We start from the raw sequence: 576,716 nt of genomic DNA, 5'->3' as shown, positions 1-576,716 counted from the left end.
CAGGCTAGATTAGTGTGTGGAAACATTGGACACACATTCTTAACACTCCTCAGTGACATTAAGCCAATCTCTAATTAAAAAGGACCTGATTCCATTACCTTCCTTCTCACTGTGCAGTCCCTTACTGTGAGGAGTCCCTTAATGGAGTAACAAGCTACTCCATTTCAGGAAACATAACAGAAATCAGCTGTTTTGCTGTGTTTCAGTGGTGTTTATTAGACAAATAAATGCCAAGGATTATTCAGTGTCCCTTGCGGTAACAAAGGAAGTGCCTTTAATTACGCTCTGCGAGATCCCAACATTGCTTGCAGCCACTGCCATTGATCTGCACAGGTGGACTGTAAACAAACTTGATAGTTGGCAAACAGGCCAGAATAGGAATACTAGTTATAATCTCCATGAATTTACTGTTGTTTACAGAAGACTCTTCTTACACTTGCTGTTTTACATTTTAAACTACCTTTGCTCTTTTAATTAATGTTATCTTCAACTGGCAAGTTAACGTCTGCAGTAACTGTAACTACCACAAGCAAAAAAACCAAACCAAAACAAAACAAAAAACCTCCAAAACCCTCTCATGTAGCTGGTATCTATTCAGTGTAAAGATCTTTGTTCCACTTAGCATAAGTTCCAACAGGGCCCAAACATTTAGAAATAATTTTATTTTTTGTTTATTGCATGCTTTAGTGTGCTGTGGCAGGGTCAGTGTCACTATTCACTCCCAGACCTCTGGTCAGTCCACAGTCCTGCAGCATGGGGCCTGCTTGCCTTGCTGGGGTTTGGGATTAGGTCCCTTGGCCCAAAGGGAAGCATGTAAGAGCCCCCAGGTATGACAGCTCTCTCTCTCTCTCACTCTCTCCTCTAGTCTTCTAACTTCTCTCTAACCTACTCTTCCACTCTCTCCCTCCTCAAGTGGCAGCCTCAAGTGGGTTCAGCAGTCTTTAATTGATTCATAGCAGTCTATTCCCTGGTGTTCATATTCTGCCTCTGATGATACCTGATTAACCAGGACTGTTTCTGCCTCTTAAAGCTACCCCTGGCTTTAGATGAAGCTAGGGTAGATGAATAACTATACTTAATTCTACCTCTGCAGTGGGATGAGGAATGAACTAGATGACTTCCTAAGGTCCCTCCCAACCCTATCTTCCTGTAATTTTATGAACCTGTGATGGAGGCCTAAAAGTAAATACAGTTTGGAATTTTTCTTGCAAAAGTGAAAAATTGTTTATAGTACAGCCTATTGTACGTGATGAGTACTTACTCTCAGATCTAAAAAAAAATCCCTCTAAGGACCACACCTAAGGCTTTTAGATGCATGCATTTTGTTTTATTGAATTTTATGAGGGCTTGCATGTATTAAATTAAGGCTTAGAATGGAAAGTTAGAAAGTCAAAATGGGTGAGGTAATGTCTTTTCTTGGACCAATTTCTGTTGGTGAAGAGGAAAGCCATCAACCTTACACAGAGCTCTTAGGCAGCTATTCATTCACATTTTAACTACATGGGACAGTTAACCACACATAGGTGTGTGGGTTACGTATATATGTAAGTGTGGAGGAATTTTCAGTTTTTATTGGGTTAGGCAGCAACAAAGCAGTAGGCCTAAATTTGGGATGTTGGTGTCTACACCCCTTTGTGGGTAGGGATCTACATGTTTTGTTCAGTTAAAATGTGAATGCACAGCTGCCTAAGAGCTCTGTATAAGGTTGATGGCTTTCCTCTTCACCAATAGAAATTGGTCCAAGGAAAGATATTACCTCATCCACTTTGTCTTTCTAACTCCAAACTGGATGTACTTTTAGGCCTCCATAAAATTACAGGAAGATAGGGTTGGGACGGACCTTAGGAGGTCATCTCGTCCATCCCTCATCCCCCTGCAGAGGTAGAATTAAGTACAGTTGTTCATCTAACCTGTAATAAAAAACACACTAACGATGGGAATTCTATAACTTATGTTTGGAAGGCACAGGTTGTGTGTGTTTTACCTTGGAGAAATCAGTGAAGTTATGTGAATTCGGAAAGGTCCTAGTTAGGGCTTAGCAATCTATGAATGAAAACCAGCTGCCTGGAATCAAGCCACTTAGCCACTTGAGACATTTCTTGTGAGAATGAATTGGCTATCTGCTTCATTCCACACAAAACAATGGGAGCGGAGAGAATGCAGAGGTATAGTCTAATGTTTAGCACGCTCACCTGGGAGATCCTGGGTCCAGTTCTCCTGCTTCCGTCACTCGTATTAGTTTCACTGTAAATAACTGCTTCAACAGGACAGGGAGACTGAGAGTACCTTGAGACAGACTATCCCATAGCTCAGCAGTGAAAGCACTTTCCTGAAAGACCCCTGTTGGAATCTTCTTTCCAGCTGAAAGGGAGGAATTGAATCTTGTGCGTCCACATGGAAGCAAATGCTCTAATGTCTGAGAGAAAAGTATAAGGCCACTAATATTAACTCTGCCTCTGGCAGGCAGATTTTGACTAAGATGTGATCCAGGAAGCAGCCTCTCATCACTCCTACTGGATTAGGCCATACTCCTTATTTAGGAGTTTGGCAACTTATCTTCCCCAGTTCCTGAATTGCTCTATGGCTTAGGCAACCAGAAAGCTGGAGAAATGCAACACTGAGCATTCTTAGGATGTGTCTACACTTTCATTCCTCTTTCCAAAGTGGTATGCAAATGTGGTAAATCAAAAATGCAAAACAGACATAAATTTGCATATTAGCATCTCATTTGCATATTCTAATTTCAAAAGAGCTTCTTTCAAAAGAAGAAAGCCAGTGTAGACGCTGCTCTTTCGAAAGTAGACCCTATCTTCAAAAGAATCCTTCTTCCCATTAAGTAAAGGGAAGAGGGATTCTTTCGAAGATGGGTTTACTTTCGAAAGAGCAGCGTCTACACTGGCTTTCTTCTTTCGAAAGAAGTTCTTTTGAAATTAGAATATGCAAATGAGGCACTGAGTATGCAAATTTATGCCTCATTTGCGTTTTTATTTGCCTCATTTGCGTACCTCTTTCGAAAGAGGAATACAAGTGTAGACACACCCTTAGAGACAGAAACACCTATGTAGTTTTTACCCTGAAAATGTAGGCACCAAGTAACTTATGATGCCTACAAGGTTCAGCAGGAGCAAAAACACGTACTTAATGGTCCAAGTGCCTTAGTGGATCTGGGCCCTAGATCTTAATGTTATCACCATTCCCCTGGAACATCCTGGAATCATCTAGGTGTCAAAGATCTAATCAGAACTATTTCCATTATTTAATAGATTAAAAAGCAAAAATATATTTGATTTTTAGCTCACTAGTATAAAAGTGAGATTTATTCTACAATATAAGAAAATAACTATTTTCCTTTACATATAACTAACCTATGATTTTTCATTCCTTTTCAGGCTAGAACAAGTTTCAAACCTTTATTTTTAGACTGTACTACTCGAGAATGGTAAGGCTCTTTTCAGCTGTTGAAATAATGGTAGTTCATATTTTGTGCTTTTGAGACACGGCTAAATCAGACTGTCACTCTTAATTCATGCAAGTACTGATAAAACACCCATTGGGACTGCCTGAAAAAATTATGATGACATTTATCATTTTTAACTCAAAGAAGCTATATTGAAAACTAACTCTTTAGGAAGAATGGATTTAACTTTGCATGCAGACTTGGTCTTTTGTTCACAGAATAATGTATCTTTATACATTTAAGGAAATTAAGCCCTAGCAAAGATTTCAGAATTAAAGGCCCTATCCAGCAACAAATATTCACTGCCTTCCCAGACCTCTAAACCCCAGATGGTCTAAGATCCTGGCTCAGTGGGAATTGAGTAGGCAGGTGGATATAATTGGAAACCTGTGGGGAAATCCAGTTTAAATGGAAACACCTCCAAATTTGCAAATAATGAATGTAGCTGGAAGGTAGACAGTTCCTGAGCTATATGTGTATATCTTCCACACTGTACAACTGCTTCAACCTCCCACTCCCCATTTGTAGCAGGGAAGCAAGTGAGTTTCTGCATGATCACAGTCTATCTTTACTCTGTGGTTGCTTGTACAGTTCATTCCAGGTGAAGAGTCAGGGAGAATTTTGGTTCCTGAGGTCAATCAGTGGCTTCTCCCTCCTCGTCATACTAGGGGAAGTGGAGGCTTTTATAAACAGCTGTCTCTTGCAATCTTCTGGTATAGACTTGATGCCCATTATGACAGAATATAGTGATGAGCATTAATCCATTTTGCACAATTTTACTCTATACCAAGGAATCAAACCAACTACCTAAAGAGGAACAATGGTTGGTATGCCTATTACCAGTCTTTTGAGCCATCCATTACCACTGCTGCATACCAGATTTTATTTTCTACTGTAATGAAAAGGAGAAATCTTATTCTATAATCCCAGAGCATGAGGAGAGATTTTTAGCAGGCAGTTTAATCATCCTGTAAAATGAAACCAATAGTCTCATAAGTTTAGCTGCCTGATTTCTTTGCCTTCTTGGCAGAATCATAGTGGAATAATCAAAACCCTTTTATTCTTACAAGTCTTTACTTTGCAGAAAGAGCTGGATGGAAGTTTTGTTTTATCTAGGTTAGCTTGTAAATTCTTCTTGAGCTTTTTATTTTTATTACTTGCCTCAACATTATACTGAAAATAAAGCAAGCAACATTATTATTAAAGGCACTGATATAATTGAATAGAGTAGAATATAAATGTTGTTCTTGGTTTTGTAAAAATGGCCACCATATTCAGTTACTTAAAAAAAACCCAGAAACCACTGGATTGCATTCCACATCCTGGACAAAGTGGGAAAAGATACTGAAATAAAATGGTACAAGACAAGGTATGTTCTGGGTGACTCCGGGGAAGCAGAGCTAGAGGGCTCATGCAATTCACCCTCATTTGATGTCAGGGAGCTAACTGTAGGATCCAAAATCCCAAAAGAGCTTCACAGTATTTAGTAAAGAAAATATTCTTAGTCAGACTTTTGCCTTCTCCTAAAACACCTCATAGCAGGAATTTATTATAATATAATAAACAGCAAGAGAACCTGGACAGACTGAGAATTCTGTGAGAGGGAGTGACATTAAGATTTTCACATTTTTTGCCAACAGTTGGATGGAAGAAATTATTTCTTTAACTGGTTTTTATCTTATTCTCATACAATCACCCACCACTATAGTAGCTGCATAGATCCCAAGCATGGTTTTTTGTTTGTTTGTTTTTTTAAATAAAAGACAATAATCCCTCTCTCTTCTTTCTGACCAAGTAGGAGTAAAATGCTGGAGCAGAGCTAAGGATATTCATATAAGTAGCTGTATAAGATCTTTCCTATATCATCTACCCACTCTCTGTGGGGTCTGCTTCTCCTGTTCAAACCTTTCATTATGACAGATACCAGATTCTTGATTTTTCATTTGTTGTTCATTCTGCAGATGTGCCCAAATAGTGGTAATTTCCATTGTATAACCTTCTGCAGTAGGTTCTCTTTCGGGTGTACCTTCCCGTATAATTCGTCGTTGGTGACCTTCTGCATCTATCTTATTCTCAGGATTGTACTAGAACAACTCCTTTCAAATGCCAGTATCCTTCTTTTGGAATCTTTCGTTATCACCCGTCTCTCACATCTGTACAACATGCTGCTGAATACATACATTTTCAAGATGCTCAACTTTGTTCCTAAGCTAATCACTTTGCTTTTCCAGTTCTTATCCATCAAACTTGCTCTTGCTTTCACTATTCTAGTTGCTCTTTCCTTCTTACAATCTAGATGATACATTATATTGCTTCCCAGATATTCAAACTTCTCTACATTCTCTAGTTTGACCTCATCCACACTGATATTACGTCCTATTCCCTTATTTCCAAATACCATTATTTTTGTTTTAACAATGTTCATAATCAGTCCGTACCACTCTCCTTACTCATTTAGCACCTGCACCATTCTTGATAGCTTCTCTTCATCTTCTGAAATGATAACTGTATCATCTGCAAACCTCAAGTTGTTGATTCTCATCCCATGCACAGTTATCCCCTCTACCTCTTTCTTGATCTTGTCCATCACTCTAAGTGTGTGATGAAGATATTCAGTGATATTGAATCTCCTTGTCTGGTATATCTACTCGTTCTAAACAACTTGCCAACTCTCTGAACACTCTCACTGCTGCCTCCGCATTGTTATTGATATCCTTCAATAACTGTATCAGTCTGCTGTCCACCCCGCACAAATCCAACACCACCCATGTCACTTTCTGATCTACACTGTCAAATGCCTTCTGAAAAATCGATGACACAATTGTAGACGTTCTTGTTCTTTCATCAAGCTTTGTCCTCTATCAATCTTAGCGCCAATATCTGCTGTATGGTACTTCTATCTTTCCTGAATCCCGCTTGCTCATCCACTAGATGTTCTTCTATCTGTGATCTCAGTCTCTCTGTCAGTATCATCAGCAACTTGCCTAGATAACTTGTTAGAGCAATCATTTTGTAGTTCTTGCACTCCTATGCACTTCTTTTCTTGTGTACTGTCACTAGCACAGATCTTGTCCATTCCTTAGGTACTTTCCCTTCCTCACATGATATATTACATAGTCTGTATATTTCCTGAATCACACTTCCAATGCAGTATTAGATCATCTCTCCCGTGATATTATCATTTCCAGGGATCTTCTAGTTCTTTAGTCGTTTCACTGCTCTTTCTATTTCCTCCTTCAAAATATCAGTCTCGCTCTTGATGCTTGGTGGAGATATCACTTTCAGTTCTTCAACCTCTGTCTTTGAGGTGCGTGGGTCCAACTGTGCTTTGTACAGATCAGTGCAATATCTCATCCATCACTGTACAACCTTCTCCTTGTTCATGATCAGCTCATCATTCTCCTCTTTGATCACCATCTGCTTCAGCTGCCTCTTCCTATTAATATTCCTATGCATCTTCTACACCTCCCTGGTTTTACACTCACCGTAATACCTCTTGATATCTTTACACTGCTCCTCTAACCATTTTGTCATATCCTTTCTGGCCACTTTCCTCACCTCATTGCATTTCACTCTATACTGCTGTTCTGTCCACTCAGAAACAGCCCTTCTGATCTTCAGTGCTCTCTTCTCTTGGACAAACTTCAGTGTCTCCTGCATAATCCAGTTCTTATTGATATTTTTTCTTATGGAACAATCTGCTCAATTGCCTCTTCTACAGTCGTGGCTATCCCTTCAACTCTCTTATCTAGGTCTTTCTCTGTGGCCACATTCCTAATTTTCTCTTCAAGTGCTGCTCTTTACACACTCCCTGGCCGTGTCTACAAGTGACCCAAACTTCGAAATGGCCATGCAAATGGCCATTTCAAAGTTTACTAATGAAGCACTGAAATGCATATTCAGCGCTTCATTAGCATGCGGGCGGCAGCGGCGCTTCGAAATTGCTGCACCTTGCCGCCGCGCGGCGCGTCCAGACGGGGCTCCTTTTCGAAAGGACGCCACCTACTTCGAAGTCCCCTTATTCCCATGAGCTCATGGGAATAAGGGGACTTCGAAGTAGGCGGGGCCCTTTCGAAAAGGAGCCCCGTCTGGACGCGCCGCGCAGCGGCAAGGCGTGTCAATTTCGAAGCGCCGCTGCCGCCCGCATGCTAATGAAGCGCTGAATATGCATTTCAGTGCTTCATTAGTAAACTTCGAAATGGCCATTTGCATGGCCATTTCGAAGTTTGGGGCATGTGTAGACGTAGCCCCTATTTCTTCCTTCCCTAACCCTGCCATGGCTCTTCTTTGCTTAAACTGTGTCTCACATTTTCTCTTGAATTTCATCTTGAAGTTTGCGATCACTAGAGTGTGGTCTGAGTCTATATCCATTCCTTGGAAAGTTTGGCACTGCTGTATTGATGTTATTGCTGCATTGATGTAAATTTCTTTCGGAAGCCAACTTATCGACCCAACCCTGATTACTCAATTGATACCAAGGACCTTGTTTATCTGGGTGATGTCTGAGCAAGCATCTTTTTTCAGTATTACTGGTATCAGATTTCATTTGTATTGTTGTTTCATGATCAGCGCATCTGATCAACCCTTCTCTTTTATCCAGGCTTGGGACTGGCATGGAACTCCTAGAGGCTTCTTGGAAGAGTTGATGTCTTCACCTGACCTGCTAGATCACAAGCAGTGCAGATTTAACTGGTAATATAGACATGGTCTTATTGATGAATAATTTCATTATTCTGATGCAATGTAGATGCCACACTGGTACATGGTCATCAAAGGAGAGATGGTCTTTCAGACAACTGGAGCCAGTCCCATTGTGGGTTTTGAATACCAGGGCTGAGACCTTGAGCTATATTCAGTGAAAGACAGTGCAGAGTGTTCTTTTGATACGGTCATGTTCTGTTGTTTAAAGGCAAACTACTACATTTTAGCTGTGTCTACACGTGCACGCTACTTCGAAGTAGCGGCACTAACTTCGAAATAGCGCCCGTCGCGGCTACACGCGTCGGGCGCTATTTCGAAGTTAACTTCAACGTTAGGCGGCGAGACGTCGAAGTCGCTAACCTCATGAGGGGATCGGAATAGCGCCCTACTTTGACGTTCAACGTCGAAGTAGGGACCGTGTAGACGATCTGCGTCCCGCAACATCGAAATTGCTGGGTCCTCCATGGCGGCCATCAGCTGGGGGGTTGAGAGATGCTCTCTCTCCAGCCCCTGCGGGGCTCTATGGTCACCGTGGGCAGCAGCCCTTAGCCCAGGGCTTCTGGCTGCTGCTGCGGCAGCTGGGGATCCATGCTGCAGGCACAGGGTCTGCAACCAGTTGTCGGCTCTGTGTATCTTGTGTTGTTTAGTGCAACTGTGTCTGGGAGGGGCCCTTTAAGGGAGCGGCTTGCTGTTGAGTCCGCCCTGTGACCCTGTCTGCAGCTGTGCCTGGCACCCTTATTTCGATGTGTGCTACTTTGGCGTGTAGACGTACCCTCGCAGCGCCTATTTCGATGTGGTGCCGCGCAACGTCGAAGTTGAACGTCGACGTTGCCAGCCCTGGAGGAGGTGTAGACGTTATTCATCGAAATAGACTATTTCGATGTTGGCTTCACGTGTAGACGTAGCCTTTGTGTTATTAGTTAGGATTTTTCAGGGCACATGGCTCATTTCTAGATTGCAGTGATCAAGCTGGAGGGAAACAAATGCATAGATTATAGTGGCTAAATCTGAATCTGGTAATACAATTCAATTGTGTATGGAAGTGAGCCTTCTGTCTAGATGTAGATATGGCTCTTTCTTGGGGTCCATTAGTAATGAAAAATCCAAAGGAAGCCAAAGAGGATGGCCTCTGGGGGGGCCATTGATGGTGGAAGGCGTGATAGAAGAAGTGACTTTTGAAGTACATCCCTGGCTCACCGGCATCACTTCCAGATTGCCTGTTATCATTAGTTAGTGGGTGTTAGTGGGAGGAGTTTATGCCTGAAGTCAGAGATACAGAATTCTTTGTTGTCTGCTAACCCCTCAGTCTTCCCCACATTTTCTGAACTTCTCCAACAGATACATAAAAATGTCAAGTACCAGTAATTGATTTGTTTTTTTTTCCATCAGGACCCCGATGTGTTCAAGCTTAGGTAAGGTGTAGCATACAGCATTGCTTACATACAGTTATAGCTGTAGAAAACATTGACAAATAAGTACCTGCACTTATTGTGCGAGGGGTACATATTGATTATCAGCTAAAGTCATTCTTGCTCTACTATTTCTGAATATTTTCACTAAAGATGCAGACAAAGATAGAGCCTGAGTTATTTTAGTGCCTCTTATTGCCCCTTCCAAGTAGAAACTAAATATTTGGAAAATAGCTTTTGTTTTGAGCCAAATAAAATCCATTTGTGTATGATTCTACAAAGCTTTAATTGTTTCACCTAGACCACATACATTAAAACTTCATGAGTTAGGTTTCTTTTGGCTTGACCAAAGTGGTGGGTTTTTTGTTAAAAAAGGTCTGTTTGCCTAGCTAGTAAGGCTGAGTGCAACAATAAAATAACACAGCAGAAATAGTTTTAGAAACATTCTGTCCGGAAGATCAGTTGCAACTTTATTAATGTGCCTCAGATTATGCAACTAATTTCTATAATTTGTTCTGACACTAAAAATCTGAAACAGAAGTTGCTGACTTATCACGCTAATCACTTTTCCAACAATACCTTTTGAAATATGGAAGCAAAATAAATAAATAAAAATTACGTTAGCTTTTACCATTTAAAAATACCTGTGGGGGGGTTTAATTGTTAATGAGTTACAAAGATCTGAATAAGATGCATTCTAAATTTTTTTTTTGGCAAAAAGGTCTGATTAAAAAACCTGTAATAAACAGACAATCATAGCATACATAATGAGCTCAACTAGAGATCAGGTTGGGACCCATGTATTTTTTCATCAACAGGAAACATCGCTGCTCAAGTGTGAAAGAAGGGGAAAACAAACATTAAGGAGGGAGAAATAAAACTATTATATGTTAAAGGTTCTGGGAATGAGAGAGAAAAATATATTGGTGTATACGTTTATGAAATATCCTTCTTGGACATATTGCATGTTTACATGCTGGGTGAATGTATGCCTTGCAAGGTTAAACAGTTTCCCATCAGATCTTGTGTGCAGCAAGATGCCCTCTTTCGAAGATCCAAAGGCATGCTTCAGGAGGAGTGCGAAGAAGATCCCAAACAATGTCGGAGCAAGCACGCATCCTTGTTTGATGCCGCTCCTGATTCTGAAAGCATCCGATAATGCACCGTCATATTGGATGGTTCCTCTCATGTCTTTGTGGAACGACTGGATCATCTTGAGTAACCATGGAGGACAGCCTATCTTGTGGAGCAGTTTGAACAGACCATCCCTGCTGACCAAGTCAAAGGCCTTGGTCAGGTCGATGAAGGCTATGTAGAGTGGCTTTCTCTGCTCCCTGCACTTCTCCTGCAGCTGCCTTAGAGAGAAGACCATGTCAACGGAAAGCTAAGTCTAAGGTGCGGGAAGTCCTCATCAGAGACATGCTGTTCGCAGATGATGATGCTGTAGTGTCTCACACAGAAGACCAGCGTCAAAAACTGCTGGATCAGTTCCCCAAAGCGTGCAAGGACTTTGGGGTTACCATCAGCCTAAAGAAGACAAACGTACTCGGTCAGGATGTTGCTGAATCCCCATCAATCAGCATTGACAACTATACGTTAGAGGTCATCCACAAGTTCGTTTACCTCAGGTCCACCATCACTGACACCCTGTCGTTGGACACTGAGCTAAATAGGAGGATCGGAAAAGCAGCCACAACTCTGTCCAGACTCAGCAAGAGAGTGTGGAATAACAACAAGCTGTAAACTCACACCAAAATGCAAGCCTACAGAGCCTGCATCCTCAGCACCCTACTTTATGGCAGCAAGACTTGGACCCTGTATGCCCGCCAGGAAAAGAGGCTGAACGTCTTCCACTTGCGCTGCCTCAGGCGCATCCTTGGAATATCATGGAAGGACAGAGTGACCAACACCACCGTCCTCGAGCAAGCTGGAATCCCAACCATGCACACCCTCCTCAGGCAGCGTCGACTCCTCTGGCTTGGCCACGTCCACAGGATGAATGATGGAAGGATTCCAAAAGACATCCTGTATGGTGAGCTAGCCTCTGGCAAAAGACCTCCCAGACGCCCCCAGTTGCGCTACAAAGATGTCTGCAAGAGAGACCTCAGAGAGGTAGACATCGATCTGGACAACTGGGAAGAACTAGCAGATGACCGCAGCAGATGGAGGCAGGGGTTACACAAGGGCCTTCAGAAGGGCGAGATGAAGATCAGACAGCTAGCAGAGGAGAAGCCAGTGCACAAAAAGCACAATAAGGACTTGCCAGACACCCACCACATCTGCAAGAGATGCAGCAAGGACTGTCACTCTCGTGTGGGTCTTCATCGTCACAATAGACGCTGTAAATGAAGTCCTCAATTGAAATTTTAAAGGGCACGATCCATAGTCTATGCAGACTGAAGGATGCCTACTACTACTGAATGTATGCACATAGATTCTAAATTTCTGAGTAGATTTTTGTTTTTTCTGGAATTTTTTTCCGCCAGAAGTCACTTCCTATGCTGTGGTATGTTAACAGTGTCTGATAGAAATATTTCCAAAGAAAAACAAAAAAGATGTTTTTCTTATCTGTATTCCTTCCTCCTTTCCTAAGGTCTAGATTACTCTTTCACGCCAAAAATAAGGTCTACATGAAATTACCTTGACCAGGAGAGTCTCTGAAAGGCATTAAAGTAGTTTGCACTTGTCTCCTTCCTAAACTGGTCTTCTTGACCATAACAGACAATCTTGACCCATAAATATAGGGAATTACCCTGCATTCTCAACTATCGGTGCCTACGTACTGGGGGTGAAAGAGTGTATGTGGCACTACAAAATTTCTCTTTTTAACTTTATGAAAATAGAGGGACCAGCACTAATGAGCACGATCAAGGAGGTAACGTGCTTGAGCTCATGAGCAAACTAAGGACAGGAGATGTCAACTTGGCAGGGCCAAAGCCAGTACACTGTCTCTTTGGGAAACTAATCAAGTTGGAATATCATCATCTAGAAACCTCTTACTAATTGCCTGTAAGAAATTAAGTATTTCCATTAAAAGAAACCAGAGTAAGTCCCTGGAGAGCCAACTTCCCAAAATTAGCAGGACCCGGGAACCAGTACCATTAAGCAGGACTCAGGAACCAGTTCATTGCATGTTTTAGGCTTACAATATTTCACATAATTTCATATATAATGGCAGAATCAGACTAGAGGGATATTTTGGACCATAACCAGATGAACAGGAGAGGCTTGAAGGACTAACAGATGGAGAAGACATCTGAGATGAAAACAAAATGTAAATTCATTTCTAAATACTAACATCGCTAAAATCTTAAAAGATAAAGTCAGCTGGCTAACTATAGGACAGAAAAATTCTGAATTTCTTTTAAGACTTGAATAGGAAGAAGACAAGCATGTTAATTAATTGGCTATGTTAAAGCTATACAGTTAGTTTCAGAACTTCTTGAATTTGATTGCGGCATTTCAAGAATCTATCGCCCATGTGAAAAATCTGTTTAAAATTAACATGCCATTATGTTTTCATACATTTTTGCTTGATCCTTTTATTTAAGACCTTTCTTTCTCTTCTATACATAAAAGTGGTATGTGATGACAAGATTGAGTTAGACCAGGGCAAAAACACTTTATGGCCAAGGAGCTTAATGATTGAATATATTTGCTTTGTAGTTACAGGTGTGAATTTAGCAGAGGCCAACAATAACTTAGGTTAATTTTACCGGTACCATTGTTTAAAATTAAGTCAGGTCAAGTTGAGAGAAGTTCAGATCACATAAGCCACTATGACAGCAGAAAATAATTAATGGATTTGTAGGTGACCACAACAAAGAGGTGATGGATTGAATGGGCAAAGAGATTGAATTACATTTTTGTATCTTTTATATCGTTACCCCTAGAGAATGTTGGTCCTTTTTGGAACAGAATTAAACTGCATTAGTACATTCTTTTTCAAGAACCTGGCACCTCTGCTGCACCTCTTCTGTGCTAGCTTTATATTTGAATAGGGAATTTCATCTCCAGAAATAGTGTTAATCTAGGAAAAAAGGGAAAGTTTAAGAAAAGTTTGGAAAGTATTCGCACATGTAAATCACCTGGCTTGGCTGACATGCATCCTCATGTGCTGGAGAAATTTATTAATTCACCCACAACAACTATTTCTGAAAAATGACAGAGGTCTGGGGGAATGTCACAGGATGAGTGGGCCCTTTAAAAGGATTGGGACTCAGCTTCACCAGTGCCAGATTTAGCTCACCTCCCTGGATGGAGCAGATGGACACAAAAGTCATGTAACAGACACACTGAGAGAAGTAAGGTCAGCCTGTAGTCAGTCATTCAGGCTCAGGGGGATGCTGCCTAAAAATTGGATGTTCAGCTGGGATAGGCAGAAGGTGGTCAAGACTGGGTATCTAGGAAGAGGCCCTGGGAAAGAAAAACAAGGCATTTTGGTCAAGGGGGCAGAGAGCCGAATTATGTAGAGTTCCAGAACCAGAAACTCATAACAGTGGGTGGACACAATTGCCCCTGTCATGCCATCTTGTGTGGTGGTACAGCCACCCACTCAACAATGGTAAGACTATTAGAACTGAGGAGGACTTCAAGCTGCTTCCAGATAAAGACTAAAATTTGCCAGGGAAGTCTTGTGCCTGGCTAAAATCTAGATGAGAGACTGTGTTGTGTTTCTTCTCAATTAACACTGGAAGAAGTGGACTTTCATGACTTAGATGGAGGACTAAGAAACTACAACAATCTAAATGTGTGGAAGCTGGTGGCTGACATCTGAAAGGGAAAACTGAGATAACACAGACTGAGACATGGGCAAGTCTTCAACTAGACTAGAAAATTCCTTGCCATAAGGAGATACCAAGAGATCACAGAAATAGAAATATAGCACCGATTTATTTAAAGTAAGTTTCCCCTGTGAAGGGAATTTTCTGTTCTACTCGGCTATGTCTACACTAAAGTGATCTGTCAACAGAAGTTTCTGTCAGAAGATATCTTCCGACAAAACTTCTGTTGACAAATCATGGCCAGACTGCAAAACAGATCAAAAGAGCAATCTGATCTGTCAAAAGAGAGAGGCTGGACTGCACAAGAAAACAGCCAACTCTCTCCACAAAACAGCCAACTGGAAGCACAGTAGACAGGGCTGCTCAATGTCCCAGAAGCCCTGTCTGTTGAGAGAGGGTCCCCCAGAGTGTCCAGACTGGCTTTCCTTCAACAGAGGCATTCTGCCTTATCAGGGAGCGGCAGAACACTGTCAACAGAAGTTCTGTGTTCTGTTGATTTACTGTCAAAAAAACATCTTGGAAATGTGCTCCGTGGGTTCTGTCGACAAAATGCCAAGCTTTCTTGACAAAACTCTCTAGTGTAGACATAGCTTTGGTGATGATGGAAAGAGCTCCAGGTTGACTTCAGACTGTAAGTTAGCGAGGAACATGCTAAAATTCTACAGGAAACATTTCTGGAGAGTCCCATAACAAACAGGAGAAAGAACAGGAGAATTCTTTTGCGTAACTAAAAAATAGAACAATAAGTAAAAAAAAATTATGTGTAACTTTATTTCTTGATTCTTGACCTTTATTGGACTCCAGGGATGGAATCTCTTGCATAATAGGTAAAAAAAAATCGGAGACATAATACAGAAATACTTGCTTAATATTTATATCTCATATTAAGGACTAAAATTTCATAAAATTGGGAAGGAGAAAAAGATTGATAGAAAAGAAAGCACCCCACATTGGGAGAAGAGAAGAATATAATAAAGTTATACAGTAATAAACTGAACAAAGAGAAGAAAAATGTAACATGAAGATTATGAAAAAAATTCCATATTAAATGTACATAAAGTTTAATATGGTTGTGCATACGCAGTGCTAGTAAATTGAAAGGAAATATGAATTGGTATGAATTTTATTTTTCAGCTTAAAAAAAACTCATTTATATAATTCAATCCAGTTCTGACTGAGGCTGCCATCAATGTTTTCAATTCGTTTGATTGTTTTTTCTTTTTGTTTTTGAGAAGGTTAGTTTGGTCCACTGGGAACTGTCCTAGTAGTAGGACCACCAGTATCATATATACAGGTTGAACCTTTCCAGTCTGGTGCCCTCAGGACCTGACCAATACCAAATTAGAGAATTTGCCAGACCATGGGAGGTAAAGGTTGTCTAGCAGCATTACCAACACTTCCACTGCTTATTGGCTCTTAGAAGTCATCTTTGGGGTAATTCACAGCTACACAACAGCACAGAACAGTGAGAGCCAGGACTGGTAGCTGTAAGCAAACTTTATGGAACTATGGGAAAGTAGGCCACACCCATGGAATGTGGCCATCCAGCTAACTAAATTCATGGCGGATTATGGATATTGCTGGAAGAGAGAGTGCTGGATTAGAGAGGTTCAACCGGTGTTACTAACAAGCCCATCAGACTGTAACAATATTCAGTCATTACCCATGTAGGCTAACTCATATTCAGAGCCTTTTGCTTTCACGTGCAGTTCTTACTAATGAGCAGCAGCGTAGCTATACCCTACAGGTTCAACCTCCCTAGTCCAGCAGCCTGAGGACCTGAGTGGTTCCAGACCAGAGATTTTGCCAGACCATCGGAGGTCAATTCTGCCCTCCTACTGGCTGCCAGCCCCTGCTCCTGGGCTCCTTGCTGTGGACCACAGCTTCCCAACCCCCTCCGCAGTCTCCCCAGACACCAGCTCCTGGCCCCAGCCCTTGCTTCCCAGGTGTGGCTTCTCCAGGCCACAGCTTCCTGCCCAACCCCAGCTGTGGCTTCCCAGGGCTTCAGCTTCCCACCCAGCCCTGGGGATGAGTGACCGCAAACTGCTGCTCCCAGGTTGGGGCTTTACACAGATGAGCCACTGCTCCCTGACCTGGGCTGCCAGCTTCCCAGCCAGTGCTCTCTGCTCCTGCTCCCAGCCTTGGCTCCCTGGCTGCTGTTGCCCTCCCTCCTTTCCACCAGATTAGTTGTGTCTGCCCTGTTCTAGGCTCCTGAAGCTGGTGTAGCTGGCCCTTCCCTTACCCAGCCATGAGACTCTCTGGTTCTGGAAGATCCGTGGTCCTCCTGGACCACAGATGTTGCCAACAAAAGAATGCCAGATTTGAGAGTTGTAACCTGTACTATAGTACTGGGGGCCTTTTTTACTTCCTCCTAATTACATTTCTATTACTCTTTTAAAGTGTCATATTCTTGTCTCTCACCCACTTATTCAAACAGGTTCTTTTGTTAAGTATACAACACTGTCTGAAGAAATCATCAGTTCTATGGACTTCTGAAAAATAGTACTTTTGAGTTAACTGTGACATTTTAATATATTCTGTCAAGTCTTTAGACATCTCTTTCTTGTAGTAATCTCCTCACTTCTATAAGCTTCACCAATGTCTGTAACACTTCATGGATCTACATTTCTTTATATATAAACAATGTTTCTTGAACGCTTAGTCAGTACATCTGGTTTCCATGTGTTATCTCTGACAGTATCTCCCTGTTGAGTTAAATATTTGGCATTTGTATTTAATATAGTCTTTATCATGGCTTTTACTGTTTCTTTCCTTTTCAAACATGATCTGGGATTGGCATCAATACAGATGTTTTCATTATAAAAAAGGCTTCTGGTTCTTCTTACCAATAGTAGTTGATTCCTTCAGTAGAAGTATTTCTTAAGACCAGTAAAGCTGAATAAACTCACACACATGTTGTTGGTAATACCCTCCACAGTCTGGGATTCTCTGACCTTGATTTCCCAGAGGGAGTGAACGGAGCAGGTAATCATCAAGTGATTCCTACCCAGTGACCCAGTTCCAGCCTCTGACAAACAGAGGCTAGGGACACCATTCCAACCCATCCTGGCTAATAAGTGTGGATGGACCTATCCTCCATGAATTTATCTAGCTCTTTTTTGAACCCTGTTAAAGTCCAGGTCTTCACAATATCTTCTAGTAATGAGTTCCACAGGTTGACTGTGCACTGCATGAAGAAATACTTCTTTGTGTTTGCTTCAAACCTATTGATTTTGCTAGGTGACCTCTAGGTCTTTTGTTATGGGAACAATTAACTGATGAGAGAATGTTGCAAAGAAGGCAATGCATATGTCTTTAGCTTTTTGTCTGAACTATACTTATTTTAATCACGTACTGACAGAGGCCATGTCTACACGAGCCCCAGACTTCGAAATAGCCACGCAAATGGCCATTTCGAAGTTTACTAATGAAGCGCTGAAATGCATATTCAGCGCTTCATTAGCATGCGGGCGGCTGCGGCACTTCGAAATTGACGCGGCTTGCAGCCGCGCGTCTCGTCCCGACGGGGCTCCTTTTAGAAAGGACCCCGCCTACTTCGAAGTCCCCTTATTCCCATCAGCTCATGGGAAGAGCTGATGGGAATAAGGGGACTTCGAAGTAGGCGGGGTCCTTTCTAAAAGGAGCCCCGTCGGGACGAGACGCGCGGCTGCAAGCCGCGTCAATTTCGAAGTGCCGCAGCCGCCCGCATGCTAATGAAGCGCTGAATATGCATTTCAGCGCTTCATTAATAAACTTCGAAATGGCCATTTGCGTGGCCATTTCGAAGTTTGGAGCTCGTGTAGACGTAGCCAGCGTCTGCTAAACAGCACAAGTCAGAGAAATTATATCATTTAATAATTTTTTGTACAATGTAATGCAACAAATCAGAATGCCAACAATCACAAGTACGCTGATCTTTGAATTCCTGTTGGACACCACTGATCTAGCGTATTACTAGCACTTCCACTGCTTACTGTTTAGTCGCCGAATTTAAGCTTTATTTGAATGGTGGTACAGGACAGTTTTCACTTATGTTTAAAAAGTATCTAGCACAATCAGATCCTGGTCCACACTCAGGCCTAGATACAGGTTGAACCTGTCTTGTCTGGCACCCTTGGGACTTGACTGGTGACGAATGAGAGAATTTGGCGGAGCATGGGAGGTCAATATTGTTTAGTGCATTACCAATATTTCCATGTCTTACTTGGCTCTTAGAAGACATTTAGAGGTAAATTAGAGCTAAGTAACAACACAGAACACTGAGAGCCAAGACTAGTGTCTGGAAACAAATTTTATGGGAACATGGGAAACTTGGCCATATCCCTAAGAAATTACCTAAAATCAGAGCATGGATGTTGCTGGACGTAATAAGCTCCATTAACAGCCTTATTGACGTTAGGGTGATTGCCCTGGGTACATGAGTCTGCATGTACATTGCTCCAGGACCTCAGAAATTTGTCTTTGTGCATTAGATGCTAGTATGGTGATAAGAGTCAAGCTAACAAAATAGATAATATTACTCACCTGAATAGTCCCACCTATGTGAGTGTTTGCAGAACTAAACGTTGACCTTTGAACCAGATTTCTAGGAGGCCTCCAGCTTCCTCATGGACCAGACTCCCATAATCTTCTATGGTCAGGATGAGAAAGGGAAAATACTATCTTGCTAAAATTGCTAATTAAGACCATTTTACACAGCGTCATGCTCCATTGATTGAACAAGAAATGCTCTAATGGCAACAGAGAGAAGTATGTTGATATGTTACATTTATATAAAGTTACTAAGCAGCAATTTTTTTGTTCCCACATGAAATTTACGAAATAGGCTAAAAGTCTTGAAGAGTGCTGAAAAACAAGATACATTTGATTAAGAAAAGAGGATTAATAGAAATAAAAACAGCAGATGTCCTGAAAACCTAGGGATATAATTATGACAGGATAACAGCAGGGAATTAGAAATTGTATGATAGATTGGGAGCAGTCTATCAGAAACTTCAGGAACCAGGTTGTTGGTAACTAATTCCCTAGCCTCTGTTTCTCAGAGACTGGAAAAGAGTGACAAAGGAGGGATCACTTGGGCTGTGTCTACACTTGAATTCCTCTTTCAAAAGAGGCATGCAAATGAGGGAAATTGAAAATGCAAATGAGGTGCAGTTTTACATAGCTGTATATTTTACATTTGCACATTCTTCTTTTGAAAGAAAAAAAGCAGTGTAGATGCAGCTCTTTCGAAGTAAACCCCATCTTCAAAAGAACCCTTCTTCCTATTTTATTTCTGGATGAAATGTTCTTTTGAAAATGGTGTTTACTTTCAAAAGAGCCACATTTACACTACTTTTTTTTTCCTTTGAAAGAAACTCTTTCAAAAAAGAGCATATGCGAATGAGGCATCAGATATGAAAATCTGCACCTCATTTGCATTTTGAGTCCCTCATTTGCATGCCTCTTTCAAAAGAGGAATTCAAGTGCAGATACAGCCTTGATGTTTACCCATTGTGTTCGCCCCCTCTGTAGCATCTGGCATTGGCCGCTGTCAGAAGACAGGATACTGGGCTATATGGACCATTGGTCTGATCCAATACGTCTGTTCTTATATTCAGTATTAAATACTGACAATGCTATTGCTATGTGGGTACGTAACAAGTTTCAAATCATGGTTCCTGAAAAAGCCTGCAATAGCTTGTCCAGAGAAGTGTTGATTCAGAAATCAGTAGTGGCTGAAGATATCCTTTTGTTAAATATCCCAAAACAAACATAAAGGAGGTTCTCTGAATTTAATCTGCTGCATGCTAGTCTTTTTACGCCTATGCTTTCTCTTATGCTCCAGGCAGGGAATTTTACTTTAGGTTTCTTCAAAGTATTCTCTGTCACTGTGCTTTAAATCAGTGATGCTCAAACTTCCCAAATTGCTTTATCCCTTGCAAGAATCTGTTTTTCCTTTCACATCACTTAAACACTATTTGCTTACAAAATCCGACATAAAAATACAAAAAAATACAAAAATACAAAATACAAGAGTGTCACAGCACCCTCTGTCTGGAAAAATGACTCTCACTTTTACCATACAATACGAAAATTAATTCATTTGAAGATAAATATTGTACTTCTATTTCGGTGTGTAGTATGTAGAGCCACGTAAACAAGTCCTTGTCTGTGTGAAATCTTAGTTAGCGTTGAGTTTGCTATTGCTTTTTAGGCATCCTGTTGTAAAACCAGGCAAATATCTAGATGAGTTAATGTATCCCTTGGCTGAAAACCTTGGGTTTAGATGTTGCTTTACCAGGTTCCTTATTTCAGTTTCTTCAGTTTGGTCTTAACGTAGTATGATTTTCAATTATTTCTTAAGGTGGCATGGGAAACAACATATAGGCTGTGGCCTCACTAGCCCCTCCTTTTGGAAAGGGCATATTAACAAGGGATTTCAGAAGATACTAATAAGGTGTTGACATGAATATGCAGTGCCTCATTAGCATAATGGCAGCCCTGAGCCCTCCCAGGTACTTAACCCCCTGCTCTGAGTCCTCTGCCCCCTGCAATCACTTCACCCCCCTCCACCTTCTGTCCTTAGCCCCACAAGGATCTGAACAATGCTGGGTACATCTGCTAGTTAATTATAAAAAGTCCTTTAAGGAATTTCGCAGTCTTGTCAAAACTTTTTGATCTTAATGGTCTTAATAATGGAATAATACAGACTTCCAACTTTTGACATAGCTCAATGTTATTCAGGTATTGTGTATATACATTCGGAAGGAAAAATGAGGCTAATGGTAATTTTTTGCCATTATTCTTCATAAGTGAGTTTTGTTCCTCAGCAGACACGAAAGATTATTCTTTAATAAATTCTACAAAGATCTGGCCTTTTCAGATAGGCTGCCTGCCTTATTTAGTCCTTATAGCACTTCTTTAAAGTGCTACATGACTGCTGGTTTGTTTTTTTAGAATACGGATGAACACAGCTACCTCTCTGTTATTATTTAGTCCTTATTTCTTTCAACAACTCATTTTATTTTACTGTATCCTGTGATGCCAGTTACCAAAACCACACCACCACTCCAAGCAAATTCAAGAAAATTCTTGTGAAATAGGCTTATACTTTTCTTACATTCCAACAACGTGTGTATGACTATCTCCAGAAAAAATACAGACTTGCTTCTTCCACACAAAACAAAGGATCCTATTGGATGGGATGTGATTGCTGGTGAACATGAAGTATCAGGGCCTTTGTGGTTTTGTTGAATGGTTTATCATATAGACCAGTGGTGTCCACATTTTCAGCAGAGTGAATGTACTATTTCAAAAAATTCAAAGGCTAGAATCAGTACTTGAGGGGAAATTCTCTTTCCTATTGAATAGTAAGTACGGTGGGAAGAAAGACCTTATACAAATTCCCTGCTGGGGAGTCACTAGCAGGCAGCATGCTAGCACAGCTGACTCATGCACACGGCCCATGGTGCAGAAGGTGTATCAGACACAGAGAAGTGTGTGTCAAGGGCAGAAAGAGGAATGGCTGGACTTCACTCCACTCTGATAATCCTTAACTGGTGTATCATCCCTTGTGACCTTTTGCCATGTGGCAAAGTTAAAGTAAACCCAGGGAAGGGAGAGCAGATGTTCAGAATGATCCTGGGCCACTTCAGAGCTGTTCCTGTGACTACAGGGAAAGAGCTGGGGAGCTGTCATCCTTCACCATGTCTCTGAAAAGATTCCAATATTTTGAGTTTAAAAGTTGCAAATTGGAGCCCAGAAAACACATTTGTAATTCATAATCAAACTTCTGAATACAGTTCTTTTGAGGGCTCCAGTCTAGAACAAGCAAGAACATATTTGGAGTTGGCAGAAATGTGTGAGATTAAAGAGTTAACAGATGCAATAAAAATAAACCTTTTAGCACATTAGAGCCATGGTGTTCGATACGTTCACTACTCACCACATGTGGCGAATAGGACACTGTGCTGCGGCAAATACAGGAGTGAGCAACCCTTGGCTCTTGAGCCACATATGGCTCTTGGGCCTTTAAATGTGGCTCCTTCCGAGAGCCTCCCATGGGAAGTGCTGTTCTCCTGCTCCATGCACACACCCCACCACTTGATGAGAGAAGTGCCTGGCAGTAGTGGTGGCATCCCCAGCAGTGGCTACAGCAGCAGCCCCATTGGCAGCCTCAGCAGCAGCCATAGCAGGAGTCCTAGCAGCAGCTCCAGCAGCAGCTGTGGCAGCTGTGTTGAGTCTCCAGCACTGAATTAGAACTGGGGAGGTTGGGGGTGCCTGGCTCTGGGAGAGGGTGTTCAGTTAGAGTCGGGGGGGCTGACTTGCGGGGAGGGAGATGGTATTTATTGGTTGGGGGGCTGGGAATGCCTGGCTCTGAGGGAGCCTGGCTCTGGGGGAGGGGGCGGGCATTTATTTAGAGTAGGGCCGGCTGGGAGTGAAAATAACGTGGTGAATGTGGAAAGACCACAAACGCAAGTGTGGCAATCTTTGAATTCCTATTGGACACCACTGCATTAGGAAACAAAGTACTGACTGCTAGAAGAGCCTCATGGGATGCAAGTGGAAGTTCCTGTATGTTTAGCTGAAAAGGGAGAAGAAAAAAGGTACAAATTTGCAGCAGTTGGAACTGTCCATTACCTGTTTTCACTGTAAGGCATTTTATGATTATACATGGAACCATTATATTTCATATTTTTATTGTAATTTAGCAAATACATTATTAGGGGAATTGCTGGACCTTTCCTTATGAGTTTTACCTTATGGTAACTTATGCTAACTTTCCCTTCCCTGATACATGTTTAACTTACATTGTCATGCCATGTTTAAAAAAGAAAAATAAATAGTCCATAGAAATTAATTAGGAAACTTCTTTAAACCAGCTTTGCCCCATTTTTGCTTTGACGGTGCATCATATGTTTGTTAAAGAAACATCCAGAGAATGTAACATTGCTTGGTGTTCTGTGTAACTGTCTGAAAGAGGATTGTACATACTGAAATGACTAAGACAATCTGGAACATATTTAGGACTATAAGGCTACATCTGTGCTACAGCGATCCTTCAAAAGAAGGTCTTCCAGAAGATCTCTTCCAAAAGACTTCTTTTGAAAGAGTGCATCCACACGCAAAAAAGCTGATTGAAAAAAAATTGATTTGCTCTTTCAATAGAGAGCACCAACACAGACCCCACTCTTTCGAAATAACGGGCCAGGGATCAATATTTGGCCATGAGGACTGCTCTTTTGAAAAAAGGCCCACAGAGTATCTACACATGGGCTTTTTTGAAAGAAGGTTTCAAAAGGAGGCGCTCTTCCTGGTCTGGGAGTGGAAGAGGGCTTTTGGAAGAAGAGCCACATTTTTTCAATATCTGATTAAAGGAGTGCATTTTGTGTGTAGATGCTCCATGTGTTCTTTCAAAAACGGGCCTGATTTTCTGAGAGAACTTGCTAGTGTAGACCCAGCCTTTTGATCTTTCATCCACTTTTTTGGGTGTGGACACGCTCTTTCAAAGATAGATCTTCCAGAAGATAATCTTTCGAAAGATTGCTGTAGTGTACATGCGGCCAATATGTCTTATGGTAGGTGATTTGGTTATCAATTCTGCTGGAAAATCTGTGGAGTCAGTTCTGGTAGTGTACCATGAAATCAGTTCCAACATATCAGCTACCACTGATGGTCCAGCATAGACACAATGGTCATGCCTATAAATGCCCCTTTGGAAGAGGCAAGTAAATGACACAGATGAGAACTGGCTCATGAGGTGTTAATATGAGTATTCAATGCCTCATCAGCATAATGGCTGCCAGTCATGCTTAGAAAGTGCTGCTTTCAAAACACAAACTCGCCATGGAGATGCAGGTGCTTCTAAATAAACCCCAGACTTTGAAATTCCCTTATTCCGAAAACAAATTGGGAGTAAGGGAATTTCGAAACTGGGGTTTACTTCAAAGCGCCCATTTCTACATGGCCAGTTTGCATTTCAAAAGCAGCACTTTTGAGGGGCAACTGGCTGCCATTACACTAATGAGGTGCTGAATATCCATATCAGTGTCTCATTAACCAGCTCAGATTTGCGTCATTTACATGCCCCTTCCTTTCAGAAGGGCAGGTGTAGACATGGCCAACAGGAAGCAAAAACAGTAATTCTCGCCCCACCCTCCCTGCCCAGTACACTTAGAAAGAATTAAAAACCACCATCCTTTAAAAAAACTTTTTGAAATGCAAATTGCTGACCCTGCAAGCCCTCAGAACTAGATAGTTTGAGTAATTTCAGTACCACGGTTTCCTTGCTTACCCAGACATGGTAGGTAATATGCAATTCAGTCACTAGCTAGTAAATATTTTAAAAGGGAATTAATATGGAAAAATGTCATCAGGTTTTCAATGGAAAAGAAATGAAGAAGAAGCTCCAGACTGTCTGCTGCTATCAGTTTCTGTTGTCATACAGGAATGTGGGGCAGACATTCAGGAAGCCAGTAACATCTCTCTGATTCTCCAGTGGATCTATGCCATCCCGGACCCTGGGAATAATTTAGAGCAGTCTTGAGAAAAGTAGTTTGTTTTCAAGGAGCCACCTGCCAGCTGGGGTTTTCCAGAGCCCAGCAGCAGCACTCCAGTCGTTCCATAAGAAGGATGACAGAGGTGAGGGTGTTTAGAGGCTGACAATATTATCTCCATGCAGGAATTTACAGTGGTGGGGAATCTCTGGCCAGTTCCTGGCTCCTTTGTTCTGAGTGATGTGGTGGTGGGTGGTGGACTGGACAAGAGACTAAAGTGAATAAACAGGATATTCACTGGGTACCTCCTATCAGAGTTGGCAGTACCTTCCTCAGGGCTCAAAGCACCAGGTTCTTCTTTGAGTGGTCCCTGTGGGTGCTCCACAATAGGTGTCGGGCTCGCCTGGTGCCGCAGATCGGAATTCTTCTAGCAGTTTCTATTGGATCGCACATGTGCCGACGCACACCGCTCCCTTGCACGCCCCCGGCCATGTGCGCGATCCGGTCCCCACCAGTTCCTTCTCAACCGCCATCGGCTGCAGACAGAATCTGCTCCGGCTAAAGCCAGAGACAGATAAGATAGTTGTTTTTACGTGTAGTTTGTTTGTTTTTGTCACTATCAAAAAATAAAAAAAAAAGAAGAGAAAGAAAGAGAATATTAGACAGCAGAAAGAAGAGAAACAAAGGAGAGAGGGATGGACAAGAAGACTAGTTAAGCCGTCCGCTGCCCCGCAGGCCGGTGAATGTTATTTTGGGTTAGAAAGCACTGATTATTGGCTAAGTACCCTATTAACAGTAAAGACTCACTGTGATGGCTTCCTTGGGGTTCAAGAAGTGTGAGTCATGCCGCGAGGCTATGCCAGCCTCCGATGGGCATAGTGAATGCATTCGCTGCCTGGGAGAGTCACATGTTACCCAGAAGTGTTCCCACTGTGCTGAGCTTACAGCCAGGGCCAGGAAAGACAGAGAGATGAGGCTCAAAATGCTCTTGTTTGATAAGGCTCTCCAGCCGGAACCACCGGAGAAGCCTCATGCAGAAGGGCCCTCTGGGTTGCATAAAAGGAAGGCAGCCTCTTTGACCCCCTCGGTGCAGAAGAGGAGGAAACTCTCCCTGGCTCGATCCTTGCCGGCGGGCCCAGCGGGCAGGATGAGCGGAACGCAAAGCCCCCAGCCACGAGCTCATGAAAGCAGCAGCGCACGTGGCAGAGGCTGAGCCTCCGATTACACAACAGGCGGCATGGAAGGCACCGCGAGCGCCAGCAAGGCAACCACCGGAATTGGCGGTGCCGACGCATGCGGCACCTGGCATGGAGCCTATCGGCGCTGGAGAAAGCTACCTGTGCGGCACCGCCGCTGAATGTGCCGAGCGCGGTGCCGACAACGGGGCTGAGATCCCCGGCACAGGAAGGGGCGGCGCCCACCCCGCAGGGGAGGGGCAAGGCACAAACAAAAACTCAGCACCTCAGTCCATCTCCAGGCAGGGCTGCGCTGCCCTTATCTCCTAGCCCGCCCCCCTGAGATACACACGCTGCACCGACGGGCTGTAACTCCACCAGCTTATTTAGGGCCTCCCTCTCCGTTCCTCCAACCAATTTTGCAGTGGCTTGGGCCACCTTCACCATTTCTGGGCATGGATCCCCTTGAGTACTATCACAAACCAGCTTCACCACTATCTATGTCATCGCGGAGGTCCTGCTCTCCCAGACATCATGGGTACACTCCCCGATCGTGGTCCAGGTCTCCATCACCGGGCCCTTGCCCATGCTGCTATGGTCGTCCTCATCATGCTGAACACAGACACCGCAGGCAGAGGATTTGAGGGAGGTGTACCCCAGTGGTTCCTCCTCATCCTCCCCAGATGAGGCCATGGCCCGCGGGGATGTTTCCCCCCAGGATGACCTTAAACAATTCCAGGAGCTGTTCAAAAGAGTAGCTTTCACGCAGGACATTCAAATAGCAGAGGTGCAGGAGAAGCATCATAAACTCCTGAAAAATTTGAGACCACCGGCTTCATCTAAAATCGCTATCCCGCTGGACGAAGCCATTATGGAGTCAGCCACTAACATATGGCAGACCCCGGCCTCTATTCCGCCTACAAACAAGAGAGCGGATAAGAAGTACTTCGTCCCAGCCAAGGGCATGGAGTTCCTCTTTAGTCACCCGCAGCCCAATTCTTTGGTGGTCGAATCGTCCCAGCAGAGGTCGAAGACGTCTCAATAAAAGTCGGGGGGGTCAGATAAAGATGCTAAGAAGCTAGAGCTGTTTGGCAGGAAGGTATATTCCTCCTCTACCCTATTATTGAGAATGGCAAATTACGCGGCACATCTATCAAACCACAACTTTGACAATTACTCTAGACTCACTCCCCTCATGGATTCACTCCCAGAGGACAAGAAGCCGGTGTTAAAGGCGATTGTCCAAGAGGGCTCTGCAGCGTCACAGATGGGAGTCCAGATTGCCCTGGACGTAGCGGACACAGCGGCACGTTCAACAGCTGCAGCAGTCGTAATGCGTAAGGAATCCTGGCTCCAGACGTCTGGTATCCCCAGGGACCTGCAGGCGAAGATCGTGGATCTTCCCTTTGATAAGCAAAAGCTGTTTACGGACTCAACCGACTCGGTCCTCTACTCCAGCAAAGACTCGAGGGCCACACTTAGGACCTTGGGTATTTATACTCCCCCATACAAGAAGAAGACATTTTATCCTCAGCAAAGACGCTATGCTTACCAACCACAGCGTGCTCAATATCAACGAGGCTACGAGGGCGCCATCAACAGCAGCAGCAGCAATACAGGACTCCCAGGCGACGTTCTCAACAAAGCTGTACACCCTTGGGGCAGGCCCAGAGGCAGCAAGTTTGACGGGTATGTCGGGGGCTGCACTATCAACACCATCGCTCAATGCCACTCTCATCTCATGTTCCATCATTGCCTCAAACCGTTCCACTCCCAATGGCAAAAGATCACCACAGACAAATGGGTGCTAGAAATTATAGCCACGGGTTACACAATCCCTTTCCAGTCACTTCCACAGACGAAGCCTCCCGCCAGGCCTCATCTCAGGGACGCTGCCCACGAGGCGAGGCTCAAGCAGGAGGTAGATCACCTCATGTTCATAGGGGCGGTGGAAAGAGTGCCGGAACAATTCCAAGGGAAAGGTTTTTATTCACGCTACTTCCTAACAGAGAAGAAAACAGGAGGCTGGAGGCCAATCTTGGATCTACGGGGCCTCAACCGTTACTTGTGCAAGCAACGCTTTCGGATGATCACAGTTGCCTCCATACTTACGGCACTGGACGATGGAGACTGGTTTGTAGCCCTCGACTTACAAGATGCTTACTTTCATATCACAATCCACCCGGCACACAGACGCTTCCTCCGTTTCACGGTCGGCAGGGAACATTTCCAGTACAGGGTTCTTCCGTTCGGCCTATCCTCGGCACCCAGAGTCTTTACCAAAACCCTGGCAGTGGTATCAGCCTACCTGCACAGACAGGGGGTGTTTATTTTCCCATATCTGGACGACTGTCTGCTGAAAGGGGCCTCAAAGGCAGAGGTCTTACGCATGATACGCGTCGCCGTGAACACATTTACTTCGCTAGGCCTAGTTATCAACCTCGCAAAGTCAAAGACCAAACCCACACAAGATATAGAGTTCATAGGGGCACGCACAAACTCTATCACAGCAAGAGTATATCTGCCCGACGCCCACTTCTGCGCCATCAACTCCCTGGTGCAAATCATGACGTACAGCCCCACGGTGCCGGTCCTAACGTGCCTGCAGCTGTTGGGGCACATGGCGGCAGCGACGTATGTGGTACAGAATGCCAGGTTACACATGCGAAGCCTGCATCATTGGCTGGCGAGTGTTTACAAACCGGCATCCCACACTATCCACAGGGTAGTGTCGCCCACGACGGAGGTGCGCAGATCCCTAGCGTGGTGGGAAAATCCCAAGAATCTGCTAGTGGGGGTGCCTTTTCACCAACCACAAATTTCTATCTTTCTTACTACCGACGCCTCCCACATAGGATGGGGAGCGCACATTGGCAGCAAGGTGACGCAAGGGCTATGGTCCCCTGCAGAACAGACACTGCACATAAACATACTGGAGCTCAGAGCAGTGTTCAACGCGTGCAGACATTTTCGAGATTACCTGCATGGCAAAGTAGTCGGGATCAATACCGACAATACCTCCACTATGTTCTACATCAATCGACAGGGAGGGGCACGATCCCATGCATTATGTGCAGAAGCAGTCCGATTGTGGAACTGGTGCATCGCCAACAACATAACGTTTAAAGCCTCGTACTTGCCGGGCGCCCACAATGTGAAGGCAGATCAGCTGAGCAGGCGCTTCGCACTCACGCACGAATGGCAGATCTGCTCCGACCTGCTACAGCGCATATTTCGTACATGGGGGTTTCCCCAAGTCAATTTGTTTGCCACCCAGTACAACAAGTGTCCCCAGTACTGCTCCAGAGCAGGACTAGGGCGGGGGTCCCTGGGGGACGCATTCATGATTTCATGGAAGGGCCCTCTACTCTACGCGTTTCCCCCCACAACGCTTATCCACAAGGTTCTGCAGAAAGCCAGAAGGGAGAGAGCTCGCATGATACTCATAGTCCCAACTTGGGACCGGCAACAATGGTTTCCCTTGCTTCTGCGCATGTCGGATCGTCCACCACTTCCCCTACCGGTGGCGCCGGACTTACTCACTCAGGCTTAGGGGTCCATAGCACACCCGCACCCTCAGGGTCTGCGCCTACAAGCGTGGTTAATCCATGGTTCAGCGCCTTAGAGAGCACATGTACGGAGGGAGTACAACAAGTCCTGGAGTGTAGCCAAAGGACCTCCACCAGGAGGACTTATGAACAGAAATGGACTCGGTTTACAGCCTGGTGTTCTGCCAAGCAGTTAGCTCCCCTTGATGTTCCTATAACCGTAATACTAGAATACCTATTGGACGTCAAACGAGACGGGCTTTCTCTATCCTTGCTAAAGGTCCACCTCACTGCTATATCAGCTTTTCGGCATACAGAGGAAGGGCCCACTGTATTCGCCCACCCTATCGTCACAAGGTTCTTGAAGGGGCTGGTAAACCTTTACCCCCCTCGAAAACCGCTTCCGCCGTCGTAGAATTTGGACTTCGTGCTCAGCACGCTATCAGGACCACCCTTCGAACCATTAGCCACGGTACCCCTCCAACTCCTTACAATGAAAACAATTGTCCTCCTTGCGATTACATCAGCCTGCAGGGTGAGTGAGCTCACAGCAGTGATGGCAACGCCACCCTGCACAGTATTCTCAAAGGAGGCAGTAACCTTACGGCTACACCCAGCCTTGGTTCCAAAAGTTTCCTCGGAGTTCCATCTTAACAAACCAATAGTTTTACCCTCGTTTTACCCAAAGCTTCACAGCTCCAGAAAGGAGGCGCGCCTACATCTCCTAGATGTGAGAAGGGCATTGGCCTTTTACATAGACAGAACTAAGTCCTTCCAGAAAACAGACAGGCTCCTAGTGTCTCTCGCTCTCAGGTCAAAAAGGGAAGGCCTCTCTTCACAGAGAATTTCAAAGCACATTGTGTCCTGTATAAAAATGTGCTATGAGCTTCAAAAGACCCCTTTGCTGGCCCCGCCTAGGGCTCACTCCACCAGGGCGGTGGCGGCGTCAACAGCCTTCTTCAAGGGCATCGCGTTAAAAGACAGAGCGGCAACCTGGTCATCCTGCCTGCTGTAGAGCAGCAACCTGGTCATCCTACGACACCTTTGCCAAGCATTATGCCCTACATCAGGTATTCAAGGAGGATACCTCTCTGTCGACAGCAGTCCTCTCGGGGGCAAGCTGCACATGAATCGATTACCCACCTCCTTACTTGGGTTACTGCTGGGTAGTCACCTATTGTGGAGCACCCACGGGGACCACTTGAAGAAGAAAGAGAAGTTACTCACCTGTAATAACGATGGTTCTTCGAGATGTGTCCCAGGGGGTGCTCCACCACCCGCCCATCCTCCCCGCTTCGGATCTCTGTCTGGTGTTTTTCAGGAGCATCTGAGGCAGTTGGTCAAGGAACTGGCGGGGACTGGATCGCGCACATGGCCGGGGGCGCGCAAGGGAGCAGCGCACATCGGCACATGCGCGATCCAATAGAAACTGCTAGAAGAATTCCGATCTGCGGCACCTATTGTGGAGCACCCACAGGGACACATCTCGAAGAACCATTGTTACTACAGGTGAGTAACTTCTCTTTATCATGCTCAAGGCCCCTTCACCTGGTCCCGTGTTTGATCAGTGAATCCATATAGTTTCACACCCATTGACTGCACTCTAGTCCTTGACTGATCCAGTCTGTATCAAGCCCTTCTTTCCTGTGATTCTGCCAGGAGAGCTCCCAGACAGCAGTGTTTGCCACATGCAATGACCCTCTAAGCTTATCTCTGCTGAAGCTTTCCAGCCATCCTGTTGAGTAGAATCATGGTAGCCCTGCTGCTTGTAGGTCTTTCTGAACTTGTAGATGGGAAGGGGATGAGTGGGGAGGATGTGACTCTGAAGGTAACTGTCTTAGCAAAATAATGGTACTTATGCAATGAAGAATCTTGTAAGTTAACTATGTACTTTAACTGTAATAATTTATCAGAGCAGGAACCAAAAGTTTTATCAGTTCTAATCCCAAACAACATGTTTCACACATTGTTAGACCTCAGATTTTTAATTGCAAAAATTCAGACCTGTTGTAACTCTGTATGAAATTAAACTTCAACAGCAGACCACAGAATGAAAAATGTGCCACGCTGTTGTTCCTTCTGGATGTAATTTATGGTTTCCATTGCAGCATCTCAAATGCTTATGCATAAAATTTCAGATCTCATATTTGTATGATGTCATGATGAGACCAAATAGCTCATGGGTAGTTTTCATAATAAATTATTTCAGAAATCTGCATCAAATTAAGCTTCATGCATGATATGATCAGAAGTGCAGGGGAGGTAGTATGCATGAGTTGATAATATAAATGTGAAATCCCAGATTTTTAAATATATCTCAGTTGCTAAACTCTGATATTGTAGTATTAAAGAATTTTTTCCTTTCAAGAATAAGAAATGAAATGTTTATTGCCCCATTAAAATCCATGGTTTGTGGGTGGTAGTTCTGGCATAAAACTAATACCTACAGTGTTCTTCAGTTTTTAATATAGTCCCATCAGAGTCTTTGAGTACATAGGTAATTATTTATAAATTTAGAAAGCATAACACCTAAGAACTAGTCTTAGATCACTAAAATAATAAGTAATGCCTTGAGGATCAGAATTGGGTGAATACTATAAAAAGTGTTTGTGAGCTTTCCAAACATGCCTTGATATTATTCCCCTTGTTGCCTGATTAACTTTGACTATAGGAATGTTAATGAAAAGCAAAATTTTCACAAATATACATGTGTTGATGCATAGGTTTGTGCCAAGGGACTTATTCAGTCCCTCTTACTTGTAAGTCTCAGCCATCTATTCAGGGAGCGGAAACATTGTTATATAGCAAACACAGGACACAGGCTAAATGGCAGATTACGAACTGCATATTACAAAGAAACTCTATGTTGAAAAATTCATAGTAAATGCACTAAATTATTTCTAATTTGTTTTAAAAAATCAGTATGATTTATAAACAAAAAGAGAGTCAGGTTTTTTTTCTGAATTGTTTGCCTCACTCAGTTCAGCATACATTCTGAAACAATAAATCAACATTTACTGTGTATAGAATTTATTTGCAACATCTCTAATGGGCTTCTGTTAGATTCTCTCCATTTTCGACAGCGCTCATCTGTCCAGGGAAACTTTTTCCAGTGCAATAGCTCCCAAAATGTAGATTTTGAAAGTATTTTATCTGAAGATTTGGCAGTTATAAAGTGTCAGTAGAACACTATATATCAAAAATCCCTATTTTCAAGATGAGCTGTGAAAGGCTGCTAGCTTGTCAATCATAGGGGGTACCATATTAGACCTTTCAAAAAAGAGGACATCCCTGAGAAGTAGTGTATATGTATCAAATATCTAGTTTGGCGGAGTCAGTCTCATTCCTGGGCCCCAGGTCCTCTGTTTAGTCCACTGGCTCCACCATATGAACCTCATTACTCTTGTTGGGGCAGGAAGCAGTCTGGAAGGAAACCTGGTCTCCACCCACTTGCTCCAGGTTCCAGCCCAGGGACCCTGGACAGCTGCTATCCGTGAGGGCTGACTCCCTTTGCCCTGGCCCTTGCAGTTCCTCTCCCTGGGCCACTCCCCCCAGACGCTTCTCCCTGGTACCTCCTTCCTCTAGTGGTAGCTGTGGCAGCAAGTCCCACCTTAGTTTGGCTCCTTCATCTGACCAGTTCCTCAGAAGCTGCGTCTACACGTGCACGCTACTTCGAAGTAGCGGCACCAACTTCGAAATAGCGCCCGTCGCGTCTACACGCGTCGGGCGCTATTTCGAAGTTAACTTCGACGTTACGCGGCGAGACGTCAAAGTCGCTAACCTCATGAGGAGATAGGAATAGCGCCCTACTTCGACGTTCAACGTCGAGGTAGGGACCGTGTAGACGATCCGCGTCCCGCAACGTCGAAATTGCTGGGTCCTCCATGGCGGCCATCAGCTGGGGGGTTGAGAGATGCTCTCTCTCCAGCCCCTGCGGGGCTCTATGGTCACCGTGAGCAGCAGCCCTTAGCCCAGGGCTTCTGGCTGCTTCTGCGGCAGCTGGGGATCTATGCTGCAGGCACAGGGTCTGCAACCAGTTGTCAGCTCTGTGTATCTTGTGTTGTTTAGTGCAACTGTGTCTGGGAGGGGCCCTTTAAGGGAGCGGCTGGCTGTTGAGTCCGCCCTGTGACCCTATCTGCAGCTGTGCCTGGCATCCCTATTTCGATGTGTGCTACTTTGACGTGTAGACGTTCCCTCGCAGCGCCTATTTCGATGTTGGGCTGAGCAACGTCGAAGTTGAACATCGACGTTGCCGGCCCTGGAGGACGTGTAGACGTTATTCATCGAAATAGACTATTTCGATGTCGCAACATTGAAATAAGCTATTTCGATGTTGGCTGCACGTGTAGACGTAGCCAGTGTCTCTGGTGGAGCTCCAGGTCCCCACCGGGTTGGGGCAGTACAGCCCCCTGGGTTGCTGAGGCTCCTCTCTTCTTTCGTGATCTCAGGTGCTTCTCCTCACTCACCTCCTAAACTCTCCTTCACCACCCTTTCTTTGTCCTGCTTAGAGAAGAGCTTCTAAAGGTAGCCCTGAGTAGGATCAGCTGGCCCTAATTGATTTAGGGCAGCCTACTCCTCAGCTGCTCTCACTTTGATTGCCAGCTCTGTCTCTGCTCTGTGTTTATGCCTGTCTCCCCTCTCCTGGCCCCACCCTGCCACACTACCCACTCACATTGTATTAATGTACTATATATACTACAACACATTAATGCAACGTAAGTTGGTAGATGCTAATACAGATACGCTCCCTTTTAGGGGTGTCCTCTTTTTGATATGGTAACCCTAGTCAAACATTGTTCAGGCCTGCCCACCCACAGTGGATGGAACAATGATCTTTTCTTGCACTTTCCTCAGTCTCCTAGCCTTTACAGGTCTCCCAGCCTTTAAAGAGATGTGATTGCATGATTTAGCCCTTTCTGTGATCACACCAGGACATGGCTTGTTGGGATTTGAGAATCCTGTAGCTCAGATTTCAGCCTATTTTGATATATCACCACCACATGCTCATCTATCAGACACCCCCCCCAAGAATGAAATAAACTCAGATTCTGACAGACCTATTTTTTCTATTGTGAAAAAGATAGGTCAATAACTATTGTGAAGAAAAAAATTAAGGCTATCATAAACAGTATTGTAATTTATCCGTTCACTTTTAGACTTCGGGTTGTGATGGAGAAATCACATCTTTTTGGATGGGTTGGTCGTGGGACTTGTCCTGATGTGAAATCGTAGCACCTGATTCTGATTACAGTTATACCGACATAAATCAAAATTTCAGTTGCTCTGGATTTACACAACATATGGGAACAGAATTGTCCCATAATGCTGTTCTGAAGAAGAGCTCCTAATGAGGAATTTGTGTAATTGTAAGAACTTCTGTGGCATGCTCAGATGTCCAAAAAGTCAGAATGAGATACTTTCACTCTGACCATACATGATCTAGTAGAAAAGGCAAATGGGTTGTGAGGGTGCAAGCTTTTATTCAAAATCTAATATCTCAAATAATAGTAAAGGATACAGAAAATTACTGGTTAAATACATTTTCTTCTGTATTTTACCTGTAAATACATTCTTCCTTTTCCCATTTTCTACGATGCACATAAGCATTCTTTCTTTAGAATCATGATTTTTTTAAACTGAAAAAAGTGGCTCCGTAGTTGTACCTTTCACCAGCTACAAAACGTGTTTAGTGAACCTAACGAACCTCTGAAACACACATCACCGTATCAACCAACATTAACAGTTCATGTCTGAGTAACGCTTTTTTTAAAAAAAGTCTTAAAATAACTGGAGAGAATTGGGTTGATGAATCAACAAAAAAGTACCGATAATCCCAAGTGAGAGAGGTGAGTAATAACAATATGGAAATCTTTACATCATGAGTTCTGTTCCCTTGGTATATATTACATATCCTATAACTGAGATGCTCTTGGATGTTTCTGTAATTTTGCATTTGATTCTGAATGTGTCACAGTACAAGTGAGGCACAATGACTTCTTGCTGAACAAAATTCCCTCATGGGACTTTGCTCACTTTATTCTAACAGGAAAGGGGGTCGCTCTCTCCAAGTAACAAGCCATCAATCCAACCCTCAATCTCTGTAGGCCACCTGGAGTTTACAGGAGGTAATGATCATGTACATGGACAGCCTGTGCTTTTGCTCCTTACTACTGTGTTCCCTTGAAGCATGGCTTTAGCAGAGTCTTGCTGCCAGAGACTACCCTGGCTGCAGCTGACCCAGGGAGCTCATGGAAGGTAGCTTTGCTGCCAAGAAAGGGGCTGTGTGGTTAAGTTAAGACAGCCGCTGATTCTATTGCATTTACTTTATAAGTCGTAGGGCTGGTGAGAACCTTCATAAATGCTTAAGCCTTATAATGGCAGCAAATAAATCACCTAAAGACCACTTATTTGTTCACTGCCTAGTCTAAACCATATAATAAGTCCTCCTATCCACTGCTGCCCCTTCTATCCTGCACCCAAGAAAAAAAAGGACAGTTTTGCTGTGTGTCTGTAAGGTTAACTAACCCAGACCCTGGCAGACCAATAGGAGAAACACATTCCAGAATTGAGGAAGACTTTGATGCATAACAAGAGCTCCCTCCAGTTGAGTGCCTCTGTTGGTGGTTGTTGCAGTGAGAAAGCCCAAAAACAACTCACCTGAACCATAAAATCTGGTCCCCAAATCCACCAAGAGGCAGCATGACCTGTTATCAGCACGGTCATGATGGATTAAGCTAGTGGTTTTGGTTTTATTTTTTAATACTGAAGGGACTCCTGCCTGGCAATCCTGTCCAGGCCTCCTAGTAAGTGATACAAACCTTCAAAAGTTGGAGGGATGATCATGTGTGTCAATGTTAAGAAGAATTTCAAAAGAGGGGTGCAGGGAATCTTCCCCCACAAATGCAAACACAAGGTTAATTAAAGTGCATATCAGTGCCTACTACAAAATTTTAGCAGGATCCATTGAAACAGTTACACTACTACAGTTCGTGCTGAACGATGAACTGTCAGGCTGGATGGTGTTTAGTCGTGGACTTCCTCAAGGAAGAGCTAATCTCATTTACATTTTCATTAATGATCTTGTCACAGAGTGGAAATATGCTAATAAGTTGTGTGGATGGCAAGTTGGGAGGTATTGCAACTGTGCACGAGGTTGAGACTATAACACAAAATTTGGATAACCTTGAAAACTGGGGTAGTAGAAATGGGAAGAATTTTGATAGTACAAGGTCACTCACTTAGTCTATGTTTAGACAGTGGGTACTCTTTCAGGATACAAAGATATCCCAAAATAGCAATGTCCCAGCTTTTTGCAGCGCTCACAATAGTGCTGCTATTTTGGGTGAACTATTCTGATTCACTGTCCCTCATCATAAGAGGGGTAATGGAACTTTCAGAACAGCCCCTTATTCTGAAATAGTTTACACAATTTGCATTGTACAAATTGTGTAAATTATTTTGAAACAATAATACACTCTAAACACAGCCTTAGAGACTAAGAAGAATTTTTGCTATAAGACGGGGGCAACCGAGGAGAAAGAAGACAGGTATGGATTGGTCAGTCACAGAACCATGAGCTGCCAAGGTGACCTGGCCTTGAAAAAAACAAATGCATTCATAGGATGCTTCAGAGGTGGTATTTCCAATAAAGAGACAAATATTGTTTTACCATTATACAAAACCCTGTTAAAACCTCATCAGAAATACAATGGGCAATTTTGAGCTCCCATGTATAAGAAAGATGAATTCAGACTGGAACAGGTCCCAAGAAGGGCTGCTAGGTTCTCCATTCTTCTGATTATCCTATCTTATGAGAAAAGTTTTAAGAAGCTTGGCTTGTTTAACCTAACAAAATGAGAGATGATGGGAGATTTGATTGCTCTCTATAGATTCATCAAAGGGCTAAACAGCAGGGAGGGAGGGGTGTTATTGAAGTTGATGGCCATTGTTGACACAAGAATGAATGGCTACGATAAGTTTAGACTTGAAATTAGATGAAGTCTTCTAGAACAGGGGAGTAAAATTCTGAAATAGCCTAATACAGGAAGTAGAGGGAGTAACAAACCTAACTTATTTTAAGATGGAGCTTAAGTTTATGGAGGGGCTAGTTTGATGGAAATGTCAAGCTGGCCAACAATGGTGTATGGCTCATCTGCAACTGCCTTTAGCAAGTGTCTGCAATGGCTAGAGCTGGAAGGCTAGATGGGGAGAGGTTTGAGTTACTACAGAGAATTGTTTCCCCAGGTGTCTGCCTGGTGGGTCTTGTGCAAATAGAAGCGTCTGGCTTACTGACATATTTGCACTTCCTGGGATACAGGAGACCCAGACTTGAATCCCCTCCCTAGAAAAGAGGCTTGATTTTAGGTCTCTTTCCTCCCAGGAGAGCATCTTAAACACCAGACTAGAGTCCGTTCAGGTGTGGGTTACTCTGATCAGTTGTTCCTCTTTTCATATATACTTAAATATTCCCGGGGCAGGAGAGAGGATACTGGAAAAATGCTTCTGGCCCAGTAAGTAAGGTGCTCTCACCTTTGAGGCAGGAGAGAGGGCTTCAGATCTTCTTTGTGTCTAATTTAGAGTGGGGCTTTGGATCCACATCTCTGGGGTGAATGCCGTAACCACTAGACCATTGAATCATTCTCTCTGGCTCTCTCTCTCTGGCCCAGTGAATATTTGGGTTTTCCTACAACATGGACAGCTCCAGCAGAAGAGATTGAGAGTGATGCACACTGGACTAGCTTTTGGTCTGGTGATTAGGGTGCTTACTGGGAGACAGCCGTCCCATCCAAAGGATGCTTCAGGGCAGCAGCCCCTGGCTCTGTGCTTTGAGAGGCCCTGTGGGAACCAGGTCTACTTTGGGGATTACTGGGAGATGTGGGGGACAACTTTAGGCCAGCAGCAGAGTTTGGGCCTGCCCCTGCATTTATCAGTGGTGGTGGGCACCACAGGAAGCAGAGCAACTCAGCCCCCAGCCTGCTCTGCTCCCCGCAGTGATGTGGCTGTGAGCCAGGCCTGAGGGAGTGCAGTGGGCTGGGGCCAGATCACTCCACGTCACGTTACCACAGTGAGTGCAGGGGGCAGCAAGCCCTGCTGGCAGTGCCAGGCATCCTGGTGATCCCCTGGGTCATGTTGGGTTAGGAAGCGTAGGGCAACAAGTTCCGTGGGGGTGTTGCAGGGTCCAAGCAAGAGTGGGAAGGGACAAGAATGGAGCCCGGGGCAGTGCAAGGGTGGGAACAGGAGTTGTGAATGGAGCCAGGAGCAGAGCCAAGGATGGAGTAAGGGGTTGTCTCTGGCCCTGCACTGCCCCTAGGGATTGCTCTTTCTGTACACCTGCACACATTATCCCGTTTTCCCCAGTTTGAGTTTTGTACAAAATCTGGTCATTTAGATGCAGTGTTTTCATATGAACCTATAAAATGTATATACACACATCTCTGCAAAGCCTTAGCTTTTATCTCCTAAAGCACTCATGTGTAGCCTGAGTAAGTTTTCTATTTAGAGATCCATTGTCACATCCTGAGCTCAACTGGGCTAATTTACATACAAAGTCTCTTAGGGAGCTTTGAGCATTTTGGAAATCAACCTTCAGTGCAGGGGAGGTTGTCTGTTTGTTATTTCCTGTATATTTGATAGCAACATACCTTCTCTTTATTCAACAATAATAACCATCAACATTTCATGATGCACTTATGCAAGGATGTCAGTAGTTAGAATACAGCAGACTCTCGAGTTACATGGCACATTCTGCAGCCGGGGAAGCAGCAGAAAGGTATGCCCTGATGTGTATGTAAGGAGAGGTGTTGTGGGGGGGGTTAAGCCTGGTGGTGCGTTGGGGCCATGGGAGGTGAGCAGGTGGGGGCGAAGCCTGGGTGTGTTAGGGCTGCAGGGGGGTGAGGGGTAGAGTTGAGCCAGAGCTGTGGGGGGGGGTGAGCTGGAGCCCTGCTTGAGTGGTGAGCTGGGCAACGGGGGCGGGGCTTGAACCAGGGCAAGGGTGTTGCACCAAAGCCATGCACGGGGGAGGAGGGAGCTTGAACCTTGAGCCAGAGCCACATGTGAGGGGTTGCGAGCTGGAGCCTGGCATGGGGTGGAAGGTGAGCCAGAGTTGCACACAGGTGGTGAGCTGGCAGTGGGGTTGAACCAGGGCTGGAGAGGTTGAGCCAGAGTCATGCCTGAGAGGTGGTGAGCTGGAGCCAGAGGCAGGGGTGCAGGGTTAGCAGGAGCTGCGGGGAGGGCTGAGCCGGGGCTGTGCAGAGCTGGGAGGGTTGACCCAGGGCTGGAGGGGAGGGGAGCAAGTTAAGCACAACTGGAAATCACGCATTTTTAGGGTTTACTTTAGGAATTGGGGGTCAGCGCACTCTGAGACCTTACTGTATATCTTAGATATTTTTAAAACTTGGACATTTTAGAAACAAATATTTATATGTAAACACTCAAAACTTCCCATTTACCAATTAAATAAATAAACAACATATGTGCAAAAGCACACTTGTATTAGAATTTATCTTTTTCCAAGAGTTTAAAAATATTCCTCAAACTCTTCTTGGAAAACATCATTCATGCGCAATATAAAATGTTCCTTTCCTGAAGAAAATGATACTTAGGGCTTGAATTTGCCATTTAGAAATGAAGTCATCTATCAGACAAATAATAGGTGTGGCCAGCAGAGCGTCCAGTGGTCTGGAATTATGGCATTCTGAGTCTCCGTTAGTCTGAGTTTGTAAACAGTTCTTGCTTGAGTTTAATCACTTGTCTTAGTACAAAAAGCGATCAAGCTTTTTTTTACATTATATATTCGTAGTCAAAATTTTGAATAGTTTATCAGCCTTGATCAACATTCTTAAGAAGGTATTTGAGAATGCACTGTCACACTCACGCCACCAACATCAGAACCCTTAATGAATACATTTTTCCCTGTTGGGCGACAATATTTCCTATATCCCATACGTGTGCTACTTTTGTGACCATGGGAGCCCTGCAGATTTTGAGTTACCTTTTTCTTTTGGATCACATGAACCCTCTGGGCTGGGAAGTCTTGCTCAGTTATGAATCTGCATTCCTCTAAGTTATTGCTGAGGCAACCGCAGGACTTTGGTGGACTTTTCAGTTTCTTACAAGTCTTCTTTCATGTGTGTTTTACCTCAGCTTATTCCACAATGCACCATTCATGATTTATCCATTTGTACTCAATGATATGATTTGTGGATCCCAATAGAGTGCAAAATAGAGTGACCATCCATCCCATGTTTCCTGGGACAGTCCCTTATTTAAGATGTCCCACAGGCATCCTGACTTTTTTCAGAAAATGGGCAAATTGTCCCGTATTTTGTGTTGCCCCTGTTCACTGGCATCAGATGTTGAGTGTCTTGAGTTGGCAGCCCCCGCGGCCAGGGAGCTCCTCTACTGATTGGCTGCCTCATTCCCTGGCAACCCACAGAGACTGCCCCCACTGCTGGTGAGCTCTGCCATGGGGCAGCCTCTTCATTCCCTGGCACGCCCCCCCCCACCCCCCGCTGGGAGGTTGTGGAGCCCCCATCCTCCACTCCCCCTCATCAGGAAGGGGTGGAACCCCCATTCCTGGTGCTTCACTGTGGGGCAGCTGCCCTCATTGCTGAGGAGCCCTGACGTAGAACAGCAGCCCCCCATCCCTGGAAGCCATTTTTGCCATAGGGCAATGTGGTCACCCTAGTACAAAATGATGGTGAATGGAGGGTGGTGAGATTAGCCAAATGCCTGTGCAGTATGCTGCCCAAAAAGGCAACCTACTCCCTGGAGCAGGGACTGGAACCTTAGGTCCCCCCCACTTGTCCTGCTGAGCACCCAAACCACCAGATGCAGGCAAAATACAGCCTGCGGGCCAGATCCAGCCAGCCAATCCGCCACATTTGGCCAACAGCCCAGTGGGAGCATCAGCCAAGCTCCCTGCCTGCCCCACCCCAGAATGCTGCTCCAAAAGGCTAGCTGTGGGGCCATATGTGTCTGTGAAAGATGCCAGCCTGGTGGGGGGAAAGAAGGAGATGGTTTTCACACTGCCCCCACCCCCAGCACAATCTCACAGTTCCCATTGGCCAGTTCCTTCAAAAAGGCAATGCATGACTCACCCCGCTCCTCTCCTCAGGCTCACAGCACTCAGAGCAGCACACATGGCCCCTGCAGCTGGCTTCTCTGTGTGACCTTCGGGAGCATGGAAGTTAAGGGGGGATCTTCCAGGGTAGTGGAAAGGAGTCACCCAAGTAGGTGTCTCCCAGTCACAGCCTGCCTCTGACACCCCAGCCCTCCATCCCCCAAAATCTCTACCCCTCCGAGACCCTGCACACCAAACTTCTTCCTCAGGTCACAAGCCAAATCCCTGCACCCCAATCCCTCTCCAGGTCACAACCCCCTCCTTCACCCAAACTCGCTCCCAGATCCCACAACCCCGGTCTGTACCCCACACCCTTACCCCAGGCTCCCTTCTGCACCCAACCTCCATCCCAGACCCCTCACCTCCTTCATTAATGTCATGGAAAAGCATGGCCCTTGACCACTTAACAAACTCTTGAAGTGACTGCCCAACAAATATTATTGCACAGCACTGCTATAGAGTCACGAAACCAGGTATTTTATACACAGTGGAAGAGTGTTGACACAGGAAGTTCTTTTCGTACATGCCCTAGTGGCTAGCGCCCTCACCTGAGAGGGGGGAGAAGTAAATTCAAGCCCCTGCTCCGAAAGTAGGGCTTTGAACCTTCATCTGCCACATGCCAGCTGAGATCCCTAGCTATTGGGTATAAGGGGGTGACATTACACCCTTTTTCTGCAAATGGCCCCTAAATGGAAACATTTTGGTTTGGAAATGTTGAAATTTTTTGTTCTGGCATTTAGAGTGAAACAATTCTCTGACATCAACCCAAATGCAGGGGTAAAAATTTCTCTGAAAAATGTCTCCTGTCTTTACTGTTGAGCTCATTGCAGAAGTACGTGGCTGGAAGAACGTGTCTGCCTCACTTACAAACCCTCTGGGAGTGTTTACTATAGATGTGCTTCAGTGGCATAGCTGTAATACTGCAGCAACAGTGCTGTAAATACTTGCTACAGTGACAGAAAGGGTATTTCCATTGTTGTGGTAAATCCACCCTCTCCAGAAGCAGCAGTCAGGTTGATGGAAGAATTCTTTTGTTGACCTAACAATGTTTATTCCAGAGCTTTTCACAGGCCTGAGAGACCAGCTAGATGACCTAAATTTCAGATGTAGACCAGGCCTCAATCTCCTCTTCCAATTTTCGGAAATGAAGGAAGCAATGGATTTAAAAAAAATAAAAAAAAATCCAAGTCACTAACATGTAGTTGGCCCTAGTTGTGGAAAGAGGGGAATTTGTACCAGTGATTTTTCTCTCCTTTTTTTTTTTTTGCGGTGCGATGGCATGGAAGGAGGAAATAAGGCTTTTGCTGTCTTATTCCCTTCCCCACCTTTCCTAGATTCCCAGAACAGTCCACAGGTCCCTCATATGAATCATGATCTGCAGCCTTAGAAGGAAGGAGCTCGAGTGGGGCTGGGTCACACTATTTAACACCATCGCACATTCAAGCCCATCTGGATTCCTGATCTAAGAGGACGCTGACAGGGTCAGCGTGAATTTAGACAGGCTGTCTCACAATGCCATCTGGATGAGGAAAAAATATGCGCTTCATCAATTATTTCAAAATTCCTTTTTAATTATTTTAAAATGCTACCTGTGAAAGAGTAGGATTTAAAAGTTCTTGAAATGAAAGGGGAACGAAAATGAACTATATCAATATAGGCATCCAGTTGTCACTAACAATGGCAAAATTGTAAAAAAAAAAAAAAGGAAAAAGATCAGTCAGAATTACAAATTATAGTTGGCAGCATTACTATAGAATATTAAAAATAGTATGCTTCATTCCACAATTAATTCCTGTGACATAATTTATGAGAGGGGCTTTCTCATCATCTTTGCTCTTCTGTGAATGACTAGAAGACTTCTTTGGCAAATCCGAGCCTGTAACTGTTGATAATGTAAACAAGAGATACTTAAAGACAGATGTCCAAGGACTCCACAAAAAAAAGAAAAAAATCTCCCCACATTCTTTAAGTACATCTTAGCAGCTGCAGTAGTTGGCGTTGGCCATGAGATCTGTACAACATTAAACTTTATGGTTTTCTAAGCATTTCAGGTACTGTACTATTTTATATAATTCCGTTGTATCAAGCTTTCCATTATTCTTGGCAGTACATTCTTAGGAATGTCTGCTTCATTCAAAGGCAGTACTGGTGCCAGCCTTGCAATAGGAAAAGAAACTTAGAGTGAAGAAACATTATAAAGAAGGAACAACAACCAAAACTCAAAAATTCACCCTCTCTTTCAGAACACAGCACTTCTTATGGTCCATTTGAATCACTCGGGAAATGAAGTAACAACATTTTATTTACCAGACTTAGAATTTTCAGCAAGTTTCATTCACGTAGGTGCTTTATTTAGTTGGCTAAAATACTCAGAAAAATCTAAACAGTTCTCAAAGATGGAAAATAGGCTTAACTCAGTCTAAAGAAGGTGGGGTGGGGGAGAAAACTTGGACCTCACTCTCACTAAAGCACCTGCTTTGGGCCCATTCCATAGAAAAATGTTTTGGCTTAATAAATTGCGTGATGAACTAAACTAATAATAGTTTGGATGACACTGAAAATATTTCTAAAGGTGTTTCTTAGCTTTAGGTCTAGACTTGCACTCTAAGGTCAGCAAACAGCCTTATTTAGTCTTATTTAGCTGGGATGTCTTGTGCTCTGAGCAATGGGTGCTGTTGCCAACAGCACTCCAAGAGTAGTCCCAGATGGCACTCTGTCCTGACACCCCTCCCAGACATAGTCCCTCACCATTTATCCCTTACTTTTGCTAAGAGAAGGGTAATAACTTGCAGGTATACATGAAAAGCAAATTGCAACCCCCCAGCACTAACTCAGCTGTACCGTGGTAGTGGTCTGGTCAGGAAGTAACAGGAACATCACAGCTCCATAAACCTATGTGCTCAAACCCATGGTCCTGGGAGACCATTAGGAATGTAACTGTTTGTGTGTGTGCAATTGCATGAGCTGGGGGGCATGTTCTTTCTCCATGGTTATGGTCATACCTTAGGTTGATATTATAACCGTTACAGGCCAGTTTCTGCCACCCTTCCACATGTTAATTCCTTCCACATGCTAATTACTAATACCCTGAGTAATTCTGCTCAAACCAAGAGGACTACTCGTGTAGTTATGTGTACTAGTCAGTTTCAGTAAGGGCTTGCGGAACCTAGCCCAGAGTGAAGCAGTCAAAATCTGAGAGAGTTGAATGTAGGAGACTAAAGCTACATCTACACGTGAAGCCTACATCGAATAGCTTATTTCGATGTAGCGACATCGAAATAGGCTATTTCGATGAATAATGTCTACACATCCTGCAGGGCTGGCAACGTCGACGTTCAACATCGACGTTGCGCAGCACCACATCGAAATAGGCGCTGCGAGGGAACGTCTACATGCCAAAGTAGCACACATCGAAATAAGGGTGCCAGGCACAGCTGCAGACAGGGTCACAGGGTGGACTCAACAGCAAGCCGCTCCCTTAAAGGGCCCCTCCCAGACACAGTTGCACTAAACAACACAAGATCCACAGAGCCGACAACTGGTTGCAGACCCTGTGCATGCAGCATGGATCCCCAGCTGCAGCAGCAGCAGCCAGAAGCCCTGGGCTAAGGGCTGCTGCACACGGTGACCATAGAGCCCCGCAGGGGCTGGAGAGAGCATCTCTCAACCCCTCAGCTGATGGCCACCATGGCGGACCCCGCTATTTCGATGTTGCGGGACACGGATCATCTACACGTGCCCTACTTTGACATTCAAGTTCGAAGTAGGACACTATTCCCATCCCCTCATGGGGTTAGCGGCTTCGACGTCTCGCCACCTAACGGCGATGTTAACATCGAAATAGCGCCCAACACGTGTAGCCGTGACGGGCGCTATTTCGAAGTTAGTGCTGCTACTTCGAAGTAGCGTGCACGTGTAGACACGGCTCAGGAGGACCTAGTTCTCTTTGAATGGAAGCCAGTTCTACAAGAGTGTTATTCCTCAGGACCATAATGAGGGCAAGGTGACTGATACACTTGCCCCAGGTGCCACAGCTGCAGGGGTGCACTGTAGAAGCCTGTGGCCCCATTTTTAAAAGCCAGCTGGGCAGCTCTGTCTTAGCCACATATGGCTGTGTAAGAGCCATCTGCAGCTCATTAAGCTGCTGTCTCTGTCCACATTCCTCTGCCACTCACTCCCTGCCCAGCCTTGCATTACTATGCAACTAATGACACTCTTCTTAACTGGTTTAATGGACAGCTGTTAAACCGATTAAATTGAGCACCATTAGTAGCGGAGGAGGAGGTAGCAGCAAAGAAGGATGGACTGCTCCTGTGAGGTAGAGCAGGGGGACAAGAGGGTGTCTGGGAATACAGACGGAGCTTGGGGGTCCTTGGGAGGCCAGAGGGAGGCCAAGATCAGGGATCATGAAGTGGGTTGGGGGGGCAGAACATTGCAGGGGGTGGGGTCATGGAGGGGGTTGGGGCCAGGGGATTCCAGGGGCACTGAGGTCATGGAGGGGGCTTGAGGGTCACAGGAGGGCTGGGGTTATGGAGGTGGGTTGGGGGCCCTGGGAGTCCCGGGAGGGCTGGGTTCACAGATGTGGGTTGGGGACCTGGGGGGTCCCCCACCCCAGAGCTAGGCAATGGGTACCCCACTTCAGAGCAAACTGCATCTCAGCACCAAGGGTGGGGTCTCTGTGTTACCAACCACCTATGTCTCACCCCAGAGCCAGACACATTTGTAGCCAGCCACATATTCAAGCCAGATGAGGGGTACCCATATAACCAGCCCCCTTACACCTCACTCCAGAGCCAGCCGCATCTCCATGGCAGCTGAGGGATCCCTGTACAATGAGCCCTCGCACCTCACCCCAGAGCCAGCCACATCTCAGTGCCTGTATAACCACTCCCTGTATTCCACCCCAGAGCCAGCCACATATCAGTGCTTCTTGAGGGATTCTTGCAGGAGAGAAACTCCATAGAAGTGGGGGTGGTCCCAAACTCTGGCCCTGCCACCACAGCCCCATTCTCTCCAGAAGCCCTGCAGCCCACCCCTTTGTCCTCCCCCAAAAAGTGGAGGGGCCATTTTTCTCTGGGATCCTGTTTAACCGCCCCCCGCCCTCACCTCAGAGAGGCTGCAGCTCAGTGTCTAGTTCCCAAATACCAGCCCCCCGACACCTCACACCAGAAGCAGCCTCAGTCCTGTGACCAGCTCCCCATAGTGCCTCAGCATTGGGCAAGGGATCTCCCCCTAAGCAGCATTCCACCCCACCCCAGAGCCAGCCACATCAGTGCCACACACTGCCACTGCACTGAGACACCTTTGTTAAAACTCAGAGGTCCAAATGCAGGGAACAAAACACCAGTGGGACCCCACACCCTAGCCATGGCTACATCCATGCTGACCTGGCCCCCTATAGATGGACTTCCACTGAGAACCCACAGGGGAGAAGGAAGCAGATATCCAGACAGTGCTAGCAGAGTATCAAGGGCCTGGGGGGGCTCTTTTGCTCAGGTGGGGGGGTCTCATCACTGCAGCTGCAGTTTAAACCCAAGTGGGGTTTAAGCTGGGGGGTAGGGGGAGCAAGTGGGGTTTAAGCCGTTGGGCGGCAGAACCTATTGGGTGTGGGACGTCTGCTGGAGCCTGAGATTGGCAAACTTCAGGACAGTATTGTGCTTTTGAGTGGGCCTTTGTATTAACAGGGAATTGGCTGGGGGGAGGTTATTTATTTTATTAAATAGAGACTTCTGTTATTCTGTTCGTTGTTTGTGACTTTGCTGTACGGGGCAAGTGTGCCTTAGTGCTGCTATTTCTAAATAGATTTGTTCATCAGACTGAGGTAGATTTTGTCAAACTCAAAAGTGCCTTCCAAAGTAAGACTGTATTTGAATGAGGGTAGATAAAACATGTTTAGACCTTGTGGAGAGAATGTGAAGTAATGCATCATAGAATAGTTTTGACTGTAACCGTAGACTTCTTGTAGGCAGTAAGTAAACAAGTTGATGAGGGAGATGAGCAGAAGTCCAGTCAATGAAACCTTCTTTTGCGAAAACTTGCATTACGCGAAATTGTTGCTGTGGGCTTCCATTCCACTATTTTCACCCATCAGCGTGACTTAAAACTTTCTCCATTTAAAACTCATAAAGGGAAGTGGGGTATCAACTCCCCTTGACTTTCAGTGGAATTAGGTTCTTAGCTTCCTGTTGTCCCTTTGACAGGTGATGAGCTTTCGTGGGTAAGACCCACTTCCTCGTTATCCATGAAAGCTCATCTCCTAATAAATAAAATTGTTAGTTTTTAGTCGCATAGGACAGCTTGTTTGTTTTGTGAAGCTACACGTTAACCTAGCTACCTCTCTGAAACTATTTGCTATTTTAGGTGAATCCACTGAAATCTGTGGATGTTTTCCCAAGGGCTACTTATTGGCTTAGATGTAATCTTCCCACCTCAAGTATCTGGGGCAGGGCGTGTTTACGACGTATCATTGTTGACCATGTTCAGTGCCTATTACTGCTGTAACCCACCTCTGCGATGCAGATGACTTATGTGTTTTAATTCTTATCCTGTGCAGTTTGGCAATTCATTAGTTGTAAACATTTGCTCAATAAACTCCTCAATTATATGTATTAAAATACATATGTATTAATTGTTTATGAAAATCTCATAACTGTAATAAATGAACATTGTATTGTTTATGTATTTTCCCTTTTTCCATGCAATAACTCCTATGAATATATGAGGGGGTACAATTTTATGTTCTTGCCTCAGGCACCAAATTAGCTAGTTACGGCACTGGTTATTCTGCTCACTTTGATGAAGTTTCTTCAGTTTTATACATGAGAGGGGAGAACCAGTTGTGACATACTTTGTCATCCTGTGACAAGTGGATTCTTGGGATTTTGGTGTAAAGAAGAGCTCTCTAAAAATACCTGAAAAACAAAATAAATCAGCTATCAAGAAAAGATATAGTGGGATGGCCTGTATTCTGTCCACCCATAGACCACATCTACAATGGCAAATTTGTCTGGAAGAAGGCAGCACGCATCTGGAAGATCCCGGGGATGTCTAAGCACAAAAGTTGATCTTCCAGAAGGAATCCGGAAGAATGCAGCATCTCATCCAGAATCTGTACTCCTCTCCCATTTGAGGAAGAACATCTTCCTCTGGAAGAAAGCACCTGTAGGTGCTCCACAACCCCTCTGCCAAAAGAATAGTCCACCATGATGCCAGCAGCAGGAAGTGTGGAGACTATCTACACTGCACCAGCAGAGCTCTATGGTCCCGTGCCCTAGCCACCCTTAAAGCGTCAGCGAGTCCCACAGACCCTGTCTCGTGAGCAGGAACACAAGTCAGGCACCAACGTGGCCCCACAACACTCCCCTCGGGGCAGACACCCGCACCTCTGGCTCACCCCTCCCATGCACAGCACACAGCCACCCCACAACGCAGAGGTGCCACACAGAGAGATGGACATGGGCTCACAGCTCCCATCTCATGACCACCCCACACACAGAGCCTCCACATCACATGGCCTTCGGTGACCTCAACCTGTCACAGCACCAGCAGGGCCACCCACCACTCGCACGAGGGACTCACCAGGAAGTGCCTGGAGCATCATACATCCCACAGTGGGGTGAGAGAGGCCAGGCTGGGATGGGCTGGGGTAGTACAAACCTCTGCCCCCTCACCTGGAAGGCAGGCCACACAGCCACGCCCTGACCCCAGGTGTTCCACACAGCAGCGCCTCCCCAGCACACAGGCCCACCCACTTGTGACATCTAGCACTCACTTCAGAGAACAGAGCTGCGAGCTGCACATCCACAGGGAGCATTTCAGGAACGGACGGGCCACACACGGCCCCCATGCCACCAACGCGGGGACCCCTATGTCCATGTGAACCCCCCAGCCACCAGCCCATTTCCCGGGGGCTGGGGGCATGGCTCCCCCCATGGCCAGCTGTCAGACCAACGTGCCATCTCCCTTTACCTGGCTATCCATACAGGCACACCACCCAAGGGCCGGGGGGACCTACCCACCCCACTGGCAGAGGGGTTGCTTCCCTCTCAACCCCCACAGGAGCACATGGTGCACCCTGTACAGGAACCCCCCCCCCACAACCCCATCCCACTCCACCCCCAAAGTAGATGGAGCACCACTGTGCCTACGTGGGAGAGAATGGTGCAGCCTGACCACAGCATTCTGCTTCAGGTCATGTCTACACTAGCACAAACCTTCAAAACGGCCATGCAAATGGCCATTTCAAAGATTACTAATGAGACGCTGAAATATATAGTCAGTGCCTCATTAGCATGCCGCCAGCTGCTGCTCTTTCAAAATCACCGTTTTTCGTTCCCGCACAGCTCATCCAGATGGGGGTCCTTTTCGAAAGGACCCCGCCAACTTCAAAATCCCCTTATTCCTATCTGCTGAATAGGTGTTGGTGGCATGGGAGCCGTGCATGGCTGGTCCATTCCTGAAACGCTCCCTGTGGATGTGCAGCTCACAGCGCTGTTCATGGAAGTGGGTGGTAGATGTCGCAAGTGGGTGGGCCTGAGTGCTGGGGTGGTGCTGCTGCATGGACCATCTAGGGTCAGGGCATGACTGCATGGCCAGCCTGCCAGGTGAGGGGGCAGAGGTTCGTACTACATAATGCATATCTGCTGATAGGAATAAGGAGATTTCAAAGTTGGCGGGGTCCTTTCGAAAAGGAACCCCATCTGGATGAGCTGCGCGATAGCGAAAAGTGGTGATTTCAAAGAGCCACGGCCAGCAGCATGCTAATGAGGTTCTGAATGTTCATTTCAGTGCCTCATTAGTAATCTTTGAAATGACCATTTGCATGGCCATTTCGAAGATTTGTGCTAGTGTAGACGTAGCTTCAGTGACATTGTTTATTTCATATAAGCCGCGTCTACATGTGCCGGCTACTTCGAAGTAGCCGCGCCAACTTCAAAATAGCGCCCGCCACGTCTACACGTGGCGAGCACTATTTCGAAGTTGACATCGACGTAAGGCGGCGAGACATCGAAGTCGCTATCCTCATGAGGAGATGGGAATAGCACCCTACTTCGATGTTGAACGTCGAAGTAGGGCACGTGTAGACGATCCGCATCCGGCAACATCGAAATAGCGGGGTCCACCATGGCGGCCATCAGCTGAGGGGTTGAGAGACACTCTCTCCAGCCCCTGCAGGGCTCTATGGTCACCGTGTGCAGCAGCCCTTAGCCCAGGGCTTCTGGCTGCTGCTGCTGCAGCTGGGGATCCATGCTGCATGCACAGGGTCTGCAACCAGTTGTCGGCTCTGCGGATCTTGTGCTGTTTCGTGCAAGTGTGTCTGGGAGGGGCCCTTTAAGGGAGCGGCTAGCTGTTGCCCGGGAAGTGCTAGTCTGCCCTGTGACCCTCTCTGCAGCTGTTCCTGGCACCCTTATTTCGATGTGGGCCGCTTTGGCATGTAGACGCTCCCCTGCAGCGCCTACTTCGATGTGGTGCTGCCCAACGTCGACGGCACCAGCCCTGGAGGATGTGTAGACACTATTCATCAAAACAGCTTATTTCGATTTCGCTGCATCGAAATAAGCTATTTCGATGTAGCATACACGTGTAGACGTAGCTATGAAGAGCTATCTAAGTCATCTACGTTACTCAGTGCCCAGAGAGGGATATCACAGCAGTATATGTAAACCTTGTTCAAGGAGCCAGCACCCTCATGCTCGGGGGTGGGCTGAGGGGAGGATGGGGGGTCACCGTGGGCGGAGGTAGTGCAGCACCCAGCAGCCCTGAGGAGCCGGCCCGGGTGTCCAGGGACCACTCACAGGGCCTTGTGGATGAACTCCAGCCGGCAGTAATCCCAAATACAGAATGCCGTGTTCTCAGGTCCTGGGGCCACCTCAGGCTCCTCATTGCCGGGTACAGCCTTATCCAACCAGGCCTGCGGGAAGGGGCCCTCCCTATCCTCCATGAGGCTCTGCAGGATACAGCAGGACAACACGACCTGTGGGACATCCTCCACCCCCACATTCACAAAAGTCAGGAGGCTCTGATATCACACCTTAAGTGGACAAAGGCACACTCCATGGGGCTGAGTACATGGGCCAGGAGGCCATTGAAGAGCCCCTGGGAAGGCTCAAGGCATCTGTTGTAGAGCCACATCAGCCATGGCAGCAGGGGGCAGCCCGGGTCACACACCACACACAGGGGCATGCTCACGTCCTGACCACACGCTCACACTGTAGGATGAAGGTCCTGACCTCCATCCTGCAGTACAGGCTGGAGGTCTGGAAAATGCAAACCTCATGGGCCAGGCCCAGGATGTCCAGGCAAATGTCCAAAAAACCCTAATGGTCCACCAGCACCTGCAGCATGACAGAGTGATAGCCATCTCGACTATGCTGAATACTATGCTGTCCAGAGTCTCAAAAATAGCCCAGACAGGTGCGGTTGTCGTCATGAATAAGTGAGACCATGAACAGGAGGCAGCCAGACAACTCTCCAACACCTCATTTTATAGACCTCTCTCCTCTGATCCCACGTTGGAATTCCAAAAGAAATTACACCATCTACTTAAGGAACTCCCTGCTTGTACTTGGGACCTTATTCACTCAGACACACCATCTGAGCGCTGACCTGGATTTTTCTCTTTTATTCCCAAAATTTAAAAACCTGGAAACCCCGTACAGCCTATCATTTTGGGCATTGGCACCATTCCTACCAGACTCTCCAGTTATGTAGACTCCCTCCTCAAACCCGATGCCACCAACACTCCCAGCTATCTCCAAGATAGCACTGGCTTCCTGAGGAAATTACAAAACATAAGAAAACTGCCTGACAACACCATCCTTGCCACCATGGATGTAGAGGCTCTCTAACACTAATATTCCACGTGAAGATGGATTACAAGCGATCAGGAATATCATCCCTGACATTACCACAGCCAATCTGGTGTCTGACCTCTGTAACTTTGTCTTACCCACAATTATTTCCAATCTGGGGACAATTTATACCCCCAGATTAGTGGAACTGCTATGGGCACCCGCATGGCCCCACAATATGATAATATATTTATGGCTGACCTGGAATAACGATTCCTCAGTTCTTGTCCCCTATTACTCCTCCTTCACTTACTTTACATCGATGACATCTTTATCATTTGGACCCATGGTAAACAGACTCTAGAAGAATTCCACAGAGACTTTAACAATCTGCACCCCACCATCAACATATGCCTTGACTACTCCACATGAGAGAGATATTTCCTGGACACTACGGTACAAATAAATCAATGATGGCCTGATCAATACCACATTCTACTGAAAACCCACTGACCGCTATACTTACCTATACACTTTTCAACTCCTGAGGACAGGACAAAGAACCAATAAGTTTAAATTGCAGCATGGTAGATTTGGGTTTGACATTGGGAAAAAAACTGCTTAACTGTCAGGATGCTCAGCCACTGGACTAAATTGCAGAGGGACGGTGTGGAATCTCCATTATTGGAGATTTTTAAGAGCCAGTCAGACAAAAATATGTAACAGATTATATAGATAATACTTATTCCTGCCATGAGTGCAGGGGACTGGACCAGCTGACCTCATGAGGTCCCTTTCAGTCCTATGATCCAATGAAAAAATGAGACTGTGACAACACAATCATGAAGGCAGACTTGCACAGTCATGACAATTTCCAGTTCCAAGACCTTAGATCCTACATCCAACTGCATACCTTCTCCATGCTCTGTATGATTATGGACCATAGCAAACCACATTATAATCTCAAATGGACAATTACCTACTAGAGACACAGAAAATGAAGGACAGGCCAATATGTGAATGTTGAGAAGTCACCCAACCAGGGAACACCTAGTGAACCACTGCCATCTAAGATCTTTCTCTAGAGGAACAGTCTAGATTTATTCCATTGCACTAAAAGTCATAAGCCATGTCTACACGTGCACGCTACTTCGAAGTAGCGGCACTAACTTCGAAATAGCGCCCGTCACGGCTACACGTGTCGGGCGCTATTTCGAAGTTAACTTCGACGTTAGGCGGCGAGACATCGAAGTCACTATCCTCATCAGGAGATGGGGATAGCGCCCTACTTCGACGTTCAACGTCGAAGTAGGGACTGTGTAGTCATTGCGCGTCCCGCAACTTCGAAATAGTGGGGTCCGCCATGGCGGCCATCAGCTGAGGGGTTGAGAGATGCTCTCTCTCGAGCCCCTGAGGGGCTCTATGCTCACCGTGTGCAGCAGCCCTTAGCCCAGGGCTTCTGGCTGCTGCTGCTGCAGCTGGGGATCCATGCTGCAGGCACAGGGTCTGCAACCAGTTGTCAGCTCTGTGGATCTTGTGTTGTTTAGTGCAACTGTGTCTGGTAGGGGCCCTTTAAGGGAGCGGCTTGCTGTTGAGTCCGCCCTGTGACCCTGTCTGCAGCTGTGCCTGGCACCTTTATTTCGATGTGTGCTACTTTGGCGAGTAGACGTTCCCTCGCAGCGCCTATTTCGATGTGGTGCTGTGCAACGTCGAAGTTGAACATCGACGTTGCCAGCCCTGGAGGACGTGTAGATGTTATTCATCGAAATAGCCTATTTCGATGTTGCTACATCGGAAAAAACTATTTCGATGTAGGCTTCACGTGTAGACGTAGCCATAAAGTGGATGACAACCTTTAATGTTCCTTTAGAAATTCATCATACAAAAGAAGGAGAGAGACATCAAACATAATGCTTTGTTATATGAGACCTGTGACAGGGTGTATCAACCCCACACTGAGCAGGGGGTTGACAGCCAGGCCTATTGGATGGAAAAGGCCCCGCTCCCAAGGCCCTGCTCGGCGTGCTTCAACTGTAGGCCAGGTATAAAGGCTGGATAAACCTGGTAGTTAGGACTGACCAGCAGTGGGGAAGGAGCTCCTGCAGAAGCCTGGGAGTCACGGCCATCCAAGGAGCAGCCACAGCAACTGACTGGGTGACTGCAGCAGCAACCACAACTGCCACCACAGCTGCCCGAGGTACAGCAGCGACATTGATGGCAGCCCCCGCTGGAACAGCACTCCACGGCAGGAGTGGCTGGAGGGGGCAAGACCAGAGCAGAGGTGACTGACTGCACCAGGAATGGAGCAGGAAGTAGCTCAGGCTAGGGGAACTGAGGAGGTAAACCTGTGAGCTCAGCATGTTGTGGTGAGGATCCCTGCTGAGCTGGTGGCTGGAGTCCCACACCCACCACCAACAGGGCCCTGGGTTGGAGGTTGGTGGAGTGGGAAGGCCCAAGCTCCCCTACCCCCACCTCCCTGTAAGCCTAAGGCTGGGAGGACAGAGACCACAGAGGCCTGACTGGGCTGTAAGGCCCTAAAGTGGAACTATGCCACAGAGGCCTAATTGGGTCGTGAGCCCTGCAAACTGTGATTAGACCACAGAGGCCTGCGAAATGTGACAGGCCACAGCGGCCCAACTGTGGCTGGGAGGCCTGTGAACTGTGACTGGGCCGCAGAGGCCTGAGTGGGCCATGGAGCCCTGAGGGTGAGTCTGGGGCCATGGGGAGCAAGGCGGGGCAGGAGACCCCATCACGAGACCGCATTCTAATATATGCAGGTGATTTTTTTTCATTATTTCCATATAAAAATATACCTCCACCTAAAGCAAGGCTGGGCAATAATTTTTGAAGGAGATCCACTGCAAGATTTTGGTAAATGGTCACTGGCTGCACTTTTCTAGGTCGGGGGTGTGAAGGCTGAGATTTAACTTCGGTGCAGAAAGAAGGCTGGGGTAGAAGATTGGGGTGCAGGAGAGTGTGTGGGGTCTAAGAGGGAGTTTGGGTGGAGGAGGGAGTTGTGACCTGGGTCAAGGGATTGGGGCACAGGGTCCAGGTGGGGGCATGGGTGCAGGAGAGGATTGTGACTGGGGCAAAGGGGTGTAGGAGGGGGTGCAGGGTCTGGGCGGGAGTAGTGACCTGGGGCAGGTAGAAAAGGGGGAATGGGATGCAGAGGGAAAAGTGGGGTGCAGATGTGTGGGTGATCTGGGCAGGAGATTGGGGTGCAGCAGGGGATGCAAGGTCAGGGAGGGGGATAGGTGCAGAAGAGGCTCCTGGCCTGGGGACAGGGTGTAGGGGAATGCAGGACTTGAGAGAGAGGAATGACCTGGGGATAGAGAGATTGAAGAGGGCTTGGTGGTAACCTGTGGCAGGGAGAAGTGGTGACTTGGGGCAGGGAGTTGGGGAGCAGGAGGATCTGGGAAGCCAGAGTCAGGCTTTGGCTGGGCAGTGCTTAACTAAGCGTCTCTCAGCCAGCAGCAGAGCAGGACCCTGAGACAGGCTGTCTGCTTGCCACAGTCCCAGGCTGCTCAAAATGGCTGGCTGCTCCCTTCATGTACCTCTCTGTGCTGTGGGACAGGGGGCAAGAGACTCCATGTTCTAGCCCCAAGAAGCTGTCCAATGGGAGCTGTTATGATTTGGCTTGGGGCAGGAGCCACATGCAAAGTCTCCTCCTCTCCTGCCACAAACATGGGTCATGAGCCAGGTCAAAAGGCTTGGTGGGCCGGATCTGGCCCGTGGGCCAAATTTTACCCACCTCTGCCCTAAGGTCTGTGTCGGAGGCACTTCCTGGAGTTCCTCAATGAACAGAAGTAGTGAAGTACATTCCAGTTGAGTTCAGCATACTCCTCTTTCAACCAACCTTGTCAGCCAGCTCTGCTTGCCAACACAGGCAGGATAAACCCGTGACTGTATGTACTCTTTGCTTTCAATGGGTTTGGATTCAGCTCAAAATAACAGCCTTCTCAGAAATGTTAATCTGTAGTGCATAGAAAACAAAGACATAAAAATACGAAGAATTTGGTCTCTTAAAAACAAGGAGTGAAATCTGGATATACGGAGGTCAAGAACAAAAAACATAGACTTCAGGATTACCTTCCAGAAAATTATGAATCATCAAGGGAATTTCATCACAGACTCACACTAAAGTGTATTTCTGAAAAAGTTTTTGGAAAACTATTTTACCTCTTTAGAAACATCCAAGAAACTGTAGGCTAATACCAAGTATGCAGTTGAAGAAGACAACAACATCAGTCAGTGGTTTGTAGTGACAATGAAGAAAGTCAAGGGTGTTTTATGTACCTACTATGAGTGCATGACCAGTGCAAAATGTCAAGAGGAAAGTAACACCAGTGCAAACAATGATAAGGACTTAAAAAAGGCTTGCTGATAACATGTTCTGCCTTAGGTCAACATATCCCTTAATGAAAGAAAAGACCCAGCTTTTAGCACACACAGCAAAAAAAAGTTGGGTAGTTCGTCAACAACAGGAAGTCAAAATATATGACTATCAGTGTCCCAAAGGCAACCCTCAGAGCATATGGAGTACTGTGCTGACAGCTGCTCCAGGCCTTGGGGCAAGTGGGGTGGGGCAGTTCTGCACCTCTTCTAAGGGCACTTAGCATTCTCTGGACTGTAGTGATGCCCCCCGCCCCCAGTCCCCTGGCAACCACAAGCAGGTGGACCAGCACTGCTGCAGCATTTCAAAGGGGCTGGTGATCCTACTGCTGCCTAAGTAGCAGTGGTAGTGGCAAGAGCTCTAGGACCCTTTGAAGTGCCAGGCCCTTTGCCCTCAACCAGTCAGATGGCCTGGAGAAACACTAAAGGTAAGTCATTTAGGCTACGTCTACACGTGCACACTACATCGAAATAGTCTATTTCGATGAATAACATCTACACGTCCTCCACGGCTGGCAACGTCGATGTTCAACTTCGACCTTGGGCAGCACCACATCGAAATAGGCTCTGCGAATGAACGTCTACACGCCAAAGTAGCACACATCGAAATAAGGGTGCCAGGAACAGCTGCAGACAGGGTCACAGGGCGGACTCAACAGCAAGCCGCTCCCTTAAAGGGCCCCTCCCAGACACAGTTGCACTAAACAACACAAGATCCACAGAGCCGACAACTGGTTGCAGACCCTGTGCATGCAGCATGGATCCCCAGCTGCAGCAGCAGCCAGAAGCCCTGGGCTAAGGGCTGCTGCACACAGTGACCATAGAGCCCTGCAGGGGCTGGAGAGAGAGTGTTTCTCAACCCCTCAGCTGATGGCCACCATGGCGGACCCCGCTATTTCGATGGTGCGGGACGCAGATCGTCTACACATGCCCTACTTCGACGTTCAACTTTGAAGTAGGGCGCTATTCCCATCCCCTCATGGGGTTAGCGACTTCGACATCTCGCCACCTAACGTCAATTTCAACTTCGAAATAGCGCCCAACACGTGTAGCCGTGACGGGCGCTATTTCGAAGTTGGCGCCGCTACTTTGAAGTAGCGTGCACGTGTAGACACGGCCTTAGTCTATCTAGAGACTACACTGATGATGATGATGATGATGATGATACCGTGCCAGATGCCAAGCAGCTAATACCAAAAACATCAAATAAGTTGCATAAACTTGACAGGATTTGGAAAAGACACATGACTACCACTTAAAATAAAGTCTGATCTATTTAACACCAGTATTCCCACAGAATGATGTTTTTCAACTCTTTCCAAAATAAGTATCTGCAGAATATCTTCAGAGTTCGCTAGCAGCATTTCCTTGTAACATCAGAAATTGAAGTATGTCAACCTACAGCTATGAGATATGGCAAGAAGACACTAATGGACATATTTAGGATATACTTTTAGGGATGCTTCCACACAACTTCCATATTGAGTGATAAGGTGGATGCCACTTGGAAAGAGAAAAAGAGGGTGTCCTATTGAACCGTTACACAGAGCAATAGCAGGAGAAACCAAATTCTTCAAAAGTAAACTAGGGGTGCATCTACACTAGGAAGTAACTTTGAAGTTAACTTCAAAGTTAGGCACTACTTTGAAGTAGCCAGCAGAGTCTACACACGTTTTTCCCTTACTTCGAAGTTAACTTGATGCCAACTTCAAAGTCCTCACTCCATTCCCAGGAATGGAGTAGTGCCCTACATTGAAGTTAAACTTCAAAGTAGGGTGCGTATAGATGCTCAACTTCGAAGTTGCTTATGAATGAAGCAACTTGGAAGTTATTTTGGTAGCGTTGACACAGCCTCAGAAGCCTTTGCATAGACTAGTAAAGCACCCTGTGCACCAGAAAGTAAGGGAAGATAAATTAAAGAACAAAATCAATCATAGATTGTCAAGTGACCTGAAGCATCTTGAGTCAGTGCTAGTAGTCAAACTTATATTCACTACTTGAGTGCCTGTATAATGAATACATCTGGCAGAAACAGGCTTATTCAGACATCAAGCAAAAATAAGATGTGCCAAAGGCCAGAATATGCATCATGTTACATTGGAATAAGAACTTTGTACTAATGGAAAAAGTCTGAATTAACAGTATACTGGAAAACAAATTATAAAATTTGAGAGTTGGCCAAAATGTTTGTTAGGGAGGTATAAGTAACATTGGATAAATCCTTAATTTTTAATCTCATCCACAACATTGCATGCTATAGTGCTTGTTAAAAATCATTTGTAACATTTTTTTACTCAGAAAAACCAATAAAGAGTATTTAGAAATCCCCAGCTCATTTAGTTAATTAATCAAAAATACATGTGACTTATTCAGCAAACTATAATTCAGACCTAAAAGCCATTTTATAAATAACTGGAAATTGAGATGAAGCTAAATAATCACCATATGTCTAGTTTTGAAGTTCTCACTTCTATGTACATTGTATGCAAAGGCCAAAGTAAGCAGTGGAGTGAAGCCAGAGGTTACATCTACACTGAAATTAACACCTGAGACTGGCCCATGTCAGTTGTCTCAGGCTTGTGGGGCTCAGGCTCTGGGGCTATAAAATTGTAGTGTAGACAGTCAGGCTACACTGCAATTTTACAGCTGACAAAGACTAGCCATAGGTGTAGTGTAAACACTCTCATTGCAACACAATGCAGTCTGCTTCAGAAGCAGAATGCCTTTCGGATCTGTCCTGCAGCAAAGGTTAGTATGACTGGTGCAGCCCCTTTCAGAGGGGCAGTTTGCTTCCCCTTGTTGTAATGATCTTGCTTCTGCCACTGGTGAATAGAGGTGGGTGAATCCTTAGCTCCCTGGAAGTAGGAACAGAGTAATTTCTTCACTCCTTAAATTCAGGAACTATGTTTCTACCTAATTGCAAGGATTCTTTTGTCCTTTCCCACCCTCTTTGTATTGTATTCCTATATGAATGAGGCACAATCTGGCTGTCAAGGAAAAATCCCAGAAAGTGCAGAGAAATAGAAAGTACCAAAATCTACCACATACAGGAGGAAAACCCAAACAAACAGAATGATTAGGCATGAAAGAAAAATTCAGGGTAAGCAAATGAGGCGAGAACTAAGAATAATTTAACAAATAAGGGTGGGTCTTCACTACACCAACAGCCATCAATTTATCACACCTGCTTAGGTGCAGTAAACCAGTCTCTGAGCTCTTGCCCATCAATACCATTACTCCATCAGGATGAAAAGAGAAGCTGGCATCAATGGGAGAGCAGCCTCTGCCGACCTTACTGCACACAAGATGCCACGTCAAATACGTCAACTTCAGTAACAGAGAGTAAGCCGTGCTAGTCTATACACTATCAAAAAAAAAGCAGTCGAGTAGCACTTTAAAGACTAGCAAAATAGTTTATTAGGTGAGCTTTCGTGGGACAGACCCACTTCTTCAGACCATATCCAGACCAGAACAGACTCAAAGCTATTTGTGTAGCTGAAGTCCAATAAATTAGATTGCTGTCAGGAGTTAGTGCAGACAAGGCTGAAGAAGCAAAATTGACATCCAATATATTTTTCTTTCAGTCGCTTTTGCTTGAAAAAATGCTGTAGCTTGTTTTCTTCTGTTACATTTTTCTGTCTCTTTCTGTGTTAATTCCAATCATTGTTTTTTCTTTCTTTCATTTATTTGGTTTTAGCCATCTTTTTTTCTTTATTAACCTAGCCTACTTCTTTGATGTCTCATTTTATTTAATTTATTTGCTTAGTTATCTCTTTCTGTCTCATTAGTTCTCTTTTGCTTATTCTGTTCCTTAGGTTGTGTCTACCCTTCAAAGAAAACTCAGTTTACAGTCACCACATTAATTACTTCAGTGACTGGTTTCTACACTGCCCTTGTTCTGTCAGCTGTGTCCATCCTCACTAAGAACACTTCTACTGAGCAAAGAGGAATGGTGTGGGGCCATGCATCTCCCCACTGGGAACCCAGCTATTCCCTAGAGCTTCTGACCTCCAAACTTCCAGTCAAGAGTGGTGGGCAGCAGCCCAGGGTTCTTGCCTCAGTAGTCCCAGCAACTGACAAAAATGACAGCTAATATATAAGGAGCACTGTGTGTACACAGACACTGCATCACCCTCACCACACTGACATAAGGCCTACATCTCTCTCTGAAGTGGTGTCATTATGTCAGCATAGCAGGGGAGTTTCATGGGTAGGAGGAGCATTAAGCGGCGTTCACCTGCACTGTTTTGTCAACAAAACTGTGCAGTATAGAAAAGAGCACACTTTCATTTTCCTTTTATTCCTGTCAGAATGCTGCAGTTGTTGCATCTGGAGCCCCAGTAGATTGCAGAATTTTAACAGGAGTATCTTTTGCATCAATTTTTTCTGCTGACAGTTCAGCTCACTTCCCCAAGCCAACTTATCAACTTCAAGCAAAAGGGCAGTGGGAGTTGCAGGCAAAGAGCAATACTATTAAAGTTTTTCAAGAGACAAAGTATTTAAGCCAGGAATGTCCAGGGTCAAATAAAACAAGTCTACATTTTTAATACTTTCTTCCATTAACCTTTGAGCATAAACCAATAAAATCCTGCTTTTCAGAGGGCACAGCAGCAAAAGGAATATTGAAATCAAATACAGCTATACAAATGAATCAGATTCCCCAGAAATAGATTTTAAATGTAAGCACATCATGTTGGTGGAGAATATGTTCAGTAGGAACAGTTTGTTATATTGAACAAAAGACATTCCAAAAGACTGGAGAAGTTTTTCATACAATAAGTCAGGGAACATTAACAAAATAGCAAAGCCCTAAAACTACTTGGGCTAGTCTGTGAAGGGGACACGGTAATCAGCCTGAATGGGGAATTCTTACCACAGGAACTTCGAAATTAGCAACTTCGAAGCGCCAGCAAGCTGTGTAGCTGTGGGCACTTCCCAAAACTTCTGGGGATTAAGGACACCTTGAAGTTGCATGAGTATGCTCAGTGGTTTGAGCATTGGCCTGCTGAACCTGGGGTTGTGAGCTCAATCCTTGAAGAGGCCCTTTAGGGATTGGGGCAAATAGATGCCAGGGCTGGTGCTTGGTCCTGCCATGAGGGCAGGGGACTGGACTAGATGACCTTCCAAGGTCACTTCCAGCTCTAGGAGATGTGTTTCTCCAATTATATACATACTTTGAAGTGCCCACAGCTACAGGGCTTGTTGGCACTTCGAACTTGCTAACTTTGAAGTTCCTGCCATGCAAATTAGCCTAATGAGGTGCTGCATATACATTGCAGCACCTCATTGCTATTCCCTGCTTGGGCTGATTACTGTGCCCCCTTTGAAGAAGGGGGCTAGTGTAGACAAGCCCCTTGTTTAAGAGTAAATAATCACAGAGGAAAAAAATAATTATTTAAGCAAATGTAAATAAGTCTGCAGCGCAATTCTCTTAAACAGACTGTTTTCTAGGATTTTTCTACAATTTGTCTTTAAATTTGTTTTTGCCTACTGAATTGTTTGTGCTACCCTCCAGGAAGAATGAAAATTGTGATTTTTTTCTTGCCCTTTTCTGTTTTTAATGAAAACATATCTTTCCCTCTTCCATTTCTCAGTGATTCAGTGTTCTGTTTATGTGCGTGAGGTTTGTGATTTCCAAATTGTCCAGTTACAGACTTAAATTTTTGTTAATGTCATGAGCTCTCACCCTGCTTGTTAGGGAAATGTGATCTAATACAAAATATATTTACTGGCAGCCTGCAAGTGAAACCAGAGCAGGAAAAGATAATTATGTTACCTTTCATAACTGACTGCCTCAGAGGTGGAGTTTCTGAAGACAGTAAGAGCAATATTTCACATCACGTGTTAAAGATAACCTTGCTGCTATTGGTTGGTTACAGTCTGTGCAGTGTGTTTGGCTTTACTTTTTTCTAGATAGCTAATGCTTTTTATAGGGCAGGAAAGTTTTCAATAATCTTTACATATGCAGTAGTCCTGCCCTTTCTCTGGAAACCATCACTGATCACCATAGCTCATTTGTAGCAGCACTTGAGAGGTCCACCCCCCCGCCATGCCCCTGCCAAAATTTACCTGCTAAATGGGGTGCCCCCTCCCTGCACCTATATCCCATGCAGGTCCTGTCTATGAACTTTTCTTTATGGGGACAGGTCCGTTGCAGAAACCCAAGTTCCGTGTCCCCGATCTATTCTGTGTTGAAACATGCATGGGTACCATAAATGTGGCAGAATAAGTAAAATGCTAATACCAACAGTCATGGTACATGGAAGGGCAAGTTTAGAAACATAACTCCACATTCGCCTTCCTACGTTAGCCAGCAGAGTGTGTAGCCAGTGCCTTTGTGTCCTCTACAGCACTTCAGTCACGCACAGAAATGAGGAACCTCCATGGACACAGCTCAGTTCTGTACCTCCCTTTTCATGACTGGTGGCTGAATGAAGACACATAATCTGGCCATTATTTTTCTTTGTGAATTTTAATGTATATATTTTATATTAATGAAAATAAGTTAGAAAATGCATGTTTTATCTAACTCAAATACTGTAAGATATACTTTCTATAGCTGTAGTAAGGCAAATTCAGGCCACCTGAAATAGAAATTAAAGAACAAAAATAGCACTAAACATGAATACAATTATATCAATACACACATGTCAGATGATCTATTGATTCCAATAGAAACTTGTGTGCAAGTAGTCTCATAACTGGACTGTCAATATAATTAAACAGGAAAGGAAGAAGAGATGGAAGGATGGCACTATACATGAGATTTCCAAAGTAAGGAGGAGCCTCAGCCACATATCTCCCATTGAAATTAAAGTCAGTGAGACATGCTGGGTACTTAGCACTTTAGATCACTTATGTAGAGGCCTAAAAATGAACTTAGGGGCCTAGCAGTAGGTGTCCTTTTTTCAAAGCCTAGGGCACAGCTTGTCCCTTCAACTCAGCCATTACATAGCAAGTGAGGACTTCCTAACTGAGAAAAAGAGAAAAGAGTGTGAGCAATGAGTAGGATAAAGTCAGGTACATGTCTTAGTGGTTTTGTTAAACTAACTTTCGTTGGTTTGTTTTCAAAGATCACTTCCCATAGGTTATGTGATCGTGGTGGGTTTTAGGGAGGAATTTGTATGAGGATAAAAAGATGAGTTAGCAAAGGAGTTTAAGGTATTTGTATATGCGGGGAGGCATGGCAGAAAGTGCAAATGAGGGTGTGGGAATGAGTACTGAAGAGAAAGTGAGGAATGCAAAAAAACTAAAGGTCAGAGTTTTAGATTGGCGCAGAGTGGTGGTACAACCAAGCACAAAGAATGCATGACAGCAAATGGGGAGTGATGCTGTGTGAACAATGAGCAAGATGATATATCTTGGACAGACTGGAGTTTGGCAAAGGAAGTATCTGGAAGATCTGAGAGGAGAAGGGTATTAGTCAATGATGGAGATTTTCAGAATGTAGGGCAGGATGGGAGACTCGGATATTTTTAAATGTCATGGAAGAAGAAGAAGAAGCAAAAATCATTTGGTCACTTTTTAATGTGGGGACAGAAGTAGAGGTAGGAATGAGATAAACCCAGCTGACAAAACTGTGTGATTGGGAAAATATACAGTAACAGCAGTAAAAATGGAAGTACTATCAATAGCAGTAAAAGTGGAAATAGAGGTGAGGATTGGCAGAGAAAATTGTGGGCTTATTTATGGTGATGAATTTGAGATGTCAGTGAACCATCCAAGATGAGATGTAGTTAAATGCAGGGATTAAAGGGAATTAAAATCATTGCCAATATATTAGAGGTAAGGTGTATTAGAAAGAAAATGGGGGTATAGAGAAGAAATTATTCTAAATGTAACTTTTAAAAGTAGGTTTTGTCTATATGATACTTCTGATATACTGTAAGTACCAAGCAGGATTTTAAGGGGAAAAAAAGCAGGTCACATTTGAGACTTAAAATATTTAATGGTTTCTCCCTAAGTAAGAATATAATGTGGTCATTTTCCATCCCACAAAGTTTACTAATCTATTATGCTAAGAAATGACATTTTTATTGCACTTGAGGATTTTTCCTTGGAAAACTGAATTTAAAATGTTTTGCAAAACCTTTGCTACGTGTGTTCTCTTTCCAGCTTCCAGACATTTAGGGATTACTTTTTCATTCTGTTAGAGTGGTTTTCCACCAGAATGAACTCCATTAGTGGAGTTACACAGGCATAAAAATGATGTAATGGAGTGCAGAGTCAGAAGCTCAGGTTGCCACACTGTGAGATAATTCTGGTTTTAAGTATGGCTGACGCCCCCTAAATGCATAGCTGCTTTGTGACTGTAACAATTACTTTAGCATATTTATTTTAACAGATTCTCATTTGGAAAAGTATTTCGTTGTGTATTATGACATGTTTACAGTACATAAACTATTTTAGAAGTTCCTTATGTCTGATATGCATTATCTTTCAGCATATCCTTTAGCAAGTTTATATTAATTTAGCGGGTTTATTTCGTTTAGACCACAGCCAAATCTTGCCCCATTGAAGCCAACAGGAATTTCATCACCTGTTCCAGTGGAAGCGGGACTCAGAATTATGTATGTATGGACAGAAAAAAAAATCAAACATGTGGCAGAGAGAACTGGGTAAATCAATGGATTCCTAATCCTGTGAAGTGTTGTGAGCTTTCTGGAAGGTAAAGAGGTTGTTTGGCATCTCAGCAAAAGCTCTTAGCATCTCACAGGCTCAAACTCAAACTGATTTCCTTTATTTTCTAGGTCAGTGATTCAAATCCAGCCCATGACAGCAAACAGTGCAAACTGCTCAACTGAAAGATAGTTGGTGGTTTTGGGGGCTTACATTACAATAACTTGTACCAGCTTATGAGTTGGAGAGTATTAGTCTCATTATTGCCAGTGTGGTTGCTGAGACACACAGATTCAGTGGCATCCAACATCTACAGAGGAGCACTCTGTGGTGGAATCTGGAATAGAACCCTGATCTCCTCACATATTTTCATATTGGCAGTCATCAGACCATGCTGCCTCCCCAGTGTAGTTGATTCTAGTGTAGTGTCCATGCTGCAAAAAACAACCCGCTATCGGAACTACTATTGATTGACAACCTTGTTTTTAGTCTCTGTAGAAACACCGAAGACAGAAACTCTGAAGACATTAAAACCAGACGCCACAATGTACAAGAAAATATATAGTAAGGAATAATCCTGTTCTGCGAAAGAATGGGTTTGCTGACCTAATTAGCCTCTTTCTGTCGTTAATCTTTGATTTTCTGAGTGGGATTGAACTAGTGTCTCACCACGAGATGTGGTCCCTCCTGATGAAGGCTGGCTGAGTCACAGTAATGGGGTAGTAAGCTGAAACATAAACTGTTCTTGCCATTGCTATGGCTAAATGGAGGCCTGTGGTCTGCAGAGCTGTCCATTTGGAACTTACAAAAGTACTACAAATGCTACAAGCAAGCAAAGACTATTCGGCGGGATAAAGTAAATGAATAATATCCACCACGTTTAGGATCCCCTAATATATACATATTTTTCAATGTTGGAACTGCTTAAAATATAGGTGTGTAGCTACTAACTATACTATTAACTCAGGCTATGTCTAGATTGCTGAGAACTGTCAGCAAGAGATACGCAAATTGGATGATGCATTCATATATCTCCTGCCAACATAGAGCCAAATTCAGGAAACCCCCTTCTGCTGACACATCCCTTCTTCTTTGTGGAATGAGGATGACCGGCATGTTGGCAGAAGGCTTCCAGAGCCTCAGACTTCTCTCAAGAGATGTCTGGGCTCCCAACAAAAGCCTGCAGTCTAGACGTAGCCTCAGTGCAGTGAGGGGCTGAGCTCCTTGAGGTCCTTCATCTTTAGTAGGAGTTGAAAATGTTCAGCATCTCACTAGGTTGGGCCATAAGTCAACTTTTCCCCCAACACTTCAGAAAATGCAGTCCTACAGGATTGGCTCCCTGTGATTTACTTTTTAAAAAAATTTGGCTGACTGAGAGACCCTCGAGAGAAATACTTTTTAGGATCTTGGTAAACAGGAATGAGACATTTGGCACAATGCTAGGCATTCAGTCTAAAACAGCAGACTTCAACGAGCAATCAACATCTCAGTTCTTTACACTGACTAGGCTTTGCAAGCCCAGAAATCAAAATTAGACAATGTCGGTGTCCAGTTTACTAGAACAGGTAGCATACTGCAGCTGTTTGCAGCTGCAGCTCAAAAGCATAGCCACCCCAGCTATTGACTACACTAGGGGGTTTTGTTGAGAAAACTGGCATTTTGTCAACAAAATCCAGGTAGCATCCAGATTACCAAGCACGTTATGTTGACAATAAGTCGACAGAACACAGCACTTTTGTTGACAGCCATACCCAGCTCCCCATGAGGGAGAACAACTAACAAAATCATCCAAAGCACAGGATTTGGTGGTGATAGGGGTCTTCAACTATCCAGACATATGCTGGGAAACTAACATGGGGAGGCACAGAATATCCAGAGAGTTCTTGGATTGCACTGATGACAATTTTTTTATGTCAGAAGGGCTATGTCTACACTAGCGCAAAACTTCGAAATGGCCATGCAAATGGCCATTTTGAAGTTTGCTAATAAAGCACTGAAATACATATTCAGCACTTCATTAGCATGCAGGTGGCCACAGCACTTCGAAATTGACACAGCTCGCCGCCGTGCGGCTCGTTCAGACGGGGCTCCTTTTCAAAAGGACCCCGCCTACTTCGAAGTCCCCTTATTCCTATGAGCAGATGGGAATAAGGGGACTTCGAAGTAGCTGGGGTCCTTTTGAAAAGGAGCCCCGTCTGCATGAGCCATGTGGCGGTGAGCCGCGTCAATTTCGAAGTGTTGCGGCTGCCTGCATGCTAATGAAGCGCTGAATATGTATTTCAGCGCTTCACTAGTAAACTTTGAAATAGCCATTTGCATGGCTGTTTCAAAGTTTTTGGCTAGTGTAGACACGGCCAAGGTGGAAAAAGCTACTGGGCAGCAGCAGTTCTAGATTTGATTTTAACAAGTAAGGAGGAACTGGATGAGAATTTGAAAATGGAAGGCAGCTTGGGAGAAAGTGACTATGAAGTCATAGAGTTCTGATTCTAAGAAATGGTGAAAGGGAGAACAGCAAAACTGAGACAATGAATTTCAGAAAGGCAGACTTTGGTAAACTCAGAGAGCTGGTAGGTAAGGTCCCATGGGAAACAAGGCTAAGAGGAAAAACATCTGAATAGAGTTGGCAGTTTTTCCAAAGGGACTTTATTAAGTCCCCAAAAGCAAACTATACCAATGTGTAGAAAGGATGGGAAGGATGGTAAATTATGGTAAAAGACCACAGAATCAAAAAGGAGTCATATGAAAAGTGGAAATTAGGAGAAATTACAGAGGATGAATATAAGCAAAAAATACATGTATGCAGGGGCAAGATTAGAAATGCAAAGGCACAAAACAAGCTCAAATTAGCTAGACATATAAAGGGCAAAGGGTATACATATATTTGAAGCAAGAGGAAGACCAAGGACAGTGTAGGCTCACTGCTCAGTGAGTGGGGAAAAACAATATCAGGAAACTTGGAAATGGCAGAGGTGCTTAATGACTTCTTTGTTTCGGTCTCACCAAGAAATCTGATGCAGAAATGCCTATCGGGGGAATGCTAGTGGGAAAGGGGTAGGTTTGGAGGATAAAATAAAAAAAGAACAAGTTAAAAATTACTTAGAGAAATTAGATGTCTGCAGGTCATCAGGGTCTGATGAAATGCATTCTAGAATACTCAAGGAGCTGATAGAGCAGGTGTCTGAACCTTTAACTATCATCTTTGAAAAGTCCTGGAAGTTGGGAGAGATTCCAGAAGACTAGAAAAGAGCAAATATAGTACCCATCTATAAAAAGGGAAGAAAGAACAACCGAGGAAATTACAGATCAGTCAGTTTAATTTCTGTGCCAGTAAAGATAATGGAGCAAGTAATTAAGGAATTTATCTCAAACATCTGGAAGAAATAAGATAATAGTTAACATCCAGCATGGATTTGTGAAGAACAAATCATACCAGACCAATCTGATAACTTTCTTTGATAGGCTAACAAGTCTTGTGGATAAGGCAGAAGTGGTGGATGTGGTATACCTAGACTTTAGTAAGGTATTTGACACGGTCTCGCATGGTCTTCTTATCAATGAACTAAGGAAATACAACTTAGATGGGGCCACTATAAGGTGGGTGCATAGCTGGCTGGATAACTGCTCTCAGAGTAGTTATTAATGGTTTGCAGGCATGCTCAAAGGATATAACAAGTGGGGTTCCACAGGGGTCTATTTTGGGACTGGTTATATTCAGTATCTTTGTCAGTGATTTAGATATTGGCATAGAGAGTATGCTTATTAAGTATGCAGATGATACTAAGCTGGGCAGGGTTGCAACTGCTTCGGAGGATAGGGTCAGAATTCAAGATGATCTGGACAGGAGAGGTAAACAGGATGAAGTTTAATAAAGACAAATGCAAAGTACTCCACTTAGGAAGGAACAATAGACTTCATACATACAAAGTGGGAAGCAACTGTCTAGGAAGGAATACTGTGGAGTGGGATTTAGGGGTCATAGTGGACCACAAGCTAAATATGAGTCAACAGTGTGATGCTGTTGCAAAAAAAGCAAACATGATTCTGGGATGCATTAACACGAGAGTTGAGAGCAAGACATGAGAAGTCATTCTTCCATCCTACTCTGCACTCATTAGGCCTCAATTGGCATACTGTGTTCAGTTCTGAGCACCACATTTCAAGAAAGATGTGGAGAAATTGGAGAAGGTCCAGAGAAGAGCAACAAGAATGATTAAAGGTCTAGAGAACATGAGCTATGAGGGAAGACTGAAAGAACTGGGTTTGTTTAGTTTAGAAAAGAGAAGATTTAGAGGGGACATGATAGTGGTTTTCAAGTACCTCAAAGAGGGTTAAAAGGAGGAAGGAGAAAAATTGTTCCCCTGGGCCTCTGAGGATAGGACAAGGAGCAATGGGCTTAAACTGCAAAGGAAAGTTTAGGTTGGACATTAGAAAAAAGTTCCTAACTGTCAGGGTGGTTAAACACTGGACTAAATGGCCTAGGGAGGTTGTGGAATCTTCATCACTGGAGATATTTAGGAACAGGTTAGATAGACACCTATCAGAGATGGTCTAGATGGTGCTTGATCCTGCTGTGACAGCAGGGGACTGGACTCTCAAGGTCCCTTCCAGTCTAGTATTCTATGATTCTATGACATTCCTGTCCCATGGCCTGGGAGGTGTTGATTGCTATTCATGGTGAGGGGCAGGTGAATGACTCACCATCACTCTTCCGTGTCTTCCTTACAGCTGCACATATACCATCCGAGGCCCGGGCCAGCCCCACCTCACCACTAGGATGGACCAACCCAACCAAGCCTGCAGCTGGAGAGGCTATTGCCACATCCAGGAGGACTTCCAGAGGGACCTCTGGAAGATTACCAAAATCGTGGAGTGGTGGGTGGGGGCCTGGGACCAACACATATCCTGCTTTGACACCATCACCAGTGTCTAATGAGAGATGATGGCCCTGCTGCCCCTGCTTCCCCCACTGCTCTAATGTCCCTGCTGCCCACACCGCCTCCTCTGCCCCTTCCCCCACCAGCCATTCCACAGGGCATCTTGGACCTCCTGTAATGGCGGAGACCCATGCCAGCCTGCCCTCGCCCCCGCCCTCAGCTCCCCACGCCCACTGCTTCCCAGGCCCACCCAGACCCTACTGCAGCTCCACTACCTCCATGCCTCCTCCTGCTCCCAACCCAGTCCCGATTGGGTCCCCAAATCTATGGCAGAAGGGGATCCCAAGGCCAACACCGCTCGGGGTTCTGCTTCCACTCAGATTTGCAGTCCCCACCCCCTATGTTTTGAGGCCCACCAACCCCATCCCAAGACTCCCCCATCCAAGTTCTGATGCCCCTGACCTCCGTCCCATGTCACCCTACTATACATAGTTAACTGCACTGCACTGTTTGTAAATAGTTTATTACACTGTTTCTTTTGCACTGGTTTTGGCACTGCACCTTCATCCCTCTTGACTGGACAGGGGTTTGTGAAGGTGAGGAGGTAAAGTGGGGGTGTCATGGTGGGAACTGGGTAGAGCTATGGGCCCAAAGCCCCCACGGGGGGGTGCCCTGGGAGGGTTACTGGGGAACATGGAAGAAGCTCTCCCTCAGAGCCTTCCAGATCCACACCACATCCTGATGGGCCTGCAGATTGGAGCTGCCCCCAACTGCCACCTTCCACCTGAGGAGGAAGGCTTCTCCCTACTCCTCCACTATATTGTGCAGAACACAACGTGCGGCTACAACTTGGGGGAAGTTGAACCCCCCGCTTCCAGGCAGGTGAGCAGGCACCTGAGGCATGCCTTGAGGCAACCGAAGGTGTAGTTGGCCTGCATCCTGGCCCAGTTGAGATGGGCTTTGAAGAGTTCCTGGCTGGAGTCCAGTTGCCCAGTGTAATGCTTCATGAGCCAGGCCAGGAGGGGGTAGGCCACATCCCTCATGATGCACAATGGCATCTGAATGTCCCTGACCACCAGCTCATGGCAGGGAACGAATGTGCCTGCTTCTGTTCTCTAGCACAGGCCGAAGTCACAGAACTCACAGGAATCATGTGCCTGGCCCAACCACCCAACATAAATGTCTGTGAACTTGCCATAGTGGTCAACCAGGGCCTGAAGCACCATGGAGAAGTACCCCTTTCACTTTATATACTTGGCTGCACTATGCTCCAGGGCACGGATTGGATTGTGGGTCCCATTGATAGCCCTGATGTATTTCAGGAACCCCAAAGCAACAAATCTGTCCACGACTACATCCACATCTTCCATATGGACGATCCTCCACAGCAGGAGGGTGCTAATGCACACACACGTCAGGGATTGAGGGATCGAGTCCTGGGGCCCCATAAGAGTCCCTCTCTCCCTCCCCACAGTAGGGCTGTGCAAGGGTGGAATGGCATGGTCCCCCAGGATGGGGCTTGCCCTGCCTCCCAAACCCCACCCTTCACACCCAACCCCACTTCCCAAGGGTTCCCATTGGGCGGGACATTACCCCATGCGGGGACTGCACCCTGAGAGTGCCTTACCTTCATGAGTAAGGCCTCAATGGTGGACTTCCGCACTCCAAACTTTCCATCAAGCACTAGCTGTCAGGGGTGTCGAGCTTCCACAGGTGACTGCGACCTGCTTCTCCATGGGAATGGCAGGCTTCAGCCAGGCAGCATTTCTCCAGAAGGTAGGGTGAGCCAGGCAGCTCCAGGAAGGTGGCCTTCCATATGCAGAAGTTGTGGAGCCATTTCTGTTTGTCCCACTGCCCCATGATCAACCAGTCCCAACAGCTGGACCTGATGCAGTGCCTCTAGAGCTGTCTGTGCGACGAGTACAGGTGTTCAGCAGAAATGGTGAGCTCTTTGAAGGTGGTGTCAGACTAGCCCTCTGTGCAGAAGAGGAGGACAACCATCAGGAGGTGCAGCAGGTGCTGAAGCAAATCTGTGTGGCGCCAGAACAAGTCAGGGGCTGCTCTAGCACCATTGCTCGCTGGAAAGAGTTGTGTCTCCCAGAAAACATCAAAGCCCTGCTCTGGATGTGTTGTCCCTTGTGGAGGTAGGCATGCTTCAGCATGGGGAGGGAACAGGTGTCTGGTGGGGGGTCCTTTTAAAGGCACATCTTGCCAGGAATCCCAGAAGGAAATGGAAATGGATCAAGCACCATCTGTCTGCTGTGGTTCTGGATGGCCTTTTTGTTGAGAGAACTGCTGGGCAGTCTGACCACTCTCTATTAACAGAACAAATCTAAACACCCATCCACTTTTCAGTCTGAACACAGTCTGTCAACGGAAGTTTTGTCGAAAGATATCTTACAACACAAACGTCTGTTGACAAATCACTCAAATCTAGACATAACCCCATAGAGTGCTGTACCACTGGGAATGCAGATCTGGAGTTCTCCAACATGAATGAGTAACTCCACTCCCTAAAAAGTTTATGTTTCCAGGACACTTATTAAATGGTTTGTGAACACAGTAACTGGAGACAGAAAACACTAACAAAAATCTCAGCTGGCTGTGTGCTCACTATCTTGGAGGATTGCAGGTTCAGTAAGACAGAGATGATAAATGAGTTACAATGCCTCAAAACCAATAAATTCTGAGGCCGAAATGGGATTTAGCCAATGTTGTTAAAAGATAGTGAGGAGGAAAAACGTAGACTGGTGGCAGTAATCCTGGAAAACTAGATTATTATGAAAGCAATTTTGGAAGTCTAGAGGAGGTATAAGACTGACACACACAACATGTGGTAACCAGTGTAACAGGAACTGGAGTATAATTCAAGCCTAGGAGTAATAACAACAATTAGCCCAAAGTATAAGAACACGTGCTGAATGACCACTCTGGTAATAAATACGCCTCTATAAAGGCCCCATCACATTTTAGAGCCTTTGGTGGTAGTTTTCCTTCTTTGAAAATGAGATGTTTGATTTTAGGTTTTTTTTTTTCCATTTCAACCATAATCAATAGCTTCAGGAAGGGTGGATTAAAGACTCTTATTGGCTCCATCTACACGGTGCCCCAAACTTCGAAATGGCCATGCAAATGGCCATTTCAAAGTTTACTAATGAAGCGCTGAAATGCATATGCAGCTCTTCATTAGCATGCGGGCGGCCGTGGCACTTCGAAATTGACGCGCCTGGCCGCCGCGTCTCATCCAGACGGGGCTCCTTTTCGAAAGGACCCCGCCTACTTCGAAGTCCCCTTATTCCCATCAGCTCATGGGAATAAGGGGACTTCAAAGTAGGCGGGGTCCTTTAGAAAAGGAGCCCCGTCTGGACGATCCACGCAGCGGCGAGGCGCGTCAATTTCGAAGTGCCGCAGCTGCCTGCATGCTAATGAAGCGCTGAATATGCATTTCAGCGCTTCATTAGTAAACTTTGAAATGGCCATTTGCGTGGCCATTTCGAAGTTTGGTGCAAGTGTAGACATGGCCATTGAGTGTGAAAATTAGCTACCCTAGGACTTTCAAGATATCACAGTGAGTGAGAACATATTGAAAAAGAAGGGAAAAAATTAAAATTGCAATTCAGTGTGCATCTCTGCATACAGACTGATACTGCACTTCCAAGAAAAAGAGAAGTCCCATGATGTAGTCTGAGTAATGATGATGACCGTGTAGATGTGCTTTGATTAATACTAGTGGAAAATTATAGTTGAAATATAATTCTAACAAGTTTATACCAGGCTCCATACAACTTTGCTCTCAAAATCAGCTGAATGGTAATGGGATGTTCTACTTTGTGACAAATTATGATTTGGAAAAAAAATGTGACAAATTATAAGATTTGTGGAAAAAAATCATTCCGCAGAAGAACAAAAACAGTAAAACCTCAGAACTTCTACCACAATGGGTTCCACAAGTGTGAGCTGCCAAGGAGCTCAGCAGGCAGAAAGTAAGGCAGGGTTCCATCAGAATGTTGTTGAAATTTACGTAGTTATGTGGAATGTTTCAATTTCAAAGAACTGACATTTTCTGCCAGAAAAAATAATATGATGGAAAAATTTCAACCAGCTTTTGTAATTTCTATGTAATTTCTGAGCACCTCACAATCATTAATGGGTTTTATCATGTAACATCTGTAGGAGGTGAGGAAACAGTCTCCATTATTTATAGATAAGGAACTTGGCAAAGTGTTGGATAGTCACATGCCCAACATTGTACAAGAAATCTGGAATTGAACCCAGATCTCCTGAACTCTCAGACCTGAGCCCTCCTCTAGATTATTCTTCTCATTATGTTGGTGCTTCCTCCAGCCTAAGTCCTTAGTTTAAATGTTGTTAATGCTACAAAATACAGAGAGACAATATTAATAAATAGAATAAATGGAAAGTGGGTAGCAGTGAATAATAATTAATAGTTAAAATGCAAATAATTGATAAGGAATACTAAAAAGGCTAATGAAAAATCCATCACTGGTAGGATTTAAGAATAATAAGATTTTTTTAACATCAGAAATTAGAAGAATGCTATCAAGTATCAGAAGGGAAGCTGTGTTAGTCTGTGTCTGCAAAAATAATGAGAAGTCCTGTGGCACCTTATAGATTAACAGATAGCTTAGAGCATAAGCTTTCATGGGCAAAGGCCTGCTTTGTGACTTTGCATCTGATGAAGAGGGTTTTTACCCACAAAAGCCTATGCTCCAAAATATCTGTTAGTCTATAAGGTGCCACAGGACTTCTTGTTGTTTTTAAGAATTCTGTTAATGGCTATAGGCTCATCACTGGATGGAGATAATAAAGTTTTCTAATGATGCAGACAAAACAGGAGGATTCTGCATTTGGAAAGAATCCAGATGGTGTATTCAGAGCCAACAATGATGATGAAATACTTTCCATTACAGTAATAACTAAGGAGAATGTTAAACAGCATCTACTAAAGTTAAACTATTTAAATCTGGCGTTCCAGATCATTTTTCCCAAGAAATTTTGAAAGAGTGGGCTACACAGCTCTCCTGATCATGAAGTCATTTTTCGACAAATCTTGAAACACTTGGAGAAGTGCCAGAAGACTGAAGAAAATATAAAGTTGTGTCAATATTTTGAAAATTATACATCTGTTACCTTGACTGTGGTCCCTGACAAATTGTACTACTCAATGCTCAGAAAAAAAAATAACATGGTACAAAGTCAGTGTAATAGGGATTCAAAATGATTACTCAAAATGTAATTGTTAATGGAGACTCATTTTAAGCAGATCCTTCCAGTGGGATTCCTCTAGGATTAATGTTTGGCACGATGCTATTTAATATCATACTTCGTGATCTAAAGGTGAATGTAAAATCATTTTATGTAAAATTTTCAGATGACCCGAAGACAGGTAGAGTAGTGAATAATGAAATGGGCAGGTCACTTTTACACAGGATAATGTGGATTACTTGGTAAGATGGGCTCAAGTAATGCAAGTTTAAATGTTTCAAATGCAGTCATAATTCTGGGAACAAGAAAAATAATTCATACCAACAGCATGGGGAACTATATCGTAGAAAGCAGGAACTGTGAACTGGATGGGGATTGGTGAAGGACAACAAATTCAGTATCAGATATAATATGTTGGCACAGAGTTGAAGGTGTATCTAAACTATCCAATAGTATTTGCTCGGGGTTATGTTTCTACTGAGGCCCTAGTTCTATTTGGTTGTTTAGCAAATAACCACAAGCGTTCATTCTAAACATGAAAGTTTATTGATCAAACATGAAAAAGAACAAGAGGCTGAAACAAGCATTTACACTAAAACTGAGTGATTCTGAAAAATAGTTAGAACCTTCCAAGTTCCTCCTCTTGCAGGCAAATTATTAGCCTCTTATTTTCTGAATTACCTTTCTTTGATGAAAATGAAATAATTCATTTCACTTTCAGTCCCAGTGCACAAAGCGTGTTTACTTCTCTATTTCTAAGAGAGAGACACAGGATATCAAGAGAGAAAATATAGAAAATGTGGAGAAAACTTTATTTTTGTTCTCGCTGAAAATCTGGAAGTCACAACTGGGTGCCTTGGCTTGAAGGTCAACCATGACACCTGATGCTTGGGTCCTAGTTCATGCTTTGTTCAAAGACATCACTAGCTTCTTAACTGTCAGGGTGGTTAAGGACAGGAATAAATTGCCTAGGGATGTTGTAGAATCTCCATCATTGGAGGTTTTTAAAAGCACATTAGAGGAACAGCTGTTAGGGATGGTCTAGATGGTGCTTGGTCCTCCAAGAGTGCAGAGGTAGCAATTGATGACTTCTGGAGATCCCTTCCAGTCTTATGGTTCTATGATTATTGCTTGTGCCTTTCTGCTTAGACAAGGCAGGTTAAGGTAAATGGACTATAGTCACTTTTAGGATGCTATGAAAAGCCAAGAGAGTAAGAGTGATCGTAAGATGCAAGTGAAGAAGGCAACACAAAAGTAGGGAAAACAGTACAGGGTTTCATGTGCCTCCGTGCTTTAAAGAATTAACAGCCCCTCCCCCCGCTCCACCCCCGGCAGGGTGAGGACTGGATCTCATGGTATCTGATGACTTTTGGCAAGGTCAGCTGATCGCCTTCTTGTGAAGATAGTCATTGGCCATGTCTACACTGAAACAAAACTTCGAAATAGTCATGCAAATGGCCATTTTGAAGATTACTAATGAAGTGCCTCATTAGCATGCCGCCAGCCCCGGATCTTTGAAACTGCCATGTTTCGCTGCCGCGTGACTCATTCAGATAGAGCTCCTTTTCTAAAGGGCCCCCCAGGAACTTCGAAATCCCCTTATTCTGCTGATAGCAGCAAAACACAGCAATTTCGAAGAGCCGCGGCTGGCAGCATGCTAATGAGGTGCTGAACATGCATTTCAGCACCTCATTAGTAATCTTCAAAATGGCCATTTGCATGGCCATTTTGAAAATTTGTGCTAGCTAGCCATTAGCTTTGTCTGCTCCATCTGTCTTGAGATCAAGAAAATTGCAATGAGTTGCAGTGCTGTCAGGTTGGGGTATGAGCTGAAGAAAGATGATTCTTTTTTCCATCTATTGATAAGAACCACAAAAAAGGTAAAATTGGGTGGTATGTTTTAATTTCATTATCTTGTACCAGTAAATCCATTTCTATAAAGCCAGATTTGGCATAGGTAACTACGTTCCCACATTTGCTTGTTTACCAAGCATGATCTCACATAGTCCTTGAATTATGTCACTAGGTCTTGGTTGTTTAGACTAATATCCTTCCTCTGTCTGGTGTTCTTGCTCGTGTTATAATTCATCATCAAAAACAGCTCGACCTATTTTCATGGTTATTGTACATCTTTTGAACTTTCACATATTTTTTTTAACAGTTGAACTTAGGGTAACTTTGTAGGGTCCAGTAATCCCAACTGATTCCAGTGTGTGCTGCTATGGCCAAAAAGGTTCGTACTTTTCACAGATACGTAAACAAGGATAAAGCAAACAGGGAGATTGTATTACCTCAGTATTTGGCACAGGTGAAATGACAGCTGGAATGCTGTATCAATTCTGATGTCTGCACTTCAAAAAGGGTATCAAAAAGTTGGACATAATTCAGAGAATAGTTACAAGTGTGATTCAGAGACAGGAAAATGTGCCTTACAGAACAGCTTTAAGGAGAGCAATTTCTTTAGTTTGTCAAAGAGAAAGTTACAGTGTGACTTGATCATGGTCTATAAGTAAGGCTAAGTTTTCACCACAGCTATTTTTAATAGAAGTCCCGGACAGGTCATGGAAAGTAAACAAAAATTCACAGCCTGTGAACTCTCCACAACTTCTACTATATTTCTCTGGCTAAAAATTGGGTGGGGTGGCCCTGCGGGTCCTTGTGGTGCTTATAGGAATAATGCTGTGGGTGATGGGCTTTGCTCTGGAGGTGTTGTGGATGCCTGGGGGCCAACCTGGAAGGAGCTGCAGGTGCTTGTAGTGGATATGCCCTGCAGAGATGCTGTGGGCACAGCAAGTGCTTGGAGGGTGCAGCAGGGGTGTTGGCAGGGCTGGAGAAGTTTGCCTGCCTGGGTCCTGGGAAGTTCCTAGCTCCACATGCTGCCTCTGCTCTGCCACAAACTCCAGTTCTGCAGCTTCCATTTGTTGGGAACAATAGCCAGTGGGAGCTGCAGTGGTTGTGCCTGCAGACAGAGGCGGCACATGGAGCTATGAGTTGCATCCCCTAGGTAAGCAATACCCTGTATCCCAGCCCCTGCTCCCTTAGTCCTGAGCTCCCACACATCCAAACTTCTACTGCTGGGGAGTGGGGACCCAAGACTGCCACAGCAGCAGCTGGTGCACCTGGCTCAGGAGCTGCCCAAGCTGCTCAGGTGGCCTTTGAGTCAGGTGCACCAGCCACTGCAGAAGTCACAGCGGTCACAGGAAATCATGGAATCTATTGCTTCTGTAACCTCTGTGACAAACACAGAATTTGATAGGTATCTACACACTAAAAGGTATCTGTAGCAGAAGGCTGTTTAGTAGACAAAGGCATAACATGGTCCAGTGACTGGCAGTTGAAGTCTGACATCTGTTGATGAGCTGCAAATTTATCAATTCTCCATTACTGGAAATATTTAAAACCAGATTTGGAAGTCTTTCTAAGCAATACTCTGAGGTTCAATCACAAGTCTGGCTTTGATTCTAGAATCATGGAATGAATTTCTGTAGCTTTTAGTGGGCAGCAGGTTAGACTGGATGGTCACAATGGTCCCTTTTGGCCTTACAGTCTATGAAATGTATGATACAGCGTATAGCACATCGTGTTAACTTCACAATATTTGCCCTTCCTTCTCTGAGCTAAGGGACAACACCTTTTCTGCTCTCTGAAGTATTGTCAAATGAGAAAGAAGAGTGACCTGAAACTAATGTGAGTGTAAATTATAGCTATATTTACAGTTATTCTCTGTGTGACATGCCCAGCATGTTCAAAATATGCTGTAATTAGTGGGAATTTTGCAAATGGAAGGATTGCAGTCTCAGTCCCAAAAATAACAAGTCCAAGAGAAACACTTGTAGGGAATGAAGAAGAAAGATAAGAAAGATAGAAGTATACAGAGGAGAAAAAAAGGGAATAAATAAATGGAGGCTAAGAGAGCGATGACAGTGTTCATTTAAAACCTTTTTTTAAACTTAGTAGTTTCCAATTTTGCAATGAAAGAAAAGAAGTGCTCGACCAAGGCTGTAATTTAAATTAGGACATAAGCTTTTGCAAAGTTCAGATGTGAGCCTGATCAGAAATTTCCCAGTTTGAAAATCAACAGAACCAGGGACTGGGAAATGGTGTGTGTCTTTATAATAGTTCACATATGATAAAGGGTTTGGAAACAGAAGGCAGGAGAACTTGTATAATATGCTAAGACAACTAGTGGAGGGAGAGCACCACTTAATGGCTACATCTACACTAGCCAAAAACTTTGAAATGGCCATGCAAATGGCCATTTCGAAGTTTACTAATGAAGCGCTGAAATACATATTCGGCGCCTCATTAGCATGCGGGGGGCTGCGGCACTTTGAAATTGACGCGCCTCGCCGCCGCACAGCTCGTCCAGACGGGGCTCCTTTTCTAAAGGATCCCGCCTACTTTGAAGTCCCCTTATTCCCATCTGCTCATAGGAATAAAGGGACTTCGAAGTAGCCGGGGTCCTTTCGAAAAGGAGCCCCGTCTGGACGAGCCACATGAATTTCGAAGTTCCGTGGCCGCCCGCATGCTAATGAAGCGCTGAATATGTATTTTAGCGCTTCATTAGTAAACTTTGAAATGGCCATTTGCATGGCCATTTTGAAGTTTTTGGCTAGTGTAGACACAGCCAATAAGTAATATAATATAATATTATAAGTAGTATAAGGTATTATTATATCTCGAGTATATACTGTGTGCAACTCCTATTATCAGTCATGAGAGTTATTCATGTAAATCTTTCTGCATAACCACTGGATTAGTGCCTCTTTGATACGCAGAAATACATCCTATCAAGTTTCGTGGCTCTTCTCAAAAGTCCAAGCAACCCATGTGTCTGCTACCTGTGTGAGAAGCATGGATCCTGCACAGCTCTGCACTATTGTAATGGGCATGGGGCACTTGATCCTGCAGCATTTGCAGAGCTGCCAAAGGAGCTCTGTGGAACATGACAATTCACTCAAGCCTCACTTGCTGCGGGACATAGAAAGTAACTATTTGAGGTGGTTGTTGGCACTTGCACACCAGCCGGAGACAGTGGAGCACCAGTTCAAGAAACATGCATAGGCTGGTGGAATTGCACAATTATGCGGGTACTGGATTACTAACAGTGGCTGCAGCACTTTTGAAAGTACAAGGCCACATTCCTGAATGTGCGTGCAGAACTCGCCCCAGCCCTCCAGCACTGTAATCCCAAAATGAGAGCTGCACTGACTGGCAGTCACTATGTGCAGGCTCGCAATGCCAGACTGTTACCAATCAGTCAGGAATTAATTTGGAATTGGGAAATCCACTGGGGAAGCTGTTGTGATACAAGTGTGCAGGCCCAGCAATCACACCCTGCTGCAAAGAACTGTGTGCAGGACATGGTGGATAATTTTTTAGAAATGGGATTTCTGAACTGTGGTGGAGTGATAGGCAGCATGCATAATCCTCTTTTGACACCAGACCACTTGGCCACAGAATGCATCAACATAAAAGACAACTTTTCCATGTTATTCCAAGCACTGGTGGAGCACAGGGTCTTTTTACTGAAGTCTACACTGAATGGTCAGGGAAGGTACTCTTAAGAATATAGGCCTGTTCTGAAAGCTGCAAGAGGGGACTTTCTTTCCAGACTGGTTGATTATCACTGGGGTTATTGAAATGACAGTAGTGATCCTGGAAGACCCATCTTATCTCTTACTCCTATGGTGCATAAAACAGTATACCAGCCATTTCAAGTAACAAGGAATAGTCCAGCTACAGGCTGAGCAGGTGCAGAATGACAGTTCAGTGTGCCTTTGGCCATTTGAAAGGCTGCTGGTGCTGTCTGTTCGTGAGATTAGATCTCAGTGAAAAATAATATCCGAACGGCAATAGCATCCTGCTCCATGCTTTATAATACCAAAGGGGAGAGGGTTTCTGTTGGGGTGGAAGCTGAAGTGAAATGACTGCCTGCTAATTTTGAGCAGCCGGGTACCAGGACTGTAAGAAGAACTCAGCAAGAAGCTATATGGCTCAGGAAGGCTTTGCAAGACTATTTTAACAGTGAGCCACAGTAGTGTGTGTTGCTTTTATGTGTTCTGCCTGGCTTTTTTTAGTATTCTGGTATGAACGTTGTAATGAATGCTAGTAATATAGCACAGTGAATACATGCATCTATTATTATCTGTGAATTATGTCAGCCCCAGCCAGCATAGATGAATTAAGTGTCCATCAGTAGACATTTTTGTTCCAAATCCATGCAAACAATATTTGTAAGTGGATGAAACTTTGTGAATGCAAGAAAAAGAACCTTTGAAGGGGAAAGAACAACAATTTTCATGTCACAAATGTACACACCAACTGTGTGCCTCACAGGTCAGTGTATGCAGCTGTAATTTCCTGTACTCTCCCCTGGCACGGATTAGTAAGGGTAATGCAGCTTTCTTGGACACCACTTGGAAAGCAGAGGCAGGGTGAGTAGGAGGTCCCATAATGCAGTTCCCTTTGGGCTATAGAGGGAGGCAAACATAGGTATGCTGACCCTGAAGGTTAACAGAGTCTCCAGCATGTCTGACTGCAGCTTGAGAAGCACTGTGTGTGTCCTACTGCATGTCTGTCTTCTTGTTCGTGGGTCTTTCTCCTCTCATCTCCATCCCCGTCCATTTTGTCTGCCAGGGTGGCCCCCCAAGCCCTGTGCCTCAGTATCCAAACCACTGGAGGCTTGCAGTATCTCTTAGAGGCCGTGTCTACACGTGCACGCTACTTTGAAGTAGCGGCACTAACTTCGAAATAGCGCCCATCACAGCTACACGTGCCGGGCGCTATTTCGAAGTTAACTTCGACGTTAGGCGGCGAGACGTCGAAGTCGCTAACCCCATGAGGAGATAGGAATAACGCCCTACTTCGACATTCAACGTCGAAGTAGGGACCGTGTAGTCGTTGCGCGTCCCTCAACTTCGAAATAGCGGGGTCCGCCATGGCGGCCATCAGCTGAGGGGTTGAGAGATGCTCTCTCTCCAGCCCCTGCGGGGCTCTATGGCCACCGTGGGCAGCAGCCCTTAGCCCAGGGCTTCTGGCTGCTGCTGTGGCAGCTGGGGATCCATGCTGCAGGCACAGGGTCTGCAACCAGTTGTCGGCTCTGTGGATCTTGTGTTGTTTAGTGCAACTGTGTCTGGGAGGGGCCCTTTAAGGGAGCGGCTTGCTGTTGAGTCCGCCCTGTGACCCTGTCTGCAGCTGTGCCTGGCACCCTTATTTCGATGTGTGCTACTTTGGCGTGTAGACGTTCCCTCGCAGCGCCTATTTCGATGTGGTGCCACGCAACGTCAAAGTTGAACATCGACGTTGCCAGCCCTGGAGGACGTGTAGACGTTGCTCATCGAAATAGCCTATTTTGATGTTGCTACAGCGAAATAAGCTATTTCGATGTTGGCTTCACGTGTAGACGTAGCCAGAATGTGTCTTCCTGCAGTCTCTTCCTTCTCCTCCTGACCTGACTGAGCCACTCTGCTAGTGTGGGCAGAGGGATCCTCGAGGCTATTGTTCTAGGTGCAAATTATAAAATGCACAGTGGTATTGTTGTGTGTGTACTCACAAGATAAATGAAAACGTGGGATACTGAAGTCACTCCCCTTCAGCCATACAAGTTGTGAGCTTTACCTAAAGCATAGCAGTGAGTAGCAGGCAAAAGAGGCAAGTGGGGGTAGCTCACAGGCATGAGTTTATGTGGTGGGGGCAGGGGGAGTCACAGGCTGAAGCATACTATGGTGACCTTAGGGAGGGCAAATATGTGGGCAGTTGGGTCAGTGCCTTTATGTTCCCCAAGGACTGAGGCTTGCCAAGGATCAGGCTGCAGCAGCAGGCTAATCCAGCACCTGGGGCTAATCAGGCACCTGCAGCCAATTAAGACCTGTGGAACATTTTTATAAGGCTTCCCCTCAGGTAAATAGGGAAAGAAGAAGGGAGACAGACTAGGAAGGAGGGAAGAGCTGCAGAGGAAAGCCTGTAACAAGGAAGGGCAGCAGCCAGTAGAAGGTACTGAGGTGATGGAAGTGGCCTAGGGTGGAGGCTGGTGCCCTTTGGGCTGAGGGAGACAGCCTGGGCTGGAACCCTGGACTGAGTGTGAGGGGACTGGGTTCCCTCCCCTGACTGCCCCACACCCTTTGGGGTAGTTTGGAAGGGGCAGGAGGAGCCCCAACATCCATGAGGGATCTTTCCCCATTTATGACTGTTGCTGAAGAGAATAGGCTCTACCCTGCCTCCCCTGCCCCTGAGAAAACTGGAAGGTAGAGCCAAAAGGGGTGCAGTGAGCCTCTGAGGCATCTCTTTAACTGCTACAAAGTGCAGGATCTACAGAGACTACCTCAGGACTTTCTCACAGTGTCTAGGACAATTGAACTAAATACTAGCACTATTTTGCACAGGTAGTGAGCATTTAAAACCCCTCTGTCACTCCTGATGGTAACAGGCTGAAAGACAACTGCTGCAACATGCACCATGTACAGACCAGCTCAGCATGCTGCTAGCTTGTATGCTAAAATGGCACCTACTGGAGTAATTGCTGAGTGTCATAGGAAAGCTTCTTATTGCAAAGGAAGAAACAAGGAAGCAGCAGTTAGCAGGCTACCATCAGAAAGTTTCCCGGAGCTCTCAATGGGTTCATGGGATGTTCCTGTGCCCATACACAAACTGTTCTGCAGGGGCCCTCTGCCTAACTGCAGGGGAAAATGAGAAGGTGATAACTAGCAGAAGCAGAGTTGCTCTCTCACTACCTCTTCTAACCTAGTTAAAAAAGACTAAGGCCATGTCTACACTAGCCAAAAACTTTGAAATGGCCATTTTGAGGTTTACTAATGAAGCACTGAAATACGTATTCAGGGCCTCATTAGTATGCGGGCGGCCGTGGCACTTCAAAATTGACGCGGCTCGCCCAGACGGAGCTCCTTTTCAAAAGGACCCTGCCTACTTCAAAGTCCCCTTATTCCCATCTGCTCATAGGAATAAGGGGACTTCGAAGTAGCCGGGGTCCTTTTGAAAAGGAGCCCCGTCTGGACAAGCTGCGTGGCAGCGAGCCATGTCAATTTCAAAGTGCTGCAGCTGCCTGCATGCTAATGAGGTGCTGAATATGTATTTCAGCGCTTCATTAGTAAACTTCAAAATGGCCATTTTGAAGTTTTTGGCTAGTGTAGAAACGGCCTAAATGAACAGATGTGCCACTGCAATATCTAAACAAGCTCCAGACTTACACAGAGGTTCCATCCTCCTGCACTAGCTTATCAGTGCTGGGCTTTGTAGAGACTGACTCAATCGCTCCAAAGCTTTAAAAAAAAAAAAAAAAAAAAAAAAGTCATGGCTCACTATGATCACCACCTGTTCCCCATGTTCTGCCTTCTCCTCTTCATCCAGTATCCTCTCCTCACTGTTAGCTTCATGGAGCTGTGACTCTCTGGCTCCTCCAAAGTATAGACAGGCTTTTGGGGGTGCTCTTTTCTGAGGATGGTGTACAGCACTCTTTAGTGTAAGAGTTAAGAGGTGTTTGAGTTTGCTATCATTGTATCGCTATTCAAAAGGGGTATGAAATATCTCGACTCAACGTAGCTGTAATTAGTACTAAAGTAGTTACAAAAAACAAGTGCATCCAAGGAAAGGACCAAATTCTGCTCTGTTTTCCAAGTGCAAATGAGGAATAACCCAGTTAAAAATCAGTGTTGGCTTTCCACATGAATCAGTCTGCCCATAATTCAATTTTATTCACATTGCCATTTTCTACTACATAGCTGTGTCTACACTTGCATTCCCCTTTTGAAAGAAGAATGCAAGTGAAGTAAAAAGTACAAGTGAGGTACTGATTTACATAACTTCTACTTTATTTGCATAATCTCTTTTCGGATGAGATTCTTTCAAAAGAAAGCAGAGTAGACAGGGCTTTTTCAAAATTAAACCTCATCTTCGAAAGAACCCTTCCTATTTTGTTTCAGGAGGAAAGGTTCTTTTGAAGATGGGCTTATTTTTGAAAAAGTCCCGTCTGCACTGCTTTCTTTTGAAAGAATCTCTTATGACAAGAGATATGTAAATCAGGGCCTCATTTGCACTTTCAATTTGCCTCATTTGCATTTCTCTTTCAAAAGTGGAATGTAAGTGTAGATACACTGAAAACATATGAGCTATCATTCCTGCTTGACTTATTTATTGTGTGTTTTAGGGGGGATGGATGAATGAATGGAGTTGGCAAGAAGATAAAACCTGATGGTACCCAGTGAATGTAAATTGAGTTAACTGGATTTACAGTGGTTTAAATGAAAGTAGAATTTGACCCTGTTGAAGTTTTGTCACTTGGATTTTAGTGTGTATGCATGTGCGCAGGCAGAAAAGTAATATCCCACTTTTGCAAAAATATGATTTACATTTAACAATTATGTGAACTACTTCAGCTCCTAACATGAAGTCCAAATTTTGATGCTATTTTTCTCTTATTCGCTATCTCACACCTATCCAGGGTTTCAAAGCAAGAGGAATTGTGAATGAAAATCTCATATTCACATGTGATGTGTACTAACCCTGTACTGATACTGAAAGGGTTAATCTTGTTTGGTCTGAGGAGGCTACACCCCTAAGGTCCTGCTGGGCATGCTCCAACTGGAGAGCAGACATAAAAGGCAGTAACCCAGCTTGGGTCAGGGTGGTGGAAGTGAGAGGATCAGGGACAGTGGCGCCTGCTGAAGGGTGGTTGGTACCTTTTTTTTGGAAAGCCTTGCCTGCCTCAAGGGTCAGCTTCTTGGAATAACCCCAGTAGCCCACAGATGGTAGTCTCAGGACACAGTGTAGGAAAGGATCTGGAAGGAAAGAGGGAGTGGTACACCCCGACCCACTTGAGTCAGTGTTATGATTGGATTGCCTGCTGACCTGGTGATGTGCCACCCCCTACCATTCAGGCCCTATGGTGGGGCCCAAAGGGGGAAAGCCACTGTGATGGACTCCAGCTGCTAGACTGCACAGTCCAGACCACTGGGGTGATTTGTATTGACTCTGACTGATGAGCTATATTACCCTGAAGGCAACGGGCATTACACCTGACTCTGGCCATTGGGCTGTGGTTCCCAGAGGTAGGAGAGGGACCATGAGGCACACAAGCCTGTGATACTGCAAATTAAAAAGTCTTGAGTAATCATCTTCACCTGTGAGTTGTAAGTGTGGCACTCTTCCTTCTATGTCATTCATCACCTTTACCAATCTAGTTTGAATATAGGAGAGTAGTTGTGCTTGAAGATGTTTACTCTTTTTACATTGAGGCTGGATTTTTAGCTCCATTTGACTGAAGTAAGATATTTGCGTGTGGAAGTTTCACACAACACATTTTAAGCTGATCACTGCTAAAGGAATTAGTATTGACATACATACAGCTTCAGGGATGAGTAGAATTAAGGTGAATGAAATCTTCCAAAGAAATATTTAACGTTTGAGCTTGTGAAAAGAACTTTTCTTTCATCCTGCATTGCTTTTCAGATGCAGTGGCTGGAGAATCAATCCTAAATCAGTCCATCCCCACTGTCCCCCACCCCTGGGATTGCCTGGCTGGTAAGGCAGGCAACTGGTTTTCGACCAAGTGATACTGTATGTCTTTCATGTTTCCATATAAGGGGGCGCAATTATTTTTGTTGTGGGTCTTCATGGACTTTCATTGTAAAATCCTGGGTACCTCAGTGTCTTGAAACTTTTTAGTTGACTTACTTTCATTTCCTTTTTTGTAATATTGTGCACAGAAATTTACCAATACTAAAATGACACTTTGGCAATAGCTATTTGTTAGTGAAACAATTTGTCTAGGCACTTATCCCCTGAGTGTCTTCTAACAATCAGACTTCATTACAGCATAATGTATAATTTAACTTCTCAGTAACTACTCCTAACTTATTTTCTAATATGAATGGGGTCTGTCAAAACAAGACCAAACAAATAGGTTTTTATACTTTCTTCTAAGATATACTAACCCAGGTATTAGTAACAGAGAGGAAGCCATGCTAATCTATACACTATCAAAACAAAAAGCAGTCAAGTAGCACTTGAACTATTTTGCTAGTCTTTGAAGTGCTACTTGACTGCTTTTTTGTTTTAACCCAGGTATTATTTTACTGGAGGAAGCAAGTTACAGGAAACCTTCATCTTGCTCTGAGGACTTGCTATTGAGGGTTTGGCCAGAGGAAATGACAGTGAAGTACTAATACAGGATTATAAATATTATGATGGGAGTAGGACATACGAAGAGTAGCAGTCCTTCAATTGGCAATGCAAACAATTGGCAATATTGCCAAGATGCACTGTTATTGCAAATCTCATGATATTTGTGGGCAGGGGAGGGGGACTTTAAAATCCCAGAAACTCTGCAACTTTTGTAGGAATTTCAGCTTTAATTTTTAAATGAGCTTTTAACAGTGGTTGAAAATCTGTAAAAAGGAATTTTTTAGACACAGAAATCAGATGACAAATAACCTGAAATTTGATTTAAAAATTGAAACCTCAGAATTTTAGTGGCCTCATTCATGACATTTGACTGTCTGGGAACAGGTTCTGAAATTGTCTCCAAAATCACTTGGATCCAATAATGGAATGTGTACCCACAAAGACCTTATATGGATGGATGTGGACCTGAGAGGCTAACTGTTACCTGGCTACACCTGTGCCAGGCTTAACTGATTATGAAGGCCAGCTGGGAGCAGCAGGCTGACTTTTGCGTAGAGTAGAAGTAGGTGCAGAAGGGCTTTTTGCATGGAGAGAGTCTGCAGTTGCTCTCTGAGAATAAACCATGGTCTTCAGCCTGACTAGAGAAGGCTGAGTGGGAGGTATATCCTGAAAGAACAGTGGAATTTGGATTGCCAAGGAGAGCTCCAGGAGGGGTGCTTTGGTACCACAGAGCAAGGGGAACTTAAATGCTACAAGCCTGACAAAGATTGGGTAGAACAAAAAGGTGTATGAACAAATCTTGGCTGGTGGTTGTAGGGTACCTCAGCTGGAACCTGGTAGAGTGGGAGGACCCAGATTCCTCTGATAGCCACTGGCAGGGTGGCCTCTGTCCAGGGGAAGTTCCAAAGATATTGGAAAGACCAGAGGTGAAGGTGTGAAGAGTGGCAGTGTGAAGCTAGGGCTAATGATCCTCTGAGGACAGTAACTATTCTGTGTGGGACTTTTAGTCTGGAAGGAGAGGACATGATTGTGACCTGGCCACAAGGCTGAGTTACAGTAAGAGAGACTATTGCAGTGATTGAGTGATTATAAATAGAAAGTGCCAGGGGGAATGAGCTTCTGTGTCATGCCTGGTTGTGGGGAGGTGCTCCTGTGGTAAGGGTATGTCCATGCTTAATGGGAGACCAACCTGTTCAGGGTTGATTTCCTGTGTCTGGTAAAGATGCATAAAATCAATCTTTCTGGGGTCTGTAGTCAACCCCCCTGTACTTCTGCTCTCACGAGGAATAAGGAAGAGAAATGCTCCCATTGATCTCCCTCAGTGAGTACAGATCTTACCATTGACTGCATATATGTTGATTCTAACTACACAATTGCCATAGCTGGAATTGCATATCTGCAGCTGACTGAAAGGTTTAGTGTAGACCAAGCCTAAGTCCCTTCAGAGCCCTATAGATTATATTAACAATTTGATGTGTAACTAGAGGCAAATAACTATCCAGAAGAAAATGCAGAGCGTTAGTGTTACACAAGATTATAATGGTTAAGCTCCCTGAAGAGAATGCAGCTGCACTAGATGAATCTCTTAAATCTTTTTCAAATATATCCCAAAGTAAGTATATTGTATAATAAGGATTTTAAGTGTGTGATGCTCTGAGGTGAGGTCCTAGATGGTGACTCTTCTACTCCAAATATGGAAGTTTTTGTAGACTGGGGCGTGGGGAAGGCATTATATACCATAGATGTCTCCTGAATACAGCAGCAAGGGATCCAAAAATACCTTGAGTCACAGAACTTGATTACCCCAGGTTAGACATACACTTCCAATAGAAAGTGCATTTGAAGACTTACCTATTTTATAACACATCCTCCTTACAAAACCTCTGCCTTATACAGACAGAGGTTGTCTGTTTGTTCCCACCCACTTCCTGACTTTAAGGCACTGGCGGGGGAGCGTGTCTACACAAAGCTAATTAGGAATAATGGCCTCTGTTCCAAAATAACTTTGAGCATCTACAAAATACATCTGCTATTTCAAAATTTGAGTGGATGGCTTATTCTGAAACTCATAAGTCTCATTCTATGAGGAATAGCACTTATTCCAAAGTAGATATTTCAGAATAGGGGCTGTGTAGACAGAGAAAAGGGGTTATTTCAAAATAAGCTATAGTGTGCAACGTCATTACTCCAAACTAGGCTCTATTGTGTCCAAATCCTCTTTCAAAATAGCTGAACACTATTTTGATATGTATTGTCTGTATAACTATGCTATTCTGGAAAATCTCTTTTGGAACAGCTTATTTCAAAATAACACTGCTGTGTAGGCATAGCCTGGGAGACAGCAATACTTGTGTCTAACCAATGGAGACATAGGTATACACTTCGTCCTCATACTGATGATGCCATTTGGGGAAGAGCATCTCTTCGTTTCCCACAATGGAAAAACATGTATGTGGATCCCAAAATGAGTGTTTGGAAGAAGGAGAGAGAACAACCTCAAATTGAAATGCCTTTCCACCAGGAAATGTCATGCAGTGGTGCTTTTATTCTGACTGCTCCTGTTTCTTTGTATTGCCATAGCACTTTGGAGTCCTAGCCATAAAGTTGTGCTCGGTGATGTGCTAAGACAGAGCAAAAGACACTTTTTTTTTTTTTCTGTCCCCCAAAGAATTAGCAATATAATTATTGAAGATTGCTTGTTTTTGAGAATATAAAGCAAGATTTAAAAAAGAAATAGCATAAGTTCCTACAGAAAAGATGTTTTATCTTACTCAGTTTCAAAATTTTCAGTCAAACCTGGTTTGTCTTAAAAAATGATCTAACTATGGATCTTCTCATGTCTTAAGCACAAAAGAACATCTAAATGGGGATGGTCATAAAATGTTTGTAGAAATTTCTATGAGAAATGGAAAATTGACTTGGAAAAACTTTTTAATTGTGAAAGACTTCACTCTGGGTGCCAGATTAACAAATGAAATCAAATGAGCAAAGACACAATTTAGCCAAAATATTACAAAGATACTGTCCAGCATGGGAAAGTAAAATGCTTCAGTACCCAGTAGAACACCCAGCAACACAAAATAATCCCTTGCTATTACTGCGGTATGGTCCTCGGTGAGAAATGAAACTTCTCTATTTCTCAGTGTTCTTTAGGGACTAGTGGTGGAAATTGAGTGTGCATCACTAGCAAAATGATTTTTTCTTTCTCTCCAGAAATAATGTGTGCTGAGTTGCCAATAATGATTGAGCGGTTAGCATGTAGGTAGCTGTTCTGTAGGCGATCTACAAATCGGAGGAAATCCCACTGTACTGCCCCATAGCTGCATTTGCTCCGCAATAAGTAAAAATTAGTGAAATAATAGTTTTGTCTCTAATGGGGGCGAGAGGGAGGGAGGGCAGGAGAAGAGTCAGAATACAAAGGCTGAGGGGAAATTGAGTGGGAAGGTGACTTTCTGACCACAACCACATTTGAAGTGGGCATAAGTATCCTGGTGGTTTCACATAAAAGGTTTTTGACCTAAGTGAAAGACGGCTTCTGTTTGGCAACCAATTTTTGTGAGTCCCTTGAGCAGTAGTTGCAGAGAAGTTTATTTTCCATCAGTTGGAAACATGATTCCTGTTTGTAAATATAGTACAGTAAACATCTAGTGGCTGAAAAGCAACAGTCAGTGTACAGAACACTTAACAGGAAAGTTAGACATTTTGGCCAATGGAAAAACTGATAAGCCCCTTAAAATTAGGAAAAATGTGATAGTGTGGAATGTCCACAGAGCAAACTAGGATATTGATTTTTTTTTTTTAAGAGGCTGGGTCAAATTCAGCCACATCTGTGCAAAGTGATATGGGTAACTACCACCTCCCTATATCAGCTCATCTCCTGAATCTCAAGAAAAAAATCCATCTTGAGGAAAAGAATGTGAAGCCCTTATTTTTCACTTAATTTCTACTGGGTCAGGACAAAAAAGTTTCCATCTATGCTCCTGATGGAGGCTGTAGAGGAGACATGCCACATGAGAACATTCCCAGTTGCTCCATAAATTCCCCATGATGGCCAGTCCCATGCATCCTTCAAGATCAGGAAGGTGAGGTGCAGCCCCGCCTCAGTCTTACTCCTTGTCCTTTGCATTGATCAAGGATTCATAGTTGCAGAAACTGGTATAGAATCTAGCATGAATTGCACTGGTTGTCTGAAAGACTTGCATAGTAATCCTATTCTCTGCACTTACTTGGTGCTCATGTATAGATGTAAATAGCTTTCCAGAGCTGGTGAATGTTTTTTGAAGAATTTGTCATTAAAAATCCTACTTACTGTTCTGATAAGGAATGCCCCTGAATAAGACTGTTTTAAAATACCTCCCACATCCCCACTTCTTACCTACAGGAAGAACTTCAAAGCACAGAACTGTGGTTTTTTTAATGATTGCAATAAACTCACTGGGGCTAGAGTCTCATCCCAGTTACAATGATGCAGATTCAGAGTCCCTTGACTGACAATAGTGCAACTGAAATTGTGGCTCAGTTACTTTCCCATGTAAATAAGGGTCCTTTTTTAAAGAGTTTTTTTTTATACATATACACAAAAGAGGAGCTGGTACTCAGCTGGATCCTCGCAGCTGGTGCCACCAAGGTTCTGGTACTCCCTACTGACAAGTCCTGGTGCACACAAGCACTGAAGATAGGCGTAATGAACATATCTACACTCTAAGCAGAGAATGGAGGCATTTGATTTTAAAAGTGTAGCACTGAAATTTTAAAAATAAAAAACTGGGTCAAAGAAACCTACAGTCTTTTTTTAATGCAAAACATACATCCAGCATGTGAACTGTTCTATCTTAGTCTGTAAGGGGGAAGGGGCGGGTAACTAGCATTTCCTTTTGTGTAAATGTTCAGGCTGGAATGCAAGAGTACATCTGTATAGAATTAACGTGGCATCTCTCCCTGATGCATCAGATTCATGTGACTGTGCAGCTAGAATCTGATCTTGAGTCCTAATTCTTTTACCTACTAAAATCATGACTGTACCTACAGGTCCCATACTTAAAGGACAGTGATTTTAAAAAAATAAATAAAAATAACCAGCCAACCTTGTAGTTTCAGCCTTTATATCCTGTATTTGTGCTTCAGAAACACTAGTCGGTAGGCTAAACACCAGACCAAACATTTACATGTTCAGTCATTGTAAACAGATTTTTAGAGAACATAAACACTATTTTCTTGATTATCTAAGTCTTACCAAGGAACATTCCTGCTGATTCCCAACATCCCAGCTGGTATTTCAGGCTATGTCAAGATTAGTGATTTGTTGATGGAAGTTTTTGTTAGATCGTTTCTGCCAAAACATCTAGTGACAGATTGCAGCCAAATTGCCAAGGGGATCGCAAGAGTGATCTGCTCTGTCGACAGAGTGGCCAGATTGCCCGGCTGCTCTCTCAACAAAACTACCAGCTGGAAACACAGCAGACAGGGCTGCCTAGTGCCCCAGAAACCCTGACTATTGACAGATGCCCCCACCCTCCCTCAAATGTCCAGAGTGGCTTTCTGTTGGGATAAGAAAAGGATGCATTCTATCCAATTTTTATATATTGGAACATGTGATTTGTAACAATTCCCAGATCTCTTCTGTTTAAGATAATTTTACCCAACTCCAAAGGATTATTTTGAAATTATAAGAACATAAGAATGGCCATACTGGGTCAGACCAAAGGTCCATCCAGCCCAGTATCCCGTCTGCTGACAGTGGCCAATGCCAGGTGCCCCAGAGAAGGAGAACAGAAGACAATGATCAAGTGATTTATCTCCTGCCATCCATCTCCTGCCCTTGTACTGAAGGCTAGGACACCATACTTTACCCCTGGCTAATAGCCATTTATGGACCTAACCTGCAAAAATTTATCGAGCTCTTTTTTAAACCCTAATAGAGTCCTGGCCTTCACAGCCTCCTCCAGCAAGGAGTTCCACAGGTTGACTGTGCGCCGTGTGAAGAAAAATTTCCTTTTATTAGTTTTGAACCTACTACCCATCAATTTCATTTGGTGTCCCCTAGTTCTTGTATTATGGGAAAAGGTAAATAATTTTTCTATATTCACTTTCTCCACACCATTCATGATTTTATATACCTCTATCATATCACCCCTCAATCGCCTCTTTTCCAAACTGAAAAGTCCCAGTCTCTCTAGCCTCTCCCCATATGGGACCCGTTCCAAGCCCCTAATCATCTTAGTCGTCCTTTTCTGAACCTTTTCTAATGCCAATAAATCTTTTTTGAGGTGAGGAGACCACATCTGCACACAGTACTCAAGATGTGGGCGTACCATAGTTTTATATAGGGGAAGTATGATATCTTTTGTCTTATTATCTATCCCTTTTTTAATAATTCCTAACATCCTATTTGCTTTACTAACTGCCGCTGCACACTGCGTGGATGTCTTCAGAGAACTATCCACTATAACTCCAAGATCCCTTTCCTGATCTGTCGTATCTAGATTTGACCCCATCATGTTGTACGTCTAATCTGGGTTATTTTTTCCAACGTGCATTACCTTACACTTACCCACATTAAATTTCATTTGCCATTTTGCTGCCCAATCACTCAGTTTGCTGAGATCTTTTTGTAGTTCTTCACAATCCCTTTTGGTTTTGACTGTCCTGAACAACTTGGTGTCATCTGCAAACTTTGCCACCTCACTGCTTACCTCATTTTCTAGATCATTGATGAACAACTTGAACAGGATCGGTCCCAGGACTGACCCCTGGGGAACACCACTAGTTACCCTCCTCCATTGTGAAAATTTACCATTTATTCCAACCCTTTGTTTTCTGTCTTTTAACCAATTCCCGATCCATGAAAGGATCTTTCCTCCTATCCCACGACCGCCTAATTTACATAAAAGCCTTTGGTGTGGGACCGTGTCAAAGGCTTTCTGGAAATCTAGGTATATTATGTCCACTGGGTGCCCCTTGTCCACATGTTTATTAACCCCTTCAAAGAATTCTAATAGATTAGTTAGACACGACTTCCCTCTGCAGAAACCATGCTGACTTTTGCCCAACAATTCGTGCTCTTCTACATGCCTTGCAATTTTATTCTTTACTATTGTTTCTACTAATTTGCCTGGTACTGATGTTAGACTTATTGGCCTATAATTGCCAGGGTCTCCTCTGGAGCCTTTTTTAAATATTGGCGTTATATTGGCCATCTTCCAGTCATTGGGTACCGAAGCGGATTTAAAGGATAGGTTACAAACCACTGTTAACTCCGCAATTTCACATTTGAGTTCTTTCAGAACCCTTGGGTGAATACTGTCTGGTCCTGGAGACTTGTTACTATTCAGCTTATCAATTAACTCCAAAACCTCCTCTAATGTCACTTCAACCTGAGAGAGTTCCTCAGATTTGTCACCTAAAAAGGCTGGCTCAGATTTAGGAACCTCTGTAACATCCTCAGCCATGAAGACTGAAGCAAAGAAATGTAGTACATTTTTAGCCTGCAAGATTTAGCCTGCATGTGCAAAGTGATTCAGGTAACTTTTTTAAACTGCTGTATGGTAAATAGCGAGCATGACTGCATGTGGATATACAACTTGAGTATGTTTGAACCCCAAGGTTTCATGTCAATGAGGTTTAGAGCATTATATCCCTTCTAAGAGTATAATGAGGAGTTGAGTCAGCAAGTAGTAACCACAAAAAAGCCCACAAAACCATTATTACCAAAATTCAATTATCCATAACTAACTATTTGATTAAACACAGACAAGGAAAAATCACTTTCCCACTCCACTGCTGTCATCTCATGTAGGGACTAAAAGCACTCATAGCACAAAAGATGGGAAGATTCATATTGTGAGGGAGTAGATTCAGTGCAGTCAGAATTATATCCTCTAGCCCCATTTTCTTTTACAACCTGTAATTATGGACTTTACCTGTAGACAAAGATAGTACAGCCAAGGAATTCCTTTGTATTATACACTTAACTCCTTTCAAAGTAGACCCCACTGTAATGTGCTTAATGAGGTGCTCCTAGTTGCCTGTTGTGCTAGAGTAAATGTATACACACATAGTAACTCTATTGCAACTCCCATTACATACATTAAAACCAGTTAACGCTTCTGACTGGAAAAATGTACTGCATTTTACTCAGCATCACATATGAAGGTCAACTATTTCCATCTACTGAGAAACTTCTAAATTAAGAACATTTCACATTTGATCTCTCACACAATTATACTGTGCATATAAGAAAACACGTGAAGGGTCTTTTTCTTTATGCTCCCTGCTTTTTTTAGATGTTGGCACTGTAGGTGACATCCACAGGAGAAAAAAGTGAATACTGAGTGTCCTTCAGCAACCAACTCTCCTTCTTCCCTGCACCTCCACTTCCAGTACCTCCCCTCCACTGTGGATCAGCTGTTCCCTGGTACGCAGGAGGTGCTGGGAGGATGAGGGAGGAGTGGGGATGAGGTGCACGAGGTGGGGTGGGGGAAATTGGGGAAAGCACAGGGTGGGGGTGGGTCCTGGGGTGGAGCAAGGGATTCAACAGACCCAGGCAGAAAGTTGGTGCATTTGGTGTGGCGTGTTCACATAGCCTGTGTCTACACTTGCAAGTTCTTTAGGAGAACATGGCCCTTTTATGAAAGAGCATGAGGCACGTCCACGAACAAAATGCACTCTTTCGATCCAAAATTGAGAATGCCGCTCTTCTTCCAAAAGCCCTCTTCTGCTCCGGGATCAGGAAGAGCACCCCCTTTTTTCAAAAGCTTTCTGGGGTAGGCAGGGGAAAGCAGTGTAGATGCTCTGCAGACCCTTTTTTTCCTTTGTGAAAGGTGCCTCATGGCACCACATTTTTTGATTCCCTGACCCATTCTTTCTGAAAGAGCAGGGACTGTATGGATGCTTTCTATTGAAAGTGGATTGATCTTTCAATCTGCTTTTTTGTGAGTGGATGTGCTCTTTCAAAAGTTTGTTCACAAGATCTTCTGGAAGAACTTCTTTTGAAAGATCACTGAAGTGTAGATGTAGCCATAAAAAGTATCAGATTTGTGCAGGAATGATTCAGTATGCAGTAGGATATGGTGTCTAATGTACATTAAGTTTTCTCATATTTATTTTAAACCAAACTTTAGTGCAGCTATATTAAGATGCATCTAATTGGCTTGGAAAATCATGCATCACACAAGTTTAATTCTCTTTTGATAACTGGCAGGATTGTGGAACAGTTCTTCAATATATTACACATTATGTATTGCTCTTCTTTTTTCTGAGAAAAGAGATGCCTAAAGGTCTCAAGATGACGAGGACCTGTTTTGCTAGGCACTATATAAACAATAAGTAAGGCATTCTTTTCCCTAAAGATGTACCTGCTAAGATGAAGATGAACATATACACACTAGAGAAGATGAAGGCAATCAAACTATATAAAAATTGCATACATAAATCTGTAATGCATTGTTACACTTAATACATGCACAACAAGTAAGAATAGCTACCTCTAAGTCTATGCAGTCAAAAATAGTGTTCATTTAGGATTGCATCCCCTCTGCTGCCTCTGGGATTGGAGAGGCTCTAGAGGGGGGAGCAGAAATGGCACAGTTCTGTTGCAGGAGGGGGAGCAGGGGTACGGGAATCAAATGGTCCGTGTGGGAGTAGCATAGAGCTCAGCTCTGTGTGGTGGTATCTCATTATCCCAGGGCTGCTTCCTTTCACGTCACACAATCATTACCAAAAGACTTTACCTCAGTGGGTCCCTGTTTGTGGTCCTCCCCTGCTGTGGTCGGGGCCAGAGCTGGTGCTAGAGGCAGAGATGAAACCAAGCACAGTGGCTGAGACTGAAGCTGCAGCTGGCAGAGGATCTGTGGATGGGCCAGGAGCCAGGGCCTGGGGCTGAGTCTGCAGCTGGGATGGGACCAGAAACAGGGCTTGGGAGCTGGAGCTGTGCTTGTGTGGGGAGCCAGGTATGGAGCCATAGCTGGGAACTAGGCGCAGAGCAGGGCTGAGTGGTGCTTCCTTCCTGCCCCTTAAGGGAGTTGGCTCAGGCAGGGATGCTGTAAATGTGGGTAGTGGGGGTGCTGAGAACCATTGAACAAAACTGTAAACCCTGTATATAATGGAAATGGCTTCAGGGTACTGGGTGCTCCAGCATCTAGGAGCTCAGACCTCAGTGTTCCCCAACCATTCCTCCATACAGCACAACTGATGCACCATTTGGGGACCATTGTTTTAATCATTGTCTGTATTTTGGCCTTATGTGACAGCAGTTGTTTGAACATTCTGCCATTTTTGTATATGTATCTGAATCCATTTGATTATGCTAGCTATTGACCTTTAATATCTCTTCAGCACATGCTAGTCATTTTGAATCTTTGTTTTATCTGGAGGCAGACAGTATGCGCAGTTGAAAATAGCCCTTTTCCAATGCCTTTTTTCCACATCATTAGCATTTGTGCCACTCTTGGCTGCCACATTATAAAAGGTGGTATGGATGATGGTCTTTCATTTTAGCTCTAGTACCTTCAGTGTAACACCTTTTCTGCCAAGCTGCTGCCTTGGTAGAACTTATTGATATTTTATTCCCAGTTCTTGTAAATTTGGGAGAATTCTCACTGCTGTACTGTGAAGCAAGCAGTTTAGCTTGATCTGAACAGGCCATGCCTGGTAAATGCAGAAGCTATGTAATGATTGCAGATGTACTCATGTAGTTGTTTTTCCTCAATCTTACCTTTATTCCCTATTTTTAATGATCTAGGATATTTTCTTTCCTTTGGATCATGAATCCACACACTTCAGTTTTAGTTGTTGCTTTATGGCTATTTTTTGAGTTGGACTGTCCTAAGGTCATGCTGATTGCTTATTACCCTTACTGTGTCTGCTTTGTGTGATGGAGGATCATTATGCACAATGTTTGTGGCTAATTAAGTTCCCAATCCCAGTGACTTAGGCAGATGCATGACACTGACAAAGCACACGTTAAAATCTGGCTTATTTTAAATAGCAGATGAACTGATATGCTTTATACTTTAAAGAATAAATATTTGAAGATACTTGTACAGACCTGCTGTATCATTAGCAAACTTGAAACAAGGCAAGGCCATGGGTAGATTTTTGAAGCCACAAACTTCTGTTGTTACTATTTATACAGTGGGCTCATCTACACTAGCCCCCTCCTTCAAAGGGGGCATGTAAATGAGCCTGAGTGGTGATAGCAATGAGGTGCTGTGCTGCATATGCAGCACCTCAGCATAAATCTCAGTGCACAAATTTCAAAGTGGTTAACTTCGAAGCACCGGTGCTCAGTCTAGCCCTGGGCACTTGGAAGTACTCGTGCTACTTTGAAGTGCCCTTACTCCCAAAAGTGGGAGTACTTCCAAGCACCGAGGGCTAGACTGCTTGTTGGTGCTTCGAATGCGGCTGCCCCCATTACAAGGAGCTTCATGACATTCTGGTAGCAACATATCCTAGCTGCACCACAGTATAGACATAGTGCAGCCCAGAAGAGCATTACCAAATCCTGGGGAGCTGGCACCGCCCCTCCCCTCCCCACAGCCATGGGGAAGCAGCAGCCATGGGGGCGCCCAGCCCTGGAGCCCTGGGAAAGTGGCAGCAGCGGGTGCTTCTGGCCCAGAGCCCTGGGAAAGTAACCTAGAAGGCTGCAAGTGACAAAAATTAATGTGACACCAATATTTAAAAAGGGTTCTAGAGGTGACCCTGGCAATTAGTTAGTCAGTTTAATGTCTGTTCCGGGCAAACTAGTTGAAACAATAGTAAAGAATAGAATTGTCAGGCATGTAGAACATAATTTGATGGGCAAAAGTCAACGTGATTTCTGCAGAGGGAAATTATATTTTACTAATCTGTTAGAGCTCTTTGAAGGGGTTAACTAACATGCAGACGGGAGATCCAGTAGATATAATATACTTGGATTTCCAGAAGGGCTTTGACAAGGTACCTCATCAAAGGCTCTTATGTAAATTAAGTTGTCATGGGATAAGAGGGAAGGTCCTTTCATGGACAGACTGAACTGGTTAAAAGATGGGAAACAGAGGGTAGGCATAAATGGTAAATTTTCTGAATGGAGAGGGGTAACTTGTGGTGTCCCTCAAGGGTGAGTCCTAGGACCCGTCTTGTTCAATTTATTCATAAATGATCTGGAGAAGGGGGTGAGCAGTGAGGTGGCAAAGTTTGCAGATGACACCAAACTGTTCAAGATAGTCAAGACAAAGGCAGACTGTGAAGAAGTTCAAAAATATCTCATCAAACTGAGTGATTGGGCAACAAAATGGCAAATGAAATTTAATGTGGATAAGTGCAAGGTAATGCACATTGGAAAAAATAACACCCATTATACTTACAGTATGGTGGGGGCTAATTTAGCTATAACTAAACAGGAAAGAGATTTTGGAGTTATTGTGGATAGTTCCTTTAAAACTTTCCTGCAGTGTGCAGAGGCTGTTAAAAAGGCAAATAGGATGTTAAGTATTAAAGGATAGAAAATAAGACAAGGAGTATCTTATAGCCCCTATATAAATCTATGGTATGCACACATCTTGAATACTGTGTACAGATGTGGTCTCTTCACCTACAAAAAAAGAGATCCTTGCACTGGAAAAGGTTCAGAAAAGGGCAACTAGAATGATTAGGGACTTAGAACAGGTCCTGTATGAGGAGAGGCTAAAAGATTGGGACTTTTCAGTTTAGAAGAGAGGTGGCTGAGGGGGGACATGATAGAGGTATATAAAATTGATAGGCATGGAGATGGTGAATAAGGAGAAGTTATTTACTTGTGCCCATAATACAAGAGCTAGAGGACACAAAATGAAATTAATGGGTAGCAGGATTAAAACTAAAGTTTTCTTCACTCAGTGCATAGTTAACCTGTGGAACTCCTTAACAGAGGAGACTGAAGACTAGGACTGTAACAAAATTTAAGAAAGAGCTAGATAAATTCACAGAGGTTAGGTCCACAAAAGGCTATTAGCCAAGGGTAGGAATGGTGTCCCTGGCCTCTGATTGTCAGAGGCTTGAAACGGATGGCAGGAGACAAATTGCTTGATCGTGTCTTTGGCCCACCCCTCTGGGGCACCTGATATTAGCCACTGTCGGCAGACAGGCTACTGGGCTGGATGGACCTTTGGTCTGACCCAGTATGGCTGTTCTAATTGCAAAATCTATTTGCCCCACTCCTTAAATGGCCTCCTCGAGGACTGAACTCACAACTCTGGGTTTAGCAGGCCAATGCTCAAACCACAGACTGTTAACAGAGTCAAAGTGGTTGCAAGAAACAAAGATAATATTACCAAGGATGGGAATGAGAGAGAGAGCAGAATATTTCAGTGTCTCTCCTCACTTATTTTTGTATTTGTTAAAATCATTTTAATCTCCTTCCCTCATGTTAATATCTTCCTTGTCTGACTCAATTTTTCTCACTTCCCTCATTCAGTTTTTCTTCTGATCTTTTGCTAGCTCAGGGTAAATCATCAAAGACTAGAAGCTCGTGTCAGGTGCTCAGATGAATGAGGAGTCAGTGGAGGACCTTGGAGGGTATGTTTACATGGCAATTAAATCTGCAGCTGGTCTATGCCTGTGTATCTGGGCTCATGCTGTAGGTTGACCTCACAGCAGTAACTAGGTATGTAAATATGTCAATATGTTAATTCATAGGGCAAATTACACAAAAGGGAGTTGGTATGAACAAAATAGCATTAATGGATCATTGTGACCTCAGGGCAGAGAGGAAGGGGTCTCTCCTCGGAGCAGTAAACCAGAACCAGCTCTGACTGGAATCGCCTGCCTTTTCTGATGACCTCTGAAAATAACTCAGGAGTTTCCCCACCCTTGAGGTTGCCTGCAGCTGTTGCTGTCCATCTGACTGGCAGTGTTTGCATGGGCCACCAGCTTGAAAGAGGACATCCCACCCACCACTTACCACTGTGTCTGCCATTTTGCCTGGGGTCCTCTCCAGGGTTCTGGCTCATCAATGTGGGACTCCCCAGCATTCCTCCCTGTAGGCTCCCAATCAGCCCGAAGGTAGAAGGTCCTCATCAACAACCCTCCAACCCTACCAAATCCAGTCCAAGACATGAAGTGGCTGATTTGAGGAGATATAATTTACCAGTTTATTTTCACATGTAAATCCAGCTGGGAATTCTAAGGGTTTTTTACTGTTCACTTCCATTGATTAGCTAAGAGTTATTAGTTTGCAATGGGTTCCTCCCCCACACTTTTTCCTTTTATTGTACCAACTCCCTTAATACAATTTACCTTGTTTTTCCACCTTAATCTGAGTCTTTCTTTCCTTCATGGGCCTAAATCCACCAGTGATGGAAACTGAGGGAGGGATCAGATTTGTTCTTCTGATTAGGGGTTAAACACACCTTGTTATCCAAGGACCTGGGGATAACCATGCAAAGGAGTTGTTTAACTTCACTATCAGTGGTTTTAGCTCAGGCTGCAGCCCAAGCCCTGGTACCCTCGTATTTCATTAGGCCCTGGAGCCCAGACTTCTGCCTGAGTCCAAATGCCTAAATCACCCCTTAGCCTGAGTCTCAAGTGGTGGATTTTTAATTACCATGTAGACATACATGGGATGGAGGGCAGGCTGCTGTGATTAGGAGCATGAGCCATGAAAATGATCTTAGCAACAGCATTTTGAATAGACTTGAGTCAAACAAATTTGAAGTACAGTGTCATAAATCAGGAGGTTGAGGCAGTTATGTTGGAAATTGTGTGGTGAATGAGTTTGACTGAACTCTGTGGACAGAGTAGCAAAGGTCTCTGTGCATCTAGCTAGAGGAATGTGACCTCCAAGCTACAGGCTTGAGTGACAGGATTGTGGCAGCGTCTAAAGCTTTGGAAAAAGAAGAGACTGCAGATGGGCAGAAAATACTCAAGTTCATTTTGGTCATGTTGATTTTAACATGACAGCTAGATGTTGGCAAAGAGACCATTTGAAAAACTAGGTCTGAGTCAATGGCACAGTTATGGTAGTAGTCAAAGCCTTGCTTCAACATAAAAGCACTTAGCCCTGAATTTTCAAAAGACCCTAAAGTTATGCCCCTTTCCCCCCCTCAAAAAAAAAAAAAAGGCTGGCCCACATCAGTTGGCTAAGGCTTCAGGGCAACAAAACTGCAATACAGACTCTTGGGCTCAGGCTAGAGCCCAGGCTTTCAAACCAGCTTGAACTCAAATATATATGAATGAATCTAATTGCCATTTGACAGCTGTTGGTATATTACTGCTAGTGCCCTACCAAGTTCATGGTCCATTTGGGTCAATTTCACAGTCGTAGGACTGTAAAATAGTGATCTTTAACTATTTCAGTTATTTAAATCTGAAACTTCTTGGTGTGCTAATGTAGGGGTCCTGACACAAAAAAACTGTGAGGGATGGATTTGCTATTCTACCTATCCTGACTTCTGCACTGCTGGCATTAGCACTGCCTTCAGAGATGAACAGCTGGAGAATGGTGATTGCTGGTCAGGATCCCAGCTCTGAAGGCAGAGCCACTGTGAGAAACACCAAAGAAGCAAGGATGACATGGTAGAACGTTGCACGCTTCTGTGCTGCTGCTGGAGGATGTGGCCTTCAGAGGTGGGTGCCTGGCCAACATTTGCCAAACTCCAGCCACCTAGCTCTGAAGGCAGTATAAAAGTTTTATAATACACCCCCCCACTAAAATAGCCTTGTGAACCTCTGCAACTTGCTTTGGGGCCAGAACCCCATGTGAGAACTGCTGGTCCCCCATCTGTGGTATAGGGCAGAATTTCTCAAACTGGGATCCTTGCTCTGAGGATCTGGTGGCTCACTGATCAACTCCTCCATCTCCCTCTTCAGTGATTCCTGCAGGCTGGAAAACAGCTGTTCCGTGGCATGCAGCAGCCACAGGGTAGGGGTGGGGAGGAGGACTGGAGGAAGACACAGCACACGCTGGGGAAGGAGAAAAACAAGGCAGGCAAAGAGGAGGAGCAGAGGTAGGGCAAGGGTGGGAAGAGATGGAGCAGGGTCTGGGACTGAGTAGCTGGGGGGGGCAGAAACATTTAAAATCAAAGTAGGTGACCCTGGCTTGCTAACATTTGAGACCTGCTGATATAGAGTAAGTACACGATCACATTTCATGATCCATGATACGTTTGTCTTAGCCACATTTGAAAGTCTGAATTAGGCTTTAAAAGAAAAAAATCATGCAGGGCAATAAATAGAGCCCTGTTATCTGAGTTCCATTGAGACTCAGATAATTCATAATGTGATTTATTGAAAGTGGGAATTACCCAGCAAAACACAATCAAAACTAGCCCCACATCCAAGACTCTTGAGATTTATATTTAAATTTTTCATGAATATGGAACATAATTTTGTTTTTCCATTATTTTCTCTTCTGCTCTCTTATGCCCCATTTTAAAAATATTTATTAGGAGAAGCCTAAAGTTGCATATTGATGAGGTAAAAATGACAGCTTTAATGAAATTTTGGGATCATTGCTCTATATAAAATTACAAAATAGTGAGGATAACTATTTGTAGTTTCAAAACAAGGTGCTTTGAAATAGCACTAAAAACATAAATAAGATTAAATAAGAGTCTTTCTGAAGACCAGATTGGATAGTGGAACACTTTTATACTTGAGTGGTCATGTGGAACTTTAAAAACCTGGAAAGCAAAACAAAGGCATTTACACACATTCTTGATTGACAAGAGGTTTCATCTCAGACTGTCAGATCCTTTCTCTTTAAAGACTTGTGAACTACAAATATATATATATAAAAGGACTTAAAGGACATAATTAAATGTGGTTTTATTGCAGTTTGCTTACAGTTGACTAACATTACAACCTGTCCAGTACTACTTGCTTCCCTCACAGCTGGAACCTTTGCCAGCTAGTTAGATTTTTTTTTTTTAAAAAACAGTGGCTATTTTAACACTTTTTTAAAAAAAAAAAAATTACTATGTACAGGCAGCATGTTATCAAATGTACACAAGTTGAAAAATTGTGGCTCTAATTCTGCAGCACTTGTTCAGGGAAGTATGTTTAAATTCAGTGGAAGACTCTTCAAGAATATGGGGTATTTCCACTGCAGAGGCTAATGATCCCAATTATATAAAAATAAAGTAATACAAAAGCAAGTTGGGTAAGAACCTCTAAAGAGGCTAGTTTTTTTTATGCTGGTACAAATCTATTGCTATGTGAATTTTAATAGTTGCACAGACATCTGGCTTTGGAGAGGTGCTTTTAATATAATCAAGTAAATAATGTGTGACTAAGAATTTAAGCTCGCTAATCAAGGGTGGGTATAGCATAACATCTTGCTTAAGATCAAAAGAATGATCATACAGCCAACAGCACAAACTCAAATGGATCCTAGTTTAGTAAAACAATCACTTCAGTATTCTCAGAGTACTAATAAGCTAGGATCATATATACTTAACCATTAAAGGTGTGGGTTCTTTTATTCCTCTCCAAGTCAAGTTGTTTAGGGGGGAAGTATATCCCTAGAAGCCAGGGTTAGATATATCGGAACATCCAAGTTTACAGTGGCCTGTTCCCTATTCAGAAAGTAATAAGACTGAATAAACTCCTGTTACAACACGGGCACATCTTGTCTAGCTATTTTCTGTCCAGCTTCATTTGTTATAGGATATAGTAAAGATGGGGAAGAAATATGTAGGAGTCAGTGTGCCAGTTTATGCTGAGAAAGGACGAGCTAGACCTTTTGACAATATTTAGTTGGGAGCATGGCTGGGGGGTGTGGGTATGTCTTTTTTTTTTAGTTCTTCTCCCCCTCTGCTTCTGACACAGCTGGTGTTTCCTTCACCCTTTGTAGGTAGGTAGGCGTTGTCTCAATGTCTATTCCTCTGGTCACAGAACTATGACCCAACCTCATCTTGAAGGACAATTTTGATTGCAAGGGACAATCTTCACCTGACAACAGAAGTAAAACCTGCGGGGTCCATGAAGTTACTTCCCCCTGGGGATTTTTCCTGTGGTTCTGATACTCAAGCCTCTAACCATAAATACTAACTAAATATCCCCCATTTATTCCCCGACCCAGCCTTGGGCATGAACAGTTGCTCGTTCAATTTTGGACAAAGCTGGCTAGCTGGAGGGTTGTGGACAACCTTAGGTAAGTTAAGCCTTTGGTTCTTGCATTGTCCTTTTGAGCTTGCTTATAAAGGAACAAAAGCAAACTCCCCAAGAGGGGAGTCCAAGCAAAGCAAGTTTTGCAAATCATAAAAGCGGAGTTTTCTGCTCCCCCTGCCCCCCGCCGGCGAAGTCCCCCAAGCCTCGCACAAATACACGCTGCTAAAAAAGGCAAAGGCTGAGCATCTGATGCGCCTCGCGGGAGCCGCAGTCCTGCTGTCCTCGTTTCACTGCCGCCGTTGTACTACTCAAGCCCGCGCCTCCCGAAAGAATAAACCTTCGTTGTCTGCTGAGCTCCGCCTTCCGCACGCCCGGGATCAGAACAAAGTCAGGCGAAGGGGCCGGGCCGGAAAGAGCAAGTCCCGCCCCTCTCAGCGCGGGGAAGTGCCCCAGCTGCGCTCCTGCCCGCAGCTCTCCCCCGCCTGGCCCGTTAACTCAAGCCCCCTCCCCCGAGCAGGGGCTATCCCGGGCCACGCCGGGCAGCTCCCTGCCCACCTCTCGCGCCCCGGGAGGGAGGGGACCAGGGAAGGACGGAAAAGCCCGCGGGGCTGAGGCGGCAGCTCTTGGAGAGGAGCCCCCCACCGCCCCGAAACCACGGGGGCCCCGCAGCCTCGCCCCGCCCCTTTGTAGCTTCGCCCATCCCCCGCCTTCCCTTCCCGCAGCGCCTCCCCCTGCCCCCTTCTGCTCGCGCCCACGTGCCGCGAGCTGCGCCGCGCCGCGCCGCGCTCCCCACTGACAGGCGGCCACAGCCCGCCAGCGGCTCCCGCCCGCGGCTGCAGCGCCCGGGGCCCCTTCCTCGCCTGCCCAGCCGCCGCCTCTCCCCCAGTCGCGGGCCGTGCGGGACTCCTGAGCGAGCCGGCGGCTGGAAACTCTTCGGGGTCCCGCCCAAGCGCGTTGCGGGGCGATGCAGCCAGGAGCCAGGGGCGCCCCCGAGCGCGCTCAGCCCGCCGCTCGCTGACGGCGCCCGGGCAGCGGCTCCCCCCGGCCGGCAAAGAGGCGTAGCGCCCCCTCCCCCGGCCACCGCGGCGGCCCGAAGACGCCCCCCGGCGTGGGAGTTGCGTTCCTGTGCAGCCGGCCTCCCGCCTGCTCGCGCTCTCCGCCCGGCCGGCCGCAGCATGGGGGCACGGCGGGGGCTTTGCCCGCGGCTGTACTGCTTGTGGCTGGGCTGCGTCGCGCTGTGGTCGCAGGGAGCAGCCGGGCAGCAAGTCCGGCCGGCGGGGGGAGCAGACGCCGTCTATCCAGCCTCGGAGTATCCGGAGGACGGGGCAGGGGCCGCCTCCAGCCGGGTCCGCAGGAGAGGCCAGCAGGACGTGCTCCGGGGGTAGGGGCGCGCTCCCATGCAACCCCCCAGCTCCTGCAAGCGGTGCGCGGCCCCTTCCCGCTCCGCTCCCGTCCCCTCCCCGCAGCCCCCAGCCTGGCCCTGTCTTTGCAGCAGCCTTCGGGCGGTCCCCCGCTGCAGCCCCTGCCGGGCAAGCCCCGGTCCCCAACCTCACCGCGGAGTCCATCACCCAGTAGTGCAACCCCCTCGGCTACCTCCGCGCAGCTCACAGCGGTCTCCCTGCAACCTCTCCCCTCTTCAAACACCACCACCGGGGGCGCTCGGGTCTGGCTGCTTCACCCACAGCGTTGCCTTTCAAAGCCACTTCTTAAGCTAATTGAGGGTTGTTATTTTCATTCTAAATTATGGCCACGGTTTTCAAAACTAGCTTCTTAGACAGGGTGAATAGGTTTCAAACTAGTTAGGCGCTTGCAGAGGTAAACGTGAAGAAGTGGTGCTGTGGACAAGTAACAGATATTGCTTCAATTTTGTGATGGGGTGTTAAAGTTTTTGTAGACTTCCTTTTAAAAGGAGGACTTGGTTAATATCTACTGGAATAATGTATAATACAAAAAGCTTGTCTTTGTTTACGATTTGAAGTAGTATGGTAGTTAAACATTTCAAATTATAAATTGCATGGCCAGTCATCTCTATGTGAAAACTACCTCTCAGTGACTTCTGGCAGTGTAAAACGAGTACTCTGTATTATTTTAAAGGACTACTTGTAGACACATGGGACTAAGTTCGTGCCTGATGTAATTCCGAATTCCTCTAATTTCAGTGAAATCAATGGAGTTATACCAGGGATGAATTTGGTCCAGTGTTACTGCCTCATTCACCTTTGAAAAATTGCAGCACTATTAAATAAGATGGTTGGAGTCCACTTCTGGCGAAAGAAGAGTGTATTATTTGGTTTGAGGTGGAGGGTGCTTTTTCTCTGTTTAGTTTTATTTTGGGTAAGAAGGATGGTTGTTTATTTTGTTTGGGGAGGCAACATACAGTTTTTGTTTTGCTGTATATAGGCTTTAGACTTCTTCCCTTCTGCATATGTTTAACTCCCCCCCCCCAAAAACATGAATGTGCCTTTTTACTGACCAACATTTTATGTGCACTTATGTATATGACAGGCCAAATGTGTGTGGCTCTAGATTCCACTCCTACTGTTGCCCTGGATGGAAAACGCTCCCTGGAGGAAACCAGTGTATTGTTCGTAAGTGTCTGACTTTGGGTTTTTACAGTCTCAAGGTGATCCACCCAAATGATTTTCTCTGGATTTTTTCTATTGCATCTATTATAAGATAGTGGAATATATTTTGCAATTAATTTTGTCAACTTCAGACTTCTAGGTTACTCCCCAAAAAAGAAGGGCTAGATTTATTGGCTCATTGTTCCTATAACAAAGGTTGGCAAATCACTGCATTTTGTTTGGGGTTTTCCTGGAAGGCATGGATCCACTTATTTTAAAAAATTCATAAAATTGAGTGATCAGCACAAAAGAAGGACAACTATCTAAATGTCAGGCAAATGGGATCTGAAGTTTTCAAAAACTTCTGTGATAAATTTGGGATAACAGCATAATGATATGATATTAAACTTATTAATGTCTGGGTGTGTTCACTTATTTTCCTGCTTGTCATATTTCACTGTTTTAATAGCCATAAAGTATGGAGGCTGAAGGACTGTTGAACTGGACATGCCAAATTTTGTGCTGACAGATTTGGCTGTTGTTGATATGGTTTGGCAAAAAGAAGACAATTCTGAAGTGCCTACCTTAGAAACAATGTCTTCTTAGAAAGGAAATGTAAAATTTAAGCATATTTGTTACAGTTGATTTCCAAAGTGTGCTTTTTGCTCTGTGAACTTCAGATTTAATGAAAACTGCCCCTACGCACCCTACTCTAACTAACCTGGGCTGCTTTCTTATCTAATCACTACATCAAATTTGCAATTCAAGAACACATTGCTCTCCAGTTCTGCTATGATGTGGTTTGTAATGCCTCATCTAACAAATCAGGCATGGGGAGAGGGAGGAAATTTTATTGGCTCATAGATGTTAGAGATGGAAAGACCTGCTATGTCAATGAGGACATTGCCTTGGCAGCTCATGACTACTGACCTTTTCATTTGTGTTTGATTTAACATAGTTAAGCCAGTCTTGTTAACATTATCTCCAGCTGTGCCAAATACCACTGATCTTAGGTTGACCGTAATGTTTTACGGACAACAGATAATTATATCATTCAGAACGCAGAAGACAGCAATACAAGCTAGTTGTTGAATAATAGGAGCATCTACTGGTGCTAAATTCTGTTTTTGTGTGTTAATGGTTGACTATTAAGAACAGTACGTAGGGACAGATATTAGAGGTATTTACGTGTCTAATGGTGTATCTGGCGTGCCCTAAGAGCTTTTCAAAGCCCTCTTATATTTAATTCTCAATTTAATCTTTAATACTCGTCAGTAGTGCTTACTACTGGCCAGGACTACTTCCAGCAGTCCTGGTCTCTTCACGTGTCCGACTCGAATATTGACTTCTGTGTGACTTATTTGCACAAAGGTCCTTATCCTGGTCCCACTGAACTCAACAAGAAAAGTCACGTTGACCTTAGTGGTTCAGAATTAGGCCAAAATGACTAGAAAGTTGGGTAAAATTTTGCACATTACACTGTTTACAATAGAGGTTTTGAGTTATGAGAAAGTATAGGAACAGATTTTTACATTCATGCTCTACTCCTCTTCTGACATAGACTTCTTTAGAACACTTTGTGGTTACAGACTTTTCTGGCCAAAGTAAATGGCTCTCTCCGTTGGCAATTACTCCATTTTATACCAGCTAAGAGTTCTTTTGCTTGTGTAGCTTGTACTTGTTCCCCAGATGGAATAGGCTTGGGGTTTTTGCCAGTACAAATGCATCTACATTAGGGCTTTTTTGCCAATTTTAAATAATGCTGTAAAGTATCATACCTCTAACCAGCATTATTATACAGGTTGAACCTCTCTAATCCAGCACTGTCTTGTCCAACAGCATCCATAATCCAGCATGAGTTTAGTTAGCTGGGTGATCACTTATTGTGGATGTAGCCAAGTTTCCCATGGTCCTATAAAGTTTGTTTCTAGCCAGCAGTCCCGGCTCTCAGTGTTATGTGCTGTGATTAAAGTCTAATTTACCCCAAATGTCTTTTAAGAGCTCAGTAAATAGGATTTCGGCTCTGCGCAGGTCCCGAAAGTGCCAGATTAGAGACATTCAACCTGTACTGGCAAACATTTCTAGTGTAAACTTGGCCTTATTCAGGAAATTGACTTAGCTCATTTTTCTGTGGGTTCATAAATGACTCAAGGTAGTTCTGGGTCCCTGTTCTTGGCCATGTATTGTAAATCAGGTGCCTGACTTTTGTACTCTAACTAGTCGGTTGGAAAAAGATTGTTTTTGCATCAATCAAGGTGATATTACTAATTTTAACAAAACAATACATTCAAGTGATTTTCTCTCTTCCTACCTCCTCCCCCAGAAAACTGAGAATTTTGCAAAGATTTTTTTTAAATTTGCTCCCTCAGATAGTGATATTCAGCTTCTCTTCCCACAGTTCCTATAAAAGAGATGGTATCAATAAATAATGGTTTTTGAATATCAGATTGCAAATGTCATTTTCATGAATCTTTCAGAATAAAGATGAGTAAGTTTTCCATGAAGAAAATCTGTTAATGGTTTCTGTTGTGTTGACTGTCAGGACAATAAAGAGGGAGAAACATGTTTTTGGTTCCCAGAGACTCCATCAAAAAGGTCTTCATTCTGCTTTCATTTTTAGTTTGTTTTTGCTGTTACATTGCTGGGATATCAGACTGGGAGCTGATCTTTCTCTCTCTGCTTAAGCAGCTTGGAAGAAACTCTCTTGTGATAGAACTTTTTAATTTACCCATCCCAAATGCTGTGAAGCCATGAGAAACTTATTTATTGATAATCTCAGTTGAAATTTAGCATGGAGGTTATAATATATACAGAAACTAAGCCACTCCACACTGGACAGGGAAAGATGGAAGGAAATAGGAAATAGCGCTGAGCCCATGGTTGATGATGATGATGATGATTATAATATATATGAGGACTAGTTGAATTTTTGGTAGATTAACAATTTGCCATGTATTCCTTGAAAATAGTTAACTTCTGCACAGATTACACTAAGACATCACACTGCATTGCAACTTCTGTCTAAAATTGTTCATCAATTTGGAAACTTTAATCCAGTTATTTGGTTAGAAGGTCTCTTAAGTAGTCCCATCATTTTATAACAAATATAACCAATTATGGGGAGATACTACGTGACTCTTTCTGAATCAAATTCCTTGAAGTTTATGTCAGCAAAGGATAAGGATGCGCAGGGATAACCTATTACAGGTGATCCTCTCTAGTTCAGCAGCCTTGGGCTGAACATGGTGCTGAATGAGAGAATTTGCCAGACCACAGGAGGTCAATATTGTCTAGCAGCATTACCAACACTTTCACTGCATACTGGGCACTTAGAAGACTTTTATGGTAAATTACAGCTAAATCAAAGCATAGAACACTGAGAGCCAGGACTGGTGACTGTAAACAAACTTGATGGGGCCACTGGAAACTTGGCCACAGCCATGATTAGTGGCTGTCTGGTTAATTAAAATTATGCTGGGTTACAGATGTATCCAGGTGAGAGAGTGCTGGGCTAGAGAGGTTCAATGGGTGTTAGCTGGACATAGACAGTTTTTAATTTTCCTTCTCTGGTACATCTGCTAACCAGCTGAAGAGAACTGTCTGTAGGCTGCAACTGTGAGCTAGGGGTTGTGAGAATTTAGAGGAGAATTTCAAGGAGCACACACATCTGAAAAACTCTGCCTAGTCTGGCATTGATAAGGAGCTTCTGTTTTGAGAGGAAAGGAATTAAGCAAGTTGGTAAATCTCCTTCCTGGAGAGAACTCTTTTATTTGGCTAGTAGAGCAAGAAAACAATATATTTAATTTTCGCTTTTATAAAAATTAGATTTAGTCTCATTTCATTAACTTTTTTTCAACAGTTAGAAACCTGGATACAAAATTCTAGGACAGAAGCTGTCCCTATCTGGGCTTTCTAAGACAGGAGCTTGAAAACCAGTTTTGGATGCTCAAAAATTTCCATTGCACTTTTCCATCAGGAAGAAGGGTTGTGTCTCTTTCGCAGTCCCACTAAGCTAGGGGAGGTTGTAGGCTCTAAGAACATGTAGATCTCCAAGGAAACATAAGGGCTGGCAGAAGTCCTCCACATCTGGACATTGCATTTGTACTGTCTCCTATAAGAGCTGTTTGTGTTGGGTGCTGACTCTGTTAATGTTCTGTCTCCTATTCTGTCCCTTGTACAGAACCTCCCATTATATTTTTTGTCCTTAATTAGGACAGAGATCAGGATTTGGTCCTTGGCATTTTCATACTTCTGTAGTTGTTCTATGAGGGGAACATAATTAAAAGTCAGGGGAGAAAAATTATCATCCTAATGAAAATATGGAGGTATTTGCTTGTTTGTCTGAGGCTGTGCCCATGCTACAAGATAAATTTGAATTTCAAGCCTTCAGTTCAATATTAAAACATGACTGTCTTTACCTGTGTTACTGTTTAACTCGACTTATTGAAACATAATGCTGATGACAGAATATGGATATTACAGGACGGGTATAGCATCTATCTTTAATTTAAAATCTCGAATCAAGGCTAGTGTGGAAGCACCATGTCCTTAATTTGAATTTGTTAGCCTCCAGAAGTGTCCCATACGTATCCCACAAAGCTACGCGGTGACCCTCCCAGTATGGCCGCTTTGTCCTTCACTGCTGTCAGGTGTGCAGGAAGAAGGAAGTAAGCCTGAGAACTTTGGATTGAATTTGAATCAAAATTTGAATTGGAATTTAGCAGCCCAGCCCTGCAAATATAAAGGGCATCCATTATGAAAAATCCCTTTGCCCATTGCGTTGCACCTTATCGGTAGCCATTGCAACACATAGGTAACAATTATTGGTAGCTCTGTACTGCGATCATGAGCACTCAGGGTAGTGATCTGACTAGCACCTTAGGCTCACAAGAGAGCCCCAGCTTGGACCCACCAGGAGATTCTGGATAGCATTGCCACTGGGGGAGAACTATAAGCGGTGAAGAGACTTCGCATGGCCAAAAGAAACATGGCCATCAGATGGCATGCGAGATGGCAGCCCAAGATTACTCCCAGGACTCTATGTAGTGCTGGGTGAAGGTGAAAGAACTCCAGCAGGCCTATCAAAAAGTCTGGGAAGCCAACCAGTGGTTGGGGCAGCTCCACAGACCTGCTGCTATTATCAACAGCTCCACATGCTTATGGGGAACGACAGCACCATGGAGCCCAAACTGAATTATGTTATTTGTGGAGGCTCTGATATGGATTCCAGGTTGAGCATAGAGGATCAGCATGGACTAGGGGAAGAGGGCAACAGGGAGGAGGAAGGGAGCAATGAGCAGGGGACAGAGGAAGTTGTTCTGGACAGCCCTAAGCTCTCTGCCATAGACTTGGAACTGGTCCCCTCCATGCTGGTCACCTCCACACCGATCCCCGAGCCCTCTGGAGCAAGTGGTCTGGGTGAGTCTTTATTCTGCATGCTAGAAGTGGGTTGGGGGTGGGTATAGCTATAGGGTTGTGTTTAGGTACATGTTTGCTGGCTGTGGTTCTGTGCCCCTCAGAACAGTGTGTTAATGTGTCTTGGGATGGAACACTTCTCCTTTTCGGAGATCTCCTTGAAGGCCTCATCCAGGCACTCTTGTATTTTTTTCACGAGATTCTTGGGCTGGCCTGACTTGCTGCAGCTTCCACAGTAGCACACACCTTGCTATCTGGTTGCCCGGCTTGGCGATCTTGTGTCATGGTGCCACACAGCATTTTAGAAAATTTTCCAGGCTTTCGGTCACACAGCAGGAGTAGTGGCTCTTTCTCCATATCTGTTAGTTTTAGGAGGGTGATGTCGTCTTTGGCAACCTGCAGAGGCACAGGAATTTGCATCTTTTTTTTTTTTAAAAAAACATGCTTCCTGCCTTTTTACATTGGCCTGCAGCCTAGGTGCTCTATTCTGCAACGTGGTTTGTGGGCTCTGGTGGGGTTTTCCCCCATGTCCCTTTCCAACCAGCATTTCTCTTCATTTTTCATGCTCCCCCAACCCGCCTGGGCCATACTGCTGCCAGGCTTTGTTGGGCGTTTACCCTCCCAATCCCTCCCCCCACAGTGTTCCTTTGGATTTTGCAGGACTCCTGGGTGCCATGCAGCTGCTGGGCTCTGCTGGGAGTTTCCCCTCCCATGTCCCTTACTAAGCAACGTTTACTTTCATTTCTCAGGAATACCTCTTCCTCTTCCATGTCCCTTTACATCCAGCCTTTCTTTGGATATTTTTTTTTTCCTTTACATTACTTTTATTGTGCATCAAAGCCCTGCTGCAGCCGTCTATTTGTCATTGCCACAGGACACCCAGCCAGGACACCTGCTGGCTGCCCCCGCTTTGCAGACCTTCCCATTCCTACGAAAACAGGACAATTGCTTATAACTTACCATGTCTGCAAAGCAATGTGCTGGAGAAGCGATGGCAAGTGAGGTATTGTGAAATGCACGCTTAAGGATGGAACTGTAATAACCCATGTCTCCTTCAAAAGTATACTTTCAGTGATAGTACACAGAAAGACCCATTAATTGCACTTCAAAGCACATGTCAAAATTAGGGTACAATTGACTGTCATTTTCCAGACCCAGTGCCTGGTGTTGCAGAAAAAAACAGGAGATTTAGGAAAGCAAAACAAGATATGATCCTTCAGCACATGCAAGACACTCATGAGGAGTGTAAGAACTTGACAAAGGACACTGCTCAGTGGCGTCGCAGTACAGCTGAGTGGCGTCAGAGTCAAGTAAAGTTCAATGAGAGAGTGCTTGACCTGCAGCAGCAGCAGCAGCAGCAATTATCCAAAATACATGAGGTTGTGGCAAAGCATACTCGGGTCATGGCAAAGCAGACCGAGGTCACTGCAAAGCTTGTAACAGCCATTACTAAACAGACGGAGATCCTGCTTGAGTTGCAGAGGGACTCCCAAACCAGCAGGGCATCAGCTGATACCCACTGGCCGGAGTCCCCCAAGGAGAGGGCACCCATCCCCTGTCATCAGGGCTCCTGCACGCAGGGAGAGAGTGTAAGGCTGCCTTGCCATTCCAGTTCCAAGGGCCATTAAGGCAAGCTTGATTTATTGGCATTATGGCAGAGACATACATAGGTACCATGTGCATTACAAATCATTCATAAAGCTATTCTTTAAAGCAGACCTTACTTCTGAAGCCTGAGTGTGGGTACTGGTGGATGGCAGTGTAGATGGCTGAGAGTAAGCCCTGCCTGTTGCTTACACTTCAGAATGCCATATAGATGGGAAACTCTCCCACTTTGATTCACATATGTAAAAAATGTTCCACCAGAAGCTCAATACTGCAGAAGGATTTGGGGAATGTGTCCTTTAGCGATGATTTGTGTGAAAATGCAAAGGTGTGCATAGGTAATGCTTTGTAAACAAAGCCTGATGGGTAGCAGGTGAAGCAATGAAGTTTCATCTATTGTAAACATGGTGTAATGTCACAATTTATACTATCACACAGTGTAAGAATTGTGGAGTCTCACCAATGTTTGAAATTGTTGTGGGAGTAGAGAGCTATTGTCACTGCTGTGTAAGATACAGATTGCATAGGGCTCCTTCCATCTAAGCATTGCGAGGTGGAAGTGGGGAGGGATACCAATTGACCCAGCTGACTTGGTGGATACTGAGGTGCTGTGGCTAGGCCCAGAGCTGAATGCTGCTATGAGCTGAAGCTACAGAGATATGCAATCACAGGGTTTTGTCTACAGCAAAGCCCACAAGACAGTGGGCAAATGACTGGCAGAGCACAGTGGACAGGTGGCTGGTGAGAGAAACAGCAGGTGGCTGGCAGGAGTGGGTGGTGGGCGGCCAGCTGTTAAGGTGGCTGGCAGGAGTGGGCAGTGAGTGGGTGGCTGGCAGAAGACCAGCAGATGGCTCGTGGGGCAGCTGGCAGGGGCAAACAGAACACCAGCCCAGCACAAAGGTGGCATTGCTGCAGGCTCAATGAGGCAATGCATCAGGCTGATGGGTCAGGGTCTGCCCAGACTGGACAGAGTTGGAAGTGGGGCATTTGAAGAGGGGTATGGAGAAAGTTTAGGTGTGGGATTAGATCCTTATAGTATTGGACTGGTGAGCCTGAGAGGCAAAGGACATTTGAGGTGGGACAGTTGTTTGAGGGTTGGTTATGAACTCTGGGTGTGTTATTTTCCCAAGCTTATGCCATATGACTTTTCTGCCTCTTTCATTAAAAGTTTATTTTCTACATTCGGACTCTGTGCTTGTGAGTGGAGAAGCATTGCCTCTCTGGGGCGTCCAGTGGTGTACGAATTTCCCAGGCTACAGGGTGGGGGCTTGAACAAGTTCTGTGTGAGATGGATGAAAAGGAACCCCTAGATATTGAGGGTAAACCGGGTCACCCAACATAACAATGAATATCTCCACATCACCAACCTTGATTTTCTGATCAAGGAAAAAAAGTCCCATCCAGGAGTTTTTGGTACAGTCCCAAATTTTGGAAAGTGCGCGCATCATGAACCCTCTCTGGCCAGCCAACGTTGACATCGGTATAATGACCTTTGTGATCTACCAACCCCTGCATGCCCATGGAGAAGTACCCTTTTCGATTAATGTATTCCAATGCCAGGTGGTCCGGGGCTGTGATCGGGATGTGCGTGCCATCTGCTGCCCCACTGCAATTAGAAAAGCCCTGGACAGCAAAGCCATCCTCTATGGGATGTACATCTCCCAGGGTCACAGTCTTCCTGAGGAGACGCTGACAGATTGCATGGGCCACCTCCATCACTGCTGACCCCATTGTAGATTTGTCCACCACAACCTGATTTACCACTTACTGGTAACTGTCGGGGGTTGCAAACTTCCACAGTGCAATTGCCACTTGGTTCTGTACCATTAAAGCCGACCTCATTTTTGTGTTGCTGCAATTCAGGGCAGGTGCCAATGCATCACAAAGTTCTGTAAAGGTGGACTTGCACATGCGAAAGTTCTGCAACCACTGTGGGTCACCCAGGACTTCAAAACGATGTGATCCCACCAGTGTGTGCTGGTCTCTCGAGTCCAAAAAAGCTGATTCGCTGTCATCAATGCATTCATGGCAGCCAGCAGTCCTGCGTTCTTGGTTTGCAAATGGCACAACTGCTGTTCCAAAACGCCATCTTTGTCGTCATTATCATCGTCGTCAGTGGCAGCAGCACCACTAGGATAGACAAGTGCCATTGAGCTTTGGAACTGAAAGACAAATTGTGTGACAGCCACTGTGGTTGTTGAAACAATCTGTGCTATGATTTGGAGTGTTTGTGGATCCATTCTTTCACTGGAATGCTGCAGCAGGAAATGGCACAATCTCCAGTTCTCTCTTTGCCTGGTTACTGACGCAGTGAATTATGGGTTAGTGATTGGAATTCTGGGATTCCAACATAAAACACCCACAAGCAACTGAGGCTAAGGCACTGTGGGTTAGGTACCCACAATTCAGTGCTCGTACTGTTGAACTTGCACAGGGTAATGGGAATGCAGAGATTCAACACAGAGAAAAGGTGGGTTGAATTTAAAGAAGCTTCGTGGACACTTTATTTAAGTTCATGATATCAAGATTAAGTATTTGATTTTATTACATATTGAATTTATCTTGTAGTGTAGATGCAGCCGATTTCATTAATTCTTTGTAGGAAGGCTGAAAGGGAGGCTACCACATCTGACAAAGCCTGTTCATTAACTTGAGTTTGTATCATATAGTGCTTTTTATTTGGAAAGTGTTGTATGTAATCAAAACTCGATTTCCTACTTTGATTGTAAGTCATTCTTTCTAAAACTTAACATTTTAACTCCATTCAATTGCTTGTTATGGAGGCTGTTGTTTCTAACGGGGTGGCAAAGTAATTTCTTCAATGCTTAATTTTTTTTGAATTGAGAGATTTCTGTGTGTGTTAAAGGAATTTATAAATTTTTAGTACATTAATGAGCATTTCTTTTGTGACCTTGCGTCTACGAACATTGTTTTTTACTGGGTTCTTAATGCTTTCTTCCCCAGCAATTTGTAGAAATAGTTGTGGTGATGGATTTTGTTCCCGTCCTAATATGTGCACTTGCTCCAGTGGACAAATATCACCTACCTGTGGATCAAAATCTAGTAAGGATTTGTAATATTTTAATTGTTTTTAGATATCTCTTTTAAATTGATCTCCAATAAATGTCCATTTTTTCCCAAATATGCTTGTAGAAACAAGTACCTTACAGAAAACATATTTATCACTACATACGAATATGGAGATATACCTATCTCATAGAACTGGAAGGGACCTTCAGAAGTCGAGTCCAGTTCCCTGCTCTCACAGCAGGATCTACCACATCCCTGGCAGACTATTTTTCTTAATCTATTTGCCCCAGATCCGTAAATGGCCCCCTCAAGGATTGAGCTTACAACCCTACATTTAGCAAGCCAATGCTCAAAACATTGACCTTTCCCTCCTCCAAAAGCAGCATTTCCAGGTGAGGCATGAACTCACAACCTCAGCATGTTTATTGTGGTACTGCACACTAATCCACTGCACCCCTTGCGGAAGAGTTTATTTGGGACTTGAACCTATGACCTTTCATGTTGCGGGCAAGACTCAGACCCCTAGACCAAGAAGCTCCCTGGCTTAAATTTGTAGCTTTAGTTTTGTCAATACAAAATGATCACTCTTAATATGACAGATTGGCATATTTAAACATTCATAGATGCCATGAATACACTACCTGTCTTGTAACACAGTTTTCTAATTCTGAACTTATGCATGAGAGTTCATTGCAAAATCATTCTCGATATTTTCGGAGTTGCAAGTTACGCCAAATGTTCTTGGAAAAGTTATCATCCCCAGCTTTTGCTTGAAATGTCTTGATAATTTGTCACACAAATACAGGCATATGTGAACATTTTGAGAAATATATATCTCTACTAAAGTATGTATTGTGTATACGTGTGCTTTTGAATAACTTTGCTGTTAGCTCTTTTTTAAACCCATTATATTTAACATGTGTTAATATGCTCTATTGTAGTACAACAGTGCAGTATCAGATGCATGAATGGTGGTACTTGTGCAGATGACCATTGCCAGTGCCAGAAGGGGTATATTGGAACTTATTGTGGACAGCGTAAGTAACTTCTCTATTTTGTGCTTGCATTTGAGAAGCAGAGACTAATTCTATGATCCTTGCTCTTGTGAATAAGTTAGAGTGTATAGGTTATTAAAAGAATTTAATCCTATTCATGGGGTTGACTTAAACCTTTGTACTTGAGCATAGGTCATCTACAAGTTTCCTCTGCTTCACTCTGTCTTGAGTCAAAACTTCTGACTCCAAAAGTACCCCAGTTATTGTCCTTCAGTCTCAGTAGATCTTCTCTGTGCTGTTCGAGGCCTTCCTCTTTTGTGCTTTCCTGGAGGTTTCCATGTGAGAGCTTGATGGACTATGTTGGATGATGATTTTCTGAGTGTGTGGCCTAGTCATCCCCACTTTCTTCTCTTGATTTAAATATCAAATGGTTCTTGTCCTGCTCTATTCCAAAGCTGCTCATTTGTGACAAAACCTTGCCTTTTGATATGAGGGCTGTACCTCAGGCATATGCTTATGACTATATATAGCTTGTAGTTTGAATACTTTTTAGTGTGGATGTGAGAGCTGGTGTACAAGAACACGCTCTTCACATTTGTGCTGAAGGTTCAGTTTTGTCTTCACAGCTATTATTTTTGATCTCCCTGTGGGGCGAAGAGACTTGAATGCCGCTGTTTCCTTCCCTGTCCTGGCATTGATATCCTTGTCTGTCCCTCGATCTCTGCCCATAATACTCCCCAAGTAGGTGAACTGCTCCACATCTTTCAGGTCATCCCCTCCCAGTCTGATGGTGGTGTTGTAGGACTAGTTGATCCTCATTGTCTTGGTCTTTCCGTTGTCTGGGTGAGGTGGCTTGTGTATCTCAATGACCTGGAGAGCTATGCCAGCAGGAGTTACAGCTCCTGGAAGAGTCACCCAAATTGGGCAGGTCAAAAGGTAGAGACTATACAAATTTGGATCACCCCTCCCTGAGGTTAAAAGGGTTGACTTAGGGTTAACAACCCTATCCATTTAAAAAAAAAAAAGGTACAGAAACATCTACAAATATTACATAAGGTTACATATGCAGAAATGTTGTGGCAATGAGGAGGTGATACAGAAGTGGACCAGGTGGAAATGAACCCACATTGCTGTCTTGAATCCTTTGCACTTGGCACAGAAAGTTGTTAAAAATTACATTACATAACTAAATGCAAAAGAGATTGATTTATGAGGAAAGATTAAAAGAACTGAATGTCTTGTGTAGCCAACTGATTACTGGTTAGCGGAAAATCTGATAACAGACTATAGGTATTTGAGAGTTGAAATTTAATAAAAGAGGAGAATTGTATAAGGTGGTCTGCAGGTATGCAAGTAGGGGTGACCAAATAAAGTAAAAAAAGAAAAGTAGATCTAATGGTGGGTAAGAAAAAAATCTATGTTGGAGAGGTGAATGGAAGAGCATCCTTAAAGAAGTATCAGAGAGGTAGCCGTGTTAGTTTGGATCTGCAAAAGCAATGAGGGGTCCTGTGGCACCTTATAGACTAACAGAAATGTATGAGCACAAGCTTTTCGTGAGTGACCTGCATCTGACGAAGTGGGTCTTTGCCCAAGAAAGCTTATGCTCATACATTTCTGTTAGTCTATAAGGTGCCACAGGACCCCTCGTTGCTCTTAAAGAAGTAGTGACAGCCCCTCTTTTTGAGCCACGTAAGTCTGGTTGAAGCAACTGGGAACGACTCCATGTAATATCTAGATGAGCTTCTAATGTTTTTGATCATGATGATGATTTTGGGGTACTTTCCCAGGATCTTGAGATTGCTTTAAAGGGTCCTTGGCACCAAAAAGTACATTTTTATTGCTTTAAAATCTAGGTCTTAAACTCTAGAGAGTTGGATTGGTTCCTTAAGTGGTGATCTTAAAGAGCTACAGGTAAGCTGACCCCTGGGTTTGCACAGAGCGCATTGGAAGGCCACGGCTTTAATTAGTGTTTTGAGGATTTAGTTTCTAGATTCAGGTTTGAAAGTGATACCTTTATTGGAACATAAATATATTTAATTTAAACCTAATTGTTTCTAAATACACTGTACTTAAGAGCTAAGAAACCTTCGTCATCCACAAAATATTGTAATTCAGCCACTGCATGCTGTAACAGCAACATAGAAGTTGCTGCTTTTTATACATGGGATTGACATCTTGAGTGAAAAATAATTCACTTTTATGGGCCCTGATAAGAAATATAAGCTTTATCCCACTTCTAGGTAATACTACAATTTTATGTGTTCCCCTTTTTGATATAGAGGTCAGTCAAAGTGAACTTTATGTGCATTTTTTCCAATTTAAAAGATTTACAGTACCTGGAGTTCTGAGTTGTTTTGGCACAGAGAAGCCAAACATTTTACAACCTATGCTTAAGCTGTGGGGAGCTGATTTAAAATCTGCCCAGAAACTGTAAGACCAAACTGTCTATTTGCTGTTGCTCAAGCAGGTTGTGAAGATAAGAACGTAAGAATTGCCACACTGGGTCAGACCAAAGGTCAGTCTAGCCCAGTATCTTGTCTTCCAACAATTGCTGAGGCCGGGTGCCCCAGAGGGAATAAACAGAACAGGTAATCATAAGGGATCCAATCCCCTGTGAGTCATTCCCAGCCCAGAAAAACAGAGGCTAGGGACATCATCCCTGCCCTCTCCCAACTAATAGGTCCATTAATGACTAGCTTCCATGAATTTATCTATTTGTTTGAATCCTCTTATAGTTTTGGCCTTCACAACATCCTCTAGCAGGGAGTTCCACTGGTTGAGTGTGTTGTGTGGAAAAATACTTAATTTGTGTTTTGTGTTTTTTAAACCTGCTGCCCACTAACTTCATTTGATGACCCCTACCTAGTTCTTGCGTTTTGGGAGGTGCCGCTCTGCCAGCTCCACCGGCTGCCAGATGGAGGTGGCAATGTACTGGTCCCGTGCCAACCACTGCTGGCCCCTCCAGGAGCGGGTGGTTTGGGGTGTCTCCAGATGGTCACCGTCCCTTGCCTCTGGAGGGGGCTGTCCAGGACAAGGGAGGGTGTGAGGCTCTCCCAGCCCTCAGATGGCGCAGCTGCAGAAACAGGAGGGGAGAGAGGGACAGGCTGAGTACCAACCTCTGCCCCGTGGCTCATGTTCCCCTGTTCCCCCCCACCCCCGGGCAGCGGGTCCCCATCTAACGGCAGGGTGGCCCCGGAGGCCCATGTTGGCAGTGGGGGTCGCCACCCCCCTGTGGGCAGCCCCCTTCTGTGGTCTTCCCCTTCCCCCATTATTTCCCACTATTATTAAGGTTTTTACTTGTGTAGTATAATTATCTTTTAGTTGCAATCTGGTGTCTCAGAGTACATGGATTTCTGGACAAAGCTGTGTAGCCTTGGAAATAATGAGCCCTGAATTAGCAAAATTGATTTAAACCGCTGAAATTAATAATTTCTTTTGTATGCCAGGTGAATTCTCTCTCTCTGTCATATTCCATCTATAAATGCTTGGCTTCCCGTAGGCCTAGTGAAAATTAAAAGCTTAAAAAAGGAAAGGTTAATATGGTGGAATTGCTATATGCCAACATCACTTATTTTGCTAGGACATTTATACTTCATTTTTCAAGAATATGTGACTGACAGGATTCAGATAGATTACAAGACATTCATTGTTCGATTCATCCCAATTTGCATATGGTTTGTATGTGCACGTAAAATGTAATCAACCAGTGGATTTACTACTGGGGAAGGTACCTTACCCTTCTACTGTAGTCCATACTAGTAGCAACAAGAGAAAATAGCTTTGACTGCATCTGTGCTATGAGATAAAATCAAATTTAAGGCATTTAGCTTGATTATACCAAGTGCCTGTCTTTACTATAAATACCCTTAGCTCATTTTATGGAGCTCTAAAATTGATATAATATCTGATGAGTGTAGCATTCAGGTCAAATCTAAAATTCCAAATGAAGCGCCCTGTCTTTATCAAATTCATTAGCCTCCAGAGATGTCCCGTATGTGCCTCACAATGCCCCACAGTTCTCCGCTCTGGGCTCTTCCATCTCCAATGCTCTCAGGTGCTCAGGAATTAAGCAACAAGAAGACAGTTTCAATTCAGCACCTAGAAGCCCATGTCTGTAGGGTCATGCTTGCATGAGAGGCTGAAAAACTTCTTTCTTTCTTTGCTATTAGTTCTGTGTCTACTTCTGCCATATTTTTTTTTCTGCACTTCCTGGTGCCAGCCACTGCCCCCATGCACCATGTGGCAGCTCGGCTGTGGGTGGGGGTTGTGCTTGTATGAGAGGCTGAGAAACTTCTTTTTCCATTTACATTTTGTCCTGTCCCCCCACATCCCCTCCTTTCCTTCCCCCAGAAGTGCCATGCACTCTGGATATTTTCCACGCCCAGCTGCATCATGTGGCTTGACCCCAAACCAATAGGATGTACTGAACATGCTTCCAGTTTACTTGCACATGTTGAGGGTCCTGGAGCCACCTGGGGGAAGTCTCCCTCAGTGGATAAGATACTTGGGGGCTGGCTGACAGCTATCTGGGGGCCTTGCATCTGACTAGGGGGAAGTCTTCCTCAGCAGATAAGATGCTTGGGGGTTGGCTGGCAGCTATTCAAGGGCCTTTCATACAACTGGGGGAAGGCTCCCTCAGTGGATAATATACTTGGGGGCTGGCAGCTATTCAGAGGCCTTGCAGCTGACCGGTGGAAAGTCTCTCTCAGCAGATGAGAAACTTGAGGGCTGGCTGGCAGCTATTTGGGGGCCTTGCAGCCAACCAGAGAGAAGTCTCCCTCAGTGGATAAGATACACAGGGCTGGCTGCTATCTGGGGGCCTTGCAGCCGACCGGGGGAAGTCTCCCTTGACGGAAAATTGAGAGGGCAGGTATTCAGTATGAGCTTGATGCAAAGGCCATTGAAAACAGCATATCAGCTCTACAATTATCACAGACAGCCAAGTAAAGGTTGTAGTGACCAAAGGAGGCAATACCATTCATTTCAATGGGCTTTGGCTCAGGCCGAATTTCTTTTCAGTTACGGGTTAATCCATTCCAGATCAACAATCTGGAGTGGGAAGGCCTTCTTATGAAAAACATTGAAAGTAGTCTTTGAGGGGAAGAAAAAGCTTTGCCACTAGAGTGGCTGGCTTTTGACAGAAAAGGAACCATCAGTGTTTTTAATGAGCCATTTGCATTTTCCGTGGAACGCTCACATCTGCTGGTCTTTTGAGTGAAAATTCTTCTTCTGAGGATCTTCTTTGCCAGGAGGTCTAAACGCAGATCCAAGCCTTAATCTTACACAGCTGTTCAGATCTGCCCTATGTCACAGTTCATTCTCCAGGTTGCTCGTAGAGTGGAATGTACTACTACCTCTCATTCAGGGTAGATTGCAAAGCTGCAGCATAGCCGCCTGAATTTCTGTCCTCAGCCCCTCCATTTCTGCATGTGCTCCAGTGGTTTTGCATTCCGTTTTGAAAACCTGTTGGTTGGGAAGTCTGAAATCTTTTTTCTAACCCTTCCTATCTGCTTTCTTTATGCTTTGGCTGTTGAGTCCAGCCTCCTGCACTCACAGCAGGACCTATCACCATCCCAGACATTTTGTTTAAATCTATTTGCCCCATATCCTTAAATGGCCCAATCACCGATTCAACTCACAGCCCTGAGTTCAGCAGGCAAAAGCTCGAACTGTTTTGCTATCCCTCCTCCCTCTCCCCTCACTTATAAAAAAAAAAAATCACTTAGGGTGTGTCTAGACTAGGAACTAACTTGAAAGTTAGGCACTACTTTGAATTAGCCAGCAGAGTCTGCACACTTTTTTTCCCTTAATTCGAAGTAGGGAGCCCAACTTCAAAGTCCTTACTCCATTCCTGGGAATGGAGTAGTGCCCTACTTGGAACTTTAACTTTGAAGTAGGGTGTGTGTAGATGCTGAACTTCGAAGTAAGCATCTTCAAAGTTATTTTTGTAGCGTAGACATAGCCTTAGAAAAGCAAGGTTCTTCCTGGAAAAAGAGATGTTTGCTTAATACAGCATAGGAATTAGGGGAACGAAATGTAGGAAGATGCTGGGGCATTTTTTTACCAGGCTGCACCAGCGAAAATACTGAGAATGCTATGGGGCTCAGGGAACTGTGGGATAGGCTCCCACAATACACTGCTGCAACAGTTGATATTTGATGACTTACGTGTGGCAGCAAGAAATTGAATTTGTGGGGAGCGTTTGGGAAGGTGAGGATGCTCAAACTCGAATTTATAAAACCCAGCATTAAAAATCAATTTTAATAAAGCCGATATTAGATCTTTGTGTTGGTGCACTGTTTGTCTTCTGACTGGGATCCCTGTGAAGACTACTGCAGATATGGGCTACGTCTACATGTGCCCCAAACTTCGAAATGGCCACGCAAATGGCCATTTCGAAGTTTACTAATGAAGCGCTGAAATGCATATTCAGCGCTTCCTTAGCATGCGGGCGGCAGCGGCGCTTCGAAATTGATGCTCCTTGCCGCCGCGCGGCGCGTCCAGACGGGGCTCCTTTTCGAAAGGACCCCGCCTACTTCGAAGTCCCCTTATTCCCAGCAGCTCATGGGAATAAGGACACTTCAAAGTAGGCAGGGTCCTTTCGAAAAGGAGCCCCGTCTGGACACGCCGCGCGGCGGCAAGGAACGTCAATTTCGAAGCGCCGCTGCCACCCGCATGCTAATGAAGCGCTGAATATGCATTTCAGCGCTTCATTAGTAAACTTCGAAATGGCCATTTGCGTGGCCGTTTCGAAGTTTGGGGCACGTGTAGACACGGCCATGATGTATCAATGTGTATTTTTAAACTAAGAGGTGGGGGAAAGCCGATTCATGCGGGGGAGCACCTGGATCGGACGGAGACTTCTCTTACACGAGGCTCCATAGACAGGGATTCCCTAGAAGTTAGTCAGATAGGGAACGTGGGAAATAATATATGGGCAAGATCAGATGTGAAACAATCGCATATAAAAAAATCCAACGCGTCTGTGAAAGGCGGACATATAAATAGTGGTAGTTTTCTAACATGCTTTTACACTAATGCTAGGAGTCTGTCTAATAAGATGGGTGAACTGGAGTACCTCATATCAAAGGAGGAAGTTGACATAATAGGCATCTCAGAAACATGGTGGAATGAGGACAATCAGTGGGACACTATCATACCGGGATATAAATTATATCGGAAAGACAGAACAGGTCGTGCGGGTGGCGGAGTGGTACTATATGTGAAGGATAATATAGAATCAAATGAAGTAAAAATCCTAAAGGAATCAAAATGTTCCATAGAATCATTATGGATAACAATTCATTCCTCTAATATGAATATGGCATTAGGAATATATTACCGACCACCTAACCAGGACAGTGATAGTGATGCTGAAATGATAAGGGAGATTAGAGAGGCTATCAAAATAAAAAACACAGTAATAATAGGAGATTTCAATTATCCCCATATTGATTGGGTGCATGTCACCTCAGGACGGGATTCAGAGATTAAATTTCTTGATGCCTTAAATGACTGCTTCTTGGAGCAGCTAGTACAGGAACCCACAAGGGGAGAGTCGATTCTCGATCTAGTCCTGACTGGAACGCAGGATCTGGTCCAAGAGGTAACTGTTACTGGACCGCTTGGAAATAGTGACCACAATATAATAACTTTTAATATTCCTGTGTTGGGAAGAACACCTCAGCGGTCAAACACTCTGGCATTTAATTTCAAAAAGGGGAATTACACTAAAATGAGGAAGCTAGTTAAACAGAAACTAAAAGGTAGAGTAATTAAACTAAAATCCCTGGAAGCTGCATGGAAACTGTTTAAAGACACCATACTAGAGGCCCAACTTAAATGTATACCCCAAATAAAAAACACAGTAAGAGACCTAACAAAGAACCACCATGGCTAAACAGCCATGTTAAAAAGGCAGTGAGAGAGAAAAGGGCAGCTTTTAAAAAGTGGAAGTCAAATCCTAGTGAGGAAAATAGAAAGGAACATAAACACTCCCAAATTAAGTGTCATAATGTAGTAAGAAAAGCCAAAAAAGATTTTGAGGAACAGCTAGCCAAAAATTCAAAAAACGATAGTAAAATGTTTTTTAAATACATTAGAAGCAGGAAGCCCGCTAAAAAAGCAGTGGGGCCCTTGGACGATAAAGATATAAAAGGAGCGATCAAGGAAGACAGTGCCATTGCGGAGCGATTAAATGATTTCTTTGCTTCAGTCTTCACGGCTGAGTATGTTACAGAGGTTCCTAAATCTGAGCCAGCCTTTTTAGGTGACAAATCTGAGGAACTCACTCAGATTGAAGTGACATTAGAGGAGGTTTTGGAGTTAATTGATAAGCTGAATAGTAACAAGTCTCCAGGACCAGATGGCATTCACCCAAGGGTTCTGAAAGAACTCAAATGTGAAATTGCGGAGTTATTAACAGTGGTTTGTAACCTATCCTTTAAATCCACTTTGGTACCAAATGACTGGAAGACGGCCAATATAACACCAATATTTAAAAAAGGCTCTAGAGGAGATCCTGGCAATTATAGACCGATAAGTTTAACATCAGTACCAGGCAAATTAGTAGAAACACTAGTAAAGAGTAAAATTGCAAGGCACATAGAAGAGCACGAATTGTTGGGCAAAAGTCAGCATGGTTTCTGCAGAGGGAAGTCGTGTCTAACTAATCTATTAGAATTCTTTGAAGGGGTTAATAAACATGCGGACAAAGGGCACCCAGTGGACATAATATACCTAGATTTCCAGAAAGCCTTTGACACGGTCCCACACCAAAGGCTTTTATGTAAATTAGGTGGTCATGGGATATGAGGAAAGGTCCTTTCATGGATCGGGAATTGGTTAAAAGACAGAAAACAAAGGGTGGGAATAAATGGTAAATTTTCACAATGGAGGAGGGTAACTAGTGGTGTTCCCCAGGGGTCAGTCCTGGGACCGATCCTGTTCAAGTTGTTCATCAATGATCTAGAAAATGAGGTAAGCAGTGAGGTGGCAAAGTTTGCAGATGACACCAAGTTGTTCAGGACAGTCAAAACCAAAACAGATTGTGAAGAACTACAAAAAGATCTCAGCAAACTGAGTGATTGGGCAGCAAAATGGCAAATGAAATTTAATGTGGGTAAGTGTAAGGTAATGCATGTTGGAAAAAATAACTCAAATTACACGTACTACATGATGGGGTCAAATTTAGCTACGACAGATCAGGAAAGGGATCTTGGAGTTATAGTGGATAGTTCTCTGAAGACATCCACGCAGTGTGCAGCGGCAGTTAGTAAGGCAAATAGGATGTTAGGAATTATTAAAAAAGGGATCGATAATAAGACAAAAGATATCATGCTTCCCCTATATAAAACTATGGTACGCCCACATCTTGAGTACTGCGTGCAGATGTGGTCTCCTCACCTCAAAAAAGATATATTGGCATTAGAAAAGGTGCAGAAAAGGGCGACTAAGATGATTAGGGGCTTGGAAAGGGTCCCATATGGGGAGAGGCTAGAGAGACTGGGACTTTTCAGTTTGGAAAAGAGGCGATTGAGGGGCAATATGATAGAGGTATATAAAATCATGAATGGTGTGGAGAAAGTGAATATAGAAAAATTATTTACCTTTTCCCATAATACAAGAACTAGGAGACACCAAATGAAATTGATGGGTAGTAGGTTCAAAACTAATAAAAGGAAATTTTTCTTCACACAGCGCACAGTCAACCTGTGGAACTCCTTGCCCGAGGAGGTTGTGAAGGCCAGGACTCTATTAGGGTTTAAAAAAGAGCTTGATAAATTTTTGCAGGTTAGGTCCATAAATGGCTATTAGCCAGGGATAAAGTATGGTGCCCTAGCCTTCATAACAAGGGCAGGAGATGGATGGCAGGAGATAAATCACTTGATCATTGTCTTCTGTTCTCCTTCTCTGGGGCACCTGGCATTGGCCACCGTCAGCAGATGGGATGCTGGGCTGGATGGACCTTTGGTCTGACCCAGTATGGCCATTCTTATGTTCTTATGTTCTCTCAGGTGTCCTGGCCATACCTGTTTCTGGCCAGCCCTGAGTATTTTTAGGGTTGCACTGTCTGGATACTTGCTGTTAAACTCTGAGTTTCTGATATATTTGTAAGCAACTCATCTACCAAAGCGGCTGATGTTGGGACCTCATAGGCATGGAATATAATTATTATAGCTTTAGTTTCTGAGAAACTAGCTTAGTTCTTTTATTCAGAAAAATAATATTTAAATATGAGTGTACGAATATATAAAGGTTATGTAACTAGTGTAATTTGAAGGATTCCCTTTCTAACGTTATGTTGGTGTCTAAGAAATGAAACACCATGATTCCATGCTTTAGTAAAACTTCTCTACTTGATCCAGCCACTTGAGGACTCTGCTTGTGTGAAGGGATCCTGTAATGCTGTGGAACTGCAGTTGCAGCTTGCGTTCTAGCTCTTTGTGCTTCTCCTCACTTACCCATACTGAATTGTGGCTGTGGAAATAGGGATGGGTCAGCAAGACACTTGGGCTCCAGGAATCCCTGACTGCCAGAAGGGCTCCTGAGAACCACTAGCAACCAGTGGATGTTACAATAGCCTTGGGCTGTTTTAAGTCTTGTATGAGCATAAAACATAATATTTATCAGCCTCAGAAGCAGGGAAACCCAAAGTCCACTTTAAGCCATCTTCTCCCAGATGCCTCCTTCACTCTTCTCATGCAGCCTGGAGGTTGAGCTACAGACAGTTATTAAAATGTGGTTCTGCGCTGAAACCGGAATATGTAAACTAGCATATTTTCATTGAACTGTGATTTTTTTTATGTATTCAAGCTGTGTCTGCTAACTTTATGGCAGAAATAAGTTCTGGCCACTATTTGTGCCTGTTAGTGTTGCAAAACCAGGACCATGATTCCAGCAAAGCATGTAAGTCATGCCTAATTTTAAGCAGCTATTTAATTTCACCTTCCTTAGCAGAGCTTTTTAGCATGTGCTAAAAATTAAGTATATTGAAACTAGTGCAAATGTGGGGGGAATTTGGGCTGCAAAATCTTTATTACTGCAGGTTGAACGTCTCTAATCTGGAACTCTCTCATCTGGCTGCATCCATAATCTGACATGATTTTAGTTAGCTGGATGTGGCTATGTCTACACTACCCCAAAACTTCGAAATGGCCATGCAAACGGCCATTTCAAAGTTTACTAATGAAGTGCTGAAATACATATTCAGCGCCTCATTGGAATGCAGGCAGCTGTGGCACTTCGAAATTGACACGGCTCGTCCAGACGGGGCTCCTTTTCGAAAGGACCCCGACAACTTCGAAATCCCCTTATTTCTAACAGCAGATAGGAATAAGGGGATTTTGAAGTAGCTGGGGTCCTTTCGAAAAGGAGCCCCATCTGGACAAGCTGCGCGGTGGCGAGCCGCGTCAATTTTGAAGTGCCGCAGCTGCCTGCATTCTAATGAGGCGCTGAATATGTATTTCAGCACTTCATTAGTAAACTTTGAAATGGCCGTTTGCATGGCCATTTCGAAGTTTTGGGCTAGTGTAGACATAGCCATAAATTTTGTTTGCAGCTACCAGTCCTGGCTCTCAGTGTTCTGTGCTGATACTTAGCTGTGACTTACCCCTAAATGTCTTCTAAGAGCCCAGTAAGCAGTGGAAGTGTTCTTAATGTAATATGAGATTAATATTACAAAGCAATATTGACCTCCTGTGAGCTGGCAAATTCTCTCATCCGCTACTGGTCAGGTCTCTGGGGTGCCAGATGAGAGAGGTTCAACAAGGAGTGCTGATCTTTAAGAAGCAAAATAACCCAGCTTGGTTTTCTGGTGTAGGGTGATCCTATAGGGCAGTTAAAAAAACATTTTTACTTGCAAATTGAGGACTGTGGATAAGGAAATCTTTGGAAAAACACTAACAATAGAGCTCATCAGAAAATAGTAAATTCTTTTGGATCTTTTTCTCGTTTTCACTAAAGTTTGATTTTATCTAAGATTTCCAACAAGCTCTAATAAGCATAGTCCTCATGATTCCATTTTTTACAGTGGCACTTTTCAGCTTTGATTAATATTTTGAGGAATTTTTACTTTTTTAAAGAATTTGGGAAACTAATCTTAAGCATAACATCTTATTTGAGATTAATGGGTTAAAACCAATTTGGTCTTTCAACAGCCAACAATTTTGGAATTGTCAATGAACAAAATATGTCCCTTAGTTTGATTAAGTATGAAAAGTTTCTGAATGACAAGCTTTTGAGCAGATTTGACTGAAATCTACCCTTTAGCTTTGATTGTCTGCTACTCTGTCATAATGCCCTTGAGATATATTTATTAACCAATTTTTAACAGATTACAAAGATATACTATGAGTATTACATCAGCATTTCAACTTTCTTCAAACACAGCTGTCTGTGAAAATGGTTGCCAGAATGGAGGACGTTGTATTGGACCCAACCGCTGTGCGTGCGTATATGGATTTACTGGTCCTCAGTGCGAAAGAGGTAAGAAAAATAAATATGCAAGTAAGTTTCTAATATGCACTTTGTAGATAAATATTTTTCTTTCCTTTGCCTGTAGCATTTCTGATTGTAATTTTTCCACTTGCTTTTGTTGTGATGGAGTAAAAGCTGAGTACTTATAGATAGATTTCACGTTCTTCGTCAATTCAACAGACAGTGGGCTAAATCCTACTGTCATGCTGAGTGCATTAGGGCAGATATGTTGATTGCACTGGAACTATATAATTGTAACTGAGTAGAATTTGGCCCAGTTTTCTATGTAATAATTTTTTACGAGACTGGTATAAGACTATGCTGATGTGAAATTGTCTTTAAGAAACTATTTTAAAAAGTTTTCATTTATCCTTATTCCTATTTAAGACCCCAATTCTAGAAAGCATATCTATCCTGGAAAGCACATCTTTGACTGCTTTCCTGAAATGGGACCTAAATTATAATTGTATCAGTTTTACTAGTATTACTGAAGAAGCTATCATCTTATTTATTACAAGGATAGAAATGTCAGTCCTAGCTATGTCACCAACGACAATGCTTAAAATATTTCATGCTAAACGGAAGCAAAATGGTTTAATGGTATCTGAACTATACTCTTCATGTTAATCGTGAAAGACAATAGTACCATGTAGAAAAATTTGGAATAATTGGGGTTGGTCAATCAATAAACAGATTTTACAATATACTTTCCCTTCAAAATGTGTTATAACTGAGTTTTTGTTGCAGATAACAGCTAGGAATATTTTGTTCATTTTTAAACAACAAGGCCTTCAAATGATTATCTGATCACTGCTAAAGGCATCTGTCCATCAGGCAAACAAAATGAATATTAATATTAAATTGAGCTAATGGTGAAAGATTCCCTCAACATACCTTCTATTTTAAAATGTTCTTGAAGACTTCTTTTCAAAACAATCACTAGAATTATTTATCCTTTAACCTGTCGGCATTAATTAAAGTTGATGCTGGTTCACCTGGTAAAAATTAATATTTTGTCTTTGTCTGACCTAGTTATTTTCAGTGTGTGTGCAGATAAGTTCACTAATCAACAAGCATGATGGAGAGCAAGAGAGAGGTGGAAAGCTAATGAACAGCAAATGTATTATTATTGCACCTTCTCATGAAAATACTCAGTAGAATTCTCATTTATAAAAAAGTGGCATTTGCACCTCAACAATCTGGGGTTATCCTGTATTGTTTCAAACAACTACATTTAAGAGTTGTATCTCCTGGGGCTCATCTACACGAGCCCTCTTCTTTGAAAAGGGCATGTGAATGATCCCGCTTGGTGAATAGCAATGAGGTGCTGCGCTGCATGTGCAGCACCGCGTTAGTATAATTCTTGCTGCGCGAACTTTGAAGTTGCTAACTTCAAAGCGGCAACAAGCAGTCTAGCCGTGGGCATTTCCAAGTACCCATGCTGCTTCGGAGCTCCCTTACTCCCAAAACAATACATATAGGAATTTCAAATTGAGATTTTCAGATCCACTCGAAGGATTTGAATGGACAAATTTGGGCAGTCAAAACTTCTAGATTGCTTTTAAAACCTGAACCTCATTGTGTTGGAACAGAGTTTGGTTTGCCAGATAGGGATGATATTGTCACCTGAGGTGTAGCTTGCAGAATATAATAACTGACCAGAAAGAATTAGCTTTGTTAAAAATGTCAACCATAATAATTCTTTCCAGATTCTGCTTTCTGTTACATTGATGAAAGTACAAAGCAACTCCATTTAATTCAATGAAAGGCTGTGTCTACACTAGAGTGATCTGTCAACAGAAGTTTTTGTTGGAAGATATCTTCTGTTGACAGATCTCAGCCAAATTACCAAGTGGGCTGAAAAAGTCCATTCTGTCAACAGAGAACAATTGGAACATCCGGCCACTCTCTTGACAAAACAGCCAACATGAAGTAGAGCAGACAGGGTGGCCCGGTGTCCTGGAAGCCCTGTCTGTCGACAGAAGGTCCCCTGGAAAGTACAGACTGGCTTTCTGTTGACAAAGATCTGTTGAGAAAGGTGATCTGCCTCGTGGGGAGTGGCAGAATCCTGTTGACAGAAAGCCTTGGGAATGTGGATGCTCCACAGGTTTTGTCAACAAAACTCTCTATAGATATATCCAAAGGTCTGTGAGCAGAATTTTGCAGTAGTGTTACATTCAGGATGTCTTGCAGACTTGTAGCCTGAAGCTGAAAACAGAGCTAGTATCATATTATTACACACTTTTTATATTCATATCTGCAAAGGTCTGACTCTGATTTTCATGTGACATTAATTGCTCAGTCTAAATCCATGCTTACTTAGTAATACAATATCAGTACACAAACAGGCAATATATGATATAGGTATAGTAGCACATTTTTTATATGTGGTTTAAAGCAATCCTGCTAGCAGTTTCTGAAATAAATATGGGAAAAAAATTGTGGGTCTGTTTTCAAGATTTATTTTAAGCAATGTATGTCCAGGGATTAATAGGCTTTATATTAGTAAAATTAAACAAGGTAGGTGAGAAACACTCCTTGAGGAAATATGTGGTGGGGAGAGAGAGAAAAAATTGTTTTTCAGACACAGCTTTAAAAATACTTGGAAGATATTTAGAATGTGTAAGTCTTTTCATTATTGATGAAAGTCATTAATCCCTGCACAGAGCCTGGGAACAATAGGCATTAGTGGGAGTGAATAGAATCTAACCCCCAATTAAGTGGACAGGTTGCAGAGCAGAAGTGTGCGAGTTTGCAAATGGTCCTCTATTTGCAATTTCTTAAACTGTCATTAGTGTAGTGCAGATGGCAGCAGCGCTGTGCTAAATGGCTGCATAGACACGGCCTACAACAATGAACTGCTATCCCATCCCATATGTTGGAATATTGGTCACACTGTCATAAGCATAGTGCTGCTGGTGGCAATGCTGTGCTAAAGGGCTATTTAGACACTGCCGTAGTGTCCCCTTTGTGCCATGGGTGCATGTTCCATGGACACATGTTTAGCTTGCCATCCATGCTCAGATTCAGGCAGATAAATCTGGAATTGATAAGGAGCCCACCTCTGTAGGCTGAAAGAAGCATCCAAATCTCCCTTGGTCTGAGTCACTATTACTTAGGGAGTATTGAAAAACTTTAGTGGTATCTGAGGACCGTCTGGAAAATGTGTACTTCAACCTGTGTGAACAGGAAGTGTACTTTTGCCTTTCAAGAAAGTTTTCCATGTATGAAATATATTTATGCATCTATTCCTGTAAATTAGTATAAAAAAGAATGAAGTCTTGAACGATAGCATTACTCGTTAAAAATCATATCCCCCTGATACAGTTTGGTTATTTTAAAATCATGGGAAACCTTAATTTCATATAGTTGATATAAGATAACATGGAGAAATCTGTAAAATACAATGCACGTCTGTTCTGCTCTATGGTAATTTACATTTTTTCCTTCAGTAATAAAATAAGATTATGATTTACAGCTTGATGAAAAGGGCCTTATTCTTATGTACAGTTGTGGTAGTAGACACCTTACTAATAGTCTGCCTTTAACAAAAAACAATATTCTATGGTTTTCTTCTGAAACAAGCTTTTTAGCAACCGTTCTAATTGTTAAGCTAAATTTTTGTAGTAAAAGTTTAGATGAACTACCCTCGTAAATCACATTACAATTTTAAGGCTTCATCTTGTTTACTTTTTACATTACTGTGTTTTTAAATGCATAGTTTTTATTGTTCTGTAAATTAAGGTCCTTTTAAATTAGGCATTTTCCCTCTAATGTATAACAAATGTGGCTTTCCTTCAGATTGGCCTCCCAGACTGAGCTATTTGATAAAACATGACTGCTTGTTCAGCTATCTGGGCTCCGAGCAGACTAATTTCCGGGCTGGAGACGGGACGCTGAGCAGTAACTAATGACTGGCATGATTACACTATTTAACTTGAGACTAGCTGCTGGGATAACAAGAGAGCAGAACCTGTTTTGGAGTGCCTGCCTTACTTTTTTGTGATATAGACAATGACCTTCTGTACTTACTATCCAAAGCTGTTCTTGTGGTCAACTCTTCCTCTTTAGTTGTGGACACAGTAGGTTTGGTCTGTTGGAAAGTTAAGGCACTTGATTTTGTCAGTTGCTTAAAACTGAATGAGTTATGAAAAGATTATATACTGAAATATTCTGCCCCCATTCTCGTGCATCTGTGTGAAATAATGCAACCATTCCAAGGCGCTGTCCTTATTATATGTACACAGATATAGCCCCACTTGCTTCTGAAACCACTGAAGAAAGAACTACTTGTATGAGTAAAGGTTTGTAGGGCCAGGTGCTTCATTCAAAGGAAACTTGCATCCTTGCACAGATTGAACCTCTCTAGTTTGGCACCTTCGAAACCTGATGGGTGTCGAACAAGAGAATTTGCCAAATCATGAGAGATCAGTATTGTCAAGCAGCATTACCAACACACTGCTTACTGGGCCCTTAGAAGACATTTAGGAGTAAATTACAGCTAAATAACAGCACAGAACTCTGGTGGCTGTAAATAGTCTTTATGGGACCACGGGAAACTTGGCCATACCCATGATATGTGGTCATCTGGCTAACTAAAATCATGCTGCATTATGGATGAGACAATGTCAGAACAGAGAGATTCAACCCTTGTGCACACAGAGCACTTTTAAAATTACCTGGGGAGGTGTACAGGCCTAAAGTGAACGAACGAAATAAGGTGTCTGACACTTGGTCTACACTAGGGAACAAAGTTGATTGGAGATGCTCAATTTTAGCTACGCTTTTACTGTAACTAGAGTTGATGTATCAGAATCGACCTTCAGCCCAATTGGTAGGTCAGGACTCTTCAGGCTCACACCAGCATCCCGTACTCCACATGATAGCATGGAGTACCAGGGTTGATGGCTGAGCCCAGAGAGATCAATTTTGCTGCATCTTCACACAGGCAGAAAAATCAAACTCTGGAAGATCACAGCACATCAAATGCCCAGTAAGTATAGATATACCCTGAGGGAAAGAAGAGCTTCTGGTTCTACAGCTCATCATGCAGAGTAGAAAGAGAATTCTCAAGCTGTGTTACTGGTAAGAAAGATCACTGTGTGTGGATGTAGTGGTGGTGGAAGGGATTGGGGAGTAGAGGCAGTGGAATGGGGTAGCAGTAAATGCCTTTGAGTCTTATGTGATAGGGCAGATTGAAGTCCTCTGTGAAAGCTGCTCTTTGTTCTATGAAATGTACATCAAAGAGAAGGTCAGACCACATACTGGTATTCATGATGTTTGGTGGTGGTATCAATAGTATGAGAAACCGAAGCATTTCGACAGCCTCAGTGCATGTAGTTGAAAGCCATTTTGGAACCATTTGGTGGTCTTGGATTTTGGACTTTAGTGCCTCAGAGCTCAAGAATTCCAGAAAGCCTGCAGCCACACAGATGGCAAAAGGTTATTTTCAACATACATCTGTTATCTGCCAGACAAAAATGTTACTGCACTACAGCTCAAGAAGGACATGTACTCTATAAAGTCACTTGCTTTATTTCAGTTGCCTACCATTGATCGAACACACACACACAGAGCTTCTGTAGGTGCAGTTGTAGGTCCATAAGCCATTTAAAGGTTTCTTCTGTGGTGCTGCGGATACCATACATTTCACATTTGAATTCATATTTGCAGCGCTTTATTATGATATGTTCAGTGGTTTGGGTGTTCTCACTGCAGTCACACAGAGGAATCTTTGATTTCCCATGTGTCAAATAGCTGCATCTTCTATGGTTTATTTGGATGCAGTTCAGCACAATTCAGAGTCTATAGGGCCAGTTGAAACCAGGAGGGCAGCTGGCTGAGTAAGTAATAGTGTGTGCATAGGGAATGGTGGATGAAATCCAGGCACTTTGCCATTCCCTGGCTAGATTTAGAGACATGAAGTGGTTGCATATGATCCACAGAGATTTTAGCATTTCCGGAATTGTTGGTATATGTTGTCCAAAGTGTGCCAGATGGAAAGCTCAGGTAGTCTTTTGTGCATTGAAGTTCTCATGCTGTGGATATGATATATTGGCTTTGGGGCATGTTGGCTTTGGGGCATACTGCACAGTTTCACTATAGAACTAGAAAGTTACAGTGTGTGCAATTCTGTTTTCAGGGTGGAAACAAAAGACTACCAAATTGCTTTCAGCTTTCATTTTTGGAAGTACTCCTCCATGATCTTGAGGTCAGAGGTAAAGGTCACTTCAAATTTCATAAACCAGATCATCAGCATACACAATCTTTTGCACTATTTTTAGGTGTCTTGTTTGTCCAGATATTGAAAAGCATAGGAGAGAATACAGAACTTGGTGGTAGCCCATTAGTCCAAGTGTCTGGCTTGCTGGTGCGATCTGAGGTATATGTATGTTGTTCAGCTGCTAAGCATGGTATTCAGCAGCGGGAAAACCTGCATACAGGGGGTTGCTTTTTCCAGTTTCTATAACAGTCCGTACTTCTGTAACCCACATACCTATTGGGTGTGGCTCCCTGTCCCATGTAGTAGCACATAGAATGGGTTTCCTCTACAGCCGTAGCTGAGATGCAGCTGGCTTTTAGCTCAAACTGTAGAGGCTCATACACTAAGCTCCAGAGGTCCCAGGTTCAGTTGCTCCTGTCTGCGGTTATACTTCCAGACTCGGTTGTAGCTTACTGATGGATTAAAGTGTTGCTAGCCGTAAGTCTTCAGTGGAATCTGGCTTACTTCAGGGAAAGAACATGACCACAGCAAACAGCTTAGTACTTGATTGGCTGACTTCCACAGCAGGACTGATTTGGTTCAGAATCATAAACTCCCTCATCTTGCAGGTGGTATTTAGTAGGGTGATTTGCCTATAATTGGAAAAATCATCAGCAAGTTCTCCAGACTTACAGTGCAGTAAGAGCAGTTTCTCTCTCCACTCAGGGATTTCACCACTCTTTAGAATGCTCATGAAAATCTGCACCCAATGCCATACCAGTGGATGCAGGTTGTACAGGAACTTTAGATAGATGCCGTCTTTCCCCACTGCTTTTCCCAGTTTTATTGCTGCATTGATCTCTTCATTTGTGCGTGGTCCAGACCAGGGGGATGATGGAGTGCACCTCCTGGAGTTGATGCTGGACATGATCCTAGACTTGTCTATGGTACTGGTTGTGCATTGATTGTTTCGATGTCCACAGACATATCGCAATGATGGCATTAGCTTTCATGTGTGGGCATGTGGCATGGCATGAGCATGTGAAATTTAGACTGTCAAGTCACCATTTCCACATTTCTGCATCGTGGGATGCCAGGAGGGCTTGTCCAGTTTCTGAGTCTCAACACTCTTCAGATTTGTGCAGGGGCTCTTGACTGTCTGTGGTCAAGCAAGGAATGTACAGTGACCTGTGTCCTTAGAGGATGTTTTTCTGACTTTTTTTTTTTTTAAACTGAGCTCCTAATTTCCATGACAAAGAAGTCTGTAGTGAAAGTGGCCTGGTCTGCTTTTTTTGAAGGTCCATGTGGGTCAGTTCTGCTGTGTGCTGGCTGTTTGGGTTGTTTTCAAGGGCCAGCTGCATGGCAGGTATCCGTGTACTTGTATCCTCTTTAGAGATCAGTATCAGGTCAGGGCAGCATTCCACCATTCATTGGAAACTCTAAACAAGTTGTTTAGCTGAACAGATGCTATAATTACCAGTAGACTAATTTTCTTTGTCACAGGTGGCACAGTGAGGTGCACTTTATTGTGTGCTTTACTGTAGCGCTTACCAACCTTACTTGGGATAGGAGTCTTGTTGGGCTAGGTGCTGTACATACACAAAGTCAGAGCCAGTCTCTGCCCCAAAGAGCTTATCTAAACAGGCTAAGGAGATATATTTTCCACTTTACAGATGGGGAATTCAGGCACAGAGATTGGAATTTGCCCTAGGCCATACAAGGAGTCTGTGGGAGAGCATGGAATCAAACCCCAATTTCTTTAGTCCTGGCCCAGTGCTTTAAACGTAACGCCATCCTTCTGATTTTCTTAGTGACTAATATCTACTGCCCTCATTATGCTCCAAGAATGAAAGTGTGGCCAAAAGTGAGAGAGAGTTTGAGCAGAGAGGGAGAAGAGGATCATATGGAAGACTTGGGTGAACAGCTACTCAGTGTCAGCATGTGCACCGCGCTGCCCACCAGTCAGCAGTTATCTTGAGAACTGCATACAGGCCTTTTGTTTTTGTGTGAGGCGGGGAGAGAGAGAGTGCTGTCTATTTCTTCTTTTAGCAGAGGAAGGGGAACTATGCTGTTTGTTCCTTGCAACTGTTCCAATATTTGAATGGCTGGCAGGCTTCAAGACTGGGCTGGGAGGTCTGTGTAACTGCTACGGATACTGCTGGGAAAGCTTAAGAATTTTTTACACTATATAATTTGCTCCTTTTGTAGTTCTGTGACTGGATATATGCAGTGCTCAGGATTTATGCAACAGTGTTTTGTAGCACATGTTTTCTAGGTGGAGAATCATGTGTAAACAGGAGATCCCCCTCTTGTGTAAGACTTTATAAAAGGATATTTGAGATGGAGCAGATTGGTGGGAGCCCTTTTGTGAAAAGCTGCTGAAACAGCCATATATATTAGTCTTTCTGCTCCTTGGAGAGAACTGTTTGCTCAGGTTGGCTCTTTTTGTGACTTACCTGGAATTTAGAGGAGTCAGTGCAGGGCCAGATTATTTGACTTAACTTTCCTGAATTTTAAATGTCTTTAGTTATTTGCTCTAGATTCTTATTGGCAAGGTCTACACTAGACGCATCTGTCGACAGAAACATCTGCCAACAGAGTTGTATCCACAGAAATTCTGTTGACAGAGTGCATCTATACACAAAAGGGGTGCATCTACACTTGCATTCCTCTTTCTAAAGAGGTATGCAAATGAGGTGTGTATTTGGCACCTCATTTGCATATTCTTATTTCGAAAGAGCTTCTTTTGAAAGAAGAAAACCAGTGTAGATGCTACTTTTTCAAAAGTAAACCCCATTTCAAAAGAATCCTTCTTCCCTTTATTTAATGGGAAGAAGGATTCTTTTGAAGATGGGGTTTCCTTTCGAAAGAGCAGCATCTACACTGGTTTTCTTCTTTCGAAAGAAGATCTTTTGAAATAAGAATATGCAAAGGAGGTGCTAAAGATGCAAATATACACATCATTTGCATTTTTGATTTCCCTCATTTGCATACCTCTTTAGAAAGAGGAATGCAAGTGTAGGTGCACCCAAGCAGATCAACAGAGGAATCCACTCTGTCGACCAGAGCAGCCAGGCTGCCCTGCCCTCTGTCGATAGAATCAAAAGTTCTGCCAACAGGGCTGCCTGGTGAACCGAAAGCTGTCTCTGTTGACAGAAGTGTTATTCCTCAAATTTTCAATGGATAACACTGTTGGGACTCTGTCCCTTCTGTCAACAAAACTTCCTATTGTAGACACAACCATTAAATGTGTTTAGCAGCTGTAAATGACAGGAATGTCATTGACAAGTTGAAATTCAGTGCTGTCAGAAAAGTAAAAAGACAGAAATGGTGAGTCTCCTGAAACACAAAACAGGCTATTAACATGGTTCCTGCTACAATTTCTATAGCTCTTGTTAGTCTATGAATAACTTCAATAAACTAGGTTATTGCTGATCAAGTAATGTTTTTTAAAAATGGTTATTTAGAAATGTTAATTTAACTTTTCTCAGATAGATATATTGAAAATCTACTATATACTTAATCCCCTTATCAGGATCAGACGGACAGTTAAATTAACTAAAGGAATTTCATAATCCTGAAGCATCTCAAGGGATGAAAAGCTAAACGGGTCAGGAAAACAAGCTAGTGAATGTAATACATGAAAAGAGATCAGCAGAATCCCATGTGGATACAAAATATGTATCTGCATGGCTGTGTCTACACTAGCCATAAACTATGACATGGCCATGCAAATGGCCATGTCAAAGTTTACTAATGAAGCACTGAAATACATATTCAGCACCTCATTAGCATGCGGGCAGCTGCAGCTCTTTGAAATTGATGCGGCTCGCCGCCGTGTGGTTTGTCCAGACGGGGCTCCTTTTCGAAAGGACCCTGGCTACTTCGAAGTCCCCTTATTCCTATGAGCAGATACTTATTCCTATGAGCAGATACTTATTCCTATGAGCAGAACAATTACTTCCTGTGTCTTAGGTTATGTCTACACTAGAGGGCCTTTTCAACAAAGCAGGCATTTTGACAACAAAACCTGTGGAATGTCCACACTAGGAAGGCATTCTGTTGACATACTGTCGACAGAACTCAGCACTTTTGTTGACAGTGTTCTGCCTCTCCCGTATGAGGCAGAAGGCCTTTCTTGACAAAATCTGTCAACACAAAAGTCATGTGGCTGCTCCCAGGGGGGCGGGTGGCAGTGGGTTCCCTGTCAACAAACAGGGCTTCTGGGTCACCTGGAAGCCCTGTCTGCTGTGCTTCTGGTCTGCTGCTCTGTCGAGAGAGGGCTGAGCAGTTTGGCCACTCTTTTTGACAGAGTGGCTCACTCTTTCGATCCACTTCTGTGTGTGGTTGCACTCTGTAGAAGAGATCTTCCAACAAAACTTCTGTCTGACATTAACTTATGTTGACAGATCGCGGTAGTGCAAACATAGCATGAGGTACCACACTCCTATTCATATATCCCATAGTGACGTACATTGAAAGATGTGCATTACATGACTTCTGAAATGTATTCTACTTGACCCCATTCTTGAAATGTGAATGGTTTTTGTATTGTGCGCTGAACTAAAGTGAACATCAGTAAGACTCCGCTTCTCAAATCATTTTGGTGCCTTTGAGAATTTTACTCATGATTTTTAGAGGTGACTTACAAGAACAGTTCAATGTTGAAAAATATCTACTGATTTATTTTTTTATTTTGTGCCTCAATTTTTGAGTATTTAGTTTGAGACACTTTGGTAATGTCTGTACTGCAGATAGGTGGTCTGAGCCTCAGTGTGGGTCGACAGATTTGTGCTAGTTCTGTTGAAGCTAGTGAGCTAAAATAGTAGTAGAATTTAGGGAATCATGCCTTCCTGCTGCAGTTTAGACCATACTCTTTGGGTTTGATTTTTCTGGGTATTCAGCACACCAAATTTCAACTGAAGTCCAGGCAAACTGCAGGTGTACGGTACTGCTGACAATCAGGCCAAATGTAAACTGAGCAACCACAAATGGAAACACCGAGAATAAGTGAGCGCTTCTAAACCTCTTGACCCTACTACAGTAAATGCTTTCATATCCGGCATTCTATCATCCAGAACTCTCAAATAACTGGCATTTTAACTTTAAGTAAATTTTAGTTACATTTTCCATGAATAAAGTATCGTGAAAGTAAATACAGATAAATACGGCAAATACAGTATAAGTTTATAGTGTACAATACTACTGGTGTTGGTAAATAAAGTACTCTGCATATGTTTTTGTTTTTTTCTTAATATCTAATCTTGTTTTTCTTCAGTGTTATGCATTGCTAGGTATACCTCTCTATTACCCAGAATATTTGAATATCTGGCAACCTTCTGGTCTTGGCGGCTGCTGGATATAAAAGAGTTTACTATATTTCCTACTCTCCTTTTAAGTTTACTTTCAACCTGGATTAATACATTAGGGCATTAAAATATGCACAATTAAGCTTTGCATTCTGAGTTTGCAAGATTTTCCTTCAGACTTCTTTCCAAAATCATGGTGGATTTGACATCACTTTAGATGCAGTTAATTTAGCACTGCTGCTGTTGTGTGCCCATATTAATATGAGGCAAAAGCAGCAGTTTCACCATTAGCACCAGCCCACACCCCCCATGTTACATGGGAGTAGACAGTAAGAAATTACATGAGACTTAAACAGCGATTCCTACTTTTTTTTGTAAGTGGAATTTCGGTTTGATTAAATATTGGTTTTATGTATAGAATATTACCGGACAAAGCAATTATATCAGTACTGTGGTTACTTAGTCATTTTGGATTTTGAAAAACATTTTCCTATGACCATAATTTAACTTCACAGTTCAGTGCATGTTCAGTTCACAGTTCAGTGCATGCGGCTTTTACCCGCATGTTCACAACTTTGTTTATGCAAATCTCTATTTCATTTGCAAGTGTGGTATGGTGTATATTCCATGCCTTACAGAGGTAAATGGTAACAAAATCATTCATCACTCTAATCCATGGATGAATAAATATATCCACCACACTTAATGAGAGCTGAGGCAGGATAGAGGATTTGGTAAATAGTAACTTACTGTGGCCTTGCAGTAAACAGGGGTGAACGCCTTTTTCTGTTCTTGTGAAACAGGTGGTTAATGTCTTTTAGTACTGGTAGAATATATGAAGAGCAAACAGTAGCTAAATACAGTGATTTTACATTTCTCCCATACTGTACTGATTTTAACGTGCCAAAACTAATTATGATCAAGTGGCTCGGTTTTCAAAGATGCTATGCATTTTCATGTCCCATTGAAGTTAACTGGAACTGATTAGTACCTCTGAGACTTTTTTCCTTCAGGGAAGCCTTCGAGAATCCCTTCAATTTACTGGAATTTCAGAGTTTGTGAGATCAACTCAAAAGAAAAAATTCACACAGAGCTGGTCTCTAAGGTTTCCCTTACATCAGGCCACAGAGGTTAGAACCCTACCATACCTCTGGCTTGAAGTGATTTCCATCCTACACATGATTTACTTCAGTGGCTCTTGGCACTTCCATTCTACAAATGGTTCACCCTTGCATTAGGGAAGCTTAGGCTGGAGATTATTCCTCAGAGAAGTCTTGCTGCTCTTTGTTTTTGGACAGACTACAATTATCAGATTATCATGGAAGCCACTCCCTGGCTGTCTTATATGAAGCATCTTCCCTTCTTAGGTAAAGCTATCACCCCAGATGATGCCTTCATTTTTCCATTTTTCTGTTCCCTTCATGATTAATCCTTTATGTTGGGTTAGAGTAGGATTGTCTCAGCTTCCACTCCCACACTGCTTTACAACATCTACTTTAGTTCAGGGTTGAGCAGTTCCATTCTTTAGTTCACTTTGCATGACAAAGTCCAGTTCCATGGGATTGTTCAGTACTTACCAGAACTTGGCTCTACAGTAATATTTTTGATGATCATATCTCATGTATATGTTTAATTTAAAGGTCTGCTTTCAGTATCCAGGATACTACACTGCTTCTGGTCTTTCCATGATGTTCTAAATTGCATTGTCATACATGATAAAACTTTGGGCAGTATTTGATAAGTATAGTAAGACCGTATTTAATGTTTCACCTTTTCCATACTTTACAACAGAAAATCTTGAAGAAAATTAAAATGAGAAATACTTTTATTTTTATGATTTACTTTCCACCTATTGGTAAGGTAAGCAAGAGAATAGATTATACTTCAAACATATTTTAAAACATACCGACTGACGTATCATATACTCGTGTCTAACATGATAGTCTATTGCCCAAAATGTTTAGTGCTTCTAAGTATTTGTGCAATTCCATGTAATCGGGAATATCTACAGTAAATGGAAAGTTAAGAAAGGCCTCCCAACTTAACCAAAAACATCTGATGATAATAAAATGTAACAATGGAAGAGACATTTTCCAGCATAAAAATTGTACCATTTGAAACTTGAAAATGCTTTCTTTTTCTGAGAAACAACTTCTTTCTGAGCTTTGGCAGTAAAAAAGCAAAAAGGGGTAGTAACCCAAACAATAAAAAGCAGTTACATTTTATACGGTACAGGTAAAGATCCCATTATTTCTTATGGACTTCTTGTGTGGGGAGAAAAACCTGTATAAAATAGTACTACTAGAGCAGTAATTTATGTTCATGCTTAGAATCATAGAATCATAGAACACTAGGACCGGAAGGGGCCTCGAGAGGCCATCGAGTCCAGTCCCCTGCCTCGACGGCAGGACCGACCACTATCTACACCATCCCTGATAGACATCTATCTAATCTGTTCTTAAATATCTCCAGTGAGGGAGATTCCACAACCTCCCTTGGCAACTTGTTCCAGTACTTGACCACCCTGACAGTTAGGAACTTTTTCCTAATGTCCAACCTGAACTTCCCTTGCTGCAGCTTAAGTCCATTGCCTCTTGTTCTCTCCTCAGAGGCCAAGAAGAACAAGTTTTCTCCCTCCTCCTTATGACACCCTTTAAGATATCTGAAAACAGCTATCATGTCCCCCCTCAATCTTCTCTTTTCCAAGCTAAAGAAGCCCAATTCTTTCAGCCTTTCTTCATAAGTCATGTTCTCCAGACCTTTTATCATTCTAGTTGCTCTTCTCTGGACCTTCTCTAATTTCTCCACATCTTTCTTGAATTGGGGTGCCCAGAACTGGACACAATATTCCAGCAGAGGCCTAACCAGCGCAGAGTAGAGCGGAAGAATGAGTTCTCGTGTCTTGTTCACAACATACCTGCTAATGCATCCCAGAATCATGTTTGCTTTTTTTGCAACAGCATCACACTGTTGACTCATATTTAACTTGTGATCTACCAGAACCCCTAGATCCCTTTCTGCTATACTCCTTCCTAGACAGTCTTTTCCCATTCTGTATGTGTGAAACAGATTATTCCTTCCTAAGTGCAACACCTTACATTTATCTTTATTAAACTTCATCCTGTTTACTTCAGACCATTTCTCCAATTTATCTAGATCATTCTGAATTATGACCCTATCCTCCAAGGTAGTTGCAACCCCTCCCAGTTTGGTATCATCTGCAAACTTAATAAGCGTACTTTCTATGCCAATATCCAAATCATTAATGAAGATATTGAACAGAACTGGTCCCAAAACAGACCCCTGCGGAACCCCGCTTGTTATGCTTTTCCAGCGGGATTGAGCACCATTAACAACTACTCTCTGGGCACGGTTAGCCAGCCAGTTATGCACCCACCTTATTGCAGCCCCATTTAAGTTGGACTTGCCTAGTTTGTTGATAAGAATATTATGCGAGACCGTATCAAATGCTTTACTAAAGTCTAAGTATACCACATCCGCTGCTTCTCCCTTATCTACGAGTCTCGTTATTGTGTCAAAAAAAGCTGTCAGGTTGGTTTGAAATGATTTGTTTCTTACAAAACCATGCTGGCTGTTCCCTATCACTTTACTACCTTCCAAGTGCTTGCAGATGACTTCCTTAACTACCTGCTCCATTACCTTTCCTGGCACAGAAGTTAAGCTGACTGGCCTGTAATTTCCTGGGTTGTTCTTGTTCCCCTTTTTGTAGATGGGCACTATATTTGCCCTCTTCCAGTCTTCTGGAATCTCTCCTGTCTCCCATGACTTTCCAAAAATGAGAGCTAACGGCTGAGCTACCTCTTCTATCAGCTCCTTTAGGATTCTAGGATGCATTTCATCAGGCCCTGGTGACTTGCAGACATCTAATTTTTCCAAATGGTTTTTAACTTGTTCTTTTTTTATTTCAAAAACTAACTCTACCCCTTTTCCGCCAGCATTCACTATGTCAGGCATTCCTTCGGACTTCTCTGTGAAGACCGAAACAAAGAAGTCATTAAGCATCTCTGCCATTTCCAAGTTCCCCATTACTGTTTCTCCCTCCTCACTGAGCAATGGCTCTACCCTGTCCTTGGTCTTCCTCTTGTTTCTAATATATTTGTAAAAGGCCTTCTTGTTACCCTTTATGCCTGTAGCTAGTTGGAGCTCATTTTGTGCCTTAGCCTTTCTAATTTTACTCCTGCATTCCTGTGTTATTTGCCTATGTTCATTCTTTGTAATTTGTCCTAGTTTCCATTTTTTATAGGATTCCTTTTTTTAGTTTGAGATCATGCAGGATCTCCATGTTAAGCCAAGGCGGTCCTTGCCCATATTTACTATCTTTCCTACATAGGGGAATAGCTTGTTTTTGGGCCCTTAATAATGTGTCTTTGAAAAACTGCCAACTCTCCTCAGTTGTTTTTCCCCTCAGTTTTTCCTCCCATGGGATCTTACCTACCAGCTCTCTGAGTTTACCAAAATCTGCCTTCCTGAAATCCATCATCTCTATTTTGCTGTTTTCCCTCCTACCAGTCCTTAGAATTGTGAATTCTATGATTTCATGATCACTTTCACCCAAGCAGCCTCCCACATTCAAATTCTCGACCAAGTCCTCCTTATTTGTTAAAATCAAATCCAGAACAGTTTCTCCCCTGGTGGCTTTTTCAACTTTTTGGAATAAAAAATTGTCTCCAATGCAGTCTAAGAACTTATTGGATAGTCTGTGCCCCGCTGTATTAGTGTCCCAGCATATATCTGGATAGTTAAAGTCCCCCATCACCACCAAATCCTGGGCTCTGGATGATTTTGTTAGTTGTTTAAAAAAAGCATCATCCACCTCTTCCACCTGGTTAGGTGGCCTGTAGTAGACTCCTAACAGGACATCACCCTTGTGTTTTACCCCTCTTAAACTAACCCACAGACTCTCAACACATCCATCTCCTATGTCCATCTCCACCTCAGTCCAAGTGTGTACATTTTTTATATATAAGGCAACACCTCCCCCCTTTTTTCCCTGTCTATCTTTCCTAACCAGGCTGTAGCCTTCAATACCAACTTGTTAAAAAAGTATCCATGTAATGATCAGCCTCTTTATTTTCTCGTTGAAAAGACATCCTGCTATGCAGCTTTGTAGCATTCTGGTGGTGTAAAGCACATAGTAATGCTATAGCTCTTCCAGTGGAAGATTCTGCTGTTGGAAGCATGTATTACAGCTGCTTTAGTTGTTCCCATACTACTCCACATCCCATTTCCTGAGTAGGGATTTGTGTCCGGAATGGAGGAAGTAGCAACACCATGGCTTTCTCGTGTGCTTGTAATCCCCATTTTCTGTATCTTTATGGTAAGTGGCTTTCACCAGTTATTGGCCTGATCCCGGGTAACTCCAGGATTGAGGTGATGCAAAGCCACTTTCCTCTTTCTCATCCACCTTGTCAAAGACTGCAGAATTCATTCAGACATAGCCCTGGATTGGAGCCCCACACTGTTTCATGTATTTGCCTAAATGATAGTTCAATTCAGTGTATTCAAAAAGACATGAATTGATAAGGACAGTCTAAATTCAGTAAGCTTTCTTACAATTTATGGGAAAATAAAGGTTATTGAAAAATAGAGATCTTCTCACTAGTAATTTGAGAAAATATACTTTAAATTTACTGGTCAAACTGCCCTTTTAAATTTCATTATTTGAGCTTTGCAGTTTTCAAACAAAAAGGCCAGTTCTCTGCTCATGTAAATGTAGTTCTGGGAAGTTTAGCCCATTAAAACCAGCATAGAAGTTGGTCCACAGGATTTTATTCTCCAAAGCAAGATTTTCTTTATTTATACATACTTTTACAAGTCTATCTCGTATGCCCACTCCCAGCCAGCTATGTGAGATAATTGTCTTGTCATTAAGTACATTTTGCCAGTAAATATAATTGACCTATGATAACACGAACAGAATATTTTCAGAGTTTCATACAAACTTGCATAAAATGCGTAAAACATGTTAAGTATTTATTGTTATAGAACAGTTCTATATTGCCATAAGTTCCCATGGACATTTAAAAACACAGATAAGCATGCTTCCTGTCACAAAGAGCTTACATTTTAAAAGAAGATAAACACAAGAAAAGGCATTGAAGGACAAGTCAGAGGAAGGAAGAGGAATTTTCTGAGGAGAGATAATGAGAAGACTGAGAACAGAAGCTTGTACGCAATCTAACTTTAAGTCCTGCAGTAAGATTCCTATTCACTTCAGTGGAGTTGGACCAGGCCTCCTGGGAAATACTACTGTGGGAGGGGGAAACAGTCTTTTGCATATTGGATATATAGTTTCACCTTTGTATTGGCTTATAATAGAACTTTATTGCCCCTTTAGAAATACTGATAGATTGATGTGAAGCTTTAAATATGTTTAGGCTGCTGTTATACTAAATTTCTATTCTAAATGAATGAGTCACTCCATGCTTGTCACCAGTGCTCAATCGTATTACAAAGGTGTAAACTAGAAGGGGCAAAATAGAACCAACAGTTACTTACTTTTTGTGTGTGTGTTTCTTCTGATGTGTTTGAGTCTGAGTGAACAGCCACTTTATGCTATATGCTATATAGTCTTTTCAGGTATTTTTTATATAGAGGGTTTTGAACTATTACTTTGTTTTATAGTTTTTACAGTTGTTTTTGATACACAGGACTTTGGACTATCATTGAGAAATCAAGTTAATTGTAAAACTCAAATGTTCCTTTAGCAGAAGGAAGGGTTTGATGAGAAGTGACTCAAAGAATTCAAACAGTATTGTTTTAGTAGCAGTACACTGATTGGAATTTCAAATTATATGCCAAAGACTAAATACTGCTAAATATTGTCAGCGAATCTCCTTTAGTCTGCAAAGTCTCATTGTCTGCCCAGCATTAAAAAATTATTTTGCCAGACTTTGAAACTGAGGTGGAAGACTAAGGCTGCGTCTACCCTTCAAGCTAAAATTGAATTTATTAAAGTCAGTTTATTAATGCTGGGTTTTATCAGTTTGATTTTGAGCATCCTCACCTTCCCACATGCTCCCCACAAAATTGACTTGTTGCTATCATAACAAGTAGCTTAAATCAACTGTTGCAGCAGTGTATTGTGGGAACCTATCCCACAGTTCTCTGAGCACCGTAGCATTCTGACTATTTTCACTGGTGTGTCATGGGGGAAAAAATGCCCCACAAGTAGGTGTGGGTATCTGGTGACATCTTCCCACGTTTTGTTTCCTACATTTAATTTTCCTCATTCACCTGCATTGTTAACCAAACGTCCCTTTTTCCAGACGGGGTCTGGCTTGCCTGTATAAGAGATGTGGTTTTTATAATTGAGGGGAGGGGCAGTAAAGCTCTTAGGAAAGGTTAGAAAAAAGATTTTGGGTTTCCCAACCAACAGGTTTTCAAAAGGGGATGCAAAAGCACTAGATCTTTGTAGGCTTGGATCTGGATTTAGACCTCCTGTCAAAGATCCTCAGATCAGTAATTTTGTTTCAAAGGCCCAAGAGCCGGCCCAGGGCACCAAGAGTCAGGTCCCTGCTGTACTGGGTGAAAGGTGCAGACCCTCCTGGACCTATGGGGTGAGGAGGATGTACTCCAAACCCCAAGATGAAGTGCCGTAATGCCCAAGCCTACACTGGATGGCCGCCACCCTCCCGGAATGAGGCCACCGCCTGATGCAGCATGGAGAAAGTCCAGGTGAAGGTGAAGGAGCTCCAGCAGGGCTACATCTGGACCGAGGATGCTGTCCAACACTCCAGGGGCAGGACCCACCACCTGCCCCTATTACCAGCGTGCCCAAGCTTGGATCTTGGTTTAGACCTAGGAATGAAGACCCTCAGAACAAGAATTTTCATCACTGCAAGCCTTACTTTGAGAACTGTGGTAATTGTAGAGCTACTACATTGCCTTCAAGGGCCTTTGGAAAAAGCCCATGACTATAGCCAGACCCACAAAATTGTGACCACCCAGGGAGACTTCCCCTTGGCAGCAGAAAGACTCCTGTCTCTAGCCAGCCCTGAAAATTGTGACTGCCCAAGGAGACTTCCATCAGGCAGCTAAAATACCCCAGACTACAGCCAGCCCCTTGGCCTTTGGATAAAGCCCATACAAGAACTTCCTCTGACAGGAGAGCCACTGTAGTGAAAAAAGTATTTTTTTTCTGTTTCCCAAAAATTGTTTCCACCAAGGGAGACTTCCCCCCGAATGGCTAAAAGACCCCCCGACTACAGCCAGCCCAGAAAATTGTGAATGCCCAAAGAGACTTCCCCCAGGTGGCTCAAAGACCCCTGACTACAGCCAGCCCCAGCCACCAGAACACCCTGGCAGAGAGTCGGCTGGCCCTCATGGAACTACTGCTGGTCCACCTAGCAGGAAAGTTTGAATAAACTATATACAGTAGCTTTTGTGTTTTGCAGATGTGGGAGGAAAATGCAGATTTAAAGTAATTGTCTTCACTACTGCTTTACACCCGAGTAATTGAAAAATGTCCCATTGTGAACATCTAGGTTCAGAGAGTCTATGTATAATAAGTGTTCATTGATGTGTTCACTTAGGGGTACTGATTCTGCATGCCTTAGTCAACCATGTTGTCTTTAATCAAATAAATAGTGCTGTTGTGTTCAGTGGGACTATTGCCATGAATAGCAAATTAGAGGATGCTTTTATCAAGAAGATTTCTGTCTTCAGTATTCCAGATATCCATTCTTTGTTTAGTCCTTAAAACTCCACCTTGCCTACTGGGGATTTCCAGCCTTGAAGGGTGAATTCCACAGAGTACCTAAAACAAGCAGCTTGCTCCGTGCAGAAGAGAGACAATTCCAAGTCACCAGCCTTTAAATACATGGTCCAAAGGGAATACCCACCTACCTCCATATCCCTGCAGAGTGTCTCTTCTTGGGGCAAATCTTGGCTTGTGAACCAAGCTTGAGTTACAGGTGTTTATGCAGGTAAGGAGGTTCAGCACGGGTAAGTTGGTTGGGGGAATCCATTGTAATGGTGTAGTAGCAAAGCAGCTGTGCAGTAGATTCCACAGTCTAGTTACAGTAGATTATGTTGCTGCTGTCTCCCATCCCTACAGTGTTGCTTGGTTAGTAGTCTCATATATATCATTAGCAGAGCCAAGGAGGATTTGTTCTGGTGTAGCACTGCAGCATCTAAACCAAATAGCATTGCAGAGTCTTTAGCAGAAATGTATCTGAATACATTGAAGGATTTTTACCTTTCCAATATGTAGAAAAGAAATGGGGGAAGAGGCTAAAGCTTACTGTGGGGGGAAAAGTATAGCCTGGGGCTATACTATTTCTCCTGTTGAGAGCTACATAGTAGGGATCCCCATTAGAGAAAGGTCCAAGTAGGTGCAGCCAGGGAGATACCTTGGTGTCATAGTTTTGCTGCCAAGGATGTCTGGCGACCATTGGGAGCCAGGCCCAGTGCAGAGGCACAGATTGTGTAAAAATGGAATTTGCCTCCCTCTGATCCCCTGGTGTCTTCAGGGTTGGGGCATGCAGACAAGGAGACTTCACACCCCAGGCAGAATATTTTTTTTCATTATTATATATTATGGGTGGTGCAGTAGCACCTGGGAGTCCCATTGTGGGCCGGAATGCCAATGTGCTGGGCACAGTACAAGCACAGAGCAAGAAAACAGTCCCTGTCCCAGCGTGTTTATAACCTAAGTTTAAGGCCTGCTTCATCAGCCAAGGGATCACTGGATCACTGTTGGCATCTCCATGTCTCCAGTGGTAATTTTCTGGTCTGGGAAGAAAGTTCTGAACAGACCAGAGTTCCTAAAGACATGTGTATTGTTCACATTTTGACCATCCCATGTTGATGTTGATCAGACTACCCTTGTGATCCACCAGTGGCTGAACCACCATGAAGAAGTACCCCTTGCAGGTTATGTTCTCACTGGCAAGATGGTCTGGTGCCAAGATAGTGATGTGCGTTCCATCCATCACCTCACTGCAGTTCGGGAACCCCATTGTGGCAAAACCATCCACTATGTCCTGCACATTTCTCAGTCACTGTCTTTTGTCATAGAAGGGTACTGACTGCCTTGGCTACCTGGATCACAGCACCTCCCACTGTAGATTTGCCCATTCTGAATTGATTGCCCACGGGCTGGTAGCTGTTTGGCATTGCAGTCTTCCACAGAGCTCCTGCCACTTGCTTCTGAATTATCCAAGAAGGCCTCATTTTGGTATTTCAGAGCTTCAGCACAGAGGAAAGCAATTGGCAAAGTTCCATGAAAGTGGTCTTACACATGCAGAAGTTTCATAGCTACAGCAGATTGCCCTATAGCTGCTGAACAATGTGGTCCCTCCAGCCTGAGCTTGTTTCACCACACCAGAATCAGCGCTCCATGGTGTACAAAGCATCGAGGGCAGCCAGCATCTCGCTGTTCCTCCTTTCCAGTGTTTCACATTTCATGTATGCTTGTACCCTCCTCAAAATCTTAATTGCTCTGAAGTCTGCTCAAATATGGCAGCACAATGCATTTGGGCCTCATAATATTTCCCACAACAATTTGAAGCTGAACGGGCTCCATACAAGCTTGGCAATGGCATCTGCACGGATATGAAAAAATGGCGCAAAAATACTTTTTGCCATTGCTTTCCAAAGTGGGGAGGAGGAGGCAACACTATGGAAGTATACACCTAGAATTACCCACAGCATGTTTTTCCCTGGCAGACCCTGGGAGCTTAACCCACAGTGCAAGGGGGCACCAGGAACTGTAAGATTGGTACCCATACTCAGGGCTTTTTTCTTTTCTTTTCTCCCTGTTGGAGCACCCCAGGGGGGATAAGCTGTGGGGAGGGCCTTGGGGCCATGCAGGAGTAAGCTGCGGAGGGGGTGTGAGTTTGGGGCTGCACAGGGAGGCAAGCTACTGGGAGTTTGGGGCTGCACAGAGTGATTTGGGGCCTTCTGGGGGCTGGCTTGGGCCCTGCACAGCAGATGGTTAAACTGCTGGCGGGGTGGTTAGGGCCCCACATGGGTGGGGGGGTATTTAAGCCACCAGGAGGAACAACTTGGGCCCTGCTGGGAGCAGTTTGAGCCCTGCTTCAGTGCAGTTTAGTCCTCTCATGGGATGGTTTGGGCCCTTCCAGGGACAGTTAAGCCACTGGGGGGGGGGCAGCTTGTGCCCTCCACAGCAGGTGGTTAAGCCGCCATGGGGTGGTTTTGGCATCCCTAGTAGGATGGCAGCCACATGGGGCAGCTAGGGCCCTGCATGGGAGGCAGGTAAGCCACCAGGGGGCTGCTTGGGCCCCAGCATTGGGGGGCAGCTTGCACCTGCACGGGGGTGTTAAGCTGCCAAGGAGGGATTGGGCCTTCAGGGAGGGACAGTTTGGGGCTTGAGTTCTGTCACCTTTTTTCTAGAGAAAAACCACTGCCCACAGTACATGGCTGACAGAGTCAAAGCTGCCTTGCCTAATGGGGGGCCACTCCATCAACTTCATGTGCACATGTGGGCATGCGCCCTCAACGTTACAAAATCAGCCTTCAGAAATTTGACGTAATTTCCTTTTGTAGACTTACTGTGAGACAAGAGATTATAGGTGGACACAGACAGACAGTGGTGTATAAGAAAATAGTTTCTCAGTGTTGGTCAGCCCATAGCAGATACCTAATTTTAGAGGAATGCATAGGTACTGAGGCACAGGGAAACTCTGAAGAGATTTTCTTCCATTTCCTGCTCCTATATGGGCTCTGCTGTTTGTACAGGAAAGGGCTGGGGTAGTGGTAAGTTAGCCCTCATCTTCTTTTATTACCTTTTGATACAGATTTTACTGTGTGTTAACTTGTGAATTCATTGTTCACTCAGTATGTCTTGATTGTAATGCAAGGCTTAATTCAGACATACAGGCTGTGTCTACATTACAGCCATCTTCCAGAAGATCGTGTCCACACATAAAGCATGGTCCAAATGAGCTACTCTTTCCTCTGGAAGAGCACGTCCACACAGCCACAGACCCTCTTCTGGAAGAACAGGCCAGGAAATGCCACAGACAGGGTTGCAAGGCTGGAAAACCCTTTTGTGAGCACTGGCCACTCACTGCCTTAAAGGGCCCCTTTCAAACAGCCCCTCCCAGTACATGCTGCTGAGGCCTGCCAAGATGCTTACAGCGAAGCTGAGCTTATGCCCGGTCCTGACCCTCGCTTGTGAGAGACATGGACCCACAGCAGCTGCAGACCCTCAGGAATGCCCTGACACGGCTGCTGGCTAACCCTGCTTGCTGCTGTCCTCAGCCATCTATGGAGCAGGACGCCTGGCCCTGTCATTCCAAACACTCCATGGCCCCTGCTGTGCTCCCACCCTGTCCATCTGGCACCTGTGGACCCTCCCTGCAAGCTCCAGCTGGTGGGACAGGGTGGTCCTGGTTGAGTGGGATGACGCACACTGGCTGCAGAACCTCTGAATGAAGAGGGACACCCTCATGGAGATCTGCTGCTGGCTTGCCCCCTTCCTCTGATTGCAGGGCACCCACAATGGAGAAACACATGACCATCGCCATATAGAAACTGACCACCCCAGACATGTACCACTCCACTGGGAAGCAGTTCAGGTAAGTCACACTCCACACCCTGGCCAGACATGGGGAGATTTAGGTGCCTCTTCACATAGCTTGATGTCAGGGTGGAGAACGTCCCCCAGACTGTGTGGGCCTGCTGCGCTCTTCACAACCTCATCAAGGCCAGAGAGGACAGCTTCCCCCAGTGCTAGATGGCTGAGGCCACCCCCAGATATGAGCAACCCACTGTGGCCCCTGACCACCAGGTCAAGTGTGACAGGATCTGTGTCCAGGAAGACCTCTGCATGTGCCCTACAGATGGTGTGGAGTATGCTCACCCCCTCCTGCCATGTGTCCTGCTGCAGTGCCAGGTCAGACTCATCCAGTGCCAGCCATCTCTCCGCCAGGGTGTTCGGGTTGCAGAGGGCAGCTGTGTAGGCTGCGGCCTCCCTTGTTGCAACCACAGCGTCGGATCTTCCAGGTATGGGCCCATGGGGCTGCAGCTGTTGGGTCTGGTCCATCCCTGGCTGCAGGACTCGGCAGTCTTCTGGCCTACATGGGGCTGGCAGGTCCCGGGAGTGTCCTGTGGCTCCCCAGCCCTAGGAGGGCACATCTGTAAGGGTTGGAGTGGGGGGAATCTGTCCCCCATCCTGGCCCTGGTTGCTGTGCCCCCCCCCATGGGCAGCTGCCTACACCGTTGACCCAAAGGATGGGCATGTCTCGGGGTGGCCTCGGATGACCAGGCTGGTGACAAGATGCAGGAGAGGAGGTGTGTTTTGTTGGCACCATATCTTCATCCCTCCAGAGCCCTAGAGGTCCTGGAGCTCTGCTTCTGTCCACAAAGAGGCCCTCCGTTATATGGCCCAGACAGGGTGCTGGCTGCCCTCATCTGGTTCCCTGGGGGTGCCCTGCAGTGGGAGGAACGAGGGGAGGCTGGCTGCTGGCCATCGTTATCTCAGTGCTCACTGCAGGGGTGTCTGAAGAGTGTGTCTGGCAGAGGTGCACGTGCCTGCTGCCTTCACACTTTCAGCTTCCTGCCATGGGGTTTCTGGGTCCTTGCAGCTTTAAAAATAGCCAGAGGCAGAGACCATAGACCCCCCTGCTGTTGCTGGCTGGGGCATGTCCACCCTTCAGCTGTCTGCCCCCATGGAGGACCACTCTTCCGGAAGAAGGCGTCGTGGAGTGTCTACACACACTTTCTTCCAGAAGACTCTTTCAGAAGAGGGCACTCTTCCTGGTTTGGGAGTGGGGTAAGGACTCTGGAAGAGGAGTCCTGTTCTTCTGAATTCCTTCTGGAAGAATGCCTTTTGTGTGTAGACACTCCTGGGGTCTTCCAGATGAGCACCACTTTCTTCCGGAAGAACTTGAGCACATAGAAGCAGGCACACAGTGTATAGGAGCAATTATAAAATGATACCAGGAATAGGACGAAGGAAGTAAACTAAACTTAAAAAAAAAAAAAAAAGAAGAAAATCTGCTGAAGCCAGGATTTAGAGACCATTCTTTTCCAGGGATAAATACTTTTATTCCAAATCTGAAGCACTCTAGTGCTCATTTTGTGATACTGCAGTCCAGTATGGCACAAGTGTCCTCAAAGCAGTTTTTTCTTCCTTTTATTTCATCATTCATGATCTTCAGCTGGTCTCAGGAGCAATTCTTTTTACATTTCTCTGCTTTGTTTGTATATTTTTACATTTAGCAAGAATTTTATACATGTTTTTAATGTTTATTTTATATGTAGAAATTTGGAAGGGTATTTTTGTTCCAAAACTGAGTTGTTAAATGCATTTTTCCTTGGCAGTACACCAAAATTTTCCTCCTGTGCTCAGGTGTTTGGGAATGGATGCCCTGGGTGCAACCTGCAAGCTGGTGTCATGTGCACTTTTGATTCAAAAAGTGAGGTTTCTCATCTGCAGATGATATTTTGAAAGTTGTAATATCCTTCATCTACTCAAATCTGACATAATATCAATCGTGCTAAAATAGGTGTGCAAACCCTGGAATGTTGTTTTTGGAAACCAGCTTCCTTTTTAGCTTCAACAAAAGGAAAATGAAAGTGTGCTTTGAATGAACCTGACAGCAGTGCACTAGAAACTGGAATTTTTCTAAAATCTATAAAGCCCTCATATACTGCTGCATTAAATATATTTCCTCTTTAAATTTAAAGTTTTTCCTGCCCATTTTAGTTGTAGTGCATGTGTTGAATTGTCTAGTCAATCAAATACATCTATTCGTGTGATGGAAAGTATTGCATCACAGAATACGGTTAGAAACTGTCATGTGGGATTGCTGGACTGGTAATAAACTTAAGCTGGAAAATGAGAGGTGTCAGTGTACAGAGGAGTTTATAACTTTTGGAATTGATTTGTTACATGTATTTAAAAGTTTCAGTTGATTTAGCCTTTTTTAGCTATTACATAGCACTATAAAACTTTGAGGATTTTTGTTTCAAATAATATTTTACAGAACTCAAATGATTCTCCTGGATTTAGCTGAGATTTTCAATGTTCAGAATGTATTAGTAATTGCCATTTATTTGTATTACAAACTTAACTGCACTGAATATTTGAGTTTAGCATAAACAATGAGATGTCCTGTGGCACCTTGTAGACTAACAGATTTATTGGAGCATGAGCTTTCATAGGCAAAGACGAAAGCTTATGTTCCAATAAATCTGTTAGTCTATAGGATGCCACAGAACTTCTTGTTGTTTTTGTGGATACAAACTAACGCAACTAACCCTCTGACACTGAGTTTAGCATCTGGAACTGCTGAAAATCAGCAAACCCTAAAGAGGAAGACTTAATATTCAGGGTTTGGTTTTGGTTTATGTAAAATACTTAGTCTAAATAGCTGTACTGCCCACAGACTATTTTTTTCAAGGGACATTAGCAGCCCTGCCAAGTCTCTCTCTTTCTGAGTAACTAGCTCTTATTGTTGGATGGAAAATTTTCTCCCCAATCTGTTGGATGTCACCTTTTGAAAAAATGCTTTTTATTTATATCAGGCGTAGATCAGTACAATCCATCTAATTTATTGTTCTAAATCTTTGAAACCTCCTTCATGGCACCTCTTAAACGTTTACAGATCTGTCTTACTGGAAATCCTCCTCCTAAGCTTGCCATATTAAAGTAATCAAAACAATTCTAGGTAATCTTTAATAAAACATTGTTCCTTTCCAGTGTTTAAATACATGTATAGTACAGTTTGTGATCTACAGATAGTAAGCTTAAGCTATTTATGAAGGAGAATATTTGCATATACATACATTTCAGATTTATGGACTAACCTCTGTTACAAATATATATCATCATCCCTCCTCTCATGCTCAGAAATTAAGTGAGACCAGACCCAGTTTCTCCAGTTTTTAATATGAACATAATGTTCCTGGTTAAGCAGTCAACCATCCCCAAATCCATGTTACAGTCCCAGTTTCTGGGGATACCTTTCTTGGCCTGCTGACCTTACTGGTAGGGCAGTTGAGTTTTAAATATATTTCGCAGGTTGTGATGTTATGACACTGCCGGATTGACTGAGCACAGTGTTGTTAGGCAACACTTATCACAGTGGTATTAGATTCACTGACTGGCAAAGACAGGAGGCAATTCTCTGTCTACTGCAAAATCCCTTCTGTATCCCTGAGAATGTTTGTGTTTGAAGGTAAGCGGCTATGTACAGAGACTTCTGCCCCCATGACTTCGGCGGAGCTGGCTTACACACTGGCGCAATACGTTAATGAAGGGAGGAGCACTGCGGCAAAACTAACAAACAGGGACTACTGCATCCCCAGGAGGCTTTACTGTAGGGACGCAAATGTTACTTCAACATGTAGTAACAGCCTGGTGTGATCTGCATCTCACAGGCTCTTAGGAATATTTTGTCTTCACATGCCCCCACTTGGTGCCCAGAACCTGTATTCTGTGCAGGGAGTGAATTTCTCCCAGTGTGGTGCTGGTGGTAGTGCCTTGTATCCTAGTGCAGTGCTTTTCCACCCTCCAGTCTTAATATCTGGATGTTCCAAACAGCTATGAGTTATAAAACATCACTGGTGTGAAGGAATTAGATCTTGGGAAATCCTTGGAGCCTTTGGGACAATCCTGTCTCGAAAATGAAGTGTGTGGGCTGGGGGGCTACTTCCTTGCTCATCCCTTCTCCCTGATAACCCTTAAACTATGCCTGGCAGACAGGCTTTATCTCTAATCATTATTAACATCCTTCTGAAGGGCAAATTTGGTTTAGATTTAGAATAGAATAATTTGTACCAAATGACAGGTGTGGTTTTGTTTTTCTTTTTTAAATCCTTGAGGTGGGAAGGTGTCCTTAAGGATATACCTTGACTTCAGTAAAGCTTTTGGTACAGTCTCCCACAACATTCTTGCCCATAAGTTAAGGAAGTATGGATTGTATACATGAACTGTGAGATGGATAGAAAGCTGGCTTGACGGTCAGGCCCAATGGGTAGTGGTCAATGGCTCAATATGGCAGTTGGTTTCAAGTGAAGTGCCCCAAGGCTTGGTTCTGGGGCTGGAGTTTTTTCAACATCTTTATTAATGACCTGGATGAGGGACTGGATTGCACCCTCAGCAAGTTTGTGGATGACACCAAGCTAAGGAGAAAGGTAGGTACGTTGGAAGGTAGAGATAGGATCTAAAGTGACCTGGATAAATTAGAGGATTGGGCCAAAAGAAATCTGATGTACTTCAACAAGGAGAAATATAGAGTCCTGCACCTGGGATGAAAAATTCTCAAGCATTGTTATAGGCCAGGGACTGACTGGTTAAGCAGCAGTACAGAGGAAAGGGACCTAGGGATTACAGTGGATGAAAGGCTAGCTATGAGTAAACTGTGTGCCCTTGTAACCAAGAAGGCCGATGGCATATTGGGGTGCGTTAGGAGGAGGATTTCAAGCAGGTGTAGAGAGGTGGTTGTTCCCCTCTACTCAGTGCTGGTGAGGCCACATCTGGAGTATTATGTCCGGTTTTGGGCCCCCCAGTACAGAAAGGATGTGGGTGTGCTGGAGCAGGTTCAGCAAAGGGCAATGAAAATGATAAAGGGGCTGGAGCACATGACCTGCAAGGAGATGCTCAGGGATATGGGCTTGTTTAATTTGCAGAAGAGATGACTGAGGGGTGATTTAATAGCAGTCTTCAGCTTCCTGAAGGGGTGCTCTGGAGAGGATGTGGGGAAACTCTTCCCAATGGGGACAGACAGAAAAACAAGGGGTAATGGTCTGAAGTTACAGAGGGAGAAGAGTAGGTTGGATATTAGGAATAACTACTTCACCAGGAGGGTGGTGAAGCACTGGAACATATTGAAGAACTGGGATGTGTTGTGTAGGGAGATGGTGGAATCTCCATCCCTGGCGGTTTTTAAGTCCTGGCTTGATATAGTCAGAGCTGTGACGACTTAGTTGGGGTTGATCCTGCATGGGGCAGAGGGCTGGACTTGATGACCTCTTGAGGTCCCTTCCAGCTCTATGATTCTATGAAGTCCTTATTTGCACCATCCTTTTGCATAACCTAAATATTATGCTTTATTTTCTTAGTATATCTTCAGGAATATAAGTGTAAATGTTCCCAGTAAAGTACAGTTACATATGTTTGTCAAGGCAGTGTAACTCTCTCTTTAACTATTTTTATAAGAAAGTGGTTTTGTTTAAATGAGACAGAGTGTGTAGTTTTTAGTACTCATCTGTAGCACTCATATAAACCATGTTTTCATAAACTTAGGTTCAAAATCCACAATCTACTTTATGTATACCCCAGAGGACCTTGTTAGTTTCAATGACCTTTGTCTCAATGCTGGGATCTGCCAGTGAAGTGTAAGCTGAAGGGTTATGAACTATGTGGGAACATCTTTTTATTAAAATATGATCAGCAAATCTCTGCCCAGAAGAGGTTCTATGGCTAGGTTCCCATCAACTAACTTCTAATGGAGACTGTGTAAATCGTATGCTGTTATTTGCATACTCTTTCTCTTCCTCTTTCCTTCCTCCAACTTGCTGAAGAAGATGGGCATTTCTTAGGTATTAGGGAGGAACTGGTTGTAATTACTGAACAACAGATGTGAAACTGGGAAATTCATTGCCATAAGAGGTCTTGCAACCAAGAGCTTAACAAAAATTCAGAAAGAATTGTATATACTCCGAGGCGTTGTCGAGGATTATCAGGCCCTCTGTCTACTATCCCATGCTTCTCATCCGTGTGGGCACTAATGATACTGGGAGTATGATGCTGAGCAGGTCAAGAGTGACTTCAGGGTTCTGGGGGCACAGGTGAAGGAGTTTTGGGTGCAGGTGGTATTCTCCTCAATCCTGCCTGTCAGTGGTAGGGGCCCAGGCAGAGACAGGTGCATCATAGAGGTGAATGCCTGGCTTCGAAGATGGTGTCGCCAGGAAGGCTTTGGCTTCCTTGACCACGGGATGCTATTCCAGGAAGGACTGCTGGGCAGAGATGGTGTTCACCTTTTGAGGAGGGGAAAGACCGTATTTGGACACAGACTGGCTAACCTAGTGAAGAGGGCTTTAAACTGGGTTTGACGGGGGCCGGGGAGCAAAGCCGACAGGTAAGTGGAGAACATGAAAACCTGGGTGATGGGTCAGAAATGGGAGGCAGCATGGGCAACAATGTCAGAGTAAAAGGACAGTCAGGGCAAAACAGGGAGGCAAGATCAAATCAATATCTTAGATGCCTATATACAAATGCAAGAAGTATGGGTAATAAGCAGGAAGAACTGGAAGTGCTAATAAATAAATATAACTATGACATCGTTGGCATCACAGAAACTTGGTGGGATAATACACATGATTGGAATGTTGGTATTGAAGGGTACAGCCTGCTTAGGAAGGATAGACAGGGAAGAAAGGGCGGGGGGCGTTGCCTTGTATGTTAAAAAATGTACACACTTGGACTGAGGTGGAGATGGATGTAGGAGATGGACGTGTTGAGAGTCTCTGGGTTAAACTAAGAGGGGTAAAAAACAAGGATGATGTCCTGCTAGGCGTCTACTACAGGCCACCTAGCCAGGTGGAATAGGTGGATGAGGCTTTTTTTAAACAACTAACAAAGTCAAGCAGGGCCCCAGATTTGGTGGTGATTGGGGACTTCAACTATCCAGATATATGTTGGGAAACTAATACAGCAGGGCACAGACTATCTAGCAAGTTCTTGGATTGTATTGGAGACAATTTTTATTCCAAAAGGTTGAAAAAGCGACCGGGGGGGAGGCTGTTTAAGATTTGATTTTAATAAATAGGGAGGAATTGGTAGAGAACTTGAAGGTGGAAGGCAGCTTGGGTGAAAGTGATCATGAAATCATAGAGTTCACAATCCTGAGGAAGGGTAGAACAGAAAACAGCAAAATAGAGATAATGGATTTCAGGAGGGCAGATTTTGGTAAACTCAGAGAGCTGGTAGATAAGGTCCCATGGGAAGCGAAACTGAGGGGAAGAACAGCTGAGGAGAGTTGGCAGTTTTTCAAAGGGACATTATTAAGGGCCCAAAAGCAAGCTATCCCGCTGCGTAGGAAAGATAGAAAATATGGAAAAAGACCGCCTTGGCTTAACCAGGAGATCTTGCATGATTTCAAAATAAAACAGGAATTGTATAAAAAATGGAAACAAGGAAAAATTACAAAGGATGAATATAGGCAAACAACACAAGAATGCAGGAGAAAGATTAGAAAGGCCAAGGCACAAAATGAGCTCAAACTAGCTACAGGCTTAAAAGGAAACAAGAAGGCTTTTTATAAATATATTAGAAACAAGAGGAAGACCAGGGACAGGGTAGGGCCATTGCTCAGTGAGGAGGGAGAAACAGTAACAGGGAACTTGGAAATGGCAGAGATGCTTAATGACTTCTTTGTTTCGTTCTTCACTGAGAAGTCTGATGGAGGAATGCCCAACATAGTGAATGCTAGTGGGAAAGGGGTAGGGTTAGAAGTTTAAATAAAAAAAGAACAAGTTAAAAATCACTTAGGAAACTTAGATGTCTGCCAGTCACCAGGGCCTGATGAAATGCACCCTAGAATACTCAAGGAGCTGATAGAGGAGGTATCTGAGCCTTTATCTATCATCTTTGGAAAATCATGGGAGACAGGAGAGATTCCAGAAGACTGGAAAAGGGCAAATATAGTGCCCATCTATAAAAAGGGGAATAGGAATAACCCAGGAAACTACAGGCCAGTCAGCTTGACTTCAGTGCCAGGAAAGATAATGGAGCAGGTAATTAAAGAAATCATCTGCAAGCACTTGGAAGGTGGTAAGGTAATAGGAAACAGCCAGCATGGGTTTGTAAAGAATAAATCTTGTCAAACTAATCTGATAGCTTTCTTTGATAGGATGACGAGCCTTGTGGATGGGAGAGAAGTGGTACGTGTGGTGTACCTAGACTTTAGTAAAGCATTTTATATGGTCTCATGATATTCTTATCAAAAAACTAAGCAAATACAATTTAGATGAGGCTACTATAAGGTGGGTGCATAACTGGCCGGATAACCGTACCCAGAGAGTAGTTCTTAATGGTTCTCAATCCTGCTGGAAAAGTATAACAAGTGGGGTTCTGCAGGGGGTCTGTGTTAGGACTGGTTCTGTTCAATGTCTTCATCAATGATTTAGATATTGGCATAGAAAGTACGCTTATTAAGTTTGCAGATGATACCAAGTTAGGAGGGGTTGCAGCTGCTTTGGAGGATAGGGTCATAATTCAAAATGATCTGGATAAATTGGAGAAATGGTCTGAGGTAAACAGGATGAAGTTTAATAAGGACAAATACAAAGTGCTCCCCTAAGGAAGGAACAATCAGTTTCACACATACAGAATGGGGAGAGACTGTCTAGCAATGACTACAGCAGAAAGGGATCTAGGGATTATAGTGGACCACAAGCTAAATATGAGTCAACAGTGTGATGCTGTTGCAAAAAAAGCAAACATGATTCTGGGATGCATTAACAGGTGTGTTGTGAACAAGACACGAGAAGTCATTCTTCCGCTCTACTCTGCGCTGGTTAGGCCTTAGCTGGAGTATTGTGTCCAGTTCTGGGCACCGTAGTTCAAAAAAGATGTGGAGAAACTAGAGAGGGTCCAGAAAAGAGTGACAAGAATGATTAAAGGTCTAGAGAATGTGACCTATGAAAAAAGGTTGAAAGAATTGGCTTGTTTAGTTTGGAAAAGAGAAGACTGAGGGGAGACATGATAGCAGTTTTCAGGTATCTAAAAGGGAGTCATAAGGAGGAAGGAGAAAACTTGTTCTTCTTGGCCTCTGAGGATAGAACAAGAGGCAATGGGCTTAAACTGCAGCAAGGGAGGTTTAGGTTGGACATTAGGAAAAAGTTCCTAACTGTCAGGGCAGTCAAGCAGTGGACTCAATTGCCAAGGGAGGTTGTGGAATCTCCATCACTGGAGATATTTAAGAACAGGTTAGATAGATGTCTATCAGGGATGGTTTAGATAGTACTTGGTCCTGCCATTGGGGCAGGGGGCTGGACTCGATGGTCTCTCGAGGTCCCTTCCAGTCCTAGTGTTCTATGATTCTATGATTTATATGGCTATCAAAATATTCAGTTGTCATAATTACAAAAAATTTGGGAAAGGATATTCAACCTTGTGCTTCGATGCTTAAGCCAGGCTCTTCCTATGAGACACCAGGATGCTGCATCTGGTACCGGCCGCTGTCAGGATAGTGGACTAGCTGGACCTCAGGTCTTATCCAGTAGAGCCATTCATATGACCCTAACCATTGGGACAGAATTTGGTGTCAAGCTGCTTTAATTAAACCATACATCACAAAGAATTGATTATTTTAAAAATAAAACAAACCAAGAAAATTATCCATGTATCTGTGTAGACAGCTTCATTGGGTGTCACTACGTGACAAAGAAAAACCCAGAGCTGGCCTGTGCTAACCAGTTTAGACTGTGGGGCTCTTCCATTGCTGTGTAGGCTTCTGGATTCGGGCTGCAGTCTGAGCTGCAGCCTGGAAGTATACACAGCAATGAAAGAACCTCAAGAGCCCAAGTCAGCGAGCATGTGCCACTGGTGGATGTCTAGTCGCTGTTCAGACATGCTCATTGAGCTAATGCAGAATGCCCGTAAAGAACAGAGACGTAGTTGGCAATTTTTGAAACAGATTTATAAATACTCCATTTTCTGCATTCTGGTGGTTTGTGTGCCAAGACCAAAAGTGGTTCTTCTGTTTTCAAGTTTACATTTTATCAATTTAATTGTTCAAGAAGGTTGGCCAGTCTTCAAGTCAGTGCACGCTGAATTCAGACAGTTTTCTGAGATGAAGAGAACCATGAATAATACACGTGCCAGAACTAAATCACATTCTCTCACCAAAGCATTTAGATTTGCTAAGTAGCAAATAATTTATAGCATATGTTCCATCAGAGCTCTGTGGCAGAGCTGTTCCAGTAGCAATACTAAAAAAGGAGCAAATGAAGAAACACCTAACATTAAGACATGAAAACGCACATGGAAAATCTGATTAATGGTTTCATAGATATTTAGGGCCAAAAGGGATCATTTTGATAATTAAGTCTGACCTCCTGTGTAAGGGGGACCATAGAAACTCACCCAATAATTTCTGTATGAAACCTGTAACTTTTGTTGAGTGATAGCACGTCTTTTAGAAATACATCCAGCCCTGATTTCAAATGATGAATATCCCCTGCCTCCCTCTTGTGTTGTTGCAGTGTCTTATAATCTTCATTTAAACATTTGTGGTTTGCTTTTTGTTGAAATATTTTGGCTCCTGTTGGATTTTCTTTGTGATTTTTTTCTGTTAAAGTGCCATCTGTTAGAAATTTCTTTATTATGTAGATATTTGTTGTCTGTGATCATTCATCTCTTGACTTCTTTTAAAGTAAATTAAATAGACTGAGTTTCTATATACAATAGACTCTCGAAATGCACAAGTTCGAGTTGAGCTTAACCCGCATTAACATGAGTTAAGCACAACTCAAAATCCTGCTCCCCGCAGCCCCGGTTCAGTGCCCCCTGAGGCCCCTGTTCAAACCTCTCCCCTGGCCCTGCTCACCACCTGCGCATGGCTCCGGCTTACCCCCCCCCGCTCCCGTGTCTGGCTCTGGCTCCAGATCACTACCCCTCATGCATGGCTCCAGCTCAACTCCCCTCCCCGGCCCCTTGTTCAAACTCCTCATGGTTTGGTTCACCATGAAAGTATGGCTCTAGCTCAACTCCCTGCCCCCAGCACCTCCGTGCACGGCTCCAGCTCAAACCACCCCGCCATTGCAGCTCTGGCTTAACCCCTTCGCACCTGTTCAAAGCTCCCTTGTGTGGCCCTAGTTCAAACCCCCTGTGGCTCTGGCTCACCACCCCCCTGCACGTGGCGCTAGCTCAACCCCCCTGTCCTGGTTCAATTGCCCACCCCCCATCCATGGCCCTGGCTCCACTCCACCCTCCACCCCTCCCATGGCCCCAACCAACCTCCAGGCTGAACGCTCCCCAACTGCCCCCAACAACCCCAGGACTTACCTTTCAGAAAGAGCTGCAGGGACTCCTGCTGCTTCCCCAGCTGCAGAACATGCGTTCCGACGGGGAAAAAGCTGGCCCATGACATATGCGAAATTCCAGTTATGTGAGGGTGTGTGGGAATGTAACCCTTGCGTAAATCGAGGCACTACTGTATATTCTATTCAGAATTTTCCAGCTCTGAAAAAGTGGGTCTGTCCTGTGAAAGCTCAACACCTAATAAATTGTTAGTCTTTAAAGTGCTACAGGAGTGCTTCTTTGTTTTGTGAGGTTTTTCTATAGTCTCTCAATACAATGCATGTTTTTAGACTTGATATCCTTCTTGTTGCTCTTCCCTGGACATTTTACAGTTTTTCAACATCCCTTTGGAAGTATGAACACTGCAACTGAACACACTATTCCAGTATTCAAAGGCAATGCTACCTTCCTTTTCCTAACTGATATTCCCTTGACTGTTACCTAAGGATGGCATTCCCACTCTTAGTCACAGAATTGCGCTGAGTGTACGTGTTCAGTTGTTTATCTACTTAATACCTGCAAGTCCTTTCCAGTGTCATTGCAATTCTAGAATGAAGTTAATTCTTTTCCACCTAATTAAATGTTTGAGATTTTTTCCCTCATCTGTAACTCTGCAATTCACTTCAGTTTGAGTTCTGTCGGACCTGGTAGTCACTAGGGGCTCTGTAGATGCTCATATGATGTCAGATGCTTGTGGCCTAGTATTCAGTGGTACAGTGTAACGGCTGTTTTTTGCCAACAGAAAACTTTCTAGTTAGAACAGTTGTATTGCATAGTACTTTGGGTGGTCTCCTCCCATATGATATCATTATTGGGTCTAATATGCAGGTTTCTCAATATATTTCTCTCATAATATTATTCCCCCCTCAGTCTTTCACCTCATACATGCACACACAGTCTCTCCTGGCGTTCTGGTCATATTGCCCATTTCTTTCCTTAAACTCTTCAGTGGGAATGAACTTCCTTAGCAATAATGGTCGAGCAGTTTGCAGTAGGTGAGAGGGCTTACCTTGTGAGTTTTTAGGAGAGAAGGGAGCTCCATGTTTGCTTGACTAAGCCCCAAGTTTAGCAAAAGCTAAGCGTTAGTCTTTCTAGTGTTCATGGAGGGCAAGACACTCCTGTGGAGAACACGAGGTTTACAGAGAAGAGTTCTAATGATACTTTTGTCTGTGTTATGGTTTGTCTGTGTTATCCAATGTGTCCTTGGAAAGTTTACCTTAAGGTACCAAAGTGACAGACACATACAGTAGACCCTTGACTTACACATAGGTTGTGTTCCTGGGCAACCATGCATAAGTTGGGACTGGGTAGGGGAGGGGCCCTGCCACCTTTGGGTCCCCTGGTCCTGGCTGCACCTGGCTCCCTGCTCCCATGAGTGGTGGGGATTCCAGAGCCAGGCACAGCAGCGCTGATCAATTTCCTGACTCCAAGTAGTGGCGGGCAGCTGGGAGCCAGGCACTTGCAGGAGCCAGGAAACTGACCGGTGCTGTTGTGCCTAGCTCTGGGCTGCAGCCTGGTTCCCAGCTTCCTGCCACTCACAATTTCAACTTGTGTTATTGCAAGAAACATGTAAGTCGAAATCATGTAAGTCAGGAGTCTCCTGTACCAGAGAGCACTAGCTCCCTCCTCCCTGACCATATAGATGTGTATAGGCATGCTGCAACAAGTTATGACATTAAGATTTAGCAGACCTGATGAATACTAGCTTTCAAAATTTTTGAGACATCTAGGCTATGTCTACACTAGCCCCAGAACTTTGAAAGGGGCATGATAATGAACCTAATCAAAAGATGCTAATGAGGCACTGTCATGAATATGCAGCACCTCATTAGCATAATGGCAGCTAGGGCACTTCAAAATTGCTGCTTTCAATCACGTGCAGCTTGTCTACATAGGGTCCTTTCCGACAGGACCCTGCACACTTCGAAATCCAAATAGGAATAAGTGTGTGGGGTCCTTTTGAAAAGGACCTTGTGTAGTTGAGCTGTGCATGATCGAAGCAGCACTTTTGAAGTGCCATGGCCACTATTATGGTAATGAGGTGCTGCATATTCATGACAGTGCCTCATTAGCATCTTTCAGTTAGGTTCATTATCATTCCCCTTTCGAAGTTCTGGGGCTAGTGTAGACATAGCCCTAGTGAATTGTTGCTTCAGTGCATTAGGGTTGGCATTCACCCCTTCCTGCAGAGTATCAGGTCAATACCATCCAAACTTTTCAATTTTGTAGAGTGAATTTGCACTCTGAGTAGCTGCACAGGGATGCTTGCATGTTGCACTGTAGGACAAGGAAATGATTTTGGTGCCAGTCCTGAATAGGCTCGTGTGGTGCAGAAGGTTGCTTCATGGGTAAGCCAGAAATGGAATAAGGGTTGGGCTGCAGATTCATGTTTCTGCAGATTCAGAGACCCCAATGTGTTGCACAATTGGGTTAGAAAGGCTCTAGGCATTATTTCAGCTTGTATACCAAGCTTTAGCTGGGTATAGTGAATTTAACCCTACGTTTGGTGTTATGAATTCTTTCCAGTGTGCCAGGGGTAAACTTCTGTTCAATGTGTGTTACATATCCTACTTTTACTAACTTATCCACAGAGGATATGAGTCTACCACAGCTGCAGGTTGCACCTCTGAAATCTAGTACACTCTTGTCCGGCAAAATGTTGCTGGGCCAAAGAGCCCTGTGGCCCCGGAGTATAGGCATGCTGGAAGTGGCAGTCTGGCCATGGCCTGGGAGTCTCAATTGGGGCCGGGGAACAATAGCCCCTCAGTGGCAAGGGAGCTGCTGGTGGGACTGGGGAGCGACAGGGGAGCCACTACTGGTACTGGGTACTGGTGGTCCAGCATTAATTAGGAACTGCAGCTAGGACTATGGAATGGTGGCCCAGCAGCAGCTGGGGAGCACATTCCATGAGCTGTGGAGTAGCAGCCCGCTCCCCCTGCATGGACCTCTGGCCTTTCTGTGGTGTTCCCTGGACCCTCTCTGGCAGCCACAGGAGGGTTTGGGCAGCTGCAGGAAGGCTAAGGTGGGGCTAGTGGCAGGATGCTGGTCTGGCTAGAAGAGGAGCCAGGCAGTTCAAGCAGCTGGCAGCAAGTGACCCTACCCTTCTTCTGGCAAATTCCTTTGTTCGGGATTGGTCTGGTCCAGGTGGGTGCCCGGACCGGGGTGGTCCAGCCAGTACAAGAATTACTCATTTATCCTGAGTGAAGGAAATTCGTGCCATCAGTGTTGAAAATCCCATACTCATTCTCTACTGATGAGCCAGAGTGGCTGTTTTACACAAGAATTAATATCTTAGCAGCACTTTTCCCTCCGAGCAGGAGGCACATGCACAGAGTGGTGGTAAGTACTCCTGGCAAGTGGCTCTGAACAAGAGTTGCATTTTTTCGCTCAAAGAGCTGCAAGTTGGTTATCCCGGCTCTGAACTATACCCAATCCCCTGTTGTTCCTTTCCTTTTGCCTCTCTTTCCATTTAGCTTAGCCCCTCCTATTTTAGAGCAAACCAGACCTGCCGTGATGTTTGCCACCACCATAGAGTGCACACTCCTTCCGTCAACCTGCATGTGTTCTCTCTGCTTAGGTTGCTAAATCTTTAGAACAGGGATCATTCAGTACAGTACCTAACATAAGGAGCCCTTGCTCCTGTGGCCCTTAGGCAGGATTAATAACAATTTTGCCCCATTTAAAAATAAAAAATGCAGTTTCTGATTTCTATAGTTAATATTAGCAGTATTTATAATTGGATGTCAGAATGGAAGTCTGATCACTGAAGAAATACTAGTAAAACCTCTTGCTGTACATATGAAGGACATTACCGTCAGATGCCACGTGGAATAGATATTTTTATAACTGATACTCCGTAAGTAATTAATTGCAAAACCAGTCTCTGCTAAAGTGTGTATTATTTTCCAATGGTGAAATTCTGGCTCCATTGAAGTTATGACAAAACTTCCATTGACTTTAATTGGGCCTGTTTTTTTCCCTGTAGCATTTTATAGTTTCTCAATAATCTGGCCATCGACAGCAATTTGAATGCTGAAAGCACTGTACCATATGCTACTCCCCTCAAGATGCATGACACCTGCACAAACTTTCTTCAAGGGAGTGCACAATGGTAGTGTATGGTAGAGCTCTCTCCTAATCCTTAGCCATTAACTAAAATTCAGACAAGACTTCACAATGAGTTCATGGTACTGAAATTCCTAATGGGATGTGTGGAATTTGTACATATTTCAAATATTGGCCATTCCTACATGAGTCTATTGTGTGACAATGTCTTCTCTTATCAATCATTGATGAGATATATTATTTTAAGAAAATGCATGAGTCATTGGTTTGACAAGGAAAGTTGTTGGGCCCCCATGAAAGTGAAACCGTTTTGGAGCTGATATTCTTGGTATTTTGGAGGAGAGAGACATTTTTAATATATGCAATTCCTTTAGACAATGTAGGTGTTGTAGCAAAAAAAAGTTGCTCTATGCATGTGAGTATTGAAGAGAAGTCAGGAAGCACAAACTTTTTAATGTTTCAGAATATTCACTTGAGAGTATGTAGGTGGATAGGAAACCCTCTAACCTCAGACTGTTTTTTTTTATTTTCTTTTAATCCCATTTATATCATAATACTTCAGGCACTGATTCTGCAAAGGCTTATGACTTAAAGACTTAACTTTATGCACTGTGAATACAACTGAGCTGCATCTACATGGCCCCTGCCTTTTGGAAGGGGCATGCAAATGAGTGATATTGGAAAAGCAAATGAGGCACAGATTTAAATATCTTGCACCTTATTTGCATAGTCCCATGTGATCTGGCTTCTGGAAGAGCCATTTAGACAGGGTTCCTGCGAAAGGAAACCCCTCTTCAAAAGCACCGTTCTTCCTGAAACAAAATAGAAAGAAGGATGCTTTTGAAAGGGGGTTTCCTTTTGAAGGAGCCCCGTCCACATGATTGCTTTGGGTTCCAGAAATGGCTTTTCCGCAAGCCAGATCCTGTGGGAATGTGCAAATTAGGCATGAGGTGTTTTAAATCAGTGCCTCATTTGCATTTCTGATCTTGCTCATTTGCATGCCCCTTCTGAAAGGGAGGGGCTGTGTAGACTCAGGTAATGTGTTAAGTCAATCGCATGCACAGTCTTTTGAAGACTGATGCTTTAATGAGTTCTGCTAAGGATGCAGAAGGGAATCTTTCTTGTGTGTTTAATGCTTGCCTTATGGCTCTGATCCCTGGGTGCAAAAGAAACACAGTCATCTGAAGTGGTCAGCTGCAAATGCCATGATGTGGGGGAGTCCTGGGCTGGCATAGTCAGATGGAGATGGCATCCCTCTTTCAGCAGCAGTACAGCCTAAGGGATGGAGTGCATGTGGACAGATTGCTCTTGTTTTCGTTTGACTTGGAATGGCTTCTAAAGGGTTTTTACAAATCAGCATGAATTTGAACAGCTCTGAAGCAGCTCATGTAGCACTCAGTGCAAATCAGGATAAGTGGAATACAGTGGTGGCTTGGAGCCAAATTGCCTCCACTTAGTCCTGTACTCCTCACTGCTCAGCTGTGCCTGAAGATCTGTGCCTATGTTTTAAGGTATAATGCAAAAAGTAGCATTCTAAAATAAGCTCAAAATGAAAGCAGTCTTTTGACAGTACCATCACTTAATTTCTAGAAGAATCCAAAGTAATACAGGGTAGACACGAGAAACTATCCCTCTTGACTGTTGCTGTATGAAAAAGTGTACATTCTGTCATGGAAGGGTATGCTAATTGCTAACATATATATCTGGCTGTGATAGATTGTATAAATATTAATTTCTTATGCATAAATTGCAAATTGTGAAGTTCTGGTTATGCAAATTGTTACAAACAAGTGTGGGGGTGGTTACACTTTCTTTATTCAGTGTTGAAATCCACCAATTTTATGTCACACCTACAATTATATATTTGCAAATGTTTGGTGGTTTTTTCCCCAATAGTTTGTCAGCATCACTTGTACAGGTTCATTTTTCGGTATCGCTTCTGCTTGAAAATAAATGGTAAGCTAATATGCATTCTTTGAGAAGTATGCAGTTAAGTTACTGGCTTACACTGAGCTTTACAAATGGTATACTAGCTGTGCGACTGTTTCTTGCATAGCTTGGTTGCTCTGAAATGAACTCTTTGGTACCAGTGGTCTGGATTTTCTTCTGGTAATGAATTTGCTCAGCCACAGGAAATTCTAATTCACAGCTCTCACAGGAGTTAATAAAATGTTTATGTATTTTTTTATTCTTAGCTTTTCATGTATTACAGTATAAATTTTACAGATGATGTTCACTTGATGACCTAAAAGCCCAGGGTTTTGCCTTAGGTTTTTTTTTTTTTCTTTTGGCGGGGGGAGATCAACTCCCTTCATCTTCTGCCTTTTTTCTCAATAATAAATACATAAAAGTCATATCAATATTTTAACTGTCTTTATAAAAGTTAGTGCTTCCTATGGAAGGTTGCTTACCTCATCTGCAGTCATGATCATGATTTAAATCTGGTAGTTTTCTTTACATTGATACCTGTTGAGAAAAATGGGTTCTCTCGATACATGTGGAGTGGTTGCTGGAAGCAACATTGTGTTTGCATCTGTCATTCCATTTGTCCGTTCTTCTTTTCCAGATTATAGAACAGGCCCCTGTTTCACTCAGGTCAACAACCAGATGTGTCAGGGCCAGCTGACTGGCATTGTTTGCACAAAGACCCTTTGTTGCGCAACAATTGGCCGTGCATGGGGCCATCCTTGTGAGATGTGTCCTCCCCAGCCTCAGCCATGTCGTCGTGGCTTCATTCCCAACATCCGCAATGGAGCATGTCAAGGTAAGTCTTTTGGTTTGGCTGTGCATGGTTACGATGTTGTGAATGTTGTTTAGAAAACTTAATATCCATCTAAAACCTGTGTTTTTTATTTTATAAATTGAGAGTCTCTGTAAATCTATGAAACAATAAATACCGAAATATATTACTGTTACTCACAAAAGCCTAATAAGCTTGGAAATTCTGAAGCTTTAGCTGGGATACATGCACCTAATAATGGAACTAACTGCATGGAAAAAAATAAATACAAATAAAAAGAACATAATATAAGAGAGAGAGAGAGAGAGATGATGGGCTCCCAAGCAGGACCAGCATTAGACTTGCTGGGCATAGGGCAGAAACATGAAGCCCAGAGCCAGGCCACCTGAGGCTGAAGCAGAAGTCTGAGAAACTTAGCTTTGCAGTGTCCCTGATCATTTGGGGCCCAAGGCATTTGCTCTGCTTGCTACCTTTGTTTCTGGCCCTGACATTTAAATGCAGAAATCCGTTGTTATGGCCCACTTGGGACGTGGAGCTTTTGTAGCATACTGGGGAGGAGGCTCACAAAGAAAAAGGTTCAGAACCCTGGCCGAAGACCTGAGATGATCTGCCAAGCACGGTGTTTCATGCACTGTCCCTCATGCCTTTTCTTTAGTAATCAGTGACAAATTGCTTCACTCCCATTGGACCTCATAAATGATGAAGGCAGACATATCAAGAAAGTTTCTGTTTTTCTGCTTTCTGTCTCTTCCTTTTATAGAATTCTTAAACTGCATGTGGAATGAAATGGCTGAAGACGTTAGAAATTCCAAATGAATTAGGAGGTTTTTTGTTGCATGGGTTATTTTAGTCTCTGGTTCGGATATGTAATGAATTATAGTCTGTTGTCTCAGTAACTTTCTTGGGATCTCTAGCAGCCAAGTTGGCAGACTACTCCCTGGAGCACACAACTTGTGTAGACGTTTTCAAGTTTGACCACAAGACACACACAATCGAGGATCTGTTTGCTGTCAGTATTCTAGGAACCCAGGGCAGTCTCCCTTTCTGAATGTCTGGCCAAGCATCCACAGCTAGAGCAAAGTCTGGTTCATTCTAAGATCTGAAATCAACTGTTAAAATACATGCGTGGTTACAATCTAACAAGCCACTGTTAGAGCTTATTGCATTAGATATCAAATGTTTCACAACTCTGCTTGTAGCATATGGTAATAGCACTTCACTATTTTAGAAACTGAGGTTATTTCTGTACTTGGGGCTGTGAATTGGGCTTCAGAGTTGGTTGCTAAAATGGGTATGCTCTGAATGAAGTCCCCAAGCCCTACAGTCAGTATGCAGCACCTAGAAGATGATGACCCAATGTGCTGTTTCTTTCATGGATTATTATAACTATTTAATATATTTAGGAGGCCTGGATGGAGCCTTGCAAGTGAGAATTCATGCCCAATATGAGGTAGCATTCAGAGGGAAGATCTACAGCTTCACAAAACAGGGCCTGCTTACCAGGAAAGTTGTTTAAGAGCCTCTGCTGCAGGCCTGCACCTCTCTGGAACCTGGGAACAGGCAGAGCAACTATCTTTGCTTTATTTTCCTTTATAAAGCTTGGGGTACTCGCATGGGACCCTCAGACACACAAGAGTTTAGGAATCCCTGTACGGAGGTTATTTACTTTTTGCCTTGTGGGGCAAGAGCTGGGTAAACACAGACTAGTTTGTGGCCTGCAAGATTTTGTTTACCTCATGTTTAACCAAAAAGTGTTGCTTCTCTAAGCTTCATAGCTGGAAGCCCACATCCCCGACTGCAAGCCAACTGTAATGTCTATATCTGGGGAAGAACTTCTGGGACAAGAAAGGTGCTCACCATCACCCCAGGGGGACACCCTAACTGTTCAGACTATGTAAGAGTGGCTGTAAGAAACATGACATTTGCTGAGAAATCATTGACGTCACTGAAATCCATTCTAACTAAAGCATCCGAAATAAAGAAGTTTTACATGTGTGTCTAAAAGACCCTAAGACTTGCATTGAGGCATGAAATGAAATCATAGAATCATAGAACACTAGAACTGGAAGGGACCTCAAGAGTCCAGTTCCCTGCGCTCTTGGCAGGACTAAACACCATCTAGACCATCCCTGATAGATGTCTGTCTAACCTGCTTTTAAATATCACCAGCGATGGAGATTCCACAACCTCCCTAGGTAACTTATTCCAGTATTTAGCCACCCTGACGATTAGGAAGTTTTTCCTAATGTCTAATCTAAACCTCCCTTGCTGCAGTTTAAGTCCATTGCTCCTTGTCCTATCCTCAGAGGCCAAGGAGAACAATTTTTCTCCTTCCTCCTTGTAACCCTCTTTTAGGTGCTTGAAAACTGCTATCATGTCCCCTCTAAGTCTTCTCTTTCCTAAACTAAACAAGCCCAGTTCTTTCAGTCTTCCCTCATAGCTCATGTTCTCTAGACCTTTAATCATTCTTGTTGCTCTTCTCTGGACCTTCTCCAATTTCTCCACATCCTTCTTGAAATTTGGTGCCCAGAACTGGACATGATACTCCATTTGAGGCCTAATGAGCACTGAGTAGAGCAGAAGAATAACTTCTCGTGTCTTGGTCTCAACACTCCTGTTAATGCATCCCAGAATCACATTTGCTTTTTTTGAAAGAGCATTACACTGTTGACTCATATTTAGCTGAAAGACTATGAAAGATAATACCAGGTTAATTGGCATTTTTGCCTAGATGTTGTGTCAGGAAGACTTCAGCTGTTTTTTATCTCTCACTCACGCACAAATGACAGAAGAGAATAGCACTAATCCATTTGTAGCTCTCTTTAAGGATTATAAAGGTGGCGAAATTAAATTCTCAGCTTTGTAGATAATTGGGCTGTCATGAGCAAAATTAAGACTAAAACTGGATAGCAACGAGTAGGAGCTGATACAGTATGATATAGAGGCTGTTTGAGATGATGAGCACTCTATAGGGAAACTGTTTAGACATATGCAGATGACAGAGAGCACATTTGGAGGACTGGAAGGGTGTATCATAAGAAAGTTACATGAAAAGCAAAGATAGCTTGACAAACCTGAAGCTCTGGAGAAGATTTACCACCAAGATGATCCACCAAAACAGTAACAGGAAGGTCCCTGGTCCAGTTAGAGAAGGGTTGAGTACTAACTAACTGAGCAGCTCTCTGGACTTCCTACTAAATTGTATCAACTACTGTATTACTGACTTCTGGTAGGCTTCTAGATTAAACAGTTAGCCTTTCAGAACTGCTGACCAGTTTTATCCTGCATTAGGGTTTGTCCATATTTTAAAATTAAACTACAGTAAGATAGGGTGTGTACTTCCAAAGACTGTAGTTGATCAAGAATAGATATCCAGCATAATTCTCCATGTAGACAAGTCCTTACTCTAAGAACAAATAGTTCGATATCTGAAGTTATATCTCTGTTAATCAGAGAAGTAAGTGCTGATGCAGATTGTATGGAGTTAACCAATATAAACTGATAAGAACAGACACTATGCTTAATCTTTGCCACAAAGGTACTGAGGTTGGAATAGGAAAATTAACAAGAGGTGTAAGATAAAGCGGCCTGCTTTTATTTTGTATGACCTTGGCCCATATATTTCACTAAATATGGATTAAAATCTAGTTTGCTGGCTAGGGAGAGAAGGTGGATGTGGTAATATATTTTACTGGAGCAACTTCAGCTGGTGAAAGTGACACGTTTTTGAGTTACACAGAGTTCTTTTTCATGTCTAGGAAAGGTACTCTACTGGGAGGCTGGCATTTTTTGTGGATGAATCAGTTATATTTGAAGAGTAAGTAGAATGCTATAGATATATTTATTCATTCATTAATGATACCATGACAACCTAAAAAAGAATTTAAAAATAACCCAAATCTTTAAATCTACCCACAGCTACTCTTTTTAGTTTCAAAAATAGGCTTTAGGCTTCTCTTTAACTTGAGAAGACAGAAATGATGCCTGCCATGTTGTCAAGAGATCGGACAGTCTCTCATCCCAAAATATTCAGACAAGAGAAAGTCTTAGTTGAAAGTATTTTCTTGCCATTGCCATATGGCTCTACAGCAAGGTAGTGGCAGGAATCCCATGATGGAAGATTTCTCAGTTCCTCCCTACATTTCTTAACAGTACATTTCTTAATTATTCCCTTTCTTTTCAGACAACAATTCTTAGAACCAGAGAGAGGAAACAGAGAATGCCTACCTCTTTGCCTTCCCTGCCAACCACTAGTGAATGGCAAATCCAATCTCAAGAGTTTTCCCAAACATTTCCCCTCTTGTTTATTAATATTATGAAAATGGGATAGAGTTGCAGGAGATGATATTCTGAGAAATGACATAACAAGAATATAATGAGTAACGGCATGAATAAATAAAATCTTCAAATCTGAGATGAAAAAACAATCGGCATTAATTTCCTAATAGTCAGCTCTCTTAAAATAGATGCCTTGACCTGGGACTCCATCCTGGCTCCTACTGAAATCAATGCTACAATTCTCAGGCTCAGACTCTAAGTTACGAATAATATCTTCGAATTATTAAAACAAGAAAAAATCAAATGTGGTTTTCACTGTTTCTGCTGCTTGTTTACTTTTGGATTATTTTACTCTTTTAGGACACACAAAAAAGGCTGTAGTCCTTTTAGCTGTATTCTAGGCCATTTAGCTGTCTGGTTCCCAGGTGTTGGATTAATTAAAAACAATCAGATCTATTTTCATTTAAATTAAAATATAACATTTCGGAGAATCTTTATTTGTTTCTCTTTGGTAAAACTTTTTTTTTGTTTTTTAAAAAAACCAAACAAACCACGCTTCTTTCCTTAAATTTTAGGGTCTAAACTCCCTGGCAGAATTTCTTTAAGTATATCTGACAGAACCTCTATTTCTTACAGCTTTTTTGGTCTTTAGGGTTTCCTGAGAAAACTGTCCACTCATCAGAGAGAGGCCAAAATTGGCTTTATTTTCCAAAGGTGCAAGCATATAATTAGCAATGCAAATCCTGCAGGCAGTTACCAGTTAGGCTGTGTCTACATTATGAGATAAATTTGAATGCATTTATATCAAATTTCTAGTTCTAGAATTTATAAGTTCAAATTTGACCACCCTCACTTCCACGTGCTCCTCAGAAAGTTGAGTCATTGCTACCACACACAAATTGGGTACCATCAACTGTTGCAGTAGTGCATTGTGGGAAGCTATCCCACAGTTCCCTCATCCCCATAGCATTCTGGGTACGCTCATTGGTCTTTATGTCATCTTCCCACAGAGCATTTTCCTCATTCCCCTCCCGATCCCTGGAAATAATGCAGGGACCCTTGAAGATAGAAAAGTCTAGGGGAAAAAAGAATTTTTGGTTTTCCCTCACATTATATTGCCAATGTGGGTGCAGTGATTGTATTCTCAACTGGACATCCACTTGTCCCACTTCCCATCATTACAAGCATGTGATCCCTGAAAATAATGCAGGGGCCCAGACTGTTTTTTAAAGTGAGAAGAACGAGAATAGAAAAGTGCAGGAAAAAATTTTTGTTTTCCCACCACATTACATTGCCAACATGGGTGCAGCGACTGTGCTCTCAACTGGCGAGAGTCCCGCCTTATATAGAAGAACCCTGACTCCTGCGCCCCCACCTCCCATCATTGCATGCATGTGATCCCTGAAAATAATACAAGGGCTGGACCATATTTGAAAGTGAGAAAAAAGAAGATAGAATTTTTGGTTTGGCTTGTTCCTTGTGTTGGTATTTGGAAGGGTCTTTAGCTTTCCAGTGCATTGTAAGGCTTCTGTGCAACACGTGTATTCTCAATTCATCTGCTTGCCCCACATCCCCTCACGTCCTGGGCTGTTTTTTAAAGTGAGAAGAAAGAGGATAGGAAAGTGCATGAAAAAAGAATTTTTAGTTTTCCCCCTTCACTGTATTGGTACTGGAAACAGTCTTTGGCTTCCCAGTGCACGATAAGGCTTCCATGCAACGTCTGTGTTCTCAACTGGCCATCCACAGAGTATCCCACCTCTCATCATTGCATGCATATGATCCCTGAAAATAATGCAGGGTCACAGACCGTTGTTAAAATGAAAAGAAAAAGGATAGAAAAGTGCAGGAAAAAACAATACAGCAAGCCCCTGTATGGATGAAGTGGATAAACCATCTTTCCTCTGTCTATTTGATCAGAAAATTGTAGTGCGTGCAGACAAATGATTCCCATAGCTTAAAAAGTTATTCAAAAAATAATTCACTGAGTAAGCCATTTGAAGAATATATTTTGTTAACTTTGCTGTCTTTAGTGGTTTCCAGATTCCAGAAGACTAATAGCATAATTCTGAAACCCTTTTCGGACAAATTGGGGGATAGGATGGTGGGGGGATGTGAAGTGAGACACAAGAAACAGCCTCATTGACTTGAACTACTCTCAGAATTCCACGCAGGATTAAGCTTCTAAATTGTATTTCTTTTAAGAAATAATGGTGCTTAATGTATTCCTTCACTTTTTGTAAAAAGATTATTTTAAAAAATTCCCTTGAAGTGAAGATATAGCTCCTTTATGCACATATTTGGATTAATATCTTTCCTAGAAATTGTTGCACATGTAAGCCAGCTCATGTGATTGAGGCTTTGCAATATCAGTACCTCAGTTAGCAAGACTGTATTAATATTTTTTCATGGGAAATGTTTCCTTCTTTGTATAGCTGTGTGCTGTGTAAAATAGCTGTCCCTGAGGGTGGTCTTTCTTTTCTTCCCTTTCAAAAAAAACAATACAAAAAAGCCTTATGGATTAAAGTTGTAAGTAATTAATGGAATTACTTGAATTCTGAAACTTTGTTCACTTCAGTGCCAGAGAGACACCTTTTCTGTTTCTGGAACATACTCATTTCCTGCTGCTACTGCAATCAATTTATAATTATTTACTATCTTCGTCTTATAAGGCAGTGAAGTGCACTCTTTGACATTCAAACAAAGACCATCTTTGTAAATCCTAGAAAAAAAATCAAGGTATTGCTGTTTCCAAAATAACCTGCTCCTGGCAACATCACTAAATAGTTATTTTAAACCAAAACTTCGCTGACAGAGCATATTTTAAATATGTAGGAATACCTGACAGGGTGTGCATTTACGTTCATCTAAAGTCAATTTTGAGGCATAAGATTCAAAGGCCAAGTGCGATAAATGTGTTTTGGAGGAGGCTTGGGTAGGTCTGGTATGCGTGAACTGCATCTGTTTCTCTGGATACTGTTAGATCATACCTGGGAGGTCAGACATTCCTGGACTCATGATCAGAAGGGGCAGTTTTGCATTCCAGATGGACCATGTTGCACTAAGTGGTAGATTTTATTTATTTATTTATTTTTAAAAAGAAGAATGTTTCTGGGAAAAATATGCTTTTGTCACCTTCCCTTACAAGGTCTTCAGATCACCCATGAGCTAACCTGGTAGTTCCCAACCTGGAGTCTGTGGACTCCTGGGGCTCCATGCGGGTATTGCAGGGGGCCCATTTAAAAAATATAAATAAAAATGATTATAGAAAATAAGTTTTAAATAAATTGCAAAGTTACAATCTTTAAAATAAATAAATCTTTAAACTATGTAATTTTAAAATATCTTCCAGTGTTATTCAAAAATCTATATTGTGGTTTCCTTTTTTATTTAATGAAGTGTACATAGAGGCTGGAACTGGCTTTGATAGGGGTCTGTGAATTGTTTGGTGGGTGACTGGGGCTCCACGAGGGGTTTTGAGGGGTGATTAGGGGTCTGCACTAGTAAAAAGGTTGGGAACCACTGATCTGAATGATGCATTTGTGGTCTGTACTGTGTGAAATAATTTCAGGACATTTACAGGAAAAAAGCATAAATATTTCCAGCAAATGCAATGTATGTTTGTTTGGCAGGCAATGTTCCCTCTTTCCTTGGTAATGACAAACTGCTTTTGCTTAAATGGCAAATCAGATGAGTAGATAGCATAATCTGTCGTCCTATTATCTGTAACATAGAACCCCAGAGTCATCAGTCTGCAGGCATGTTTTTGGCAGGCTGGAAAGGGAAGAGACTTTGTGAAATTATTGGCAGTGCATCACTGGAAAAAGGAGAGGTACTGGAGAGTCAGAGCCAAACAAAATGAATGTGAATATGGAAGAAAAAAATGAGAGAAAAGTAGACACTTCAGTCACCACTTTTTTTCTCTTTTAAAATAGATTTATCTTCCCAGTGTTTCATTTAAAACAGTCAAACAAACAAAACTAAACTAAAAGCCCCCTTCCCACAAACTGAGTAGGAGGCTGGCTGGCTGACTGACTGACTATATATGGGAAACAGGAAAGTAACTGTTCTCTTAGTGCTGTTAATGTATAAATTAAACCAACTGAAAAAATAGTGGAAAAATATTTCTCTCCAAATCCTTTCAGTTACGATAATCCTAAAGAGTTCTTTTAACAGTAATAGATAAAGCAAGTTTTAGATTCAAGTGTGATTTTTAATATTGCTGCCTACTCTTTATTCTATATTTAAATAGTTGAAGGGCTGATTTGAAACTCACCACAAAGCACGTAAAGCTCTTTGGTGCCTGGAGGCCTAGTGGCCCTCATTTTTGTAGCTTGTATGGAAAATTATCTTTGACTGATAATTACTAGAAGCAACTGGCCTCCATGTCTCCTGCAGAAGAGGATGCTGGTGGTAGTATGAAGATATATGGTGACAAAAAGAATTATCCTGAATGCTGTCCTCAAAATCCTAAAACTAGTCCTTTTGTATAGTGGGAAGATCAGAGTTAGAGGGGACAGGACAAGGCAGGCCCACACAAAAGCACTAAAGACAGTTCTGAGTATTTGACCTTATTTATGACTTAATTTAGAAAAAGGAATACCCTCTTATTTCCAGGCGTGTGTGTGTGCTTGCGCACGCACGTGTACTTTTTTTGTAACAGTGGACCCCCAACATGCCACTAAATAGTGGGCCTTGCCCTTTTCCCACTATCCCCCGGCTCTCCAGCTGGCCCTGCTCCACTGCTTCCCCTTCAGACAGCCTGCCCCGACCCTCTTCTCCAGCACCCCTGCTGATGGGGGCCATGCCCTTGTGCACCACAGCCCCTACTGCTCTCCCTCTTCCTGCTTGTCCTCTGCATCAGGGTCCTGGCTGTCATACACGCAGGGCTCTCTTGGCTGCCCCCAGCCCCACGCATGCTTCTGGGTTCTCCTGATAGTACCCAGGGCAGGGAAGCAGTGTTCCTTCTAACATTTCCCATCTTTGGACAGGTTGATTTTTTTTTTTTTCCCTTCTGGGCAGGTTAAATTTTTTTATGTGCAACACCAATAGTGAGACAGCTTGAGGATGTGCCCCACCAGTACAAACAGAAAACCTACAAATATGTATTTTAAATAGTTCATAGGTGTGGAAGAATATATATGAAAATACGGGATAATTAACAGGGAGCAATATTTATGATGTTTATCCCATATGAAATCAAATGAGCCCTACACTCCGGGTACCTGTATTATCAACCTTTCTGGCAACACAAGCAAATTAACACACCAAAATGCATATTATTCCCATGCAGCTCCGTTTTCAGATGTTAAACAAATCGATGAGTCAATTAGAATTAATCCAAAAAATTATGGGATGGAGTTTGGAAGGCTCAGGGCAGAGGGTTGGGAGTGTGGGGGCGCAGGAGTCACGGTTCTTCTATATAAGGTGCTCAGGGTATGGGACTGAGGTGTATAGGTGGTGTAGCAGTTAGGGCAGGATGCTGGGGATGTGGAGGTGGAGGAATCAGGGTTGGAGTGTAGGAGGGGCTCAGGGCAGGGGATTGCAATGCATGGGGGTGCCAAAGTTAAGGTAGGGTGCTGAGGATGTCAGAGGCTCAGGATTAAGAGTTGAGGCATCTGAGGGGCCCAGAGCGAGGCATCAGGATTCGTAGAATCATAGGGTTGGAAGACACCTCAGGATATGATCAGGTCCAAACCCCTGCTCAAGGCTGGACCAATCCCAACTACATGATCCCAGTCAAGGCTTTGTCAAACCAGGATTTAAAAACCTCTAGGGATGGAGATGCCACTACCTCTCTCGGTAATGCATTCCAGTGCTTCACCACCATCCTGGTGAAATAGATTTTTCCCAATATCCAACCAAGACCTCTCCTACTGCAACTTAAGATCATAGCTCCTTGTTCTGTCATTTGTCATCACTGAAAACAGCCTCTCTCTGTCCTCTATAATCTCGCTTCAGGTATCTGACAGCTGCTATCAAATTGCTCCTCACTCTTCTCTTCTGTAGACTAAATACGTCTAAATCCCTCAGCCTTTCCTCATAAGTCATGTGCTCCAGCCCCCTAATAGTTTTTGTTGCCTTCTGTTGGACTCCCTCCAATGCATCCACATACTTTTTGTCATGGGAGGCCCAGAATTGGACACAATATTCCATATGTGGCCTCACCAGTGTCAAAGAACGGGGAATAAACGCTTCCCTATATCTGCTGGAAATGCTCCTACTAATGCAGCTGAATGTGCCATTAGCCTTCCTGGCTACAAGGGTACATTTTTGACTCTTGTCCAGCTTCTCATCCACTGTAATGCCCAGGTCCTCTTATGCAGATTTACTATTTAGCTAGTCAGTCCCTAGCCTGTAACAATGCTTGATATTCTCATGTCCCAAGTGCAGGACTCTCTACTTGTCCTTGTTGAACCTCATGAGATTTCTTTTGGCTCAATCCTCCAATTTGTCTTGGTCACCCTGAACCCTATCCCTACCCTCCAGTGAATCTACCTCTCCCACTAGTTTAGTGTAATCTGCAGATTTAGAAATAAAAGAAATACATGGAGATACGCATCTCATAGAACTGGAAGGGACCCCAGGAGGTCATTGAGTCCAGTCCCCTGCCCTCTCAGCAGGACCAAGCTCCATCCACAACAATTTTTTTAAATCTATTTACCCTAAATGGCCCCCTCAAAGGTTCAACTCACAACCCTGGGTTTAGCAGGCCAATGCTCAAACCTGTGAACTATCCCTTCCCCCATAAAAAGGAAAAAGTATTTGCCCCAGACTCTTGTGTTCCCCTCAAGGATTGTGCTCACAACCCTGGGTTTAGCAGGCCAGTGCTCTAACCACTGAGCTATCCCTCCCACCCAACCTGAGGGTGCAATCCTTCCAGGTCATCTAATAAAGATTACCGGCCCTAGAACTGATCCTTGAGGCGTTCCACTTGAAACTGACTGCCATTGATCATTACCTGTTGTGCCTGACCATCTAGCCAGTTGACTTCTCAGCTTAAACAAGATCATTGCATTGTACTTCGTTGATGTAGAGTGAGGAAATTTGCACTGCTTTTACTGCTGCTTTATGAGTTTTTTGAAAGAATTAAGGGTTTTGTTTTTCAGTTCCAATCTCTTTTTATAATCACTGTGTGTTCTAGTCTCCTTTGTTTGGGTTATTCCCACATATGGGCTAGGACAGGGATTCTAAATTTGTGGATCGGGATGACCCATTTTAATGGGGTCACCAGACCCAGATGTTGGGTCTGGGCCACAGGAAGTCTGAAGCCTAAGCCCCCTTGTCTAGAGCTAAACTTACATGCCCCCAAACCAGGGTGGAAAACTTTGGGCTTCAGGATGGCAAGGCTCATGTTGGCTCACTCTTTGTTTCTCCTTCTTGGCGCTCTGTAGTAACCGCTGTTGTCAGAAGCAGGTTATCATGGTATAATGAAGTTTTAGAACTGTTGGGCCAAGAAACAGTGACTCATGCTGCCTTCTGTAAACCCAAAATATGGATGTATTGTGAGCGCCTACGGAGGAGTTTGAATTTTGGGGGGCAAAGGTACCATGTAACTGAAATGCCTTCATCCAGCTAGAATCAGCAGGTTTTGAATCCCCGGCATTCACAGGAGTGGAGCCTTTCAGCACTTAATTGCATTATTATTAATTGCCTCACAATAAACAAACATACAACTCCAAAATTTCATAGAGCTGCAGTTTGTGAACTTTTGAAAGGAGAGCTGTGAGAGCTAATAAGAGGCAAAGTATCCAAATGTATACATCATGCATAAGCCTGAAGCCTGCTTTCCATTTCCCTGCTTTCCTCCCATTTTTGGCACAAAGAGTCCCTCTGTATGGATCTGGCCTACATTGCTGAGTTCTGAGAGAGATATGTAAGATGCTCTGTATTATTTTAACTACTCATCCAATCTAGATGTAAAAAATTCAGTCACTGGGCTGTGCTTGATAGTAAGATACAGAAATACAGGATCTTTTTGTCTTTAAGGAAAATATTTTACATATGTGGAACTACTGGACTTCAAAAGTATAGCATTATAATGAATGTGTTTGAAAAGTTCTGCGTTCATACCTTATTCAAACCACAGTTATGGGCATGATATTGGTTCTCCTACATCACTACTAGATTATATTTTTTAACTATGTTGTAGTCAAGTTGAGAAAAATTATATTTAAACTGGAAATAGTGCATGTTAAAGCACAGCAGAAGTCTGCTATAGATGAACTCCAAATGAAGAATGAATATTTATGTAAAAGTGCAATTTAACAACTGCGGAGTTCCACACTAGTAAGTTAACTAACGAGTCAGTGAAATCCAGCAGGCCTCGAATATTGCGTGCTTGATTGACTATGCAATTTATAGCTTAAGAGAAAGGAAAGTAGAGCATTTGTAAGGATCAATTCCAGGAAAAGCTGTTTCCAAATTCACAGTGAAATGCACAACTGTGGGAACCTAAATAATGGTTATTTTTCAGAATACTTTTAAGGATGGAGCAATCCATCTTTTTATCAAAACTGTAATTTGAGGAATGTCTGATTTCAAGCAAATTCCTGTTTTCTCTTTATAGATGTTGATGAGTGCCAGGCTATACCAGGGGTCTGCTCTGGAGGAAACTGCATTAATACAGTTGGGTCTTACGAATGCAAGTGTCCTGCTGGTCATAGACAGAATGAGGCAACTCAGAAATGTGAAGGTAAGCATATATAGTATCAGATAACTTTCTTAACTGATGATAACTGAGTGAAAACCAAGTATCTTTTTGTGTTGTGGTTTTAGAGGATCGTAGGGTGGATCATGATTGGAGTCTTACTGGTATACAAAGCTTTGAGTTTTACTGCACAGAATTTTAGCTGTTTTTAAAGATGCACAAGCAGTTGTATTTGTGCTCTGAATAGTCAGTGTTAGGCTCATCACACCATCCATGTCTGTTTTCAAGTTCATACTTCTACTAGACCAGTTTGCCAAGTTACCTGAGAAACTGAATAATGCAGAAAACAATTCTACTCCAAAATAAATGTAAAAAAAGAAAAAAAAGCGGGGGGGGGGCTTAATATTCAATATTTGGAAGCAATTGTATTGTCATGGTTTATTTTTTAAAAATTCAAAATATTCGAGTTTTCTTAGGAACATAAGAATGGCCATACTGGGTCAGACCAAAGGTCCAGCTAGCCCAATATCTTGTCTTCTGACAGTGGCCAATGCCAGGTATGCCAGAGGAGTGAAAAAGAACAGGTAATTAAGTGACTCCCTCCCCTTTCACCCCATTCCCAGCTTCTGACAGAGGCTAGGGACACCATTCTTACCCTTCTTGGCCAATAGGCATAGATGAACTTATCCTCCTTGAATTTATCTAGATCTTTTTTGAACCCTGTTAAAGTCCTAGTCTTCACAACATTCTCTGGCAAGAAGTTCCAGAGGTTGACTCTGTGTTGTGTGAAGAAATACTTCCTTCTGTTTATTTTAAATTTCATTTGGTGGCCCATAGTTCTTATTTATTTTCTTCAAACCAGTCATGATTTTATAGACCTGTCATGACCCTCCCCCATGAGTCTCCTCTTTTTCTAAGCGTAAAAGTCCTTGTTTTTAATCTCTCCACATAAGGCAGCCTCCCAGCCCACTCTCCCAATCATTTTGTTTTCCCCTTCTGAACTTTTTCCGATGTCAAGATATCTTTTTTGAGGTGAGGTGACCACGTCTGTACCCATTTTTCAAGAAGTGGATTTACGGATTTATATCAAGGCAATAAGATATTCTCTATTGCTCATTTTAATGATTCATAACATTCAATTTACTTTATTTACTACAACTCTGATGTTTTCAGAGAACTATCTTAAGGATTCATGATCTCATTCTTGAGTGGTAGTGGCTAATTTAGCCTCCATCCTTTTGTACGCATATTTGGAATTACATTTTCCAATATGCATTATTTTACATATATCAACATTAAAATTCCTCTGCCATTTTGTTCCCAGTCACCTAGTTTTGTAAGATCCTTTTGAAGCTCTTCCCAGTCTTCGAAGTTGAGCATCTATTTAACTATCTTGAGCAGTTTATTATCACTGCAAATTTTTGCCACCTCATTCTTTACCCCTTTCTCCAGATCATTTATGAATATGTTGAACGCCACTAGTAACCTCTCTCCAATCTGAAAACTGACAATTTATTCTTGCCCTTTGTTTCCTTTCTTTTAACCTGTTATCAGTTGATGAGAGGACCTTTCCTCTTATCCCATGACTGCTTACTTAAGAGGCTTAGGTGAGGGACCTTGTCAAAAACATTCTAGAAATCTAACTGTATCCCCTTTGCCCCCCCCAAAGAACTTAGTAGATTAATGAGACATGATTTCCCTTTACAGAAACCATGTTGAATTTTTCCCAACAAATTGTGTTTGTCCATGTATCTGACAATTCTGTTCTTCACTAAACTTTCAACTAATTAGCCTAGTCTGTAATCTTACTCGTTTGTAATTGCCAGGATACCCCTTTATAAAGATTGGCATCACATTAGCTATCTTTCAGTTATTTGGTACAGAAGATGCTTTAAAGGATAGGTTACAAACCACAGTCAGTAGTTCTGCAATTTCACATTTGAGTTCTTTCAAAACTCTTGGATGAATGTTATCTGACATTGTTGACTTATTACTGTTTTTAGTTTATCAGTTTGTTCCAAAACCACCACTAATGACACCTCAATTTGAGATAATTCCTCTGATTTGTCACCTAAAAAGAATGATTCATGTTTGTGAATCTCCCTAACGTCCTTAGCAAGGAAAATAATTTTAGTTTCTCCCCAATGACCTTGTTGTCCTTGAGTGCTTCTTTAACATCTTGATCATTCAGTGGTCCCACTGGTTGTTCAGCTTTTGATGTACTTAAAAAATATGCTATTACTCTTTCAGGTTTTGTCCAGCTGGTTTTCAAAGTCCTTTTGACCTTCCTAATTTTTACAATTCAGTTGACAGAGTTTATTCACTTTTCCATTTTCGTCACTAGGATTTAACTTCCACTTTTTAAATAACACCTTTTTATCTCTCACTGCTTCTTTTATTTAGTCAAGTCAAGTCAAAATGGCACCTTTTTGGTTCTCTTACTGTGTTTTAATTTGGGATATACATTTAAGATGAGCATCTCTTATGATGTCTTTGAAAAGTTTCCATGCAGCTTTCAGGGATTTTACTTTTGTCACTGTACCTTTTAATTTCTGTTTAACTAAACTCCTCATTTTTGTGTAGTTACCCTTTCGGAGATTAAATGCCACAGTGCTTGGCTGCTGTGGTGTTTGTCCCACCACAGGGACATTAAATTTAATTTTACCATGGTCTCTATATCCAAGCATTCCAGCTATAGTCTCCTCTAGGACCAGATCCTGTGCTCCACTTAGGATTAAATCAAGAATCGCACCTTGTGAGTTCCAGATCCATCTGCTCTAAGAAGCCGGCATGTAAGGTGTTAAGAAACTTCATCTCTGCATCCTGTCCTGAGGTGACTTGTACCCAATCAATGTGGGAATAGTTGAAATCCCCCCTTATTACTTAGTTTTTTTTATTTTGAGAGACTCTCTAGTCTTCCTGAGCATTTCACAGTCACTATCACTATCCTGATCAGGTGGTTAATAATATATCCCTACTGCCATATTCTTATTAGAGCATGGATTTATCATCTGTAGAGATTCTGTGGCAGTTTGGTTCATTTATTATTTTTACTTCATTTGATTCTATGTTTTCTCTCACGTATAGTGGCATTCCCCAACCAGCATGATCTGTTCTGTCCTTCCGATATATTTTGTGCCCTGGTATGACTGTGTCCCACTGATTATCCTCATTCCAATCAATAGCCTCATTCAACACAAGGCACTGCAGTTCACTCTTATTATTTAAACTGAAAGTGTTTCTATATAAACATTTGAACAACTTATCCTTATTTAGCTGTCTGTCATTTCCTGTTGTGATTGAATGGGACTCTTTTTCATTTGACTGTTTTTCATTGATCTTACTCATGTTATCAGCTTCAATCCTCTCCTTTTTATTAGGGTATAGAATCTCTTCTATCCACCACTAAGGGATGCTTCTGTTCAATCTGCGTGTTTCTTTGCACCTGTCAACTTTCCCCCAGCCTTTATTTTAAAAACTGCTCTACAAACTTTTTAATTTTAAGCACCTGCAGTGTGGTTCTATTTTGGTTTAGGTGGGGCCCATCCAGATAGGCTTACCCTTTCCCCAAAGTTTCCCCAGTTTCCAGTAAATCTGAATCCCTCCTCCCTCCACCATCATCTCATCCACACATTGAAACTCTGCAGTTCTGCCTTCCCAACTATTGAGATCCTGGATTTTATTCTCTTTCTAGCAACCTAAATTTGTCTTCCAGGACATCTCTCCTAGCCTTCCCTGTGTGATAACTGACTCCTCCCCAGCATTATGCATAAGTCTATCTCAGTGTTTCCCAAATAGTATTCTGCAGAACCCCAGGGTTCTGCAAAGTGAAAATAGGGATTCCACAAGAAAATTTCTTTGTGGCTCCCAGCCCTGCTGCCACTGAAACAGTAGAACTATATTTAATTGGTTTAACGGCCAGCAGAGTGGAAGGAGGGATCCAGCTGTTAAACCAACTGAATTTAGTTCCATTATTTCAGTGGCAGCAGGGTAGGGAGCCACAGAAAGCCCCTCACTCACCCTGCTATCCGAGTGGCCACACCCATCCAGTGGGCTTGGCTCGGCTCACCCCCACCAGGGCAATATCTCCATGCTAGCCTTTCTTCCTCTGGGTGCACATGGCTGCCCAGTGTAGGCTCCCCAGCCAACACCACCGATGGGTTAGTCCTGGGAGCCAGTTTTGGGCTGAGATGGCTTAAACCTGGGAATGCAGGGTGTGGGTTTGGGGCTGAGAGGGTTTGAGCCTGGGGATGGGTGGGGAGCAGGTATGGGGCTGCCCCCTGCTTAAGGCTTGGTGGGTGTGAAGAGGTGTGGGTATCACAACCCGGTTAAGGAGCTCTCAGCCTTGCCTGGCAAGCTGCTAGACTTGGCACATTTTCCTTCAAACAAGCAAGCTCAGCACACAGAATCTTTCAGGGAAGCAGCAAGTATTCTCCTCCCTCCCTCCCCCAACACAAACACACCCACAACAGACCACCACTTACCTGGAGGGTCACATAATCATTCCTTCTTCACCTGGAGAACTCCTTCACCAAACTCTCTTGTTGGCTGCTCCTGTTCACTCTTGGATATCATCAAGCTCCTGATCATAGTAACAGCTGATGTGGCAAAAGGGTTGGGAAATTACTATTGTGTATAGATTTTGTTACAGAAGGACTTGGGTACATACAAGCTCCAGAGGAGACAACACTCTTTTAGTGCAGTAGAGTTTAATTTTTCCTTTAATTTACCAATCCATTTGAGACTCAAAAACTGTCAATATTCTAAAAATAGCATTTTATTACTTGGTTAACAAGTTGATAAGCTAAGGGCAAAATCTGAAGATTCAGATCAATGTAGTGGAAAACTGTTAAGTATATGTAGCATTCATGATAAGTATATTAGCTTTTCTAGTAATTTATGAGCTGTTGGTTTTATAGTAATGGTATTTTGTACACATTAGATACTCACAGTAATAAAATTAGTTCTTGATTTGATTTTTACCTTCTGACTCTCATACATTTTATTTTAAGATTTATTTGTGGGAATGTATTGTTGTGTGAGTAAAAAACAAGAGCATGTGAACTTTACTTGTTTCAGTAAATGCTTTCTTAGAAATCAATGATAACTTTACTTTCAAGTCTGATAGGAGATAATGTGTAATCGTGTGGTTTTCCAGTTGTGGGCAGTTTAAGAAGCTTCTAGCTTCTAGACTCAATTCAGTATTAAAAACAAAAAATGTGGCTAGAGGTCTGTGGCCAAATGATGAAGTAATCCCAGTCTGAGTTCAGACATTTTGCTTACAGTCAAATACCAGGCTACAGTATTGAAAGTGAAATTTTATTTTGGAAAACCAATTTCCATATGAAAATTTTGTGCCCAGGCTATACAAAAATCTGTTGTTGTTAAAAAGACTAAAACAAAACACACAAAAGTTAAATGATTTTATTCCTTCTGATTTTTCCTGTTTATTTTATGCATTTGACAGTATTTGCTGTATAACCAGTTTTCCTCTTTTGTAGTTTCACTTCCTTGCTCAAGGCTTTTTAGCATGATTCCATTACACTTATGCATTATTTTGGGAGAGCTTCATGTACACTTTCATCCCCAAGCCCTTCAACAAGCTGTTAATCCATACTATACAGAATTGCCATTGTGTCTGAATTTGGGGCTAGGAGGGCCTTTTCTTCCCCAGACCCTAGCAGCGTGGCTGACAAGAAACAGGAACTGTGTGTACGTATTTGAGCTGTCCCTGTGCAAACAGACTGTGAGTTCCAGATCCCTTGCACAAGGAGAAAGGGTGCCTCCTCTTGGATCATAGAAACAAGCAAGGGTCAGGGAATATCAGGAACCTTGCAGGGTATGTGTACAGTGCATTGTAAACCCAGGTCTCTGGGATTGGGCCTGTGGACTTCGTGTTTCTGAACCTGCACCTTAATGTCCACATTCCTTTGAAACCTGAGCTTACAGATTGAAGTCAGAACTTAGAGCCAAGTTATCATGTTCATACTGAACTATGCATACCTTCTGACACAGCTTTGTGTCTTGAACTGCAAAATGACACGGCTTGGATCAAAACTGCAGCAAGATTGCAAGAGCCAGGCTTAATGTCAGCCATGGCCAAGAAGAGCAGCAGGGATAGACTAACTGTAGACCAGCATGGTTGTCTTCACAGAAGCTGTGAAACAGCAGTTGGACAGGGTGATGAACGAGGTTGTGGTTGGTTGTTTCCTGGGAATGTGCAGAGGTCTGGAGAGCAGGCAGAGTATTGGGATCAGAGGTTTGAAAGCCATGCTTTGCCTTTTCTTGTCTACAAAAAAGTGTGGGGAAGGATTGTGGGTGTGTTCAAGAATGTTGGTTGGTATAGGTCTCAACCTCCCAAAAGCCAGCTCAATAGAATGGCGTGGAAGCTAAAACAAATAAATAAATCCCCCAAAAGAATCTGACACCATTGAAATCAATGGCTAAATTTTCTTTGGCCTCTGTGGCATGAGGATTTTATCTTGGTTATTTTATTTAAATGATACATTATTTCAGCATTTAGGCTTGGTCTATGCTACAGAATTTTGTCGAAAGAAAAGGCATTCTGTCGACATGACTCTCAGAACGTCCACACGCTTAAAGCATTCTCTTGACAGTACTCTGCATTTTCCTTGACAGTATTATCCCTCAAAAATATGAGGCATAACAATCGCTGGACAGAATAGTGTTGACAAACGTGCAGTGTAGACACTTCTGTCAACACAGAGGGCTTGCGGTTGCCTGGCAACCCTCTTTGCAGAGCTGCCATTCTGTTTTCTGGCACCAGAGGGCAGTGCAGCCTGGCAGTTCGCTGTCGACAGAGCAAGTTGCGTGTAGATGCAATCCATCGACAGAATACTAGCAAGGGTGACTGACTGAGCTAACCTTGTTATCCCCACCCTTGCTCTGGCTTATTTATACCTGGCCCTGCAGATTTCCAAGACCAGCATCTGATGAAGTGAGTCTGTGCTCACGAAAGCTCATGCTCAAAACTTTTCTGTTAGTCTATAAGGTGCCACAGGACCCTTCGTTGCTGTTACAGATCCACACTAACCTGGCTACCCCTCCGATTTCTGTCGACAGGTGCTTCTAGTGTAGACATAGCTTTAATGTTTTAATAATTTCAGTTCAGTATCCCCTGTATTGTAGGTGCAAGGGAGAACAGTTATGCTGTGGTGGTCTGAAGTTAGAAAGAGAATAAAGGAATAAATGGTAGTGCCTATTTTAGCAAGAGAAGAAAACTAATCAGGCCGGAAACCCAGCAACTGAGAAAGACAAGTTAATGGCCACCTCTGAAAAGTTTAGCTTAAATGACTTGCCTGGAATCACAGAGGAGCTCAGTGGCAGAGGCAGGGATAGACTCCAGAACTCCAGGGCAGCACACAGGTATCTTAACCAAGAGACTATCCTTTCTCTTCTCTTCTGATGGTCCCACATTTACTACATACCTGCCAAATTCTGCAACCAAAAGAGGAAGGGTCCTACAGACAACTCTTTCACCACAAGACACAGATTCATCCTCTGAGCAAATCCATTCCGTGGTAGTGGAAGAGGCAGGGTTCCTGTGCAAAAAGTAGTCTGAATATCGTATATGACCTTATCATAATGCATGTGCCTAAGGGAGAAGGTGAAGGAAAGATGCCCATGTGGTCTTAACTTCGGCTTTTCTGTATGTTGTGGGCTTGTCTTTGAAACCTTAATCCTTTTAGAAATGTTTTGTGTGCAATTTCTACAGTTCAAAGAACTTTTGAAAAATATAAGTTCTGTTTTGTGGCAACATATTGACATCAATATGTCATCATCAGGATTGGAGTCTTTAGATTCCTTACACTGATCTCTGCTTTGAGCTAGTGGGGTAATTGATAGCAAAAGTAGATTATTGTCCTCTGTATGGGCCAGCAGAAGAGGGGAGTAACACACAAACACGCATCAGAGATTTTCACAGATATCTGCTGACAGCAAAAGAATGGTGAAACTCAGAAATCTGGTGTTCCATTCTAGGCTCTGAGGCGTGCTGGGCACAAACTCTTTTGCTCATTTGACTAAGCCTGATCCATTCTGGTCTGTCCCTTTCAATCTGTCCCTGTCTAGTCTCCTTTCTACTTGTGGTTCCTTGCCCGCCCAGTATCAGTATCTGCTTTTCAGACTTCATTCCATTCCCAGCTTCCTAGTATTACTTTTGGGACTTGTCCTGATCTCCCACTCATTCCCAGTTTTTTTCCCCCTGCCCACACCAAGTCCCCATCTTCTTACTCAACCAGTCCTGGTTTACCCTTCCCAGTTCTTTGTTTGGTCTGTCTGTCCCTTCTTCTACACCAGCTTCCAGGTGCTATCAACTAGGCTTTTGGGGAATTTTTGGCAAAAAGGGGCCTCCAGAAGAAGGACTTCCTTCTGGAAGACCCACCCCCCCCGGGGGCCACACTTCTAAACAGCATTTTGGAGTCCAGAAGAACGGTGTTCTGGACTCCAAATCATGTGACATTATGCTAATGAGATGCAGGGAATTTGCATCTGTACCTCATTAGCATATTTTGGTCTGTGTATTACCATGCCGAAAGTGGCCTGTGTAGAAACTGCCTCTGTGTTTGAATTTGATATCTCTTCCCTCCACATTTCTTGAATGTCAGCAGAGAGGAAATGCTGAGAGCATAGGAGAAACGAGCTCCCTGCTTTCTTTTCTGGTGCCTACCTCCACACTAGCCCATGGCAGCTGAGAAGTAATCCCAGGAAAATTTCTCTTGAGTCCCTGTAGCCCTTTACTGGAGTATAGTCAGTCATTCCTTGAACCCCTGAATGTTAAGACGGAGAATGCCTCCTTGTTTAATTCTTTTCCCATTAGCCAAGGTGAGGACTTGTTGTATTGCCAAGTCCTCATTCTTAACTGTCTCCATTCTATGACAGTCACAAAAAAGTTAACTAACAGATAAGATGTAGCTAAAGTCAAATCTTGCTGGCAGCCACTGTTTTAGTTTAAACTAGACAATGAATCAATAATAGGTATGGATCCCCTTCACTATCAGTCAGAATATTAGCTGTTTGCTCTTTGTTCTAATACATTTAAGATTAGGTTGAATACAATTTCACTGGCAATTGAAGAGGCAGAAGAAATGGAAACAACTCATTCTTGACAAATGGTAAAGAACAAGTTCAAAAAAGTAATACATATGTGGTAATGTGTCATAAGGTCACGTTTTAAAGAAAGTACATGAAACCTGTCATTTCGTTGTGTGCTGTGCTCACTGCAACAGATGTGAAACACAACAAACCTATCAGCCAGAGTTTTGCTTGAGGGAGGAGTGCAAAGTGATTAAGTAATGGAAAACATTTGGGGTTTGTTTTAAAGTCATAATCCAAACAGTTAGTGAAACCATGTTGTAAACTTATTCGTAGTAGTAAAAATATTAAAGCGAGTCAATAAGAATACAAAAAATAACTACTTGCAAATTAGGTGATAAGTGTTCACTCCAAAATAGTTTGCTCTTTTTTTTAGTTCAACAGAATAGAGTAAAACAAAGCCAAAAGAATTTCATTATATCAAACCGTAAAAGGAAAGCAGATTGTGTATCATTTCAATGTTTCAATGTTTCATCTATTTTGTTGTGTTTTTCATGCAAGTCTGATCACTTCCTTGTTTGTTTTTTTTTCCTGATGTTTCAGATGGTTATGCTTCTTTCAAATGACCTGCTCAGCATGGCATGGGGTTGCATTTTATTAGTGCTCTGGATGCCAGTGTATACAAATACTTACATGAGTTTATATTGGCTGATTGTAGCTCAGAAATCCGAACATGTAATGTTTGTTCCTGGCATCAAATAAAGTCTACTGATGCCAGGAGAACTGACTCAAGGATATTCTTGCTTCTAAAGAGAGTAATTAAAACATGTTGGCATTTTGCCCCTTTCATCATCCAAAGCCCTTTTAATAACTTTTTTTTAAAAAAAGGCTATTAACAATTCTCCCAGATAATTGGAAGAGCTGCAGGTGCTGGATTGTGGTGATTTGGGAAGCTCTGCATGCCACCCTCACCTGCAGTTGCCACCCCCAACTCCCGTTGGCCAGGAACTGTAGGTAATGGAAGCTGTGGGGGCAGCATCTGTAGACAAGGACAAAGCGTGGAGCTTCCTGCCCTGCCCCCCCAAGGGCTTGCAGGGACATGTTGTCTGCTTTTGAATCCAGGAGATGACTTACATGAGCCCCCTCCCTCATTTAACCCATTCATCTCAAGCTCCACACCAGAGCCTGCACCCTCTTCCTCCCGCCAAATTCCTCATTTTTGCCCCCTCCCAATTAGAGATTTCCAGCTATCCCAGCTGGTTGGACCAGACATTATTTCCATTCATAGCAATGGCATCCAGTCAGGGAAGTTGGTAATCCTAATCGCCAACCCAAGGGGAAGCTCTAAGCCTCTCTGTGCCCCCTACCCCCAGCATGGGGCTGGCCTGGTACGAAAAAGGTTCCCTGCCTCCAAAATAAGGGAATGCAGGCCATTTAAGTCTGTATGCGGAAGAGCTGAAATCAGGTAACGGTATGTGATGTTTAAAGCACTTGTTACTTGAGGTTTGCTATTGTACAGAGATGGACAACGCCTACACTACAAGCTAAAATTGACTTTATTAAAATTGATTTTTTTAACACTGGGTTTTATAAATTTGAATTTGAGCATCCTCGCCTTCCTACAGGCACCCCATAAACTTGAGTTATGGCTGCCACACACAAGTTCCCTGAGCCCTGGAGCATTCTGGGTATTTGGAGTGGTGCAGCATGGGAAAAAATGCCCTGCAAGTGGCTGTGGGTATCTGACGACATTTTCCTACATTTCATTTCTGTCATTCCTGTGCTGTGTTAAGCAAACATCCCTTTTTCCGGGTGGAATCTTGCTTGTATAAATGGTTCACTTTTTTTATAAGTGAGGGGAGAGGAGGGGAAAGGATAGCAAAGTTGTTAGAGCATTCATCTGCTGAGCCCAGGGCTGTGAGCCCAATGCCTGATGGGGCCCTTTAGGGATATGGAGCAAACAGATCTAAACAAAAACCTGTCCAGGATGGTGATAGGTCCTGCTGTGAGTTTAGGGGGCTACATTTGGAGTGCAGGTGCCCCATGCATACAGAAACAGGTTACTTTGGATAGCAGTGGCCGTTGGAATCACCCCTTCACTTTTCTTGCTTTCTCCCTTCCCATTGCAAGGGGTAAAAAAGATGGGCCAACTGTAGCTCATGCTCAGTTCCTTTTTATCTCCTGTGGCTGCAAGACAGAATCCACCATGCCAATGTTCTTTGCTGACAAAGTCACTAGTTTTCAACTTTGAAGTTTTACTAGTTCACTTATTGGGTTATCTTTGAGCTGGTAAAAGCAGTCCAGCAGGTGTGTTTGCAGGAACAGTCAGCCTTGTGGTTGGAATACTTCCTGCCACTACTTGTCTGGTGATGCTGGCTGGATGACTGACATAGAGAGAAGCTACTCCACTTCAGTGAACTGGGCAGTCCCCTTTGCAGCGGGAAACCCTCCACCAGGCTAACGTATAGAGACAAACAGAAGAAAGTCACTATCTCCACAGTGCAGTATGAGCTTTCAGCAGTAACAGTCCCACTTCTTGCTCCCTTCATTTTGGGTGTGCCCCGCTGCTTTTTGATGTTTGCTTAAAGGATTAATGGTCAACTGGTAGGCATGTGAAGGCTATCTAATTTGGTCTCAGGCTGTATTTAGGCTTGCTGTAACGTTGCCAAGAAAGAGTCACCTGGACAAGTTAGCACTAACTCTCTAACAATGCCCAGACAACTTCTACAGCCTTTCTTATGAAGGTCAATCCTCACATTTTTCCATGGTGCAAGCTTCCAAGCTGAATGTGAACTTTTTGTAGGGCCTCCTTAAGTGGGCCTCCTCTTACCCATATCCTGACACCAGAATAACTACCTGCTTATAGCCAAAAGTAGATATTGCTCAAAGAAGAGAGAACCATTACATACGCTCCTTTAAATGTGTGTCTTCAAGGTGTACGTTGTCCACACCAGTTCTGTGTCTTGCCCTTTTCCCTGTTGACCAGTGCCCTGCTCCAGGTATTTTTATTGAAGAAATTGTGTATGGGAGAGGAAAGGGTGTGAGTTGGCTACAGGCAGTGAAAGGGACAAGGTTGTGTGAAGTGCCAACAGACACTCAGAGAATTCAAATCTCACACACACGGTGTGCATGTGCACCAACAGTGGAGTCTGTGTGGACAACGCACCTCAGAGAACAGTAGTTTACTGTCGGAAAAGTCGTCATTATTTCCTGACACCAGACATCCTAAAACAATAACTAAAAAGCTACACACATTAATTTAGTGCAATATGAACATTACAAAGAGTTGATATTTCTATTAAGATATTGTTTGATGCAGGATCAATTACTGGTCCAGCATTTATGTTTTGACAGAATCAATTAGCTAAGGATGGTTGTTTGTTGTTTTTGGTTCAGTAAAAGGCATAACGTCATGCTGTCTCCAACTTTCATCCACAAAAACTGATGCAGGTGCAAACATTTTCTTAGAGCATTGAAATTTAAAACTGACTGATTTATGTTTTCAGCTGAGTAAAATGATCACCAGAGGGTAAGGAAATAGTATAGTAAATGTCCTATATGTAGTCAAGACAGTCTTTTGAAATTATTTTACTTGCCAGAGCCATAGCATCCACTTAGCCTGTGTTTTGGGACTATAATGCATCTTTTTAGTTTTTCATTTCCTTCAAAGGCACTGTAAGATCTGTGTTGATTAATACTGGGCCAAGGCCTGAGATTTTGATTTTGGCCCAGATCATCCCTAAGGAAGGGCATTTTGAAAGGAAATCTCCCTTTGTCCAGCTTCATCCTACCCATCATCATCCACAAGGAGGAAAAAAGGAATCAGTTGTGGTTTCCCTCTGCATTTTCTCTGTCCCCAGCTAGGTGCTGGCTCTGGCTGCAGCATACATAAGGGGGAAGAAAGGCTAATGCAGAAGAAAACCTATAGCCCCATCTTTACATTATCTTCCTAAATAAGCTCTGTGGGGGAAAGTGGGTGGAGGGATTCGCATGGCTCCTTGGTGTATTAGGGGAGACAGAGAAGGTGTATTTACACGGCATGCTTTTTTCAGCAGCATGAAGAGTACATACACTATATGACACCTCCCCCAGCATGGGTATAAATAGCAGTGTAGGTGATGCAGCTCTCCTTGGGAGAGTAGAGTACACTCTGAACCCTCAGAATCTGTACCTGCTTCTCCAAGCATGTTTTTTGTTTTTTTTTTTTCCTTTTTAAAACCATGGAGTGTCTTACTGCCAGAGCTTTTTCTCAGCCCAGGGGAAAAAAATCCTCTTGTGGGGAAAGGCATTGCCAGCTTCCTTCCTCTACTTCCAGACCCTTTAACTGACTCCTTTAGATACACACTGCCATGTGCATGCAACCTGCTTTTTTGCTGCGGCATGTAGCTACAAATGTCCCATGTGCCATCAATGGTGATGGAGTACAGTTATAGCCATAGTTTAAGTCGTGGGAAGGATCAGATTGATGCAGGGGAACCTCAGTTTTTGCTCAGTCATTGCTTGGTTAAAATTCCTTTGGCCTCGATGGGATTCTAATTGAGTGAAAGCAGAGTGTGTAGTCCTGCAGATAATTACACCTGAAGTTAACAAAACTGATCATGCAAGTGTTTGCATGTTTTGGCCACAGGGAAGGACATCTGGAACTGACTCTGTGAGGAAATGTCTGTGAAGATGTGTGTTTAAAAGGAGGATTGGGTTTTTACAGGGTCCATTGTTTTACTGTGACTTTTTTATTTAAAATGTTATACAATACTGATCTCACTACTGAGTACTCTACCAACTCCCTTCTCCTCCCTCTGTATGGAAGGCCAGATCAAACATTACTTACTGATTTAAAAAGGACAAAGCCTATAATCCTTACCCATGCAGAACTCTAGTTTTCAATGGGAGTGGTGGGAATGTGAGATTAACTGTTCAAACCTTTTTAAAAATACTAAGTGCTACATGTATGAGAGTGTGAGTCCAGATTCTCTGCTATATCCTTTGGCCTTAAACATTCACCTGTATATTTCTGTATATTTTTAATTTTATCTTGCTGCAATATTTTGAGTAAATAAGGGTACATCTACACTTGCCCAATACTTCGAAGGGGGCAGGGTAATCAAGGAGATTACTAATGTGCTGCGATGCATAGGCTTCTTAGGCTAATTCTCCCCCACGGCAACTTCGAAGTGTCAAACCGCATGTGTGTAGCTGCAGGAACTTTAAAGCACTACTTCAAAGTGCTTGTATTCCCCAGGATTGTAGGCTTTGCCCTTTTTAAATCAGCAAGTAATGTTTGATCTGGCCTCCTATACAAAGGGAAGAGAAGGGAATTGATAGAATACTCAGTAGTGAGATCAGTTTTGTATAGCATTTTAAATAAAAAGTCACATTAAAACAATGGACCCCGTTGACTTCTAAGTGCCCGCAGCTACACGGCATGCCAGCACTTCGAAGTTTAACACTTCAAAGTTGCTGCAGGGGAGAATTAGCCTAAGGAAGTGCTACATATGCATCGCAGCACTTCATTAGTAATCACCCATCACCATGATTACCATGCCCCCTTCGAAGTATGGGGCAAGTATAGACATAGCCTAGCTGTTCATGTCATGCTTTTTCTATCTTAATCTATATTTCCATTGCTAGACTATTATTTTCCTAATTTTCTCTTCTGAAAGATTGGTAAAAGATCTACCTTCCATATTTCAAGTACTTTGGGAGGCCGGAGCTAGCAGTTCTTACTGGAGTAGAACTAACTTTGAGGTAAATGGAAGTTTTCCCTGCAGAAGGGTTACAGGGTATAATCAACTGATAATTACCAGTTTGCATATTTAATGAGCTGTGTGTGCTTACATGTACCTACATTGTATATGTAGTTTGGACACCTCTTTGGGTGGATTTGCCACATAACATTTATGTAGCACATTAATCATTTTTATTGTCTTTTTGTAGTATCTGAGTGTAACTCTAGAGGAACTGAGACCACTGACAAAGGAGAGTGAACTCTGCTCTACAGCCTTAGCTGAGAGCTGGTTGGCTTGTAGCTCATGCAGTAGCCTTATGTGGCTTTAGACTCTAAGGTGGTAGGCTCAATCCCTGCTGCCAGCAACATGTGTCTATGAGTCTCTCATGAACATTTACAAATATATCATTGCATTGCACGTGTAAAGTATGGAAGATTTGTTATCATCCTTGCTTTACAGGAAAATAAACAGGCAGAGGGACAATAAGTGGCTTGTCCAAAAGGGATGTAGCTAGTCTGTGGAAGAGCTAGGATATCCTGAGTGCTGGCCTGGTACTGTAACTAGACAAAAACCCTCCTTTGGTATAATCTTATTGATCTACACTAAGCATTTTATGAGGACTAAAGTTGTGTTTGTTTTGAAGACTTCCAGTTTATACACAACCCTTTTTTAAGATTGGGATGCATTTGTCTCATCTGCTAGTGCTGGTGGAGTCAGATTTTTTGGGTCCTGAGTAAAATGTACTTTTTGAAACCTGGATTCTTCTCAGTAAGGGGCAAGAGGCAGGTGGGGTAAGTTTGCCCACTGCTTGCTGGGTGTACTGTGTAAATGTTTGGCAGAATTACCATGCTTGCACTTAGGGCATAGTTCCTATATTTCCTTAATTACTCTCTTGTGAATGGAAATATCCATCATCCCTTGAAGGAATGTAGTGGTTTGCACTTCCCCAGTACACTAGGATCCTGCACCACCCACACTGAAGGGACAGGCTTAAATGCCAAAGTGTAACTCTCTTGATTAAATTTGATACAAAAACCTAAACAGCCTCTTAAAGAGTAGAGTTCTGTTTCTGTTTTTCCTTCCTGAGAGAGCGTATCGATTCATTACACTGTGTGTGTTAAATTCAAACTTGACACTTCGTTGGACATGGTTAGAATGTAACTAAAACACTTCCACAGCAGCCATTTCTGAGACCCTTTTCTCAGAAGTTTGCCAAAATATTCATCATATCCTGCCTACTGTAAGCTTTACAATAAAAAGCCATGAATTCTGGCTGACAAGTGGCCAGGTTATTTTCTTTGGCAGACAGATACCCTATTAATACCTGCAGCTGGGATATTTGCTCCATGCATTTAGAGCTAGTTCTTAATGGAGATTGCTCAGTTTTATCTTCTTAGATGCAACATCACAAGGGCAGGCACTCAGGCTTTAGACTTCTTTTGTGTTTATGGCACTGTCCTCTTATAAAAAAATTACAATGCATTTCCCCCCAGAGCCTTAATATATGTTTGCTTTATTGTGAACACTGCAGCTCCTCCAGCCAACAAGTCTACTGATCCTTCTGAAATGAAATCTCAAAATTTCCAGCCAGTGCTGAGACCTAGTCACGAGTATGTCAGTGCACAGGAATGGGGAAAATGAGTGTGGTTCAGAACTAGTGGCAAGAAAATGCACTTAACAGGTGCTGGTAAAAATATGTGTTGGGTCTCCAGTGCATGGAATCAATCTCAGAATTTTCTGCAAGTGCTCCTGGTACATGGTTTGGTCACGAGGGTAGGGTTTTCCCTACCCATGGAAAAGGCTGCAGGGCACATTTTTCAAAACATGCTAGAATCAGGGAATTTCCTGGGTTCAACAGAAAATGGTCCATGGCTTGAAGGTCTGGTTGGCAACTGGTATCAAGTGGAGTGCCCTAAGGGTCTGTTCTAGGGTTCATTTTGTTCAATATCTTTATTAGTGACTAGGATGAGGAGATGACTTGCACCCTCAGCAAGTTTGTGGATGACACTAAGCTGGGGGAGAGGTAGATGGGCTGGAGGATAAGGATAGGGCCTAAACAAATTGGAGGATTGAGCCAAAAGAAATCTGATGAGGTTCAGCAAGGACAAGTTCAGAGTCCTGCACTTGGGATGAAATAATCCCAGGCGCTGCTACAGCGTGGGGACCAGTTAGTCAAGCAGCAGTTCTGCAGAAAAGTACCTGGGTATTATAGTGAATGAGAAGCTGGATATGAGTCAACAATGTGCCCAGGTAGGCTAACAGCATATTGTGATGCATTAGTAGGAGCATTTCCAGTAGATCCAAGGAAGTGATTGATTATTTCCCTTTATTCTGCATTGGTGAGTCCACATCTGGAGTATTACATCTAAATCTGCCCCCTGCCATTACAGAATGGATGTGGATGCACTGGGGAGAGTCCAGCAGAGGGTGCCAAAAATGACTATGGGGCTGGAGCATGTGACTTATGAGGACAGTCTGAGGGATTTAGGCTTATTTAGTCTACAGAAAAGAAGAGTGAGGGGCAATTTGATAATAGCCTTCAACTACCTGAATGGGGAGCACTTTCAAAGAGGAGGGAGAGAGGGTGCTCTCATTGGTGACAGATGACAGAATGAGGAGTAATGGTCTCAAGTTGCAGTGTGGTAGGATATCAGAAACAAGTATTTCAGTGGGAGGGTGGTGGAGCTTGTAATGGGTTACCTAGGCAGGTGGTGAAATCTCCATCCCTAGAGGTTTTTAAGGCACAGCTCGACAAAGCCCTGGCTGGGATGATTTAGTTGGGATTGGGCCTGCAAGGAGTTGGACTCAGTGACCTTCGGAGGTGCCTTCCAACCTTATGATTCTACTTTCAAGAGGCCTGGCATTCAGTGTTGGGTGTGCTGTAGAAAAGATAACATAGCCCTAGACTAAGAGCTTTTCTAGGGGATCTGCATGGGTCCAAATGAGGTGAATGATGCGCAGTTTGCTCCCAGTCTTCCAGCTGCTTGCCCAGTCTTCACTCACTCCAGCAGACTGGCACAGCAGAGCATCTTGTGTGGTCTGAGAGTAGGGGAATGATAAAACAGAAGTATCTGGCCATTCGTCTCCTGTTCTTCTCATGGGGCAATGGTGCAAATCCTATCCTGAAGTAAAAACTGCCTGCAATTTTAAGATAGCAACATTGTACACGTAGTTCAAATTATTGCATCCAATTTTTCCACCTAATAAGCAAATGGTTTAAAGAAAAAAAGTCCCTCACAAGACTTCTGCAGGGTTGGAAGTGTCTGTGAATGGTGCTAGACAGAACGTGCTGGACAGGGAAGTCTTGTAACTATTTGCAGAACCAGCACAGTAACAGTAGCGGACTGTGTAATTTTCCTCACATCACACTGCCATTGTGCTGGAACCCTTATGTAGAGGGAGTGCATAAAGGTTTGAAAAAAGAGAGCTCATGACATCTGTGACATCTCTGATGAAACTGCTAACACAAGAGGAACTCTAGTCAGGAAAAATGGCAAAGATCCTCATGGGTAGCTTTCTTTGCCAGTTTTCCCTTCTCTCTGTCTTTGTGGCATGGTTCCTTAAGCTTTCTTTGTATAGAGAGGATTATCACTCTTTTTAAATCAGTTAACAGTTGTGATAGAAATGCACTGTATGAAAGATATGAAGGCAGCGCATGCAACAGGTGTAATCTCTGCTGTGATTTACACACATGGTTTCATTTCGTGAGATTAAAAAGGATGGTAACCCATTTGCCACATCATATATTTGGTTGTAATGTAGTACATTCAAACAAGATTTTGTAGGTTTCCTAGGAAAATTACTTGGTTTGGATTTAGACCACCCTTTGGGTTTCTGAAACCTCTGTGGTGGTTAACTATGATGTCACAAGTGAAACCATTATTTCTTAGAATGTTTTGATCTGGCAAAAATGGTTGTTTTTCTTACAAAGTGGCTAAATCCCTATAAATTGTGGGCATCGTATTCATTATAAAATGCCAGTTAAAACTTGGCACTGCAGGTTGGACACTTTGTTAAAATAGAAGACAGTACTAAGGTATCTACTATATATTTGAGAGCATTTGTATTTGTGTATCTGTCAGTCTGTCCCTCAGCTGAGGGATGTGCACCCCTCCCCTATCTGTGCCAGTTACAGCAGTCACGGACAGGTGCTTCTCCCCTAACCCCAGAATATTGTGCTTAGAGCAGGCTGGGGTTGTCCTCTTTCACCAGGGAAGCCTGCATACTGAACCCTTCATCCTAGCCCCATCCCAGAACAATGATTTACATGGAGTAAAACAAACTTATTTGAGTTAAGAACCCAAGCAACACCAGGTAAATCTTCTCATTGGTATAGAAAAGCTAAGAGAAAACAGTAAGCAAGAAAGGAAAAGATGTTTAATAAATCTTCTTTGCTCTTAGTGTTCTTTCAAAGCTTGAAGATTCTTCCTGTTGTGATATTCTTTTTTTCTATTTGGCAAATACTGTGAGTGATATACCAAATGGATTAGAATTCATTATTTTTATTTATTCATTAGTAATAATTTACCTAGCTGGTTTCGTTCTATAGTCCCTCAGTGTGTTGAGTCTTATGCAAAGACAAAAGACGATGCAATATATTATTTAAAATAAAAAAATACTAAAAATATTTGGTCCAGTTGTTCCCCTACTTCCCAGAGCTCAGGCAGCATGGTGGGGGCTGGTCCAGGAGCATAGGTAGTGTGGCAGGGGCCAGCCCAGGAGTGCATGCAGCGCGGCAGGGGCCAGCCTGGAAGCAGAGCACCCACCTGGGATCAGAGTGCAGGCAGTGTGGCAAGGGGCAGCCTGGGAGAACAGGCAACGCAGCAGGGGCCAGCCCAGGAGTGGAGTGCCCACTCAGGAGTGTGCAGCGCAGGAAAAAGCTGGCTACCGAGACAGCAAGGGAGCCCAACATGCTGGACCGGCTTTTTGAATGTGGTGGCCTTGGGCTACTGCCTGGCTCGCTGTCCCATAAGACTGGCTCTGTCTGTGGTTGAGAAACATCTCTAGATCCACACTCATGCATGGAAGATTCCTTTGGTATCTCCATCTAGTGTGCGGTCATCCCTGTGACTTTGTCCCCACCTTCCCTTCATTGCATGGGTACTCTTTATTGGTCTCCAGTCTGTACGGTGGTGAGATTGAAGACTGGATAGAGTTGCAGGGCAGGGGGGGCAGGAAAAAGATGCACATTTTTCACTCATTGGGCCCACAACTGTGTTTCCCTAAAGGAGACAGCACAGGCCAGAGCTCTGTTCTTTTTGACATGTTACTCCTCCCCCCATGTCTCTTGGGACAGCCATGATTGAAAAAAACAGAGGTAATGCTTGTTTCAGAGCTATTGCAGAGGCAGTGTGGATGATCCCTGTAGATCTGCCACATTTGGGCCTGGTTCCCATGACTTTCTCTTGTGTGAGTAAAAAATCCCTAGTTCTGAAGTGACTGAATCAAGGGACCTCTGCAAAGTGATCCTCCCTGAGAATCCTTTCTTCATAGCTTCTGTTACAGAGAGAAATGATCTGGGCCCAAAAGTTTGAAAATTTGACCTTTTTTTGGTTGGTTTTATGGAGTAAAACTCCCTTAATGTCACTTTTCAACCAAGAACGTAAATACTGACTGAGCCAAAAACACCAACGTTTTCCAGGCTTTGGGTGGTGCAAAAACCACAGAGTTTCATATGCTTTCAACTGGAAAACATAACTCAGCTCGAGTTTGTTGGAAACTTGGCCCAAGCTTGTTCAGAATTCATCCCAGGTTTAACGTGAGCCAGGTTTCAAGTTTATTACAAACCCTGAAACATGGCAACTTTAAATTTGACTGTAGGTTATACTGAGAGTTACTCTGAGCTCTAATAAACCGAGGTCAACATAAAAAAATAGCATGGAACTAGAATTACGAAACAACAACAAAACACAAAATCACTACCACCACCACCATCAGAAAAAAATGCTAAAGTTGCAAAGAAAGGCACTCAAAACTTAGGAAATGCCTGGTACTAGAAACTACCCCTTCTACTTGTGCATTATGATGCCATCTTTACTTATCTGATCCCAAAGTATTTCCTCCATTCAGACCTACTTACCTCTGCCACATACCTCTCAGAATTACAATCAGACTGTCTTCTCCCCGCTATGTGGGCAGCAGCCTCAGGGGCATTCAAAGCGTGCGTGCGTGCGTGTGTGCATATGTGTGTGTTTTTGGTCTCTAGCCACTGCTCTCAGTTATGGTACCCAGTGCCACCATCACTCCACAGGTTTTTCTCTGGTCAAAACTTGTTCTGTCGACTTGGTGGCATCTCAGTTCACACGGGTTTATGTGCAAACCCGAATACAGAGATGAGACTGTTGCTTTCAGTGGGGATGTTTGTGTAAATACCAGTTCGTTCTATGACAGGAGTCTATACTCTAAAGACTACAGTATAGTTTTGAAATATTTGAGGTTCACAGAGCAGCAGGAAAGCAGCTGAATCTGGATAGCTGTGAAGTCTCACGGTGTGTGAAAGCACTTGCAGGTGCAGAGCCATCAAACTTGGCCCCTCTTCTGCTAGCCCACAGTCAGCCCCAGAGCAGAGGGAATGCATGGGGTCTGACTGAATGGTGCTGCCTCTCCACTATGCTCATGTGTTTTATGGTCTCAAAGTGACCACGGATAGCTGATGTAAGTTAGAACAGCATCCAGACTGTGCTAGCATTAGGATTTAGGTTGGCGCGGAACTAACAAGGAAATCTGGCACTGTGTGATGAGCCAGCTTTAAACAGACCACCAGCAAGTGCTCTTCGGTCCACAAGTGCTCCACTCACCCTGGCTTCTGAACCACTGCAATAGGTTGTTAAATCTGAGCTGCAAGCTAACTGAATGTAATTCCCTTTATTTAAAAATCTCTCCTTTGAAAAGCATTTCATGCAAATATCATGTTAATCAGATGCTTCTTTCTTCTTCAACTAGATATAGATGAATGCAGCATCACTTCAGGAATCTGCGAAGGTGGTGAATGTTCTAACACCGTGGGAAGCTATTTTTGCATTTGTCCACGTGGCTATGTCGCATCTACAGATGGGTCCCGCTGCATTGGTAAGTGCACCCTTCTGTGGACTCTTAGGGTATGTTTATATTTACAATACATTTGACATGCTGCCATCAGTCCTCCAGAGTTCGATTTTGCTGGGCCTGCATTGATCTCTGTGGGCGCAGCTGTCAACTCTAGTACTCCACACTAATGGCACAGCTAGAATTGTGTATCTGGGATCAACAAATTATTTGTTCTCTCCTTGTAGACCAGGCCTTAGAGCATTCTAAAGCCATGCTGTGGCCATTCCATAGTTTATGAGCAGGAGGTAGAGCTGCTATCTGAATCTCTCTGTATCCTCAAATGGGAAATATTTCCAGGGGTCCACACTGTTCACAGACACAATGGCCTTTCTGCCACAAATCCTGTCTCTTCATGATGTCTCACTGTGCAATCCTGCTTAGAGTTTCCACTAAGAAGTGTCATATGCAGAGTTGGAGACTGTGTAATCTCCCTTATGGTCCAAACCCTCAACTAATGCAGTAGACACGTGGTTTGGGATTTTTTTGCAGTTATATTTCCAGTTCTGTGTGTGTATCTGCAGCTGGGAACAGGTTTAGATTCTTAGATAAGACATAAAAAACTGTGGATGTGTGGATGAGAAATTAGAATCACACTTGCTTAAACACTGCTTCTGCTAAAGTCAAAAGCAATCCTAACTCACTTTGGTTTCAAAGGAACACAATTGTATCCTTGCTTAATATTTCAAGGTTTGCTTTGCATAGGCATACTTTACCTTCTGAGTGCCAGCATTAGAAGGGTGCTCATGTAAACGTGCAAGACATCTAGAGGAAATTAAATGAATTGCTATTTCATTTGGCTTGAATGGCCTTTTTCCATTTGTAAGAATAAAACAAAGATCAAATGTCAGTAGGTTAGAGCTCTTTGGATCTGATTTTTCAAAAATCTGTTTCTGTCCTTTTTAAAATATGTATTAGTTTTTATATGTGGTAATATGTGTCACGGATCTTTTCATTATATTTGTTTTACAGCCACGTGTATGCCAAGGGTATGGTTTTAAATGTAATGCTGACTTGGCTGAAATTACCTGGTGCAATATAAACCATTAGCTGTTAACCTACCATCTTGTGTCACTTATAACATAATTTCTAGAGGTGGTTGTGACATTAAGAAGTAGAGTAGATGTTACAGTCTAAGGCTCAGGTCCAGCAAACACATAACTGTGCCCATAACTTTGTGTGTTAAGTTGTCCGATGACAGTAAAGTGTTTTGCACACTCACATGTTTGCAGGATTGGAATATAATTTGCTTTCAGTATCTGTAAGTTAAAGTCAGAGTGGAAGCCTATTTTATTAATTTACATCGAATCAATGGGCGTAAAGAGTCAAAGATGTAAACATGACTCTATCTCTGTCCAGCATTAAACAGGATTTGGGCTTTGATGTAGAAAGACATCAGCCTACTTAGTACTTTGAGTCCTCTGCCTGCTATGCTGGCAAATATGCCCTTACAGGTCCTTTTAACCTCTTATTAAAGATACAGAAAAAATGGCAAAACTCCTTAAAGCATTTTAAATATAAAGTATTCAGTATGACTTTCATGTTAAAACATGCCCTTTTCTCTTTCCTGTTACCTGGAGGGAGTTTTTAGAAGTACCCCCCATCCTTTGTATGACCGTCTCTTAGAGGGTAATAACTGTCCTCTTTGGGGAAAACCAAACAGGTTATCTGAGCAGGGCTGCAGTGGTTGTTGCTGTTGTTGATAAAGTCCAATTCCATATCCTAGAAGACAGAACATGACAAACTGCACACAAGAAGGGAGAAAGAACAACAGCAATGATTAAAAACACAGTGCTTGTTTCTGATGTTGACTTTCCTGTGTAATCTTACTTCTGAAAAAGCATGGAGACAGCATACTCTCTTATTAGCCACTCTGAGACCTGGCAAATTTGTGCAAGGATTGGGTATTTTTCCCATCTGCCTCTCTGGTTGCAGCCTTATAGTAGCAGTCTTGCAAAATATACAGTCTTGGCCAGCTAAGCCAGTTTTCTGTTAGAAAGAAAATGTAGGAGGAAAGAAGAGAAAATAAATAAAAGTGTACATTGTGGCTGCATCTACACTAGCAAGTTCTTTTGAAAGATTTTTCAAAAGAAGGGGGCTCTTTCAAAAGATCCCATGGAGCGTCTACACACACAAAGCATTTTTTCAAAAGTAAGTCTAAAGAATGCAGTGCTCCTTTGGAAATCACTCTTCCTTTTCCTTTTCTGTTTCAAAAGAAAACATGTAAACATTCTGCAGGGCCTTTCTTTCGAAAGAACAGTTTTCATTTGCAATCCCTGGCCTGGTCTTTCAGAAGAGTGGTGGCTGTGTGGACGTGCTCTTTCGAAAGAGCAGATCACACTTTTGATCTGCCTTTTTGTGCGTGAGCGCACTCTTTCAAAAGAAGCTCTTTGAGAAGAGATCATCCGGAAGAGCTGCTTTTGGAAAAATCTCTGTAGTGTAGGCATAGCCTGAATGTGTGTCTGAGGAAAAAATCTCACATACCAGGTGGTGGCTGGGAGTCAGCTGAAGTTACTGGAGATGGCAGTATCATCTGGGTACCTCTCTTGGCCTGTCTGGTCATGACATCTTTCAAGATTTAGACAAAAAAGGTCTGATGTTGTTGTTGTAGATCCATTATTGTTCATGTAGTCAATTCACATCTCTCTATCCGTATTTGCATTCCAATGTTCATTATTTTTAAGGATCTCAAAAGTTAGTAATGAGTAGATTAGACCCAATTGGTGGACAAAATAATGAGGGGATGGGATAGTTTGAGACATCAATTTTGCTTCACTGATTTCTGGTACCAAAGTTCTCTTGTTTGCCAGACCCAATGTAAACACAATCTGTGAATTACATTGGAAATACTTTTTGTGTAGACTCATTCAGTCTCCCTTTTGCATCTTTTCCCATCAACTTTGATTGTTATAGTCTGATATTTTCTGAAATTTCTGTCATTTTTTACAGTGCTACTATTTGGATAACTTCACAGGTTTTACAACAATCCTCATAATTATTAATTAACCTTTCACTTTCCATTGAAAATAGATACACTCATCCCTCGTTAAACATGTACTTCATTTACAGCTACTCGCTTAAACAAGGGACACATATACCTACCTTAGTTCACTCTATGAGTAAACTCCCCCAGCTCATACAAGCCTTACCCCACTTCCCTGTGGCTTCAACCCCCCTAGTCTGGCTCCTCTTTCCCCCTGCCAGCCCTGCAGCCCCAACCTGCTGCAGCCGGACCCCCTGCTGGCCCCGCAGCCTCACACCCCACTGCTGCCTTTACTCCCCGCGGCCCCGCAACCTGAACCCCCTGCCAGCCCCACGGCCCCAAACCGCAGCAGCCTGATGCCCCTGCTGGCCCACGGCCAGACCCCCTCACTGCTTGACACCCCCCTCCTGCAGCCCTAAACCACGGCAGCCAGACCCCCTTACCGGCCCCGCAGCCTGAACCCCCGCATGCCGCCTATGCCCCCAGTGGCCCCATAATCTGACTCCCCTGCAGGCCCTGCAGCCTGACCCCATGGCCACCCGTACCCCTGCAGCCCAACACCCCTACCAGCCCCGCGGCCCAACTGTGCTGCCGCCTGTAACCCCCGTGGCCAGACCCCCCATGCAGCCAGACCTCTCCGCGGCTGCCTGTACCCCTGCAGCCAGACCCCCACATAGCCTGACACCCCCCGTGGCCGCCTGTACCCCCCCCCGCTGCCATACCCCCTGCCACCCCCCCCCGGCCTCCTGTACTCCCTGCCGCCCCACCCACCACGGCTGCCTGTACCCCCCACGGCTCCACCCACTGCTGCCTGTACTCCCCGCAGCCGCCTATAGCCCCCGCTGCCATACCCTCTGCGGCTCCGCCGCCTGTACCCCCCATGGCCAGACCCCTCCGTGGCCGCCTGTACCCCCCATGGCCAGACCCCTCCATGGCCGCCTGTACCCCAGGCAACCAGACCTCCCCGTGACCGCCTGTACCCGCCACAGCTCCACCTCCCACCACCTGTAACCCCCATGGCCTGACCCCCTCCTGCTCTCCCCGAACTGCGGCAGCCTGACCGCCCCCCCCGCCACCAGATTTTAACCCTCCCTCCTGCTCACAGCCCTGAACTACCCCTGGCCTTTAACCCTCCCCAACCCGAGGTTCACTCACCTCTCAAAAGCAGCACCACCTGCTGCCACTCCTTCCCCTAGTTAGGAGCCTTAGGAACTAATCAGAAACTTTTACGTGTAATTTAATAGGACTTTCGTGTGCCTCTTACGAGTTTCTGCCTACGAGCAGAAAGCTGGGAACCAATTGTGCTCATACAGCAAAGGGATGAGTGTATATGTAACCACTGGAACAACTTCAGGTTCATAATTTCTTGGATTTTATTTTTAATCAAAATACAATGTTAAGCAAATTTCTATGTTACCATTGCTGTTGGTCTCCTTAACCATCCCAATTACTTCAGTAATGCAGCAAATCAGTATCTGAGACTGTGGCAGGAGAATAGTTGACTGCTTTTTTGAAGGAACTAGGGTGTCACAACTATTGGCATGCCACATGCTGAACAAATCAAGCATTTATAAAAGATAAATGCTCTTATTTTATATTTTCACCCAACTCCATAACAATACAGCCAAAACCACATATTTTACCTTCAGAAGCACATATATGGTTCTCTTTGAATCAAGCAAGAGCTCCCCAGGTGTAGTGTGTGTGCGCGCGCGTGCGATAGGTTGAATCTCTGTAGTCCAACGCCCTCGGGACCTGACCTGAAACAGAGAATTTGCCGAACCCTGGGAGGTCAATATTATCTCACAGCATTAGAAACTCCTTATCTGCTTATTGGGCTCTGAGAAGACATTCAGTGGTCAGTTAGATCTGCATAACAACACAGAACATTGAGAGCCAGTACTGGTGGCTGTAAACAACTTTACAGGCCCATTGGAAACTTGGCAATGCCCATGATAATTGGATGTCTGGCTAACTAAAATCTTTCTGGATCATGGATAATTCTTGTCCGGAGAGTGCTGAATTAGAGAGGTTCAACCTGTATGCAATATTGCATGTGCATGTGTGTAAAATTTGCTTCTGGATTTAGTTATAATTTAGAACAGTAGGACTTCCATCTACAAAAACTTTTCTTTCTGTAGAAAGAAAACTTAGTAATGTATTTTGTCAAGTAAAGAGAAGATTCTTTATCTTATTCTTTACTCTGGAAAAATTATTTGGTTTTACATAATTAATTATATCAAGTCAAAACATTCTGCCAAAATCAGATTATTTAAGAGAAACCTGAATGGTATTTCAACAGCCAGGTGCAGTTATGCTTAGCAAAGCTTTGCTACATGAGAAAGTTGCTGACATTTAATTTGTTGCCTGAAATATTAATTCTTTGATTTGGATAGGAATAAAACACATAGGCAACCGTACTTCTAGGTTTCCAGTACTTCCGTACTAGCTCTGTCGTTTTTTTGAGCAGACTTAGGAGACCTTAAATCCATTACTGATCGAGTGTGACTTTAGATAAGCCACTTATCCTCCAGTGCTCTATTGTTGCTTCACCTATAAAATATGGATCATGAGCCGGATTATCTCCTATGAAAATTTTTCCTTGATGGTGTGTTTAGAATGGGGATTAGAGGGGAATATTATGGAGAACAAACATATATGTGCCAACCCCTATGGCAATGAGGCATAGATGCTGTTGTACTTTGTAGCTTGCAGTGGTTTCTGTTATAAGAAGTGTTTAATTTGGTTCAATGGCTCTCAGCACTCCAACTATAAAAGTTCTTCCAGCACCTTTGCAACAGTTTTGGTCCGATCTATTAGAGACCATTGTCGTCATTGACGACGCCTTATGCTGTTTCTCGGCCTGTTTCCAGACCCTTCTAGCAATGCTTTCATACCGACTAGTGTAAAATTTAAAATATTTAAGATTAGATGGTCTTTTGAATATTAGAGTGCTTAGTGATTGCAAGTGTGCTACTGAGGAGTCATTTTAACGTGCTGCCCCAAGTAGTTGGAACGAAGGCGTTCTTAAAAATGGCTTTTAGAAAATACCTGAATTGCAAATTTTATGTCATACCTGTTTGCTTCAGCTTGTACCTTTATATTCGGTAATGCTGTATTGGGATTTTTTGTTTTTATATCATAAACCCTAATTTAAGGCTAAATCTGTAGCCAGTGCTTTAAAAAATAAAATAAAAAACTGACGCAGGCCCCTGAATTTCAACTGAGCGCTGAAACAGTATCTTGAAAATAGTCCTTGGCATTTAGAAAGGTGCTGTGAATTTAATATGACACTGTGAAGGCTGTTAGGCCCTAAAATTAACATTCTGGACATTACATCACTTAGCTCAAACTTTATTTCTAGGTTTCTAATCCTCCATCATTTCTGCACTTATTTTTCCCCCTACTTAAGTTGAACTTGAGAAAATAATGTGATAAAACTTCATGGCCTGTTTCTGCGGTCATATTCACACTAAGCAATACTTTTTCTATGCTAATATTTCTGTTGATTTTAATGGAACGTGGTACTATTGTGAGTAAGAGGTGGTAAAATCTGGTCGTGTAATACATATGATGAAAGAAACATCAAGAACCGTGTTTTAAAAAAAACTTATGCAATGACTTTTTTTCGTTTGGATAATTACAGGTTTTTCCCCAGGCACAATTACCTACCCTCTGTTAAGCCCATGCAAGAAAATGTGTGCATGTTTGTAGTCATTCAGTGGTGCTTTTGTCAGTAGAGCAAGGAAGATCTGGCCCATTTTTAGCACATGTAATTTAGATGCCTAGTTTTGAAGACTTGCCCTAAGTATTCTAAATTATCTTCTTCAGGCCATAGTATAAGGCCAAAAAATAAGGCCAGATCCATTTAGCACTTAATAAAATAAAAAAAAAGGACCAAACCTTAACAATTAAAAGATGCCTTGTACTGTAGAAACATAGCATCTATCTATTTATTGATAGTATAATTGCAATACGTAATTGCATGACATTTTTTGTTAGCTTGTCACTAACTTTAATAATATATTTTTGGCCTGTTGTGCTTCCCTTTAGTCAAGGTGGGTAGTACCTTATTCTGTTGTCAGTCCCTGTTCAGGGGCTCTGTTTGCTGAGTAAGCCGCTATTTAGTTATGGTGTAGACTGTGCATAGTTTTTACTATGGGCTTGAGATTGTGGGTCTACAATACTTCCTTGGTAAGGGACAGCATTTAAATAGACTGTCCCAGGAGGAAAGCATGCCTTGGAGGCTCCAAAAAATAACATTACTATGTCCTGGCCAGTAGGTAAGGCTGTGGAGCCACCCCCTTACTGACCATATACTAGAGAAGGAACGGCAACCATGCAATATATGCTTACTTCTAAATGCCCAGAGTAAACATCTGAAGAGGCAACACAGGTTTGTTTGGGTGCTTATGGAGAACAAGTGGGGTTACTTACTCTTCCCTGTTTTCCAGGATATCTGCACAATGTTCTTGTGGATAAAGATTAAATATGTGGTTATTTCTTGTGGAGTTTGAGAAGGAGAGGAAGATGAGTTTGGTAGTATATTTGGATTAATACAAGATTAGTGTCACTGAAATATTACAGTATTGCAATAACCAGTTGCTAATAAACTCTGTCTCAAAATGTGTTGTTATACGGCTTTTCAATTGCATTTTGCTATTACTCTCAGTATTTGCGGTCACTAGAGCACATTTCAAAAGGACAGTTCATATTAATTTTTGTTTTTAAAATTCATGTCCAGATCAAAGGGCAGGCACATGTTTCTCCAGCTTAGTGAATGGACGCTGTGCACAAGAACTTCCGAATAGGTTTACCAAAATGCAGTGCTGTTGTGAATCTGGTCGATGCTGGGCTATTGGATCCGTTCCTGAGATGTGTCCTATGAGAGGCTCTGGTGAGTGGTTTTTGCTGCCCATTCCAGTTCTGACAGAGGTTGCTGGAAATATTTTAAAATACTTTAAAATCACAGATAAAAAAATTAGGAGTCACATTATTATTAATTCTTGTGGTTTTTCAGTATGGATATTTCCATCTGTGAACTATCTTTTCTGGTCCTCTATTACTTAGGACACGTTCCTGTAACTTTCTTTTGTTGACACTGAAGTCTTTCTCAGTTCTTGTGAATTGAAGAAGCCTTTTTGTTTGAGCTGAGAGAGAAAATGAGCAAATAGCTGCTCTTCTTTTCTGTAGCTTTTCATGGTTCTTTGAACTGGCAGTGTAGAGGACATGAGTATATCACTTAGGCTGTGTCTACACTAAAATGACAATACATTTATGCTACCAGTGTGGAAAGTTGCTATGTGAGTGCCATACTGAGAGATTAAGGCTATGTCTACACTAGCTAAAAACTTGGAAATGGCCATGCAAATGGCCATTTCGAAGTTTACTAATGAAGCGCTGAAATACATATTCAGCGCCTCATTAGCACGTGGGAGGCTGCAGCACTTCGAAATTGACGTGGCTTGTCCAGGCGGGGCTCCTTTTCAAAGGACCCCAGCTACTTCGAAGTCCCCTTATTCCTATCTGCTCACAGGAATAAGGGGACTTCGAAGTAGCCGGGGTCCTTTTGAAAAGGAGCCCTGTCTGGACGAGCCGCGCAGCGGTGAGCTGCGTCAATTTCGAAGTGCTGCGGCCACCCACATGCTAATGAGGCGCTGAATATGTATTTCAGCGCTTCATTAGTAAACTTCGAAATGGCCATTTGCATGGCCATTTCAAAGTTTTTGGCTAGTGTAGACATAGCCTTAATCTCTCAGTATGGCACTCACATAGCAACTTTCCACACTGGTAGCATAAATGTATTGTCATTTTAGTTACCTTGAAATATCTGCAGGACAGAGATTGGCATACTTTTTTATTCATTCATTCCCAAATGCTCCAATAAGCAGCTATGAATAAATTGTATTCTGTCCTAATATTATTATATAGAGTATTCTTTAAATAGCACCATTTATGACAGTGAAAGCCTCAAAAATATAGGAGTAGAAGACAATAAGTTCCAAATAGAGGAACTGGTATGTTATTTTTTCTTGTGATACAGAGTGCTATATTTCAACATCTTCTTTATATATGGCCGAGGCTAGACTGTTTCCTTGTATACCTGTCTGAGTATTTTCTTTTTTGCAGATGAATACCGCAGACTTTGTATAGATGGAGTTCCAGCAGGAGGTGGTTCCAGACCTGGTGGAACAGGAGGGAATGGATTCCTTCCTGGTGGCAATGGGAATAGCTATGGCCCTGGTGGAACAGGATTTATTCCCATTCTGGGTGGCAATGGCTTCTCTCCTGGTGTAGGAGGAGCAGGCATTGGGACTGGTGGCCAGAGTCCCACGGGAAATGGTGCAATCATTACTGGGCTGAGTATGTTCCTTTTTTAAAAAAAAAAAAAAAAAAAAAGTTTCCCTCTACTTTGGATGAATGAGGTCATAACCTTATTGTTTCTTTCACGTGTTTCATAGGCTTTATTGTGAAAATCTCTCTGAATATATACCTTAGGAATGCATTCTTTCATGACAGTGGATTTTCTAGAGAGTTGGTCTCTTTTTTTTTCTCCAGCAAAGATCATACTACAGAAATGATCACATTCTTTTATTTGGGTTACTGTGATTAGCTTTCTTGTTGCTCTTTCATGTACCATAATTACCTCCTATATATTTTATAATCCCTCTGGTTACCATCTTTTACTTAGTGAACTCCTCATTATGTTGTATGCCTGCAGTAGCTTTAACCTCAGACTTCTGTTCAATAGCCATTAATTGCCTACACATTTTGTAAAAAATATAATCAATTTGAAGTAATACATGTTATAAATTACACAGCTGTGTGAGATATGTATTTATTGTTCATATTTTTGGATTAACAGCATTCTAGCCACTATTACATCTGCCTGGGATTTATTCTAATGCTCCAGACCCATGAGCAGAATATCAGCTACCCATCATTTACAATGCCAAAAATAGTCCCCGAAATGCCACGTTCCTCAGTCTGTTTCTATCCCCATTATCTTCATATATCAAAGATGGAGGCACTAGATGGGGAGGGCTCATACTTGTTACAGAGAATTTAGTAACAGGTAGCTGCCTGGTGGGTCTTGCCCATATGCTCCAGGTTTAACTGATTTGCCATATTTGGGGTCACAAAGGAATTTTCTATAAGGTCAGATTAGCTGAGACCCTGGGGATTTTTTGCTTTCCCCTGCAACATGGAGCCTGGGTCACACGCAGGCTTAAATTAATGCAAATGATGAATTCTCTGTGACTTGAAATCTTTAAACTACAATTTGAGGATTTAGTAACTCAGTCATGGGTGAAGTTTCCATGGCCTGCAATGTGCAGAAGGTTGGATTAGATGATCACAATGGTCCCTTCTGACCTCAGTTGGTGAGTCTGGCTTGAAACTTTTTTATATAATTACTTCTCTTTTTTACTGTTCTAAAATGTGCATTCTTGGAAGCCTGAAAGGGTAGAAGAGGGAGTTTCATTCTATCAGAAAGAGGAGATTCTTAGCCTCCCAGTGGGGGGCCTAACACTCACTTCTAGGACTTGTCTATACTAGCTCCCTTCTTAGAAGGGGGAATGTAAACGAGCCCAAGTAGTGAATAGCAACGAGGTGCTGTGCTGCATATGCAGCACCTCATTAGCCTAATTCTCACCGCAGGAACTTCAAAGTTGCTAACTTCAAAGCACCAGCAAACTGTGTAGCTGTGGGCACTTCAAAGCACCTGTGCAACTTCGAAGTACCCTGGCTCTCAAAATGTTACTATTCTGTGCCTGGGCTCATTTATGTGCCCCCTTCGAAAGAGGGAGCTAGTGTAGGCAAGCCACTAGAGTCTGAATAGTGTAAAGCAGGGATGAGAGAACTTTTTATGTCGGGCCCCACTTTTCATCCTTGTATTAGCAGGGCGACCCAACCTGTCCAATGTAATCCAAATTGACGGAAATTTCGGTTATGTTCATATGAGAACAAAACAAACCTTTTGGCATGTGCAAGAAAATAAGTATGTAGAATGCAAAAAACCTTATTAATTGGTATATACATGTGATACAAATACATAAAAATGGTGACATATTTCAACATTTTTAATGAGACGAATGAGCCTGAGACCTAGCAGCCAATCATGCTGCACCCCTTACAAAATTTCACACCACCTACTTTGCTCATCCCTGGTCTAAGGTGTCAGTTGTAAAGCCCCCTCTCTGTATTTTTGTTTATAGAAAAGCCATTATGTTATTTTGAGGCATTTTACATTTATTGGTTTTAATTTTTGTCTACCTCTGAGACTTGCAGAATTGGACGTAGGATGTTTAAAGCTTTACAGAGAGAGGGATACAAAAATATTTCAATTTTTTAAAAAGTATCTTAATCGTTTCTAATAAAGTTTTGCTCTAGCATGCAGAGCATGTATAAAATATATAGTGTGGCATAGTATGATATGGAAGCACTCATTCAGAATGACCTGCACATTTGTTTCATTGCCACTTGTGAGTAAAGCAGTCATCACAAATACATGATGCTAAAATCTTTATACCACACTATCATGTGTTGTCTGTGTGTGGTGGTAACAGCCATGTGACATGTTTTATCAATCAGCTTTGAACATCTTACTGGCATACTGTCCTGCAGTCCATCACAATTAATATTACTAGCATTCCCACTGAGCCACCAGTACTTTTGAAAAGACTTGGTAGAGGAAATCTTTCTGTCTTTTTCTTTCAAATGTAGAATTGTCCTTTCCCTCCAAAAACTACAGCTTTGGCCCAAGGCCCAGAACAAACAATAATCTAATAAACTAATGCCCTCTGCAAGTGTTGTAGGAGCAGAGACTTAGTACAAAACAGTGTACGGAGAATTAGGATAAACAAACCGTAAATAATAGTCAGAGTGATGAATTACCTGAATCCAAACCCAATGATTTCTCTCTCATTGGATATTTAATTTAAACTATGTATCGTAACTAAGGCCACTTTTTTTTTTCCTGATGTTAGTGTCTTTGCTGTCTTACAGTCCTAGCAATAGTTCTTGGAAATACTTTTTTTAAACTTCAAAGAGTATCTAACCTTGTTGATTTGTTTACAAATCTTTAAAACGTTGTTAAAATAATTATACAGGTTATGTTCTTCCTATTTCAAGTCTGATACAACTTTCTCCTCTTCTGTAATCTGTTTCAGCAATACTCAATCAGACAATTGATATATGTAAACACCATCCCAATCTCTGCCTAAATGGACGCTGCATACCAACGATTTCCAGTTACCGTTGTGAGTGTAACATGGGCTATAAGCAAGATGCAAGTGGGGATTGTATAGGTAAGTGTAAATTTTCACACTGCAGCATTTAATTTTTAAATTCTCATATTTTCTATTTTAAACCCATTTCTCTATAAATCACATTTTAATTTTGAATACATTTTATTTTTTCCACTGCAGAATGTTGTTACTATTGTATTCTGTAGCAGAAACAATGAAAAGAGATTCTTTATACTGAGACAATGCGTAAGTCATAAAAGATCAAACTTTTGAACCAAAATTCTAGGTATCTCAGTTTAAAAAAAAAAAAAAAAAAAAAAAACTTTTTTGGCCTACAGGCTTGTTTGTTATTTGTTAGTGTGTTTGTTGGATCATTGTATGTATAAGCCAAACTGCAGTCATTGTCTCTCAATTTACAGTGTGAAAACTCCATTGATGTTAGGGTAGATTTATACATAAGTAACTGAGAGCAGAATTTGTATGTGTGTTTTACTCACTTTTGCATGTGAATGGCAAAGGGTTTTTCTAAAGACCCCGTGTCATTAACAGGATTTATGTACGGACATGAATACCAAATGCATTTGCATTATAAGTCAAAATACAGTAAACCCTGGAATTACATGAGGATTCCGTTCCCATCGTCCATCGTGTAACCCGAATTTCATGTAAGGGGTGGGGGGCGCTTTTTCCCTAGCAGAACACATGTTCTGCAGCCGGGGAGCAGCAGGAGCACTTGGAGCTCCTCTTGAAAGGTAAGTCCTGGGGTTGGGGGGGCAGCTGGGGAGGGTTAAGCCCGGCAGTGGGTTGGGGCCATGGGAGAGGGTCAAGGGGGCTAAGCCTGGGGTGGGTTAGGTTTGCAGAGGGACAGCACGTGGAGTTGAGCCAGAGCCGTGGGTGGGGTGGGGGGTGGTTGAACTGGGCTGGGAGTGGGTTGAACCAGAGCCACTTGTGGAGGTAGTTAGCCAGCCCACAGGGGGGGTTGAACCAGTGCAGTAGGCTGGAACCAGAGCCACACATGGGGAGTTTGAACCAGGGCCAAGGTTGGGGTTGAACTGGGGTGGGAGGATGGAATGGGAGCCGTGCGTGGAGGGTTTGAACCAGGGTGGTGGGGTTGAACCGAGGAGGAAGAGGGAACTGGAGCTGCACGCGGGTTCTTTGAACCAGGGCTGGGGGGAGTTGAACGCTGGGTGGGAGGACGAAACTGGAGCTGCGCGTAGGGGTTTGAACCAGGGCTGGAGGATGGAACTAGAGCTGCATGTGGGGAGTGTGAACTGGGGGTGGATGGAACAGGAGCCTTGCATGGGGGGTTTGAACCAGGGTGGTGGGGCAAAAGGGGGTTGAGCTGGAGTTGCGTGTGAGGGGTGGTGAGGAGGAGCCAGAGCTGGGCATGGGGCTGAGGGGCAGTGAGCTGGAGTCGTGCAGGGTGGGGGGTGAGCCAGGGTGGGGGAGCGGGATTTTGAGTTGTGTTTAACTCATGTTAATGCGAGTTAAGCGCAATTTGAAATTGCACTTTTGGAGGGTTTACTATACTTGAAATTACCTGGGAAGAACTGAATTTGGCATGACGTGTTTTCCTTTCAGTTGCTGATAGTTTTACAAACAATTGAAAGGCAGTAAGAATGTCCGTCCCCTTCTGTTTCACTGGTGTATGATGCCATCAATTCCTGAATGGGACCACAGGACTTAGGAGTTAGCAGTTCTGTTAAGAATTCTATTTTCAGATTCTTTTTTTTAAAAAAATATTTTAAAGTTTCAATTATTAGTTGTACCATTGTGTAAGACAGAAAACTAGAGACAGCTAAGTGAGAAAAGATTCATGTCTCATTATGGGGAGACACTTCAGATCATAATGGCTGCAAATCTTGAAAGATGCTCACATCTGCTTTCAGTAATTTCCCTCCCCCGACCTCTCCAACAGAGAACAGGGAAAGAGTATATTATTACACTAGAAAGGGGGCATCTTTTTCCTTCAGTTCTGCTCTGTGCTTTCAAGATCTCTTCCAACCTGGCTGACTTTTGTATATTTTTGTGATCACATGGTAGTATAGATTCCTGAAGATGTCTCAGTTAGCATCTGGTCCTGTACCTTTGGAATCAGTAGGAGTTTTAACATCGACTTTAGTGAAAGCAAGTTCAGACCCCTAAGGAACAATCCTGGAATTTGCTGAGCACATCCTGAAAGCTGCTGTGTGTCCTGAATTTGTAGGTTAGGGCCAGATGGAACCACTGTGGTCAACTGCTCTTTGACCATACCGGCCATTGAATTTCAACAGTTCGTTTCTGCATCAAACCCTTAACTTCTGAATTCCTACTTGGAGTGCTTTGTAGGGGGAAGCATATATAGGGGAGAATATGGTCTTAATTCTACATACATGCTCTGTTTACTATTTGGGATGTGTGGTATATTTTGTTCTCCATTTTTTGAATATTTTGCCATTCACTTTCAAATGAAGAAAACAGTTTTGTGCCTGCAAAAATGTGAAATGACAGCTATGTTAAGTAAATAATAGCATTAAAGGTCTATCCAGGCATTTATGTGATGACAAAGTGTGTATAGTTTGAGATATATAGTTAGGTACTCAGGCTTGCCAACTGGGGAGGGTGGAAAGGGGGCATTTTCTTTGGGGCCTGGCATTTCAGAAGGCTCAGGGCTCCAGGTCACCACTTCTGCTAAAGCCCTGGCCCTTTAAATCATCACTGAAGCGCCATGCAGTGTGATCTGGGCAGGTCTGAGGGCCGGCTGGTGGAAGGGGAAACGTGTGTGGTACACTCTGGGTAGCACTGAGGACTAGCTGCCCCAGCCCTGCCCTTTCTGGGAATGCAGAGCTGTCCCACTCCCCACCTTGCCCAGAGACCTCCCTGTACATACTGCAGCATGAGCTTGATAAAAGGTTCATAGTTTGTGGAGGGAATTATCCTGCATGAAGAAACACATCAAAATAGGAAGAGAAAATATTTTTTGCACAGCGTTGTGCAAGCCAAGTGCAGCGTCCCAGCGAAGTTGCCTTCCTCCTTGAAATTCTTTTCTTACTAGAAAGGTAAAAAGGAGTTCTACTAAGACCAAGTGTCAATACTTAGTACTGCGTATCAGCAAATAATCATTTGTTGCTAATGCACAATGACAAGAGTTAATAAGAGAAGGCCTTATCTAAGAAAGCAAGCACAGCCACAAGTGGAGACCTTCCTGTTTATGGCATATATCTTTCCATTATTTCTTACTGATATTGGGAATTTTTTTCCAAATGTGCTGAGATTTTACTCTGGCATAGGAGGTATGAATAGTGGAAAAGTCACAAAAAGGACCTTTGTTGTTGTCTGTGGTTTGAAGAGGGTGGAGGAATTGTGGTCTACGTTAACATAAAGGTGTGTTACTCTTATCAGGCCTGCAGCTCTCACCACAATAAAGTTATGGTGGGTAGTGTTTGATATGTCAACAAAGGAGATGTATTCTGTCCAGTGTTCTTGCTCTATTTAAACTTTTCCTCATCTCTTATCACAAGAAATTGCCCCAGAAAAAGTGGAGGTGGAGTGGCCAGCTGTGGTCTGGGATGCCCAGGGGGATCTAATCCGTTCCTGGATAGTGGAGTTACTGACCCAACCACGTGGGGTGTTTTTGTATAGACAGCAAGAATTCTATCCATCTCTGGCTACGTCTACACGTGCACCCAACTTCGAAATAGCTTATTTCGATGTTGCGACATCGAAATAGGCTATTTCGATGAATAACGTCTACACGTCCTCCAGGGCTGGCAACGTCGATGTTCAACTTCGACGTTGCTCAGCCCAACATCGAAATAGGCACAGCGAGGGAACGTCTACACGCCAAAGTAGCACACATCGAAATAAGGGAGCCAGGCACAGCTGCAGACAGGGTCACGGGGCGGACTCAACAGCAAGTCGCTCCCTTAAAGGGCCCCTCCCAGACACACTTTCATTAAACAGTGCAAGATACACAGAGCCAACAACTAGTTGCAGACCCTGTATATGCAGCACGGACCCCCAGCTGCAGCAGCAGCAGCCAGAAGCCCTGGGCTAAGGGCTGCTGCCCACGGTGACCACAGAGCCCTGCAAGGGCTGGAGAGAGAGTATCTCTCAACCCCCCAGCTGATGGCCGCCATGGAGGACCCCGCTATTTCGATGTTGCGGGACGCGGATCGTCTACACGTCCCTACTTCGATGTTGAACGTCGAAGTAGGGCGCTATTCCCATCCCCTCATGGGGTTAGCGACTTCGACGTCTCGCCGCCTAACGTCGATTTCAACTTCGAAATAGCGCCTGACGCATGTAGACCTGACGGGCGCTATTTCGAAGTTAGTGCCGCTACTTCGAAGTAACGTGCACGTGTAGACGCAGCTTCTGTAGCATAACATCGCCAAGCACGGGCATTCAGAGTGGTAAACTTTATTTGAGCTGTTAAGATGCGATTTTCTTTCCACACCAAGTCTAGACTGATGTACCTCCACTGACTTCATGTTATTACCACTGATAATTGCCACTGTAAGAGGAAACTCAAGGCACTAATGAAGATTTTGTTATAAAAATTAAAATACGAGCTACTTAAACGACTCATATTCAGCATTGTGTTCAGATATTATTAGTAACTACTGAAATAAAATGACCTGTGTATCAACACAGACTGTTCAATGTGCAGTGTTCTGAAAACTGAATAAATTTTGAGATATATTAAGATAAAAATAGGAAATCAGATGGTAATTTAACAAAAACAAGATTCTATACCATCAGCAGGAGAATCCCCTACAAATTCAGAAAATGAAGAAAGACTAGCTGTGTACAAGGAGGGTTTCAATAGGGTCACGTCTATGTATTCTAGATATTACAAATCTCACAATGCCTGTTGGAGGCTTCATTCTGCACTGATCTACATTTTGATTAATGCTGTGGATACAAGAGGGATTGTAAAGCGTATACAGCAGTTGGCATTAAAAAAGTCAAAATTTATCAATCTGTTACCAAGAGAGATACTGGAGGTCTCCTTTATTTCCTGTTTGAAGTAAAACAAAACAATCAGTGTCTCAAACACTGTAGTTCACTGTTGACTGGTGAATGGCAAATGCTGTATGTCAGAACAGAGTTTGACCCTGGGACTTTAAGTGGGAACATAATAGCATAAAATATCTGCATAATGATAATCGTTCAAATCCAATTTGTATTCTAATCTGGTTACTGAAAGAATAGGCTTGGGCCAGTGGGAACAGCTATGGTTCACTGTATGGGGTAAAGTTAATAATATAAAAATGAATGCTCTTTCCAGACTCCTATAATCTGTTTGGCTCCTTACTCCAGGTAAACCCAAAAGGATATTTTAGGAAAGTCAAAAATTATTAAAGAATTTTATGGGGTAAGACACAAAAAGAAAGTGTCATATTTTTCCCCCAAAATGGTCCTGCCAGAACAGAAGAGTAGGTTTCTATGCTACTTTCTGCCTTTCACTTACACTGTACAACTTGCACCAGAAATCACTGCCGCCTACTAAAAGGATTCACAGCAATCCTTAGTGGATGGATACTGATGAGTTTGTAGACCATCCTCTTCCTGAATTGATAGAGAGCTGTGTGTGTGCCTTCCTTGTTATCACTGTGTTTGCAAAAACATTTTGAATAAAATGGTTAAAAATATTATAGAAACACAAATAACAACAATATGGTTATAATTGTGTTGAGATTTGTACTTACGGCTCGACTAAAATTCCTGTATTTCATACTTTTTTTGTCCTCAGACTTGGCACAATAAATTTCCAGAGAACAATCAAATTTCCATAGACTCTTTTAATTAAGTTTTTTTTTCTTATGTTGCAAATTAAATATTTTAAAAAAGGTATGTGGGCAGTGGAAAGGAGGCTGAAAAGAGGAAATGATGAGAGGCGTATGCTTGGGAATGGGGGACTTTATAGTTTGAATGCTTATTTGCTTTTTACAGTTTTTGCTTTCATAGGGGTATTCATTTTAATGACCTGAACTCAAGGTTAACAGCTTTTTTGCATTAGGATATATTTAGCCTGAGCCTTTTATCACTAGCATGTAATAATATAGATAAAACCCAGTTCATATTTAAATACAAGGAGTCATCTGGCACATATGGATTGAGAGGGATTTTCTTAATCTTAAATCAGTTATTTAATAGGAGAGTATCGTTTTCTTTGTCCAGAGTTCATGAATTCATTGACAGTGAGAGTATTTGGTAATACGTGTAAGTTTGCTTTAAAGTTATATAGCTATATAGCAAGCAGATTTGCCTTGAACTCTAGTCTAGAAAAAAAATGACCCTCTTTTTCTTTAGGGGGATTAGGAATTTAGACAAAGTATTCATGAGAAACTCTCATACAGAGTTGGACATATTCTCAGTAGATCTACAGCTGAGGGTCTTTGTTCTGAACAAATTATGAACAACCCTTCTGGGCAGGTTGGCTAAGGACTGAGCCAAAATTGCCAGAGAAAAGATTGGTCCACTGCAGATGGAATAAAAGATTCGTTATGGCCAAGAATTGTAGAAATGCCTTTGGGTGGGAAGCTCATGTACATACATAAAATTGTATTTGAGGACTCCATATGGCTTGTCCAAACATATACAAACAGCCACACTGAAAAGCAGTTACATACAGCCACTGCTTTCTATATTCTTTCTAACTCCTTGATTTTTTTTCTCTTCTCTTCATTTTGCTTCATTCTTTTGGCTTTCTTGCAGCAGTACTGTCAACGACACATTTAAATGTGAGTGTTTTAAAGAGCTAAATACTTTTTTGCATGAGAAGGGCTGTCAGAATCCTTCATTCCTTTTATTCTCTTCACTGTTTGTCAGAAGGCCCTTATTTCATCCAGCCAAGTATATTACTATACATCAGCTTGCTTAAAAGCACTGTTTTCTCTAATCCAAAATCTGTATGAAATGTACATGCAATTATTTATAACAATGTGAGCTTTCACTATGGCATCCTGTTTGATGTGTACTCTTGCTTGTGCCTGAGTAGAAAATCTCAGCGGCTATGATTTCAAGGCTCTGAACAGTCATAGAACAACACTTCTATGCTGTGGAACTGCAACAGCACATGTTCATTTAGAAAATGCATAAAAATAAATAATCTTTTTTCCTTGCCTTTTCTTTTCTAGCCAGTTACTTCTGAGGTGTAATGAAATTGAGCTTTAATCAGAGGCTTTATTTACAAAGTCCAGGTTTGAGATGGCTTGGAAGGCAAGCAAACTACATCCCAGTTAAGTCACAGATTGTGTCTAGCTTCTCCCAGTTGTGAAAGTGTCGGTGAAAGATACAACTGGACCTTTTTCCTCCTTATGTTGGGGACCTCAATAATCAGGACACAGTGCACAGACATTGCTATCTCAGTTCTGTCGAAGAGTCTTGCTGCTGCATGGCCCTTCCGCACGCTCCCATACTGCATGCAATGTCTGAGGCTACATCTACATGACCCAGAAGATCAGCAGACTCAGGATCGATTTTCCGGGATTTGATTTCACGTGCCTGATTGAGATATGCAAAATTGACATATCAGGGGTTAGCAGATTAGCCCTGTACTCCTCACTATTGTGAAAAGTAAGGGAGGCTGGCAGGAGAAACTCCCATTGACCTTTCTTAGGGAGGATGACCAGGTAAGTCAATTGCAAGATAATTCTAACTATGCAGTTGCCATAGCTAGAATTGCGTATCTGCAATCAACTTGCTTTCCTAATGTAGACCAAGCCTTACAGCCATAATCTGACCTCAGCTGTGTAAGTGCTGAGTAATGCTATAGTTTTAGTGCTTAGTGCTTGCTTGTTGCATTGTAGACACTCATCATCTAAAAGCAAGAAAATAAATGGCTGTTCGGCTAAACAACCGGATAGGAAGCTAAACAGGGTTTTTCACTTCTGTTACTCTATGGGCTTGTCTACACTTACCCCCTCCTTTGAAAGGGGCACGTAAAGAAGCCTGATCGATGCATAGCAACGAGGTGCTGCACTGCATATGCAGCACCTCATTAGCCTAACTCTTGCCACGTCAGCTTTGAAGTTGCTAACTTCGAAGCGCTAGCAAATAGTGTAGCTGCGGGCACTTCTAAGTACCCATGCAACTTCAAAGTTCCAAAATGTTTTGGGAGTAAGGGAACTTGGAAGTTGTGCAGGTACTTTGAAGTGGTCACAGCTACACAGCTTGCTGGTGCTTCACAGTCAGCAACTTTGAAGTTCGTGTGTTGAGAATTATGCTAATGAGGTGCTGTATATGCAACACAGCACTTATTGCTGTTCATTGAATGGGCTCATTTACACGCCCCCTTCGAAGGAGGAGGCTACTATAGACATGCCCATGGAGTTTCAAATTCCTCATAGCTTTCCTTTTCGCAATTAAGATACAATTAAGAGATGTAAAATATTATTTCTATTTCCTTCCTTTTTGAAAATGTGATTGCACAGTTACACTAAGAATAGGGGAAACAGTGATTTTCATCAAGAGCAAGCTTCTAACTTTAATGTTGGACTGTGAATTACCTTACTCCTTCAGTCATAAAATGCTGTACTTGTAAGAAAATTTGCTAAATATGCTGTTACTTTTCTAATAGTCTTATTTTCTGCTGACAACAGATGTTGATGAGTGCACATCGAACCCATGCACTAATGGAGATTGTGTTAATACACCTGGATCCTATTATTGCAAATGCAATGCAGGTTTCCAAAGAACACCTACCAAGCAAGCTTGCATTGGTAAGAAAATTTGTTTATGCATCTGAATACTCTCCAGATGTTATGCTACGTCAAAGTCTGTTGGAGTTGAGATAATAATTAGTGTCCTTTTCAGCAAACCATGACAGTGATGTAAGTGCTTTTTGATTAAAGTTCAAGTGTTAACCTACACTTGACTTAATTCTATAGACACAATAGAGATTTAATTTTTGTCCCTAGACATTCATCTGTGTCTTCTAGTGACCAAGTTTGCTTGGGTAGCTGGTTTAAATTGGAGAATACACACAAAATTTCGGCTATATATGTTTTACTATAGCAATTATTGACCATAACTACAGACTAATATTGTGCAGTAATCTTATACTAGCATAATAAATGTTTGACAGTACAAAAGCTATATATATATACTGGGAGTTCAGGAGAATGACATCTTTCCATCCTTTAAATATTTCTTTTTAGATAATCTTCTTTTTAGGTATCAGGTTCTCTTAACAATAACTAGTAATGTGTCCTTTATTTCATTGTTGGAGAATCATCTAATGGAAACTTAGTGAAGAGTGAAGATATTTTGTTAATATCGTTTATTCACTGAAACTCAGTTTTTTAATAACATTTTTCTCTCTCATTTAAGATATCGACGAATGCATACAGAATGGCGTTCTTTGTAAAAATGGCCGGTGTGTGAATACTGATGGAAGTTTCCAGTGTATATGTAATGCTGGGTTTGAACTAACTACAGATGGAAGGAATTGTGTTGGTATGAAGAGCTAATTTTTACAGAAGGATGAAGCCCCAAAAAGAGACTCTGGTTTAATATTTGTAGAAGTTGTACTGCACACACTATTCTTAATCTTCAAAAATGGAATTTTGTGAAATAGGATCAGGGATGAGTGGAACTCAGAGCCTCACTGGGGACATTGTGTGGAGTTGCATCATCACAAAAGGGAGTTCGGGAAGGTCCTTCACAGGTTGCAATCTCTTGCCCCGTGACCCGGTGTGTCAGTGGGTATAAATGGTGTAAAAGGAGAAGGGAGTGTCATACCCAAGATCCTATCTTCTCCACTCACCTACTTGTCCCCTTTAAGTTATTGTTCACCTCTGGGTCGTCCCTGTGTTTGTCCTGAGTAAAACTGTGATAGGTGCTAATGAGTACCGTGCAAGGGAAAACTCCACCTCCCAGCAACTTGCACTAACATAAGGCCATGTATGCTACAGTTAGCCCCATCATGGACCATTGACCTATTAATATTTTTGAATGATTCCATATTTTTTAGATTTGAAACTCTTTTGCTATGGGGACTGTGTCTTGCTAAGAGTTTGTACAGTACTTAACATATTTTAGTCATAACATAATAACAGTAACAGCAATACATTTAATATGAAGTCACTTAAGGGCCAAAATAAGTTGACATATTTTCTTCTTAATGACTAAGAAGAAGGTTAGTAAGTCTTGCTGTTTCATTTTCATTTAAAAGCTTAACATAAATTTCTACTTTTTCTGATAATTCTTGATAGTCACAAAGTTTTGTACAGAGTGAACTATACAGTTCCCTCTGACAATGACAGGGAGACTTTAATATGTGATGTAATCCAGTTGTTGAAGGAGGACATCTCCGTTTAACCTCATGGTTTGAGTGTTTTATTTCTTTGCCTTGTTAAAGAAGATGGGTATTTTTATTTCTGTTGAAAAGTGCCATGAGAAACTTTCAGTTATAATATGCTTTGAATTCTTTAATAACAGAGAGGTAGCTGTGTTAGTCTGTATTCTAACAAAACAAACCAGCAGTCATGTAGCACTTTAACAAAGTGCTGCATGACTGCTGAATTCTTTAAGGAAGTTGAACCTTGTTCTCCCATCTCTTAAGGAAGGGGAATCACCATTTACTGCAGCGCCTCTCTGTTGAAACATTCAAGTGTAGGTAGTCCGTCGTGTCCGATGATGACGTCTTGAGCTTGCACAGCCTCATCAGTTCAGGGTCAATGATATTTTAACTCTGACTTTTTGTTGCTTCTCCTTGTAGTCTGAAAGGCTTTCAGATATTGCATGAACATTTGTAGCAGTCTCTCTCTTTGTTTCTCAGAATTTATTTAAAGTGGTAGAATTACCTAGTGAGTGCTGCAGTTATATACATTATTTCCTCAAGGCTAAAGGGACGTACATCATTTTTTATGCTCTGTTTCTGTAGATCATGATGAGTGCACCACAACCAACATGTGTTTAAATGGGATGTGCATAAATGAAGATGGTAGCTTCAAATGTATATGCAAACCGGGGTTTATCTTGGCTCCTAATGGGCGTTATTGTACTGGTATGTATGAGTGTAATTTAACACTTTAGGACAACCTCGATTGAAACCATCTTTTTCTGTCCATTGAATCATATAAGAATGCAAATCTTTTGTTGCATGGACTTAATTTTCCAAAATCTTGCTAGTTTTGTACAGTAAGCATCCAAAGACGCCTAAAATGCTCATTATAATTCCAGAAAGCAATTGCAGAACCATGGAATAATGGTGTGCTAGACACAGTGATTTGATGCCTAGCAAATTGGCATGTGAAAATTTGTTGGATGCTAACTGTAATAAATTTTTTAAAAGATTGCAAGAAACAGTAACAAAAGTTGCAATATGAAAAAAATTCAAAGGTTTTTACTTTTTTATGAATATTTAAAAGTAAATTCCCACTTTAGTTTCTTGTTACTCTAGAATTACTTTTTATTTATTACTTTATTGTTAATTAGAATACCGTCAGGTATGGCAAAATACAGGTTTCTTTAGGGAGAAAAGTACAGTTTTGCACATTTAAAGAATAAAGCCTAAATAACTCCATTTGAAGGTAACTGTGGAAGTTGGATTGGGCCTTCAGTAGAAAAGTGTTTCATGGCCAGACTTATTATCTGTGAACATTTGTTGTTTCTATACTAAAATAGGACCTTTAGTGAATGTGGTTCCCATTAAAATAAACATGTATCTTTCTAGTTCACATTCAAATTCATTTTTAGTTAATTTAGATGAAAATTAGTTAGGCTGGATCATAAAAAACTAATCCACATTTTTTCAGTTTCACAGATATATACTCACTGCAGGAGCCATCCAGGTGGGAGCTTGTGCTGCCCCTGCTTGCGACACGCTCTCAGCTTCCTGCTTGGGGTTGCTGGCGAGCTGCTGCCTGCCAGGTGGCTGGCACTGACCATAGAGCCCTGCCTGGGCTGTCTAGAGTGTCTCTGTGCTCCGGGGCAGGGGCTGCTGCCATGGCAGACCCCTTACTTCGAAGTTGTGAGTGCAGAGTATCTACACACACCCTACTTCAAAGTTAAACTTCAAAGTAGGGTGCTACTCCACTCCCGGGAGTGGAGTAAGGACTTCGAAGTTAGCCTCCCTTACTTTGAAGTTAACTTTGAAATTAACTGTGAAGTAGGATCCCAGTGTAGAAGTACCCAATATTTCTGTGTAATAAGTAGCACAAAGCAAAGTGAACAATCTGCAATTGACAAGTTAAATACAGAGTTTGGAACTGCTGGACATTTTTTTGGAAAATTTGTTTTTAAAACATGTGCCCTTTGGCTGAGACCGTGGTAATCAAGTTTCACAGGTAAATGCTAACAATCCCCCAACTTCTATAGTACCATGAGGCAATGTTTTAATGGCATTTATTCAAAAATAGAAATGAGTGAATTATGTGTTCATCTGGGCAGATATTGATGAATGCCAGACTCCGGGAATTTGCATGAATGGTCATTGCATCAATACTGAAGGTTCCTTTCGGTGTGACTGTCCACCAGGCCTGGCTGTTGGTGTTGATGGCCGTGTTTGTGTAGGTAAGTGAAAGTTTCTCAGTGAAAAGCTATTGGGGCTTTCTATGATTTAGCAAAGCATCATATCATATATCATATATATATATATATATATATATGTGTGTGTGTGTATATATATATATATATATATATATATATATATATATATATATATAAAATATATGAAAAAAATCAAAAAGAGTTTTTCAGTTAATTATGACATTTGTTGTTGAATTAAAATAAGTATGTAGGATTCATTCTGCCATGCTATTGATAGTCTGCATTTACAGGATTAGGCACTGGTGTGTATTGTTGCTCCTGGTCTCTTTATAAATATATTTCCATTCCTGGGTAAGTATTTTCACTTGTATATCTCACTCTTCTCCTCTACTGCCACTCATTCATCCCAGATCACTTGGAAAAATAAAGGACTTTGGTCAGGGGAAGGGAAGGAGTTGTATTCTTTTAAATATCTTATTTTTCTCATGTTCATCTTTCCTTCATCCCACGAATATCAAAGAAACAATAATACTCTGGCAGGAGAAATTTCATAAGTTACCATAAACTGTAACCTAAGTAAAACATTTTTATATGGACTCAAAGATATTGCTAGAGTTACTGTGTGTAATGACATGAAATGCTCAACAGTACACTGAAAATTAGATGATAAAAAACTTAAGCAAATTATAGAGGTTTTCTGTTATCTTAAACTAAGGATATGAAATCAAGTAGCTCTCAGCTTCACTGAATAAAAAAAACTTGTGACATTTCCTTTGCAAAGCACTATTTTTACTTCAGTGACCAAAATCAGGTCTGTATGAAGTTTTAAAAAATCATTGTCATATAAAGTAGAGAGAGAACAGCTGTGGTAGGACATACATAATTGTTTCAGACAATATAGTCTATAATGGTCAGTCTAATCCAGCTTTATATCAGTCAGGCAATCCTTTTCCTTGGAAAGCTCTGATTCTCAATTGTAAGATTTCAATCTTGAATAAGGAGAGAAACCAAATCTTTGAATCCATTGGGGAGAAGGATCTAATGATTCTATGCAAGAAAATAAATCCTGAGAATAAATCCTGCAAACTGGAGCTCATTGGCTCACCAAAGCTGTGCCTACAATCTCAGGATAGCTGGATGTTCCTGCTAAAGTGATCGCCAGTGAAGGAGTTTGTCAGTATATAAATTGTCACGGTTTTGCTTTTAAGTTAAGATAAATATAGTTGAGATAAATAATACAATAGTTATCAGCCATCTAATTACTATTCAACACAATCAAAGATAAAGGGCTATGAACGTGCAAGGTTGAAGCATTCTGTTCCTTGCTGAAATTATGGCCCTATGAACCAGGGGTTCTCAGCCTTTTTCTTTCTGAGCCCCCTCCCCACCACCCACCTCCACCGCAACCTTCTGTAATACTCAGTGGTCTGCCTTTTCGCCAACTGTTTTTCTGCATGTAAAAACCAGGGTCACCATGAGAGTCAGCAAGCAGGGCAGTTGCCCATGGCCTCACATCACAAGGTCCCCGTGTGGTTAAGTTTCTCAGGCTTCAATTTCAGACCAAGTGGACACCTGGGAACCACAGGCTTCAGACATTCAGAATGGGGCTACAGTTTTCTGCTGTGGACTCCAGCAAGTCTAACACTGGTTTTCCTGTTTGTGGATCCCCCTAAAACCTGCTCATAGCCCCCTAGAGGACCCCAGATGTTTGAGAACTACTACTCTAGAGCACATAATAATCCTGCACAATTAAGAACAGCCTACCATATAACCATACCCATGGGTCAATACTATTACTCCTTAAAGATACACTATAAATCTGACAGTTTCAGCAGAAAATACCTTTAATATGCCAAGGAATCATGAGGCAAAATCATGATTTGCTTGGGAAATTCAGTTTTGCAAAAAAAAAAAAAAAAAAGATGATTCAATTGTTTCAGTTATAAAGTACGTTATTTCAAATAATGTGTCACAAAAACTTCATTCATTCATAATCATAGAATCTTAGGGCTGGAAGGGACCCCAGGAGATCATCAAGTCCAACCCCATCCTTCAAACAGGATTAACACCAACTAAGTTGTCCCCGCCAGGACTTTGTGAAGCAGGGACTTAAGAAACCTCTAGGGATGGAGATTCCACCAGCTCTCTAGGCAACACATTCCAGTGCTCCACCACCCTCCTGGTGAAATAGCTTTTCTCAATATCCAACCTACTCCTCTCCTTCTGTAACTTCAGACCACTGCTGCTTGTTCTGCCATCTGTCACCACTGAGAACAGTTTCTCTCCATCCTCTTTAGAGCTCCCCTTCAGGAATTTGAAGGCTGCTATTGGATCACCCCTCAGTCTTCTCTTCTGCAAACTAAATAAACCCAAATCCCTCAGCCTCTTTTCATAGGTCATGTGCTCCACCCCTTAATCATTTTCATTGCCCTCTGCTGAACCTGCTCCAGTACATCCACATCCTGTCTATACTGGGGGGCCCAAAACTGGACACAATACTCCAGATGTGGCGTCTCCAGTGCCAAATAAAGGGGAATAACAACTTCTCTAGATCTGCTTGAAATGCTCCTCCTAATGCACCCCAATATGCTGCTAGCCTTCTTCGCTACAAGGGCACACTGTTTACTCATATCCAGCCTTTCATCCACCATAATCCCTAGGTCTGTCTCCTCTGTACTGCTGCTTAGGCAGTCCGTCCCCATCCTATAACAATGCTTGGGATTCTTCTGTCCCAAGTGCAGGAATCTATACTTCTCCTTGCTGATCTGCAAGAGATTTCTTTTGGCCCAATCCTCCAATTTATCCAGGTCATTCTGGACCATATCCCTACCCTCCAATGTATCTACCTCTCCCCCTAGAATAGTATCATCCTCAAACTCGCTGAGGGTGCAATCCAGTCCCTCATCCAGGTCATTAATAAAGACACCAGAGCCAAGCCTTGGGACACTCCACTTGTAACTGACCACCATCCAGATACTGAGCCATGGACCACTACTTGTTGGGCCTGACCGTCAAGCCATCTTATAGTCCATGTATCCAATTCATATTTTCTTAACTTATGGGTAAGAATGTTGTGGGAGACTGTTATCAGAAGCTTCGCTGAAGTCAAAGTATATCACATCCACTGACCTCCCAATGTCCACGGAGCTTGTTACCTCCTCATAGAAGCTAATCAAGATCGGTCAGGCACGACTAGCCCCTGGTGAATTCGTGTTGATTACTTGTGATCACTTTCCCCTCTTCCAAATGCTCCAAAATGGATTCCTTGAGGATCCACTCTGTTATTTTCCCAGGGACTGAGGTACGGCTGACCTGTCTATAGTCCCCTGGATTGTACATCTTTCCTTTTTTGTAAAGATGGGCACTGCATGTGCCTTTTTCCAATCATCTGGGATCTTTCCTGATTTCCAGGAGTCTTCAAAGGTAATGGATAAAGCCTTGGCAATGGTGTCTGCCAATTCCCTCAGTACCCTTGGGTTCATTACATTCAGACCCATGGATTTGTGTGCAACTAGTTTTCCTAGGTAGCTCTTACCTCGTTCCTTCCCCACTGGGGGTTGCCCTCTGCCTTTCCATACTGCATTGCCTAGCACCGTAGTGTGGGAGCTGTCCTTGTCTGTGAAGATGAAGGCAAAAAAAGCATTGAACAATTCAGCTTTTCTTACATCATCTGTCACTAGGTTACCTCTCTCATCCAGTAACAGCCCAACCCCTTCCCTGATAACCCTCTTATTCTTAACATGCCCATAGAAGTCCTTCTTGTTACCCTTCACATCTCCTGCCAGCTGCAGTTCCAGTTGTGCTTTCTCCTGATTACTGCCCATCATTTTCCAGCCATATATTTATACACCTTCTTAGTCAGCTGTCCACATTTCAATTTGTTATACGCATCCTTTTAAAGTTTAAGCTGACCAAGGATTTCCCTGTTAAGCCAAGGTGGTTGCCTACCATATGTATGTAGTGTGTATGGGGTGGGATGGTTTGTTCCTGTGCCTTCAGTAAGACTTCTTTAAAATGTTGTCAGTTCTCATGAACTCTTTTCCCCTTCATCGTCATTTTCCAAAGCATCCTACTCATCTGTTCTCTCAAAGAGTCGAAGTCTGCTCTTTTGAAATCAAGGGTCTGTATTTTACTGCCCACCTTTCTTCCTTTTGTCAGGATCCTGAAATCTACCATCCCATGGTCACTGCAGCCCAGGTTGCCACCCACTTATATTTCTCCTACTAGTTCTTCCCTGTTTGTGAGCAGCAGGTCAAGTTGTACGTGGCCCCTGGTCAGTTCCATCAGCAATTGTGCCAAGAAGCTATCCCCAACCTTCTCCAAAAACTTCCTGGATTGTCTGTGTGCTGCTGTATTGGTCTCCTAACAAATGTCTGGATGATTAAAGTCTCCCATGAGAACCAGGGCCTGTGATTTGGAGGCTTCCCTTAGCTGTCTGAAGGAATTCTCATCTACCTCATCTCCCTGATTTGGCGGTCTATAGCAGACACCAACTGCAACATCAACTCTGTTGCTTCCGCCTCTGAGCTTAATTCAGACACTCAACTGGGTTTTCTCCCTCCTTATGCTGTAGCCTCAGCAATCATACTGCTTCTTCACGTAGAGCGTAACTCCTCCTCCTTTTCTCCCCTGCGTGTCCTTCCTATACTGTTCATACCCTTCCATGACCATGCTCCAGTTCTGTGAATTACCCACCTATTCTCCATTATTCCAACCACCTCATGTTTTTTTGACTGTGCCAGGGCCTCTAATTCTTCCTGTTTGTTTCCCAGGCTTCTTATATTTGTGTACAAGCATCTTAGAGAAGTGGCTGATTGACCCACTTTCTCCTCTTCACCAAGGAATCCTCCTTTCTTGTTCCTTACTCCTTCCCCACTTGTCTCAGGGCTTGTGTCACTGTCCCCTGGCTAACCTAGTTTAAAGCCCTCCTTGCTAGATTTTCAAGCCTACCAGCGAAGATGCTCTTTTCTCTCTTCGTTAGGTGGATTCTGTCTCTTCCTAGCAATCCTTTGTTCACAAAATGTCAGTGTGGGCAGAATCGCGGGCAATAAACCCCCCGCTGACCCCGCACCAGCGTTCCGTCCGGATCCCCACGGGGCCTCAGATGAGGGCAAAGAAGAGACAGTAGAAGCCCGCCGACAGGCAAAGGCTGCTCCGCTCCTCAGCAGGCCAACCCCACCCACCTCTGGCAGGGGGCCTAGAGACCAGTGATGCACTAGAGGGAGGAGGCTGGAGAGAAGCTCATTCCCGGTTGGTCAGGAGCTGACTTGCTCGATGAAAGCAAGGGTGAGACGAGGAGAGGAAAATTGAATAAAATGATGATTATATTTATCAACAAAAACAGCAACTTACAAACAAACAACACAGTATGTAAACTAAACTTATAGAACTATTCACTAACTTAACTACGTCTAATTATATTCCAAACACTTACACTAAATATCAACAAGAGTTCCATGGAAGGAGTCTATATGAGACTTTTCTTGCAAAACAAAAGGGTAGAAAGACTTAGTGAGTTTTTTCTCTGAGCTATGGGGGGATAAATTAGTTTTTTACCCCTATATACTCTGGATGACTAGTTGTGTCACCCTATTGGATACCTTGAGGTCCAGCCTATCAAGGTTGCCTCCTAACTGGGATAATATACGGCGGGTTTTCCCAGTGGGGATTGGAGAGAAAGAGAGAAGGAGAGAGAATGAGGGGAGAGAGAGAGAGAGAAACTTTAACAATAAACAGTTATCTAACAAGATCCTTAACTATGGGCTTATTAACCGATTGTGCAACTTGGAGCAAATGATTTCAGCTCTGGGTTATAGCTCTTAGTTGGTTTTGAGCTACAGTCTATTAAGTTCCCCTACACAGCCCGAATTAAGCTTTAAAGTTAGCGTCTCAGGGCGTGGAGGGGATTTTACGTGTCCTGTTAGGCGTAAGAGTCCTGTCCAGTGGTCTAGTCGAGTGCGATGGTCACGTCCGGCGAAGAAGAATCGAGGCGATGGCAGCGGGAGCGTTGGTGCTGTGAGGGTGGCAGGCTCTAAGCTTCAATTGGAGTGAACGCAGTACCCCACCCTAGGGGTGAGGCCAGTTCGACCCACTCCAAATCCGCTTTGAGCTGCTTGTCGGTGGCGAGGTCGGGGGTGCCGCAGTGATTTGACAGGCTCTGGGTGCTAACGAGCAAGAGCACAGTACCCCACCCTAAGGGTGAGGCCAGTTCGCCCCTCGCCCAATTTACCTCAGAGCTGCTGCCTTAGCTCTTTTTGTGTCAGTGATACAGCTAGTACCTCAGCAGGCGGACCCTGCTGGGCGGATGTGGAATTGCTTCAGGGAATCTTCAAAAAGGCAGGAGCTCTTCAAAAAGTCTTCGCCTCAGAGGCAGCTGGTACCAAGTGCCCCGAGCGCTGTGCGGCGCTGCCTTATATTCCCTGGTCTTATGCATTATTCATGAGTCTATTTACATACGGACGTTCTGAAGGTCCTGCTTTCAAACAGGTCCTTCTCTAGAAGCTGCCTCACCTCTGTCCAATGAGGAGCCTGGATTTCAAATCCATGATTTTGAAATGTTTGTGAGTTCAGGTTACCGGTAAGACCAACTGACACAGAGTGACCGTTACAGAGGGCTGCTAACTGGCAGCCTATGTACCTTTTAGAGTCTACCTGCCCCTGTAATGATATTAAAGGCCCAAGGCTTGTTTCCCCTGACCCACGGGGACGATTATGCCCGAGGGATGAAAAATCCCTGACACAAAACAGAATAGAATTTCAAAGAGCCTGTATGGTGTGTAGAAATCTACTATATATGCTGTGTCAGGAGCTTTCTAAAGGACTATACTACATGAGTCATTGAATGATTGGAATAATGTTATTCAGATATTCTGGCCCCCAGAAAACATGGGGCTGATTTTATGTTAGTATTACTTGTGGTGTTGTAGGCAATTTCCAGAAAAGTACATCAAATAGTTAGTCTAAAGGCCCTTTTCTGCCATCCTTACTCTGTATATTGTCTTTCTCCATAAGCAGTGCCATTAAGCCTGATGGGACTTTTTCTGGAGTATATTACTGTACTATTAAACATCAGCATGCAGAATCAGCGTCCAAGTGACACATGAGCTTGAAAAGTGTGTATGCCATAGATGAGAAAATACACTTTGAAAGGGAACATTCTGGTAACTACTTAAAGCCAAATTCTGTTCTTGGATGCAGGCACTTGGATTGTAGTGGGTTCTAAGTGAACCATCATGCAGACATAACAAAATGTTTCTTTTTTGCTGGATAAAATTATGGCTTCAGGCTCTTGTTGAAAGAATATTCATTCACATCTTTCCAAGTCTAAGGAAACATTGTTATTTCTCTGCCTCTTCTTTCATAGATACTCACATGCGCAGCACATGTTATGGAGGAATCAAAAAAGGGGTGTGCATCCGCCCTTTTCCTGGGGCAGTAACAAAATCTGAATGTTGCTGTGCCAATCCAGACTATGGCTTTGGAGAGCCATGTCACCCATGTCCTGCCAAGAACTCAGGTAAAGTAGCACGATTCTTCTGGTCTCACAGCTACCATAGACTGATTCAAAGCAGATATATAGAATTGGGCTTAAGGTGACCTAAATTTATATTATTTAAAGTGAACAAAGGAAGAATTTTGTTTTTTCCATTTGTAGTTCTGTCTAGAGAGCACCAAACTCCAGTACTGTGCAGACTTATGTGAAAATTCAGGGTGTATGCACTAAAGTCAAGATAGATGCCACAGATGTTACTTTTAGGTTGGATAGGAGGACAGGTGCTGTAGAGGGATTAGATGAGAAGCACTAGGTTCCCTAACCAAACCAGTCTCGAGTAAAGTACAGTTGTTATTCAGTTTGTCAATAGACAATGCTCCAAATACTCTTTTTTTATATAAGAACCGGTTCACTCCACTTTAGTAACAGCAAAATGCAGAAAACATCAGGAAACAGTTTATTTGCCACATCAGCTCCTTGAAAACAGTATTTATACCACCACATTTTGGAGAAAATTCCATGCTGCTTTTTGGGGTGACATTGACCTCTTGTGAAATGTTGATTGGAATCCTCTGTGACACTGCTGTTGAAGGTACTAATTCAGGAGAGGAAGCTTTTGAGAGGAGAATGCCATAGTTTTCCTTTAGTGTTTCATTCGTTATGTCACATCGTTCACTCAAGTATGTATTTGGAGGTTTAAAACAATATTGGGAGTACCTGTTGGTGCTGTTGAGTTAATGAGTACTATATTTATGGGTCAGATTTAATAACAAAGTTCTTACTACAAAGCTAAAATGCAGGCTTTCAGCTAATAGTGGAAAGCAAATAACAATTGCAATAAATAATACAATGATGGTGATAATATAGGTATGTAATAATATTGTGGTAACTGTGTTTAAGAGTATTATCCACAAATTATTTTTCTTCATGCATGTATAGGTATTGATTTGGTTTATGAGAAAAATAAGATCACTAACATTTTTATTCAACTTTTTGTTTCCATTGACTAGCTGAATTCCATGGTCTGTGTAGCAGTGGTGTAGGCATTACTGTGGATGGACGAGGTAATTATTTTCTTACCTAGAAGATACTCAGGAAACATAAAGAAAGTAAAACATATATTCAAAAATATTAATTGGGTGTTTGGATTTTTCATGAGACACAAGTGGCTAAAGGGTTTTTTCGAGATATGGTATATTTTAATATGGTCCAATATTAAAATAAAAAAAATCAGATTCCTAAGATAGGAGGAGAATTGTTCCCATCCAAATCAGTAGTAAAACATAGTTAACATTTAAAAATAATACTTAAATTAAAAAAGTTATTTCTGTTCACTGCTTTTATCATTTCGTGGGCTGTGATTTTTAGTGTCATGCTGAAGTTATAAGTAATGTGAAATCTATAAGCAGAGTTCATAAATGTTCTGAGATGAGCATGGTTTACTGTCTGTGTAAGTACTCCTAGTGCCCCTTGGTACGACTGTAAATCTCACAAGAGAAATAACCATGGTCCACAAAGCGACAATTTCTAATTGGGAATTTGTGTGATACTGTCTGATACTGTATGATATCTCACGCATTACAAAGACAGCTTCCCTTCCTTTGATGTTCGTAATTATCTCAGGCAAGACACTTAACATCCCCAGCCCCTAACCCCCCTCCTTCACTCCTGTGTATTTGATTTGTCATTTTTTTATTGAAATTTCTTTTTTTTGGACCTCCGTGCTATATAACTGGGTCTGGACTAGAAATTCTGTAGATCTGAAGAAGTGGGTCTGTCCCACAAAAGCTCATCACCTAATAAATCATTTTGTTTGTCTTTAAAGTGCTACATGACTGCTGTTTTGTTTTGTCTGTGGATGTTAGTCTTTGTTCAATAAGTGAAGACTGTGACTCCTCACAAGGTTTACAAGGCAAATTGTAGTCTCTGTCAGGTGTCTGCAGAAGACCAATCTTTTTCTGGGATAAAATGTAAATTAAACTCCTTCTTGAAGTCTGAATGAAATTGTAGCCCTTGTTGTGGATCTGATACAAATAAAAACAGTTTAAGACAAAGCAACCACCTGGTTCCTCCATAAGACATTGGAAAAGTTGGGGCACAGGCCAGGTACTGAACTTCTACCACAAAAACTCTGAAGGGAAAAGGAGATAGGATGCTACAGAGAGGAAACACGTGGTATTAAACTTGTCCAGCTGTTCCCCAAGATTCCATCAAATTTAGTGACCTTTGTTACAGATTTGGAATGACACCATAAAATAGACAAGATTCCATTGATTTACATTTTCTTTAAAAAGCCCTTCAAACATCTTGTAATCTTTAATACAAGGTTAACAGAGTATTAATCTGTGCACACACAGATTGCAGGCCAGATCCTGTTCTCAGATGCACTATTGTTAATCAGTACAACTAAAATCCATTGAAGTAGGTAGAGTAGCTGCAGTGCAAAAGAGGTTTAAGTGATATCACAATCAGATCCACCTTCCTTCTTATTTTTTCTTGGCTTTCTGAATGAATCTATATAAACCACAGGGCTCTACGTATAGAAAGGGTAACGGTTTGTTTTGTTAATGTGGAAAAGTCCTGTGTCCTACGAGATGAAATGTGCAGAGAATGGCTCTTTGGCCCTAAATCCACAGTCATTGCACTTACAAAATTGATATTTTGATTGAGATGTGTTTTATGCATGCAGAAGTTCCAAGAAAAAAAAATATAATATATAATATGACTGTATTAATCTTCTCTTATATGATATAGATATTAATGAGTGTGCATTGGATCCTGATATTTGCGCCAATGGAATTTGTGAAAACCTACGTGGTAGCTATCGTTGTAATTGTAACAGTGGATATGAATCTGATCCCTCTGGAAGGAATTGTGTTGGTAAGTTGTTTGAGTTGTTAATTATTAATGATTAAACTCATGTTGACGTCAGTGGAAGCAGAAGATGGTTTCTAGTGTGTGTGTGAGGTCTTTTAGCTACAATGAATAAGCACTACATTGCTTAAGGAAATCTACCACTTTCAGTCTGTGCATTTGGGAGCAGCGTTAGCCGTGTTGCTGAGCAGGTGGAAAATATTCCTGTGTACTCTCACATCTAAGAATCAATGTATACACTTGGTAATTAAACTACATGTAGAAATTAAGTAGCTAAAATAATTGTCAAACTAATGAAGAGAAATACTGTAAAAACATGTAAAGGCAGTTTGCATGTCAAAGAGATTTTTAAAAATGATACAGAGCAAAAGGTATTTAGTATTTTATTTAGTGATGTTGTAGGTGTCTCTGGCACTTCAGTCCATATTTTAAATTAAGATTAATTAACTCCAAATGTTAAAAGGTTGATGAAATGTCAGCAATGCTCTTCTTCAGTGCTGCTTTATTCTTAAAATAGCTGAAGTACATGAGACTTAGAGATCATTTCTAAAGTACAGTGAGGAAATCCTCTCACATCTGAGGAGAAATGCAGTCCTCGAGTCAATGAACTACAGGATGAACCTCTCTAATCTGCAACTCTCTCATCCAGCAACACCTGTAATCCAGCATGACTTTAGTTAGCTGGATGATCACTTGTCCTGGATATGGCCAAGTTTCCCATGGTCCTATTAAGTTTGTTTACAGCCATCAGTGTTCTGTGCTGTTATTTAGCTGTAGTTTACCCCTAAATAACTCCACCATGAAGCTACTGAGAGCTCCATGCCAGTCCCAAGCCTGGATGAAGAGGGAGGTTTGATCAGATGTGTGTCAATGCACTGACCGTCAAACGACAATACAAATGAAATCTGATACCAGTACAACCAAATGTTAAAAGGTGCTAGCTTGGACGTCACCCGGATAAACAAGGTCCATGATACCAATCGAGCGATCGGGGTTGGGTTGATAAGTTGGCTACTGAAAGAAAATTATACCTAACACATATGCTATCCATTGGAACATGGAACGTCCAAACACTGTGCGCAAGTGGAAAAAAAGCAGCAAGAGCTGCTTCAGAAGGAAATGGAGAGATATCATTGTGATATACTTGGACTGGCAGAGACACCTTGGACAGGATCAGGAGAGATACATGGTTGCGAAGTCATTTGATCACGAAATATAACGAAGCATGAAGCAGGAGTTGGATTCCTTCTTAGCAAAGCAGCTAGAAGAGCATTATTAGGATACAAACTGGTGACTGCAAGAATGATGGTCACGCAGTCAGGTGTATGCACCCACGTTGGACAGTATGGAGGAAGAGATTGAGCTATTTTTATAAAGACTTGGCAAAGACGGTGGAGGAAATACAGAAGAAAGCTGTGTTGATCATCGGAGGAGATTGGAATGCAAAGGTTGGAACAGATAATGAAGGTTGGGAGAGAGTCATGGGAAGGTTTGGATATGGAGAAAGAAACGAACGAGGTAAGAAACTGTTAGAGTTTGCTACAGAGCATGAGATGGTGATTGGCAACGCGAGATTCCAACAAAAGGACTGTAGGAAGTTGACATGGCAATCGAATGACAGGAAGTCCAAGAACATGATAGATATGATTTTGATAAGAACAAAATGGATACCATCGGTACAGAAGTGCCAAACTTTCCAAGGAGTGGATATAGACTCAGACCACAGTCTAGTGATCGCAAACATCAAGATAAAACTCAAAAGAAAATGTAAGACACATTTTAAGAAAGGAAGAAATGTGGCTAGGCTATGTGAGGAAGAAACAGGGAACGCATACAGAACAGCACTCGAAGAGAAGATTAAGAATATCGCCACAGAGAAAGACCTAGATAAGAGAGTGGCAGGGATAGCCATCGCTATAGAAGAGGCAATTGAACAGACTGTTCCAGAAGAAGAAAAGATCACTAAGAAGTGGATTACCCAGAAGACACTGAAGTTGGTTCAAGAGAAAAGAGTGTTGAAGATCAGAAGAGATGTTTCTGAGATGTCAGAACAGCAATATAGGATGAAATGCAGAGGTAAGGAAAGCAGCCAGAAAGGATAAGGATAAATGGTTAGAAGAGCAATGTGAAGATATTGAAGAATTGAAAAAGGTATCTCCCCTGAGCATCGAGAGAGAGCCCCATATTTCAAAGGAGGCAGTAGAAAAAGCAGTGAAATGACTAAAGAACAAGAAAAGCCCTGGAAATGATAGGATCACGGGAGAGATGATCAAATATGGTGGAGAAAGCATGATTCAGGAAATACACTGACTTTGTAATATAGCATGGAAATAAGGGAAGGCACCTAAGGAATGGACAAATCTGTGCTAGTGACAATACCCAAGAAAGGAAGTACATTGGAGCGAAAGAACTACAGAAAGATTGCCCTAATGAGTCATCTAGGTAAGGTGCTGATGATGATACTGACTGAGAGATAAGATCACAGATAGAAGAACATATAGCAGATGAGCAAGCAGGGTTCAGAAATGATAGAAGTACCATACAGCAGATATTGGCACTAAGACTGATAGCGGAGAAAGCTCGACGAAGGAACAAAAACGTATACACTTGCTTTGTCGGTTTTCAAAAGGCATTTAACAGCATAGATCAGAAAGTGACTTGGGTGGTGTTGGAGTCATACAGAGTGGATAGCAGACTAATACAGTTGTTGAAAGATATCAGTGATAATGCGGAGGCTGGGGTGAGAACATGTGGGCAGTTGGGAAGTTGGTTTAAAACAAGTAGAGGTACAAGACAAGGAAATCCAATACCGCCAAGTATCTTCATCGCACATCTGGAGAGAGCGATGGACAAGATCAAGGAAGATGTAGAAGGGATATCTGTGCCTGGGAAAAGAATTAACAACTTGAGGTTTGCGGATGATATAGTTATCATTGAGGAAGATGAGGAGAAGCTAGCGAAAACGGTGCGGGTGTTGAATGAAGAAGGGAAGCTGTACAGACTGATTATGACCATCGATAAAAACAATGGTATTTTGAGATAAGGAAATGGGAAGGAAGATCAGTGTGGATGGTATGAACTAGAAAATATAGAGAATTCACATATCTGGGGAGCAACATAAAGTATGATCTAGACTGTAAGAAGGAAATAACGACTAGAATAGCGAAAGCAAGAGAGAGTTTGAAGGCAATGGATAAGATCTGGAAAAACAAAGCAATTAGCTTTAGAATGAAGCTGGGCGTCTCGAAAACGTGTGTATTCAGCAGCATGTAGTACAGATGTGAGACATCGGTGATAATGAAGGATTCAAAAAGAAGAATATTGGCATTTGAAAGGAGTTGTTATAGAAAGATTCTGAGAATACGATGGATGCAGAAGGTCACCAATGAGGAATTATATAGGAAGATACAACTGAAAGAGAATCTGCTGCAGAAGGTTATAAAACGGAAGCTACAACTATCTGGACATATTTGCAGAATGAACGAAGAACGAAAAATCAAGAGGCTGGTATTTGGCATAATGGATGGTTCGAATAGTAAAGGCAGACCCCACAGAGAATGGATAGATTATACAGTAGATTGGTGCAGAGCTAGTCTATATAAACTAAGCCATTTGGCACTGGATAGGGAAAGATGGAAGGAAATAGTGAGAGAGGCATCAGACACCAATGGGCACTGAGCCCATGGTTATTGATGATGATGATGATACCCTTAAATATCTTCTAAGAGCCCAGTAAGCAGTGAAAATGTTGGTAATGTGCTAGACAATATTGATCTCCCATAGTCTGGCAAATGCTCTCATTGGCACCAGTCAGGTCCCAAGTTGCCCAATTAGAGGAGTTCAACCTGTATATGTAGTTACACACACACACACATACACACACACACACACACACACGTATAGCTATGTCTACATGAGAAGTGTCTGTCGACAGAAGTCACCCTCAGAAGGGGTTTCAAGGCAAAATATCTGTCAATAGATTGCATCTACACATAAAAGCAGATTGAAAGAGCAAGCCATTCTCTTGACAGAGAGCAGCCAGACTGCCTGGCCTTCTCTTGACAGAACAGCTGACTACAAGCTCTGCCAACAGGGCTGCCCAGTGTACTAGAAGCCCTGTCGACAGAGGGGTCTTGGAGCATCTACAAGGCTGCTTTGTCAACAGAACGCTGTTGAGAGAGGCATTATGGTTCAATGGGGAGAGGTATAATGCTGCCGGTGGATGTGCTCAGTTTTGTTGACAAACTATTGACAAAACGCATTTTGCGTGTAGACCCTCTGTGGTTTTTCCCAACAAAAGCCCAGTTTTGCTAGGAAAAGCCTCTCATGTAGACATAGCCGTACTGTGTGTATAGTTATGCATAAATATATATCTAACAATAATTAAATACCATCTAACAGTTTTCTGCAGAAGTACGTCTTGCAAACAGCTCATGTTTAGCATCTTATTAGCTGTAAAAAAAAATCTTTACAACACAATTGAGCAAAATATAAATACTTTTGTTCTCTACCATTGTTAAAACCTCTATAGGGTATGGGCTGTGTCTTTTTATGTTTTTACAGTGCCTGCCATGATGGATTTCTGTTTTTAATTGGAGGTTTTGGATGCTCTAAAAAATAATTATTGATAACCAAAAATACAGCACAATTAGAGATGTGGGTTGAAGGAAAATTAATTTGAAAGTTAATTTATTCTAAAAAATAGTTTGAAAACTATTAATCTCTAGTGTTTGCTTTGAATGAAATACGTGTTAACAACTTACATTGAACAATCAATTTAGCTTTGTACATAGCAGTGGCACTCTGAGGACATTTTCCACATCTGAAGAAGAGCAGTGTGTAAGCTCCAAAATTTTGTCTCTCACCCACAGCAATTGGTCGTATAAAAGATCTTTTAGCTCACTCACCTTGTCTCTCTAATTACGTCTTTCAGTACTTTTTTGCTTCATTTCCCGTTTCTCAAAATAATTGGCCGCTGAAGAGCGAAATAGACTGTTTCTTTGCTGATTCATTAAGTATGAAATATCAAGCATTCAAAAGACAGGACATACCAAAATGTTGCCCTTATGGTCTTAAATTGCAGATATGTTGTATGGGAGGAAGAATGGTTGTGTTAAAGTACTGAACTGGAATTCAGAAATCATAGAATTCTAGTGCTGGAAGGGACCTCAGAAGGTCATTGAGTCCAGCCCCCTGCTGCCTAAAGCAGGATCAACCCCAACTAAATCATCCCAGGCAGGACTTTGTCAAGCCGGGACTTAAAAACCTTTAGGGATGGAGATTCCACCACCTCTCTAGGAAGTTGAAGGCTGGTATCAAATCAGCTCTCACTCTTCTCTTCTGCAAAGTATATAACCCTAGATCCCTCAGCCTCTGCTCCTAGGTCATGTGCTCCAGCCCCCCTAATTCTGGATTATTTTTGCAGCTCAGACACAGACTTCCTTTGTGACCTTTGGCAGCTCATTTAGGGCTCAGTCCAGCATAGAGAGGTGGGGTGCAGCTGGGGCAGGGCCCCCGCGGCCTCGCTGGGGTCGGCACAAGGGGTGGGGGTGCGGCCTCGTCCCAGCCAGCCCTGGCCCGCAACATGTGGGCCAGGTGCGTGAGGCCAGCTGGGGAGGAGATGGGTTGGGACCAGGGAAGCGAGGTCAGGCTTATGGGTGGAGCTGCTGCAGGGGTGGGGTGGCAGGGGGGATTGGGGCATGAGGAGGTTGGGAGGACGAGGGAGGGAGGCCGAGGGTGCAGAGACAGAAGAGGGGAGAGGATGGAAGAGTCCCGAGTGATGGCCCTGTGAACCCTCCCCCAGCTCCCTATCCCGGGGGCCCTGCAGGGACTGCATCCTGGGGTTCCCCATATGGGTGCCACAAGCACAAGCTCCCCTCTGCCTCCCCAGTCTCTCCATGGCTGGGCAGCCCATGGTGCTGTCCTGGCCGCATGGTGTTGAGTACCGTGTCTCAGGCCTCTGAGGCCGTGGGAGCAGGGCTGTGCAACCTGCATGTGCCCTGGGGCCAACGGCCATGTGGGTGGGACCCCCTCCCCCTGCCCCGAGGTGACTGGCATGCATGGCTCATATCTGTGGGTCTCTTCAGGAATTTGGGTGAGGCACGGTTGGAGCGGGCTCAGCTGGATGCGACATCGATGACAAGCTCCCCCTCGCTTGAGCCCTCATCATCACTGATGGTCTAGAGCAGCCTGACCATCCATGGACGCCTAGTGCTGGCTGTCAGTCCTGGGCGGTCCTCTCCTTCTGTCCATGTCTCGGGCTTGGGCTCCAACGTGGTGTCAGGGTCTGCCATGTTGAGGACCATGGCTGAGGGTCCTGTCTCCTTGAGTCCCAGGAGGCAATCCAGTTCTTTAAAGTAGGGGCAGCTGCTGGGTGCTGTCCCCAATCGCCCAGTTGTGTCCTGGGCCCTGCAGTATCCCTGGTGCAGCTCCTTCACCTTGGACCTCGCCTGGTCCGCGGTGCGGGTGGGGTGACCCTGGCCAGTGAGGTCCTTAGAAGGGTGCTCGAATGCAGCAGCATTGTGGCACTGTACCCCCATCTGGTGCAGAACCTCCTCATCTTCCCAGAGGGCAAGGTGGTTCTGCAGCTTGGCCTCCATCCAGGAAGGGGCCTGGCTCACCTCCTGGGTGGACTCCCCGGTATCCGTGGGGGGCCCCTGGCATGAGCCGGGGTCCAGGGTGCTGGCCGTAGAGCTGAGGAGCAAGGCGGGATGGCTGAGACCTTCAGCTGCCAGCGTGCTGGAGAGTGACGTGGGCTCCCTGCTGCCTTCACTTGTGCTGTGAGCAGCACCGCCGCCTGCCAGCTGATTGCCACCACGGAGGACTCCCTCTTTCGAAATAGCAATCAGCAGAGCATCTACACTTGCTCTCTTTTGAAATTTATGTTTTGAAAGGGGGCGCTTTTCCTACCGTGGGAATGGAGGACCAATTTCGACAGAATGTCCCCAAAAGATTGTGGTGTGTGTGGAGAAGCTCTGTGGGTTACTTCGAAAGAGGGCCGGCTTTCAACCTCGATTTTTGAATGTACTTGCTCGTGTAGATGCACCCAAGCAGTTTTCAGTAAAATTGTTTGTTAATGTGTATTATAGAAGAGTTGTAAAGTAAAGTCAAGGAGCAACATTATCTTTGGATTTTCCTGATCCTTTTGTTGCTTGACTCTTCGGCCTTAATGTTAGCTTGTCTTACTATACCTGCTAACAATTAGTGCAATTAAAAATATGCACACTCATGAGTCAGTCATGGTTGCAGTAATTTGAGTTCATGAGCTGTTGGAATGTAGCAACACATTTTCATATGTATATTTTAGATATTAATATAGGTGTTTCTTACTGTATCTTTTCTGACAGGAAATATTTGCACAGGAAAAAGGATTAGCACAGTGATGTAACTCAATGTTTTTTTTCTTAAAACCATGTTCAATATCGCTTCTAATTGCCAAATAGACAAATCTGAGGGCAATAATTATGACTGTTTATAAGCTGCCAAATATCCCAACGTCACTGTGTTCTAATGAGGGACATTCTGAGAGTATGAAGCTGTGCTTTATTGAAAAAGTTATTTATATTTGCAAAATAATAATAAACATTCCGAAACGTAACATAGAATTTGGGGTAAAGAGGAATTTCAGAGTATGTTAAACTTTTGAAAGTAAGTATTAGCATTTCTACTTTCAGATGCAAATCCAGAAAACTGAATGTCAGACAGGTGATTTCTGCTGGGCGTTCATTTAAAAAAATACTTAGAGAAGAGGACAGACTTTTTCATTAACATGTTCTCCTGATCTTTTCCAGATATTGATGAATGTTCAGTGAACAGACTGCTGTGTGACAATGGCCTGTGTCGAAATATACCTGGAAGCTACAGCTGTACATGTCCTAAGGGTTACGTATTCAGCACTGAGACTGACACATGTGAAGGTAAAAATGCTGGCGTTACCCTGTCTAGCCACGACTGCTGGCATTACCCTGGCCTGCCACATTTCCCCACACTCCAGGCCCTCTGGCTCCCAGCCTGTGCCAGCCAGCTGCTGGCATTCCCCCATGCCAGTGGGCTCCCAGCCCCATGCAGCAGGCCACTGGCAGAGCCCACGGACCTGGCCTGCCCCCAGCCTCGGGGCTGCTGGCAGAGCTCTGTGCCCTGGCGGAGTTCCCCCAACCCAGGCCTTCTGGAGTTCCTGGAGCCCAGCGCCCTGGCTGGCTCCCCAGGGCTGGAGCTGCTAGCAGGGCTTTGCATTCCAGCCAGCTCCCAGCCACAGGGCTATCAGGATTCCCTGCCCTCCTGCTGGGGATTCCCAACCTCTTTTCTTTTAAGCAGCAAATTTGAATATCCAGCAACCTCCCAGTCCTGGGGTTGCCAGGTATGAAAGAGTTTTCTGTATTAATAGAAACATTCCAAACAAGAGTAGGCCTATAGCCTTAGTGTCAGAGAGAAATTGTGTAAAATTGCAGTAGAGCTGGATTTTCAGGGGAGCAAGCAAGGTGGTGTCAATAGAATCCTGAAAGTCATTTGTACACATCAAGAAAATTCAACACTTAATTGTAAAGAATCACCACTTAATTTTTATCTAAGTTTAAAAGATTCATTAGGAAAATTATTGATCAGTTTAACAAGCCTACCTCAAATATGAAAGTACAAATGGCAAGCAAGTATGATTTATTTAAACTTTTTACAGTGCAGTGCTTCTGACTATAATTTTTGGTATAACATTTCAGTATAATACGTACCTGGGTATTCAGGAGTTTCACAATTACCACAGGCAATTACTGTAGGATAAGGGAGGGGAAGAGTATTCAGGGAAAACTATAGCCTGATAAATTGTGTGTTAATAAAAGGTATTTGTACTCTGTGACTGAAAGAAGTATTAATTGAGCAATCATTCAGGATTCCTCAGATTGATAACAGGTCACAGGTATTTTTTGCTTCGGGGATTCTCATAAATAAATGAAATGCCTGTTGGTTGTTTACCTACAACAACTTTGAATGTTCATAAGAAAACGCCTATATATTCATAAGTAAGAAATTGGTCACAATATGGACTGCCTATGATTACATTATTTATGTTCCTCTAAGTACCAAGATTAAACGTGGGTTAACACTAAGAGCTAGGAGAAGCTAAACTTGTTGCCCACTACCCTTTCACATCAGTCACTAGAACTGCTGGCTACCTGAGGGAAGCTCACCATGTTACAGAGAGCCGTTGTGACTGAGTGGCCCTGCAGCCCAGGTACAGTGAAGTTGTGTGTGTCAGTGAGAAAATCTTGATTAATACAACTTTTTGCAATAGCTGTAATGACACACAAAGTTGTGAAAACTTTGGAAGTTTGTTTGTCCATTTGAGCTCGGTGAAAGCAGAATTTTTTTACTACAAACTGAGGTTTTGGTTATTTTTTCATAAATGTAAACCAGACGTGCTTTGAAGTTTATTTCCAGGAATGCACAGTGAGTTGTTTCAATTTTTGGTTCGATGAAATTTATAGCGTATATACACCACACTTAAAGTTGTTTTGGAATGTCAAATAGTTTCACATACCCATGCTTTGCATTTTCAAAATTAAAGAAATACTATAAACCTAAAATCATATTTGTCTGAAAATCTTTCTTACTCTTGTTAAAATTCACAGGTAAGATTAGTACACAGAGAGAGAAGTATTATTTTCTGTTCCCTTGATGTCTATGATGCTAGTTGGCCTCAGTTCAGCAAAGCAGTGAAGATGGGAATTCTGTACATTTAAGTGCCTCACTGAATGGGGGCTTTTGTAATTTTTTGATTTTATGATCATTACATCAGGCAGTTTGTTACACAAACAACTGCATATGTGATTAACTTTCAAAATGAGTGGTCCTATTGAATTCATTGGAAGTTAAGCATATGCTTAAGTGCTTTGCTGAACTGGAGCCAAACAGTTTCAAATGCACAAAGTAAACAAATGGAAACAAATAGAGATGGGGTCATTGGGTTTCTGTTTGAAATACCAGAGTCTTAATCACTTTCCTTTTTGTTTCATTAGATGGTCTTAGAAAATTGAGAGAGAATATGTTTAATGGAAAAAAACACAGAAAAGCTGCGTCTACACTAGCAAGTTCTTTCGAAAGATGATCAAAAGAAGGGGGCTTTTTTGAAAGATCCTGCAGAGAATCTACACGCAAAAAGTGTTCTTTCAAAAGTAAATTGAAAGAATGCGGTACTCCTTTTGAAATCCTTCTCCCTTTCCTGTTTCAGAAAGAATGCCTTCTTTCAAAAGCTTCTTGCAAAAGAAAGTGTGTGTAGAAACTCCGCAGGTCCCTTCTTTCTAAAGAGCAGTCCTCATGGTCCCTGATTTTTTTCAATCCTTGGCCCATTATTGTGAAAGAGCAAGAACTGTGTGGCCGCTTTTTTTGAAAGAGCAGATCACTCTTTCAATCCTCTTTTTTGTGTGTGGACACACTTTTTTGCAAGATCTCTGTAGTGTAGACATAGTCAAAGTGTCATGAAGATTCAGAGATGTGTGTACAGTAAACCCTCAAAATGTGTGATTATGAATCGTGCTTAACTCACGTTAACATGAGTTAAGCGCAACTCAAAATCCCTCTCCCCCTGGCCCTGGCTCAACAGCCCCATTTCAACCCCCTCCCCTTCCTGGCCCCTGTTCAAACCCTCATGTGCAGCTCACCACCTCTCATGCACGGCCCCCTGCCCTGGTTCAACACACCCTCCCCCTGGCTCGCCCCCCCACCAGGCTTTAGCCCACCCCAGGCTTAACCCCCTGCTCCTCTCCCATGGACCCAACCCATCACTAGGCTTAATTCTGTCCTCCTGCGCCCCCCCCCCCCCAACCCCAGGATTTACCTTTCAAAGGCTACGTCTACACGTGAAGCCTACATCGAAATAGGCTATTTCGATGAATAACGTCTACACGTCCTCCAGGGCTGGCAACATCGATGTTCAACTTCGACGTTGCGCAGCACCACATCGAAATAGGCGCTGCGAGGGAACGTCTACACGCCAAAGTAGCACACATCGAAATAAGGGTGCCAGGCACAGCTGCAGACAGGGTCACAGGGCGGACTCAACAGCAAGCCGCTCCCTTAAAGGGCCCCTCCCAGACACAGTTGCACTAAACAACACAAGATCCACAGAGCTGACAACTGGTTGCAGACCCTGTGCCTGCAGCATGGATCCCCAGCTGCCGCAGCAGCAGCCAGAAGCCCTGGGCTAAGGGCTGCTGCCTGCGGTGACCATAGAGCCCCGCAGGGGCTGGAGAGAGAGCGTCTCTCAACCCCTCAGCTGATGGCCGCCATGGCGGACCCCGCTATTTCGAAGTTGCGGGACGCGCAATGACTACACGGTCCCTACTTCGACGTTGAATGTCGACGTAGGGCGCTATCCCCATCTCCTGATGAGGATAGCGACTTCGACGTCTCGCCGCCTAATGTCGAAGTTAACTTCGAAATAGCGCCCGACGCGTGTAGCCGTGATGGGCGCTATTTCGAAGTTAGTGCCGCTACTTCGAAGTAGCGTGCACGTGTAGACACGGCTAAAAGGAGCTCCAGGTGCTCCTGCTGCTTCCCCAGATGCTGAATGTGCGTTCCGCGGGGAAATAGGCACCCCCTGACTTATGTGAAATTCGAATTATGTGAGGGTGCTTGGGAACACAACCCTCACACAACTCAAGGGACTACTGTAGTATTTTTTTACTTCATTTTAAAATTATTACATTGCTAGCTTATTTAAACAAAGTATTTAAAATGTTTTATATGTTTGACACTTGGTATTTTATTTGGAATTGGACTGATAATCTATTTGGTTAACAGAATGTCTCTTTTTTGAAATTCAGGCATGTGTGAGAGAGAGTTTTTTATATGGAGCTATTTTCAGTTTTTTGGGTTTGTTTTTTTTTTTTTTTTAACTTTCCCATACTTTTAAACATTTGTGCTGAAATGTTCCATGATGGGTGTCTGCATCAGGCTGAATCGTTTTGCAAAATTTCGGACAAAACAGGTTAGCAGTTTCTGAGAATGATGCTAACCAAAAATGTTGTTTTACCCATAACCAAAAGCCTTAGTAGTCACCTTTTAAAAGTTCTAGCACTCGGGTAGTTTAGTACAGAGACTCAGAATTTGGCAAACAGGCGGCCTTTATGCCAATACTGTGCCTTTAGCTATCATTGTGAAAATATGGGCAGATTGTAAACCCTGGAAAAATCTCAGTTTACACATGCTTTGTATGGATTTCTTAGGTATTAGCACCTAAATTCCTGTGATTTTGTTGTACTTAACATTCCCCAGTCCAGGGTTGAGGCCAGGCCTGCACTAAAGGGGAAGCTTGAATTTCTTTTTTTTTTTTTCAATTTGTATTTTTGAGAACCCAGGCATCTGTGTGCACGCACATACACACATACACACATGTTAAAAGAAACTTGTTGAGGTTGCAGAGTCAGCCAGTCAAAAGCTAAGAAATACTAGAATTAAGGTTAGTCTCGCTGCGATGCCAACTGAGGTGCTTAAGAGATTACTGAGTCAGCCTATTCTGCCATCCTGGACCACCCTTTAACCTTGTCTTGCTGAGCCAGGCATTAAGGCCTAGTCTAGCAAAGCTCATAGGCAGAGCTACCCCCAGTTGCAGAAGTACAGACATTGAGATCAGCTCTGGAAAAACTGTTTAAGGGATTTATTCCAGTACCCAAATGTTCAACTCCCCTGACCCTCCTGCTCTCTTGGGCTACCAACCCGAGAATTATAAGAAGTTCACCTCTCAACCCCACCTCCAGTTAGAAATGACGTGAACTGGGTTATATTAATAGCCAGCAATAAATTTAAATGTATTAACTAAGAAAAGATGTTCAAAGAGGTTAAAAAAACCCAAAAGATGACTGAGATGATAATAGAAAGTATGCAGTCTATGCTGGAGTCACTAAAGTATTAAATTGCTGGTTACAATCATAGAGCTGGAAGGGACCTCAGGTTCAACCCAAACTAAGTCATCCTAGTCAGGACTTTGTCAAGCTGGGACTTAAGATGGAGATTCCACCACCTCTCTAAGCAATGCATTCTTGTGCTTTACCACCCTCCTAGTGAAGCAGTTTTTCCTAATATAAAACCTACTCCTCTCCTTCTGTAACTTCAGAACATTGCTCCTTGTTCTGCTGTATGCCACCACTGAGAACAGTTTCTCTCCTTCCTCTTTAGAGCTCCCCTTCAGGAGGTTGAAAGCTGCTATTAAATCACCCTCAGTCTTCTCTTCTGCAAAACTAAATGAGCCCAGATCCCTCAGCCTCTCTTCATAAGTCATGTGCTCCAGCCCCTTAACCATTTTTGTTGCCCTCCGCTGAACCTGCTCCAGCACATCCACATCCTTTCTCCGACACACATCCAGCTCCCACACTACGGTGCTAGGCAATGCAGTATGGGAAGGTGGAGGGCAGCCCTCAGTGGGCAAGGAACGAGTTAAGAGCTGCCTAGAAAAACTGGATGTACACAAATCCAAGGGTGTGGGTTTAATGAACCTGAGGGTACTGAGGGAGAACCGAAGGCACAGGAACAAACCATCCCACTGCATAGTGAGAAATTAGGAAAAACTACTTCACCAGGAGGGTGGTAAAGCACTAGACCGCATTGCCTAAAGAGGTGGTGGACTCTCCATCTTAAGTCCCTTCCTCAAAAGAGGAAGACCTTGGACAGTGTGGAGAAGCTGTACTGAGACTGGAAGTTTTGTTTCAAGACTGATGTGAAGGAGACCTGTAGATGACCTATGCTCCATTTGGAGTACAAGGGTTTAAGTCAAGTATGTCTAGACTGCATTGTAAACCAGACTGCATGGGAGCCAGGCTTGTAGGCTCAGTGTTTCCAGGCCCCCTCTTGAGCATCCACACTATAATGTAAACCAGAGTTACTGGACCCTATGTCTCACAGTCACGCTAACAGCTCTGTGCTACACGGTGCAGACCTTCTGATTTGGGGCTTTGGCTTGACCTGTGTGCATACTACAAAATGAAAGGACTTGAACCCAAGTCTCAATAGGATTCTATTATTTATATATATATATATATATATATATATATATATATATATATATATTCATTCTGTGTATGAACCTGCCCAATAGCAAGGTCTCTGCCCCAAAGCTCAGAGTGCTTGCAGACCTGACACCACTAATTTGAGAGAGGACAGAAAAGGGACTTGGGTTCAGCCCTGAATCAGAGCCCAGGTTTAGCGTGCCCTCTGTGGCTCAGTTTTCTAGTTATAAAAGGAGGATAATAATACAGATTTCACTTCCTAACTGGCACACTCTGGTCTGGCAACATCCCTTGTCTGGCAGGACCAGGGATTTTCCTGGACTAGAAAACTTGGCAGGAGGGCAGGCTGGAGCCCACATCTTCCAAAAACCCTGGGGGTCTGGAGATGGCAGCCTTGACAGCTTCACGAGGCGGGGGTGGGTAGCCCCACAGGAGGCAGCCATGCAGGGTGGGGCCAGCATCTCCTGGCAATCCTGCAGGGGGCAGCGTGGGTGGGAGCCCCTGCAGCAACACAGGCTGGTGCCAGAGTCTGGTCAGCTCACCCAGCATATGGGTAAGCAGCCCAGTGGAGGGTAAGGAAGGGGTGGCAGCTTGGCGGGAACATATGCAGGGAACCTCCCCAGGTCTGGCAAATTATCTTGTTCTGGATTAGTCCAGTCCTGAGCATGACAGCCCCGGAGGTGCAACATGTACCATCCTTTGTCTCATAAGGGTGTTGTGAGAATAACTTAATTGATACTTGTGAAGCATGGAGGTAATTAAGTAGTGACCACCACAGAAGAGCCCATGGGGAAATTTAATGATTCCCTCTTCAGAACAAGGTTTGAATAGTGTGCAGTAAATAAGACGCAGGGCTACATATCTGCACAAGAATAAAACAAAATATTGCATAGCTGTTCATGAAGTGGGCGCTATCCATCATGCTATACTGAGTGAGACAGAGATTCCTGGGCAATAAAATAGTATGTGATCATCTAATTAAAGAGTGTATCACAGTGTATATTATGCACAACCAGTATGTGAAAGGGAAACCTTAATTGTAGCATTTCCTAATTTTTGAGCCCTTGTCTATGCAACAATGTTTTCTATTGTATTTGTGTGTGTACATATATGTAGGGCCCTGCACATCCTTTATGTCTGCAGGTATCTGCATGTGTGGATGAGGATATCCCCAGCTCATTTTTGTCAGATGCATATACAAATTTTCAGTCTAAAACCTTGCAAATGTGTGGCTATCCACTTTATATCTGCATCTGTTAATGTCTGTGGATATTCTTGGCTCATTTTTGTGGACAGATGAAAATGCAGGTACAAATTTTGTAATTGTGCAGGGCTTTACATATATGTATGTCTGGGTCTACACAGAGCCGCTCTCCTGGCAGCTCCATGTTAATGAGGAGCCTTGCAATTGCAAATGGCTGCTCATTAGCATGGTCCTGCAGCTCATTAGCATAGCTGCATGAGATCTCACTTGGCAAAGCAGGGGTGCTGGCAGTAAAGAGGCCGTGTAGATGTGCCCCTGTCACCAAAAACTCCTCTGTCACCAGACCCTTATGCCTGACAGGGCTCTGCAGGGCTCTACAGGCATAAGGGGCTGGCAACAGAGGGGCTTTTTGCTGGCAGGGGCACATCCACACAGCCTCTTTACTGGCAGCACCCCCTCTGCCAAGAGTGAGATTTCATGCTGCTATACTGAGGCACTGGACCAGGCTAATGAACAGCCATTTGTAATTGTGAGGCTGCTCATTAGCATTGAGCTGCTGGGAGTGGGTGTAGACCCAGCCTATATGTAGTCTACTATATTAATAGTCAACAAAAAGATCTGTTTCTTGTGGTAGTGCTTTGAAAGTGAGGATCTAGATGTCCTGCCGTAGTTCAGATGCCCTTCTCTCCCTATTGCGGTTTTAAAGAATGTGTCTAGATATTGAAAGCACAGTGGTAAAAGTACTTTCTGTGTAGGTTCTCCAGTGCCAGTTCTATCTTAAGAATTATTTAGCCAGTTGGTGAATATTTACAATATCTCACTCTGTGAGCTGCCTCCACCAAATTCCTTATTCCTGCTATTCATATGGGAACAAGAATATTGAATTTATTCTAAAAAAAAAAAAACAGCTGCTCTGCATGGTAGCATAAAGCATTGTCACTATTCAAAAACAATTCATATCAAGCACCAAGGCCTGATCACTTTATTTAGTTGAACAGATCCATTAAGTAAAGGGACTGGGTATTGTCCCTAAAAGCAGTACTTTTGGGGGGATGGCGAGAGAAATCAGTTTCCTAAAGGTTTCACATTTCTAGATGTGTTCCGTCATTTTAATAACAGTTTAAATTCATAGTTGTTCTTATGATCCCATAAGGCCATAAAGAAGATAAATGTATGAAGAAATTAAGTCTTTATGAGCTCATCTACACTACCCCCCTCCTTCAAAGGGGGCATGTAAACGAGCCCAATCAGAGAATAGAAATGAAATGCTGCGCTGCATATGCAGCAGCTCATTAGCATAATTCTAACTGTACGAACTTCGAAGTTGCAAACTTCGAGGCGCCAGCAAGCAGTCTAGCCACATGTACTTCGATGTACCCATGCAACTTCGAAGTTCCCTTTCTCCCAAAACATTTTGAGAGTAAGGGAACTTTGAAGTTGCGTGGGTACTTCGAAGTGCCCGTGATTACACAGCTTGCTGGTGCTTCAATGTTAGCAACTTTGAAATTTGCATGGTGAGAATTACACTAATAAGGTGCTGCATATGCAATGCAGCACCTCATTGCTATTCTCTGATCGGGCTCGTTTGCATGCCCCCTTCGAAGGAGGGGGCTAGTGTAGACGAGCCCTGTGTGGTATACGACGCCACATGGGAAGGGGACTTTTAGTACTACTGCTATTAAATAGGTGAAATAGTTCCTGTCATGGATCCAGAATTAGAGAGTTTGGGTGCATACTTATGTTCTCAAATAGTGACACAAAAGTAATGCCAAGCTTATAAACCTAAAATAGCCTAACACAAAATAATTGAAAATTAAATACAGGCTCTAGGTAAGTATTGGAAACAGGAAACAGTTTGGACTAGGATGTCTGGTTTGATTTAGGATCCAAATCTAAAACAAAATTAGTAACTTACACGAACTATAATTGGTTACTATTAGGAGGAATTTGCTGATTTTTTTAATTTTAAAATTAATTTCACTTTAAAAAAAAAAAAAGGCTAATGCTGACAGCCAGAGTCTTATTCTTACTTATGTACAGGCTTAAAAACAAAACCCATGTGGGTGAAAATGAGAAGAGTCGCTGGAGTGAAATACTATTCGGAGCATTAGGGTTTCCGTCTTATTTCTTGAGCACTTTTCAGAACTATGAACTCTCAGCCAGCATTGTAATACTTTGTTTCTGACAGGGCTTTAATTCTTCCAAAGCCTCATGGAGCCATAAATGACAGAAACAATAAGACCTTTGTTTGTGCACAGCATGTCGTGGCTCAGAGTGCATAGCTTTTCATGCAAAAAAGATTTTGATTTCTCACAGGACAATAATAAGAGATTCTGGAAAATGTTTTTGTCCAAGTTCTTGGAAGTTTCTGTTCTTGCAAGAAAACCCCATTTAATTAACGCTTACAGAATAGGCCAGTAGATACATGCACACACACATTGCACAGTGCTCACCCCTGCATAGGCTGTACCGCAGCTAAAAGAAAATAAAAACAGAAGCCAGATTTACTAGACACTCTGGCATTTCATGGTTCACAGCTTCATTTATACAGCATAATATTTTCCAGAAATTCAAGACTGTCTTAATGGTACCTTTTCCTTCTGGGTTATAGATGTAAATGAATGTGAAATCAGCCCATGTGTCAATGGCGCCTGCAGGAACAATCTTGGTTCTTTCAACTGCGAATGTTCATCTGGCAGTAAACTGGATTCTACTGGACTGATTTGCATTGGTGAGTCTACAGGTGTGGTGTATTTGGTTTGATTTTTTTATTTTTTCTGTTATAAATACGTTGAATTGATCACATTGATTAAAACAACAGAGAAGTAAAGAAGAGCACCCTACTAATTTATACTTGCTATAGTACAAAGTAGCATATTTGACCATGACACATTTTGGACTTGTTTTCTGAATAACATTGATCGAATCCAGACCAGTTTGCCTGTTTCCACTGGAGCAGTAACAAACACAGAGAATACACACATAATAATCATTAATGCTATTTCATCTATATAGGAGCAGGCTGCTACGGGTGCATGCATTTTGTACCTTGAAAACCAATGGGAGTTTTTAGGTCTGTTGTTGATAAAGATTGCTGTTATTCCTCTCTAAGAGGGCTAGATATCAGTTTAACCAAAAGGTTGTTATTTGTGGCTTCGTACAGCTATAATTAAGCATTGATGACCTCTCCAATTATTCTACTGCCTCATACCTTCTTATTTTGGGCAAGAATACTAACCATATCAAGGCCATTCTGAATTCATCTGGAACACTCTTACTTTGGATCTGGATCCTTGTCCAGCAGCAAGTATTTCTATGGTTTGGGGATAAAATATGTAACATATTAATATCCTTGATGGGGGATGTCCACACAATGGGGGAAAAAAAGTAATTGATTTTGTTAGACCCAGCAGCAGCACTTGAAGTTGTTGACCACAAGGTCATAGCTTCAGAATCTGGCTTTGGGTACATTCCCCACATTGGCTTGCTCCGATCTTTCCAAGAAGTCTGAAAGCATGATGTTCTTCAGGTCTTCGTGCACTTCAAGTGTTCACAGGCTTCCATTTTGTTCCCCTACTTGCGCAATGTGTATTTGCGGACCATAGGTGATCTTGTGAGAGGAGTTGGGCACTAATCTCTAAGTCTTCAATCTGTTTTATCCTGATATTGCGGTTTTCTTGCTTTTCAGTGCCTAGCTGAGATAGGAATCTGAATGAAAAGGAATTGTCACTCAGTCCAGAAAAGGCAGAGATCATACTGGTTAGCAGGGAGAAGGAATTGAAAAGAGTTTGATTGTTCCCTCTGAAGGGTTGGTGTGTCCACATTTTGTCAAAAAGGTTTGCAATCTAAGACTGTCTTTCGACCCTGGACGACTTAGTTTCTCAGGTAGCAGTAGTGGCTTTTTTTATTTTTTTTCTCCCCTTTTGGTGTATCAGCAGTTAGCTAAGAGGTTGTATCCTTTCCTTCATGTGACCCTCACCACACTTGTCTGTGTGGTTTTATATTTATGCTTTCTCATGTTTCCAGACACAAAACTGATGTGAAATAATTAAGGGCCAATAATTATATTGATTTTGACCTTAGTACTTAGGTAGTCATGTTGGTTGGTATATTATTTGGATAGTGAATTCTACTTAGCTTCAGTAATTGTGGCAGAAACTGGCCCTAAGGTAAGCGAAAGATTAATGTTTGGAAAATGAAAACAGGCAAACAGTGGTAGGAGGAGCTGGATATGGTTTAAACAATATATGTACATTCAATGTATTACTAAGTTAACTTGGAAGTGAGCACAATGTACCCAATCATGAATTCCTCAAACCTCCAACTGCCTTTGATCTGGGTTATGTCTGTATGAGAATTTAGAACATTTAAATAATTATTAGAGTATTTATGTAGGACCAAAAGGGGTTTGCAGGCAAAGCAAAACTGACAAACACAGATTTACAAAATTGGGGCCTGATCTTATAATTTTTACCCAGACAAAATTCCTATTAGCTTTAGTGGTGCTGCAAGAACAGTCATTTGATCATGGTTATTTCTTTGTAAAGATTACAGGACAAAGCTCTTTATTGTGTAAATAACATGATAAACTCTCTTGTCAAATGTAAATAGGCTCAAAAGATTTGGATTTTTGTCAGTAAATGTATGTAAATGATAAACTCCGACTAAAAATATTTCCAGTGTTGGTTATTGAAATTTACAGATGTTCAAAATAAGAAAACTGCTGCTGGAGAACTTATTAGTTTGATTTTAAGGATATTTTGTATATTTTTGACAATTTATGTATTAATTGTTGTAATACTTAACTTTTTTGAATCTCAGCATCTGTCATCAAATAAATATTGTGTGACTTGTGCACCCATGAAATTTTCTACAAACATGAAAGTTGAAATGGATAAATATGAAGAAGCTTAAAAATCAATATTATCTGTCAAAAATATTAAAAAGCCCAAATTCTGCCAAACCTAAATAATATGCAGTTTCACAAACCAGTAAACTAATCAAATAATTATTCTGCCTGACCTGTTGCCAGCAATGAAAGGCCTGGGTCGTGAATGTATCAATACCTCCTTGTCCCACTGTTGTTTGCTGTATGCCTCTGTCAGCTTTGACATGTAGTCCTACAAATGGAGAGGACTGTTGGCTGATATGTAGAAGTGCTTCTCTGATATACATCTAATGAACTAAGATAAACAGAGAAACACAGATGTATCAAATGATGCTAATCTCACACAAGTTTTACTGGTGCAGCTGTGGTCCACATATGACATGAGTGATCTGAGACTTGTTCTTTTTTTCTTTCCCTAATGATGAAAGATAAGGTGATGTCACAGGAGTCATGGATTCTGAGACTTGTAGGGACCTCTTGTATTTTTCACCAGCACAGGCGGCAGGGGCATCCCAAGTCAACAGCTGCCATGGGCACAGCTTTGAGCCCCAAGCCTGCAGCAGGGGACCTGTAGCTGTCAACTAGTGCAGCAGAGGTTCTGGATCCACCTCTCTTAGGCAATAAGGTTTGGGATTTCATGCTTCTGCTTATGCAGTGGTGGGCAAGTACCATCCCATGGACCAGATCCAGTCTGCCAAGCTTAGTCCCTGGCAGCTCTCCACCTCTATATTTACTTGCACCTCTGCAGGTGTCAGGTGATTGCAGCTCTGATGGACTGCAGATCTCCATTTGTAGCCAATGGAAGTAGGAGGAAGCGGTGTCCTGATCCACGCTGATTCCTGCTGCTCTCATTGGTTGTGAATGGCAATCCATGGCCAATGAGAGCTGCAGTTACCTGAAACCTGCAGAGGCGCAGGTAAATATAACGGCAGGGGCCCACCTGGGGCTACCTAACTCTGACCAGACGCCATTTTCTTATTTCCCATCCCTGCACTTAGAGCTCAAGATTCAATTGTCCCAGTCATTTAAAATTCCTCACTTTTTAGTAAATGTCAGGTCATGGGCCTCTGTGAATTTTTGTTCATTGCCTGTAATTTGTCATTGATGTTTGCAAAATAATAAGCACAGGGAAAATGTTAAAATGGGAAGGACAGCATAGACAAGTGTGCACGGCTGCTACCTATACTTTATCTGTTTTGTGGACAGAGGACTTCAGCCTCTAAAGGATTGAAGTTTTGCAGCTATCATAAATGCCACTTTTTAAAAGCTGCTTTTAGTCACTGGTTCACGTCACTTTCACATTAATAGTATTTCCAAATGAATGTGTCCAGCGAGGACAATTCTGTTAATGGAGTGGCAGTAAATAACCTACTGAGAAGGGAGAGCAGCATTTTGTTTTTTTGTTTCTCTTCCCACCGCTGCCCCGTCCATCTCCCCGTTCCCCCCGCAGTCCCACCTCTGATCATGTTCTTGGCTGGTAGCATAAATGCTTCATTACCATTTTGGGAAATATGCACATACACACACAATAGGGTTACTGGCATTGTTCTCTTTGAAATAATTTTGTGTGCACTTCTCAGATATGGTTTGTAAAATTCTGACACCATTCAGCTGCAGTGCACAAAGCAGTGGGCTGCCATCTGCCTGAAGCATGGCTGTTTTTTTTTTTTTCTTTTTTCTAATTTCAAGTAGAATCAAAGAGTTGCAAGTGGCAGAAAGAATGCTTTGATGCTGGGTAATAAATAACTTTCTCAGCAAAGGAAAAGTCACATTGATTACCCTTTGTAAATTTTATCTCAGAAGGAGAAATTGTATAATCTCATATGCTGAAATAAAATAAGATTATCAGATTTTGGCAGCAAGATCCAGATGCAGCTGGTATGAGAAAAATCACCGGCTAGCCGTATAATTTAAAACATTTAGATTAGAGTGGTTTCTCAGATACGCTACCAGAACAGTATTTGCTAGAGGAGTTCTGCTCACTGTGGACAAAGGGATGCAAAATGTTTTTGATAGTGTTCTCAGTGCTACTAAAAACAAAAGTATACCACATGACATTTGGAAATGATTTTAATTATACAGTACACATCTTAGTCCAGAGAAAAATAGAAGAAATTCATTAACTCTTCCTTCCTGATAAATATTCTTTACAATAAACAGATTTGAAAATAAACTCCCTTTTTCTGGTTGACAGCTCCAATTCTTTTCTAATCCACTGCAGATAGTCTGAAAGGAACATGCTGGTTGAACATCCAAGACAGTCGCTGTGAGGTGAACATCAATGGTGCTACATTGAAATCAGAATGTTGTGCTACTTTAGGGGCTGCTTGGGGGAGCCCTTGTGAGCGATGTGAATTAGGTATGTTTCTTGGCTGTATAAATCTTCTAGCTTTTGAGGGCAGGATAGAAGTATCAGTGGGTTAAGTAAAAAAAAGTGTGCCTCAATTCAATGATCTTTCTTATAAGAATATTTTCAATAAGAAGAAGTGAGGGCAATGGTTAGTGCAACTTCTAAACCTCACTGTGTGAAACCCTTTGTAAAGTATGAAGACCACTAGTAAATTACATTTGTAATTGATTTCAGTGGGGGTAAATTTTCATTCTCACCATAGCCGGTGTGTGTTTGAGCAAGGCTAAGTGTAGCAATAAGAAATATCTAGTATGGCTTCTGTTTTTTTGAAGGGTCTGAATACTCAGGTATGTAAAAGCAAGAAACCTTGGTACTGAAACTATTGCTGCTTTATGTAGGGTTGTTTTAGCCATCTTAGTCCTGGGATAATAATAAAGATATGAGATGTGTAAAGATGTAAAGTAATATCCTTATTTGGTGACGGAGAAATGCTTTCAGGCTTACATAGAACTCTTCAGATCTGGGAAACTAACTCAAGAGTGTCAGAACTAGCACGCATTTCATGGGGCTCCTTAGCACCCCTCCTTTCATGGAGAAAGAAGAAAGTGGGAGGGGAGTGGTTTGTGGATTATTATTATGAGCTATAAATCAAGTGTGTGTCTTAAGTCTGTGATTTCACTTCATGAAGTGCTCACCCAAAGCTGATGTTGTGCTTTCATCATTTAGTATTTTCTTGAGAGCGCTCATTGCCTTGATTTCTTTGTTTGTGACTCTTGTGAAACATGTAGGAGGTCCTTGGATGAGTTTACAGAGTTTCTCTTGAAGTTGTTTGGGGAAGGATTTGATCATATCCTTAAATTCCTAGTTAAATTAGCCTCGTTAATGTAGTTATCACAGTTGAGGAACTCGGCAAGAACCACCATATCTGACAAAAGTACACTTATTGAAGGAATATTGGGACTCATAACACCACCTTCAAACCACTCAAAGGGGCAGTTTCTCTAGGATGCAACTGACTTTCTTCACAAACACTGAAACATTCACAATCTCTTTCATTCACAACATTCAAACATTCACAATCTCTCTAACCCTTGCCACCATGGATGTTCCCTCCCTCCCTGCACCAGCATCCCTCAAAATGATGGCACCACTGTGTGCCTCAGCTATTTACAAGACAATAGAGAACACCCAGATATCCACTGCAAACATATTGCTGGACTCATCCATTTTATCCTTACCCAGAACAATTTTATATTTGACAACAAATATCGGCCATACCATGGGAACAATTCCTCAGTATGCCAACCTATTTATGTGCCATGCTGAGGAAGAATGTTTGGATAAGTACACTATGAAATCAGTGATACCACTGATATATCTCAAGGAGATTTTCAGCCTCTGGACAGACACATCACCAGAGTAGCCTTAATTTCCCGGACACCACAATCTTTCTCACAATGGAACCCTACAGACAAATGTATACAAAAAAACCACATAGATCACCACACCTAACTTTACAGATCCAATAATCATCCCGTACCCACCACATCTATTATCTACTCATATATCACAAATTTGGATCTGAGGAGAAAGCCAGAGATATACATCTTAATACACCTCAAGCCATCTCCACCATGGGCACTCCACCAGAGAAGTGGATTGCCTCACAGATGCAGCATGCCACCCAAATACCCTGAGAGATCCTGATTCAGTACAGAAATAAAAACTTCCCCTGACGGTACACCTTTAGTTCTCACTTACTACCCCACTTTGGAATCCATGTGGGGTAACATCAGACTACTACAATGCATAGTCAGCATGGACTCCATCCTGAAATGAATCTTTTCTGACGCCCCTCTTTTGGCCATGACATAACTCTTCGAACCCCTCAACAGAAACTAATTGCCTACAGACGAGGGCACGCCAACTCAAAGCAGCACCAGATCCTCACAGAACAACAGATGCAAAACTCATAGACATATTTCTACTGCTGTGATTATCAACACCTCACTGAACACATCTCTCAAGATCAATGGGTACTAAATATGCCTATCACAATATGTAACGTTCCTCTTTTGGGATGCTGAATGCTCCAACAACAGTTATGTGGAGAAGCCAGACAATCACTACACTGTTGCATGAAATCATGCAGAAAAACACTACAAGGCAAAAACTTCATACCAGCTGTGGGTGTGCACTTAGTCCATATTCTCAAAGGAAACATACAAAACACTTTCAAAGTATGAGCTTGGAAGCTTGAATTCATAGATTTGTTAAACACTAAAAATTAAAGACTGAAAAGAGAACTCTGGATTTGTGGCTTATTACAGCACTCTAATTCATTAACATCTCCCCACTGGTTGCATTCCTTCCCCCCTGACCTTTTACCCCCTTATGTCTAGAGGGATGTTCATGAGCCATTTCACCTTGAATGGTCTCTTGAAATATGCGTTAACTACATATACAGAACACTCTCTTGCACCATGCATTTAGTTATGACACTCTGGATACGTCTGCACTGCAAAGAGTTACCCACAGCTGGCTCAGGCCAGCTGACTCAGGCTTACAGGCCTCTAGCAAGGGGGGCTGTTTAAATCAGGGTACATCTATCCTTACTGATAGATTTACCTTGTGGCAGTCAACTTTCTAGGATTTGATGCAGCACGCTTAGTGGGGCTGCACTAAATCTAACAATCAGGGCTCCACCATTGACCCTGATACTCCTTGCAGTTGAGAGGAATAAGGGAAGTTGACAGAAGATTGTCTCCTGTTGACCTCCCGCTGTGGGGATGGCAGGAAAAATTGATTTAGGGTATGTCGACTCCAGCTATTCAAATCATGTAGCTGGATTTCTGTACCTTTTATTATTTTTTTTATTTTTTTTCCTGTGTAGTGAAGATCTGGCTTCAGTGTAGATATTCAAGCTCAGGCTGCTGTCCAAGCTCTGGTACTTTCTACCTCACAGAGTCCTACAACTCACCCATATTGTTTCTTTACTGTTGCTGCTCTAGCATAATTTCTAAATCACAGAACTTGAGAGCCTCTAGGACTGGAGATTGGTAGCTCAACCAAAACTCCCGCTTTCAGTGCGTGAGAAAGGAAGGATCACAGCAGTTGCTCTAAGGAACAGGACAAATGGAATAGAGACAGGATTAATTTATATGCCTGGGCATAACTGAGCTAGTCATGCTACGCACAATTGAGAGAAAGTCCGGGCATCCCTGCACTGGCTTTTTAAGTAGGACCTTAACACTAAAAATATGCCCTTGTTCATCTTTTTTTAGGCCTTTAGTATAAAGTTGAAGGTGGCAGAAGTCACAAAATTTATAATTACGATTAACTGTTAAAGTCAAATAATTGTGAAAACAATTGTTCGGGTTTTTGTTTTTGTTCCAGATGCAGCTTGCCCAAGAGGATTTGCCAGAGTTAAGGGGATTACTTGCGAAGGTGAAGTAGTTCTTTCTTAGTCAGGATTAGCACACTTGTTTAACTGATTAAAGGGGATTCATCACTGGAAAGTATGCCCTACCCTAATGCAGTGGTTCTCAAACTGTGGTCCATGGCCCACCCATGGTCTGCAAGCTTCATTCAGGTGGTCTGCGGAGAGGTCCCCTTAAAGGTGTGTAGTCCATCTAATTAGTAGCTCACAGGCATGGCTCCATTAATCAGGTGTCTCAACTATCACAAGTAAGGTGAAGTGGTGGCTTTGTGGGGGGATAGTAGGTAAGTGGAGCTGAAGGACATCTCTGTTCTCGTGGTACAAAACAGACTGAAACTTCTTGTGTCCAACACTCTTGAGGTTCTCCCTAAATAAGTGGAATCTCTGCTCCTTTGTCCATCCTCACCTCCAGTGCAGGGAACCTTTCCACAAAAAGCGAAATGTGGCTGATTTATACCATGGTTCATGGTGGTTGGAACAGCCCCAGGCAGCTGTTTGTGGCCAGGTGTAAGGCAGAACAGTCTTTGGATTCAAATATTGCAGACTGAAAATACTTTGATTGCCATCGTATAACTTAAATCCTCAATAATGCTTTTCAGTAGCAACCTTTAAACTTCTTTTTGTGTTTCACTTCACCTCAGATGTAAATGAGTGTGATGTCTTCCCGGGTGTTTGTCCCAATGGGCATTGTGTTAACAGCAGAGGATCGTTTCACTGTGAGTGTCCAGAAGGTCTGACACTGGATGGAACAGGTCGAGTATGCTTAGGTAAGAGCTTAGTCACATCTTGCTATTCCTTGGCTCTATGATTGCCTTCTTATGGGCTTTGTGGTTTGCACAACCTAAAATAATTCTATGGTTTCTGGAATGCATTGTTCCTTGAAAGGTACTTTTTTTAGTGTGCATGTTTATACATCAACATCCGGCTTAGGGCTTGTCTTCACTGCCACGTTAGCTCAAGATCTAGCTCAAGTGTTGCTTCTGCCTCTACACTTTTGCACACACTGCTCTCACTTGAGCTAGGTTTATCTGAAAGAAGATGGTTTGTCTTCACAAAAATGTTAGATTGAGTTTCTAGATTTCAGCATTTAGTCAATAGACAAAACTGACACCAAAGGAAGACTTGCAGGTATAAAAAATGTAAACCTCTGTGCTTTGAAAAAAAAATTAGCCGGCTGAACTGTTACTCATTGCTTCATTCTTGAATTAGGTGCAGTGTCAAGCAAATCTTGTCACACATGCAGCTTGTTGAGAACAAGATACTCATGTTGTGGGGGAGAGATAGCTTAGCGGTTTGAGCATTCAGCTGCTAAACTCAAGATTCAGAGCTCAGTCCTTGGGGGGGAAGGGCCACTTAGGGGTCTGAGGCAAGTACATTTAAAAATAAAAATCTGTCGGGGATGGTGATAGGTCCTGCTGTGAGGGTAGGGGACAGGACTCAATGACTCTGGAAGCAGCTCTATGAGGAAGGTATATCTCCATGGTTTTATTTATTTATGTGTTCAAGCAGAGTAGCAATTACAGAGAAAGCAGCACATTATTCTTCCTTATAGCTCAAAAAGAAATTCTAAGGGCATGTTTTCACTTCTGGGAAGATCGACCCAGTCAGGTTCGATCTTCCGGAGTTAGATTTCACATGTCTGGTAGAGATGCACAAAATCAATCTGTCTGGGGTCGACCCCTGTACTCCTTGTTATCACAAGGAGTAAGGGAGGTTGATGGTAGAAATTTTCCCATTGACCACTCTCAGTGAAGACAGGTAAATCAACTTCTGATGCATCAATTCTAGCCTAAATTTAATACATAATACAGCTATTACAGTTATGTGGCTTTCCCTATCAAGGAGTCAGTGTTAATGTAACATTTTATAGTCTTCTATTGGTCAAACATTGAACCTGCTAAAATTTGCCCTCTAGAAGTGCAAAGTGATTGAGCGTCTAATTTTTATCTCCAGTCTAGAAGTAAGGCATGGCACACACTTACAGAAGAGCCATAGTCTGTATCTTTGGGTTAGGGGAAGAAATGTAGATACGATCTGTACCTGCCTCATAGGCTGTTTGAGACACACTGATTTAGGCCATTTGGGCCTTCTTGATAATTGTCAGCTTCTATCTGTAAATGCCAACTGGTTCAGAATTCATCTTTGTGTTTCTGGCAGAATATGTACAGTCAGTTCTCCGTAATCTGTGCTGGCTCACTGGTGGTTACCAGGTGGAGTATAAAGTAATGATTTGACCTTAAAAGTCCTAAATGTCTTGGGACCTGCTCACTGAGAGACTGCTTTTCTCTCCAGGCCATACTGGCAAAGTTATGATTCAAAAAAGGCTTTGATCTTGATTCTCCCCATTGTACAAGATAGGCTCTGCTTGTGAAGCACTCTCTCTAAAAGACCCCTTCCTTTGGAATCCTCTGTCCCCCAAGGTCTGAAATAGTCCGCATATGTTGATGTTCTTGGCATGCTGTGAAGCCCATCTGTTTTCAGGATGTTGATGAAGGGCTGGGAAGAGGCAGCTGAAGGTGGGATTTACTTGGTGGGGAAGGGGAGGGTAATCTGTACTGGCCATGTTAACGATGTTATCTTATGATGTAGGGTGTGTGTGTGTGAAGAAAAAGCACTGCTGCTTTAGTTAATTTTTACTTTATATTTCCTGTATTATTATTACTTCTAAATGTGTGTCAAGGGTGCACAGAGCTTGGAATGTGCTCCATTTGGTATTGAGTTTATAGAAGACTGACATTTAAATAAAAAAATAAATAAATTCATATAAAACCTCTTTAAAACTCTACCTCATGTAGAGGCATGTGGCAACAATTCAAAAGACTCTGAGGGGAGTTCCCAGACATGAGGGTTGCTGTAGCTTTTTGTATCCTTGCATAAGCTAATGTCTCTTAAGCAACCTTTGGGCCTTGATTGCATACATATGCCTCAGTGCTTAGATGCTATTGTAATGGGTGCAGTATTAAAAACAGGGTATCAGGAGCTGGATGTGAGATCTGAAGTTGTTCCAGTAGAAATGAAAATATTTTTCAATGGATAGAAAAGGAACATTATTTTTTCCATGAGCAAACCTGTATTTTACATAACTGAGAAGCTATAAAACCTGCATTCATATGCCCCAAACGTATACAGTGTAAACTAAGACTCTTACCTTGTAAATTAAATGGATATTTGTTGGCAGAAGGTTGGCAAAATAAAATAATAGACTTCAGGTGATTTGTGGATAAGAGCATATTTAAATTAAAAGTCTAAGACTTTGTAATGCCACACTCTTCACCTCTGTACAGCAGCTGTGAACTTCACACAGCTGCTAGCAGACTCCCTGTTTGGAAATGATACAGCACCAATGGATGCAGATTGGGAAATTGGCAACCAAACAATGTGCTTTGAATAGATCCTGGAGTTAATATGGTTTCAGGGGAGTTAGTGCAGTTCTGATGGCTGAACTATGAAGAGCATCACACTTGGCCTGCTTTCTAAGAAAGGAAAATTATTTTTAAATTGAGCATTTTGCAGAAGCTACCAGATATGCCTTTTTGGATTTTCCCCTTGGAGTTTAAAAAAAAAATTGAAATCAGCTCTCTGGCAGTTACCAGGTATAATAATTTAATTAATGAGCTTATTTTAATTTTTAGAGCGCCTCAGACACTTTGAAATTTGTTAGGTTATAATGCTTTTTGGAGGGCTGTTTTATTGCTATAACCATTACATTCTCACTTGCCATACATTTCTCCTAGGAACACTACATTCAGTTTGGAATTAAGAATGTTATAAGAGCAGGTCAAAACATAGTGAATACATTTAAAAATACAATATTCAAAGAGAGAAGGAGAATTAGAAGCAACATCCCATTTGGGTGTGAGGGCAGAGGATTTAATTAATGGAAAAAAATTCCACCAGTCAAGTCCAGGAAACAAAATATAAACCTGTGGTAGGCAAGTCAGTGGACTCAGGAAAGAAATTTCCTTAAAATTATTTCAGTATGGTGCATAAGAGGTATTGACTTGTCTTGGAGGATGTAGACTGTAGAAGAGGGTATAACAGGCTAGCCTTTTAGCTTCTGTTACCAAGTTTAGGATGGTTTCCTTCACAGAACTATACTATATTCCTCTGATATAGGAAACGTGAGGGAATGCATATGGCATGTGGCTGCTTTATACCCAGACCATTTTTATTATGCTTGTTTGGCAGTAAAAGGCCAGCAGCAAAAGTTTTTACTACTCATTTTCAACTATTTTAGAGGACTCTACCTAGTATTTAACCACACTTGCACCTGTGAGTACTCCTCAGTCAGACTTGACAGGGCAGCCACCTGGTACTCTCTTTTCTGCATGACACCTGGATTTGCAAGATCAAGGCCTTCATGTTTCCTTTGCTTTCAGAGCAATTGCAATGTTTAAAAAGTCAAACTGGGCAAAGCAGCAATCCTGTTCATTCAATGTTAGCTGTAGTTCTGTTTAGGTTATTAATTAACAACAGCTGGTGTGAATCAGTACCTTGCTTTTAAGGAGGCGGAGGGAAGTTGAAGATAATGTTGAAGATGTAAGGGGATTGTGACTTTTGAATTACCTGGTGTGCTGATTGTAGTTCATAGTGAATTATATATTGTGTTTTAGTAGTTAATTCTGAAAATTAAGTCTGTTGTATTTGTAAGTTATTTCACTTACAATATGTGACTGTTCTCTTTTTTAGCACGTATACATAAAAATCAGAGCATTGACAAGAACTCAAAGAATATATAACAATGTCAAAGAAAAAAAGAAATAACTAAAAATCCAGTCTATCAAATGTTTGTTTATTGTATAGGCTTCCACTTCCCTACATTATTTTGTGCACAAAAATCAGTATGTGTGAGTAATTGGCATATTTATGGAGTTTTGTACAGTAGGTTTGGCTTAGAGTTTTTTTTTTCCATGCTTGGTAATGTTATTTCCAGCCTCTGTAGGGATATTTACAAGGAACAGTGTCATATTTACATTTGATAGATGGAAGTGAGAACGGATATGAAGGACTTTGATTTTAAAGTAATATACAATACAACTTTATCTTAAGTCTACCGCTTCTTTTTGCAAGGGTTTAACTAATAAATGTCAATTTAAATTACATGGCATAAGCCTTCTATTAGACTGCCCAGGCAGTTTGGGCCACATGATACATTCCTGAAGTAACAGACAGGTAGCCATGTTAGTCTGTACTCCAACAAAAGAAAGCAGTAGAAATGTAGCACTTTAAAGACTAACAAAATGATTTATTTGGTGATGAGCTTTCATGGGAGAAACCTGCTTCATCAGATCAATTCAGTTGTTGTAAACTGCTTAATGTACTACAGTGGTTTTAATGAAAGCAAGTTTGTATTAGCAATGTGGTTGCTCAGTTTCGTGAGTAGAAAATAATTATACATCTTGAACGGGGATGGAAACCATGAGGATTATGTTTCCAGTTTTTATACTTGTTCTGTAAATTGTTTAAATCAAGATGCATATGCAGTACATTTACACATACACAGTTTATTTTGAAGGATTTGCATGGAAAATATACTTATAACTCATCTGTGTCATTTTTAGCTCTTCCATCTTCCCTCCTCCATCCTTTATTTTTCATGTTGATCATTAATATACCCCAACAATGTTTATTAAAACCTAATTCCTGGCCTCATCTGTCATATGACAAATTAATACAACATATGGGCTGTGACCACACTAGCCCCCTCCTTTCGGAATGGGCATGGTAATGAGGGATTTTGTCAGATGCTAATGAGGTGCTGTCATGAATATGCAGTGCCTCATTAGCATAATAGCAGCTGTACGCCAGTTATAAAGTGCCGCTTTTGAAACACACACTGCCTGTATAGTGGGGGGATTTTCAAATGGACCCCCTGATTTTGAAAGCCCCTTCTTCCCACTTGTTTTTGGGAACAAGGGGCTTTCAGAATCAGGGGGTCCCTTCGAATCATGCACGGCTGCCATTATGCTAATGAGACACTGCATATTCATAGCAGCACTTCATTAGCATCTGACAAAATCCCTCATTAGCATGCCTCTTTCGAAAGGAGGGGGCTAGTGTGGCCACAGCCATTCTATTTGGGGCCTGTAGGTTCGTTAGCTTTCCATGTCAACAATGGACTTTGTATCAAAGTGGTCTGAGTTGGACATTGCACGTGTCTCCACGTTTTTCCTTGCACATTGTAATTGTTCCCCTTTTCTGTAGAATATACTGTTTCACAAGCTCTGATCTAACTCTCATTGATGTAAGAAAGAACCTTTCCACTAACTAAAGTCAGTGACTGACTGGGCATAGGAGCAGGCTCTTAATACTTGTTCTGCAGTTGCTGAATTATATGCTGGTAGAGTCCTGCAATGTTAACGGAGCAATGTTAACATAGTAACAGATTTGTCCATCAGGTTTCAATCTGGTTGTTTATAAAAATGTATCTGGGAGGAATCAGAATGGGAAGGGGAAATCAATAAAATTAAATGCGGTATTATGAGCTCAGTAGATTCAACCACACCTTCTTTGAGCTGCTGAAAGAAAGAAGACATAGGTTAGTGACAAATTTTGAAGTGTGCTGTTACCTATTTTCTTGAAAATTCCATAACTCAGTGCGGAGATTTGATAAACTCCTGCCATACCCTTTGGCTTGTACATCTAGACAGATGTATCTAGGAAATGGGTATTTACAATATATCTGGAATCATTACATATATGTGGATATCTTGGCAATAACAAATCTTTTAGTAAACTGTTGAACAATATCCTACAGGCTTACAGTAGTGTGTTGTCAACATTTCTGTTGTGAAGTTATTTGTCAGGTATTCATGACTTGGACTTAAAAATTCCCCTTCAGGTTAGAATTAACATTTAGGGGATTAGTCATAAAATTAATTTTTATATAAATTTAATCTGGTAAATTAAACAACCTTTTTTGAAAAAACATTTGAATCATTTCTTAGCATGATGGAAAAATGCATAAGAACTTTATGAAAAAAGTCATGTATTCTGATGTGCTCTACTGGGAGATTTTTTGAGATGGTGGTGGGTATGACACTGTGCACTTATTTTTAATGGGTGAAACACATCAGCATGGAAACATGTATGCATGTCTTTGTGCCTCAAACAAACACACACACACAATTACATATGTAAATTACAGATGTAATACTTCTCTAGACTGTACAGTATGTAACTGTGGATTTTGCAGGCCCAGTTGGTATGTGTACTTTTTTGGTAGTCCCATTCATTTGGATGCACATTAAAAAAATTTGTCCTTAAATATGAGGGTAAATGAACTTCCTTTGAAGTATTCTTGGATTTTTTGTTTTGTTTTTGCTTTGCTTTGCTTTGTTTTTAGGGGTTTTTTGGGGGGAGGGGCAACAAAAACCAGCAGAGCTGGCACCAAATTTTGCTTAATATCTTCTGAATTCATCTTATTAACCGAATATCACATGTTTTAAAGAATTCCTCTGATGTTAACTATATATACCATAGCATAGCTATAAATTGTAGTATCTTTGAACAGTGAATAAATATATATATGTTTCCTATCAAACACATGCAGACAGTTGAGAGAGAGGACATTCATGTCCTGGCAACATTATATCTTGATGTTGTAATAATTGAAAGGTTATAACAATTGGATTGGAAACTTTGTGATTGACACCTCTCTCTTTCTGGAGATACAATACAGCTCTAGAAATCCATCGCTACCATAACATTACCAACTGTACTTATGCATCTGTGAAGTTCATATGATAAAATATAAAACACAAATAACTAATGATAAATAGTCATTACATTTAGCAAGTAATTATTTTGTAACATGGTATAATTGCCTTTGTTGTATAAAATGTGCAGATATCCGCATGGAACAATGCTACCTGAAGTGGGATGAAGATGAGTGCGTTCAGTCTGTGCCTGGGAAGTTTCGTATGGACGCCTGCTGTTGCGCTGTTGGTGCTGCTTGGGGCTCAGACTGCGAGGAGTGTCCTAAGTTTGGCACCAAACAATATGAGGCTTTGTGCCCTAGAGGACCTGGCTTTTCCAACAGGGGAGATGTTCTAACTGGCAGGCCATTTTATAAAGGTAAAATCCATACTTTGCTGCACGTAGCTTAATGGAAGAGAAAGTGGGTGTTATTTGTATCTTTAATTCCTTAAAGGAAAAACACCGGCGTTTATTGGAGTAGAGATGTTATCTGTTGTGTAGCATTCAAATTTAAGCATAACAAACAATATGAAATATTCATCTCCTTCCCCTTGTTTGGAACGTGTTTTGTGATGGCATTTTGGATGTAGTGTAGTTGCGGGTAGGATGGGCGTCTGGGAAGCCAGGAATTAGAGGGTTATGATAGTCAAAGCAAGTGATTAGAATGTAGTCATGTGAGTGGAGAGAGACATATGTTTAGCAGATGATGTTGTAGAGGAAAAACCTGCAAGGCTGAGCAACAGTATGCATAGTGGATCTAAGGTTGCATCTACACTACGAGATAAATGTGATTTTAATTAAAATTGATTATTTAACCACAACATTATGATTTCGAATTGTCTACAAAACTTGAAATTCAACCCACCTTTTTTCTATGTCAAGTCTCTGCATCCCCATTGCTCTATGCAAGTTCAGCGGTGTGAACACTGCATTCTGGGTACCTATCCCACAGTGTGTTAGCCCCAGTTGCTTGTGGGTGTTCCATGTTTGAATGTCAAAATTCCAAGCGCTGTCCCAGAATTCGGAGAACCAGTAACTGCAGGAAAATGAACTGGAGATTGCACCATTTCCTACTGTGGCATTCGAGAACAAGCATAGATCTCCAAAAGCTTCAGCTCATAGGACATATTGTTTTGGCAACCACACTGGCTGCTGCACAACTTTTCCTTCAGTTACAAAGCTCAGTGATGGTTCAGTATCATAATGGTGCCGATGATGATAAAGACAACGATGATTTGGAAGAGCAAATCTCCCAACTGTGGTCCAAGAAGTCATAACTACTGGCTGCCCTAGATGCACTCGTTACAGTGGTTGACAGTATTGGACTCATGAGACCAGCACACACGAGTGGGACCACATTGTTTTTGAGTCCTCGGACAACCAGCAGTGGGTGCAGAACTTTCCTAGCGCAAGTCCACTTTTATGGAAATTTCTGATATGCTGACCCCACCCTGAAGCATACCAACACAAGAATGAGGCCAGTTAAAGGTTCAGAAGTGAGTGGCAGTTGCACTGTGGAAGTTTGCAATGCCCGACAGTTACCAGCCAGTGGCAAATCAGTTTGGGGTAGGCAGATCTACAGTGGGGTCTGTGGTGATAGAAGTGGACCATGTAATCTGTTGATGTCTCCTCAGGAAGACTGTGACCCTGGGTGATGCACAGGACATAGTGGATGGCTTTGCCTCCAGGGGCTTTCCTAACTGCAGTGGGGCAATAGATGGCATGCACATCTGCATCATAGCCCTGGACCACCTTGCCTCTGAATAAATAAACACAAAGGGATACTACTCCATGGTGTTGCAGGTTGGTAGATCACAAAGGTCATTTCACAGACATTAATGTTGGTTGGTCAGGGAGGGTTTATGACATGCGCACCTTCCGAAATTCTGGACTGTGCAGAAAACTCCTGGATGGAATATTTTTTTCCGATTGGAAAACCACGATTGGCAATGGGGAGAGGCCTACTGTTATATTGGGCAGCCCTGTTTACTCTTTGCCCATTTGCCTTGTGAAGCCCTACACAGGAGCCCTGGAACCCAGAAAGAAAAACTTCTTCAATTACAGACTCAGGAGGTGACGAATAGTGGTGGAATGTGCCTTTGGCTGTTTAAAAGTGTGATTCAGATGCTTATTGACACATTTGAACATTTCTAAAACTAATGTCCCCACCATTATTACAGTGTGCGCTATTTTGTGCAACACTATGTGAATCCAGGTGGGAGACTTTCCTGTCCATCTGGAATTCCAAAGCAGAGGCCATAGGTAGGGCTTACTCGCAGATGCCTACACAACCATCCACTAGTAGCCATGCTGAGGCAGCAGCAATAAGGGATGCTTTAAAAAGTAGCTTCATGAGTGATCTATAATGAACATGCTACCCATGTCTTATTCTGCCATAATGCCAATAAATCATACCATGTCTTAATGAATGAATGCTTTTACATGGTGGGAGGGGGTTAAGCTGCAATAAGTAGAATGCATGTGGCAGGCAGCTGTGCCTCCCCTAGCCACCCAGTTCCCTCAGTTGCACGTCTGCTGCAGACCAGGAAGTATCAGTGGACAGCTGTGCCTTCAGCCCTCCCCCAACTTCCCCACCCACTCGTGCATGCCACAAAATCACACTGAGCTCAAAGGAAATATTTTTGGGGGAGGAGAGGTTTAAGTAGCTGGGAAAATAAGCCTTCTCACAAGTACTTGAATAGCCTTTTGCAGTGGCCCTTGGAGCTGGAGGAGCAAGATGCCCTTGCCCTCCCTCCCCACATGTGGGGACCTCAGGGGACTCTAGGCAGTAGGTATTGCCTCCTGGGCTGTGTCTACACTAGCCCCAAACTTCGAAATGGCCACGCAAATGGCCATTTCGAAGTTTACTAATGAAGCGCTGAAATGCATATTCAGCGCTTCATTAGCATGTGGGTGGCCGCGGCACTTCGAAATTGACATGCCTCGCTGCTGCGCGGCTCGTCCCGACGGGGCTCCTTTTCGAAAGGACCCCGCCTACTTTGAAGTCCCCTTATTCCCATCAGCTCATGGGAATAAGGGGACTTCGAAGTAGGAGGGGTCCTTTCGAAAAGGAGCCCCGTCGGGACGAGCCGCGCAGCAGCGAGGCATGTCAATTTCGAAGTGCCGCGGCCACCCACATGCTAATGAAGCGCTGAATATGCATTTCAGCGCTTCATTAGTAAACTTCGAAATGGCCATTTGCGTGGCCATTTCAAAGTTTGGGGCTAGTGTAGACGTAGCCCTGCAGTGCTGTGTTTGGAGACCCTCTGCAGCTACATCAGGGAGTGCAGGACCTCAGTTTGGTCTGTAACTGCCATTATGAGCTTTGCTTTGGCCTCACTCAGATTTGCCGCTTGCTGCTGCTGAAAGTCGAGCATTCTCTGGTTAAACTCAGCTTAACTCAGTGCCACTGAGCAGCACTCTTTTGTCATTGTGGTGTGCTGTTCCTCAGTCTTTTCCATGTGCAGCAGGATAACATCCTATTTGCACTTTTCTTCTTCTGTTCTTCTCTGGTATGCTGAGCATTGTCTCTGGAAAGTGAAGGCCAAAATTAAGATACATTTCACATCATGTGCTTTGAAATGAAACAAATGGGTCTCAGTGTCTACCATCCAGGAAAGTTAACTTTTTCAAGGCCACTGAAGGGTTATTAAGGATGGGATAGTAAGCATTCATTTCACAATACATCATTTGCCATCGCTTATCCAGCACATTTCTTTGTGGACATGGTTAAGCTATAAGCAATTGTGTGCTTTTTGGGGAAGGGGAAGGCTGCAAAGCAGGGGTAGCCACAGGTGTCCTGGGGGTGTCCTGTGGCAGGGAACTTTTTTTTCGGCCATTCATGGAGCAGTCCTCTCCAGTGATCACCCTGCCTGGAGGGGATAGCAGGGAAGGGTTTGATCACAGCCTCATGGACAGCTGTGTAGGGCAGGGTTGATGTACAATGAAAGTAAAGTAAAGTAAAATAAATAATCCAAAGAAAGCAGATGTAAAGGGACATGGGAGGGGAGATGCCCAGCTGTGCATGGCAGCTGCATGGTGCCGGGGAGTCCTGAAAAATCAAAAGAAATGGTGGTTGGAAAGGGACATGTGGCAGGGAGAAGCTCCGCTGAGCCTGCAAACCGTGTTGGGGGTGTGGAACAGAGTGCCTGCCAGCTGCTGAAGGCAAATGTGAAGGGACAGGAAGCATGTTAAAAAAAAATAAAAAACAGATTCGAATTCCTGTGCTTCTGCTGGTTGCCAAAGAAGACATCATCCTCCTAAAATTAACCGATATGTACAAAGAACAGCTACTCCTGCTGCGTGACCAAAAACCTGGAGAATTTGCCAAAATTCTGTGTGGCACCATGACACTAGGTCGCTATCTGGTTGCCTGGTGTTGCAAGGTGTACTATCACGGAAGCTGCAAAAGACAGACCTGCCCAACAACCTCATAAAAAATACAGGAGTGTATTTTTTCCAAAAAGGAGAAGCGCTCCATCCCAAGAAACATTAACACACTGTTCTGAGAGACACAGAGCCATAGCTAGCAAACCTGTACCTATACACAACCCTGTAGCTATACCCAACCCGAAGCCGCTTCTAGCATGCAGAATAAATACACACCAGAACACCTTGGTCCAGGGGGCTTGGGGCCCAGTGTGGAGGGGCCTGGCATGGAGGGACCCACCTTGGAGGGGAACACGATGAAGGGGGCTGGTTCCAGGTCTTTGGTGAAGAGCTCCGGGCTGTCTGGCAGAACTTCATTAGGCTCCTGCTTGTTGTACCCTTCCTCCTTTCTGTTGCCTTCTTCCTCCAGGCCACCCAGCTGCTCTGAGCTCATCGCAAACTCCATACCAGGGCCTCCAGAAGTGTCTTAATTCAGACTGGTCTCTGTGGTGGGGTCACTCCCCATAAGCATGTGCAGCTGTTCATAATAGCGGCAGATCTGTGGAACTGCCTCTGACTGCTGAAGGGCTTCCTGGACTTTTTGGTAGGCCTGCTGGAATTCTTTAACCTTCACCTGGTATTGCACAGAGTCCCAGGAGTAACCTCGGGCAGTCATCTCATGCGACATCTGATCATAGATTGCCACGTTTCTCTTGGCCACCTGAAGTCTCTTTGCCACTGATTGGTCTCCTCATATCTCAAGAAGATCCAGTATCTCCTGTTGGGTCTACGCTGGGGCTCTCTTGTGACCCTGAGAAGTACTGGGCACATCATTACCCTGAGTGCTCATGATTGCAGTAGATGGCTAATGGTGCAATTGCTACCTATGCGATGGCTACCCGTGCGGTGCGGTGTGATGGGCAAAGGAATTTTATATTTGCAGGGCTAGGTGCTGCTTAATTCCATTTCAACTCTAATTCAAATTCAATCAAAACTTTGTGAGCTTCCTGTGTACCTGGATGGAGAGCAGTGTACACTGAAGCGACCATACTTGGAGGGTCACTGTATAGCATTTTGGGATACATACAGGATGCTTCTGGAGCTAATACATTCAAATTAAGGACATGGCGCTTCCCCACTACCTTTGATTTGAGATTTTAAATTCGAATTTGACTCTATACCCATCCTGTAATACTGATATTTTGTAATCAGTATTAAGGCTTAATAAATCAAGATAATAGTATTAACACTGAAACCAGCGATGTTTTAATATCGAGCTAACTCCTTGAAATTTTATTTGTATCTTGTAGTGTAGATACAGCCTCAGATGATATTGAAGCTGAATATTATAGGTAGAGAAGATAGTGGACACGGTACCAACAGGGATAGAGAAAAGGAGGAGAAGGTTACTGCCCTTCCCTTCTGCATGCTGCCTTCGCAGCTCTTGTTTCCTCCTCAAACTGAGAGGGCTGGAAACTGTCTGGGGAGGTAGAGGTGAGATATTTTTATTGATGCCTCAGTAAGCCCTGGAGCTGAAGTGGGAGAACTCTGTGGATTGTTAAATTTTTGGAAGGTATGTATGTGTCCAGAAGTGGGGCTGGGAGGGAGGGAGGTAAGAGGTAGAAGAAGACAGAAGCATCAATTTCTCACTCCCACAGAAAACTGAAGGCTTAAAGTAATAAGAATATTCTCACCTTTTCTGTCCTAATTTCATTTCATGTAAATTGAAATAATTCTGAAATATTTTTAAACAAGCACATGTATTGCAAAGCCTTTGTTTTGGAAAAATATATCATTTGGCAGAACTTTAATGTGTCATCATTATACATAACTGTTCATCAGATCTGATATTCAATTGTTACTGACCTTACTCGTATAAAACTGCTATTTAATTCAGTGGAAGTTAGCTTGAGCAAGGATTAAAGACTAATATTTTGTCCAGGATTTAGCTGTACTATTCACCGCGTGTTTTCTCTTGTATTTGCACAAGCACTTTCCTCTATACATATGGGCTACGTCTACACTAGCCAAAAACTTCAAAATGGCCATGCAAATGGCCATTTCGAAGTTTACTAATGAGGCGCTGAAATACATATTCAGTACCTCACTAGCACGCGGGCAGCTGTGGCACTTCGAAATTGACGCGGCTCGTCCAGACAGGGCTCCTTTTCTAAAGGACCCCGCCTACTTCGAAGTCCCTTTTTTCCTATCTGCTCATAGGAATAAGGGGACTTTGAAGTAGGCGGGGTCCTTTCAAAAAGAGCCCCGTCTAGACGAGCCGCGCGGTGGCGAGCTGCGTCAATTTTGAAGTGCTGCGGCCACCCGCATGCTAATGAGGCGCTGAATATGTATTTCAGCGCTTCATTAGTAAACTTTGGAATGGCCATTTTGAAGTTTTTGGTTAGTGTAGACATGGCCATGATGTCTCCTAGTATTGGCAACTTTCTAGGATTGGCTTGGAGTCTCTCAGAATGAGCATCCTTCTCCCAGTGACTATTGAAAGAAACCTGGGATATTTCAGTAGACTATTTTAAGAAAAAAATGACATTGTCATGTAGTTAAAAAAAAAAAAAAAATCTCCTGGAATAGCTTCAGTCAGAGTTGGCAACCCTGAGTCTCCAGGCTACAGTTTTGTTCCATAAAATGGATGCTTCTCACATCAGAATGTATTTAGGGCTTGAGTGGATCTTGTGTGTACAAAGATCCTCTTTTATTAGCCTCTGTTACTATTGCAGTTCCTGCACTATGGAGAATGTGGGAGCTGCTCTCTCCATACATTTCAAGGGATTACTTTGCCCCAAAGAAGAGTGGAAATGTGGGACTATACCCTTTCCACTCTGCTGCACTAGTCTGCAAAGCTGCTGAGAAATCCCTTTGTGCTCCAAGAATCTCTAAAAGAGTTTATATCTAAGGGAGACACAGCCTCTCTCACCAAGTTGCACCTGGGACAGCATGGCTCTAACCTGCCTCTTTCTCAGGCTGTATCTTTCAGCCTATTCCACGCGTATTCCACAAGTGTATCTATTCCACCCATTTTCCTCATTCCCATATTCCTGATTTGTTTTGAATTCACCACCTCCTGTAGTAGCTAAAGTACAGTTTCTAGAAAAGAATGTCTTCCACCAGCAGGAATGAAGAAACAATGTCTTACACACAGTCAGATCTATTTTGTGGGGCAGCTCAGAATAGCAGAGTTTGTTTAGATTACACAATGGGGCTCAGTGCCCCCTATGTAAGAAGGAGTGGGAAATTAGCACTCAGTACAGGTTCTCTGTTACTCATCTACAAGTTCTCTTTTATTTTTTCATCATAGATATCAATGAATGCAAAGCTTTCCCTGGTATGTGCATGAATGGGAAATGCAGGAACACTGTTGGAAGCTTCAAATGTAGATGTAACAGTGGGTTTGCGTTAGATATGGAGGAAAGAAACTGTTCAGGTAAGTCTTACGTTTTGCTCAGTTAGGCAACCTGAAAACTCACTATCCAGACCTTGCTGTTCTTAGGCGTTTTCCCCTATTAAAAATGCAAATATTCAAATGAAAATATTTTGGTGACTGGCTCTAGAGTTAATGGTCTTTTAATGTGGGGCTTTTTTTCAATTACTAATGAAATGGGATTAGTGAGTAAAATCTGCAGGAGGCCAACAGTGCTGTGACACAAGAGGCCAACTGTAGTCAACTGCTGTTCTGCAGATCCCTGCACGTGATATATGCATTACTGTTGTTGGGTTGCATAAAAGGGAGCAAGAGGAAATGAAATGGAAGAAAAAGAGAGGACTGTGTCCATGATGGAAATGTAAAAAAATGAGAAGCATTTAAAGATTTCCTCTTCTGTCTCCTGATGTCCCTCCTCATTCTTGCTTCCCCCAACTCCACGTGTCTCTCCTCTAGAGCTCTTGTGCTGCCCTAGTTCTCTGAACTACCTGTCCAGACACCTCCTTGCTACAGTCTCCTGAGCACTTCCATACCCGAGCACTGCACTGCACTTACGCACTGCGTACTCTGTGTGAGAGGAGTCATTTTAACTTCCTGACTTCTGAAGAGTGAAACAGTATACGACTAATTCTCCAGAGAGTTAACTTTCTGTCTAGGAGCACATGCAGTGAGTTCAAATGCTCTTGGCTATCCTTATATAGGAGAGTAATCCACATATGATTGCAAATATCAGTGTTTCTTTAACCAAGGAGTCCACTTTACACCTTCGTAATAATGACAATTCCAAATGGGTTGGTGATCTTCAGACTTTTCCTATGACTTTGCAATTTGTGATATGGTACCTATTGCATAAATATCATCTCATCAGAAACGTGATCCCAATGAAAACTCACTTGCCACAAGGTTTCAAATCCAACTTAGATTTCTCAAGTCACCTTGTTCCAAACATTTTGTGACTCAGTTTATCATTGAATCGTTTCTTTTAAAATATTAAATGAAATATTTAAATGCCTGTGTGCACACATTAGATTTCACTGGAATGATTCACTTCTCCAATTACATGTAAAGCAGGATTCACTTTAAACTGGTTGGGATTTTTGTCTCTTAATTTAATGTAATATAGACATTGATGAGTGTCGTATCTCCCCGGACATCTGTGGAAGTGGTACATGTGTCAACACTCCAGGCAGCTTTGAATGTGAATGCTTTGAAGGCTATGAAAGTGGATTTATGATGATGAAGAATTGCATGGGTAAGTGTTGTCAGAATATATTGCAGTCCTTACGTTTACTGTTCTGGAACCTGATATTTTAAACTGAGTTCGCTAATGCACACCAAATTAGCATGCATAGTTACTGAAAGTGTATGTGTAAAGCAGGTCCGTGCTATTTGTTAATGGTACAAATACCTGTATTGTGTGTTCAGTTATATGGTAATTGTCTGCATGAATTAGGTTTACAGTTCCCTGCAAGCATTTTTGCATATGCTCATATTGGGAAATCATCAAATTTCTAAGTCTGGAAGTGCCTTCATGTGGCCATCTAGTCCACCACCCCACACCGAGAGAAAACAAACATAACTAAACCACCGCTGACAGCTGTGTGTTTAAACTGTTCTCAAAAACCTCCAGTAATGGGGTTTCACCACCTCCCTTGTAATTCTGCCCTAGTACTTAAATATTTGTGTGCTTGGAAAGTTTTCCAAATATCTAACCTAAATCTTCCTTGCAGCAGAATACAGTAGATCTCTGACTTAGCCTAGGTTGCGTTCCTGGCAAACCATGCGTAAGTCAGATTTCGCGTGAGTCAGATTTTGCCTAAGTCAGGACCGGGTGGAGGGGTGGGGCCCTGCTGCCTTCAGGTCTCCCCAGCCCTGGCTGCACCTGGTTCCCTGCTCCTGTGAACAGGAGAGAGCCCAGAGTCAGATGCAGCAGCACTGGTAAGTTTCACGTCTCCCCCAAGCTGCAGGGACCCAGGAAACTGACCAGCACTGCTGCACCTGGTTTCCCACTGGCCACTGCTTGCAGAAGCCAGGAAACTGACGCGCAGCAGCACTGGTCAGTTTCCTGGCTCCCCCAGTTTGTGGGGACCTAGGAACCAAGCAGCAGGGTGAGTGCTGCAGGCAGTGGGGGTGCAGCAGGGCTCGTTGATTTCAACTCACATTATTCCAAGAATCACACAAGTCAAAATTGTGTAAGTCGGGGGGGGGCGGTCTGCTGTAAGCCCATTATTTCTTGGACATAGGGAACAATTGCTCAACAATATCCTCTTTATAACTGCCTTTAACTTATTTGAATACTGTCAGGTCCTACCTCAGTCATCTTTTCTCAAGACTAAACATGCCCAGTTTTTTAACCTTTCCTCAGGCCAGGTTTTCTAAATATTTTGTTAGTCTTATTGCTCTTCTCTTGACAATGGAACACAGCAGTCCAGCTGAGGCCTCACCAATGCCAATTAGAATAGAACAGTTACTACCCATGTCTGACACATAGCATAACTTTTTAATATGCTTGAGAATTATATTAGTTTTATATGCCACTATATCACATTGCTCAATTTGTGTACACTATAATATCTAGATCATTTTCAGCAGTATTATTACATAGCCTGTTGTTGCCTACTTTGTAATTGTGCATTTAAGTTTTACTTACGAGGTCAAGTACTTTGCCCTTGTCTTCATAGAATTTCTTCTGGTTTATTTCAGACCAATTTTCTAATTTGTCAAGTTTGTTTGATTTCTTATCCTGTCCTCCAATGTAGTTTCCACTCCTCCCAGTTTGGTGTCATTTACAGACTGTATAAGCATACTCTCCCCTCCGTTATCCAGGTCCTTAAAGAAAATGCTGAGTACTACCAATCCAGAACTGTTCCTTGTGATACCTCATTAGATACATCCTCACTGCTTGAGAGCAAACTGTTGATAACTATGCACTGAATGCTGTCTTTTAACCAGGTTTGCACCCACTTTATAGTAATTTCATCAAGGCCACATTTTTGTAGTTTGCTTATGAGAATACCGTGGAGGACTATGGCAAAAGCTGTTTCCCCCTTCTGCCCATTCGCTAAACAAGTAAACCTGTCAAAGAAGAAAACTTAGTTGGTTTGATATGATTTGCTAGTGACAAATTCATGTTGGCTTTTACTTATTACCCTCTAGATATTTACAAATTGATTGATAATTTGTTGCAGTATTTTTATAGGTATCCGAGTTATGTTGACTGGCTTATAATTCCCCTGGTCCTCCTCCTTTCCCTCCTGCCCCCACCCCATCTAAAATAGTTAGTTAGATTATTAGCCTTCATGTATCTCTGGGAGTTCTCAGATATAGTTGGTAACAGTTTTGAAATTTTTTTAAGCACAGTACGATGAATTGCACCAACTCCTGATGGTTTGAATCCATCTAACTTGTCTAAATATAGTCTTTAACCTGTTCCTTCCATACAGCTAACTTACCCAAATACATTATTTGGTTAGTGTTCTGGTAGGTGAGCGTGCAAACAGAAATTTGTCTTTGGCTGCTTTCTGTTCCTTTCAGATCATTTACTTCTGAATAATTGAACATTAAAGTTATTTTTCACAAAATGGGAGTAGAACTCGTTCAAGAGCCATTACAGTGCAGTGTCATTGCTTACTGACTGTAGGAAGTGGCAAAGTGCAGTCATTACTTCAGTGAAGCCTCTTTGTGAGCCTCAGGCTGCATCAACACTATGAGATACATTTGATATTTAATCTAGATATTATGAATTCAAATTAAGTGTCTACAGAGCTTCTTGAAATTTGACCCACCTTTTTTCCACATTGAATCTCCATGTCCCCATTGCCCTGTGCAAGTTCAACAGTGTGAGCACTGCATTGTGGGTACCTATCCCACAGTACCTTAGCCTTGGTTGTTTGTGGGTGTTTCCCAGAATTCCAAGCACTGTCCCAGAATTCACTGCATCACTAACCATGCAAAAAAGGATTTGGAGATCGCACCATTTCCTGTGGCAGCATTCCAGCGCAAACATGGATCCACAAACACTCCAACTCAAAGCAACCACAGGGCTGTTGCACAATTTGTCTTTCAGTTCCAAAGCTCAGTGATGCTTGGATATCCTAATGATGGTGCTGCTGCTGCTGAGGATGGTTTGGAAGAGCAAATCTCCCAACTGCGGTCCAAGAATTCTGAGTTGCTGGCTGCCCTGGCCACATTGCTGACAATGGAGCAGTGGTTTTGGACTCATGAGACCAGCACACACTGGTGGAACAACATAGTTTTGGAGTCCTGGGATGACCAGCAATGGGTGCAGAACTTTTGCGTGTGCAAGTCCACTTTTATGTAACTTTGTGATGTGCTGGCACTTGTCCTGAAGCGCAGCAACACAGGAATGGGGCCGGCTTTAACGGTTCACAATCAAGTGGCAATTGCACTGTGGAAGTTTGCAATGCCCGACAGTTACCGGTCAGTGGCAAATCAGTTTGGGATGGTCAGATCTACAGTGGGGTCCATTGTGAGGGAGGTGGCCCACGCAATCTGTCAGCATCTCCTCAAGAATTCTGTGACCCTGGGAGATGTACAGGCCACAGTGGATGGCTTTTGCTGCCCAGGGGTTTCCGAACTGTGGTGGGGCAATAGATGGCATGCACATCTCCATCGTGGCCCCAGCCCACCTGGCCTCGAAGTATATTAATCAAAAGGGGTACTTCTCCATGGTGATGCAGGGGTTGGTCGATCACAAAGGTCATTTTACTGACATCAGGGTTGGCTGGTCAGGGAGGGATCATAACATGTGCATATTCTGAAATTCAGGACTGTACCAAAAGCTCCTGGGTGGGACCTTTTTCCCTGGTTGGAAAATCAAGATTGGTGATGTGGAAATGCCCATTGTTATATTGGGCAACCCTGCTTCCCTGCCTAATGAAACCCTACAAAGGAGCCCTGGACCCCAGCAAGGAAAACTTTAATTAAGAAATTCAGCAGGTGCAGAATGGTGGTGCTGGAGATGGAGCATTCTCTCGTTAAACTGTACTTGAATATGACACCACTCAGCTTTACTGTGATGCCACTGAGCAGCATCCTTTGTCAGTTTTGCATGCTCTGCCTCAGTCTTTTCCGTATGCTGGAGGATCAGACCTTGTTTACATTTCCTGCATCTTTGGTTTTTCTCTGGAATGCTGGGCTCTGGGTCTGGAAAATGAAGGTCAAACTTAAGATAAAATTCACATAATGTGCTTTAAAGTGAAATAAATGGGTTGTTCTGTGTACTAACGTGAAATATACTTTTGAAGGACTCATGGGTTATTAAGGATGGGACAGTAAGCGTGCATTTCACAATACATCACTTGCCATCACTTACCCAGCACGTTGCTTGGTGGACATGGTAAGCTATAAGCAGTTGTGCTCTTTTGGTGGGGAGGGGAGGTCTGCAAAACAGGGGAAGCTGCCATGTGTCCTGGCTGTGTGTCCTGTGGCAGTAAAAAATGGATGGTTCCTTGTGGGGGTCGGGAGGAGTTTGAAGTACAATAAAAATAATGTAAAGAAAAAAAAATAATCCAAAGAAAGGCTGGATGTAAAGGGACATGGGAGGGGAAAAGCACAGCAGAGGAATCCCCTGCGGGGCACGGGGAATTTCTGAAAACCGAAAACAAATGATACTTGGAAAGGGACATGGTAGAGGAAACACCCAGAAGAGCCCAGCAGCCACAGGGCACAGGGAAGTCCTGGAAAATGCAAAGAAATGCTGGAAAAGAAATGGTGGGGGAAAGGAACATGGGATGGGAAAAGCACAGAAGAGCCCAGCAGCCACAGGGTGTGGGGGAGTCCAAAAATGCAAAGAAATGCTGGTAGGAAAGGGACATGTGGGGGAAGCCCTGCAGAGGCTGCAAACCATGTTTTGGGGTGGGGAATGGGGCACGCACTGGCTGCTGCAGGGAAATGTAAAGCGGTAGGAAACATGTTTAAAAAAAAAAAAGATGCAAATTCCCATGCATCTTCAGGTTGCCAAAGACGTCACCGTCCTAAAAGTAACAGATATGGGCAAAGAACTGCAACTCCTACTGTATGACCAAAAGCCTGGAAAACTGGCTCAAATGCTGTGTGGCACCATGACACCAACTCCGCCATGAATCCACTGCAAGCTCCATGTCAGTCCCACGCCTGGATGAAGGAGGAGGGTTGGTCAGATGTGTGTCGATGCGCTGACTGTCAAACAACAATATGAATGAAATCTGATGCCAGTACTACTAAATGTTAAAAGATGCTGGCCTCAGACATCACCCAGATAAACTAGGTCTGCGATACCAATGGAGCGATCAGGATTGGGTCGATAAGTTGGCTACCAAAAGAAAATTACAGCTAACACATATGCTATCCATTGGAACACGGAACATCCGAACACTGTGGGCAACTGGAAAATTAGAGCTACTTTGTAAGGAGATAGAGAGATACCAATGTGATATACTTGGACAGGCAGACATGCGTTGGACAGCATCAGAAGAGATATGCGGTTGTGAAGTCATTTGGTCAGGAAACAAAAAGAAGCATGAAGCAGGAGTTGGATTCCTTCTTAGCAAAACAGCTAGAAGAGTATTATTAGGATACAAACCCGTGAGTGCAAGAATGATGGTTATGCAATTTGAAGCAAAACTGTTCAACATCTCAGTCATTCAGGTGTATGCACCCATGTTGGACAGTATGGAGGAAGAGATTGAGCTATTTTATAAAGACTTGACAAAGATGGTGGGGGAGATACCAAAGAAAGAGGTGTTGATCATCGGAGAAGATTGGAATGCAAAGGTTGGAACAGATAACGAAGGTTGGAAGAGAGTCATGGTTTGGGTATGGAGAAAGAAACAAACAAGGTGAGAAACTACTAGAGTTTGCTACAGAGCATGAGATATTCATCTGCAACACGAGATTCCAACAAAAGGACTGTACGAAGTGGACGTGGTGATCGAATGACGAGAAGTCCAAGAACATGATAGATATGATTTTGATAAGAAGATGGATAACATCAGTACAGCAGTGCCAAACTTTCCAAGGAGTGGATATAGACTCAGACCACAATCTAGTGATCGCAAACATCAAAATAAAACTCAAAAGAAAATGTAAGACACAGTTTAAGAAAAGAAGAGAAGTAATGAGGCTGTGTCAGGAAGAAATAGGGAATGCATACGGAACAGTGCTCAAAGAGAAGATTAAGAATATCGCCACAGAGAAAGACCTAGACAAGAGAGTTCGAGGGATAGCCATCGCTATGGAAGAGGCAATTGAGCAGACTGTTCCAGAAGAAGAAAAGATCAATAAGATGTGGATTACCTAGGAGACACTGAAGTTGGCTCAAGAGAAGAGAGCGTTAAAGATTAGAAGAGATGTTTCTGAGATTGCAGAACAGCAACATAGGATAAAATGCAATGAGGTAAGGAAAGCAGCTAGAAAGGATAAGGATAAATATAAATGGTTAGAGGAGCAATGTGAAGATATAGAGAGTAATTATGGCAAATGTAAGACCAGGGAGGGTATATAAGACAATTAGGAATATTAATAGGAAATGGCAACCAAAGCAGATGGCGATCAAAGATGAGAACGAAGAAGTGCTCATAAACAGGGAAAAGATTTTTCAGCGATGGATCAGAGATTGCACCAATCTATACAAAGCACAGTTGGACCCGAGTGTCTCAGAGAGACTGACTGAAGAATTGAAAGGGATATCTCCCCTGAGCATTGAGAGTGAGACCGATGTTTCAAAGGAGGAAGTAGAAAAAGCAGTGAAACAACTAAAGAACAACAAGAGCCCTGGAAATGATAAGATCATGGGAGAGATGATCAAATACTGCAGAGAGAGCATGATTCAGGAAATACACGGACTATGTAATATAGCATGGAAAGAAGGGAAGGCACCTAAGGAATGGACAAATCTGTGCTAGTGACGATACCCAAGAAAGGAAGTACATTGGAGCGAAAGAACTACAGAAAGATTGCCCTAACGAGTCATCTAGGTAAGGTGCTGATGATGATACTGACTGAGAGATTAAGATCACAGATAGAACAACATATAGCAGACGAGCAAGTGGGGTTCAGAAAAGATAGAAGTACCATACAGCAGATATTAGCACTAAGACTGATAGTGGAGAAAGCTCGATGAAAGAACAAAAACGTATGTGCTTGCGTCATTGATTTTCAAAAGGCATTTGACAGTATAGATCAGAAAGTTACTTGGGGGATGTTGGAGTTGTATGGAGTGGATAGCAGACTGATACAGTTGTTGAAGGTTATCAGCAATAATGCGGAGGCAGCGGTGAGAACATGCAGGTAGTTGAGAAGTTGGTTTAAAACAAGTAGAGGTACTAGACAAGGAGATCCAATATAGCCAAGTATCTTCATCGCACATCTGGAGAGAGCGATGGACAAGATCAAGGAAGAGGTAGAAGGGTATCTTTGCATGGGAAAAGAATTAACAACTTGAGGTTCATGGATGATGTACTTAATCATTGAGGAAGATGAGGAGAAGCTAGCGAAAATGGTTCAGGTGTTAAATGAAGAAGGGAAGCAGTACGGCCTGATTACGAATATCAATAAAACAAAAACAATGGTATTTGGAGATACGGAAATCAGAAGGGAGATCAGTGTTGATGGTATTGAACTAGAAAATGTAGAGAAATTCATGTATCTGGGGAGCAACATAATGTATGATCTAGACTGTAAGAAGGAAATTGTGACTAGAATAGTGAAGGCAAGAGTGAGTGAAGACGAGGGATAAGATCTGGAAAAGCAAAACAATTAGCTTAAGAATGAAGCTGAGCATCTTGAAAATGTGTGTATTCAGCAGCATGTTGTAGGGATGTGAGACATGGGTGATAACGAAAGATTTGAAAAGAAGAATATTGGCATTCAAAAGGAGTTGTTATAGAAAGATTCTGAGAATAGGATGGATGCAGAAGGTCACCAATGAGGAATTATATAGGAAGATACAGCTGAAAGAGAATGTGCTGCAGAAGGTTATAAAACGGAAGCTACAACTGTTCGGGCATATTTGCAGAATGAATGACAAATGAAAAATCAAGACCCTAGTATTCGGCATAATGAACAGTTAGAATAGGACAAGCAGACCCCACAGAGAATGGATAGATGATATAGTAGATTGGTGCAGAGCTAGTGTACGGAAACTAAGCCACTCTGCACTGGACAGGGAAAGATGGAAGGAAATAGTGAGAGAGGCATCAGACACCAACGGGTGCTGAGCCCACAGTTGATGATGATGATGATGCCATGACACCAGATCACTATCTGGTTGCCTGGCTTGGCAAGGTGTGCTACTGTGGAAGCCCCAACAAGTCATGCCTGCCCAGCAACCTCGTGAAAAAGATAAAAAGTGCCTGGATGATGCCTTTGAGGAGATCACCAGAAAGGAGAAGCACTCCATCCCAAGAAACATTAACACACTGTTCTGAGGGGCACAGAACCACAGCTAGAAAACCTGTACCGATATGCAACGCTATAGCTATACCCACCCACAACCCGCTTCTAGCATGTAGAATAAATACTCATCCAAACAGCTTGCTCCAGGGGGCTCTGGGATTGGCATGGAGATGACCACCGTGGAGGGGCCTGGCAAGGAGCGGACCAGTTCCAGGCTGATCGTGAAGAGCTCTGGGCTGTCTGGAACAACTTTTCCCTCTCTCCACTGCTCGTTGCTCCTTTCCTCCTCTGCACTGCCCTCTTCCTCTGGGTTTACCCCGAACTCCATACCAGGGCCTCCACAAGTTTCATAATTCAGTCCAGATGTCATTGTGGGGTTGCTCCCCATAAGCATGTGGAGCTGATGATAATAGCAGCAGGTCCGTTTGTTATGTTTAAATGAAGCACACGATATCTTTTATAGGGGAAAAGGCAGTACGCTGCATTTATTGAGAATATAACAGTAGCATATGCTTTTCACACACACACACACACAGAGAGAGAGAGAGAGTCCTGCCAAACAATGTTATCGTTACCAATCCAGGGCCTGGATCAATCTAGTGGCCAGCTATACTGATCACAAGGGGTAGCAGGGCCTTGTCAGTCATGATCCAGTTCTCTCCTGGAGTTGGTGGCAAGATGAACCCAAAGTCCCATGGCAAAGCACCCTGCTTTCATAATCCTTTCCTCCGTTGAGGTTTGCTGTGTCAGTCTGTGACTGGTATGTTTTCTTTTGATACCAGTCGTTCTCATAACATCTGCAAAAGGGTCATTCTGTAATCAATAAACGTCTCTGAAAGGCTCGTCCTGTAATCAGTTATCCCTAGGGGTGCCTGCTCCATGCTTTAGAGTTGCCAATCTGCCAATCAAATCACTTCTTGACAGGGGTATGCACTAATGTTCCTTCTCTGATGCCATGGAGTCTGTCTTCCAGACAGACCCACATTTCGCCCCTCCTTCCTTGGCCACCTGGCTCTGGGTATAACCTTCACACTTTTATCTCAACACAGACATACCACTTTCACACACAAACAGTTCTTACAAGGACTCTCAGAGAAAAGCAGAGTAAAAGGCATTGTAAATCAAACAATTAAGGCCTCAGCCTTCAACATCTTGTAATCTCATTAACATGGGCACAATACCAAACTTTCTCTTACTTACTTACTAAACTCACTAAATTCTAACACAATTAAAGAACTTAATCAATAAATTCAATTAAAGAACTTAATATTCAATTAAAGAACTTAATCAGTAAAATCAATGTGTTACGTGTTAATATGTTACTTTACATTGCTACCTTGTTAAGTTTAAAATTCAAAGTTTAAAAGAGAAGAAAACTTTCAACTCCAACACGTGGAGCTGCCCTGACCGCTGGCTGGCTTCCTGGACTTTTTGGTAGACCTGCTGTAGTTCTTTAACCTTTACCCGGCACTGCATAGAATCGGGGGAGTAACCTTGGGCAGCCATCTCATATTTCTCTTGGCCACCTGAAGTCTCTTTGCCACCAGTTGGTCTCCCCAAATGGCAGTAATATCAAGAATTTCCTGGTGGGTCCAAGCTAGGGCTCCCTCGTGAGCCTGAGAAGTGCTAGTCAGATCACTACCCTGAGTGCTCATGATTGCAGTACAGGGCTACTGAAAATTGCTACTGATGCGGTGCAATGTGATGGGGAAAGGGAATTTTTTTCATAATGGACGCCCTTTATATTTTCAGGGCTGGGCTGCTAAATTCCAGTTCAAATTCAATCAAAACTTTGTGGGCTTACTTTGACCTTCTTCCTGCATACCTGAGAGCAGTGCACAATGAAGCAACCATACTTGGAGGGTCACCACATAGCTTCGTGCAATACATATGGGACACTTCTGGAGGCTAATAAATTTGAATTAAGGACATGGTGCTTACATAATAGCCTAGATCTTAAAGTTGAATTTGATGCTCTACCTGTCCCGTTATATCGATATTTTGTAACCGGTATTATGGCTCAATAAATCGAGTTAATGGTATTAAGTGTGAAGACAGTCACATTTTAATATCAAGCTAACTCCTTGAAATTCAATTTTATCTCATAGTGTAGACGCAGACTCGGAGTTTAAATTATCTCCTGATGTTGACAATTGCTTTTCTCTTTTTCCCGCTCACTAACTGTTCCTTAAATGCTTGTCATATTTCCTTTCAGACATAGATGAATGTGAACGTAACCCTCTCCTGTGCAGAGGTGGCACTTGTGTGAACACAGAAGGCAGCTTTCAATGTGACTGTCCCTTGGGACATGAGCTGTCACCATCACGTGAGAATTGTGTGGGTGAGTTTGTTACCTGAGCATGTGTCTGCGGCATAAAAGCTGCTTGCAACTAATGAGAATACATCTCTAGGAATATTTCCACATTGATAGTCTTCCTTGTTTCTGAATTCCTTCAAATTGAAACCACAGGACCTGACTCTGAAAGGTCCCCACTACACTCAGCAGCCACTGCTCTCTGTGGGAATTGAGGGCTCATGGTACCTTGCAGGAGGTGTTCGGCACTTCATGAGATTGAAGTGTGGGAAATTATAAAAGAAACTGGCATCTGTCAATTACAACACACATAAGCACAGAGTAAGCTGTTTTATATAACAACAAAAGTTGGATCCTTTATGAAATGCAGCTCTCCTCTCTCCATGTATGTAGAGTACATTATTGTTTTGTTCTGTGGTCACTTCCATGGATAATATAGTTTGTCTGTTTTTCCACAGTGGCTCTTACATTCCAGCAGCCACTGCAGAACTGGCCTTTTGAACAACAGTTGATCTGAACAATTCTTTTTTCAGATATAAATGAATGCTCATTGAGTGATAATCTCTGCAGAAATGGCAAGTGTGTGAACATGATTGGGACATATCAGTGTTCCTGTAACCCTGGTTACCAGGCTACTCCAGACAGACAAGGCTGCACTGGCAAGTATTGTATGTCTCCACCTTCGTAGGTTTAGCCATCTCTCTTTACATTTAAATTCCTGTTAAAACCAGTCGGAGCCAGCTTTTGTCACTATCCAATACAGCATCTGTTGGGACCTTCCCTACCTTAAGAGCTCTGAAAAGAGCAGGTAATTTAAATTTAGATACAGGGGAAAGGAGGTTTGTTACCATGCTGCAAAACACCTACAAATGGTGTGAGGAAAAATCGTTCCTATGATACTAACCTTATCAAATCTCCAGGGATTTAGCTAAAGTCCTGATGGTGGCGCTCAGTTTTAAACCCGGATCAAAAACAGAAAGGGGTCAATATGGTTTGGCCCTTTTTATTTCCTTCTTATGGCACATGAACTTTTTTTTTTAATGCGTTGTTTTATAACTCTGATTCTTCTTGGAGTAGTCTCCATGGGTATCCACTTCAGGTGTTGGTTGTGCCCTGGCGCCACAGTTTGGAGATGTTCAAGCCATAGTTAGTCGGATCACGCATATGCAGGAGTGCGCTGGGCCTTTTGTGTGCTTTTGTTCACATGCATGCTCGGGTCCAAACCTCTGCAACCAGACGACCCGCGGCTGCAGATGGACTTCACTTGCGCTCCAATGCACATCTGAAAGATAAATCCAATTCGTTTGTAATACTTGTCTTTTCACCTTTTCAACGTTTTTAAAACTTTTTACTGTATATAGTTAAAAAAAGGTGGCGGGGGGAGAGAAGGAGGAAGATTCAGATGAAGGGAGAGCTAGGAGAATTTACATAACAAGCTAAGATTTACTTAAGATACTTAGAGATCATTCTTGTCACCTGTTAAGTACTGTTTATTATCGTTAAACACTGTTAAGTACTGTTGTTCTTTGTTTAAGAAAAAACTAATGAAACAAAAATTAAAAAACGAAAGCGAGGAAAAGACAGGAAATGCCTGCGGCAGGGTTTAAGAAACGTGAGTCATGCCGCGAGGCCACGCCAGCCTCTGACGGCCACAGCAAATGTATCTGCTGCCTGGGGGAGGCCATTTGCCTCAAAAATGCCCCCACTGCTTCAAGCTTACTGCAAGGGTCAGAAAAGACAGAGAGATGAGGCTAAAGATGATTCTGTTCGATAAGGCTCTTCAGCCTGTGACATCTGAACTGACACCCCCTGAGGGCTCGTCATTGCCTCAGAAGCACAAAGCGGCTTCCTTGGCTTCCTCAGGACTTAAGAAAAAGAGTATCTCCTACTCGATCCTTGCCAGTGTTATCTACAAGCAGGACGAGTGAGACTGAAAGCCATGATCCCGCTACATCTAAAGGGGACCAAACAGCCCAAAGAGCAGAAGGCAGCAGCTATAACTCAGGCGTACAGACATGCCTCGGAACTGAGGAATTCGTGTTATCTAATTGTGAGGAGTTTCATGCAGATTTGTGCTATAGTTCAGTGCTTCCATATATCAGTCTTAGATTCTCAGGATTTTTTTTCTCCATAGTGTCTTCTTCTATTTAGTTTCCTTTCAAGTTCTCATCTGTATGCTTTTGGCTCTTAGAGCGAGAAAATCAGCAAATACCAACAAAAATGATGCCTAAACGCTGCCACTTACTTCCATAGGTAAAAATGAGTCATGAAGCTGGGAGGGTTAAAAAAATAGTGTAAATGGTGTAAAATGAAAATAGACATTCAAAATGAGCTCATTGTTGAAAATTATTCCTTTGCCAAATAATATGAGAAAAGATAACTTCTACTTATGAAAGCAGAGTTAGCAAGTAATGTAATCCAAATATTATTTTTTCAGATATTGATGAATGTATGATCATGAATGGGGGCTGTGACACGCATTGCACCAACTCAGAGGGCAGCTATGAATGTAGCTGCAGTGATGGCTATGCTCTCATGCCAGACGTGAGAACATGTGCAGGTAAGTGAGGTGATAAAATAACATTGTAGTATCTTTGTGATTCTTCGTTTTAAAAGATCCTAGTATCCTATCCTGCTGCAAAATAAAACATATTTTAGGAGATCCTTATCAGTATGTATGAGACTATGGTCTGCTTTTGTTCCAGATATTGATGAGTGTGAAAACAACCCAGAGATCTGTGATGGTGGACAGTGTACTAATATTCCAGGAGAATATCGCTGTCTTTGTTATGATGGCTTCATGGCTTCTATGGACATGAAAACCTGTATTGGTAAGTAACACGTTATATCTTAGCAGTTACGTTGTTGTGCGTGTTTCTTGATGAATCAATGCAAGCAGAATCAAATTTTGTAAGAAAAAAAACAAATAGCATAAGAAAACAAAAATATATAGTATATAAGAAACCTTAATTGCTTTCCTCTGAAGAGATAATATTTTAAAAAGTCTTTTAAAGTGAGTTTCATCTACTTTGGGTCCATTAACGCTAAAATGCTTTACTGATCAGCTAAGTATAACAGCATGGAATCATTACTGGGTAGAAATAAGACTTTTTGATGTCTTAACTCTTCCTTCCCGTAATGCAACAGATTTCAATTTCTTGAAAGTGTAAGCTTAACTCTGAAGTTTCTGGGTCTGTAATGCTTGATTTGGGATAATTAGATCATCCCTGTAAGTTTTAAATTTATGCCTTTCATTACTTTAAATTACTGGCGTATATATAATCTCTAATTTTACTCTATTTTAACAGTTTCTTCCTTTTGTTTTTTTTTATTTTAATCTGGGGAGGTTGTGGGGAAGGGAATACATATACTGACAACTTACGTACAGAAAACCTGTTAAGATTTAAGGGTGCACCAAAAAGGTTAAGCAATGCCAGAATAAAGGTTGCCTGCATATCCCACGAACTGAGCTACTAAAACTTACACTAAGCAACCATGGTGTATTTTGTAATGAATGCTGTTTTCGCTAGCTAATCCAATCCATTTAAGCTAGGGGTGTCCAACCATTTTTCATCAGGGGCCGCATTGCAAATTTTTACATGTTCCAGGGGCCAAACACAAAATAGCCCCAAAATGCGCCCCCCCCGCCGCCAAAAAAAAACAGGATTAATTTACCCAGGAGCTCTGTGTGCTGCCGCCCCCCAGTGTGTCTTCACTGGGCCATCTCCTCTTCACCACTGCTCCCCACAGCCTTACTACTCCCCCCACAAACATCGTGACAGGTTCAGCTCCCAGCACGCTATGACACTGAAAGAATAGGACTCAATTTTATTGGTTTAACAGCCAGATCTCTCCTGCCAGCCATTAAACCAATTAAATTGAGTTCGACTCCAGTGTTTCTCAACCATTTTAAATAAAGTACCCCTTTTTAAAAAAAATTGTATGTACCCCCCACTACCCACAATTTTCAAACACACAAAATCCCCAATTCCTTCTCCCCTCCTCCAGAGCCAGACAGAGCTTGCCGCTTCAACCCAGTCCTCCCACCTCACCTCCAGAGCCAAGCACCCAGCCCCTCTGCTTTAACCCAGTCCTCGCCTCCACAGCTGGGCACCCCCAGTTTCCCTCTTTAACCTAACCCTTTCTCCCCCAGAGTGACACAGCCCCATGCCCCCTTATTAACCCAATTCCCCCTCCCCCAGAGCTGGGCACCCCCAGTCCTCTTGCTTTAACGCAATCCCCCCCTCATCGAGCCAGACACCCTTGTTTCCCATGTAATCCAATGCTAGCAGCTCAACAGAGCCGCTGCTGCCACTGCCACCATCGCCGCTGCCATGTACTTCTCTCTCCGAGTGCTGGGGAGAGACTTGTGTGCAGAGCAGCTCAGCTCAAAGAGCCAAATGCAGCTCCAGCACATGTACCTCTATAGCATCTCTGCCCCTGCTGCACTGTATGGCTGCGTCTACACGTGCACGCTACTTCGAAGTAGCGGCAGTAACTTCGAAATAGCGCCCGTCACGTCTACACGTGTTGGGCGCTATTTCGAAGTTGAAATCGACGTTAGGCGGCGAGACGTCGAAGTCGCTAACCCCATGAGCGGATGGGAATAGCGCCCTACTTCGACGTTCAACATCGAAGTAGGGACGTGTAGACGATCCGCGTCCCGCAACATCGAAATAGCGGGGTCCTCCATGGCGGCCATCAGCTGGGGGGTTGAGAGATACTCTCTCTCCAGCCCTTGCGGGGCTCTGTGGTCACCGTGGGCAGCAGCCCTTAGCCCAGGGCTTCTGGCTGCTGCTGCTGCAGCTGGGGGTCCGTGCTGCATATACAGGGTCTGCAACTAGTTGTTGGCTCTGTGTATCTTGCACTGTTTAATGAAAGTGTGTCTGGGAGGGGCCCTTTAAGGGAGCGGCTTGCTGTTGAGTCCGCCCCGTGACCCTGTCTGCAGCTGTGCCTGGCTCCCTTATTTCGATGTGTGCTACTTTGCCGTGTAGACGTTCCCTCGCTGTGCCTATTTCGATGTTGGGCTGAGCAACGTCGAAGTTGAACATCGACGTTGCTGGCCCTGGAGGACGTGTAGACGTTATTCATCGAAATAGCCTATTTCGATGTTGCAACATCGAAATAAGCTATTTCGAAGTTGGGTGCACGTGTAGACGTAGCCTATGGGAGCCGGAGGAGGAGTCAGGCTGCAGAGGTGGGGGCCACAAATGGCTCCTTAAAGAGCTGCGTACAGTTTAGAGACACCCAAACGCCTTTTAAAAATGACACCGCTGCCATCTCCAAGGGCCAGATACCCTTGGTTCAAGCTACCTGGGTATTTATACTGTGTTACCAGCACTTTTATATCTTAATGACCATGTTTTCTCTTTTATTTATATTTCTCTTTTTCCTACCAGTAAGGAATGATTATCTATTGTTTTCAATTTGAAATGACAAAAAAGAAAGCTGGCAATGATTTATTTGAAGAAATCAAATGAAATACTTTGGATTTATTTCTTCACCTTGGTAGAATTATAACAATAAGGAAGATTATGATGGCATGTTTTGATATGCAGAGTCTCAATAGCCTTCATTTTAGATGTATGCTAGCCTTCCCAGAGAGCAAAATAGATGAAAAGTAGTATAAAGAGATGTCTTTGAACAGCAAGTGACTCCTCCTCCCTTAACTTCAGAACCAATAAACTGTTATTTTTCTTTTTTATGCCTTTGTCTTGTTGAGATGTTAAAATCGTTTTGGGTTCTTGACTGCACTACAGTTCCACTGAGCTGGTCAGTGTTTTCACAACCCAAACAAAAGACAGGGTTGGTCTCTTGAGCAATTCCCTCTCTCATATTGCTAGTTATATTAGTGCTTATGAAAATAACTTTATCTTCCATTCTTCTCCCCTGGAAACAACCTCAGATTAGAATGTTGTGCTGCAGTGGACTATGAGGCTACGTCTACACGTGAAGCCTACATCGAAGTAGCCTATTTCGATGAATAACATCTACACGTCCTCCAGGGCTGGCAACATCGATGTTCAACATCGACGTTGCGCAGCACCACATCGAAATAGGCGCTGCGAGGGAACGTTTAGACACCAAAGTAGCACACATCGAAATAAGGGTGCCAGGCACAGCTGCAGACAGGGTCACAGGGCGGACTCAACAGCAAGCTGCTCCCTTAAAGGGCCCCTTCCAGACACAGTTGCACTAAACAACACAAGATCCACAGAGCCGACAACTGGTTGCAGACCCTGTGCATGCAGCATGGATCCCCAGCTGCAGCAGCAGCAGCCAGAAGCCCTGGGCTAAGGGCTGCTGCACACGATGACCATAGAGCCCCGCAGGGGCTGGAGGGACAGCGTCTCTCAACCCCTCAGCTGATGGCCGCCATGGCGGACCCCGCTATTTCGAAGTTGTGGGACGCACAACGACTACACTGTCCCTACTTCGACGTTGAACGTCGAAGTAGGGCGCTATTCCCATCCCCTCATGGGGTTAGCGGCTTCGACGTCAACATCGAAATAGCGCCCAACACGTGTAGCCGTGATGGGCGCTATTTCGAAGTTAGTGCCGCTACTTCGAAGTAGCGTGCACGTGTAGACACGGCTTGAGTCTGGGTTTTGGTTTTTGTTAAAAGCATCATCTTCATTAAGAAACTTTATCAGAGGGGTAGCTGTGCTAGTCTGTGTCTGCAAAAATAATGAGAAGTCCTATGGCACCTTATAGACTAACAAATATTTTGAAGCATGAGCTTTCATGGGCAAAGATCCACTTCATCAGATGCAATGTGTCTTTACCCACAAAAGCTTATGCTCCAGAATATCTGTTAGTCTGTAAGGTGCCTCAGGACTATTCATTGTTATTAAGAAACTTGCAAAGTTGTTACGGTTTCTTTTGTGTAGCCTGTTACTGTCTGCAACAAAGCACCAATGATTTGATCTGTAGAAATGTATGTAATATTTTCTATTTACGTCATAGCAGCATGAGTGACAGAGTTAATCAATTGTGATTTTGATCCTACAACAGTGAGTTTCTCCAATGAAAACACCGATGTGAAATGGTTGTCAGAATAGAATTGTGTCATGAGTGCACTACTTACAAGCTTACAATTTGGATGGGTTCTGAGTTAGTTAATGTTTTGGCTCATACTATAGTCTTACAATCCTATTAAAGTTGTAATTCATAACCTACAGTTATGATTCACCACACAGTAGTATCTAAACCCATAGCTTATGTGTGCTCTAAACTTATTGCTGATTCACCAGTGGCTATTCTGAATGTTTCTGTTATAATTTTATCCTTATTTTATTTCTTTCAAAACCAAAAGAGAGAAAACATCATCAATACCTTTACGTTCTCACCATAGTAATTCCCTTCTTGTCATAGCCTGGTGTTATCATTTGATTTAAAAGGAGACAAGAAACCATTGAGCAATATATTTGGAAGGTTCCTGGGCCCCATCTCCCCTGCCATTACTGAATATTATAGTTATATGGATCATGGTGATGTCATCCTCATGAATTTTCTCATTTGGTAGTTTGCCACTTACCTGATTTTAATGCTTGTCCTAACAGGAGATTTGCCAACCCTCGCAGTTATAATCCAAACTTTAATCAGGGGTAAATACCTCCATTTAGAATTTTACTTATGTTTCAATTGCTATTTTAGTTTTATTTTTTCTAGTGACACTCTGAGGCCAACAATATATGCTTAGCTATGTCATTCATCAACCTTTTAAATTATTAGCAAATCTGTAAAAATTGAAGTCAGTTTGCAGATATTTCAAGACTAGACTTAGGGCTGCATTTGTTAATGAAAATGTTATCTGAAAGAAAGTCTTAGTAGCAGCGTTACAATGTGATGATTATGTCTGAATGTTTTTAAATTGGTTTAACGTCATCATTTTTGCAAGAATCAGTTTTTGTTCAGTTCTGAATTCTGTTATCCATTTTGGAAATGTTAGCGTAATTGCACAAGAGCATTATTCCTACCTGTTTAGAGAATTGCAGAAATTAAGTAAGGAATGGTTTAAACATAGTAATGTTGAAGACTAGCAATATCTATTAAGTCTAAAGTAAACCTTGACTATTTTACCAGTAGAAATATTATAAAGCATCCAAAGTGTAGCACTTTAAAGACTAACAAAATGATTTATTTGGTGATGATTTCTGCTACTTTATTTTGTTGGAGTACAAACTAACATAGCTACCTCTCTGCTACTATTAATAGAATTATTGATTACTTCTGACTTTCATTAAATTCACATGAAGGGTAAAAATGTTTCCCAAAAATTGTTTGCTCTATTGTATGGTTGTAATAGTCAAGTAATAATTAAGCTGTGTACATCTGCAGATGTGAATGAATGTGACTTGAATTCCAACATCTGTATCTTTGGGGAGTGTGAGAACACTAAGGGATCCTTCATTTGCCACTGTCAATTAGGATATTCGGTCAAGAAGGGGACCACTGGATGCACAGGTACAGCATTTGTGTCCTGCATTATAGTTGGTATATTTCATCTTCAAAATTTTAGTCTTTGTCACAGTGGGCAGATTTTGAATGGATTTCTCTGATATATATAACACACATACATTAGCTTTAGAGAGAAAAAGTAAATCTAACTAGCAAGAACAAGGTAAAAGGAAAGAGATAGGGGAGGGAAGAAAAGAAGATAAAGGAGAGAAACTGAAACCAGATGCAGTCTGAGGAAACACCTTAGCAGCTGTACTGTGTTGAAGTCAAACAGGGTAATGCTCTACAAATGCAGAAATGGAAAAAAAACATCTCCCCCAACACAGGGCAGCAACTTTTCTACACTGCTGGGTGGATGATATTTCAGCCTAATAACTCTTATTCTATTCACTACATGTTGCTGTACAGGAGGCTTCCATGGCATGCACCTATTTTACCCTTAATTTTTCTGCAGCTAAACATCATCCTTTCTACTGTAAATGGGGCCATCTGTAGCTGCATAGGAGGCAACTGAATATTTCCAAAACTGCACTTTTTAGGAGAGTTGACAGTGGTTATTAAATGGAAGCAAAGTTCTGATCACAGAAGAGGAGGGTTTCCCTGAGTTATTCTATCGAGCAGAAATTTCAGTTTGCCCCTTCACTTACTTGTTTTTAGTTTTTGCAGTGTTTCATTTTATTGTAACATGGCCAGACTGACAGTATTATTGTGTACATAAAACTAAGCATTCAGCGCTGCTCAAATATGCAAATTAGTTATAGTTGAACTATTTCTCTTTTTGAAAAATTGCTTTTCTCCTGTTTATCTATTTTTTGAGTCTAAAAAGAGGAACACACAATCTCAGATCTTCAGTGGAGGATCCATTTTACATATATTCGTATTATTTTCTTCTAGTGGAGTGCAATAAATATTTTTTTCTATATGGCACAGCCATTGCCCACGTCCAATAAACTAACGGGTTTTTCTTCTATAATTTGGCTTGTAGAAATTTTTTGTGTAATTGTAAAAAACCTGGGTTAATCTTTTTATTTATAAGATTTGCATGTAGGCTCAGAGTTCTGTTGGTCACATTTTAAACACATACAAACAAATAACATTTGTATAAGATTATATGAATATTAAATAACAAACCTGAGAGTCTAGGAAGTAACAAACCTTGTTTTAATATATATTTGCAGATACAGAACAACTTAGAAATAGACTATGTACTACTAGTGCTTTTTTACTTAAAAAAAAAAAAATTGAGCCAGTACACAGCCTATTCCCTTCCTGCTGCCCCACCGCCTTTTTTGAGCCAGTACAGGACAGTACTCCATACTGGCACCCCAGCTGGGTCCTCGGGGATGGAGCTACCAGTGGGGCTCCACTCCCCTGCTGTCTCCAACCCCTGAGGCTGCCAGGGTTACCCTGCTGGGTCCCAGGGGCTGGAGTGACCCAGCCAGCTCCCAATCCTGGGGCTGCTGGGGTTCCCCCAGCTGGGTCCCCATGACTGGAGCTGCCAGCAGAGCTACATGCACTGGCTGGCTCCCACCTCCTGGGGCTGCCAGGATTCCTTGTCCCCGACTGGGTCCTCAGGAGTGGAGCTGTTGGCAGGGCTCTGCGCCCCAGATGGCTCACCGCTCCAGGGCTGCCGGGGTCCCCTTGCCACCCAGCCAGAGATCCTGGCTGGGGCTGCCAAGGTGCAGGTATGACGTACTGTCCTGTGGGGGCACAAAAAATGCTCTGTGTACTACTTAAATAACCATGCAATATTTTATTTTTAAATGTTGCAGTACTGATATGCAGTGTTTTGGAAAAGCAAGCAGAACTAAAATGTCCAGTATTTCTGAGGCATTGGCATTGAACTTTATTGATCAGTTTGTTTTGCTTTGTTAGATGTCGATGAGTGTGAGATTGGTGCCCACAACTGTGACATGCATGCCTCATGTGTTAATGTCCCAGGAAGCTTCAAATGCAGCTGCAGAGAGGGATGGATGGGAAATGGCATTAAATGTATTGGTAAGTGTGTAATTACTAAAACATTTGTTTGGCTGAAAAGTTTTACAGTGGACTTACTTGACTGATTGAAAAAATAATGTTATGCCTTTTTATGTAAAGATCTATGAGCAGATAGAGAAATAGGATTCTTATATTTAATTTTTCTTTTTAATTCTGCAAAGAAAAATGTTTGCTTACATCTCAAACTCTTGTCTGTCTAGCTGTGTACTTGAAACAACTTACTATGAAATGATTCAAGTCAAAATACTTATGTTGGCTTATGATATTGGAAAGAAATTGAATACTTCAGTGTAGACATCCTTTGATGCATGTCCCACATTTTTAAGCTAAATTCAATCAATTACAGAGGGGAGAATTAATTAAATATTTTTTCCAAAGCTTACAGGTAAATGTCAAGGACTGTAAAATGTTTCATTCATTAAAAACAAATGAAAGAAACAACGTATTTTCTGAGATTCTGTATCAATGATGCATAATGATCAGTCTGTATAAGTGAAAGTACACTTAAAAGCCATTTCAGCATTTTTTCCTGACTATGACAATGCCTGCTGGGTGACCAAGGGCAAGTCACTTCTCCTCTCTGTGCATTAGTTTTCCCTATCTGTAAAAGGAGGATAATGGTACTGACCTCTTTCGCAAAGCTTTTTGAGATTTATGGGTAAAAAATGTAGAAAAAGTGTAGGTGAGTAAAAGGTGAGCAAAAGGGTAGGTGGAGTTTATTTTATTATTTGTTTAAAAGGCAAGTCTTAGTACTGTGAGACAATACTACATGCCAGATTTATAAAGGTTTTAGGCTTTCATGGGTACAGATGATAGACTCATAGAACAATAGAGCTGGAAGAGACCTAAAAAAGCCATCCAGTCCAGCCCCCTGCTCTAAGGCACTAATTCTAATTTAGAGATACACTTTTTAGTGAGTCAGGCACATTGTTAAATTTCATGTACTTTGGTGCTTTTGTAAATCTTGCTAGGTGATTATCCATGACTTAAGTTGGCTACCTTTGTAAAACTACCCCTAACGCTCACTGTGGTTAAGCCATTTCTAACAAGAAGGGAAGCCCCTCTCCCACAAGATTTTTTTATGTCAATTATTGTCTGAGATTTCATTGCATCTCAAAGTAAAATGAATTGTTCTTCTCTGAGTTGTTGCAGTCCTGTGCTCCACACCAACAGCCAAGGACTTTTATTTCTACAATAGTTACCGTTAAGGTGGCATATGCAGTCTGGTCCTCTCTGAGGTCCCTCCCTGTATAAGGGCAGTACCACACTAACTCCCCTTAGTTTCTTTCTACTGCTACTAGCCTGCTCAGCAGTTCTCTCCTCACAGTTTTTAACTGAATCACAGCTACTTGCCAGGACTTTGTAAGTGTAAATAGTAGCAGTTGGTACCTGTAGTGTGGTGTAGTGTTTGGTTAATAGAGTTTATGCAGTATTCTCCAGATTTAAAGCACTGATTTGATTCTACTTTCTCTAACAAAATACTAATATTTAAGTTATCTATTTTATGAGTCACTTACATTGCAGTACTTTGTGCTTTGAACAAGTTCATTTGTGCATGTAAACTTTACTGTAAGGGAAAATTTGAGATTAAAACAATTTTATATTAACCACATCTTTTCTACAGGTACATTGGTACAGGTGGACAAACAATGTTGTGGGTTTTGTTGTGTGTAGCTGATCCAGGTTAATTGCAAGTGCAGACTATTACCTGTTATAAATATACAATTTTACTTTTCTAATGTCTTGGTTTTCTTCTGCTGTTCAGATCTTGATGAGTGTTCTAATGGAACCCACAAGTGTAGTGTGAATGCTCAGTGTGTGAACACTCCTGGGTCATACCGTTGTTCCTGTGCTGAGGGATTCACTGGAGATGGATTCACTTGTTCTGGTAAGACAGACCTGGGAAGGGTAGTTTGGCTACTGATAGTTTCCATTTTTAGAAGCTTTGCAAAATTAGAACTGACTCCCAAAGGTGGGGAGAAGATTGTAAGAGCCTCTGCCATACAAGATGAAGGTCAAGATCCCTCCAGATAATGTAAAGAATTTGTTGTCGGAGACTCCTGGCTCTCATAGCTTCACAATAAATATGCAGCTGTCTGATTGGCTAGTCTTGTCTACCCTATCCTCCTCTTTCTCCTCCCTGCCCATTCCCATCAGTCTGTGTACTGTAGTGCCTCGATTTATGCGAGGGTTCCGTTCCCACGCACCCTCACGTAACTTGAATTTTGCGTAAGTGGAGGGGGGCAGCTTTTTTCCCCAGCGGAATGCATATTCTGTGGCTGGGGAAGCAGCAGGAGCACCTGGAGTTCCTTTTGCAAGGTAAGTCCTGGGGCTGGGGGGGCCAGTGAGGAGGGTTAAGCCTGGTAGTGGGTTGAGGCCATGGGAGGGGGGCAGGGGAGTTAAGCCTGGGGTGGGTTTGGGCTGCAGGGGGATGGGGGGTGGAGCTGAGCTGAATCCCCGTGTGTGGTGGGGCAGTTGAATCAGGACGGGGGTTGAGCTAGGGTCGTGTGCCAGAGCCATGCTCGGGTGGTGAGCCAGGCCATGGGGGGGTTGAACTGGGGCTGGGGGAAGGGGGTTGAACCACTTCAGTAGGGTTTGAATTGGGGCTGCGCATGGGGGGTTGGAACCAGGGCAGGGGGGTTCAGCTGGAGCTGTGCATGAGGGGTGGTGAGCCAGAGCCAGAGCCAGGTGGCATGGGTGATGGTGAGCCAGAACTGTATGCAGGTGACGAGCGGGGCTCAGGGGAGGGGAGTTGAGCCTAGCCAGGGTTGGTGGAGCGGGATTTTGAGTTCTGCTTAACTCACTTTAATGCCAGTTAAGTGCAATTCAAAATTGCGCATGTTGAGGGTTTACTGTATTTGCTGCTGTCTCCAGTAAACACTCTAGCCAGGGGCACACACAACTCCATCTCCCCATTACATATCCTGTCCTTGTTGACAGGATCCCTGAAGCAGGGACTGCAGAGGTTAGCAACTGTTTTCCCTTCTGTATGCCTGTCTGGGATCTATTTGATCATTATATGAAAGGCTTTTGGGTTTTTTTTCAAAATTAGGTTAGAACTGAAAAGTATATCATGCTTTTTCCTTTGCAATTTGCTAATAGTTGACTTCTAATTTCTATTTTAAGAAAGAAGACCTGCAGCCACACCTGTTTTCTTTTAAGTATCAGTGCATGTTGATGTGTGTTCAGTGATTTTTTGGGGACAAATGCATCTAGAATAATCTGTAAAGGGTAGAAATGTTACTGCATAACTCACCTTTCAGTTAAGCTAAACGTAGACTCAGATTTACTTCCATCCTGAACAGACACTGTCTTCTTTCTGTTTATTATGGAAGCAACATCCCCATATATGAAAAGCTTATAAATTTACATGATGCTTGCAAAACAATAAAATTTTAAATGCCAAATATTGAAAGAGCTTATTGTTTGTCAGAATTGACACCAATGGATCTGGGAAACATACATCAAAATTGGGTACCGTATGATAAAATCTGTTAATAAACATGTAAGTAATAAACATGAATCCCCCAAGGGGTAAAAAGATACTGGTAATAGTTGTTACCTTTTGTTTTTCTACATTCTTTTATATTTTGTTGTAGAATGATGTACCTGCTTTGCATTATATCAACAAATGTTTAATGGCATTTATTCGAAGGATGAATGGGGAGAAACAGAATCCTACTTAGATAATAAAATGTATCATAGAAATACAATGTCTTATTCCTACTTCATCTGCAGATATTGATGAATGTGCAGAAAATATTAATCTCTGTGAGAATGGACAGTGCCTAAACGTCCCTGGTGAATATCGATGTGAGTGTGAGATGGGTTTTACTCCAGCTTCAGACAGCAAATCTTGCCAAGGTGAGTTACCAGTACTTCAGCCTTCTTTTCTGAGTTTGGATTGGCTGCTGTGAAGGAAACCACAAGAAGTGCTGGCAGAACCTCAGCCTGGAATCAGAACACATAGAACATGTTTCATAGGTTTCTCCAACAAGGATTCTTTTGCATTATGAATTATGGTGAAGGTAACTTTAGTCTCCTATGAAGTTTCCTTGGTCTTGGGCCAAGAAACCTGGAGTAAAGGTTTGGCTCAAAAAGTTTGATTTCCTTAATCATTTCTCTTAGTTTTGTTTTAGAGAGTGGTTTGTGGAAAAACTCTGCTGACCACTGTTCTATTTAATACATTTATACAAGAAATATAAACTATGCCATTGCCACTGTGTTTGATATATGTGTAGAGGAAATATGAACTATGCAGTTCACTACTATATTTAAGTTACAGCAATCCTAAAATTTCTCTTTGAAATATTTTACTCCCCTTGCCACCCTCTTGGCACACTGTTGTTTGAGACATAACCTCTAGCTCACACCACTCCTTGTCACTGCCTTTAAAGGAAGTGTATGAGAACTCTCTGTTCTACACTAATTTCTATATACTGAGGGTTTCAAAACATTTAAATTCTTGTTTTACAAAAAATTAAAATGTTAGTGGAAGCCTCATGAGCTCTTGGAAAGTGTAAACCTCTTGAAGAGAAAGTGAAGGGCAGATTTTTATACACATTCTCTAAAATTACACCCACAATTTTGCATGTGTAGACCCCCATATTCACCTACATAAATCAGTCTTCTCACTATTGGAATATGGGAAATGTCTGACAATTCGCTCCTGAGAATCCACTGGTCTGAGTCATTGGAACAGTATGGTCGAGAAATTTGTTTTTTCTTTGATTTTTCTGTGTAGTTTTTGCAGCTGCTTTGCTGTCGTAGTGATACTTAAATACAAATCCTATTATATGAGAAGCCATGGATATATTTTGTAAACAAGAAGACCATAAGTCTCAGTAAAGTCCTGGGAAATACTTATTTTTAATGATGTTATGTACTGTAGTCTTTGAAAGAAACATTTGAATACGTTGCATAAGATATTGTGACACTGTTGTGGGTTTTTTTAATAGTATGGAGCACCCATGGAAACAAACTAAAGTATAGGATGTTTGTCTGCTCTTGTGCATCCCATAGGAATGAACAAAAAATGGTTCTTTGCATTTGATGTCAAATCCTGGCCATGGCTGGTACATCCACACTGAACTTAACATAAGCATGGCTAGACCAATGGTTCATCTAGCCCATCCTGTCTTACAGCAGTAGCCAGTGCAAGATGCTTCAGAAAGAATGAACACAACAGTGCAGTTACCAAGTGATCCATGCCCCGATGTCCAGTCCCAGCATCTGGTGGTCAGAGTCTTAGGGACTCCTAGACCATGGTATTGCATCTCTGACCACCATGTCAAATAGCCATTTGTGATCTTTTCCTCCAGGAAGTTATCTAATTCTGTCTTGAATCCAGTTATGCTTTTGGCCTTCACAACAATCCCTGGAAATGAGTTCTACGGATTGTTGTTGTGTGAAGAAGTAATTCCGTGTTCTTGTTTCTTTAAACCAGTTGTCTATTCATTTTACTGGATTACACCTGGTTTTTGTATTCTGTGTAGGGTGACTATCCCTTCCCTATTGGACAGGACAGTCCTGTATTTGGGATGCCAGAAAGGCATCCCGACTTATTTTTTAAAGGGACCAATTGTCCCATATTTAGGCCCTTGGGGGCTGGGGGTGGGGGATGAGAGCCCTCATGGCTGTCACTTTCCTGGGACTCCAGGTGGGAAGTGCCCACAGCCACCACTCTCCCAGAGCTCCGAAATGGAGCGCCCACAGCCACTGCTTCCCCAGGATTCTGGGGCCGGGAGTGTCTGTGGTTGCCATTTCCCCGGAGCTCCAGGGCTGGAAGCATCCACAGCTGCTGCTTCCCCGGGGCTCTGGGTGGGGAGTGCCTGCGACTGCCAGTTCCCCATGGCTGAGCTGGGGGATGCCAGTTTCCCAGGGTTTGGTGCATCCAGGAAGAGCTGCCCCTACCCCTGCATATCTCCCTGTCCCATATTTGGGACAGGGAGATATGGTTGCACTAATTACGTGAAGTGGTAAATAATATTTCCTTATTCACTTTCCCCACGTCTTTCATGAGTTTATAGTGGTCTAATCCCATTTTAGTCCTCTGTCTTTTATAATAAAGGGATCATGTCTTACTGATCTCTCCCAGTATGGAAATTGTTCCATACCCTTAGTAGTTTTTGTTGCTCTTTGCTGGATCTTTTCCATTTCTAATGAGTCTTTTCTGGGATGGTGCAGTCAAAAATGCATGTAGTAGTCAAGATGTGCTCATATTGGCTATGTCTACACTAGCCCAAATATGAAATACATACTGAGCACCTCATTAGCATGCTGGCAGCCGCAGCACTTCGAAATTGCCACGGCTCGCTGCCGCATGGCTCGTCCAGATGGGGCTCCTTTTCAAAAGGACCCCACCAACTTTGAAATCACCTTATTCCTATCTGCCATTAGGAATAAGGGGATTTTGAAGTTGCTGGAGTCCTTTCAGAAAGGAGCTCCATCTGGATGAGCCGCACAGTGGCGAGCCGCGGCCATTTCAAAGTGCCACAGCTGCCAGCATGCTAATGAGGCGCTGAATATGTATTTCAACACTTCATTAGTAAACTTCAAAATGGATATTTGATGGCCATTTCAAAGTTTTGGGCTAGTGTAGAGGTATAATAGTATTTTCTATTTTCTTATGCATGCTTTTCCTGACCGTTCCTAACATTCATTTAGTTTTTTGAGTGATTCTGCACATTGAGCACATATGTCAAATGACTATCCACAATGACTTCACAATTTCTTTCTTTTGACGTAGCAGCTATTTTAGACCCCATCTTTCAGTGTGGCTAAATGGGGTTATGTTTTCCACAGTTCATTATTCTGCAATATTGAATTTCATCTTCCATTTTGTTGCCCAATCTCCCAGTTTTGTGAGGTCCTTTGGTAAATCCTTACATTGATTATCTTGGGTAATTCTGTAGCATCTGCAAATTTTGCCAGCTCACTGTTTACCTCTATGTACAGATGATTTATGAATATGTGTAACAGCCTTGATCCTATCAAAACAAAAAGCAGTCAAGTAGCACTTTAAAGACTAGCAAAATAGTTTATTAGGTGAGCTTTCGTGGGACAGAAAGCTCACATAATAAACTATTTTGCTTGTCTTTAAAGTGCTACTTGACTGCTTTTTGTTTTGATAGTGTATAGACTAGCACGGCTTACTCTCTGTTACTATTCAGCCTTGATCCTAGTACAGGTTCCTAAAGGACACTATATATACATTATTTATGCCGTTATGTAACTTAACTTACATTTATTCAGATGTTTAATTTTCACTGTCTTATAAAATGATGGATGATGCGCTTCTTCCTACATGATGTGCAATTTTTTTACTTGTAATTTGTGACAAGCTCTAATTGGGTGAAACTTCAAATCAAATCAAATCAAATACACAAAACTGAAAGTTTATCAAAATATTTTGCATTTAAAACCCTGATTGCCAAACAATGGTAGTATTATTTGCAGTTAGTGAATTGAGCTGATTGTTCCTGGTCACCCTGTCCTTTGAGATCTAGAACTATTAGATTTCACCTTCTCACACCTCATTTTTAATAGATTAGAAGAGGAAAATGTTCTTCTTCAAGTGTCCCCCTGGGTGCTCCACCTTAGGTGTCAGGCTTGTCCTGGTGCCACAGCTCGGAGATCTTGATCGTTGTTTTCAGCCAGACCATGCATGCACGGGCTCCAAAGTGCGGTTTCATACATTTCCTATCATGTGCATGGTCCAGTCTCAGCCAGTTCCTCTCAACCGCCAGAGACTGCCGACGGAGCTTCTAACTTCTCCTCAGCTTGACCGTTCTTCCTCTTCTTCTTCTTCTTCTTCTTCTTCTGTCTTCTCTCTTTGGGTTTGTTACCTGACATAGAGACTTTTTATAGTTAATAGTTAAGATAAACTTTAAAATTTAAGGTTCAAAGTTTAAAGTTGAAATTTCTAAGTTGCTTGTTAAATCAACAGCCGGTTAAGCTTCGTTGACAATCCCTGTGGAGCAAGTGGACTTCTTACCTTTATTTAAGTAATTCAATCTACATTTGAAAGAACTGTGATAATTGTGCCTGGCACAGCCAGTTTTAATGAGTGTGACTCTTGTCGCGAGGCAATGCCTGCCTCGGCTGGCCATTCTAAATGCATCCGGTGCTTGGGAGAAGGGCACGTTCCACAGAAGTGCCCACATTGTTCAAAGCTTACCACACGGGCCCAGGCAAACAGGGAAATGTGTCTGTGAATGATCCTGATTGACAAGGCCCTCCAGCCTCCTTTGCTTGAGAGTGCTGAGCCTTCCCAGGACAGTCAACATAAGCGCAGAGCACGCTACTGAAGCTGCCATACAGGAGCATCCTAGAACCTCCCTGACTCGATTGTTGCCTAGTTTACTCAGAGGAACAACAAGTGAGGCTGAGAGTGCTGCTGAAATGATCTCTGGTGCCTTGGAAAATGCCAAGACCAATAAAATGGCTCTGCCAACAGCAGCGACACATGAAACAGAACCAAATGTTAAATCGGTTCTGGACCGTTCAAAGGCGGCACTAACGGCTTTTGTGCCACAACGTTTGGCACTGACAGCCCTGAGTCCAGTAGCACTGGAGGTGCTGGCACTGACCAAGACATCGACCCACACAGCACCGGTGCCGGCAGCACCAACTTGTATGGCAGTGACTCGTGCAGCACCAACCTCATTGGCACCAAATGTACCTGCACCTGGCCGTGATTCTTCAGCACTGACGGCCCTGATACCAGCTGTCTCAGTCTGCTAAGGACCTAACTAAAACTGCAGATGCAGACTCTAAGCACATTAAGCCTAAGTCTAAGATGAGGCATAGGTGAACTCCTGAGCCTTCACCGTACCGCTTGTTGTCACCACCTGTTTCTGTGACCTTGCAGCTATCCTCAAGATGGCGTTCAATTCCATCACCATTCCTGCATCCCTCATCACCTCGTCACAGATTGAGGTTACTGTCACCATTTTTAAAGCCACATTCTCCTTTCTTGCATGAGGTCAAATTACAGAGGCGCCAGAGTAGCCGCCCCTCCATATTGCCACCTCCCTTGTCCATTTGCTCACAGTCTTACTCTTCACGCAGACATGGCTATAGGTACCACTCCCCATACAGATGCTATTTGCTGAGGAGGCATCATTGCCATCATTGCTGTGGTAGATCCTGGGACTGTGAGACATGCTATCATCAAGAATGGGATGTGCAGGAATGATGGGAGTCACCAGAAAGGTGCTCTGTGGCATCCTGGTCTCCCAGCCCCTCTCCTGTACCTCAGCCACCATTGGAGCCTCTGCCTCCATCTCCGCCACATCAGTCTCGGGAAGAGGGGGTCCACTTTTCTGACACCAGCGCCCCTCCTAGGCCGTCATCACCAACTGATCTGTTTTCATCTTCACCTGACAAGGCCATTATTCCTGGTGATACATCTCCCCCGATGATCTCAGGGAGTTTCAGTACTTATTCTGTAGAGTTGCCAGCACGCAAGCTGTTAAACTGGCAAGAATCAAAGAGAGGAAACAAGACCTGTTAAAGAACCTGAGCCCTGCCCCCCCCTCCATTTCCTCAAAGATAGCTATGTCCTTGTGTGAGGCCATTGTGGAAGCAGCTGACAACATATGGCAGATGCCAGCTTCTGCTCCTGCTACTAACAAAAGAGCAGATAAGAAATACTTCATCCCTTCTGCGGGTATGGAGTATTTATTCGCCCACCCTCAGCCGAACTTGCTGGTGGTGGAGTCCTGTCAGCAGGGAGCTAAAGCACATCAGTACAAATGTACTGATAAGGACTGTCAGCATCTTGACTACTTTGGCCAGAAGATTTATTCTTCCACACTTCTGTTACGTATGGCCAATTATGCAGCACATCTGTCAAACCACAGCTTTGACAATTACTTCAAGCTAACATCACTAATGGAGTACTTACCTGACACTAAGAAGGCATTGCTGAAAGTTGTCATCCAGGAAGGCTATGCTGCTTCCAGGACCAGCGTCCAGATTGTCCTCGATGTGGCTGACACAGAAGCTTGATCTATGGCCCCGGCTGTAGGTATGAGGAGGGCGTCTTGGCTTCAAACTTTGGGCATCCTCAGAGAGCTCCAGAGTAAAGCAGAGGACCTGCCTTCAACAAACAACTTTTCACCAAGCCTACTGATATGGTGCTACACTCCAGCAAGGGCTCCCGTACTGCCATCAGAACTCTGAGTAAGTACACGTTGCCATTTAGATGCAGGCGGTTTGGGCTGTATCAAAGGAGGTACTCCCAGCTGTGCCAGAAGCAGTACCAGCCAAGCCAATATGATCAGGCCAGGCCTCCTCAGAGACCCCTGAGGCATAGGAACAACCAGCCTTGTGGCCAACAACAGCAACAAATGAGGCAGCAAGTTTGATGCTGTCATCAAGAGCTGCACTCCCATCAAGAGGATGGCCACATCTCCTTACCCAAAATTGTTCTTGTACCACTTGCGAGCATATCTTGACCAATGGTTCAGCGTAACAACAGACATATGGGTGTTGGAAATAGTGCCTTGGGGTTATTTCATCTCTTGTCCACAATGGTGCTCTCTGTCCTGGACAAAACTTGAATACGATACCCGCCTCCCTGTTTATTCGAGGGCGAATACTGCTACTCAGTCACCTAAGGTGGAGCACCCATGGGGACACTTGAAGAAGAAAAAGAAGTTACTCACCTTGGTGCAGTAACAGTGATTCTTCAAGATGTGTCCCCGTGGGTGCTCTGCCACCCACCCTTCCTCCCCACTTCGGATTCTTCTCTGTGCTTTTCTGTTTCAGATTTGAAGCAGTTTTGAGGAACTGGCTGAGACTGGACCGTGCTCGTGATAGAAAGAGCATGAAACAGTGTTTCGGAGCCCATGAGTGCATGACCTGGCTGAAAACAGCTATCTAGAACTCCGAGCTGTGGCACCAGGGCAAACCTGACACCTAAGGTGGAGCACCCGTGGGGACACATCTCAAAGAATCATCATTGCTGCATGAAGGTGGGTAACTTCTTTTTTTCGCACTTTTCAAACTTCAAGTTGATTTATTCACTTTTTTAATGAAATACTTGAATAAACTGAAATTAAGAAAATATTCTTTCTCAGTCTGCAGAAGAGGTTATTTCTGTCAAAAACTCATTTAGCACATCAGCAAATTCTGGAGCCACATGTTTAGTGAGTGACTTCCACCATTCAACCATTTACTTTCTTTAGAACTTGGCAGAAAATGTGCCACTGAATGTTATCTTTGTATTCAGTTCAAATTGTTTTAAAATATTGTGCTCAAGTTGGTCTTTAAAATAGGTTGTCAATTTCAACTTTAATTTTACATAGGTTTATTATAAAATATAAACCTGTATTTAATTAAAGCTAACTTTATTTTTATTTTTAAATGGCAATTTTTATTTGTCCTGATGCCCCTGTGCAGGTATAGCAAAATAGTGTTTACTCTCTTTAATTTGCCTTCTCCATTTTCCAGGTGTTTATGAAATTAGGTGGGATCTACATCCATATCTCCAGTTTGCCCTTATAGGCTATGACCACATTGTGCTGGATACCCATGGTCCATGCTGGCTGACTCCAGCTTGCGGGACTAAGGCAGAAGGAATACTTTGCTGCGGTGTAGATTTTTGGTCTATGCCTGGAGCCCATGAGGTGGAAGAGTCCCAGAGCTTGGGCTCCAGGCTAAGCCCAGAAGTGCGTGTAGCAATGAAACGTCCTTGCACCCTGAAACCCATGAGCCTGAATCAGCTGGCACAGGCCAGCCTCCAGTGTCTAGCTAACTCCTGTGTAGGCGTATCCATAGTGTCTCTGGGAAGATGGGAACACTATGAGGGGATCACACAGCAACCAGGGAGTGGCCAGCTTACTGCTTTTAGATTTGAAGTACTTTGTGTTCTTTAAAGGGGAAGTTTAGTGAATCTTATACATTCGCTTATGCACATGCTGGAAACTAGGAACACGGCAAGTGATCAGTCCCTATAATTTGCAGTTGCTTAATGACGTGCTTTTCTTTTTATTTTTTTTTCCATTTCTAAAGAGCCATTTAATAGTATTTTGATTTTAAAGATTTGTTTTTAATTAGGAATCCAGGGGAGTCGTTCCTAATAGCACAGCTTTTCTTGGCAAACAGAAATAGCAAACATTTACATTACATCTGAAGATTATACATCACAGGGAAAAGTGATGAGGTGTCTTTAAAGCTACTCCTCAAAAATTCCTGTGCTTAACTTTCTGCACAGAAATAATTAAAGTGTAGAAAACACGCACGTGATTTTTCAGAAGTTTTGTTGGTGGTATATGGGGTTTTTGGGTGTTTTTAGTTCTTACAATACTGGGCACTATTATTATAATGAATTGTAACTAATTGCTCTTCATCTGTTCCTCAGATATTGATGAATGCACCTTTCAGAACATTTGTGTTTTTGGTACTTGCAATAACTTACCAGGCATGTTTCACTGTATCTGCGATGATGGCTATGAACTGGATAGAACAGGAGGAAACTGTACAGGTACAGTTCCGATTCTACATAAAAATGTGGCAGGTCTTTCAAAGACATGTTTAATATACCAGTCCATCTGTCTTCCCATTCTCCTGCCCTGCCGCTTGAACATTGTAAAATCAGTTGATGACTAAATGGGTACATTTTAAACTATTTTAAATTCCTTTTGAACTAAATACAGTTAAAAGATTCAAGATCAAAGATATTTAAGAAAACAAATACAAAACATTCATTTCTCCAAGGTTTCATCTATATTCCAAACTTGCAGTCACCCTTTCCTTTAACCTACGTACGCTTCCCAAACAGATTTTTTTTTTTATGAGCAGGGAGGTGTAAACTTTCATTTGTGCATGCACATGTGAGTGCACATTCATGCATGTAGCTATTTTTAATAAGAACTAGAATAGGAACTTGGTTGTTCTTAAGTATTCATATAAAATTTGTTAAGATACTAACTGGAATATTATAAATATTCACAAAATATCCCTGGTAATGTCCCTCAGTCCTGGTTTGGGCCACTTCAGCAATCCTCCTTTCAGTTTGGTACTGGTTCTCTGTCTGGTAAATGCCAAATGTTGACAAATGTGCGCTAAGGAAGTTAACATTTTGAAAATGTTCAGTATTAATGAGTCTGGAGCATCATTCTATAAATGTGCATGATGCTTTATGGATGTAAATTTGAACATGTTCCAGTTTAGTCAGATACAATGTAAATAGTTTGTCAGATGTGGGGGGTCTTCTTTCGAACAGGGCCTGAATGATGCAAGTGAGAAGAAAAAAAAGAAAAAAAAAAACCAAAACTCTCACGCACATGACCACAAACTGATAAGTGGGGGGAAAAAAGAGACCTCTCACTCATGCTAAACCCCCTTCTGTCACCAGTCCCTTATCCCTGAAAAACTGGAGGAGGCTAACGTGCCTGGCTCAGCAAGACAGGGATAAGGGGACTGGTGACGGGGGGGCAGGGTGTAGCCAGCAGAATCAAGTCCACACGGCATGTTTACTGCCAGCACCACCCTCTGCCCACAGCGAAATCTTACGTGGCTATGCTAATTAGCCATGCAAGTGTGCTAATGAGAAGCCATTTGCAATTGCGAGGCTGCTCATTAGCATGGAGCTGCTGAGAGAGCAGCTCCGTGTGGACATGGCCAATGTGTGTTATAGAAGGTGTTGCAATGGTACAAATTAGTGTGTGTGGAAAGCTTTCCACATTGTGCACAGCAGACAATCATTCGGTTAGAGCAGTATAATTCACACATTGTCATGTTAGGTGCCACACAACTGAGATGCTTCAAGTAAGGGTGGACACTGTCTCATTCATTTTATTTGACCTGCCATTTTCTTGGATTGCCTCAATTATTATTGTTTGCTGATCATATAAATATCTGTGATACAGTTGTGGTGGCGTGGACCCCTTGCAATACCACCTGATATGCTGAAGATGCCACCGAGCCCACCTTTTGTGCCAGCCTAGGCATCATTTAACCTCATCTTGCTGTGCCCAGCATGTAAACCTCCTCCAGCGTACACAAAGGCAAGGCCACACCCAGCTGCAGAATGCTACCGATACTGAGATCAGTTCTGGGAGGACTCAGTTTCAGGGATTTATCATGTCACCTAACTATCGACTTGCCTTTGAGTACAAACCCAAAGTTATGTCAAATTAGCTTCCTCCCTCAATGTTCAGGAAGCTGTGCAGCTCTTTCTGTCCTCAGCCCCACAGCCCCCATTAGAAAATTCATGAACTGGGTTGTATTATAAACCAGAAATAAGTTTATTAACTATGAAAAGGTGTATGTGAAGTGATTAAAGAAACAGCAAACAGAGCAAATCAGATGACTAAGAAAATAATACAAAGCATGCAGACCAAGTTAGATTCACTAGAGAAACTGGTTACAAGTAATGCTCACCTCAGATATGGTTTTAGGAGCGCCCTTCACAGTCCAAGTATCTTTTAGCCTAGTTCCAGCCATTCTCACCCTTCCCCCTCAGCTTTAGTCCTTTTGCTTACAGATGTTTTCAAGTATCTCCTTGGATGCTGCAGTGGAGGTGAAGCAAATTGAAGACACCGGTGTCCGTCCCTCCCTCCCTCCCCCAACACATACATATACAGAATTCCCGTAAGACAGAAATTCTTTGAATCTCCCACCGCCCAGTGGAACAATTCAGTAGTTTGGGAAGCAGTTTACTATCAGGTGACCAGATCAACATCCAGGACTCAGTAGCAGTTTGAAGGAAGGCCTAGCCTTTTCATAGGCCTCTGTCCTCACTGATCAGCCAGCACTGCCTGGCTTTTCTGTTGTAATCCCTGATGTGTCAGCAGTGGGTGTCGCCTGAAGTTTGATAGTTGGAATGCAGATACATGCTCAATATTTCTTGTTTCAGGTACAAAAGTTATACATACATTCAAATAGGACAATCATGTTTAGTAAATCAGAAACTTTCCAATATCATCTAACAATGGACCATTTTGCATAAAGTATATATTCCTTATGTCATATCCATCTCACAAGCATGTTTTCATAAAGAATATAGGGTATAAAGGCACAAAACTCTTTATGTGAATTTCTCAAATGTGCTGCTAATATGTAAAATATTATTTTGATGAGCTTTATAATTAAAGAACTCATTTAAAACATTGTAATTTTCTGAACACTTTGGGACTTCCAGCATTTCTTTATTTAGTCAGTGCTCAGTATAATATACCCTCATATCCAGTCTTCAGTTAACCAGGGCTGCTACATTATCAGTCTGCCGTGGAAAGTGCCATGGTAATGAGGCAATTCAAAGTAGGCTAATGAGGCACTAACATGCATATTCAGCACCTCATTAGCATAATGGCAGCCGTGAGAATTTCAAAGTTCAGACTTCGCATTGCAGATTGACAGTGAAGTTGGAGGCAGCTTCAAAATAAGCGCCCCACTTCGACATTCCCTTACTCCCACAGAACTAGATAGGAGTAAGGGAATGTCGAAGTGGGACACTTATTTTAAGCTGCCCCCATCTTCACTGTCAATCTGCAATTCAAAGTCTGCACTTCAAAATTTGTGTGACTGCAATTATACTAATGAGGCTCTGAATATGCATGTTAGCGCCCCATTAGCCTGCTTTGAATTACCTCATTACCATGGCACTTTCGATGCGAGAGTGATAGGGTAGCAGCAGCTCAAGTCAGCTGGTTAATTAAAGCTGCATTATGTCCTGTGACAGAAATCTGCCCTCTGCTGGACAAACTGCTGTACAGTAGAGCCCTGCAGTGGGAATGGGATCCTGTGGAACCTGCAGGACCTGCTGCCATAATAGCAGGAGCAGGTAAAATGTGTTTTGTTACAGGTGGGATTAGGTGAAGGGGAAAGAACCAGACTGCATTTATTTGCAGCAAAACACTTAAAAACTTCAATTTTAAGTGAGGTTAGAAAAAGAAGCGATGATGCCTATTGTAAGGGGTTAAATATTTTTCCATAATTTAAGCAAGGTGTGAGGGTTAACTTTCTCTCACAGGAATCAGATCCTCATATAGCTCCCCAGAAAGTACCAAGTGATTCCTTTTTTATTGTTATTAATCCATTAAATCAACAGATTTACAAATGTGCCTTTCCCATTTTAGATATCGATGAGTGTGCTGATCCTATTAACTGCGTTAATGGTCTCTGTGTGAATACTCCTGGGAGGTATGAGTGTAACTGCCCACCAGATTTCCAGCTGAACCCAACTGGAGTAGGTTGTGTAGGTAAGTGAAAATGATTTCAAGTAAGTATGGACCATAGATAGCAAATACTGATACTAGATGATTGCTAAAGACAGGGCCAGGAGGGAAGTGGGGGGTGGTAGTAACAAAAGAGAAAACTGTGGTAAATTTTCTGTTTTTCGTATTAAAATACTATGAATGTTATACCAGTATACGCTGTGCACTTTGAAAACATGCATACAATTTAACTGGTCCGTAAATACTTTAAGAAGAAACTGTGTTGGCCACCACCTTGTCATTTCTCTTGATGCCTCTGAATAAACGTGCATTAACGTTTTTTACCTTACCAGTAATTCAGAAGAATACAGCACCATTGGCCTCCCATCCATGAGTAGCAAAGCAATAACACTATTGTTTGATGGCTCATTCATTCAGACTGGAAAGCATAACTATCGTGTTTTACGTGTAGATAATCGTGTTGGCAATTGTTACCTGAAATATGGACCCCGAGGAGATGGGAGCCTCTCTTGCAACACTGAAATTGGCGTTGGAGTCAGTCGCTCCTCATGCTGCTGCTCTTTGGGGAAGGCCTGGGGGAACCCATGTGAGACTTGTCCCCCTGTAAACAGCAGTAAGAACTTTTTAAATTTTCTTACAAAAGGTGCAAATGTGAAGAGACTATAAAAATACCTGGCAAATTACTTTGTAACCCCTCGGCCTTACTGTAGGAGATCTTTGTCTTATTTTTAAAGGTGAAGTACTGGCCACAGACCTGGGAATCCACCAACCTGAGTTGTTCTCAGCTCTACCATTGATTTAGATTCTGTTACCACGTAGGTCAACGGGATCAGAATCAATCCCTCACTGGCTGACCTCTGGCAAATCACTTCTCTTCTTCTGTTTCTCACTTTCACTTGCAAAAATGGAGAAAATGGATAGGATTTTCAAACTTGCCTAAGTGACTTTTTCATACTCAGATGCCCTTTAAAAAGATACCTATTAACTGCATTTTTGTGGGTAAGAAGTTGGTTGGTATTTACGTTATACCTCTTATTTAGATAACTCCCAAGTGTTTTATAAGGTGACATCACTAGGTAAAATTTTCAAAAATGCCTCACTAATTTTGACAAATGCTACTCACCTATGAAAGCACTTGAGATTTTATGTACAAATAGTTCAATATCAGTACCAAACATTATTGTTTTGTTAAGTTACAGTATACAGTCTAATTTTAATAGCCATCTCTTTTGTACAGCAATAATTGGCCTCTAGCTAAGATGGGAAACACTTTATATTAAGCGTTATGCAAAGAAGACACCATCTTTACCCACAGGAGCTAACAGTCTAATTAAGGTCTCGTGTGCATAGTTACCATTGTTATGCATATTCTTGTATATTGTGTTTAGTCCAATGAAATCAGTGGCACTATTTGTAGCGTGTAGGGCCAGGCCTATGGTAGGAGGTAAAATTGATTTTAGGTACGCAAATAGAGCTACGAGAATTGTGTAGCTATCAGAATTGTGTAGCTGGAGTCAACTTATGTAAAATTGATTTCACACAATGTGAGGTTGGTGGGAGAAACTTTCCTGCTGACTTCCGTTCTCCTCACAACTGCTAGGAGTACCAGGGTCAGTGCCAGTGCCATGAGAGTTTGATTTTAGTGTGTCCCCATTAGGCAGGCTAAATCAAACCCCGAAAGATCAACCACGAATGCATTGATCTTCCCATAAGTGGTCTTCCCATAAGTGTAGACATATACATAGTCTTTGCAGGTGAGGATGCTGTTAGGTTACAAGAGATTAGCAACAAGGGATAGGGACAATATATTTTTGCTTGTGTTTGTACAGTGCCTTGCACAGTGGGGTCTTGTTCTTTGACTGCGGCTTCTTGGTGCTACTGTAATACAGGTAGTAAATAATAATGATATTAAAATATCAAGTGAAATTATAAATGGTGTGAATCTATAGCTGTGTCTATACCTGTACCTATATGTATATATTTCTTTACACCAATGTTTTATTCTACAAATCAGTAATATTTTTCCCCCCAGCGGAATATAATACTCTGTGTCCAGGGGGTGAAGGATTCAGACCAAATCCCATCACTATTATTTTAGAAGGTGAGTGCTTCCTGAATATTGGCTATTCCAGTTGCAATCTCATTTTCAAGAGACTCGGGGAAAAAAAGGTGTTCAGTTTCATTGCATCAGAAACCACTTACCATGCATAATGCCAGAGTGGCAAATTCAAACTGGTGCTTGGGTGAGCAGTTATCTAATAAGGATACTTAACCCATCTAAGTAAGCAAATTTGGTGTTGTATAGGTTTTCATGTATTTTGTGCACCTCATTTGTTCAACATGTGTTCCCCAAATTATGAGGAGACTTACAAAAATTATAGTTTAATCAATAGAAGGTTAATATTTCTGCAAACATCTATCACTGAGTTAGTCTTGTCTCAGTGAATTTCTCATGCATTTCCAGCAAGCAGCAATGAGGTGTTAGATACCAAACTCACATAAACTATCATGGAAGCTGAACTCCTTAAATTCATCATGCTGAAAATGTGCTACAGTATATGGGGGAATAATCACATTCCCCTTCCCTTTGAAAACAAAGGCTGTGGCCCCACTTGGCCAAAACTTCTACATGGCCATGTAAATTGTCATTTTGAAGATTACTAATGAGGCGCTGAATTGAATATTCAGCGCCTCATTAGCAATAGGACGCTTTTAGCCACGGTGCTTCATAAGCACTGCTTTCGAACGTGCACGGCTCAGCGTGGCTACATAGGGGTCCTTTTCGAAAGGACCCTGAGCATTTTGAAATCACCTTATTCCCCTCAGCTGAGAGGCATAAGGAGATTTTGAAATGTGTGGGGTCCTTTCTAAAAGGACCCCTGTGTAGCTGCGCCAAGCCGCGTGCATTTGAAAGCGGCGCTTTCGAAGCGCCACAGATGAAAGCGTCCTAATGCTAATGAGGCACTGAATATTCAGTTCAGCACCTCATTAGTAATCTTCGAAATGGCCATTTGTGTGGCCATTTTGAAGTTTTGGCCAAGTGGGGCCACAGCCAAACTGTCTACATTAGAAGCATCTGTTGACAGAAGTTACTATCAACAGGGAAATCTGAACAGAATCTCTGTCGACAGATTACCTCTACATACACCTTGCTCTGTCGACAGACAGCTGCCAGACTGCACTGCCCTCTGGTACCAGAAAGCAGAATGGCAGCTCTTCAAAGAGGGCTGCTCGGCAACCAGAAGTCCCCTCTGTCGACAGATTGTTATGCCTCAAAAATTTGAGGCATAATACTGTAGAGGCAAATGCAGAGTTCTGTCCACAGAGTGTTTTACATGTGTAGAGGCCCCTTCTGTGGACAAAACTCTCTAGTGTAGACACAGCCATGCATGTGAAATTTAACAGGTATTAATTAGTAACGTTCTAAGGGAATGGTTAAAATTTCATGTTTTTCTACATTTCAGGGTAAAAACATGGCCTTGTTCTCTCCTTACAGATATTGATGAATGCCAGGAGTTGCCAGGTCTGTGTCAAGGTGGAAATTGCATAAATACTTTTGGTAGCTTCCAGTGTGAATGTCCACAAGGCTACTACCTCAGTGAAGAAACACGCATCTGTGAAGGTGAAATTTTGCAATACCTTTTCCCACACCAATGCATGGTCATTTGCAAATATTTTGGCCTTTCTGAGTTACCAGTTTTCTCTAGTTACAGAAAATTTCATGCGTGCAGAGTAGCAGATTGCAGACTTATTTTCTGTGCAGTCTAGTGGTGGCCATCTCTTGCTTGCATATATGACCATACAGCATTTGAGGTACTGACCTTGGCCTACATGCTCCACTACCAAGGACAACATGTATGTGCAACTTCATTTTACTTCCACCAAGTGGGACGGTTCAGGTAGTTCATGCTTGGGTTGATCTGAGAGCTGGAAGCTCTCAGAGCTGTTGCTACCCAATCTCAAGTCAGTGTGCTGCTCCTTGGCTCTCTTTCATACTTTGGTCCATGACCCCTTTCCTGTAGATAGTAGGTAGTGTACAAGAGTAAGACTCTTTGAGTAGGTGCATCAAACCTTGACAAATCTTATGAGATATATTCTAGGTTCCCTAAGCCACCGGCCCTGCGAATGTATAGGGAGCTTGTCAGGTCTTTATGAACTCTAAACCTACCCCCGCAGAATCTTGGGATAGCTTATTTCTGGTTATTCACCTTCATTGTGATCCCCCTCCTATCCCAAATCTCCCTCCTACCTCTGAAGATATTAGGAATCCCATCACTGAGAGAGGTCTAAACAGAGCTGTTGCCCTTCACCCAGTTAAGACATTCAGGTTTGTAAAACAGGTGGAAGCCTATTTATGCTTACAAAGTGAGATGAGCCTGAGAAGGATCCTTAGGGTGAGGGAGATTTTAGGGCCTCAACACAATGTCTAAGGCTTTCCAGCCCCAGTTTCAATGGGCTGGTAGGCATTACGACTTAGAAAGTGTCTCCAGACTAAGGCTGCATCTACACTACAAGATAAATTTGAATTTAAGGCTGTTAGCTTGATTGTATCAGGTTACTGTCTTCACTGTAAATACCATTAGCTCGATTTAGTGCGCACTAATATTGAGATAATATTGAAATCATATCATCATCAGAACCAGATGGGTGGAGCCTCAAGTTCTAATTTAAAATCTCAAATAAAGGCCAGTGTGAAAGTACCATGTCTTTAAATTGAATTTATTAGCCTCCAGAAGTGTCCCATATATATCCCATAAAACTATGCAGTTACCCACCAAGTATGGCTGCTTCCTTCTCCACTGCTCTCCATCCAGGTGCACAGGAAGAAAGTCACAGGAGGCATATGAATTTTTGATTGAATTTGAATTTGAATTTATCAGCACCCAGGCGTGCAAATATAAAGGGTGCCATCATCATACTGAACCATCACTGCGCTTTGTAATAGAAAGCAAAATTGCACGATGGTACAGGAAGTTGCCACAACGCTGTGTGCAATGATGTGAAACAATTGGGGATCCATGCTTGCGCTAGCGCTGTGCCGTAGAATATGCTGGAGAAAATGGTGCGATCTCCAGTTCGTTTTCCTGCGGTTACTGGTGCGCTGAATTCTGGGATTCTGGCATGAAACACCCACAAGCAACCAGGGTGAAGGTGCTGTTGGATTCATACCCACTATGCATTGCTCATACGGTCGAACTTGGACAAGGCAATGGGGATGCAGAAACTTGACTTAGAAAAATGGTGGCTCAAATTTCCAGAAGGTGTGTAGACACTTAAATCCAAATTCATAAGAGCCAGGTTAAAAATTCAAATGTAGTAAATGCCGAATTTATCTCATAGTGTAGACGCAGTCCAAATCTCTAGGAAGGAGGAATGTCAGCAGTTCTGTTGCCTTATTGCCCTCCCAACTATGCTGCCACACATAAGCAATCCTGTGTTAATCTAGTTCTATGGAGCCCCTTTATTTTTTAGCCCTATCCCCCACTCTACCAGCACCTTTCATGTCCCGCTTCTACATTGCTCTCCACTGCTTCTTCAGTTTCCCTTCCATCTCTTTCTTCCCAGTCCCCACACTTGCTTCTCCATTGTACTTCCTAAAGTCTGCAGGAAGGGGGCGCTTCAGAAAGTCCAGGATTGGAGAAGGCAGTCGGTGGAAATAGTGAGCTAGTGAGAGCAGCGTAACAAGAAACATTCCTTCCCTGAATAAATTAATTCAGTAAACTTTTGAATGTTTTCCATGTTCTATTCTCAAGCCTGCATCTGGTGCAAATAAATACAATTTAAAAGACTAGTTTAGGGGGTGACAATCTTTTAAAATATACCTAATTTTATGTAACATTTGATGAATTTCAGTTGTGTTCAAAAAATTCTCTCTTGGAACTGGCTTACATTTTGAAGTCTGTCTTTGCCTGGCAATGGGCCAGAGACTTCCCGTTGTTTTGAAATCAGTGCATATGTTGTTTGGTGACATTAAACTCATTGGAGCCATTTTGGTGTTAGTATTTAATGTTAGTAAGTTGGCAAATGAATGTTTAAGTAACTAAATATTATTCTTCCATAGTAAATTTCAGTTTGGTGAGTTCAGTAACTATTAAGTTTTATTTTTCTCCTTTTTTATTTTTTGGGTGGATTTTTGCTACCAAATTTCAAAAAAGTAAGAAGAATACTAATTGTTGTAGTCACTCCTACTTTAAGGTGCCATAATTCAGTTACCACTTCTTCAAATAATTTCGTATTTGTTTGGAAATTGAAGTAGAGCTTTCCTACCTAGCCTGCCAATTCTGAGGCCAACATTCCTTTGCTGCATTTTGGTGAAAGGCAAGGGCATAACTAGGTTTGTAATGAGAACTCTTGTTTCAGATGTAGATAGGAAAAGGCTACGCTGCTTACCTAATACAAAGAAAGATAAGATCCATACCTTACTGAGGTCACAATATTGATGTAGCTGTCATGTGATAATGGAGGAAGTGTAACTCACAATAGGGAAAAAACATGGGCTAAAGTAAGAACTAAGGTTGCCGCAACACAATTTTGTTGTTACTCAGCATATATATGTACATTTCTAAAAAAATGTTTTCAGTAAATATTGATTCTTTTGTCCTGTTGAGTGCTATAGTAGAAATGAATCTCAAGGAGAGATTTGAATGAAGAGAGGGTTAGGGACTGGTGAACCGCAATAGGGAATTAATGCTTCATGTGAGTGGTGGCATGGAAAAATGCACTGAAAGTCCTGTGGAAATGAGCAGGTATATGAGATGCTAAGGCTTGCTCACATCATTGGTTGAGTAGATGGATCAGAAAAGTGGCTCAGCTTCAACCATTCTTGACAAGTGCTGAATTGAACTCCAGGGTTTTGAGGAAATCAAAAATTTAGGAGAAGAATAAGACATTTCAAGCCAAGCAATGTCTCTGGTGTTTTTGTAAATACTTCTTCTTTGCTGCATTGGGGTAGTCTAATAAGGACTTATTTCTCAAAATTATTTATTTGGACTTGATTTTTTTATCTGTGAAATGTACTTTTTCTTTTCTCTCTAGATATTGATGAGTGTGTTGCACATCCTGGTGTCTGTGGCCCTGGTACCTGCTACAACACTCTGGGGAACTACACCTGCATCTGTCCTCCTGAATATATGCAGGTGAATGGAGGACACAATTGTATGGGTATGTAAAACTTTGTTTACCTGATCGGCTGTAGTGATCAGAGCGGCTTTGGACCTCTGTCTGGCTGCTTAAAATCTTCCGTGCTACAGGGCCACGTTTGAAATCTTAGGATAGCTTCTTTTAAGTACCTTTTTAGAGTATTAAACTTAAATGATTTCAACTGCTATGTTTTAACGTTTTGAGTGTGGGGTCATCTTTTCTAACCTTTATTGCAAAGCTGTTACCTCAGATAGCCAGTCCCCAGTGGTTAACTGTAAATGGTAAATTTCATCCATTCCAGGTGAGGCTTCCCGGTTAACCCTAAAAAGAGACCTAGAAAGAACCCTAAGAACCATATAGCTGACATGAAATGACTTAAATGTGCTCTCTAACAGAAGTCAGAAATAGCTTTTCATTTTCACACATAATTTTTCATATGTATGTTTGACTTCAGGCTTGTGAGTCTGCTAGGAAATGGATCTTAAGAACACGTACATTTGTTTTTGTAGTTTCCTTGAAATTCTTCTCTCTTGGAAGGCATCGGTGATGAAGTGAAGATGGAAATGTGCAGCTTGAGCAAATATAAGCCACTAAAAGAAAAGGGATACAATATAGTTTGTTTAAGTTGATTCATGTATGCTGCTTGTACTTTTGGGTCTGAGTCAAAATTCATGAATCCCAGTGTGTGTAGTTGACTTTCAGATGAAATACTTCGCTGGTTGCAGCAATGGGCAAACTGCTTCTGGTGCATCCCCTCATGATCTAGAGTCACACTGTAGGTTGGCTGCCTTAGTTTCCCCTTTTGGAATGGTTAAATAAAATTTCTGCTAGACTTTTTCTTGGTCAAAAATACCCTCCTTTGGGGACTGGGTTCATTAATATAAAATTTTATGGTAGAGGATATGTGGTCTACAGAGAGGGTGATGAATAATTGTCTCGTCTTAGACCCCATTCACCATCATCTCATGTTTGGTTTACCTTGAAATCAGTGGAGCTTTCTGAACTGGTTTCCTGTTGGATGTGGAATCTGTGCTGCAGTAGAATTTCAGTGGTGTTTTAGAGAGAATCCACTATGTCACCATAGGCAGCCACAGACTATGATGCTCAATTGTTGATAATTGCAAAATGACAGTTTTTCCTGGAAGTGTTTGTGTCTTGAACATCATTGATAAGAATGCTATGGCTTGGTGTGACTGGATTGCATATGCAAAGTAAACAAAAATAAGCAAATCAGAACTCAAAAACCCCAAACCAAGTCACTTCGTAAGACCAGGCCCATCTGCCTGGTCTCAGATCATCCCTAAAGGAGCCTTTCCTGGCTCATGGAGAGACTGCCACAGATTCCTGAACTTCCTCCATCATTGCAGTTACTTGATCCCATTTATAGGGAATTACCTAATTTAACCCAGATATCTTTCATTCTGTAGTCCTCCAGCCTATAAGGGGGGAGCCAACCTGTTCCGGTTGCTATGTAACTATGAGTGATTTCCCATGTAGATATGAGAAAGAGCTTTTGCTACAGAAGCTACAATGGAACCTCCTGTGAGAATGAACTGCCCTTCAACGTGACCAAGAGGATGTGCTGCTGCACATACAATGTTGGCAAAGCTTGGAACAAACCCTGTGAGCCATGTCCGACCCCAGGAACAGGTAAGGCTTCCCCTGACAATCCTGTTACTCTAAATACTGCATCATCTTAGCTCCTGTCTTATCTGTTAGGGATAACGTCAGTCAACATCATACCACTGACATTGTCCAAAGGGAATGCAGAGTAGTGCTGTTCATGTTAGCTGCCACCAACAGTACTTAATTTTCATGGGCTAGATTCAGTTCAGGATTTTGCTGTTATGATCTCAAGTGACCATGGTTGGAAGTCTTACAAGGTACAGAAAAGGTGTTGGCACAAAGCAGCTGTAAAACTCCCCTCCAACTTCAAGGCAGTCAGCATTGCCCAGATAATGTGGTGGATACGGCCAAAATAGCTGGGTGTTAAGACACCTCCATCCACTCTGGCTGACGCTTCTTCCAGGGAGATTCCTATGGAGCTCATTGCAGGAATTAAGATATTCCCATTGTCTGCAACTGGGAGGGAGGCCAGACAGTAAAACCAGAATCTGACCTTCCTTGGGAAAGTTGTCTCTAAGAGTTTGGGAAGGCATAGATGGCATTTCACCCCACCCCTCGATCACTAGCAGTGTATCTGGCCTGGGGGCTAGGAGACCACACAAGTTTGTGTTATATTAGAATGGAGCATACTGCTATGGGTTTGTTAGTTTTGGATTAATTGTGTCCTAAATAATTGCCAAAGTACTGAAAGACTTGTGTAGGTGCTGTTTCGGGCCAATTATAATTGAAATTAAAAGAAGTTTATATAACAGACTGTAATATGAAAACCCACAGAGCACATGCCAAAAAGCCTGTCATGAGCCATGCCTTTTTCCATGCATTACACTGCTGTGTAGATAGCTTTGGAATTCTCACTTATGAGGCTGCTGCGTTAAATTACCACCCAGAAGGCTTGGAAGAGAGATGGTCAGGCAGTGACTAAGGTGGCCCAAGAGGCAGACAATACTTTGATTTTTGGAAGACATGCTGCAAGAGCAGAGGCACTACTCTAACAGACTAGCAGAACTCAGCGAGACTGGCACCTTCTCCACCTGTGGAACTGCTATGGTCCAGAGGTGAGGGATGTTCTCCTGCACACCGTCAAAATAGCGTCAGGGTGTATTTGTTGCGGGTCTGGGACGTGCTGGCTCCTCTCCTAACTTAGAGACTCTGCAGCAGGAGTTGGTCTTCCTGTGGTATTTGTCTCCACCCAATCATAGGTTCAGCTATGGAAAAGGTTAGGAACACCATAATGAAAATTCCTCCACTTGTGGGCCTCACACCTGCTTGGTTTACATTTTAACAGTTTGTTGAGTGTAACCTACCTCTTAGACATTGACCCACCATCACAGATCTAACAGTCTGTTATCTCCATCTCCCTGTCTGTTCCACTTGGAAGGTCAAGAGCCTAGAGTTACCTTGTGATTAGAAGCTGAGCAATGAGATTTCTGTGAACGGGAGTGAGGGAAGTGTGGGGTGGAGGACTCTCTGCTATTCAGAGCCTTGCCAGATAGTCCTGGGAGCTGCGTAACTTATATCTAATACATGGCATGAATAAGTGGCCTTGGTCATATGTCTGCTCTATGTATCAGCAGATATGAATTTATACACACCCTGCAAAATTAGTAATCAGATAGAAGGACCTTAGTGCATTTGTTAGCAAGATAAAGCCCTATCAGAATACTTTTTCTTCTCAGTGCGTGGGATTTCAGGAGAAGTGGAACTGAATGTTTGAAACTCCAAATGAGGAAGGAATGACTTACTGGATTATACCACCTACAGGAAAATCATCAAACCTGTAGTAATAGAAACTCAGGGAGGGAGGGAGGGAAGGCAGGAAGGAAGCAAAATAATCACTGGTGTAGCAAAAGATGCCTTTTATTATGTAGTTGGCTTTGCCTCTCAATCAATGATACTCAACCTGCAGTGGTAGTGCTGCTTATATCCTTAATGGAGTCCACAGAATGGAAGTGGTCCTTTTGCTCTGCCTTATCTGCTTTGTGGCTGGGGAGAAAAAGCCAAATGGATCACCAGTGTTCTATGAGCAGCCAGGAACAAGCAAAACAGGACTGAAAAGAGAAACAGTTCCCTTCTTTTCAGTAAACAGGTATAGGGAGAATGAAGATAAGGGCTCTTCTTATAGCAACCAGGTGTGCAAAATGAAAGTAAATTTAGGAGAGAAACATACTATGTTGCAGTCACAGAAAGCCACAAAATATTTATGGTGGAATAACCCAATGTACTACGGTAATGCAATAACAACATCTTGATAAAAAACGCAGTCAGAATGTCATACAATGACTATTTATGGGTGATGCTGTTAAATAAGAGCCTCTCAGTCACTGTTCCTAAATTCTCTTTAAAATCTCTCTTTTTGCTTGGGCAATTCTACAAATATTTAGACATGAAATATGTCTGCTTCATGACTTTGCCTGCCTGACTTTTCTGAACTTCTTACTCCAATAAGGAAGTGATATGGGGTGGGTATCAGCGTACATTCCAAATGTAAGCGTCTGAATAGCTAGTTATGATAATGCATGTATTCTAGAATCTGGGTGCAAGGTGCACATCACAGAAGCAGAAGTTAAGGTGCACTGATCATACCCAGCTTGCTGGCTTCAGCTAAGGTGACCCATTAGGAATGTTCTATTGAGATGAGAACTATATTGTTCCTCCCAACGAGCTTAGCCCTCACATCTTCTCTTTTTGAATCTCTTTATTTTTCATGTTATGTTTGACAGATAGTTTCACTATTTAGTTTATTTCGGTAACAAAGATTCTTCTTCAAGTAGCATCCCCGTGGTGCTCCACTCTGCATATTGGTGCATCCTCACTGTGGTGCTCTGAGATTCTTTTATAGCTGTGGTTTCCCATGCTGCACATGTGCAGTAGCTCCTGCTTGTGCTATCTCAGTTCCTTCTCTACGGTCCTCAGCTGCAGGTGGAGTTTCACTCTTTCTCAGAAAGACAAAGAAGCTTTTAGTTAGTTAGTTAGTTTAGCATTTGTTCTTTCTCTATCTCTCCCGTTTGCAGTTCAAATAATTTAAAAAAAAAAAAGTTTAGTTAGTGTTAGAATTAGTTGCTGTGTCATCTCCATGTGTGGTTCCCTAAGCTTGAAGTGATGCACAATGTGCAGAGGAGCCATGCCGGTCTCCAGCAGCCATGCCTTTTGCATCAAGTGTCTGGGTGAGGGCCGCCAAACCTCGTGCTGCACCCATTGTTCCAGCCTCATTGTGAGGGCCAGGAGGGACCATGCCAACAGGCTCAAGACTTATCTATACAAAAAGTCCCTCCAACCACCAGCCTCGGAGTGGCCCTCCACCAAGAAACTGGCACAAGAGAACAGGGGTATGGACTCTGCATGTCCCTCCACCTCAGTCAGCACCCCATCCATGAAGGTGGACCTTTCTCCGGTTCATTCCTGCTTTCTGGCACCGGCCTTATGAGCCACGCCAGTTCAAAAGACTGCCATGACATCCCCGGCACAGTCAAAGCCAGCACCTTTAAAGTGGGCACACTCAGAGCTGAGCTGTCAGCATTCAGCGCCTCTGACGCTGTCAGCACCGCTGGCTTCAGCTGCCTCTACTCCGGGCATAAGAGGTCCTCAGAAACTAAGACCCCAACCTCAGTGCCAGGCCCGGAGCGCAAGCAGCACAGCACAGCTCCAAGCCTCCATGCTGCTTGCACAAGGCACCAGACTTGGCATGGTGCAACTCCAAGTCTGAGGAACTGCCTTATTTTCATGCGGCACCAAGACACTGCTTCACCAAAACTCCTGGCACTGGAACACGACACAGTGTCCAAACAGCACCATAAAGACTTGTCCCCTGGGGAGTGCGTGGCACCAGCCCCAGTGCCACCCAGCTCACCACACTGTGGCTACGTCTACACGTGCAGCCAACATCGAAATAGCTTATTTCGATGTTGCGACATCGAAATAGTCTATTTCGATGAATAACGTCTACACGTCCTCCAGGGCCGGCAACGTCGATGTTCAACTTCGACGTTGCTCAGCCCAACATCGAAATAGGCGCAGCGAGGGAACGTCTACACGTCAAAGTAGCACACATTGAAATAGGGATGCCAGGCACAGCTGCAGACAGGGTCACAGGGCGGACTCAACAGCCAGCCGCTCCCTTAAAGGGCCCCTCCCAGACACAGTTGCACTAAACAACACAAGATCCACAGAGCTGACAACTGGTTGCAGACCCTGTGCCTGCAGCATAGATCCCCAGCTGCCGCAGAAGCAGCCAGAAGCCCTGGGCTAAGGGCTGCTGCCCACGGTGACCATAGAGCCCCGCAGAGGCTGGAGAGAGAGCATCTCTCAACCCCCCAGCTGATGGCCGCCATGGAGGACCCGGCAATTTCGATGTTGCGGGACGCAGATCGTCTACATGGTCCCTACTTCGACGTTGAACGTCGAAGTAGGGGCTATTCCTATCTCCTCATGAGGTTAGTGACTTCGACGTCTTGCCGCCTAACGTCGAAGTTAACTTCGAAATAGTGCCCGACGCGTGTAGACGCGACGGGCGCTATTTCGAAGTTGGTGCCGCTACTTCGAAGTAGCGTGCACGTGTAGACGCAGCTTGTGTGTCCACAGAGTCGCCCCCATCCTTGTGTTCATCCAGACACTCAAGGTTCTTGCAGGACTTGGAGACTAAACGACTTACCCTGGAGGAATTGGTTCTGATTGGAGGAGTATCTTTTTGTTGCAGCATTCCAGTCCCACACACTCCGCCTCTGAAGACGTGCCACCTGCCATGGCTCACCCACAACCATGCCACTACATGTATCCACACAAACTGGTTCCTCAATGATCACCTTGGCAGGCACAGTTGCCCCACTCCCATGCTCTGTCAGCACCATCCATGGTGTCCAAGGACCACTTCATGTTTCCATAGCCCACCACATCAGCGATGAATCCACTGTCACAGCATTCTGGGACTGAGGATTCCCTTTCTAAGGGTGAAGATAGGTCCCTGCTGCATCACTCTTCTTCACTAGACATTGCAGTGCTCTTGGCTTCACCTTCCCCTATGGTTGACTCACAGGCTTTCCAGGGGCTATTTCTGCGGGTTGCCGAAGCTCAGGAGAAGGACGTGCCAGTCAAACAGTATGGACTTCTCTGCACCTTGCAGCCTCCCTCCTCCTCCAGAATTGCGATGCCCATGGACAAAGTCATAAAGGACCCTACAAATGTCATCTGGCAGATGCCAGCATCCATTCCTCCCACTAACAAGAGGGATGATAAATAGTACTTTGGGACATCTAAGGATGCAGAGTTTCCGTTCACCCATCCACAGCTTATCTCATTAGTAGTATACACCACCTGCAACAAAACTAAACTGTTTCATTCAACACCTCAGGAAGAGACAAGTAAGAAATGGGGCACCATGGGGCGCAAAGTTTATTCCTATGGCACATTACTTCTGATGGTGACAAACTATACAGCTGTGTTTGCCGAATTACTCCAATGTGCAGGAGTTGGTTCCCTCCTTACTGAGCAGCAGTGCCCAGCCCTTATGAATTAATACACAAAGGGCACATCATTGCCCATATGGCACTCCAGTCTGCATGGACATACTGGACACAGTGGAGAGGGTCATGGCCTCCGCCTTGGTCATGAGGTGCACGTTGTGGCTCCAGTCCTCGGGGGTCCCCATGAACCTGCAGCAGAAAATGAAGGGTCTTCAAAGAACATCATCTGTTCACAGAGAAGACAGATGAAGTCGTTCACTCTGTGAAGGATTCTTGCACTATACCGTGCATGCTGGGTATGTACACTCAAGTGGGCCCGGTATTCTCCCTGTCAGAGATGACGGGGGCAGTTTCAGCAGCAACCACAACACTTTGAACCCCGCCAACAGCACAGGTCCCAGTGGCGAAGACCTCACCGACAATCACACCAGCAGCCCATGGTGTCCTACCCTCAGCAACCTAAGCAACAGTTTTGTGGGTGTGGTCAGGAGCCTGAGAGATCTTTCTGCCCCAGCCATCCTTGAGTAAGAGTTACAGCACCTCCTCAGTCTGGACACCATTGAACCAGTCCCCATGGAGTTTCGCAACACAGTGTTCTACTGTATGTACTTCCTAACCCAGACAAAAAACGGGAGGTGGAGGCCCATCTTTGATCTCAGGAGGCTCAACAAATGTGTTCTGTATTGATGGTTCAAGATGGTGACTGTCATGACCATTATTCTGGCGCTGGACAGAAGCGACTGGCTCTCGGCTCTTGACCTACAATATGCCAATTTCCACATCACAATCCACCTGGTGCACAGGCACTTCCTTCATTTTATGATGGGGTCCCACCACTTTGTATACTGTGTCCTCCCATTTGGGCTCTCCACCATGCTCAGGGTGTTCTCCAAGACTCTAGAGGTCATGGCTGCCCACCTGCATCATCACACGGTAATCATCTTCCACCATCTGGATGATTGTCTTCTAAAAGGGCTTTCAAGGTCACCACAGACCTCCTGCTCATCCTGGTCTTCCACATAAACTATGAGAAGTCCACACTTCAGCCATACAGTGCATAGAGTTAATCTGGGCTCACATAAACACTAGCTCTAACAGGGCCACTCTCCTGCTTCAAAGATTCCAGGATCTGCGTGCTCTCATCCTGGTGATGCTACTGTCTCCCATCTTTACAGTGTGCATATGCCTCAAGCTGCTGAGTCACATGGCTCCCACCACATACGTGGTCAAGCTGGCCCGACTTCACATGGAGTGCTAGCAGGCCACGTACTATGCCGCGGCCAGGGACCCATTGTCCAAATCCACGGCCATACCACCACATGTTCTCACCTCCCTTCAGGGGTGGAGATGTCCAGACAACGTTTTTACCAGTGTGCCCTTCCCCTAACCCGTCACTCCCTTCTATTACCCTTACTACAGGTGTCTCCCTTATGGGATGGTGGGCCCATTTGGGTTTTTGTACAGTCCAGGGCAAATGTTCACATACACCTCCTGGAACTCACAGCAGTTTGCTACACTTGCCTACATTTCCAACAGTGCCTCACACACAGATCAGTCAATATCCTCACAGACAACACCAAATGCATGTATTTTATCAACCATTACAGTGGGGTTTGGTTCCCATCCCTGTGCACAGAAGCTGTAAAACTGTGGACTTAGAGCCTTCAGTACCATGTTACTCTGATGGCCACATATCTCATTGGTGCACTGAACATGACCGTGGAAGCCCTCAGTCACTCGTGTAGTAATTACCATGAGTGGGAAATCAACACGGTGGTCCTCAACCATGTGTTCCAACTTTGGAGCCAGCTAGGCAGAGACCTGTTCTTGACTCAAGTCAACAGAAAGTGTCATCAGTATTGATCCAGAGTGGATCTGGGAGAGACACTCCCTCGGGGACGCCTTCTCCATCAAATGAGATGCCCCCCTTCTTTGTGCATTTCCTCCCCTTCCTTGATTCACAAACTTCTGGTAAAAGTTAGATTGGATCAGTGTGGCCGAGACAAACTTGGTATCCTTACCTGTACTGGCTGTCAGTGGTGACTCCATATCCCTTTCCTCCTTGCCACAACCTTCTGTCTCAGGACTTTGGTCTAAACCTTCACCCCATTCAGGCTGTGTCTCCGTGTGTGGCTCCTTCATGGTTCCAGAATGCTGAAGTTGCATTTTCTGAAGGAGTATAGAGGAGTCTCATTAACAGCAGATGGGAGTCCACCCAAAAATCCTGGATGTGGTTCTCTCAGTGGTTGGGCACTAATCATTCTATGCCTCCTCACACTGCCCCTTCCTGTCCTCTTGGACTACCTGCTGCACGTGCGTAAACAGGGATTTCCTTCCTCGCCCATCCCATCACCAAATGTTTTCTGACAGGTCTGCAAAACACCTTTCCATCAGTACATTTTCCAGTCCCTATTTGTGACCTTTTCTATATACTCAGCTGGCTCATGAGACTGCTCTTAGAACCACTAGCAACCTGTTCCTGGCTCCATCTGAAGTCTTGTTTTTAGTTGCCATTACGCTGGCCAGGAGGGTTGGGGAGCCTGCTGTTCTTATGGCCTAACCTCCTTATATGTATTTATCAAGGATAGAGTCACTCTTTACCCTCATCCTAAGTTTCTCCCTAAGGTTCCCTCTCCATTTCACATCAATGAACCTATTCATTTACCTGTGTTCTTCCCAAAGGAGCACTCAGACCCTGCACATGCGATGTGACACACTCTGGATGTTCATTGGGTGCTGGCCTTCTACATCGATCACACAAAACCTTGGTGCAAGTCTCCTAGGCTCTTCCTAACCTTCACAGAGCAATCCATGGGCCAGCCTGTTTCATACCAATGACTGTCCAAGTGGATCTGCACCTTTATTCACATATGCTATGTGCATCACCAGAAAGAGCTTCCAGGTGCTATCACTGCCTGTTCCACGAGGACTGTGTCTTTCACCACTGCCTGTCTCAAGAACATACCCCTTAAGGACATATGCAAGGCAGGCACATGGTCTTCCAGCAACATGTTTGCACAGCTCTACCTCTTTTGCCTTCTATTGCTTCCTTCACTCAAGTTGGTTGAGCAGTTCTGTTGATGGTAATTGTTACTGGGCTTCAAACACACCTCCCTTCTGTGACTACTCCTTTATAGTCACCCAGATTGGAGCACCCACAGGGACACTATTTGAAGAAGGAGAGGAAGTTACTCACCTGGTGCAGTAATGATGGTTCTTTGAGATGTGTCCCCCTGTGGGTGCTCCACTTCCCTCCTTCCTTCCCCTGCTTTGGAGTGTCCTGCTATATTTGCTAGGGTAGAGAAGAAATGGAGGGACCCATGCAACGCACATGCCAGATACCATGAGGAGATGCTACTGCACATGTACGGCACAGGAAACCACAGCTATAGAAGAATCTCTGAGTGCCAGCGTGAGGATGCATCAACACTCAGCGTGGAGCACCAAGGGGAACACACATCTTGAAGAACCATCATTACTGCGCAAGATGAGTAACTTCCTCCTATATCATTTAATGGTGTATCGTATATCAATTGCATCTTTTAAAACTAGAGGGGCCCCAGACTTTTAAAAACAGTCCTCTTGTATGTTTTTACTCTCTGCCACCTCTCATTGTTGTCCCAATTATATCTGACTGATTGGCTCATCATTTGAGGTGTAAATAAACCAGGAGTGACTGGTTGCTCTTAACTCGTGGATCTTACTATCTTTATGAAATGTAAAATAGTACTAAATATACGATAGTTGAAAATTACATACAAAATGTAAATTTAAAAATGTTCAGGTTGCAAAATCAAATACTCATCAGTTAGGAATTGCCAAAATTAAGGTTACCTTTGTATGCACATTGTGAAACAGTCTTTATCCAATCACATATTGTTTTTCCTGCATTATCCCTTCTCCTGCCCTTTATACACATTATGCTTCCAGAGGCCCCTAACAGTCACAGACTCATAGAACAATAGAGCTGGAAGAGATCTAAAAAAGCCATCAAGTCCAGCCCCATGCCCTAGGCAGGACCAAACCCATCAGATCAGCCCAGCCAGGGCTTTGTCAAGGCAAGACATAAACACCTCCAGGGATGGAGACACCACTACTTCCCTGGGTAGACCATTCCAGTGCTTCACCACCCTCCTAGTGAACAAGATTTTCCTAATGTTCAACCTGGACCTTCCCAACCTCAGCTTGAGACCATTGTTCCGTGTTCTGCCATCCATGACCACGGTGAACAGCCTCTCTCCAGATTCTTTGCAACCTCCCTTCAGTAAGTTGAAGGCTGTTATCAAGTCCCCCCTCAGTCTTCTCTTCGGCAGATGAAACAGTCCCAATTCCCTCAACCTTTCTTTATAGGTCATATGCTCCAGCCCCCTAATTATTTTGGTCACCCTCCGCTGGACCCTCTCTAGTGTATTCACATCCTTCCTATAATTGGGGGCCCAGAACTGGACACAGTACTCCAGATGCGGCCTCACCAAAGCTGAATAAAGAGGAATAATCAGTTCTCTGGATCCATTAGTTGTTTTCACTTTCAGATAGTTAGTCATAGCATTTAAAAAAGTTAATTTTGTCTGAAAGCATTGGGACAAATTAAGACTTGTATGGGGAGCTACTATGTATGGCTGCTCCTGGTGGTGCCTTGGTTTGTCCCAAAGATTTTAGATGAAAATGGCTTTTCAAAATTTTTGCTGATGACTAATTGTCTCAAAGTGAAAATAATCAATAGATTTTAAGGCCACAAGGGGACCATTGTTAGGCTTCTTGTGTAACACGGACTACTGAATTTCACCAATGACTGCGCATGAAACCAAAAAAATTTGTGGTTGAAACTTGATCATAGGTAAAAACTTGAAAAAGTGTTAGCATAACTGAGAGGCAGTGGTACTTAAGCTTCTCAGTGTGTAAATGAGACTTAGATGCCCCTATCATTTAGGTGGCGTTTGCAAATTTAACTCTGTCTTTTAGAAACATACTCCAGGTTGTACCTTCCTGGTTCAGCACGCTTGGGACCTGAGTGGTCCTGAACAAGGGAATTTGCCAGACCAGGGGAGGACAGGCCTCCAGACACAGGCCACAAGCCTGCTGGCTGGCCTCCCCTTATGGCCACCACCCAATCCCTGCCCCCAGGCTGCCAGCAGGATTCCCCTACCTGGTTCCCTGCAGCTGCAGGGTTCCCCAGGTCGGGCCGGACTCCCCACTGTAGGGCTTCCAGTAGGGATCCCTGCCACCAGCAGGGCTCCACTTCCAGCCTGCCAGCCAGACTGGCTTCAGGCAGATGGGGCTCTCTGGTCCAGCAACCTTCATGGCCCTACTACTCCACAGATGTAGCCAGACCAGAGAGTACCAGATGAAGAGTTTCAACTTGTGCTTCTTGATTTCATTGTTCGCAAGTGATGGGGAATCTACCACATCCCATGGAATGTTGTAGTAATGGTCAATTAGCCTTAGCTGCTGAAAATGGTGCCTTATTTTCCCATAACATTAATAGTATGGAAACTTGACATCAGAAGTTAGAAAACAGTTTTCAGTTTGTTTTAATGCTGATGTAATGACTAGAAGAAAAGCTTAACAACATTTCAACATTAAATGTCAAATTCTGCCCTTAAATACATCATGAATCAAATAGGAACTGTACATGTACATTCCAGGGCAGAATACAGTCCTAAGTTTTCACACAGTAAAGTTCTTTTGCCCTGATTTCCCCATTTCATGGCAAGATACACAAGGCTGCCAGTAGTCAAGTGTTTTACAGGTTCAACATACTAAGAGAGAATTTTTGTGTGAAAGTACATGTATTTGTCAAAATGGGTCCATTTTTCCCTTTTAAATTTCACCATGTATTGTGAAGATTTTCTTCAGAATATTGTTGTGTTGGTTAAGTTTTATTGACTCACAGGTTAATAAGAAGTATTTTTTCTAACAGGAAATTTGCTCTGATGCTTTGCACTAAATTGATTCCACTAAATGCTGGCAAAAACAGGCTACCAGCAAATGAATTTCTCTAAATGTAGCACCACTGTAGAAGTCACGTGCCTTGTCTTTAAAGGTGTGGGTCAGCAGATATTTTTAAAAGCCATTAGGGTTGTCTGCAGCACCAATTTTCAAGATGTCCTGGAAGAGAAAGAGTAGTAGTTCCTTAGCTCTCTTGTGTTCCTCACCATTTCAGTCACAAAAATCTCTGAGAAGGAGGGGTGACTAGGAGAGATCAGTGTGGGTCCTGAGAGATACTGCATACATCTAAACTGTTACGGTCATGTTCCCCCTAGTAAAATTGCTTTTGTAGAGGCTCAACTATAGGTGGTTAGTAGTAATATGTCTCAAGAAATAGTCATGGATTGCTAATTAAACAGAAAATGAAGGCTTACTGTCGCAAACTCAACATTTAATCTATCTCCATATTGAGAAAATAGTGACATAGAAGTGTGAATGCATTTCTCTGAGGTGGCTTCACTTATTGGCAAATTTACTTTTCAGGATTACTTAGACAAGCAGCAGAGTTTCATATCACTAGAGCCCTGTGGGGATACTAAATTTGTGTCCACAAAACTGAGCCAAGGATATCCTCATTCACATCTATGGAAGTGGATACCCATGGATAAAAAGCAGGTATCCACACCCACAGAAATGAGTTGCAGATATTTGCATCCATGTCTGCGGATGCAGATACCTGCAGTTATGAAGCACATATATATGCTCGGATTTGCCGGGCTCTACCTATCACTAGTGGAATTTACTAGAACAGCTCTTGGAAAGCTGAGGAAACTTAAAAATAATTATTGACAGATATATAAATATTCTTTACAAATACATTATTTGTTTCATGTTTAGCTGAATTTAAGACTATATGTGGAAATATTCCTGGCTTCACCTTTGACATCCATACTGGCAAGGCTGTTGGTAAGTTTTAATAATATATATTCACCAAGTGATGTTTTACGGCATCGTGTGCCATAGCAATACTGTAATACTACCATAAACACTGTATACCAGCTGTATGTAATAAAGCAGTAATTCCATCAGAGTTCTGGTGACATCGTAAACTGCAAGAGCAATGAGTATGTGGCGTGTTCAGTCTTGTAGCATTTTAAAGACTAACAAAATGATATATTAGTTGGTGAGCTTTTGTTAGTCTTTGAAGTGCTACAAGACTGCTTTTTTGTTTTGTGAAGATACAGAATAGCATGACTATTCACCATGTTATTTTAATGTAAGTTGTATGAAAAAAAAAAATCTCTTTCCACAATTGGCATTTTGCATGCTTCCCTCTCTCTCCCGTTAAAGCTGTATCATCTTTTGCATTTTTCTGCTATGTCCTGACAATTTCAGAAAGTTGAAAATGTGACATGTATTATATATCAGTTCTTACTAAGCACTTTTCTATTACCGTGTCTTTTGACTGGCACCATTTCCTCTCCTGCTCCATCCCAATACATGGTTATGACCGAAAAGCACTTTAAATGAATGATCTCAATAATAAACTTCCCTTTTACTTTCCTAGGGACTTTTCTGCATGCATGACCATTTAAATTTCTGTGTCCAAGATGTAAAGTTCAGTGTTATCTCATCCAGTCTCTTTTCTCACTTTTTCTAGCTTCTTAATTGATTTATTATAATTCATCTCTAGAGCACCTCCTCTAAATGTCATATAATTTATTTGCCTCACCGTTCACAAAAGCATGGTTAGTTTTTTTTTCCCCGACATTAAAATTTAAATGATACTGAACAGAGCATTCGCAGCTTAGCTTTGGCTATGTGTACACTAATGCATAAAGTTGATTTTAAGGCACTTAGCTCAATTTTACAATTTGACTATCTTCACTGTGAATACCATTAGGTTGATTTTAAGGAGCACTAAGGTAGACATGTTTGCAGCAACCATCTGGTCCAGCATAACACCAAGTTTAAAAGGTTGGGTTAATACTAGTGTGGAAACAGCATTTCTTTAAATTGATTTTCTTGGCCTTCAGTGGTGTCCCACAGGTATCCCAAAATGCCCCACAGGTGTATTTTCTGTATGCTTTCACCTCTCCTGGTCTCCAGGTGCACAGGATGTAAGTAACAGGAAGCCTGGGAATTTGAATTAAGTAACAGGAATTTAAATTCATTTTCTTTCTGATCAGTATGGATAGCACACCTCAGGAGCCATCCATCACATCTAGCCATCACATCTAGCCGTCTTGCCATCATGCATACCCGGGGTTCTTCTGATCTGAGTTCTCAGGGTCACAAGAGAGGTCCACATAACAAGATCCTAGATCTCATTTCTGTTTGGGGAGAGGAATCAGTGCTGAGCAGACAGCATGTCAGCAAGTGAAATGCACACATTTATGGAAAGGTTTTGCAGGGGACGATTGCAAAAGGTTACTCCTGGGATACTCAGCAATGCCGGGAGAAAGTAAGGGAGATCCAGCAGAGCTTCCGTGCAGTCCAAGAAGCCAACAGGCAATCTGGGTCATCTCCAAAGATGTGTCAGTAATACAAGCAGCTGGATGCCATTTTGGGGAGGGACTCAACCACAGTCCCCAATCTTAACTGGGACTCTTCAGGAGGCAGTACTAAGGAGTATAGTGAGAATCAAGAAGGGGAGCAGGAGGCAGAGGCCAATGAAGAGGAGGATGCTGATAGTCATCAGCAGGTGCCTGATGAATCTGATCCTGCCAACCTGGAGCTCTTTGTGAACCTCAGTCTTAAGCCAGTCCCCTTCTCATTGACAGCTGAAGCTCCAGTATCCAGCTTTGGTGCAGAGGTCTCTTCTGGTAATTATTTTTTTAGAATGCTACAAGCGGGTTGCGGCTAGGTTAGGATATAGCTTTACTTCTGGGGAGCACCTTTTTAAACTGCTACGTGTGGATTGCGGCTCAGGCGCAGTGGTTCTGTGCCCCTTAGAACACTTTGTTAATATTTCTGGGGATGGAGCACTTATCCTTTTTGGAGATTTCCATATAAGTCTCAGCCAGGTACTCATGAGGTGTTCGGGGAGGTCTGACTTATTGTGGACACCTTGCCATGCCAGGCAGCCAGTACGTGATCTGCTATCATGGCGCCACACAACATTCTGGCAGATTTTCCAGCCTTGGTATAAGCATATTTTTTTTAATCTCTTATTGTTAGAAGGCTGATGTCTCCTTCTGCAATGTAGAAGTAGTGTGGGAATTTTTTAGAGTTTTTTGCGCTGCTTCCTGGCCATTTAAATTTATAAGGCCTGCCCTGCCACACCCCGTAGCTGGCAGGCTCTCTGTCTCCCTCTTCCACTTGTCAGGCAGGCTCTCCTGGCCTTCTCCCCTCCCACCACACTGCTGGCTTTTTCCCATCACGGATGAGGAGCCACCAAGAAACACTTTTCCGTGCTCTACAGACTACATGGATGATGCGCCCCCTACAGCCTGCCATGCTGCTGGCAGGATCAACACTCCCCACCACCATGCAGCTGCCAGGCTCTGCGGACCCTGCTCCCAGCCACTGTCATATCCAGTGCAGGTTTTCCCTGCTCTAAATGGCTTTTCCCGTGCACAGGACTGATGAGGAGCTGCTGAGAAACATTTTTTTCTGAACTTTACAATTTACAGGGATCTATCTCACATACAGACACACACACACAGAGCCCACTATGCTGCTGGCAGGCTCAACCCCTCCACATGGATGCTGGGCTCTGCTGACTGTGCTCCCGAATGCATCCTATGTGGGCTTTCTCTGCTTTAAATACCCACTTAACAGGAATTTCTTTCAAAACCCACCAACCTCATTTGTAAGCCCCCATGTCCACCAAGAAATGGTCTGGATAAGGAATAGCTTCTGTTCTGCAGAGATAGATTCACTGTCATCCTTAAGAAGCCAAACACAGCCTTGAAAACAAAAGTTGCAGTGATTGTCAAACAAGAGACCCATTCATTCTGTGCATAAGCAATTTGTGTGAAATGTAAAAATTATATCTATACTTTGACCTTCGGCAGTCAGCATAAGTGCAGGAGACAAGCTTGCCATGATGAGGAGAAAAACAGGACCTTATCCTGCAGCAGCTGGAGAAGGCTGACAGGGAGAGAACCAGAGTCACTTCCAACCAAAAGTGGACACTGCAGTGGCTACAGAGCGTTCTGCAGTGTCACCAAAGCAAGCCCAAGTACAGGAAAGAGGACTCAGCAGAGCTCCTGATGGCTGTCAGGGGCAAAGAGGGATCCAGCATTCCATACTGGAGCTGCAGAGGGACACCCACCGCAAGACTCATTATGCAGAGGCTACACCCTGTTGCCCGCCTCTCCTTAATATGGCTCGACTCTCCCCTCATCAGGGTCCCCAAATGTGTGTGAGGGGGTGGGGGGCAAGGACAGTCTCTTGCTTCCCTCCCAGAACCAATCCACATTGTAAAAGGCTCACATTTCACCACACGTGACTCCAGGATTCCGGTCTCTTTCCTACCCCTTAACCCTAACCTGCCCCTTTCCCCAAATAAAAAGAATGTTTTCATGAAAACAACAGTGTAATTTATTGGTTCACAGGGAGTGGGGAACACTTGGATATTCTTTCATTAAGGTCAGGCACACATTTTGGGGGTGGTATCACAATAGCTAAATGCAGCAGAATCAAGTGGCTGTCTGCTCATTCATAAAGCTGTTTTTCAAAGCCTCCCTGATTGCCATTGCTTCTGCATGTGCATCGGTGAATGCTGTTTTGTCCACCTGTGCATAAGCCCTGCTCGTGGCATCTGCCTCTGCAATCCAGACTGGCACGGAATTATCCCCTTTTGATTCACATATGTTATGGAGAATACTGCACACTGCAACCACGGTGGAGACATTGATTTGGGAAAGGTCCAAATGAATTAAAAGGCAACTGAATCTGTCTTTTAAATGGCCAAACTCTCATTCAACTGCCATACTGCGCTTGCTCAGTCTGTAACTGAAATGGTCCTGGCTGTAGTCCAGGCTGCCTGTGTATGGGTTCATGAGGCAAGGGAGCAGAGGGTAAGCAGGGACACTCAGTATCACTATGGGCATCTCCACATCACCAGTCTTGATTTTCTGGTCTGGGAATAAAGTCCCCACCAGGAGCTTTATGTACAGACTTGAATTTCTAAAGATGTGCATGTCGTCCACCTTTCCCAACCATCCCACATAGATGTTGGTGAAACGACCTTTGTGGTCCACCAACTCCTGCAACACTATAGAGAAGTGCCCCTCTGCAGTTTGTGTGTTCTGAGGCCAGGTGGTCCAGGGCCATGATGGGGATGTGCGTTCCATCTATCGCACCACTGCAATTAGGAAACCCCATGGCAGCTAAGCCATTTACTGTGCTGAATGTTTGCCAGAGTCATGGTCTTCAGCATCAGATGGTGACAGATTGCATTGGTTACATCCATCACTACAGCCCAGCCCCCCCACCTCCAGTGTAGTGCTGCCCACCCCGAATTGATTTTCCACTGACTGGTAGCTGTTGGGCATTGCAAACTTCCACAGAGTAATTGCCACTCACTTGTGGACTTTCAAAGCAGGTCTCATTCTGGTATCGCTGTGCTTCCGGGTGGGGCACAACAAATCACAAATTTCCATGAAAGTGGGCTTGCGCATGTGTACGTTCTGCAGCCATTGCTGGTCATCCCAAATCTTCAGAATAATGTGGTCCCACCAGTGTGTGCTGCTTTCACATCTTCAGAACTGGCACTACTCTGTAAGCAATGCATCCAGGGCAGCCAGCAGGTCTGCGTTCCAGGTCTCCAGTTCTTCCATTTCATCACCCGAATCACTCTTCCTCCTCAGCCTATTCATCCTCCCACTGTCTTTGTCTAAATAAATACTCCACAACACTTTGTGAAGTGGCCATAACACACTGTGTAACATCTATAAAATGCTGAAAATCCATGCTAGCGCCAAAAACAGACTGAAAAATGGCACAGAATCACTTGGGCCAGCCCTTTGTTTTCCAACAGAGGTGGGAGAGGGTGCTTTGCATTCTGGGATGATGACATCAGACATCCATAAGCATTTGTGGCATATTTTTTCCCCATAAGCCACTGGCACAAAAAACCCAAAATGCAACAGGGCGACAGGCACTGTGAGATAAGTACCGATTGCTTACACAGGTAAGAATATGGAGACATACTAAGTTGACTTTCTGAACATTTGTGGAAAGTCAAAGTTGATTTCAAAAATCTAGCATTAAAAAGTTGACTTTATTAAATTCGACTTTATTTCATGGTGTAGACAGAGGATCCATTAGGTACATAATGCCAGACAATATTCTGTGTGACTAATGTATATTCATTTTCAGATATCGACGAATGCAAGGAGATCCCAGGGATTTGTGCAAACGGAGTTTGCATTAATCAGATTGGCAGTTTCCGCTGCGAGTGTCCCACAGGCTTCAGCTACAATGACCTGCTCTTGGTCTGTGAAGGTGACGTGAATGACCATTTTTGTTTTGTCCCCACAAACATGCTTATTATAAAGGGGAATAAAAACTCCTGAGCTCATAATACCTTATGAAGAACACATTGTGGGTATTCTTTCAGTGCTCATCTAGAGCTTAGGAAGTACCTGTCTGTAAAAGATGTATGTATGTTTGCATGTATGTACCAGCCAGTATCTGATACAGTTTCTGTTACATTGGTTTTCAAGTAATCTGCTACCTCTTAAACCTAGCTGCTTAACACTCCCTTCTCCTTTCCAGGACAGGCATTAGTTCTGTTTTCTTATTCACCTTTGGAGTGAATTAAGTTCTCTTGAATGTGAGAACTAACAGCATTCTTTTGAACACCACTCTCTTGCCAATGCACCTCATTTCTAGTCCACTCTTTCAGGCCTCTCCTAGGCAGAGGCGGTGATTCATACCCAGTTGTGCAGAATTGTTGTGATGATAAAAGCTGGGAATTAATATTAGATCCCTACTATAATTTTCCACTTGTGCCCTAACCTTCAATTTGAATTCAAATCTAGCGATGAAATCCTGGCCCTGTGGAAGTTTTTCCATTAGCATCAGAGTAGTTAAGCTTTCATCCTACTGTTTCAATTAGAATATTGTTTTGTTTATATGTGTATTTATTGTTCAGTTTGTTTATTTTACAGTTCACTGGCTGCTGTATTAATTTAGATGCAACATATGGGCCCAGAGTTAAAGATGCTAACATGATTTTGGAAACTGTAATATTAAACAGTTTTAAATAGGGTCTTATATACAGAGATCATAGACTGCTTAGCAAACACAGGTCAGAACGTTTCCCAGGATTAGGATGAACAAGATCGGGGGGTCCAAGGTGATAGGAAAGAAGGGGCAGCCATGATAGCTTTTGTTTTTTTCTATCAGCCAATGTTGTAGTAACCAGCTTTTTCCCCAAAGTCTTTTTAAGTACCCAGAAACAGGGAGGGGTGGAGGACGGAATTGCCCATTCCCTCATTATTTTGGTTACCAATTAGGCCACATTTCTGGCATACGAAGTTTGGTTCTTTGATTTCCCGCTCCTGGCCTTTTTGTTTACCAAACATGATTTTTAGCATATTCTTCAATTTATGTCAGTAAGCCTTTTCATTTTGCTGTTGTACATTTTTCCTTAGTTTTTGTTGTTTATAGTTGTGACATTTTTATGAACTTTCACTTACATTTACATCTGAGATAATCTTTTTTTTATGAAACAGTTTCCTAGGATCAGGCATTGGTTTGTAAAATTTCAAACACAAACCAAAGTGTTATTCTATTTTGAGCATATATGGGGAGAGCAAAGGTACTTGTTATGTTTTCTTGCGGTTTTTTTCATTTTAGAACTGAAATTTACAAATTTTATTTAATTAAATGTTACAAAACTTAGTTTAACCTTTCAGATGTTCACAAAGCTAGAATCTTTCAGCTTGACTTATAGCTAAAAGTAAACATGGAACTGGTGCTGTTATATATTTTAAGATATTAGAAAACAAACTGCCTTTTTATTACTTGTTTGGCTGTATGCCCAGAATGGGTAAAGATGGAAAAACTTACTGCTCAGGCTCCTTTACATGCCCCCTTTGAAGGAGGGATCTAGTGTAGATGAGCCCTATGGGAGTCTAACTTGCAAATGCTAACATTGTCCTACCTTACATGCACAAAACAACAACAGTAATTATTGACATTAAAAACTAAATAGGAAAAAATTGTAAACAATAAAACATTTGCTAACCCTTAAAAAAAACAAGATTAAAAGCATGCAGACCGAACTGCCACTTCTAGGGGTCTTCTGCAACTTAAAGGCTGATTCGTAACATTTTTGGCAACTCAAGTTACTATACTGCAAACAATGGCAAACTTTTTTTTTCCTTTTCCTACTGTCACGCAACATTATGTATACTTTTTGCAACATAGCTATGCTTTCCATTAAGGATTTTTTGATTTGCTGTTTACCTGCTCATTGTCCTAAGAACGTAACAGTTGTTTTACCTTTTTAAGTTCCTAATTTTGTTTGTTTGTTGTTTTTTAAACCAACTTCAAAACAATTACTTGTTTGCCACATTACCAGCTGTTGAGTGGTTATTCACCTGTTAGATTCATTCAGGGACATAGGGGCTATGTCTACACTAGCCAAAAACTTCTAAATGGCCATGCAAATGGCCATTTCGAAGTTTACTAATGAAGCACTGAAATACGTATTCAGCGCCTCATTAGCATGCGGGCGGCCGTGGCATTTCGAAATTGATGCAGCTCGTCGCTGCGCAGCTCATCCAGATGGGGCTCCTTTTCGAAAGGATCCCGCCTACTTCGAAGTCCCCTTATTCCTATGAGCAGATGGGAATAAGGGGACTTCGAAGTAGGCGTGATCCTTTCAAAAAGGAGCCCTGTCCAGATGAGCCGTGCGGCGGCGAGCCACATCAATTTCGAAGTGCCGCGGCCACCTGCATGCTAATGAGCCGCTGAATATGTATTTCAGCATTTCATTAGTAAACTTCGAAATGGCCATTTCGAAGTCCCCTTATTCCCATCTGCTCATAGGAATAAGGGGACTTTGAAGTAGCCAGGGTCCTTTCGAAAAGGAGCCCCGTCTGGACGAGCTGCGCGGCGACGAGCCGCATCAATTTCAAAATGCCACGGCCGCCCGCATGCTAATGAGGCGCTGAATACGTATTTCAGTGCTTCATTAGTAAACTTCGAAATGGCCATTTGCATGGCCATTTTGAAGTTTTTGGCTAGTGTAGATATGGCCAGAATGTTGTATTATTTTGGATGGAATATATGGAACCAAAGAGTCAGAGGTTAATCTGACTTTGAAAGTGTTCAGCATTAAACAGTTTTCAGAACTCTTGGGGTTTGATATATATACTGATCTTGGCATGCTTAGAACATTGGCAAACATGCCATTAAAAATCCTTTTAACCTTACTGTAAAGATACAGAAAAGAGAGAAACTAACAATTAAAGAAATGTAACAAACAAAACACAGACATCTAGCACTTCAAATACTAACAAAATTGTTTATTAGCTGATTGTTAGTCTTTAAATGGCTATATGAGTGCTGTTTTGTTTTGTTAGAATACAGACTAACATGGCTGCCTCTCTTCCTGTTCAATAGGTAAAGAAATGTAGCGTATGAAACAATACTTTTGGTTTATTAATACTTTTTGGGGATTTTTTCCCTTACCTGGAGGGAGTTTTTAGAATGAAAGAAGAAGGGAGGGGGGAGCAGGGAAGCCTTTTTATTTTTTTATTTTTTTGTGGCTTTAAAATTGGGAATAACTGTCTTTTTGGTGGAAAAGAGAAATCCTTGGTTAAAATGGGCTGGAGTTGTGCTCCCTGCTGTTGTTGTTAAAGTCGGGTTCTATTTTTAAGAAAATAAAACAAGACAAATTCATATGAAAGAAAAAACAACAAAGAGAAAACATCAATAAAGAGAAAATACAGCTACTGTCTCCTGGGGTTGACTTTCAAAGTTTAACTTACAACTTCACCACTGGAAAAACACAGCACCCGTGGTCTTATCAGGCACTCCCTGACCTAGCAGACTTGCACGAGCATTACACTGTTTAAGACACTAGCTTTTGCAGCTTCTTTATTGCACAGGCTTAAGTAAAACAAATGCAGATATACTTAACTCATAGAACTGGAAGGGATCCTGAGACGTCATTGAATCCAGTCACCTGCACTCACAAGACAGCCTATCACCATCCCTGACAGATTTCTTTCTTATTCTATTTGCCCTAGATCTGCAAATGGCCCCCTTAAGGGCTGAGCTTACAGTCCTGGGTTTTTCAGGCCAGTGCACAAGCCACCACTGAGCTATCCCTCCACCCCAGGCAACTATAAACCTCAATGCTTACAGTAGTGCACCAGTAGGTAGTCCTGGCCAGCTAAGCCAAACTCCTATCAGAACGAAAGGAACAAGAGGAGAGAGATGAAATGTAAGACATAAGACAGAGAAGGACAAGGATATTGGGGTGGGGTTGGGAGGACAGACAGTCTCCCATAGCAGGATGCTGTATGAGATTTAACTGGAGGTGGATGTGTCATCTGGGACCCTCTCTCTGGCCAGTGTTGGTCAGGATATCTCTTGGGATTAGACTGAATCAGATGCGGTGTCCCGGAATGGCATTGGTAGCACCCATGATGTTGAAACTTGCTCCACCCAAAGTCTTTTTTCTTAACAACCCAAAAAGGGAGCGGTCGGAGGAAAACCTGTGATTACTCTATTTACTATTTAGACCTCATGTCTAATTTTAGTTCATTAATTTTTCTGTACCTTTCTTTTGTTTACCAACCAAGCTAATATAGCCCTTGAGTTATATTAGTAGGCTTTTTTGTTTGGATTAATTTCATCGTTTTGTTTTGCTTTTGCGCCTTTTTAGTTAAGTTGTGCTTTTATAGGTTATTGTAAAACGTCTTGAATGTTTTAGTTGCTTACACTAAGACCATGACTACACTACTCCTCTCTTGCAGAAGGGGCATGTAAATTATGGCAATTTGAAAATGCAAATGAAGCGCTGTTGTGAATATTCAGCACCTCATTTGCATAATGGTGGCCAACCAGCCCATTGAAAGTGCTGGTTTTGAACTAAAAATAGCCTTGTAACCAGGGTTCATTCAAAAGGATGCCCCAAGTTTGAAAGCACGCTTCTTCCCATTTTTGGGGGGAAGAAGTGTGCTGTCCAAATTGGAGCACCCTTTCGAAGTAGCCCTGGCTACATGGCTATTTTTAGTTTGAAATCAGCACTTTCAGTTGTCTGGGTGGCTGCCATTATGCAAATGAGATGCTAAACACACCTCTTCCAAAAGGGAGGTGTAGTGTAGCCGTGGCCTAAGAGGTGGAAAAAGTACTCAAAAAGTTCCTGGGGTAAAAGTGCAGCTGCATTTGGGTGGAGGGTGTACTCAAGTACAAGGTGTTGTGGTTCCATTGGAAAAATACTAGAGTAAAAGTACACACAGGTCACATCTAGATTGTACTCAAATATCCAGAAGTGAAAGCAGCTGCACTTTTACTCAAGTAATTTTTTGGTTACTTTTTCCATCTCTCCTTCCAGTAAAGATCACAATTAGAGAAAAATTGTAGGCCCAATTATGGCAACAGCACTTTACATCAATAAGGTCTGATTTTTCTCCTTACCCCAGGTTTTCATTGATCAAATCCTATTAACTTCAGTTCCTTGTAATGACTGGTTTACACTGGTGCAAATGAGAGAGAACAGGAGCTTTGTTCTCAAAGTTATCCTTGCTTGGCCTGAAAATACCTACACTTTAGATTAAACAATGATACTTGACATCTGAATTAGGTTTCTTGATGTTTTCAGATATTGATGAGTGCAGCAATGGAGACAATCTCTGTCAACGAAACGCAGATTGTATCAACAGTCCAGGGAGTTACCGCTGTGAATGTGCTGCAGGTTTCAAACTTTCACCTAATGGTGCCTGTATCGGTAAGAGATCCATTGATCTCACTGCTTTATTTGAATCCATTTGTATCCTTCACAGGTACATGTTTCCTGCCAAGATGGAAGAGAAACAATGGCATTTAGCTTTTTTGTATATTTCACTCTTTGTAGTCTACCTAAAAACTTCACATTCTAGTCAGATTTCTCTGTCCATAATAAGAAGAAACAAAATTAAATTTTAAAACAACTTTCTTAAGGTCAGGCTATTACTTGTATATGTTTGAGATTGCAAACTGTATAGACAAAAAAAAGTTTTTTATCAAAACAGTTTTGTAATAACTCAGTTTTCATTTAGGCTAGTTTTGTGCATGACAAATAATTTACTAACATTGTAATAACATTAATCAAAAATGAACGATAAAAGTAATATATGTCATGTGTGTTATATATTTGTTACAGATCGCAACGAATGTCTGGAAATTCCTAATGTTTGTAGTCATGGCTTGTGTGTGGATATGCAAGGAGGTTACCAATGCGTCTGTCACAGTGGTTTTAAGGCATCCCAAGACCAGACCATGTGCATGGGTATGGAAAGGAAATGCTTTGTGTTCTAGACAGTACAATGTATCTAGGATTTGAGTTGTATTAGGAGGTAATATGTCTATTAAATTACTGATTTCATACACTACGTATCAATTAGACAAATTAGAATTTCCTTTAAGAAAGTTCCATGTGCTAAGTCTGGAGTAAAATATGCTTGATCCGAGTTTCTTTTCCAGGGCCACACATCACCGAATCAAAATAAAATGAGTGTCTTCATGTTGAAGAGCATTTCATGTGATTTTAAATTCTGACTTTCACTGTGCTTTTATGGTGATGTGAAAGAAATGTCATGAACAAAGATTCTTGTGCATGACATTGTAGTCTATTTAGATTTTTAAAACTGTACACATCACATTAGCAAAAAGGTAATGCATGTATTTAGCTCCTTTTGCAGCACTGGATAATGCTTTGAGAAAACAGACGAATAAAGCTACTTCAGCTTTTGTAAATAAGCACTTGTATAAATTTTAAATAGGATTTCAGCATTTCCCCTGGATGTGTAGAATGTGTTCCAATTTTTATTATACAAATGCATTAAACTCTCGATTTAACAGACCAGTGTGGGTGGAAGGTTGTGCATTTTTCCCAAAAGTCCATTATATGGAGAGTTTGCTGTCCCCAGCAGGTTTCCCTGACTCCATTCCTTCCCTGAAAAAAAAAAAAAACAAAAAAAACTGCTGCTGGAGGAGCCGCTGGACCTTGCGTGGCTGGTGCCACATGCAGCTTGAGCAGCCTTGCCGCTCGCAGCTGGAAGTGCCTCGTCATGCATGACTAGAGGTGCTCTGCTGGTGCAGCTAAAGGCATCCCGCTGCACACGGCTGGAAGCACCTCACTGCACATGGCTGGGACAACCCTGCCTCGCACAGCTGGCAGAGGTTGGCGGAGCCACCACGTGGCCTAGAGGAGCTGCCACCGGAGCCAACACACGCTCCTCCCACTAGGAGTGGGGCGTGAGTGCCCTCTGCCTACATACACCCTCTACGCCTAGGGGGGAGGACTGTATGGTGGCGCTGGTGCAGGAGGTGGCGGCTCCTGCAGGCCACGGCATCGGTAAATCCCTATACTTTTGTTTGGGGCAGGAACGAGGGATTTAGGACTTTACTGATCCCCGTGGACTTTGGGAACTACGGGGGGTGGGGGTCATCCGTTGTTCCAGAAGTCTTCTAAATTGGGGTCCATAAAATCAAGGGTGTACTATACAGTAGACCCTCGACTTATGCCAGGGCTGCATTCTCACAACCCCTCTGTAAGTCAAATTCCCCATGCAAAGCGGGGAAGCCAGGAAACTGACGAGGGCACCCAGTTTCCTGGCTCCCGGGAGTGGAGGGGAGCCAGGGACCATGTGGCAGCCTGGCTGTCAGCTCTACTCCACTGGAGGAGCTGGGAAACTGACCAGAACCAGAACTGGTCAGTTTCCCGGCTCCCACAGTGAGGTGGGGAGCAGGGAACCAGGCAGCAGCCTGGCTCAATGCTCCCCTCTGATGGCGGGAGCTGGGAAACTGACCAGAACCAGAGCTGGTCAGTTTCCTGGCTCCAGCTGGCTGGGAGCCAAGAACCAGGCTGCCACCTTGTTCTCAGCTCCCCTTCGTTCTGGGAGCCAGGTGTGGCATCTCCCTGGCTTTTCCCAGTTAGTGGAAGCTGGGGAGAAGCTGCAGTGGCACAGCTGTCTTTCTCCCCAGCTTCTTTCTCCCCAGCAGATAGCCACGGAGCAGCTTTGAGTTGTGTTTAACTCTTGTTAATGCCACATTAAGTGCAACTCGAAGCCATACATTTCTGGGGTGTACTGTACTGGAAATTTCCTCATATGAAGATGTGTGTCCACATGATGTCTTCCTTTTCCAAATTTTGAAAAGAATCACATTCAAACTATTCATAGTGGGCCCTTGGAAACTGACTTTTTCTAAATCCAACCATCCAAATTTTTTTATTTAAAAAATTAATAATACTTTAAATGAAGTTTTTAAGGTTTCAACCATAAACAAATGAAGATGCTCGCAGCCAGAATTTCCTACATCAATGTCAGTTGCTGACGTTATCTCAGATTCTCAAAAAGCAATTTGTGACTTGGTCTGCCCAATACCCACATTTTGCAACAGCAGGAATCAAGAAGCGGGTGACTCAGACCTCAATTTACCAACCTCCCTACCCTTGCCATAGAGAGGCTTGTAAATCATAAGGCAGACTTTGTAGACCGTACATGCATTGTGCCTTTTTTTATTTTGAATTATAGTTTAAAAAATTGATACACGCAGTTATTTACACAAGTTTGTTAGTCACACAAGAAGCCAGTACCAAACTCTGAAGTATAAAGGATGAAGTCAAAGACTGAGATTTATAGTGCTGGCACCTTTTGTGTGCATACACATTAATAAACAGCAGGAAAGACAAATTCCTTTCTACAGATTTTTTCTCTTTGCAGATGTTGATGAATGTGAACACCATCCGTGTGGAAATGGAACTTGCAAAAACACAGTTGGATCATATAACTGTTTGTGCTACCCTGGATTTGAGCTCACTCATAATAATGACTGTATGGGTAAGAACTTTAACCCAAACTTTAATTGCATTGCTGTTGCTTTAGTGTCACAATGGGATATATTTAAAAATTTATATTTTTTTAAATTCCAAACCCCCAGTAGAAACCAATCAAGGTACTAATAAAGGGCAGAAAATTACACTTTTACCTCAGCTATTAGGTTCTGTAGATAACCTCTCTGAAAAAAACATTATTTTTGATGTTATTTAAAGAATGTTCTTGTGTTGCTCTCTGAAACGATGCAAGCCTTAATACTTTGGTACCCTGGGACTGCTCTGCTGTGCTAGTGCAAAGAAGCCCAACACAGTGGAGGATTCCTCTCTGTTGAGAAATGTTTGTCATCTGATGCTGCCATAGTGCTGTTTATGTCATTCCCCTCTCTTGGTATCTGGTGCAGAAAGAAAGGAAGTGTGCTTCCTACACTCATCTGATCCCCAACTGCTGTGACAGTATTTGGAGGCCATTGGCTACCAGCATAAATCACATCAGAGACTAGTTCAGCATCTTCTTGCATTGAAAATGTGGATTAGTTTCTTTTGCATCACTCCTCACTCTCACTGGAAACTTGTGCTGAGCATTCTTCAGCCAGAGTATTCAGCCTATTCAGGGTCATTAATATAAATGATAGTTAATGCCATGTTGTACAGCACTATTTCTTATTTGCAAAATAGGCAGATTTAGACTGCACTAACAATGTCTAAATCAGTGGTTCTCAACCCATTGCGTTTGCATCCCAACCAGCACATGGCTGCAGCCCTTGTAACGTCCTCAAGGGTGGAGTGGGAGGGACACCTCCCCCTAGCACTGACCTGAAACTGGGGGAGTGTGCAAAAATCGGGTGGCACAGGATTCAGACCAGTATCAGTTGTCCTGGAAGAATCTGGCCCTGTAGCATCAGCAGGAGCCCGGGCTGCTCAGCACCCCACTATCATAGAATCATAGAATCTTAGGGCTGGAAGGGACCTCAGGAGGTCATCTAGTCCAGCACCCTGCCTAAAGCAGGATCAACCTCAACTAAATCATCTCAGCCATGAATATATCAAGCTGGGACTTAAAAACCTCCTAGGGGTGGAGATTCTACCACCTCTCTAAGCAACGCATTCCAGTGCTTCACCACCCTTCTGGTGAATAGTTTTTCCTAATATCCAACCTACACCTCTTCTTCTGTAACTTCAGACCATTGCTCCTTGTTCTGCCATCTGTAACCACTGAGAACAGTCTCTCTCCATCCTTATTAGAGCTTCCCTTCAGGAAGTTGGAAGCTGCTATTAAATCCCCCCTCAGTCTTCTCTTCTGCAAACTAAATAAGCCCAGATCCCTCAGCGTCTCCTTGTAGGTCATGTTCTCCAGCCCCTTAATCACTTTTGTTACTCTCTGCTGAACCTGCTCCAGCACATCCACATCTTCTCTATCCTGGGCGGCCCAAAACTGGACACAATATTCCAGATGTGGCCTCACCAGTGCCAAATAGAGGGGAACAACCACTTCTCTAGATCTGCTTGAAATGCTCCTCCTAATATACCCCAATATCCTGTTAGCCTTCTTTGCTACAAGGGCACACTGTTTACTCATATCCAGCTTTTCATCCACCATAACCCCGAGGTTCCTTTCCACTGTACTGCCGCTTACCCAGTCGGTCCCCAGCCTGTAACAATGCTTGGGATACTTCTGTTCCAAATGCAGGAGTCTACCCTTCTCCTTGTTGAATCACATCAGATTTCTTTTGGCCCAATCCTCCAATTTATCCAGGTCATTCTGGATCCTATCTCTACCTTCCAACATACCTACCTTTCTCCCTAGCTTAGTGTCATCTGCAAACTTGCTGAGGGTGCAATCAAGTCCCTCATTCAGGTAATTAATGAAGATGTTGAACAACACCGGCCCCACAACCCAGCCTTGGGGCACTTCACTTGAAACCGCCTGCCATCCACATATTGAGCCATTGACCACTACCCGTTGGACCCAACCATCAAGCCAGCTTACTATCTGTCTTATAGTCCATGTATCCTGCAGGATTGTGGGTACAGGGAACCCAGCAGGGTAGGCTGCACTGCTGAGCTGCATTGCAGCCATGATAGGAGGCCAGTGGGTGCAGGAAGGGTGATGCAGTGTGCTAGGGCCACAGAGGAGCACAGGCAGTGGACTGGGCTAAGGAGAGGGGTATTGGAGGCTAGGGTAAGGGGAGAGGGTACAGTTGGTGCATGAGGGACAGATTGTATGTGGAGGAACTGGTGAATGGGTCACAGTTCCTGGGTGATGGGTTGCACTAGGGATCACTCTCCATGGGCTGGAGGAGCAGTGCCTTGTGGGCGGGTGTACATTCTGCCCTGGACAGGGCCCCCTGTCTCATCAGGGTAGGCACAGCCTCAGTGTTGGATGGTCTGGATGCTGGCGGGAGGATTTCGAAGTGCTGCGGCCGCCCGCATGCTAGTGGAGCGCTGAATATGAATATGTATGCATGGCGATTTCGAAGTTTTTGGCTAGTGTAGACATTGCCTATGTGTTTTGCCAAAAAGGAATCCAACTTCTGCTTCATTTCATTTTGTTTCCTGACCAAATGACTTCATAACTGCATATTTCTCCTGATGCCGTCCAACGCATCTCTGCCAGTCCAAGTATATTGCATCAGGATCTCTCCATCTCCTTCCAAAGCAGCTCTAATTTTCCAGTCGCCCACAGTGTTCGGGCGTTCCATGTTCCAATGGATACCATATGTGTTGGTTATAATTTTCTTTCAGTAGCCAACTTATCAACCCAACCCTGATCACTCGATTGGTATCACGGACCTTGTTATCCAGGCGACATCCGAGCCGGCATCTTTTATCATTTAGTTGTACTGGCATCAGATTTCATTCGTATTGTTGTTTGACCTTCAGCGTATCGACACACATCTGACTAACCCTCCTCCTTCATCCAGGCTTGGGACTGGCATGGAGCTCATAGGGGCTTCATGGTGGAGTTAATCTGTATCAGCCTCACAAATATTACCTACCCACTGTTTCCACGGTACACACAAGCTCTGAGCGGGAAGTAAGAGCCATCACAAAAGCTGAATAGAGGACAGGGGGAATTCTTAAATTCCTTCCAGCTCCTGAAGAGAAAGAGAGAGAGAGAACCAAAATACAGTCTGTAAATCATTATTTTGCACCCTTTTCTTCACCAAGGAGGGGGATAGGGCTGGGGAGCAAAATTTGCTGCATGCAGGCAACAGAATGCAGCTTTAAACAGAGCAAAATCTATAGCACTGAACTGAGATCCCTTCCTTCTGTTTTGCTGTCCCAGTAGCCCCAGCAGCTATCTTCCTCTCTCATAATGGTTCCACGCTGTTTATAAAAAGACCAACAAGCTCAAGTTGATCCATAGCCTGATCATTCATTACTATTTTCCTTCCCAGAGTGGAGTCCCATGGCCTCCCTCAGCCATGCCCATGCCCACTGAAGGATAGCATGGCTCATCACAAGGACATAACCAACTACAAGTATTTGAATGGTGTACGCAGTATGGAAAGAGATAAATAGTTCATGAGATGTAACCAGACTAATGTTTCATTTAGTTCAGTATCCTGTTATTAACAGAAACTAGGATGAGATGTCTCTGAGACCGGCTGAAACCTCTGCAGTAAGCAATAAGGACTATATACCTGATAGAAGTGTGTGTTTCATCTTCAAGTTCCAGAGCAAAATATTTTTTTAAATAACGAAGCATGAATTGTCTCTGCCTGATGTACTCTCTTCCTTCACTCCATACCCATGTTTTCCCAACAGCACTTTCTTCGTACACCTGTCTTTTTGTTTTACTAAAATGGCTTTATAGCACTAACTCGACATTTCTAACATCCAGTCTCCTATTTGTTATGGTCTCTTGAACTACAGAATCAGCATGAAAGATGCTGATGGAGGATGACTCAGTGAAAACCTGAGCACATCTAAAACTCCAGATAAAATCCAAAATGCTCCATGTAACATTTTCTTCTCTGTGGCATGTTAGTCTCACACAAATGGTCACTAGGCCACAGTTGATCATATCCAGATGCAGTAGCTGATGTAATGCTGCAAGTTGAAAAACTGAATTACCCTATAAAAAGGGAAGTTGTTTAAAGAGGATATATGCCTTAATGCACTGAAGTGAGAGTTATTTTCCACTAGATGTCAATGGTTCCTTTGTTGCTCAGAATTTCTCTCTTCTGTGGTATTATACATTGCAATTACACTGTGTTTATACTGCACTGCATATGTTGTGTCTGTGTACACATTCTAACTGTTGGACCTCTTGGAAAGGCTCAGTCTCTCTTATTTATTTACAGATATTGATGAGTGCAGTTCCTTCTTTGGTCAGGTGTGCAGAAATGGCCGCTGTTTTAATGAAATTGGTTCTTTCAAATGTTTATGTAATGAAGGATATGAACTTACTCCAGATGGCAAGAATTGTATTGGTATGTACCAACCAACCAGATATTTAAAACTTCTCTGACTTGAAATAAGCAAACTGTTGGCCCCACTTACAGTGAACTATTTCAGTCTCAAAATCTAACATAGAACGTTGACAGCAACAGACTTAAATTAGGAAAACTGATTGTAGAAATGTGAGGGTTTAAAGGAAGGGTCGGCATCCCCTAGCATGTGTAACAGTGTTGGCACATGAGCCAATTTTAAATGGCACATGGTGGGAGCTCAGCCTTGACCCTCCTCCCCCCATGAAACAGGCAGGGGCAGGAGGATAGGGCTGGGAATGGAGCCCCTGCTGCACAACCATGGCACAGGGCTGGAGCCGGAGCTCAACTGCCATGGCTCCTGCTGCACACGCCACACTGCAGGGCTGGGGCCAGAGACCACCCCTGCAGCCCCCACTGTGGCATGGGGCTGGGGCCAGAGCGCCCTCAAAGCACGGGGCTGGGGATGGAGCCCGAGTCGTGGAACCCTGTGTAACTTGTTGCAGATTGGTTCCTGTCCCCTCTCTAGGGGTGGATATTTGGGTTCTTGGTGGGAAGGGGGGTGCAGGAGCTGGCTGGGGGTGGGAGTTAGGGGTATGGGTGAGAGGGAGTGTGCAGGAGTGGGCTGGGGTAGAGGAACAGGCTGAGGGTGTGGGTGTGGGCAGGAGCATGGTGGGGGAGGGAAGGTCAGGGAAGGAGGGGATGTAGAAGCAGGGTGGGGGGGTCTGGGCAGGAGGAGCGAACAGGAGCAGGCTGGGTGAAGGGGTGGCCCCTTACCTTGTTATTGCTGCCCCCTCCCTCATCCAGTAATGGTCCCCAGCCCTGGCCAGCAGTATCTCCCCACCTTGGGCTACTGGGGCTCCCCACCCATGGCCAGCAGCCACTTCCCAGCCATGGCCGCTGAGGGCTCCCTGCCCTGGGCAAGTGGCGGCCCCTCTCCCAGCCTGTGGGGCCGCCAGCCAGACTTGCTGAGATCATGGATGTTGCTTTACCAGAGAAACCTGAATTAAAATCCTGGACATTTTTAGAAATTTAAAAAACCCAGGCAGATGGAGATTTAAAGACCAAAATGGTAAAGCTCTGTATCTTAATTTATTAATGTAGCTATTGTAAGTAGGACTATTAGTAACTTTAAATAGTACCACTGTATTCATATCATACATAGAGTTGAAAAGGTCAAATTTCTCCACTCCATCTCAGAAAGATTTCTGATCCCTGGTTTAAAATAATGTCATTTGTTTTCCTTTCCTTGACTCTCTGAGTCAATGAAGTGAGGAACGAGTCTATAAGCTTATAAAAGATAACTCCTCTGTGGCTTACATCTCTGTTGTGGTTGCCCATATTGTCAGCCATTGTTGTATAAACATACATAATTTGCTGTTGTGTTAATTTCAAAATGTCTAAATTCTTATTTATTCTGTTTACTCTTTTAAGATACTGATGAGTGTATGGCACTTCCTGGTGCATGCTCTCCTGGTACTTGTCAGAACTTGGAAGGGTCATTCAGATGTATCTGCCCACCAGGATATGAAGTGAAAAGTGAAAGTTGTATTGGTAAGACTAACTATTAACATTACTTCTGAATTATTTACCAACATAGTAGAATATCCAGTACAAACTTGATGAAAACAACATGCAACTATTGTTGGTAAAAATCCTCTTCTTTTTAACTAATCATGATGACAAAGAATGTATAATAATGAATAAGCAGCAGCTGTCCTTTTAGCCAGCAGGCAAGATATTTTGAGCTGTGGGAAGAGAAAAGGATGTAAGGAATCAATGGTTTTCATTAATCCAAATTGAAAAAATATTTTGTCTAATACTTAAAGAATGTACAGTCTCTTTCTTTTTCCTAATCTTTTTTCCAAGTGTAGAAAGGAGAGTTTCTCTTCTGAAGATACACGGTGACTACAAAAATTGTAATACTTGGAAAACAGTGCATTATGCAGCTATTAGAAGTATCTTGTATCGTGTAATTGTGAAGTTTAAAAATTCTTGATAAAAGTATTGAGCTTCTTTCCCTGTGGAAACAGGGTTTTCTAAATCAGTTTCTCATAACAGATGTTTTCTGTTTTTGAGTATTACAGCTTGTGAGTATATGTGCAACAAGACATCAATCCGAAATTCATAGCAGGAATGGTAAAACATCTGTTGAAAATTAGTTCAGTGCTTTAACGTCACCATTCTTTTCTTGTTCTATGAAGAAATGCAGAGCTCTGCTCCAGTGCTGTAGAGAATTGAATTGATAGTTACTAAATTAGAAATAATACCAAAACAAGTTGAGTCCTCACCAGTAAAACTAGAGGGATACTGTAAACCTAAACCTAAAGAAATGATAAATAAAATGTATAAAATAACCCTTCAGGGTCATTTTTGAAATTCTTAACTCAGGCAGAACAGCTTAAGTGAGCACTGAAGAAAATGAAAAGTATTGCATCTCCAGTAATATCACTATTTGGCTATGTCTACACGGCGCGCCTCCCAGTGCTGCTGCCGACAGAGCTATGCAAAATGAGCTTCTCAGGATTGCAAGTGGTGTGCTATTTGCATACTCCCCAAGCTCATTACCATAGTCCCCCAAGAGTTTGGCATTGGCAGAAGGGGGTGCCAACACTGCACAGGCCGTGTGGACATGCCTCTGCCAGCTAAGCTTCCCTCTGTCGTCAGTCTCTTATGTCTCAAACGTTTGAAGCACCCCCTTCTGCCAACACCGAACTTTCATGGGGCTATGGTAATGAGCTTCAGGCATTTGCAATCCCGAGAAGCTCTTTTTGCGTAGCTCTGCCGGCAGTGGCACTGGGCGGAGCACGGTGGGGACCCAGCCTTTATTTTTAATTACCTCTTTGTGTGTTGTACGTTTTAAGATTGCATGACAATAAGTGTCAAATATTATTTTTATCATCTTTCAGTTCAACAAAAAATGGAATCACGTATTCCTACTTACTTCATCTTGCTGGTTAAAAAAATTCTGTTAATATTTCGTTTGGTATTGCATCATTTTTATTCATATCACAATAGTTTGCAATCAGTCTATCTATTTCTTATTACTTTTCTAATGTGCAGCTTTTTTCTAATGCCCCATTAAAGTGCAGTAAAACACTTAGATACTCAGGGGTTGTGTTCCTTACCACTGCCGCATAACTCAAACTTTACCTGAGTTGGGGTAGAGGGATCCCTCCCTCCTCCTCCAAGACCCTGGGAGCCTAAAGCTCAGGGGAGGAGGGAGGCGGCAGGGGGAAGCCCTTCAGCCCCAGGGAGCAGGGAGCCAGACACAGCAGTGCCTAGTCAGTTTCCCAGCTCCCCACTGCTTTCTGATGACTTTTAGAAAAAATTAGAGTAACTACTGACTTATGGTGCAACATCTGATTCAACTACAAATGCATAGAGACACCCTGCTTTCATTCATACACCAAACTCTAGTTGCACAGGGTGTAAATGAGCTGAATTTAGCAATAAAACAAATTTCAAATACAGTCACACACACACCACCCATGCTTTATATGATTTCAACATCCATGTTAATCCTATTAACACAAATGTTGAAATCCCGGGCTCCAGCTGGAGGAAGCCCAGGGGAAGTTGCAGGGCTGCTTCTTTCAGCATTCCATCACCAGCTCCAGCACTTGGGGGAAGCCATGCCCCCAGCCTCCAGCAGCCCGCTTCCCCCAGCTGGGGGAAATGAGGCTGGAGCCTGGGATTTTAACGTTCATGATAATACTATTAACATGTATGCTGAAATCATATAAAGCCGGCGGGTGTGTGTGACTGTATTTGAAATTTGTTTTATTGCTAAATTCAGCTCATTTACACCTGTGCAACTAGAGTTAGGCATGTGAATGAAAGTAGGGTGTCTCTGTGCATGTGTAGCGGAATAAGATATTGTACCATAAGTCAGTAATTACCGTAATTTTGGCTCAATGTCATTATGTATAATCATTTTTCTCTTAAGACCTGGAGCACATTTTGATTTTCTAATGAGAAAGTTTGATTTGACTAGAGGTAAGGGAATAGAGTCAGTTTTCCATTATATATGTGACCACTAGGAGAAGCAGAAACTAATTAGGGGAGCCAGTCAGGCTTTTTAGGTTCACCAGGTGCAGATCCACCCAGGTCTGCAAAAATTCCAAACCCATATTGCCAATGAAATAAATGTTGTTCGGTATCTATTTATTTTAAAATTTTATTAAAACTATTACACTAAAACCAAACCAAGAAAACATAGCACAGGTAACCTATTAATATTAAAAAGAGTCATGTCAAGTCAGAAACATGTTATATCCTGTGATGTTTAGATCATCTGTTAAACTCTGCATTCTGCAGTTGTTCTTAGAAGACTTTCTCAATTGAGAATGACCTAGCTATTTCAAAATAGGTACTATTAAGACACAGAATAGTGCTCTTTTGAAGTAAGCCATAATGGCAGCCAATGGCATTATTTTGAAATAGGCACTGTGTTTCCAGCATGCTGTATCAAAATATCTGTGTGCTGTTTCAAAACACATATTCTGTGTCACTATGCTATTTTGAGATGACATGTATAATGGAATAATTTTGTAGTGTAGACGTAGCCTATAAGACCAGAAAGGCAACAAGATCTCTAGGAGTCACCCATTTCACCTACACTTAATGTTTAAGAATATGTTACTATTGGGAAATTATCAGAATAATCCATTATAACTCGCTGATCATATCTTTCCAAAGTTGAGTATGTCAGTTCTAACTTTGTTGCATGAAACTGAGAGTTGTGCGTATTGAATCATCAGTTCTTTCTGCTCAGCATCTTTGTGCTTCTGACATGTTTCATATCTGTTCATCATTTCTTCAGTGTCACGATTCACTGTGGCCAGGATTTGACTTCTCTACGTGTCCTTTTTGATGTGGTCATTGTGAGATGCTTTTTGTGTATTCATCCCCATATTTTTTTTCCTGTGGGAACCACCTCTGTGTCCCATTCAACAGCATTCATAAAATCATTGAAAACTAATTTCTACAATAGGGATATGCAGGTGAAAAGTGTTGCTTTTCTCCCCCTCCTCCCGTGCCCCATATTGCTTGTGTCACTCTTTGCAGCATTTAATCTTTTAGCTGTTTGTCTCCAGTTCATTCCATATGCCTGAAGATGCAGCATGTGACATTTTTTTGTCATATTTCAATGTATGTTTATTTCTTGGTCAAAGCCATCAGGCTGTGTATTCACTGATAGAGCTCTTGAATATGTCTGCCCTTACTCAGTGGCGTCCAGCTTAGAAGTTCAAGGTCAGATTATAGCTCTTTATTTTAAAAGTGGTCACTTGATGGTGCTTCTCTAAGCCCCTTTTTGTGTACTCTGATCAGAGGTTTGTGATTACTTTCTGCTTCAAAGCTTATGCCAGACTTAATGTCTATTCAATTTGCAGATATATCATCTTTGCAGCCATGATAGACACAGATGCATTTGAGGCTGGTAATCGATCAGTTCCATAACACTGTAATAATACTACTTCCAGACTTCCGTTCAAGGAACATGTGGAGTGTTTGATGTCTTTCAGGAGGACAGAAAATTGCAGCTCTGCAGCTATCATCAGAATATTGTTGAAATCATTGTGCTCTCTTTTGTGCTCTGGCATGCATGCCCATGATAATATCAGTGTTCACTTTCATGTCTGCTAGCTCCTCGAACATCAGTCTCAAAGTGAAATATTTCTGGAGTCTAATACATTCCAAAAGGTGCTTTTACGAGGGAGTATCTGCTCAATGGTGTGTTGGAAGTGCACATCTTGGAGTTGTCCTTTGCTTCTATGGCTGCGTCTACACATGCTGCTTCTTCTGGAAGTGGCATGGTAACGAGCAGCCCAGATGATGCCAATGAGGCCTGGATGTAAATTTTCTGCACCTCATTAGCATATTGCCATGTGATTCAGAGTCCAGAAGAAGCTTTTCCAGACTACAAAATACACCTGCAGACACGTGGCCCGCAGGGACCTTCCAAAAGGAGAACCTCCTTCCAGAAGCCCTCTCTTCCTCCTCTTCATGTGTATGTTGGAGTCTAGAAGAGCTTCTTTCAGACTCTGAATCATGTGGCCATATGCTAATGAGGCATGGGAAAATTACATCCATACCTCATTAGCATCTTCTGGGCTGCTCATTACCATGACGCTTCCAGAAGAAGCAGCAGGTGTAGACGCAGCCTGTGTGCTCCACTGTAGAATGTGCATGTGTTCACGCACTCTTGCTCAAACATTTTAGTTAGCGATGTCCTGGCCTGCACTTTATATATCCTTTTATATATCCAAGGTATAAAGGGAGAAGTGGACACACTACTTTGCCCAGTTTCTTTTTGGCTGCCCTTTGCTCAAGACAGAGCAGAGTGGTGTTCACTGTTAACTAGTCAGCTCTTCTTAGGAAAATAAAGATTTTATTTTCTTCCTCATTGTTATATTATTTGTTTATTTGCTTCAGCATGTTTGCGTTTCTCACCCCTCACCCTGATGACTTTTCATTGTGATCACAGTCTTCCACCTTCATTCTTGTTGTCTACAACTTCCCTGCTTGAGTTAAGTGAAATATCCCTGCCAGACCTACCATGGGTCTTTTTCCACTCGGCAACAAACATCTGAGCTGCCTTGGAGAGTCGTATGTCTCATCTAAAAGCAAGGTCTGCATTAGGCTTAAAAGCAGATTTCATAAGCTGCGGGAGGATAGTTAGAAGCAACTCCTGATGGACTGTTAACTGAAACCTCTGGGATCCAACTCCCTCTATATATATATGGGCCTCAGTCACTTAGTCCAGACTCATGATTTCGAGAGACCATAAGGCAGACTTGGAAATGAAACTCTGGGGAGGAAAACCCATGCGAGAGAGAGGAGAAAATCTACAAAAAGGGAAAATCACTTCTTTAGGACTGGGAGCAAGGCGACTGCCTGTCCCAGTAGGAGTATTGCTAAAGCTCCAGTACCAAGGTGTCAGTACTCACAAAGACTTTAGGTATGCCTTGTGCTGAGAAGTCTTCTAACAAACGACAAGGAGTGATGGCACCATTGCTGATATTGTTGAACCAGCAACCTCTAGAAGACCCCCTAAGAAGCCTTCTGCAATTAGTACTCCAGTACTGCCCTCCTTTGTACACAGCCTCAATAAACACATGGACTTTATGTCCAAACTGGTCCCATGGTACTACATATCTTGGATCATGTACACTCAGAGCATTCTGATAGTTATTCAGTAGTGGTTTCAACGGCTTCCACCACTCTTTTTAAGTATCCCAAGATGACTCTTTGATCCTTTCAGATCTATATGCCTACACCAATAAGATAATTTACAAAATTGTAGCTTTCTCAATGTTCACAACCTTTTCAATATCAGACCTATATGAAAAACACAGAATGCATCAAGACCTCACAAGAAGGGGCCTTCTTCAATGGTGACCTCCCAGTCTGCACCCTTCTTCAAATGGCCATTTTAATAGCATGGTCAATGATCATGAATCACCACCCCTTTCTCTGGATTTTATGCTGCATGAAAACACCTTCTGTCTGCTTTTTGGGGATCATTTCCCCCATTTTCTGTCTGCCTGGGAACTCACCACATCAGAGAAATGAAGCCTAGAGATGGTTTTCACAGAATACTTCTTTCATTTCTCCCACCTCTTCAGAGATACTTCTTGCATGGGTCTCCTAAGGCAGGAAATTCAACCTTCTGAGATGACTGAGCCACTTTCCCCAAAATTTATCAAAAGAGGGTTCTGTTCCAGGTACTTACAAATTCCCAAAAGGACCTCGTACCTTTATCTGTTTGCATCTTTTCAAGATATTGACCTGACCACTGATAATTCTTTCGTTGAGAGGGAGAAGTGCCTGAAATTCCCGCTCATGGCGTCAACATTCTAACCCCAGCCTCAGGAGTTGGTGCTGATGTCCTCTGTGCACAGCGTACTGGCTTCAGTGTGCGAAACCTCAGTGCAGATTAAGGATAGCCATAAGGAGACCCAACACTGCTCCCTGGTACAAAAGACTGGCTCATCATTGCAGCATGGGTCACAATCTCTGGTGCTGCTCAAGAAGGAAGTGGCAAACTGGAGGTATCTGAAATTCCATTGTGGTGTGTTCCATGTTGAGACACCAAATGGCTGGCATGTCTATCTTGGCACCATGGAATCTGGCCTCAAGGGCAGGGCCATCAAATTCAATCTCAATGGGCTCCCCAGTATGGAAGGTGCTGGAGGAGGACTTGGACCTTCCCTCCACAACAGACACTTTCAAGGTGGTGCTAGAATTAATTGCTATGATGGCAGTCTCCAGCCACCCAATCCTAGGTTTGAAGCCAACTGCAGTCAGCACACCAGGCCTCTGTATTGTGTCTGGCATGCTACCATTTGGGGCTTTCCACACAGTGCTTTGTGGCTGTCCTCGGCTCCATCAGCATTGCCAGGTGCATCTCCAATGGGAGCACTGCTCCCCGTTCAGCACTGTAGCAAACCCATCATGATGAGGCACTGTTCTCCATCATCCCAGTACAGATTGCTGGCACCCTTCCTCACTGGGCTCAGAACATACCTCAAAGGCGAAGGTAAAGTTGGCTGTATCCTGTAGTGTTCAGTAAGTCAAGATCCCAGCACTAAGCTCAGCACCAACAAGTGGATGCTCCCCCAGCACTACTAATGTGCTGGCTTCCCAAATGGCAGGCACCGCTGAAATGGCTCTTTAGGACACCATGGGCCTAAAACCAAGCCCACGGACAAGTGTCCAGAGCTGCTTTACTGGTCACCAAAACCCATGCCTCCCTTTGGCATTGTCAGTGGCTCCAGAGCACTCCAAGGCCTTTGAGGTCAACCATTCAAAACATCATGCACTAAGCGTATAAATGGGAATGCCAGTGCCTGTCTACCACCAGGGGTACTACCAGCAGACATCTTGGAGGACAGTGGAGAACTCAAAAGATAGTAGAACCCTATCCCTCCTAGGGCCACCTCCTTATTCAACAACCACAAGTGGTCTCTCAGGGCAGATATTGTTCTTCCCATATTCCACGGGTGAATCTCTTCATGACAAGGTCCAGCAGGAAGTGTCATCTGTTGTGCTTCTTTCAGAACCACTGTGATGAATCCATAGTGGATGAGTTTGTTACCATGGCCAAGTCACCACCTGTATGCATTCCCATCCTTCCCTCTGTTACACAAGGTTCTCAAGATGCGGACAAGTGTCACTCATAGCACCACTGTGGCCCTGGCAGCACTGGTTCATCATGCTGCTAAACCTATCAATGCACAGGGCAATAGCTCTTCCTCTGTTTCTGGATCTCCTCACTCAGGACCACAGACAGCTACATCACCCCAGTCTGGAGTGCCTCCACCACATTGTGTGGAAACTCCATTGTTCAGACTCTGTTTGGAAATTCCTGTTGGGCAATATACTTGGCAACGTGGAAGCATTTTTCAGTTCGGTCCCTCCCAAAAGGTATACTCCCCACCACAAGACTCTATCCCCATCTTGCTTGATTACCTTTTACACCTGAAACACCAGGGACTGGCTATATCATCCATTAGGGTCCACCTCGTGGCCATTTCAGACTTTTAACCCAGAATGGGGCAGATCTGTTTTTGGCAGGCTTACAGTGGGCTGCTTTCTTAAGGCTTTGGAGAGTCTGTAGCCTCAGACCAGATACCATATCCCATGGTGGGACCTTAACCTAGCCCCTTCTAGACTCCCAAAACCTCCTTTGAAGCCCCTAGCAACCTGCCCTTTGTCCTACCTCTCCTGGAAAGTGGCCTTCCTGGTTGCTATAACCTCAGCCAGATGGATCTCAGCAGAGTCTCAGTTAGTTCCTGAATTCTAACTCCAGTATTCCTGGGATTCCTGGATGGTATGATTCTGTCTCCCTTAAGATGGAGTCCCTGACCATCACAACTTTTGTCCTCCTCTTGAGTGTGGTGGGTGTGGAACAACTGTTCTTATGACAATGCATCAAGCCTGCCAATTAACAGGGAGTCTCTTTCTGATCCCTTCTCTCAGATGGGATTCTCAGAAGTAGCATCTGTGCAGAGAAGCCTGAAAGTGGTTGTTTACTTCTATCTTCATTAGTTCTCCTAGTTCTCCTGAAGAACAATTTGACATCTTGCATCCTTATTCTTCATTTCCACTGGTTCTGCCCTCTTTAATTTTTCAGTGTGCTATGCCCATATTTCTAAATCCTGACTTCTACCCAGGAAATCTTCGTTTCTTTGATTCAATGCAGGGCTGATACCTGGCTCTCTGGTCCTCTAAACTTTTCTTCCAGTATGGAAACCAGATTATATTTCATACATGGTCATGTCTGTCATCCCATGCAGGTTGTCGCCAGCCAATCCCACGCTACCCATATTTCCTAACTAGTAATGTATCAAGCTGATGTATTTAATGTGTTAGATAATGCGTTCATTGCTCACAGAAGCCGGAAAGGCAAAATCCTTGGTTGGCTCTCCCCCTTGGCAAACTCCCTGGGAAATTACCTGTTTTCTTCTCCTTTATATCCATTCTGGAAGAAGCCAAAGCTCTCTCTCACTGATCCCTCCTGCACAAGAAGTTGTTGAAGTGTTCGCAATAGTGTGGCTATAGAAAACATTTGTAAATATACAGGGTTCATTCTTTCTGAAGTCAGGAGAGAACATATAGAGTGCAGTTTCAGGGTTAGACCCAGAACTTGAAAAAACTTTTAATTCTTCTTTGCTGTTTCATGCATACAAAGAATGCCCCCCCGACCACCAACCTAAAATATTTGCTTCCATTGTGGTTTGACAGTATTTAACATTTATAGTATGAATAAGACAATGAGACCTGCCCGCAGTGATGTTTGAGGGCACAGGAAGGATACAGATTCACAAGATAAAGAGCACATGCTGTTAGAACTGTATGGAATAATGAAAAACCAATAAACAAATGGAAAATTTCACATTTCAATCACTATTTTAAAGAGGAAAGAGAGTAGTTCCTTGTTTGTTTTTGATGCTTGAACAGAGTACTGAATGTGGATGAAGTCAAATCTCCTTTCAGATGTTGAAGGACAAAAACCCAGGCCAGGTGAGCTAATGACGAATCTTTTCTCCTATCATTTTATAGATATTGATGAGTGCAATGAAGACCCCAACATCTGTCTCTTCGGTTCCTGCACTAATACTGCAGGAGGCTTTCAATGCATCTGTCCCATAGGTTTTGTGCTGTCGGATAATGGACGAAGGTGCTTTGGTAAGAAGTGGGTTAAAATGTGTAATCACTAACCACAGTAATTAACAGAGGTTTTGCAGGAAGCATGCAGACTACTTAGTAACCTTTTCGTAGGTTGTCGAGATTGTTGCCATGTCATGCTCTGATTTCAAGTTTATTATGGTAAAAAAAAAACAAAACAAAAAACAAAAACAGAGCAGGTCATTCCAGCAAAATAAATGTTTGTCACATGGTGCAGCATGCTCAACAGAAGACTGTAAATCTCCCTTATATTCCAGTACCATTTAGCAATATGACTAACAGTCACTGTGACCTTTAATCAGTTTTCTAAAACCAAAGAGCTCACTGGTTCATTTAAGGGTGCATTCCCTGCCTGCGTGTGCTCCCTTTGTGCCTCCCAGGTTACTTGTACCCACTGTTTATGAGCAGGCATTGCTTCTATACTTTCTCCCCACAATCCCTAGCCCTGGGATGCCATTTACAGTAAACTCTTTCATATCTGTCATTCTATCATCCAGAACTCCCACATAACCGACTTTTTAACCATAAGTAAATTTCAGTTTTGTTTTTCATAAGTACAGTACAGTACAGGGAAAGTAAATGCAAATAAATACAGCAAATACAGCATAAGTTTACAGAATACAATACTACTGTTGTTGGTAAATAAAGTACTCTGCATATATTTTTGTTTCTTAATATCTATTCTTACTGTTCTTCAATGTTATGCATTGCTAGGTATACCTCTCTATTATTCAGAATATTTGAAAATCTGGCAACCTCCCGGTCTCAGGGCTGCCAGATATGGAAGAGTTTAGTGTACATCTGCGGAGACTGTGTTCAGTCCTGCTGGAACCATCACTGTGCCAGGGCCTGGGGCAGATTATCAAGGAACTCTAATTTCTTGATAGCACCCATTTTTCACTGAATCCAGCAAATGCTGGCATAACATGATGCAAGAAGTCCTTTTCATTTGGTACCTCAAAACATTTTGTTATACTGTAAGTATTTTATGAGGGAGAAATCCAAATGTTTACTTGTAGGAAAACTACATGTGAGTCCAGAGTTCAGTTCTTTGTTTGCTAGGCTGGCAGAGGCTGGGCTATGCAGAGTTGTTTTTTGTAAAGGCAGAAGTGATGGGGTGGAGATATTTATGTCTGTGTAATGATAGTCCATGCTTTCCTGCAGAAGGTATAATGCACAAGGAAGTCTTAAGCCTGGTGTGAAAAAATCCACCCATCTGAGAGGCATAGTTAGCCAGCTTAACCCCCAATGTAGACAGTACTAAGATCCATTCACCCAGCTAATGCCACTTGAGGTGGAAATTACTTATGCCTGATGGAAAAATCCCTCCCTTCAGTGTAGGCGGGGCCAACAATGAAGTTCTACATCAGTGCAGCTGCAGCACTACAGTTGTGAAGCTGCAGTGTTTCAAATATAGCAAAGTGCTTAGTCCTCACCTCAGCAGTGCATGTCTGCAAACAGCTGTTATGCCTAACTGGATTGGTATCCTGTTGTCCAGATGGGAAATGTAATCCCTAAAATAATGGGGAAAACTCAGACCTAGAATTATCCCTTTTATTTTCAGATACACATTAATATTGGGTAAGAGTCAGGCATCATGTGTGGTTTGGGCTTTTTTACTTATTTTTACTTATTTTCCTTATTATTATTTTAAATCTAAATAGTAATAAGTCACCAGGACCAGTTGGTATTCACCCAAGAGTTCTCAAGGAACTCAAAAGTGAAATTGTAGAACTACTAACTGTAGTTTGTGACCTGTCATTTAAATCAGCTTCTGTTCCGGATGCCTGGAGGATAGCTAATGTGACACCAATCTTTAAAATGGGCTCCAGAGGTGATCCTGGCAACTACAGGCCAGTCAGTCTGACTTCAGTACTGGGCAAACTGGTTGAAACTCTAGTAAAGAACAGACTTGTCAGACACATGGATGAACACAATCTGTTGGGGAAGAGTCAACATGGCTTTTGTAAAGGGAAGTCGTGCATCACCAATCTATTAAAATTTTTTGAAAGGGTCAACAAGCATGTGGACAAGGGGGATCTTGTGGATGTAGTATACTTAAATATTCAGAAAGCCTTTCAGAAAGCCTGATCCCTCGCCAAAGGCTCTTAAGCAAAGTTAACTGTCATATGATGAGAGGGAAAGTCCTCTCTTGGATTGGTAATTCGCTGAAATATCAGAAACAAAGGGTAGGAATAAATGGTCAGTTTTAGAATGGAGAGAGGTAAATACTGGTGTCCCCCAGGGGTCTGTACTGGAACCAGTCCTATTCAACATATTTATAAATGATCTGGAAAAAGGGATAAACAGTGAGGTGGCAAAATTTGCAGGTGACACAAAACTACTCCAAGTAGTTAAGTCCCAAGCAGACTGTGAAGAGCTACAAAAGGATCTTAGTAAATTGGGTGATTGGGCACCAAAATGGCAGATGAAATTCAATGTTGATAAACGCAAAGTAATGCACATTGGAAAATATAATCCCAACTATACATTATAAAATGATGGGGTCTGACTTAGCTGTTACCATTCAAGAAGGAGATCTTGGAGTCATTGTGGATAGTTCTCTGAAAACATCCACTCCTTATGCAGCGGTAGTCAAAAAAGCTGACACAATGTTGGGAATCATTTAACAAAGGAATAGATAAATAAGACAGAAAATGTAATATTACTTTTATATAAATGCATGGTACGTCCACATCTGGAATAGTGTGTACAGATGTGGTCACCCCAACTCAAAAACTTATATTGGAATTTAAAAAGGTTCAGAAAACGGCAACAAAAATGATTAAGGGTATGGAACGTCTGCCATGTGAGGAGAGATTAACAAGACTGGGACTTTTTAGCTTGGAAAAAAGATGATTAAGAGGGGATATGATAGAGTATATAAAATAATGGCTGGTGTGGAGAAAATAAATATGGAATTGTTATTTACTCTTTCTCACAACATAAGAACTAGGGGTCACCAAATGAAATTAATAGGCAGCAGGTTTAAAACAAACAATAGGGAATATTTTTTCACACAACACACGGTTAACCTGTGGAACTCCTTGCCAGACAGTTTTGTGAAGATCAAGACTATAGTAGAGTTTAAAATAGAACTAGATAAATTCATGGGGGATAGGGCCATCAGTGGCTATTAGCCAGGATGGGCACGGAGGGTGTCCCTAGCTTCTATTTGCAAGATGCTGGAAATGGGTGACAGAATTGATCACTTGATGATTACCTGCTCTGTTCATTCCCTCTGGGGCACCTGGCATTGGCCACTGTTGGAAGACAGGATACTGGGTATGATGGCCCTATGGTCTGACCCAGTATGGCTGTTCTTATGTTTGCTTTGTTTTCTCACCTTTCTAGATACCCGGCAGAGCTTCTGCTTCACTAACTTTGAGAATGGGAAATGCTCTGTCCCAAAGGCTTTCAACACCACCAAGGCAAAATGTTGCTGCAGTAAGATGCCAGGAGAAGGATGGGGTGACCCTTGTGAGCTTTGCCCCAAGGAAGAAGAAGGTATACATCATGGTTTAAAATAACCCTCCCTCTCCCGACTAAGAGAAGAGATGAGACAATTTGAAATACGGGAAGGATACTTTATCTGGTGTCAGGTATCACGGGGTAACCATGTTAGTCTGTAACCACATAAACAATAAGGAGTCCTGTGCCACTTTAAATATTTGTTTGGGTATAAGCTTCCATGGGAAAAAATCCACCTTGTCAGACACATCTGCTTGAAGTGGATTTTGCCTACAAACATTTATGTCCTAATAAATGTTTGTCTTTAAGATGCCACAGGACTCCTTGTTGTTCATCTAGTGTGCAGCTCTTTTAGCAGCCATTTCTAGCATCATTTCCAGGTCAGTACTGCCTTTCAGCTAGCAAAAAAAAGCCAGGAAAATGTTGGTAAAGATTGAAATGTGAAGTTGGACACTGTACAGCAGTAAAATAACTGTTTCCAATAGTAGCTCCTGTTGCTTTGAGATGGGAAAAAGACAAAATGTGGGTTAGAGCCCAGAAACTCAAACGCAGTCATTGGTATTGGTTTTGTGATTGCCTCTGTATGTAAGCAGTGAGGTTACCCTGCTGTATGGTTTAAACCAGGGGCCAGCAACCTCCCCCACAGCACAGGTGTCAAGAGTAACAAGCAAGCCGATTTTCACTGGCACACAGGGAGGGAGCTCAACCCACCCCCGCCGCCCATACGGCTAGGAGCTTGGTCAAAGCCATGCCGCCTGTGGATTAACAGAAGACCAGCTAATGCCACCAACCACCAACAGTAAAGCTCTGCCTCTTTATTTATTTATTAATGAAGCTGTTGTAAGTAGTGACTTTAAAAAGTGTCACCAGCACTCAGACTGTACATAGAGGTCAAAAGGTCAAATTCCAAAAAAGTTTGCTGACCCCTAGTTTAAACTAAACTGAGAGGGAAGCATGATGTACGAGGAAAGCTGCTCTATAGACTGTTACCCAGGTTTACTATTATAAAAGAGTGTTGCAGCTGAAACCAGCAGGAAGAGAAAAATACAGCTCAATAATGGAAAATATAAACTCACTCTCTTTCATCGGGGTTAATTAAATTAATTTGCCTTCATAGTTATAACTATTTTCATCCATTTAGAATGCATTTTTCTAATTGTTTAAAATGTTCCTATACAGTCGCTTTCCAGGCTCTGTGTCCATACGGCCATGGAACTATCCCCGGGATTGATGATACGCGGGAAGGTATTGCTCTGTTTCTGACACCACTTCGCAAACTTTTCATTCTCGGTTAGGCAAGGTTCCAATGGGTACTGCTGTTTGGTTCTTTCTAGTAAAGCTTTTTTTTTTTTCAATCTTGTTTTTAAGAGTGACAGAATGGTACTGGGAAAGCTTAAAAGATGTATTTTATTTTTGAAACCGCATAGTTATATTTTGGCCCTAGACACACAGAACAAAGTAAAATCCTACATTTTGGTCATTTCCTGCTTTTTGTTAGAAATGTAATATTCAATGTGGAAAAAGCTGAGCGTGACAGCTGAAAGATTGTCATTTACATGGCTTTTTATTTTGCAGATGTCAATGAATGTATTGAGAGCCCCGGCATCTGTTCTAATGGTCATTGCATCAACACTGATGGATCATTCCGCTGTGAGTGCCCCATGGGTTACAACTTAGACTACACTGGCGTGCACTGTATAGGTGAGTACTGATTCTACATTAAGCTTTATTGTGGGAACAGCAATGCTTGGCATTCATAAACTTAAAATACTACTTAGTCCCAGTTCTCTTAAATTTCTTTTACTTATTTCATTCTAGATACTGATGAATGTTCAATTGGTAATCCGTGTGGAAATGGCACATGCACTAATGTGATTGGCAGTTTTGAATGTAACTGTCACGAAGGGTTTGAGCCAGGCCCAATGATGAATTGTGAAGGTAAGTTACCTTTTATCTCCTCTTATATTTCATGTACCATCCAGCTTTTGTGCTAGTGTAGCATGTACAGTGGGTTTTTATTATGAACATCAAGCTATAAATTAAAGGCATCTCCCCTATTGAAATATGGCATTGAAAAAAAGTCTAATAAAATGAACTGTGTAAAAGTACATGTTGCAAAAACAGCACTTTTCATAACTAGCTGGTGTGTGGTACAGTGTAACCCAGCTAATATTCCTTATAATGGAAAAGTTTTCTCCTGAGCTAGCCCTAGAAAATATGGCGCCTGATAGAAGTGTTTCTAATGACTGAACATCTTCAACTGCCTTATCAATACGTTGTAGTAGCCATTAATGTGGTATCTGAATGCAGATGTGCATTTATTTTGCTAGTCAATATTCTGCTTGTTAGTTTTTCTTAAATTCTGGGATGGGACTCCAGAGTGGGAGGGAGAGAAAGGACACAGTCTATTCAACCATTCTGCAGAGTCTCAGCTTCCATCTAAAAATAAAACTAATATGGATATGGAACTGTCCCAGTGATTGATGATATACAGGAAGCTATTGCTTCTTCTTCGAGTGTGCCCATGGGTGCTCCACATTAGGTGTCGGGCTCGCCCGGCGCCGCAGATCGGATCTTCCAAGCAGTTTCTGCCGGACCCCGCATGCGCCGGTGCGCGCCACTCCCTTGCGCGCTCCTGGCCACGTGCGCGATCCGGTCCCCGCCAGTTCCTCTTAACTGCCGTCGGCTGCAGATGGAATCCGACTAGGCTACAGCCAAGTTAGTGTATTCAATGGTTTTTAGCTGTTTTCTTAAAGTTTTCAAGTTCTTAGTCTATTGTTAAGTTAGCCAGTTGTTATTTTCAAAAAAATAAGAAACAACAAGCGGGACGGAATTCAGTCCGGTCCTAGTAACAAGCGGAGCACCGGAGGCCAGGAGCCTAGGGCCATTAGCCCTCCTGCCGCGGCAGGCTATCCGAGAGGGGGAAACAGCACAGAGAAGGTGCTAAGTACCCCATTAACAACTAAAAGACTCACCAACAATGTCCTCTTCAGGATTCAAGAAATGTGAGTCTTGCCGAGAGCCAATGCCAGCGTCTGATGGGCACAGTCACTGCATAAGGTGCCTTGGGGAGTCCCATGTCACGCAGAAATGCTCCTTCTGTGCAAAATTAACAGCCAGAGCAAGGAAGGACAGGGAGATGCGGCTTAAAATGCTGCTATTCGACAAGGCCCTCCAGCCAGACATGCCGGAGCGGCCGCAGCAGGAGGGACCCTCCGGGGCCCATAAAACGAAAGCTGCCTCCCTCACCCCATCAGCTCAAAAACAGAGGAAAGTCTCCCCAACCCGATCCCTGCTGGCAGCAACAGCGAGCGGGACGGGAGGAGCACACAGCCCCCAGCTGCAGCAACAGCTGATCGGCGGCGGCACGGAGAGCCACGTGGAGGCGGCTCAGCCTCCGATGATCAAACAGCCGCCCCGCACCGCAGGCAGGGCAGCAGCTAAACAAGCGCCGGTACCGGTGGCACCGCAGGCAGCAGCACCGACCCCTGGGGAACCGGCAGTGCAGAGCGCGCAGGCACGCAGCCTGCAGGCACCGGAGGGCACCACCCAAGAGCGTGCCGAGCGCGGCGCGGACGGGGCCGAGATCCCCTGCACGTCAGGGGGCGGAGCCACCCCCTCAAGGGAGGGGGAAGGCTGCCCAGAAAACAAGGCACCGCAGCCCCTCTCCAGACAGGGCTGCAGAATTGCTTTCTCTCAGCCCTCCGCTCATGCTGCGGACTCCAACTAGAAGGCAGGGGTCCCCCCTAGCCTACCCGGAACCCCCGTCTCCATTTTTACAACCAGCCTCGCCCTGGCTGGGACCACCCTCACCCTTCTTGGGGTTTGAGCCGCTGGAGTACTATCACAAATCGCTCTCTCCAGTGTCCCATGTCTCTCGACGATCTCGCTCCCCCAGACGCAGGGGGTACGCACCAAGGGAGTGGTCCAGGTCACCTTCCCAAGAACAGTGCCCATGCGGCCATGGGTCGTCCCTATCACGCGGGGTATAGACACCACCGGCATTCTACCAGGGAAAGATCCCCACAGACGGTCCCGTATCCCCGAGGGCAATCGCGAACGGGGACAGAGACTCAAGTATCTCAGGGGGAACTGGTTATGGAACCCTGAGATTTTTCCTCGCAAGCTTCCAGCGCGCGGATGTACCATCGCCAACAGGAACCGGAAGGGTCCAGAGAGGCGTATCCTAGTGGTTCCTCGCTCTCCTCCCCGGACGAGGCAATGGCCCCGGGGGACGTCCATCCTCTGGACGATCTCAAACAGTTTCAAGAACTGTTTAAAAGGGTGTCCTTCACGCAAGGCATCCAGACAGCAGAGGTGTAAGAGAAACACCATAAGCTCCTCAAAAATCTGAGACCTCCGGCCTCCTCCAAAATAGCAATACCGCTTGACGAAGCAATCTTGGAGTCCGCCGTTACGATATGGCAGACCCCTGCGACTATTCCGCCTGTCCACAAGAGAGCGGACAAGAAATACTTCGTGCCGGCGAAGGGCATGGAGTTTCTGTTCAGCCACCCACAACCAAATTCCTTGGTGGTAGAGTCGTCGCAACAAAGATCAAAGACATCTCAATTCAAGACAGGGGGAACAGACGAAGATGCCAAGAAGCTAGAGCTGTTCGGCAGAAAGGTCTACTCCTCCTCCACACTACTGTTGCGAATGGCAAATTACGCAGCGCATCTAGCGAACCACAATTTCGACAACTACACTAGGTTAACCTCCCTCATGGACTCGCTTCCAGAGGACAAGAAACCGGTGCTCAAGGCCATCGTGCAAGAAGGCTATGCGGCCTCGAGGACGGGAGTTCAGATCGCCCTGGATGTTGTGGACACAGCAGCACGCTCCACAGCTACGGCAGTGGTGATGCAAAGGAAGTCCTGGCTCCAGACTTCAGGTATACCGAGGGATCTGCAGGCAAAGATCGTCGATCTTCCCTTCAACACGCAGAAGCTGTTTGCTGAATCAACTGACCCGGTCCTTCATTCCAGTAAAGATTCAAGAGCCACACTTAGGACCCTGGGGATTTACACCCCTCCATACAGAAAGAAAAAGTACTACCCTCAACAAAGACGGTACCAGTACCAGCAACAGCGTCCCCAGTACCACAGGGGTTACGAGCAAGGGCGACATCAACAGCACCAGCAGTACAGAGCTGCCAGGCGACGTTCCCAACAGAGCCGGGCGTCCTTGGGGCAGGGCCAAAGGCCACAAGTTTGACACACAGATCCAGGGCTGCGCCATCACTACCATCACACAAGGTCATCCGAAGCTGTTATTCCACCATCGCCTCCGACCATTCTACGACCAGTGGCAAAGGATCACCACAGACAAATGGGTGCTGGAGATCATAGCCACGGGGTACGCCATCCCCTTCCAGTCGCTCCCACCGCCACGACCTCCACCCAGGCCCCACCTCCAGGAGGCCTCCCACATAGCGAGGCTCAAGCAGGAGGTAGACCATCTCATGCTCATAGGGGCAGTGGAAAGGGTGCTGGAGCAACTGCAAGGGAAAGGGTTCTACTCAAGGTGCTTCCTCACGGAGAAAAAGACAGGAGGCTGGAGGCCCATCTTAGATCTTCGAGGCCTCAACCAGTACCTGCACAAGCAATGCTTTCGGATGATCACAATCACCTCCATCCTTACGGCACTGGACGATGGAGATTGGTTCGCAGCCCTCGACTTACAAGACGCGTATTTTCACATAACTATCCATCCGGCTCACCGACGATTCCTCCGGTTCATGGTAGGCAAAGAACATTTTCAATACAAGGTCCTACCGTTTGGCTTCTCCTCGGCCCCCAGAGTCTTCACCAAGACCTTGGCAGTGGTGTCAGCCTACCTGCACAGACAGGGGGTATTTATATTCCCGTATCTGGATGACTGCCTACTGAAAGGGGCCTCAAAGGAAGAGGTACTACGCATGATACACGTCACAGCAGGCACGTTCTCTTCGCTTGGCCTGGTTATCAATCTGGCAAAATCAAAAATAGACCCCACACAGGACATAGAGTCCATAGGGGCACGCATAAATTCTATTACAGCGAGAGTGTATCTACCAGAGACACGCTTTCGGGCCATCGGCTCCCTCGTGCAAGTCATCACCTTCAGCCCTACGGTGCCGGTTCTGACATGCTTACAGCTGCTGGGCCACATGGCAGCGGCGACGTTCGTAGTACAGAACGCCAGGTTACACATGTGCAGCATGCAGCACTGGCTGGCGAGCATATACAAACCAGCAGCACACACCGTTCACAGGGTGGTGTCGCCCACAACAGAGGTGCGCAAATCCCTGCAATGGTGGGTAAACCCCAAGAGCATGCTAACAGGGGTACCCTTCCACCAACCACAAATATCGGTTTTTCTTACTACAGATGCCTCCCACATAGGGTGGGGAGCACACATGGGCGAAGAGGTGACGCAAGGGCTGTGGTCCTCCACAGAACAGTCACTGCACATAAATATACTGGAGCTCAGAGCAGTGTTCAACGCCTGCAGACACTTTCGAGACCATATACAAGGCAAAGTAGTCGGGATCAGTACAGACAATACCTCCACCATGTTTTATATAAATTGGCAAGGAGGAGCTCGGTCCCGTGCCTTATGTGCGGAAGCAGTCCGGTTGCGGAACTGGTGCATCGCCAACAATATAACCTTGAAAGCCTTGTACTTACCAGGCGCTCACAATGTGAAGGCAGACCAGCTGAGCAGGCGTTTCGCACTCACGCACGAGTGGCAGATCCGTCCCGATCTGCTACGACCGATTTTTCACGCATGGGGCTTTCCCCAGATAGACCTGTTTGCCACTCAACACAACAAGAAGTGCCCATGATTCTGCTCCAGGGCAGGACTGGGACGGGGGTCCCTGGGGGACGCATTCGCGATCTCCTTGAGGGGCCCCTGCTTTACGCTTTTCCTCCCACAGTGCTGATCCACAAAGTCTTGCAGAAAGCCAGGAGGGAAGGAGCCCGAATGATCCTGATAGTCCCAACGTGAGATCGACAGCAATGGTTCCCCCTACTCCTGAGCATGTCAGACCGTCCACCGATGCCCCTTCCGGTGGCGCCGGATCTGCTCACGCAAGCCCAGGGGTCCATAGTGCATCCGCACCCCCAAGGCCTGCGACTACAAGCGTGGTTAATCCATGGCTCAGCTCCCTAGAGAACACATGTACGGAGGAAGTGCAACAAGTCCTAGAAAGTAGCAGGAGGACTTCCACCAGGAAGACCTACAAGCAGAAATGGACTTGCTTCATGGCATGGTGTTCTACCAAACAGCTAGCCCCCCTTTCGGTGCCTATACCTGTAATATTAGAGTATTTACTGGACCTCAAGAGAGGAGGACTCTCACTATCCTCGTTAAAGGTCCACCTTGCCGCCATTTCGGCGTTCAGACACGAAGAGGAAGGGCACACGGTGTTCGCCCATCCCATGGTTACCAGGTTCCTCAAAGGGTTGGTAAACCTATACCCCCCTCGGAAACTGCTTCCACCTTCGTGGAACTTCGACCTGGTGCTTAATGCGCTAACGGGACCACCGTTCGAGCCTTTAGCCACGGTTTCCCTCCGCCTCCTTACGATAAAGACGACCTTCCTTCTCGCAATCACGTCAGCTCGCAGGGTGAGCGAGCTTGCGGCAGTTATGGCAACGCCACCCTGCACAGTATTTTCCAAGGAGGCGGTAACCATACGGCTGCATCCAGCCTTTGTTCCTAAAGTTTCTTCTGAGTTTCATATTAACGAACCTATAGTTTTACCCTCGTTTTATCCAAAGCCTCATAACTCTAACAAAGAGGCGCGCCTACACCTCCTGGACGTGAGGAGGGCGCTAGCCTTCTATATAGACAGGACCAAGTCCTTCCGGAAAACGGATAGACTCCTAGTCTCTCTCGCTCCCAAATTGAAAGGAGAAGGTCTCTCTTCGCAGAGGATCTCGAAGCACATCGTATTCTGCATAAAAATGTGCTACGAACTCAAACAGACTCCTTTACTGGCCACTCCCAGGGCTCATTCCACTGGGGCGGTGGCGGCATCAACAGCCTTTTTCAAGGGCGTTGCGCTAAAGGACATTTGCAGAGCGGCGACCTGGTCATCCTATGATACCTTCGCCAAGCACTGCGCCCTTCACAGGGTATTCCAAGAGGATACCCAGCTCTCGACAGCGGTCCTCTCAGGGACAAGCTGTACATGATCCGATTACCCACCTCCTATCTTGGGTTACTGCTGGGTAGTCACCTAATGTGGAGCACCCACGGGGACACTCGAAGAAGAAAGAAAGGTTACTCGCCGTAGTAACGGTGGTTCTTCGAGATGTGTCCCCGTGGGTGCTCCGCTACCCGCCCATCCTCCCCGCTTCGGATCTCTGTTTAGTGTTTTGCAGGAGCATCCGAGGCGGTTGGTCAAGGAACTGGCGGGGACCGGATCGCGCACGTGGCCAGGAGCGCGCAAGGGAGCGGCGCGCACTGGCGCATGCGCGGTCCGGCAGAAACTACTTGGAAGATCCGATCTGCGGCGCTGGGCGAGCCCAACACCTAATGTGGAGCACCCACGGGGACACACCTCGAAGAACCACTGTTACTACGGTGAGTAACCTTTCTTTTATTTCTGACACCACTTATGTCTTTAATTCCCATAACTAAATGTTATGGTTGCAAAAAAAAATTGGAAAGATGGCCAGAGTGTAATTGGTAAAAAAGTGTCTTGAGTTTGCAGAGAACATACCACAGTAGATTGGGAGCGGTCCATGCCCCCATTCATTTCAATGGATGTTTAGTCAAATGCCAGTAATAATACTTAACACTTAAATTGTCAGCATCAACTATTTCACTGCTCACTAAAGTGTGTAAGAAAGCAGAGGGAGAGGATCGCATTATGAAGAGCTACACCTTTCTGGGTAGGGCTCTAACAACACATGGCGGGTGTGAAGGAGGAGGACATGATTAGTTTATTTTCCTCAACAGGGCAACTTTCAAGGGCTTGGGAAATGCTAGCCTTTCACATCCTTGAAAAGATTATCTCTCATAAACAGTATCAAAGGGGTAGCTGTGTTAGTCTGTATCTGCAAAAACAAGTCAGGTGGCACCTTAAAAACTAACAGATTTATTTGGGCATAGGCTTTCATAGATTAAAACCACTTTGTCCCATGTGTGGATCTGGATAAGTGGTTTTTATCCACAACAGTTTATGCCCAAATAAATCTGTTAGTTTTGAAGGTGACACAGGTCTCCTTATTGTAAATAATATGTATTTTGATTTGGGTTGATATTTTACTATATATCACCTGCCACTCTAACCTTAAAGGCAGCTTTGGAAGTGTATACGTTATAATATGCGATTTATTTGGCAGGCTATACATAAACTGAGGATATCATGGATACATTTTTTCTTGTTTATGTTGCTTCAGAATCTCACCAGAAATGCATATGGTGAAGCACTGATTTCTAACACTTCTTAGATAGTAACACAGAAAATATGGGCATAAAGAAAGTTCTGTGAGTACTATTACAATTAAACTGGAGCACAGCTTTCAATCTCCCTTTTCCTTTCTATTCAGACATAAATGAGTGTGCTCAGAATCCTTTGCTGTGTGCTTTTCGGTGCATCAACACTTACGGTTTCTATGAATGCACCTGTCCGGCTGGCTATGAACTAAGAGAAGACCAAAAGATGTGCAAAGGTAATTAACTTGTTAAAAGTTCTAGAAAGTAATGGTGACTATTAAAATGTAATATTTTTTCCCATGCCTGTTACACAATAATGGTCAAAAGTTTTTTTCAGTGCATCCTGTATCCAGCCTCTTTAATAAAATGTTGTAATAGTACCTACCATGTGATGCACCACATTGTTACACCCAGCCTTGTCTTTGATACAGAACATCACGTGGTGGGCTTTTTTGTCTCCACTTATCACAAAAACTTGGATCAAGTTTCATGCAGGAACATGTACTCCTTGTGGCTATGTCTACATTACAGTCACTTGTTAATAGACGTTACTGTCGGAAGATATCTTCTCACAAAATTTGTGTTGACAGATCATGGCTAGACTGCCAAGTGGGTCAAAAATGTGATCCACTCAGACTGCCTAGCTGCTCTCTCAACAGAACAGCTGACTGGCAGCGCAGCAGACAGGACTGCCCAGTGACGCGGAAGCCGTCTGTTGACTGAAGGCCCCTTGCAGCATTCGCACAGCTTTTTTGTCAACAGATTCTGTCCAGAAAGGTGTTCTGCCTTTCTGGAAGTGGGGGTGAGCTAGAAGGCTGTTGACAAAAGTACTGTGTTCTGTCCATTTACTGTTGACAGAACACATTTTTAGTGTGAACACTCCATGGGTTTTGTTGACAAAACCGGCATTTTGTCAATACAACTCTCTAATGTAAACATAGCTTGTGGGTTATAGTGCAACAATGTTAAAGATGAGGGGAGCTGCTATTCACTTAATTTTGTACTAATCAGGAGTGGCTCTCAGGTGTTGGATTACTTGCTGTGCTCACATGCCCCCTCCCCAGTGTACCCTGTTACCTTTTTTACTTTAATCCTAAACTGTTTTTGTTAAGAAGAAAAATAACATTTTTTATTTTCTAAACAAATACTAGTTGTTTCATACAACTAAACCTACAAGAAAGCACTCATACTAGATCTTTGTTATTTGAAATACAGCACATACTATTCTTTTTCAGACATGGATGAATGTGCAGAAGGTCTCCATGACTGTGAATCAAGAGGCATGATGTGCAAAAACTTGATTGGGACCTTCATGTGTATATGTCCTCCTGGAATGATTCGTAGACCTGATGGAGAAGGCTGCATGGGTAAGCCTTGATAAGAGAACACTTCATACATATCTCCAATATTAAAATGAAAACTTCATAACTATATAATAAGCACATATGGAAAATAACTAGTCAGAGCATACTATTGTTAGGTGTCAGAATTGTATACCTCTTTAAAAAGTACGTGAGATTACCAGAGACCTATTTCTTTTAAGCAGCCCCCAAGATCTTATGCTCTGTATTGTACTGCTTAACACTAGAGTATTGTTACTCTGAGCCAACTCTGCTTGTCTTTTGGAAAAAGCCAACTTCTTATGGGAGTGCAGAAGATGTTCCAGTGCAGAAAAATGCTCAACATGCTAAATTTTTGCACAATTTTGCCCATCCAAACCTCTTCTTAAAATTTTGACTTGCAGGTTAATGGGGAGATCTCAAAAGTCATAAATGGCAGCTAGGTGCTAATTACTTACATACTTTGTTACTTGACTCTATGTAGATAAAGTAATTAGAAGCTCAGTTACTCAGCTGCAGCTGCAATATTTTGTAGACACAAAAAACACAAGTACAGATTTCATCTGTGCTCAGTTACATATACCCACACATCTGTACATGGGGATGGAGACACAAGGCTTTTTTTCCCACTCTTTCACTTGATAGGTCTATTCTATCTCTGTTCCCGCCAGTCTTTCCTTATTTTAGTGCTTGATTCTCTGATCTTTTCACCATATAATTCTTACACAAGAAGGCCTAGTGAGCGCAGTACTATTCCTCATAAATAAGAATTGCTGAACTGAACTCTTAAATCTATAGAAGTAGAATAACTATGGGTAAATATGAAGTGGTGTATTTCCAAAAATATCCAGTTATAGGGGAAAGTATATTTATGTATCCACCTTTTTCAGCAGCAAAGAATTAATGGAAAGTAAAAACCATCACAGTTCAGAATAATACTCTCACCTTAAAATTAACACACAAATAGATTGCCTTGACCATTATTATAATTTATTTAGAGGAAAAATGAATTGGTCTTAGTAGTGCTGCTGAGTCTAGAATCAGAATTTTTCCTTTGCAATAGAACAAATTCATTGCCCATTCTGAAGCGATCATTTAGTTCTGTTAAACATGCATGCTGTGAATGTGTTCACGAGAACAGTAATAATCTTCCCCCAGCAGCATAATAAAATCTGTTCTTACAGAATTCTTCTGAATTTTAGTATGCCCTCAAGGGAAACAGTCATTTTTAGTCTGGAAGAATCAGTTGCTTTGCTAGTAAGAAATCAAGAATTGTGCATTTATGAGAGATACAGCTTTCATTTAAACTTACCCATTTTTGCCTCCAGAAGCCAAACCTTCTAGTGTACTTCCCTTAAGTTCCAGTGTACTTCCCTGCATCTATTTGTTTTTGCAAGCTAATGTGGGGAAGAGGGACAGACACTTTGGCATTATAAACTCTATTTTAGGAAAGGTACCTAGGAACACTTGGTTTGAAACTTGTGCTTGGGTGCCCTTGCAGAACAGGCACACTATGTAGAGTTGTGGCCATCTTGACATCTAACAACTTGAACTATTGTAGTCCAGCGCGCTCTCATCTGGCAACATCCATAATCCACCTTGATTTAAATTAGCTGGATTACCATTTATCACAGGCACGGCCAAGTTTCCCATGGATCCATAAAGTTTGTTTCCCACTACCAGTCCTGGCACTCAGTATTCTGTGCTGTTATTTAGCTCTAATTTACCCCAGATGTCTTCTAAGAGCCCAGTAAGCAAGGGAAGTGTTGGTAATGTCCTCCTGTGGTCTGACAAATTTCTCTAATTCAGCACCAGTCAGGGCCCGAGGATGCAGGAATAGTGAGGTTCAACCTGTATTAACTTTCTCTTTCTTAATGAGTCACACTATTTTATTTTGAAGAATTCTCTTCATTAATGTTTTAAATTTCATTTTAATAGTAATTGCTGAACAAAGTTGTAGAGTAATGGGCTTATACTATGGTTCATTTAAAACTTACTCGATTTCATTTTTCTTTCCTGTCATAATAGTAGGCAATTGGCAAGGTTTATCTTTCTAAATTGCTATATCTTTCCATACCTTCTTCAAAGCACGTAGAGTCGGGGTGGACAATAATTCTTGATGAGGGGGGCGGGGGGGAGACATTTCAAGATTTTGGTAAGTAGTCAAGGGCCGCACTTCTTTATAGAGGGAATACAAGGTCTTGGACAGAGTTTGGATGCAGAAGGAAGCTTGGGGTAAGGGACTGGGATGCAGGAGAGGGTGGGGGGTGAGAGGAGGTTTGGGTGAAGGAGGGGATTGTCAGTCTTTGGAAGCTTACTCAGCTGTCTGTTAGCCACTGTATATAAATATATTAGTTAGCAACATGTTTGAAGTTTCTTTGCCTGCTGAGTAAATAACTGTGACAACACTTCTCTGTCTGTCAAGTCAGATCAGTTTTAAATGACATTCACTGTTTTTCATATTTTTGTAAAGATGAAAATGAATGTCGCACCAAGCCAGGTATATGTGAAAATGGTCGCTGTGTGAACATTATTGGAAGCTACAGGTGTGAATGTAATGAAGGATTCCAGTCAAGCCCCTCAGGCACTGAGTGTCTTGGTAGGTTGATTTCCTTGGCATGCATTTCCCATTACATGAAAACATATAGCTTCTGTGCAATAAAACAGAGGTGGAATAGTTAAATAAAAAATAAAAGCACTGATTTTAAGATCTCTACCATTAATACAGACCCTGAATATTTCAACTGTATTTTCTCGGCTGTGGGTAGAAGGTACTAAATAATTATCCTTGATCTGTTTTCAGGATTAAGATAAATCAAGTTTTCAATGAGAAAACAGTGATTTATTTTATTTCTGGAAAAAATGATAGATAACATATCCAGGAAAAAAATGAAATCAAATGGTGGGCTCATGCCAAAAGAGAACAGCTTGCATATAGGGTAAACTAGGCTTATGTTAAGAGAAAAATATGTCTATAATTATTACGTTTATGAGCCATATACAGCTACTACAGAAGTTAAGTATTAGATCTGTTATATGGTATAGTTGTTGTAAAAAATATGTACAAACCATTACTTTTCACTAACTAGCAGGGTTGTTTTTTTTTTTCCCATAACTCACTCTTTTGCTAGATGGAGATTATTGTAATATGCACATCTAAAGTAAGGGTAGAAAATGTTACTGGTAAACTTCTATATGCCATAGGTGTGAATTTCAGTCTGTAAATTAAATTTTAAATAAATTCTTAACAATAAAAAGGAAGGCAATGCAAACTTCAAAGATCTTATGCCTACGTGGAAACAATAAGAAAGTTTTAGCATAGCCTGATAACCTAAAGAGAAAGTCAAATAAATGTAGTCCCCGCTAACTGAGAAGAAAGGGTAGGAATGGTTGCTGAAGCTTTTATTCCTTGTTGAAGCAAGGAGAGAGAATTAACTGAAAGTGAATAGAGTTGTTAACTATCAGGCAGATGCTTATTACATTAGAAGCTAGTAACTTCTGGAAGATGGCAGGCCATCTGATAATATCATGGGTTTTTTCAGTCTTCATAGTGTTGAATTCACAAAATGGTTTATGGTTTTAACTACTGAATGTGAAAGTTACCATTCAAGAGGGCAAACAATTGGATGTTTTTTAATATTCTTGTGATTACCTGACATTAGTATATTAATTTCTGATTAAAAATGCTAAATGCTTTAGGAAGTAATAGGAAAAAGGCATGTGAATGATTTCAAGTGATGAAACCAGATAATTCTTCCAAAACAAACTATGGTCATCAGGAATTGTTAAAATAAGGATTTTTGCTCCTCCCTAAAAATGCATAAAATCAGTTTCTTCACAAGTAAATCTACCCCTAGATGAAACTGGCTTTCATGATCCTGGTTGTAAAACATTTTCAAGGGAAGCATCTTAATCCAAATGTAGTTGCAGTGATAACTTAAGGCTCTGTTCCAAGCCTTTGAGTAGATCTTCAGCACTGACACATCATCATTGGCCAGTTAAAAGGGGGAAATATGTACCAGTTTCTCCATACTACACAAGAAAATTACACTTTAGCTGCAAAGGGGACTAATACTAGGTGTACAGCATTTGACTTCTAGGCCACCATGCTGCCTAGTGGAATCCACAACACACTAATTAGGGATCCAGACTGTCTTCAACATGCATGGGAAAAGTTAGGTGCTTGAGAATGGGTTGCTAGGTTTCACAGAGCAGGGTGCACATTAACTAGCTAATCTGATGTGCTGAGGAGGCATGTGGTCTGCTGGATCAATAGGCAAGGCAACACCTACTTTAAGAATCCCACTGGGATTAGGCATGAAAGAGGATTAAGCATCAGGAGTTGGGGCTTTGTGCATGCCTACCAGTAGACACTTAACATTTGAGGTGTCTTTGGTAAAGTTAATTAGATGACTGAGTATGAGTAAAATTTTTCAAAAGCATCTACGTGGCTTAGGACCCTAAATCCTATTAAAACCCACTAATAGGCTAAAAAGTCATTTACATGTGTGACTTTTTTGAAAAGAATTAAACTCAACTTATGCAGGGAAGAGTCACTGATATCTCTTTGTATCTGCTGCTGTTCCTCTACAGAGACACATAGAGGACAATCAGGCAATTTGCTGTCACCTGCCTCTCCTCACAGTATCTAATCAAACAAATATAAGAGGTCAGTCGTGCCCCACCAGCAAAAAATATTCATCCGACTCATCCCTCTTGGTGGATTTTCTGACACTGGAGTTGTATGTCTAGGGGTGAGAGAAGCAATATTATCCTTCCAAGGGCCAGTGGAAATCCAAGAATGAATGTGGTATCACTGGTAGTAAAATTCAGCTGACTTTTTACTATGAAAACAAAACGAACAAACGCAAAAGCCAGTGAAACAGCTGCTATTAGAGAATAGCCTGCACTAAGGAAATGCTGTCCATTTTACCTGTCAAATCAGACAGATGACTCTGGACTAGTGTCTATATCCTGTACATAAAAAATTATGCTCCATTGGGGGATATTTGGCATGCTAAGGCCTTGGTCACATCCAAGTTTTGCCAGTTTATTTTATCATTCACACAATCATGCTGCTCTGCCAGGTTTGCTGGGGATGCTAGAGAATGCATTATTCTAAGATAAAAGTGGTAACAGGTCTCCTGTAGCCACTGACTTGTGTGAGGGCAGCCTTAGCAAACCTTCAAAAGCAGCAGATTGCAAATAGATTTTTTCAGATAAGGTAAGATAAACTGTGTTAATATGCTAAATATGCTCTATAGACTGCTTGCTATCAGAGTCACTCAGCACATAAATCTGGTCTCAACCGCAACCGCTGTTTTCTTTTTTAGTTCATTTTTAAAAGCATTCATATATAATTTTAATGGATGAAAACAGTTTGTCAGACTTCCAGTTTAATACACATCCAGCTCACATTCTTTCAACTCCTTTACTCCATCTTTTCAGACAACCGCCAAGGATTCTGTTTTGCTGAAGTTTTACAGACAATGTGCCAGATGGCTTCCAGTAGCCGTAATCTTGTCACCAAGTCAGAGTGCTGCTGTGATGGAGGGCGAGGCTGGGGCAACCAATGTGAGCTTTGTCCACTGCCAGGAACCACTCAGTATAAGAAACTCTGTCCACATGGACCAGGATATGCAACAGATGGAAGAGGTAATTGTAGGAAGAACAGATGACATGGGAGAGAAGCGGAAATAAACATTAAAGATACCACAAAGTAACATGTTTTCTTCAATCTCTGAGATGTTTCACTGATGTTACCAGCATTTCTGAAGTTTGCTGCAAAATTGTTCACCTTGGTCTTTCCTATGTAGCCAATATTTTATTTCAGATGCTCTTTGATGGGCAGAATGCACAAATCCTTACCTAGTACCTTCTATGGGAATAGTCACAAGCAAGGATTTGAAAGATTGGCCCTAACTGGAGATATTATAATAAACTGGAGATATTATAATAAACCAAAAGGCTAGAGACTGCCTAGAAGCTTCTGCATGCTGCAAAACATATATACATAAGCCAAAAGTAATCAACAGCTGAAACTGTAGTTACACAATAGTTTCACTGTGTGATCTGCATATTTCTTCATACAGCTAAAAAGGAAACCCACACATGTTGTTAATTCTTATGATTGGTTTGACTTTCTTTTAACAATCTAAAGAAATTTCACTTTTATTAAATATACATCCTTTCTAAATTAAATTTGCAAAAGTGGAATTGGGTTTCTCCACACATCACCAAAGTTGGACCAAGTTACAGAGTTCGGATCCAGCTGCAGAATAAAATTTAAATCTAAAGGGTGTTTGGATTGGACACATCTCTAAAATTAATGTTGAACAGAAGTATATAATAGAAGCATATTGGTAGGAAAACTGATAAAGTATTAAAGGTTAAAAAGAATCAGTATATACCCCAGTACTATCTCAATGCCCTGTAATTCCATCATGGTTAAAACAAGCTGGAATTTATCAATGAGAACAAGATCATTTTATTTAGCTCTCAAAAAGGCAAGTGAGAGAATTTAAACAAAAGAATAATGAGCTTGGTTATAAAAAACAGACATTTCTAGATTTAATTAGACCGTAGATGCCACATTCACGTGTGATACTAATGAGCTTCTGCTTACGTTTTAAAATGCAATGATTGTTTCCTCTCCAGATATTGATGAATGTAAGGTCATGCCAAACCTGTGTAGAAATGGCCAGTGTATCAACACAATGGGTTCTTTCAGATGCTTTTGTAAAGTTGGCTACACCACTGATATAACTGGGACATCCTGTGTGGGTAAGGTTATCATAATAATGCTTAGTATTTTTGCGCATTCAACAGATTTTTTTAACAAAATACTTATTTTCATTGTGAAATTCCCAGGTAAATTCCTTAAAGCCGTGTAATATACAAATTTTCTCCTTCTCTTCACACTTGCATATTGAAGTTCAGCTAACCTACTGGTATTTTAGCAACAACATGAGAGTGGTAATACTGAGTCTTTTTCTTTAGAAATTAGTTTACCTTTTTGAGTTGATCCTCAAACCATATGCACTGTGGTTTCAGGGTTATGTCACCAATAGCCTGCAGCTTGTAAAGAAGGGACAATTAGAAAGCATGAAAAAATTATAAAACTAATTTGGAAAATTTAGACGGACGTGCAGCTATTCAGTAGCATCCCTGTAAGTAAATGAATATTTGTACTAATTCTCCCACTTAGATCTTGATGAATGTTCCCAGTCTCCAAAGCCCTGCAACTTTATCTGCAAGAACTCAGAAGGAAGCTATCAGTGCTCATGTCCTCGTGGCTACATCCTGCAAGAGGATGGAAAGACATGCAAAGGTGAAGAAAGCTGTCAGTTACCTCTAGTTTTGTTAGGGTTTTGAAATGTATTTTATGCAATGGTCACTTCATGAATATCCTCAACTTCATGAACTCCCAGAGGTAATATAATGGCTGCAGCTCCCGCAGTCAGAGCTGATGTAGAAAGTGGCATAAGTGGTGCAGTACAAGTTGCATGAATTTGGTATAAAACTGGTACGTTAGATATGAGATGGAGGGAAAGGGGAAAACTTGCACTAATTCTAACTGCAGTAGGAAGCTAATGCTAATTTACTTTAGCGAAAACAAAAAAGCAGTCCAGTAGCACTTTAAAGACTAACAAAATAATTTATTAATTTATTTATTAATAATTTAGGTGGTGAGCTTTTGTGGGACAGACCCACTTCTTCAGACCATTGCCAGACCATAGCCATATTATATACTATTATAATAGCCATAGCCGTATTGAGTCTGTTGTGGTATGGCTATGATCTGAAGAAGTGGGTCTATCCCACAAAAGCTCACCACCTAAATTATTAATAAATAAATTAATAAATTATTTTGTTAGTCTTTAAAGTGCTACTGGACTGCTTTTTGTTTTGATAGACTATAGACTAACACGGCTAGCTCTCTGTTACTTTAGCCAGTCATTTTCTGACCATCATGCACCTAACAGGCCTGATTCTCCAGTACATTACACTAGTTGACAGGTGTAACTTTGTCAACCTCAAGTTGTATTGACACCAGCAAAAAACTGATGTTAGAGTGGAGAACCTGGGACAACTCTATTTAACTTGCTTGAGCATGTGCTTCACTGATGAGTATAGATTAAGCTTCAAGTGATAAGTCTAAAATACATTATTGCGTTTAAAAGGATGGAATTTCAAATGATAGTTTTCTCTGCAGTTTAGATTGAGCAAAAACATGGCTAAAACATTTTCACTGTGTTTTACTAAGAGAATGCTCTTTTCAGATCTTGACGAATGTCAAACCAAACAACACAACTGTCAGTTCCTCTGTGTCAACACTCTTGGAGGCTTTACGTGTAAATGTCCACCGGGTTTCACTCAACATCACACTGCTTGTATTGGTAAGAACACTTTGACATTATGTTTTTGTGTATGTCTCTTTGTTATGAAAACAATGGCACTAGTTAATGAGCCTTTTTGTCAATATGTTTTGTCTCACAGATTTAATAATACACAGATGACTGTATTTTTAGTCCAAAAATCTGCTTTTATAAAAGCTAATCAAAACAGATTAAAGAAGTTTTCTTTCCTTCAATAGCTAACGATATCTTTAAAACCTTTAGCACAGATAATATACCAATTTAAGCCATTCACATGTGTAGTGTAGATTGTGGGCCAAATGTTCAAAACTAGAATGACCATCTTTCCCCTATGCTGAATATGGAATACCTGGTAAATTACTTAGTCAAGCAAGGCCAGTGACAGTCAGAACTATGCAATACTGTACCAACAGCCAAAGTAACATCAGGTGTGTCTACCATAGCCCCCTTCTTCAAAAGGGAGCATGGTTATCAGCCTGAGTGGAGAATACCAATGAAGTGCTGCAATGAATATGTAGCACCTCATTAGGCTAACTGTCCCCAGGGCAACTTCAAACTTGCAAACTTCAAAGCGCTGTCATGCTATGTAGCTGCAGACACTTCCAAGTTGTATGGATACTTCAAAGTTCCCGTGGCTACCTGGCATGCTGGCACTTTGCAATCTGCAACTTTGAAGTTGCCACAGGGAGAATTAGCCTAATGAGGTGCTGCATATTCATTGGAGCACTTCATTAGTATTCTCCACGCAGGATGATTACCATGCCCCCTTCAAAGAAGGAAGCTAGTGTAGACCCAGCCATCAAGTTTTTAAAAATGCTGTGTAAGCTGGAGCCTTTTTATTCACCTGTTTATCTTTAAGATTTGCATCTGGTCACACTATTCAAACACCATTCTTTTTCTTCACTTACCTTGTACGTGTATTTTGCACCAGAGACTGAATCACAGTACAACTTACACTTCCAGTTCAGTTATGCACAAATATTTGGAGTCCTTATGGCTTTTAATCTGCATCTCAAGTAATTAGACTTTCAAGTTTAGTAGATGCAAATCATATATGTGACAATATGTATGACGATGTGTAAATTTATCTTGTATGTGTAAACTGTATGTAATTTTTTTCTCCTCCATTCACATAGCTGTATAATTTTTTTTAAACTACTCAATTTTTTCTAGATAACAATGAGTGTGGTTCACAGCCAGCACTTTGTGGATTAAAAGGAATCTGTCAAAACACCCCTGGAAGTTTCAGCTGCGAGTGTCAGAGAGGCTTCTCTTTGGATTCTACTGGATTAAACTGTGAAGGTAAATTTTAAAGGCCATATGTTCTCTGGTGAGGCAAAAATCTGCAGTTTGTATTGAAATCAGATTGAGTATTTGCATGAATTATAGCATAGGCCCTTAACCTAAATAGCAGATGTTGAAAAAACAAGAATATACATTAGAAGATTTCTATTGACAATTTGCTTATCCTTCAGCTTTGTTGCACAAATAGCACAATCGGCATAAGCAGATATTTGAGTGCTCTGTAACACAATGGGAACTAACTTCCCAGCTGTAGCCACCACATTCCACAGCAACAGTATTTTATACTATCTCCATAAAACACCCTTCTCTGCTCCTGCCCCCACCCCTCAAATGCAAACACACCCAGGTTTAGAGCCCTGCATGGATACAAAATTGGTATCCACATCTGCAAAAATGATGTGTAGCTATCCATGTATGCCTGCAGATACAAAGCAGGTATCTGCAAATTTACAGCGTTCCAGATACAAAATTTGTATTTGCATTTGTATCCACAAAAAAGAGCTGTGGATATCTGTGGATTTGTAAGGCTTTTCCTGGTTTAACTCAGCATCAGAAATCATTGTGTGTGTCTTTTGCATATTTTTAATGCAAAGTTTCACAGTTGCGCTCCCCAGGCAAACCAGCTTTACTCCCTGGCTTTCTACTCATATTAATCCAGGCAGCCCAGTTTACCAAGCCCTCCTTGCATGTGCACCACGGAAGTGGGGAGGAACTTCTCTCTTACTGCACCTTTTTTTTCCCCCAAGAACTTGTAGGAGCAAGCTAGACTCCAGTTTGGGCTCCATGGACAGTGAAACTATTTAATGGGAAATTTTACTTTCAATCACTTTTGCACCTTGAACAAAAGTTGTTTGGATATTGTTAAAGCATCACATTGTGATATTTTTCAATGGAAAAATTTTGCTCTTCTCTTTCAAAACATTTCAGCAAATTAGTTTTTTTTTAAATGATTTAAATGAAAAAATGAAGTTTCAGTTGACCTGCACCACTATTTGTATCTATTCACAAAAATATGCTTTTTTGCACCATTGGCAATTGGGGTGGCAAGTTGATAATTTCCTGACAAGCTCTAAATAAAATCCAGTTCCTTTGTAGGAAAATTAGAAGATACGTTTGAGCTGCAGCCAGATCCCAACAGGGCAGCACAAGACAAAAATAAATAGATGTCTGCAGTAAAGTGAAAAGTTACATGGCAGAAATGTGGAATTCTCTGTAATCTTGAAAAAATGCCAAATTCCCTGGATCTTATTTCAAGCTCTCTGCAGGCTCAGCAAGTGACACTTCATTAGTTAATCATATAAAAAATTATAATCTTTACAATCTAGAAACATTCTATTTTACATGAGAAGTTGGGATTTTGAAGTACATTTCCACAGTGTAATTGATATCTTACAGATACAGAATATCCATTGTCCCAGGGCTAGTGTTTTAGCTTGAAACGTGTGACAAATCAAATAAGCAATTTTTAGAATATAGTTGAGTATTTTCCCCAGTGACTGTTCATAAATACCTGGAATAGGAAGAGTCAAACATGATCATAAAATGCATGTTAAGGCATTCTAAACTAATGTTTCACCATTTTTTTCTGTAAGAGAAATAATTGTTTTTTTTTATTTACTTCATAGTGAATATAATGCTAACAATCCACTTACAGTGCTGCAGATTCTACAGTGTAAATACTACACAATTATATGGCAAATACACAAAACTTCACCAATTAAAAAACTGCAATGTCAACCACCACAAACAAAATTTCAGTTTCAAGCACTGCAAGTCTACCTTAAATGTTGAAGTCACATAAGTAAATTACATTTCTAGTTACAAGATAGAGAAATAACTGGAACATAAATATAGTGAACACAGTATGAATTTCTTGACCTTTTTAGGTGAAGTTTTAATGAATGTGCATATTTTTTTAAATTAAGAGACTTTCATATAGAAGGGTTTTCTTGCCTTCTCCTTTCCCTTATGGCCACCTTTCATTTTTCTTGATACGTAGCCTAGGAAACTTTTAATTGGGCTTTCCTGACGGTATAGGTAGACAAATTAGACCACCTCTATGTTTATTTTACATGTTTGTATTTCTCATACTCCAGGGAATTCCTAAGGACTTTTCAGACTAGAAAAAAAAAAAGTCCTTACAAAGCAAATTTGTGAAATTGCCATGTATGCCCCAAAATTTCTATTTTAAACTTAGAATTCTAAATGGACAGGTATGTTCCAGAAACCATAATGGAAAGTGAAGAAACCCTCTTGCAACAGTTTAGAGCAGTGTTTCCCAATTTTATTTGGCCACAGAACCCTTTTGAACATGAAAGAATTTTGCAGAACCCCATTCCCAAGCTCTACCCCCTCTTGGCCCCCAAACCTGCCCCCATCTCGAAGCTTTACCTGCCTCAGCCCCCAACTCCACTCCCTATCCCCAAGCTCTACCCCCCATCCCACAAACCCACCTCCCATCCCTAGGATTAACCTGCCTCAGCCCCAAATCGGTCCCCCAGGACTAACCCAGCTATGGCACTGGCTGTGGAGCCTACTCCAGGTGGCCACATGCACCCACAGAAGGAAGGCTGGCGTGGAGGTGTTCTGCTGGCTGGGATGAGCCAAACTATGCCCACCAGAAGGGTGTGGCCACTCAGGTAGTGGGGCGAGTGAAGGGCTCTGTGCGGCTACCTGCTCTGCCACTACTGAAATAATGGAACTAAATACAGTTTAACAGTCAGATCCCTCCCACTGCCCTCCCAGCCATTAAACCAATTAAATTTAGTTCTACTGTTTCAGCAGTGGCAGGGCAGGGACCTGCAGAGAAGTTGGATATTGTAATGGAATTTTCTCTCTGAATCCTTAGTTTCACTTCACAGGCCCTGGGATTTCAGAGAACACCATTTGTGAAACACTGGTTGAGAGAGGTCCCAATTCAAGAGGAAGTCTTGATAATAATAAATGATTCTAAAGCTAAAATTATTGTGCATTAATTTTAAGTCTGCATTGTAGTTTGTCAAATCCCTGCACACTTCACTCACTGGTTGGTTTCCTTCTATCAAAGCAAAACATCCCAGCTGGAGTAATATGTTCAAAGGCTTTGTTTTCAGTTCAGACAGCATACTGAAACACAGACAAGAAAGCTTTCAATGAAACCTGCCTTGACATATTATAGGCAATAAAAATTATGATTTGTACAAGATGCACACAAGGGTCTTGAGGGTAAAATTTTCAAAAAGTACCCCTGTGTCTGACTCACATTTGGAAAAAAGCATTTAGGATCCTAAATCAGGTGGGTGCTTAACAATTTTACAGAGCTCCCAGATTCCATGAGACATTGAAAACCTGCAGTTTGTTCTGTGCACATTTAATGCTTTTCAAGCCCTTGGTGGTTTACGTAGCAGTTATATAACTTGAGACTTACACTTAACAGATGTAATAATTATCTGAAGGAGCGTTGTTACTGAAGTCACAGATCTTAAACACTGTGCTGTACAGAACCTAATCTTGTTACATAGTGAACAACAGCCTCCCAGGAAACACACAGCACTTATCTAATATTTACCAAACACACCAAATGTAGCTCTTACTAAAGCAAATGGTTCCATAAAGCTTCATTGGAACTTCTTAGCATTTGTAAGGATACAAATTACTGATGCAGCATCAAGCCTGGGTGAAGAATCCTTTATCAATAAAGTACAGTCCTTTGATCATTGTTACTGAAGTATAGTGGTGTGCTCATTCCTGTAGGCAGTTGCAGGTTCATTTCATCTTTCACATTTTACTTTTTTTTTTTTTTGTTAAACAGATGTGGATGAATGTGATGGAAACCACAGGTGCCAGCATGGCTGCCAGAATATCCTGGGTGGCTACAGATGTGGGTGTCCCCAAGGATATATTCAACATTATCAGTGGAATCAGTGTATTGGTAAGAATAATGTCTTTTTTTTAAAAAAAATACATCATTCCAGAAGTTACATAAAAATGACAAAATGCTCAGCTTTTTTTTTTTTTGAGAAATACCATAATAATCTTTTAGGTTCAGAGGTACCTACTATACTTCATTAGACTTGTGTAGCCCAACTCCGACTTACGAAGATAAGGGTATAAATACTTAACATCATGCCATCTGAATGTTACTGCCTTGCAACGGGAGGTAAAGACGTAGAAATTCAAGGTAATTTCCACGGAAGGCATGTATATAAATGCCCTTGCTGGGCACTAGCTACCGCTTTAGTGTTAATTGATATACATGATCCCAAATGTACAAGCCCTTTAATTGAAATATATAGCAGTGAAAAATGCAAATACAGTTACATAAAGACAAAGATTCACAATAAGGATTCACACACACCCAAAAACACAGGATGCTGTAAAACAATTAACGAAAGGAAAAAAAGAGCACTACATTTTTCAAAGACAAAAAAATTAGGTGATCCATATTTCTTAAGGGCAAGAAACATGATCACATATGAGTAGATAGGGAGAATATTTTTGGGAGAAAAATGTGGGGTGGGGCTGAAATTACACATCACTTCTAAATCACAGTCATAGCTATCCCAAAGTTTGTAATGAACAGTAAATATGGCAATTTACAGAAATGGGCACAAATGTCAGCTTTCTATGTGCTTTTTTAAAAAGCTATCCCACAGCAAGGATAAAATATTATGCCAGATGTCAAAAGAAAACTATTAGTTTTCTATAGACCTCTTTGTAACCATATATAATTTTCTGAGCAATTCCATAGGATGTTTTCATAATTGACATCCGTGTGTTTGGCAATCTTTTTTTCATTTGTGGATTCTTAACAAAAATTCAAATAAAGGTGTGGGATCCCTTCTTACATGTAGTCTGTGAATCCCAAGTTGAAAACCACTTATCTGTGGTATAGGGAATGAGCTGATGTTTAAAGTCCTTTAGGGAAGTTAAGAACTGACTGAATTACTAAAGAGGAAATTACTTTAGCCATTTGAAGTATATTGGCAGAGTATTCCACGACCCATTCTTATCTGTTCTGATAAAAAAACAGGATATTAGCATCCAGGGCTGTCAGGCCAACACTCACACACAACTCATGTGTTAAAGAGCCAAAGATGCATAAAACATATAGCATTTAATTTAAAGGGTAAAAAGGAACTCAGGAATGCTGATATTGAAAAGATTGTGCTTTGTTAGTTTTTCAATTTTTGACTGTATCCACCTATAACAAAAGATTATATCTTATACTGGTGATAAATAAAAAATATCAAATAGCATGAAATAGTGAATATGAAGATTGATAATTATTTCAAATAGTTTTTTAAATTGCAAGAATGCATATACATTGTAGGAAGGACAGTCATCTTCCAGATATGAGAAATTAAAAAGGAGCATATAAATTACACCAAAATTATTTTAAAAAATTCAATTTTTAAAGACCAGATATCAGAACAACAAGAAAAGTATAAGGAAATGGTGTAGCAACAATGGTCAGGTCAAGAGAATTTCCCAGGATCTGGAAATTAGTGCTCTAGATACCAAAAGTTCCACAGAGCTCTCTTTCAAATGGTAGCCCAAAAAGGAATAGAAGAACCTAATAAAGTGGGGAAACCTAAAAAAGTTCATTCAGTTTGTCCTCTCCGGATGCATTTATGGTCTTTAGCTATTTATGAACACTCTATTCTTATGTGAAACCCATTAGGCTCAAAGGCTATGTCTACACTACAGAGATGTTTCAAAAGAAGCTCTTCTGGAAGATCTCTTCATAAAGAGCATCTTTCAAAAGAGTGTGTCCACACGCAAAAGAGCGAATTAAAAGAGTGATCTGCTCTTTCAAAAAAGAGCATCCGCACAGCCCCCGTTCTTTCAAAAGAATGGGCCAGGGATTGAAAATGTACACTTTTCTTTCGAAAGAAGATCCCTGTAGAACGTCTACACACGTTTCTTCCGAAAGCTTTCAAAAGTGGGGGCTTTTCCAGAAATGGGAAAGGAAGAGTGATTTTGAAAGAAGCACTGAATTCTTTTGATTTACTTTCAAAATAATGTTTTTTTGTGTATAGACGCGCCATGGGCTCTTTCAAAAGAGCCCTGCCTTCTTTCAAAAAATCTTTCAAAAGAACTTGCTAGTGTAGATGCAGCCAAAATGTTTGGAGCTGAAGGGACCTGGTCAGATTTCTTTCCTGAGGATGTGTGAAGGTTGTGCAAATGTTTGAATCATTTCCAGTGATCTGCTGCTGCTTTTTGTACAGCATGTTTGTCTCTACAGTGGACATTTTGAGTCTATCATGATGTGATTGCAGTTATTATGTCAGTAGTCTCAAAAATCCAGCTTTATGAGACTCAACTATAGTAAAGAAGTCATATGCTTTAAAATGACAAAATACAGAGTATACCAGAGGGAAGCGAAGGCTCAAAGAAGGGAATTAATAACTGTGCTTAAAACACTCTGTTACCTGAAGGACTATTTCTACACATCACAATTTCAAAAATTATTTTCCCAAAGAATCACTTCATGTGATGCACCTCGTTGTGAATAAGATTAATTTCTATTACATGGTAATTTGTGTACTACAGCTGCACAGACAGGAAGAAATTCTTTCTTAGTTATAAAAAAACAGCTTTTTAGTTTCCCAATTAGGAGACATTCCACGTATAAATGTCAGATCTAATTATATCAGAACGCAACCTGGTTATAAGCCTACCCAATGTGCTTTTCTTGGCAGCATTCCATGTCTGTTAAACATGGCAATAAACGACCCAATAAAACTTGTGCCAAATGCAATTTATTGAATCATTTGTAAAACGTTAATGAACACATGTAGCATGTATATATGGTTGGGTGTGTGTGTGTGATCTAATTTCCTTCTAAAGAGATACGGGGTAAATTTTGAGCTAAGATTCCAGAGTCATAGTTAGAGAGGCTTCCCCTAATACGGTAGAACCCTCTCTCTAAAGAAAGAGCAAACATGGTCTTTTGTTTTAAGGCACTTAATATGAAATTGCTGGTTGTGGCTTAGAATGTGTAGTTGAGAGGGTCAGTCATTTACTCTTGTGATGCTGTACTTCAGTTGTAAAATGGGGATGCTAGTGTTTGCCTACCTCCCTGGGCTTTTATAAGGATAATCCATCAGACGCATTCTGGTACTGCAGTGATTGGGCTATGTACATATGTAGATAGACTGAATTCCATATGCATTTGATGAACATTTAGGGTGTCGCTACACATGCATGGCATTTCAAAAAGACTGGCCCTCTTTCAAAAGAAGGAAGGGAGCGTTTACACATGCCATGCACTCTTTTGATTTGAAATGGAAGGAATGCAGCCCAGACATTGAAAGCTGGACCCTGATCCCACATGGGAAGAGCGTCACCCATCAGAAAACAATGTGGAAAAAAAGGCATGTGTAGATGCTTCACAGCCTGCTCTTTCGAAAGAGGAGTCCACCACAATGACACCCAGCCCGAGTGCGGAGATGCCCAGCCCCGTCAAGCAGAGCTCTATGACCCGTGCGTCCAGCCGCTCTTAAAGCCACACGGACCCAGAAACCCTGTGGCAGGAAGCTGAGAACAGGCAAGCTGCAAAAGCATGAGCCCCAAGCAGCAGGCCCGCTCAGCCGCCCCCGACAGGCACATGGCCAGTGCCCAACAGTCTCCTGAGCCCCAGGGCCCACCCCCACCCCCGAGGGCTCCCAGGGATCCGTCCCAGAAAAAAAGAAAAGGGGTCCCTCCTGCATGGACCGTGAACTCTGAGACCTCCTGGGCCTCTGGAAAGAAGAGGAGGTCCTCCAGAAGATGGGGGTAAAGTGGAAGAATGCCGCTGCCTTTGCCTGCCTGGCCTGGGGACTGACCAGCCATGGACACCTGGAGCAGATCCTGGAGCAAGTCTGGAGCAAAGTAAAGGAGCGCCGCCAGGGCTATGCCCAGGTCCAGGACAAGGCCAGGTGCTCAGAGGCAGGCCCCTCCACCTGTCCCCACTGTCAGGAGCTCCACAGTATCCTGGGAGACTGGGCCAGCTCAGCAGACCAGCCTGAGTCAGAGGAGCTACAGGAACCAGGCCCAGCCAGCCCAAGCCGGGGCGCGGAAGACACCACCCAGGACTAGTCCAGCAAGGAGGGCGAACTCGTCATCGATGTCCCCTCGCGCTCGTCCAGCCGGGCCATGGGGACCCGGGCGTCCCTGGATCATCAAGGTCCCCCCCAGTAAGTGCACAATGGGGCCAGCACCCCAGTGGGCAGGGTGGGGGTGGCACCCCTGCCAGTGGACCTGGCAAAGGCTCAGAGGCCCAGGACCAGGCACCCTGGCTGGACACAGCCCCAAACACATGCTCTGCACCTGCCTGCACCACCCAGACCCGTAGACAGTTCCAGGCACCCAGTTGCCCAGTGGGATGCCCACAGGCCAGCCCACACCCGGGGTTAGTTCCACCTGGGCAGGAAGCCCTCTGTGCACTTGACGCCACAGGGATGCCATGTCCCTCATGGCCAGGCCCCGGGGGACCGAGGGAGGCTGAACCTCGGGGGGGGCGGGGAGGACAGAATCCTGGGGTGGAATGGAGGATGAGGTCCTGCTCAAAGACTGACATGCTATCCATCACCTCTTCCAGGTGCAGCAAGCGAGAGCCCACACAGTCCTTTGGCGTCGGTGGTCCTGAGAGCCCCTCAGAGGCATTGGAGAGGGGCCAGGCACCTCCAGCACTAGCAACACACTGGGTGCGCAGCGAGAGGTCGCAGCGGTGCATGGGGGATGAGCCCCACCAGCCTCCGCCAGGCAGAGCTCATGGAGCACCGCCTCCGGCTGGAGAAGACCAACCTGGTGTGGCAGAGGGAGGCTTGGGACCGGCTCATGTCCCGCCTGTATGCTATACATGGGATTTTGCAGGAGCACGTAGGCAATGTGGCCCAGCTCATGGCCCTCTGCACCCCACTCCAGCTACCCAACCCCCTGAGCCTCCCGCAGGGCCCCCCCGAAAAGTCCACCCCAGGGTACCCTGCCCACCCTCCACCCCACCCCACACTGATGTCCCCTCTACCATCCCACCACGCCCCCTACCTTCCGGTGCTCCCTGCCCCATCCCAGCCCCACTGTGGCACCCGCTCCCACGGGGGAGGGGGATCCCGGGGCCAGCAGGGCTCTCAGTCCACAAACCCCTTGCCCGAGTGACCCTCCCAGTTCTGGCCCCCTTCCCACCCTCCTTCAAGTTCGGGCCCCTTGCCTCGCAACATACAGGGGTGTCCCCCCCACCCACATTAGTTGGACGTATATACCACATTTTTTTATGGTTTATTGCTCATAAAGTTTTTTATTGTGCACCAGTGCCTGTGTCCCATGGTCCTGTGGGAAAGGGGAAGGCATGGGTGCAGTGGTGGTGGCGGGTGCATGTATGGGGGGAGGGAGAGGGATGGGCATTGGGGGGGGGTCAACGCGGCCCTGGGGTGACTCACACGAAGGGCCTCCCGACTCTGGACACCATCGCAGTTTGCCTGGCGGCTGGCAGCAGCAGCCGGCTGCTTGAACCCCATGGTGGCCTCAGCTGCTCAACCCTGGATATAGGTATCCCCCTTTCCCTCCACAAGGTTGTGGAGGATGCAGTAGGCACCCACCACTTGTGGGACATTGCGCACCCCCACCTCGAGGTGGGCAAGAAGGCACCACCACCACCCCTTGAGGCATCCAAAGGCATGTTCGACAATGTGCTGGGCCTGGTTGACGTGGATATTGAAGGCCTCCCGGCTGGGGTCGAGCTGGCCAGTGTAGGGCCGCATCAGCCACGGCAGTAGGGGGTATGCTGCATCCACATCTATGCAGAGAGGCATGGTGGTGTCCCCGACTGGCATCTCCTGCTAGGGGATGAAGGTGCCGGCCTCCATACGCTGGCACAGGCCAGAATTGCAGAAGACACTAGCGTCGTGGGTTTGCCCCAACTAGCCCACGTAGATGTCCAGAAATTGGCCTTTTTGGTGCAGCAGGGCCTGAAGGACCACCGAGTGGTAGCCCTTCCGGTTGATATAGCGGCCAGCGCTGTGTGGTGGGGTGAGGATGAGGATGTGCATCCTGTCCAGGGCAGCAAAGCAGTTTGGGAACCCAAACGAGGAGAAACCCTCGACGATGGCATCCAGGTCGCCAACCCAGATGACCCACTGCAGGAGCATGGTGTTCAGGTGTAGCCAACCAGGCTCGGGTTCCCCAGAAACAAGGCTGCACCCAGAAGGCAAGTGCTATATTTGGTTTATTGAAAGCACGTGACACTCACGGCGGGAGCCCCGGAGACACCGCAGTCACCTGTGGGGGAAGACCCGACACTCCAGAGCTTCGCTCGGGGAGAGGCTCTGTAACAGGCCTCCTAACACTAGCTGATAAGGCTGAGCTCATTAACATAAGATTGCCTAAAATTGCCTATGCATTCCTTATCACTACCTCTTGTGGCCTACTGCCAGCGTAGCCTTGAAGTCTTGGCAAGCAAGCCTTGTTTCGCAGGTGTTGTGGGGCAGGATGAGTTGTTTTGCAGCATGTAGCCTTGAAGTATTGGCAGCATGCTTCTGTATAGGATTCCTCTAAGGGTTCACAGAGGGGTCGGACTGCTCTCATGAGACCATTACAAACTCTTCTGGCACCCTACATCAGGGCATGGACAACCTGCCTGGGAGGGAGGCCATGCGCTTTCATAAGGGCAGGGTGTTCCCAACCAGCGACACCCCCCACCCCCAGCTGGCAACTCCCGAGGGGTCCCTGTGTCCATGGGCCCCCTTCCTGTGGTGAGTGTGTGCCCTGGGCCCAGCTTACCTCCATGAGCACAGATCCGACAGTGGCCTTGCCCACCCCGAACTGTTGGCCCGCTGAGTAGTAAGAGTCTGGAGTAGCCAGTTTCCTTACCGCAATTGCAACTCGCTTCTTGAGGGGGAGCGCAGGCCACATGGTCCGGGTACCACTCAGTGACACAGCTCCTGGAAGGTGTCCCAGCTCATGCGAAAGTGCCACAGCCAGGTGGCATCATCCCATTGCCCCAGAACCAGTCACCCCCACCAGTTCATGCTGCTAGGGTAGCTCCACAGGTGCCAGGGGGCAGGCTCTGTGGACTCCATGTCCTCAGGGGAGCTGCTCTGTCTCCCACAGAGGAGTGGGGCAGCTGCAGTGACCGTGCAGATGATGTGGGCAACAGTGCCCATGCTGTCCGCAACCAGTGCGAAGAGCAGGGTGTTGTCAGCCATGGTGCTGCTGCGCTAGGGTCCCTCATTGCTCCTGGCAGCCCGGCAAGCTTCAACTAGTGCAGGGCAGGAGAACTGGAGGGGGGCCCTTGAAGGCAGCGGCTGGCTGCGGGCCCCAGAAGAGGTTGGTGGCCAGGTGACCTGCCCGTGTGGTATCTCCACCTACCTTCTTGCGAAAGAGCACTCGTACATGTGAGGACACATTCTTTCAAAATAATCGGATGGGGTCTTCGAAAGAGTGGGTTGGAACTGCGATCCGCCTTTGCCGTGTGGTCGTGTTCTTTCAAAAGCCAGTATATTGATTGCTGGCTTTTGATTTTGCTCTTTCAATAGTGGGTTCCCGTGTAGACGCAGCCTTAGTGACCCATAAGAAATCAAGCAGCCTCTTCTGAACAAGAGCCACCCATTTGCCATAAAATTCAACTACAGACAACTTAGTTGATTATCCCCCAGGGTGTGGTCTTTTTACAGAAGGGTTTACTTATAGCCTGTCAAAATAAATTGGAAGACAGAGGATGAGATGCCTAAACAATAACCATTCATACTGTGTTTATGAGAATCTCATTTCTTCTCTTTAAAAAAAAGAATTCTAAAACCCCCACACCCTTCCTCCTCCAGAATAAAAATATATAAGATCACCTGGGCCCTGCAATAGTATTACTGTGCAGCACTGAGTATTTTCATGACCTCAGATGGTTTTCTGATTTGTCAACCTTGATAATAATTTTTGGACCTCTGTGCTTTATCTATTGAGTCTATTCTGGTAAGGCTGTAGATCTGAAGAAGTGGATCTATCCCACAAAAGCTCATCAAAGTATTTTGTTAGTGCTACATGACTGTTTCTTGTGTTCATCAAATGGCTTTTCTTTAAGAGGGTAAGATAACCCACGAAAAAGTCTTCTCCATTACAAATTAATCCTCACCTAACAGTATACTAAGGGATGATGTTAGTGGGAATAGGAGGGGGAAAAAAGGCAGCATGGAGCCTTAGCCTGAACTGATTGAAAACATCTCACTGGACATTTGCGTTTCCTACTTTGAAAATACGTAGTTCCAGAGCTCTGTAGCATTTGACACCTGGCCACTGTCAGGCTGTGGCCACACTAGCCCCTCCTTTCAGAGGTGCTACAGTAATGTGACATATCAGGATATGCTAATGAGGTGCTGCCATGAAAATGCAGTGCCTCATTAGCATAATGGCAGCCGTGCATGCTTCGAAACTGCTGGTTTCAAAATGCAGCCACCCATGTAGCCAGGAGGCCTTTCGAAATGACCCCATGATTTCAAAAGCCCCTTATTATCATCTGGTTTTGGGAAGAAGGGGCTTTCAAACTCGGGTCTGTTTCAAAAGGCCCCTGGCTACATGGGCAGCCTGTGTTTTGAAGCTGGCAGTTTCAAAGCACGTGCAGCTGCTGTTATGCTAATGAGGTGCTGCATATTCATGGTAGCGCCTCATTAGCATATCCCAAAGTGCCACATTACCATAGCCCCTCTGAAAGGCGGGGCTAGTGTGGCCACAGCCTCACAGACAGAACAATGGACTAGAGGCACCGGGGTGTAGCAATTTCAATGTGAATGGCCAAGGTGGGGTTGAGTTGAATGGTGTGGGAGAGGGAAGTCTTACAACTTGCACTAGGGGCAGGCAGGCAGTTGTAAGTTGAGGACTACATTTGGCAAATGCCCAGGCTTTGTGTGTGGTGTTAGAAATTCTTGCAATAAATATTTTCCCTCAGTAGAAATAATAAGCTGGTAGGTGGGAGTCAAGCAAGATGGTATCTTCTCATCTGGGTAAACAATGTTTTATTTTACTTATTAGATGAAAATGAATGTACCAACCCTAATGCGTGTGGTACTGCTTCCTGTTACAACACACTCGGAAGTTACAAGTGCACTTGTCCATCTGGATTTTCTTATGACCAGTTCTCTAGTGCATGCCATGATGTGAATGAATGTTCCTCCACTAAAAACCCCTGCAATTATGGCTGTTCCAACACAGAAGGTGGTTATCTCTGCGGCTGCCCTCCCGGATACTACAGAGTTGGACAAGGGTGAGTCTCTTTCTCCCTCACACAAACACTTTCTGTCCCCAATACTTATAATTGTGAAAAGCCAATGGAACCTGGTTCCATCACTGGCAGGTGGGATTGACTAAAGCCATGTGTCTCTCCTGCATGAGCTAAAAGATAACTGGCTCTCAGCTAAAGCGAACGAGTAGACTTTCCCTTATCAGTAGTCTTAGTGCTTCTGGGTTACAATCGTATAACCCCTTGTAATAAGTGGTCGCCCTAAAAAGCACACGCTGTAGAAAACTCATTTGGCAACAGAATTAGTGCAGGAGCCACAGGGGCTCCAACACCTCTCCATGCTACAGTCCATGCAGCCGTGTAGCAATTTCCATAGAAGAGTTTGGATTTGGGGGGCTAAGGCAGGGGATAAAGCAAGGTCAGAGAGTTTAGAACCATGCAGATCTAGTGGACTGACCTTTTGTGTAGGGTCATAGAGCAGGCCACATGTGCTGAAGCACTGAACAATGCTAGGTGGCCTCCTGCTGAGCTGGGGAATCATTTTACATCTAGCATATGAGCAAATTACAGAATAGCCGAGATTACCCTTTTGGTTGCAATACATTATGTATTTGGAACACTTTCCCAAATGGTCCAGTGATATTCCTCATCTAACTGTACCTTTCCTATGATGTGACAGTTATACAGCTGTTCGTAAGGCATTTCACTGATCCAACCAATACAAAACAGGAAAAAAAAAAGAGAATAATAATTCAAAATGAATACAATAGCCGATTGGCTTTAGTTGGAACATGTACTTTGGATGCCAAAGGTCCTGTTGGAGATATATCCTTTGTAATGTGTCACTGTTCTGTGTGTTGAAAATGTGTAAGTATATTATGGTCCCTGGTAACAGATCCTTTGTTTTTCATGTTACATTATACAAGACAAAATATTATTCTGCACACATCCTTGGGAGAAATGGAGATACTGGGTAACAATGTCCAGGGTTATGTGGCTTAGCTTGTGCTAAATAAGGAAGACCTAAAACTAAAATGAAAAGAAAAAATATTATTCGTTTATGAACATTTTGAGAAATGGGTCACTCACATTATCATCCCTATTCAACAGCCATTGTGTCTCAGGGTTGGGCTTCAACAGAGGCCAATACCTTCCTCTGGGTGGAGATGTAGATGAAGAAAATGCTTTGTCTCCTGAAGCATGTTATGAATGCAAAATCAATGGCTATGCCAAGAAGAACCGCAGGAGGAAAAGAAGTGTGAATGAAACGGAGCAAGCCGAGGTGAGTGAATACATAATGAACTAGTTAATAGGTGTACTCACTGTCCTGGCATCAGAACTACCCAGTGCTATCTCAAATCATTACACAGCTGACACAAGGGAGAGTGAAGTTCTATCACCAGAGGTTTTTTTTTGAAGTTCCATATGACTGCTGTGCAGCCTTCTGTAGTCACAATGGTGCAAATTTACGTGACCATTAAGTTTTTACAAAAGAATGATTAGCTTCTAAACCTAAGCAATTTTCATGTGTTTAAGGGTAAATCACTCATATTGGGATGTAACTGCCAACACCAGAGAACCAATTTTTTGATCAGGCTTAAGACTTCCCAGCTTCCTTGTGTGCTAGTGTATCTTTGGCAAATGGAAAGGGAAAAGACAGGAGCAGTTCAATGGTTGACTCCCACCATGGAATGTATTTTGGCCATGTTCCTCTTGTTGTAGTCAGTTTTTATTGAGGTAGCATTGGGGTAAAAACACACCTATTAGTTTACGTAGAGCCAGTCTGAGACATATACACTGCCATAGCACTGTGTGCTCAATGTTTCCCCTACCCTTACAGCATTATGCAGCAAGTGAGTGGTTATCTGCATTACAGGATGTTGTTTTTATGGTGGTAATCCAACTGCTGAAAGCTGTAGTTATGAGAAACTATTGATTTGGGTATTTTTAAAAAAGAACACACGAGTTATAAATCTTCTCACAGTTTTACAAGGGCTCTGACTGAAGATGAAAAACATTACAGAAGATGACATTTTTACTGCTAGATTTATATATGGCGGTAGTGAGTAACCAGACCACCACCCCATGAGAGGAATTAGCAGTTCCACTCTCTGGCACACAAAAGATTGAGGGTAGCATAGAACTGGACTTCTTCCACTTCTGGAGAGAAGGGCTGAGTTCACCGCATTCTGTAGCATTGTTCAAAGCTTGATCCATGGATTGGCTTTGATGACAGTTTCCAAAGAGCCTATTAGTTCTGCTCTTCCTGCCTCACAAGAGGTTGAAAAAAAAAAGCCGCATTTTACCTAAATATTTCAGGAAAGAGGAGAGCCTTTTCTGCAGTTTCAGATAAAGCATGTTGCTAAGGAGACCCATGAAATAGGGGCAAAAAGGGGAGTGTGACATAGTAAATTTTCTCATTTATAGTGGGAGCAGAGGATAGGGGGGCTTAGCTAACTGTATTAGCAATTGTAAGAAAAAAGATTTTTCTTAGGCTTGATACTTCAGATGAAGATGTACAGTTACCAGATGTCCCTGTGGTACACCTAGGTCGTTACTTCCCTCCTATCTAGTTTGTTCATCTGGTCTTTATTTTATATAGCTCACAGTGTCATGACAGTCTTCTTGTTACCAAGCTATCCAGTTATTTATGTCCCATTCAGTAAAGTGAGTATAAGAGCACCTTCCAAAGAAAGTAGAAAAATTCTTCCATGCAGCATTCATTTCTCTTCTGTCTCCTAGTCTCATGACAATACTGAGATTGCTATAGCTCTTCCATGGCAGTAAGCCATATAGCAAACAGATACACTTTATTTAAAATAAAGTATAAATTGAGATTATCTGGGTCCTGTTGGATAGCAGTATGGCTGAGGTTCAATTAACTTGTCACAGCATCTGCAGCCATCCTGAGTCTGTTTTACTTAACCACAGGTTCAAACGACAGTGCACAATAGTATGAACTGTGATAGACTCTGATCCTTCTTGAAGGCACCCTATTCCCATCACTGCCACAGGACTTTCATTGTTAAAGTTCTGTTGTGCAGCAGAGAGAGAACAGTGGGTACCTCAGTCATTTCCTGGGAGGTAGAGAGCTAGCAAAGAGCGAGAAGTAAGGGAACAACATCTCTGAGAAGTCACAGCCGCCTTGTATCTCTTTCATTAAATGAAGCCCAGTTTAAACTATAGAACCCTGCCTTTTGTTATAACACAAGGGCTACGTCTACACTAGCACACTAAGTCGAAGTAGCCTATTTCGAAGTAAGAATATCAAAATAGGTTACTTCGATGCATGTCTGCGTGTTCTCCAGGGCTGGTGCCGTCGATGTTCAACGTCGAAGTAGTGACAGGGAACTTCGAAAGGAGCCGCCCCCCAAGGAAATGCGGAGCATCCGCACAGACAAGCACCCTCTTTCGAAATAAGGGGCCAGGAAAGCCCGCGGACTGGGTCACAGGCTAGATTAGCCCTTCCGGGGCAACAGCAAGCTGCTCCTTAAAAGAGCCCCTCCCAGACACATCCAGCCTGCACAGCACAAGGTCTGCAGAGCAATAGCCACTCTCTCGCAGACCAAGTCACAGCAAATATGGACACCCAGCAGCAGGAGGAGCCCTCCAGGTAGTCATGCAGGGGGCAAGCGCCCTGCTGGGTGCTGCCCAGGAGGCCGCCCAGTGGTTCCTGCCACAGGAGCCCTCCCCGGAGGCAGACGGGGATACCCCTGACCACTGGGCTCCCTCACCAGCTGCTCCCTCCCCAGAGCTACCCCACCAGCTCCAAGTGGTGGGAGCAGCTTGTCGTGGGAGTGGGACGACGATATGTGGCTCTGGAACTTCCGCATGCACTGGCAGACCTTTCTCAAGCTCTGCCAGTGGCTCACCCCAGCACTGAGGCACCATGACACCTGGATGCGGCGTGCCCTACCTGTCGAGAGGAGGGTCACAATAGCCATCTGGAAGTTGGCCACTCCAGACAGCTATTGCTCCGTGGGACACCAGTTTGGAGTGAGAAAAGCCACGGTCGGCGCCATCGTCATGGAGGTAAGGAGGCCTGGGCACACACCCACTGGAGGGTGGGGGCCGGGTATGGGCTGGGGAGGGAGGAAGGGACCAGGTGTGGTGTTGGGGAGAGAGGGGCTGGGCGGGTAGGGTACCCGGGGAGGTGCCCGGGAGGGGGGCCTGGGGGAAGGCCCTGAGGCACCCTGTACAGCCTCACAGGCACCTGTGTTCCCTCCCCACAGGTAGTCCGTGCACTTAACACCATGTTGCTCCAGAAGGTTGTTTGACTCGGGGACCTGGATGTAGCTGTTGCCAAATTTGCCTCCATGGGGTTCCTGAACTGCTTCGGGGCCCTGGATGGGACCCACATCCCCATCCGCGCCCTGGATCACAGTGGAGGAAGATACATAAACCGCAGGGCTATCACTCCGTGGTCCTGTATGCCATGGTGGACAGTTGGGGCCGGTTCCAGTACGTGTATGTGGGCTGGCCTGGCTGCACACACGATGCCCGTGTTTGTAGGAACTTGGGCCTGTGCCACTGGCTGGAGGCGGGGACCTGCATCCCCCAGAGGGGGATCCCTCTGGGGGACGCCACTGTGCCCCTCTGCCTCATGGCAGACGCGGCCTACCCCCTCCAGCCCTGGCTCATGTGCCCATACACTAGCCACCTCAATTCCAGCCAGGAGCGGTTCAGTGCTCGCGTGGTGGAGAGGACATTCGGCCATCTGAAGGGCCACTGGCGGTGCCTCCTTGCCCGACTGGACGTCAGCCTCCAAAACATCCCCCCAGCTTGTGGGCACGTGCTGCATGCTCCACAACATTGTTGAGAGCAAGGGGGAGGCTTTCATCCAGGGGTGGGCAGTCAACGCTGGCATGGGCTTCCACTAGTCGCCAGGCCCACCATGATGGGGTACAGGTCCGTGAAACCCTGTGGGCCCACTTCAATCAGGGAGACCCTGGCCTTCCCCAGAAGACCCCCCCGCCACCGCCCCCAACACCCACACGCCACTCCCCCACCAACAAGCACACGCCTCCAGCTTTTTGGAAAATAAAACTTTTTTTCTCTGAAACCTGATAACTTGTTTTGTTAACAACAGAAACTGCAACCAATATACGAAAAGGGGGACAACTATATACATGGGGGCCCAGCGGACGGCTTGGCCGTTGGCCAATCAGTCCAGGGTGGGGGTAGAGGAGTGTGACCCCCGGCGGGTATGGCTCGCAAACCCCCCCGCCCCCATGTCTGTGGTTCCCGGAGTGGCCAGCTGGGGGCTGAGAGGACCAGCAAGTACGGCCGGGACGCCTCCACAAGCCAGTCTTCAGCCTCAGTGGGCTCTGTGGAGCTTGCAGTTGGCGAGGCGGGTGGAGCAGCAGGGAGGGCGGGAGCTGGGCGACGGCCTCTCAGATCGACCTGGCTATGTCCCGAAAGACCCCCATAAAGTCCTCCCATGCCGCCCACCACTGGGTGGACTCCTCCTGGTCAAAGCGGAGTCTCTCTCCGCCACCTCCGTCTGCTGCCGGAGAGCTTTCAGGAGCTGGGGGGCAGGTCCACAGGGGCCATCTCCAGAGTCCAGCGGTGGTGGGACCATCCCGCTGCCCTTGGGGGTGTCTCCAGGTGCTAGCGGTGGCTGACCTCTGGTGGGCTGTCTGGGACGACGGATGCTGCAGCTGGAGAGAGGGAGTGGAAGGCTGTTAGTACAGGGCCCGTCTCCCCCCCCGTGCCCTCCCCCTTGGGTGCTGGGTCTCCATCCCCGTCAGTGGGTTTGCTGTCCCTGTTGCCATGGCATTGCCCCCGCCCCCGGGGTTAAGGCTGAGTGCTGTCCATGGGGACGGGTGCTGATGGCCGTGCCGCCGTCCTGGGACCATACTGTGGCTGGGCATTTGTGGGATGGGGTCTGCTGGGGGTGTGTGAGGCTCCCAGTCGTGTCTGGTGCCCCCCGCCCTGTGGCCCATGGCTGTGTGTGCTCTGTGGGGTACGTACCTGACCAGCCATTGCCGGGGTTGGGGGAAGCCCAGTGGGTGGACGCCTGGTTGGTGCTCCGGGAGGGGAGGGCGATGAGGAACACTCTCCCCCCCCCACCCCCCGCTGGACCCCCTCCTCTGCAGTCCTGAGCCGGGGGGGCTCCTCGGGTGGGCCCCGGGGTGCAGGGCTGGCCTCCGGGCCAGACTCCAGCTCCGAGGCCTGCTGGGGCTTGTTGGCCGTGGTGTCAAGGGTGGCCGGGGCGGGGGGGAGGTGTCCCGGGGGCCCAGGATGGCCCTGAGCTCCCTGTAATAGGGGCAAGCAGCAGGGGCGGCCGGCCTGGGCGTATCCCTGCTGCAACTCCTTCACCTTACTCTGGACGTGATCTGGAGTGCAGGCAGGGTGACCCTGGGCGGCCAGGCCCTCTGTCAGTCGGGCAAACGCTTCTGCATTCTGCTGCTTGCTCCCTATCATGTGAAGCACCTCCTCCTTGCCCCCAGAGCCCCAGCAGGTCTCCGAGCTCGGCCTCTGACCAGGAGGTGCCCCACCTCTTTTTGCCCCCCGCCCCCGCTTGGCTGATGGGGGTGCCTGGGTCCCCTCAGGAGGGGAGCCCTGGGGGCACTCAGGGCTGGCTCGATGCTATGGTGCTGGTTAGAGGGCGTCGGGGTCTGTAGAGGCTGTGCAAGGCTAGCATGTGCATGTGCTGCTGCCTGCATGCTCTCAACTTCCTGCCACAGGAAATCTGGGTCTGTGGTGCTTTAAAGGCTGCTGTACGTGGGGACCATAGAGCCCTGCAGGGGCTGGACAGAGCGTCTCAACCCCTCAGCTGATGGCCACCATGGAGGACCCCGCTATTTCGAAGTAGCAGGACGCGGATTGGCTACACACACCCTACTTCAACGTTGAAGTAGGGCACTATTCCTGTCTTCGGATGGGAATAGCAACTTCAACATCTCGCTGCCTAACGTCGAAATAGCACATGGCCCATGTAGACGTGACGGGTGCTATTTCGATGTCGTGCTGGCTACTTCGAAGTAGCCGGCTAGTGTAGACGCACCCAAGATGTTAGATTATCTTTCCCCTCCCCCAAATACGTATTCACATCAAACACATTGGAATTATTCATGCCTAGAGCATTTGTCCATTTGTGTTACATGAAAGCAAAATCTCCCTCCTCCCCAGGGCAGGCGGGCTGGAAAATCTGTTTACCAGGAGCACAGTGATGGGGTTTTTTTCCACTGCTCTTCTCACTGTCAGCTGCTGAACATAGTTTCTCATGATGCCAAGATATAGGCTTTCAATGAAGCCTTCATACAGAACTTCCCGTATAGTGGTTCAGGGTTCCATTCTGTTTCCATAATCTTTTGTGAAGTATAATCAAGTATTCAGAACAGGTTGGAAAGTAGAAGATCTCCTGTTTCTTTTTGGCAGAATAAACAAGGATCGTCCCTTCCCCCTCACCCAACATGACTTTTATTTTATTTTATTTTATTTATTTATTTTACACACGCATGACATTACGTAAACTCTGAGGCAAGGCTGATACCTGAATCTTCTGTGGACTTGGCTTTTACGGAATAGTTAAAATTAGAGCTCCAAGTAAGAAACCTTAAAGATTTACAGCATGTGTTATGTGGAATGGAGTAGTTCTCCCAGCTGGAAAGGATTTATAAATGGATTCATTTACAGCTACAGTTTCTGAGAAAGGAATTAAACTGTTATTAATCAAACTCATTAACATGCCTTGCTTTAGGAATAATAGTCTCTTTCTAACTATATTTTCCTCATCTTTCACTTCAGATTGAGCAGATTAGCTTGGAAAGCTTAGACATTGACTCTCCTTTGAGGATAAGGTTGAACATCTCTGGGCTTGGTAACAAAGAACACATTCTAGAACTCATGCCAGCCATCCAGCCCCTTACAAACCACATCCGCTATGTCATCTCCCATGGCAATGACTATGGCATCTTTCAAATCCATCAGAGGGACGGACTTAGTTACCTGCACACAGCTAAGAAAAAATCAGTGCCTGGCACTTACACACTGGAAATCACTAGCATTCCTCTGTACAAGAAGAAGGAGCTAAAGAAACTGGAAGATAGCAATGAGGACAACTACCTCCTGGGAGAGATTGGAGAAGTGCTCAGAATGAGACTGTTGATTGAACTGTATTAGCCACCTTCTACACTTAACCCAGTTCTTGAATCACTTCTGTTCATCTATTTATCCACCTGAGCATGTCTACTTTTCAGAAGCTTCAATGACTTTAAAAGGAACAAAAGACCTCTGTATCTTTCCATCCTGCCAAAACTGCAGAATGACCCTTGCAGGAGGAATGACTGACTCTGCCATGGTCAAAAGTTTTGATTACAAGGTCAACCGTGGTTACTGTATCCTTTATATAACCTCAGTTTAAAATATATTAAAATTAAGTTCAAGAGGTCAACATATGGCACTACATGGCACAAAAATGTGAACAAGATTTTCCTGTTAGCAGTCTGTAACACTTAGGGTATTTTGCTATAGGTGCTAATTAAAAATATAGATGTTTATTTATTTTAATGCAGTAATATATGGAGAAATTAGAAACTATGTAAACAAAAGGGAAACATTTGTTTTTCTTTAGATTTATAAATTTGAGCTATTTTAGAGGTACTTTCTTTAAAAAAAAATCCCATAGCTTTTTAAAAAGGTTTCCTTTTGTTTTTGTGCTAGTTGTCCAAATACCTTTTTAAAAACATTTCCATGCTGTTACCAGTGCTCTTTCAGCTCTGATACCATCATTTAAAAGTGTTCCTCAGGAAAAAAAAAAAAAGCTTAAATGACCAAAATTACAATATTAGTCTCTGTAAAAATAATACTTCACTGCAGGTCACTAGGACTATATTCTGCATCATCTACATGAAATAATGGAAGCTGAGGCACAACCACTGTAGCAAAATACCTTGACTGCTTGTAATACCATTAGCATTGCAGGCCAACCTGTACTGTATTTCCTTCTGATAACCTCAAGGTACCACATGTGCTACCATAAAACCTCATTCTCACAAAAGGTGCTCTACATACTTGCATTACTGTAGGCAGCTGAAGAAAAAAAGTCTTTCCTTTGAAGGGAACACTTGATGTTTCACTCTGGTGCTGGCTTGGATTAATGATGTATTGACTAGGATTGAGCTGTTTCAGGACTGCCATATGTGCAAACTAATTATGCAGTGCAAACCAAGAAAATGTATTTGACATTTTTTTAGAACTTTCATTAATACTGTAGTTATACACCATATGCCTCATTTTATCCTAGCCTATTTTGTAAGAAATATGTTTGTACATGACATTTAGTTTTCTTTAGCAATTTTGTAAAATGTTGTACCATTCTGTGTTACGTGTATGTCTCCATGGTGCTTTTTCTAACAGCTGGTGCCTGTAACTCGTCATGTAACAGAACCGTATTATGTGAAACAGCCAAAGCACATGCCGACTCCAGGTTTATTACAATCTTATAGCTGTGCTGACCAAAGATTAGTTACAAGTTACACTCAGTGCTGGGTTTTGGGGAAGAGAACCATTCTAAATTTTAAACCAAATGCTTGAGAATTTTTTTGTATTATTTGTAAGTCTATACCAGTATGAAACTTTTCTTTCAATAAAGCTTATTTTGGGGTATGTGTCTTGAATTGTATATTTATATTGAAGAGAGTACTTGCCGGACTGCAGAGTAAAGTAGGATGGTTTCACTAATGGAGGGTGGAAACAAGTCAATGTAGGTGCATTCTTCCCCTGGCTGGATATTAACTAGGTTCTTCAAAGGACGCTGAGGAAATAGGCTGTTCTGGTCCAAGCCTGAATTAAATTTAATCACAATATTAGAAAAACATAGATCCAAAGTCTGTTTTCCATTACCCTGCTATGCAAGGGGTATAACCTTAGTGAAACCTCACACCAACTTACAGTCTTTACCTATAAACTCTGTATTTGACCACTGCAACCTCAATTTTTAAACAATGAAGTGCAGAATTCATTATTAAATGCAGTGTCCTTGAACCAGATGGCTTGAGTCATGAGAGCCTTGTGTGCCTGAGCAACACCCTTTTTTAAGGTCAGGCCTAGAAGCCATCTCACGCTGGCTCCCTTGGGTGGGAGCTGACTAGTGTCCTCTCTTACTCACTATATAGGAAGCTGAGTGCATAACTCAAAGCTTTCTAAATCCCTCTGGTTTTCTAGGCACCTAGCTGCTAGCATCCTAATTTTAACACTTGAGTTCTTGCATGAATCCTGCCCAGAGCCCCCTGCAATGAAGACAAAACAGTTCCAAAAAAATTTATTCCAGATTTTGCACACAGGAGGTGCATGCTAGGTGAATCTGGGTGCTTCAGATAATATGCCTTTTTTTTTTTAATGTTCTCGCAATGGTAACAAATAGCAAGTATGGCGGGGAAACAGCAACATAGGCCAAACCAGTGCACAGCCCATCAGGAAAACTGGAGTCTGCTACGGGGTTGCATTTTTACCATGGGCAAGTTGCAGCTCTCATCTAGGTGAAGATGCTCTACTGAAACAGGATGGGTGTGCATTTAGCTCTTTTTTTTTTTTTTTTTTTTGCATATTAACTTCAAAGTGGATTAAACGGAACTGTACCTAGCCACAAGGGTCTAGTTACATGGCAGAAAAAAAAGTCTGTTCTCAACTGGGTTGAAGAAATTGCAGGTAAGACTGCAGAGTGGCTTTTAGCTTCGTCGTTCAATTACTACCGAGAATGAAAAGCTGAGCTGCCAGGACTTGGCTGCCATTTTTAAACCCCAGTTAACACCTTTTTTCCCCCCTGCAGCATCCATATAGCCTCAGGTGTGGCCTCACAGAGCTCTTCCAGGCAGCTTCACCCTGCAGGTAGGAGCTTAAACCCTGTAGTTCAGTTTTTTCCACTCCCTGAAGTACGAATGATGAGAGGTGACCAGTGTGCGCGCGCTGGGTGTCGGGGCGGGGGGGGGGTGGTGCAAGTACAGAGGGCAAGTGCCCTTACCCACCCCCCCCCACACACACACACAAAAACGTGCCCCTCCTACCCATATTTGTAGAAGTGCCACAGTTTCCAGTTCTTGCCCTCTCCCAGAGGGGTGCAGCCTCAGAGTACCACTTCTGGTTTATGCTGCTGCACAGGAGGGGGCTGGACTGCCACCATACTCCGTGGCAGAAGCGTGGCGTTCACAGCAAGAGGGGTTGTGGGGGTGGGGTTTGGGAGCATGCATGTGCCCTGCCCCGGTTCACCTGTGCAAGTGACTTCAATGGATAATGAAGACACTTAGCAGCATTAGCCAGACTAGTGCCATTTTGGTATATACAAGCTGAAAGTACGCTAGTATAAAGGCGCAAAGTTCTACGGTTAGTCCCACATTGGCCATGTCTACACTTCCAGCAGATCGGTGGAGTGTCTGCGTATTACAGACATGCTCCCAGAAGAACATGCCACACCGCTTCTGGATTTTGTCCTCCGCTCCCCCATCAGGGAGACCACTTTCATCCAGCAGAAAGCATGTGCAGGTGCTCCCCGACCCCTTCTTTCAAAAGAGAAGTCAGCCGTGGCCGCAGCCAGTTGGAGTGCAGAGACACTTCAGACAGCTCCAGCAGCGTTCTATGGCTCCAGCTGGTTTTAAAGCTGCAAGGACCCGGGATGGGGCGGGGAAGCTGAGCGTGTGGCCACAGGCAGCATGGGCTGGGCTGCCACACCCAGACTGCTCAGCACCCCCTGCAGTGATTGCTAAGCAGGCAGACACCTCCCCACCCCCACCCCGCCTCCCTAGGAGCTGGCTGAGGGCAGGCAGGAACCCAACCAGGCCACAAAAATGGAGGGCACCATCATGGACAGAGCCAGAGTTCCAGGACCTCCTGGGGCACTGGAGGGATGAAGTACTGCAGGACACCATGGGGCACAATAGGAACACCCCTGCCTTTGTGCGCCTTGCAGATGGCCTGGCTGACCAAGGCCACCCTTCCCAGGCCCCTGCAGCAGTTCCACTGTAAGATTAAAGACCACTGGCAGTGCTACATGAGGGCCTGGACAGCTCCTGCTGGTCCAGCAGTGCCCAGCCAGCTGTCGCTACTTCAAGCAGCTGTGGGACCTACTGATGGGAGGACACCAGCACCCCACCCAGTACCACCACTGAGACAGCGGCGAAGCCCCCTGCTGCACCAGTGGAGGAGACAGCTTCAGTTGCAGGTTCAACCGAAGACCAGCCGAGCCCTGTCAGAGAGCCCAGCACATTGAAGTCCTATCTGGGAACAGAGCGAGCTCCCTCTTAATCAAGCTGTCCTCCATCTCCAGCAGCCAGGCCATCTCCAACCAGACATCAGCTGACCTTTTTGAGGCCACCTCCAGTAAGCGCATGCCATGGCGCACCCCCAGGTCCCCATGCAACAGCCCAACCCTAGCTGTCCCATGCCAGAATGCACCCTTGGAGGGGGGGGGGGCCACAGCCATGCCTGCCCGTAACACCTGCCACCCTTCGCTGTGGACAGCCCCTCATACATGCCCTGCGGGGACCACAGGGTGCACAGCTCTGCTCAGCCCACCTGTTCTCCCCGATGTCTGACAGCATCTCCCCGTCTGCTAGCTTGGTCCCAGGGGAGGCCCACCACAGGCAGCACCATCACCAAGATGATGTGCCACATGGGCCAGCATGCTGGGACCAGGGGACGCTGCTCCAGGGGCATTCCTGGGGTACAGCCACCCTTGGGTCTGGCGGGGGGGGGGGGTTTTTGGCGGCGCTGCCCATGGAAAGCAGGGGCATAGCCCCCAGGGCCAGGATGTTGTTCTAACACCAACCCCCTCCCCACCCCGCAAGCAAGCCTATATCAGCTCCACCCAAGGGCCAGGAGAGCCGGATGAGGAGCCTGGGGCCTGCCAGCCAAGACCAGCCCCAACATCTGCAGCAGCATGGCCACTTGGCCTTGACACCAGGACCAAGTGAGGAGACCACAGCCTACACAGCTGGTCTCCGGCACCTGAATACACTGGCTGAGAGGCAGCTGAACTTGACACATGGGGGGAGATTGTAGGGATATTCTGCACAATGTGCAAGGCTCTCATGGAGCTGCCCCCCCCCCCCCCAGCTGCTTCTGCCCCACTCAATGCCCTTTAAGGCCTAGCCCCCCTACTTGCCCCAGGCCTTCCTGCAGCTTCCCTCAGGAACCTTGGGGCCTGGCTCGTGGCCACAGTGTGCACACTGGAGGACCCCTATCCCCCAAACCCTTCCCCATGCCCTGGGGGATGTTCTCTACCTCCATATCAAGGCACATGAGGAGGCATCTAAACATCACTGCACAGCTCCTGGAAGGGGGTGAGGTGGCCCATGTACGGCCACATAAGCCAGGGCTGCAGGGGGGTAGGCTGGGTCACCCGCAGCGCGGGATGGCAACATCTGTGATGGCATGCTCCTGCTGGGGGATACAGGTGCCAGTGTCCATCTGACAGTACAGCGCGGAGCTGCAAAGACACACACATCGTGTGCCCAGCGTGGCCTGGCCAGCCCCTATAGATGTCAGTGAACCACCCCTGAGAGTCCACCACCGCCTTGAGCATGATGGAATGGGAGGGGCCCACGCTGTGGTCCGGGGTCCTGATGGGGATATGCGTCCCATCACTAGCTCCAAAGCGCTGGGGGAACCTGAGCATAGCAAAGCCCTGGGTGACCAAGTACAGGTCCCCAGTGCACATGAGCCTCTGCACCAGCACATCATTGATGGCTTTCATGACTTGCAGGGGCCAGAGTGAGCACCCTCATGGGCGTGTACAGGGGTGTCTCTGCCCTCTTCCCAAAACCCTTCTCCCTCCCTCCAGGGCCCTCCACTCCCCCCAGAGGGGCACCCCTCCAGCAGCAGGCCTGTGTTTCCCAAATGTACCCTTTATTTCTCCTGTAAGATAATGAATGGAACCAGTAAGGATAGGTAGGAAAATATCCCTGGACTACACTGCATAAACAGTAAGAACACAAAACTTTTTTTCCCCCAAGTATTGGCAGAAATGCTGTTTACATCTTTGTCAGGCCCTCCCAGATTCATGATCCATTTTCACCCCTTTCAGTCATAGAATTTAAAACGATTTCAGCTACTTAAATCTTCAGCATCATGATGTTGTTATTGTAAGGGTTCTGACCCAAGAAGGGAGCTGTGGAGTGGAAAGTATTTCTGTGCTGCTACTGGCAGCTGGTCTACCTTCAGGACTAGGCAGCTGAAGGGGAACCCAGCTCTTGACGGCAGAGCAAGGATGACATGCTGTGATACTGCCATCCTTACTTCTGCACTACTGACTGCAGTACAGGACTCTGTCAGTGGCCACCAATGCTGACCCCCCAGCTGTGAAGGCAGTAACACAAAAATGTCACATAAGGTGGTATCACACATGCCGGTGCTGCTGCTTTCAGAACAAGGCTCCCAACCACTACCCGCCGTCCACTCTACTCTGAAGGCAGTGCAGAAATGAGGGAGGTAATACCATGCCCTCCCCAACCCAAAAGTGACCTTGCAACCCCCGAGCAACTTCCTTTGGAGTAAGGTTCTGCCCCCCCGCACCCAGTCTCCCCTATGAAATCTGTATACTATTGGATAAAAGCACACAAAAGGTCAGATTGCATGGTCCATAACGTATGTTTCATGGTCACAAACTTGGTAAGGCCCTACCTATTGATTACGTAGAAGTCATGACAAGTTTAAGAAACTATGAACTTAAATTTAGGCCCAGGAGAAATAAAGAACCAGGAAGTATGGTACAAATGTTCTCAACATTTTGCCAATTAGTTCCAAAGAATGATTGCACTATTTAATCTTATGATAGTATTTCCTAAGTTGTGCCCATGTTCAGATCCATGTGGCACTTGTTCGTACAGCAATTTAAAAACTGCAGTATGAAGTTATCTGGAACCAGTTATTTAACATTAGTTTTGGATATACTGTCATGCAAGCTGTATTCAAATTCAAACCTGCTCCGTGGCAGAGTGATGGAAATACAGACTAGTAAAAGCTCATCTAAGGCTCTGCAAGTAGATCTAGTTATACAGCAATATTACTGTTTAACAACTACTTTCCAAGAAAGTTACTCATGCTCCCAACATGGGAAATCTTCAGAAATACTTACAACACTAAAAACCTACAGTGACCTATGGAGAGTGGTTATTTTGTTGCTGATTGCTATTGCAATTTGCTTTGCATTTTCAGCACTTTTGTTAACATTTCCTTAGCGGCTGTAACATTTAAGCATCAGTATATTTCAAAACATACAGCGTTTCTTTTACATGTACTATAAACACTTTGAATGCTGACTGTATTTTGCCTGGTCACCAGATGAACAACTTTTTTTTAGGGCAAAAAATGTACTGCAGTTTGAGCTCACCTACACCTGTGTAACTCCATTACCAATGCAGCGAGTCCAAATTAAAGATTCTTATATTTTCACCTGTAGAGAAGATTAACCAGCTTGGCTCAATAGTTCCTATCTGTATAATGGGGGGAATAGGGTTAGAATCAAGAATATCTTTAAACGACCACAAAAAAAAAATCCATTAACTACGCATACTATATTCCAAAATTAAGCTGGTGTAAATTAACTCAGAATCTGGCAGCAGTCACAAACACCCACTTCCCTAATGCTAGTCTTTTTTCATTTGCAAAATCTTTCTAAAAAGCCAGGGAACATGATTACATGTAAGCAAATGGAAAATATCAATCCCCCAGAAAACTATGAAAACAAATTCAATGGTTTTTGAGGCTGGATTAATTTTTAGATCCTCAGGCTAATGAGACTTCTGTCATAACTGCAATCACAATGCGCGCATTTTGGAATACAGCCATCAATGGCAGCTCCATATTATTTATTGCAAGGTTTCCATGTCACAAAAATCAGAAATATCAGAATTCCTCATTCATCTTGTTACTTCTAGCCCAACTATTCGCTCTACAGTGAATAAAATAGTGTCCCCTACTTACCCATCCCCTACAGAGGGGTATTTAAAGAGTGGGGTCCCAGTAAAAGGGATGGCCAGAGCTGACCAGGTCTATTCAGCAAGGTGGAAATGGCCCAGTATCAACATCACTTATCAAAAGAGGAAAAAATGTCAGATCAGACAGGGAGATGTGAACCTTTGTAAGAGTCTAATGGGGAGATGTTAGCACCCAGAGCAGAAAAACTGCCTTTGCAGGCAGCTCAGACATTTCACTTTGCTCAAGGGACCTACTGATCACCTGCGTGCCCCATCCCCAGCAATTTCCCCACGCACTTCCCGTCCCCTGCACACATGCCGCTCCATCATCCTGCCCCCTTCACCAAGCACACAGTGGCTGTGAAAAAAATAAAGTATATTCTGTGTAACTAAACTTTGCAGTTATTAACAACAACATAGAACAGAACCATATAACTATATACACATGGGGAAGGGGAGCAAACTGTTTACATTAGGGTAGGGGACATGGGTGTTCCTCATGCGGGGGAGGTGACCTTACTGCACAATAGGGCTGGAGGGCCTCAAGCCGTGCCACTCCTGAGATTCCTGGCTGCCCCTGGTTTGGGGTCCCTGGAGTGGCTGGGATGGGGGTGGGCGGGATGTGTGGTAGGGCCAGGAAACTGCCTCGGCAGAGGGCTCGGCCTTGACAGGGGCCTCTTCAGAGGAGCCAGCGGGGGGTCGGGGGACAGAAGGGGGAGCAGCTGGGCCAGGAGCTCTCTGAAGGTGCCTACCAGGTCCCTCAGGGTTCCCATCAACTCCCCCGCTCCCTCCCAGGATACCCACTGCCAAGTTGCCCTAGCCTCCTCCAGGCAGAGGTGCCATGCCTCAACCTAGTGCCAGACAGAGGCGGTGAAGAGGACACTATCTGTACTCCACCTCTGAGCCCTCCTGGAGCAGGGACACCCTGCTACTGGTGGTGGGGCTGCCCGCTGTCCATCTCTCTCTTCCGGTGGGCTCTCCAGGACCACAGAGGGTGCGAGGCTCTCCTGGCCTTCTGACAGTGCAGCTGCAAGAATGGAAAAGAGAGGGACAGGCAATGAGGCCCGAAACCCTGCCCTGTGGGCCACCCCACCCCCCCCATGGGCAGCAGGTCTCTGTCCACTGTCCAATGACAGGGCAACCCTGGGGATCAAGGAGGCAGAAGGGGTCCCTAGCCCTGGGGCAGGGGGAGGGCAACCCACTTGCAAGGTCTAGCCCTGCTCACCCCCTCCCCTGCCGGGAGTGGGCCGCAGTGCGATGCATGGGAGCAGGTGCTGAATGCCATCAACAGCTGTTATGCCATCCTGAGGGTGACATCCAGCCAGGCTGTGGTTGGCCAGGGTCCACAGGGAGCATGGGGAGCCCTCTGGTGGGTATGGAGCTCCTGCCCTGTCATCCGGGGTGTGTGCGCTGTCAGACACTCACCAGAGGGTCCACTGACTGGCTGGCAGAGGCATGGCTAGAGGTGCGGGCTGAGCGGTCAATGACCAGGTCCCTGTCATCACTCAACCACTTAGGAGCTGGCTTTAGTTCTGGTCCCAGTGTGGTGGGGCTGGCACAAATCCCAGCTCATAGTCATCCCCAGGGTGGGGATCCTCGATGGCACTGTCCAGGATGGCAGGCAGGGAGGTGGTGTCCCTGGGCCCAAGGAGACTGCTTGTAGAAGAGGCACAATGCGGGTGGCTGCCTTGACCAGTTGGCTGAGTCCCTGGCCTGGGCATATACCTAACACAGCTCCTTCACCTTGCTCCTGACCTGGTCAGGAGTGGGGACAGGGTGGCCCTGGGAGGGCAAGCCATCAAGCCAGCCAAGCAGGGACAGAGTGTACAAGGGCAGCTGCCTGCACACTCAGCTTCCTGCAATGGGGTTTCTGGGTCTGTGCGGCTTTAAGAGCCCCGGACCATGGAGTCCCGCAGGTGCTGGGCAACACATCTCCACATTCCAGCTGGCTGGCACCATGGCGGACCCACTCTTTCGAAAGAGCAGGCTGTGGAACGTCTACACACATTCTCTTTCTAAAGAGCCTCTTGAAAGGAGGGGGCGGGTTTTCCTATTTCCGGTTATGAAGAGCAATTTCAAAAGCTGGGGCATGTTCCTTCGCTTTTCGTTTCAAAAGAGCGCACAGTGTGTGGAGATGCTCTGTACTCTTTTGAAAGAGCGCCTGAAATTTCAAAAGAACTCACTAGTGCAGACACGGCTGATGAGTTGCAAAGCAGAGTAATATTTGGGGTGTTTAAGTAGAACTGTATATAAGACATAAACGTTAAGTCCCACCCGGCCCCCGCCACGCCGCTAAGCGCTGGTGAGGCCTAAGCTGGATTTTTAAATCCCATTCTGGGTGCTACACTTTTGGAAAGATACGGACAGATTGGAGAGCAAGTCCAGAGGTGAGCAACAAAAATTTTTAACCTAAGAGGAAAGACTTTAAAAATTAGTCAGGTCCAGTCTTGAGAAAAGTGGACTGGAAGAGGGTGCTGGGCACCTAATGATATAGTTCAAGGTTGTTAGAAACTGGTAAGAGGAGGCCAGTGATGAATTGTTTTCCAGTTTTACTGAAGCCAGAATAAGCAGTAAGGAGCTTAATCTGCAGCAAAGGAGATTTAGGTTAACAATTAGGAAAAACTTTCTAACTCAAGCTCTGGAATATCGTTCCAAAAGAGGTTGTGGAATTCCCATCAATGGAGGTTCTTACAAACAGCTTAGAAAAATAGCTGTCAAGTACATTTTAGGCATATAGTGCTGGATGATTTTTTTTGGGTCCCTTCAGCTTTCCTTTTCTATGATTTTCTTATCTAAAAAGTGTTCCTTCAAAAGCACCACCACACATATGTAAGACTGATTTTTAATACGCTCATTACTCAGCTAAGTCAAAACAGATTTTCATCAGGCCACTGAATGGCATAAGCACTGCCCGTGGTTTATCTTTGCGCCTAATTTAAATTTTCTATATAATTGAGTTTGGAATAACAGCTGATCAAGAGTCCTCTCACATATTTTATTATGTATAATCATAGAAGTAATACTTTTAGTCTGCACTTCCTTTAAAGCAACAAAATCAACTCCAGGCTTATGCCTTCATCTTTTTAAGACAGAAACTTCCAGAGCTGGAAAACTTCAGCCAAAAATGAGAGTCTGAGAAAGTTCTGAGCAATTGATACAGGGCAGTTTAATAAAATATGAAATAGTCACCTCATTTTGCCTATAACTATGATACCTTGGTCAAGGGCTGCTTAAATCTATTTTGCCTTAGTAACATGGTCAATGGCCGAAAACCATCTACAAACATCCAGTTTAAATCTTCATCCTTCATGTTAACATTTAGCAAAATACAGTGAGTTATTTACGATATAAATATAAAGGGTTAACACTAAACACAAAGCTTTTGTTCCATATCATAAAACATTTCCTGATAGGCACTTGTGTGCACAAATAAACTGCAACTGATTTTTGCATACAAATACAAATATGAAAAAATGCAACTGATAATGCATATAGAATGAGTATGCCAGTTCTTTGTGATGGAAAACTGAATGCATCCATATGCAACTGGATAGATTAAGGCTATAAATATTTGTCAACTCTGATTTTAAAAGGGCCAATTCTCTGAAAAATCTAGTTTGGGGAACAATCTATAATAGCATCGGAGGAACATATTGTGACTTCTCCTATAGCCTAGCCTAACTGCTACAAATCTATTTTCAAGGCCACTAACTATGACACAGTAGGCACCAACATACTAACAGATTTACCCAGCATCGCTCAGGTCCTTAATTTTTTTTTTTGGGGGGTGGGGGAGGAGGGACTCAAAGGGAAATGGCATGTCACTGGAGATATTTAAGAAGAGGTTAGATAGACGGCTTTCAGGGATGGTCTAGAAAGTGCTTGGTCCTGCCATGAGGGCAGGGGGCTGGACTCGATGGCCTCTCGAGGTCCCTTCCAGTCCTACTCTTCTATGATTCTATGTTTTCGACAAATACAACTATTTAAATAAAGCAACACTGTACTCTTATGAAGTTAATTTATTTTGGATTTCTCTAGAAAAGGGATTGTTAAAATTTGTTTTAATTATTTTAAAATGAGAATTCCATCAAATGTCTTTTTCCCCCTTCATCCCTATAAACTCTCATCATTCAATGTTTTAAATAAAAATGGCTATTCACTTTGGTTTCCAAAAACATTTTATTCTAGTTTTCAAACTTTAAGCATTGATCAGCTGTGCCAAAACAGAGCACCCCTCCATAATCCTCAATTTTATCTCTTTTCTGTAAGGTATATTGAGAAGTAATCTTATTCCAGATTCATCCTATTTTTCTGGCTCATCTTGGTTCAGTGGTTGGATTCAAGTGGCGTGCCCCAAGGATCAGTTCTAGGTCCAGTACTGTTCAATTTCTTTATTAATGACCTGGATGAGGGGATGGATTGCACCTTCAGCAAATCTGCAGATGACACTAAGATGTGGGGTCAGGAAGATACACTGGAGGGTAGGGATAGGGTCCAGAGTGACCTAGACAAATTGGAGGACTGGGCGGAAAGAAATTTGAGGAGGTTCAACAAGGAGAAGTGCAGAGTCCTGCACTTGGGATGGAAGAATCCCAAGCACTGTTACAGGCTGGGGACAGACTGGCTAAGCAGCAGTGCAGCAGAAAAGGACCAGCGGATTATGGTGGATGGGAGGCTGGATGTGAGTCAATAGTGTACCCTTGTAGCCAAGAAAATTAATGGCATATTGGGGTACATTAGGAGAACCATTTCCAGCAGACCTGAAGAAGTTATTATTCCCTTCTACTCAGCTCTGGTGAGGCCACATCTGGAGCACTGAATCCAGTTCTGGGCCCCTCAGTGTAGACAGGATGTGGACACATTGGAGAGGGTTCAGCAGAAGACAACAAAAATGATTAAGGGGCTGGCCCAGCATACCACCCGAGCACGGCTCCAGCTCAACCCCTTGGTCCCAGTTAAATGCCCTCATGTGCAGCACTGGCTCAACTCCATCTCCCTGACCCAACTCAGCCCTAATCCACCACAGTCTTAACTCCCCCATCCCCCTCACATGGCCCCAGCCCGCCGCTAGGCTTAACCCTCCTCCACTGTCCCCCCAAACCCCAGGACTTATCTTTCTGCTGCCTCCCTGGCTGCAAAATGTGCAATCTGCTGGGGAAAAAAAGACACCCCCCACCCCCAAACTTACATGAAATTCGAGTTACACAAGGGGCCACGGGAACCCTCACGTAACTCAAGGGACTAGTATACTTGTATTCTGGAACATATTCTTATACAGATTTTCATTTGTCCCATTGTCGTGTCCATTTTTCAATTATCAGCTAACAGCTGCAAATGTGTACTTGGTGGATAAGATATTCATCAGTGCACTCAGACGAGCACACATTCCAGAGGTTAAGTTCATGCCTGTTTTTTTACTGTATCTTCTAGAATAATACATCCCCTTGCTCACCAGGTAACTTTGCACATAATACATAGACTACAGAAGGAGTGAGCCAACTTTCTGAGGCAGAGTGCCAAAATTTAACCTTTTGACCTCTATGTATGCTCTGAGTGCCAGTGCTGCTTTTTAAAGTCACCAATAGTCCTACTTACAACAGCTTCATTGATAAATAAATAAAGAGGCAGAGCTTTACTGTTTACATGGTGGCTGATAGCATTAGCTGGTCTTTTGTTACTCCACAGGTGGCATGGCTTTGAGCAAGCTCCTGGCTGTGCAAGGGTGGAGGGGCAGGGCTCAGCTCCTGCCTTGCATGCCAATGAAAACAGGCTCATGTACCACTTTTGCTACCCGGGCTGAGAGATGCTGACCCCTGGACTAAAGTTGTATTGTAATATCTGTAACTCATGCAATGTGTTGCATTTGGCTAACAAAACTCTGTGTATGTGCGCGCACACGCGCGAGAGAGAGACACAAAAGTGGGATAAGAAAGAATACTACTTTTTGTAAAACCCAGGAATTGTCTTTTGTAACAACTGGTTTAAACTGAAACTGAATAGACTTACTTATGCATCATCTCTCACTGCATTGCAAATGGCTTTTAAAAAAGAGATTCTGAAAATAGTAAAAAGTCCCCATTCTCTGTTTTCTGCAATGTGTGGATCATTTGTCACTGATCTTGTCTGTTTGCATGTTTTCCTTACCACTAAAGGAAGTATTGGAAAAAAAGCTGTAAGACTAAACTGCACTGCCTGCCCCTACAAATACTGGAAAACGTATGCTTTGTTAACAGCACATTGATCATACTAGTTAGCGAAAAAGCACTCAGTTCAGCATGTAATTTCCCAAAGAAAACATGAACATACTTTGTACACAGAAAGGGCTTGAGCCAGTGCCATTGACCTCAGTGGAAATTTTGGCACTTATTCCAATGGAAGCCAGATAAGAGCCAGAGGTTTTAAAACTGGTAAGGAATATTTAAGGCATAATCCCAGAAAAACAGAAGTCAAAGAAAATTTACAATAATCATCAAGATTACAGCTGTCTGCTGAATTTGTGTACTAAATTAAAACAAGACCACAGTCCATTAGTGAAGAGCAAAGAACTCGAAGAATTTGTGGCCACTTACTTTAAAAAAAAATCACTAGTCCAACCTGACCTTCATCAGCAGAGCTACTCAGACCCACAGGATCACCAGTAGAGGCTCCAATACAGGACGTTGTCAAAATGCCTGTGGTATTCTGGAGCTGGGAGGGTACATATCTGAATGCTGAACTTATATGGCTCCAATGTTAAGTCTACAGCACACACAGCTAAAACTCCTTCCCCTTCTGGGGCTTGTTTCTGATCTGGACTATGCATGTAACCGAATTTTTGCCAGTTTTTGCACAAACTATGAAAGTATAACTCATGGGATCTGCCTCTTTCAAATTAGCCACCTTCCTGGGCAGCAGATAGGCTCGTTTGCGTGACATTATCATTCTGTCACCCAGAAGGATTTAAAAAAATACACATACACACACAGAGAAACAAAAGAGAAACATACATATCTGGCCAAGCAAGACATAGAGATGGCCTGCGTAACTCAGTTAGGTCTGTAAAAGGCAGCTTACATCAACCTAATTATGTCCTTGGTCTACACTACAGCCTTCCTCCACCAATGTAAGCCTTTTATCACACTGACCTAACCATTCCACCTTCATGAGAAACATAAGGATTATGTTGGTATACTACACAGTGTCTATGCAGAAACTGCATCGGCTATCTTCTCAGTTTCATAGCAGGAGCAAACAGCCTGCATGGCATCCAGGCTCCCTATGCTGTTCCTCTCAGGTAGGTGGAAGCACTCTTTGTGAGAACAAGCACCACTGACCCAAGGAGGGCAGAGTGGACGTCACTGTGGTGGGTCTGTAGTGCAAAGATACCTTTACACTTTGGTACTCAATTCCGGAGATGCCAAGAATTTCAGGTAACACCCTTCTGCCTGGGTTTCAGTGTTGGAGAACAAATAACTGTTCTTAACTAATTTTGGGGTTCGTAGTTCAAAAATTGCATCCAGTTTTGCTGATGATATACAGCAAACTGGAAACTGGACTTTACTTTTTCAAAAAATGCTATTATAACGTGTTATACATTACATGCAGTGACTTATTTTCAAGAACTTGCATGCAAAAATACCTCAAATTGGTTGAAATCGCCAAAATGAATTCCATCTAGCTTAATCTGGCTTGCCAAATTATTATATCAGAGGCATACAAAAACAAAATTGTTTTGAATGATATTTACACTATGTTATATTTTGGTTACACAAAAAATGCCATGCTTTTCAGGCAAATGGGATAGCAGAGCAAGAGATCTTCACTTGGTAAGGAAACAGTGGCCATCAAGGGAGAGTCTGACTCCTGGCTCCAAGCATATATTTAATGAAAAACTGATTGAGCCCAACAAGGAACTGCTACCTCCACTCCACATCAAGCTAGGTTTGATTAAACCATTTGTGAAAGCATTAAACAAGAATGGCGACTGTTTCAAGCCCATTTGCAGCAATCTCCCAGTCTGAGTTACCAAAAAGTTAGAGAACATGTCTTTGTGGGTCCTCAGATCAGGAAACTGATTCTTGACATTAACTTTGAAGAAACCATGAATGACACAGAGAAAGACACTTGGGGGGCCTTCCGAAATGTCATAAAAAACTTCCTGGGGAATAACAAAGATGCTGATTATAAAAACATTGCTGGCAACCTGCTAAACAAATTTGAAAGACTTGGATGCAACATGAGCTTGAAAGATCATTTTTTGCACTCCCATCTGAACTATTTTCCTGAAAATCTTGGAAGCGTCAGTGAAGAGCAAGGGGAAAGATTTCACAGGATATTACGACGATGGGAAAGAGATATCAAGGATACCAGGATGTCAAAATGATGGCTGATTACTGCTGGTCCCTGAAGAGAGAGAGACTGATGACGAAATGCATAAAAAAATGTCAAAAAAGCATTGATTAAGACACATCCAATCTTTTAAAATTACTCAGCTGTTAATTTTCATACTTTGCTCCTTTGTTCTTAAAGACTTAAAGCAGACCTTCTAAAATAACTATAACTTACTATTTACCAAGTTTTTAATGAATAAGGTGGAATAAAAATGTCAATTTTTTTAATTTTTGATTTTTGATTCCTAAAGTGATAGAGCAAAATGGATGTGAAATCAACATAGCAAAATTATGTAGTCACCAACTTCATTTCAATTTGCAGAACAGTTAATTGTTTCTCCAGTGATGGTAGTGCTTCAATGACTTTGTTAGACCATACCATGCATCTATGCTTTTCCTTGAGACTAAATGCTCTGACACCTATAGGTCTGTATCTCAGCATTTGGTTTACAGAGAAAATAATAAACTGCAGGAAGCGGTTTATATCATCAACACCTATTTAAACTTAGACAATCATGTCCCCCATTATTTTCACTTTGTATAACGACAGTGTCATTTTAAAGATGTCCTAGTGTGTTTGTCCATCCTGGCACCAGCTTTTTATACCTGTGTCTCTTTATACTCGTGATGAAAAAGAATAATTTTAACAGTGCTATTCCTACTGCAGTTGTCAAACAGCCATTCATGTTTCCAACATAAAACTCCATAGCTTTAGGGCAGGGGTCAGCAACAAAACTAGCAAGAAGAACTTTTTTTTTTCCATTTGATTAAAAAAAAAAACCCATAATTCAAGAGCCACAATGCATGTGAATATGAGACGGTCCTTCATAAATAACATCAGACCATACCTATTGTAGCTCTAATCTTAAGAGCAGCACACACAATGACTTGTAAGGTGGTACATATTTACTGCAGGATATTCACTGTTTACCAAACATAATCAGGAGGGGTCTTTTTTACTTTGCAATTATAGCGTCAGGAGCCACAAAGAAGGCTTTAAACGGCTGCATGTGGCTCCAAAGAGCTGCAGGTTGCAGACCCCTGCTTTAGGGATTATGCCGCTGTACAAACTCTGCAGCCAAAGAGCAAGTAAGGACGTTCTGAAGGTGCACAGGGATTTTCCCCCACAATTTAAAAAAGAAAACCTCAGTTCAACCACTGTGTAGTTATTTTTTGATATATATTTGTCTATTTAAAGAGAATTAATTCACAAAAATACAACTGAAAAAGTAATTAAATTGGTTTCTAATGTAGCACAATTTAGAAGAAAACATACTAGTAAAAAAATTTACTGCGGTGTTTCAGAATCAGCCATGGTCGATGCACAATACATTTTATATCAATCTTCCAAAAGGACTGTGTGTATATACTTAGTCTACATGGTCAGCTCACTATTAGTTCAATAAACCATAACCCTATTAAAAATTTAGTCAACAGAATGTAATCAGAGTAAGAGGTTCAGTTAGGTCTAAGACAAGTTTTTATTTTGTGCTGCACAAATGTAATCTCTTAAAATGAAATTAAACATTAAAAATAATGTTCAATATCTGCCTTCAGTGGAGAAACTGGGAAATTCAAAGTTAAGGGCAGCAACTCAATTTTAAATTAACGTCAATAGCTGCAGGATAATTCAACAGATCCAAACTTATCTTTTAGGAGAACTGTGGAATTTCAGGTTAATTTGATTAGACAAAAATTTCTGCTGTACTAGCTCCCTATATCACTATCTTGCTGTAGTGTAGCATGTTGGCCCAATACTGTCCAACTGGGCTGCCCAACATGTTTCCAAATGCTTTTAGGAATGGATCCTTCTGGATCATATACAAAATTTCAGGCTGCAGAACACTACGCATTTCAGGTTACTCAAGAACACAGCCACTGGTTAGTCAGCTAGCCCAATATCCAATCATCCAGTGATGGGTACCCCAAAGGGAACAAACAGAACAGATAAGCATCTCGTGATACATCCCCCATTGCCCATTCCCAGCTTCTGGAAACACTAGCAACACCAACTCTGCCAACCCTGGCTAACAACATTGATGGCCCTATCATCCAGGGATTCATCTTGTTTTTTCATGAACCCCTTGGTGTCCTAGCCTTCACAACATCCTCTAGCAAGGAGTTCCACAGGTGTGAAGAAACATTTTCTTTTTTTGTAGTACATTTGCTTCCTAATAATTTCTTTCTGTAACCCCTAGTTTCCAAAACTGTGTAGTCCCAGTCTTAATCTTTCCTGAGACAGAAGATATTTCACACTCCTAATCATTTTGTTGCCCTTTTCTGCACCTTTTCCAGTACCACTAGAAACTTTTTGTCTACAGAGAAAGAGAAAGATGCACGACCAACAGTTCCTCAGTATCAGCTGAGAACTGAATTGCAATGGGACAGCTTCTAGTCTAGCACCTCTGCAGGTGTTAGTCCATGGCAGATGCTGACTGCATCAGAAATTCATTTAAATAAACAGACACATTCTTGTGCATCTGTTAGCCACAAGATGCAAAGAAACACTATTTCTCAAGCTATGTCTAGACTGCAGGGTTTTGTCAACAAAATGGCCCTTTTGTTGACAAAACCCATGGAGCATCCAGATTGCAAAATGTGTTCTGTCGACAGTGAGTGAACAGAACGGCCTATCTTGAAGTACCTGGTTTCTGGGTATTCCTCTGGTCCTGTCAATCTGTTTTTAAAAAAAAAAAAAAAAAATCTCCTGGCGGGTAGTTAAGTTTTATGAATGCTTGGTAGAGGTCTTGAAGTTTTGGTCTCTGTCAGTAGGATCAGAGCAGATGCAATTGTATCTAAGGGCTTGACTATAAATAACGGCTTGTGTGGTGTGTGCTGGATGGAAGCTGGAGGCATGTAGGTAATTGTAGCAGTCAGTGGGTTTCCAGTAGACAGTGGTGTTGATGTGGCCATCATTGATTTGTACTGTGGTATCCAGGAAATGTATTTCTCGTGTGGAACAGCCAAGGCTGAGATTGATGCTAGGGTACAGGTTGTTAAAATCTGTGTGGAATTCTTACAGTCTCTTTACCATGGGTCCAAATGATAAAGATATCATTGATATAGTGTAAGGAAAGGAGGGGTAATGCGATGAGAGCTAAGGAATGGCTGTTCTAAGTTGGCCATAAAAGTATAAGCATACTATGGGGCCATGTAAGTGCCCACAGCAGGGCCACTAGCCTGGAGGTCTAAATTGTCCTCAAATTGGAAATAATTGTGGGTGAGAACAAAGTTACATCGTTCAGCCACCACATTCGCTGTGATAACATCAGGGATGGTATTCCTGATAGCTTGTCTGAACTGGCGTGGTGCCTCCTGAGCCACCTGTGCAAGTCCTGCAGCCAGAGCACCAGCCCCAAAGATGATCTTGGGGTTGCCCTTACAGAGGAACAGGAGGGCAGCTGCCAGAAAGTTCAGCACCAGCCACAGGATGTCTGTGTGGGGCCATAACAAGCCCAGGGGCAGCTTTGCTGGCATGGCACTCAGTGACCGGCTGTGTCACTCCCAAACCCAAAGCAAGCACAGCGAGAGCTCTGCTGTCCCTCACAGGGGTAGACCAGCCTGCAACAGGATCGGGGAACAGCTATCCAGAGGGGTCGCTTTAAGTGCCTGTTTGGCAACTGTTCCCAGAAGGAATGGGTGACCGGCAACCCTGACTGACATGGTTCTGGGTGATATTTTTGTCAAGCGAGTTGGCAGGCTGTCTGGCCAATCTCTGTAGACATAGCGGATTGCTCTTCCACTGAGCATTGGTTTCTGGCTGCGCTCTGTCGGCAGAAGTTTTGTTGCAATGTATGATCCAGCACAAACTTCTGCCAACAAAACCCTGCGGTCTAGACATAGCCCCGGTAGCTCACAGAAAAATAAAGCCTGTTCAATCTTTGTACAGCTGGTCTTTGGCAACAGAGCAGCCATCCTGGAATCCAGCTGTCAAGCCAGGATGAAGTTACGGGAAGTGCAGGAAAGAAAACTCAATATTACAGATAATTTTTTCAGCTGGTGAGAGCACAAATGTAATTTTTAACAAATGTGCCCATTTCAAAATATAAGAGTTTGTGAAGTATGGAACTAACCACACATCAATCTCTTGTTTCCTACTGAAGTGGGTTACTACCACTTCCTCCGTCTAGGTTTCTTTCACAGGATGAGAAACAACAACACTCGCTTCGTGGGACATTTCACAAAAGAACACGATAGTTTTATTCATGATCTAATTATTGAGGTCAAGTCAGTATGTTCAATAGTGTTCTCCTCATTGAAAAAAGTGGCAAACCTCCAGAAACAGGCTAGAAGACAGAATGTTAACCTAAGATTGTATTCAAGAGCCAATTTAAGTTCATTAAAAGAAGTGATCCAAAAGCAAAGTTAACCTTGATCAGGATCCATGTTCTTATAACAGATACAATCTAGAGGAAGAAGGAAAACGTAGTCTGAAATAGGCCAGCATTTCTAACAAGCATTGCACCTACATGGAGCATCTCTGCCTGCAGTGCACCCAGGGTCACCAAGGACAGAGGCTGCTCTAGCCATGCTGGAGTGCCCCCAACCTATGGCAGGCCCCACTGAGCTGAAGCAATCCTCTGCCAATGACTGACGAGGGGGCTGCTCCAGCCCCCACCAGTTAACCATAACCAGTAAGCTTCACTCTTTCAGGGTAAGGCTTACCGGTTACTCGTTAACATTTCTTGTACCAAGACTAGCAAAAAGACTAATTAGTAGTAAATGTTTTAATATTTATATCAATCAATTAGAATGTGCCTTCCTTTAGGGGAAAAAAACTGAAGTACAAATGGTAAAGTTGATTACAATTGATCATTTAAATCCAGGCTCTCAACTTGATGATTTAAATCCCCTTTATTTAAATCAGTCCAGCCTGCCATCACCAGAATAGCTCACAAAGCAATATACAGAAAGAGAATCTATAGTAGAAGCCTGAGATAAACCAACTTGAGTGTGTGTAACACGATTCAGGGTGGTGGGGAGCAGGTGTCTGGCTTCGGGCTGCCAGCCACTCAGGGGAGCAGAGAAACTGGACCAGCACTCATCAGTTTCCTGGCTCCTGTGAGTGGCAGGGAGCTGAGAGCCCAGGCTCCAGCTCCCCATGGCTCACAGGAGACAGGAAACTGACCAGCAAAGCTGCACTAGTCAATTTCCTGGCTTCTCTGAGTAACACATGAATGCAACCTCCACAGAAATTGCAGGTCTACTGTACTGTGTTTCTTTTGGCACCCTTAAGAATGAAAAACACTACATTGCCCAGACAAACACAAAACAAAACGTTCTCCAGTGTGCAAGACTCCGAGAAGAAATAAAAAAACTTTTTGAAAAAGAAAAAGCTCAGGAAAAAAAGCACAATAAAAGCCACAGCAGCAACTTTTATAGCACAAGAGATGTCATATTCCTCAGATAAATCATCCTTTAAAACAGGAAACCTTTTAGAAAACAGCAAGAAACAAGTGGTACACTGCTTACTGAAGTCCTAAGCATTTACTTTTTGAGCCTTTTCATGAACCCTGAAATCACTTTGAAAGTGGTGAAGAGTGAAATCGTCTGTTTCTCCACTGACCACGCAAAGCACTGGAACTGTATATAAGTCTGTGGAACAATTCCCTATCAACATACCTCAACATTTCTTTTGGGTTGATTTTGTTACAGGGCTTTATAGAATGAAATACTTGTTCACAGCATATTATTTTATCACAAATTCAGAATTAAATCCCCTCCATAACAGGAATATTACATCTTGCACTTTCTATTTCTATAGTCAGGTTAAACTGATTTAACTCAGCAGCCTTAAATCGCTGATCATGATTTAAATCATCAAGTAGGAAACCTTGATTTAAAACTATTTAAATTGTTTTGCATTTGATCTTTAGCTATTTTCCCAAGGCTAATTGGATAGTAACCATTAATATGTTGATTTGCTACTCGTTCCACTAATTTTTTTCTTTTTGCTAACCAGGAAAATATACTAGTGACTTCTCTACACTTCTCTACACTGGCCACCTTCTTTGAAGAGGGTACGGTAATCAGCCTGAGCAGGAAATATAAGTGAGGTGCTGCAATTCATGCGCAGCACCTCATTAGGCTAATTCTCGCCACGGGAACTTTGAAGTTAGCAACTTTGAAGTGCTGGCAAGCTGTGTAGCCGCAGGCACTTCAAAGTGCCCGCGCAACTTCAAAGTGCCCTTACTCCCAAAACTTTTTAAACTCTTCTTACTCCCAAGTTGTGCAGTTACTTCAAAATGCCTGCAGCTACACAGCTTGCCAGAGCTTCAAAGTTCCCGCAGTGAGCATTAGCCTAATGAGGTGCTGCATATGCACTGCAGCACCTCATTGCTATTCTCCGCTCGGGGTGCTTACCATGCCCCTTTTGAAGAAGGAGGCTTGTGTAGACAAGCCCTAGATCTACACACATTTAACCAATTGTATGGTGTATACCTTACTTGTATTCAGATTCTTCATGTTTACATTGAGAAAATAGGTAATGATTAATTTCTTATTCACTAGATTATGAATAATGATTATTTTTTACTTGTAATTTATGTCAATCTATTTGCACAGAAATTCAAATTCAATTAAATGTACTTAAACTTTGCATTTAAATGTGTATTTATTTTTAAAAAATACCTTAGCTATTTTTATTATTTATCCTGTGTTTCACCAAACATGTTTTGCATGTACAACTAATTTAGACAGTTAATGTAGCATAGTGAACTCGTTGTTTCAGGTCACTAAGACCTTCAACATTTTAGGGCTAGTATAGCTCATCCTCGTCTCTAAATTTTATTCATAGACTAGATGGAGAAAATAAGCTTTCTTGCTTTTTTAAACCCCCCATCAATTTCTTAAATTGCAATGAATTAATCATTAAACTGAACTAACTGAATAAACTGTAATGAAAATATTCTCTCAGCAGAAGATGCTACTTGGGTCAAAAACTGGTTTAGCAATTCAGCAAAATCTGGTTCTTGGTACATAAGCAGTTCAGTGGGTTGAGTTTCTTTAAAATTTGGCAGAAAACATGCACTGCTTAATTCTTTTTGTAATTAATTTGATTTTAAATAAGCATTGATAGTGTATATATACAAACACCTACACTATACATATTTTACAGAGGGAAGTGATGTGCAAATTTAGGACTCAGCTGGGCTGAAGTGGCATCATGGATGGGGTCTGCTTTGGCCAGCTTGGAACAGGCCTCTGCCCACAGTGCTGCCAGGGGCACAGTAGACCAGAGCTGCTTTGAGCCCATGGGTCTGGAGCAGGGCCCAAAGGTAAACCATAACCAGTAAGCATCATCCATTTAGGGTGAGGCTTGCCAGTTAACAGTTAACATGCCTGATTCTGAAAACAACTTGTTTATTTTATACTATACATAATGATCCTAAAACTGAAGTAGTTACAAATACCAATCCAGCAATCCATCTTTCAAGGCTGTGAGCCCAAACAAAATCCTAGTTAGAAAGATCAAGGCAGAGAGTAAACTCTCTTGCCCTTTGCCACAACTTTCCCAAGAAAACTCTTCAAGACCCAGGTGGATAAAAGTTGATTAAAAAAGAGATCAGATTTTTTTCTTTTAAATAATAAAATACTAAATTTCTCATTTAAAAATAACTTTTACAATTAATTCATCACAAACATGCTACACATATACTTAATCTCAGAAAAATGAATTAATGCATCTAGTTTGTCAAGCCTAACTACTAGTTCTTCCTTCTGGAAAGTTATTAGGCACACACACGTAAGTTTTCTGTATTTGCCCCTACACTTTCGCCACAGAAAATGTCTCCTGGCTTCTGGGCACATGAGAGACATTGTGGGAATATTTTGAAGAAATTTGTTCCCTGGGTAAAAAAGAAAAACGTGTCAAGTGTGAGCAGTGCGAGATGATGATGCAAGGATGAAACATCATAAGGAAAACTGCTTATTGGGGAAAATGAGCCGGACGAAGATGTGGATCTGGTAGAGTGGATCAACTGATTAGTGACTTAAATCACTTTGTAATATATCATTCTTCAAGACTTTCCTCTATGCCTTTTAGTTTAACTTTGATATGGCAAGGAAATTCCTGAACTGTTTGCTGTGTTGGCTGTTGCTAGAAAAAATAAAGTTTAGCTTAGCTAATCCTTATGGCTTATTTAACTAGTTAACTAGTTTTAGAAGCTATCACTCAAGTATACAGTACAGGAAGCTCCAGTTAGAAAAAGTTAGAGTTACCAGTTGCCAGAGAGTCATTTTATTTTACATTACATAATACATGCTCTTTATTTTGGAATTCCATGGCCAAAGGCCATAACGGTGATGCCATCAGTCTATTCCCAATTTTAATTCACATAACTCAGCTTTTCCAAGAAAACCCCGTACTGTACAGGTTTTCTTAAAAAACAGAAGTGCCAGAGAGTTTAGCGAGGCTTAGTCCAAAATTAAGTGCAAAGTCTTCACTTCTTTGGCAACTTGATTTTGATTAATTATTTTATTTTGGTAATATAAGTTATGATTTAAATCAATAACTTAAATCACTTTGATTTGAATCCATCCTCCCTGAGCTACAGCATTTTCTTCCAAGGCATAAAAATTTGCTTGAATGCAAAGAAAAACCTTCAAGACTATGTGGAAAAGCACTGCCTGTTAACCTTTCCTATATCAATATAAACTACACAGTTCTGAGGTTGCAATTAATGGATTCCATCCTATTATTGTCCTCTCTACAATGGAGAAATATTCTCAGATGTACTTATGCTGACTTCACAGGTCTTTACAGATGTTTCCAAATTCCTCTGGACAGACCTGGGATTTACACAGCTTGAGTCTTACTTTGCCCAAGAAATGATTCTCATTCATGGGATAACAATTCAATTCTAAACTATTTTAAAAGAAAATAATTCTCCTAAAATATTAGTTTTAAAAATGTACAAAGGGAATGTAGTCCTGAAATTTTCACAATGGAGGGGGGTAACTAGTGGTGTTCCCCAGGGGTCAGTCCTGGGACCGATCCTGTTCAACTTGTTCATCAATGATCTAGAAAATGAGGTAAGCAGTGAGGTGGCAAAGTTTGCAGATGACACCAAGTTGTTCAGGACAGTCAAAACCAAAAGGGATTGTGAAGAACTACAAAAAGATCTCAGCAAACTGAGTGATTGGGCAGCAAAATGGCAAATGAAATTTAATGTGGGTAAGTGTTAGGTAATGCACATTGGAAGAAATAACCCAAATTACACGTAAAACATGATGGGGTCAAATTTAGCTACGACAGATCAGGAAAGGGATCTTGGAGTTATAGTGGATACTTCTCTGAAGACATCCACGCAGTGTGCAGCGGCAGTTAGTATAGCAAATAGGATGTTAGGAATTATTAAAAAAGGGATAGATAATAAGACAAAAGATACCATACTTCCCCTATATAAAACTATGGTACGCCCACATCTTGAGTACTGTGTGCAGATGTGGTCTCCTCACCTCAAAAAGGATATATTGGCATTAGAAAAGGTGCAGAAAAGGGCGACTAAGATGATTAGGGGTTTGGAACGGGTCCCATATGGGGAGAGGCTAGAGAGACTGGGACTTTTCAGTCTGGAAAAGAGGCGATTGAGGGGCGATATGATAGAGGTATATAAAATCATGAATGGTGTGGAGAAAGTGAATATAGAAAAATTATTTACCTTTTCCCATAATACAAGAACTAGGGGACACCAAATGAAATTGATGGGTAGTAGGTTCAAAACTAATAAAAGGAAATTTTTCTTCACACAGCGCACAGTCAACCTGTGGAACTCCTTGCCCAAGGAGGCTGTGAAGGCCAGGACTCTATTAGGGTTTAAAAAAGAGCTCGATAAATTTTTGCAGGTTAGGCCCATAAATGGCTATTAGCCAGGGGTAAAGTGTGGTGCCCTAGCCTTCAGTACAAGGGCAGGAGATGGATGGCAGGAGATAAATCACTTGATCATTGTCTTCTGTTCTCCTTCTCTGGGGCACCTGGCATTGGCCACTGTTGGCAGACGGGATACTGGGCTGGATGGACCTTTGGTCTGACCCAGTATGGCCATTCTTATGTTCTTCATTTACATCGGGAAACTGGAAGTCAGGGGTGTTGTCCCTAAAGCTGCTCCCCAATTTACATATTTCTCTGTGGCTCATAGATAAAATGAATATAATCCTACTTACCTACCTGCCTCCTTCCCAGGGGTATTGTGAGCATTAATTTCATCTCTACAGATGCTGAGATTCAGACGTAAACTGTTACAGGAAATTATCAGTAGTAGTAGTAGCTAAAGAAAGATTCCCCAATAATAGAAAGGAAAATATAAATTCTGCAAAAGCCATAGAACGGTTGACTGCCTATACCTTTCACAATTCTGTTTTTTAACCACCATATTGCTAGGATTAGAATAATACAAGATGGTTTGTTAATACTGTTTTACCCTATGAAAGTCAAATGTATTGATTACAACATGTTTGGAATGATGCCACATAAAACAGGTGTATTTGCAAAGTAGACTGTAAAACATAAAACAAATGCTAGGAAGTTGTGTATCTGACAGAATTAGTTTTGTTTAATGACATAATGATTTCAAGGTCAGCCAACAGCACAGTATGGAATGAAAGAAATCACTGTTTTCTGGTTAAGCACAGAGGTCCTAGTTATTGGAGCTGATGAGCACCCACATCTGTTATGATTTATTCATTATTTGTATCCTGGCATCCTCAATCTCCAGTCGAGAAAGGGGCCACTATTTTGCTTAATGTTGTAAGAACATATACAATGGAAGAGTCATTCCCCAAGAGTCTGCAATCTAATTTCAGACAAGAGACAAGTGAGTGTACACAGAAATGTCTGTCATCCAGCTGCAAAAACTCAAGGGTGTTTCTGGTAACCCTTACCGTATCTAAGAGCATACGGTTGACAGCAGGAAGAAATGCGGAGATTTTAATCAGAGTAGCCTGTCAGAATGACCACTCAAGTGTCCAGCAGTAAGTAAAATGAAATTCTATATAATGTTAGTAAAACACTGCATAGAAAACCTACACTTCGCTGTGTGGTTAGCCTTGATTGCACATGGCTGTTGGTGGTTGACTCCCTAAAATGTCATTTTCAGGTATCTGTTGACTAGAACTATATTTTGTTCTGCTTTGATTTCTAAGTTACTGGTGCTGAAACTGGATCAGCTCCATTACGTTACATGCACCCCTCACATAAATAATTTTTAAAGATGTATTAAAGTATCATCAATTGTGGTACACAGGTTGGATAACTTTATAATCATCACTACCATCATTAAAATATCACAGGAGCCTGCATGATTGGAAGGATTTAAACATAGAGAGTAGAGAGGTCTTAAATTCTAATACCAGCTCAACCACTGACAAATCGTATGGCCCTCTGCAAATGTTTTACCACACTGACTCCATTTCCACATCTATAAAGCAGGAATAATACACTGTATTTTTTCAGATGTGTGATGTTTAATATCTGTAAAGCACTTAACAATAAAAAGTGGTTCACAAGTACTACATGATGAAAAATTAGTCTCATGCTTACAGGATTGACATCAGGATTAATATTTTTCACTCAGCTGAGGTAATACATACTGTTATATGGCAGTACTTTTTAAAGTTTTCAGCTGATCAGAACTTGGAACACTTTTAAGGTGAAATGAGAAAAGCCTTATATAACTCTCCATCCCTCATAATTTTATTGTCTAATTCCCTCCCAAATTATTTCTTAAATAAAAATGCTTTCCAAAAGAACTGAATGAAAATTAATCCAGGATCCTGGTTGACCATCTTCCTGCAGACTCCAAGGCTAGTAAAGGACATTCTGATCAGCTCATTAGTCCTTCTGTACTGCAGGCCAAGAAACTTTCCCAAAATAATTTCAAGAGTATATCTTTTAGAAAAACAGCCAATTTGGATTTAAAAATTTTCAGTGATGACCTTGGTAAATAAATACCAATAATTAATTGCACTCACTTTTAAAATGTTTTATTTCCAGACTGAATTGTTTCTAGCTTCAACTTCCAGCCTTTATATCACATTATGTCTTTCTTTGCTAGACTCAAGAACCCAGATATTTGCTCTCCATGTAATCCTTTCATCAATCTTCTCTTAATTCTCTCCAATTTATCAACATGTTGTTGAACTGTGGTCACCAGAATTGATATTCTATGCACAGTTGCACCACTGCCAAAACAGAGGTAAAATAACTTACTGCCCTATGCAGTTCTACAGAGAAAAATCGAAGTTGGAATCATGTGAAGCACTCTTTCCAACTTTTGTGTGGTATCTCCCCAAAAGAAATAAAGAACTCATCAGGTATTTCAAAATAGTATTTAACATATTCCTTTCTTCCAAGCACACGCAGTCATAACCAAGTTAGACCACTACTGTAGAGGACTGTGTCTAATTTTTTTCCTAAACATTACAAATTATATATCCCTCACACACAGAAGAGTGAAGTTACTCACCTTGGTGCAGTAACTGTCGTTCTTCGAGATGTGTTCCCCCATGGGCACTCCACTGTAAGTGCTGGGCCCACCCCGGAGCCACACATCGGAGATTCTTCTAGAGCCGTAGTAGCCAGACCACACCTGTGTGGTCAGCACGTCATGGCGTTCGCGCTCTTTTGGTCACGTGCACAGTCCAGCTCCCACCAGTTCCTCAAGACCGCCGCAAAATCTGAAAGATGTAAGAAAGAAACTCCGGAGCGGGGAGGAGGACAGGCAGTGGAGCACCCACAAGAACACTCATCTCAGAAAAAGACAGTTACTGCACCAAAGTGAGTAACTTTGCTTCATTTGTTGAGTGATGTCCCCGGGGGTGCTCCACAGCAGGTGACTGTGTAGCATTACCCTGAGAAGCTTGGAAAAGGGGAAGGAGTCACCATCTGGTAGACAATGATAGCACTGCTGATGCCAATGAGGTACCTGCAACCCATTGATGTTGGATTGCTTAATGCTTCACAAATGTGTTGTGAGATGACCACATAGCTGCTCTGCAAGTATCCCGAAAGGGAATGCCTCTGAGAAAACAACAAGAAGTCCTGTGGCACCTTATAGACTAAACAGATGTTTTGGAGCACAAGCTTTCGTGGGCAAAGACCCTCTTCATCAGATGCATCTGATGAAGCAGGTCTTTGCCCATGAAACGTATGCTCCAAAATATCTGTTAGTCTATAAGGTGCCACAGGACTTCTTGTTGTTTTTGCAGATACAGACCAACACGGCTACCCCTCTGGCACTTGAGAAAGGCTGTTGATGCTGCCACTGCTCTTGTGGAATGAGCTCTTTGTTGCACTGCGAGCAGCATTCTACTTGAAGAGTAGCTCTGGACTATACACAAAGTTACAATTTTTGCTACTTGTTGAGACAATATCAGCTCGCCCTTGGAATGATCAGTGAGAGATACCACCAGGTGATCAGTCTTCTAAATTGGTTTAGTTTGCTCTATATACAAGGCAAGCGCTCTGCGCATGTAGAAGGCATAGAGTAATGCCTCCTGTAGTGAGGCGTATGGTTTAGGACAAAAGGAAAGCAAAATAACTGGTTAATTTAAGTGAAATTCTGAGCAGACTTTGGGGATGAAGGATGAGTGATGTCTCAAAACTACTCCATCTCTATTGAAGATTGCATAAGGAGGTACTGCCATGAGAGCTGAAATTTCACTGAGCCTATAGGCCGATGTAATGTCAAGGAGAAAGACAACTTCTGTGGTCATCATTTGTAAGGAGGTGGTAGCTAACGGTTCAAACAGCAGTGCCATTCGAGCAGCTACTACTACGTCCAAGTCCCACAGAGGAGGGATGGGTCTTCAAAGAGGGTTCAGGTTCGTAAATCCTTTAATGAATGTCTTAGTCATGGGATGGGCAAACATGGAACCATCAATGGGGTGACTGAAGGCAGTGATTGCCAAGAGATGTAACTTTAGTGAAGCTAAAGCCAAGCCTTACTCTTTTAGGCATAAGATATAGTCAAGGACTGTATGTAAAGAAGCTGCATGTGGTTCTGTGTAATGTAATGAGCCCCAAGCAGTAAATCTACACCATTTGGACAGGTAGTGGTTTGGGTATTTTGTCTTCTACAATGGATTAAAATTTGGGTCGAGCACAGACGTTCAGACTCATTGAGCCAACTAGGAGCCATGCTGTTAGATGTAGGCTGTGCATTTGAGGACGAAGCAGTGATCCCCATTTCTGGGAAGAAAGGTCAGGAAAGGCAGGGAGTGGGTAGAGAGGGTATGGCAACATCCACTGGAGGAAGGGGAACCAGTGTTGGTGTGCCCAAGTGGGTGCCACTAGTATGATGGTGGTGCCGTCTGCCTTGACCTTGTGTAGGACCTTTGGGTATGAGCACTGCGGGAGGAAAGATGTAAAGGAGAGCTCCCTTCCAATCAAGAAACAATGTGTCACCCAAAGATCTGTGGTCCACTTCCACCCTGGGACAGTAATAACAGCACCTTTTCTTGTGGCAGGTGGCAGAGAGGTCCGTGAGTGGAGTTCCCCAGCACAGGAAAAGGAGATGGAGAACCCTGTCATTAAGATCCCATGCGTGGTCTGATGAGAAGTGTCTGCTCAGGAAATCTGCAGCCATGTTGTTGATGGCAGCTAAGTAACAGGCCACAAGTATGGTCTTGTTTTGAATGCACCAGTTCCAAAGTTGGATAGCTTCTACACGTAAGAAGCGAAATCTTGCTCTGCCCTGGCGATTGCTATAGTATGTCATCATGATGCTGTCTGAGTATTTTGACCATAGTGTTGCATATGTGTTTGTGGAAATGCTGGCAAGCATTGAAGACTGCTGTAAGTTTATGTGCAATGAGATCTCTCGAGGCAACCCGTAACCCTGCATGGGCACAGCGCCCATGTGGGCTCTCCAACCTAGGCGGGGTGCATCTGGGGGGGATGTGCCATGAAGACTGTGGTTGGTGGCAAGAAACACCAGATAAGAGATTTTGGTGGTTTGTCCACCATTTGAGAGACTCTCAAACATGAGTTGGAAGAGTAATTGATCTGTGCAGATTGTGTTTTGTATGGTTATAAATGGAAGCTATCCAATGTTGTAGGCTGTGAAAATGTAATATTGTGTGATGGACATATGTTGTTGCAGCCATGTGACTCATTAATCTTAGACACGTGATTATTTGTATTGTAGGGCTGCAGGTCACATCATCCATTAAGTCCTGAATCTCTGAAAGGGCAGGTAAGCTCTCAAGGAGGTTGTGTCAAGTCAGCCAATGATAAATTCCAGCTCCTGAATAGGCTGGACTGTTGATTTTTGGTCACTGATTGCCAATCCAAGGCAACTGAAAGTTTGCCTGGTGGTGCTTACCATCATGGATGTCTTAGTTAATGAGAAACCTTTGATGAGACAGTCATCGAGATAAGGGAATATTATAACTCCGTCTAGATGTAGGTATGCTGCGACTACCACTAGAGTTTTGGAAAATACCCTGCGTGTGGTGCATAGGTCAAAAGGTAGGACCCAACACTGGAAATGTTCCATACTGACTGTAAAGCAGAGGAATCGTCTGTGTGCAGGATGGATCATAATGTGGAAATATACGTCCTGAAGGTCAAGGTCACAAACCAGTCATTGTGATCTACAGTAGATGTTTTAGACTGAACAGTCATCATTTTGAACCACCATTTTTGCAGGCAGAGGTTTAGCCTTCAGAGGTCTAGTATGGATCTCCATTCACCTGTTCTCTTTTGCGAGAGAAAGTAGTGGGAATAAAACCCCTTCCCTCGAACTCATCTGGCATCCTTTCCATGGCTCCAATGAGAAGGAGGAGGTTGACTTCTTTGTGGAGCAGGGTCTTGTGAGAAGGGTTGCTGAAGGAGGACTGGGCGTCTGGTGTGGTTGGTTGGATAGAGAGGAAGGGTATCAGATAATCCGATCATATTACCTCCAAAACCCACTTGGTGGTGGTAATGGAAGCCCACTGGTGAAAAAGGGCCTTAGCTGATGATGAAACATGTGGGGAGTATGACAGCTCTTGTAGGCGACGTGAACTAATTCATGGTCCTTGAATAAACCATCAAACTTGCTGCCTGTTGGGTTGTTGGGGCTGTGTATGATTGGCTGAATTTCTGGATTTCTGTTGTCTTTGATGATAATAAGGCTGGTCAAATCCTTTCTATTGGTGCTGGAAATATCTGGTATGGGCTATAGTGTCTTCTGTACCGGGTAGGGAGACATCCCCAACTTACACAGGGTAGTACGTGAGTCCTTGGTTTAATGTAGTACATTGTTGGTCTTTTAGGCGAAAAGTTTTGTTATGTTAAATGGAAGATCTTTGACTTTAGACTATAGGTCCCAGGGGACTCCTGCTGTTTGTAAATATGAGGCCCACGTCAACAGTACTGCTGTGGCAGTCATTCGAGTGTCTAGGTCCGCCATATCCAGCACTATCGTAGGATTTTGACCATAGCGTTGTGTATGTGTAGTGTTGCATGTGTAGGCTTGCCCTGGCAAATGCGTACCTTTCTTGGACTACCAATTTAAGAATGAGCAATTTAGATTCTGATAGTTCATTAAAGGTGTTAATTTTGAATAAGTGTTGACATCATGATTTGATAAGCGTGCAGCGTAGTTTGCAATCCTCAGTAAAAGTGTTGCTGACATGTTTACCTTTCTGCCAAACAAGTCAAGCCTTTTGCTGTCTTTGTCAGCTTAGGGATTTTTAAAACAAGGCATCCTTGATCTCTGCTGTGCTACATCCACTACTAAGGACTTTGGTTGAGGGTGGGTAAATAAAAACTCCCTTCCTCTGGGGCAGCGGGGCGGGGAACAAAATATTTTCTGTGCACTCTTTGTTTAGATGGTGGAACGGATGCTAGAGTCTGCCAGAGCTCCTTAGCCAGTTCCAGTATACCTTCATCCAATGGGTGGCTATCCTAGAGCTGTGCGCCAGCTGGAGGTTTTCAAAAAGAGTCGATGTCACTTCTCCTGAACTTCAGCAATCCTGGCTAAGTGCAACTCATTTGAACAATTCCTGGAATTGCTTAATATCATCAGGAAGAGAAACATCTCCCGGGATAACAGCCTCATCAGGGAAAGATGAGGACTGATCTGTAGGGGATGAATGAACTGATGGATCCCTTATCAGAAACCTGCACTTCCTCAGGTTTGGAGTGTCATGGAGGAGAGGGAGGGAGCTGTACTGGACATGGGGGGGCTAGAGCCAGCAACTACATAGAAGATGTGGATGCACATAAGGCCCTCCCCCTCAATCACAATTTATAGCGCTGATGATAAGAGTAATGATGTGGAGAATATCAGTAGTAGCTGTCACGGTAATAATACGACCTTCAAGAGGGAGAGCACTTCCAGTAGTGTGAACGTCTGTAATACATTTGCAGCGAATCAGAATGTCTGTATGGCACTCCAGGCAAAGGAGATGCAGAGAAATGACATTGATATTGTTTGCTCTACATTCTGGCCTGACTGAGAAAGGGTGAAGGCAGTCTGCAGTGCAGAGACTGAGGAGAAATATGTTGAGCCAGTGTTGGTGACCTCTGTGGTGGCAGTGAAGGGGACGGTGCCAGGAGAAGGTCAGAGAGAGGGAGCACAATGAAGGGCTCTGGTGCTGTGTTTTAGGTGTCACCTTCCTCGGATCCGTCCTGGTTGTTGAGCGTAACGGTGCCGAATGTCTCGGTACAGAGTATGCTGATGCAGACCCTCTTGGTGCCGATGACACTGGGGTACCGTGGTGGTCATTGGTGCTGCTGCTGATGGCGGTGCCAAGCCGGTCTTCAGTTTCGTCAGTGCTGATGGTTCAGAGCAATCCTTTGGTGCCGATGACCACAAGGCGGTGGCAGCCAGTGCTGATGTTGTTCTTGCTTTCGCCCCGCAGATACCGGCTTTTGTAGCTTCACAACCAGAGCCGATTTCGAATTAGAAGTAGTGGAGCCATCCTTAAGAGGCTTCTTAGTGACACTTGATTTGCTCTGTGAAGTGGCAGGCAGAAATCTAGTGTGTAGATCTACTCCTTTTGGGACAAGTCACCAATGCTGACAAGGTTTTCATTTGTGGCTTGTCTGATCAGAAGACGCCACAGGCTCCAAGGATGAAGGCTGGAGGGCCTCGTCAAATGGAAATGTGGATCTGCATGATTCTCTATTGCAGAGGACCCTTGCAGTCAACTTAGAACAATGAGGGCATTTCTGAGGTATGCAGGCATTGCCTTGTGGCATGTTTCACATTTCTTAAAACCAGGTGTACCTGGCTTTTTTTTTTTTAATGTGAACGAACAAAAACTTATGTAACCAACTAAAACTAAGAAGAAAAAAATCTACTTTAAAAAAAGGGACAAATGGGAACTATTTAAGAAAAACGATCAATTATGAAGAAAAAATATGAACAAGAATTGGATGTTCTCGTTATGAGGTAAGCTCGCTGAGGAGGTCAGCTGACTCCATCTGCAGCTGGTGGCAGTTGAGAGGAACTGGACCACACGCATGACCAAAAAGGGTGCGAATGCCACAAGGCACCGACGGTTGACTATGGCTCTAGAAAAATCGCCGATCTGTGGTGCCAGGATGGGCCCAGCACCTACAGGGGGCCAGCACTTGACAAAGAAAGACAGCTTACATTTAAAGGACAACTTCAACAACTGCAAACAAAGTGAGCTAGTTAAATATGCCATGTTGTAGTCTCATCCTGACTCCTTAAATAAAGTAACTGCCTAGCACAACATCGCCATCTGGTGTTGCACAGAACAGTATGAATTACTGAAAATAAGTTCTCCCCAAAAACGTAGTTCCTACTGTTTCCAGGAAAGAAAAAAATCAAAGATGCTTGATACAGTGCTATCAGAAAGTTAGTTATGGGTTGCAGAATGTCAATAAAGTGTTACAAAGAACAGGTGCCTGCTCCAAGTAACTTACAGCTTAACATCTGCCCAGTCCAAGGTGCACTGGATTCCATTCTTTTACATGAGAAAGAAGGAATTCCAGGCCTTGTTTTGTTAGCATCATGTATGTATCCCCAATAATACTCATGCGACAGATTTCAATACTACGTGTCTAATCAATGTCATATAACAATTATGCAATAATATTTCACACTTACAGAGCACACCACCATGTATAAGAGATTATCAAAAAACTATACAAGAAGTGAAATTTCCACATGGAAAAAATTCAGCCTTTCTTGGTGAGCGGTCTGAATCAGGGTTTTTTGTTTTATAATTCAGGACATTTTACAGAAGCCATTGTGGGTCCAGAACAGGTGGCATTGAGCTGCCTTGGCCTGCTGTAAGCTATTAGGACAGAAAGTCCTCCTCTGGTCTCCCTTAAGCCAGCTTCCCAGGCCCTTTACAGCAGGTCTGATCCAGGGCACTTTACTAACCCTTGCCAGGTGCTCTGGGAGAGTATTGACTGTTCAATCACCAGCACTGCCAAGACTCCTGTCTTCCGCCTCACAGTCCGCGGGCCACAAGGCACGTGCTGCCTCCTCCCTTCTCCTGCGCGCGCGCCGCTGTTTGCGCTGCACGCCCCCCCCCGGCGCCTCTCCGTTTCCTGCCTATTACTACACACTGTAGCCTCATCCCTGCCCTTAACCCCAGTGCACTTGTTCTGCCCCCTGGCCTACTCCAGCCCCGCAGGCCGCCAGGCTGCAGTGCTACCTCCTCAGCCACCCTGCCACGTTCAAACCCTTCCCGCCTGCAGGCGGAAGCAGCGCGTGCGCGTTAACCCAGTTTTGCGCGCCAACCCCCGCTGCTGCAGCTGCTCCACAATGGAGCCCGGAGGGGAGGTTCTGTCCGGGTTCGCAGCCTGCTCCACGCGTTATGCACCTCGCCCCCACCCCCTTAATGGTCCTCCATTTATTCCCTCAGGCCCATGGGAGGGCGAGGCTGAGAGGAGCTTACGAGGCCAGGGAGGAAACGGCCAGGCGCAGAGGGGATGGGGCTGAGGTGAGCGCTCTGTACAAGCGCTGTGCTGTCTGTAGCCAGACTGCGTGAAGCGCCTGCGCCCCGTGCGGCAGCCGCGGGGGAAGGGTGCTCGCCTTTTTCGACAACTCACTGCCCCAGCACATAGGGGTGTGACCTGGCTGAGGCAGCTGGGTGACACGTGGAGAGGGGCTCCGGGGAGGTGTTACCCAACCACACCACTTTGATTAGGGAAGCACCGTATTAGGGCTTCGAGGCAGCAGTCTCTGCTGCCTCGTCTCCCTTCTAGGGCTTCAGAGCTAGCTCCGGGCTGAGGAGGCCCAGCTGTTTCAGCCAGGGCTGAAGCAGCTCCCGCTGCTTCCGAGGAGCAGCCCCTTACATCCACCTGAACTTTGCCTTTGCACAGATGCTGTCCATGTTAAGTTTGGCTTCAGTGAATAAGTAGGAGCTTTTCCTGAGCCAAACTTGATCTGGTTTCCCCCTAGTGTAGTGTATAGATTTACCATAATTTTGAGGGGTAGGCTATCAGATTGTTGTGTAGGACTACATTGATACATACAAACCTACTCTAGGGAGTAGCAGCAAGTAGTGAGACAGGAGCCACCTCTACTCTTACCTTTTGTAATAAGCAGTACAGATCTGCACCCCTGCCAAAGACAGGACTAGAGACTCTCACTAGTATGTGCCCCACAGCCTACATAAGGGCATACAGCAAAAAAAATCACGTGGCTTGTTAGACTTCCTCAATCTTTCCTGTATTGACAGCACTCAGTTTACCATTGCTCCATTCAAACTGATAGCCTGTGTAAGCTACTTTGAGCATGAGATCAAAAGTGATAAATTTTCCTCATGGCCACAGGGTGGAGCTTGAAGCTTCTGAAACTGACCATCCTTTATAAAACAATATTTTTCCAGGCTGGTTTCAGGTAGTTTTCTGTACCCTGAAATGGTATTTAACTTGTGACAGCATTAATATATATTTCACTGTAGATCTGAGTCCCAATATTCTCTAAATTAGATGAAAAAAAGCAAGGAATGCGGAAGAGAAGCAGTATAAATTTAAATGGAGTCCAGGAAAAAGAATCAAAATAGGTGTCTCTTCCTAAAATTTAGAAATTTTATGTAAAAACAACCCTTTCCCCCAAAAAGCCTGCCTTCTACAACTAAGGTTTTATTCACCTCTCCTTGTCAGTTTTTACATGTAAGCCCACAATTTAGGTTATAAAACTAACCGGGCAAGAGACACCTTCCATACTTTAATACCTACAGAAGTGGTTAGGCTAGGTCTATGCTAGCCCACTTCTTTGAACAGGCATTGAAATGACATGGACCAAGGAATATCATTCAGGCACTGCCATACCTATGCAGTGGGTTATTAGCATAATGGCTGCCACACAAATTTCAAAGCTGCTAACTTTGAAATGCTGACCAGCAGTTTAGTCACGGGTGCTCCAAAATGTGCCCAGCTTCAAAATTTCCTCACTCCCAAAATGAACTGGGAGTACAGGAATTTCAAAGTTAGGCACATATTTCAAAACACCCTCAACTAGACTGCCTCTCAGCACTTCAAAATTAGCTTTGAAATTCACGTGGCCTCATCAGCTGCTATCATTCTAATGAGGCTCTGCATATGCATGGCCGCACCTCATTGGTATTCCCTAGTCTGCATCATTTCCATGCCCTCTTTGAAGAAGGGGGCTATTGTACATACATCCTTAGTGTGGTAAAATAATGGTTTAGTTGGCAGTAATGTCAACAATGGTAAGCAGTTTTTTTCCCCCCACTATTCCTCAAAATGTCTTCCATTCTCTCTTCCCAGTTTTCACCCCTTTAATCTTTTTCATTATTATTACCTGGCTTCTGAACTTGACCACAGTGACTGGTCTGGGTTCCCCTTATCTACATGTACTCTGCCCCATTTTTCTAGATCTTAACCCACGTGCTCTCCCTTCCTGGTCCTACTTACTTTCTATATTGTATTTTTGTTTCAGCAATATCTTTGTGCTAGCTGGCGGTTCCCTATTTAGTTGAGATCTCCCTTTCTTGGCTCCAATTCTTCAAACCCTATTTCTGTCCAGTCTACTCTCCAGTCCATCCTTGGACCTTGCCGCCTCAATTAACTGCCCACAAATCAGTCCTATCCTTGACAATCCAGACCCTGTTCTTCATCTCTATGCATTTTAAGGTCCTATGCCCTGTAAACTCCTGCTGTTACAACCAGACAGGGAAAAACTGTCCCACCATGGAAGTGATTCCATGTGCTCAGACACAGCAGAGGGGATACAGCAGTTTACTTTACATGCCTCAGTCACAGAAAAAGGAACCTGAGGTGGAAGAATAACCAGTGGTTAAAAGTACTAGCCTAGCACTTGGGTTCAAGTCTTTACTTCTCTACATATCATCTCCCCCCTTGGATAACTCACTATTCTCTTCACTGCAGTTCCTCAGATGTGAGATGGAGACACTTACCTGACAGGGATAATGAAGATAAATAAGCTAAGGATGGCCAGGCACCGATACTATGGTACATAAAATTAGAAAGACTCACTCTTCAGGAATGAAAACAAAAAGCAGTCAAGTAGCACTTTAAAGACTAGCAAAATAGTTTATTAGGTGAGCTTTCGTGGGACAGACCCACTTCTTCAGGAATGAGGTCTCAGAACCCATTCTCCTCTCGATAGCAGCAATGGTCCTGAATTGTGCATCACTCTATTACAGGTGTCATTCAGGGACTAGTTCTCGCTCAGTACAGCTACTGACACAGACCCAACTACACCATGCTCAGTACTATGCCATGCTAAGGTCTCAATGCACCAGTGTGTTCCAACCAGAAGTCCTATGGGGATCAGCACGCTGCATTTATGCCCGATGTGGCAGATTGATCAGCAATTATACATATAAAATTACCCCTTTGAAGTCAATCAATGGCACTTATTGAGTAACTGCTCTTCAGCAGGGGTGAGAGTGTGTGTGTTTACACTGTCTAGATGTAGGCACAAGAAAATGTACCTACTATTCAACATTTGAGCTCACGTACATAATAAATATTTTATAATATTCAAATTTCAAAGCAAGTATTGTTACTGAGGATCATTTCAGGTATTAGCCCTTCATAACAAAAAGGTAACTTTTTTGAACAGCTGCATAACTCAAATGCTCACAGATTTGCAAAATTTGTAAAATTCCATACAAGGGTTGTGACTAAGCCTTAGTTATTTAAAAAGTCTAAAGGGAGTTATCAAAATTGGAAGAGAATACAAAATAGATGTTTGGCTAAAATGAAACTTGGAACCTTAACTCGGAAGTTAGTGACTCCATAAGGAGAAAAAGATAATGGTAAAATATAAAGCTAGTACCACTTTTATAGTTAGAGCTCAGTGGAAAAATCACAATCTGTGGTGGTATGATTGTCTTGTGACTAGACTTAGAAAAATTCTCAGTAACTGAACAATTAGGAATGTGTCTATTAATTCTGCTATACAGCATTATTTTAAAAAGAACACTTGTTCAGATTAATGGCAAAGAAATCTTGACCGTATGAGTTCTGCATCCCTGCAGAGGTACAGAATTCCACCTGGGGTAAGTAAAGAGGAAAATAAATACTGCTTTGCAGTTCACCTTTAACTTGGTTTTCCTACCTCAGACAGCAGCTTTGACTGCATAGATCAGGAGCCAGTAATCTTTCTGAGGTGAAGTGCCAAAATTTGACCTTCTGACCTCTGTGGACAGTGCCAAGTGCAGGTCCAAGTGCCAGTGATACTTTTTAAAGTCACTATTAGTCCTACTTACAACAGCTTCATTAACAAATCAATTAACATGCACAGCATTACCCTTTAGGTGGTGGTTTGTAGCATTAGCTAGTCTTTTTTTTAATCCACAGATAGTATGGCTTTGAGCAAGCTCCCAGCTGCATGGGGGAGGAGATATGGGGCTGAGCACCAGCCTTGTGTGCTGATGAAAATCAGCTCACATGCCACTCTTGGCACCTGTGCTGGAGGGTTGCTGACCCCAGCATAGATCTTGAAAATGGAATATTTTATTGAAAGTTAAGGCACAGGAGAGGTGTATTCTAAATTCACCAGGGATTCTTTTTGCAGTAGGAATTCTTATTCTCATCTAATCATTCATATTAGTTATTTGAAAACCTCCTTAATTCATTTTGGAATGTGGGTACTCCAGATTTCTTGGAGGAGTCGTGGCTTTTGAGAGCCTAATTATTCGCCAAATAATTCTTCCAAATAAATGACAAAAAATAAGAGTTTTAATTCTTTTTCATGCTTTTTTAGTTTTCAAACTAGAAGCTTAGAGAGGCTTGGGCATCTGGACAATTTAAATTAGAGAAAAATAGAAATTAATGAGCAGATAATATTAATACAAAAAAGTGTATGTATTGTCACTAGAAAACAACAAAAATATAACCCTAATACACAACATAGAGGAGCAAAATAGACACATTGGTGCTTACTCTCAAAAGGGTACTCAACTTATTTCTCCCTATGCCATAAACTGAAAATTTGTAGCAAAAATAGTCAGGAAATGCATTCATGTAATACATTCCAAGGCAAAGAAACAATTGACATGCCTCGTCAGTACATTTTCAAGCATCAAATATCCTGTTTAATATATTATCCAAATATTCTATATATGGAGATAGGTTTTGTGGACTCCGAGAAACGTACAGTGTTTTGGAGGGGAGTTGGTAGCGGCAGGAAGAGGAGTTACTTTGTGTTAACACATTGATACTCACAATGAGGCCTGTGAACTGACTGATGTGTCCCCTGCAGCCCTTTGTAGCACATATCAAAATAGTGTGTGATTTACTTATTAACCAATGAAAGCTTTTACTCTGTTAAGCCATTGTAGTTGATAAAATAGTACTTGGTCAACCATTTTGCTGAGAGAAGAACAAAACTAAAAATATTCCCCCATCATATTGTTTAAATATGAATATATAGAACTATTAGTAAATGAAACCGTGATTTCAGGCAACTGTGTATCTCTTGGGTAATGTTAATAGCTAATTTGGCTCCTGAACCATTTAGGTCTGAGTATCACTATGTTAAAATATCTTCCCTTTAAAAGGCTGTGAATGTAACTAAGGAAGGCTACATGGTATTCCTTTCCAAGTCAGTTGCTAACAGTCTGGAACAGATCTGCTACTTGACATCACCAGTTGTCTCCAAACCATTTACTGGTGGCATAATAATTAGAAATTTTGTATTTAGTAAAATAGTAGTAATTTGATGTCAAATTACAAAATCACAGTATACAAACTCACATCAGGAATCATATGGCAATGTTTATCCAAAATCAGGAAGAGACTTAAAATATTACAAACAAAATTTTTCAATCAAAATAGGCTATGATAGACAATTTCATTGAATTCACTTCCTTTTATTGCAGTGACCCCTTGTAGAAAGTAGTAACTGCAGTATTCAATGTTAAAACTTTAGAAAAGCATGTGTGACAGTTACAGTACAGTATTATCAAAATATTACATTTTCAAACCCAGTGGATAACTAAATACCCAGCCAAGCTCAAATCTTTAAATTATTTCCACAGTTCACTTTTAAATGTCAGAAAAGCATATAAAAAGAATGTATGTAAAAGTAAAGGAACCTAAATACAGTCAAACATTTATGAACACAAAACAAATAAATAATTGATTTCTTCAGCTACTATTGCTCTCTCTAAACCCATAAAAAGAAATTTCATCAACAGAAATAATGCAATTGCCATGTGTCAATGAGAAATTTTATATTTCAAGTCATTAACAATGATTGGAACTTATAAACATTGGCTTCAAAATCAAAGTTCATATAGACTAAAAAGAAACTGGAATGATGTATAACTAAACATCTGCTGCTTACGATTACCAGTAACTGTTGAAGTTTATTAGTGTGTACAGTAAATCTTGAAACTGGTGGTCTGGTGTCTAGTGTTAGTGAAGTTCTGAGAGTGCATATATGAAAAGCATCCTACATTATTTCACAGGCTACAATTCCCTCCCCATCCCCAAATGCATATTTAGATATATTTTATATAATTTTATACACATATATGCATGTATACACACACTTCATTTGGTTCCTGCCTTACAGATAACAAGCAATGGTTTCCTGAATGGGCAAAACTTTAAATAAGTGTACCTGCGCACATTTTCAAGATAGCAGCATTAAGTTCATGCCTTATTGTCCATCTGTTTATAAACAAAACCAGAACAAAACATGACAACGATTCCATGTTCACTGAATAATGTGACATCCCTACCACTTCAACAAGCATTGCAAAACCTGCAACAGACACAATGATGCTGTTAGTTACACTTGTTTTCATTCTGTAAGTAAACAGCACTAATTAGAATTTGTTTGATTACAAATTGTCTCTGAACCAGGCCCACATTAGCATTATTTCATTTTTTGCTTTGCATCACAACATACTGCTTTAAAAAAAAATTAAACTATTTAAACAATTCAGTCCAGATTTGTAGAAACTGACAAGACTATTTTGTGACTTACCAATGACCTGAATGAAGCATGCACTGTGGAGATAGCGCAGATCACACCTGCAATTGTAACTACTTCGAACCGTATCTTGCTTCACAATGACTAATAGCTTTGCTCTCCAAAAGGAACTATTACTGAGCATTTAATTTAATGCTATGGATCATCTTCAATTTAAAATAATCACTGAAGCACTAGCAGTGTGACCCAGGAATATGCCCAAACTAGAATCTAGAAGTTGTGAAATGTTTTTAGGCAAGCCTTTTCTGAAAAATACATAGGAATTTAAAAAGCAATTCACATTACTCACCTTTGTACAAAGACTCAAGTGCAGATTTTTTTTAAAGGTGTTAGAAGACTAAATTAGACAGTAGTCAAAACATACACTGGAAGGGCACACAAATTGGCAGTTTTTATTAAATATGAAAAAATGTGTAAAGTATCATGTACGGTAAGTCTAAATTTCTAGATTACACCTGAGTGTTTATTTAGTAAGACTAAATATGTCTGACATCTGAATGAACTGACCTAAAAACATCTCTCCTAATAACTAGTGGTCCATTTAACCCTTCTGATAAAAAAACCAGAATTTTAGTTTTTTACATTTTATATTGAATGGTGTAGCAATATTCTACATAGTGTTTACAGCATTCTGCTAGATGGCATCACGTTGCTCATATTTGCTCCTTCAAACCTTAGGTTCACACTTTCTTCAAATAAACTAAATGATATCTAGATCTGAAGGTTAAGAACTAAGGCAGGTCTTTTTTTTTTTAAATAAAAATAAAATTATTCACAAACTATCTTCAACCTACAGCAGGAGAACAGCTTCATATGAGAGCTAGAGTAATGACTGACACATTAATCTTCACCAAGGTAGCCAAAATTACACGCATCTCAAATTTTGAATGGAAAGAAGGGCACTATGTCAAATCTGAAAAAAAGGGTTCTCCCGTTATTTGTGTAGCACAATTCGCTTTAAATGGTACAAGTTTAGAAATACAAAGTCTTGGATCAACATTGATTTTTTAATTACAATTGACCTGCCCTACCTTTATTTCAAATCTAACCAATATTAAAAAAATTCTAAATAGAAAACATACAGTACTAAAAATAATAACTTGATGGAAGACTGAAAAGCAGCATTTTATTGTAAGATGGAAGAGACCAGAAACTAAAGGAATTTGTTCTAAAGTCTTAGTTGAAGGCAGATTTTTGACATTGTATATAAATTTACAAAAGAGGGTGTATGGATGCAGTTTGGTTAATTTCAGAAGGCACCTCAAGGCTAGAAGGCTTTTATAAATCTATAATCCTTTCATTGATCAAAAATAAAAACACTTTTATTGCTGCTATTCTAGTAGCAAAGAAAAAGCTTATTTTGTTGTTCTTCAGTCTGACAAGGAATCGTCCCCCTTTTAAGCAAGATTAAGTTATAGAAGAATTTGAATAAAACTGAAGATGTAATAATTTTAGAAATACAGTGACTTTCCTTGTGTGCTTTCAAGTCTGTGGAATAGTGAAAGAGAGTCACTTTTTGCCACTGTGATATTAATCATCTTAGCCACTCTTTTCCAGGCACTGAAGTACCATTTCATCACAGCTGCACATTACACAGTACGTTTAGGAATAGAAGGTAAGAACGCTCTGATGATTCCCCCGGACAAGGAGGATTGGTGGCAGGTCTTTTGATAGAGCTTCTAACCAAGCCATGTATAGTGCACTGGATACTGCACCTTTTCGTGCAACTGGCAAACTCCTACAATTTGAAAAACAAGGGAAAAAATGGTTTTAAAAGGAAGTCAGATGACTAGTGATACTGAATAAATACAGTTTAAAATCACAAGGTAGAAATTACTAAACATTTAATTCTAACCCATTTCAAAATCTTTTTAGTATACATGTAGTCATTTAACAATTCTGAGTGCAAAGAAATTAGTTCTGAGCCAAAATTGTCTTAGAAAATCATCCTCTGCTACATGGATTCAACTGTTTATTTTTTTGTTTTTTAAAAACATCACCATTAACTTTAATTCTGTTCACACTTGAAATCTTAGCCTCCACACCAAACTTCTTCCCCCAGAGGAGGAGGACAGAAAAATCAGCATCCCATTCATGATGCCTCACATAGAATGGCTGTCACTTGAAGAAACAGTCACTCTCCAGATCTTGTGCAAGATATTCCTTTTGCTTCGAACTATAGCAGCTTAGAGTTCAATTATTGTGGTACTGCTTACCACCCCCTTCAAATTATTGGTGGAATACTTCAATATTTGCCTCACTCAAACATGAAAATACTTGTATTGCTCAAGCTTTGTATAAAGAAAAAGATGTGCCCAAATTAAAAGGGATTACCACACTGAAGAGTTTGTGATCCAATTGTGCTGTAAGTGGGGAGGACAACAGTACAAAAGAATATGTAGAGAGGTATGATACAGGCAAGTGGGATACTTGAATTGTAGATAGACTTTTTAAAAAAAAAAAAAAAAAAAAAAAAAAGCAGTTCAGAGGTGATGGAGATCAATTAATAATCAGGAAGCAGAATGTCTGTAAGTCACATGCAAACTACAACACGTCCTCTCTTCAATTCTACCTTGTACTCCCAACGACTGTACTTACGATAACACACAAAATAAGTTGTACTGTATCTGTAACATATATAAAAGGTCAGTAAGTATTACTGCAGCACTATGATGATAGCACAAAACACATAACCTCTACTTACATTACAATTACATTAGCTGTGCTTGAATGTTCTTTCAGCAACTCATTTAGCCTAATCTGGCGGTAGCTCTGTAATTAAAAATGGGGAAAAAGAATATAACCCAAACTTGTTAAGAGGATCTATTCATTATTTTAACAATCCCGAATCAAGTAGAATTCTAATTTATCCAGGAAGAGCACAAAAGTATGTCAAAATGGATTGCTGTGTTGTTTATAACTAGTGTATCCCTCCACCAACTTCTAATAAAGTACTCAGATTTGCAAAGTAATCATTTGTCTCATCTATCCAAACTTCAGCCTTTGCAAAAGTTTACCCAGAGACCTTTTCAAGACAGATGATTAAACTTAAATGTTCACAAAAGCAAAAATTAAAAAAGTTAGGAAAAAAATTTAAAAAAAGTCTAGAGACTTATTTCTGTGAAGAGCCCAGATCCTCCATCTCCCTCTTTCCTTCACACACATCTGCTGTGAGTTTCCTCTCTCCCTCTATTTTAGATACTGCTGTGCAGGCCTCTGCCTACTATCCAAGACTCTTGTACTCATACACTTCTTTCCCCAGGTACCATTTTGGGTTGCCTTCCTCTTCTTCCACCTGCTTCTGAAAAAATGTTTCTGAAAAGTATGAGCTCTGCATCCAAAGATTTTTGAATAGGAACAGCAGTTAGGCTAGGTCTACACTAGAGTAGTGGCGACAAAACCAGCATTTGGTCAACAAACCCCCGGAAGCGTCCACATTCCCAAGGCGTTCTGTCAGACAGTCAACAGAACGCAGCACTTTTGTCAACAGCCTTCTGCTGCTCCCCTATAAAAGGCACAACAATTCTGTCGACAGAAAGCTGGTCTGGATGTTTTAGGGGCAGCCCGGTGTGCTGTCTGGACACACTCTGTCAACCGAACAGATAGCTCTTTCATTCACCTTGGCAGTCTGGCAGTAATCAGTCAACAGAAGTTTAGCCAGAAGATATCTTCTGAACAACTTCTGTTGATAGGTTGCTCTAGAGTAGACATAAGAGCAGCCATACTGGGTCAGACCATAGGCCCATCAAGCCCAGTATCCTGTCTTCAGACAGTGGCCAATGTCAGGTGCCCCAGAGGGAATGAACAGAACAGGTAATCATCAAGTGATCAACTCCTTGTCACCCATTTCAAGCATCTTGCAAACAGAGGCTAGGGACACCCTCTGTGACCATCCTGGCTAATAGCCATTGACGGACCTATTCCCCATGAATTTATCTAGCTCTTTTTTAAACTTTACTGTAGTCTTGGCCTTCACAACATCCTCCAGCAAGGAGTTCCACAGGTTAACTGTGAGTTGTGTGAAAAAAAAATATTTATTGTTTTAAACCTGCTGCCTATTAATTTCACTTGGTGACCCCTGGTTCTTGTGTTGTGAGAAGGAGTAAATAATTCCTTATTTATTTTCTCCACACCAGTCATGACTTTATATACCTCTATCTCATCCCCTCTTAACAGTGTTTTTTCCAAGCTAAAAAAGTCCCAGTCTTATTAATCGCTCCTCATATGGCAGACGTTCCATACCCCTAATCATTTTTCCAATTCCAACATATCTTTTTTGAGATGGGGCAACCAGATCCGTATACAGTATTCGAGATGTGGCTGTACCATGGATTTATATAACAGTAATATGACGTTTTCTATCTTATTATCTATTCCTTTAACGATTTCCAACGTTTTGTTAGGTTTTTTTTGACTGCCGCTGCACACTGAGTGGATGTCTTCAGATAACTATCCACAATGACTCCAAGATCTCTTTCTTGCATGGTAACAGCTAAGTCAGATCCCATCATTTTATAATGTATAGTTGGATTATATTTTCCAAAGTGCATTACTTAGCATTTATCAACACTGAATTTCATCAGCCATTTTGTTGCCCAGTCACCCAATTTATTAAGATTCTTTTGTAGCTCTTCACAGTCTGCTTGGGACTTAACTATTTGGAGTAGTTTTGTGTCATCTGCAAATTTTGTCACCTCATTGTTTTTTTTTACCTTTTTCCAGATCACTTATAAATATGTTGAATATGACTGGTTCCAGTACAGACCCCTGGGGGACACCACTATTTACCTCTCTCCATTCTGAAAACTGACCATTTATTCCTACCCTTTGTTTCTGATCTTTTAACCAGTTACCAATCCAAGAGAGGACCCTCCCTCTTATCCCATGACAGTTAACTTTGCTTAAGGGCCTTTGGTGAGGGACCTTGTGAAAGGCTTTAAGAAAAATCTAAGTACACCATATCCACAGGATTCCCCCAGCCACATGCTCGTTAACCCTTTCAAAAAAATTTAATAGATTGGTGAGGCACGAATTCCCTTTACAAAAGCCGTGTTGACTATTCCCCAACAAATTATGTTTATCAGTGTGCCTGACAATTCTATTCTTTACTAGAGTTTCAACCAGTTTGGCTGGTACTGAGTCAGACTGACTGGCCTTTAGTTGCCAGGATCACTTCTGGAGCCCATTTTAAAGATTGGCATCACATTAGCTATCCTCCAGTCATCTGGAACAGATGATGATTCAAATGATAGGTTACAGAACTACAGTTAGTAGTTCTGCAACTTTACTTTTGAATTCCTTCAGAACTCTTGGCTGAATACCATCTGACCCTGGTGACTTATTTCTATTTAGTTTATTGATTTTTTCCAATACCCCTTCTAATGACATTTCAATTTGAGACAGTTCATCAGATTTGTTACTCCATGGCTAGCTGTTCTTCACATTCTTTTTTGGCCTTCCTAATTATGTTTTTACACTTCACTTGGCAGAGTTTATGTTCCTTTCTATTTTCATCACTAGGATTTAACTTCCATTTGTTAAAGGATGCCTTTTTGTCCCTCACTGGCTTTTACTTTATTGTTTAACCATGGTGTCATTTTTTTTGGTTCTCTTACAACATTTCCTAAATTGGGGTATACATTTAAGTTGAGCCTCTGTTATGGTGTCTTAGTCTCCCTATGTTCCTGTGTGCAGAAGTAATACAACTGGTTATAGGCTCAGGAAAAGAGCACTGCATTGATTCATACTCATACAGGTTAGGTTTTATTTATTTATAAGGGCCAGAAAATCCCTTTAAAAACATCTCAACATTAACCTTAATTCTATCTACCTTGAAATCTTAGCTTCCACAGGGAGCATTTTCTTCTGTCCAATGAGTGAGCAAGCAAATGGATTTCTCAAATTTTTTCCTGCCTCATTTATCTCACACTCACAGCCACTTCATAATGGAACTAAGCATCGATAATGGAGTACATGGGACACAGCAGGATCACCACCCTTTGTTAAAGGTCAGCACAATAATTAAAAAGATAAAAAGTGGTACCTTTGTTTTGTAAAGCTCAAGCTCATTATCTGTTATTCTCCAAGGCTCATCTTCTTTCATTTTATCTGCAATGTCTTGTTCTTTATCATCTTCATGAAGTCTGTATGGCTCAATCATTTCTTCAAAAGCTGCAATACTAGAAGGATTTTAACCAACAGTTACATTAAAATAGAAAAAAAAGAACATGTTTCAACTGATTTTCCATGTAATATAAGTATATTCTAAAATATATCATGCACTCTTGTACGATTTGTAGTTATTTATGGAAGTAATGTCAACTGAAATTCTCATTCCTTTCATACAGAAACCTGCTAGTTTGTGAAAGATAAAATAAATACCTATGAATATTAATATTCAAGCAGATGTTAAGTACCTTAAACTGAACACTGTGGAAAAGTTAGACAAGCCATTTTAAAGTTTGACAAGCCAATTTTTTTTTACGTAACAATGATCCACACTGAAGATCATTAACAGAGAAGCGTCATACTGTCTTCACCTCCATTTAGAAATTTACAGAAACGATTTTTGTGGGGGGGGAGGTGGTAGGTGGGGGGAGAAGATGACAAGCTATCAGAGGGAGAGTATCTTCCTTTCGGAAATTTGATGAGATAAGAAAATGAAGGCTTAAAAGAGCCATCTATTTAACTCAAGTAGATATGAGAGAAATTGGAATTCAATTAAGTTTTGATGACAAAATTTTGGATAAATTCATTTTACATTCTTATTATTGCATGTAGATCACACAACACATGATCTCGGAGAGAGGAAATCACATTAACTCTCAAGGATCACCAGTAGTTAATTAAAACAACAAACGTGTGTTATCATGCAGTCACTTTGAACACTATTTCTGTGCTAAAAAGCTATCTATAGATACTTTTTCAATTCAGTAAAATGTGCAGCAGCCTGCATTCTAGGGACAATTCAGAACGCTCTAGACACACTCTTGCCTTAGATATGCTTCTTACCCAATGGGGCTAGGACCAGGTGATAGGTAAATTAACACCATCCAGAGATTTCTGTGAGGATTCCCAGCAGAGCACTCGGGGTAACTTTAAATCCATTCTGTGCTACCTACTGGAAGGGCCCAAGAGGGTTAAATAATGCAAAAGACCTGGTCCAGCACACCTGTCATGGACAGATCATCTTAAGTTTTACTATATTGGGGACCATTTTGGGATTTGTTCAAAGTGTACTTAAGGCTCATACTTACTGTGCATATCAAATTAATCTGAGATAAGAATATGTCCATAACTGTACACCAAAAAATAAAAAGCTAAATGGCCCGATTTTCAACAGGGTTGAGCAGTTTCCACACTGGCTGAATTTTAAGACTCTGAACTTTAGGCTTTGGGTTAAGGTCCAGAAAGAGCAATGAAAACAATTACCAGTCTAGAAAATATGACCGATAAGGAAAGATTGACATAATTGGGTTTCTTAAGGGACATAACAGCTTTCAAGAATCTAGAAGGCTGTTACAAAGAGGAGGGAGATTATTCTCCTTAACTCCTGATGATAGGACAAGGAGAAATGGGCTTAAAATTGCAGCAAGGAGGTTTAGGCTGGGCATAAGGTAAAAACTTCCTGTCAGGGTGGTTAGTACCAGAATAAATTGCTGAGGGAGGCTGTGGAATCTCCATCACTGGAGACTTTAAAGAGCAGGTTAGACAAACACTGAGATCAGTGGTTCCCAAACTTTTCAGCATCACACCTTGCTTCCAATTTTTGAGAAACCCTCATGCCACCCCACCTCTTCTTTACCATCATCCAACCCCCCTTTTAACAAAAAAAAATTCAATTTGTAATTTAAAATAACATTTTTATATGAAGTTTTTGTGTTTATTTGAATTAAAAATAAATACAAAGAGTTTTTCTTGGCCCTTTACAAGTGCCTGGTGCAGCCCCAGCTGGCTAGCTGCCTGAGCCCCATGCCAGCTGCCCGAGTTGCCAGTGCCAGCTGCCCACCCGCCTGAGCCCTGCTCTGCCAGAGCTGTCTGCCCAAGCCACGTGCTGCTGGGGCCAGCCAACCTAGCCGCCTGCCCAAGCCCCACGCTGCAGGGCCAGCTGCCCGCCTGGCAGCCTAAGCCACATACTGCCAGGGCCAGCTTAGCTCCACATGGTCTTTGCCACCTGCCTGCTTTTTTACAGCAGCTGCACAGGATCACCAACGTAAAATGGCAGGGGCTGAGAGCCAGAAGCAAAGGACTGCTTTTTCTTTGGGTGGGGGCAATGACAGGGGCAGCTGGGTTGCGTCCCCCACCACCCACTTGGAATTTCTTCACACTCCTGAAAGTGGGGGCATGCCCCCCAGTTTGGAAAACCATGGTCTAGATAATTGTTGTCCTGCCATGAGTGCAGGGCACTAGACTGTATAACCTCTCAAGGTTCCTTCAAGTTCTATTATTCTGCATCACTTTGTGCCAGTTTCTACTGCAAGACCCCAAAGAAAAAACATACATGTATCTCAAACGCTCTCTCTCTGCACGACAGCTATCCTATCAAATCAGGATATTTAAAGGACAAAACATGAGTGAACATCGAGAAACCTATTACTTAAAGTTATCCATTGTAGATGAACAGATTATCAAAAATTTCTGATTAATACTTATCCATCAAAATAAAGAATAAGTGCATTACAATTTATTTTAGGAATTCTAGACAAGTATTTCCAGTACCTGCTGGGCTTTGTTTAAAAACAAAAAACACCTGTCTCAGATTACACTGCTACAGGAATTTTCAAGGACATATGGACACATTTTATTTATTTATTTTTAATATTGGAGAAGATTTCAGGTGGAGATGATGCTCAATCTTTGGATCTCTTAAGTCTTACAGGGTATATTCCATCATAAAATAGCATTTAGTATTAGGCGTCAACTGAAGTCACCCAAGTTGTTCAAACTTGAAGTGGAAATATATAATGATTCTTTGCTTAAGAAAATTTCAGCAGGGCTCAGATTTCCTCGTACATTCACTGAGCTAATTAATACTGGCACTCAACTGAGTTAAAAATCAGGCTATGCATATCACTATTTTGGTTACAGAGATATATATGACTTTGGATAAGAAAAATATACATATTTTATCTTAGTTTCTACCTTCTTGCAATTAGGTAGAATTACTCTAGTTATAAACTTATTCTGTTGAAATCAGAATCTAGATTTGTGGTATCTCTCTGATTAAGAGATTCTAAACAGGTAATTAATTCTTGCCACTGGGAGCTCACCAACTGCAATGTTCTCTGAAAGCTTAATCATAGAATCATAGAACACTAGGACTGGAAGGGACCTCGAGAGGCCATCGAGTCCAGCCCCCTGCCCCAATGGCAGGGCCAAGTACTATCTAAACCATCCCTGACAGACATCTAACCTGTTCTTAAACATCTCCAGCGATGGAGATTCCACAACCTCCCTTGGCAATTTATTCCACTGTTTGACCGCCCTGACAGTTAGGTTGGACATTAGGAAAAAGTTCCTAAACCTCCCTTGCTGCAGTTTAAGTCCATTGCCTCTTGTTCAATCCTCAGAGGCCAAGAAGAACAAGTTTTCTCCTTCCTCCTTATGACTCCCTTTTAGATACCTGAAAACTGCTATCATGTCTCCCCTCCATCTTCTCTTTTCCAAACTAAAGAAGCCCAATTCTTTCAACCTTTTTTCATAGGTCACATTCTCGAGAACTGTAATCATTCTTGTCACTCTTTTCTGGACCATCTCTAGTTTCTCCACATCTTTTTTGAACTGCGGTGCCCAGAACTGGACACAATACTCCAGCTGAGGCCTAACCAGCGCAGAGTAGAGCGGAAGAATGACTTCTCGTGTCTTGTTCACAACACACCTGTTTATGCATCCCAGAATCATGGTTTGCTTTTTTTGCAACAGCATCACACTGTTGACTCATATTTAGCTTGTGGTCCACTATAATCCCTAGATCCCTTTCTGCTGTAGTCATTCCTAGACAGTCTCTCCTCATTGTGTGTGTGTGAAACTGATTGTTCCTTCCCAAGTGGAGCACTCTGCATTTGTCCTTATTAAACTTCATCCTGTTTACCTCAGACCATTTCTCCAATTTATCTTTGTAACCATCTAGTTTAGTTATCAAAATACATCCACAGAAGAATTAAAAACTGCTTTTCATGCTACAAGAGAAAATTATGAATGCAACTAGTAAATGGTGTGTGTTTCTGGAACATTTTCAACTCACTTTTCCTTCTTTGGCTTTGTGTTAATATCTCCAAGGACCATGATGTCTGAGAAGTCTATCCGAAATTTGCTGAGTAGAGTAGCCATCCTTTTTTAAAAAAAAAATTGTTATTACATAGTATATAATGTCTGGCAACATTTTTATAGGGCTAAAAAATAGAGTAAGTATTTTTACACCTAATTTTGAGCTACACAGAGAAGGATAACAGTTGAGAGTGTGAAATTGGGCAAGGGTTTCCACAAAAATCATGTAAATATTCTGTTTAGACACTGGCATGTACTGATGGCAAGGGATCCATGGGGTTTGCTGCCACCAGGGGAGAGTCTCCCCTGGTGGCCGAGATACTCAGGGGGACTTATTTCAGTTGGCCTTCCACTGATCACGCCCCCCCATGTCCCTAGCACTGGAACACTGGGGCTTGCTATCACGGAGGGAGGCAGGTCCCTGGCAGCTAAGATACTGTTGGTGGCGGGGGGGCTACTTCAACATTTCAGACCACAGCCTTCCCAGGCCAAAAATATTTTCAGGGGCTTGCTGTCCATTACAGTCACCTGCTGCTTTCATGTTTCTGTTATAAAATCGTTTTCCTAACATTTCTTATCTGTCTTCATGCTTTGACACCCCCTGCCACCCCCTCCCAAAAAAAAAAAAAACACATGGGGTAGGCAGCCAGTTGAGATGTCTGTTTCTGTTATAAGTTCAGTGTATGAGATTTCACTGCCATTCCTTGTGTTGGCAATGTCTGTGTAATCAAGAGGCAAGACAAAAGATCTTTTTTCCTAGACTTTTCTAATCTTTTTTCTAACTTTGCACCCCTTCACATGTGGGACAGTCAGTGGATGACCAGTTGAGAACACAGACTGTGCATAGAAGCCTTATATTGAACAAAGGAGCCCACAATCCTCCCCTCAGCAACTCTTTTTTCAAAAACTTTCTGATCTTCTCTTTCTTCAAGCTTATTGTCCCTGTTATTTTCAGGGACCAGATGCAATCACGGGAGCAGGGACTGTCAGTAGATGGCCAGTTGAAAACACAGACTATACACAGAAGCCCTATAGTGCACTGGAAAGCCCAAGTCCCTCCCCTCAGCAACTCTCTTTTATTTCCAAAAACTTTACTATCATCTCTTCCTTCAATCTTTTTGTTACCCCTGTGTTATTTTCAGGGTTTGGATGCAATCACAGGAGGCAGGGGTAGGGAGACAGTGAGTAGATGGTCAGTTGAGAATTCAGTTACAGAAGAAAGATTTGTTAACTTTTTGCCATCTCTGTCGATACCCTACTTTTCCTTCCTTCTGACAGGAAAAATGGACATTTGCTTAACGTGGAAGGGGAATGCAGTGTGGGAAGATGATGTCAGAGACCAGCGAGAATACCGGAATGCTATGGGGATTAGAGAACTGTGGGATACGTTCCCACAATGTACTACTACAACAGTGATGTTTGCCAATTGAGTGTGGCAGCAATAAACTGACTTTGAGGAGCACGTGGGGAGGTGAGGATAGTTAAAAATCAAGTTTATAAATTTCAGAGTTACAAAATCGATAATAAATTTGATTTTACCTCATAGTGTAGACACAGTCTGAGATACGCCATCAATGCCTGGCAAGAAGGATCTTTAAGACCCTAACATAACTTTCAGTGTCCTAAATGCCCTCTGTTTAAGGATCTATACAGTAGGCATGCAAAATTTACCACTTCTTTTTACAAGTATGTTTTATCTGGTGAAGTGTGTCTGTCCCCCAAAAGCTCATCACTGAATAAATCATTTTGTTAGTCTTTGAAGTGTGACATTTCTGCTGTTTTGTTTTGCTGGACTACAGACTAATACGGCTACCTCTCTGTTACTTAAACTACATAATCAAACTCTTCTGTAACCATCCTTGACTGTCCTGTATTACTTTTTAGAAAAAGGGAACAGAGGAAAAAAAAAAAAACTGTAAATAACCCATGGTTCAGTATACCTGTCTTAACACATTTCTTGCTAATGTGAGCAAGGACTGAATTTGGGTCCCTATTTCTTTACCATATTAGATATCTGGCACTGATCAGCTTTGTACAGAGTTGTTGCGTTAACCTAACAGAGTATTCTAACCCTGCAGAAATGGGATAGTTAAGCATCATCATAATGGCTCTTAGAATTAGCTTTGTGAATGGAAATCAACATTTGTAATCTGTTGTGGCTGGTCATATTTGTTTCTTGCTGTGTTCTTAAAGTGATCTGAAATGAAGCATTTGCAAAATTGTGGCAGGGGGAGCGGGGGGGAGAGAGAGACAGCAGTAGTAAAGGCAATTTTTTCTTTATGATTGACCTCCTTGCATCTTTAAGCAGTTTGGGGTTTTGGATGGTCTGGCAGAATGAAGAGAATGTTGCTTGCTGACTGGGAGGAGGCAGACATGAGAACTGATGCACAAGATGCAGGGTATCACTGACCCTTCACCTGGGAATAGACAGCGACAGCACAGTATTGAGATCCTTCCTTTATAAAGATCAAGGCTGAAGTAGAGCCCACACTCCCTCTCTTTTAGGTGGGGAAATATCAGATTTGGTCAGCACCAGCTGTGGGCATTATGCTAGTTGTTCCTTTTGTGGGGGGGGCGGGGTAGAAAGGGATTTTTTCTTTTCCACTATATTTATTGGCTGGGTGGTTTCTGGGTGGGTTTTGTGGGTGGTCTGCATTCTCCAAACTGGATTTCAGGATGGGTAGTTTTCATGCATGGCATGAGGTGTGGCAGGCCATATGCAACTTGTTATTCAATTGTAGGGCAGATTCACGTGCAGGGTCTCCACACGACAGATATACAGGGACTGGATAAATGGATTGGAAAAGAACTTAGAAAGTGTTCATTAAAGGAACGAATGGGAGGCAGTTTGGGATTCCTATGACTGTTACCACAGAGAGCCAACTCCCTCCCCTCCCCTTCTTATAGTCCACCTTAACCCTCCTACAAGAGGCAACTGATTTGCTGGAGCATCAGGGATGGAGGAAGAGCCCCCTGCGTAATTATGGAATAAAACGTGGGTTACTTGCACTGTTACCTGCCTAGTAGCCCCTAACATTTAATAAAGTTGCAACCAATTTAAACCCATGTCAAACACTTCCTGTCTTCCTTTCAGGACAGTCAGAGAAGACATCTCTAAAGCTTAAAATGTTTCAAATGCTTTATTTCAAAGAACACGACCGTATGCTATGTTAACTAGTATCGGTAAATTAGCTTTCAGGTGCCTCCCAATTCAAGTATTATAGGAAAAGGTCAATATTATGTAAGAAAAACATTTATTGTACATGATTACAAAGTTCCATAAATGTTTAATTTAAAATGTAAGGTTAACTTACGCTCTCCTGTCATGATCTATTCTGTTTATTTTTCCACCAATAAATACTCTTATTTTACAGTCCTTCCATTTTTTCTTGGTTGTCAGAAGATAAGGAATCAACAGTGTCAAGCCTGCATTAAACCATAATATTTAGGAATACATTTAGTTAATATGCAATGTTAACTTGCTATTTAATAGTGCAAACCTTCAGGTTACATATTGCATGAGTGATATCCATTATTAAGTGCTTTTATCATTATTACAAATTCTTACCCCCATCATCAAAAAGCCACCAGACATCAATAGTATTTTTGCCTTGTTTCTTCTGAAATTGAGAGCTAGCATCAAGAAGTCTTTGGTCAGCTAAGTTTAAAGGAGCACGTAGGCCTTTCGAGTCTACCAAATTAAGCAAAAGAAAATTTGTTTATGATTTAAGAAATATATTGCTTAGCCCCCACCCCCATCAACATAGTAGATGTTCATATATTTGCATTGTTAAATTCTGTACTTGAAAAATATTTATTTTCACACTTTGTTGGTCTCTATGTACCTCATATACTGAAAAGAACGGCAGCTGAGAAGTGTGAATAGCCCAATTCATCATTTAAGTGAAGAATTCATCATGATGCTCAAATGTGATAAATGAAGTATTATATTGTTAACCATTTCATTGCATGTGGAAGCATGAAGTGAGCTACATGGTCTACTGAGTAATGTCTCAGATGTTATAATGATGAGGTGATTAAGATCTATACAGAAAGGAATGAATTAAAAGCTTTGTAATAGGACTGAGCTTTTGAGAGTGCAGCTAGTTATCCTCCCCACTACCCAAATCAAGGGGCATAAAATCCCTTTTAAGGAATCCAGAAGACCCCATGGACACAGTCAAGCCTCTGAGGTAGAACCACTTTTAGGAAATCCCATAAGCATACATAATCAGTCATATTTTGAATATACACATATCTAGTATGTGCATTATTTCTGCCAACTCATGTAAAGAAGGCTTATTTTGTTATAGACTTAAAGAGTACCACCATCATCATCTGACCCCTGAATTTCCTAATCCAATTTTAACAGACATCCATAATGCTATCTCACGGTTGGCACACTATACACAGAGTGAGAGGGGAAAAAAAAGGGAAATTGAAGGTAGCAGTATGGAAAATATGGATAGTAACAAAAAAATGGAAATGCCTGCCTTTTTTCAACAGTGGTTGTATTGGAGTCTTGCCATCTTCTTCCTCCTCTAGAAGATGTTTAAAAAAATGCAAAAATGAAGGTTAATATGCTCTGTGGATGTTAATGAACAGAAAAGTGGTGTATGCATTCAGAAAATGAGACTTAAAATAAACCAGCACACAATGAGAAAAGAACCACAACCTGAATGAGGTCTACCATACACTGCAAGAAGGATTAGTTACTTAAAAATGTGTTACTACTTCACATAGCCATAGTGTTTGTCTTAAGAAAAAACAATAAAAGACAAGACAAGCATTTCTTCTGTATGTGAGTGCAAGGTGTCCCAAGTCATTTTTAAACATTCGCTTAATGTGCACTAAATTAAATGCTCCAGTTTAAGGCCAAAATTTCTTAAACCTGATGGGCTTAAAGTTAAGTCTGCATATACATTACGTTTGGCCTGATTTTTTCAAAACAAGCTCAGTCTACAGTTCTCATTATGGCTACGAAATACAGCCCAAACTTTTTATTTAAGAGTTTAAGATCCTGAAGTCTTACTTTACGCATTAAGGCTTTAATAGTTTTGTGTACACTTTCAAAGTGACTAGTCACATCATACAGCACAGCGTAAATGCCTGCAAAGTCTTAAGAAAAAAATATTCCTTGATCATAGAACCATAAGACTGGAAGGGACCTTAGGTGGTCATCTAGTCCAGACCCCTGCCAGCAGGGATCAACCCTAACTAAATCATCCCAGCCAGGATTTTGTCAAGCTGGGAATTAAAAACCTCTACAGATGGAGATTTCACCACCTCTCTAGGTAAAGCATTCCAGTGCTTCACCACTCTCCTGGTGAAATAGTTTTTCCTAATATCCAACCTACATCTCTCCCTCTAACTTCAGACTATTGCTCGTGTTCTGCCATCTGTCACTACTGAGAACAGCCTCTCTCCATCCTCTTTAGAGCCACCCTGTAGGAAGCTGAAGTGTGCTATCAAATCGCCTCTTACTCTTCTGCAAACTAAATAAGCCCAGATCCCTCAGCCTCTCCTCACAGGTCATGTGCTTCAACACCTTAATCATTTTTGTTGCCTGCTGCTGAACCTTTCCCAATGTGTCTTTTCTATACTGGGGGGCCCAGAACTGGATGCAATGCTCCAGATGTCGTTTCACCAATGCTGAGTAGATGAGAATAATAACTTCTCTAGGTCTGCTGGAAATGCTTCTCCTAATGCACCCCAATATGCCATTAGCCTTCTTGGCTACAAGGGCACAGTTTACTCATATCCAGCCTCTCATCCACTGTAATCCTGAGATCCTTTTCTACTGCATTACTACTTAGCCAGTCGGTCCTCAGCCTATAACAATGCTTGGGAGTCTTCTGTCCCAGCTGCAGAACTCTAAACTTCTTCTTGTTGAACCTCACCAGATTTCTTTTGGCCCAATCCTCTAATTTATCTAGGTCATTCTGGACCCTATCCCTACCCTACAGTATAGCTACCTGTCACCCTAGCTTAGCGTCATCTGCAGATTTGCTGTGGGTGCAATCTATCCCCTCATCCAGGACATCAATAAGATACTGACCAATATAATAAAGATGTTGAATTGTAATTCAACTGTGTAAAAAGAACAATCCGATCTCTCAGTTAACAAAAAAGTTACCTTTAGGCAGAGCAGGTGTTTTTTCACTAGATGGTGGAGAAAAAGTCTTAGATGCATCTGCATTAGTCTTTTTGCTATAATCAACGTTTACTACAACATCTTTTGAACTTGGCGATTTCTCCTGAGAGGACAGTAATTCTTCTGTGAAGAGACACATGCCTAATGTTCATATTTCTTATGTAAATATTAAATATACTTTTATCTTATGCAATTGTTTTTATAGATAATTATCTAAGATTATAAAATATACCATTCTGAAGAAATGCAACTGTATTGTACAACTTAATGACCAGCAGCAGCGCGCTACATATCTAGAAATTCTGAAAAATATGGAATTATTTTAGTTTAGTCCCTAGATTATAAAGTTTTTCAATTTCTATTGGCATTGAACTACACCACCCTGTGGGGCGGGGGGTGGGGGGGAAGTGTGTTAGTTAACCTCTACAGAGTTGAAAAAAATAAGGGGGTTGAATCATTACAGAGTAAACTCTTTCATATCTGGCATTCTATCACCCAGAACTCTCAAATAACCAGCATTTTTACTATAATCAAATTTTAGTTACATTTTCCATAAGTACAGTGTAGGGAAAATAAATGCAAATAAATACAGCAATTACAATGTAAGTTAACAGTGTACAATACTACTGTTGTTGTCAAATAAAATAGTTTGCATACATTTTTGTTTTTTCTTAATATCTAACCTTGTTTTTATTTAGTGACATGCATTGCTAAGTATACTTCTCTATTATTCAGAATATTTCAAGCTTCCAGTCCCAGGACTCCCGGATATGAAAGAGTTTACTGTATTTACATTACACCAATGTGTTACTATGAGAAGGCATCTTAAACCTGGGGATGTTAGCATGAAATGGGTTTAAAAAAAAAAAAAAAAAAAAAAAATCTATGATCTGTATCTATCCCAAGCTTAGCATTTTTCCAAAAATATTGAAGTGTCCAAATGCTGTATTTCCACAAAGTTGCTTGTGGAACTTTCCACAAAGTTCCACAAAGGAGGCTTTCCCAAAAATCTAGTGAATAAGAATATACCTCCTTTCAGCAGGCAAGTGGACAAAGGTGTTTTGTGACAGATGACCACACTAACAGAGATGGGAACTACTGAAGTAATAGGAAAAAAGGCATAAGAATACTAAAAATCTAGTCATGATGGGTGCGTCTATACTACAATGCCCTTTCAAAAGGATTGCTTTCGAAACTGAATGTCAAAAGATGACCTTTCAACAATGAGCGTCCACACAGACAACATGCGGAGCGAAGGTCCAAGCCGTCGGCTTGAAAGGCCCTACCGTACTTTCAAAAGAGAGCATCCACGCATTGCAGGGTGCCCTTTCGAAAGTACTGGGCCAGGAAATGCTGCAAGCAGGGTCACATGGTGGCCAAGCCCTTTCAGGGCCGTGACCAGCCACTCCTTTAAAGTCCCTCCCATCACCCCCCACCCCCACCCCCAGGAGCCTCAGTCAGCATATGCTGAGGGCCAGCTAGCTGTCCCCAGGCAGGCAAAGGGAGAGTGAGTGGAGGAGGCACCCCAGGCTCCCATAAACACCAATCAACTCTGCCCACACATCAAGGCCATGGCCAGCACGCTGGCCGCAGTGCTCCAGTGGCTCCAGGTGGCCACCCTGGTGGCCATCCTCAGGAAGCAACACCCTGCACCCGGTCACCCATTGTTTGCAAGGCTTCCCCACAAGCAGCGACTGGTGGGACTGGGACGATGACTGGTGACTACAGAAATTCTGTATGACCAAGGGGGCATTCCTGGAGCTGTGCCACTGGCTCACCCCAGCCCTCCAGCACCGTGACACCCGCCTGAGGCTAGTGCTCCCACTCCAGAAAAGGGTGACAATCACCCTCTGGAAACTGGCCACCCCAGACAGTCACCGATCTGTCAGGCACCAGTTTGGGGTGGGCAGGGCTACCGTTCAGGCTGTCCTCAATGAGGTAAGCCATGCCTGGGTCACACCCCTGCTGCATGCAGAGGGCTCCCCAGCATGGAGCACTATCGGGAAGCGGGGCAGCCTTGGGGCATGGTGCAGCCCCTGCAGCTAAGCCTGGCCCAGAAGACCTGGCGCTGCCCTGGAGGCCTGGCACGATGCCTTCATCCCCAGCTCCATTGAGATGGGTTGAATTACAGGGGCAGGGTGGGGTTGTCTGGCTCTGGGGGAGTGGCAGGGCACTCTTTTAGAGCAGGGAGAGGCTCTGGAGGTGTTGGAGGGCACTCATTTAGAGCAGGGAGGGAAGTGAAATCTGGGGGCATCTGGCGGCTGTGGGGGTTAAGGTACCTGGAGGTGAGTGGGTGTACAGATTGGGGCTGCGGCAGGGGGAGCTTGAGGGTGGGTGGGGGTGTAGTTTGGAGCTTGAGTTCTGCCAATTTATTTTCCTAGGAAAAAAGCACTGATTTTGAACAGGTGTGCAGAAAAAAAAAAAAAAAAAAAAAAAAAAAAACACTGTAAAATCTTTGGCCGTTCTATTTTTCTCTTTTATAGCAGGCAAAGTACAGCTTACCTTGTCCCTGAAGGTGAGAAATATCCAAACCTTCCTTTAAGCGTATCACAACTACACCATATTGAATGTCAAAGGCGTCACTATAAAAAAGGATTGAAAAATTTGCTCTTTCCATCTTGTTCTACTTTTATTTCTCAACAATTCCAAAACAATGGCAAATGAGATTTTTCTCTTGGACTTACACTTCATATTCATAAATCGTACTTATCAAACTTCACGTCCCAAACTGTTAAGCCACTTCTAAAGACCGAATACCATATGCTGACGTAATGGACAGGCAGCGATATCAGTGTCATTTCCTTTCTAGCTTGCAAAGAGTTCTCAAATAAAATACAACCACATCATTTTAAGTTCCAGGGGAAAGGTGAAAGCAGCACACCTTTTTTGATCAGTGCTGACACATTCTTAACCAGAAGTCCCAAAATATTTTAAAAGCAATCCCCCATGTAGGCAACCACAAATTCCAGAGAGGTCTCTGAAAACTGTAGGCACAGAAAAAAAGTTTAAGAAACTATTTACAGCTAGCTACACTACAAGTAATGGCCACCAGCCAAACATGGAGAGAGAAAAGAGAGCTCCAGCAACTCACAGTATGGCGAGAAGAAACTGAGCAGGGGGCACATGAGCAGTGGTTGCCACATTGTTGTCACTCCAGGGGGTGCTGCTCTGACTCGATGGCTACCCGCTAGGGCAAAAAGCTTCTGGCAACTGGGCGTGTGCCAGCACACACCCAGTTTGGAATGCACATGACCAATCACTTAAGAAGAACAAAAGATCTATCCCTCCCAGACACACAATCCCAACTGCCACAGTAACAAAACTGAAATTGCCTACAATCAGAATTCAAAATTTAAACAGTCAAGCCAACACATTCTCATCAAATACTAGTATGCTCATCTGACAGCCTCTGCAGCGGTGGGATCTAACACTCCCTCAACACTTCCCGTCTACAGCCTCCTCTCTGCACCGCTCCCCTCAGTGCTCTGGGTCTGGCTTTTTTAAAGACTGCAAACCTAGGTCAGGCCTTCCCCATTATTAGATACAGAATGGAAGGCTGATCCTAAGGCTTGTAACCGCCTTTTGAGTCAGAAGGTCCAGTTTGAGGAAACACTGTAGTATTGGGCATTTTTAGTAATATAAACTAAAAATATACAAAGACCAGATTTCATGGATGAGACAAAATTTCACAGTCCACAAGGCATTTTTCATGTCCATAAAACTGGTAAGGCCCTAATTATGTACAATGTAGAGCAAAAATTCTCTCTTTTTTTTTTTTTTAAGGAAATTAAGAGGGTAAACTTTATTAATAAAGTACTAGACTGTAACTCTGAACACAAGCCAGGAGAGTTCAAATGAAAGTTCCAATAACAAAGTAGCTCACCCATATTGCATATTTGTATTTGAGCAAACAACTCTTGAATGTTTGTAGCACAAACACTCTAAAATAAGGCAATTTTTTTTTTACCACAAGCTCACATGCAAACACCAAACAATGTGTCTGTCAACCTGGCAGACCATACATATATATCTAAGAGATGGATTTCTTCTTTGAGGATCATTGTTAGCTCAGATCATTATCTTTAACTGACCATGTTACAACTTTAACTCAAAACTCAAAAAAGATCATGAATTTGAAGTGGGGGGAAGCATCATAGAAATAGGGCAGATCAAAGGCAAAGAAATGCATATTGGGTTCCACCTAGCAACTGTTCCATAGAACAAGACTGATGTAAGTCTGAAAGAAACATGGAAAATGGCAAGGGAAATAGGGTACACGCGAAGAGGGCAGAAAATTCATGGGTCATGTGGAACCTGGGCAGCAGCTGACAGAGCTCCAAAAGGAAAAACATAACAGTCACAGGCAGCCAGTAGCCCTGCTGCCAAAGGAAGCTAGGCCTGGCTCCTCCCCTACTGCCCCCCTTCCCCCTAGGGCCCCAAGTGACCTCACCACACCTCCAGGACTGCCAGGCCTTGAGACCTTGAGTCCCAACAAGGAGGCAGGCTGGCCTGGGAGCAAGACCACAGTAAACTGTACCGGTATGCAAAGCCTCCCCCTGCCTACGATACCTGCCGCCCATTGTAACAGTGCAAGACAGGGAAAACTAGGAGAGGCTCATGCAAGATAAAGAGAAAATAACAAAGAAACAAAAGCAAGACAGGCAAACTAGAAATGTCTGGGTTCAAGAGAAGACTACAGAGGCAGCAGCACAGCAGGGAACCACAAACAGCTCTATACAATAGTGAAAGACCTCCAAGGAAGAACAAGACTGTCAAGAGGTTGGATCCTTCAAGGACTCTCCATGAATAGATGCTGAAAAAGCATCATGAAAAAAGTCAGAGGCTGGAAGGAAGATTTCCATTCTCTATGAAACTGTTCCTGTACAGGCTCAAGAGAAATGCTAACACTAAAATCAAAAATAGCAAAAGGATCAACATCACCAGATGAAATTAAAGGTACCAGGGGCCTCACATCAGCTTTTGGAGTTGCCAAAATTCAAGCACAAGTAGTAACATTGGGAGGCAAAGTTATGTCTGAGCAGGTAACAAAACTAACTAGAGAGAAAGAATAAGTGCCCGAAGCTAGGAAGGATGGTATCATTGTGGCACTGCCTAAGAAGGATAATCTTAATTACATGAACTGGAGAATCAGCATACTGCTACCCATCCTAAAATATTGGCTAGCCTTATGCTGAATGCAGTGAGGAAGGAAGTGGATGAAATATTACAAGACCAGGGTTGAAGGCTCTATTCAGATAGATTAAGTTGTGAACAGATTCACTCTTCAACAGATCAAAAAAAAACCCTACTGCTCAGCAAAAACCTCATTCTCAAAGTTAGTAAAGTTGGTTGAAAATATTCATTGGAGACCCAAGGCAGATTCTGGAGAATTGCTAAAAGCTAAGGGATACCAGACAAAGCGATCAACATAAGAGGAGTTTATTTGATGGACGCAGATGTGCAGGAAGATCAGATGCAAGTCCACAGAAGTAGTTTGATATTGTGACTAGAGTCAGGCTACATCTACACTATTAGATAAATTCAACTATTAATATTGATTTTGTAATTCTGGAATTAATACGTTCAAATTTGACTATCACCACCTTTCACGTGCTCCTCAACGCATTACTGCCACACTCATTGTCAAACATCGACTGTTACAGCAATGCGTTGTTATCCCACAGTTCCCTCATGCTTGTAGTATCCTGGGTATGCTTGCTGGTCTTTGATACCATCTTCCCACATTGCATTCTCCTCATTCCCCTTCCATGCAAATGTCCACTTTTTCTGTTGAAAGGAAGGAAAAGTAGGGCGGCAAAGGCAGCAAAAAAGTTTATGGAAATGTCTTTCTTCTGTAGCTAAATTCTCAACTTGCCATCCACTGAGTATCACCCCTCCTGTGATTGCATCGGATCCCTGAAAATAATACAGGGACCCCTACTGTATTCTCAAAGTTAAAAGAAAAAAGGATAAAAAAGTCTAGGAAAATTTGACTTTTTTCTTCTTAAATACAGAGACCCCAAAAAGCATGAGGAAAAAAAAAAAAAAAGAAGATCGGACAGTTTTACAGAAAAGAGTTGCTGATGGGGAGAGTCTTTGGCTTTCTGGCGCACTATAAGTCTTCTGTGCAATGACTGTGTTCTCAAACTGGCCATCCACTGTGCGTCCCACCTCCCATCATTGCACGTGATCCTTGAAAATAACCCAGGGGCCCAGACTGTATTCTCAAAGTTAGAAGAAAGAAAACAGCAATGGTTAGGAGAAAAAGAATTTTTGATTTTCCCCTTCACTACACAGACATTGCCAACACGGTTGATGGCAGAGAAATATCACACACTGAACTTATAATACAAACAAGAACTGCAACTAGCGCCCCCACCCTGCTGTGTTTCTGAGGAGGTGAAAGCATGAAGACAGATAGGAGATGTCAGCAAAAGATTTTAGAACCAAAATATAAAACCAGAAGGTGCCTGCAATGGACAGCAAGCTCCCAAAAATAATTTTTGGTGGGCTGTGGGGTGGGGGGGGGTGTTGCTGAAGTCTGCAGCTGCAGAGCTGCCTGGAATGTTGAAGTAGCTCAAGTAGTAACCCCCCCCCCCACCCCGACTATCATAGCTAGGGTGACCATCCGACCCATATTTGGTAGGACCATCCCCTATTTGGGACACCATAAGGCATTGCTACTTATTTTTTAACAAGAACTAATTGTTCTGTATTTGATCTCAATCCTGCTGACCTCTTCCACCAGCAGCTGGGCACAGGAGTCACCTCCCTGAGCCTCGAGGAAGCAGGGAGAGCGTGGTCAGCTGCCGGTCCCCTACTACTTCCCGAGGCCAGGGAGCGCTGGTGGCTGCCGCTTCCTAGGGAGGGCTAGCAGCTCCCACCTCCTTTCCAGCTCCCTGTGGCTTGGTGGAGCCCCCCACCATATCTCCCGACCCGTATTTGGGACAGGGAGATATGGTAGCCTTAACCTTAGCCAACAGGGGGGACTTTACCCCCAGCAGCAGCAAGCCCTCATGGTCCCACATGATGGGTGGGGGGGTTTCAGTGAGGGAGGGCAGCTGAGGTGGTCCTCCCTGAGTAACTTATCTGCTGGGGGAGACTACTCCCTGGAGGCAGCAAACTCCCAAATATCTTTCCCACCCTTGGAGCCCTAAACGCACACAATCTATGAAATGGTGCTGCCTGGCAACATGGTCAGCACCGAATAGCAGGCACATCCTTTTATTGGGCTGGGGGCTACCCATGTGAAGTGGCTCAGTATGGAAAAAGCCACAATTATGTGGCACCTGTGAGGGAGGAAGAGACAAATGTAAACCACTGAGAAGTTTCTCACCATTTTATGCAAGCACAACCACCACAACAGCCTTGTTGCCACATGGTGCAGCAGGGCATGGGCTGGCACCAGGCAGTGTAGAAAAAAAAAAAAACAAAAAAAAACCAAGTGTAGACACAAAACTATGAACTCCCTGCAGGGGCTATTTGTAATGGGTAGATGCGCTCACAGCGCTAACAGCAAAGACATTTTTCAGGCTCTCATACAAACATGAGCCCACATCCACAGGTTTCCTGTTCCCCATTTGAAATTCACTGTCTGTCTTTCTGTTACCTAATTAACTCGAGAGCAGCGGCCAAAGCAGAGCACCGAGAGGCATTGTGGCTTACACACGGGACACCTCTGGAAGCTAATAAATTCGATTTTAAGATGTAGCACTTCCACACTGGCCTTTAATCGAAACTCTGAATTCAAGCTTGACGTTATATCTGTCAGGTAACTGCAATAATGTAATCTCGATGTTAGCACTTCCTAAATCGAGCTAATGGTATTTGCAGTGAAGGCAGTCAAGTGATAATGTTGAGCTAACTGCCTTAAATTCAAATTTATCTCATAGTGGAGATGCAGCCTCAGATAAGTGTTGCGTTACCAGTTCTCTTTGCATTATCAATAGAGCAGTAAAGTGGGCAATAAAAGTCATTGGGGATGGTGCAAAATGGGTTAACAAAGATAAAGTTATGACCTTGATTTTACATAGTTTGCTTTAGTAAATATGACAATCATTGTCTTTACTTTAGAGGCAAATGAAATAAAAACCATGTTTATGAAGACAGAAGACTGGACAACAGATGCGAAACATATATCTACATAGACGAGAAAAAAAAGGTAGAAAAATTCTGCTATCTGCGGGATGTGATGTCATCTGAAGGTAGGAAAACATGTACTACAATCAGTGAACAGCCACAATCAATGGAGGATCTTGACTGTGCGATTAATCCACAGGTAGAATTAGGGTTTACAGGCAAGGTCTTGAGTCACTAGACAAAATCCTTGCTCTAGGGAAGTGAAGGAGATTAACATTTTACCTACTGTCATTACTGGAACCTGAACTCTTCTTAACGTTTCTGGGTTTTTTTGCATTTATTACTAGTGCTTATTTTACCAAAGAAGATTACTGCCCAGGGTAAAAATGTGCCTATTAGATATGGAGTTTAATGCTGAAAACTGAGTGCATTATTGCCCACTAGAATTCACTTTTAACCCTGGCATGAGTCAGTTTCACAAATGAAAACTCCAAGCACAAAATTATTCCATTATACCAAAATGTGCTTCAACTGTTACTCTCTGCTGAGACTTTTCTGCTTCACATGCAGAAGTTCTCATGATCCTCCATCCCAAAAGAATAGCTCTTGCAGCTGTGAGCATTTTCAACCAAAATAGGGGATAACAAAAAGTTGTATTTTAATTCATTTAATACTTTTGGTGTTCCTGTATTTTAAATCACATTTGTCACAACTACATTCTGTAACTTTCTCCTGTAATTTTCGTTTCCTGCAAAGTAGCTGAAAACACTAAGGAACAGTAGGGCCACAGACAGGCTCTGTAGTGCCTGGAGTACATCTTAACTTCTCAGGTACATTAGTAGTTTTCCTGAAACAGCAGTTATCCTGTACTAAAAGCTTTTCTTAGTAAGCAATACGCTTTTTTTTTTTTTTAAAAAGGGACTGACAAATTACTTTGGAATTTCCTGTTTCCAGCAGCTTGTAGGATATCACCTCTGACCATTTTAGGTATTAAAAAAGATTCAAATTAAGAACTTATCCCTTTACTGTACTAAAATCCAAAAGAAATTCTTTAACACATTCAAAGTTTAGAACCAAAAACACAAATCCAACATGAGATAGTAAACAAGTCACTTAGCATAGGTAGATGTATCAAGATTTATATTTAAGCTGCACAAGACATTGAAGGAAATGTCTGCTTTCAACACAGAACATAACTTTAACACACTCCAAGGGTTGGCTCACGGGACATTCATCAGCTCAATCTCCAAAAAATAAATCAACTCCTAGAAATAATCCATTTATCAACTACTTCTAAAGCTAACCAGTGACTCATGAAAACTAACATATTTAAAGGGTTTTTTTTTTTAAATTGTACTTTATTAAATTCAGATGATTTTGTAAGGCAACTCATTTGAGGCTACAAGAACTTCTGGGTCATCTGTTCATCATACCCAAACACTAAACTGCTAAGTAAACTTTCCCTTCAGTTAGGAACACACTTGTACACATTGCTAATCTTTGTCTGCATATAAGTCTCTCCCAGGCCTACTGAATTTAAAAAAAAGTAAAAGCTGACAGTCAATACCTACCCACACTGAACAACAGTACTAAATCATGTACTCTTTTTTGTGCATTTACTGAGGACCACGGTAAGCTCTAGAGGCAGGCAAAGCCTCCCCCTGCTTATGATACCTGCTGCCCATGATAACAGGTACAACTATGAGAGACTCTTGCAAAATACACAGAGAAAACAAGTTGAAAATGACATACTTGGAAATATTTGGAAACAGTTCTTCACTCTTTCAAAAATATTAATCTAAAAACTGATTAATTAAATTATCCTAGAGTTTCAGAAAGTTCCTCAGGTTATATATTCTTCTTCACTGTATGTAATAAAAACAACAGTTCCAGGTTCTGCATTCTGTACTCACTGAAATAAATTAATATAGGTTTCCACATCCCTCATGTCAGCTTGTTTCCAATCTTTCTTAAATCCAACAACAAGAGTGTTTGGTCTCATTCGACCCAGACCAGCAGCCTAAGAACAAAGCCAATGAAGCATTTTTAAAATACCAGAAAGTATTGTATTAGTTGAAGACATAAAAAGAAAGCATTTGTGTGTGCAAATAAATTTTAATAAGTGTTACGGTAATAATGAAAATATTACAATTGTATTTAAATAAGCATGCTTGAATGTGTAAAATATAAAATGAAAGAATACTTGTACATTCTGATGCCAACCATCAATTTCCTCAAAAAAAATCGCAACAGAAGTATACCTGCATCAAATACTGTCCCCCATCTCTCAAATCCTCTGCGTGTACTGGTGCATAGAAGGCCTTCATTTTGTTTTTAATAAGCCACCGCTGATATCTGGCTAAATCAGCTGACAATTCTTTCATGGCTTGTCTGCGAGGGCCCTTTAAAAAAATGTACTATTAATCAAAAATGCATTTTAGAATAATCACTGCATATTATTTTCTGAAAAAGATTTCCTCAGTACTGACTGCACTGATAATTAACTCAAATCTCATCTAATACACTTGAAGTTCAAAAGATATTTCTGTGACTTCAAAACATGAGACCTATCAACACAAAGCAAAATAGACTCAGAAAGCAATACAATAATAGGTCTGCCTTTCTTGAATACTGTGCTTCCTCTGCTTTACTGAAGCAAGCTCAGGCAATTCTCAAGCTCAGTATTGCACAGGTATTTCTGTTTTGGTTTTCATACTGAAAAAGATACAGATATAGGCCAAGTTCACATAAGGTTTTGTGTGGCCCCTTTTTCCCCGAGTGTTTAACAAATTGGTGTTCTGCTTCAATTTCCACATAAATCCGCTAGTCTCCCCTACAGCAGCTGCTATCTCATGCTATGACAAATCCAGACTTCAGCCACTTGGTGTCCTGTGGCATACAGCTGTTTCCTGATAGATTCAACAACTGGATGTGGTTGTTAATCCTGGAGCACCTCGGATTACAACGGCAAGGTGAGAGGCTTAACCATCTTGACAACTGCCTAAAATCTAAACTCTTACTTGTTACCACCTGTGAGTCCCCTTAACATCTACAAGTAGCTGGACCTTTTGCCACTCTTTTGTAGTTAGAATCAGTTGCCATAACCCCTTCAAAACCCACTTCTATCCTGCTAACACATCCTCTCAATTCTCCAACTTTTAACATCTCTGCCCTTTTTGTAAATATCAGAATGGTAAAATATTCTGTTTAAGACTACTCTGTGACTTGAAGATTTTGATTCCACTGATGTGAATGGAGCACTAACTGACCTGAGGTCGTCTCTTTCTTTATAGGGAAAAGGGGGCCTTTAGCTTCTAGGGCTAACATATCAGACTTCCAAGATCCTCTTGCAGCTGTTTGGCCTGACTGTCACAGTACCTTAAACCTGTTAGTTGCTGGGATTTGGTTTGGATCAGGCTGAGGAAACTTTTGTTCTGATTCTCTTATACTAGGCTGAATAAGATGCAGGAGGCTACATTTTTTGTTCAGCTGCACTACCTCTTCTACTGCCCACTAGCCACACTGAAACATGTACACAGAACAAGATTTACAATCTAATGTAAATAAATATGAATATAAATTTACTTCCCACTGAACTCCAAATGTGGATTGAAGTAGGGCTAAAGGGCTAAGAGACTGTGATGATGGGAATATGGGAAGTCACAAAACTAGGAGGAGACATGGGCTACATCTACACGTGAACGCTACATCGAAATAAGCTATTTCGATGAATAACGTCTACACGTCCTCCAGGGCTGGCAACGTCGACGTTCAACATCGATGTTGCGCAGCACCACATTGAAATACGCGCTGCAAGGGAACGTCTACACGCCACAATAGCACACATCGAAATAAGGGTGCCAGGCACAGCTGCAGACAGGGTCACAGGGCGGACTCAACAGCAAGCCGCTCCCTTAAAGGGCGCCTCCCAGACACAGTTGCACTAAACAACACAAGATCCACAGAGCCGACAACTGGTTGCAGACCCTGTGCATGCAGCATGGATCCCCAGCTGCAGCAGCAGCAGCCAGAAGCCCTGGGCTAAGGGCTGCTGCACACGGTGACCATAGAGCCCCGCAGGGGCTGGAGAGAGAGTCTCTCAACCCCTCAGCTGATGGCCGCCATGGCGGACCCCGCAATTTCGATGTTGTGGGACGCGCAACAACTACACGGTCCCTACTTCGACGTTGAACGTCGAAGTAGGGCGCTATTCCTATCCCCTCATGGGGTTAGCGACTTCGACGTCTCGCCGATTAACGTCGATGTTAACATCGAAATAGTGCCCAACACGTGTAGCCGTGACAGGTGCTATTTCGAAGTTAGTGCCGCTACTTCGAAGTAGCGTGCACATGTAAACACGGCTATAATGAGATAGGCATTGGAGTAAGTGACATGGAGCTTTGCTAAATGCACTTGGGACAGAATACAGGTTGAACCTCTCTCATCTGGTACCCTTGGGACCTGACCAGTACCAGAGGAAGGGAAGTCAATATTTTCTAGCACATTACCGAGACTTCTACTTCTTATTGGGCTCTAAGAAGACATTTAGGGATAATTTACAGCTAAATAACAGCATAGAACACAGAGCTAGGACTGGTGGCTGTAAACAAACTGTACGGGACTATGGGAAACCTGGCCATGCCCATAAGTGGTTGTCCAGCTAATTAAAATCATGCTATAATATGCACGCTGCCGGACGAGAGTGTTTCAGATTAGACAGGTTCAACCTGTACTTGTAGTCAAAATGACTGGCAGGTCATGGAGAAAGAATACGAAATTGGACCAGACTGAGATAGGGCAGAGAAGCAGATATAATTCACATTTACTATTAAGTAACTTGACACTTTTTATCTTTAAAAATTCCTACATACAAAAATTAAGCTAAGTTATCTGTATGGACACCATGCATCAAGTCCTCCACAACTGACTGCTCTCATAGCCCAAAGACTAAAAACCTCTCTTCCTACTTCTAGATTTGCCACAGTCTGCAATAGAAGAGGCTCACTTTAATGGGCTACAAAATGTTTTAGAGCTGGGGCCTCTGTCCTGCAGAACTTAAATTTTAATTTGATTCACAAATACAGTGGTTATTTTTAAAAAAGCCAAAATATGTTTTTAGAGCATCTTGTGTCCAAGACTGTTGGTTTTACAAAGTTACAAAATTATTCCAGGGAGAGGAGAAAAATCCAGTAGTGATGTATATATTGATATTTTGAAGTTCTCTGCTAAGCTAGCATTTCTAAGGCTTGCATGATTTTACAATATACTATGTGCTATTAAAAAAAAAAAATTCCACTGATAGGTTATCGATAAATCTCAGACACCAGAATAGTTGGAAATTTGACACTTTGTGTTTGATAATAATAAAGCAGTTATGGAAGGAAAACAAGTTAGCTTTTGTTAAAATGTAGAATACTTACCATGTGTATATGTCCACAGATCATCAAACCCACATTTTTTGTGAATGCATGGACAAGATGAACCAAAGCAGGACGTGAGTTTGGAGCGCCTGTCATAACGAGGCACTGAGGCCTAGAGTTTCAGATTTAAGAGAAGAAAAATTAGAATTCACTTATTTCCTTTGTACTGATTTAAAAACCTTAAGTAATGCACAACTCACTGCAGAATTGGGAAGATAAGCATCTTGGCATGCCTCAGCTTTACAAATGCATATTTGGAATAAGAAATGCAGATATTAAATGTGTCACAAATTGGGAACCTTTAACAATTTATCTTTTTTCCCCGGCTTGCCAACGTTCCCTCCAAAATTTTCCATCCATGTGCAGCTTTTTTCCCATCCACGGGCAGAATAAATTACGTGCACCAAGGCACATGCAAATGAGCACCGCCAGTAGAAACATCCTAGCCGTGGGCATTCTGCTAATAGACTGGGTAGCATTTGAATCTCTGCTGAGAAGCTACGCAAGCGCATAGCTTACAAGGAACACTGCTGCCTGCTTATTCTACCAAAAACTAATAGCACACTCTATTGAAATCCACTATTAAATTGAAATTATCATCACTGAAGCTTGGTGACAAGACTCTTCCCTCCCTAAATATGACGCAAACTGTCTCAGATAGTCTGTGTTCTACTTCAAATAGAAGAACCTAAACAAAAAACCTCCAACTATAAATCCAATTTTGATAGGAGATTAAATTACCTAAAATCAAAAAATTCAACCCATGGACAAACTTCTCCACTTAGAACGAATTAGCCAGCTGCATACCTAGAGAAAGGAAAACTGCCCAGGAAGGAGTACTGAAGAAGGGGTTCCAAGCATCATCATAGATCAGAAGCCAAATATGAGTTAACTGTGTAAAACTACTGGGGGGACTCACTCTTGCTATCATAGCCCAGAATGATATTTGCAAGCAACACGGGAATGTGTGCTACTCTACTTACATATCAAATGTGGCACTCCCAACTGGAAACAAACCTCCCATTGAGGCCTTATCGGCCTGTACTAAAGCAAAAGAATTATTTCTTCAAACTAAGAAGGAAATATATATCCTTTTGTCAACTGGGAGATATACTTCCTTCTTAGTTTGAAAAAATAGTCTCCCAGTTGTCATGTAACTTTCAGATTCCTCTTTATATAAAGAAAACAGTCAAGATGTCGAATATAAAAATTTAAAAAACAAGTTTAGACATTAAAGCCAAAAATTCTAGGCCAGGTTACAGGAGTGTCTAGCACGAGTAACCTGGCCTGTACTATATTTACTGGAATAACAACAGACAGGCAGCTATGTTAGTCTGTACTCCAACTAAACAAAAACAGCAAACACGTAGCACTTTAAAGACTAACAAAATGATTTACTCAGTGATGAGCTTTCGTGGGGCAGATCCACTTCATCAGACCAATCTCATACCCAATACAGACTGACATTTATAAGTACAGAGGACCAAAAAAATTGCAATAAAAATTGACAAATCAAGTACATAAGACAGAAGAAGGGAGGGTGAGAGGAGGGGAGATGTGAAAGTGTCCTGCCTGAGATAATTATGAGCATCAAATGAAGGGAAGCGGTCCTTGTAATACGTGAGGTAATTGGTGTCTCTGTTCATACCACGTGTTAATGTGTCCAATTTGAATATGAATTCCAATTCACAAATTTCTGGCTGTAATCTGTTTTTAAATTCTCTTAGTTCTAAGGGACAAATTCTCAGCTCCTTAAACAGAATGGCCCACTCCACTGAAGTGTTTACTGACCAGCTTATGTGTATTGAGATTCCTGATGTCTGCTCTGTGTCCATGTATTCTTTGGTGAAAGTTTTGTCCTGTCTGTCCAACGTACATAGTGGCAGGGCATTGTTAGCACATGGTGTCATACATAATGTTGCTCGAAGTACATGAGAATGTGCCCTTGATCTTGTAACTAACATGTTCTGTTTGTACTGGAAATGAGATTGATCTCAAAACCTAACTTTGCTGAGCACACCATTCAGTGGAAAGATTTTTCTAATTTCTAATTTTCATACATGTCCTTTGCCTTCAGCATTGAGTATATTTGTTACCTGAAGTTTTTTACATGGTCTTCCACGCCTGCAAGACGAACAGTATGTTGCAATGCATTCAGGTAAGTCAATGCTTGTGTAGAGGATCCCCAGTTCACATCTGCAGCAAGATTTATTTTAACAAATTTAAATAGTCCGTGAGTTACTTTGACTTATTAACCATTTTCTCAAATTAAAAATTGTCTGATTGTTTAGCTCCAACATCAACTGAAAATAAGGTAAGATCAAATTAAAAATCAAAGTGCATTCCCACTAAAAGTAGGCTAAACTTACCTTGGATTTAAATTAGGGAGAAAAACCACACAGTTAAACTCTACTGTAGAAGGGATAATTCTGTTATCAAAACAAATTGTCCAGGTAACTAGCTGTTTGACATTATACAGTTACATTTATAAGGTACTTAAACAGCTTCACTTCAAATAATTCTGCAGTATCTTTGTACAAATAAGTTTTGTACTATCATGATACTACAGCAAAGGAAAGTTTAGCAACTTAAATATTAGTTTAAAATCAACAGGTCAACTTTTTAACTAAATCGTGACGACGAAAACTAAAACCTATCCTTTTAGACTATTATTGTATGAGAGAAATGTAATGTTCATAGTATAATGAGCTTACTAAAATTAAAATAGTCTGGTATCCAATGTGCTCATTCATATACACCAATATTTATAACTCAAATAATAAAGAATTTAAAATTCTTATGAGGATAATGGATTAGTTGAATTTTAAGAGCTACTACATTCAGAGAATGTCACATTTAAATGAATGGTCACATATTCAAATAGGCAGAATAAGTCATCCCAACACTTCAAGGCTTCCCGATATTGCTCATTCTAAGTAGGGCCCTACCTAATTCATGGCCATGAAAAACATTTTGGTCTCCTCCGTGAAATCAGATATTGTGTTCTTTTCACCTTACACTACAGAGACTTCAAGGTGGGGCGGGGGGACAGCATTTCTGAAACTGGGGCTTAGGGGATCACAAGGGCAGTTGCAATATTGCCATGCTAACTTCTACACTGTGTTCAGAATTGGGTGGCTGGAGGGCAGCAGCTTCTAGCCAGGCACCAAGCTCTGCAGGCAGTGCCCTGCCAGCAGCAGCACAGAAGGGTGGCAATGACATACCACACACACTTACTTCTGCGCTGATGCAGGCAGTAACATGACATTCAGAGCTGGGTGCCAGGCCAGCCGCTGGCAATTTCTGGCTGCCCAACTATTAAGGCAGCTCTGCTGCTAACAGCAGCAAAGTAGTAAAGGTAGTACGCTTACTTTATAGCTCCTTTAAAACCTTGAAAAACCCTCAATCTTTTTGTTCGTCAGGACCTCTAGAGATAAACACCATGAAAGTTGAGGTTAAAATATCTGAAAATCATGAAATATCTAATGACCATGAAATTGACCAAAATGGACTGCTAATTATAAGACCTTTTTAAAAGCACTTATACCGTTGCCACATTTTAACCACTCAGACTGTACTTATACATGCCACAAGTCTGAGGTCAAGTTTTTTTTTTGGAAAATTTGAGTCAAAATAGTTTAGCTTCAGACAATTGGATTAGGGAAAAATAGGTTTTCCCCATGATAAATTGTGACTTTTTTTAAAATGAAAAACTTTAGTGTCCACATGTTTTGAAGAAGGGCTTGGAATTTGGCACAAGCTGGTTTATATTTTTCCACAATGTGCCTTTTGCTTACTCATGAAAATCTGCTTAAATTTGACCAATTAATTTTTGGGGAAAAAATTAGCTTGCACATGGTCAGAAAACACTTCTTAAAAAAGGATTTTAGCAGCTAAAATCTTCAAGATTACATTCTCTCAGAGGATGCTCAAACTTGTGTCTGTGAAGCATTCATATACCCTAGCAATTAACACAACTGCAGTGCCCATAAGGAAATAAATAATTCAGTTTTCAGAATAGGGTTTGAATAGTGTGTACTTCAACTTCTATGCCAGTTTAGGTCACATTTAGCAACAGAGCAGCGAGTCTCAAAGTTCTGTATTGGTGACCCCTTTCACACAGTAATCCTCCACGTATCCCCTATATAAAATTAAAAACACATTTTAAAGATATTTAGCATTAATATAAATGCTGAAGGAGAAGCAGCGATTGGTGATGCAGGCTTATGGCTTACGACCCCACACATGACGACCCCTGTTTGAGAACTCCTGCAATACAGCAATATATTATTTTTTCTTCAGATAACAGATAATGAAGATCAGCAGTCAACTGTAAGCTGAGTTTCTGGCTTGTAGCTAAACTATCTTCTGACCAGAAGAGCCAAGCTAACAACACTTTAAAAAAAAAAAAAAATCACCCAAGATTTTTTGAGTAGACATCCACAACTCTGTCCAGGTCTCACAATAAGATATATAAACACAGTATCACAATTTTGTAAGAGAAACTGAATGCTCAGAGTATAATGAGTGCATATGCTTTTATTGCATGTGATACTGTGTAGACCTGCAACTGAAACAATACTTTATACTTTTTTGGTGTTACCATTCATAGCTTCTATTTCTGCTATGTGATCTCTTTAAGAAGTAACAGAATAGCACAGTTTGGAGACTGGTTCTGGCAAATCAAACCAATGCTATTTACTTATGTGCTTGTATGTTGTTTAGACCAAAAAGAAAAATATGGAAATTATCATAAGTTTTCATGAAATTCTTTGTACTTCCTATTTTTTCTGAGCTCTTAGTTTTACATAGCTCAATGCTTCTAACACACCTTTTTCCAGTTTCCAGATCAGACAAAATTAAGTCTCATATTTCTTCTCATCCATAAAAGCTCTTCTGAATGGAGAAACAATTTCTATCATTCAAAAGCTTTTCATACCTTCAAGCCTAATACGTCATGATTTCTTTACTTCTAATTTTAACAAAACCCTTTAGCGCAACTAGCACTGTAGCATCTTATTCCTGTTGTGAAAATAACTTCAATCCTACTACTGTTCTTACAATGTTTTTTTGTTACTTCACTGTGACATGCCTGGTCATTTATTTATAGCTCTAGGTACAACTTACCAAGATACCATCCCTAATGCTTTATTATTCCACTCTAGGGTAACAATGGAGGATTCTCTTTCAAACACCCATTACATGACTTCACCCTTCTGGAAGGCTAAAAAAACATCTACATGGTCCGTAGAGCCAGAGTGGTCAAAACTGCTCCCAGATTCACCTGCAATTCACATACTGTTTCTTCTCACTTCTCTTTTACAGATCCTCTGGATCAGATTATATACATTCAAAAGTTAAGGTACTCAGTAAATGCATCTGAGGTTCCTTTCTCAGAAAGAAAAACTTCAAAGAAAACAGTTTCTTTTGTAACTATTCACGCAATCAAAATGGTAACTTTAAATACAAAAGCATTTGTATTAAACAAACATTTAATAAAAAGTAACTAATCAGAGTCTCAAACTTCCTCAGATTTTTTTAATTATAAAAAAAAGCCATACCAACCTGGTTTCTTGTAAGTGACATAAATATAGAGTCCAAGGACTATGACGTAAGTTAGCAACGCTGCCCACCAATTAATGACGAACATCACCACGCAACAGAGAATTGCTCCCACAAGGGAAACCCACATATTGTAGTACTTAAAAGCAGGACGCCAACCTAATCAAAGCATAAGTATTTTATAGTTAGTATTACAGAGAATGAAGAAATACATTTAAAATTCTAGCACATACTTATCCTTAAAGATCACTCAACAATTTCTTTCAATATTTCAAAAAAGCTGCATCTGTGTTACAAGGACAGGAGTAGAAATGTCCTTATGTCAAGAAGCATATGTCATTTTTTAAAAGCTGATCCTGACATTATTTCTGTGATAGATGTTCCCAACAGCCTGGTGAGTAGATGCCTATGACAAAGAGGTCCATATATCACTCAGGTTTGATTTTCACTTTGCAGTATACCTTTAAAAGATGGTACAGCATGAATCACAATGCAAATCACTGCGTAAGTTGTTAGTGGGCACCATCCTTTCAGGGCTTATTTACTCTAAGGGGAAAATCGACACTTCCGTGGGTGCACTCATCAACCATGGTACTCCTTTTTCAAGGAGTAAGGGAAGTCACTGGGAGAAACTCCTCCCATCAATCTGCTGCAGTGCTGCCAGACTGCAAATGAGACTTAAGGTAAGCCAATTCTACCTAATTCTTGTAGCTGGAGTTGTGTACCTTTGGTTGATTTTTTTCTAGCGTAGACCTGCTTAATTGAAGTGATGACGTGGAACTAACTAGTACTAATAGCAAACAACTTTTCATGTTTTCACTTATTTGGATAAGAGCAGCTCCTGAATATTCAAAGAAAAAAAGGAAGAATGTCATATGTAGAGTATAGCCAGACACATTGAGGAACTAATAGTTCCTACCAAAATAATGGAGTGTATTTAGCGTAGGAAGCATTGGATTTTTAAAAATCAGTAAAATATCAAACATTTTAATGTATACAAACTCACAAAAATATTTCTATCAATAATCACCAAAACGTATCGATGAACACTGCTTGATAAGTTAAGAGTTTGATTTAAGGATATTCACATTTTGTGTTTTTCAATGCGATGATTATTTCTGTTTTAATGATTACAAAGATTTACTTTTTTGAACCTCAGGGTCTACTGATATTAACTGTCTGATGCTTCCTGGTTTTCCGAAACTGAAAATTTGAATTAAATGTAAAAAAAAAAAAAAAAAAAACTTAAAATTTGTGATTTTGCAAAATTGAAAAGTTAGCATGAAAAAATGTTTAAAAAATAAAAACACCGATTTTCTCCATTTGCATTATGAAAGCGTAAACATCAAATTGTGCCACAAATACTAACCCTGATATGGTTAATCTGCAAATACTGCATCACCAATATGATCTACATATATGCTTCCAGAAGTTAAGAGACCCATACAGGTTGGCACATACAAAAATTAAAAATATGGCTGTTTATTTACAGATATAATTGCAGGTTCAACTATAAATAGAAATAGGATTTACACACGTGAATCGGGAATACATTAATTTTAGCCCTTTGCGTATAAGCAAAAGAACAAAAATGCATACAAGGTTGCCAAAACAGAAATGGAAAGCAACTTAATGCACCTTTACAGGTTTAGCCCCAGAAAAACAGAGTGAAGATGACATTTTAAAAGGACTCCAACCTAAGCTCACTAGGCAAAGCACTGAAATTCAAATTCCTATTTATGTTGAACAAATTCTTTTATAGGCCCGATAATAGAAGAGTATACAGCCTCATTTCTTGTGTTTAGGGTCATCAACTTTTAAGCTCTGGGACACAGGAAACACTAAGGAATTATTTTCTTGATGGGCAAGTAATTTCTATAAACAGCTCCCTTTTCATTAAGATTGCTTAAGTAAAAACAGAAGAATAAAATTCCCTGCCCAGTAGTGTTGTCACATATCTGTGGCACTCAGTGTTGATAGGGGTGGGGAGAGAAAAAGACAGTGACTCCTGGGGCAATGTTCTGTTACACAAAAGCACTGAGGGCTTTAGTTTTCTTACAGTTTCCTTGTTCACAAGGCATTGCTCTTGGCTCCAATCACCTACTGCTTAATGGGCCTGTGTGTCTGTCTCTCCTCTTCACTGCAGCCAGATGTGACCCTTTAGGCAGTACCCTTAGGCTGGGTCAACACTAGCCACAAACAATCGAACGCTTAGGTTCAATCTTCCAGGGTGCCGTTTTGCACATGTGCAAAACAGCACATTCCAGGGTCAACGTTGACCTCAGAACCCTTTGCGAGCTGCAAGGATTTAGGAATACCAATGGGAGGTGCGCTCTCGTCAGCATTCTGCAGTGAGAACAGTGACAAATAGATGGCATCACTTTTTTTGGTACGCAATGGGCATACCTAAAATCACGTAGCAGCCGTCAATACTCAAGGTAAGTGCAGACCCAGCCTCAGAGACCAAGTCCTAGTGTCTCTGCCTACTGAAATTTACTCCTTTGTAATTCAGGCTAGATGGGTCACATTCTCAGAGGTTAATGAAAGATTATGGCTACTCACAATGTAAGAAAACTCAAGCCAGTCATTTAAGCATAAAAAACAGGCCTAGTCTATACACAGGGCTCAATCTGCAGATTTTTTTGTGCAGCGACTGCACTTTACGTACTATGCACTGACTGTGTATACATAGTCAAGTATGTTTTGATTTAACATGTATCAGTACCTACATGGCTCAGACTTTGGGCAGCAATAGCAACAATTGTGCTGCTGGAACTGAGGTATAGAATGCCAGGACAAATGGACAAATCTTGGCTTTGTGTCAGCATGTAAAACAGAAAGCTGGTATCTGATCTATGCGACCCCAAGACCAAGAAAGAGCACACAGACAGATAGGTCAGTCCTGGCATCATGCAGAGCTGCAGGGGATAACTGTGGGTGGTCTACCAAGCTGAATGGAGAATGAGTGATGCACGCAAACATCCATTATTCCTCCCAAGCATAATGTGCAGTCAACTTAACACATTTTCCAAGTGGCTTATTAAGCACATATTAACTTCTCAGTAAGTATTCTTTAAACCTTTGCATCATGTGGATGTAGGTCATTCAAATGTGTACTCACTAATGTTAATGTGGACTAAATCCTCCATGTAAACAAGCCCTTATGCACCCATTTTTTGAAAATCCTGGCCTTAATCCTTGAATACTGAAGAGTTTTCAAAACAAAAGGAGGAACAAAAATTAAAGCCATATAGTCACAATTTACATAGGGCATCCAAATGCACGGATTCAAATTACCCGTTGGACGACAACAAGTGTCCTATAGGAGGGTGCACAAAATGGAGAGCAGACCTCTTTTGTGGGGGGAAGAGGGGAGGGTCAGGGCATGCAGCTCAGTCGGCTGCTGGGTCTCAGACTCACCTATCATTAAAAATGTTGAAATGTTACTGGTTTTATGTATCTGTATTCAGTTTATATGCACCGATTAATAAAGTTTTCACATTCGACATACTTATTTTCTTACACATACTACAAGGGTTTTTTTTTCATGTGAACATAACCAAAATTTCCAACAGTTTGGATTACCATTAGACGAGTTCTGCTAATTGCAGGAATGAAAACGAGCCTGACAAAGTTCACTCACCCCCATTCTATAGTTACTTAAGTGGCTAGTTGGTTGGCCTTACATAAGGGCTTGATTTGGCTTGTCTAGCAATGCTTCCAAGCTTTTGTATTAAATTTTTCAATTAGTGAGTAACGTCTATGAAAAAATACTTAGTTTCTAGAGTAGTTTTAAAATGTTAAATGCCCAAATATAAAATTCCTACCTGGAGATTTTGCAAGTGAGGCATGGAACACTGAGAAATTAATTAAGGCATATGAAGCCAAGAAGAAGTTGGAGATTATTGGAGCAATGACATTCAGTTTAGCTGTAAAAACACAAAGAGAAACAAGTAGTTAATAAGCCTGTTGTCAAACTACTTTAAAAATTCAAGGGCGAAAAATTTGTGTTTCTCACTAATGAAAGATAAAATGTGTTAGAAATCTAATTTATCTATCTACTTGTCCAATCCAATAAACCATTCTAAATAATGTCTGTTCTTCCCACAGTAGCTGAAATGATTGCAAAACACAAAGCTAAAATCTGCTTCAAAAAATCAGCCTATGCTGCCCCCAACTTCCCATCACTTTTGAATCTCCAGCCACACTCCCTTTAAGATATTTGTAAGGGCACTGCAAAAAAATCTGTTATTTCTCTCTTCCTCAGACAGTCAAGAGTTTGCCTTTCCACTGAAAAAAATAAGTTTGGTCTCAGATTTATTTTCTTCAGCGACTCATAATAAACTCAATTTAAATGCTTTCAATGTGAGTTCTAATTTTTTTGTGATTAATGCACAGACATTTGAGCAAAATATTCCCTATTTAACTTGCAGGCATGCTGATGAGTATGGAAGTTGCTTGAATTCAGATACTGTTTGATATTTGACAATATTGCTTGCTAATTCAGGTTATTTACATTTCTTTCCAGAATTAAATATTCATGGCTTAATTGTGGAAGTTTTCATTAGTCTGCAATAATGTTAGAATGTGACAGGGGAAAACACTCAGATTTAATGATGGTCTGCAGGAGCTTTAAAAGATGAAATTATATACCTCTGGGCAAATGCAGAAGCATATTTGCCTCACTTCCAATGGAATAAGGCTATTATTATGTTCTGCCCATGAGACCCTTTAATGGTGTGTGAGGTAGTTATCCTCAACTGCTGCAGAGGATGTTCCAGATCCAGCAGGAGTTTGGAGTACGACAAGTAGGCACTATGTTCTTTGCCACTAGTCTCAGTCCAACTACAAACAAACAGACAGAGGAGTGCAACCTTCACACTCCTCTGCAGAGAGAAGAAAATTCACTCCCCACCCACCTTTTGCTTCCTAAACAGAACAGTATGTGGAAAACTGTGGGGCTCTCCTTTTCCCCCAGACACATGGCAGGAGAGGCCATCACTAAACATTCTCACTAGCACAAAGAACTGAAATCAAAGATAGAGCAGTTCAAAAACATGCCACATTAGTACACTAGGACTGTTGTGGTCTAGAGGTTTCATTAGACCTACACCTCAAAACCACATGTGGCAGCAGTGATAATTTGGTCTATCCTTCCCCAACAGCCCTTCAAAAGGTATACACAAGAGGAGGAGGAAATTGAGTAACAGCAGTAGTTTTTAAAATAAAAGCTGTCCTGGAAGGGGCCAGAGGATGATACTGAGGATCTTCTATCTCCTTTCAGAGAATGTATTACCACTTGAGCCAGCTGGACCTCTGGCAGCATCAGGTGAAACCTGCACCTCAGTGATGCAGTGAACAGAAAACTTTGAAGTCCTCTCTTTGTGCAAGTTTACCATAGTTTAGTGATGTTTTATTATATGTAAGCAAACAAGACTTTCATATCATACAACTCTCAAAAGTAGACTAATGAATAAGAAGACAATGCAATAGGGCTGGTTAAGGACTAAAAAAATCTGATTAGCTAATGTCCTGGAGAACAGACACTAAACAGTTGAGTAGTAGTGTCTGAGATGAATTTGAAGTAATCTGAACTGGTTTCCAAATTCAAGCCAACACTCACATTTTTTAAAATAAAAAAACTGGGCCCCAGACTCCTTGGACCTATCCTCCAAGCATAAGACAGTACAGTGTTCTATAATACAAGAATACATTCAAAAATTTTAATCTGATTTAAACTAACTAACCAATTAATATGAATCCAAGAGCAATCAAGAATGTCAGAATATATCCTCGTAATGGTTCATTGTTCTTCCCATAGCCTTTAGCAAACATTTGAAGTCCTGGATAGATATTGTCCTTGCATAAAGCCTAGAAAAGAAAATACAAAAGTTATTGAGGTTTAATTACAAAAGGTTAACCACAGCCTGGAGCCCTGCAAACAGAGAGAGGGGGTCCCATGCTGTGGTTGATGGGTAAGTTGGGGGACAGCTCAGGAAACATGGCCCCACCCATAGTAGTCAGATATTTTGTTAACTAAAATCATGCTGTACCACAGATGTTGCCAGACCAGAGTGTGCTCAACTAGATAGGTTCAACCTGTAGTAAAAAGCGTTACAAATTACATCACCTTCTCTTCAACACTCAAGAAATTTCATCAAGATATGGAAAATATTCTCAAAACTTCTCTCTCTCTCTTTCTCTACTTCACTGTACTGCATGTGTGTCAAGCCTCTCTTCTCCCCACTTCCTTGCATGGCTTCCTGTGCCTGGAAGGTCATTTGTTTTTGTTTAAGTGTATGGTATCCTCTTATGCACCTCTAACACAGTGTTTCCCAGTTCTATTTGGCCACAGGACCCTTTTAAACTTGAAAGAATTTTGCAGAACCCCATTCCCAGGCCCCACCCCCCGCAAGTCAGCTCCCAAATCTGCCCCTCCCCCATCTCCAGGCTTTACCTGCCTCAGCCACCAAATCTGTCCACTATACCAAAGCTTTACTCCCTCTCCTGAAAACCCATCCCCCTCTCCCCAAGCTTAACCCCTCTCACACTCAACGTGCCACCCCACCCTGCCGCCTAAGGCTTAAACCCCTTAGCCCCAAATCTGCCCTCCCAACCCAAGGATTAATCCGCCTCAGCACTAAGCCAGTCCCTGGGACTAACGCATTGGTGGCACTGGCTTGGGAGCCTATGCCGCGTGGCCATGTGCACCCAACAGAAAGAAGGCTAGTATGGAGGTATTCCACTGACAGGAATGAGCCAAGCCACTCCTACCAGAGGACTGTGGCTGTTCAGGTCGTGGGGCAAATGAGGCGCTCTCTCTGTGGCTCCCTGCTCTGCCACTGCTGAAATAATGGAATTAAATTCAGTTGGTTTAATGGTCAGATTCCTCTCACTGCCCTGCTAGCCATTAAGCCAATTAAATTTAGTTCTACTCTTTCAGCAGCGGCAGGGCAGGGAGCTCCAGGGGAGTCAGCTATCGTAATGGAGTTTTCCTTCAGAACCCTTAGTTTCACTTCGTGGAAACCCATGGTTCCACAGAACACCATTTGGGAAACACTGCTCTAACATGAAGCTTTCCCACAATAACTAAAAGATAGTCACTTGTTCTGCAACTGGTATTCTTCAAGATGTATTGCTCTCATCCATTCCAAACTGGGTGTGCACTGGCACACGCCTGGATGATGGAAAGCTTTTTGCCCGAGCCAGTACCCATCGGGTCAGAACAGCACATCCTGGAGCAGTGCCAATATAGCGACCAGTATATGCACTGCCTGCCCCGCCCCTCACTCAGTTCCTTCTACTGGCTACTCCAATAGTGGAGAAGGCAAGTGAGTTTTGGAACGGACATGAGCAACACATCTCAAAAGAACACTAGTTATGGAACAGGTAACCCTCTTTTCTTCTTCGAGTGATTGCTCATGTCCATTCCAAACTAGGTGAATTACAAACAAAACGCTAAGAGCCCCAGAAGGAATGTAAGACAGCCATGCCCACTGCAGCACTCTCCCTAGCTTGTTACGTTAGTGCATAATGGGCCATAAATGTAGGAACTGAGAACGAGGTAGCCACCCTGCAGATGTCCTCGATAGGAACATGGGCTAAATATGCCACAGAAGATTCATGCACTCTAGTAGAGAGAGCCCTGATTGGGGGAGGTGGAACCCCCACCAGCTTGTGGAATTCTTTAATGCAAGTCACTCTTCAGGAGGAGATCTCCTGGGAGGCCCTTGATGCTATCTGCCACCGCCACAAACAGCTGCTGTGACTTCCTAAATGGTTTGGTCCTGTCCATATAGAAGGCTAAAGCCCTCTGAACATCCAAGGTATGTAACCTCTGTTCTCTAGGAGAGGCATGAAGTTTTGGGCAAAAAACACAGGAGAGAAGTACCATGGCTGACATGGAAAGAGGAGATCACCTTCAGTGAGTATGCCAAACTGGGTCTCAGTCTGACCTGTCCTTGTGGAACAGCATATAAAGTGAGTCCACTCTCAGTGCCCTTAACTCAGATACCCTCCTGGCCAACGTAACAGCCACTAGAAATGTTGTTTTGTAACTCAAACAGCAGGGAACAGGAGAAGAAATGGGTTCAAAGGGGGCCCCTATAAATTCTGACAACACCAGATTAAGATCCCACACAGGTAAATGGGCCTGCACTTGTGGTTTGACCCTCTCCAGGCCTTTCATAAATCTTTTAACCACTGGGTCTGAGAAAACTGAGGCTATCCTAGGGCAAAAGGCTGAGATAGTTGTCAAATGTACCTTGATAGTGGATAATTACAGGCCTTCCTGATTTAAATACCACAAGTAGTCCAAAATTACCGGTATTGACGCCTGTAATGGGGACAGCCGCCTCCGAGATACCCAAATAGAAAACCTTTTCCACTTGGCCACAGAGGCCGCCCTTATGAAAGGTTTCCTACTGTTCAACAACACCTTCCTTACAAGGCCCAAGCATGAGAGCGCCACAGCCTTTAATCATGAAGCTTCTAAGCCTGAGGTGTAGGGAGCAAAGGCCGGGGTGCAGCAGCTGCCCCTCTCCTGCATCAAGCAGGTCTAGGCATAACGGAAGTATCATTGGTTTGCGGACCAACAATTCCAGGTGGACTGAGTACCAGTGCTGCTGGGCCCACGCTGGGGCCACCAAGATAACAGATGCCTGATCTGACCAAATTTTGAGTAGGACCTTGTGGACAAGTGGAATCGGAGGGAAAGTGTATAGTAGCAGGCCTGACCAGAGAATGCTGAACGCATCTGTCCAGCATCCTGGACTCCAGTTCCAGTAAGAACAAGATGTCCTGCACTTCGCATTGGAGGTGCGCAGCAAATAGGTTCAGTTGTGGATACCCCCACTTTTGGAAAATTGAATGCACTACTTCTTGGTGCAACGACCACTCACAAAGCACCTGCTGAGATCATCTACCAGCAAGTCGTGGACTCTTGGGAGGTGACAGTCCTGCAGAAGGATCTGATGTCAAATGCAAAATTCCCAGAGCCTGAGGACCTCATGACATGGGAGAAGAACGTGCACCCCCCATTTGTTTATACAGTACATTGCTGTCATGTTCACTGTGCTCACTGACACACAACGTCTTGCTAAACTGTCCTGAAACACCTTGAATGTGAGCAGATAGCTCTGAGCTCCCGAACATTTGTGTGGAACTGCAGGTCCCCTCTGGTCCACAGAGCCCGAGTTCAACGCTCCCCAAAAGATGCCTCCCAGTCTGAAGCATCCGTTAGCACAGAGTTGTAGGGCTCTGGGGGGCTGAAGTGACCTCCTGCGCAAACCATCTGAGCATCTAGACACCAGTGCAGGGTTGACAAAATTCACAGTGGTACAGTTACCAACAAATCTGTTGCCTCTGACAGGATGGCACATGGAGGCAAGCCACAGCTGAAGACGGTGCATCCAGAGCCTGGTGTGCTGGACTACGAATGTGCATGTCACCATGTGACCCAGCCACCTCATGCAGCACCTGGCCATTGTGGTGAGGAACACAATATCATGAGTAAGAGATGCCATGGCCTGAAACATGCTGTCTGGCAGGAAGGCCCTGGCATGCACCATATCCAGGACGGCCCCCACGAAATCCACTGTGAGTGAGAACCAAAACTGACTGTCTCCTGAACAGGAAACCAAGATTGACAAACATTTGGCAGATCAGCTGCACCTACTGGAACACTTGGTCCTGCGAGCAGCCCTTGTCCAACCAATTATCCAGGTATGGGAACAGTTGGACCCTGTGCCTGTGTAGGAAGGCTGCCATCATCACCATGCATTTGGTAAAGACACCCAGGGCAGAGAGCAGACCAAAACAGATGGACAGTGAACTAATAATGGCCCCCCATTCACCACAAACCATAGAAACCTCCTGTGGGGAGGATAAATTGTTATGTGAAAATATGAGTCTTGTAAATTGAGTGTGGCAAACCAATCCATCTGTTCCAGCATTGGAATGGTGAGATCCAAGGAAGATCGTAAGATCAAAATTTTTTTTTTTTTTTTTTTTTTTTTTAAAAACACAAATTTGTTCAGATGTTGGTAGTCCAGTATGGGCCTTTTGACTTTGGAATTATCGGGAATAAAATCCCTGCCCCTGAAACTGGTGGGGGATCTCCTCTATAGCCCCCTGTTGAAGGAGAGATTGTATCTCTTGCCTGAGCAGACTTTCACGAGAGAGGTCCCTGAAGAGGAATGGGGAAGAGGTGTGGCGGGGGGACAGTCCAAAGAAAACTGGATGGCATATTCCCTGTCTACCATGCATAGGACCCATCAGTCTGAAGTTATGTTATGTTGCACCAAGCAGAGTAGAAAGGGGGTAGGCAGAAGGAGAATAAAGGGGCATGCTGGAACTACAATAGAAATTGGTGTGCCACTCCCAACTGCACCATCAAAATGCTTTCAAAACAAAAAAGCAGTCCAGTAACACTTTAAAGATTAACAAAGTAACTTATTAGGTAGTGAGCTTTTGTGGGAAGCAGGTCTACCCCACAAAAGCTCACAGCCTAATAAATTATTCCGTTAGTCTTTAAAGCACTACTGGACTGCGTCTGAAGAAGTGGGTCTGTCCCACGAAAGCTCATGGCCTAATAAATTATTTTATTAGTCTTTAAAGTGCTACTGGACTGCTATAGACTAACATGGCTGTCTCTGTTACCATCAAAATGCTTGTTTCTGCCCTGTGGGGGGTTTTGATGACCCTCTCCTTGGGCTGTTGACCAGTCCATCTTCTGACTGTGCGGATCCTCCTCCTACTAGTATTCCTGTGTTGTTGCGGAAACTGTCTAGCAGGAGACTGATGGGTAAAGTGCCTGCATTGGGTCAAAGGAGTGTGAAAGCTCAAAGAGCATAAAGTGGCCCTCGAATCTTTCAGGCTGGGAAGCCTTTTATTGGTCTTTTCCGAAAACCTGAGAAGGATTAGATATCCATTACAGAGCCTGTCTCATCTCTAACCTCTTCCACCTGGATACCCAGACCTTGGGCCACATGGCATAATAATTGTTGAAAAGCCCTGCTCTCCTCCAGAACTGAGGACGCCAAAGACCCTGCCATCGCCTCATCTGGGGAAGAGGAAAAGAAAATGCCCACCATACCATTTTGTAAGGGTAAAACTGGCAGGCCCAAGTCCCCCACTTGAGGTCCAGATACCGCCTGTGGTACCTGTGAGACAGTGCCTGATGCCAATGGTAAAACACTTGGCACAGGGGCAGACTGCACCAAGGTCACATCTAGAAACGGGACCTGGCTTGGCACCTGGGGCAACAGTGCAGGCAATAGCTATGCAATAACTATGCCGGGGCCCTGGAATTGATGAAGGCGGTGCCCATAATGATGAGACAGTGTCTCCCCACCCCCCATTGCCAACAATACTGAGATCAGTGATGCCACAGGCATGGATGAGGAAGCCTCCAACCTGCAGGGCGGATCCTGCAGCTGTTCCGGTGGAGGCAAGCCCAGTGACACTGATAGCACCGAGCATGGACCTGGCAGGCTCCCAGCACCCTAGACAGGAGTCCTACGGCCTGCCCCTGCATTCATGAAACACCCAAAGGGCCCAAAAAGGCCACTGCGTTGCTCTCTGTACAGCCAGCGGGCACCTGTCATCATCCAAGTATTGGCTCGAGTGCCCACGATGGCTACTGTAGGAAGTCCACGTGCTCCCACTCCACGCCGCACTGGAGTGATAGGAGTCTGATTCCAACGGCGACGCCGATGTAGAAGACTGTGTTGGTGCCAGAGATCCTGGTGCCTGCACTGACCCCTGCTGGACTGGCGCCTGTGCCACTGCTGCTGAATAAGGTGTGCGAAATAGAGCTGTCATCGGTGCTCTAGGCTGTTAAAACCGCTCTGGCACCAGAAAAGACAGTTATGATGTCAAAAGAGAAGGGACCTGCATGACAGCCTAGGTTGGCATCAGCACCATGGGAAGCACCTCACACACAGGCGTACTTTGCTCCGGTGGTGATGGGCCCAGCACCGTGATCTGTAGTAAGCCCTACACCACACTAAATGCCTCTGGTGTTGAAGGCCGTCCGGGGAACACGGACTCCTGCCTCATGCCAGTGTTGACGTACACACCCCATGCTCTAAGTCAATGGTGTAGTGGAGCAGACGCCTTAGGAATATCCCTGCCCCCAAAAGGGGATCAGACCCCATCATGCCTCTTTTTCTTCCAAGTTACCAGGGACTGGCTCTCATGGCACTTTGGAGCACTAGGTGCCTGTGCATGTCGCTGACCTCAACAACAGCGCTGGTGCGCTCTGTAATGATGGAGGCTGCACTACAAAAGTCCCCACTGGTGACACGTCCGGTTGCATGGGCACCTCCACGAGCAGGACTTTAAGTCGCTGTGCTCTGTCTTTCAGACTCCTGCATTTAAAAGTTTGCAAATGGAGCAATGATCTCCAAGATGCCCCTCACCCACACAGCTCAGGCAAGTCTGATGTGCACCACTTTTGGGCATCCACAGTAGTTTTTAAAAACATGGAGAGAGAGGCATCCCCAGTGCCAAGAGAGGAAGAAACTCCTTCCTCGGCTTTCATAACAATAGATCAGTAACTACTAAACACTATGAGCTATTTACAACTAACTACAAACTATTTACGTTATAAACAAAGGCTACCAGCTAATAACTAGAGAGAGAGAGCGCGCGCGAGCGCTCCAGGAACCCACAGCATGGTGAGAAGGAACTGATGGGCAGGGGTAGGACAGTACATATATTGGTTGCCATATCAGTACCACTCCAGGTGCGCCACTCTGACTCAATGGCTACTGGCTAGGGCAAAAAGCTTTACAACAACCAGTCATGGGCCAGTGCACTCCCAGTTTGGAGCACACAGGAGCAATCTCGAAGAAGAAACTGCAGTTATTCAACGAACATGCACAGAGATAGATGGAGCATTATCTAACTATGAAAAGCAGCGCCCTTCATTACATAGCTCAATGCCACAAATGAGGGCGGAAAATGTGTACCAAAACAGGACCTTTTAGCTACAGCAATTAAGTATCAAGTAGCTATTTCACAGTCTTATTGAGTGTTTGGTATGAAAGTTCCCTGGGAAAAATGATTTACTGACCACAAAGTTACCCTATTTTTAAGCATTCTGAATTGAAACCAACTGCAGAGCATAAACTTCGAAAAGGAACCACCAGTAGATTTGGAGGATATGCCATTACTAATAGCATTAAAAATTAATGTAGTGGTCACTAAAAGGCATCAAACCATCAGCTTCTCTATGCACAGAAAAGGCACAGCAGAGAATGGAATAAACTATTCCATATTGCCAAGCAACATTTCTTTAGTTCGATCCTAGAGAACCCACACAAACAAGCAACAACCTATAAACCAATTCAAGCCATGGCCTCAATACAAGGACTGCCAGGAATATTGCCACCTTAAACAGTAAACTAAATACAAGCATAACTTTTTAACACAGTTATCACTTTTTACTGCAGAGTATGCAACTCTGGTCTGAAATCTTTGGCAGACTAAAGCTTTCCAATTTGTCTTTAAAATTTAAAACTTTATAAAGCCTTTATGCAGAGATGGAAGAGGTTATGTAGGATCAGCTGAAGCACCACAAATTTGCATAAGATCTCACTGTAGCAATATTTTTCCCTTTTTTAAATTCCAAATCAAACCACATTAATATCTTTGGTTGCAACCATATAACAGTTTACCTTGCTTTTCAAAACACACAGATGTGAAATCACTAGAAGAGGCAGGATTTCTATGGCTCAACTGGCCTGTCATGAAGGCCAGAGGTGGTATTCAGTACAGGAAGATCCCCTTCTTTATCCAGGATTCCAGATTTAGATTAAATACAATTATTGAATCCACTCATTCAGGAAAACTTGGCTGAGCCTCTTTGGTTTAGGCCTGGAGTCAGTTTGGTGAAAACACTACAGAATCTCATCTCTATAGGCTATATATAAGGTAAGTAAAGGACCTTATATCAATACAGCATATTTGAAATTTACACCTACCTTGTTCCACTTGAAACATTGGAACCATTGCTGTCTGTTTTCAATTAGAACAACTGAGAATCAATGGGCATATCTCTGGCAAAATAAGCCAGAACACCATATACAAAGCTCACTATTCCCAATATTTCAGTTTAAAGTGGTTTCATGTTCTTTTGTTATGGAACATTACATATGCTTACCTGAAAAATCTTAGGTGCACTCACTAAAGATGCCAATGCAGAAGAAAGGGTGGCTGAAAAGATGCCAGCAGAAATCAGTGGTGCAAATCCTGATACCATACTCATTACCTGAAAGGAGGACATAAGCATTTTTAAATGTTCTTAACAGAATGGACTGAAAAAAATATGCCTCTAAATAAAACAATTACTTAAATAAAAATTAACTAGAATTCTGTAGACAAATGTTTCAGTTCAACATCATTAGAACAGCATTCACTCAACACTGTCTACCAAATTTTCTTTTACTTCTACAATTCTTGGATCTTTTCAAATACCTTGAATGGTAAATGGTAAGGATAATGGTTCAGGACAATAAATGGTGGCTTTTTTTTAAATCCTTCTTGAATTTTCTCAAGTCACACATACAGTTTCTTAGAGCAGACGGCTAGCCCTTTTTCTGTTCTGTTAATCCAAGTCTAAACTCTGCATCTAGAGAATCTGGTGGGCCAAATTTAGCTGCAAAAATTTGCAAACAAATACAGCACAACTACCAATTTTAAGTGTATCAAAAAGTTTCATAAATGGGCTTAGGAAAATTCATTTTCCTGTAACATAAAAGCAATAAATCAAATCAAAAGAGAATGCAGGCTGAACAGAAGTATTTTGGTTGTTTTGACAAAATTCAGTATTTACAAAGTGTAGCTTAAGGCACAGTAATTTCTTGCAAACAGATCCCATTTCTGATACTTAAAATGCAAAAGAAGAGGCAGTGACATTGCTAAAAGCTCTCCCTAATATCAGTCTCAGATTTTAGACTTTCAAAGCTTGTTGGCCTCCTGGAGACTGAAGCTCTTAAAAAAAAAAAAAAAAACACCAATCTATATGGAAGCTGTTTCCATTGCCTCTTCTTCATGGAAATTATCCCGTCCTTCTCAGGAGGCTTACCTCTGATCCTTCCCCCCACCCCACCAGCTTCTTGAAGCTTCTGTGGTTTGTGGAAGGATACCTGCCCCTTTGACACAACAGCATTTTCCTCCAAAGGCTAGAGGATCAGACATTTTGCAAGCACAGAAGAGACACTAAAAAGCAAGGAAGGGCCAAGATGCTATATGTGAACGAAATCAAGTTGTCATAGTAGCTAAGTTTTATGAAACTAGTGTTGCCAACATAGTTTTTCAAAAATGCAGGACAGACATGATAGAGGGGAAGTTGGGCCAAATGTGCGTGGTGTTGCAACACCATGTGCCATCATAACACAGAGGAGACCTATGAGGTCAGTGATTGAAATAATGAGAAGTGATTTAGGATGAGGGAAGCAATTTTTAAAATGAATTATAAATTAATTTATAATACAGGTCTGTTAGCAACCCTATGTAGCAAGCAATTAGGCACAAAAGTCTCCCCCACACGCATCCCCACTCATATGAGAGGCCAACAGAAAAAGTCAAAAATTACAGAGAAATCTGAGGGCCAAAAAGGATTATATCTTCACTTGTGGCCTGAGAGATAAAACCAAGTGGAACTTTCAGAAAAAGCCTTAAATGTAAACGTATGGTACTTACAGACCTGGATGGAGGAGAAAGTTTTAAGTTCAGTGTTCCCCTATCTACAGAGAAAGAAGAACAGAGAAGGAAAAAAAAAACAAATCCCTAAAGATTTGATTTCCTAAGGCCCTGGGTCTCTTATTTAGTGGAGATGGGAAGGAAGAGAAGAGAAGAAAAAAAAAAAAAAAAAAAAAAAAGAGAAAGCCTAATGTCACTGGATTTAAAATAGTTTACTGAACAAAACAACCGTGCTGCAGTGGCCATGAGATGCACTCCCTGTTGCTGATGTGCATTAGAGCTTCAGCAAATCCCAGTGCTTTAGTCATTACACCACAAAAGGGAGTGGTATGGAAAGTCCATGCTGACAGAGACAAAAATAGTTCTCCCAGGACCATGCAATCTCTGTGAGTAGTCCAATATTTTCTTATGACCATTTATTTAATAGATTCTAAGACCAGAAAGGACCATTGTGACCATCTAATTTGCTCTCCTGTATGAAGAGCATAGAACTCTCGACAGAATTCTTGCCTGAAACTAAAGCATTTAAAAAACATCCAAACTTGGTTTAAAAGCTGCCAGTGATCAAGAATCCACCACCACCTTTGTTGCAGTTTTCTAATGATTAATAACCCTCATTGTTAAAGATTTGCACTTTAAGTGCTTCTAATTAATTCTCCTGTTTGTCTTTCAAATGTTCCATCTTTCTTTACAGAAATAGGGCTAGATACAAAAGCAGAAGACGACCAAGCAGAGATTATATTTACAGGAAAGAACGACATCCAAAAATCCCCAAAAACATGAAGCCTGGAATTTCATCAAGAGACCAAAGAGCATACAGTCCTCTCTGCTTCGTAGTCACTTTAGCTAGAACGCTAACTATGAAGAACCTTATATCCTAGAATGGTAAAAGTAGGTATATATAACAAAAAACTTCAGCATCTAAACAAGTAGGTGAGTAAGGAAACACTTCTGGGATATTACCTAAGACTACGGCTACATCTACACAGAAGCATCTGCCTATAGAAGTTACTGTTGGAAAAGATGCTCTGACAAAACTCTTGTTAACAGATCCTGGTTACACATAAAAACAGATTGATCTTTTGATCCAAGCTATCAACACAAGGGCTTCCTGGAGCATCTACACAGCTTTTACTGTCAACAGTTTCTTTCCACAAAACACATGTGTGTGTCTATACTAGGAACTTCGAAGTAGCCTGCAGAGCATCTACACACGGTTTTCCCTTACTTCAAAGTAAACTTCGAAGTAAGGGAGCCCAACTTCGAAGTCCTTACTCCATTCCTGTGAAGTTAGCAACTTTGAAGTTATTTTGTAGTGTAGACACAGCCTTTGGTGCGTAGATGGTCCATGAGTTCTCACAACAAAACCCAGGTTTTGTCTACAAAACTCTAGCATACAGACAGCCTCGGACAATACCAGAACTTCTTTTCAGTTAAGCAAATGCTAATCAGATTAAAATAAAAATATGATAGTTATTACAGCACAAAGATAAAAGCACAAAAAGATAGCAAAGGTAAAACTCCATAGTATTTGCTATGGAACAGAAATTAGTAAAATGTGAAAAAACACAAAATATGTTGGTACCATCTAAAAAACAAACTTCAAGCTTAATATACTTTCAACATAGATGGATGCTTTTTGAGTCTGAATTGTTTGTTAATTGGACAAGCTATACAATATGATTGATTAAATAGACTTATTGACAACAATTAGTCTGTACCCAATAGCAGTATGTGGTCTACCTTTTAAACTTGACATTTCAATCTAGGTTTAATAGATGAAGCATCAACATTAGAGAGAGCTCACTACCAGAGTTAGTATATTGTTTACAATCTCAGATAAAGAATATTTTCAATTAGTAGGTCATAGAAATTAAGTCTGCCTATAGTTAGAAATACTTCAGTGTTAACATGGGAAGATTATAATTTGTAGAGGAATATATATAAAATTTCCATATTGTAGCTGAGGTCTCAAGTTATTCTTCAATATATAACCACAATTTGGTAAACATGACAGCTTTTCTACTGGAGTTCATTCATATATTTCATTTTTTACAGTGGCTCATACAATACATCTATATGAGACATATCAAACAGCTAATTTCATTCCAACTGTTCTCTCCAATACAAAGATTTTAATAAGCTCTTTTGAAACTTGTTAATTGTTACAAATACGCTATTTTAAAAGTTTTACTCAAGCACGACAGCCCAAAAATGTATAAAGTGACAATGTATACAAAAGTCAGGACCTTTTCTCTGTTGTATGTTCTCTCTTACTGTCATACAACAATGCCTACGAAAACTAAGATGTGAAACTGCATATTTGGAAACAATTACAACTTAACACTGGCACTGCTGTTCTGTTCATAAGACACACTAGGACTGGCAGAAGAGACAGACAGACAATTATACCTTTCACAACATCTTGAAAATCTGACTGGCATTTTCAGTCAGTTGGCGAAACCAAACATTTGTACTTTCAAACACAATCTCAACGTCAGAATGAGATCATGCATAACTTGTACTGAATGAATACTGCTTTCATCCCAGAAGCTTTACCCCGACTTTACTGAGCAGAGGGGTAGTGAAGGAGAATAAGGAAATCTGTTTCAGCACTAACACCGCGTGTCCAAGTGTACCAATTGTTTTTACATTGACAATTTACAATGAACATGAGAAACACCCCATAATGGTCTATTTTTAAGGAGAAAAAATGAAACCAAGAGAAATATCTTCATGCATTATGTGTATTTTAATAAATGAACATGTTAATATAGCTATGTTAATGAAGTTCAAAGGTAATTAGATTAATAAATAATGAATCTGCCATACTCCCACAATTCATAAGATTATTGCAAGTGTCATTATTTGCTTTGGAAGACATTAACTGTTATAAAATTAGAAAAACCTAATTTTAGAACACAAATTATCACTTAATCTCAGAAAATGGAATTTAGGCATTAGTGTGTGTGGAAAACAAAGTTGATGGAATCAATATTGCAGCAAATGGGTTAGAGAACAGAGGAGGTACAGATGCAAGTTTCTAGAATAAGAAATATTGTGGTTTTATTAAAAAAAATCAAATGTCACTCATGAAACTTCATTATGTTTTCTGATAAGGATGGCAGAAGTCACAAACATTAAAATGACTTCTGATATTAGCAGTTCATTGATTTTCTTATTGCATCATTAGGCACTTGGAAAGGGAGGAATCTGGTAGCAGGGAGAGTCATTCTATCCAATGCCACAAAGGGATGGCCATACCAGGAATGCAATGAGTGGCTCTGGTTGTTACTGCCCATGTTGCCTGGTAGCCCCCACCACTCCAGCCAGGCCTAGGGAACCTCTTCTCAGCCTGCAAAGCTTCTCCCACCCCTTGGCCAGGGTGGATCCAGGAAGCACTGGCATTCCTCCCCTGCTCCCAGGAAGGGGACAGCAGGCAGGGTGTGTATCCCCTGTCCCCAGGCCAGCCCTGTGGACAAGCCAGAGGACAGTGTGCATGGCCACTCACCTGCCCCAGCTCAACCTGCAAACCTGACTCTGGTATCCCTCCCAGACCCCTGGCCTCCCACCTTGAGCCCCACCCCCCACAGCCCTGCCCTGACTCCTGAAGACCCCATACCACCAACTCCCTGAAGGTCCAGAGCAATTAATTTTAATACGCAAAAGTTAAAAAGATGTATTTAATGGAGAAGACTGACAAACAAAATTACTCTGAATAAACACCTAATTAACTGATATTATTTCTAAGCAACTTATACGAAAGGCATTTCTGTGGACTCCAAAGGGGCAATGAAGACATGATTAATACTTCAGGCTACGCCTAGATCACAGGAATTTGTCAACAGAAGTTTTTGTTGGAAGATATCTTACAATAAAACCTCTGACAACAAAGTTGCAGCCAAACTGCCAAGCATCTCACAAGAACTATCTGCTCTGTTGATAGAGAGTAGCCAGATGGCCCAGCCGCTCTATTGGCAAAACGATAAACCAGAAGCATGCCAGACAAAAGCTACCCACTGTTCCAGAAGCCCTGACTGTCAGAGGGCCTCCAAGAACATTCAGACCAGCTTCATATACACAGATCTCTGTTAACAGAGGCATTATGCCTCATGGGGAGCGGGATATGGCTGTTGAAAAAAGTGCTGCATTCTGCCAATTTACGCGAAGGTCAGAACAGATAACGAAGGCTGGGAGAGAGGAAGGTTTGGATACAGAGAAAGAAACGAATGAGACAAGAAAAGACTAGAGCTTGGTATGGAGTATGAGGCAGTGATCTGCAACATGAGATTCCAACAAAAGGACTGTAGGAAGTGGACATGGCGATCAAATGATGGGAAGTCCAAAAATATGATAGATAGCATCTTGATAAAAAGAAAATGGATAACATCAGTACAGCAGTGCCAAACTTTCCAAGGAGCGAACATAGACTCAGACCACAGTCTAGTGACTGCAGAACATCAAGATGAAATTCAAAAGGAAGTATAAGAGAGAGATTAAGAAAAGAAGAGACTCGGCAAGGAAGCAGTAGGGAATGCATACAGAGCAGCACTCACAGAGAAGATGTGGGCACAGAGGAAAACCCGAGTGCGTCAAAGGGATAGCCACGGCGATAGAAGAGGCAACTGAGCAGACTGTTCCAGAAGGGAAGATCAATAAGAAGTGGATTATACAAAAGACACTTAAATTAGTCTAAGAGAAGAAAATCATTAAAGATCAGAAGGGATGTTTCTGAGAAGGTGGAACAGCAATACAGAGCGAAAGGCAATGGAGGTAAGGAAAGCAGCCAGAAAGGATAAGGCAAAATGCTTAGGAGGAGCAGTGTGAAGATATAGAGAGGTATTACAGCAAGTGTAAGACTAGGGAAGTGTAGAAGATGATCAGGAATATTAACAGGAAGTGACAACCGAAGAAGATGGCGAACAAAGACGAGAACAACGAGATGTTCACGAACAAGAAAAAGGTTGTGCAGCGATGGATGAGATATTGCACCGATCTGTACGATGCACAGCTGGACCCAAGTTTCCCAGAAGGACTCACTGAAGAGCTGAAAGAGATGTCTCCAGCGAGCATGGAGAGCGAGACCAGTATTTCAACGCAGGAAGGAGAAGAGCAGTGAAACAACTGAAGAACAACAAAAGCCCTGAAAATGATAAGATCACAGGAAAGGTGATCAAATACAGCAGAAAAAGTATGATTCAGGAAATACACTATGTAATGTAGCACAGAAAGAAGGGAAGGCATCTAAGGAATGGACAAGATCCATGCTAGTGACAATACACAAGAAAGGAAGTGCACTGGAGTGCAAGAACTACAGAACAATTGCCCTAAGAAGTCACCTAGTCAAGGTGCTGATGATGTTACTGATGGAGAGACTGAGATTGCAGATAGAACATCTAGTGGACAAGCAAGTGAGATTCAGGAAAGCTAGAAGTGCCATACAGCAGATATTTGCACTAAGATTAATAGTGGAGAAAGCTCAACAAAAGAGCAAGAACGTCTACAATTGATTCATTGTTTTTCAGAAGGCATTTGACAATATAGATCAGAAAATGGCTGGCAGTGTTGCTAGTTGTTCAGAGTGGATAGCAGATTGATATGGTTATTGAAGGGTATCAGCATCAAAGCAGGGACAGCGGTGAGAATGTGCAGAGAGTTGGGAAGTTGATTTAGATTGAGTGGAGGTACAAGACCAGGAGATCCAATAATGCCGAGTGTCTCCATCACGCACCTAGAGAGCAACCGATAAGATCAAGGAAGAGGTAGACGCGATATATGTGCACGGGTTGAGAATCAACAACTTGAGGTTCGCAGATGACATTTTTTCATTGAAGAACATGAAGAGAAGCTAGCGAGAATGGTGCAGTTGCTGAACAAGGAAGGGAGGTGGCAGAGACTGATTACGAACATGGATAAAATAAAAACAAAATGATATTTTGAGAAAAGGAAATGGGAAGGAAGATCAGTGTAGACAGGATTGAATGAGAAACAGTAGAGAAGGAACATGATCTAGACTGTGAGAAGAAAATAGCGAAACCAAGAGCAAGTTTGAAGACTATGGATAAGATCTGGAAAAGCAAAGTGATTGGCTTCACAACCAAGCTGAGCATCTTTAAAAGCACGTGTATTCAGCAGCATGCTGTATGGACATGAGACACGGGTGATAACAGAAGATTTGAAAAGAAGGATGTTGGCACTCAAAAGGAAGTATTGAAAGATCTGAGAATAGGATGGATGCAAAAGTTCACCAGCAAAGAATTACATCGGAAGATACAGCCAAATGAGAACCTACTGCAGAATGTTACACAACGGAAGTTACAGATATTCGGGCATATCTGCAGAATGAGCGACGAATGAAAAATTAAGACCCTGGTGTTTGGCATAATGGATGGTTCAAAGAGAGGCAAACCCCACAGAGAATGGGTAGATAATATAGTGGACTGGTACGGAGCTACTCTACAGAAACTAAGCCACTCCACTCTGAGCAGGGAAAGATGGAAGGAAACAGTGAGGGAGGCATCAGACACCAATGGGCACTGAGCCCATAATTATTGTTGATGACAACAATTTAGGCCGTGTCTACACTTGTCCAAAATTTCGAAAGGGCCATGCTAATGGCCAAATCAGAGAATACTAATGAGGTACTGAAATGAATATTCCATGCCTCATTAGCATGCTGCCAGTTACAGCACTTCACAAGTGCCACATTTCCATTGCATGCGGCTTGGCTACATGGGGCCCTTTTCAAAAGGACCCCACAAACACCGAAATCTCCTTATTCCTACCAGCTGTAGACTAGCTCCGCAACAATCCACTATATCATCTACCCATTCTCTGATATCACAGATAGGAATAAGGGGATTCCAACATTTGTGGGGTCCCTTCAAAAAAATGGCTCCGTGTAGCCAAGCTGCGCTCAATTGAAACGCAGCACTTTCGAAGTGCCACGGCTGGCAGCACGCTAATGAGGTGCTAAGTACTCATTCCATTCATTAGTATTCTCCAATTTGGCCATTAGCATGGCCCTTTCGAAATTTTGGACAAGTGTACACATGGCCTTAAAGTTGCACAAGATTTTTTAATGCAGTAATTCCCTAACTTCCGAGTGCTTGACTTTGTAACACTGGTATTACTCTAACAGGCTTTAGGATGCAATACATACTTATATAAAAAGAAAATACCATTTGTGACTCCAGAGATGAAGTCTGGCTATCATGTGGACTTTACACAGGCCATGAATTTCCTATACTTAGATACACATTGCTTGTGACATTTCACACAGGTTACATGTCTCTTGACTGCCTTGAGGTTGACTTCTTTTCATAAATTTTAATTCTAAGTAACTGGGAGGCATTTAATCTGTGCTGTAGCCATGTAGATCCCAGGATGCTAGAGGGACAAAGTGGGCGAAGTAATATCTTTTATTGGACCAACTCACATTGGTCAAACACAAGCTTTTGAGATTATACAGAGCTCTTCTTCGAGACTGGGAATGCACACAGTGAGTCGCAGCCAAATACAAGGTGGAACAGATTGTTTAGCATAAGCAGCGAACACATCTTTTCAATGAACTATTCAAAGTGAAATGATCCATTAACAGTCTTTCAGTCATGAGGAAGAAGGGAGAGCAAGGCACCGGGTGTACATTTCCTGTCACTGAAGAAGAGCTCTGTGTTAGCTTGAAAGCTTGCCCCTCTAACCAACATAAACTGATCTAATAAAAGGTATTATTACCTCACCCAACTTGTGGGTCTCATTTATTTATAAAAGTCCAACTCTTTTTAATACCAGAAAATATTTTAGCAAGATTTCCAATGAACAAAAAAAATTGGTATAGAGCAAACTAGAGTAGACCTGATGTTATAGGTAAGATTTTACAAACAGTTTTATATATATATCAGGTCTTTTCGATGGTGTCCTTTTTAAAACAAATTTTAAACTTGCCTATTAATTTAAATTTTAAATAACATTTCTGTCTGAAAAATAGCTTACAATAAAATTACAGTCTGAAACAGATTAGCACAATGAAAGTTGCTCGTATTTTTAATTGTGTGCATTCATATAGCACTTTGTTTTGCTTAGAAATTATTTACTTTGGGAAGTTGACCTGCATACTCATTTTAATAAGATCACTTGAAAGTTCAAATTGTTTGGCATACAAATACTTTTCCAAAATAGTTCATCATGTAGACAATGTTCTGGAATAAAGCAAAGTGAATTTGTTCAAAAACAACTACTCTACTCACACAAGGAATTTTTTTTTTTTTTTAAAAGTAACTTATTGCAGAATAGTGTGTTCATGCAGGGACATTACTCTGAAATAGTTATGTTGGTCAAATTTTCCTTATCTAGGCAAGCCACTGTACCCTTCATAGAGTGAGTTTCACCTTCTCATGGGTTTCTTTTACAAAAAACACACAAAGGGAGAGAAATAAATATAGCAAAAAATAAGAAAAAAATGTAAAGTCACAAAAACTAGTGTGTGTATAAGGAGGAGGAAGCAAGGAACTAGCCTGAAACTCTCATGCTAAATTTCAGCATAATGGGCTCCCTTTGACAAATGGTGATATGATGAATTATTTTTCAACCTGGTTAATTTTTTTTTCCCCACTTTTCCCCTGAACTCAAACATATCCTGGGAATATCAGCAGCCCAATAAAAGTTATAACTTAAATTGAACCAAGATAAAAAGCAAGCGATAATCAACAAAATTAATGATTGCAAATGCCTCCTTAGGTTGCAAACAGCTTCCTGCTATGAGGATGCTTAAATGGCTCAGAACATTCTGCAACCTACCACTCACACAATTTGCTCATGTCAAGATCAGACATCTACTACAATTACAATATCTGGAGAGAAAAGTAAAATTCTTTAACAAATGTAACTTGATTTTCTGTATACAATAGTGAAAATGCCTCACTAAAGAAACCCTTTCAGAAACAAATGAAACATTTAAGACAAGTGTTTTATAGAAAAAGACTTGTTTCGCAAATAATAAACATTCCATACTAGCCTACATTTACAATAAATGGGCTATATTTTAATGTAGGTTTATTTCACAGATTTGGTATAGTTAAATACCCCCCTTTCAAAACAAAAACAATTTAACTGATGTTCTGTCAAGTCTGAAAGCACCTCTCACCTGGAAGTTATTCAGTAGACCATAGTGACACTGTGTCTTCTGACAAGATGAGAAGTCAAAATTTAACTTGCATGCAGCAGTAGTGCAATTTGTCAGTTCAGTAATCATAGTGCTATTGATGTTTCCTGTGGCATCCCGAACAACACAAGCACCTAGTGTGGACCCAAAGAAAAACAAAGTTTGTCCAGCAGCAGTTAAATGGTCTTAAAAGAAAAACTGTCAAGTATTTTATAATATAGCATTACAAAACAACAGCTTTCCCTTTAAGTTACACCTGATATTTAACAAACACACCTATGCTTCATTTGCTTGGCTGCAAAAGTAAAGATAAACATCATGCATTACTTATTATGTAACATTTTAACAATATCAATACAAAGCACTTACATTGTTTTACACATTTAAAATGCTTTGTACTACATTCATGTAAGCTACTGCAATCTGCTTTCGTTGGCTGCATATAATAAGCAGAGAAATTCTATGAAAGTTACTTGATCCATAAATCAAGTTAAGCAGTGACAAACACAGACAAAAGTTAGATTTAAAAAAAAAAAAAAAAAAAAAAATCAGCAATTTTAAAATTCCCATGTTTTTCGCTGTGCTGTACATGTCAACTCCTTGGGCAACTTTTTATTTACAACTGGTAGTATATACAACATCAGATTTGGGACTGGTTTCACCTCTGCTGTTCTACATCCTTTAGTTTTCACATTATGATGGCACAGTCACATTTTGCACAAGCATTCAAATCTTTCTGACTACATTTCTAATTCATTGATTCCCTTTTCTGGAAAATAAAGTGTTCTAAAGTACTATTTTAACAGACTAGTAAAGGGGAGGCCCACTGAGTGGGAAAAAACCACCTACTGATTGCTTTGGTATAGCCCAGGGGCCAGCAACCCCAAACATGCATGCCAAGAATAGCACAGAAGCCAGTTTTCCTTAACAAACAGAAGAGTGATCAGCCCTACCCCTCCTCCACCCCAGCAGTAGCTCTGCAACCAACATAGTGGTAGCTCTGCACCCCAATCGCCAAGGTTCCCTGCCCAGGGACAGCAGCAGCTCTGTGCCTGTGGCCACTGGGGCTCCCCAACTGGGATCACCCTGTGTCTTGGAGCTTCGATAATGGCCAGTGGTATCTAGTATTTAAGGAAAAACAAAATTTCTTTAATTAGAAGTTTCAAACACTGAATTAAGGGAATTCTCCTAGCCTTTGCTGATCTCCAGATCAGGTTTCTTCAAAGAAAGAATGACAACAATATTTTCAGAATTAAAAGAACAGCGCATGATACCTGATGGCTTAGATAGCATCTCCTCTGAAAAGGAAATATTACCTCTGAAAGTTACCAGAATGATATTTAAATAGGTAAAATAATGCCCAGCTTTTTTTTTCCCTGTAATAATATTTAAGTGTTTTATATTATATACAATATTCACAAAAATAACATTCAGCTACAAACAGCTCTAAATTCAGTGAACCTTGACATATAGATGGGACAGTTAGCATTGCATGTTAAGATTAAATGACATTTCTTATTAAAATCACTGTTTTCAGCAGCTTATAAAAAACTGCCAAGAACTTTAACCATTTGGGCTGAAATTTTCCATGTCAACTATCCAACTCAGGCTAACATTTTTGGAAGAGGTTAACCACAATGCTTAGTTTGAGAATGAGATTAGTGAGAAATTCACTGTTTAACCCATATTAACACTTTCACTTATCTTCACTTTGGAAAGCTCTGAAGCTCCCAAAACTTTAGATTAAGGCCTCAAACTCTGGCAGCAGGGGGCCTTTTTCTGCCCCCCCCCCCCCCCCCCCAAATCAGAGCCACTTTTGCTGTCCCAAGGAAAATGCAAACAAAGTTCATCATATTAAAATCCTTTTAAGAAGTGAATTTCCAGTAAAGACCCAGTAGATGTTTACAGCTGAATTTCCAGAAGATTTAATTTGCATTGGGCATGCTCAATGACTAGGGTGAAGAAGGACCTCCCCCATTCTTGCAAGTATGGGCTGTGTACCAGAACTGACACAGGGGAGACTGTCTACTGCATTCTTGTTACTTAAGTCTGCTGACTCCCACGCAGCCCAAAGGAAAAAACTGCCTGATTGACATGAAGTGATGGCAAGAGCCACAACAGAATGGGACAAGAAGAAATTGTTTGTGAGTTGTGGGGAGGCTGCGACAAAAAGCCTAAAGACTCAAACTGGTTAGGTACATAGAAGGAGACTGGAATGAGGAGCTAGAAATAGGGAAAAGCCAACACCACCATGGAAGATACAGAGAAGGGTGGCTTAGGACTACTACAGCTTCATCTCCAGAGGATGGCATGGAACCCATGGTTCTTCACCCACCATTTCCCTTCTGTCAGCAAACACCTACAAGCCACTGGCAGAGAGAGAGTGTATGTGTGCGTATGCATGTATGTGCACCTCCTGCTAGGGCTAGTCCACATAGAGAACAACACACTTTTGCTATCGGCTACTCAGTTCGCTTAAGTACCACAGTCTGTGTGGTGGATTTAAGAGATCCAGCCGTGATGAACAAGGTTCACGTGATTGTCACAGGATAGCACTTCTTTTCCCAGTCTGCCTAGGTATGTACACAAAGTCTACATTAAAAGAACATTAAAGGTTGCAAAGTCAAGCACACAAAGGTTAAGAAATGCCAAAATTAAGGGTGTTGGTAAAATGAAGTTGGCCCCTGGTGTGAATGCATTATGTGATCATGTAATTAAAGACAGTTTTTTCCCCACAGTGTCCTTTCTACATTCAGATCATAAGATGGACTATATTCTGGGAATCACTCAGGGTTAAATAATTAAAAAAAAAAAAAAAAAAGACATGTTTATAAACCACTGATTCACTCACTGTAGAAGCAAAAGGCAAGTAGGGGCAGGGGATGGCAGGAATAGAAAGAAGTGTCTCATTGTCAAGGCAGTTGAATTGCTGCCCACAAAAATTCTATTCTGTTCCTGCGTCTGCCATAGAATCTGATGCTGGAAAAGCCACTTACACGAAAATCTTTTTACGAGATACCCACTAACTGTGTATTCCTCATTTTCAGGAGGCCCAACTTATTAGCCTGTGTCAGACTTACAGCAGTGCTGAGTGGTCATAGCTGCAACTGAGGTCAATGGAGCTGTTCTTGAATATGAAAGTACTACCTAATGATACATATGCTGATAACTTGGGTTCCAGGTGTCTGAAAGTGTGTACCCAAAAGTAGTGGATACTCTCAACTTTAATCGTTCTTCTCCAGTTCCATACCTGTAAAATGGGGATACCACCACATTTCATTTCACAAGGATGTTGTGCAAATTAAATACTTGTGATGCACTCAATTATGATAATTATAGGCACCACAGAAAAGTCCACCAAGCATTCAAAAGTCCAGAAATGATCGAATTAAAATTGCCTATGCAACCCTTATCCTGCCACCTGGCATATATGCACTATACCTCTTCCAAAATATGGCTACACTGTTTTTTCCTCAATACTTCTGTTTTATTCAGTAACCTGGATAGCTAGTTCTGGCTAAGGAGGCAACTAGGGTTCAACTTCCTTTTGCCATCCTCATTAACATATGACCTTATTTACTGAATATCATCCAAACACTACACGGACTATAATAGGTTTTGTCATCTAATGGACCTTTCTATTGCTCAGGCGAGTGTGGCTTTTGGGAGGCTGTGTTGTGAGCTGGTGGGTTGCAGGTCTGCGTGTCTGAGCATTTGTTTTGCAAAGAGGGGCAGTTTGATAGCATATCTGCAAGTTTTATAAGTTTGCAAGGCATGAATTGGGAGTGCTTTGTTCCAGGTGGGGATTCAAGATCTGATTAAATTGGAGGTAAGGCTTTGAGCTGGGCCTCGCCAGTCAGCAGCCTTATAAGAAGGCGGCCATAGCAAAAACGGTGAGCAGCAAACAGGAGTTTGCCTTGCAGCAGGGAGCCCCATACCTGTTGTCTCTTTCTTATTGGTTTGTTTCTCTCGTGCCCTTCAAGGTGGCACATTAGAAACATCTAGGTGAACTCTCTAAAGAAAGGGGAATAATGGATGGTGACCTGTCTACTGAGAAGTTTGCTGTTGTGACCTACATGGCATGTGCCACGTTGGTCTTCCTCCTGGACGAAAGAAAGATTTTGGTATGTTCCAAGTGCAAGCCGGTTGCCATTTTGCAAAAGAAGGTTAGAGGACCTGAGGCGCAAATATCAACCCTCAAGTCCATCAGAGAATGTGAAGACCTTCTGGATAGAAGGCACTATCTAGTACTTCTGGAACAGCAGGCTGTTCAAAACAAGTAAGAGAACTGGAAGCATATTACCTACAGAAGAAAACCAATTCAGGTCTTCCCAACTCCAGTGGAGTTAAGCAACCGCTTTCAGCCTCTCTGCACAGGTGACACAGTGGAGGTAGGTGGGGCAGATACCTCACAGGGAACGGATCGGAAGAAGACTCCACAGATTGCAAGGCACGGGATGCGCAGTCCTAGGGATGAGGGTTCTACGATCACCACCCCAAGAGAAGACAACAACAGGTGGTGGTAGTCGAGGACTCCCTCCTAAGAGGGATGAGTCATCCATTTGCCATCCAGACCTAGAATCCCAGCAAGCTTGCTGCTTACCAGGAGCTAGAATCTGGGATGTTACAGAGCCTCTTCCAAAAATCATCCCCTTCCTACTTCTCCATGTAGGAACTAACGATACAGCCAAGAGCAACCTTGGTGAGATCACTGCAGATCACATATCCCCACAAAGAAAGATCAAGAAATATGGAGCACATGTTCCATCCTTGTCCATCCTCCCTGTGGACGGAAGGGGTCCAGTTAGGGAACGTCGAATCGCTGAGGTAAATGCATGGTTGTGTAGGTGATGTCACAGAGAAGGATTTGATTTCTTCGACCATGGGACTCTGTTTCATGAGCAAGGATTGCTAGGAAGAAATGGGATCCATCTAACGAAGAGAAGAAAGACCATCTTTGTGGGCAGGCTTGCAAATCCAGTGAGGAGGGCTTTAAACTAGGTTTATTGGGGGATGGTGACACTAGCCCTGAGGTAAGTGAGAAAGGACTAGGGTACAACAAAGTAGGATTCCTAGGTGAAGAGGAGAAAGTGGCCAAGCCGCCACTTCTAAGGCACTTGTACACGAATGCAAGAAGACTAGGAAAAAAACAGGAGGTACTAGAGACCCTAGCACAGTCTAAGAAATACGAAGAGGTTAGAACAACAGAGACTTGGTAGGATGACTCGCATAATTGGAGCGCTGTTTAGAAAGGACAGGCAGGGGAGAAAAGGAAGAGGAGTTGCATCTGTGTGAAGGAGCAGTATGATTGCTCAGAGCTTCAGTATAAGGAGGGAGAAAAGCCAGTTGAACATCTTTGGGTTAAGCTTAGAGGTGGAAGCCACAGAGGTGATGTAGTTAGTGTCTGCTATAGACTGCCAGATCAGGGAGATGAGGTAGATGAGTATTTCTTCAGACAGTTAAGTGAAGCTTCCAAACAACAGGCCCTGGTTCTCATGGGAGATTTTAATCATCCAGACATCTGTTGGGAGACCAATACAGCAGCACACAGACAGTCAAGTAAGCTTTTGGAGAATGCTGGGGATAACTTCTTGGCACAAGTGCTGATGGAACTGACCAGGGGCCATGCACAACTTGACCTGAGGCTCACAAATAAGGAAGAGCTAGCAGGAAAAATAGAAGTGGGTGGCAACCTAGACGGCAGCAACCATGAAATGGCAAATTTCAGGATCCTGACAAAAAGAAGAAAAGTAGGCAGTAAAATACAGACCCTTGATTTCAAAAGATCAGTCTTCAACTCCCTAGGAGAGCTAACGAGCAGGATCCCTTGGGAAATGAAGATGAAGGGAAAAGAGAGTTCAGGAGAACTGTCAGTATTTTAAAGTCATCTTACTGAAGGCACAGGAACAAACCGCATAATAAGTAAAGCAAATACGGCAGGCAACCAGCTTGGCTTAAAGAAATCCTTGCTCAGCTTAAACTCAAAAAATGATGCGTATAAGAAGTGGAAATGTGGACAGTTGACTCAGGAGGAGTATAAACATATGCCTGGAGAAAGTGAAAGTGAAATTGGAACTGCAGCTGGCAAGGGATGGGAAGGGTACCAAGAAGGGTTTTTACAGGCATGTTGACAATAAGAGTTATCAAGGAAAGTGTGGGGCCATTACTGGATGAGAGAGGTAATCTAGTGACAGATATAAGAAAAGCTGAAATACTCAATGCTTTTTTTTGCCTCAGTCTTCACAGACAAGGACAGATCCCACACTACTTTGCTAGACACTGTACTACGGGAAGGTGGAGGGCAGCCCTCAGTGGGAAAGGAACAAGTTAAGAATTACTTAGAAAGCTAGATGTACAGAAATCCATAAGTCTGAATTTAATGCACCCAAGTGTACTGAGGGAATTGGCAGACATCATTGCCAAGCCTTTGGCCATGATCTTTGAAGGCTCTTGGAGACCAGGAGAGATCCCAGATGATTAGACAAAGGCAAATGTTGTGCCCATCCTTTAAAAAAAAAAAAAAAAAAAAAAAAAAAAAAAAAAAAAAAGTGAAAGAAGGACAATCCAGGAAACTATAGACCCGTCAGGCTTACCTAAGTCCCTGTGAAAATAATGGACGTGATGATCCTCAAAGAATACATTTTGGAGCACTTAGAGGGAAAAGTGATCAAAAGTAGTCAATGTGGATTCACCAAGGGCAAGTCATGCCTGACCGATCTTATAGCTTCTACGAGGTGACAGGTTCTGTGGACTGGGGGAAGTCAGCGGATGTGATACACATTGACTTCAGCAAAGCTTTTGATACAGTCTCCCACAACATTCTTGCCCATAAGTTTAGGAAGTATGGATTGGATACACTGACTATAAAATGGATATAAAGCTGGCTTGACGGTCAGGCCCAATGGATAATGGTAAATGGCTCAATGTGTGGATGGCGGTGGGTTTCAAGTGGGAGTGCCCCAAGGCTCAGTTCTGGGGCCGGTGTTGTTCAACATCTTCATTAATTACCTGGATGAGGGACTGGACTGCATCCTCAGCAAGTCATGGATGATACCAAGGTAGGGGGAGAGGTAGATACATTGGAGGGTAGAGAAAGGATCCAGAGTGACCCTGGATAAATTGGAAGATTAGGCCAAAAGAAATCTGATGTGGTTAAACAAGAAGTGTAGAGTCCTGCACTTGGGACAGAAAAATCCCAAGCATTGTTATAGACTGGGGACCGACTGGCTAAGCAGCAGTCCAGTGGAAAGGAACCTAGGGGTTATGGTGGATGAAAGGCTGGATATGAATAAACAGTGTGCCCTTGTAGCCAAGAAGGGCAACAGCATATTGGGGTGCATTAGAAGGAGCATTTTGAGCAGATCTAGAGAAGTTGTTCCCTTCTATTTGGCACTGGTGAGGCCACATCTGGAATACTGTGTTCAGTTTGGCCCCTCCCAGTACAGAAAGGGTGTGGATGTGCTGGAGCAGGTTCAGCGGAGGGCAACGAAAATTATTAAGGGGTTGGAGCACATGACCTATGAGGAGAGACTGAGGAATTTGGGCTTATTTAGTTTGCAGAAGAGAAAAGTGAGGTGCAATTAAATAGCAGCCTTCCATTTTCTGCAGGGGAGCTCTAAAGAGGATGGAGAGAAACCGTTCTCAGTGGTGACAGATGGCAAAACAAGGAGCAATGGTCTGAAGTTGCAGAGGGAGAGGAGCAGGTTGGATATTAGGAAAAACTTCCCCAAAACAGGGGCAAAGCACTAGAATGCATTACCTAGAGAGGTGTTGGAATCTCCTTTCCTAGAGGTTTTAAGTCCCAGCTTGATAAAGTCCTGGTTGGGATGACTTAGTTGGGGTTGATCCTGCTTGAAGCAAGGGGCTGGACTCAATGACCTCCTGAGGTCCCTTCCAGCCCTATGATTCTCTGCATTAAGAGTCACAGTACCCAAGTGTCTCACATGTTACTAGGGAGGCCAATAGACTTGCCAGCCCCCTGGGAAATGTGGAGATGAGGGCTGGCTCCCTGCTCCCAGAAGGGGTGGGACTGAGGGTAACCCAGAGCGCAGTGCATCGTCCCCTCATCTCCCAGACAACCCTGGAAGTCACCAAGAGCCTGACTCACAGTGCTCTGGCAGAGATTTAAATGGCCAGGAATCCAGCCACTGACATTCCTACAGTAGCAGCAGCCAGAGCCCCAGGCCCAGGGACATCATTCCCCTTTGCCCTCGCATTACTAAATTGGATTTTTGTAACATCTAGATATACACATCACATGTATCATCCCCATCATACAGCTTCAGAGCCGAGACAAATGTTAAGACCAAAATTTAAAAAAGACTCATATGCCCAATAATTTACACCAAGTGCTTGATTTTTCAGACATGCTCAGCACGCATAGGGCCCAATGCTTTCTACTAAAGTTACTAGCTACAAATGGTTACCACTCCTGACAATCAGGATAGGATGACTATCCAAAAAGTGAGTATTTGATTTAAAGGATCTGGCTTACAATACATAGAAAGCCTGTGGCAAAGACAGGGACAGAAGCCAGTTTACGTTCTGTATCTCTTACCTTCCCAAAACGCTACTTTTCACTTTTTTCCTCTTGCATCATTCATAGCAGTTGGAAGATGTACAGTGAATGAGATGAGACAAGCAGGCTTTACAGAAATCACCTAACTGATTACACAAAGCTCTTCCTCATTCACCACTCATCCTCATGCAGATTGAGGCAAGGGTCCATGCAAAGACAATCATAATTTTTGCATTTCTTGCTGTAATTGCTTGGCTTTACTAACAAAACATTCTTTTATCATAAGTCACGTATTAAATGCCCTGAGTTTAAAAGGAAAAAAAAAAAAAAAAGCATGAATTAATTTCGTCGTCACATGAGCCATAAGGTATTCCTATACCCCTTTTAAAAACCTACTCCACTGAGTCTCAGAGCACAGTTCTACAGGCTCAGAGCTGTGGCATGGTGCTAAGAACAGTGATGCACATGTTCAGACTCAATCAGGATGGAGCTTGGAATCTGAAGCCTAAGGAGGGAGATGGGTTTCAGAGCCAGAGCTTCAGCCCAAGCCCCAACATCCACACTGTTGGTTTTAACGTCACAGTACGAGTCTGGATCTGTACAAACAGACACCGAGACTTGCTGTCACCAATTTTAAGTCCCACTGTAGCTAAACTCTTACTGACTCGCACCCCTCCATCACATGATCTGAAGTGTTTAAAACACAAGACTTTTAGATTCTCAACACAGACCTCTCTCTTTGGTCTAAAAAGAAGGAACAGATAACAATAGAGGGTCTTTATTCTTTATGTGGAACAGGCACAAGAAAAAAAAATAATTTGGCACTGAGTTACACAGATATGTGCTACTCATGAGAACGTTACCTAAGACGTCTGTCTGTGGAAAAGGAATGATGTCTTGGGGTTACAGCAGCAGTAGACAGAGATCTGACATGTTCATTCTAAAAGACAGAGTGGCTAAGGAGATGAGATTTGAGTCTGCCATGTAAGTGGACTTTTTTATTCCTGCCCCAAGAGACAATATGCTTAGGGTTGTGAAATACTCGGAAATATTAACGCCAGCCAACAGAAAAGGCGTCTGAACTCAGCCTCCAGAATCCCAGCCCTGTGGACCCTAGATGAAAGGATCCCCATTCCCTACATTAAAGGATTTGAAAGAAGGGGTGGAAAAGAGGAGATAAAAAAGTGCCATCTCACTGAGGCTTTGGAGCATGCCCAGTGCAGATGGAAAGTTCAAAGTGATAAGGACAAGGTCTACTCTGCATGTAAAGAGAATGATCTTCTGGAGTTTATCCCAAGCCTCAGTCTAATCTGGGTGAATTTTCCCCAAAATACATTAAGGCTACAGCTACATTTGAAGCATCTGTCCACAGAAGTTACTGTCGGAAAAGATGTACCAACAAAACTTCTGTCTGTAGGTTCTGTCTACACATAAGAACAGATAGATATTTTGATCTGCTCGGTCAACAAAAGCCCCCACCCCCCACAGCATCTAGGCAGCTTTTTCGTAGACAGTTTATCTACAAAATACATTGTGTGTGTAGACAGACACTCCATGAGTTTTGTCTTTAAAAAAAAAAAAGTTTTGTCTACAAAACTCTCTAGTTCAGACAGCCTATACATATACCATTACACACTTAACCTATTAAGGCTAAAATCATAGCTACAGCAATACATGTTATAAAACTATATCAAAGCATACCCCAAAAAATTAATTAAAAATCAACTATTTACCTACAGATACTGCAATTCCTATGTAAACCAATGTGGTAATTAAGATGGCCAACAGAGTTCCTTTGGGTATGGCTGACTGAGGATCCTGAAAGACACATTTAAATGAATGCTTACAGTACAAATAAATAAGTAAACTGTTCCTTAAGTATTAATTTGATAGCTTACTACTTACTGCAAGATCACCTGAGATATTTGCACCAGCCAGAATGCCAGTTGCAGCAGGGAAGAAAATAGCAAATACAGTAAAGAACGTTTCACCGTCTCGAAAATCTGGTCCAAAATTCTCAGTAAATATTTCAGCTGTTGAAGAAATGAATTTTGCAATGTATTATTTTATGCTATGTTTGTACACAATCTCAATATTTATCATTTCTGCATGACACGTGAAATCAAATAAAAACAACGAAGCTAAACTTGAACCAAAATGATAGTATTTGCATATAAAGTACAGAAATGTCTAAAATGGCAATATTTTACACTTGGAAAACTTTACAATGTCCTCCCAGCCTCAAAAGTAATAAAACTGGCAAAGTAGTCAAGAGATTTCTCTGTAAGTAATACAAATAAAATACCTAAGGAAAGAAAGTGAATGCAATTTAAATGAAGCTAGTGATAATTACAAGGTTTATAAAAATTTTAGGAATGTAACTATAAAGCAGATGAAGGAATTACGAAAAAATTAGGCAACCCACAATTAAAAACTTTTGGGGGTTAGCACTTTCTTTGCAATAATGAAAAAACCAAAGTATACCAGAACTATATTTCAGTAAAATATGAACTTTAACTCATTTTTCTATTAAGTTGTTTGTACTGAAGATATTAAATGCTATTGCATACCTTTATAACCAAAGAAACCTTTAACCTTCTTGCTATCCAGTGGAATGAATGTTCCTATGACAAAGTCACCAATAGCTAATAGCAGGATCACCAGCAGAACAATCTGCGCCTGAAATTTTAAAAATTACAATCAAAGTCAGGTACCTACCACCGTCTGTGAACTGAAAGACTCGGTACTAATAGATTAATTTTAAAAACTTTGAGATTCCATTTTCACTTATTGGATTCAGATAAGTCACATGGAAAACCTGAGAAAAATCCCACGCACACTTATGCTAGAGAAGGGGGAAGAAGAGTAGTCAAGAAGAGAAACCTCACTTTTCTTGAAAAAGGAGAATTAAAAAGGCCACAAATACAAATATATAAAAGTCTTAAAATCCTAAGAAGGTGAAATGATCTTTCCTAAGTCGTCAATCAAGCGTAAGCAATAAAAATTGATTTCTCTGCATATTTCTCCTCCCAAATGCCCAAGTAGTGATTGATTAATGATTACAAAAAAGTTAATCATTTTGTTTGCGTTTTCAACCACTGATATTGCTGACTACAGACTCCTAGACTTTTTTGAATCTCATGCAACATAACTGGATTACAAAAGACACAGCGGAAGATTTGAATTTAAACAGTGTTCATTCACTTTTCTAACAAAGTTTTACAAACAAACCTGATTTTAAATAAACTCAGAGGGGCAGGCATATCAGTCTATATAGCTCCACAAACAGTTCAGTAGCATCTTAGATTAACAAATTTTTTTAGACCATGAGCTAAGTGGCAAGACCCACTTAGAGGATTAAAAAAATAAATAAAAGTAACTTCTGAGGCACAACCTGCTTCATAGCATCATGACTCCCATTGTTCAAATAATAATATTTTTAAAATATTCCTCAGCCAGAAAAAGAAAGGTTTCAGCAATATGCTATTTTGGAATTGTGTAGTTGCACTACAAAGGGTGAAATGGTTTGCTGTGCTCATTGAATCTCACAACAGAATACACTATCTAAGCTGGGAATTAGTCATGTGATAAGACCCATTGATTTCACGCAGAATTAGGTTCCCTTCTGCTGGATTGCTGCAGCAGAACGTTAGGACTTCAGAAGGTTACATTATAAAACTGATGCTATAAAAATTAAGCTGAACAAATTAAGACCACTATAGAAAAAATTAAGTTGAGGCGATCAAGCTGACAAACAACCTGATATACAAAAAAAGGCCTGCTCCACAGCAAAGCATACAAAGAAATAAAAGTTAGAAGTAGAGCCAGTTTTCTTTTTCATGCCCTGGTTTTGCCATTACCCATGGGAAGTAGTGAGCAATAAAAAGCCAAACGCTACATAAAGAAGAACAAGGCAATCCGTCTATGAAAAATGAAAACTGATTTTTTTACAGTTTCAATTTCATTCACATAGAGTCAGGTCATGTCCTCAAAAAAGCTTTTCCCCATGCAAAATTGACAAACAGGTTCATGGGGATGTAATTGCCACTAGACATCGGACTAAAATCCCCAGGGGAAAAAATTCAATCTTTAGATAAAGAGGGTTTAACCCCCCCAAGGCCCATCTACAAGAAGTTAGATTTCTCCAACAGATTCTGAGGAAATTCAGGCTAAGTTCTACATACCACAAACCATTTTTTCCCAAATCCTCTTGCTTGCGCTAGAAGATTTCAGAGATTTGATAAGAAAGTTAGAGCACCCCCAGAAGGTGCCCATATTTCTGGCTTAGACTCTAAACTGTAAGATCAAATTTATAGCCAGCAAAGAAATTTAGGGCTCAGGATAAAACACAGCATTCAGAAACAGAGATTCTGGAGTTTGCTATCTTCTGTGTTTATTAGCCTAAGGAACTACATTCTGTGATGTCAGTGTGGTATGACCAGGATTACATCATATTTCAAACCATTTTGTCAAATTAGCAGAAGAAGTATGTATGTCCACAAACAGAAGCTTTGTTCCATGCATGATAATGCCATTACTGAGAACAAAATATTAGTACTTTGCTGTTTTAAATTGCAAATACATTAGATGAGAAGTATTTGGAGATCAGATTAATCATCAAAATATTTAGTTTAGCTCCCACTAGGCTCAAAAAGCAGCAGCAGGCTAGTGTCCTTAAAGTAAGTCTCGTCATAAGTGAAAGTTGCTCTGACAGACAGGATCTATTTCTCCAGGAAGAGAGAGATTCTAATTGTCTGTGGTTCAAATTTGTTTCTCCTTGAAAGGAATTCATATGTAGTCATGAATATGCAAGAGACACTGTTGTCCAACTGTTATTGTTGCTATACAATATGAAAATATTCCTAGAGATTTTAGTATCATGGCTTCAAAAGGTTTGCTAATTACTTTGAAAGCTCTAACAGAAAATGAAAGAAGTAAATGGTAAAGATTTAGGAGTGCTGTATTGTCCACTGGACAATTGTGTAGAACATCCACATGAGTAAAAAGCAAGGAACATTTGAGACTACCTGAGCACAGGACTGGAAAATGTAGACTATAAACTGCATTTTATACATGAGTAGAGCTATTTTTCCATAGAAATTGAAGTTAACTGCTTGAAGGGTAAGAAAAAAAAATTAGCTCCAAAATGGACAACATCCAGAGAACACACAGAGAATGAAGGTATTCTGTTTTGTTAATTAATTATGACTTGCTGTTGGCACTACTACTGGATTACCTGGAGAGAAGTTTCCTTTCCCCAGACAATTTAATCGCTAAAAACATTATAAGCTGTATTACGGACACCCTTCTTTTGTCTTCCTGAATACAAAGATCACATCAGGTGGGAAATCAGTGTCAGGTATGACATAGCCAAGCACATGGACCATCAATATAATGTTGCCTGTGATTCTGTTGGTTACCGAAAAACAGCAATAATGACCCAACTACCCAATAGAACAGGGAAGATATCATTTGTGAAATCTGTTGTGGTTAGGAAAGCAGATCAAGCCATTTCTTGACTGACTCAGAGAAAGTATGAAAATAGCAAGTGGGAAAGTGTGTAAGCACATACAGAAAGGGCAGGAAACATCTGGGTCCAGGTTAGGGCTAGGTCACTGCACTGCCCTTCACGTTGTCCAGAAAAGTGGGGAAAATATTTATACCCCACACTGGTGGACCCTTCTGTACCAGGATTGGGTGGGCAGCACTGACTCACACAGTTGACAAAAAAAGTCAGGGTTCTCTTTGGACTTGCTGCAACTGTTATGCTAGTTGTCCCTTTTCTTTCAGGGAGTGGGAAGGAAAATTTTGCCCTCACTGCTAGATTGGTTAACATAGGATGGGGTTTGCTTCCTCCACAGTTGGTCTGAACTCAGTGCAGTGGAATAGGCAGGTTAGTTTGTAATGTTGCAATTAATAATGAAAAACTTGTCCAATGCAGGTACTCAGTATGGATAAAATGGATAAGTCATCAAATCAAATAGGCTGGAAAAGAATTTGAAGGAAATCTTCTCATAAAGGAGCTGAGTAAGGGAATCTCTGGGCTTCTACATCTCACCAGCAGAGAACTGACCCTTCTTTTCTTTGCCCCGTTAGAGGAACTGAAGAAAAGATTATTAAACAGTGGGAAGCTGAACCCCTTTTCCTATACTTCAATTTGTTGCCAGATACGCTCAGATATAACAACTAATACATATATGGCTTATTTAAACCACATCCATAGCCTCTTTTCTCTCCTTCCGATATAGACAGACATATGTATTAAGTACAAATGTATATTTAAAGTATTAACAGAATCTGAAACAGAACGTAAGACTATGAGCTCTTCTAGTTTCTTCATATTAAATGTCAACATTTTAAATTTTAGATCACAGTTACTTACTTTTGCTTCCCATTCCATTCCTGCTACAGAGATACCTAACAATACAAGCACTGTGATGGCTCCTATAATTCTGATGTCATTGGTCTCATCCAACATAAGTGCACCATATTCCTAGGAGAGAAAAATTTTAAGGACAAGTATCAGAGAGGTAGCCGTGTTAGTCTGTAGCTTCTAGAACAACAAGAAGTCTTGTGGCACCTTATAGACTAAGCTATTTTGGAGCATAAGCTTTCATGGGCAAATTACATAGAACACAGATTGTATTTTTTTTTCTACTACACAACAAAAAAGGGAATAGTAGCTTACTAACTGAATATGAAACAGTTTACTTTTTGATCATTGGTTCAAATCTGCTGATGTCAGTGAAAAAAGAGAGAGACCAGATGAAGATTGTTACAAGGCTTAAATAAAAGACCTAGTGGTCCCATTCACATCCAAAGCAACTGCTTTCAACTAACAGAACGGGTTTCAGCTAGCAGCCTTATTGACAGGCTCCATAAAGAAGCCAGTCACTGAACTAATGTCCACAAGCTGCTCCTTGCTGACAATGCAAAAATCCTTCCACAATGTTGTTCCATGACTGCTCTTCATGCTATAAATGCTGAGTAGCTAGGGCTTTTCTTCCTGCATCTCTGTAGAAATAGCTTTTTTCTATTAACACACACACACACACACACACACACACACACACACACACACACACAGAGTCACTTAATCCACTATAGGCAAATATATGGCAACAAGAACCAGTGAAAGCACATAATTAGAAGTCAGAGATGAAAGAAAACCTTAACTTATCTAGTGCATTTTTCCTTCCAATGCTAGGTCTTCCTGCATAGAACATTTACTAAGGTTCTGACAAACTGCATGTGTCTGTGTCAAATATCCCCAACTACAAAAACTTTCACTATTTCTTTTCAGAGATTCTTATGTGTATTTGGGAAATTCTTGGTGGTATACTGGTTGCAAAAAAGGAACATATTCTCCTAGTCCACTCCTCTCGTATTACTATTAATAATTACTCTTCGTCCTTAACATTTTAAATATTTGCAGATTTGCATAGCCCAGGATCTTCAGCAGTCATTTGCAAAATTTAGCTCTCTAAACCTTTATCACGGCTGTCACTCATCTGAATTATATCCTATTTGTCAATCCAGGTTGAGCCTCTCTTGTCTGGTATTCTCGAGACCTAACTAGTGCAAGATGAAAATTTGCTAGACTACAGGAGGTCAATATTTTCTAGCACATTACCAACATGTCAGCTTCTTACTGGGATCTTACAAGACATTTAGAAGTCAAGTAAACTTAAATCACAACACAGAACAGTGAGAGCCAGGACTGGTGGCTGGAAACAAACTTCAACAGACCATGGGAAACTTTGCTCACCCATGATAAGTGGTCATCCAACTAACTAAAATCACGCTGAATTACAGATGTTGCCGGGCGAGACTGTTCTGGATTAGAGAGGTTCAACCTGTAGTTTTATGGCAATACATTATTCTGCTTCTGGGTAATACATTATATGTCAGGTGTGGTTATAACATAGTACTGAAACAGAGAGGGATATGATGTTCCTGCCACTATGTATAGAAAGAACGCTATGTCAAAAAATGCATTGGCCTTTTCTTGCTGACATATTCTTGAAAAGAAAAAGTCCATTACTATTTTCGAGTTTCTTCCCATATTACCACATTCTCTTCCAACAAAACATGAATTTTAATTTTTTCCTCAAATAACTTCTGCAGCAGGAAAATTAGATCATACTTGTGATTGTTAGTTAAATTCAGTCTCTTGTTTTCTGTCCACTTGGAAATCTTTCTAAGTCCTTAAAAAAAAGGCTTAGCATCATTCTGCCACTCAACCACATGTTTTAAGCTTTAGAAGACTGCTTGGCAATGACAACAAAAGGCTTATTAGTAATTCATATTTACCAGCCTTTTTTCTAAACAGTCAATTTGATTTTTATTACAATTTTAGTTTACTCCTACCTCTAAAAAGGCAATATCAAACTGCATCAATATGACAAATACTGCAGCACATCCTAAACCCACAATGCATGCTGCTGCTAAGTGAAGTTAATAAAAATAGCATAAAGTGAGGGTCGTCATGCAGATTAGCTAATGCAATTTATTTACCTGCAGCAGTTCTACAACTGTCTCTGCAAAACCAACCACATACATAGCCACTGCAACAGCATTAGCAAATGCGAAGATCAGACCTATTGCACCACCAAATTCAGGTCCCAGGCTTCGGGAGATTAAATAATATGCTCCCCCTAAAAGGAAAAATTGTATGAAAATGCTTTAGAACTTCAGACGAACAGAGGGGTAGTCATTCAAGAGTGCAACACAAAGTCACTAGCATCAATTTCATTCTTAAATCCCAGACACTAGAATAATAAAAACAAACAAATCTGAACTACTTTTATTTTTCCTTTTAAGAAATTCAGTATGGAACAGATGCTGACAGCTTATTTTTAGAGATTCTACTTCCTCAGGTTACTAAAATTATTTGAACGTGTGGTCTTTGGCATCACCTGAGACATACATTAAAAGTCATCAGAAAGAGTCTGAGCATCCATCTTATTGTTCAAGTACAAATCTGATTTGGAACTTTACAGATATTTGTCTTTCTAAAGAAGTGAAGTAATTTTGAAAGATGAAGTCAGGCTGAATGCTTTCTCTAAGTAACTTTGCTAATGCAAACATGGAAGTAGACTTTTACTCAGGGAGGACTTGTGCTTCTGACATGCACTGAAAAATATAGGATTTGTTTGTATTTGATATGCTGGGTTTTTGTTTTTTTTTTTAAAAGATAATCTGCCCAAATATATGTCTGAAGATTAGCATAACCAGGCAAAAGCAGTCAAGAGATACTATTTTGTTTCAAAGCAGTGTTTCTCAATTTTTTTTTAAATATAAAGTTCCCCCAGACTACGCTCACATACCCCCTAAAGGTACACATACCATGGGTTAAGAAACATGGTGCTAAAGTAATCCGAGATCTTGAAACAAGTGCTGTACAACCTTTCCAGATTACTGTAACCTTTTAAGGACTCAGATTTGTTTTGCACACCAAGTTACACCTCTCTTTAAAACTATTAACTTACAAAAAGATGCAAAAAATGTCATATATGTACATACGTTATATATGTTTCAAAATACTAATATTTATAATGCATTCATAATAGCATAGATGTTATGTGACTCAGGACAAAACAATCAGTGTTGTCAGCTGAACACAGCATACTCTGAATCCACTTATGTGTCAACTTTACACTAAGAAATGTTGACTAAGTCTGTAAAAAGGGATGGTGAAAAGAGAAGGAATATATATTTTAAAAAAAAAATCCAAGTACAAACCCTAAATTTGAAAAGATTAATATCAAGTTAAGTGGTTATAAACTCAAAACTATATTCTGTTTCTTTTGTAATCTAAAAGAAGTACTTTAGTACTCTGAGAAAAAACCAAAACAGTTTTTTATTACAGGACAAAGGGTTACAGGACAAGTTAAAAGTGTACAGGACATTGTTACCAGAAGAGAAGAAAGAATGTAATTTTACTTTTTTGATACACAGAAATGTTAATCAGAATTGGCACACAGAAAAGCTAAAAAATTTTATAGTCATGATGAGATTAAATGTTTAGTTTTTGGTGTTCCTGCCATGTCTTATTTGCCTTGCAACAGTGGCATTTTCTGTCTCTAATAGTCAAAAGCAGGACAGATTGCTACTGTTTTACTTTGGTACTTGTTTTTAAATAATGAAATGTCTGATTGCATGATAGAAGACATCTGGAGCAAAAGTAAACCACCAGCAGAGTCCTTCCCTGCTCCAGGACATAAGCAAGCCTGCTTAAAAAAAAAAAATGCCAGTTTGAAAACAAATAACTTCTAGAGAGAAAAGCAGACTACGGTTGTATCTACACTAAGACAAATTCAAATTTAAGGCAGCTAGCTCAATATTACCATGCGACTGTCTTCACTGTAGATACCATTAGCTTGATTTAGGGAGCAAGAATATTGAGATTACAAAAATTGCAGTTACCTGATGGGTATAGAGTCAAGCTCGAATTCAGAAGTTCAGTTCAAGGCCAGTGTGGAAACACCACACCTTAAAATCGAATTATTAGCCTCCAAAGGTGTCCCGTATGTAACCCACCAAGCCCATCATTGCCCTGCTTTGGCCGCTGCTCTCCAGTAACAGGAAGACTGGATTTCAAAGCAGGAACAGCAAGCCTTTCGCTGGGGGCTCATGTTTGTATGCCTGAGAAATGTCTTTCTTTCTTTGCTATTAGCGCTGTGAGCACATCTATCCATTACAAATAACCCCTACAGGGAGTTTGTGGCTCAGTCTCTACACTTATTTTTTCTGCACTACCACACCCTTTAATTTCTTACTACGTAACAATAATTGGGCTTTGGAATTATAAAATACTTAAACAGCATCAACAAACAATAAGGAAGTGACTTGCTTCTCCCTACCCCAAAAAAATATATCAATTTGCAGAAAATTAAGAAAGCATTTTTGTGAAATTGCAAAAGTGAGCTAACAGAACTACCATGCAAGTTACTCAATTAATTAAAGGAAGGTAGTGAGAGAATTGGAGAGCAGACATTTCCTAAAAAGAGAATCCTTTTAGCTATTTTTCCTTCATGCCATCCACAATTACTTATTCTTGCAGAGAAGAAAGAACAAGCAAAGGTTTGATCAGATCATCATCATCTTACCAAAGACAATTTTAGACACAATTAAAGTACAAAGAACTATTTACAAAAGTAGTTTTACCTCCTCTTACAAATCCATTGGTAGCTATTGCTGAAGTAGACAATCCTGTGATAGTTGTGACAACAGTTGCCATTGCAATAACCAAGACAGAAAGACCTTTGGGAAAAAAAGATAGCAATAATATATTAAATATTAAAGCACGAAAAATACACATACCTAGTACTTTTGTGTCAAAAACTGAGACTGTACTTTCCCAAACATGTTCAGATAAATACTAGGCTGAACATCACTCCTTTTCTGCAACCTCCTTCTCCTCTACTCTGACACCTCCAGAACAAGGACTAGGTATAGTGGCATTCAAGGAGAAATGATCAGACTTCGTGGGAAGAACACACTGCACCTTCTTTGCCAGAAGTGTAGCAGCTGTGCTTCCTAGGATTTGTTACAGAAGTAAGATTTTCTATAGTCCAGTACTGGGCTAAACCTTTAGGGACAAATTAAAGCGTATGTTTTACCACGCACTGCCCATATCAATCAAGCTCTACTTTTGAGACCTAAACTGGAACTATAACTCACTCAAAAGAAACTATGAAAGAGAGGGGTCGTCAGATTAGGTATTCTGACATGTTTTTTCATTTGCTTCTTAGGAATTTTATGGTCATGCTCAGTAACAAGCAATACATCTGCATTATTCCGCTCCCTTACCTCAAATTGCTGTAAAAGTCATTTATAACTCATTTAAAAATTTAACAGTATCCATATTTAACTGCAGTTACTAGAATTAACATCAGGCGTTCAGTTTTTAAGAATTACACACATACCTATCCCAGCCTGTCCTACAATCCATGACAGTCTGATGAAGAGCATCACCCCCCAAATATTCAACATACATCGTACCTAGAACAAAAACACAAGACATAATAGTGTGCCATATTGTGTGGTTTTAACATAGACATACAACTATTTCAGCTAGCTATTTCAAATGGGCTATGTATAAAACCTACAAATACAAACATACTTAGACTGAATGGATTACTTACTATACCAAAGTCGCTTTTTCCCTCCTAAAACGTTCCATGACTAAATGACATTATTAGGTATATACAAGAGTTACTCTCTTGGTTGCATGGATGAGTTTTTCCTATCTTTTATACCTTCGGAAGTAAGAATTGTTTTCTGATCACCAGTTTCTCACTTACTCTATCTTAACCATGAATGGAAAATTACACTGATTCAAGAACCGAAACCTAGTTATGTTTGATCCTACACCACTTACAGGAAAAATGCTTGTTTGGTTTTGGAGACTAGTACATTTCTCTTCCTCAGAGGAGTTCAAAATTCATACTACAACATACAGCACTATAAAAATTAACAATCCCAGGTTTCTAATGGTCTGTTAGAGTATTGGTTTCCAACCCTCTACTGCTTCTATCCCCAATCCTATGTAGTGCCCTTTGTTCCTCCATTTTCATACAAGGACAGTGCAGTTTTAGTTATGGTAAGAGTTGTCTCTGGAACAGATAACATTACTACTATTTCTGCAAAACCTTACTGTTCTGCATTCAGTTTTAAAGAGCTTTTTATTCTCTTTCATTTTTGTGTTTGGATTTTGGGCGGTGGGGGGGTGCACTCCTCAGCAGAACAGTATGAGTATTAAGAACTTCTATTTTGCAGAATTTAAGACCTGAGCTGAATTTATTACTTAAAACAGATAACTGAATTGTTCTCTTTTGGCAGTGTTGTGAAAAGCTTATTTAATGTATGGGTATCAACAGGGAGACATTTGCCTCTCTTCAAATTCTCTTCAAATCTAAGCAGGTTTAGGAATTTGCCAAGATCCAAAAAGTCTATTCAAAGATCCTTCAGTGAGTCATAACTGGAGTGGAAACAAAGCTGCATAGCTGTGATCTAACTATTCATCTGAGCAGCATATCCCATGTGAACAAGAATCACTAAAGGAGAACAATTTTGGAGGAGGCTTTGGCCAAGATTACAAAGCAAATGCGCAACCCACTGTGCAATGCAGAGTTGAGTCTTCCAACAAAAGTTCCTTGAGGAAAATGTGCATTTCCTGAAGATATATACGTGGGAAGAGGAGTTTATACCAATTTCAAGTCACGGTTTAAAAAACAAAAACTTTGAAGACCAGGATTTAATTTTATCACTCACAAAGTCAATAGAGACCAGATAATTGGTCCTTGGTCTTAAAAAAAATGTAAATAAAATGAGATTTAAGACAGTTTTAAACAATTTCTCTGAACAGGATTACATCAGCAAGAAAATAAACTTTAATGGATGAGGAATCATGGTGAAGTTCATTTGATTAAATTCAAAACAAGCAAAAAAATTCACTCTACACAGTTACTTCTAATATAGCTGAATATGGCAAGAAGTTGTTTGAATGTGCATGCAAAGTTTCAGTTTGCGAGGGGATGACGTTTTTGTAACCATTTCAGCTACTCGGAATTTTAGTGGTGAATACATAGAATCATAGGGCTGGAAGGGGCCTCAGGAGGTCATTGAATCCAGCCGCCTGCTTCGAGCAGGATCAACCCCAACTAAGTTATCCCAGCCAGGACTTTGTTGAGTAGGGACTTAACCTCTAGGGATGGAGATTCCACCACCTCTCTTGACAATGCATTCCAGTGCTTCACCACCCTCCTGGTGAAGTAGTTTTTCCTAATATCCAACCTGCTCCTCTCCTTCTATAACTTCAGACCATTGCTCCTTGTTCTGCCATCGGTCACCACTAAGAACAGTCTCCATCCTCTTTACAGCCCCCCCTTCAGGAAGCTGAAAGCTGCTATCAAATCCCCCCTCACTCTTCTCTTCTGCAAACTAAATAAGCCCAGATCCCTCAGCATCTCCTCATAGGTCATGTGCTCCAGACCCTTAATCATTTCTGTTCCCCTCCACTGGACCTGTTCCAATGCATCCACATCCTTTCTATACTGGAGGCCCAAAACTGGACACAATATTCCAGATATGGCCTCACCAGTGCCAAACAAACAGAGGGGAACAACTCCTCTAGATGTTCTCAAAATGCTCTTTTTAAAGGCACCCTAATATGTCATTAGCCTTCTAGGCTACAAGAGCACACTGTTTACTTGTATCCAGCCTTTCATCCACCATAACCCCAGACCCCTTTCCACTGTACTGTTGCTTAGCCAGTCAGTCCCCAGTGTACAACACCACTTAGAATTCTTGCATCCCAAGTGCACAACTCTACACTTCTCCTTGTTGAGCTGCATCAGATTTCATTTGGCTCAAACCTCCAATTTATCCAGGTCATACTGGATCCTCTCTCTACCCTCCAATGTACCTAAAATGTGTAATGTTTTTTTCTTGGTATCAAAATAATTTTTCTTCCCTTTCAATATAAATAATCTTCCCAGGCCTGAACTGATGAATAATTTTGAGATAGGGCATTGAATGGCCTAATTTAAGAGTAATCAATAATAAAGCACCCAATAAGTATTTCTAAGAAAGCAAAGATGTATACAGAATGGGAAAAGGGGGAAATAATTTGCCAACACCAAAATCCTACGACAGTGATGGGACAAGAGTGAGAGGAAGAGGATAATCGCATTCTATTCCAATTCAAAATCTTTGAAGAGATACAAAAGTAATATTTGTGCTATCCCTCCCCTCTAAATGTACTTATTCCTTGAACACTGATTCTACAACTGACTCTTCATTCTTGCTGAGAAATGTATTCACTCAGAATAAGTAATTGGCAAGACCACATCTATTAAAAGGCTTGAAATAATATATATTTACTTACCAGTACACCCTTTATCCAGCCAAACTTAACTATTCCCTTACTGTCTGCAGTATAAGTAGCATCAGCTTCCCCAGGAGGAGTTCCTTCTTCTCCATTTGCATATCCATCCTCAAAAGGTTCCTGTAGGCAGGGAGTTAAAAAAATGGAGTTTATTTTAAAAAAAAAAAAAAAAAAAAAAAAACAAAAAAAACCACCTTATACACCCATCAACTTACGCAAGTGTCCAAAAGGTGATTTTAGAATTGGGTACTCAACTGATGAAGTAATGAAATTTGCCCCCAGCTTCATTATTAGTTCATTAGTAAAAGTGATCACAAATTACTCGTTTCTATGACTACATCTGTGTAGTAACAATTCATGTGACTACTGTACAGACTGAACCTCTGTAAACCCACATGCTCTCACCCAGCAACAGCGGTAATCCAGCATGATTTGAGTTAACCAGATATCCATTTATCATGGGCGTGGCCAAGTTTCCCTGTAGTCCCATAACATTTGGCTCTCAGTGTTCTACACTGTTACTTAGCTGTAATTTACCCATAAAGGTCTTCTCAGAGCCCAGTGACAGTGCTAGTAGACAACATTGACCTCCTGTGTTTGGCATATTTTGTTCTGCATCAGACAGGTCTGAGGACGCTGGACTAGAGAGGCTCACTCTGTGAGAAACTGCCATACTTCATCAGTTTTTAATCTGAATATTTGAAATACCTACAAACGAGATTTAAAATAAAGTCTGTGTTTTTACTTGAAGCAGTGATTAAGTCATACCACTGAAAGCCTACCAAAATAGGTTTTACAGTACCTCCAGAATTATTTAACACTGTAATTAAAATAAAATTAGTATAATTTTTGTGTATTACAACTAGGGTTACCAGGCTTCCAGTTTTCAACTGGAGCATGCTGCCAAGAAGGGGCCCTGGAGTTCATTAGAAGTGTGGTCAGCAGCACAGAAGGATAAAAGACACACGCACTGCCTACCCTAGCTTCGTGCAGCTCCCAGAAGGGTCCTAGATGCAGGTCAGCCAGGGAAAAATATGTGCACTGCCCCACCCCAAGTGCTACCTCTGCACCTCCCGTTTCCTGGGGACCATTCAATGGGAGCTGTGGAAGACAGACCTTTCAGTGTGCACAGCTGCCTGGCCATGCCTCTGCCTAGAGTCTGCAGGAACATGATGAACACTTCTGGGGGCCACATAAGGTAAGCATCACCTCAAAGCCCACATGTTCAAATCCTTTCTACACCCCAAACTCCTGAACCCCAGTGCCTGAGCCCCACGCCCTCTCTCACACACACACTCCAACCACCCTCCTGTATCACAAACCCCTCAATCCCAGCCTCAGACCAGAGCCCATACCCCAGCTTGGAGCACTTGCCCCCTCCTAGACCACAACACCTAGTCCAGCCCTGAACCCCTTCCCACACCTAAACTCCCTCTGAGAGCCTGTCCTACCCCCCCCCCCCCCCCGCATTTCAACCACTTGCCCCAGCCTGGAGCCCCCTCAGTGAAATCCCAGGCCCTGTATCCCCACGCAAACCCCTCACCCCCTTCTGCACCCCAACTCCTTGCTCATTTTTACCAGGCTGTGTCAAGTGAATGTGGGTGTAGGAGAACAAAGGAGGGTGGGAGGATGGAGTGAGCAGGGGCAGGACACTAAAGGTTACTCTTCATAAATTTGTGTTTGTTTCTTAATATCTAATCTTGTTTTTCTTTAGTGTTATGCATTGCTAGGTATATCTCTATTATCCAGAATATTTGAATATCCAGCAACCTCCCCGTTCAGGGGCTACCTGATACGGAAGTTTACTGTACAATCAGCTTGCACAAACTGAGATAATAGAACAAACAAACAAGCAAACCTCTATAATAAGAGGATAAGTACAGTCAGCATGAATTCATCAAGGACAAAATCACATCAACCCAACCTAATAACTTTCTTGGACAGTGTAACAAACCTTGTGTCTAAGACAGAAGCAGTAAATGTGGAAGATCTGGATTTTAGTAAGGGTTTTGAAACTCTCCTTCTCATCATAAATAAACTAGGAAAAGACAGACAGCATAGGTGGAGTTACTGCAAGTTAGGTGCCTGACTCACTGGTAAACCATTCCTAGACAGTAGTTATCAGTGGTTCACAATCTAGAAGGGTAGCAGAGACCCAGAGATCAGTCCTCAGTCCTGTTCCATTCAGTATCTTCATAAATACAAGGCCCTATTTTATTCACAGCCATGAAAAATGTGCCACAGATAGTAAAATCTGGACTTCTGTATGCTTTTACCTTATAGATGTCACAGAGGGAGACTAATGTGTCTCAGATTAGGTGTCCTGACCCAAAGGGAGTTGCTGGAGACTTATGAAGTTGTATTTGGAAAGTTGTGAAAGTGACACCCTTATTTCTGTGCTGCTTCAAAATTCAGAAGCTGGAGAACGGTGGCTGTTGGCTGAGCACCCAGGTCTGAAAGCAGAGCCCCACCAGCAGTAGCACCAAAGTAAGGACGGCAACCTCAATTCTCTGCTGTTGCTTTCACGCTGGGAGGCCCAAGAGTGGTGGCTGCTAACTCAGGGCCCCACAACAGTGCAGAAGTAAGGGTGGCAATACCACTGCATGCCATCCTTACTTCTGCAGTGCTGCTGGTGGCAGCTCTTCCTTCAAAGCTCGACTACCAGCAAGAAGCTGCAGCTCTCCAGCTGCCCAGCTATGAAGGCAAATCAGGACAGCAGTACCTCAACTCCCTCCCTGCAACACACTAACTTTGTGACCCATCCTCATTTCCCCTCCCCCCCACCCCCACGCACCATTTTTAGGTTAGGACCCCTACAATAACAAAACTGAAATTTCAGATTTAAATAACTGAAATCATGTAATTTTAAAAACCCTGTGGCCAAAATGGATCATGAATTCAGTAAGAACCTGCCCACTAAATGATTTAGGTAACAGGATAGGGAGTACACATAACATTTGTGGACTATATTAAAACTGAGGGGTTGCAAGATCTTTGGTGGATGGAATTACAATTCAAAATTAATTGAACAAACTAGAGAAATGATCTGAAGTACAAATGCAAAGTACTCCATTTAGGAAGGAACAATCCACTGTACAAATACAAAATGTGAAATAATTGGCAAGGAAGAAGTACTGCTGAAAGCAATCTGGGAGTCATATAGCATCATAAGCTAAATATTAATCAAACGGTTAACACTATTGAAAAAAACAACCAAACATCATTCCAAGACTCAGGAGTGTTATAAGCAAGACAACAGATGTAATTCTTCCACTCAACTAGATCAGTTAAGGCTTCATCAGCGTGGACTAGAGTGGATGAATTACTTTCAGGTATCACATTTCAGAAAAGATGAGGAAAAACTGGACAAAGGCCAGAGGGGAGAAACAAAAGTATATACAGGAAGACTGAAAAAAAGTGGTCTTGTGTGTTCTAGATTAGAGAACACTGAATGGGGATATAGTAGTTTCCAAATACATGAAAGATTGCTAAAATGTGTAGAATGAAAAACTGTGCTCCTTAGTCTCAGAGGATAAATGGGCCTATGGGCTTAAATTGCAGCAACAGTGGTTTAGGCTGGACATTAGGAAAGTCTTCACAACTGTTAGGGTAGTCAAGCCCTGGAAGACCTTGCTGAGGGAGATAATGGAATTGAAGTTTAAGAACGGGTTAGACAAAACACCAGTCAGGACAGGTCTAGTTATTTGAGTTCAGGTGGATTGGACTAGATGACCTAGTGAGGTCCCGTTTCTATGATATTACACAAAGTGGAGAGGCATTTTCAGCCTCTCTTCACAAAAAGATAATCACACAGCAGAAATTATTCTTCCTCCAGATGTTAGAGCTCTTTCTTTAAGAAACCACAATCTTTCTGAAACAAGACAAATATCAAAGGCACTGAGAGTATGTAACAGGGAGAATGGAGTCTCTGCTCTACAGCCTTGTCCAAAGACCCAGATGGCCTTTAGCTCACTGGGGAGAGCACAGGGCTTTAGCCCCCTAGGGTCACAGGTTCAGTCGCTCCTGCCAACAAACCAGGTTCATTGGCTTTACATATACCATGACTACCGGTATCCTCATGTAACACCAGGCAGCCTTACTCAGTCCTCCAGGGGGATATTATCTGGACCACAACCCCTAACACTGTGCTCTCCTGCATGAATGGTAATCTTATAATAATCAAGGGAAGACAGATTACCCGGGTGCCTGCATCATAGATGATCTTGGCTAGAAGGAGAATTTGCTTCAAAGTAAGTTGAATCTATTCCCTCAGAGGATGCTTTTAGAGCACACTAAGAGGAGCTACAAATGCAGGTAGAGCACAGTGGCTATTGTGTTGTAAATTCAGACCCCAGCTTACTGCATATTCATTTTACTGTTGACAAATGATTAGATTTCCAACTCAAACCAAATGTTCAAATATTCTTGAGCACCCTGAAAAACCTAGAGATTATGAGACAAAACCCCAGTTGTGACTATGCCAATCTCTCACTCCTCAGAGTGTGTTTTGTTGGGGAAGATGAAGTCCTAGAATTTCTTCAGAAGATGGAGATGAACAAACACCGTCTCTCAGAGGGCAAGATTTATTGATATAACAAGAGAAACTAATTTCCAAATACATTCATAGGTTCCCTTTACTAGCAGCATTTCCTGAACTTTAGTATAGCTACACCATCCACTGTCAGTAACACCTTAGCGTACTTGGTCTGGGGGTCACCTGAGCATGTCCGGCAGCTTCAGGATGAGGCGCACTAGCTGCTGAGGGGGCAGTCTCAAGGTCCCCAGCCACAGCAATTTGGTGGGGTGGGTCCCAATCAGGGTTGTGTTGTGGGGTGGTGCTTACCTAGAGGGGGCTTCCCCAAAGGGCAACGGGAACGTCCCTCCCCAGCTTCTGGCTCCAAATGCTGCCTCTACCTGCAGCTCTCATTGGCCACAGTTCCCAGCCAATGGGCACTGCAAAACCAGGGCCTGGGACAGAGCAGAAGCAACAGGTACAGCTAGAAGCTGGAGGTCACAGCTTCACAGGAGAAGGGCAGGAAGCCTGCCCCCAGCCCATTAAGCAGCATATATAGTAAAATCCGGTACAGGTCACTAGCCATGCGTTTTTGTTTACCACCTGTGTCCTGCCCATGACTTTTACTAAAACTATTACTAAAACACAGCCTTACTTATACACAGAAGACTAACTCAGGAGATTTGGAAGGCAAGGGTCCGCTAACAGAATGATCAAACTCCAAAAACTATAACTCAAGCACATCTAAACCAGGCAGCTCTCTGGTGCCAGGTTCCAGAGGACTAGTAGATTCAAACATGAAGAAAGCAGACACTGGTATGACAGGAGACAGCAAGACCTGGCCTGCCAAGTCCTTGGGTCTGGCCTGTGCCCCCCCTCCACCAGGGTCCTTTTCAATGAACAGAGAGGCAAATGGTTCCAGCACCCAGCTGCTTTGAGTTGCCTTTGGCTGTGGCCTAGGTGAGCACCACCTGGCCAGAGCATGCCTCTGGCACCTCACCCTCTGTGCATCTCCCCTCCCTTAAGTCAAAACTCCCTCCCACATCCTTCACTCCTACATCCCACCCCCAGGTTTGAATCCTCTCGTGCATCTCAATCCCCTGCCCCAGGTCAGGACTTGCTCCTTTACACAGATTCCTTTTCAGACTCCACTCCTCCTCCTTAACACCAATCTCCATCCCAGACCTCAAAATCCATCCAAACGAAAGTGCAGTTCTTGACCACTTACCAAAATCTTGGAAGGCCTCTTATGAAAAATCATTGCCCATCCCTGCTGTAACAGATCTTTTCTGGTGTGGGGAGGGGAGGAGGGAATAATCTAAAAAGCAGTCAGTCAATCACTCAAGCAGGCAGTCACCCAAGCATTGGTGTGCGTACATTCTCTGTCACACACAGGAGAAAAGCTTGATATTTTTAACTGTCAAACTAATCCAACAGTATGCTTTGCAATTTGAAGACCTAATGGATCACTTTCCATATTAGCTATTTCTACTACCATAAGTGGTCACTCAGTTTGGACTGTGCATGTCTTTAAACCAACTTTGAAGACATTTTACACCACCAAAGAGATAAAAAAATCAGCCCCTCCCCTTTTTCATTCTACATGAAAAAGGCAGAAATATAAAGATTGTGTTAAATTGTACTATCACTTGAAAAAAAGCAGAAAACTTTGCACTGACAACAGCAAGGAATACATTATCTAATGCAATACACCTCTGTTTATTTTGGTAACCATGCTGCTTTGTCACGAAGTCCTAACAACACAAAACACCAGGAAAGTTGCCACCATCTGCCCTGATCTAAGTTCTCACCAGATTTCCTTTCACCAGACCTCTTTTGGGGCCCCTCTGACTAAAAGCAGCCATGATAGTGAGCTGCTTCATCAATAGCAGTAATCCCATTACTATTTTAATACAAATCTTAAAATGCCAACTATACTTCATCAGACAATTATGAAAACATTTGTTCAGGAACCGCATAGGACAAAAAAAGAACTCTTCCATCATTTTCCTGAAATCCACAATAGTCAAAGTTACCACATGCACTCTTCTGTACAAAAATTAACACACACACATTTGTCTTTTGTTACAGAAAAGCACCAAACTGCTTGCAATTGATTTAATTAAAAAAAAATCAAAGCATAAAAAGACCCAGGTGTTCATATCACCCAAGCCATTTTTATACTTTTGCTCAGGAGTACACAAAGTGGGGGCGTGCAAAATTTTAATGGGGGTGGGGGGCAAAATCCCACTCCTTGCTGCCACGGTGTCATTAACAGGGGAAAAAACTGGCTCTGCAGGAGTGAGTGCAGGTGAGGCACATGCCCTGGTTGTTCTCACTCAGTATGGGATACCCCCTTGTGCACTGGGAGGGCAGATACGCTGCTGTGGCCCTCCCTTCAGCCTGGCACTCAACCCCGCTGCTGCTCCAGGCGTGGACAAAGCTCATCATGCAGCTGCCTTTGCTGGACAATGCAGCTGCGTCCTCTGCACCTTCTCCGCTGCCTAGCCACACTCAGATAACCCGTGGTGCCCCAGAGAAACTGCTCCTGCCCTAAGCTTTTCTGTTCTTCCCCACCCCCTGCTGCAGCCTCCACTGTCTCCCTTCCTCCCCCCACCCCCAACACCCATGACCTCCGCTGCCAAGGGAGTGCAGTGTGTCACTTCAGGAGATTACTGCTCGCTTCCAGGGCTATCGGGGGGGGCTCTGCTAATTGCAGAGATGAAAAGTGGGGCGCAGTGTAAAAAGTTTGCTCAACATTTGATAGTCTTTTTTGTGCAAGAAAAAATGTTATGGTTTTTAATAAAACAAAGAACAGAGCATTATCATAAAGACCCTGGAGGGGGGAGTTTTAAGAAGGATAAATAAGAATTTTCAAGTGTCTTGATCTATTGAAAACATTTATATTTCCATATTCTTTTAAGACAAATACCCTTCATCACTCTTATGTGCAAACAATTAAGTAGCTTAACAATAACATGGCTTATCTTTTTGGCAGATATTACAAACAGCTAAACACTTAAGAATTTTGCTAACTTTTACACAGAATTCTCTTTCCAGAGAATTATGAAGCACTAAATTACATGTACCAATCGATGAATAAAGGATAGCAGTTTTGTCCTCTAGTCCTTCTCCACAATGTAACGTTCTGTACAGGAGGATTTTCGAGTACAAGAACGGCTTAAAGGTCATTGTTGGTTATTGGTGCCAGTGGCTGCCTTTTTAATAAAGCAGAAATGAGAACAGTAAGACATTCTGAAAGTCTGTGGGTGAAAAAGAATTCCACTGTGTTGGAAGCCAATCTCAGGCTTCCTATTTTTCATGAGACAGACTAAGGGTTTGTTTACAGAGTAAGTCAGTGTGCAGCATGCCAGGGTGTGAATCTACAGCACACCAGCCGGCCATGAATTAATTCACCATTTAGTCAAACGCTCATACTGGGCTGGGGAAGGACTGGGCTTCCTCTTCCCTCAGGGTTTCCCAATCTATGGGTCATGACCCAAGCATGGTTTACAATTACATTTGAAAAGGCAGCTCTGCAGGAGCTCTTAAATCATTCACCCTGAAGCGGTACTCAACTTAATTGGTTTAACGACCATCAGGCAGTTAAACCAATCAATTAAACTGAGTACCATTTCAGTGCTATGGGAAGGGAACTGCCCACCTGCTTGGGGAAAAGGTATAGGGCAGAGAGCTGGGGGAGCCAAAGAAAGAGCAGCACTCAGCTGAAGTGAGGTAGGTGGTGGGGTCAGGGCTCACTTAAGCCCGGGAGCGGGGCTGAGAGCTGATCAGGGTTCTGTGCTCCAGCTGGCTTCCAGCCTCAGTGGGAGCTTGGGGTTCCCCTGCCCTAAGGCAGGGTTCCAGCAGCTGGCACTTACTGGCTAGGGCAGGGCACCTACTAGTCAGCTTCCAGCTGTGAAGGGCGAGGATCAGCATCCCCCGCCCACCCCCAGCAGGGTCCCACAGCTGGTGCACACTAGCCAGGGCTCTGTCCCAGCTGATGTCCAGCTGTGGAGGGCCAGGGTCTCCACCTGCCTCCAGGCAGGGTCCCACAGCGGGTGCTTACCAGCCAGGGCTCTGCCCAGCCTACTTGCAGCCACAGGGGGCAAAATTTTATATTCTTGCCTCAGGAACAAAATTAGTTAGTTATGGCACTGCCTCCCTGTCCCCCCACCATTTTTGAATTGCCTTGTATTCATGACTTGTCAGATTGGGTGCCCATCACCAAGTATTCATGACTTGTCAGATTGGGTGCCCATCTGGAAAAGGTTGGGAACTGCTGCCCTACATGAAACAACTGGGGCTGGATCAAGATCAGACCCACTCCCAAAAGTCTACCCTCCATATCTAACCCCGTAGGAGCTGCTCCTCCAGCTGTCTACCTCCTATGCACCCAGATCCCCACACCCCCACCCCATGCCTGTTCCCACACCCATCCCCCCTGCATCTGGATCTCCACAACTGCATCCAGACCACTTGTTGCAGCACCCTCAGTTTGAAGTGAACATTCATCATTTATAGAGTTGTTTCGGCATCCCCCCTACACAAATTGTTCCAGCACCTATGCTCTCAGCCCACACACTAAACTCCTCCACACCTGGATCATGCTAGCCCATTCTTGGTGCACAAGGCACATAACGGCAGGGCCCCAGCACATTAGGGAAGCATTGGCCTTTCTGCTATGTCAAGATCCGGTGAAGACTAAGCCTATACTAGAGAAAGAAGTTAATTTTAGATATACAGTTCTCGCTATGGCATTTGCACTGATAGAATTAACTTATCGGAATTGACTTATTTCCCTAAGATGGACCTAGCCTCTATACTCTCGTGTAGCCCTCTTTTACTCCACACGACTGCTGATCCTAGAGACGTCCACTTTGCTGTATCTTCACCAGCTGCACAAAAATCAAACTCTGGAAGATAAACTGCCAGTTTATTTATCTTCTGGTAAGTACAGACAAGCCCACAGCCTCACAGACAAGTTCTCGTCGTAAGTTGGGCAGGGAAGAGAGAATTGGAGGGAGTACAGGATGATCTCCCATCTCCACACAGTCAGCGGCCTCTGCTCCCTGCTGCCAGGCTGGAGTCTCTCTACTGACCAACAAAATTTGAATTTTTAAAATACTGTATACACAATTTTATTTTGACTGCAGAATTCCCTCAAGAGTAAAGGTCACATTCCACCATGACATACTATAACTAGCATTATTTTAGAAATAAATCTCACACATGCAAAACAGGATTTTACAAAGTAATCAGTTACTCATTTACCAGCTTCACGTGAAATCTTCAACCTGTCTCAGATGGCATGTGACCAAGATCGGAAAGGGGGGGGGAAAAAAAAAAAAAAAAGACGACGACGACTTTACATTCTCAAATCAGCAAGACACCTAGAGATATTTCGATTTCAACATGTCTCCTCTGCACATGCACTCTCATCCATGGAGCGCCAGATACAGTGCACCAAAGAAAATACAAAATCCTAAAAATAATCAAATATGCTCTTGGTGCTGATAACTCAATTAGCTGCTGATGAGAATCCTGGCTTAAAAATAAAGTATTGTAAAATAAATAGAAAAACCTGTTAAATAACACCTTTTAGTACACAGCAGCTTGGATACCACAGCAGTCTTGTTAGTCCACCTTGACCATCATCCAATCTCAAATAACGGTATTGCCAGATGTTTCAGAAAGTGGTAAAAAAGCCATAATCCCAAGTCTTGAAAAGTTCTTTATCTGCAGGACATTTGTATTTTTCCAACCCTTTCATATTTTTATTTTAAAAATTACAATTGTAGCAGTGACAGAGAACCAGCTGAGAACACAGACTCCATTCTAAGGTTCTGTACCTACTTGAATATTAACATTTGCGGCATCAAAGTACAATCTACGACAGGCCAAGCTCAAAAAAAGCCTTATACCATCACACTGGGTGCCTCTGTATGGTTCCCTGCAACTGGATGGATTGACTGGATTCAATACTCAAGAACTAAGATTATGAAGACCGTTCTAGGACAGCAATTCTCAGGACCTAAGTAGTTCGGGATCCAACAGTAGCAATCAACCCTTACCCAAGAAACAGTAGTGCGAATGCATTGTTTCATTTACTATAAAATATTCATATTTAGACAATTAGAGGAGAGATTATTTAATTCTCTCTCCTCACAGCAAGTATTTTATCAACTACAGTCTGTTTACAAGGGGGAGAGGGGTACACAAAGTGAGGGTCTTATGCTCATCCACCTCATTAAAATGTATGTGTATTCACTTTTATACACCTGTTAATAAAGTTTTTACATTCTACGTACTTTTCTTACACGTGCTGAAAGGGTTTTTCTTTTTTAACATGAATATAACTGAAATTTCCATCAGTATGGATTACACTAGACCAATCTGGGGTCCCTGCTTATTGAAGGGATGAAAAATGGGGCTGGGTGTAAGAAGTTTGCTCACCACAACAGTTAACATATGAAAAGCATTCTGACCGGTTAATAAGTAACTCAGAACAGGCTATGTCTACACTAACACCCCGCCTTTTGAAAGGGAGCTGTTAATGAGACACTCCAGAATATGCAGCACCTCATTAGCATAATGGCAGCTGCGGCACTTCAAAAGCGCCATTTTCAATTGAATATGGCTCATCCACACGGGGTCCTTTTCCAAAGGGCCCTGCACACTTGAAATCCCCTTATTCCTATAACCAAATAGGAATAAGGGGATTTCAAAGTGTGCAGGGTCCGTTCGAAAACGACCCCATGTAGACAAGCTGTGTGAGATTGAAAGCGGCACTTTTGAAGCGCCGCAGCTACCATTATGCTAATGAGGTGCTACATATTCACTGCAGTGTCTCATCAGCACATCCCAGAGTATCTCATTAGCATCCCCCTTTCAAAAGGGGGGTGCTAGTGTAGACAGCCACAGTGTTTTAATATGTGCTACAAAGAGCTGCAGGAGACACATTAAAAATCCACTTTTGGCTTGAGAGCCTCAGAGAATCACTGTTCTTGGCATTAAATCGCAAGAACCTTACTGATTTGGGACTGAAAAAGGAAGAGACAGGAAGGGGGAATATGGGAGACAAAAACCCATGGCAACTTCTTGAGCAAAACCACAGCTTTAAGCAGCTCTACAGCTGTTTACATCTCACAGAACTTGTAGATTATACCCAGCAACACTTCCCAGCACAAGACCCTAGCTCATTTCAGTTTCTCCCCTCTACCACAACTTAACATACTGACATACAAAATGACTTCTCTCCCTGACAACAAAAAAAAAAAAAAAAGAAAAAAATGATGGCAGGACAACAAATATGGGCGGGCAGGGATGGCGGGGGAAGAGATGCAAACATCCCATGCAATGTGAGGATAGATATAGAGTGCACAGAATCCACATTAGGGGAACTGGTATGAAGGGTGAAAGGAAGTGAACAAGTTCACAAGTAAGTTAACTCAGAACTACAGCAAATTGGATGAAGGACCTTCCAGTTTCTTGCAGAGGATTTCCAACTGTATCACTTCCAGCATAAAAAACTTAATGCAAGCTGGTGGTGGTCCTGCCACTACCAATCACCAGAGAGTCCATTCAATTCAAGCCCACAGGCATCCTCAGACTTCCTGATGCACATGTCTTGCTAAGACCTCTGTCAAAATGCAATATAGTCCTCTGCCTGTACATTCATGGCTCATTATGCTATCACATCACAAGTTAGAGGGCACACTAGTTTGGAAAAGCTATGTTGCAATGTACATATCTGTGAACTCCAAACCACCTCCATTGGTACTGCTTGGAGTCACCTACAATGGAACAGACACTATTCAAGCACTTAAAGAAACGGCAATATCATGGAGGATTTCAACCTGGGGGTACACATTTAGAGTTCTCTTGCTGCCATTCCTTGGATTTTTCTTTATTTGTTTTTTAAAATTAAGTCGTAGACCCAACTTGGGGCAATTCTTCATTAGACTTCACTGTGACAGAGAACGATAAACTAGCCACCAAATTTTATAAACTAGCAATTACCAGTGATCATAACAATTACTTGTGTGACCAAAACAGTCTCAATCAGTAGACTTTTTAAAGGACTAAGTTTCCCAACGCTGAAAGGCACGGTGAGTTAAAATTTCAGTAAAACAAAGCTGTATAAGAAATCTTAACTAGATGCCCAAACAAAACAAACACACACAGTTCCTCTGTCAGTAAAGAAGGCTTCAATGGTTAAAAAGAAAAGTGGAAGGACCAGAACTTTCATCCAAGAGTTTTAGTAGCTATTGATGTTGATGCTCAGTTTAGCAACAGAAGGATGGTGGTTTGGGGTGCGGGGGGAGAAATCAGAAAGACCCAGTACTAGGAAAATTAGGAGGTTGAATGAGAATACAGAAGTTTTACAACTCATCAGTGCCTCTAGGAATTCTTATTTTATTGCGAAATTGAAGCAATACAAAAAGTCTGGTGGCAAATTACATCATTCAAAAGCCATCAATGCTTTCTATTGTTTCTCCTAGCAATTGCCACATTACAGCCCCCATACCATCCTTGTAAATGTTTTTCTTCACAGGGAGCTGATTTCCTCTTCATAAACAATGCTCTTAATAATCAAAAGGAATTAAGGCAAAGCTCAAATCAAGAGAGCTACAACCAGGATAGTTTGACCATGTGACTAATGCTTTATAAAGTCAAAACTGCTGATTGTAGGTAAGAGGATTTCAACTAGCATTATGTTCTTTAAGCATAGGCTTTAAGCCAAATGACTTGCAGCAGATACACTGCTAAAAGTTACAATTCATGTTGCTTGTCTCCATTATTATTATTAGTTTCTCTTCACTTTAAGGAAGTTTAATGTGATATTGAACAATGTTTTCTGTCTCCCAGTTAGTAAGAAGTAAAAAGAAACACACTACTAGATAAAAGCAAATGTTATCTGCAGTGACAGTGGACAAGTTACCCAAACAAAAGTGATCTTTTAAGAGCTCACATTCTTTGTATTGGCTCAATGAACGTTAAAACCATACGTCCCGCTAGGCCTAGAATATTAATTATCAAATGATGTTTAGAAGCCACAGGACCAAAATCTAGCAGACTTTATACTTCAGCTCTTTCCATAGATTTAAAGATGTTAGCTTTCTAACAAAAATGGATAAAACGTGTCAAACTGACAGTAAACATTGATTGACTAGACTGAAGTAATTTTAAACAGGAAGAGCAAGAAGATTAATGTTTGCCATATATATAAACTGTTAAATTTATCAGCTGCACTCCTCTGCAATCAGCAAATATTTGCATCCCACAACTCTATTCCATTAAGGATCCTCTTGTTATGGAAACAAGAGATGTGTTTTACAAACATCAGTTTTTTTTAATTAATTCTGAAAGGAAAACGGTGGTCAGTTTTTAGATGTATTAAATATACATCCACCTTGGCTGTCTACGCTAGCTCCAGAACTTCGAAAGGCACTTCATGGCACTTCAAAAGTTCCGCTTTCGATCGTGTGCGGCTTGTCTACACAGGGTCCTTTTCGAAAGGGCCCCACAGACTTGGAAATGCCTTTGTTCCCTTATTTGGTTATTGGAATAACGGGATTTTGAAGTGTGTGGGTCGTTTCAAAAATGACCCCATATAGACAAGCCACACACAATCGAAAACAGTACTTTCAAAGTGCCGTGGCTGACATTATGCTAATGAGGTACTGCATATTCATGAAGCGTATCATTAGCATCTTTCAATCAGGTTCATTATCATGCACCTTTTGAAGTTCTGGGGCTAGTGTACACATAGCCCTTGGCTCAAGTGATAAGTCAGTTCCTATTCAACCTAATGGGCTATACAGACAATCTTATATGATGATAGCGATGTTGGTGAGGAAAAAATAATACAAGAACTACCTTAGTATTCAATAAAGGAAAACTGCCCATTTAAATGCTCATTAGCAGAACCTACCAAGCAACCAAGATGATAATGTATTTTCCCCCATCAGAGGCTGGATACCATCTGTTTCTCTCCCACACCAAAAAGATGCATCTGTTCTCTCACATGAAAAGGTCAACTACAAAATGATGATAATCCAGAATGAACCAACAGCAAGGGTGGTGCACGCTCAGAAGTCTGTCAAGACTTGTGAAAGCCAAGGATCAGATTCCCATCTTGTTTAATTGGTACAGGTTCACTAATGTTAATGGAGAGAGATATACACCAGCTAAGCATGTGACTAAAGGTAAGTGTAACAAGCTATGTAATTAATCAAACTTTTTTCTGAATCCAAATATCTCCAGTTTTAATTTCTTGTGAGAGCACTATGCCCAGAAGAGATCATCCCAATCTTTTAAAAAAAAAAAGCCAAGAACAGAGAGAAAGCCATGCTAGTGTATATACTATCAAAACAAAAAAGCAGTCTAGTAGCACTTTAATAATTTATTAGGTGAGCTTTCGTGGGACAGACCCACTTCTGCAGATCATTAGCCATACCAGAACAGACTCAATATTTAAGGCACAGAGAACCAAAAATAGGAATCAAAGTGGACAAATCAGAAAAAAAATTATCAAGATGACCAAATCAGAGAGCAGAGGGCGCGGGGGGGGGGGGGGGTAGAAGAGGATCAAGAATTAGATTAAGCCAAGTACGCAAAAGAGCCCCTATAATAACCCAGAAAATTCACATCCCAGTTCAAACCACGTGGCAATGTGTCAAATTTGAATATAAAGAGAGAGAGTAAGGTGCAGATTGTTAAGTCTCTGTGGAATTCTTCTAGAGTCTCTGTACCATGGGTCCAAATCATAAAGATGTCATCAATGTATCTTGAAGTAGAGGAGGAGTAATAGGGGATGAGAGCCAAGGAATCGTTGTTCCAGGTCAGCCATAAATATATTAGCATATTGTGGGCCCACGCAGGTGCCCATAGCAGTTCCACTAATCTGGAGGTATAAATTGTCCCCAAATCCAAAATAATTGTGGGTGAGAACAAAGTTACAGAGGTCAAACACCAGATTGGCTGTGGCGATATCCGGGATGGTATTCCTGATCGCTTGTGATCCATCTTCATGTGGAATATTAGTGTACAGAGCCTCTGCATCCACGGTGGCAAGGATGGTGTTGTCAGTAACTTTTCTGATGTTCTGTAATTTCCTCAGGAAGTCAGTGGTATCTCGGAGACAGCTGGGAGTGTTGGTGGCATAGCGTTAGAGGAGGAGTCCACATAACTGGATAGTGCAGTGGTAAGGGTGCCAGTACCCAAAATGATAGAGCGTCTGGGGTTCCCAGGTTTGTGGATTTTGGGAAGTAAAGAGAATAATCCAGGTTGGGGCTCCGATGGTGCATCTGAGTGAATAAGGTCCCAAGTAGCAGCAGGGAGTTCCTTAAGTAGTTGTAATTACCATTGTTTACAGTCAAGCCCTTAGGTACAATTGCATCTGATCCTATTGACAGAAACCAAAAACGACAAGATCTTTACCAAACATTCATAAACCTGAATTACCCACCAGGAGAAATAAAAACAAATCAACAGGGCCAGACGAATACCCAGAGACCAGCTACTCCAAGATCGACCCAAAAAAGCCAAGAACAGAACACCACTGGTCATTACCTACAGCCCTCAACTCAAACCACTGTAACGCATCATTGAAGACTTACAACCTATCCTTAATCAGGATGCCACACTCCAGAAGGCTCTAGGTGACAGGCCTGTTCTCTCCTTCAGACAACCTCTCAACTTTCTAAGGATTCTCACCCACAACCACAGTCTATACCGCAGGAACACCAGTCCTGGAACTTTTCCTTGAAACAAAGCCTGCTGCCAACTTTGTCCACATCTATGCTGGAGATGCCATCACTGGACCTAGCCAGGTTATTCACAGAATCACGGGCACATTCTCATGTTCCTCAACTAACATCATATATGCCATCATGTGCCAACAATGCCCAGGTGCTGCGTATATTGGACAGACTTCAAACTCTCTTAGACAAAGAGTTAATGGGCACAAAACAGACATCAAAACACTCCTGACCCACAAACCTGTTAGCCAGCATTTTAATGGAGTGGGCTATTCTGTTAATGACTTAAAAGTCTGCGTTCTACTGAAGAGGAATTTTCACAACAGTCTTGAAAGAGGGACTGCTGAACTCTTTTATATTCAAATTTTACACATTAACATGTGGTTTGAACTGGGATGTGAATTTTCTGGGTTATTATAGGGGCTCCTTTGCATACTTGGCTTAATCTAATTCTTGATCCTCTTCTCCCCCCACTTCTGCCCCTCTACTCTCTGATTTGCTCATCTTGATAATTTTTTTCTGATTTGTCCACTTTGATTCCTATTTTTGGTTCTCTGTGCCTTAAATATGGAGTCTGTTCTGGTATGGCTATGATCTGAAGAAGTGGGTCTGTCTTACGAAAGCTCACCTAATAAATTATTTTGTTCGTCTTTAAAGTGCTACTGGACTGCTTTTTTGTTTTAAAAAAAAAAAAAAAAAGAGATTTCATAAGGAATGGGAAACTGATTGGGAGGCACCCAACAGGAGTGAAAGAATGCAGAGTTGGCAGTAACAGACTGTGGTCCTTCAAAAAAAAGAAAAAATAAAGGAAGTGAGATTAAGTGTCATTTCCCTGAAGATACTATCTGTGCCATTTTCTCACTCCTAGGTCTTCTTTCCTTAGCAAAAGTCTTCAATTCATCCACTGACTCAAGTGTTGTGGTAGAGCATTATCAAAACCCAACGTCATGGCTGGGTTTGCCACCACTTTCCATGTGGGAGGGGAGGGGAAATAAAATAAAAGCCAGTCCTCTGAACATTTCTTCTTTATCACAGTAAACAGAGATGCTCTCACTAGAGACCATGCTTCCTCAGGCATTGGTCCAGTTGTCAGAACTGAACTCAGTTATTTTTAAACTATCATTTATCTTCATTTCTGGTCAAGCCTAGAAGAACAACACTAAACACAGACCAGCATATTGATTCCTATCCCCCCTCCCTCCCAACACACAGAACAAATATTTTTATACTTACCTGCCACCTCATTTTTTGTGTTTGTTTCTTTTCCCCCACTCCTCTTGTGATTTTGTTTTGGGTTTTCTTTTTGATGTTTTTCCTAATGTCTCCTTATGAGACTTCTTTTTTTTCCTAGACATTTGAGCATCTGTCTGGTCCCATAGGTCAAGGTCAGGGCAGTAGCATGGGAATAGTAGCAATGTGCCAAATCAGAGTAGATTATGCAAGTGTTTAAACTACAATCACATATGCTCCACTTAGCTCAGATTCCCACCCCTCTCAATGCTTCATGAGGCTCCTGGAACTGAGCTCCTTCTTGACTTGGAGGAGAGGGGGCAAAAAAAGAGTAGTGATCCTCTTCCACGTCTCCATACACAGTAAAGCATGCTGACCTGCATGATATAATCCTTCCTCATTGTTTGATTAGAGAGCGAAACAGCTTTTGTTACATAAGAATGGCCATACAAAATCAGACCAAAAGGTCCATCTAGCTCAGTAGCCTTTCTTCCAACAGTGACCAATGCCAGATGCTCCAGGGGGAGTGAACTGAATAAACAGGTAATCATCAAGTCATCCCTTCCCTGTTACCCATTTCCAGCCTCTGACAAATAGAGGCTGGGGCACCATTCCTACATATCCTGGCTAATAAGTATGGATGGACCTATCCCCCATGAATTTATCTATTTCATTCTTGAACTCTGTTAAACTCCTGGTCTTCACAACATCCTCTGGCAAGGGTCCCACAGGTTGACTGTGTGCTGTGTAAAAATGTCAATGATGAATACAAGAACAGACTTCTCTGTGCTGTTATTTCAGGCTCAGACAGATCTCTCTGCATTATTTAATCTTCAAAACAGGAACTAAGTAAATTTTCACAGCCATAGTCACAAAAGACTTTCCCCTAAAAAAGCTTAGGCCTCACAGAGGATAGTGGCAGCTCAAAAGAAATGGTGAAATAATACTGTCATGTACTCCCCTCACTCCTAACTAAAGCCCAATCTGTTCCTGTACCTCAGTTTCAGATACGTTATTTGGTTCAACGCTATTTTAGCTTAGTAACTATTGAAGCATTCGGCGCACACATCACTGGATGGTCCAGGTCTTCTGCAGTACGTAAGCAACCTCTTGAACTGCGTCTACACAGCATTCCCCTTCTGGAAGGGGAATGTAAATAAGCAAGATTGAAAATGCAAATGAAGCACCAATTTACATATATTTTGTCTCATTTGCATATTCCCATGAGATCAAGCTTCTAGGAGAGGCTTTTCCTGAAGCAAAAAACAGCTGTGTAGACGAGGTTCCTTGGGGGGGGGGGGGGAGGGAGAATTGCAAAAGAACCCCTCTTCCTGAAACAAACATGGAAGAAGGGTTCTTTCAAAAACAGGGTTTTTAAGGCACACTTAAGGCAAACCACCCCTTCTATATCAAATAACCAGTTTACATCAATGAATCTTAAATCTCACCTTCCTACATTCTCAAGCTTGAAGTGCATAGGGCAACATTTCCAAGTCTCATTAGATGTTCCACATGACCTAATTACTCCTATCCTCCATTATATTATGGCAAATCTCACTGTTCTAATTTTGTGGTCATCACTCTGCACTAGTGGACAGTTAGACTCTCTCCATGCTTTTATTGCCTCCAATGATGTTCACAATTGCAGGGATGGAAAGGGAAAGAAGGGAGAGAAATTCAGCATTAGAAGCTCAGGCCTCAACCCCAGCATGCCAGTCCCTCTTACACTGATGCTTCACAAACCAATTTCAAGGCTCCACCTTGAACAGGGGCAGGCTGAAGATAGCATATCACCCTATTTGGGCTTAGATGGAGAATCAGAGGATCTAATGTTGAATACATCCCTATCACAGTGGGCCAGAGAGACAGTAACTTTACAAGGAATAACCTTGTTCTCTGGTAAGAATTTGGGGAGATGGCTGCTAAGGCTGCCCAAGGAAAGTGTTGATGCCAACACTGTAATCTATAAATGGACACAGCTGAGGTACCCAGGAATCCCTATGAAATATAATCATGTCCTTACGTCCACCATGAGTCAGGCAGTGAGAAAGTGTGGCTGACTTCTTACAGTTGCTCCAGTCCCTGAAGTCAGACAGAAAGGACAGAAAAGAAGCCTACTGGCCAAAAGTCAGCTTGTGCTTTGCAAAAAAAAAAAAAAAAAAAAAAAAAAAATCACTAGCCTGATCAATTCTTTAATCTTCAAAAGGCACATACCTATCACATCTTGATAAATGTGCAATATTGGACACTATATATGGTGACAAGGACACATCCTCACTAGTGAATGCCCAAAGGTCTGCAAGCACCTGGATTCCCAAAAAAGTTCCCAAGTAACTGGTATCCATAAGAAAAAGGCAGTTTGCAAAACCATGTAAAGCATATTACAAGAACACAAACAGCAATGAATCTGTGAAGGCCTGCATCTCACTGGAGAAGTCCCTCCTTCCAGCATAGGATAAGGTTGGTTTTGCTGAGACTGAACTTTTGTCTCTGAGGTTACTCAAGTTTTCTGGAAGCCACTTGATTCAAAAACCTAAAGCCAAAGAATATTAAAGACCCCTTTTGTGAACAAGATTGGCTAAGAGGTCTGTTTGCTGAGCCTTTAATGAAAACACCATTACTTGGATCTCCTTCTAGGAGGCAGACTGGACACCTTTTACTCCCCATGGCCCTTGCTGCTCAATTCAGATACACACATCTTAAGTATTTTTCTGTGGGTCTGTAAGATTAGGTTTCAGAAAGCCACCACCTCAACAGCATGCATTTAATTCCTCCTCCCCCATATCTCCTCCTTCCCGCAACACACACACACCACTGAGTTTACAGATGCCAGCAAGAATTGGGAAAGAGCACTCAAGCCAGTGCCAGAAGATGAAAGGCTGGTTACTCAAGATATTTCCTGACTCTCAGAATCCAGGAAACTGCATCGCTATCTAGTCAAAGTAGTTCAAGGTCATTATTCCAAGACTCACCACACTTCTAAATGAGTGTACATCTTCTGTAATTTGAAGATTCGTACAAGTATATAGAGGTATTACAACAAATTCTTCTGTTTGGGACGTCTGAACAACATGGCCAATTACATCCTGCCTTTTGCAACTGCACAAGTTTTACCTTTTTTATTAAACGGATTGTGAGTTTGTGCGATACTTGGACATTTGAGAAATTAAAGACAACACTATGTAGAGCACTGAAAAATAAATGTGTGTCACCACTGGGGTGGCATTGTTAGAATTCTAGGACTGACTGCTAAGGCTTTGGGTTATGGTAGGACTCCATGTATTTCACACAGGTTGTAAAGTCATGGCATTCCATGACACTCTGCAACCTCCATGAGTTTTGGCTTGCTCTGGTGGTAGCTGCTCAGGCAGGCCCAGGGACAACCAAACTGGTTGCTGTTGGAACAGTCGTGCAGCCAGCTGCCCAGGAAGCCCCGAAGTCAGCTGCTCTGGCCACTGCTAGAGCAGCCTCAGGGCCAGCCACACCAGCCACTGCTCAAGGGGCCCAGTCAGTGGTTAATGCAGCTGGCCCCAGGGATTGCCTGAGCAACAGTCCCAGGGTCCTAATGGAAGCAAACAATACAAGGATTTTCACAACACATTAAGGTAACTAAACGACACGTAAGTCTCTTCAACATAGTATAATAGGAAATATTTTATTTTAAATCCATTCTTCAGATATCTCTTGTCCAGATTGTGCCAATGAGAGATTTGTACCATATAAGCAAGAACTATGACTTCAGAACTCCATGCACTGAGAACATGGTCTATTCAGAAACAGTCCCACATCAGACAGATATGAAAATACAACTAAATCAAAAGAACCTTTAAGAGACTTAGCATTACAAAAGGCAGCCTTGGTTCAAGTAAACAAAGCATGGAGAAACAAGTGCAGGCAGCCTTGCAGTACAAGAAGATTTCCATTCCACAAGATGTTCCTAGCTGCCATGTATGTGGCAGAGAAGATCAACATTATGCAGTTCATATTATAGAGTCTTTCAAGTGGTCCCTAGATAAGGAAGAATCAGAATAGCTCTGACTAGTGATGGACACAAGAGATATATTTCCATATGACTTACTGCTAGAAGCTGCCACTATTCTCATGGCACGAAGAAGACCACATTTCCTCTCCACCAGCCCAACTCAGTCTAGATCCTGAAATATTCATGAGACAAAATGTTCAGTGACCATATAGCAGCCCAGACAAACTTAACTGTCACAGACCACTAAAGGCAGTCCCAGCAGTCCACGAATCTAGGCTCAGATCACTCAACTAGGGTACCATCCCAGCCCAAGCATAAAGAATAACATTTCCAAAAGCATGAATCATTTAGAAACCTAAATCCTCCCATAGACTTTCAATGGTACATCGGCACTTTTGAAAATGGTCCTCTCCAACACCAAGCCTACGACCATTTTCCATATGAACCTATAAACTTTAGAGAGGAACGTCTGCAGGGAGGTACAGACAGGCCTAAGTGAACTACCTCTACATAAGAGGTTCTCAACCTTTTTCTTTCTGAATCCCACCCCCCCACACACCCCATTATAAAAACTCCACAGCCTACTTATCCCACACATTTTTTTCACATAAAAGCCAGGGCACACATTATGGGCTAACAAGCCACAAGGAGCCACATGAAGCTAAGCTGCTTAGGCTTTGGTTTCTGCCTCAGAGGGCAGGACACTAGGTCCTGGGCTTCAATACTACGTGGTGTGATTTTGGTTCTCTTTTCTGTCATGGACCCCAGTAAGTCTAATGTAAGCCTTGTTCACAGCACGCCCCCCCCCCCCCCCGCCCCGCAACATGCCCGCAGCCCTCTACATGAGAACAACTGCTCTACTCAACTCAAAACACTGCTGGTAGTCCACCTGCAATCCCAAACAAAAAGTCTAACTCCATCCAAGTTTGATGGTTATTATGGACTAACCAGAGATAAACCCTTTAGCAATCCTTGTTTTCAAGTTAGCACAGGGATTGACAACCTTCTCCCCCACACACACCCAAAGCATCCTATGTCATCAGATTATTAATGTGGTCCTGACAAATCTGATGAAAGTTCATACTGATCTATTCCATACTTGGACTTTTTATTATAACACACACAACCCTCTGAAGGTCAGTTTTCTGGTGGCAGAAACTTTAGGATCTTAGGTTGGCTCATTCTAAGCCAATTAACCATTTCTCTTATGCCAGGTTTTAAGATAAGAGTGCTGCAGATGCATCCAATATGCCTCTCCTAAGGAAGTACACATTAACTGGGTGTTTAAAAACCAGACAGGGTATTCCTTCCATACTTAACCCACAAAATATGTTCTACCCATTTGAGACATCACTCCTTGAATGCTGAATGGATACTCAAAATAACTAGCATACAAGTTCTCTTGTCTCAGGTCACCCTTCACTGGGGTCCAAATACATAGAAGGCCATGGAGCTGATTTTCTCTGAAACCTCATGCCACATAGAGCTTCTTCAGCTTCACTCCCCTTTGAGAGGTCTCAGGCGCCCTATTTGACTGTGTTGGTATGCCATAATTGAAAGACACAGGGTTGGCCCATGTCAGCTCACTTGGGCCAGCTACAGAAATTTAACTGAAGCGTAGACATGGCATGTTAGGCTCCTTCTTAAGCAGGAGTAGGGAAAGAGAGAGAAATATACTCTACCAAGCCCACTAACCACTGGTGCCAAAAAATCTGTCAGTATATTGTGCAGATCTCCATATCATCAGCTTCCCCTATTTATTACCCACTTTGATGAGCAAAGAGTCAACAACATTGAGACTTAACGTACTGAAGGAGGCATCTACGTTAGCACTTATGAAACGAATGGGGTAATTTGTACCTCTTAGAACTATTGTTTCAGGTTCTGCAAATGCAAATAGATGTGACTTCATCACTTAGCCTCAAACATGACCCAAGTGTATTCCAGTGACCATAACGGACTTCTCTTAAACAAACACAGACAAAACCAACAATACCACACACACACAAAAAAGGAGGGGGGCATGAAAGAGCTGCCTTTATGCTACAGTGTTACATACTAACTGAATCTGAAGCCCTGATAAAGCCTCCTCGTCTTCTTGGTACTCTTCCCACACTCATCCCAATGATGTTAAAAGGATCATCTCCAAACAGCTGTCTAATTGTACTTCACAGTGCAATAACCTGGTTGGCCTGAAATTAGGCGGCCATGTGTTAACGCTCAATGAACTGACACAAAACTGCCCCCGTTGCTTGTATGGAAATACCTTTGAAACTGTCATCTCCAAAGAAAATAAAATATTCTGTCAAAGGACTGAGAGCACAATTTCTTGGCTTTGACTTCCACGACGGGATCCTGTTTCAAACTCATTTTTCTCCTGAGATATCCCTCATGCTTATCACGCAGAAGTGAGAATCCTACAGAGGTGATGGCCCCAGTTCTCAGGTGTCTTGAGAAAAAGTAGCTCTGTTGGCAAGAGAAGCTCTCCTGTCACTATAGCTTTGTCTACATGAGGAGTTCATTCATTGTAACTGTGTCAGTCAGGGGTGTGTATTTTCTACATCCCTGAGTGACAATAGTTACATCAACGTAAGTCTGTAGCGTAGACCAGGGATAAGATTTAAACACACAAAAAAACCCACACCAATAGCAGCCTTAATGATGGCAGATCCAGCCACTCAGATTCCCCTTTGCTTGAGGCAACTATCATGCACAATAGAGCTTCTGTAGTAGGTATTGCCATAGTTCTCAACAGGGAGGTATGGCTAGGGAAGAGACACCACAGCCAGAAGCCCAAGTCTGACCGAACCCATTGCCAAAATGACCTCTACAGGATACTGGCAGCCAGCAAGCTGCTCTAATGTAGAGCAGAGACCAGGCTAGCAATTGACAGCTCCAGGTAAACATGAATGTGGCTGGAAGTCACTTTTGCCATCACTTCAAAATTTGTACCAAAAATAATGTGGCTAAACTGGAGAATTTTGCCAATTACCTCTAAAGAGGAGAATATTACTTCCCTTTCAATTCTGCTACCCTGATACCGTCACAATGTCAGACTCCCATTTGGACACCCAACTTTCCTTCTAAGTCTTGAAGTATTTCCCCTACAACTAGTTTGCTTCCCCCACACACTGTTTTCGTTACAGGTACAATATTATCAAAACAAAAAAGCAGTCCAGTAGCACTTTAAAGACCAACAAAATAATTTGTTAAGTGGTGAGCTTGCTAGTCTATTGATCATCAAGAGCATCTTTCTCCATAAGGCTTTACCCTCCCTTATCCAAAAGGGCAGAATAGAGTGTTCAGAAAGCAGCATTTATTAACCATTCTCTACTCTCTGTTAAGTATCAAGGGAAGACTTGTCTCACAGATTACCCAGTTAGGACTGCTCTCATATCAAACAAGGATAGTAAAGAGTTGCAACGTGTGAAGTGCAAGAAGTCCTGTGGCACCTTATAGACTAACAGATATTTTGGAGCATAAGCTTCCGTGGGCAAAGACGCGCTTCGTCAGATGCGTGAGTCTCGTGCATCTGACGAAGCGCGTCTTTGCCCACAAAAGCTTATGCTCCAAAATATCTGTTAGTCTATAAGGTGCCACAGGACTTCTTGTTGTTCTCAAAGACACAGACCAAACATGGCTACCTCTCTGGAACTTGTGAAGTGTTTCATTAAGGTTGTTTATTTTCCACAGTTTTTAAAATCCAAGAGTCAACAGGTGAAATTCATAAGGTCATCTTCTGTCATTTGTTTCTAAATGTGACACCACAATGACATATGAAAAAGGTAGCATTGCATGGCTTTCAAAGAGGTATATAACAGAAACACGTGGCTGCAATATTTACAGGGAGGTAAAGACAGAACCACTAAACGCATTTATACAGAACATGCACATATATTTAGAATGCCCAAATTCCTTTAAGCACACTAAGTACATCTGTGGCACAGTGGCGGTCTACCCAAAACAGGTACTTCCCTACTTGACAGGACAGTTGAGAGGATTTACTTACTTTTAAGTGCTTTGATCATGGAACACAGTGAGAAAGTTAAGTATTATTCAATGTGCAGAGGTCCAAATATAAAAATTATCTTTGCATACACTTTTATACGAGGTTGTTAAAAATTAGAGGAAAATCATGTATCACATTTACTTTTTCAAACACATATCTTGTGATTTCTGTTTCAAGTTTCTTTACATCGACACTTGACTACTTCAAACAAATTCCTGACAAGTTTTAAAATTACTGTATTTGAATTTTTTTTTTTAAAAAGTGTAGCATAAAATAAGAAGTGGTTAAGTTGTACGATTTGTTTACCTACATTATACCCCTCCTGCGTCCCCTCTTCATCCCCTGAGCAGGATAACAACTCAGAGTTTTATTAAGCTTCCATATAAAATATGCTGAGGGAATATGCTTGTTTAGAACAAACATGGAAAGCTTCACCCCAAACTGTAGTTTAAAGAAACTGAAAATTCCATGAAGTCAGAGGTTAAGAATTAAATTGATTTCAGCACAGTAATTGAAGAAGCAAATCCATGAAATCCCGTCGAAGCTCTGAGGTTCAAATTTTCATTTTAAGGTTCAAATTACCTTGGCCTGTGATGGAAAGAATATTTAAGTGCTATCCCTCTTCCCAGTCCCTCCCATAAGATTTTTCCCCATCCTACATGTTGGATCAATGCCAGACACTGAAATATGAACACATACTATATATTGCATATATGAAAGGAACTAAAGCAATAGTAAGTGGCCCTTCCTGTTCCACATTAATTTATAAACAGGATTCCAAGGGAGAGAAACATGAATGAGATAAGATAAGAAAGATGATAGGAACAACAGTATTGTTTAATTGCTACAGATAAGATAGAAAGCACACATACAAAAAGTTTTATAAAAAAGAAACCGAAAAACAGCACATTTCAAAGAAGTGTGTTAGTGTTTACATTAGATAGACTTGTGGAAGCTTCAGCATTTTTACCCATGCATTTATCCATTTAAGTGGCTTTAGATTCAAAGTTTTAACAGGACTTGTCAAGCCTGCTCTAAAGTGCACACCAAAACAAACACTTAAGACATAATTCTAACCCCATTGAAATAAATGTAAGTTCTATCACTGACTTGAAAAGCATCAGGATTTCATTCTTTGAAACCTATGAATCTATACCCTCTCCAGACTCTTCCCACTGCCTTGGGTGAAAATATTTAACCTAATCTATTTTTATGAAGTTATGACAATATAATTTGTTCACAGCATGTGGTGCTCCTACTAATCTTAGCCAGAGTTATGTAGGTCATACAATGAGACTTTTTTAAAAAAGTATTTAGAATTCAGCATGAACTTAAAACTTAACTTAACATGAACTTAAAACTGATTAAGTGCTAAATTAATTTAGATGAAATTTTATTAGAAATACGAGGGGGGAAAACATTACTATAGCTTTGTAGTAAGTACTAATCAGTAGAACAAAGGGGAAAAAAGTTCCTGAAGACAAAACAATGCCATTAAGCACAACTGCTAATACAAAGCATTCAAAGCTAGAATGGAAAAAGAGGCCAGAAAACCAAAATGTCCTTTTTTTTAAATCTCCTCCAAAGAGTTTTACCAAAATGTAACCCACGTTTTCCAAGTTTTAGCTAAATCAGAAACAGCTTTTAATTGGTATTTTAAGAGTCTCTAACCCTATTCCTAAACACCAACCAAGAGGCAGGTTTCCTTCAGCAAGAAATCAGCATCTAAAAAATATTCAGAGATTATGAAAAAGCACAATATGCCCTTGTTAAAATGTAACCTGATCCTAATATAAGGCAAGCCATAGAACTCTCCTTGATTTCCCTTTGAAATTGATTCTCTCTACACTGCACAGCCTTTAACAAGTGTTATCTCCAACAACATTACTGACTACTCCAAAATGTGGCAGACGCTTACAATTCTAAGTCTTAATAACAGAGAGAAAGCCGTGCTAGTCTACATACTATCCAAACAAAAAAGCAGTAAGTTAGCACTTTAAAGACTAACAAAATAATGTATTAGGTGAGCTTTCATGGGACAGACCCACTTCTTCAGATCTGCAAGAGAGCCCTCAGAGAGGTAGACATCAAGCTGGACAACTAGGAAGAACTAGCAGAGGACTGCAGCAGATGGAGGCAGGGGTTACACAAGGGCCTTCAGAAGGGCGAGATGAAGATCAGACAGCTAGCAGAGGAGAAGTGAGCGCACAGAAAGCACACTAAGGACTTGCCAGATGCCCACCACATCTGCAAGAGATGCAGCAAGGACTGTCACTCTCGTGTGGGTCTTCATAGTCACAGTAAACACTGTAAATGAAGTCCTCAATTGAAACTATAAAGGGCACGATCAATAGTCTATGCAGACTGAAGGATGCCTACTGCTACTACTACTACTTTAAAGTGCTACTTGACTGCTTTTGTTTTAATTCTAAGTCTTGTTTTCACAGTCCCTACAGCTAGTACATAGGTTCCATTAAATTCTATTAGAAAAATGGACAAGAAACTCAGATACAATAATAAAACTGCATTCTCCTTCCCTACCACAACATTGTTTAATTCAAAATAAGGGGTGAAGAGCAATGCGAGTTCTTCTATTTTTGTGCAAGAAAGAAGAACAGAAGCAGCCTTGATAATTTAATGATGACATCCTGCATTGGGGACAGGGAATCTCTTGCCTTTTTCTCTATCTACCCCATCACAGATACAGCTCACTCAGTGTTTTTGGAACAATTTTTACAGTGGAGGTTGCTGACAGCCACTGAACCAAGCTCTTTACAGAAGGGAAATCACTTCAAGTCAGAGGGTGCTGCAGCCCTCAGGCAGAAACACCCACCTTTTTCCAGCACCTATGCTCACAGTTGCAATAAAACCATTCCTTCTTCAAATCAAATAAAGAATTATGACTGGTTTCTGCTGTTCAGTGTCCAAACTCCTACACACCTTCATATCTCTGAATGACAAGTTGGTGCCCTTTCCCTTCTAACACAACTGGAACAGGCAGCGAGAAGGGAGAACAAAAGTTGTTTCTCGCATTAGCCAAATCAGAAGGGAGCTGGGAGGAGCGAGATCAAAGGCCCCCGGCTTCAATCCAGCGCTCCGGGCTCAGCGCAACTCGGAGCTCTCTGGCTCTCACGTGGGAAGAAGGTGGAAGGAAGCGGAGCGACTCTCAGCTCTGGCACCACCGGAGAAGGCTCCAACGCACCCGGGCTGAGGAACTGGGGTGCCCGCGTTCTCTTACCTTGTCCAGCTCATCGTGCAGCTCGGCCAGGCTGGGCCGGATAAGCTTCTCTCCCAGCTCGGCGGCCGTGTGCCGGTAGTGGTCTATCCTGGGCACGGCGTCCATGGTGTTGTGGCCGAAGGTGCGCAGGTAGTAGGTGTTGGTGTGGGTATCATAGTAGTAGTGGTGATGCCCTCCCGGGCCGCCGCTCCCGGAGTGGAGGCTGCCCTCGCTCAGCACCGTGTCGCCGCCGTTCTGGAAGCTGACCCCGCCGCCCTCCGGGACCCCGCCGTGCTGGGCCGGGCTCTCCTCGCCGGCCGACGGGTCCACGAAGTTCACCCGAAAGCGGCCTTTGGCTTCATCGCTGCCCTTCCCCGTCGCGCCGCCCTGCCCGCCAGGTTCCTGGGGCTCGTCCGCTACCGCCCGGCCGAAGCCCTCCGCCACCAAGTCCACCTGGAAGCGGCTCTGGCTCGGGGTGGGACCCAGCGGTCGGCCCAGCGCATCACCGGCCGCTGCAGACGGAGACAGCCCCGCTTCGGGCTCCGCGCCAGCGACCGGCGCATCCCCAACTCTACCCGGCAAACGCGGCGGTTCCCCAGCGCCTGCCGGCGGCGCCGCCGCCGCCGCCTGCTGCTGGGGGAGGCCAAACAGCGGCTGCTTCCTCTCCATGTCTCACAGGAACGACGGACCCGGCTGCCTCTGACACCCGAGCGGCGCCGGCTCGCTGCTTTAACGTCCAACTACCAGCCGGGCTGCCCCGAGACCACGCAACGCGCCGCGCCCGCCCCTCCCTCCGCCGCTGCGCCAGGTGATGATGATGCTGTTGCCGGGGCTGTTCTGGCTCCTGCGCCCGCAACAAGCCCTGTCCCCGGAGCCACCGTCCCCGCCCGACACCTCCTGCTCCCCCCGGCGTTGGCCAGCCGCCGCCCGCTCCGCACTGAGCCGCCCGGCACGCCGAGCACGGGCCCACGCCGCGGCACGGCCACCCGGAACAGGAGGCGGAGCAGCGCTCGGCCGGCCCCAGGCACTGACAGCGCCGCGCTGCGAGCAGCCGGCCGAAGAGGCAGGGCTCAGCCAATAGCTGCTCCGCGCCGCCGAGCGGGGCTGGGTCTTTAAAGCGACATGAGGCCGGGCCGGCGGCGGAAGTAGCTTCTCCCCGCCTCTTCACTCCCCCGGGGGAGTTACTGGCGGCCCGGCCCCGGGACTCGTTCACCTTCGGGCCCCGCGAGCCGCGCCGCCTCCTTTCCCTGGCTCGGGGCGGGCACGGCAGCTGCGAAGCGCCGCCTGCCTGGGAGGCTCCTCCTGCCCGGTCCCGCCAGCCACGCTGCTGCAGGAGACACTCGGCTCTGGGCGGATGCTAGCGCCGCCGTATCCGTCTCAGTCTCAGTCTCCGTCTCCGCTCGCCCGGAGGCCTGGGAGACGCCGATCGCTGTCCTGGCTTCCTCTGGGCCGGACCCCGCGCTGGCGGCCGATGGTGCCGGCCGGCTCCGTTCACGCCCCCGGGCCGGGCCTCGCCTCGCGCTGGCTCCCTCGGTTTGAAAACTGTCCGCCAGCCGGGTCCGTAGGCTGCGGCACGGCGGGAAGTCTCGCGAGAAAACCCCCGCGCATCGCGGGGTGGGGGGTCGGAGACCTCGGGAGTCAGAGCGCGGGGGCAGGTCCGGGGATGCGGGAGCCTGGGGAGCTGGGGTTCAAACTGCGCTTTGGGGCGCCCCCGCCCTTCTGCAGGCGGCAGGGTCCTCCCCAGCAGCGGGTCCTGGGCCGGGGGCTGGGGGCTGAGCCCCGCTTGGCTCTCCTCTGCGTCTGCCAGCCCCGCTCCGGGGCTTGGCGCCCTTGCAGCGCGGGGACT

General features: G+C 42.8%; 2 protein-coding genes and 1 long non-coding RNA gene across 4 annotated transcripts; 2 read left to right on the top strand and 1 right to left on the bottom strand.

Moving 5' to 3' along the window:
- The first annotated feature begins 8,056 nt into the window (after positions 1-8,056).
- On the top strand, positions 8,057-70,754 carry LOC142013082 (uncharacterized). Its single transcript, XR_012645539.1, has 4 exons — positions 8,057-8,149; positions 65,348-65,425; positions 65,964-66,038; positions 70,200-70,754. It is a non-coding gene; the product is annotated as an uncharacterized LOC142013082 (long non-coding RNA).
- A 35,882-nt stretch (positions 70,755-106,636) lies between these two features.
- On the top strand, positions 106,637-421,303 carry FBN2 (fibrillin 2). Its single transcript, XM_074995040.1, has 65 exons — positions 106,637-107,156; positions 108,281-108,363; positions 118,324-118,422; positions 119,331-119,426; positions 131,775-131,870; positions 174,026-174,223; positions 187,044-187,169; positions 208,847-208,972; positions 216,715-216,867; positions 218,100-218,333; positions 221,141-221,278; positions 229,807-229,926; positions 230,537-230,662; positions 232,092-232,214; positions 233,600-233,722; positions 241,062-241,214; positions 242,201-242,254; positions 243,945-244,070; positions 251,855-251,980; positions 261,871-261,990; positions 266,369-266,506; positions 269,894-269,944; positions 270,578-270,703; positions 277,785-278,012; positions 285,316-285,441; positions 286,562-286,690; positions 297,050-297,175; positions 297,682-297,807; positions 299,586-299,708; positions 299,854-299,979; positions 305,489-305,614; positions 307,484-307,606; positions 309,372-309,494; positions 311,345-311,470; positions 319,977-320,099; positions 323,698-323,820; positions 324,248-324,409; positions 325,829-325,897; positions 327,293-327,418; positions 330,832-330,957; positions 332,434-332,586; positions 344,844-344,912; positions 350,277-350,402; positions 355,744-355,869; positions 356,284-356,409; positions 358,847-358,963; positions 363,267-363,395; positions 364,827-364,946; positions 374,463-374,588; positions 377,943-378,095; positions 379,239-379,304; positions 379,635-379,760; positions 379,878-379,997; positions 387,608-387,730; positions 388,730-388,861; positions 391,308-391,433; positions 394,283-394,489; positions 395,492-395,617; positions 396,042-396,164; positions 397,117-397,233; positions 398,386-398,514; positions 402,308-402,427; positions 411,496-411,727; positions 412,814-412,985; positions 419,456-421,303. Exons 1-65 carry the CDS (start codon positions 106,951-106,953, stop codon positions 419,828-419,830), a joined length of 8,691 nt encoding a protein of 2,896 aa, XP_074851141.1. The 5' UTR covers positions 106,637-106,950; the 3' UTR covers positions 419,831-421,303.
- A 39,938-nt stretch (positions 421,304-461,241) lies between these two features.
- Positions 461,242-575,647, bottom strand: SLC12A2 (solute carrier family 12 member 2). 2 transcript variants are annotated; one of them, XM_074995038.1, is made up of 27 exons: positions 574,892-575,647; positions 546,158-546,277; positions 543,195-543,270; positions 542,434-542,529; positions 539,782-539,921; positions 537,647-537,757; positions 533,835-533,943; positions 533,170-533,297; positions 532,998-533,082; positions 522,729-522,880; positions 512,046-512,153; positions 503,626-503,749; positions 501,706-501,807; positions 497,882-498,037; positions 494,413-494,512; positions 492,317-492,428; positions 489,158-489,298; positions 488,810-488,916; positions 481,320-481,399; positions 478,800-478,940; positions 477,157-477,204; positions 476,232-476,354; positions 475,978-476,089; positions 472,641-472,727; positions 468,441-468,576; positions 465,102-465,169; positions 461,242-464,135 (listed from the first exon to the last, which is right to left on the bottom strand). In XM_074995038.1, the coding sequence occupies exons 1-27, from the start codon at positions 575,537-575,539 to the stop codon at positions 464,000-464,002; spliced, it is 3,546 nt and encodes a 1,181-aa protein (XP_074851139.1). In that variant the 5' UTR covers positions 575,540-575,647; the 3' UTR covers positions 461,242-463,999. The 2 variants fall into 2 exon arrangements, with proteins under 2 accessions (XP_074851139.1, XP_074851140.1); XM_074995039.1 differs by lacking the exon at positions 477,157-477,204.
- Between the last annotated feature and the right edge of the window lie 1,069 nt (positions 575,648-576,716).

This window comes from Carettochelys insculpta, chromosome 5 (assembly GCF_033958435.1).
Source record: "Carettochelys insculpta isolate YL-2023 chromosome 5, ASM3395843v1, whole genome shotgun sequence".
NCBI lineage: Eukaryota > Metazoa > Chordata > Testudines > Carettochelyidae > Carettochelys > Carettochelys insculpta.
This window is presented reverse-complemented; position numbering and strand designations above follow the sequence as displayed.

What these genes read in the sequence shown, in the direction of transcription:
- FBN2 (XM_074995040.1), top strand. Translation starts at nt 106,951, where the DNA reads ATGGGGGCACGGCGGGGGCTTTGCCCGCGGCTGTACTGCTTGTGGCTG. An exon ending in AACAGGAGGAAACTGTACAG is followed by an intron (nt 320,100 to 323,697) that starts GTACAGTTCCGA and finishes TTCCCATTTTAG; the next exon opens with ATATCGATGAGTGTGCTGAT. An exon ending in CACTGGCGTGCACTGTATAG is followed by an intron (nt 379,761 to 379,877) that starts GTGAGTACTGAT and finishes ATTTCATTCTAG; the next exon opens with ATACTGATGAATGTTCAATT.
- SLC12A2 (XM_074995038.1), bottom strand. Translation starts at nt 575,539, where the DNA reads ATGGAGAGGAAGCAGCCGCTGTTTGGCCTCCCCCAGCAGCAGGCGGCG. An exon ending in GAATGGAATGGGAAGCAAAA is followed by an intron (nt 533,944 to 537,646) that starts GTAAGTAACTGT and finishes TTAAAATTTCAG; the next exon opens with GCGCAGATTGTTCTGCTGGT. An exon ending in TTCTCACCTTCAGGGACAAG is followed by an intron (nt 478,941 to 481,319) that starts GTAAGCTGTACT and finishes GTCTCTTCACAG; the next exon opens with AAGAATTACTGTCCTCTCAG.